We start from the raw sequence: 546,126 nt of genomic DNA, 5'->3' as shown, positions 1-546,126 counted from the left end.
TACTTAACATCACTAGGCAAACAATATGCCCCTTCCCTCAGTTCACCTGAGTCACTTGCTGCCTGAGTCAAGGAAAGGAAACAAAGACATTAGCAGATGCTAACATTTGCTTCTCTGATTAAGACCCCTCCCTCCCCCCCCCAAAAAAAAGACGTGAAATTCCTTTAGGAACCATAGTTTGTACAACTTGGCAAATTGTTGTAAGGGAGGTAGAACACCCACACTCCAGAATACCGGGTTCTTCTCTCTGGGTCTTAACAACCCTAGACAAAATAGGGTTCTCACCCTAGACAATCACTGAGATTTCTGTGACAAGTTCAGATCCCTTAGCCGGATAATTTGGAGTGCCTGGAAGTATGTTATTCCATTTTTCATCCCTTTACTCTTGTTGATATTAAGCCACTGCTGTCGTTCCAGCTCAGTAGTCATACTGTTTTGTTTCTTAAAATTAAAAAGTAATCAGAATAGTTCATTTTAGATTTATAATAACAACTTACATTTACTGAGTATGTACCTAATGCTGTGGTATACCTTTTATATGAAAGGAACTTTCAGAGAAGTGAAAGAATTTGCCCAGGTGTGGTGGCCAGGAACATGTGCCTTTCAGATCTCTGACCAAGGAGGGCATAATTGACTGCTGTTCCAGCTGCTGAGCTCTGAAATCCACTACTGCATCACAGCAAGGCCGCACTTCCCAAAGGTTGCTCCCAGCCAGTGACTGAGGATGGCAGGGATACTAAGGCAGGCCCATTTCTGGGAGACGCTGAATGCCTGACAGGCAACTTTAGCTTGAGGACTCTCCAATGGTGGTGGCCAAACTTTCTTAGACTTGAACTTCAGTCTAAGTTGTTTCCACCTAACCATCCTTGCTTCCTTCCTCTCTATCTCTACTTCACACAGGGTGAGATCTGTGTATTTGACTGTTCTAATTGCCTCATCTATGTGGAATCATGCAGTATTTGTCTTGTTGTGACTGGCTTATTTCACTTAGCATAATGTCTTCAAAGTTCATCCATGTTGTAGCATGTATCAGAATTTCCCTCCTTTTTAAGACAATGATGTTCCATTGCATGCATATACCACATTTTGCTTATCCATTCATCTGTCAGTGGACACTTGAGTTGTTTCCACATTTTAACTATTATGAATAATGTTGCTATGAACATGGGTGTACAAATATCTCTTTGAGACCCTGCTTTCAATTCTTTTGGGTATATACCCAGAAGTGGAATTGTTGAATCATATGTAATTCTGTTCTTAATTATTTGAGGAACTGCCATACTGTTTTTCCACAGCAGCTGTGCCATTTTACATTCCCACTAACAGTGCATAAGAGTTTCAGTTTCTCCACATCCTCTTCGACTCTTGTTACTTCCTGGGTTTTTTTTTTTGGCGGGGGGGGGGGGGGTTGTTTGTTTGTTTGACAGTAGCCATTTGAATGGTGTGAGGTGGTATCTCATTGTAGTTTTGATTTGTATTTACGTAATGATTAGTGATGTTGAGCATCTTTTCATGTGCTTATTGGCTATTTGTATACCTTCTTTAGAGAAATGTTTATTCAGATCCCTTGCCCACTTTCATTTATTTATTTATTTTTAAAATTTATTTATTTTATTTATGTATTTTTGGCTGTGTTGGGTCTTCGTTGCTGCACGTGGGCTTTCTCTAGTTGCAGCGAGCGAGGGCTACTCTTTGTTGCAATGTGCAGGCTTCTCATTGCAGTGGCTTCTCTTGTTGCAGAGCACGGGCTCTAGGTGCGTGGGCTTCAGTAGTTGTGGCATGTGGGCTCAGTAGTTGTGGCTCGTGGGCTCTAGAGTGCAGGCTCAGTAGTTGTGGCACACGGGCTTAGTTGCTCCACGGCATGTGGGATCTTCCCGGACCAGGGCTTGACCCCATGTCCCCTGCATTGGCAGGCAGATTCTTAACCACTGTGCCACCAGGGAAACCCCCCTTGCCCACTTTTAAATTGGGTTGTTTGGTTATTTGTTGATGCCTAATCCCCTTTTGTTTTCTGCTTCCTGGTAGACCTAGATAACACGGGTATGCCAGGAGTGTTCCCGGAAATTTGGTAAGATGGAAATGATTGAGGCCCAAGAATAATAAAGACCAGGTGGCAATGATTAACTTCCAGAAGCCAGGAGACCACAATTCCATTATTACCAGCAAGATTGAAGAGCTGACTAAGGGGTCTTGACCAGCAGGGAGTTGGGGAGAGAGTTAATAAAAGACAGCATCCCTAGGGGCAAAATAGACACAGCCAATGAGGGTGCTTTTTAACATCTATAATCAAAAAATTCCATAAGAAAAAAAAAAATTCCATAAGAAAGGAGGGGCACGAGGCTAAAGGTGGTCGTCCCCAAAGGTCATGCTCCTTTGCTCAGTTTCTAGACCTGAGCCAATTTTCAGATCCAGAACCCACTGATGAATAAGTAGTTGGGAGCCTAGGAACAAAGACCCTACAACACCATGCCAAGCATATGGTTCCTTCAGTCTTTCCCCAAAGAGACTCAATGGCCATTTACTTGGGTGACTATACACTGACAAAAGAGAAATAACCAACTATTTGAGGACCATGGGACATTTGGTCCGAGTTGCCATTGATACTCAGACTAAAAGCATCATCATAGGCCCCTGGCCCCTGGGGACCTGGTACTATAAATGGAGTCCTGGCTAGATTATGGCTCACAGTGGCCCCACTGGTTATGTGGACCCATCCAGTGATCATTTCCCCAGTCCCCAAGTATATAACTGGAAATGATCTAGAATAATCTAGACCTAGAAACACTAAATCATTGTGAAAATGATCTGGAAACGTGGTGTTTCTGGCCTATGGGGTGAGAATTACCATTACAGGGACTTCCCTTGTGGCGCAGTGGTTAAGAATCCGCCTGCCAATGCAGGGGACATGGGTTTGATACCTGGTCTGGGAAGATCCCACGTGCCACGGAGCAGCTAAGCCTGTGCGCCACAACTACTGAGCCTGTGCTCTGGAGCCCACGAGCCACAACTACTGAGCCCAGGCACCACAACTCCTGAGCCCGTGTGCCTAGAGCCCGTGCTCCACAACAAGAGAAGCCACCGCAATGAGAAGCCCGCACACCGCAACGAAGAGTAGCCCCCACTCGTTGCAACTAAAGAAAGCCTATGCACAGCAACGAAGACCCAACGCAGCCAAAATAAATTAATTAAAAAAAAATACCATTACAGGAAAGGCCAAATGTAAATCTTGGAAACTGCTCTCCAATCACTGGCCAGGATAATAGATTAAAAGCAATGTCAGGAATTCCCCAGCAGTCCAGTGGTTAGGACTCAGCACTTTCACTGCCATGGTCTGGGTTCAGTCCCTGATCGGGGAACTAAGATCCTGCAAGCCGCATGGCGTGACCAAAAAAAACAAAAAAAGCAATGTCTTACTGGGGGATGGAGGATGGTGGAGATTAGTGCCACCATTAAAACCTACAGGATGCAAGTATGACCCTGAAAGACGGTGGAGAGTGAAAAATATTCCAATGAGTAGAGCTGCAAGCTGTGCCCTCATCTTTCCACTTTGTATGGAAGAAGTGGTTTAAGGTGAGAATATAAATAGATTCCTGGGCAGGGTCCAACAGCCTGGTCTGGGATAGTGGCATGTGGTTGGACTATATGGAGAAGGCACAATGTGTAAAGATTTTTCATTACAGGACAATGCACACCAGAACCTCCACCATTGAAGAGGCATTGAACAATCAAGTAGGCAAAATGACTCGACCAATTGACAGCCATCCTTCAGCCACTGTAGACCTGATATGTTGGGCCCATGAATGGAGTGGCCACGGTGGCAGAGATGGAGGCTACCTATGGGCCCAAAGTCTGGCTGGGAGAATGGACTGCCACTTACTAAGGCTGCCTCTTAATGTCCAACCTGTCAGCAACAGAGACCAACACTGAGTCTCTGATATGCCCTTTTCCTAGAGAAGATCAAGTAGCTACTTTGTGGCAAGTCAGATACAATGGGCCTCTTCCTCTTGAAAAGGCCAGCAGTTCTTCCTTATAGGGATAGATACCTATTCTGGATGTGGATTTAACTTTCTTGTTCTCAGGGCTTCTGCCAGCAGAATGCCAGATTGAGGCACAGATTGCTACACAACATAGCATCTGACCCAGGGGACCCACTGTACAGTGAAGGGATTGCAGAAGTGGATCCATGACCATGGGATCTGTTGGTCTTGTCATATACTATCCCACCCAGAAACAGCCAGCTACTAGCATACTGATACTGACCTTCTAAAGACATAGCTGAAGCACTAGCTAAGAAGCAACACTCTGAGAGAATAGGGTGTCATTCTTCAGGATGCAGTGTTTAGAGACCTCTATTGGTGTTGTTTCCCCAGTAGGCAGAATACATGGGTCCAGGAACCAACATGAGGAAACAGGAGTGGCTCCACTTACTGTCACTCCCAATGACCTGGGTGATTTTGTACTTACCATCCCAGCAACCTGGGCTCCACATCATTGAAGGTCCTGGGTTCCTACAGGGGTGCACTTTGCCAGAGGACACAGCAAGGGTCCCACTGAACTATAAATTAGGCTGCTACCAGAGCACTTTGGGACCTTGTGCCCAGGGACCAATAGGTGAGAAGAGGAATCACCATATTGGCAGTGGTAACTAACCCTGATCAAAAGGAGGAAGTAGGGCTGCTTGTACATAATGGGAGCAAAGAGGAATATCCAAGTGGTCCAATTGGATGCCTTCTGGTGCTCCGTTGCCTCTCTCTAACTGTGGACAGACATGCAACAATACCACACCAGGATGAAAAGGTTATTATGCCCACTACCAACACCACCCCAGAAATGAAGGCTTGGGTCACATCACCAGGTAAGCCACCAAGACTTCTGAGGTGCTAGCTGAGGGTAAAGGAAATTCAGAATGGAGGAAAAAGAGGATGAATACCACTTGCAGCCCTGAGATCACCAGCAATGATGGACATTAGTTTATTTCACTAACCTCCCTCTTCTTTTTTCCCTCTGAAAAAGAGATCCATGGAAACTATAGAGTAGCTGTTCATCAAATTTGTGTAGAGAAATAAATCTATGGGGCACAAGGGATGGAATATGATGGTCATGAAAATTTGCCTCTCAGATGTCCAATTGTGGGGACTGTAATTGACCAGCTGCTGTGCTCTGAAATCCATCGCTGGGTTCACTCTGAGGCCACACTCCCCAAGGGTTCTTCCAGCCAATGACTGAGCATGGCAAGAGATGCTAAAGCAGGCCCATTCCTGTGAGGCTTTAATCTTAACAAGTTTCTTCCGCAGCTAATCCTGTCTGGACATTGCTTCTCACAGAACCCAGAATAACCCACCAGGAGGCAAATGTTGGATTAGACAATGAAACCCAGACAGTCCAGGCTGGTTCTTCTAACTACAGTGCTATCCCCAAGGCAGGAAGTACATAGGAGGTGCTCAGAAAAGAACTGCTGAATTATAAATGAATAAATCTAAAAATGGCATGTTGAAAAGGGGTTAATTTTCCTAGGAAGGCTTCAAAAATATTGAGACTTTTGAGCTGAGCATTAAAGGAGAAGAAAAAAAAAATTTTAGGAAGAAAGTGTTAGAACTTCATGGGTCAATGTCATATCTACATGATCTTGAAATTTTGGATATGGCAAAGGTCAGGAGGTGCTTGAGGAAAGAGAGACCACTGATGCAGTCCTGCACTAGAGCAGTAGTTGCCAAGGACTGGCAGGGACCAGTGCTGCCTTGGTTGTTAGGAAAGCATATTCCTGGATTCCATAATCAGAAAAATTTGAAAATTGCTCCAGGTGATTCAGCTGCACAGTGAAGTTTGGGAAAGCATTCCTGTATTTTGGAAGCTGCCATAGTCCTCAAATGGGAAAGACGGTAAGAAGTCAGGGGAGGAAAGTGCTCTGCCCCATCACTTCTTTTCACCTTGCTTGCCCAAACAATGAGAAGAACAATTAGAGGGCTTCAGGGAAGTCACTTCAGCCACTCAGCAGTGGGAGGAGCAGCTTGGCCAGTTCAGTAAGCCTTCATTGATTGCCCTCTATGTGCCCCACATCATGCTGAGCACTGAGGGTACTTGTGAGGTGGTTAAAGACTCTATTCGCTCTTGCTTGGAGATTAAACCACACCCCGGCTGATACCTCTCCAGCAGCTTCCCAATGCACTTAGATTTAAGTAGACTTAAACCTAGTGCAATTGTTTTCTGTTTATCCTACGTGTTCTTCGTCACTTTATTCCCACCTTTTTGCCTTCTTTTGGATTAATCAAATGCTTTACACTTACACATTCTTGTAGTATTCTTTTAGTGTTTATCCTAGACTCCAGGGCCTAGCAGTTACAATATGCATCCTTCTTTATATGCTATGGGAGTCATATATTTCACTGTTACATATGTTAAAAATCTCTCATTATCGTTGTTTAAAACAATATTAATTGTCCACATATTTACCCTTTCAGTGCTCTTTATTCCTTCCTGCAGTCCTATGCTTCCATCTGGGATCATTTTCCTTCAGCCTAGAGTAGTGCAGACCATCTAGCAATGAATTACCTTACTCTCTCAGCTTTAGTTTGTCTGCAAATGCCTTTTTTAACTATTTAATTTATTTATTTAAATTTATTTGTTTATTTATCTTTGGCTGCTTTGGGTCTTCGTTGCTGCGCACGGGCTTTCTCTAGTTGTGGTGAACGGGGGCTACTCTTCGCCGCAGTGTGCAGGCTTCTCATTGCAGTGGCTTCTCTTGTTGCAGAGCACAGGCTCTAGGCACGCAGGCTTCAGTAGTTGTGGCATGCAGGCTCAGTAGTTGTGGCACACAGGCTTAGTTGCTCCGTGGCATGTGGGATCGTCCCAGACCAGAGCTTGAACCCATGTCCCCTGCACTGGCAGCGGATTCTTAACCACTGTGCCGCCAGAGAAGTCCCTGCAAATGTCTTTATTTCACCTTTTTTGAATGGATCTAATTACATTTTTAAAAACTTATTGAGATCAAATTCATGTAACATAAACTCCACTATTTTAACAATTCTAAGTGCACAGTTCAGTGGTTTTTAGTATAATCACAATGTTATGATTGTGATTATCTGATTCATCACCATTATCTGATTCCAGAATATTTCCATCATTCCCAAAAGAAATCCCATACTTCTCAGTTCTCCCCTCCACCCATATCCTGGAAACCATTAATCTACTTCTGTCTCTATGGATTTGCCTATTCTGGATATTTCATATGAATGTAATCCTACAACTGGTGGCTTTTTGTCTCTGGTTTCTTTCACTTAGTATTATGTTTTCAAGGTTCATCCATGTTGTAGCGTGTATCAGTACTTCATTACTTTTTTTTTTTTTTTGGCTGTGCCGCACGGCATTTGGGATCTTAGTTCCCCAACCAGGGATGGAACCTGTTCCCCCTGCAGTGGAAGCACAGAGTCTTAACCACTGGACCACCAGGGAAGTCCCTAGTACTTCATTTCTGAAGTACAATTTCCCTGGGTGTAGAATTCTAGGTTAGCAACATTTTTTTTTCTTTTGGTATTTAAATTATGTCATTCTACTGTTTTCTGGCTTTCATAGTTTCTTAATGAAAAATCAGATATGCCTGTTATTGGTCCTTTGAAAATAATACATCTTTGCTTTTAAGATTTTCTCTTTCTCTCTTTGATTGTCACCAGTTTTACAATGACATGCCAAGGCTGTCTGTGAACCAGGATGTGGGCTCTCACTGGACAGTGAATCTGCCAGCACCTTGATCTTGGCCTTCCCAGCCTCTAGAACTATGAGAAATAAATTTCCATTGTTTATAAGCTATCCATCTATGGTATTCTGGTTTTTGGGGGTTTTAAAATTTTTTTAATTTTTTTTTTGGCCGCATCACTTGGCTTGCGGGATCTTAGTTCCCCAACCAGGGATTGAACCTGTGCCCCCTGCAGTGGAAGCATGGAGTCCTAACCACTGGACCACCAGGGAAGTCCCTATAGTATTCTGTTAAAGCAACCCACACAGACTAAGATATCCAGTCTGCTCTTTATGTTATCTAACGAATTTTAATTCAGTTCTAGAATGTCCATTTGATTATTTGTATAGAATCCAATTTTCTGTTGAAATTCTCTATTTTCACCTATTTTATCTATCTTTTATTTTCTATAGCATACTAGTCACAGTTATTTTAAAGTCCCCATCTGATGAGTCCAATATCTGAATCATATGGAGTTTTTGCTGACTTTTTGTTTTTGGTTATTTAGTTTAGCTTAGTTCAGCTTTGTTTTGTTTTTAGCATGCCTTACAATGTTTGATTCAAAGCTGGACCATGCAGATTAAAAATTATAGAAGCTCTGGATGGTATTAATCTTTCTCCAAAAAGGTTAATTTTTCTTCTTATAGACAGAGTACTGGAGGGTCACCTTGACCCCACTGAGGCATGTTTTAAGCTTTATTAGGGTTGGCCCATTGTAGTTTTGCCTTTTCTTCTAGGGCAAGGTCCTTACCCCTGGGGTGTTGTCCTTCCTCCTGCAATATGGCCTTTGTTCCTAGGGTGTAACACTTCTGAGGCCTCAGTTAAAAGCCAGGGGTGTTTACCAAGGCCTCTACACCTCAGCAGGGTCCAAGCTCTTTCCCCAGTACTATGGGGCGGCTGAAATCTCTCTCAATTTATTGCTCTCTCAGCTATTGTTTTCTTCAGGATTTGTTGGAGTCTGACTCTGTGCATGGACAGCTTAGGAGTCAGTCAGCCATTTGAGAGAAATTTGTTCACAGATTTTTGGCTCTTTCTCTGTGGTTTCCTTCTCTCCAGTATTTTGACCCTTAAGTCCCAGCCACTTGGAGGATTCTGAACGCCTACCTGTATATTTTCAGCCCAATAAGATTACTGCTTTCTGCAAGGGCTCAATTCTTCTGAGCCACAATTTGGACAGTCCCCTCAGAAATAAATCTGGGCTGGAGCTCCCCTGTGTACTTCTCTTTTCTCAAAGATTGTAGCCCCCCATTTCCTCACTGTATGAGTTACTTTCTAACCCCTCAAAAGATATTTTATATATTTTATCTAGTTTTTATGGTTTTATTTCAGCGTAAATACAAATTTGTATTTGTACTCGTATTTGGGATCAGAATCCTCCCCAGTTTCATGTATATATAGGGCCTGAGGGCCTTATATGATCTGGCCCTTGATGGGTTCTCTGACTCCTTCTTCTAGTGCCCTCTTTCCTCATTTCAATGCAGCCACATAGGCCTTCATTCTGAAAGCTCATTCTCTTGTCTTGAACTTGCACTTGTCATTAACCTTTGCTTTTGGAACTCTTTTGTTATGGTCTAAATGTTTTTGTCCCCCCTAAATTCATATGTTAAAATCCTAATGCCCACTGTGATGGCATTAGGAGATGGGGCCTTTGGAGGTGCTTAGATCATGAGAGTAGAACCCTCACGAATGAGATTAGTGTTCTTATAAAAGAGATCCCACAAAGCTCCCAGCTTCTTCCACCCTGTGAGGACACAGTTAGAAGTTGGCTGTCTGCAACCCATAAGAGGGCCTTTGCCAGAACCTGACCATGCTACCACCCTGATCTTGGACTTCTAGCCTCCAGAACTGTGAGAAATAAGTTTCTGTTGTTTATAAGCCACCCAGTGTGTGCTATTTTGTTATAGAAGTCTGAACAGACTAAGATATCTTTAGATCTGCCCCCCCCCCTTTTTTTTTTAATTTATGCCAATTCACTCTTAACTCAATGATCACTAGCTGTCTTTATATAAAATCTCCTCCCCACCCCAGTCATCCCATTTATCTTTTCTTTCTTTCTTTTTTTTTTAATGTTTATTTATTTATTTGGCTGTGCCGGGTCTTAGTTGTGGCACGTGGGATCTTCGTTGCAGCATGTGGGATCTTTAGTTGCAGCATGCAAACTCTTAGTTGTGGCATGTGGGATCTAGTTCCCTAACCAGGGATCGAACCGAGGCCCCCTGCATTGGGAGTGCAGAGTCTTAGCCACTGGACCACCAGGGAAGTCCCTATCTTTTATTTTCTTCATAGTACTTATACTATCTGAAATTATCTTGCTCTTTATTCACTATCTTATTGTTTATCTCTCATATAAGCCAGTTCTTGAGCAATGCGTGGCATATTAAAAAAATGCTCAACACGCATCTATTGGATGAGTTACGGAAGTGAGGATCAAGAAACAAAGGGTACAATAAAGGGTAAAATGAATTCCTAGTTTGTGATAGAGACAGTCAGTTTTTATTGACAAGTCACTGAGTACAGGCGACCCAGGTCAGGTCAACCCTCTTCCCACTGGCCTGCGGGTTTGTGCTTTCTGTAAAGTCTGACTTGCCTGACACAGCCTGAGCTGGCCAGGTTCCCAGATTTCTCTCAGTTTCTTGCTTGTTGGTCACTGTGATTTCAAGATAGGCACATATACTCCTCCCTATCTCCAGAAGCAGTCTGTGGCCAAGTCTAGGGTTTTCTCACTGCAGGCTGTGAGATGGGTAACTGCTGGCTTCTCTTAGCGGATTGTCAATTTCTGGCCTTAAACTGGCTTAAAAAATAAACTCCCACTTGTTGTCTGTGCACATGGAGACCCGTCATTGAAAATTAATGACCTTTATCCAGTGGTTAGGACTCTGTGCTTTCACTGCTGAGGGCCTGGGTTCAATCCCTAGTCGGAGAACTAAGATCACACAAGCCGCGTGGCATGGCCAAAAAAAATTAATTAATTAAACAATTAAAAAAATTAATGACCCTAAGTGACTTTTCAAGAACTTCAGGTCTCTAGCCTGCCTGAGATTTACCTATGCCACGTATCTGTTAAGGAACATGTACATTTATCTGTTCTCCCCTGGGCTGTCTTAGTCAATGCTCAAGGTTGGCAGCAACCTTAGCACCACATTATGGCAGTAGCAGGAGTGAGTTTTGGTAGAGATGTCAACATGTCCTCATTCCTAGAGATAGAGGCCTGTGTCAGCCACAGTGGGCAGTTTGTACCCCTAAAATACTCTCAGTCTCAGGGGTTCCTTATGAGGCCCATGAGCCCCCACCCGACCTCTCAGGTTCTAGTTATGTCTGGTCTGGTCTTCACTGCCCATTTGTGGGTCAGGACAGCAGAAGCTGCATTTTTGAACATGGATGACCAGTGGGGATCACATGTCCCAAGCTGCCCTCACTCCCCAGCATGGTATACTGGCAGAGTGGGATGTGCACCATGCCAAGTGAGAGGCCAGGGGTTCTGGTCCCAGGCTGGCAAAGTTCATCCTGGGCAGGACATTTAACCCTGCTGTGCAGAACTGTTACCATCTCTGCCATTCTTCAGCTGAGTGAGAACCCAACTCAGGCCTGATGCATGGCTCAGATGACACAACAGATGTGAAGATGCTTTAGGAAGATAACATCTCTCCTATGGAGAAGGAGGGGACACTGGTGTTAAGTGAAACAACCATCCCTGCCTATAGTGCTTGCTGAAGACGCTGCATGCAGGTCAGCAAGACAGTTATGAGGCACAGACTTAACCTGAGGCCTCAAAGACATGTTTTGTTATTTTCTTTGCCTCCTTGAAACATGAGTTTAAATTCTGGCTTAAAATCTGGCTCACATGCAAAGGGCTTCCCAGTTTATTCATAATACTGGCTATAATTTTTTGAATTCCCTATTGTGGGCCAGGCACTTTATTATTTCTAATCTTCACAATTATACATTAGAGCTCCTCCTTGTCTTTCTCAGACGAGAAAAATGAGGGTCAGAGAAGTTAAAGGACTTGCCTAGTCTGCCGAAGAGCAAGGATTATAACAGGCTCTTTTCTTACTCTGGAACCAGTGCTCCTAACCCTGATTCAATGCTGCCTTCTTTTCTGGGTAAGAGAGGCTTTTGGGGCAGGTGGAAGGAAGCAAGGAGAAATGCAAGAAAAGGTTTTTAGATGCCGGAATACACCTGATCGTGTAAAGTTCACCTCTACACATAAAGTTTTTTTTTCAAGTCATTGAACGGATGACATACTCTACCGGCCATCTTGGTTGTGGCAATCCCAATCTTTTTTTATTTTTCTGTGACGACAACCAAGGGAATTAGGCAAAGCTGCCCTACCCAGATATCTTAAGGAGCACCAGGAACGCCCCCGGCAAGGAGCGCAGCTTTCCCGCCCGCCGAGGTCCGGGGCGTGGGCCATTCGGAGCTCGGCCACTCCCGGCCTTTGCTCCCAGCTGGCGGGTCTGCACCGGCAGGGGAAGGGCTCGGATGGACCCCGCCGGGCCCCGCCCGACGCCCCGCCCCCTCATTTAAATACGCGGCGCCGGCGGGTGCGTCGAGCTCGCCGCGGACTCAAGATGGCGGCGTGTGGACGTGTACGGAGCATGTTCCGCTTGTCGGCGGCGCTGCAGCTACTGCTGCTCGCGGCGGCTGGGGCCGAGAAACTCCAGGGCCAGGGAGGCCACAGCCAAGGCCAGGGCCCGGGGGCCAACCTTCTGCCCCTCGGAGGGCAGCCTGGAGGCGGCGCTCTAGGGGGTCAGCTCCAGCTGCCTCAGTCATCTCAGTTCCAGCAGCAGCAGCAGCAGCAGCAGCAGCAGCAGCAGCAGCAACAACCGCCTCAGCAGCCGCAGCCGCCTTTCCCGGCGGGTGGGTCTCCGGCCCGGCGGGGCGGATCAGGGCCTGGCGGGGCTGGCGGGGGTTGGAAGCTGGCGGAGGAAGAGTCCTGCAGGGAGGACGTGACCCGTGTGTGTCCCAAGCATACCTGGAGCAACAACCTGGCGGTGTTGGAGTGCCTGCAGGACGTGAGGGAGGTGAGGAGGCAGGACGGGGCCGGGAGGTCCAGGCCTGGTGCGGGCCCGAGGGTGTCGCCGGCCTTGGAAGCCGCTGACGACGGTCTGCTGCTTCTCTCGCTTCCTCTGAGCTGCGCTCGCTCCTTCCCTCTCTGCCCCTCGCTCCCCGGCGCATTCCAAGAAGGGGACCCCACCCCCACCTTTCATTACCTCTGGGTGCGGGGGTCTGGGACGCAGACCCCAGCTCCCGGCTGCAGTCGGCGAAGGCCCAGAGCGTGTTTATATTTGCTCCGGTCTTTTGTGTGATGCTCTAAGCGCGGTGGCTCCTCGGTGAAAACCTGTTTAGGATTTTGCCATCCGTTTCGACTTGGATAATTTGTAGCAATCCTTTTAAACATGAAAAATGGTTGGCGTACTTAAGCTGTTAAAGAATGCCCTGCTGTGTATTGGCAGTAGATAATGTTTGTTTAGGTAACTGGTTCTATTCTGATGTGTATTGTAGACAGCAACCGAATTTACTGTCTTTACCCCATTCTTTGTAATTCAAAAATTCCTGTTATTTACCAGCTGCTGAAACTAATATATGCTTTTTTTTTTCCTTCTTCTTCTTCATTTCTTTTGGTCAATTTGTAATGAATCTCAAGTGTAAGCTATTACTCCAAGTGATTTAGAGTCCCAAAGCTTGAAAAGTTGGGGCAGTATTTGAAGATGGATTGTGGGGTCTCTGCCTTTCTGACGTCTGACTATGATTTTAACAGTACCTTTTAATGCAGTCTAGGTTTGATGTTGTTTGATGTGATTCAGTTAAGTAACAGAAAATTTCTTCTCTGGATTTAATGCTGCAGACGTAAGTGCATTTTTGACAGTTACCAAAGTTTGGGAGCAAATCTGGTAGGGATACTTTTTTTTTTAAGGTTTAGGTATATAGAATTAGGCCCAAAGGTTGACAGATAGAATGAAGCCACCACTGGATACAGTTTTATTTGGGAAGTTGTTAACAGAATTGTCTAAGGTGTTCATGGTCATAGGAAAACCACTGGTTTGTACAGAAATGCTAGTCTTGGAAGTTTTTTTCCCCCTCATCCCCCTGTGATATTTGCTCTGGTATTCCACGCAGAGTAATTCACAGGAGGAAAAGATATACATGCAGGAGACAGAGAGAAGGGAAATTTCTAGAGTCACCAGAAATGTGGGGCCTTAGATGACTTATCTACAATTTGAAAACTAGAAAGATAATCCTTTGTTATTCTTTATTCTTCAACTACTCCTCTAGTCAATAACAGCTATGATTCTTAACTCTGTCAAGCTTCTTGAAATTTTCTATTTGGCCTTTGAGGATATATAATAGATGCTGTTCTCTCAAACTAGGATCCTAATATTGAAGACCAAACATTTGGTTAAGCAGTTTGTGGTAGAAACAGGATGTTATTAGGGAAAGTGGCAAAAAGTGGCCCATTCAAGGAGTACATGTCTCTTTATGTGCATTAGGGACATTTGGAAACAGTCACTCACAGGAGCAGTCTTCCTTTGTCATGCATGTAGAAGTGTGTAGCAGCATATATAATCTATAAATAACTTAGCTTTGACCACTTTTGGAGTCTGTTTAATTTAGTAGGTACTATCTTTCTTGCATTAGTTAGTGTAAAGAACCTGGCCTGAAAATGTAGTCCCTGCTCCACCTTTGACTGTAAGATTCTCAGCAAGGGTATTCTTTTGGTAACTACATTTTTCTTCCTTTATAGGGATTTAAACTCTTTGAAGGTATTTACTAGGTCCTGTATTTCCTTTGTAACTTTTCAGAGTACCTAATTCAGTGCTGAGACTCAGTAAGTAGTGTTGACTGATTGAAGGTGAGTCAGCTAATGGAGCCCGTTTTATGCTCTAGAGAAAGAAAAGGTGTCATATAAATTGGAAGAGGGGGTTTGGGGGGGGGCAGGGGTTTCCAAATTTCCAATTTAATTAATTTTCCTCCAATTTTATATACATAAAAATTGAAAGAATAGTATCATGAACAGCTGTGTATATTCTTTAGGAGGTGGAGCTATTTTTAAACTACTTCTTTTTTTCCTTTAAAGACAGCAAAAAGAAATTTTATTCCACTTAGAGAACTAGTTAAATCTCAATTATGTGTTTGAAAGAGCATAACGATTAAAAAAGTAAACTAGCTAGGCACATTTGAAGTGAAAGTGTGGAATATGTTGTATATGTGCTTTTTGGTAAGTAGGACAGTTTGATAGGAAAGTAGACATTTGTGCTTCTTTATCCCTTTGGATACATATTTGGGGAAGATTGTTCTCTGTGTTCTTGCTATTAGAATTATGAAAAGGCAAAGCTTGTGAGTGTTTAAATGGTAGTATAGTAAACCACATTTTTATTTTGAAACAATGTGGGTAGGTTAAGTCTTTTTTTTTTTTTTTTAATTTATTTATTTACTTATTTTTGGCCGTGTTGGGTCCTCGTTGCTGTGCGGGCTTTGTCTAGTTGCAGCGAGCCGGGGCCACTCCTCGTCGCAGTGCGTGGGCCTCTCACTGTGGTGGCCTCTCTTGTTGCAGAGCATGGGCTCCAGGCGTGCAGGCTTCAGTAGTTGTGGCTCGCAGGCTCAGTAGTTGTGGCGCACGGGCCTAGTTGCTCCGCAGCATGTGGGATCCTCCCGGACCAGGGCTCGAACCCGTGTCCCCTGCACTGGCAGGCGGATTCCCAACCACTGTGTCACCAGGGAAGTCCCCTAGGTTAAGTCTTAAGTTCAGATATTTTAAGGTTCTCTTTAGTGTTCAAAGTTATGTACTAATTCACTTAGAGAATCTATTTGAAAGTATTTATACTTACCTTTAAAGAATTTCAGCAGATACTTTCTGTTTGTCTAATGCATCATATGCCACCAAATTATGCATCATATGCCACCAAATTAAAATTTTATGTGTGAACTGTATTAAAACTGCACATAGACTAAGATTAGTTCACAGCTTTTTCTCCTTTTGGCCACTATTTTAAGGCTATATGTTGTAAGGGATTCTTTTTTTAACCCTCTCAGCTGAGTCATACTTTTTAAAAGGTTAAGTATACCCAGCAGGCCCCCTGTTACATAGTGGGTATATTAGCAGTAATGATGGATAGTAGTCCTGGTTATGTGTGTGTGTATGTATATGTAGTTAGTGGTAGTTCTAGTTATAAGAATATGTAACTAGAAAGTATAAGGGTAAAAAGGAAAAATACATCCTGGGCTGTTCTACCAGGTGGAGGAGAAGTAATACCAAAGGGATTACTGTCTAGTATTTGATAAAGAGATAAGACATGCTTTATGTTGAGAGTAATTTTAAAATACTTTATATATTTTTGGCTGAAATGACCAACAGTATCTTTTTCTTTTTTTTTTTTTTTATAAATTTATTTATTTATTTTTGGCTGTGTTGGGTGTTCATTGCTGCGTGCGGGCTTTCTGTAGTTGCGGCGAGCGGGGGCTACTCTTCGTTGCGTTGCATGGGCATCTCATTGCGGTGGCTTCTGTTGTTGCAGAGCACGGGCTTTAGGCACACAGTCTTCAGTAGTTGTGGCACGCGTGCTCAGTAGTTGTGGTGCACGGGCTTAGTTGCTCCGCGGCATGTGGGATCTTCCTGGACCAGGGCTCAAACCTGTGTCCCCTGCATTGGCAGACAGATTCTTAACCACTGTGCCACCAGGGAAGTCCCGACCAATAGTATCTTGTGTTTACAAGTTGCAGATGGAGATGTTGGTTCTTTAGAAGTTTATTAGTGATGTGCATAGTTTTTCTTAGGTTGTTTTTTTTTTGTTTGATTTAAAAAAAAGAAACAAAAAACTTTCTAATATGGAAAATTTCAAACATAAACACAAATAGAACAGTATGATGACTCCCCACATACGCATCACCCAGCTTCAGCTATCCTCACTTTTTTTTTTTTTTTAATTGCAGGGGTTGGGAGAATGGATATTTTAAAGCAAGTTCCAGACACTGTCATTTCTGTTATAAATACTTCAATGTGAGTCTCTGATAAGGACTTAAAAAAAAAACCAAAAACCAGAACCTATTTGTTATTTTTTAGTATTTGAAAGCATTATGAGTATTTCTTCTGAATTTCTTGGTACCTTGTCTTGATATATCAGTTTCAGGTTATAAATTTGTGACCACTATCTCTAAACTATGCACAGAGTGAATGCTTTGTAAATATTTATTTAAGATGGACTATTTTACATATTGAACAGGAATTAATATTTCAACATTGCAAACTGTAAACTTACTTTCAAACTCATAGGTGAACATTTTCTTATTCTATTCTTAGCCTTTCTCTTAACTGTACGTATCCTAAGATAGTATACCATAATATCTATATTATCTCATTTATCCTGTGAGGTGAATAGTGTTATTATCTTAGTTGAGAAACAGGCTCAGAGAGATGAAGTAATTTGTCCAGTGTTATATCCTAAGTTGTAGGGGTGGTATTCAGCAAGTTCTCTTTGACTTCAAAGATTGTATTCTTTCTAATCTGCCATGGATGGTTGCAGCTAGGGAAATTAGTCTGTGGCTGTTGGGAACGCCAGGGGTTCATAAGTGCACACAAAAGGAGAAGAGTCACCTGGAATTAGAATCCTCTTTTCTTCACTACCAAGAACAACTGGGTAGGAGCAGCACCTTTGCGTTGGAGTATTGTAGATTTCTCAGGTGGACAGACTGGCATTATTAGACAGAGCTAATTTAATTACTAGTCTGAGTCCATTACAAGTAGAGTTTCTGCTTCATGAAAAGATTTCAGATCCCATCTCACCTTAAGCAGAATTTGTACTAGTATAATGGAAGAATTTAGATATATTCCCCTACTATTTGTATTGAATCAATGGAACACCACAAAGAGTAAAGTAGGGCTAGAGCTGGCACTGCCAATAACTAATTGTACGACTGTGAGCAAGTCAGTTTACCACTCAAGTCTCAGTTTCCTCATGTGTTAAATGAGAGGTTTGGGAAATAGTACAATTTACAATTTCTAAGATTCCTATTATTTAACCTTTATGAGTTGTTTCCTGTGTATATTCTCTGTATGTATGTATTTTATAGTTTCTAGGATTTATATGTGTGCCATCTCCTGGTTCCGTATTCATTCAGGGGTGGAATAGTGAAGTGAATAATGCAAACAGCTGTTAATCCAAACATCGTTTGGCTTTAGGATATATTATGATTGTTTTGTTTGAGCCAATATGGAATTTCCTCCTATGCTGACTCTCAGTGGTTGGAAGCAGTCTAACCACATAATCAAGGCATTATTGATCTCCTATTATGCACTTATCATTGTGGAAGAACACTAGTACTTTAAGACACCACCATTGCTTACAGTTGGTTTGATAAATGGGATTGTGATCAAGAAACAGTTATAGGGGCTTCCCTGGTGGCGCAGTGGTTGAGAATCTGCCTGCTAATGCAGGGGACACGGGTTCGAGCCCTGGTCTGGGAAGATCCCACATGCCGTGGAGCATCTAGGCCCGTGAGCCACAACTACTGAGCTTGCGCATCTGGAGCCTGTGCTCCGCAACAAGAGAGGCCACGATAGTGAGAGGCCCGCGTACCACGATGAAGAGTGGCCCCCGCTTGCCGCAACTAGAGAAAGCCCTTGCACAGAAACGAAGACCCAACACAGCCAAAAATAAATAAATAAATAAATTAATTAATTAAAAAAAAAAGAAGGAGCCAAAAAGAAGGCTTACTCATTTAAAAAAAAAAAAAAAGAAAGAGTTATATAAGAGAGTGTTCATCACTTGGTGTCACACAGACAGTAAATTCTTTAGGGCAATGAAAAGAGCACAAAATTAGGATTTAGACTTGGATGGAACTCTGCTCTGCTACTCTTGGCTTAAAAATCTTACCACTTTTTTTTACCCTTAAGTAGGAACAGTTTAGCCCTGTTGTAAGTGAAGATATACATGAGTTCTTGAGTTTGATGTGCTAGTTATATTTTTCTTTTTTATGTTAAACAAAATATGTTACCATTAAAGTAGGCAGTACTAACACATACCACCAGAAATCATCTTGCTTACCACCTATGGTACATGCTTTGGAAAATTCCAAGACTGGATTATCGCTTAAGATCCTTCCAGCTCTGGTACTTTGTGATTCTGTCATCTGTAGGAATACAAAACATTGCAAGGGAATCATAAGCACAAGTAAAAAGGGAAGATGCTTTGAGAAATTAAGGGGGCTGTACTGACTGTACTGAAGTAGAGGGTTTGAGAATTTTTTCAGAGTCCAGATTATAAAGGGTCTTGCATGCATCACTGGCTTATTCTCCAAGTAAAGCCCAGAAATGGGATGTGTTTTTATCCCTGAGATAAAAATATTCCCGCAGATAAATGAGTTACCTGTAAAATAGCACAGTCACTTATGGAAGGAACTTTTTTTTTTTTTTTTTTTAAATTTTTATTTATTTATTTATTTTTGGCTGTGTTGGGTCTTCGTTTCTGTGCGAGGGCTTTCTCTAGTTGTGGCAAGCGGGGGCCACTCTTCATTGCGGTGCGCGGGCCTCTCACTGTCGCGGCCTCTCTTGTTGCGGAGCACAGGCTCCAGATGCGCAGGCTCAGCAATCGTGGCTCACGGGCCCAGTTGCTCCGCGGCATGTGGGATCTTCCCAGACCAGGGCTCGAACCCGTGTGCCCTGCATTGGCAGGCAGATTCTCAACCACTGCGCCACCAGGGAAGCCCTGGAAGGAACTTTTTAAGAAGCCTCTTGATAAGACTGCTTTACAGTACATACTTGCTGAATAATTTCATTGCTCTGATCAATACTCGATCAGTCTAAGAGATGAGATGATACATTTCTCCTAATGTGTTCAAAACAAATTTCATCAGCAACAGTCCTTCCAAAAAACTTCTCCTGCTTATATGAGAAATGTATGTAGTATTTTAAAAAGAAGCAGTTAAAATGACTTGTAGGATGTCATGCAAATTAATTTTTCTTCCTTCAGCAAACATTTATTGAATACATACTGTGTACAAGACACTGTGCTTAGTGTTAAAGGTCACAAATATATGATAATAGCTAGCATTTATCAAGGGCTTTTTGTGTGCCCTGCCCTAAGGGACCAGATGTTCTCTAGGTGTTATATCTCATTTAATCCTATGAGAGATATATCATTAGTATTATTTTAATTATTACTATTTTTTAAATGAGGGAACTCCCTCAGGGCCAGTAGGTAGTGGAATTGATATTTGAAAGCAAGTCTGTCCAACTGTAAAATGGCTCATTCCCCCTCCCCCTATGCCTGTGGTAGTCACCAGCTATATATGTTGCTACTGAGCAGTTGAAATATGAGTAGTCTGAGTTGAGATGTGCTGTAAGTGTAAAATGCACACTTGATTTTAAAGACTTAGAACACACAGGAAGGTAAACTATCTCAATTTTTTTGGGGGGGTAGGGGTGCGCTGCACAGCTTGCAGGATCCTAGTTCCCCCACCAGCAGTCGAAACCGGGACCTCGACAGTGAAAGCACAGAGTCCCAACCACTGGACTGCCAGGGAATTCCCGTCTCAGTTTTTATATTGATTACATGTTTAAATGATAATATTTTGGATATATTGGGATAAAAACATTATTAAAGCTAGTTTTACTTTTTATTTTTTAATGTGACTACTAGAAGACATAAAATAATATATGTGGCTTCCATTATATTTCTGTTGGACAGCACTGATCTGGAAGAAGAAAGAAGTATCTTTATTAAAACTATAATACAAGTTATAAAGTAGTAAGTACCATAAGAGAAGGATAAATTAAATGCTATGCGCATATGGTAGCGGAAATGGTTGGGAGAATCAGAAAAAAACTCTTCACTGCTTTTCAGTCTTAAATCGATGTTCATATCATGAAATTCTTAATTTAGCCACCTTAAAATGCCTGGTTAATAGATGGATGTCATTTTCCTCATGCCGACTTTATGAGTTGTAAAGGGGTACAATAGCTCCTTCAGATTAAGAGGAGCTATACTCATAAAACTGGAAGTCAGTAAGTGACTCATCTTTATTTGATTGAGTTAGATATATTTAAAACTTAAGAAAGAATGTCAAGTGATGGCCCTCAGAACTGTGCCAGTACTAACCCTTGTATCTGCATTAAAATAGAGTGTGGAGGAACAAGAAGTGTGGACTGGAATCTAAAAACAATGAATTAAGAGAACCAGGCATTTATTTTCATTCAGTTTTAATAATTTTACTGAAATTAGAATATTACGTTAGATCGACTGCATGGTGTTTACAGTACCTATAAATTCTCCTATTGAAGCCTTGAATAACATTATAACTCTATACAGGGGGAGTCAGTGAAAATGGGTACTTGGTTGAATTCCTAGATGTGTATCCTTGTAAAATAGAACAAACTCTTAAAACATTTTTGTGTTCCTTTAAAAAAAAAAAAACAAATGTGATGTATACTTAAAATCATAAGGAAGATAAACAGTGAAGTGAAATGATATGTGAGAGACATTAACCAGGAGAATGTGCGTATGTTATAAATCAATTCAAATGCAGAGTTACAAAAAAAAAATGAAAGAAAAAAATCATGTTTAAAGAAAATGCTCTGATGTCTAGGAAGGTTTCATTTGTAATTTAAGTTAACATAGAAAGACAGACTGCAAGTCACTTAACAGAATTCCCAAAGTTCCTATGCTGGCCAAATCAGCTCTGTAATGTGATAAACAACATAAAGTGAACAAAAACTTTAAGGAGGGAGAAGGGAATGTAATGGAGAGTTTTAATCATGCACAGAGTCTGCCGTTTGTTAATTAATGCCGTCTACTGTGCATACTTGTTGCACATGAAATAATCAGCAGAGATAAGGTCCTATAGTCATGTGGAGCTCATCATAGGAGGAGCAGTGTGGTGAGTGGTAAAAGAGTGGGCTCTGGAACTGCAGTCCTGGATTCAAATCCTAGCTCACTTACCACTTACTGTGACCTTGGACAGATTTATCTCTTCAGCCTTCACTTTTCTTATGTGTAAAATTGAGGTATGAAACCACTCCCATGGGGTTATGAAGAGGATGAAAAAAATTTAAATATATAGAGCATCCATCAAATTGCACTTGCCCATCAGTGGTCTTTCTGCCCTTTGTTGTTGCAGATGGCGTCCTTCAAGATATGGCTTTATGTTCACTGTCTTAAGAGAAATCTGAAGTAAATTGTAATGTGCCACACCTTTTATTATAATCCTTCCAAGGCTTCTTCAAGAAAACTGTAGTTGAACTTACTTGAAGAGTAGTAAGGTCAAAAACTTTTCATAGAGTCTTTACCAGGTATTTAAAATGTGTGCACTTTGAGGTTGTGGAGTGCAAAGGAGTGAATTCTCTGGGTAAAGGAATTCAGTTCTACCAAATGTTCTTTCATTCTCTTGGCCTAAATGATGCCTAAATTTGGAATATACTGCCTATCAAACACAGGAAATCTCTGTTCTTTTGATATAAGAGGAAAAAAATTAGTTCTTCTATTTCTGAAGACTGTTGCTTAAAACATCCTCCCTCTGTAGAATGGAATGACTAAGCAGCTGTTTTATCAGCTGAGAAACAGAAGGCATTGATTGCTATCTTTTTGCCCTTTGTAAAACCAGATAAATATAAAAATCACTTAAATTTTCCTGAAGTTGGCAACTTTTCAGAGGGAAAGTAATATGTAAGGACTTCTGTGTTGCTAAGGTGGGAACATTATCTGGCCTATGAAACAGTCTATATTAAAGTATAAATACATAAATTAATCATACATTAAGGACAGCACAAAATATTCTCAGTATGTAAGCCTTCTTTCTGAGGTAATTAGGTAGTAGAGTTAGTTTTGAATAGTTTTGAAATAGATAAAATTCCACAATCTCGGGACTTCCCTGGGGTCCAGTGGTTAAGACTCTGCATTCCCAATGCAGGGGGCATGGGTTCAATCCCTGGTCGTGGAACTAAGATCCCACATGCCACCTGGTGTGGCAAAAAAAAAAAAAAAAAAATCTACAATCTTTTATTCAGACTCTGATTTGCTAGATTAGAACCTGACTGACATGTGTATAGATAAAAGCTTTTAGTTTGTAGAGTTGTTGGTTTTCTTTTTTTAAATCATTATAAGAAGTTTCAAGAATTTATACAATTGTATATTGATTTTCAACTTGAAAGTATCATCTGAAACAGGAGAAATTAGAGCAGTGAAAGCGGAAGTCAGAAGAGATTGGTATGGTTCCCTTCCTCTTTTGGAAACAAATTCACATTCTTTAGCCCATGGTCTCAGGCTGCTTCTCCATTCTCCAGCTCTGCTTCCCACTAGCTCCCTACATGACATCCTACTGTTCGCTACCTTTCCCCCAAGTCATTTAATGGTATTGGCTTCCAGAGAGTGCCAGTTACAGCTGTTGAGTTTTTATGTAAATGTTTTGTTGGCAAAGATTTTATATTCAGTGATTTGAGAAGTTTCTGCCCCAGACTGTTGCTCTTTACCTTTCCCTTTGCACAGCCCACTGCCCCTACCCCCTACCAGTTCTCCTTTAAGCATTGTTTTCTGGCTTGTTTTTACTAGCAGACTGAACCATAAGAATTACTAATATTTGATCATATTTGATTTATAAAAAGCAGTTTCATATGGTTCAATCTGTTGTTCATCTTGCTCAGATTTTGAGTAAGCAGTATATGCTTCTGTAGCAATATCATTGTTTCCTTTTGTATCATCTTAAACTCTAGAGACAGGAGAAATTTAGTCATTTTAGTGTAGGGCTTTCACTGTGGGAGTCTTCCTGAAATTTTTTTCCCAGCTTCTCATTTGGTTTATCTGCCCCTAGGACCAAAATAAGAGAACCAGTGTAGATTGTTTCATACTTTTACTCATTCATTTGTGAAATATTTACTGAGCACTCATTGTAGGGGTTAATTAATAAGCAAGATGATTATTTGGCGTAAAAAAAGGTGACATGAGAGTTTTGTTTCTTAAAAAATAATGTATTCTGAAAAACTTTTCTTACCTCTCTTACAATAGGGGAAATGTGGAACCAGGTATAAATGTCGGAGAAGAACTCACCAAATATACTTGCTTTTTAAAAATTGAGTATTGACCTAACAACCTTCTCCCTAAATATTTAGTTACTCTGAGTTAAGTTGCTAGCTAACATTTAGTTTATGGAACCCTTTTAATCTCATTTGCAGTTCTTGATAGTGGTATGTGGTAGATAGGACAGATATCAGCCGTATTTTACAGACAGGAAAACCACAAGAATCAGATGGATTGTGATTTGGCCAAGTCTTGTAAGTAATAAGAAACAGAGCTTAGACGCCAACTCAAGCCTTTTTAAATTTAAAGCCTCTGGTTTTCCATGTTACCACATTGCTTCTCTGATAATTTTCACATTTACATAAATGATATATTTTCATATTTTTAAATGTTTCTTTATAGCTCATTTTTATTTAAATCTGCCAACAAATATTTGAACACATACTGTGTGCCCCTATTTCTTAAAATAATTTTTCTGTTCTCTCCTGGGCGCTAATCTTACACAGGTTAAATTGCTTGCTATTGTCTCACAATCATGAGGCTCTTTTCTTCACCCTCCTCTCCCCACCAGCAGTGGGGTTGGGTTTTTTTTTTCCCCTCTGTTTCATTTTGGATTATTACTATTGCTGTATTTTTAGATTCATAGATCTTTTCTTCTGTGGTTTCCAGTGTGCTGTTAGTGCCATCTGTCCAGATACTCTATTTTTCATCTGTACAAGTTTGATTTGGATCTTACATATATATTCCATTTCTCTCTTCGTTATGTTCATATTTTCCTTTACAACCTTGAATGCGTTTGTAATAGCTGTTTTAAAAAGGTCCTCATCTGCTAATTTCATCATCTGTCATTTCTTGGTCTTTTTCCACTGATTAATTTTTCTTCTGGTGGTCACATTCCTACTTCTTTGCATGTGTGGTGATTTTTTTTATTGGGTGTTGGTCATTGTGCATTTTACATCTTTGCTGAATTTGGTTGAATTCCCTTAAAGAGTGTTAGATTTTGTCTGGCACACAGGTTATATGGAGATCAGTTTGATCCTTTTGAGGCTTGCTTTTAAACTTTGTTAGGGCAAGTCCAGAGCAGCCTTTAGTCTATGTCTAATTTAATTCTACTGCTGAGATGTGACTCTTCTGGGACGCGAGGTCTCTCCTTTCTGGTTGGTGGGAATGAACTACTCCCTGCCTTGTGAGCTTCAAGAATTATTTGGCGTATTTGCTTTTCAGTGTTTTGTTTCCCACTGCACACACATAGGATAGGACTTGACTCAGGGCGATCCCTCTGAAGATCTCCTGGGATCTTTGTACAGCTCTCCTTTCCATTACTCTCTCTGTCTTGCAAATTCTGGCTGCCTTGGATCCCCTGAACTTTGATTTCTCTCCTCTACTCAGCAAGTACACTAGAGGCTGTTTGGGTTCCTCCTCTCTGTGCTGCAGCCTAGAAACCACCTCCTGGCAGTAAGATGGGGTGATCGTCAGGCTCACATTGTTTCACTTCTCTCAGGGATCATGGGCTTATGCTGCCTGTTGTCCAGTGACTGAAAATTATTATTTCACATATTTTGTCTAGTTGTTAATTACTATGGGGGCAATTTCTCTGGTAATTAATCCTTTGTGAGCAGTAGAAATCACCATCCCTTGAAGTTTAACTTCTGACCTATCAAATGGAAATGAATAGAAGAATTTGTTAGAAAAGGAGATTGAGAATTACTTATTAAAATTGCAAATGTATATATCTATCTTTTGAGCTAACAATCCTACTTACGAAAATTTATACATAACAGTATGATCAGTGTGTAGGAGGTATTTAATTGAAGTTTTTTTTTTTTTTTTGGTAATAGCAAACAATTGGAAGCAACCTAACACCCTTCAATAAAGAAGTGATTAAATAAATTTGTGCATCAATACAATGAACTATTGTATTACTGTGGAAAAGAGACTCTTTATGTCAGGTATGGAAAGAGCTCCAAGATCTGTGAATAAATTAAGAAAGTAAAGTTACCGCTTTGTATAGTATACTACCTTTTTTACAATCAAAGGGGAAAAATAAGAATAATAATATTTATTAATATTTGCTTGTATTTGCATTAGAATGCTCCAGAAGGGTACAGAAGAAATTAGGGCTAATGGAGGATAAAAATGGGGCTTCCCTGGTGGCGCAGTGGTTGAGAATCTGCCTGCCAATGCAGGGGACACGGGTTTGAGCCCTGGTCTGGAAAGATCCCACATGCCGCGGAGCAACTGGGCCCGTGAGCCACGATTACTGAGCCTGCGCGTCTGGAGCCTGTGCTCCGCAACAAGAGAGGCCGCGATAGTGAGAGGCCCGCGCACCGCAATGAAGAGTAGCCCCCGCTCGCCGCAACTAGAGGAAGCCCTCGCACAGAAACAAAGACCCAACACAGCCAAAAATAAATAAATAAATTAAAAAAAAAAAAAAAAGTAACAAATGTTCAAGTACAATTGGTGTCTTTTAAAAAAAAAAAATGGGTGGGAAACTTCCCACTCTATTCTTTATATTTTTGATTTTTTTTTCTTTTTGGCTGCACCGTGCGGCTTGTGGGATCGTAGTTCCCCAACCAGGCATTGAACCCAGGCCTACGACAGTGGAAGTGCCAAGTCCTAACCACTGACCACCAGGGAATTCCCTATATTTTTGATTTTTTAAAAAAATATTTGAGCTGTATGTATGTGTTACCCGTTTAACCTTTTTTTTTAAATTAAGATAAAGACCTTTTTTTTTCCCGTTGCTCATGTTGACTAAACTATCTTAGTATGAGAGTTCCACAGGTATAATTTCATTTTGTGCCAAGGTCAGCTTGTTTGTAACTGGGTTGAGCCAAGCCTTTCACCAACTTAGAAGATAAAAGATTTCCTTAATGTATTATTTAGGGCAAAACTAACTGCCATACCAAACCCAAAACTACCAGTGGCTTAGCACAAGAGAAGTTGTGGAAGACTTATCAGCCATCTGGTGATCGGGAGACCCTGGTTCCTCCCAACTTGTGGTTCTATTTCCTAGGGCTTTAGAGTCTTCCGTTTTCAGGCAGGCAAGAGATTAGAAACCCTGCCTGCTGCTTTTTCTTTTTCTTTTGTAAGTCCTTATTATGGAAAATTTCAAAAATACAGAAACAGTTTTAAAAAATCATGCATTGATCACCCATATACCCGACCACGAAAATTTTACCATTAACATTTTACTCTACTTGCTTTATCACATAAATATGTTTTAAACATTTACTGTAAGCTATATGAAAAAATTGTATTCCAGTTTTAGTTCATAGCTTTTCTTGTGCTTAATAAAAACAAAACACTCTCCTACTGCCAGAACTTTAAAAAAAAGAAAGAAAAGAGAAATTGTATCTTAGTTAAAAACAACTGCATTTATTTTGTGTTAGTCTTTTTTTTTTCCTCCTCAAGGTGGTTGGGAAAACCAGTGTCTTTTTCTGAAGCAGGTCTGCTCATTCTGCTATGATGAGCCAAAATCCTTAGACTTTGCTTTTTTCCTCAGTTTCTGAAGATGTTATTTTCACGGTCATCTATTTCTAGATCTGGCCTTTCCATTATTATAAGTTTATGTAACCTAAAAGGAATTCCAGATGATTCAGGATATACCAAGCTTGGGAAATTGAGCTGTATCCTGAATGGCTGACCCTGCAACATGGCATGGCATTTCAAACTGATATATGTTGGAACTTTTGCTGAGTTTAACGATGCCATGCAATGGTGATTTATAGATTATATTGAGATAATAATAGATTCATTTTTTAGATCAATTAGAACGTAGCAAGTAGAGTGTAGCAAAAACGCAGAGTATTTGTTCCTCTGAGCTAGTATCCTCCGTCATCCAAAATAGTTGTTTAATAGTTTAGTTATAATAATAACCTGTATAGGATGTTGTCAGCCTTTTGATGTGTATGTTTAGTGTACTTTTTTTAAAATTCCATTATTTTTGTTCTCCATTGGATGATTTAGAGATCAGTCTTTTGTGATGATAAATCACTTCCATTGGCATGCTAAAGTCTGGACATAGGTTTATTCTTGCTGTACAGTGCCTATATTTCCTGGATTCAGAAGATGGCCGTCAGCTGGAGCTTTCTAAGAGTCAATTTAATATGATTGGCTATATGTTAAAATGTTGTTGGTATTTGTAATGACTGCTTCTTGCCAGGAGGGCATTTAAGTTTTTTTTTTTTTTTGGCTGTGTTGGGTCTGTTGCTGCACGAGGGCTTTCTCTAGTTGTGGCGAGTGGGGGCCACTCTTTGTTGCAGTGCGCGGGCTTCTCATTGTGGTGGCTTCTCTTGTTGTGGAGCATGGGCTCTAGGGTGCACGGGCTTCAGTAGTTGTGGCTTGCAGGCCCCAGAGCGCAGGCTCAGTAGTTGTGGCGCACGGGCCCAGTTGCTCCGCGGCATGCGGGATCCTCCTGGACCAGGGCTCGAGCCCATGTCCCCTGTGTTGGCAGGCAGACTCTTAACCACTGCGCCGCCAAGGAAGCCCCATGCTTTTTCTTTTTTTTTTTTTTTAAATATTTTAAGAATAGTTTAAAAATAATTAGCAATTTGTCACTCCATAAGGCTAGACATACTAAATAAATTTGTTTTAAATTGTTATGATCACCTTTAAAAAACAAAGTATCTTGAAATTGTTGTCACAAGGCATTAATTAGCATATGTAGGAATTATAAAGTGTGAAATTAAGGACAAGCAATTCTTTTTTTTTTTTTAATTTTTATTGGAGTATACTTGATTTACAGAATGGGTTCATTTCAGGTGTACAGCAAAGTGAATCAGTTACATATATACATATATCCACCTTTTTTTTTTTTTTTTTTTTAGATTCTTTTCCTATATAGGCCATTACAGAGTATTGAGTAGAGTTCCCTGTGCTATACAGCAGGTTCTTATTAGTTATCTATTTTCTGTATGGTAATGTGTATATGTGAATCCCAATCTCCCAATTTGTCCCTCCCTCCTGAAAATGTTTATTATTAAAGACCTAATGAGAGATCATTATAATGGGATTAACACACAGATCTGTTTATTTCTGTGACATAAATTGTTAAATTAGGACTGATAACATTATATCAGGGCATCTTTGAATTTCAGGAATTTCATACAATTTTGGAACACTTCTGTTAATATATTCCTATATAAATATAAGGTTAAAAGATTGTTTTTCTTTTTTTTTTAATTTTTAAAAATTTATTAAAAAAATAAAACATAATGGTACAAAAAGGTTGAAAGTAAAAGAATTGGAAAAGATATACTGTGCAAATATAAACCAAAAGGAAATTATATAATAACAGATGCAGTAGACTTGAAAGCAAAAGCATTACTAGAAATAAACAAGGGCACTTCATATCAACAAGTCCAATTTACCAGGAAGTTTTAAATTTGTATGCACTTAACTTCAACTTATATAGAGCAACAGAGCTACAAGGAAAAAATAGAGAAATTCACTATCATATTAGGAGATTTAACATACTGATGTCATTCACTGATAGAGGATACCGCTTTCAGAACCAGGAGACACCCACAAAAAAAAATTAGCAAGGATATGAAAAACTTAAATAACGTGAGCAGCAAATTTGATTCAACAAGCAGATATATAGTCACTATACTCCAAAACTTTAAATTACAAATTATTTTCAAGCACACTTGGAACATTTTTAAAACTGACCATATTGTGCTATAAGGCAAATTTTAACAAATTTCAAAGTATTAAAATTATACAAAGTGTGTTTATTGACTTGTAGTTAAGCTACAAATCAGTAACAAAAAAGTAACTAGAAGTTATGAAATACACTACTTCTAAGTAACCCCCCAAAAAACAAATCACAATTGGAGTTAGAAAATAATTTGAACTGAATGATAATAAAAATATTACATACCAAAACTTGGATGTGACTAAAACTGTGCTTACAGGAATATGTATAAGGACAAGCAATTCTTAACATTATCCTTTCAATTAGAAATGAAGTCTTTAGAGGGACTTCCCTGGTGGTCCAGTGGGTAAGACTCTGTGCTCCCAGTGCAGGGGTCCTGAGTTCGATCCCTGGTTGGGAAACTAGATCCCGCATGCTGCAACTAAGACCCGGTGCAGCCAAAAATAAATAGATAAATATTAAAAAAAAAAAAGAAAGAAAGAAAGAAATGAAGTCTTTAGAGTGTTTAATTTTCATCTGTCACCATCATTGTTATATAGTCCTTGTAATGAATTGAATTTGATTCTGGATCAATTGCAGCAGACAACATTTCTTCCATTTCCTCCTGAGAAAAAGGCTGACCTTCTTCAGTCATATAGTTAATCAGTTCTCCCTTAGAAAGAAACCCATGTTTAGCTGGATCTAATACTTCAAAAGCTTGAAGAAGGAGATCTTCCAGAATTGGTCTGTATCTTCTTTCCAGTAGTACTTCAGTCATCAGGAAGAAATTTTTCAAATTCACTGTATCCAGTGGGTTCTTCTTCCTCTACCTCTGCAATCAGATCATGTAGCTCTCCTTCACTAGGGCAGCATCCTAATGACCTGATAATTGTTCTGATCTCTCTGTGCCTTCCTTGTCTCTGTCGTCCACCATCTTGTTCTGTTTATGCTTTTTCTAATTCAGAGGTACTCTAACTTTAATAATGCAGTTTTTCAGTTCAGGAAGTTCTTTGTATTGAAGCATGCATAAAACTCTGCAGACATGTGATTAAATCACTTAGAAGTGTTATATGTGTTTTGAAAATAAAGAATCTTTTGAAAGCTTGTTAATATTTTGTTCTATGTGGCTCTTAACTATAAATGATGTGAATAATCTGTCTTATACTTACCTTTAGAAAACCCAGTTTAAATGATTGGACTTAAATAAGAAGGGAAACTAAGCCACTTGATTGTATTACATACGATTATATTTCATAAAGATTTTAGTATCATAGCATGATAACACATTATAGTTGAAATTTTTCTTATTTTTAGGTATATATTTTGTAAATTTTATTTTGTACACAAACTATCCCTTGAAAAAGAAACTTGAAGTTTCTTAATGGGCTATATTTTTTTAACAGATTTTTTTCCTAATGTTGAACCAGAGTTCATCTGTTATTTTAGATAGCTAAATTAATTTGCCATAATTTTATTTAGAATTTTGAATCTGTGAGCATTGGAATTTAAGGACAAATTTATAAAATGAAGCTGTCTGAAACTCTACTTGATAACAGTGTTATAAATAATAATATTAATCATACCTTGTGAGGAACACCCTAAGAGATAGTTTGTAAATGTTTTGCCAACAAAACTTGGTTACTTAATGTTAGGCCTTTGTGATGCAATTAATAGGAACATTTTCAAGGTAATAATGCTGGTGGAGGTCTGCAAGGAACTTAAAGGAGAGTCAAAGAGAAGAATGAGTCATTGTTTTTCACTGCCATGGCCAATGGGAGAACTGCCCTGAGCAGCTGACATTAGTTGTCCTTGGCAAATTGAGCTCTTTAGTGAAATGTCTGCATTAGCTTAGATTTGTTTTTGAGGGAAATAGGAAGTCACTGAATATTACTGGGTAGGAGAATGGCATGGGAAATTATTTTTGTGTCAGTGTGGATTGAAGTAAGGAAGATCTGAAGGAACTCACTGAATAAGGTGCTTTTGTAATTAAACTGTGGACCACAGTGGACTTGTAGCAATGGAGGTGGCAATGGGATTGAAGGGATACTCATTACTTAGGAAAAACTGAGTGCTTTTGTTCATTCATTTGCCAGATTTTGGGTAACTGTTATTTACTACATGTCTGAAACTTAATGGTAGGTATTGGGAATATGGGGATTATCATACCACTCATCTCCTACTCCTAAAAGGCATGATCCTTGTTCTCGTGGGGCTTACCGTCTGGTGGAGGAGACAGCCATTAAAGAATCGCAAAATAAATGGAAAATTATAGCTACAATAAATGCTTTGAAAGAGATCTATGTGGACATTTGGCTAATCAGAGAGTCAGGAAATATTTTCCTGAGAAGACGTTGGCTGAGCTGAAGGAACAGTAGAATTTAACCAAGTGAAGAGAGGTTAAAGTTTAACTGTTAGGCTCCCTCCAAAAATATATAATTCTTAGCTTGTGTTGAATTTGAAGTGACAGCCAGGCATGTCAAGCAATTTCCAGTAAGAGGGTGTAAATTTGGAACTAGATCTTGAACTGAATCTAAATTTTAGTTATTCAGCTTAAAAGGCTGTAGTTGGAGGTATGAAAATGGTTGAGCCCTCTTAAAGAATGTATAAATAGAAGAGTATGATTCCAAGGACTGAGCCCTGGGGAATGCTCACAATTGAAGGTTGGAAAGAAGCTTGTTGAGCGAATTACAGGGAACAGAAGGAATGGTTGAGAGTTAAAAGAAGATTTAGAAGAGTATTTAATTGTGGAGGCCAAGGAGGAAAATTTTAGTTGTGGGAACCAAGGAAAGGGACATTTGAAAGGAGGTAGTAGTAATCACTAGGGTAAGTAACACAGTTAAGGTTAATGACTGAGAAAAGGGTGTGGGTTTTTGTAAAACAGAGATAGAACAGATTCTGTAGAACCCAGATTTGGACTATTTGAAACTATATTAGTCTATTTCAGAAGTGTGATAGTGACAAGAGGTGAGAATATCTGGAAGGGAGACCGTCTCAGTTAAATAAAGATTTTTCAAGATTAAGGAAATTCATTTTAGTTTAAAGGCAGAGAGAAGGAACAAGTAGAAGGTAAAAGATAGGAGATGCTGGTGAGTAAGAAGGTAAATATAAATGCTCATAAAGAAAGAAAGGAGGAGGAGATTCAAATCAGTTTGGTGTCAGAAAACATGATTTGTAATTTTTTGGGAGAACTTAAAGACTATAGCCCTTTTGAATTTCACAGACCTTACCAGTTCCCAAGAGAGTTGCTGTCTTAGGTTTAACTTACAACCCACAGAGTAAAGATTATTCTGCTTTTCTTCTTTTTTTCCTTCCTCAGAACTGTTTCATTCTTTTTTTTTTTTCCATTCTTAAGTTAAATTTCAGTGAAAGTAAATAGAGATGTTTATCCCTATTGTTCAAAATAATTGTGTAGTCATTTACTAAATTGTCACCATGTTGTTTAGTATTGAAAGGTAGTTTTGGGGTGGAGCCAAACACTTGGGGCTTTGTGCCCCACAAATAATATTTAGTAAGCCCGGTTGCCTATAGGAAAGTAGACCAAAAAAATGGTTTAAATGCCATTCTGGAATAGATGCAGAACAGTTGGGAAAAGCACCATAGTAGCTTCCGTAAAGAAGAATTACAGCTTTAGGAATGCAAAACGTCAGGACTGCAAGAGTGAACCTTCTCTATCCAGCTAGAAGTTTTTCAATACGTCGTATAATGCCTAAACTTTAACAGTGTGTCACCTGATTTTGTGTCTGACTAGTAGCACCTGGCCTCTTAGGCTCTGGGTGTATGTGCATGCTCACAGCAACACAACTGTTGTATTCCCCCTTCCTAGCTGAGTGCCTCTTATATGCTCAATAAATCCTGAATGAAAAAAGAAAGTAACTTTTTATTGGCTATGAGTAATTAGAAACTTAAATTATTTTAAGTTTCTCTGCCACTAATGCAAACAAGGAGTGTCTGGTTTTTGTATAGTTTGTTTTCTTTTCTTTTTTTAAAAAAATATTTATTTATTTTGGCTGTGCCGGGTCTTAGTTGTGGGATCTTTTAGTTGCGGCATGCAGACTCTTAGTTGTGGCATGCATGTGGGAGCTAGTTCCCCGACCAGGGATCAAACCCGGGCCCCCTGCATTGGAAGCACAGAGTCTTACCCACTGGACCACCAGGGAAGTCCCATGTATAGTTTGTTTTCAAACTTGGCATCTACCCAACTGCTTGTTTTATTATCGTACCAGCAACATACAAGTTCAAAAAGAACCCAAAACTGTGTCATCCGTTTTTTTTTATTGTGGTAAAATATATGTAACATAGAATTTACCATTATTAAACATTTTTTAGGTCTACAGTTCAAAATGAATTAAGTATATTCACATTGTTGTGAAACCATCACCACCATCCGTCTCCAGAACTTTTCATCATCCCAACTGAAACCATACCCATTAAACAATAACTACCCATCCTCCCTCTCCCTAGCCCCTGGCAATCACCATTCTGTTTTCTGTCTCTGAATTTGACTACTCTAGTACCTCATATAATAGTGGAATTGTACAATACTTGTCCTTTTGTGTCTGGCTTATTTCACTTAGTGTCTTCAAGTTTCATCCATGTTGTAGCATGTGTCAGAACGTCCTTCCTTTTTAAAGCTGAATAATATTCTATTGTATGTGTAGACTACATTTTATTTATCCATTCAGCCATCAAGCAACTTGGGTTGCTTCCACCTTTTGGCTATTGTGAATAATGCTGCTATGAACATGGGTATACAAATATCTGAGACCCTGCTTTCAATTCTTTTGGATATACATATACTTAGAAGTATCAGTAGAATTGCTGGATCATATCATAATTGTTTTTAATTTTTTGAATGTATGACCATACTGTTTTCTGCAGTGGTTGCACCATTTTACATTCCCACCAGCAGTGCACAAAGTTCCAATTTCTTCACATCCTCTCCAACACTTGTTATTTTTAAGTTTTTAAAAATTTAATTAAATTAATTTATTTATTTATTTTTGGCCATGCTGCGTGGCTTGCGGGATCTTAGTTCTCCGACCAGGGATTGAACCTGGGCCGTGGCAGTGAAAGCACTGAGTCCTACCAACTGGACTGCCAGGGAATTCCCTATTTTTTTATTTTTTAAATAATATTCTAATGGATGTGAAGTGATATCTCATTGTGGTTTTGATTTACATTTCCCTGATTATTACTGATTTGAGCATCTTCATGTGCTTATTGGCCATTTGTATGCCTTCTTTGGAGGAATGTCTATTCAAGTTCTTTGCCTAGTTTTTAGTCGGGTTACTTCTTGTTGTTGTTGAGTTGTAGGAGTTCTTTATGTATTCTCGATATTAAACTCTTATCAGATAACTCATTTGCAGATATTTTCTCCTATCCCATGGGTTGCCTTTTGACTCTGTCTATTGTGTCCTTTGATGCACAGAAGTTTTTTATTTTGATGTAGTCCAGTTTATCTATTTTTTCTTTTATTTGTGCTTTTGCCATCATATAGACGAAATCATTGCCAAATTCCATGTCATGAAGGTTTCCCTCTATGCTTTCTTTTAAGAATTTTATAGTTTTAGCTCTTACATTTAGGTCTCATCCATTTTGAGTTAATTCTGTACATGCTGTAGGGTAAGGATCCAACTTCAGTCTTTTGCATGAGGATGTTAAATTTTTCCAACACCATTTGTTGAAAAGACTGTCCTTTCCGCATTGAATGGTCTTGGTACCCTTGTTGAAAGTCATTTGACTATATATGCTAAAGTTTATTTCCGTCCACACTAGAGCAGTTGTCAGTAACAGTGTAAGTGTTGCTGTGGGTACTGGCTCCAGTAGTGGGCTGCTTCTGGGCTTCAGCTTCCAGTAAACTGCGATTCCCTGTATTCACCTGTCTCCGATTTTGGGGCAACAGTTTGCCGAGTGACTTCAGGTCTGATGGATTTCAGAAGAGTTGTTGATTTTCAGTTTGTTCAGCTTTTTTCTCATCGTGAGGGTGGGAGGGACGATTTCCAAGCTCTTTACATGTCGGACCAGAGACTAGAAGTTTTCCTGGCTCATCTTGTACTTTTCTAGTCCCAGACCTGGAATCAACCACTTCTCTAAGGAACTCTGTTTCCTTTTAGTGGAGAGTGGTCTTTAGAAGCCAAGGTCTGGGTGCTAGATGTGCTCATTGCTACTCATGTGTCATTGCTTCAGCAGACAGAACTAGAAACTGTATAGTGTGTGTGCATCTACATACATGCATTAATATAGACATATGCACACACGTACACATATGTGTATATACACAGACATCTATTCATATCTGTGTGTATATATATATGTAGACAAACATGTTAAAAGCTGATTTTTATTCATATTGATGCCTCCAGTACCACAAGGTTCATTCTAGCTTTCTCCCTTTCCATGTTTATAATTTCCTTCCATGACAGTGAAAAACTTGGTTCTTACTATCCACAAATTATTTATTTGATTGCTGAATCATATAATACACTTAAAATAGTTTCAGAATGCTAAACTATGTCACTATGAGAAAGCAAACCTACTAACTAGGGTTCAGTATTTGTTTATAGCTCTTTTTGTCATTGCACTGAGGATATAAAGTCAAAATACTGTCTTTATAAACCACTAAAGTGAATCTCCCTCTTCCTTCCTCTCTCTCCCCTGTGGTTATGGTATTCATTTGAAATACAGTTAGGTTCATTTGTTTTTCTTTGAATTGCATTTTTGCCTTCCCTCATTCTTATTTTTAAATTTTTGGGGACTTCCCTGGTGGTCCGATGGGTAAGTCTCCGTGCTCCCAATGCAGGGGGCCCGGATTTGATCCCTGGTGGGGGAACTAGATCCCACATGCATGCTGCAACTAAGAGTTGGCATGCTGCAACTAAGAGATCCTGCATGCTGCAACTAATACCCAGCACAGCCATAAATAAATGAATGAATGAATGAATGAATGAATGAATAAATAAATATTTTTTAAAAGTAAATAAAATTTTGAGTCACTAAAAATAACATGGTTCCAGAGTTGCCTCCCTGCTACACCTTTTACCCCATTCCCATCCTTCCACCCTTTTCATTTCCCCTTCTTTCTTACCCAGAAGGTAGCATACTTGATACTCTTTTGTACTTTGCTTTTTTTCATTTAACCTTATGCCTTGGAAATCACTTTATATCAATTCATAGAAATCTTCCTTAGTTTATTCAGCCACTCTCCTGTGCATGAGAGTTTATTTCCTGTATTTTGTGGTTATGAGCAATGCTGCAGTGAATAGCCTTGCTTTTATGTAGTTTCATATTGTTGTAGATAATATTCCTGGAAGTGCAATTTTGTTGGCTTTTGTTATTGCACCAACAGCATATCAGTTCAAAAGCAAACAAAAAATTTTTGAAGTTTTTTACATTTTATTGTTCACAAGCATTAGTTGATATTTTCAAAAACCTCTTAATAAAGGACTCCCCAGGTACTGCTACTGGGTGATGTAACCAGACAGAAAAATCCCACCTAACTGAATTGCTCTAAAAGTGAACATGGTAAAGTGGAACGGGAAGCATCTCCTTATCTCAGGTTGGTTAACTGCTCACTTCTAGGTCACAAAACATTGTATATATTTCATAATTATTTTTCTTAATTAGTAATTCTTAGTTGGAAATTTTGGGAAAAGATTATATCGTGTACATCACTGCAAATAATGTGAAGTACAAGCCTGTCACTCATTAGGAAAAAAAAGCTAAACATATATTAACAATACTTATAATTTTAAAAAATGGGGCCTGATTAAAAAACAAAAACTTTGTTGTATTTATTATAAGTGTGGTGTTGCTTCTTAAGTACTTCCTATGATGAACTGTTGCTTTTCTCTTCCCCAACCCTTGTATCTCCCATTTTCCTGATAGGCCCAGAAAAGCCTAACTGGTGTTTGTTCTTAACCCCATTTAGAGCAACATTTTCAATTTAGTTTTTTGATTTAGCATCTTTAAAATGTGATAGCCTTTAGGATTTAGATACGTGTTTTGGACAGTGGTGCAGCACGAGATTCAACTATTCTGGAAAAGTTTTGCTAATATCCTTAAATGACGATCTCTTGAGTTTTTAAAACAGTTTATGCATTTAATATCTCAAATCCTGGTACAGTATTGCTATTCAGCATTCCTGGGGCAGCCTTGAACCCTCTGATTCAGAATACCAAATCATTTATGTGGATTATTAAGAACTGGATCTTAATAAATGCAGAACTTTCAGGACACATCTACCCGTTTTCAGCTAGTTTAAAGATTACTGAAATGCCTTCTTAGACCATGTTATCTTGGAAAAACATTGTTTCAAAGGTCTTTTCCTAAATCTTGTTTTAGCTGGTTGATTCAAGATAATCTATGCAAATGGTATTTTGGGGGAATTAAAACAAAACAAAACCAGCATCACTAGACCAGATAACTTTCTTTGTGTACTGAAGCACAGCAGAGTAGAATTAGGAGTACATCTTCAGAAAATGCTCCCACGTTCGCATAGATTCCATATGTCCTGGCAGGCATATGGATTTTGTTTCTTCCCTTCCTTTTCTTATTCAGTAATGCATATATAGTTATAATACATAAAAATTAAAGTCAGAGCACAACCAGGTTTATAATGGAAAACTGTAATATCCTATTTTAGCTTTCCCTACTTTCAACTCTTAGTTCTTTATTTTTGTATTTATCTAATTTTTAAGTTAGAATACTTACATTGTTCTCTTTTTTTGTTAGACATTATCTATTGATTTCTTATAAACTATCTACATTTTGTCCTCATAAAACACACTTAACAGTATTTACTCTGAAATTGAACTTTGTAGAGCAAGAAATCCTACAAAGCTAAGGGATAAAATAGACTGTGCTGCACCACAGACAGGATTCATACAAGTCATTGGCTTTAGAATGTGGCATTAATTGGCCAAGTTCTACAGAAAGCTTTGACCTACTCTAATGAGATCAATTTTGGTCTGTTTCATTCTTGTCTCAGTCTCATTCATCAATCCTGAGTAATCAACATACTCATATACTAAACAGTTTCTTAAAAAAGAGATAAAATTCATTGCTACTTAGGTCTGATTAGTTAAAAAAAATAAAAGCAAACAAATGAAAAAACCTACAAAAATCCACAAAGTTGTGTGTTACTCATTTTTTTAGTTTTAACAGAGAATGGGGAGCAAGTCTAAGTCATTGCTGTAAGAATGTTTCAGTGTGAAGCCAGACTACTTCAAGCAACTATCGATCGCCCCTTTGTGTTTTATGATTTTCATTTTTATATTTCTGTTATAGATTACAGTCTTCTAGCTATGTTTCGTTTGCATTTCTGGATCCACAGTCATGACCCACATTAATTCTGCAGAGTTCTTTCGTTAGAAAACATTTCTAGAGTCTACTTTTTGGTGATGATTTCCTTTGTGATTCAAACACTATCAGAATAGATTTACTTAGAACTTGTGTGAATCTGGTTTTTATTTTTTTTTTAATTTTTATTTATTTATTTATTTTTATTTTTGGCTGCCTTGGGTCTTTGTTGCTGCACGCAGGCTATTCTTCGTTGCGGTTCCCGGGCTTCTCATTGCGGTGGCTTCTCTTGTTGCAGAGCACACGTTCTAGGTGCGCGAGCTTCAGTAGTTGTGGCACTCAGGCTCAGTAGTTGTGGCGCACGGGCTTAGTTGCTCCATGGCATGTGGGATCTTCCCGGACCAGGACTCGAACCCGTGCCCCCTGCACTGGCAGGCGGATTTTTAACCACTGCGCCACCAGCGAAGTCCCTGAATCTGGTTTTTAAATTTGGAAAAGTTATACTCTGCGTGGGAACAGCTAAGGGTGTATGTCTGGTTAATTTGAGACCCTCCTGAATTGGCATTCAGTTTTTAAGTTTCTCTTAATAACTACTGAAAACGCCATTTATGTAAAACTCAGCAGTAAATTTATTTTCTCTTCTATAAACAGGTACATACTAGGCAGCACAAATAAAAAAACTCTTGCCTTGGCTTGGCTTTTCACTAGTCCTAGAGACTTACTTCTCCTTCTTGATGGTTATCAGAGCCTGGATAGGCTTTGCTATTAGCAAAAGTGAATAGGATAATCCTTTAAAAGTTATTTTTTGTGTATTTATATTGAAGCCCAGGTTTGTGGAGGGTGGGGTCCCATGTATAAAGTATGATAGGAGTCATTAGAAATTTGCCCTCAATAATATCTTGACGTCTATTTTTCTAAATCAGAATTGGTACATGATTTCCTCCAAGAAATAAAAATAAAATATTTCTTCAGGTACTCATTCAGGATCATGAGTAAACAGAATGTTGTCAGTTATATTTTAAAGTGAAAAGAATAAAAAATAAACTTTATCTTCAGTAAGCTTCATTGTTTTTTGGCTTAGCAGTTCTTGTTAAAGCATTACTAAATAGCTATTAAATTGAAATCTAGAATAGATCAGTTCTGTAATTTCTTCACAACCTTGTTTTATGAAGCACTCCTTTATGCCCATTTGTATCTTAGACTAGAAATTGGCAAACTACAGCCCACGGGCCAAGTCCAGCCCACAACCTGTTTTTGTATGTCTCTGGAGGTAAGAGTTGTTTTTACAGTTTTTAAAAGGTTAAAAGAAGATACCACAAGACTGTAGAGATTGTTTGTAGCCCACAAAGCCTAAAATAATTACTCTATGTCCCTTTACAGAACAAATTTGTTTTAGACTATAATATATAATGTATGTGCAACTCTTTATTTTTATTTATTTATTTTGTGCAACTCTTTTTAAATGGTTTACAATCCATCTGAATTACCATCACCTTCAGTAAGAAAAATGTCTTGCTGTATCTCATTACATATCCTTCATTTTTATAGGAATTCACCAAATTTGTTAGTTTTTATAGTTGATATGGACTTTAAAATTTTTAAAAAAATTTTTTAATTGAAGTATAGTTGATTTACAATGCTGTGTTAATTACTACTGTACAGGAAAGTGATTCAGTTATATATACACACACACACACACACACACACACACACACTTTTTTTTTGGACCACACCATGCGACTTGTGGGATCTTAGTTCCCTGACCAGGGATTGAACCTGGGCCCTTGGCAGTGAGAGCCCGGAGTCCTAACCACTGGACCGCCAGGGAATTCCCAACATTCTTTTTTAATATTCTGTTCCATTATGGTTTATCATAGGATACTGAATATAGTTCTCTGTGCTATACAGCAGGACCTTGTTGTTTATCCATCCTATATACAATAGCTTACATCTGCTCACCCCAACCTCCCAATCCATCCCTCCCACAACACCCTCCCTCTTGGCAACCACCAATCTGTTCTCTATGTCCGTGATTCTACTTCTGTTTCATAGATAGGTTCATTTGTGTCATATTTTAGATTCCACATATAAGTGAAATCATACGGTATTTGTCTTTCCCTTTCTGACTTCACTTAGTGTGATAATCTCTAGTTGCATCTGGTGTGGACTTCTATTAATCAGAATCTGTACACATGACACTGTGGACTTTAATTAAACTAGCTTGGGGTTTGAGACAGAAAGACAGCACCCCCGCAGGTACTTGTGCTTACTCTTGTGCTTGCTCTTTGGTGCGTGCATTTTTGTGATGCTGCTTTAGGAATGGTAATGAATTTGAATATTGCCATTTCTTCATAGATGCAACATTTTCTCACTGATACCTTTGCCTACTGCATAGAGTGTGTTATTTCTTTGAGGCTGTATTTTGATGTTAAATTGGGTGGTGTGGTTGGTTTGGCTGAGAGGTTTTTTTAAAAATAAATTTATTTATTTTATTTTATTTATTTTTGGCTGTGTTGGGTCTTCTTTTTTTTTTTATCTTTTTTTTTTTTTTTTTAATTTATTTATTTATTTATTTATTTTTGGCTGTGTTGGGTCTTCGTTTCTGTGCCAGGGCTTTCTCTAGTTGCGGCGAGCGGGGGCCACTCTTCATCGCGGTGCGCGGGCCTCTCACTATCGCAGCCTCTCTTGTTGCGGAGCATAGGCTACAGACGCGCAGGCTCAGTAATTGTGGTTCACGGGCCCAGTTGTTCTGCGGCATGTGGGATCTTCCCAGACCAGGGCTCGAACCCGTGTCCCCTGCATTGGCAGGCGGATTCTCAACCACTGCACCACCAGGGAAGCCCTGTGTTGGGTCTTCTTTGTGGTGTGCAGGATTCTCATTGTGGTGGCTTCTCTTGTTGCGGAGCATGGGCTCTAGGCACGCGGGCTTCAGTAGTTGTGGCACATGGGCTCAGTAGTTGTGGCTCGCAGGCTCTAGAATGCAGGCTCAGTAGTTGTGGTGCACGGGCTTAGTTGCTCCGCGGCATGTGGGATCTTCCCAGACCAGGGCTCGAACCTGTGTCCCCTGCATTGGCAGGCGGATTCTCAACCACTGCACCACCAGGGAAGTCCCTGGCTGAGAGTTTTAATAGAAAAGTTTTAGTAGAGCTATAAAAGAAAAAAACCTGGTTATAATGCTTTGTCATTTATCATATTTTATTGATTCTGAAACACACTTTTTATTTTTCGCCTTAACATTTTAAAAAAATTTATTAATTTTAATTTATTTATTTTTGGCTGCATTGGGTCTTTGTTGCTGCGTGCGGGCTTTCTCTAGTTGCGGTGAGCGGGAGCTACTTTTCGTTGCCATGCATGGGCTTCTCATTGCAGTGGCTTCTCTTGTTGTGGAGCACGGGCTCTAGGCGCACGGGCTTCAGTAGTTGTGGCTCACGGGCTCTAGAGCGCAGACTCAGTAGTTGTGGCGCACGGGCTTAGTTGTTCCGCGGCATGTGGGATCTTCCCAGACCAGGGCTCGAACCCGTGTCCCCTGCATTGGCAGGTGGATTCTTAACCACTGTGCCACCAGGGAAGCCCCACATTAACATTTTGGAAATCAGGATGTATCTTAAATTTTATGACATAATTACAATTGGCAGTTTTCCCCCCCTGTGGTGCATAAAATAATGGTTCATCTTAAAATCAGTAAGGCATGGTTCATATATTTTACTCACTTATATTAACTGTTAGGTGCATTGTTTTCTTGTTCCTTATATAAATTTTTAAATAGGTTTTTTAAAATTATGTATTTATTTATTTATTTATTTGGGCTGTGCCGGGTCTTAATTGCGGCACACAGGATCTTCCTTGCAGCATGTGGGATGGTTTTTTTTCATTGCGACATGCGGACTTCTTAGTTGCTGCATGCGGGCTTCTTAGTTGCAGCATGCATGCAGGATCTAGTTTCCTAACCAGGGATGGAACTTGGGCCCCCTGCATTGGGAATGTGGATAGAGTCTTACCCACTGGACTACCAGGGAAGTCCCTCTTTTTCCTTATATTGATTCCACCCCTTTTTACTTTGGATATTGCAGCCAAAATTCATTATTTTGGAAATCTTTAATCATTAAAGGATTTGTTTGGGGATTTATTTTAATTCTGAGATTTGTAATTTGAATTAGATAATAAGCACCATCATCCATATCTGGTCAACAGAGCAATTTAGGAAAATCAACAGTTAACATAGTGTTTTGAGTAGCACAATATCCTGATCTGTTACTGTTAGTTAACAGATGGCCTGCAGACTGGTCTTTTGTGTTAGTTACTATTTTGCTGAATATACTGTAGAAGAACATTAACCAGAAAACCAGTTTAGCTTTAGCCTTACCTGCAATTTTCTTGGGTGTTTGCAGCTGAGAACACCCTGTGAATTTATAGTAGTATCCTGTTGATGGGAAATAATTAGAAATTATATAGTAATTGTTTTTTAGGCCTTTAGTATCTCTGAAAGTAAGCCACTTTGTATTACAGAGACAATACATTTTTTAAAGCTTATTTTAATGCAGAATCACAAGTCAGTAACTTCAAAAAAGGCAAGCCAAATAAAAGGGGGAGGAAGGTGGGCACTAATGCCAACATTAAATATACAGGCGTATTTAAGTCGGTGATTCTAAACTCTAGTTGCACCTAGGGCGATTTTTAAAATATCAGTACCCAGAGGTCTCAGGTAAATTAAATTATAATGCCTGGAATTGGTTGCTGGCATTGAATTTTAAAAATATTTTAAGATACTATTATTATTGTGTTACAAAGGCAATATTTTTGTAGATTTACCCATTAGTTAGTACTTTCTTTGCTCCTCATACCTTCTTGCTTCTCTAAGCTTCCATCTAGGACCACTTTCCTTCTGCCTACAATACATTTTTTAGAATATCTTTTAGTGAGGGTCTCCTGCTGGCCAGCTGTCAGGTTTTGTTTGTCTGGAAATGTCTTTATTCTACCTTACTCTTAAAAGATATTTTTTGCTGGGTCTAGGTGTCAGTTATCTATTTCTGACTAACAAACCATCCCAAACTTAATGACTCAAAAACAACAACTATTTCCTCATGAATCTGTGGGTCAGCAGTTTGATCAGGGCTCAAGGGGATGGCTTGTCTCTGATCTACCTGGTGTCTCATTCATCTACTTGTAGTCGCTTGTCACGTCAGCTGGGAGCTGGACAGTCCAGATGACCTCACTTATATGTCTGGTGGTTTGGTAAGGTGAGAAAGGAACTGGGCAACATATCTCTCATATCTCTCAGCTGGCGAGGCTAAATGCCTTCATGTGGTAGCTGGGTTCAGAAAACAATATAGGGACTTCCCTGGTGGCGCAGTGGTTAAGAATCTGCCTGCCAACGCAGGGACACGGGTTCGAGCCCTGGGCCGGGAAGATCCCATATGCTGTGGAGCAACTAAGCCCGTGCGCCACAACTACTGAGCCTGCACTCTAAGCCCGCGAGCCACAACTACTGAGCCCAAATGCCACAACTACTGAAGCCTGCGCGCCTAGAGCCCGTGCTCCGCAAGAAGAGAAGCCACCGCAATGAGAAGCCCACACACCGCAATGAAGAGCGGCCCCTGCTTGCCGCAACTAGAGAAAGCCCACGTGCAGTAACGAAGACCCAGTGAGGCCAAAAATAAATAAATTTATTTTAAAAAAAAAAGCAGTGGCAAGCTCCAATGCACAAGTACTTTTCAAGCTTCTGTTGTCATATTTGCTAGTGTCTCATTGACCAGAGCAAGTCACATGGCCCAGCCCACATTCCAAAGGGTGGAGAAATTAGATTCCATCTCTTTATGGGTAGACGGACAATGTCACATTCAAAGGGATGTGCTTTAAGGAATGGGAGGGATTTGTGGCCTTAAAAAATCAATAACAGTGTAGAATTTTAGGTTGGAATATTTTTTCTTTCAGCACATTTTCTTTCCACTGCCTTTTGGCTTTCACTGTCACTGTTAACCAGTTAGTTAGTTCCTATGGCTTCTTTTCAGATTTTCTGTCTGTGTTCTCTTGATCACCATGATTTGTCTTGGTGTGAATTTCCTTTTGTTTCTCAACTTGAGCTTTATTGAGTTTCTTTTGATTTGGTGTCTTTCATTCTTTTTTTTTTTTTTTTTTTAATAGCTACTTTATTTATTTATTTATTTTATTTTTTTGACTGTGTTGGGTCTTCGGTTCGTGCGAGGGCTTTCTCTATTAGCGGCAAGTGGGGGCCACTCTTCATCGCGGTGCGGGGACCGCTCTTCATCGCGGTGCGCGGGCCTTTCACTATCGCGGCCCCTCCCGTTGCGGGGCACAGGCTCCAGACGCGCAGGCTCAGCAGTTGTGGCTCACGGGCCTAGTTGCTCCGCGGCATGTGGGATCCTCCCAGACCAGGGCCCGAACCCGTGTCCCCTGGATTGCCAGGCAGATTCTCAACCACTGCGCCACCAGGGAAGCCCTGTCTTTCATTCTTTATGGAAAATTCTCAGCCATTATCTGCCTCCACCCCACTCTTTCTCTTCTTCTTGAACTTCAGTTAAGTTAGATTTCTTGCTATTTTTTCATGTTTATTTATCTTTTACTCTAAAGGTTTTATTATGCACAGAGAGGGGAGGGGGCTCAGTGCCTGACAGCTGCTTTCCTCTTGGCAGCCAGGACATCACTCAGGTCCTCTTGCCTCTTGGCGTGGATGTGTGTCCCCACTCTTTTCTTTTTTTTTTTTTTTTTTTTTTTTCTTTTTAGCTACTTTTTTATTTTTTTTAATTAATTTATTTATTTATTTATTTTTGGCTGTGCTGGGTCTTCGGTTCGTGCGAGGGCTTTCTCTAGTTGCGGCAAGTGGGGGCCACTCTTCATCGCGGTGCGCGGGCCTTTCACTATCGCAGCCCCTCCCGTTGCGGGGCACAGGCTCCAGATGCGCAGGCTCAGTAGTTGTGGCTCACGGGCCCAGCTGCTCCGCGGCATGTGGGATCTTCCCAGACCAGGGCTCGAACCCGTGTCCCCTGCATTAGCAGGCAGATTCTCAACCACTGCGCCACCAGGGAAGCCCCCCACTCTTTTCTTGATGAACTTTAGGGCCTGTGTGTCCTTGGAGAACTTGAGCATGTCCCAAATGCTCTGCTTGTATGAGGCAAAGCCTCATACTTCTCAGATCATGTCCCTTAGGGACTTGGTGTGCTTCGTGAGGCATCCGTGGCAGTGGCTGTGCCTCAGCTTGCGCATGTTCTTGGTCACTTTGTGGCCCTTGTTGAGGCCCATGGCCATGGGGTAGCACAGAGACATGGCTTTGTTCCTTAATGGCTGCTGAGGCAGAGTCTTCATATTTATTAACTTTTCGTCTTCATGCTACATTCTGGATAATTTCTTTTTACTTTCCTTTCAGTATACTAATTTCCTCTACAGTTATACCCAGCTGCTTATTAACTCTTCTACTTTTTTAAAAAATTAAATTTACCATAGTTCATCATTTTTTCCTTTTTAAAAAAATTAAGGTATGATTTACATGTAGTAAAATTTGCTTTCTTTTTTTTTTTTTTGGTTTGCAATCTACAAGTTTTTTTCTGTTTCCGTTGTACTTTTTATTTATTTATAATTTATTTATTTATTTGGTTGTATTTATTTATTTGATTGTGTTGCGGCACGTGGCCTCCTTAGTTGTGGCATGTGAACTCTTAGTTGCGGCATGCATGTGGGATCTAGTTCCCTGACCAGGAATTGAACCCCGGCTCCCTGCGTTGGGAGCGCTGAGCCTTAACCACTGTGCCACCAGGGACGTCCGTGCAATCTACAAGTTTTAATATTCATTCCTTTTATCTGTAAATCTGTGCTTTTGCCAATAGCACACTCTTAATTACTATTGCTCTACTGCAAGTCTTAAAATCAGGTAGTATTCCAACTTTCTTTTACAAAATTGTTAGGGTCTTCCATTTCCAATCTGCTAGATCACTTTTTATATTTTCCTGTTCCCTAAAGATTTTGTCAAGTTTATTTCATTTCTTTAACTCTTGTACAAAAGGGTTCTATTGGACCCAATTTTAGTTTTTGAGTTTCTTTTTTGAAAAATAATATTTGTGAATATGGATATCTCGTGACACTTATTCTTTTTTAGAAGTCTTTCAGAGAACAAAGGGAATATTTACTTTGTATTTTACAATTATATAGATGCATTGTTTGTAACTCTTAAGATACCATTTTTGTAGTTAACGTTAAGCTTTCACAGAACACAGTTGAAAATTCAGAATTTTTCCGTTTCTGCTCATAATGGCAAAGAGAGGAACATTTTTTAAAAAATATTTATTTAGGCTGCGCCAGGTCTTAGTTGCAGCACATGGGATCTTCGTTGCAGCATGCAGGCTTCTTAGTTGCAGCATGCGGGCTTCTTAGTTGCAGCATGTGCACTCTTAGTTGTGGCATGCATGCGGGATCTAGTTTCCTGACCAGGGATCCAATCCGGGCCCCTGCATTGAGAGCGTGGAATTTTACCCACTGGACCTCCAGGGAAGTCCCAAAGAGAAGAACATTGACAGAAGAATATACTTCACAATTTTATGAGTTAGAAGATAAACGTAAAGAGACAAATAGCACTGTAGACACATGTATTTTGGTATGGTATCCACCAGCTATATGTGGCTAATGAGCACTTAAAAAGTGCATTTGAGGTGTGCTGTAAAATACACATGGGATTTCAAAGACTTGGAAAGAGAAAAGAAATTTAAACTTTCTCAATTTTTACATTGCTTACATGTTGAAATAACATTTTGGACATATTGGATTAAGTAAAGCATATTAAAATTAATTTCACCTATTTCCTTTTTTTTTAATGTGGCTACTAGGAAAAATTGCATATGTTGCTTACATTGTATTTCTGTGGGACAGCAGTGGTCTATACTCTAATAGTATAGAAGCAACATTTCAGACTGAGTCTTTAGATGACAATATCCTAGATAAACTTTCTGAAACTCAAAGTTCAATTGAGTGAACAAACTATTTCTAAGGATAAAAATGAAATATAGTATTCTCAGTTATTCAGCAAGAAGGTCTTTATCATGCAGTATTTTGTGACACGTATCTAGAACACCTTCTTTTGCTAGAAGAATGTGTGACAGTATTTGTACATCTTTTTTTTTAATATAAATTTATTTATTTATTCATTTATTTAATTTTTGGCTGCATTGGGTCTTCGCTGCTGCACGCAGGCTTTCTCTAGTTGCAGTGAGCGGAGGCTACTCTTTGTTGTGGGGCGCAGGCTTCTCATTGTGGTGGCTTCTCTTGTTGCAGAGCACAGGCTCTAGGCACGCAGGCTTCAGTAGTTGTGGCTCGTGGGCTCTAGAGTACAGGTTCAGTAGTTGTGGCGCATGGGCTTAGTTCCTCCGCGACATGTGGGATCTTCCTGGACCAGGGCTTGAACCCATGTGCCCTGCATTGGCAGGCAGATTCTTAACCACTGCACCACCAGGGAAGTCCCTTACAACAGTTTTAGTTGTTTATAGTTTGAGAGTTGTTCCAAAAAATTTAACCCACCATTACCAGAAATGGATTACCGCATACGTATTTTTTAAAGCTTTTTTATGTATACCAGATTTAAGATACTATTGATTAAGCATTTTGCAAATGGAAAATATATGTGGAACTATAAAAATTAAATAGCTGGAAGTCACATTTTACAAGGGGGGACCTAAGAGTCATTAAAGTCAAGGGTAACATTCATTTCAGTTTAAACACACACACACACACACACACACACAACACAGATGAAACAAAATGTTTTTGTTATCTTTAGGGTTTTAAGTTAGTCAGATATGTTTGTGGCTGTAGGAAGTTGAGTGATACCAGTGTGGAAAACTCAGGCTTGATATAAAAAAAAAATGGTTACCAAAACACTGATTGATGGCGGTTATAGTGCCTGGATGACAAAAGGTCACTCACCTCATACTCATGAATTGTGACATGCTTGGTGGAAATGTAAGGTTAAAACTTTTACAACAACCTTATTTTGAAAATAGCTTAATCCAGTGATCTAAATTTATTTTAGGATTCAATTTTTTTTAGTGAGTCATTTTTCTAAGCTACCTTATATATATGCAGCAAAGCAGTTGTAATTTGACATTCTCTGGTCTAAATCTACAGGTGAGATGTAAAAGAATGTGATGTAATAATTTTGTTTCCTTCTACTAAAAACAAATTTTTCTTATTTTCTATTATATTTACATGCTCTGTAGCTAAGGAAATGACAGTTTTTCTTGACACTTAACAAGTGGCTTTGCTTGCCACTCCTCTTTAAGAATGTGGTTTATGGGAGTTCCCTGGTGGTCTGGTCTAGTGGTTAGGATTCGGCACTTTCACTGCTGTGGCCCGGGTTCAATTCCTAGTCGGGAAACTGAGATCCCATAAGTTGTGTGGCACGGCCCAAAAAAAAAAAAGAATGTGGTTTATAGTGTCGTTCTGGACTACACAAGCTAGGAATTAAGGTATTTAAGTATTATAGGAAGATCAAATATTTTGGTAATTTGCAGTAGGCTGAGGCTGTGATTCTTGGGTCTTGAGGTTAGTGGTCTTAAATTAGACATGTCTTTTCTTGAACAGCAAAACAAATGTTTTATTTTTTAAATTATTTTGATATTTTATTTATTTATTTATTATTTTGGCTGCACCGCACGGCACGTGGGATCTTAGTTCCCCGACCAGGGATCGAACCCGAGCCTCCTGCATTGGAAGCACGTAGTCTTAACCACTGGACCTTCAGGGAAGTCTCAAAACAAATGCTTTAGAGCCGTGTGTCAGAGACATGGCAGAAGGTGAATCAAATTTGTGTTATGGTGAAGGGATGCTTAACAGCTGGTACTTTTGTCTCCACTCATATTGTATCTTATAGTTGACACAGGCAAAAGAAATAAGTTAATAAATGTAGTTGTGCTGTAAGGAATGATACTTTTGCCCCTTACGTGATTTGATAACTGTGTGCCTTGTAACATGCTCACACAGTAGTTAAGGTCAACACTGATGTTTGCATTTTGCATGATGAGTTATGTCTAGGTTCATTGTCAGCTGAGAAAGTCACTGTAAAGTCAAACTGGAGTTATTCCAAACATTGAATAATTCAGAATGCTTTGAATTGCAAAATTGAGTGTGTTAATTTTTCCAGGCTATAAGATTTACGACATTTTTACATCAGTGATCTAGAACCATTGTTCTGAAAACATAAGCAAGTTCTCTTCCACATTTGTCTTTCTGTTTAATATTTTTTGCTTTCTCTCTTGGCTCTTGCATTCTTGTAGTAGTTGTAGCAGCAATTACTACAAACCAACAGCAGCAAAACTCTATTTTTTGTTTTGTTTTGTCTGAGAAAACAAGCATGGTGACTTCTTTCCAAGGCTAATTACATGTTATCCATGGGCCTTCCAGAGAGGCAGGCATTTTATTTTTAATAGTTCCACAAAACTCCCATTTGGTTTGTTTTGCTGTAAGACTATCACTGAAATCCCCCTCCAGGATTTCAGTACACTATAGCTGCGGCCAGGGATGTGTTAATAGAATTTATATGATATTGAGCTGTAAATTTAGTAGTTTGCCATCTGCCCATTAAAAAACAAATGAGACTTCAAATAAGCAGGTTAAAATTTAGTAACTCTTCTAGGCCTTCTTGAAAATTGTGATTTAGAAGGCTGATAGATCCCATTGAGATTAGATAGATATAGGATATGAAAGTGTGGCTTGTTACTTTTGGAAGATGTAAGAGAGAAGTTGCTGTTAATGTGCTGTGGAAGTAAACAGGCCCATTTGCTAGAGAATAGAAAAATTAATGTCTTTAAATTACTTTGTTCCTTTTCCCCATATCTCCTTAAATTTGATCGGGTAACTTCATTGCATTTAACATATAGAGTACATAATCCTACTGAATTTCTTTGAAAGAAAAGGGACCTTTACTGTGTTGTCATTACAACTTTAAATAAACATGGGCTAGATTAAAGAGTGGCAAAATTATTGTTTCTTTCACCTTTGTTTTATCAGAGTGAGATTTAAGTATAAAGTGTATGTTCCTCACTATGTCAGGAGTTATGATTCTTTTGTAATAACAGGGAGTCCTATCCAAACTAGCTTAAGCTAAAGAGATAATTTACTTCATGTAACTGTAAAGATAAGGTATAACCCTGGCTTTGGGCTTAGCTAAATACTGGGCTCATCCTCTTAGCTGCGTTCACTTCTGGGCAGGCTTCCTTCACAGCCTCCACCTGGTGGCTGGCAAGGTGGCCAAAGTAGCTCTTATCCCTACACCTCCATCTGTGCCCGCATTGTTTGCAAATATTTTATTGTTTATCATTGTCCAAGTTCCTGAACCACTTAAGAATATTTTGGGGAGTTTTATTTCTGAGTGACCCAAATCAAAAACAGTTCTGTGTCCTAGGAAACTAATGTTTTGAATTCACTTCTTTCATTAGAATAAAGAGATACTTGTCAGTTTGCTCATTTCACATTCTAAAGAGTTGGCATGGTAAACTTCACTGAAATCACCCTGAGCCAAGCTAGAGCTGAAGGAGATGTTCATAACACAGGTAACTGAACTTACTGGGCTCCTTCCACCAAAACACAGAACAGAGGAGGCAAATAGCACACGCACGCGGTCGCTAGCATGCACTCTCTCTCTGTCTCTTTTGATGAAAGGCAAGTCCAAGAGGCCAGTGCTCATGTTCCATAACCCAAATTGTAGATCCCAGCTGTTAGTCCTCAGCAATGACTTTGAGAACTTCATAGTAAAGTTTTGGTGTTTTGCTGATTTAAAGTTTTCAACCTCTATGCAATCATATTTCCCTATTTTAAAATATAATTTTAAACCTTTTCTAGTCAGAAATGTTGTGAGCATTCTATAAAAGCAAAAAAAAGTAAATGACATTTGGGTAACTTACACTTTATTTTCTCAACAAAAATGTGTCTCCTTTGTAACCCCCCCCCCCACACTTTTTTGCCACTGTTACCATTTTTTATTTCATACGTTAAATAGTTGGAAAAGCTATACCACATTATCTCCAGCTCATAGGTCAAGAGACAAGGTTGGATTCCTGTGGAATAGGCTATGTCATTTTAGTCAAGACGTTCTCCTATAAAAAATTCAAAACACCAGATCTGAAGAGACCATTGAGGAGTCTGAAAGATTTCCTTAGATTATTTTCCTGGGCAAGGACATTTTCCTTTTCTTAGCTTCTTCGTTAGTTGTAGTTTTGCAGCACCTTAAACATTTTCTCCTCTGACGTTTACACTCTTCCTGTATTATAAATACTTTTCATCCACACCTCAGCAATTTGTGTTGTTTGAAATAATTAACATTTAAATATTTCTATTGTTTCTTTAATTTTCTGCAAGCTGTTTTTATTTTCCTAGCACGGAGACTAAACTACGGTAAAGAAAAATTTTGTTGTATCTTCTACTTCCCCAACAGTTATTTATTATGTACTTTCTACATTCTAGGTACAAATCAGGGATACTCTTTCTGTCTCTCTGGAAATTTCTGTCTCATACAGTATGACTGTATGATATGTGAAAGGCAGATTGGAACAGAACAAGGCATGGAGGCCACAAAAAAAAAAAAAAAGACCTCAGAGATTGTCATCTAGAAAATGAGGATTTGGATTAAAGCAATGACAGAAAGAAAGGAGATTGACTAAATCTAATACTGAAAAAAGATGACTAAGGAGAGCTTGTTAAAGGACTAAGATAGGGGACTTACAGGAGAAAAAGGAATCAAAAGTAAACCCAACGTTCCATTGGGTATGTGGGCATTGCTTACTGGGGGAATGATGATGCCATGGTAGAAAAATAATTAAAAATAATTTATGTAGATACTTCCTCTTCCAAGAGGTAGAGCTGAACTCCCCATTCCCCTCTTGAGTATGGGCTGAACTCAGTGAATTGCTTCCAAGGAGTAGAATGTGGAAAGGTGGAAGGGAGTCATTTTACAGTGGAGAAAGCTGGCAAACACTCCCTTGGCCGGGTGATCAAAGTTGGCATCATCAGCATGTATGCCCTTGATATGATGTGTTGAGAATGGCAGTTCTTCCCCAAAACCTATATCCTATGAGAAAAACATCACACTAACCGAAGTTGAAGGACATTCTACAAAATACCTGACCAGGCTTCCTCAAAAACTGTCAGGTCATTAGAAACACTGACGCTAAGGAGATCAGACTAAATCCTGGATGGGAATAATGTTTGACCAAGTATCTGGGCACCTGTTAGCCCAGTCAAGTTGACACATAATCTTGTGTCACTGTCCAAAACTAAGAGAGGATGGAGGGTTAAAGAAGATAAAGGGTTAAGGAGGAGAGAGTTGTTTTTTAAACATCAAAAACAGCAGAAAGCCAAAAAATGGGATAGAGAAGATGACTCTTAATGATAAAAATCACATGAAGCAGGAAATCAGGAAATGTGGTCTGACTCCTCATTTAAAAAGTGAAAGGAAGACGCACAGTCAGTGACAGAATGGATAACAGAAGTAAGTTAAATTTTCATTTTACAGTTGACCTTTGAAGGTACAGATTTGAACTGCACAGGTCCACTCATACGCAGATGTTTTTTCAGTAAATACTACAGTACTGCATGATCAGAGGTTGGTTGAATTCACAGATGTGGAACCACAGATACAGAGGCCAACTCTAAAGTTATCCTCGGATTTTTGACTGTGAGTAGGGTCTGCGCCCTTAACTCCCCCTAGTTGTTCAAGAGTCAACCTTATTTTATCTGCCCCTCTCTTGGGATATCCCTTTTCTTCTAACTACTCCAGTCCCAAAGTAGGGCCAAAGTAACTAACTTTGGGGGGGAAAACAAGTGTTCCCCCCACCCCCACCCCCCTGGCCCAAGAAAGAAAGCAGTTTCTTCACATCCACTAAAAATGTCTTCAGGTTCTCCAGTACTCAAATTTATGAATGTGTATCCATGGATACAAGGATAAAAGTCATATAGGTTAAAGTTAAACTTACATGTTATAAAGCAGGTGCTCGGCGAGTTAACAAATATTATAAAATCCTAACTTACTCTTAACCTTTTAGGTACAGTCTTCAATAATATAGTTCAAACATTTATGCACACTCTTTCATTTTATTATTCATCCTTTATAATTGAATTCATGGAAGACTGGCTCTAGGCCAGAAAGCAGTAAATTAAATTTGAAATGCTTCTTTCTGCTAGTATTTAGCACTTGCATTTTTCTTACCTTTTTTTCCCTCTAAGCCCAATAAAATATTCTAATAATTTCACAATGATATGCCTTAAGAGGTGATACTGCCAAAGGTGAAATATTGCTGGGCAAGTAGTACCTCCACTCAGTAGCTTAAAAATTTGCCAGCTGGTAAACACAATATTTAAAATCAACATTTAAAATTCTCCTAGGTATGTAAGTATATAATGTATGAAAATCAGATTATGAAAGTTGAGAACCATCTGTAAATAAAAATGCAAATATTTTGAATTCTTAATTACCCAGAGTTTCATTGTTTTACTACTTTCTTTAGTGTGTGTCTAACATTTTAAAATGTTCTCCTGGGCTTTGATTTAGCAGTGTCTGCAAATTGTGTTCACCGTCACCCAATCACATGCTCTTAGAGTAGCCTATACTCCGTTGCTTCTTAGATCCTGCCTATTTTAGTACGTAAAACTCTCTATGATTAAAATTTCTCTCAATTGAGATTCTTACTGCTTTACTTCATCTAACTTACTATAAAATAAAATGGATAACTATCCAGTGAATAAATATCTCTAAAAATAAAATGAAACTCACAACTCAAATATTATGTAGTTATAGAAAAGTTTGTGATATTTGAGATAAGGATTTACAAATCTATTAAATCAGACCCTGGGTTCCTTCTAGTTTTGCTAACTATGCCAATTTTATGGGGGATTGAGGGAGAAATTGGTCAGTAGGAAAAGTATAGATTCACCCTACTGATTCAAGTGTGGAGGGTAAATCTTCCTCCTACTAAATTAATAAACTACTTCACTGTTCTGAACAGTGACAATCTGAATACATTTTCTTTATGAGAATACGATTAAGTTAATTAAAGACATATTATTAGGGTTGTTCTTATAAGTTGTTCTTATCTGCCTACATAATGTAAACAGCCTACATACAGTTAGACTGTTAGTTTTAGCTCTGTTTTTACCCCTTGGCTCCAGACTTTAGGTTATTTTCCATATAACCTGCCTAACAGGGTGCTCCATACAAAAATTGGTTAAATAAACGTGCTTGAGTTAGCCTCAAACAAAAACATACGTTTTGTGGAGAGAAGTCCATTTCTCCTAGTAAAAAAACTTTAAACTTTCTAGTAAAAGAACTTCTGGTATTTAAAACCAAGTTCTATAATGTGATAAAAATATTCAGTATTGTTGCCCGTTTCCATCATCTTGCTTTTCTCCTATAGGACTCTTTCACTTTCTTGTAGTAAAAGCAAAAGGGTATTTGTGTGTGTGTGTGTGATTTAGGAATTTAGAATTAACTCACCAGCTTATTATAATTGTCCTGTATGAATTAGTGACTGTTTTTTCCACAGAAATTGTTTCTATCCTAGTCTAATTGTTTCTGAGCCATTGCTCAACCTGTTTTCAGAATGGGAGCACATTTTATTAATAATTAGCTCGAGAAAAACATAATTAATAAAGTTAATCTGTTGCTAAGTAAAACCATATGAAATTCCAAAGCAAAATACAAATATGAGTTTATGTGTTCCAGAGCGAGTTCCTTAGCATAAGTAAGTGATAGAAAGCCCAGGCATGATCCTAGTTCTTGCTGTACAAAAAGGAGCTAGCAGGAGACTTTCTTCTTTGCCATCTTCTGCAGTATGTGAAAATTCTGCCACTGCTGCACTATATTAAGAATCTGGTTGACACACTTTTAACAGTTATCTTGGTGTTATGCATGGTTATTTTATACAGAAATGTAAAAATAGTGGCAAATCATTCTTTGAAGAATAGAATCACATTTTAAATGTATTGATGGAGTTAGTGATTTAAAGGAAATTTGTGCTAAGTTTTAAGTTTTTTGTTTTTGATCTGTATGGCAAGTCCCTTCGCAACATGAATAACTGACCTATTTTATGTTCCGTTGTCTGAAACAAAGCCACTAAACAAGACAAGATTATGATTTGGGGAATTTGGTGACCTGATTCAGTTTTCAAAGAAGGAAAAATTGTAATTTGTGAACTTTTAAACTACCATAGTGATCATTTGATCAGTATGTGAGAATAGTCCATTTAGTTAATATGTCCAAGCACAGCTATAACTGTTTTTTAAATTATTTTTTTCCATTTTACCACAAAATCTATAAAATAAACTGAAGGAAATTACATCTTTTTATATTAGCATCTCTTGGGTATAACATAGTTCTTTCCCTGACTAGTCATTTTCATCCTGATTTAATGATGTCCCATCTGACTTTCAGTGACCAACTGATATTTAACACTAATATATTCAGAAGAGTGTAGGAATCTCAACCCATTTATTGAAAAAATTCTGTCTTAAATATTTTCAAACAAAGTAGGGTTTAAATAAGTAATACTGAGGAATTGTACATATTGGTTTTTATTCCCCAAGACTGTTTTTGTGAGCATAGTAATTCCCAAGTATCTCTTTAAAGATCATTTTGTGTTGTACCTGGTTCTTAAAGACTTATGTTACTGAGGTTTAGCATGGTTGTAAACTATGTTGCCATGGTTAAGAATGTTGGATGCGGGCTTCCCTGGTGGCACAGTGGTTGAGAGTCCGCCTGCCAATGCAGGGGGCACGGGTTCGAGCCCTGGTCCGGGAGGATCCCACATGCCGCGGAGCAACTACGCCTGTGCATCACAACTACCGAGCCTGCGCTCTAGAGCCCACGTGCCACAACTACTGAAGCCCGCACGCCTAGAGCCCGTGCTCGGCAACAAGAGAAGCCACCGCAATGACAAGCCTGCACACCACAACGAAGACTAGCCCCCACTCACTGCAACTAGAGAAAGCCCGCGTGCAGCAATGAAGACCCAACACAGCCAAAAATAAATAAATAAAATGAATAAACTTATTTAAAAATAAAAAATAAAAAGAAGAATGTTGGATGCATATGCTTTGGGTTGAAGGGTTTTTTTGGTTTGTTTTTTGTTTTTGCTGCGCCACATGGCTTGCGGGATCTTCGTTCCCCGACCAGGGATCTAACCTGGGCCCACAGCTGTGAAAGTGCAGAGTTTTAACCACCAGGGAATTCCCATGGTTGAGGATTTTTAATAATCCCATGATAAATCTAGATGGATAATTTGTATCTTTGTATATGTGAGTCCTGCTATTATCAGATGGCTACTTCTATAAAAGAGCTGTTTCTTATACCAAATTATGGAATTTGGATATACAGTGAAAACTCAGCTTTTAACAGCTACAAGAAGACCAAAATAATGGCAAAGTGTAATAAGAACTAGAATGGAAACTGCTATGGAGTCCGTATTTTAAAGAATGTTCCAGGGGATTCCTTGGCGGTCCAGTGGTTAGGACTCCGCGCTTCTACACTGGGCCAAAAAAAAAAAAAAGAATGTTCCAGAAAATTGCCATTTGTCTAACTAACACTGTTAAGCTAGAATCTGTCAAAACAAATTTTGAGCAAAGATAAAACAAGGTCCTGTGACTCAACCATGGACTTAAGTACAAATTAAGAGGGAAGATTTCTCTTAAGAAAGGGAGAATGGAGAACTCTCCCTGAATCTTTGCCTTTTCTGAGGTGTGGCTGCAACGACACTGTAAAGGCAAACCCCACAGGAAACTGCTCACATTCTTCTGGCCCTTGTGCTCGAAGTGACCCGGCCTAGTTTTGATTTTTTTTTTTTAAATTTATGTATGTATGTATGTATGTATGTATGTATGGCTGTGTTGGGTCTTCATTTCTGTGCGAGGGCTTTCTCCAGTTGTGGCAAGCGGGGGCCACTCTTCATTGCGATGCGCGGGCCTCTCACTATCGCGGCCTATCTTGTTGCGGAGCACAGGCTCCAGATGCGCAGGCTCAGCAGTTGTGGCTCACGGGCCTAGTCGCTCCGCGGCATGTGGGATCTTCCTGGACCAGGGCTTGAACCCGTGTCCCCTGCGTTGGCAGGCGGACTCCCAACCACTGCGCCACCAGGGAAGCCCTGATATTTTTTTAAAGGCAGTTGTAGAGGAGACTGAGCGGTCCATCTCATACACACCACCACTGCACTTCCACACTGGAGAATTAGCGGTGTATTTACAAGAAACCAGGTTTCCCTCCTCATTTTTTTTTTTTTTCCACACACACACACACACACTGTATTTTATTTTTACAAGAGATAAATAAACTGACACCAAGCATTGTAACTGGATGACCACAACAAAAGCAACAATGATTGCAATTACCAAACACGAAACACACTCATACTATGTCATAATATTGACATTCAGTCCAGTAATCCTCCACTGTAACAGCTCCTTTACTTTGCAGTGAAAATTGATTTGTATATTTTTTGCCTCTGAGTCCTTGTGGGATTTTTTTTTTTTTTTTTTATTCAAACAGAAAGTCACAGGGCTTCCCTGGTGGCACAGTGGTTGAGAGTCTGCCCGCCAATGCAGGGGACACGGGTTCGAGCCCTGGTCTGGGAAGATCCCACATGCCACGGAGCAACTGGGCCCGTGAGCCACAATTACTGAGCCTGCGCATCTGGAGCTTGTGCTCCACAACAAGAGAGGCCGTGATAGTGAGAGGCCGGCGCACTGCGATGAAGAGTGGTCCCCACTTGCCATAACTGGAGAGAGCCCTCGCACAGAAATGAAGACCCAACACAGCCATAAATAAATAAATAAATAAATAAATAAATGGATTATCACGTTAAAAAAAAAAAAATGTTCATAAAAAAAAAAAGAAAGGTAAAAGAAAAACACTAGAAATGGTCAGATCTTTTAAAAAAAAAAAAAAAAAAAAAAAAAAAAACAAAGTCACAAAAATTATAATCATCCTCATCAGTTCACTCAGTCCCGTGTAATTAATTTTTTTTTCACCTCCTCATTTTTTAAGAGTGGTATAATAAAATATATATTTGATCTTTGTCTCCAGTTCCTGGCACAGAGCTCCGAAAACCCTTGGAATTTCCTGAGTAATAGGATTTGTTACTTCATAACACGCCCCTTTCATTACACTTGAGTTTATGCTAATGAAGTGATTTAAGACCCCTAGATAGCCTGAGAATGGGCCGGTCATCAGGAGTGATTAGAAGGTTGGAACGTTCAGTCCCACCCACCAGCCTCCAAGGATGGGGTGGGATGGCTCTCTGGAGACTGAGCGTTATATTATAAAAACTCAAACTAGAAGACCTGGGGAGCTTCTGTGTTGTCGAACAGATCAAGGTGTCAGGAGGTGACATGCCCTGTGTGGGCCTGAAGCTCGGTGGCGCCTTTCCTCACTTTGCCCTAGGCATCTCTTCCATTTGACTGTTCCTGAGTTGTATCTTTTATAATAAACTGGTAAATGTAAGTAAAATGTTTTCCTAAGTTCTGTGATTTTGTCTAGAGAGTTATTAAACTTGAGGAGGGGGTCATGGGGACCCTCAAATTTGTAACCAAGTCAGAAGAATTACAAGTGTCCTTGGGACCTGAGATTCACGACTGGCATCTGAAGTAAGGGCAGTCTTGTGAAACCGAGCCCTCAACTTGTGGGATCTGCCTTAACTCTGGGTAGTTAGTGTGACGATGAAAATTAATCAGTAGTCAGTATATGAAAGTAGTGGAAAATTTTATTTGAGCCAAATTTGAGGATTATAACTTGGGAAGAGCATCTCAGAAAGCCCCCAGAACTGTTCCTCCCATTGGAAGTCAAAACACAGTTACATAAGTCCTTTTAGACGAGGGCTATTCATTAGATGACGTATTATTGACAGTTTACACAATCCAGATCTAAGCATGGCCCTTACAAGATCAAGAAGGAATGTTATCTTTTAAGGAGTTGTCTTGTTGATTTTAGGAGAATGTTGCTCTTTGCTTAGCTTGAGCAGGTATTTCTTCTGATGGGGGAGGTTTGGTTGATGCATAAAGCAGCTACACAGTAGGCGGGGAGAGAGGAGGCCAGAGGGCAGAGAAAATTTTTTGTTTAAATTTTTCTTGTCTTGCTATAGAATATGAATTTTATTTCACAGTGTCAGAACTAAATTGACACCCAGTTAACGTAGGAGAATCTGAGACCTGGTATCACAAAGAGTAAGCTCTGCTTGGGACTTCCCTGGTGGTCCACCTTCCAATGCAGGGGACACAGGTTCGATCCCTGGTTGGGGAACTAAGATCCCACATGCCGCGGGGAAACTAAGTCCGTGTGCTGCAATAAAGACTCAGCGTAGCCAAAAAAAAAGCATAAGCTCTGCTTTGGTTTTGTGTTTTTTTGGTTTTTTGTTTTGTTTTGTTTTGTTAAAATTAATTAATTAATCAATTAATTATTTTGGCTGTGTCGGGTCTTCATTTCTGTGCGAGGGCTTTCTCTAGTTGCGGCAAGCGGGGGCCACTCTTCATCGCTGTGCGCGGGCCTCTCACTATCGCGGCCTCTCTTGTTGCGGAGCACAGGCTCCAGACGCGCAGGCTCAGTAGTTGTGGCTCACGGGCCTAGTTGCTCGGCGGCATGTGGGTTCTTACCAGACCAGGGCTCGAACCCGTGTCCCCTGCATTGGCAGGCAGATTCTCAACCACTGTGCCACGAGGGAAGCCCTCTGCTTTGTTTTTATGTGTTTAGTAGATTTTAACATTTGCAGTAAAAAATACATAAGAATAAATTTGCTCAAAGAAAGTGTCAACTGAAGAAAAATGCACAACCTGAAAATAGTAAGTTATGTTTTATTTCGGGACCTTGCTGAAAGATAGCTCTGAGGAACTGTTCCAAAGAGGTAAGGGAGGAGCTAGGATATATAGGAATTTTTGCTGAAAAAGAGTCATGTAGTTGAACATCAAAAGATTACTGCTAATCGCAAAAAAAAAACCCAGACATTTCAAGTTAATGATTTTATTGCTCTTCTATGTATGGGAAGATGCTAGAGTCTGGACTCGTTGAAATTATTTCTTAGATACGCATCTTAACTATTTAGGGCCAGTATCCTGTTTTTACTCCATCCTGAATTCCCCTTATAGCACACTGTGGCACTGTGGCACTGTGACGGGGTGGGGGCTGCAGTGGCTGGTGGCTTGGTGGTGGCCACATTTGCTGTTTACTGGAATGACGGGCAACATTGTTTGTTTACTGGAATGGCAGGCAACATTCTTTGTCCACAAAAGTAAAGATCCAACTTAACAGAAAGAGATAATATTCTTCCTAGATTTGGAAGACCTGCAGATCAGTTCAATGCAATCGCAATCAAAATCCCAGCAGGCTTTTGTGGGGGGCTAGGGAATAGAAACTGACAAGCTGAGTCTTGCATTTATATAGAAATGCAAGTGAGCTAGTATAGCTAAAACAGCTGAAAAAGAGTAAAATTGGATGACTTGCATTACTTGTATTTCAGCACTTATTATAAAGATTTACTATAAAGTAATCAAGACAGTATGGTAGGGCTTCCCTTGTGGTGCAGTGGTTAAGAATCCGCCTGCCAATGCAGGGGACACGGGTTCGAGCCCTGGTCCAGGAAGATCCCACATGCCGCGGATCAACTAAGCCCATGTGCCACAACTACTGAGCCTGTGCACCTAGAGCCCATGCTCTGCAACAAGAGAAGCCACCGCAATGAGAAGCCCGCGCACTGCAATGAAGAGTAGCCCCCGCTCGCCACAACTAGAGAAAGCCCGCACGCAGCAACGAAGACCCCAACACAGCCCAAAAAAAAAATTAAATAAAAAATTAAAAAAAAAAAAGTATGGTATTGTCAGAAAGATAAACTTATAAACCTGGGGTTCACAAAATGGCTGTGTGTTTTGTAAGTAAAGTTTTAGTGAAACAAGGCTAAACCTATTTGTTTACGTATTCCCTAGGGCTGCTTTTGATCTAGTTACCAAATTGAGTATAACAGAGACAATATATGGCCCCCAAGCCTAAAATACTGTCTATTCAGTAGTTCAGAATAGAAAGTTGATAAATAGGTCCACATATGCCTGATTGTTACCTGAAAACTGATTTCACCTCTTGGTGGGTGTTGAGCCAAAAGATACAACCAAGCCAAAGACTGGGAGAAGGAAGGATTTGTTACTTGCAACAAGTAAGGAGGAGAACACGGGAGATCTTTCCCAAAGCAGTGTCTCCCTGAATAGCAAAACTGGGGAAGTTTTAAGCTAAGGGTACATGCATATTCATGAAGGGGCTTGAACAGAGGAGAATTCAGCATAGAACTGAGGCAGAGGTTGAGTCCAAGCTTTAGCTGATTAAAGTCATGAGGGTCAGAAAAGGTCAACGTTATAATTCCTTAGGTTCTGGCCAGTCTGGGGTTCTTAGCATGTAGTTGCCATTCTCCACCTGGATGGGACCTTAGTTCCTGTTGAACAGCTCAAAGATATGTATCAGATTGTCATTTATATCCCTTAAGAAGGAACTAGGACTCTGTTTTATTGCTGAACTATTGTTTCTTTCTTTTTTTTAATATTTCTTTATTTGGTTGTGCCGGGTCTTAGTTGTGGCAGGTAGGCTCCTTAGTTGCGGCTCGTGGGCTCCTTAGTTGCCGCACGTGGGCTCCTTAGTTGTGGCATGCAAACTCTTAGTTTCGATATGCATGTGGGATCTAGTTCCCTGTCGAGGGATGGAACCCAGGCCCCCTGCATTGGGAGTGCACAGTCTTAACCACTACGCCACCAAGGAAGTCCCTGAACTATTGTTTCTTGACTGCTTTTCCTCTGTTCCTGCATTCCTTTGTTCACTTAGGATCATTAATTGCTGAGACCTGTTAAGGGCAAGCATTGTGGCCTGGCTTAGATTACAAAATGGCTTAGGCCTAAAATGGCTTCTTTTATGTCAGAAAAGGCTGTATCTGGTTCTTTTCCTCCGGGGATCCTATACCCTATCTGCCTACATGATCAAATGATTTTCAACAAAGATGCCAATCAAAAAGGAAAGGATAGTTATTCAAGCACAGTTTGTTGAGGAATCTGTTGTGTTTATAAGGGAAAAAAATTAACTTCAGCCTTACATCACACCTTCACAAAAAATAACTTGAAATGGATCATAGATATAAATTTAAAAGCTTGTTAAACAAAATTGGACTGAGTAAAAATGTAAAGATCTTACTGGCCTTATTCAGTGATTCATGAATAGGGCAGCATCCCATCTAGCAAATAGAAAGGAGCTCTGAAGAGCTATACAAAATGGGTGGCTTTTATAGGTGAAAGGGGACAGAAAAAGGAAATTTCTAGCAAAGAGTGTGTTGTTTCAGGCAAGGTCACCTTCCTTTGGGGGACAGAAGGGGTCTCGGGCAGATTACCTCACTAGTGCTGACCAGTAATTAATCAGATTGACTGGTTAAAGGTTACATTCCTGGTAAAGACTGAAACTGCAGTTAGGTTAGGTATTAAGTCTTGATTTGCTGATGTGGGGCCATTTTGGGCCTGCTCTCTCTTTTTTTTTTACAAGCTAAAAATAAAAATTCTAGAAGAAGATACAGAATATTCATCAGCTCGGAGTAGGCAAAGATTTCTTAAGACATAAAAGCACTAACTATAAAAAGAAAAAATGGATAAATTTGATAACATAAAAATTAAAATTTCTGCTCTTTAAAAAGCACCATCGGGACTTCCCTGGTGGTGCAGTGGTTAGGAATCCACCTGCCAATGAAGGGGACACGGGTTTGAGCCCTGGTCCGGGAAGATCCCACATGCCGCGGAGCAACTAAGCCCGTGCGCCACAACTACTGAGCCTGCTCTCTAGAGCCTGCGAGGCACAGCTGCTGAGCCTGTGTGCTGCAACTACTGAAGCCCATGCGCCTAGAGCCCATACTCTGCAACAAGAGAAGCCACTGTAATGAGAAGCCCACGCATCGCGATGAAGAGTAGCCCCTGCTCGCCGCAATTAGAGAAAGCCTGTGCGCAGCAGCAAGACCCAACACAGCCAAAAATAAATAAAATTGAAAAAAATAAAAATAAAAAAAATAAAAAGCACTATCAGAAAACGAAATGGCAACCACAGACTAGGAGAAAATACTTGTAAAACATATATCCATCATATGACGTGTCTAGAATAAATCAAGAAGTCTTAAAATTCAATAATAGTAAACTCAATTTTTAAAAATAAAAAGATTTGAACAATGCTTTACAAAAAAGTGATGTTAGTGGCCACTTATCACTTAGAAAAACTCTGTATATCATTAGTCATCAAGGAAGTGCAAATTAAAACCATGAGATACCACTTACTATCCACTAGAATGGCTAAAATTAAAAACATGAGCAATTGTTGGCAAAGAGGTGGAGCAACTAGAACTCTCATGCATTGCTAGTGGGGTGGGTTCTAATTTGGTGTAACCACTTTGGAGAACTGTTTGAATTAAAAAAAATTTTTTTTTTATCGAGGTACAGTTGATTTACAATATTATATTAGTTTCAGGTGTACAACATAGTGATTCACAATTTATGTAGATTATACTCCATTTAAAATTATTATAAAATATTGGCTGTATCCCCTGAGCTGTACAATATATCCTTGTAGCTTATTTATTTTATACATAGTAGCAAATTTTCTTATATTTCAACATACACTTAACATATCCAGAAATTCCAGCCTTAGATATTTACCCAAAGTATACCTCGAAGTTTATTTTTAAAAAGAATTTTATTAAAAAATAATAAATAGGGAATTCCCTGGCAGTCCAGTGGTTAGGACTTTGCACTTTCACTGCCGTCAGCCTGGGTTCAATCTCTGGTCGGGGAACTAAGATCCTGCAAGCCACATGGCACAGCCAAAAAAATAAAAAATAAAGAAAAAGAAAAATAATAAATAAACAGCATCTCTTTTGCAAAAGTAATTTGATCACGTCTATCCCGTGATTAAACTCTTTTAACACTTTCTCATTACATTTCAAGTAAAATCCAAATTCTTTCCTGACTTCTTTTTGAATGTATTTTCTGCCACTTTACTTTTCACTGGGCTTTGTCCATACCTGCACTCCTTAGTTGCTAAAACATGCCAGACTCTTTCCAGTATGATGTTCCTTCTGCCTAGAATACTCTCCATCCACCCCCACCTTCCCCACCCACTTGTTCATAGCTACATCCTCTCTGTTTAGATCTAGGCTTAAATGACATCTCCACAGAGAAATTTTTCCTGCCCTCCTTACCTAAAGTAAAAATTTCCACTGTTATTCTTTATTCCCCAGTTTCTTTCACGACAAAATTTGCCATTATTTTAGTTGTCTGCCTATTTTTTCATTGTTTATCTCATCCTCTCACATGAAAGCTCCACAAGGGAGTGCCCTTGTCTGTCTTGTACAGCACTGTGTCTCCATCACCTACCTCAGAGTTACCTGGGCTTTGTGAAGGAGTGAACATTGTTCCCTAAGCCTGAAATCTCTCTTCCTTCTCATCTATTGTAATTCCCCCCTCATCTTTCAAGGCCCAGCTCAAATGACAGCTATTCTTCAAAGTCTTCTTCCACTCCTTGTTTAATTCCTTAGTGTATAAGTTAGTGTTTGTACTACACTAAAATGTTTTCAAAACTGGTGAAGGGAGACTTCCCTGGTGGTGCAGTGGTTAAGACTCAGCGCTCCCAATGCTGCTGAGGCATTGGGGACCTCAGGGGTCCTGGGTTCGATCCCTGGTCAGGGAAGTAGATCCCACATGCATGCCACAACTAAGAGTTCTCATGCCACAATTAAGGAGCCTGCCTGCTGCAACTAAGGAGCTGGCGAGCCACAACTAAGGAGCCTGCCTGCCACAACTAAGACCTGGCACAACCAAATGAATGAATGAATGAATGAGTAAATTAAAAAATATTAAAAAAAAAAAACTGGTAAAGGAACTTAGAACCAAAGCAGAGGTTGAACACTGGCTTAAGCAAAAGGACCTATAACTTAACGGAGTTCATATCTTCCAAGTCAAGACATTTGAAGGAAAAGACGGTGATCTTTGGTGGAAAATATAGTCTATTTTCCACTCCTCCAAACTAGGTCATAGCAGTGTCTTAAACTATACACACTTCAAACTTCTTTGGTTAAAACTTAACTCCTCAGGAGGATAGGTATAGGACTGGTAAGAAAAGAAAAACTGGAAAGGTGTTTGCCATTTTCTTTTAGTTGTAATTAACTTCCTGTTCTAGGCTAGCTTCTGTTGTGCCTACTTGGACGAATGGGTAAAATTTTTAAGAGCCTGCAGGTGAAAAAAAGTAGTTTTAAAAAGATGCCTTCCCCTTCTTCCTCCTCCTTTCTCTCCCCAGTAATTCTCCTGGTACATGATTTACCTCATTCATTTGAAATTAGCCTTTGCTATGACACCTGAAGGTGAGCCCCTATGCCCCCGAACACACACACGTGCACACAAATCAACGAACTGACACTTTAAAGTTGTATTTTCTTTTATTAAAAAAAAAAAAAAGATACAGCATTTGAAGGGATGAGAAGATACAATTCTGTAAAACCCTAAAAGCATTTCTCAGATAATCCTGTCATAGTCCTCTGATTAATTTATAACTTCTAGGCATTAATATTCTCAAGAAGTTACAACAGCCAGTATGACAGAATAAACCAAAGTTGCTAGATTGCTTTTCAGCCGTTGTGATCTGTATTTGGCATACTTTGTCTTTCTCATATCGAAAGTCCAAGTACTGTTATTACTTCAGTGGTTCTTAAACTCGAGCATGCATCAAATCACTTTGAAGCCTGGTTACAACATAGATTCAGTAGGTCCAAGAATTTGCAGATGCTGATATTGATGTACTTTGAGAATCACAGTAGCTTATATCAATATTCCTACATATTTGGGTTGCCCAGACAAAAGCCCTCTTTAGGTGAATGTTATTTGAGTTTACGATTCACCTTAATCTAGATAATTTGTGTTTATTGTTGTTCAAGGAATTGAATGGGCAGGAAAGTGGAGTTCTCATAATTTTAGATTTAACCTAGTCCTTAAAATTTTTCTTGCCTTATGTAAGGCAGTTCATAAAACCTATCTTGTCATCTCAGGCCAAACTAAAAGCTATTTTTATTACGTATAATTAACCTAATTCTCAGAAAAGGAGCAGGCGTGGGGGAATGGCCAGCATTGAAACAAGTGTGGAAGCTCTCAAAAATTGCTTTTCTGAAATTAATGTTACCAGCCTCAATATAGCATTTGAAGTTGTTGTTTTTAGAATCTTGAACCTAGTTACTCAAATCTAGGGCTGAGTTTGTAAGGGTTAAATAGTTTGTCTGTGGATTCAACATGAATATTTCCAAGGTTGTCCTAACTTCAAGCATTAGATCAGCTTATTTGAGAAGTTGGAGGTGTGTTACTGTGCAAAAACTTGGAGAAGTAGTTAGAGAGAAATATAGAATCCATCCCATTGGTGAACCGTCTTTCAGCTTCTCACATCTACTGCCCTTGTTTGATGTTATCACAGCATAGTATTCCAAAAGCTGTTACTATACATAGCATCTTTATGTTTATAGTATAACTATGGAGAAGTTTTGTTTAAATCTTTAAAAAAATTTTTTTTCAAAGAATTGTTGCCAAGCTTATTCCCCATCTTTTGACTTTTGTTTGAATCTTTGTCTTATTTCGAAGGCTGAGAGCTGTTACCCAATTGAGCCTTGAATTATAAAAGTCCAATATTTTTGAAATTGTAAAATTAAAAAATCTTTTTTAATTAAAAGATTCTTATGTTTTAAATTTTGGACTTATCACGTCTTATGGACCAAAATAGCACATTCAGTTTTTGGCAGCTTCTGTCCTGCCCATGCCAATAAAAGCAGCACCATATGGTGTGACTGCTGTCCCACTAGGAAACCCACACCCTGTGGAGACGTTGCCTGCCATGAAGCAGAGCCGCTGCTCCCCATATGCTTATCTTTTTAAGCCAACATATTGACCAGGATATATTAAGATTCCAGGACATCCTATCAGTTGAGTCTTGTAGCCCTCTTTCCTACCAGTTTTAACATTTGACCACATTATGAAAATACATACTCAAAACTTTATGGAATCTCCTACCCAGCCTCAGAAAGAAGCTTTTGAATGACTACTGCAAGAAACGAAAATATGTACCTTTTAGAATACAGTCAGTAAGTGTTTTAGTGCTCCTTAACTGCTAGTACTCCTCCACAGCTATCTCCTCTCTCGCTCACCCCCCTCCCCTGACCAAACACCCAGAAGGAAAAGGGTTTGCAAATATTAATCTTAGGTGTTGGTGTAAGTGTAGGAAGATGGGCTGAAAGTTGTAGTTCTCTGTGATGGAAAGAGTTTAGAATGTGACAGAACGAGGGAATAATTGCTGTTCTACTCACTTCTGTGTATTTTGTCCTTTGTTGAATAGGTGTACAGTGTTTTCCAAATAACCACCCTCTGCTGCCTGTTCTTTGTCTTTTTTATGCTGGAGCAGCCATTTAGTTCATTGTAACCTTCATCCAAACATTTCTCTACCTTATAAAATTACTGTTAAGGCTTTCCAGTATAAAATTATCTAATTCTTCTGAAAATAAAGGCACACAGCAAAGTTTTGTTCATCATATAGATTATGTCTGTAGTTTTCAATAACTTTATTTAGTTATTCTTGAAACATATATTATTGAGCATTTACTGTGTTAATTGTATTGGGCAATGTGTATATGGAATAGACAAAATTCCACCCTCCAGAAACAGATAAGCAGGTTATAATACAGTATAATGCTTTACTGAAAAGATATACAGTATACTATGGTTGTATCTTGAGGCAGCTCCTGAAATTAAAATTTCTAAAGACTCAAAGGAAAATATAAAACTTTGGTGTTACAGCGAGGTGCTTATAAATGTTATTGCCTGGTCTGTCAAAAAAGTGCTTAAAGCTCAGAGAAATTTATAAGGCTGGTTCAAGCTAAGTGACAAATAACTGAAAAATATCTCTAAATATTTTACAATATTTCTAAAATTTGAACATCTAATAGTCATGTGCGATTTTTCAATGTTAAAATTTTGGGAAATTATATTTTTAATTTGAGTATGGTGAAATGTTTTGTTAGTAATGCATATGCCTTATATTTAAATTTCTAGAATAAGAATCTACAGGTATTTTACATTTTGAGGTGTTACTAGATAGGAACGTGGTTTAAATCAGTGTTTTTCAGCAGGAATACCTTTGGCATTTTGGAGGAATCATTTCTCCTTGTGTAGTACTGTCCTATACATTGAAGGACATTTAGTATACTCAGCCTCTTTTTATATTTTTTATATTCATATAAAAAGTTGAATGCCTTCTTACAACTGTTTGACCCAATAACATTGAGGCTGCTTTTATTATGTATAAGTGAAGACCAGTATGTATTTCTGATTTACTGTTTTTAAAAGCAGTAAATGACAGTTAAAACATTGCCCTCTAAATGCTACTGTTTCTCCCCCTCCCAGGTTGGTGTGATAAAGAAAAATATCCCTTCACATTTCCAAATGCACCTTGTTGGGAGTTGACCATCTCCTTATTACATAATACTTTCGCTTTCTGTACATGTGTACAAAATTTTACTTTCTGAACTTAAGAGAGTTGCCCTGAACTTTAATAAATAAGACATCTCTCTTTCTTTTTAAAATTAGAATACATGCTTAGATATGTATGGGAAGGGTTTCCAGCTGGCTTGGTGCAGGAGCGTATAATTTTGTTTACTGTAAAGCTCAGCAAACATTTTCTCACACTAGGGACAGTAGCCACATCACAATGTGGAAGATGCAATACTCAACCTGATCTTTTTTTTAACAGCTTTATTGAAGTGTATTTTACATATCACAGAATCCACTCATTTCAAGTTTACATTAATTTTTAGCAACTTTACTGAATGGTGTAATCATCACCATAAATCAGTTTTAGAACATTTTTATCACCCCAGAAATATGTCTCGTGCCCATTTACAGTTAATCCCCATTCATTCCTTTACCTAGACTCTACTAACCTACTTTATGTCTCAAAATCTGCATTTTGGGACATTTTATATAAATGGAATCATCAGCATGTGACCATTACCTTCTTAAAACATTTCTCTGTGGCTTCCCTATCAGACTGTTGTTTTTCACTCACCTCCTCAGTCAAGGGCTTGAATGTTCTATCAAGGGTTCTGTTCTTGCTCAGCCTAGGTGATTTCATTCTGACCTAAATGTGATGATTACCCTATCTCTATCACTAGCCTAAATCTCTTTCCTGAGCTCCAGACACATATTGCCAACTACACCTGCAGGGTATGTCCACAGGCACCTCAGTCTCAACATCTGTGAAACTGAGCTCAGTACCTGCTAATACAAGCCTGCTGGGCCTGAATTTCACTTTTCAGGGAAGGTACCACCTTCCACTTTGTTCCCCAACTTGTAAAGTAGGGCAGCCATCATCCTTCATTCTTCTTTCCCTCACTTCCACATCCAATAAGTTACAACTCTGAAATTACCCTTTAAATACCATACACACTGAATACAGTCAACCTGAGTTTAGGTAGTATAAGTATGCCATGTGGTTTGGGTCAAGAATCTGTAGAGATTCTAAGCAAGATCAGGCCTTAACAGGAAGTGTAGTAAATTTTCACCCATTTTAAGTTTTGAGATTCACAAGAATAAACTGAGCACACTTAGTAACAAGGTATCTTTAAGAAGTTTCAGAATTCTTTAATTTTATTATAATTTTATTTTAATTTTTCTTTAAGTTTTTTTAAATAAAAGTTACACATAATTTAAAGAATCAATGGATTCTACAGTGTTTCTTTTTTCTTTTTTCCTAAATAAATAAATAAATAAATTTATTTATTTATTTTTGGCTGCGTTGGGTCTTTATTGCTGTGCGCGGGCTTTCTCTAGTTGCTGCGAGTGGGGGCTATTCTTCTTTGCGGTCCACGGGCTTCTCATTGCGGTGGCTTCTCTTGTTGTGGAGCATGGGCTTCAGTAGTTGTGGATCGCAGGCTCTAGAGTGCAGGCTCAGTAGTAGTGGTGCAAGGGCTTAGTTGCTCTGTGGCATGTGGGATCTTCCCCCACCAGGGATCGAACCCGTGTCCCCTGCATTGTCAGGCGGATTCTTAACCACTGCACCACCGGGGAAGTCCCCTCTTTTTTAGAAAAAAAAAAAAATTTATTTATTTATTTATGCTGCACCCGGTCTTAGTTGTGGCACATGGGATCTTCCTTGCCATGTGTGGGCTTTTCGTTGCTGCATGTGGGCTCCTTAGTTGCAACATGTGGCCTCCTTAGTTGCAGCATGCAGGCTCCTTAGTTGCAGCATGTGGGATCTTTAGTTGTGGCACACGGGATCTTTAGTTGCAGCATGCGGGATCTAGTTCCCTGACCAGGGATCAAACCCAGGCCCACTGCATTGGGAGTGCATAGTCTTAGCCACTGGACCACCAGGGAAGTCCCTACAATGTTTCTTAAGGCATGTAGCAATCTGTATTTCCCCTTATAATTTTTTTTTAAATTAAGGCTAAAACAGAGATTGTTTTGGCTTTTACCTCCCCACTCCCAGATACTCTAAGTAAAGTTTTCCATTTTCTATAGAACAGAAGAATAATTTACAGTTTTCTCACAAAACACAATTGGTACTCGCATAACAAATTGAATGTCTGTTTGCAGTGGTTTGACACAATTAAGTAGAGGCAGTTTCCTGTTCAGTCAGTAAATAAAAGAGTAATGTTTTATAGCTTTACAAAAGAGTAAAGTTCCTTTCTATTTTATTTAGCAGCAAATTTTAGTTGGATAAAGAGCATTTTAAATTTTATGTAAAACATTTGTTGACTTAGATTTTCAGGGTCCTCATCACAAAGACTGAGTGGACTTTGTGAAGAACATAGTGGAACACGGGATAGAATTAGAAATGAATTGTTAGACTTCAGTAGAAGCTAGCAAGAATGTCTTTTCTAAGCAACTGTTAAGAAGCTAAGGAAAGGGGTTTTTCTTTCCATATAGGAGATGGCTTTCCCATTACTTCCTCTTCCCTTTTGAATTATTTTTGTTTGTTGTCCTAGGGAGATAATCATTTTTTGCTCTTAGTTCTGTCTCTCTCTGTCTCTCCTCCAGATCTAATCCATTGGTGTTTATTCATATGAAATTTTTTCCTTAGTCATTTCTAAAAGCTTCACCTGAAGGATGAGCAGTTTCTCCTGAGGGAATTGGATTTAAATGAATAAGGGTGATGAATTCCTTTAAAGGTGCGCAGAGGAAAACCCGCCTGTGGTGGAGTCAGCTCAGGACTGCTTAGGGTCTTTGAGGGTCAGGTACAACTGTCCCTGAAGCTAGGTCACATTGAAGTTTGGAACAGGGAGTCTTGCCCCTTCATTCTTTCTGTTTCTTTCTGTGGAACCGAAAACCTCGGTAAATTTGCCTTTGGAACAGTAAGAGAGGTGTCAGAGTTTTCCATTTAGATAGACAACTTCAAATTCTCAGCATGGAAAACTCAGAGAAGACAGAAGTGGTTCTCCTTGCTTGTGGTTCCTTTAATCCTATCACCAATATGCACCTCAGGCTGTTTGAGCTGGCCAAGGACTACATGAATGGAACAGGAAAATATGAAGTTATCAAAGGCATAATTTCTCCCGTCGGCGATGCATATAAGAAGAAAGGACTCATCTCTGCCCATCACCGAGTTATCATGGCACAACTCGCCACCAAGAACTCAAAATGGTTGGAAGTTGATACATGGGAAAGTCTTCAACAGGATTGGATAGAGACTGCCACGGTGCTAAGACACCATCAAGAGAAGCTGGAGGCCAGTAGCTGTGATCACCAGCAGAACTCACCTGTACTGGGAAGACCTGGACGGAAGCGGAAGTGGGCTGAACAAAGACAAGATTTTAGTCAAAAGAAATCACTAGAGCAAACAAAAACAAAAGGTGTGCCAAAGGTGAAGTTGCTGTGTGGAGCAGATTTCTTGGAGTCTTTTGGTGTGCCCAATCTGTGGAAGGGTGAGGATATCACCAAAATCGTGGGAGACTATGGGCTTATATGTGTTACTCGGGCTGGAAATGATGCTCAGAAATTCATCTATGAATCCGACGTGCTGTGGAAACACCAGAACAACATTCACCTGGTGAATGAATGGATCACCAATGACATCTCATCCACAAAGATCCGGCGAGCCCTCAGAAGGGGACAGAGCATTCGCTACTTGGTACCAGACCTTGTCCAGGAATATATTGAGAAGCATAGTTTGTATAGCTCCGAGAGTGAGGAGAGGAATGTTGGGGTGATCCTAGCTCCTTTGCAGAGAAAAATTGCAGAAGCTGACACATAAGAAATTCTCCAGCATGGTATTGTGGACTTCCCTTTTGGGAATTTGAAACAGTGTGGGTGTTAGTAAATGGGGGAAGGAACTGTGATCCTCTTTAATAAATTAAAGTTTAAAAGGTTACAAAAAAAAAAAAAAAAAAAAATTTCTTCCAGAAATGTAATTCTTGATCATCCTTTCCTTCTCCATCCTAGTGCTATTCCGTCAAGAATCCAGAATAGTGGATTTGGTTTTCTGAGAAAAGTGCTCTTTGACATCCTTATTTAATAATTTCTTGTCCTGTCCAGCTTAAATTCATTGCATAGTTTTGGTCTTAATTTGGGGGTATCTTAGGGAATTGATGTTAAAATGAAAGGCCTGAAAAATAGACCAAAAAGGAAGAAGTTTGGGAGAAGCTGTTTATTTCATTGTGACCCCAGTGATTGACAGCCTGCCTTTGGAAGCTTAGAGATCAAATAGAATTGCTGTCAACCAAGTAACAAATATTTGTAGAATGCCAGTGTGTGCCTAGTATTGTGTAGCACAGGATGTAATTACTGCCTTCCAGGAACTTCCTTAAATATAAGTTATCTGAAGAAGAAAATTTTTGCCAGAGACTTGTGGAGGTTTGTGATCAACCAAGAATTTATTTTATTAGGATTTTAATATTTTTAGGAAGATTTTCAGGATAGATATAACTTGGAGCCAAAAATTATGTTTCATTGCTTGCTCTGTGATGTCATAGTTGCACCAAATAAGAATTAGAACATAGATTTGAAATTCTTACTCAATTTCAGATTGAATAAAGGTATCCTGCAGCAGATATTTTTAGAATGGAGGATCAACTGAAGGGCCCAGGTTCTCATGCAGAAACTGATATTGGGATACTGACTTTAAAACTTTGAATTTTTCACTCTGAATTATTTTTCTGTTCTGAAATGCAAGTTTAAGCTGTCATCAGTGGATTAAATCAATATTTTATATATATAATAAGAATATAACTTTTGATATCAGAGACAACTTAAATGATCCCTCTATTAATAGGAAGGGGATATTTTTCACAGATGTTAACTGTTGAGTTGGTGATTATACTATCAGAATTGTCAGATGGCTTTAGATAGGTATGGCTCTAAATTTTATGGGAGAAAGGTTTGAAAAAATGTGTTTTTCTCTTTTCACCGTACTTAAAATTTAAAGCGTTGTAGTGGCAGAGGATGGGATTAATGATTAGCTCCTCCCAACTCATAGTATGAGTTAACTGGTAGAATAGGGATAGGAATTAACAATTTCATAGTCTTAGTCAGTTGCTTTCCTCACCATGCAAAAAGAAAGCTAAATGTGAAAAAAATGTTTTGAATTTTGTCATTAATGGAAACTGCAGCGTTAAGCCAATACACAGATATAAGACACTTTTGTTGTGTCTGATCTATTTTGGTGGCAATTAATTATGTAAGTTAGATCTACTTAATCTTAAATTCTAAGGTGAAAGTGATCAGTCATCTTTGGAAAAAGAATCTGCTATTCATTATTTCTATTTTTTTTTCCTGAGATTTTTAGAGAGGATGTATAATTATATTAAATAAGCTATTGGTGAAACAGGGAAAAGGTTGCAGAGATAACTTACATTTTTAGGAATTTTTTTGTTACTTTTTAAAAAAAAATAAATTTATTTATTTATTTATTTTTGGCTGTGTTGGGTCTTAGTTCCTGCCCGCGGGCTTTCTCTATTTGAGGCGAGTGGGGGCTACTCTTCATTGCTGTGCACGGTCTTCTCATTGCGGTGGCTTCTCTTGTTGTGGAGCATGTGCGCTAGGCATGCGGGCTTCAGTAGTTGGGGCACGCGGGCTCAGTAGTTGTGGCTCGCGGGCTCTAGAGCGCAGGCTCAGTAGTTGTGGCACACAGGCTTAGTTGCTCTGTGGCATGTGGGATCTTCCTGGACCAGGGATCGAACCCGTGTCCCCTGCATTGGCAGGTGGATTCTCAACCACTGCGCCACCTGGGAAGCCCTTTGTTACTGTTTTTAAATGAGGTACTACCACCTCCAAGGGGGCCAGGAGCAAAATAAAACCAGAAGAACTTAGGAATTTTTTTTATTGACGTGTAGTTGATTTACAATTTTGTGTTAATTTCTGCTGTACAGCAAAGTGATTCAGTTATACACACACACACACATTCTTTTTTATATTCTTTTCCATTATGGTTTATCACAGGATATTGAATATAGTTCCCTGTGCTATATAGTAGGACTTTGTTTATCCATTCTCTATATAATAGTTTGCATCTGCTAACCCCAAACTCCCAATCCATCCCTCCCCCACCCCACTCCCCCTTAGCAACCACAAGTCTGTTCTCTATGTCTGTGAGTCTGTTTCTATTTTGTAGATTAGTTCATTTGTGTCATATTTTAGATTCCACATATAAGTGATATCATATGGTATTTGTCTTTCTCTTTCTACTTAACTTAGTATGATAATCTCTAGGTCCATCCATGTTGCTGCAAATGGCATTATTTCATTCTTTTTTATGGCTGAGTAGTAGTCCATTGTATTATGCACCACATCTTCTTTGTCAGTTCATCTGTTGATGGACATTTAGGTTGTTTCCATGTTTTGGCTATTGTGAATAGTGCTGCTGTGAACATAGGGGTGCATGTATCTTTTCAAATTATATTTTTGTCTGGATATATGGCCAGGAGTGGGATTGCTGGATCATATGGCAACTCTGTTTTTAGTTTTTTGAGGAACTTCCATACTGTTTTCCATAGTGGCTACTCCAACTTACATTCCCACCAACAGTGTAGGAGGGGTTGTCTTTTCTCCACAGCCTTTCCAGCATTTGTTATTTGTAGACTTTTTAATAATGGTCATTTTGATCAGTGTGAGGTGGTACCTCACTGTAGTTTTGATTTGCATTTCACTAATAATTAGTGATGTTGAGCATCTTTTCATGTGCCTATTGGCCATCTCTATGTCTTCATTGGAGAAATGTCTGTTTCGGTCTTCTGCCCATTATTCGATTGGGTTGTTTGTTTTTTTGTATTGAGCTATATGAGCTGTCAGAAAAACTTAGGAATTTTTAATGGCGCCAAAATGAACTTATAAGAGACTCTTTTAAACCAGGGAAGTCGATTTCCAATTCCTCTGCACTGTTTCTTTGTTTCGGAAGCAGGAACAATTTAGTAACCAGTCTAATAAATTACTTGGTAAGTCATGGATGTTGAGATCATTTATTCAGTGTCAAGCCTTTTGGAAAGGGAATATTAATACCTTCACTTATCTTTCTTTTCAAACTTCATTAACTGGCTGTTAGACCAAAACTATCCCATATTATTTTATGTTTTAAAATGTATATTTGGTATTCACTGTGTACTATGATGTAAAATAAACTCTTCTATACCTGAAAAAATAAATGTATATTTGGTAATTTTAAGATGAAGTTTAAAAATTAAAATCCTGGCTAAAGGTTTTTAGTAAGTTACTTAATTAGATGATACTAAGATATCCCGTATGAATTATGTCCTAAATTTTTCTTTCAAAATTGGTCATGAGTCACATATTTTGGCTTATGTATATGCTTCTGAATTCTTTGTGTTAATGGCATAACTAGCCACCAACATTCATAATGTTGTAAGATTCTTAACCAGACAGATGACTCAGAGTAGACATAAAGGTGTGTACAGTACAGCTTACAATTGAAGTGTGTATTTTTTTTTTTAATTTTTTTTTTAAGTCTTTATTGAATGTGTTACAATACTGCTTCTGTTTTATGTTTTGGGTTTTTTGACCGTGAGGCATGTGGGATCTTAGCTCTCCAACCAGGGACGGAACCCACACTCCCTGCATTGGAAGGCGAAGTCTTAACCACTGGACAACCAGGGAAGTCCCCAAAGTGTGTATTTTAAGTAAGTCTTAGAATGTTGCATTTTACGGATTTTATTTAGTCCATATTACAGAGAGAAGTCTCAGGTAAATGCTTGAATCTTTTCTTCTTGCATACTGAGGTGAAAATAAGGATCATAGAGAGTCTAGGTAAAAGATTAAAAATATTCCTTGGCATCAAAAGCAAGAGAGAAAGCAATCCAAAATTGACTTTCTACTGTTCCCCTCTCCCCAGTCTTTTTTTTTCTTTCTTCTGAAACTGTAACAAAAATATGTTTGGGGTTATTAGATATTAAGTCCTGCTTCTGAATAGGTGTAGTTATGCCCTACCTAATGCAGAGAGCCTTTCCCCAGTCGAGTTCTGTGATGTGGATTATTTAGTAAGATTTCAGTTGGGAAAATGCTTGTGTTCTTTCTGTGGCTCACTTATGTTACTTGTTCTGTCCTCTTTCTGTGGTCCATGAGGCATTTCATTTGTATCACATGTCAGAATTTAAAATATTATCTTTGAAATAGTGAACATTCCTCCAGTCATAGATCCTTATCTTCTATATTTCTGGTGTAACTAAAGATTCAGAGACCCTAAATCAAAGGCTTCTATTTTAGACATTAGATTTCCCAGTACTCTTCTGAAGAATAATAACTGTGATGATCAAAATTTTAAAGATACTGTTGTAAGGTCTGAGTGTATTTGAAAGAATTATGGTAGTAACCCTGGACCACTTTTGTACTGCTTTGTACGATCTGTTCACAGGTGGCTGTCAGGTGACTTAAAGTAACAAACCCAGACAGATACATGGCATTGACTGAGTTGTCAAAGGCATCAGTCTTGCTTATTAAAATTGACAGTTGGTGACAAGCAGCATTTACTTTCACAAAATGAATCAACTTGAGTTTGATGTGATGAGAGAAGTGCATTGACTGCCAGCAGTGGGCTAGAAACATTTACCAAGTAAAATTTAGAAAAGCGATTTTAGATGACTAAGAGCCTTGGTTTGTTTGCATATTTAAAGATACTTGCATCTAAACAGTTGGACTTAAATACAGAGATTGTTTGGAGCCTTAAAACAGTTGAGTGAACAAAATCAAAACTATTTAACTTCTGATGTTTGCTTAGAAACAAAAACCTAAATGAAGTTCAAAACAGATATCTAATCTGGATTTGTATATGGATATTAGATTGAGAGATTAGAGTGAGGAGCAAGACAAATTCCACACACACTTATTTGTGCTACGCAAAATTGGTGAAGTGATGTAAAGACTCTTCTTTCCATTAGGATAAGATTTTTCTACCTTAATTTCCTAAATTAATTTATTCCTTTACTCTAGTTTATCCTAATGTAATTGAACTACTTAAACTGAAGTTGCCTTCCTACGGCTAAGAATCTATGTATCTTAGATTTAAAAAGAAAACCTCTGTTTTTTTCCTTATTTTTGAAATTGGTTTATTTTGGGGTTGGGGCAGTACAAAATGAACTCTTCTAGAAGTATACTATAATAATAATAATAACTGTTATTATTTTTATAGATAATATTTATTGTATATTTACAATGAGCACTGTGCTAGGTGCTTTATGTGTTTTGCTCTACTTATTGCTGCATGTGTAATAAATACTCTTATTATCCTCATTTATAGGTAAGGAAATTTAGGCTTACAAAAGTTAAATAATTTGTCCAGGGTTACACAGCTAATACCTGGAAGAGGCCAAATTGATCTGATCCCAGGTATGTCTCTCCAAAGTCTATGCTGCATAGCCAGTTCTACAGACTATACAGTAATAAGTGCTCCAAAATACCTGGAAGTGTCTTTTGTTTCCATTATTGGAAGTAAATATTTTTTTACTGGAGAAGTAATGCATATTTAAACCGCTGACAAACTTACAGTGTTTTAAAACAATAATTCTAAAAGAATCTGTGATTGTTCTGCCTATCTCCTTTCACCTCTCCCAGTTATTTCTGCAACAGTATTTCCCCTTCCTCAAAAAGGTAATTATCTGTTTTTATAGAATCATATTAGATAACCAATTGGAGTCAAAATGTCTTGCTTTTTATTCAGTTTCCTACCTATTGTAACTGAAGTGTGGGGAATTATTATATATTCAGGTCATATAGTGATCATTGGCTCAACTGAAGTTACCAGCAAAAGGATCCTCCTGGTTTTTTGTTCTTTGCACTTTAGTTTCAAATCAATTTTATAATAGAAAATTACCACTTTAAAAGGCAAAGATGTGATTTAGAGATTATGGATAATTCTTATTAAATATTGCATCTTTATTAGTTTATATTAATTTATCAATATTTCCCAAAGTGTTTAATTTCTATCATTTCAGCCTTTATAGTTTGATATAATGGTAATTATTAACATACGATTAATGTACCTTTGTTCTACCGACTGTAGAATGATATTATCTAAGCAAGAAGAAATATGGAAAACTTCTGAAGATTTCTCTAGATTTTATGTACATTACTGATGTTGTTAACCCCAGAAGATTGTTTTTAAAATATATCAATTAAGTTTTTCCCTGTTCAGGCCTAGATGCCTTTGAACTGGATGTTGAAGGATCTGTTGGCATAGAACCTGATGAACTCCTCCAAATTTCACCAATCTGTTAATAAAGCAAAGCTGAATTTATTAGAACTTACTACAGTAAAGGAGAATACCACCTTGACAGGAAGAAGTAAAAAATGGGATATTTAAATGGCTTTGAGGTCTGAGGTCAAGTGGCTTTAAAGGGTTTTTTTTTTTGGCCGTGCTGAGCGGCTTGTAGGATCTCAGTTCATTGCAACACACAGGCTCCGTATTTGTGGCATGCGGGCTTAGTTGCCCCGCGGCATGTGGGATCTTAGTTCCCCGACCAGGGATTGAACCCATGTCCCCTGCATTGGAAGGTGCATTCTTAATCACTGGACCACCAGGGAAGTCCCTGTTCAATAGTGATTTCTTTTGCCCTTTCAGTTTCTCCATGTGACTCCCTTTTTTTTTTTTTTTAATAATTTTAATTAATTAATTAATTAATTTTTATTTTTGGCTGTGTTGGGTCTTCGTTTCTGCGCGAGGGCTTTCTCTAGTTGTGGCAAGTGGGGGCCACTCTTCGTTGTGGTGCGCGGGCCTCTCACTATCGCGGCCTCTCTTGTTGCGGAGCACAGGCTCCAGACACGCAGGCTCAGTAGTTGTGGCTCACGGACCTAGTTGCTCCGCGGCATGTGGGATCTTCCCAGACCAGGGCTCGAACCCATGTCCCCTGCATTAGCAGGCAGATTCTCAACCACTGCACCACCAGGGAAGCCCCATGTGACTCCCTTTTGAGAGGGGACTATTTATGTGATAACTCTTTGCTGTTCCTCTACCACTTTTCAAGTCCATTTAAGCATCCACTGGTGTTAAGCTATCAGGTACTCTTCTTCCCCCATTCCAACTTACCATACTCAAATGTTCTTTTTTTTTTTGGCTGCATTGGGTCTTCGTTGCTGCACGCAGGCTTTCTCTAGTTGCGGCGAGCGGGGGCTCCTCTTCGTTGCCGTGCACGGACTTCTTACTGCGGTGGCTTCTCTTGTTGCAGAGCATGGGCTCTAGGCGCGCAGGCTTCAGTAGTTGTGGCGTACAGGCTCAGTAGTTGTGGCTCGCAGGTTCTAGAGTGCAGGCTCAGTTGTTGTCGCGCACCAGCTTAGCTGCTCCACGGCATGTGGGATCTTCCTGGACCAGGGTTTGAACCCGTGTCCCTTGCATTGGCAGGCGGATTCTTAACCACTGCGCCACCAGGGAAGCCCTACTCAAATGTTCTTCATTGGGACTTCCCTGGCGGTCAAGACTTCGTGCTCCTGATGCAGGGGGCCCGGGTTCGATCCCTGGTCGGGGAACTAGATCCCACATGCATGCCGCAACTAAGAGTCTGCATACCACAGCTAAGAAGTCCGCATGCTGCAACTAAAGATCCCTCACACTGCAATGAAGATCCCACATGCCACAGCTAAGACCCGGTACAGCCAAAATAAATAAATAAGTAAGTAAGTAAGTAAGTAAAATATTTTTTTTAAAAAAAGTTCTTCATCTCTCTCATCTAACTGAATTTTTATCTCCTGCCCATTCCTGCTTCAAAACTTGCACATCCTTCAGAATTATGCAGTGTAGTTGCAGACTTAATTCAGATAGAAGGCCAGTCCCTGAATCACAGCTGTTCTCTTAAGCAGCACCAGTCATCTGAAATGGGTTATACAGAAAGGGTCTGTGCAGTCTGGCAGTTCAGCCCTATTGGCTTCTCATCAGGCCAGTAAAAGTAAACAGTGCACTCACCACTAGTCAGTATGGAAGAAATGTGGTATTTTTAGATACTTGGGTATGGAACATGAGAAATTATATTTAATTTCAGGACTTTTTTTGCGTCCTGTAATCTTACATCCATTTTTTGGTTTTATCTTTTCACAATTATAGAAATAGCATAGTTGGATTGGAGGTAATGAGCTACATTGATAGAATCATTCCAGATTTACTGGGTATAAACATTAATAGTATTGTCAGATGTCTGGAAATTTTGTCTCTATTTTAGTCTCCTTTCCCACTTTGCATTTGGCTGTAGTAGCCACTGTTTTGACACATTTGTACCTATATTCAGCTGTTCCAAATCATCTGAGATGGCAAATGAAGAGTATGAAAGGTACCGTATTAAAATTGACATTCTGTTCCTTTTCTTTCCCTTCTAGTTTTATTGAGATATAATTGACATACAGCATTGTATAAGTTTAAGGTATACAGCATAATGATTTGATTTACATACATCATGAAGTGATTATCACAAAAGTTTAGTGAATATCCATCATCTCTTAGAAGTACAAAATTAAATAAATAGAAAAAAATTTTTTTTCTTGTGATGATAATCTTAGGATTTACTCTCAACTTTCATGTATAACATATAGCAGTGTTAATTATATTTATCATGTACGTTACATCCCTAGTACTTATTATTTTATAACTGAAAGTTTGTACTTTTTGATTGCCTTTGTCCAATTCCTCTTACCCTCCCCACCCCCTGCCCTTCTTCTCTGGTAACCACAAATCTGATGTCTTTTTCTATGAGTTTGTTTATTTGTTTGTTCTTGAAATATAATTGACCTACAACACTATGTTAGCTCCTGTTATACAACATAGTGATTCAGTGTTTCTCCTCATTCCAAAATGATCACCATGATGAGTCCAGTTGCATATGTCACCATACAGAGATATTACGTGGTTATTGACTATAATACCCCACACTGTACATTTCATACCCATGACATTTATTTTGCAACTGGAAGTTTGTACCTCTTAATACCCCTCTCCTATTTCTTACTTCCCCCTACCCTCCTTCTCCCTGGCAGACATCTGTTTGTTCTCTATATCTGTAACTTTGTTTACGTTTTGTTATGTTTGTTCATTTGTGTTTTTTTTTTTTTAGATTCCACATATAAGTGATATCATACAGTGTTTGTCTTTCTCTGTCTGATTTATTTCACTTAGCGTAATACCCTCTAGGTTCATCCATGTTGTTGCAAATGACAAGATTTCATTCTTTTTTATGTCTGAGTAATATTCCATTGTGTGTGTGTGTATGTGTGTGTACCATATCTTCTTTATCCATTCGTCTGTTGATGGGCACTTAGGCTGCTTCCATATCTTTGTTATTGTAAATAATGCTGCAGTGAACATAGGGGTGCATATATCTTTTCAAATTAGTGTTTTTGTTTTCCTCAGGTAAATACCCAGAAGTAGAATTGCCGAATCATACGGTAGTTCTATTTTTAAATTTTTGAAGAATCTCTGTACTGTTTCCATAGCTGTTGCATCAGTTTACAATTCCACCAATAGTGTATGAGGATGACATTCTGCTCATAATTCATATAATGCTCTTCAGAGAATTTTGTTTTCATCTCTCATTTTAAAACTCCCATGTAACTGTTGACCACACTGGGAAAACTAGGCCATAAAATTGTTAATGTGCTTTTCTTAGAGTAGAACTACCAATGTAGGACTCTTTTTTTTTTTTTTTTCACACACACACACTGTATTTTATTTTTACAAGAGATAAATAGACTGACACCAAGCACTGTACATGGATGACCACAACAAAAGCAACAATGATTGCAATTACCAAACATGAAACACACTTATACTATGTCATAATATTGACATTCAGTCCAGTAATCCTCCACTGTAACAGCTCCTTTACTTTGCAGTGAAAATTGATTTGTATATTCTTTGCCTCTGAGTCCTTGTGCGATTTTTTTTTTTTTAATTCAGACAGAAAGTCACAAGAATTATACTCATCCTCATCATCTTTTTTTTTTTTTAATACACATTTCTTCTTTTATTTATTTATTTATTTATTTTTAAATTTAGTGTCTGCACTGGGTCTTCGTTGCTGTGCGCAGCCTTTCTGTAGTTGCGGCGAGCAGGGGCTACTCTTCATTGTGGTGCACGGGCTTCTCATTGTGGTGGCTTCTCTTGTTGTGGAGCATGGGCTCTAGGCGTGCAGGCTTCAGTAGTTGCAGCACGTGGTCTCAGTAGTTGCGGTGCATGGGCTCTAGGGCACGTGGGCTTCATTAGTTGTGGCTTGCCGGCTCTAGAGCGCAGGCTCAGTAGTTGTGGCGCACGGGCTTAGTTGCTCTGTGGCATGTGGGATCTTCCCGGACCAGGGCTCGAACCTATGTCCCCTGCATTGGCAGGCAGATTCTTAACCACTGCGCCACCAGGGAAGTCCCCTGTAGGGCTCTTAAAAGGGCCAGATTTCCACTTGCCATGTCCCAGAGGATGTTGATATTCCATATTTCCTCCCCACCACTACCTGATTTGGAATAGACAGTGGAAGAGAAAAAAAGAGGAAAATATGGACTGAGGAGGATATATCATTAAATTTCCTCGGTGCCCCAACCATGAAGATGTATTCCAGATATTTTCAAAGGTGTCTACGTTTATGTCTTAAAGTGGAATTATCTTTGGCTTTTGTTTTTTTTTCTTCTTTTTTGCATGTGGCACAAAATTCAAAAAGTGCAAAAGGGTATATAGTGAAAGTAAATATTTTTATATGTCCTTTCAGAGATAGTATATACAAATACAATCAAATATGTATGTCATTTATTTTGAATTCTTATTCTTCTCCTGCATGAATTATGGACTACTAAAAAGCAGTAATGTTGCTTTTGATGTTTATTTGATTATATTATGTGCAGAGACTGAAGGGCCAGTATTATATTTGCAAGGCCCTCTATAATTTTCAAAGGCCTTTTAAATAATTCTACTCATAACAGCCCTGTGAAGTACGTAAAGCAGGATTTATCTGTTCTGTAGACATGAAATTTGAAGCCTGAAAAATTATGTGACTTTATCAAGGTTTGTTATACATGAATATAAAATGGAACTGGAATCAGAACTTAAGTTTTTTGGCTCCTAATCCAGAATTCTTTCTACCATGTTTCCTCTCAAACACGATGAAATGAGGGGATCTACTGCACGGTGTCTGTTTTTATGAGGTATGAAAAATACTGTGGGTAGCCATTTCAGAAGAATTTTGGTGCTGTATTTTTGTAGTGTTGACATAGTAGTAGTAGTCATTGTAGCCTCACAGTTCAGAGGAAGTATGTCCTTTTTGGTGAATTGTCTGCAAAATACTTTATAAATGTTAGGCACTTTAGACTGAATGATAATGCTCTAGGTGCCACTCTTGTAACATGGGCACCAAAACTGACTTTATCCAGGAAACTGGGCAATGAAAAACAAGGTCTTTTATCTCTTTACATCTGTGTGCCTGTCATGGCTGGAAGCCACGTTGATAGACCTGTCCAAGATTCTTTCCCTTGAAGCTAAAGGGGAATCTGGCCAAGCACTTGACAGAATGCCTGACTCTTTTTTCTTCCCTGCCCCCCCCACATTAGGACCAAATTGGATTCTGAACTTCTAAGTTGTCTCCTAGGGAGAAAAAAAAGAGTTGGTAGGAGGTAACTTTTTTCTCCTTGCTGATAGTAGGCTCTCATGAGGATGATTTAGTTCCAGAAAAACTCATTCATTAACAATGGTGAAGTGAGGCAGAGTCCTTGCAAGGCCATAATTGGATTTTAAAGCACTTGTCATTACAAAACAATCCCTGTATTTCTTCAATATTAGGCAGTCCCAAATGGAAGGTTGATGAAAAGGTTGAATGAGCTCTGCATGTGAAAGAAATATCTCTAAACATTCTTTTGAGGATGACCTGTCTCCTACAGTTTATAGGTACCTTTATTTCTGATTCATAATAGAAAAATGGGGGGGGGGATGGGGAAAAACTTCACAATATTTCTTATAGTACAGAAAATTACTTGGTTTTGTAATTTACATTTTTTAATAAACTTTAAGATTTATAAAATGATAATCCAGTGTGTATCCTTTGGGCCATAATGTAATGATGCAGTTTTTGTTCAGTAACTAGATTCCTATATCCTTATTTGTCATTCCCTGCTCTGGGCACAGAAGATGATAAATTTTATTAATGTTGAGTGTTTCCATTTGGTCATTTAAACTAGTTTTAGAGTTTTCTTAGGCAAAAATAAGATGTAATTTGACTTCTCAAAGTGAATTTTGGGGCATAGCATCTTCATGGATGTGGATCATTCTGTCAGTGAGTCAAGAGTTGCTCAGTCTTGGTGTGTGAGCTGTTAAGTCCAGTAATTAGCCAGGTTATTGCGCTTTCATATTTTTAAAATAGAGCTAAAGCCTCATTGAAGATGAATGAATTAGTACTTGACAAAGCTGCAAGTCTTGCCAGTATTTTTTATCTATGAGTAAGTATGTTACCTGAACCAGAGCAGAACCATTTGCTAATTCCCACTATAATATAGATATAGATATGGATATATATATATATATATATATATATATAAAATTAGAATTAAAGGCCATTGAGGATATTTTTCATTTTAAAGGTACAAGACAAGTAAGTCTTGACTTCATCATAGTCCCCTGACTGTCCAAGAACCAGGGTTAAATGGGCCCTAATTTGTGTGGGGGGGGTCTTGCCTATTTATCTTTTATCCCTTTAAATTGCATCATGTTCCTATAGAAGTAACATTGAGTAACATTCTTGGTGTTGAGTTTTTGGGCTGTTTCTCTGAACTACACCTAAAAGTGCCCTGGTCAGTAGTCTGCTCCAACACCTCCGACCTGGGGAGGAATATGATGATGGTGAGAAGCCCCTTGATGTCTGTTACTCTTCGTGTTGCCAGATGGTCCTGGTACTGGGCTGTCAGAGAAATTACCCATGAGTCCCCAGGACTGGTCTATGTAATTGATGCTGCCAAACACAGGCACAAGTTTTGTAACACAAGTTGAAGATACTGTGTATCTTTGGAGGCCTGAAGGTGTGGAAGGACAGCGCAGGAAGAAGTGTACGAAGTGTAGACTGCCACTCTTCTGCCGGTCCCAGCTGAAGAATGCTCCCATGGCCTCCATTGTGGATGGAGCGGTAGTCAGGTTTGGCCAGAGTTTTGGGAAAATGAAATACATATACCCAGAAACAAGAGCCTCCTAAGAAGGTGATAGTGACCAAATGGACTAAAGACATGGGCACGTTCAGCTCTGTCACTGTGTCTGCTATTGATGAAGAGGAAGAGAAGACTGAGGCTAGGGAAGTTGCTGACTTGTGTGCACAGAATGCCAAAGCGACTGAATAACAGTTGGAACGCAAAGTCCTGAGCAACAGGCAGTTGCAAGAGCTGGCTGAACTAGAAGCCAAGAAAGCAAACATGAAAGGGACTTTGACTAACCACCAGTTCAAATGATCAGGACCTTTCTCTGAACCCAGCTGGAAGCAAACATTTAGATCAAGAGGAAAAAGAGCTTTTCTTAGACTACATGGACTGGTTCCTACCTTTATGCCCCAGCAGAAGGCTTTATGTTGCTTCCCTTTGATTCTCCTAGATTCAGTGAGGTCTATGAGTCCCTATGATCTGCTTTCTAGAAATGGATTTTTCTGAATCTTTCTGTATATAGTATATAGGTCTTCTGTACTATTTTTTGCCCCTGTGATGTACACTTCTTGAGCTGTGTAAAAATTCTATGAATAGATCAGTGCTTGAATGTCTCTAGTTTCTAAAGTAGCTGTTCTTATTCCTTCTTCAAAGTTAATAAAATGTTTAAAGATTATTAAAAAGTAATTATACATTATTTACCTGTTGTTAACCCCACCACCCATTGGGGGAGCACAGAGGTAAATAACAGTAAATTGAGGCACCACTCTCTGCACTGAGTTTACCATAACATATTAATATGGACGATGGCAAACCACTATTGGACCAATGTTGGGATTTTATTAAAATTTTGTAGTTATCTCACCGTGTATTAGGAGATGCCAAATATGTAAGCCTAAGAATGGTCACCACAGAGTTCCTCACTTTCTTGCTCAGGTCTCTGCCCTCTGTACAGAATATACCTTTCAAACTCCTCCACACCTAGTATTCACAGCCCCCCTCTCACCTGCCTCAACCTAGACACAGTATTACATCACCAAATCACAACCTCCTTTTAAGGCTGAACTCAGTTGTTCCCTCCTCCATTAGACTCTCTCTGATTCTATCATCCTAACTCATGAGGGGTGGTGGTACTTCTTTCGTTCTTTAAGATATCAAGCTCCTTCAACTCCACATTCAACTTTGTGTGATCGTTAGGTACAGACTCATGTTTTACCTCCTCTACCACAGTAATTTACTTGAGAGCCAGCATCTGTAATTGTTTCATACCTTTTCTTTTTATCTCGCGCTGAACCTGTACGTAAATCCTTTCTGAAAAGATGGATGAATGTTAAAGAATCATACAAAAGCAAAACTCTTTAGTGAATCAGAGCACAGTTGGAGGGCATGAAGCTTATGTTTATCACTGTTCTTTGGGAAAAACAATACTTAGCAGCTATCCTGGGTACAAATAAAAATTAATTCTGGAGGACTTCCCTGGTGGCGCAGTGGTTAAGAATCCGCCTGCCAATGTAGGGGACACGGGTTCGAGGCCTGGTCTGGGAAGATCCCACATGCTGCGGAGCAACTAAGCCCGTGCACCGCAACTACTGAGCCTATGCTCTAGAGCCTGCGAGCCACAACTACTGAAGCCTGCGCGCCTAGAGCCCATGCTCCGCAAAAAGAGAAGCCACCGCAATGAGAAGCCTGCACCGGAATGAAGAGTAGCCCTCGCTTGCCGCAACTAGAGAAAGCCCTCACGCAGCAGTGAAGACCCAATCAGCCAAAAATAAATAAATAAATAAATTTATTAAAAGATTAATTCTGATTAAGCCAGAATAAGGCACTAAGAGGAACTTAGTAATGAATCTGACTGAGGGTTAATATTCAGTTTACACTTGCTCAGGGAAAGTTTACCCAGACTAAACAACTGAGTTTATCTAATCATTACCAACTATATTATTTTCAGTGTGCTTTTTTGGTGGGCAAGAGTGAGGTGGTTTGGGCCAAGTTAATAAATGAATTGCTCATATGATTGGAAGTTTACGGGGTTCTTAATGTATAAACTCCCAGAAGAAGAATTTACTTACTACTGTAGCAGAATGTTTCTAATCAGAAGGAGGCATCGGGCTGTTGCCCAGCCTTCAGATTTTTGCAAGGCCGTGAAAGCACCAATGCTACTGATTTTTTTGTTTTGTTTTTTTGTTTTCTCTTAGTGATTAATAAACAGAGTCTATTGCCACTTAATTTAGTATCAGGTGTGATCTGGTGGGTAGTTCAACTTCAGTGGATGTGACTATAGAATGTTTCATATTTTAGACAGTCTAATTCCCAAGATTTCTGTTTCAGAAACTGGGACAACTTCCAAGTTAGTTTTGTGAATCCTTTAATTTCTCCTGCCAGACTCATTAACTCAGCCTGTTCACCTTTGGGGAAATCATAGTTCCAGACTTATACTCTTTGTAAAAATCATCCTCTTAAGTGAATGTGATGGTTGAATTAATTGAGAACATTCAGACTCAAGCTTTTCAGCAGTATATTCTGAAACCTGTTTGTTGTGACTTTGACCAGCAGAGAATGATTAAGATGAAGTAGTAGGAAACCATAATCATAATACAGAAATTACCTGCATTAAAAGATGTGGAATTCAACAAATACTCTATTTTTGTGTTCCACATCTCTGCTTTTATAGACTCAGAAAGCTGGAAAGAATCTTGACCATCTTAGACCAGTGTTTCTTTTTTTTTTTTTAAACCATAGTGTGCATTTATTTAAAAAAATCCAAATATACGTGGACCCATGCAGTTCAAACCCATGTTGTTCCAGGGTCAACTGTACTTCAGTGCATTGTTGGCTTTGATTATAAACTTTATTATTCTGAAGACTGCCATAGTATTGTCTTGAAGGCTGTCCAGTGTTCTTTTTTTTTAACTTTTTATTTTATATTGGAGTATAGTTGATTAACAATGTTATGTTAGTTTCAGGTGTACAGCAAAGTGATTCAGTTATACATATACATGTATCTATGCTTTTTCAAAGTCTTTTCCCATGTATGTTGTTACATAATATTGAGCAGAGTTCCCTGTGCTATACAAGAGGTCCTTGTTAGTTATTTTTTTAATTTTTATTTTTACTGATTTATTTACGTATTTATTTATGGCTGGGATGGGTCTTTGTTGCTGCATGCGGGCTTTCTCTAGTTGCGGCGAGTGGGAGCTACTCTTTGTTGCAGTGCGCGGGCTTCTCATTGCAGTGGCTTCTCTTGTTGCGGAGCACGGGCTCTAGGCGCACGGGCTTCAGTAGTTGTGGCACGCAGCCTCAGTAGTTGTGGCACGCGGGCTCAGTAGCTGTGGCTCGTGGGCTCTAGAGCGCAGGCTCAGCAGTTGTGGCGCACGGGCTTAGTTGCTCCATGGCATGTGGGATCTTCCCGGACCAGGGCTCGAACCCGTGTCCCCTGCATTGGCAGGCGGATTCTTAACCACTGCACCACCAGGGAAGTCCCTGGTTACCCATTTTAAATATAGCAGTGTGTACATGTCAATCCCAAACTCCCTAACTATCCCTCTCCCCTACCCTTCCCCCCTGGTAACCATAAATTTGTTCTCTAAGTCGGTGAGTCTATCTGTTTTGTATCTCTGTTTTGTGTCTTTTTTTTTTTTTTTTAGATTCCGCATATAAGCAATATCATGCGATATCTGTCTTTCTGACTTACTTATGGATCTTTTTGAGATTATGATGACAGCTGTGGATTCTCTTCTCAGGAAAATATACTTGCACACAGAAGTTTGTATTCAGTTTCAGGACAATATCACTCCTGTCTGTCATGGATCCTAGGTGGTGAAATCCCTATTATAGTCCAAAGCCTGTCCTTGGGGGTCTAGAGAAGTGACACATCTAAAATCACAGAGCTTCTAGGGACTTCCCTGGTGGTCCAGTGGTAAAGAATCCACCTTCCAATGCAGGGGATGCGGGTTCAATCCCTGGTCAGGGAACTAAAATCGCACATACCATGGGGCAACTAAGCCTGCGCGCCACAACTACTGAGCCTGCGTACCTCAACTAGACAGCCTACGTGCCGCAAATTACAGATCCCACGCACCCTGGAGCCTGCGCGCCACAACTAGAGAGAGAAAACCCTCAAGCCACAACTAGGGAGAAGCCCATGTGCCGCAACTAAGACCCGACACAGCCAAAAAAAATAAAGGAGAAAATAAATAAATAAAATAATAAATAAATATTAAAAATAAATAAATAAAATCACAGAGCTTCTATAGCTAAATACTTCTGCTAGTCTATTGTTCTTTCTCCACAGTTCTATCCCTTAAAGCCCATACTGAGTTTACAGAACTTAGAGGAAGGGCTAGGGGTATTAAGCCTTAAAATCAACTGTTTCAGCTTAACTTACCCAGTTAGGAGATTAAAGTACAGTAATACCCCAAACATTTAAGTCATTGATTTAGAAAAGCCAAATGAACTAAGCAAAGTTTTTTTAATAACCTGTTGTGGTTATTTAAAGAGCTAGTCCAGATCCCTAGTTGATCTAATTACCAGTTTCTTACCCAAGCTGTGGGCATCTGAATTCATTAAACAAATCAGTCTAGAGCACTAGTTCTGTTTATTCATCCTGTCTACCTTTCTTTGGTTTTGGGGGGGTTGTTTTGTTGGTTTGTTTGTTTGTTTTTAACATCTATATTGGAGTATAATTGCTTTACAATGTGTGTTAGTTTCTGCTGTGTAACAATCAGCTATATGTATGCATATATCCCCATATCCCCTCCATCTTGCATCTCCCTCCCACCCTCCCTATCGCACCCTCCCTATCCCACCCCTCTAGGTGGTCACAAAGCACTGAGCTGATCTCCCTGTGTGATGCAGCTGCTTCCCACTAGCTATCTATTTTACATTTGGTAGTGTATATATGTCATTGCTACCCTCTCACTTCGTCCCAGCTTACCCTTCCCCCTCCCTGTGTCCTCAAGTCCATTCTCTATGTCTGTGTCTTTGTTCCTGTCATGTCCCTAGGTTCGTCAGAACCAATTTTTTTTTTTTGAGATTCCATAAATATGTATTAGCAACGGTATTTGTTTTTCTCCTTCTGACTTACTTTACTCTGTATGACAGACTCTAGGTTCATCCACCTCACTACAAATAACTCAACTTTGTTTCTTTTTATGGCTGAGTAACATTCCACTGTATATATGTGCCACATCTTCTTTATCCATTCATCTGTTGATGGACACTTCGGTTGCTTCCATGTCCTAGCTATTGTAAATAGTGCTGCAGTGAACATTGTGGTACATGACTCTTTCTGAATTATCGTTTTCTCAGGGTATATGCCCAGTAGTGGGATTGCTGGGTCATATGGTAGTTCTAGTTTTAGTTTTTTATGGAACCTCCATACTGTTTTCCATAGTGGCTGTATCAATTTACATTCCCACCAACAGTGCAAGAGGGTTCCCTTTTCTCCACACCCTCTCCAGCAGTTATTGTTTGTAGATTTTTTGATGATGGCCATTCTGACTGGTGTGAGGTGATACCTCATTGTACTTTTGATTTGCATTTCTGTAATAATTAGTGATATTGAGCATCTTTTTATGTGTTTGTTGGCCATCTATCTGTATGTCTTCTTTGGAGAAATGTCTGTTTAGGTCTTCTGCCCATTTTTGGATTGGGTTGTTTGTTTTTTTGATATTGAACTGCATGAGCTGCTTGTATATTTTGGAGATTAATCCTTTGTCAGTTGCTTCGTTTGCAAATATTTTCTCCCATTCTGAGGGTTGTCTTTTCGTCTTTTTTATGGTTTCCTTTGCTGTGCAAAAGCTTTTAAGTTTCATTAGGTCCCATTTGTTTATTTTTGTTTTTATTTCCATTTATCTAGGAGGTGGGTCAAAAAGGACCTTGCTGTGATTTATGTCATAGAGTGTTCTGCCTATGTTTTCTTCTAAGAGTTTTATAGTGTCTGGCCTTACATTTAGGTCTTTAATCTATTTTGAGTTTCTTTTTGTGTATGGTGTTAGGAAGTGTTCTAATTTCATTCTTTTACATGTAGCTGTCCAGTTTTCCTAGCACCACTTATTGAAGAGGCTGTCTTTTCTCCATTGTATACTCTTGCCTCCTTTATCAAAGATAAGGTGACTATATGTGCGTGGGTTTTTCTCTGGGCTTTCTATCCTGTTCCATTGATCTATATTTCTGTTTTTGTGCCAGTACCATCTTGTCTTGATTACTGTAGCTTTGTAGTATAGTCTGAAGTCAGGGAGCCTGATTCCTCCAGCTCCGTTTTTCTTTCTCAAGATTGCTTTGGCTATTCGGGGTCTTTTGTGTTTCCATACAAATTGTGCAATTTTTTGTTCTAGGTCTGTGAAAAATGCCATTGGTGGTTTGATAGGGATTGCATTGAATCCATAGATTGCTTTGGGCAGTAGAGTCATTTTCAAAATGTTGATTCTTCCAGTCCAAGAACATGGTATATCTCTCCATCTGTTTGTATCATCTTTAATTTCTTTCATCAGTGTCTTATAGTTTTCTTCATACAGGTCTTTTGTCTCCTTAGGTAGGTTTATTCCTAGGTATTTTATTCTTTTTGTTGCAATGGTAAATGGGAGTGTTTCCTTAATTTCTTTCAGATTTTTCGTCATTAGTGTATAGGAATGCAAGAGATTTCTGTGCATTAATTTTGTGTCCTGCTACTTTACCAAATTCATTGATTAGCTCTAGGAGTTTTCTGATAGAGTCTTTAGGATTCTCTATGTATAGTATCATGTCATCTGCAAACAGTGACAGGTTTACTTCTTCTTTTCTGATTTGGATTCCTTTTATTTCTTTTTCTTCTCTGATTGCTGTGGCTAAAACTTCCAAAACTATGTTGAATAATAATGGTGAGAGTGGGCAGCCTTGTCTTGTTTCTGATCTTAGTGGAAATGATTTCAGTTTTTCACCACTGAGAGCAATGTTGGCTGTGGGTTTGTCATATATGGCGTTTATTATGTTGAGGTAAGTTGCCTCTATGCCTGCTTTCTGGAGGGTTTTTATCATAAATGGGTGTTGAATTTTGTCAAAAGCTTTTTCTGCATCTATTGAGATGATCATGTGGTTTTTCTTCTTCAATTTGTTAATATGGTGTATCACATTGATTGATTTGTGTATATTGAAGAATCCTTGCATTCCTGGGATAAACCCCACTTGATCATGGTGTATGATCCTTTTTTTTTTTTTAAGTTTTTTTTTAATTTATTTTTTTATATTTTATTTATTTATTTTTGTCTGCATTGGGTCTTTGTTGCTGTGCACAGGCTCTCTCTAGTTGCTGCGAGCGGGGGCTACTCTTTGTTGCGGTGCGCGTGCCTCTCATTACAGTGGCTTCTCCTGTTGCAGAGCATGGGCTCCAGGTGCGCGGGCCTCAGCAGCCATGGCACACGGGCTCAGCACTTGTGGCTCGTGGGCTCCAGAGCGCGAGCCCAGTAGTTGTGGCACATGGGCCCAGTTGCTCCACGGCATGTGGGATCCTCCCAAGCCAGGGATCGAACCCGTGTCCCCTGCATTGGCGGGCAGATTCCTAACCATTGAGCCACCAGGGAAGTCCCTGTATGATCCTTTTAATGTGCTGTTGGATTCTGTTTGCTAGTATTTTGAGGATTTTTGCATCTGTGTTCGTCAGATATATTGGCCTGTAGTTTTCTTTTTTTGTGACATCTTTGGTTTTGGTATCAGGGTGATGGTGGCCTCATAGAATGAGTTTGGGAGTGTTCCTCCCTCTGCTATATTTTGGACGAGTTTGAGAAGGATAGGTGTTAGCTCTTCTCTAAATGTTTGATAGAATTTGCCTGTGAAGCCATCTGGTCCTGGGCTTTTGTTTGTTGGAAGATTTTTAATCACAGTTTCAATTTCAGTCCTTGTGATTGGTCTGTTTATATTTTCTATTTCTTCCTGTTTCAGTGTCGGAAGGTTGTGCTTTTCTAAGAATTTGTCCATTTCTTCCAGGTTGTCCATTTTATTGGCATATAGTTGCTTGTAGTAATCTCTCAGGATCCTTTGTATTTCTGCAGTGTCAGTTGTTACTTCTCCGTTTTCATTTCTAATTCTATTGATTTGAGTCTTCCTTTTTTTCTTGATGAGTCTGGCTAATGGTTTATCAATTTTGTTTATCTTCTCAAAGAACCAGGTTTTAGTTTCATTGATCTTTGCTGTTGTTTCCTTTTATTTCTAATCTGATCCTTATGATTTCTTTCCTTCTGCTAACTTTGGTTTTTTTTGTTGTTCTTCTTCTTCTTTCTCTAATTGCTTTAGGTGTAAGGTTAGGTTGTTTATTTGAGATTCTTCTTGTTTCTTGAGGTAGGATTGTATTGCTATATACTTCCCTCTTAGAACTGCTTTTGCAGCATCCCATAGGTTTTGGGTCGTCGTGTTTTCATTGTCATTTGTTTCCAGGTATTTTTTGATTTCCTCTTTGATTTCTTCAGTGATCTCTTGGTTATTAAGTAGTGTATTCTTTAGCCTCCATGTGTTTGTATTTTTTACAGTTTTTTCCTGTAATTGATATCTAGTCTCATAGCGTTGTGGTCAGAAGAGATACTTGATATGATTTCAATTTTCTTCAATTTACCAAGGCTTGATTTGTGACCCAAGATATGGTCTATCCTGGAGAATGTTCCATGAGCACTTGAGAATAAAGTGTATTCTGTTGTTTTTGGATGGAATGTGCTATAAATATCAATTAAGTCCATCTTGTTTAATGTGTCATTTAAAGCTTGTGTTTCCTTATTTATTTTCATTTTGGATGATCTGTCCATTGGTGAAAGTGGGGTGTCCCCACTTAAAGTCCCCTACTATTATTTTGTTACTGTCCATTTCCCCTTTTATGACTGTTAGCATTTGCCTTATGTACTGAGGTGCTTCTATGTTGGGTGCATAAATATTTACAATTGTTATATCTTCTTGTTGGATTGATCCCTTGATCATTATGTAGTGTCCTTCTTTGTCTCTTGTAATAGTCTTTATTTTAAAGTCTATTTTGTCTGATATGAGAATTGCTACTCCAGCTTTCTTTTGATTTCCATTTGCATGGAATCTTTTTCCATCCCCTCTCTTTCAGTCTATATGTGTCCCTAGGTCTGAAGTGGTGTCTTGTAGACAGCATATGTATGGGTCTTGTTTTTGTATCCATTCAGCCAGTCTACGTCTTTTGGTTGGAGCATTTAATCTGTTTACATTTAAGGTAATTATTGATATGTATGTTCCTATTACCATTTTCTTAATTGTTTTGGGTTTGTTATTGTAGGTCTTTTCCTTCTATTGAGTTTCCTGCCTAGAGAAGTTCCTTTAGCATTTGTTGTAAAGCTGGTTTGATGGTGTTGAATTCTCTTAACTTTTGCTTGTCTGTAAAGGTTTTAATTTCTCCATCAAATCTGAATGAGATCCTTGCTGGGTAGAGTAATCTTGGTTGTAGGTTTTTCCCTTTCATCACTTTAAATATGTCCTGCCACTCCCTTCTGGCTTGCAGAGTTTCTACTAAAAAAATCAGCTGTTAACCTTATGGGGATTCCCTTGTATGCTATTTGTTGCTTTTCCCTTGCTGCTTTTAATATTTTTTCTTTGTATTTAATTTTTTAAAATAAATTTATTTATATTATTTATTTATTTTTGGCTGCATTGGGTCTTCGTTGCTGCATGCGGGCTTTCTCTAGTTGCGGTGAGCGGGGGCTACTCTTCGTTGCAGTGCGCGGGCTTCTCATTGCAGTGGCCTCTCTTGTTGCCGAGCTCGGGCTCTAGGCATGCAGGCTTAGTAGTTGTGGCCCGTGGGCTCCAGAGCGCAGGCTTGGTAGTTGTGGCGCATGGGCTTAGTTGCTTCGCATCATGTGGGATCTTCCCAGACCAGGGCTTGAACCCATGTCCCCTGCATTGGCAGGCGGATTCTTAACCACTGAGCCACCAGGGAAGCCCCTTGTATTTAATTTTTGGTAGTTTGATTAATATGTGTCTCTGCGTTTCTCTTTGGGTTTATCCTGTGTGGTAGTCCCTGTGCTTCCTGGACTTGATTCACTATTTCCTTTTCCATGTTAAGGAAGTTTTCAACTATAATCTCTTCAAATATTTTCTCAGACCCTTTCTTTTTCTTGTCTTCTCCTGGGACCCCTATAATTCGAATGTTGGTGCATTTAATGTTGTCCCAGAGGTCTCTGAGGCTGTCCTCAATTCTTTTCATTCTTTTTTCTTTATTCTGCTCCTTGGCAGTTATTTCCACCATTTTATCTTCCAGCTTATCTGTCCTTCTGCCTCATTTATTCTGCTATTGATTCCTTCTAGAGTATCTTTAATTTCAGTAATTGTGTTGTTCATCACTGTTTGTTTGCTCTTTAGTTCTTCTAGATCCTTGTTAAATGTTTCTTGTATTTTCTCCATTCTGTTTCTGACATTTTGGATCATCTTTACTATCATTACTCTGCATTCTGTTTCAGGTAAGTTACCTAGTTCGTCTTCATTTATTTGGCCTTGTAGGTTTTTACCTTGCTCCTTCGTCTGTAACATATTTTTTTGTCATTTCTTTTTTTTTTTTTGATGGGTGATGCTGTATTCCTCTCTTACTGGTTGTTTGGCCTGAGACGTCCAGCACTGCAGTTTGCAGGCAGTTAGATAGAGCTGGATCTTGGTGGTGAGATGAGGACCTCCGGGAGGCCTCACTCCAATTGATATTCCCTGGGGTCTGAGGTTCTCTCTTAGTCCAGTGGTTTGGACTCGGAGCTCCCACCACAGGAGCTCATGCACAACCTCCAGCCTGGGAACCAAGATCCCGCAAGTTTCGTGGCGTGGTGAAAAAAAAAAAAATGAAGGAAGAAAGAAAAAAAAGAGTTGTACAATATCAAAGAATAAGAAACAAAATAAAATTAGAAAGATAAAAAATATATTAGGAAAAATAAAACTATAATTGAAACAGCTGCAGTAAGGTAAAATAAAACCACAGCAGAAAAAAGAAAAAAAAGAAGGGGGAGGGCAACAAGCCAAAAGGAGAGATCACTAACAAAGTATAAAAAATAAAATAAAATTAGAAAAATAAAAGATTTATTAGGAAAAATAAAAATATAAAAGAATCAACAACAATGAATCAATAAGGTAAAACAGAACCCCAATCTAGAAGAGGAAAAAAGAAAAGAAAAAAAAAAAGAAAAAAGTGTTGGCTATGGGGGTGGAGTTTAGGAGCAGGTGGAACTTAGGCAGGGGTGGGGTTTTGGGTGGGGCGGGACCTAGGCAGGTGGGGGGGGTTGATGTTTGAGCGTGGAGTGGGGCCTAGGCGGGGCACGTTCAAGCATGGGGTGGGGCCTCTACTTAGGACCTGGGGAAGGGGAGAGGCAGCACATCCAAAGGAGGTCCTCTGGAGTGTGGGGTTCCGGAGTTTGGAGGCAGGGCCCTGAGTGAGGGTGTGTGGGTGGGGTTTAGGCCCAGCTCGTTGGACGGGATCTCCCAGTGTAGAGGTGGGACTTGGGGTCTGTGCGCAGGAGGGGGGCTCCGAGGACAGAGGATTAGGCCCGGGAGCCCAACAGTCTTCCCAGTGCCTAAGTGGACAGGGAACGCACTGGCCCTGTTCCCTTCCGTTCCTCCGCACCCCTCCCCCACCTTCTTCCCCAAGTTCTCCCCCACTAACGGGGGTGGGTACCGCTTGGTGTAAGAACTCCTCACCTCCCCCAGCCACCCCTCAGGGGTGCCGGTCCTGGAGGTCCGGCCTTTACTTTTGCTCCGCCTTGCCTTCCTCCCACTCCCTCAGGACCTGCGCAGCTGGAGGGGGCCTCTGTGGGCAGAGGATCAGGCCTGGGTCTTCAGCAGGTTCCCAGGGGCCCAAGTGGGCATGGTAAACCTGGCCACACTCCCTTTTGATCCTCTGCCCTCCCAGTGGTTCCCCAGTTTCCCCCTGCGGGCATGGGATCCCTTCCCCTCCCACAGCCACCCCTCAGAGGCGCCAGTCCCATCCCGCCTCCACTTCTCCTCCCCCTTCACTACCCCCACACCCCACATCCTACCCAGTCACTAGGGGTTCCTCCCGTCCCCTTAGGTGTCCGTGGTCCCCCACCAGTGCCTGGTAGGTGTCCTAGTTGTGAGGAGATGCGAATTCTGCGTCCTCCTAGTACGCCATCTTGACTCCGCCCCTGTTTGTTTTTAATTGGCGTGGCATGTGGGATCTTAGTCCCCCAACCAGGGATTGAACCCATGCCCCCTGCATTGGGAGCTCAGAGTCTTAACCTCTGGACCCCACGGGAGTCCCTGTCTACCTTTCTTTTTCTTGTACCTCCCAAAGGCCCCCCATCATTGTGCTCACCCTGACCTACTGGCTCTTTTTCAGGAGTATCAAGGTGAAAGCATCACAGTAAGCATGGTTGTCATTTACTATCATTAGGTAAATTCCAGTTTTGTTGTCTCCTAGCAATGTGCCTTTGGTTACATGACTTGGTTTCTCTGTATTTCAGTATCTTTATCTGTAAATTGGATGCAATACCATTTTTCTTGCAGTCCATCATGTTGTAGGAAATAAATGTAGCACCTAGCTCAATTCATTGACAACTTCTACTGTTTTCTGCTACACCCATCAGATTCTTTATTGGAGTCAGGCAGGTGTCTCCAAGTACTCAGGGCTTGTCTCTCGTACAGTGCTATTGCTGCATCATTCATTCAGCATTAACTGAGTTCCTTCTCTATTTTAGTCACTGCTGTGTTTGGTTGGGGGAATGCTTCATATTTTCTTCTTTTTCTCTTTCCTCTATTCATAATCATTTCTTTTTTGATATTAATATATGTAACTTCAGCAGTCTCTTTTCCAAAATTTGATCATTAATTTAACAGAAAGTTATTTGTGAGGCTTTTCATAAATTTTTCTCCTCCCAGTTTTCCATTGTTAAGAGGACAATTATTGTAATTCTAAAGAGGAAACACTTGATGTAAGAGTCTTTTCAAAGTCCAGATTTCTATCTCCAGAGTAATAGAGAACAGCTAATAATGTGGCAAAGCTTAGCTTCTAATTTACTGCTTCCACAGCTAGGAACCTTCACTTTGCCTCTGATTTGAAGAGGTAGGGATGGGGGTAGGACTCCTAAACTGGTGAGAAGAAAGGTTTTAACTCTCAGTTTTCTATCTTGATCATGTTCTTCTTATCATTTGAAAACATTATTAAGCATACTCTAGTAGATATATATTCATAAAATATTAATTATTCTAACATATATTATAAAAACATTAAAGTATAAATTAAAGCATGAACTTTTCAAAAAAGAGAGGTTCCATTATTTTCTTCCTGAGCCCCAGGGGATCATCTAACTTGCATCCCCTTTGGAAATCATTCTTCTGTCTAAACCTTCAGGCCTAGCTCAAGTCCCTGCTCTTGCTTACTTGCTTGATTTCACCATTTTATCTCTATAACTGGATTGTAAACTACCTGAGGTTAAGGACAATTTGTGTCTTACCTTTCTTCTGTATCCCACAACAATGCCTAGCACAGTTTTGGGTACTTCATAATTATTCAGTATTTACTTGTTGATTGATTTCTTGGGATCATTTCAGAGTATTATTTCACTGATTGTTAATAAAAGGAAAAAATCCTCAGCCTTTTTTTACCTTAGTAGTTCTGGTGTTAGTCCTCATACTATTCGTATTCTAAGATTAAAGATCATCAAGCCTATCTGCATTTACAGATTTGCAGAAATAGATATGTCTGATGAAGTGACTTGATTGGGACCTCATGGCCATGGTGTAGGCTCAGAACCAGACCTGTGTCAGCACCCATGTTTGTTTTTGTTCCTTGAAATTTCTGTCTTTTAGTTTCTTATCAAATGGCTGAGTGCCAAACCATAGCATTTTCTCTTTCTACTTTCTCTAAAGTTAGTTTGTGCTGGCATTATTCATGTTCCCACTGTTTGGGTATACTACTTTATATTTTATATTCTGCAAGTCTCTGTTCTGTTCCTCTGAACCACTACTTTGTCCTTTGATTCTAAAGGCTCTTTTAAATTTATAAGAGTAACTATTTGTAATTACACTTAGAAATTCTTTATAGCTGTTCAGTTCAGTGAATCTCAGTGGCTTAACATCATAACCTTGTTCTCATGGCACTCCTATATTGTCTTCTCTTTGTGGGTAGAAAAACTAAATCTAGAAAGAAAAAAAATAAGCCAGTTGATTGTCAATTGCAAATTGAGACAGCGAGAGAGATGAAAACCAAACACTGACCTCCACATTTGCAGTTCACTTATGTCTCTGTGGACTGTGTCATTCCTTCATAAACGATGTAGTATTCTGTACTTACTAATATAATTCACTAAATTAAATCATTGCAGTTACCAATTACAACTTAAAGGTTTTGAGATTTTTCTTATTTCATTTGCCTGATGGGCTTATTAGTCATTTTTTTCTTCATTACAAACACCCTCAAAATTTCAAGGGCTTATAATGACAAATATTTATTCTTCTCGCTCATGGCTGCACAGGTCAGTTGGGGTGGCTGTGCTCTGGGCTACGGGTTAGGTTTACATCTGCTCCACGTGTCTCTCCTTTTCCTTGTACTAGCAGCTCTGTGTACATGTTGTTCGCATCGGGAATGTCAGGAGTGCGAGAGTACAAGCCAAACCACCCAAGCACATCTAAATGTGAAGAGGCTTTAAAGCCTCTTCTCATATTATGCTTGCTAAAATCCCATTGGCCAGATCAAGTCAGTGGCCTAACCTAACATCAGTGGAGCAGGGTATATACTCATTCCACAGCAGGAGGCTATGCAGAGTTACAGGGCCAAGGATCTGGATATCAAATCCTATTAAATAAGAATAGAAAACTGGGGGAAATAATCCAGTCTATCACTGTAGGAAAGTAAGACGTTAAAACAATCATTAATTTGCTGATATAAGTCCTATGGACTGTAAACGTGGCAATGCTTTTTTTCCATGGGTAACTTAAATCTTCTTTGACTACTTTACTTTGAAAATTCTCCAATGCTCTGAATTTCTTTCAAGAATGCCCCTTTAATCCAAAGTTATCATTTAATAGAAATGAACACAAGTAGAGATGCTAATGGTATTAATTGCCATCTGTGCTTTGAGAAAGAGCTAGAATTACTGATTGATTGGAAAAAACTGAAAGGATAGATTAAAAGGGGATAAGGTAGAAAACTGCCTATACAAAATAAAGTATTCTTGCAAATAAACTGTTAAGGGCTATAAGTTAAGCACTTGGAATTTCAGTGAAGGGAACAGAGTTAAGCTAGATTAACTCATAGTATGGAGGCTGATTTCTGAGATTTAGAAAGACATCTCAGAAAGACATTAAAATATCTATTCTTACTTAGACAAGGAAGGGGAAAGTTCAGAAGTGGTGTGTTATAATCTCATGATTGCCTAGCAATCTAATTAAAATCAATTTTAATATAATATTTTATAAGTAAGTACAAAAATGTTTGTACATTAGAATTAATGCCTGCTAAATAATGTAGTGGAATGAATAGTTCCCTAGAAACCTTTTTCTTCCTAAAGTGATGCTAGGTGTGTCTGCTTAATTTGTTAATATTTACTGTTTTCTGTATTGCCTTATTTCTATCCTTGAATAGGGAGAGTCTTTTTATTTTGAAAGTGGCATCTTTTACAACCTATGTCGGGAATATTTCATAGAGGGGACACAATTTACTTCGTTTGAGCAGGTTGGAGTACTATGGAACCTCAAAGGAAATAGTGCTTTATTATGGCGTGCGTTATGACAATTGTATCTCCTTTAATGGTATGAACAAGGAAATTAAAGGAGAAGTGTATGGCAAAGCTATGCAATATTAGGCATAACCTAGTCTACTTTTTTGTCACAGAATTGAAAGTTCATTTTATCTCTGTTATATGTACCTGACTTTATGAGCAAATGTATTCATGGGAATATATAAATAATTTCTGTTTTTTTTTTTTTTTTTTTAATTTTATTTATTTATTTATTTATTTATTTATTTTTGGCTGTGTTGGGTCTTCGTTTCTGTGCGAGGGCTTTCTCTAGTTGCGGCAAGTGGGGGCCACTCTTCATCACGGTGCGCGGGCCTTTCACTATCGCGGCCTCTCTTGTTGCGGAGCACAGGCTCCAGACACGCAGGCTCAGTAATTGTGGCTCACGGGCCTAGTTGCTCCGCGGCATGTGGGATCTTCCTAGACCAGGGCTCGAACCCCTGTCCCCTGCATTGGCAGGCAGATTCTCAACCACTGCGCCACCAGGGAAGCCCCAATTTCTGTTTTTTTAAACTTTGTATTTTTAATCATAGACCTGCAAGATTATAGACTCATAAGAAGTTACAAACATAGGCGTAGAGATCCCATGTACCCACCACCTCACTTCCCCTAATGGTGACATGTGAGACTAATTTTTAAATCATTGTCGGACCTTTTTTGCCCTCTTTAATAAGCCTGCTTTTTTCCAGATATCTAACTTTCTTTAAAGCGAGGGCACCTGTATTGTGCCTGATCCTCTTCAGCTTTCAGAATTATGAAGTATCGTCTAAGGATCCTTCTGTCGCTGTTGCTTTATGTCTTTAGTACATCCTTCTCCATTTTCCCAATTTCCAGATTGTACCATTGATTGGGAAGGGCCTATGTCTCATCCTTTTCTGGTATATTTCTCCTCAGCAATCTAAAAGATGTATAAGCCCCATTTTACTCCTCATATTGAAGTATTATATTCAGTTGAATATTCAGATTTGTTGTTTTGAGTTTATTTTGGTGGTGTTTGGAAACTTGAGAGGATATTTTTTTTAACATCATCTCTTCTCTTTTTTCCTTTTAGCCTGAAAATGAAATTTCTTCAGACTGTAATCATGTAAGTATGGATTTTCCATAATTCACGTTATATGCTTTATATATATGATGACAGATATTGGGATGCTTTTCCTGTTGTTCTGGGAAGCATAATGTTTTCTTAAATTCACTTAATCTTAACGAGAGTATGATTAACCTTATTTAAGGGCCATGGTAAATCTACAAATACTCCTCTATTGTCGAAATCAGTAGGCTCTGCCAAATAATATTTATATACTTAAGTTTAAATTTTTCTTTAGTTACAGCTACCATATGAAATTGTTTCTCTGCATGTCAGGCTTACAATTGTAGAGTTTTGTATTTTAAAGTTGTTTCATTTAGTCATCATACAGTCATCTACTGTGTGCCAAACACTGTGGTAGAAACTAAAGACACACAAATAAGCACCTTGAAGATAGAGACATATATTAGAGTTAACAGATAAGAACTCCAGAGATAACTACGATTAATACATTCAATGTCATATATATGTGTCATATATATATTCGTAATACATTCAGTGTCTATATATCTCCCCATATTACATACAGTCTGACATTAAAAGGAGAGTGACGTGAAATCAAATCTGTGCAAAAAGTACCAGATTCTTCAGCAGAAACTTGTAAGAGTACAATGGGGACACAAGAGTGAATTTTGCCCAGGTGGGTTGATGTCAGGAAACACTTAATAGTGGAGATGATACTTGAGTTGTGTCTTAAAAGAGGAGTAGTTATATATCTGAAATCACTCTGTCTCCACATTATTTGATAGTTTGAATGGGAGACTGCAAGAATAGAGAAGCAGGTTGGCTGCCTAAGTTGACTACTTATTCTAAAGAATGTCTAGATAGGTCAGAGATTTAAAGTAAAAATAAAACCACAAGAGTAATAGAAGAAAACATGAACAGAGGGTAGGGTTTTTAAAACATGATACAACCTCAAAAAATATTTAAAGAAAAAAAAAGATTTATAAATCTGATTGCATTAAAAACTCAGAAAAGGGGACTTCCCTGGTGTTAAAGACTTCACTTTCCAATGCAGGGGGTGCAGGTTCAATCCCTGGTTGGGAGCTAAGATCCCACATGCCTTTTGGCCAAAAAACCAAAACATAAAACAGAGCGATATTGTAACAAATTCAATAACGACTTTAAAAATGGTCCACATCAAAAAAAAAAAAATCTTTAAAAAAAAACTCAAAAAAGAGATTTGAGGGTTTTTTCCTCAAAAATGTTATGTAAATTATGAAAAAATATTTGCAGTGCAGATGAAAAGGACTACATTCTTTAATAGAATGTGCTGTTAATAAACATAGAAAACAGACATAAATAGACTATTCACAGGAAAAGAAAAAGATGTCCAGTAAGCAACAAAAATTTCGATTCTTTCATAATTTAAAGTGTGAAAATTAAAAGAAAAATGAGTGTACTGTTTTTATCCATCTGATTAACAAATATTAAAAATTTGATAAATATACAGTATTGACAAGCATATGGAAATTTAAGCATTCTCTAGCCCACCAGTCAATGGCTACCCATTGGTCAAATCCAGACCACTGCCTGTTTTTACGCATAAAGTTTTATTGGAACACAGCCACACTCATTCAGTTACATACTGTAGCTGCTTTCCATGTTATAATGGCAAGGTTGAGTAGTTGCAACAGTGACTGTAGTTTCTTGAAAGCCTAAAAAATTTACTTTCTGGCCCTTGCAGGAAAAGTTTGCTAAACTCTGCTCTAGCCTATGGATAGGAATATAAATAAGAAAAACTTCTTTATAAAGCAGTCAACTTAAAATGATATTTGTTATGGCATTATTATGGCATTATTTATTAAGCAAAAGATTAGGAAAAAATCCTCAAAAATCTATTAATAGACTGAATCTGACAGAGAGGAAGCCCAGAAAGAAGCTCCAAAAGGGTGGAGAAAGAAGCTGATCTCCAAAGGATATTACACTGCTGAAAATGGGGACAAATAGTATACAGAAAACGGAAGGATTGATGTCCTAATAAAGAGAGGTTAGGGCACAGACCCAGGAGAAAATGGACATCTACAAGTCAAGACGAGAGCCCTCAGAAGAAATTGGTACTGCCGTCACCTTGATCTCAGACTTCTACCCCCCAGATTCGTGAGCAAATAAATTTTTGTTGTTTAAGCCACGCAATTTATGGTATTTTGTTACAGCAGCCCTACCAAACTAATACACTTGGATTGGGATGGAATGCATTATAATTTTTCCCATTAAAGTTTTTATTTTATTTTGTTTTATTTTATTTTTATAAATTTATTTATTTATTTATTTTTGACTGTTTTGGGTCTTCGTTGCTGCGCATGGGCTTTCTGTAGTTGCAGCAAGCAGGAGCTACTCTTCGTTGCGGCACGTGGGTTTCTCATTGCCATGGCTTCTCTTGTTGCGGAGCACGGGCTCTAGGTGCGCGGACTTCAGTAGTTGTGGCACGCGGGCTCTAGAGCGCAGGCTCAGTAGTTGTGGCGCACAGGCTTAGTTGGTCCGCGGCATGTGGGATCTTCCCAGACCAGGGCTCAAACCCGTGTCCCCTGCATTGGCAGGCGGATTCTTAACCACTGTGCCACCAGGGAAGCCCTAAAGTGAATTTAAAAGTAACACTATTTAAAATAGCATATAAAGCATCAAATACATAAGAATAAATCTAACAAAAGTATGTAAGACATCTCTACAGATAACTATAAAATATTAGAGAAATTTGAAGACCTAAATAAATGAAGAGATATATTAATATATACTGTGCTAGTGAGTTGGAAGACTCCATATTATAAAGACGTCAGCTCTCACCAAATTACAGATTCTGTACGATCCCATTTTTGTTGTTACAAAAAATAGTAAGCTGATTCTAAAATTTACATGGGAACACAGTTTTGACCAATAATAGCCAAAAGTCTTGAAAAGAACCAAGCAGAGAGAATTTCACCACCTGATTGAAGACTTAAAGTAGCAATAATTAAGGCAGTGTGGCAGAGGCACAGGGGTTAACAAATAGACCAATGAAACAGAGTGAGTCCAGAAACAGGCTCATATATAGATAGACACTCGAATAAAAAAATCTTAATCCTTACTGCCCACCATTCACAGAAATCTATTCTAGATGCATAATAGATCTAAAGGTGAAAAGTGTAATAATAAAACTTCTAGAAGATAACATAAGAGACTATGTGGGATAAGCAAAGATTTAATAAATGGGAAACAAAAAGCAGTAAGCAAAAGCAAAAGATTGATAAATCAGATTATATTAAAGTTTGTTTCATTAAATATAGTATTAAGAGTGTGAAAAGGCAAGCCATAGAGAAGGAAAAAATATTTCAATCCTTATCTGACAGTATGTGCAGAATATATGAAGAATTCATACAAAGCAATAAAGAAAAGACAACAGGGCTTCCCTGGTGGCGCAGTGGTTAAGAATCTGCCTGCCAGCGCAGGGGGACACGGGTTCGAGCCCGGGTGCAGGAAGATCCCACATGCTGCAGAGCAGCTGGGCCCGTGCGCCACAACTGCTAAGCCTGCTTTCTAGAGCCCGTGAGCCACAACTACTGAGCCTGCGCATCTGGAGCCCATGCTCCACGGCAGGAGGGACCACCGCGGTGGGAGGCCTGCGCACCCCAGTGAGGAGTGGCCCCTGCTCGCCACAACTGGAGAAGGCCTGCATGCAGCAACAAAGACCCAACACAGCCAAAAATAAAAGATAATAAATAAAATAAATATTAAAAAAGTCTTAACTATTAAAAAAAGAAAAGAATCCCGCTGCCAATGCAGGGGACACGGGTTTGAGCCCTGGTCCGGGAAGATCCCACATGCCGTGGAGCAACTAAGCCCATGTGCCACAACTACTGAGCTTGTGCTCTAGAGCCTGCGAGCCACAACTACTGAAGTCCGCGCACCTAGAGCCCGTGCTCCGCAACAAGAGAAGCCACTGCAGTGAGAAGACTGCACACCGCAACAAAGAGTAGCCTCTGCTCACCGCAACTAGAGAAAGCCCGTGCGCAACAACAAAGACCCAACACAGCCAAAAATAAAATAGATAAAATAAATTTTAAAAAAAGAAAGAAAGAAAAGACAACAGAATAGAAAAATGGAGAAGATAAATTTAATCAAGGAGGTGAAAGACGACCTGTATATTGAAAACTGCAAGACATTACTGAATGAAATTGAAGAAGACATAAATAAATGAAAAGATAGTCCATGCTCATGGGTTGGTGGAATTAGTATTGTTAAAATGTTCATACTACTCAAAGCAATATACAGATTCCGTGCAATTCCTATCAAAATTCCAATGACATTTTTCACAGAAATAGAACAAACAATCCTAAAATTTGTTTGGAACCGTAAAAGACCCCAGTTAGCCAAAGCAATTGTGAGAAAGAAGAACAAAGCTGAAGGCATCACATACCCTGATTTCAAACTATATTACAAAGCTATAGTAATTGGAACCGTAAAAGACCCCAGTTAGCCAAAGCAATTGTGAGAAAGAAGAACAAAGCTGAAGGCATCACATACCCTGATTTCAAACTATGTTACAAAGCTATAGTAATTAAAACAATATGGTATTGGCATAAAAATAGACACATAGATCAGTGGAACAGAATATAGATCCCAGAAATAAACCCATGCATATATGTCAGTTAGTTTACAACAAAGGAGCCAAGAATATGTAGTGGGGAAAAGAACAGTCTCTTCAATAAATGGTATTGAGAAAAGTGGACCACTGCCTTACACCAGACACAAAAATTAACTCAAGACCTGAGACCATAAAACTCCCAGAAAAATGAAGGCGGTAAGCTCTTTCACATAGGTCTTGGTGATGGTTTTTGAATGTGACACCAAAAGCAAAAGCAAAAATAAAGTGAGGCTATATCAGACTAAAAAGCTTCTGCACAGCAAAGGAAACCACCAAGAAAATGAAAAGGCAACCTACTGAATGGGAGAAAATATTTGCAAATCAAATATCAGATAAGGGGCTAACATCCAAAATGTATAAAGAACTCATACAACTCAATAGCAAAAACAAACAAAACCCAATTAAAGAATGAATAGAAGATCTGTATAAACACTTTTCCAAAAAAGACATACAGATGGCCAATAGGTACATGAAAAGATAATCATCAGAGAAACCAAATCACAATGAGATGTCACCACACACCCGTTAGAATGGCTGTCATCAAAAGGACTAGAAATAACAAGTATTGGTGAGGAGGTGGAGAAAAGGGAACCTTTGTGTACTATTGGTGGGAATGCAAATTGGTACAGCCACTGCAGTGTGGAGGTTCCTCAAAAAGTTAAAAATAGAACTACCATATGATCCACTTCTGGGTATTTATCTGAAGATAATGAAAACACTAACTCAAAAAGATATGTGCACCCTCATGTTCATTGCAGCATTATTTACAATAGCCAAGCTATGGAAACAATATAAGTGTTAAATGGTTAAGAAAATGTGTGTATACATATACATACATACACACACACACAATGGAATATTATTCAGCTGTAAAAGGAAGGAAATCTTGCCACTTGAAACAACATGTATGGACCTCGAGGGCATTATGCTACTGAAATAAGTCAGACAAAGACATATACTATACGATCTTTCTTTTACGTGGAATCTTAAAAACAAAACAAAAAACAAAAAAAACAACACCAAGCTCATAGATACAGAGAACAGATTAGTGGTTGCCAGAGGTGGGAGAAATGGGTGAGCTGGTTTTTGTTGTTGTTGTTTTAGTTTAAATAAATTGAATTTTTTAAAAATAGAAATTGTTCCATAAGATACAATATAACTGCTGGATGGACAAATTTAGGATAAGCCCTTAATTAAAAAAAAAGAAAGAAAGAAAAGAAAAATGGGTAAGATACTTGAACATCCATGTCTTAAAGATGGTACTTGAATGATCTACAAATAAATGGAAAGGTGCTCATCCTCATTAATAATCAGGGAAATGGAAATTAAAACGTGAGTGAGATACTAGTATCTACATTCACCATTAGAATTGCTAAAATTCAGAAGACTGACAGTGTTAATACCAAGCATTACTGTGAATATAAAATAAGGGAGCTTTCGTGATCGCTTCGGCAGCACATATACTAGAATAAGGAAGTTTTCAAATACTGATGGTGATAATGTAAATTAGTGTAACTACTTTGAAAGCTGTTGGGTATTACTTACTAAAGCGGAACTTAGGCATAGTATATAATACAGCCTTTTCACTTCCAGGTACTTACCCCACAGAAATGCTTATGTATCTGTCTACCCATGTAAGGAACATTTATAGCAGCTCATAATAGCCCTGTGAGTAAATGGTTAACAAAACCTTTCTTTCCCCTTCAGGAGAATTTCAATCCTGTTAACTATGTAGTTCAGTTCCCTGGTGACCTAATAAGGGTAAAATACCAACTAAGGTTCAAGGCAGTATTACTTATGATAAAAATGACCCTGATTGGTAAATTCTATATGGATTGGGGAGAACTATAAATGAATTATAAATACTCATTGGGGGTGCCATGCTAGAGGTTTCCCTGAATGTGGTGACTCTTATACCTGGGTGTGTGTGTTCCTTGCAGGGATCCTGGAAACTATGCCCAGAGGGCTGTTTCAAGAGATAATGGCTCGAATGGGGCTTGAGGGTTTCTAAGCCAAAACTACCTCTTACAATGCCTGTTGGGAGTGTTGTCTTCTCACACCTGAGCTGTCATCTGGAGAGAAGATACCTCCAGATGGCTACATAGACTGTTGCCATGACTCCCGTTGGAGAGGAACAGTTGATGCTGCCCTGCTGACTGACAATTTGTGGTTCCTGTCTTTTCTCCAGCACAGACTTGTCCACAAACTCCAGACTCCAAGTGCTGATTTCACGTTTCTATGCTGTCTCACAGTCATTTCTAGAACTGAACTCTTGATTTTCTACCTCTAAACCTCTCTTGTTACAGTCTTCCCAATCTCAGTTCTTCCCATTGCTCAAATCAAAAACCTTGATTCCTCTTGTCCTCTTATATCCCACATTCAGTCTGTTAGCAGCCTTGCTGTCTGGCTGCTCCTTTTGGAACGTGTCCTGAATCTGACCATTTTCACTGCTACCCCCTGGTTCAAGCCATCGTCAGTTCTCTTTTGTGCTTCTTTAATAGCCTCCTAAGTAGTCTCCCTTCTTCTGCCCTTGTCCCTCTACAGTCTGTACTCCATGCTACAGCCTGAATGATTCCTCTAACAGTCAGGTCATATTACGTCTCTGCCCAAAACCCCAGAAGCTTTTTTCTCACTTTTTAAACTCCCAGGTCCTTAACAGTGGCCTACAAAACATGCAGAGAGCAGAGACCTGCTCCTTGGCCTCTTCTACCACTGTCCGCCTTGCTAACTCTACTTAGGCCACAAGCAGCCTCCTCACTATCCCTCAGATATTCACAGAATGTGCATTTGCTGTTCATCATGGAACAGTCACCTTTTCAGGATATTCATTTTCCTTGTCCCCCTCTATTAAAGCACCCCTCACCCGTCACTTCAGTTCTTTTATACTAGCTTAATTTTCTTTATAGCATTCAATACCTGATCTATTTATTTGATCATTTGCATATTATCTTTCTCTCCTTCATACAATGTAAACTACTTGAGGGCAAGGATTTTGCCCTTCTTTGCTCACATCTGTCTTGAGTGGTGCCTGGTATATATTAGCCACTCCAAAAAAAAAGAAAAAACTTGAATGAAAAATACGAGAAAATTTCCAAGAACTGAAGGATGAGTTTCTAGATCAAAAGTGCCCATGAGTGCCTCACACCATGGATGGAAAGATAACCCAAACCAATTTTAGGGTTCTGAAAAGAACCCTGGGAGTAAATAAAAGATCTCAAAAGCTTTCAGAGAAAAAAATAATAGTTAAGGTACTGGGAGTTTGAATAATATGATACTTCTCATTAGCATTACTGGAAACTAGAAGAGAGTAGACCAGTGCCTTTAAAATTCTGAGGAAAAATTATATTTAGTCAAGATAATACAAAATAGACATTTCATACATAAAATTTTTCAAGACATTTACTACCCATACATGTTTTCTCATAAAGCTACTAGAGGATGTGCTTCGCCAAAATGAGGGAATACAGCAAGACAAAGAAAATTAAAGAACCCAGTAATTAGTGCATCAGCCTAAGAAAAAGCAAAGGAATTCCCAGGATGCTGGTGAAGGATGACACCTGTGCAGAGGCTTCGATGGCAGCCAGTCCTGACTGAAGCAGGAAGATGGAAGACTCCAAGAGGAATGTCTCACCTGAGAGATCATTGAAGCATTTGAACATTTTGAGAGATTTGCTTTTCCAGTGAAGAGATGGGGGATTAATTAGTAATGGGCATATCGAAAATAAGCTTATGAAATAAATGACTGTTAACTATATGACAAACTAAAAATTGAAAGAAATATAATATTCTATATGGCTCATTATATATATAGTATTTTTACATAATCAATAACGTAAATACTGAGTATCTAATGACATGATGACTTAACTATATTGGGAGGATTGGGATCAGGAAGAGGGTATAAGAGTTCATTCCTTACCTTCTATAGTATAAAGCTATTATACAGTATCTAAAGCTAACAGGTCAAGAAATAGCAATTTAAGTACCTTAAAAGTATGGAGGTAATCACCATAAGAAAAAGCTAAAAGAATTGTCTCTGGGTAATGGGTAGGACTTTAGAAAGGGACTTTGTGGGGGACTGCTTGTTTGTTTAGATTGACTACCTTTGACTATTTAACTAAACAGACAGCTTTGATTTAAAAAATTTTAAGGATGAATGGAAGAGTAAGTAGATTAAATAAACTTAGACTATACTTTCAAGGAGCTTGACTGTGAAGGAAGGATTTTCCTTCATAAGTCAGACAGAGAAAGACAAATATCATATGATATTGCTTATATGTGGAATCTTTAAAAAAAGGGTACAAATGAACTTACGTACAAGAAAGAAATAGAGTTACAGATGTAGAAAACAAACTTCTGGTTACCAGGGGGTAAGGCAGGGGAGAGGGATAGATTGGAATATTGGGATTGACATATACACACTACTATATATAAAATAGATAACTAATAAGGACCTACTGTATAGCTCAGGGAACTCTACTCAATTCTCTGTAATGGCCTATATGGGAAAAGAATCTAAAAAAGAGTAGATATATGTATATGTATAACAGATTCACTTTGTTCTGTACCTGAAACTAACACAACACTGTAAGTCAGCTATACTCCAATAAAAATAAAAATTAAAAAAAAGAATTTTCCTTCACTCCCCACACCCAAATCTTGTCATTATTCTAAATAAATACCTCAAATATATCCCATCTTCTCCCATCCAAAAACTCTTGCCTTTTAACTGGCCTACTAACCCCCTCTGTGTAGCCCTTCTCTATACAACCAGAGTTCATCTTTTGAGTTCTCTGATTAAAATTATCCATTAGCCTCTCATTTCCTTTAAGATAAAATCCAGATTCTTTCATATGAGCTATAATACTCAGTGTGATCTAACACCCCTTCTCCCCTGATCTTTCATACCCTCAACTCCAGCCATTCTGAACTATGGGATTCCCAGAAGTTATCATTATTCTTTCTGTCCTTTCTACCCTTGCAGTCCTAGAACCCCAGTCTTCCTCAGTTCATCTGACAAAATTCCTTCTTACTCCTGGCCCAGTATAACTTGACCACTACCAGCCTCACCTATCCCTCCTCTACAATCACTGTGATATGTTCTTTCCTTGTATTCCCATAATATCTTCTGCATGCTTCTGTTACCACATTTATCACACTGTGTTTTTATTGCTTATTTTCTTCCCATTCTGACTCTTCCTTTTGTTTCCTGTGGTGGAGCTTCTTGAGTACTGAGACAGTGGCTTTTTTTTTTTTTTTTTACTTCCAGCTTTCTCAACTTTGTCGCCTAACACGATACTCAGATTATAGCAGTTACTCAGTACATATTTGGGGGAGGGAGATGGGTGCGTAGATGGATTGAAAGATGAGACTCTTAAAGTTAAGGAAATTGAAGCTGAAATACATCATGCTAACCAATAGTATTTATTGTCAAATTGCAGTTATTTTTCTTAGTTGATTATAGCCTCTCAGAGGAAAGGACACTTATCAAATATGCTGTAAATAATCAGCTCTCAGTAATCAAGTGTAATGTGTGTTTATCTCTTTTCTAGAGGAAAATGTACTTGTGGCAACCTATGTTGAATTCCCTTTTTACCTATATTCCTGAAAGAGAATAATAATGCATTAATAAGTCATATTAAAAGTGAAAGACCAGAAAGTAGATTAATGGTTGCAAAGGATGGGAGTAGGGAGGATGGGGGGTGGTAGAACAGGCATGGGGTTTGTGCTGGGGCGATGAGAAGGTTCTTGAATTATAAGGTGGTGATGGTTGTGCACCCTTGTGAGTACAGTTGACCCACGAACGACACAGGTTTGAGCTGCACGGGTCCACTTATACACAGGTTTTTTTTCAGTAGTAAATACTGCAGTACTGCAGGAATCTGAGCACGGGGAACTGTGGATGCAGAGGGGCCCCTATAAATTATACTCAGATTTTCAACTTCACAGAGGGTTGGTGCCCCTAATGTGGCTGTTGTTCAAGTGTCAACCATATACTAAAAAAACACTGAATTGTACACTTTAAAATCGTGAATTTTATGGTATGTGAATTATAACTGAAAATGTGAAAAAAAGATGAGAGGTAGAATATTTAGCATTAGACAATAGTATCATAGTTATCTGGGAGGAGTCCTGTTCGTAAGGAAATTTACACCTATTATCAGAACAAATAAGGTTCCAAATTAAAAGTTAAAGACATTCAAAAGATCTAAATGATTATCTAAATGGTTTTTGTCAGAAAATCTGTTTCTAGCCCAATCATAGGACATCTGAGTTTGCATTAGATAAAGTAAGGAAATACTCTGTGGTTTGTATTTTTTTTTTTTTGACATTTGTTGCTGTTCACTCCAACTCTAAGTACCAGACAACTTTTTTCTTTCTTGCATTTTCTCTTTCTTTCTTTCTTTCTCTTCCTTTCTTTTTCTTTTTTTTTTTTTTTTACATGGAAGAAATGGCATTGGGTCAGCTGCAAGTCACTCAATAAGGAGGACATTTTTAATCTGTCTTTGGTTTAATATACATATAGAATCAGAATGTGTTGCTTTAATTTTAAAATATAACATTTAATTACCATGTAGCACTGACTTAGATAGATGGTAGTAGATAGATAAATACTAAAATGTATTTGTCCAGTTCTAACCACATCTTTTGAATCATGGGATATACTTCTGAGGAGCCAGGAGGCCTAAGATGCCTTCAGTTAGAACTAAGCTTCTCCTATATCTATTCTCAGTTTGGCCTTATATGTACTATTGGTTGAACTTATCATGGTATAGATTTGTTCTTTTGTTGATCTTTTCAACAAATATTTATCAATGCCTGTGTGTTGCATGCGCTCTTCTAGGCACTGGGCATATAGTAGTAAACAAGGCAAAAGTCCCATCCTCTTAAAACTTTCATTATAGATAGTAGCCAGATTCTTACCCCTTTTTCTAAAAACTCACTTATTGATGATAGTTGGACGATTAGAGTTTTTTACTGCTTTTCTTTGTTTTTTGTTTTTGAGGAGGGAGGAGAAGAAATCCTACTCATCCTTTATATTTTATATCTTCACAAAATCTTCTTCACTCTTACGTGGAATTTACTGCCTGTTTCTGTGTTGTTCCTAATGCACTTTATATTAGCTTCTGTTCTACTTCTAAAAAGCAAATCTGGTCATGTCACTCCCTTATTTCCCTTTTAGTGACTCCCCATTACTCTTGGGTTAAAGTTCAGACATGACTTATAAGGGCTTTATGATCTGGTCCTGGCCTGTGTCTCCAGAGTCAATCCTCCATTGGACTTTCAGTTCGTCTAACATGCCCTGCTTCCCATTCCAGTGAGCTTCCACGCATGCTGCTTTATTTACTTAAAACAGTCTTCTTACCCTTTTTAATATGGCTAACTGCTACTAATTTTTCAGATTTCATCATAGATAGCACTTTCTCTGGTAAACCTTCCCTGACCAAACCCCCTGGTGCAGTGTGGGGTACTCCTCCCCTGTACTGCTGTGGCACCTTGTGATGCCGTTAACCAAATACACATTACCTGCTATTACCATAGCCACCACTGGACAGTGTTTGTCTTTCTCCTCCTGCTTTAACCCCCAGTTCCTAACACAGTGTGTGCTCAAACATTTGCTTCTGTTTCCTGTAATAACCTATGAAGCCCTTGAGATTAGACTGTGTGTGGTACATCATAAGAAGTGCTAAGCAGATGTTTGAATGAATCAGTGAATGAGTGATTGTATTCTTTAGTCTTGGAGTGCAGCCGTCTGAAAGAAAGGCTTGTGAACTGCCCCTCCACCCCCCAAACCTCTTCATGTTCTACGTCATACAAAGCTCCTGCTCTGTCGCTCCATCTGAGCAGAGTTTAAGAGCTCATTTTTGCTACTTTTCAGAAATTGAATCATGTATTGAAATTTTTTAACTGAAGCTGCAAAAATAAAGTAATATTCAGCCCTCGCCCATGAATAGTAATGGCTTTAGAGATTTCATAGCTTAAGACATGTTAAAACAGTTGTGTAAAATAGACCTTATCGTGTATATGTCAAGTTGAGGGTTTTAGAGGAATAAAGAAAGATGTGTCAGGAAACTAGACTCTGGACAACACTCCTTCACTCCTTCAGTGAAAAGCACTGTTGATTGTGAAATCTGCAACTAAACCTACCAATTCTTGAGCTTCTGGGTTAGACTTTTTGATTTAAGAATTTTGCATATACAACCTATTTATATTTTCTCTGAAACCCTTGTCAGGAATTTTCATTTTAATTTTTTTCCTGACTTAAAAAAAAATTTGTCCTTAAGTAAAAATAGAGAAGAGTGTATGTCCGAATGGTAGTGTTTTATTTTGTCTGCACATTTTTTCCTTTTATCTGTAAATACAGTGACATTTTATCTTTTTGTTTGTTAACTGAAGTGTGAATATGTTTTATCTGACTCTGTATAATGAAATTTTATCATTTATAGTAACCACTGATGTTAAATTTCATACTATTCTAACTGGAGTTTTTTTGTTTTTTTTGTTTTGTTTCTCTCTTATACCTAGTTGTTATGGAATTATAAGCTGAACCTAACTACAGATCCCAAATTTGAATCTGTGGCCAGAGAGGTTTGCAAGACTACCATATCAGAGGTAGGTTGTGAAAGAAAGAATTTTGTGGATATTTAATGACTTAGAAGCAAAAATTACATCTGTTGACCAAACCAGTCATTAAGGGAGGAATGACTGATTCAGTTACTTTACTTTTCTTGGAATTAACGTATGTCTTGGCTCAGAGATAGGCTAAAGGGGTGTAATTAGACTTCTTTTTCTTAACGTTCACCTACACTTACAGTAGGATGCTGTTGATTCAGACAAGTTGGAAATCAGGCTCTTTTTGTCCCCAAACGGAGAATACAATCACTTCTGTCATCAGTCAGTGCTCTCACACATTGTACAATCTGCTTATGACTGAGGCGTATCAGAATGGTTTCCCCAGGAGGCTGATAAACATTCCTAAGTGTTTTGGCTATGCACTTGGACCAGTTGAACCACAGGGCATATGCTTCAAATAATAGGAGTTAGCATTAAAAAGGTTTGTAAAAAGATTGTATATATTGTTATAAATGGATATTGAGTATAAAAACAAAAATAAAAATAATTACTAAAAATGTATAACATTATATGGATGCTAATTGGTGATATTTTTCAATCATTTCTCTTGGCTCAGTGTAAATATCAAATAATATTAGTGAAAATTGTGGTATTGGAATTTTTATTTTAATTTATTTTATTTTTTAGAATTAGTGATAGAAATTCCATGAAGCTGGGGATTTCTTCATACTGAAAGAATCACAAAGAAAATAGTTGCTATTTTTTTACCTCAAAGTTAATAATCACAGATCTTACATCATATAGATTTGTCCCCAAACTACCCTATTGATGACTTAATTCAGGACCATTTTCTCCTGAGGTCTTACGGAAGACTCTACTCCAACCAGATAAGTCCTCAGCTTGTGTTCCTAACTTTCGTCATTATGGGATCTTGTGGAACCTGTTTTCTTCCTCAAACTTTCTACTACTGAATCAGATATGCGTTATTCTTTTAAAGCAGTGACCCTTCTTCATATGCGTTGGGGCTTCAGAATAGAATACCTTATTTTAAAACATTGATCTTCAGCTTCTAGGTTCAGTATTATGCACCTCAAACTCCCAATGTGACTCATGTACATACCAGTTTGAGTGCCATGTGGAAATTTAGCTCATAGAATATGCAGATTCATCAGAATAATCTCCCCCTTTGCTGGTTTTATCCATCTATTTATAAAATGAAACTGGCTTCCTTGTAATGTATATGTTATGTTATGGCCCTCTTGTAACCTTTTGGGGTGTTGTGGTTTTATAAAAGATTAATGTAACAGGGACACTTCTCCCTCCCTAGAGGGAGATTATTCTGGAGTCAAGAAAATTAAATATCAGGAAAAACATAGTTGCCAACAAAACATTTTATTCTGCATCTCCCTCTTCTTTCTTAATTTTGGAATCCTTCCAAGGAGGAAAACAACATCATAAGAATACTGAAGACTGCCAACCAAACTTTTTATTTACTCTCCATGATTGAGTCAAATATCGCTTGCTTTTCTCCTGCCTCATGTCAAAAATAGAGTGACTATAGCATTTTATAATGGCACCTTAAGAATCTGCTCCCCAGCCACTTCAGAGTTTACACCCATTCGTAAATATGTTGACGATTTAATGCTGTTTTTTGCTGTTAATCTTAGAAATTTCTTTTATTGTATTAAACTTCTCTCCAATAGAGTGGTTGAAGAAAAGCATACACTTAATTCAAACACTACATCTGGTTGTAATTGGTGGTGAACAAATAGGTGTTTCAGTAAAATCTCAGGTGATTGAAGCTAAATATACATTTAATTTCTTATTGAGGCTCCAATTCAAAATGTCTCTTGGTCTTTCTTCAGAGTTTTAAACCATTGATTGCCCAGTATTAGAGCCTATATGAATACTTCTACTTCATTGTTTTAAAACCCAGGTGTCTGCCACTAGTCCTGTGTTTTTTATGCAGGGTTTTTCCAGTGGTTGAATTATAAATGCTGAGATTTTCAAGCAGCTATTTCTCCTTTCACTGTTGAAACTTACCTCTGTTTTGCTTTAAAAAAATCACAAACAAACAAACAAAAAACCCTTTTCTTGGAAATACATTCACGGCCCTCTCTCTAGGCATCACCCAAAAAAAAGAGCTCAAGGTTAAGCTGAAAACGTTGCATTCAGCTTGTTGACTGTTGAAGATCTCTGCTGCCTCTTGAAACCAGTGTGAGGCTATTTAAATTTCCAGGTTTGCTTCTTTAAAAGTAAACACAATTTCCTCTCTTGAACTGAGTCTTTGACTTGCTCTGGATTTAATCCTGGGGTCAGACATGAAGAGACCCACCGGCCTATAGGACAATTAGTATGTGGTATGTCCTTCACCTAGCACCTTTTGGAAAAGGAGATTGTATTTGTCTTATCAAGTGTACATGTTTACCATAGGTGGTGTAATAGTAGAGAATGGTCTCCATTGGTTTCAAAAAAACCAGTAAAATATTCCCTTCTCATTTATATTGGAAACAGACATTTACATTTGGCTCCTTCCTCTTGTCAAAACTGCCACTTTTGTTTTTTTTTTAATTGCTCCAAATGCAACAGGCTTTTTCCAAACAACCTTCTCTGCTTTATAATTCAAGCTTAAAACCCTGTAAGTAGATTTCACTTTTTTATGCCTGAATTTCAACATTTTGGGGCTATTTTCCTTCATTAGCACTTGTGATTTTATGTGTACTTTGCGGGAACACTACCCATGTGGAGTCACGCTGTGCTTGATCCACTAGATCATATGTCTAAACCACCCAGATTACACTTGCAATGGCCTTCCCCCTTCCCAAACTTCTTGCCAGACTGCACTGAACATCATGTTTTTTTAATAAATTGATTTATTTATTATTTATTTTTGGCTGCATTGGGTCTTTGTTGCTGCGCGCGGGCTTTCTCTAGTTGCGGCGAGTGGGAGCTACTCTTTGTTGCGGTGCGCGGGCTTCTCATTGCGGTGGCTTCTCGTTGTGGAGCACGAGCTCTAGGCGCGCGGGCTTCAGTAGTTGTGGTTTGCGGGCTCTGGAGCGCAGGCTCGGTAGTTGTGGCACACGGGCTTAGTTGCTCTGCGGCATGTGGGATCTTCCTGGACCAGGGCTGGAACGCATGTTCCCTGCATTGGCAGGCAGATTCTTAACCACTGCGCCACCAGGGAAGTCCCTAAACATCATATTTAAACATATTTCTGTTCTAGACCACAGTGTTAAAGCTGGGATTCTGCTAGGTTCAAAACATATGTCCAAATCCATAGTTAATTCAGAATACGTTAATGTCATGTCAAGAGGTAATAGTATGCCTTCCTCCCTCCCTCCCCTTGGTCATTAGGTTTACCTAACATTAATAGTTTGCTGTGTAGCTTGGCTTGGGATATGCAACTAGACTTTAGTTCTGCACCTGTTTTTCAGACCTGTTCCTTAGACTAATCTTCTCACTGTCCATTGTGTTCTTTGCATGGATAAAGGGACTTCTCAGTAGAATCATTATAAAAAGAGCTGTCAAAAGCTCTTTTCAATAAATACATTTTAATAAATTTTCTCAACAAAGCTGAAAATTTTTAAAAAGCTCTTTTTACGCCATTTAAACATGGGTTCTACCTAAGCATTTGTATATGTATGTATTTTCTTGCAAAGCATATTAATCAGGTGTTTCCTAGAAGGTGCAACGATCTGAATAGGCATGGCACACTATTTTCTTTAAAACACAAGCATTTCTAAGTGTTTTCCTTTTTCTCCCGCGGAAGAAGAAACAAGAAAATATCATTCTCTCTTTTGTAAAAGTTGTTTGGTAAGAGAATAGAATACTTGTGTAAAACAGCCACTTTCCTTTGAGCAGATCAAAGAGTGTGCTGATGAACCAGTTGGAAAAGGTTACTTGGTTTCCTGCTTGGTGGATCACCGAGGCAACATCACTGAGTACCAGTGTCACCAATACATCACCAAGATGACAGCCATCATTTTCAGTGATTACCGTCTAATCTGTGGCTTCATGGATGACTGTAAAAATGACATCAACATTCTGAAATGTGGGAGCATTCGGCTTGGAGAAAAGGTATCTACTACACTGCCTTCACCAAAGGGGTCTTACAGACTCGATGAATGAAAAGCTTTGTATGACTGGCATGGAAAAAATTTAGGGCTGGAGGTAGACTTAAAGTTGAGGTCCAGACAGCCCCAATATCTAAGGCTAGTTGGCCTGTGGGTGCACTTCATCTGTTTGTAACAAATTGTTTCAATACTGTATGGGGGAGTAGAGGAATTAATATCTGCTAAGATTAGTGTTAGCTTCAAAATGCAAAACCAGCTGCTGGTTACTTATAACGTTCCTCTAGAAAAGTATTCTGTAGTCCTGTGGGAAAAGTAGTTGGATTAGGAGAGACTCAAGTTCTCTAACCTTTCTTTGCATATACCTCACTGTTGCCATAAAAAAAATTACTTAGTAAGCACACCAGTATAAAAGAAGATAACGTATATAAAAATTAGAAAATTTTAAAACATGGAAGGTACTTTTAGCTTCTCAGAAGAAAGCTACTCTGTAAATGTGATATATGTTATGTTCATCTCAGGAGAACTAGTTTTAGTAAAGGCAGGAAAGAAAATAACTACCTAGCTTCTTCTTCCTTAATTATATCTGATCTTATTTTTGTCCTTAATAGTCTGTTGTCCGGAGGGTCACAATGGAGGTTCAGCCAGGTTTATGCTGAATTTGTTTGCTTAGCAAAAATGAAAGAACTCCTGAGAAGTAGCAGATGCCAGTGGGAGAGGTAGTCTGAGACCTGTGTATGGCATCAGCTGTTAATTGCTGCTGCTCATTAATCTGCTGTTTAGGAAGTACGAGAGAAAGCAAAATCCATTTGTGCCTTTGCCCTCTGTTTGTTCAGAGCACTGTGACTTGCAAGCTTCCGTCCCCAACTGGGGGGCGTGGTGTTAGAATTCTGGAACTGCACACACCAGTTCAAATGAAGGTTTGAGTGCTGGTTATTGTCTGGCTGTCACCAAATACCCTTTGCTTCATACCAGCACAGGGCTCGCCCTTTCACAGGGAACCTCTGGGTCGGTCTTGAGAGCACTGTGAACTGGCATACAGCTTTCAGGCAGCTAATGAAAGGCCAGTTTTAATAAAGGAGGGTGATTCTTCACTTTCCCAGCACACTGTAGAAATGGCACAAAAGCATTTAAGTCACCCTGATAATTCAGGAAGCGCCTCTGACTTTATTTAGGGTGTTGAGGGTTATATTCCGTTCCAAACCTCACTCTTAAAAATCTTCATAGAAGTGTTACAGACACACTTTTCAGGAATCAATGATGACACATTTTCATTTTTGTGGTTAGTGATCCGTGCTGTAGAGCAGACCATTACAATTCACCTCTCTTTGTAGTAGTTCTTCCCTGTTGCCCACCAAGATAATCACTGGTTAGCTTCCCACTAGCAATCTGAATTGTCAGTGTAAAACCTGCTTTCAGCTGCGTGTACAAGTTACTAAGTCTGCACTGACTTGAACCATGGCAGAATATAATAGTGCCAGAGCCCAAAGATGTGACAGTGAGGATTGATTTTTCAGCTTAGTTAAAATAACAAAAATGCTTCCATGGACCATCCAAATGCACATTTTTGTCATTTTCATCTTTGGCTGTACCTACCAGTTAGATGAATTTCTTTTTACTCCAGACCCCCACCCTAGCACCCTAGAATGACTCATGCCTGCACTTCTGAAAAAGCATGTTCCTTTGTATGTAATCCACCCTATTGCTACAGCCAAGTTTAAAAACGATAGCAGTCTGTCCTCAGCCCTTCTTTGCCTTTTTCTAACTATAGTTTCCTTCTCTGAAGCCAAGTTATTTAGTTTTGAAAATTATCCTGAGAATTTATAAAGTCAGCTTCTGACCGCAGAAGAGAACGCACTCGTCAGTTTTAAATTTGTTGCCCTGAAGCTTGCAAACTCCTCTGTGACTAGCTTTGAACTCACCTCCAGAGGTCAGAGGAGAGGCGTCATGGTTAATCTGTTTATACCCTGCCTCTGTATGAACATATAAATGTCATAATTTCAGAACTATAATGATTTTTTCAGAATGTTAATGTATGTAAATTTTTAGAACAAAGACTATATATTTAATAAAACCTTTGGAATTTTATAAATAAATATTTTTAAAATGGAAAGGCAGATCTCCAAAAGTAAATGTAAATAATTTATATCATTTGAAGAGAAAGCAGGATGTGGCATAACAGGAACTTAGTTGCGGACAAGTGCCCCACATTATTACTACTTTTATACTTTTCACACACTAGTTTTATCATTTTATTCTTTCCTGCTTTTAACCAACTACTTTGAGTAGTTCAGACATTCTTTTTCTCTCTTTACCTATAGAGGTAGATCACAGAAGACATTACAAATGTTGAAATGGAGGATGGTTAATAGCAGAGATGAAAGCTGAGTTCTTGCCCACCTTTTTGTGATTAGTGTTATCCTTCTCTGGTCTTTCAAAAAAATTTTTAAAAAGGACAAGGTGTATGGAGAAGAAAAAATATTACTTATTGAACTGCTAAAAACTGATTGGGACACTAGTAATAGTTTTAAGACAGACATTTGTCTCACCACAATAGAATTTTAAAAATTCATTGTAAGTAAGTCCATTTACAGTATCATTTGTTATTCATATGTCAAGCCTGCATATTAATAACTTTTTAAAACCTAACCCTAAGTAATTTCATTTTCTTGTAGGTAATGTGCTGCTATACAGTCCCTTGCTTTCATTCATATTCAGTAATAACCCTACAGTCTTCTTTGTCAAATATTTGCATACATTTCAGTTGTATAACTCAAATGGGCTGAACTGAAAAGCTCAGAGACTCTGGGAAACTGAGAAGAATTCCTGAAATATCTTTATTAGAAAAAATTATCTAAAGTTATGATAAATGAAAACATCTAATGGAGGTGATGTTATGGCTCAATACTAATATGTGGTGCTACAATTGCTATAATTAAAATTACATCTCAGATTCCTTAGAGGGTCTCAAACCATGGTGCTGGTGCATTTAAACAGTTGTAAACCCTAAGTATACAGGGAAACACTTAGACTCATTACAGGGAAATCATTTCTTTACCCTATGATGTCAGAACTAAAGGGTAAGTCTAAATCGTGAGTTGGCTATCATGCTACTATTTTCAACCTTTTTTATATGATTACGACCTAATTGCTAGCAACCTCTCAGTAAGTTATTATGAGCTACTAAAATTTGGTATAAGATATTATTTCATTAACAAAACATGTTTATAATAATCTGTTGTAAACTGTAAATAGTAAGTGACTGATATGTTTCCAAATCTTTGTTACCACAGGTTTGTTTTTCCTTTGGGAAGTGGAAATGGGTAGGGCTTTTCTAAGTGGGCCAAAGTCAGACAAATTTTAGTGTCACTCATAAATTAGGAAGAAAAAATAAGCTTTACTCTGAATTTCTGGGGTTTGTGTCCACTCTTCTCTCTGTCCTTATCTTTTTGTCACTTGTCCTTCAGAGTTTTTTCTCCCTTCAGAATTACTCTTTAAAAAAACTTTTTGCTTATCTCAGGTTTCTAAGCATTGGATGGAATCATAAAGCTAGTGAGAAAGTTTGAGGTACAGATAGAAAATAGGAAGGCATGAGAATCTGCTGGTATAGTGTGCTTCCTGATCTTTTTTGGATCAGAAAACCTTTTGGAATTTAATGAAAGCTATGAACTTTCCTCAGGAAAAATATACAAAACCCACATACAAACTGTAGGAGTTTCATAGCACTCCAAGGCCTAAAAAAATAAATGGTGGACTGTTAGCTAGGTGCCTTATGTTCTGCAGCTTGGACGAGTTGATAAACTCCTCTAGGCCTCTGTTTACTCAGCTGCACAATAGGTATCACAGCTCGTAGCCCCTTTTCATAGGTATATTAAGAGAGAACATGAAAATTTTCATGAAAATACTTGGAAATTAATGTGCTGTGGAACAAACCCTATTACAACAAAATGGAAAAAAACTATATACATTTTTTGTTGAATTGAAATTTTAGTAAAATAGATATTTCCCTACCTAGTTTTAGGAGTCTTATGTACAGATGATCTCATAAACATGGTATTTTACTATAACGAGATTTTATATACACGCGCGTGTGTGTGTGTGTGTCAGTAAAATGATAACACTGAATTTTCTGCTGCTTTGGTTTGGTACATCTATGGATATACCTCTCAAGTTTTTGAAGCATATCTTCTGAATATAGAAGATTAGGGGTCTTAAATAGAAAATGTTTAGGGGAAATTTTTCATATTTTGAATGAATGAGTGCTTGTGGTTGCTACGGGGTAGATGCAATGTACAATTAAAGATAATTGGATGGTTTTAGGAAAGCTCTCAAAAGCAGTTTGTGTAAATGGTGGTAATCTTGTTAAATCATATTAAGATAAATCCAGAACATCAAAGTGAACATTACACTAAAGAGTGGGGTCTTTGCGGACAGTATAAAATAGAAAAAAGAGAAAGAAGGTCTCTATAACATGTTTTCTCAATGAATTTTGAGGTTTGTTGTTATTTTTTAAACTTGACTAAAGCACTATTATTTGAGAAATACCTAGCCCTTAGAGGTAAATTAACAGATATTTCTGCAGTGTTCTATCAATATTGACATGAACTATGATCACCACATTGGGCTGATGTAATTTCTTTAAAATTTTCTGACATTTTAAACTCTGAAAAGTCAGGTTCTTGTTTCTAGTGCAAACTAAACTGACTTAAATTTCCCAGGATCTGTATTTTCATTTATAGCTTGCAACTATTACATTCTTACCAAAGATTATCGAGGGCATTTTCTGTAACTTCCACAATGTGGTTGGTTCTCACCCTATTTCTCAATAGAACATTGATAAACTATTGTGTGTTGAGTTGGTTTTTTTGGTTTTTTGTTTTTAACCAAATGATGTTTATTTGATGCTCATGGTGGTGAGAGTTTTTAAATGTTAGTATCCTTGCTGTTTTAGGATGCACATTCACAGGGTGAGGTGGTATCATGCTTGGAGAAAGGCCTGGTGAAGGAAGCAGAAGAAAGAGATCCCAAGATTCAAGTCTCTGAACTCTGCAAGAAAGCCATTCTCCGGGTGGCTGAGCTGTCCTCAGATGACTTTCACTTAGACCGGCATTTATATTTTGCCTGCCGAGATGATCGGGAACGTTTTTGTGAAAATGTGAGTCAGCTCAGAAACTGTTCTTCTTTGCTTCCTTTTCTTCCTAAATATTTTTTTATACTCGATTCCAAAATTAAACCAACACAAGCTGTCACATGTAGAAAAGTCACTGAAATGGAAGGTGGAGTTGATCCCAGGATAACAGAAAGTTATCTGGGTATTGGATACGGCTGCTCAGCCTTGAGGTAACATCTAGTTAACACTTGGCTTCGAACAGTCTCCATACGTTGTTTTTTCTACTCTATCTCACTTCTCAATTACAGTTCTTGGAAATCTGTTTTATATATAGGAATCCTATCTTACCAGGGAATCCCATTTCACATATATTCCATGGCTAAAACTTGGCCATATTACGTATTTATATTTAACTAGTTTTGGCTAACACAAAGGAAGCAGCAGGTGGCTAACTTTTAAAACCAAATCCTTGGTTACTACCTGCGTACCCTGTAGAACAACTTTCCAACCCTTTAGGCAGAAATAATCTCCATCTTTACCACAAAGGACTGAGTGTGACTTGTGTACACTCCTACTCTGCCTGCTGTTTTGAATTAATAGCTTTAACTATCAGAACCACTGATCAGAGCCAATGCTAGAGTTTTACTGACTCTAGCATAAAGTTGTAAGAAGAGAGACTCATTGACGCTTCTCTTGGTTTCCTAATTAACAGTATGTCTGGGAACACATGACAGTGTATTCAAATACCATGGGAAATTTTTTTTCATCTTCACTGCAATCATTATTTTCTTTCAAAGGCTACTAAATTTTATAAATGACTGAGCCATGTGTTCAAAGGTAGTCATCATTATAATAATTTAACAAAGTTCTTTGTAAGATTGTGGATACTGCCCAGCATAACTACTTAGCTAGTGATGATGATGATGATGTTATATTCCATCTTACAGACACAAGCTGGTGAAGGCAGAGTATATAAGTGCCTCTTTAACCATAAATTTGAAGAATCCATGAGTGAAAAAGTAAGTATTACTTTGAAACAAACCAGCATTTTATTCATTTTCTTAAAAGCTTTCTCAAATCCTCTCAAATAATATTCTTTTTTTTTTTTTTTTTTCACACACACACACACTGTATTTTATTTTTACAAGAGATAAATCGACTGACACCAAGCATTGTACATGGATGACCACAACAAAAGCAACAATGATTGCAATTACCAAACATGAAACACACTCATACTATGTCATAGTATTGACATTCAGTCCAGTAATCCTCCACTGTAACAGCTCCTTTACTTTGCAGTGAAAATTGATTTGTATATTCTTTGCCTCTGAGTCCTTGTGGAATTTTTTTTTTTTTTAAATTCAGACAGAAAGTCACAAAAATTATACTCATCCTCATCAGTTCACTCAGTCCCATGTAATTATTTTTTTTTCAAATAATATTCTTATAAACTCATACCAAAATATAAAATACTGATACAGCTTGTCCTTTTCGGAGGTAAGATACTTGGCTTTTAGTAGGAAACCAAAACATATTTCACTTAAACCAAAAAAATTAAGCTTCTCGTGATATCTGGACTTTGGGAAGCCAATGGGGAATCAGTTTGGGGAGTAAAATCAGAGAATTTTATATCAGAATTACACTGAAGCCATCCCTATGTACTCAAGAAGTTTAGACTAACCAAACCAATATGCTTCATAGATAATTAGCAATTTAATTGTTCAGCAACTGTCTCATCAAGCTTTCTCGTTACTGTTAGTTCTCTGTCCCTGGATGAATGCAAGAATCTTTCATGACTTTTGAAAGTCGTTATTTTTGGCTTTGCTATCCTGTCACTTACTTTCCTGTGCAGCTGAAGAAATGTTCCTCATTTCACTTCCTTAAATCATTTAGTATTGAATAATTATATTTAAAAAGTATAGAATGGAGCTTCCAGAGTGTTATGTCAGTTGCCACTTTCATGCTGGTGAAATTTACTTTAGGGATATTGTTGAAGAGGAAAATAATACTTTGTCAAGTTAATGTATTAGAATCTACCACATATTTATGTGTTCTGGACAGTTGCTATTGTTGCAACAATCAGCAATTCACCATAGAATTTCAGGCTTTCCTGCTCATATACCCCTACTTCTTGTTACACTAGTTCAACACACTTGTGCTCAATTTTAACCAAACTTAAACATAGACATTTTGGTAACTACTGCAGTTGTTTACTGTACTTGGCCATGAGCCTCTGCTTGTCTTAGAGGTACATGTGAACGGCTCAGCCTCCTGAGCGGTCACAGCTCCCTTTCTGCCCGCTTTCCTCAGTGTCGAGAAGCACTAACAACCCGCCAAAAGCTGATTGCCCAGGATTATAAAGTCAGTTATTCATTGGCCAAATCCTGTAAGAGTGACTTGAAGAAATACCGGTGCAACGTGGAAAACCTTCCTCGGTCCCGGGAAGCCAGGCTCTCCTACCTTCTGATGTGTCTGGAGTCAGCTGTGCATAGAGGTAAGAGTTAATTTCTTTTTATCTTTTTCACTCCTTTTTGGTTCGTTTCCTCCTATGTGGGCTCTTTTGAGTACACTTGTACCTTGTGGCTCAGGAGCCTTTCTTTGTAAGCAGAACTCTAGGCTGAAGGCTTGGTATCCCTAAGTCTTACTGAAGCCCCTTCCTCTTAACTCAACAGCCCTAAATTTTGTTTTTCTTTACATCCCAGCTTTTTTTAAGTAAGGTATATTTCTCAAATCCAATTTAAAATTTTTAAAATGCATGTCACACAGCAATTTTAGGAGAGTCAGGGAAGCATAATGATTTAGCATATGAGCTTTGGGTCAGAGAGACGTGACTTCAAATGATGCCTCTATCACCAAACTAACTGCCTGGGGACCATTATTTGTGTTTCTTAATCTCTCCAAACCTCATTTTTCTTATCTATAAAACAAAAATATATTACCTGTGTTGAGGAGTTCCTGTGAGGATCGAATGAGGTTTTTTGGCGTAGCACGTAACATACGCTAAGTGATGAGTACTGTTATTATTCCAACAGTGTTGATATAAAGAAATAAACAGTGAAAGAAGGAAGGATTACCTTATAAGGTCAGACTCAGGGTCTGTTCAGTCCAAAAGTCAATCCCTGATAAAGGAACTAAGAAGGATGTATAAAAGGTCAGGGTCATTCAGAAAGAACATTTCTTAACATGGACTGTAGGATGTAAAAATGAAATTCCTAGCTGTCAAATGAATGATGCTAGGACAATTGGCTAGTGATTAAAAAGTTAAGTGGAAAAAGATCAGTTGTTAAATAAAACTCAGAACTTTTTGTTGAATTTTTTTCTCATATCTGGGTAGTGAAAGACTCCTAAGCGTAAAAGCAATGAATAGCAACCAGAGACCATGCATGTTTGGTATTCATGCAAACAAAGGACATTTTGGAGGAAATTGGAGAATTTTGATTATGGTCTGGGTGTTTGATGAAATTTTCTTGAAATGTAAAGGTGGAGATTGTTGACTACTAAAAGCATATTATAAAACAGTATGCATTAACATCTAATTTTGGTATTTAAAAAATAGAGAGTTAATCTCCTTAAACTGCAAATTAACAGGAAACACAAAAAGACTCAGCAAATAAATGGCCAAAGGATATGAACAGATAATTCATAGAAGTTATACAGATTTTTAATACTAAAAAGTCTGACCATGTGAGTGTTAGTAGGATGTGAAAGCACTGGAACTACACTACTGATGGGAATTTTAAATTTCTCCTTCGGAAAATAGTTGGCCAGTTTCTTAAAAAGTTCCACGTACATCTACCTTATGACCCAGCCGTGTAAATCCTAGGTTACCCAAGATATATGAAAGCATATATCCATATAAACTCTTGTGTATGAATGCTCATAACAGCTTATTTGTAATAGCCCCAAACTGGAAATAACCCAAATGTCCATCAGCAGTTTAAGGGATAAACAAATTGTAGTATAGCCACATAATGGAATCATATTACTTAGCAGTAAAAAGGAATGTACTGTTGATTTGTGACTGAATCTCAAAAAATCTGAAAGAAGTCAGACAAAAAAAAAAAAGAGTCCATAGCATATCATTCCATTTATATGAACTTCTGAAAAATGCAAACTAGTACAATAATCTGTAGTCACAGAAAGCAGATCAGTGGTTGACTGGGCGGGCATGGGGTAAGTGGGTAGAGAGGAAAGGAAAGGAGGGATTCTAAAGGAACATGTGGAAGCTTTTGGAGTTGATGGTTATATGTTCGATATCTTGATTGTGGTGATGGTTTCATTGATGCATACATATGTCAGACTTATCCAATTGTATGTTTTAAAAGTGTACTTTATTATATGTCAGTTATACCTCAGCAAAGCTGTTTTTTTTTTTTAATTTCATAAGTTTTCCCAGATGGCATTGACAGCTCAAAGAAGAGTTGGGGAGGTGTAGTGAGTATTTGAAGTGAAGATTTTTCCACAAGCTTAAAGGGTGTAAGCCAGTAGGGATTTTCCTGGCTTTAATTTTATCCCAGTAGTTATCTTATTGATAAGACTTCTGTTGGCAAAACATATGCATTACTAGTTCAGTAGTATAAAATTCTGTATAAGGTAGAACACCGACAAGGTAAACCCTAGTCTTTGGAGTATTAAACTCATTTTATGCTGATAAAGCTTTTGCTAAATTCTCTGCTTTTCAGTCTAGATAATAGTGTGACTGGTATATTCTAGGGAAAAACTTGTACTTTTAATATGTGGTAATATCTGATCCTGTAGCTCACCATCCATAATGTTGTGACTTAAATCCTAACAGGGCGGCAAGTGAGCAGTGAGTGCCAGGGTGAGATGTTAGATTACCGCCGCATGTTGATGGAAGACTTTTCTTTGAGCCCTGAGATCATCCTGAGCTGTCGGGGGGAGATTGAACACCACTGTTCCGGATTGCATCGAAAAGGGCGAACCCTGCATTGTCTGATGAAAGTAGTTCGGGGGGAGAAGGGGAACCTTGGAATGAACTGCCAGCAAGCGGTAAGGACAGATTTTCCACTGCCATTTTTAATGTTACATTTTATCAGCCGAGGAGCCTCTTCCTGACACTGTCCCAGCTTATTTATCTGGATCATTTGTGACATCACAGTGAACCTTAGGTATTAAGAACTAGACGCAAAATATTGTTTCTTCAGGCATATCAGAGTAAAAACGTGGAATTTGCTGCAGAGCAGAAGTCTGAGCCCATAATAAATAAAAAGAGCTATACAGTAAACTTAAAGAAGTAGATAAAATGCATTGTTTACTGGAGTGTTTAAAGAAGAGGTATCTGGCTAGATTGTATTTACTAAGGCAAACCAGGTTCTGGTAAATCAGAAAAGGTCTTCCAGCAAAAGAGAATGTGCCTCTCGCACCACGTTTGATTGAGTTGAGGCTGAAAGAGAGCTGAAATGAATTGAAACTTTCTAGGATTCTCTTCGTACTACTGATATGCAGCATGGCGTGAATTCCTGGCCTGAAGGATCAAGAAAGCATGTCGTTTTCAAAATCCCACCATCTTTTCTTGTTCGACAAGGGCAGCTGTGCATGGGAGGGTCTGTCTTTCTCTACCGCCAAACTCTACAGTCAGTTCTGTAAAGATAGTTGGAAAAAATTAGCGTGCTTTGCTTGAGAAGATAAAGTTGTTCTTGATCCAAGGTTCATAAACAGTTGAGTAACTATAGATCAGGTACATAATATAATTTAACAAAATATGATAATAGATAGAGTGCATCTGTTTCATTACCATTATCCATGTTTATTGCTTTTTACCGAATAAGAGTCTTTGAGCAATTTACAATACGAAATGTAACAGTGGCATCCTGTACAATGAATTCTGTGGTTTCCTATACATTCCTTTAGGAAGCACAGAAGATAGAGTGTAGCCTTATACTCTGAATTAGAAGGTTGAGGTTCTCTCCTAAGTGAAACTTTAGAAAACTGCAATTCATTAGTCTCTTGTTTTTGTTGTTGGCATTCTTTATTAAAAACTGAATATTTTCATTGAATTTGATTTTCCTGCTAATCAGGTAAAATCAGAATTTTACAGTCTGAAACACAAAATTTCCATAGAATTTTGACCTGTAGTAAAATTTCATCTTAGCTTCTATTACTCACCCTGACCCAGAGTGGACAGTAACGTACACATCCCGTAGTGGGAAAACTAGACAAATGTCGCCTCTTCTCCAGAACACCAAGCCTAGCTAGAAGGAAGACTTCTGGATGTAGTTCCTCAGGAGCAGTCTTTGCTGGTGATTGTCCTGGGAAACGTCTGTGACAATGTGTGTGCCTGGGCCCCAGACCAAGAACACATCAAGACATTTCATCCTTAATGCAGCATGCAAAGGGGAGAGTGGTGGTCAGGAATAAACTTATATTTTTACTGAGGCTACACTTTGTACTAAGGTGTACAGAAAAAAGAAATTAGTTTGATTTTATTTGGAAGCATCTAGTTTACCTCCAGGGCTTTTTGAAATTTAGCTTGTTGAGAGAGAAATAAATAGCACCCACCTCATGCTTTGTGCCCAAAAGAAAAGTGCTTCCAAACCTAGAGGTTAGCCTCAAAAGGTAAAATACGTGGTTTTGTCCACATTAAGTTTAGCTAAGTGGGCAATAAACACTTCATTTTGTTTTTCACGGACCTGTGGTCTTTAGCCTTTACTCACAAAAATTGAAGATAGGTGATCCAAAGGGAGAAAGTTTTCCTTAGTCTTCTACTTCATTATCCATCCTCAGTCAAATGGAGGAATGTTTTGTAATAATTTGCTTTTCAAAGTTTCTTTCCTTGATACAGTAGACTTCCATATTGGTCGGTGGTTGACCATTAATTTTCCCTTGTTCTCTGCCTGGTGGTGCTTTGATTTAGTGATCTCTCAACAAATAGTAAAGCGAATAAATAGTGAAGCATAAGAATAATTATTATCTTAATGAGTATATACTCTTCCAAATACACTGTGATCATGAACTTAAATTCTTTTCAGTTATGGCTGAACAAATCTGGGCCCAGTCTCTCCTAGGCTAAGGAGACTGCCGTCTATTCTCTAGACTAATTTTTTGGAAGCATTTTCTCACGTTTTCCTAAGCAATCGGGGCAGGAATAGATGTATAATCATGTAATAGTTCACATACTTAGTGTTTATTTCCCACACCGCTGTCACTGGATTCCAGAGTAGCAGTAATCCCTTGAGCCTTTAACCTCCTAGAATGTGTAGGGCATTCATTGTCTTCTTTTAGAACCTGCAGTCTGGTACATGCATGGAGAATTCTCAGAGTTTGCCTGTCAGTCATGGATATTTAACTGATAAGTTCTTAGAGAAACTTCCAGACTCCCATGATGCTTATAATGTCCCTCAGAAAAAGAAGTAAATATTTTGGTCTTTGTCAGCAAATTAAAATTGGTAGTCATTTGACAGTAGTAGTAATCCTCCTACTAACTAACCACTGCATTTTGAAGCTTCTCCAAATTGCACCAAGAATTGGTATAAATAAGTTCCATCCCAGAATATTAGATATCTTTCATACTTCTCTTATCTTGATTGTTGACTTCTTTTAGGAGAGACAGAATTGGGATTTTCTTTTGATCTTTGTTCTCTGATCAAGTATGTGATGGGGTCAGTGCTTTCATATGAGCCTCTATAGGATTGTAGGTCAAATGTATGAGGATCAGAGAAGGCTCCTACAGAGGCTAAATCAATGACACAAAAAGGGCTCCAATTCTTTAACTTGGAACAAAAGGAACCCCAACCAGAAGGACCGTAGTTTTCAAATTTGCTTTGTGTTATTTAAGATTCCCACCCCAAACACCATCTGCTACCCATCTGTAGTAATAATGATCTTTTACATCTGTAAAATGCTTTGCAGCTTACACAACCTTCTATATATTATTCTTCCTTATAATTCTTTGCAGTTAAAGAAACTGGAACTTAGAGGTTAATCAACTTGCCTTTGTTCTCAAAGCTAGTATCTGGCAGAGACAGAACTATTAATAGAACTCAGGTTTTCTCATTCTTAATTTAGAGCTTTTTCATCTGTGCCCCGACTGCTTTCTCCTCAGACAGGAAAAAAGAATCTGAGGCACATCTTCTCATGCTTTCACTTTATTCTATGACAGAGTGTGGAGCAAGCAAAAGTAAATGTTAAAGAATATATCCTCATTTTCAACTGCATAATGACAAGTATTTTTCTGTATTACTTGTAATGAACAAGCTCTGGTTTATCTCTTGGTTATATAAAAAATAGTTAAGGAAATATAGGAAATTATAAGTAATATTATATTCTTGGTTTTTGTAATTGGTATTTCTTGCAATTGAAGTCTCACATCTCTTTTTAATAAAGCAGAGTATACTTGTTTTATGCCATTGTCTTTGCAGCAAAATTCAAATTCTAGATTTTTAAGACCAAATTAGATCTCTAACTGGAAATGTCTTCTGTTTACTCTTCTCCACTCAACTCTGGCTTGGCACTGAGTGTCAGATTTAGTAATTTGATTAACAGATGTGAGGAAAGAGGCAGCTTTTATATTGTAAGGTCCTCTTGTTTCGCACACATCCAGGGATGGTTCAGACAGGTAGGCAAGCTATACCTGCAACGAGTTAAACAGAAAAACTTGCAAAGTAGAGGAACTAGTTGGAAAGTATTTGACAAGAGCTGTTGAGCTTGGCCAGTGACAATTGTAGTACCTTGTTAAGAGTACATTGTGATATACCAGACTGAGAACTGATTGAAGACATGACATTGTTCATCCTAGATGTATAAGTGACTTTCTTTCTTCCTTCTTAATTTTTTTTAATCCAGCTTCAAACACTGATTCAGGAGACTGACCCTGGTGCAGATTACCGCATTGATAGAGCTTTGAATGAAGCTTGTGAATCTGTAATACAGACAGCCTGCAAACACATAAGATCCGGAGACCCGATGTAGGTTATCTTATTTGTGGTATTGTATTGTATTTGGCAGTGCAGCATGGGGAATATATCCCCAAATGACTTGCCGACGGTTTAACAACTTAACTGAAATTTTGTTAAGCAGGAACACATACCAGCTTTTGTTAAAACTAGTATTGGGATTGAGACTTGGGCTCTGCCTCATCCATGATGTAGAGAACCTAGACCTAGCATTGTGATGATGTTTGTTGACGGTGACTGAGCATATACAGTCCTAGACATTAGGTCACTGAATAATCCTACTTAATGGTCAAATAAAAATCAGGGAGAAAAACTCTCAGGATAAAATGAAACATGCTTTGGCTCTGTACTTTTCATCCTATTTGTATATTGTCTCATACACATTGGCAACTTGATAATTATTAGAGAGTAATTAATTATAATTGAAATAAAACACAAAATGTGGTGGTTGGAGGGGGTAATCATGGACAAAATGAACTCTGAAGTTATATCCAAGATCTAGGAAAGCTGTAAAATGCTATAATAAAGCATTTGAGTCTCATGTATTGGTTTTATTCCATATGATGTGCAAACAGCTCTTAAAACCAGGTTGCAAGTAAGAACAGGTTTTCCATTCTGCAAAAATCTTTATAGCCTGCAGCCGGCAGTACCCAACTGTGTGAAACAAATGCAGTCCATGTTTCTCATCATTCTGCTGTGCATATACTCCAGCTGTTCATGCTGTGGTGGGAGGTTAAAAAAAAGGTCTTCTTCCTTGAAGCTCTTTGTATGGTTGGTGGAGGTAGACAAACACTCTTAAGACTGATTAAGACTGTTTACCAATATGAAAATAACTGTGTCAACTATTAAGGGGGCAGGGGAGAGGGAGGAAGGAGGGAATCTGCTACAGATTAAATAGATTTGAGATACTGTTAATTAAATGCAGGTTATGGACCTTTTCTGGGTCCTAATTTGAACAAACATGTAAAAAGGCATGAGATAATTGGAAAAATTTGAAAGCTGACAGGATATTTCATGATATTAAAGATTTTTAGACTAATTTCTTTAGTGGATAATGGTATTATGTTTTCATATTATAGAGAAACATGCTGAAGTATAATATTTACAAATGAAATGATAGGGTATCTGGGATTTATTTCAAAATATTAGCAAGGGGGGTATAGGGTTAAAACAAACTTGGCTATAGGTTGATAAAGCTATGGGAAGGGAAGATGGATATTATATGATTCTCTGCTTTTGTATGGTTGGAAGTTTCTCATAATAAACAGTTAAATATAAAGCAGCTGCACACAGCTCTTGTGTAAGCTGAGTCCTAAGTGCTAAGTGGCTCTGAAGTTGATAGAAGGCATGAGCACTGTTAGGTTGAGTTAATTTGAGTGATTCTCAGGAAAGTAAGTCCCTGATTGCCCTAGGAAAATAGCTAAATGGCTTTTTCTACAGACCAAGCAGTACTGGTGTGAGAGTTCTGAATCCATTGTCAGAACTTTCTCTAGTTACAATTTCACCTCTATTTTATGCCCAGGATCCTCTCGTGCCTGATGGAACATTTATACACAGAAAAAATGGTGGAAGATTGTGAACACCGTCTCTTAGAGCTGCAATATTTCATCTCCCGTGATTGGAAGTGAGTATTTTGTTTTGTTTGGTTTGGGGGTTTTTTTGGCCACGCAGCATGTGAGATCCTAGTTCCCTGACCAGGGATCGAACCTGTGCCCCCTGCATTAGAAGCACAGAGTCTTAAGCACTGGAAGTGAGTATTTTGAAGCCATAGTAAGGTAAGCCTCAGCCTGTTCTCCTGTGTAGTCACTATCCCTTGTATTTTTAAAAAATAATCAGTAGTAATTTGTTTTTGTTAAGTTGTGGGATAGCTGACACTCTAATCTCCAGAAAAACCTCTTTCTTGCTTTCAGAACAGTATCTAAAAGCAGAGACAGCCCCTGCTGGTCTATTCCCAAGTGTCCCCATTAACTACTACATTGAAAGTCAGCATCAAGTGTTTCTGATACCACAAACGTCTATCTAGAAAGAACTTGGGCAGCTGTGGGGCAGCAGAAGCATCTTCAGATATGTCTCTTATAGTGATTTTTATTTTTATTGATTTGTCCTAGGTATGGGAGTTTGCTTTATTTCTTTTACTATTCAAAGTTATTGAATTTATTCTGTCTTAAGAAGCTCTTCTCAATAAATGACAACTTGATTCTCTTCTCATCCTGTTAGCCAGAAAAAAGGGGGGAGGTAGATGAAATAGAAATATATCTCTTATGGTCAGAATAACTGTTTATTGGCTGCAATCCCTTCCTCTTTCCATGTCTTATTTTCTCTTCCCACCTCCAGACCAGGCTGTTCCTCCTGCCTCCCAAGTTCAGCTGCTTCCTGATTGTTTTAAGCCATTGTACTTTGGTCATTAATTATTTTTCTGGTGATTAATATATGTTTTACCCCCATACTTTACTGGAAAGAGATTACTTGAAGACTCAGTGTGTCTATTTCTGTTTCCTCAAGTTAATTCTTGAAAGGACTTCAGAAACTTGGGTGGGAATTTCCCTGTGCTTACTCTGGCTATCTAAACCGAAATAACAGTGTTTACTGAGTTTATTGCCTTGAAAAATTATGTTTTTCCTCTTCTGTAATTCCTTCATCCATGATCAAAAGATGCTTCACAATCTGTAAAGCTCCTTAAATATTAGCCTTCTTCCTCCCATTAAGCAGCCCTCCCCCAGAGTTGATAATATAATGCAGACAGAATGAAGCATCCATTGGTCTGATCTGGAGGGGCAGGAGGCTCATCACCTAATCCACTGTCTCCAGAGTCAAAGTTAAATGTCAAGTTTTTTTAATTGATAAGCATGTTCAGGTAAACTAAAAATATAACTGCCTTACCTTGCATGGGAAGAAGAAGTGGAACAGTTTTACTAGAAAAGAACTTGAGGAGGAGACTGTGTATCTTGTCCTTTCCTGATCTTAATGAACCTAGTGTATCAGGTGAGATTGACTTTTACTCACAGAAGAAGTACTGAGTAAAAGTTGTGAATTGCCTGGTGATTGCTACAACCCTTGTCTCATTTCAGCTAGGGCACGTTAATGCTGAGTCTGTTATTGTAATGCTGTGTGCCTTACATTGCGAAGATACCATCTTTGATGCAGAATTTAAATCTTCTATATTAAGGATTAACAAACTTCTACAGATTGACCACTGTGTGTTCATGAAGAACAAAATTCAGGAATGTACTTGTGCTTACCTGCTGTCTCCACTACCCTAGAAGTGATTGTCAACGAGTACACAAACAAGCACCTTGCAGAAACCCTTAGCATGTCTTGGGAGGAAAGGTATAGTAAGAGTGGTTATCTCTTAACTCTTAACCTTATAGGCTGGACCCTGTCTTATACCGCAAATGCCAGGGAGATGCATCTCGTCTTTGCCACACCCACGGTTGGAATGAAACCAGTGAACTTATGCCTCCTGGAGCTGTGTTTTCTTGCTTATACCGACACGCCTACCGCACTGAGGAACAGGGCAGGAGGGTATGCACTCAATGTTGACTTCATTTCTTCCTGTCATCATTTAATTCGTTTGCTGTGAATTGTTGTGATTCCTATCATCCTAGGAAAACTTTGTTAGTATATCTGGCGGGGAGGGGTTGCTGCACTACTAGAAGCTTCTTCATTCAGTGAGTGTACATAGAATTGTTCTACCAGCTTCTTTCCATCTGATTTTATGTTTTTAACAAAATGAGGGGACATTTCCAGTTTTTCTTAAAATTACCAAAATCTAAATCACAAGTAGACAGATGCCGCTACCCTAACTGTATTTAGCGTTAAAGATCCGTTAGAAGCTCTTAGCCAAGGTGTACACGGTTCTTAGGCTTCTACCCTTGGCAGCAGAGCCCATAATGCATGTATTGGTGAGGCCCCTCAGACAGCACACTCGTTGGAGCTACACCCTCCACGCCCCACTCTCTTGGTATTTGTCTGCCCTGAGTACTGCCTCTTGTTGGGATATTTGTGTCTGCTTGGCTCTCAGGTAACATTTGTTGCCTTCTGGTCCCATACTGGCATGCTGCTTGCTCTCCAGGGTGGCCTTTTTAAGCCTTCTGAGATACTCTATTGCATTTCAGCCCTGCATTTGTTACAGAAAATATAGATGGTATTATTTCACAGGCATGTTTGCAAATACCCCTTCTGAGCTTAATGCAAAAGTCTGACTGTTTAGGATTCAGAATGAGGAGACTCAGACAGAAAGAAATGTCATACTTTAGTTACTGCAGTATTAACCCAGTTTTTATATTGCTATGTAAGAAAATATGGAAATTTGTTGTTACTTTTTTCTTCGTATAATGAGCCTGTCATTAATCACAGGAGCTCCTAAATCCTAGCATCTTGATAGTCACTATAGTAGGAGGTTCCTTGTCTTTGTAAATAAAGGAAGAGTTGGAATCTGGTATGCTGTCCTTTTAAAAAATAGGCTTCTTTTAAAAATCGAGGTTAAAGTCACATAACATAAAGTTAATCATTTTAGAAGGAAAAACTCAGTGGCATTTAGTACATTCACAGAGTTGTGCAACCACCACCTCTATCTACTTCCAAAATATTTCCATGTCTCCGAAAGGAAACTCCTATGCCGATTAAGCAGTTACTCTCTATCCCCACCATACCTCCCTCCAGATGTGTTGGCTCTTTTAGGAGGAGAGACTGACTGTACCTGTCAATGACAGCTTTCTCACAACTCTCCCCCAAAATATTAGTTTTCATCTGTTTGACCCTCTGCTAATTCTCATTAACTTACCTAGAAGAGTCTGGTTCTGAACTGAAGTAACTCTCACCTGCTTGTTCCGAGTTTAGGTAAATTTGAACTCAGTTCTCCTCACCCAAGTGTTTATTCTTTCTTGAATCAGACCCAGCATTCCACTCTACATTCATAGAGTAGTGGCAAATTAATTTTCATAAACAAAAAACTCTCTACCTCATCTGAACAAATCCAGTTCATTTTTTAATTGAAGTATAGTTGATTTACAATATTATATTAGTTTCAGGTGTACAGCATAGTGATTCAGTCCTAATTCACCTTTATCAGGATACTCTGAGAAAAGAATATTGTTTCATACAGTATATTAGAAAATGCTGAATGTATTTATAATCGCATTCCTAGAGATAAAGGTGTTTAGAAGCGTCCTAGAACATTTAATTTTTATTCTGGAAGAGATTCGAGGTATAAAGTTCGGTTCAAATGACTGTAAAGTTATTTGTTAGCTTCCTGACAATGGATTTGTTCTATCTAGTGTCTTTTGGTTTTGGTTTTGGTACCTTTGAAGTATTTTGCTTATTATTTCTCATGTAGCTCTCACGGGAATGCCGAGCTGAAGTCCAGAGGATCCTACACCAGCGTGCCATGGACGTTAAGCTGGATCCTGCCCTTCAGGATAAGTGCCTGATTGATCTGGGGAAATGGTGCAGTGAAAAAACAGAGACTGGACAGGTAGGTGACAAAGCTACCTATTTATGGTGTAGTAATAATAATAATGTTCATGATTAACATTTTATATAGACTACAAACACTGTAAAATCCATCTCCATCAACTTCACAAGTGTGTGATTTGCTATATTATTCAGTGTTCTTCGTATAAGAAATCCTGAGGAAAATGTTCTCTTTGGTCTCTATAATTGTACTTTTCCTAAGCAGTTAGTTTGTTTTAATGTTATGGTTATTATGTTTTGTAATTGATTGTTTTCCCTCTTTGTGCTGCCTCTTAAAAAGCCTCAAGCCAAAGATATGGCCTGCCTCTAGCAGGTGTATTAGATTTTGTGGTAGGCATTTTGTGTACTAACTTACTACCGGCTTCATTCCACTTTCCTTAACATATTTTCTTTTTCTTTTCTCTTTTTTACTCATTTTTAATTGATCTTATCTTGCTTTTTTTTTTTTTCTTTTCTCATTTTTGTAAGCTACATTAGGTCCTTTTGAGGGAAGGCAGAGTATAAATATATACAGCGATATGGGAATACTGATATGCATGAATAGTATGCTTGCCCTACGACAGTCCTAGAAGAGATGTAGGAATGGCATTATTTTTTCCATTTAGTAATTGATACAATTGAGGCTCAGAGAAATGAAGGGTATTGACTTACTTACCTAGAGCTCAGGTCTAATCCTAGCCAGGCATTTGTTCCGTTTTATTATAACCTCTCTGTACAGGAAAGTGTAGAGAAGGAGCAGCCCCAAGAATTAATGTGTATGCTATAATGGTTTCTTAGGATTTTGTGCCTAGTTTAAAAAAAAAAAGAAGATATGTTGTTGCATTCTAGCAAATTAGGTGGGAAGGTAGCTTGTCTTTTAGATCAAGGCAGAGGAACCATGCAGTGAGGAATAGCTACTTATTTAAAGCCCCATTAATACTAGAAGGAGGCATGAACGGTTCCACTTGTACCACTCCAAAACACCCTCTGGGATTAAACTAATGAAAGTCACATGTGCAGGAATTGGATATTTTTTAAAAGCAATATGATGCCTACTCAGATCTGTTGGGCCTGGGAATATCATTTTCAGCAGTCTGTTTCCTGGGCCTACTACAGTTCTGTCGAGTTTATTGTTAGGAAATGCCATATAGTTTAGCTTTCTGTTGCCTCTGTCTAATGAAACAAGGGATATGGTCATATGGAATCCCATGAAACAGTTTCCTTTCATACCCCCTGTAAAGTAACAGTGAGAAGGCTGCACTACATTACAGCTCATCACTGTGAAGCTAAACTTAGGAAAGGAGTCCATGAGTGGAATTTTTCCCTTAGCCATTTATCTCCTCCAAAAGTTGTATGCATTTTCCTTTAGGGTCCCCCCCTCCACACTCCCTTTCTGGGTCTTGTATAATTCCCACAATCCTTCTCCTCGCTTCCCATTCTAATTCTGAAACAGAGATTCTTGCAGAATAGTAAGTTAAACTTGATCCTTTAACAGAGCCCTTTGCTGAGAAATAGCTGTTCATGTTCTTTGGGAAAGTAAGCTAATATAAAACTTAAAACCTCTAAGTCTCTAAAAGGAATAGCAATAGACTGATGTTACAAGGTAACTCCAGCTCAGTTTCCAAAGCCCAGGTGAGATAGCTTTTAGATACTCAAACCCTAGTGTGCTCGCTTGTTTTGCAGTTACCCTCAGAGGATCCTTTTATGTGGATTAGGGTTAGAATCCCAGATTTGATTTGCAGGAGCTATCAGCTCTCTACTGTGTTTCAGACCCTGAAACTGGGTCCCAACCTACTTGCCCACGAAGAGTCGTAGAATATGCCATATCTTTCACTGTGAATATTTTGTCCAATGATCATTATCAAAATGCAGGTTAGTAGGGTGTTGACAGAATGGAGTAAAGGCCTGATAAGATTTTTAGACTCTGAGGACACCTGAACATTGATTCTTGTTGCACTTATCAGTTTGGCCTTCTGGAGGATTTGCATGGCTGTTGTACCCCCTTGACCCTCTTAACCACCCTGATACATCAAATAATTATCTTTTCAAAAATCCCAGTTTAGGGACTCAAATAAAGCTCTAGCATTCTGTTCAGTGAAGTTGTTTAAAAGAAAAGAAAAGGAAGACCACTGAAAAGGAAGTGGACACTGGTATCTCATCTACCCTTGATTATTTATATAATTGACAAATGCTAAGAGAGTGCCTTTTTATTTGCAGGAGCTTGAATGCCTCCAGGATCATCTTGATGACTTGGCTGTAGAGTGCAGAGACATAGTCGGCAACCTCACCGAGTTAGAATCCGAGGTAAGCAGTTTGCAGCTCATGGAAGGAGAGTGCCCTGTCAGCAGCCTTTCTTTTCTTCTTCGTTCTTTTGTTTCGATACTCTTGAGAGTTCAGATTCCCTGTAGAACAAAAGAAACCTTATCAGATTCTCTGTTTGCTTTTTAAAGAAGAATATCGTGATGCTTCTTGAACCCCTTTTCTCATTTCTGTAGCTAAACACTGCATTTAGCCCTTCGGTTTTCTTCATAAATTAGAATTATCACAGTGACAAGACCAATCTTTTTTCCCCCTTTAAGAAAAGATAACAGCTATACTTCAAATCCCTTAATCACATTCAAGAATAGTCCAAGCATTCCTATTCTGTCATCCTTAGCTCTTTCAATTAGGTCATTTGGTAATGTTTTTTTGTTTTGTTTTTTAAACTTATTTATTTATTTTTGGCTGCATTGGGTCTTCTTTGCTGCGCGTGGGCTTTCTCTAGTTGAGGCGAGCAGGGGCTACTCTTGGTTGTGGTGCACAGGCTTCACATTGTGGTGGCTTCTCTTGTTGTGGAGCACGGGCTCTAGGCGTGCAGGCTCAGTAGTTGCAGCTCGCGGTCTCTGGAGCACAGGCTCAGTAGTTGTGGCTCACGGGCTTAGTTGCTCCGCGGCATGTGGGATCTTCCCTGACCATGGATTGAACCCGTGTTCCCTCCCATTGGCAGGCAGATTCTTAACCACCGTGCCACCAGGGAAGTCCCCATTTGGTAATGTTTGTGTGTCCACTGAAATAAAATAAAAGCCTGGGATTTGCAGTTAAACATGGAAGATTGAATATTATTCCATGTTTATCCCTGTTCCATCCTAAAACTCACTAAAGTACAAAAAATGAGATTAAAAAGAAACCTCATAAGCATAGGCATACTATTCGAAATACAGAGAGTATTGGGGGGGGCAGTTAAAATGTGAGAATTGTCTTGTAGGGCCAGAAATCAGGAAAACAGGGAATAGCTATTTTTTTTATAAGCCTTTTAGAGCTATTTAAGTTGTCAAAATTGGCAATACATAAAATTACATTTCTTAGGGTCTCTTTTTTCTTTCTATTTTTCAAAAATGCATTGCCTTGGGGCTTCCCTGGCGGCACAGTGGTTGAGAATCTGCCTGCCAATGCAGGAGACACGGGTTCGAGCCCTGGTCTGGGAAGATCCCACATGCCACGGAGCAACTGGGCCCGTGAGCCACAATTACTGAGCCTGCGCATCTGGAGCCCATGCTCCGCAACAAGAGAGGCCACGATAGTGAGAGGCCCGCGCACCGCGATGAAGAGTGGCCCCCGCTTGCCACAACTAGAGAAAGCCCTCGCACAGAAACGAAGACCCAACACAGCCAAAAATAAATAAATTAATTAAAAAAAAAAATGCATTGCCTTCTTTTATCTTGTGTCACCTCGTGTCTCATTCTCATTGTCCTTGAGGGCTGATGAGGATGTTCTGGGGTGTGTAACTCTTTAAAGGAAGATGTTGTGTCAGCAGCTGATGCTGCACAGCAGTTACTCTGCTTGAAGGCAGTTGGCATGTGTTCCCGAGAGGTAGTAGTTTGTCATCTGGTTCGAGGACAGGATGATAGATGTCAGTTACTCCTGTTTTCATTTTGAACTGCTTAGCTTTGGGGAAAAATTCCAAAGGCTTTACATACTCTAATATTATTTTTATGTTTATTTTTTTATTTTATTTTATTTATTTTTTATTGGGGTAGAGTTGTTTATACTCTAATATTATTATTATTATTATTATTTTTAGACGGAGAAGGGAGGGAGACTGTGGGTTAAGTCCTCTTATAGACTTTTTTTTTTAAATTATTTATTTATTTATGGCTGTGTTGGGTCTTCGTTTCTGTGCGCGGGCCTCTCTTGTTGCGGAGCACAGGCTCCAGACGCACAGGCTCAGTAATTATGGCTCACTGGCCTAGTTGCTCCACGGCATGTGGGATCTTCCCAGACCAGGGCTCGAACCCGTGTCCCCTGCATTGGCAGGCAGATTCTCAACCACTGCGCCACCAGGGAAGCCCCCTCTAATATTATTTTTAAATGTTTTTTTCTCCCCACAGTTCTTACTTCTATCTTCTCTCTTGCTCAAGCACGAGGGGAATCTGCCTCTAGAAAACTTGCCTTTCAAAGTATAATGAAGGAGCGTTAGAGGAGTAGCATAGAACTGCTGTTCTGTCTGTGCTGGGGCCATCTAACCGAAATACTGGAATAGTTTCCAAATGTACATATTGGATTATTTACCCATCAGATGATGCTGATTCAGAGAAAGAAACTGCCCCTCCCCCACCCCTGGCTCTTTCTAAAGCAGAATTACTGATATTTTAATCTTCTGCAGGATATTCAAATAGAAGCCTTGCTGATGAGAGCCTGCGAGCCCATAATTCAGAACTTTTGCCACGTAAGTGATGTCTAGAGGAACAAGGGTTAGAAACAGAACCAATTTCACTGGGGCTCTGGCTCCCACGTGTATTGAACTCATCTCTGTCTTCAGCTCACATTGCTCCTAAGTGATAACCAACTTTCACCAGTTAAAGTTGAAAATGTAAACATCAAGAGGGGCCACCATCCTGGGAAACCTTATTTGCTTACCCCTCATAGGTGACCAGATCGTTGGTTAACAGCACTTGCTGAGATGCCCTTTGTAAGGAAAGAGGGGAGGGGGAAGCCCCATTAGTAGGGCTGAATTGCTTCTGATACATACAGCTGGGATTTGTTAACAATAATGTGGTTTCCCCTTCCAGCTCTCTCCTTGTACCTGATGTTGAGGGAATTCTGTTACTTTATTACTTTTAGTCACTTACTGAACTACCTAAATTGTGGGAGTGAAACACACCCAGGAACCATAAGGATCTGACAATCAGCAGACAATGTTAGATGTTATCCCTAAAGCCAGCTGCCAGCATCATATAAGGAAAAGAGTTAAAAGACCTGCATAGTACATGTTCTTGTTGGAGCTTCACGCAGGGAGGGCAACTTGCTGTGTAAATTTTATTCCCCTGAGTGTTGATCCTTTGTAATGTCTCAGACTTATTTTGACATAATTTGTGATGTGTCTTATTTGTAAAGGCTCTAGAATCAATCTCGTTTGCATTTTTTTTATGGGCTGGGGTGCAGGCTTTGTTCACTAATGGTTACAAATGAAGTGTAAATGTGCACTACCTTCCCCAGGATGTAGCAGATAACCAGATAGACTCTGGAGACTTGATGGAGTGTCTCATACAGAACAAACACCAGAAGGATATGAATGAGAAGTGCGCCATTGGAGTCACCCACTTCCAGCTGGTCAGTAACACCTGGCACATCCTTCTTGTCTTGACTGCTTGGATGGTTACTGAATCCCTTCCTCTTTCAGAACATCAGAGCACCTCTTCTGTGAAAAATCATTTTTTCCAAGTATCTGTTCAGTGCAGCAGCCCAAATGTGTATCAGTACACTAGAATCTAAGCCTTTTTTTCTTTTAAATCATACTACCCAGGTCTGGCATTTGAATAAGAAGGTTAAACCATAGTCTTCATAGTTACTACATGTCTAAAGGAAGTATTTCTGATAAAGCAAGCACTTCCTTCCTAGAAGGGTGAAATCCAGTCATCTATGTAAAATTGACCTCTTCTTGGGGCACCTAGCCTCCCTGACTGCCTTCCCCAAATGGTACTGAGGGCCTCTGGACTGTGGGCACTGGGAGACAGGGGGGAACCGACAAATCCTGCCCTTGTCGACTTGTTTACATTCTTGTGAAAGAAAGATGCAAAAATACATTTACAAATAAATATAGAGTTTCAGGTGAGCCTGTGAGGAAAAATAAAGCAGTGTAAGGCCTGCAGGGTGATGGAGAAAAGGGACTTGAGAAGGAGGTATTTGAATAGAAGCATCAAGAAGAGTGAGGGAGCAAACCATGGGAAGATCTGGGGGAAGAGTCACAGCCTGTGTGTGACTGGAAGCTGGTGTGCCCAGAGCAAAAGATGCCGTGGGGAGCTTAGCAGGTCATGAAGTCAGAGAGACAGAGTTGCGCAGGCCTGGAAAGCTAGCTGCTGCAAACGGTATATGAACACACTTACACCCAGCGCTGCTGATTAGACCTTGTCACAGAGCTTCTGATTTTCTTTTTCATCATCTTTTTTAGGTGCAGATGAAGGATTTTCGGTTCTCTTACAAGTTTAAAATGGCCTGCAAAGAGGACGTGTTGAAACTTTGTCCCAACATAAAGAAGAAGTACGTAGCTTTTAACTGATTCATTCTGCTTCCCTAAAGTCCCTCTTAGCTACTGAATGAGTATCCAAGATGTCAGGTGGCCTGGTGCTATCTGACAGGATTAGCCCTGCAGGCCTCCTGCACCCTCCTTTGGTAGTATGGCCAAACACTTGGATTGTCTAGACATATCCTCTTCATAGCAGCCTAGAGCCACACCTGGTGGTGGTAGTTCTGATATGGAGAGCCTATGTCCTAAAGGAGCATTTTTAATTTTTCCAGGTTCAGGCTATCTAACTGATGAAGCACATACAGATTGTGTACTTAGAGGAGCACCTTGCAGTGTGAATATGAGGTTAACTGATTTCCTCGGAACATCATTCTATCGATGTTCCTCAGAACATCATTCCATCGGAACAGGCAGAATGCTTCCTTGCCTTCCGTCTTCAGGGAAGCAGCTGAGGCTTTCACTGAGTTAGAGATGTAGTAAAGAACAAAAGCTGTATTCATTTAAGAATTAGGTGTTAATGAGGAGAGTGATGAGCTTTTATAGCATGGCTGCCCAAATTCTTCCATGCTGCTCTTTGCAAAGGTGCATTTCTAGAACACACTTCCCCTCATATAAACCAAGTTCCTGTGTTTGCTTAGATTTCTGTACTTTTCACGAATGATTTTCTCAGTATATCAAAGACACTGCGCAGAGTTAAGAGTAGAGTAGCATTCCTCTCTGGTCACATGTTTTCATCAAAACCAGTGTTGAACTGTCCTTGCACACATGTCCCCTCTCTGGCCTCCCCACCAGCCAGGAATGTTGTCAGCATCTGAGCTGTGGCCCAACTTTTATGACATATACAGACAAATTGCTGGTTTTAGCTCTCTGAAAACACAGTGAGGCTTACAGGAATGGCATTCAAAAACATGGTAAAGGGGTTCCTGGGTTCTGGGGGGATGGTGTGGCCCCTGCCCCAGCCCAGTTCTCGGCCATCTGCCTTTGTGCGGCTCCAGCCAGTCTCAGGCCTCTTCTTCCCTTGGCAGGGTGGACGTGGTGATCTGCCTAAGCACCACTGTGCGCAACGACACTCTCCAGGAAGCCAAGGAACACAGGGTGTCCCTGAAGTGCCGCAAGCAGCTGCGGGTGGAGGAGCTGGAGATGGTAAAGCCGCAGAGCACAACCTCTGGTCCAGAAACCACAGGGCAGGGCTTAGAGAGTTAGGTGAAGGGTGAAGGCAAACTGAAAGATTTTAGCCACAAGCGTGATGGTTAAGACTTGGAGCTGCATGCTAAAATTTTACCATAGGACAGCTTCTTGTTTCCCTTTTTTTCAATGATAAAGTATTTTTTTACCACACATAACTGGAAGTCCAGCTGTAAGACAAGCTGTAAGCATGTGATGTAGTCATTGCATCAGTAATGTCCTCGAGGATCGAGGGTCTCTCCCTCTCCAGTCTACTGCCTTGGACACCAGCTTCATTGTTACGGCTGGTTTCCCTCATGGCCGCACAATGGCTGCCTGCAACAACTGGGCCACCTGTTGCAATATTCATCTCCAGCAGGAAAATAGAAACAAGGGAAAACTGCCCCCAGCACGAAATAAAGGTCCCTCTCCTCAATTTGATTGTGTCAGTTTGAGATCTGTGCCCCATCCCCCATCAGGGGATGCGCTCACTGATGAGCTTACTGATAAGGTGAGGTGGATGTTGGGAAGCCACCCACAGTGTGCACTATGAGAGGACACTTCTTTTCACTGTACTTTTGAGGATAAGCCCAAGCCACATTAAGACAGCTAAAAATATATTTTAATATGTTTTGTATTGTGAATCATACTTACTTCACCTCAGTCTAAGCAAAAACTAGTAATGGACACCAGGTATTATTAATATCCCCAAAGTTGCAGTACCAGATTTTCACATACGGAGGTAGTGATTCTGTGATAATTATGTTAAGTGGAACTGGCCTAAAGATACTTCTATAATAGAAACTTTGGGTCTTCAGATTTGAACCTGGCTCTTTCAGTAAAATAATAATAATAATAAAAGTAGAGTCCTACATCTGTATAATGGTTTTAGCTTTCAAAGTGGTTTCCACATCATACTATCTTATTTCATTGCACAGCAGTCCTGTGAAGGGGTCAGAGTAGATGGTAGCATTTCATTTTGCAAACAAAGGCCAAGGCCTTGTAGCTAGGTAGTGGCAGAACTGAAACTCAATCCTACTTCTCCGTTTACTGCAGTGACCACACTGCTGCCCTTGGCTGTGTAGAAGTTATGGCCACCAGACAAGATCCAGTCAACAAATAAATATGTAGAACATTTGATCTCTCCAGCTTAGAGTAAGCTCACTTTTCCATGCTGGTTCCCCCTCATACAGACAGAGGACATCCGTCTGGAACCAGATCTGTATGAAGCCTGCAAGAGTGACATCAAGAACCACTGTTCCACTGTGCAATATGGCAATGCTCAGGTAACTTTTTGTTTTTATTTTTTAATTGTAAAGGTAATGTGAAGGTACCTTTTTAATAATTAATTCTGTGCTGGTGAGATAGGCCCCATCACATCCTATCCAGCCTGATCATCCCTTCTTAAGCTACACCAGGCTGCTTTTCCCAAACAGACTACTTTTGCTCACCTTCATTCCTCTTTGTCACCTATTCTCTTCCCTCTTTCAGGTTACCTTGTCCTCCCTGGCCTTGTCTGCCTAGTAAACTCCTAATTATCCTTCAAATGCCTCCTCCTCCCCATAGCTTTCCCAACACTCTGCACCTCCAAAATTAATTATTCCCTCACATGATCCCATTGCACAGAAGTTCTTAACTAGAGGTCACATAAGAACCATCATGGGAGGTTTTTTCCCCCTAATTCACAGAACAGGACCCTACCCAGAATCATCAGAAATGAAATGCAATCAAGTGTGTTTTTGGTTTTGTTTTTAATGTTCTTCCATTGACTCATCTACCTCTTCTAGTTCAGGGCATTGCCAGGTGCTTTAGCCTTTGAGATATGGCTTTGTTGTCCTCTAGTATCTGCTGTTGGTGATGCAAAGTCTGATGTCAATCTGATTCTCATTTCTGTGTAGTTAATCTACCTCTTGAGTTTTCTCTTTATCTTTAATGATCTGTAATTTCACTGTGATATAATTAGATATGGTTTTTGTTTTCATTATCCTGGTTGGCTCATTCAGTCTCAGAATTCATGTCTTACTTCAGTTCTAGGAAATTCTCAAACCTTTGAAATATTGCCTTCCTTTTCCTTTCTTCTGGAACTCCTGTTAGACATTTGGAGCATCTGAATCTGTCCTCCATGCCTCTCACTTTTTCTTTTATGCTTTTCATTTCTTCATCTCTCTGTACTACACTGAGGTAATTTTTCAGTTCTGTTTCCCAGCTTCATAATTTATCCTTTAGCACTTTCCATTCTGCTCTTTAGAGAGACTACCAGTTGGGTTTTATTTTTCATTTCTTTTTTTTTTTTTTCCTCATATAGTGTATGTATTTTATTAGAGAGCATTCCCAACTCCTTCCACCCATCTCTTGTGACATTGCTGTTATTCATTTTTTATGCATATGCTATGGTCACCCAGTACATTGTTATTAGGCAGTTATCAGATCAATTAAGAATAAGAAAAATAAATCATTTTTTTCACTTTTTTCTTTCTCTAATGCTCTTCCTTTCTTTTTGTAGATCCAAGGTTTTGACCCATATATTTTCCCTTCTGCCCAAAGAACTTCTTTTTTAACATTTTTTTTTTACAAGGTGCATGTATGTGCAATGAATTCCCTGTTTTTGTTTGTGTGAGAAAGTCTATCTTCTCTTCATTTTTGAAGAACAGTTTTGCTGAATATAGAATTCTAGGTTGCTGGATATAGAATTCTAGGTTGCTGGATTTTTTTTTCTTTCAGTACTTTAAATATTTCACTTCACACTGTTTTCTGCATAGTTTCTGATGAGAGGTCCACTGTAATTCTTGCATCTGTATATTAGTTTCATAGAGCTGCCAAATTACCACAAACTGGGTGCCTTAAAACAAATTTATTATTTCACAGTTCTGGAGGCCTGAAGTCTGAAATCAAGGTATTGGCAAGACTGCTTTCTTTCCTAAGGCTCCAGGGCAGAATGCTTCCTTGCTTTTTCGATCTTCTGGTGGTTCCAGTCCTTGACTTGGGGCTGCATGATTCCAATCTCTGCCTCCATCTTCTCATGACCTTCTCCTCTGTGTCTCTCCTTTGTGTATTATTTATATTTTCTTATTCTTATAAACTTATAAAGGCATTTACATTAGATTTAGGGCCCATCCAGATAACTCAGGATGATCTCATTTTGAGATTCCTCACTTAATTGCTTTTGCAAAGAATTTTTTTCCCAAATATTCACATTCACGGCTTCGGGTTTAGTACTTATACATATCTTTTGGGGAACCAAAATTCAATCTACTAAAATCTCTTTCTCTATAGATAAGGTGTTTTTCCCCTCATATTATCATTTATTTAGGTTTTCTTATTGGTTTATATCTGCAATGATTTTTAGTTTTTGGTGTACAGTTTTTCTACATCTTTTGTCAGATTGATCCCTATGTACTTTATATTTTCTGATGCTATTTAATCTTGTAGTTGATTTCTAATCTCACAGTGTTGTGGTCAGAAAAGATGCTTGATATGATTTCAGTTTTCTTAAATTTACCGAGGCTTGCTTTATGGCCCTGCATGTGGTCTATCCTGAAGAATGTTCCATGTGCACTTGAAAAGAATGTGCATTCTGCTCCTTTGGATGGAATGCTCTATAAATATAGGTTAAGTCCATCTGGTCTGATGTGTCATTTAAGGCCTATGTTTCCTTATTGATTTTCTGTCTGTCCATTGATGTAAATGCGGCGTTAAAGTACCCCACTATTATTGTGTTACTGTTGATTTGTTCTTTTAAGGCTATTAGCGTTTGCCTTATAGATTGAGGTACTCCTATGTTGGGTGCATATATATTTACAATTGTTATATCTTCTTGGAGTGATCCCTTGATCATCACGTAGTGTCCTTCTTTGTCTCTTGTAATAGTCTTTAAAGTCTATTTTGTCTGATATGAGTATTGCTACTCCAGCTTTCTTTTGATTTCCACTTGCATGGAGTACCTTTTTCCATACCCTCACTTTCAGTCTGTATGTGTCCCTAGATCTGAAGTGGGTCTCTTATAGATGGCATATATATGGGTCTTGTTTTTGTATCCATTCAGCCAGTCTATGTCTTTTGGTTGGAGCATTTAATCCATTTACATTTAAGGTAATTACCGATATGTATGTTCTTATTGCCATTTGGTTAATTGTTTTGGATTAGTTTTTGTAGGTTTTTTTGCTTCCCTTCCTCTTTTGTTCTCTTCTCTCGTGATTTGATGACTGTCTTTAGTGTTGTGTTTGGATTCCTTTTTCTTCTTTGTGTGTATATCTATTGTAGATTTTTGGTTTGTGGTTACCATGAGATTTTGATATAGCAGTCTATATATATACACATGATTGTTTTAAGTCGCTCGTCTCTTAATTTCCAATGCATTTCCAATATCCTGCATTTGTACTCTCCTCTTCTCACGACTGCTGGTTTTGATACCGTATTTGTGGTTGATTTCCTACCTTTACTGTATGTTTGCCTTTACTGGTGAGCTTTCCCATTCGTATTTTCCTTGTTTCTAGTTGTGGCCTTTTCTTTTCTGCCTAGAGAAGTTCCTTTAGCATTTGTTGTAAAACTGGTTTGGTGGTGAATTCTCTTAGCTTTTGCTTATCCAGAAAGCTTTTGATTTCTCCATCAAATCTGAACGAGAGCCTTGCTGGGTAGAGTATTCTTGGTTGTATGTTTTTCCTTTTCATCACTTTAAATATATCATGCCAGTCTCTTCTGGCCTGCAGAATTTCTGCTGAAAAATCAGCTGATAACCTTTGGATTAGTTGGGAATGGGAATTCTCTTGTATGTTATTTGTTGCTTTTCCCTTCTTGCTTTTAATATTTCCTGCTTGTCTTTAATTTTTGTCAGTTTGATTAATATGTGTCTCAGTGTGTTCCTCCTTGGGTTTATCCTGCCTGGAATTCTCTGCATTTCCTGGACTTGGGTGACTGTTTCCTTTCCCATGTTAGGGACGTTTTCAGCTATCATCTTTTCAAATATTTTCTCAGGCCCTTTCTCTCTCCCTTCTCCTTCTGGGACCCTTATAATGCAAATGTTGGTGCATTTAATGTTGTCCCAGAGGTCTCTTAAACTCTCATTTCTTTTCATTTTTTTTTTTTAATTCTGTTCTGCAGCAGTGATTTCCACCATTCTGTCTTCCAGCTCACTTATCTGTTCTTCTGCCTCATTTATTCTGCTACTGATTCCTTCTGGTGTATTTTCATTCCAGTTATTATATTGTTCATCTCTGTTTGTTTCTTCTTTATATCTTCTAGCTCTTTGTTAAACATTTCTTGTATCTTCTCAGTCTGTAACTCCATTGTTTTTCCGAGATCTTGGATCATCTTTACTATCATTACTCTGAATGTTCTTTTCAGGTAGATTGCCTAGCTCCACGTTACTTAGTTGTTCTTCTGGGGTCTAATCTTTTTTCCTTCGTCTGGAACATATTCCTCTGCCATCTCATCTTGTCAAACTTTCTGTGTTTGTGGTCCCAGAGGCTTCAGGATTGTAGTTCCTCTTGCTTCTGGCATCTGCCTCCTGGTGGGTGAGGCTGGGTTAAGAGGCTTGTGCAGGTTTCCTGGTGAGCAGGGCCGTCTCAGTGGGGTGTGTTTAGAGGTGGCTGTGGGCTCAGGAAGACTTTAAGCAGCCTGTCTATTGATGGGTGGGGCTGTGTTCCTGCCCCATTGGTTGTTTGGCCTGAGGCGTCCCAGCACTGGATCCTAAGGGCTGTTGGGTGGGGGCCATGTCTTGGTGTCAAAATGGTGGCCTCCAGGACAGCTCACGCCAATGAGTACTGCTCAGTATCTCCACCACCAATGTCCTTGTCCCTGCAGTGAGCCACAGCTACCCCCTGCCTCTCTAGGAGACCCTCCAAGTCCAGCAAGTAGGTCTGGCCCAGGCTCCTATGAAGTCACTGCTTTTTCCCCTGGGTCCTAGTGCACACAAGACCTTGTGTGCGCCCTCCAGTAGTGGAGTTTCTGTTTCCCCCAGTCCCGTGGCATTCCTGCGATCAAGCCCTGCTGGCCTTCAAAGCCAAATGTCTGCGTGCTCCTCCTCCCGATGCCAGACCCCCAGGCTGGGGAGCCTGAGGTGGGGGTCAGAACTCTCACTCCTATGGGGGAACCTCTGTGATATACTTATTTTCCAGTTTGTGGGTCGCCTACCCAGTGGGTATAGGGTTTGATTGTATCATTAATGCGCCCCTCCTACCATCTCACTGTGGCTTGCCTTTGGAAGTAGAATGTCTTTTTTGGTAGGTTCCAGTCTTTTTTGATGGTTGTTCAGCAGTTAGTTGTGATTTTGGTGTTTTTGCGAGTGGAGGTGAGCTCAGGTCCTTCTACGCCACCATCTTGTCCCCTTCACTTATTTTTCATTTGTAACATCTCTAATTGGTTCTTCTCATAACTACCTGTTCTTGATTCTTGTTTACTATTTTCTTCTCTGTTGTTCTGAAGATATTAAATATACATTTGATTGCTCTGTTGCCTTTTCCCCTCAGTTTTGAGGCCTTGATTTATTTTGTTTATCATCTTTCTTACGTTATTAATGTTGCTTAACTGCAGTTGACCCTTGAACAGCATGGGGTTAGGAGTGCTGCATGTCCACATCGTTAAAAACCTGTGTATAGTGTCAGCCCTCCATATATGTTGGGCCCTCCCTATCTGAAGTTCCACATCCACAGATTCAACCAGTCACAGATCGTGTAGTACTGTAGTGTTTACTATTGAAAAAAATTCTCATATAAGTGGACCTGCATAGTTCAAACCCTTGTCATTGAAGGGTCAACTGTATTTGGTGATTCTTGGTTGTGCCTTGAGGATTTCATAGAAGTCTCATGACTACATGCTACAGCCCTAGCTACTGCAGCTTCCCATCTGCTTTCTTTCTTTTTTTTTTTTTAATTAATTAATTTATTTATTTTGGCTGTGCTGGGTCTTCGTTTCTGTGAGAGGGCTTTCTCTAGTTGCGGCGAGCGGGGGCCACTCTTCATTGCAGTGCGCGGGCCTCTCACTATCACGGCCTCTCTTGTTGCGGAGCACAGGCTCCAGACGCGCAGGCTCAGTAGTTGTGGCTCACGGGCCTAGTTGCTCCGCGGCATGTGGGATCTTCCCAGACCAGGGCTCGAACCCGTGTCCCCTGCATCGGCAGGCAGATTCTCAACCACTGCGCCACCAGGGAAGCCCCTGCTTTCTTTCTTTATCTTTTTTTTATAGTAGCTAAAAGTTTGTTGTAGGGAAGGGGAGGTTTTAGGATACACCTAATTCACTATCTTAAAATCTATCCCATGGCACTTTATTCTTTTATGTTAACTCACTCATCTTTTTTATTGTAGTTGTTTGTTTATATAACTTTGCCCTGTGAGACTATATAGTCTTCAAAGGTCAGGATTGAGTCTAATTCATAGCTGGCATCTAATGCTCTGTTCTCATGTGGTAAATGGTGAGCTGAACTGAACTTCCTGGCTTGTGCTTACTGTCGAGTCAGGGTTATTGCTCCAGGGAAAGGCAGAGAGCCTGATGTATGCTCCAAAAGGAATCTTGACAAGGAGTAGCCCTGGAAGGAAGAAGAAACCAGGAATCTTGAGAGGGTTTCCTTCCCCTTAGACTCCAGTACAACCTGCTCTTTATATAGCCTGCTCTAATTTTTATACATTTGGTTTGCTATTAGCCCTGGGGTTGTAAATCTATAAATATAATTCTCCTTTGTGAGGAAATCCTGATTCCTATTACCTAGGAATTAGAAATGAAAGGTACCTGTATAGAAAAGTGAGAATGTACTAAGAACTTAATGCTTCAGTCAGAAAACATGGATTATCAATACCTGATCCACCTCTTAACTTGCCCGTAACTGTTATGCCCTAGATTATTGAATGTCTGAAAGAAAACAAGAAGCAGCTGAGCACCCGTTGCCACCAGAAAGTCTTTAAGCTGCAGGAGACAGAGATGATGGACCCAGAACTAGACTATACACTCATGAGAGTCTGCAAGCAGATGATAAAGGTAAGGGACCCAAAACCAAGGGTTGAGCACAGGGTAAGTCAATGTAAAAAAAACACAAACTTCTTTAAATTTCAGAGGAAATTCATATAATCTCTCAGTGTCAACCTGTTTTATACAACTACGGCTGTGGTTCTTGAAGTCTGGTCCCTAGACCTGCAGCGTCAGCACCACCTGGGAACTTACAAAGTCTCAGGCCCCACCCCGATCTCTGAGTCAAGCTCTGGGAGTGGCGCCTTCTGTTTTCACAAGCCCCTGGGGGTTCCAATGAAGCTCAAGTTTCAGAACCACTAAGCTAGGATAGCTAACCTCACTTTGACCTGAGGAACAAGTAAATAGATGTCCATTAAATATGTGATTGGTTTTGAGCGCGGTTGGTGGTAGGTATACTGAGGAAGCCACTATCAAATGTCCTGATCGTCCATCTATCACCATCAAAGGCTTTTTTTGTTCTACAGGTTGTTTTGCTTCATTTACTTCTCCAATAAATGCCCCCTGCAGCAGGGCTGACTGGAGAACCTGGATGTCAGTTCCTAGACCTGTCCACACGTACAAAGAGATTAAACTTAAAGTGCTAACCCCTTATTTCAGCTTCCCTTTAAAATAAAATGATACTCTTCACCCTATCAATAAACTCCAAAGAGAATTGTGAAAGTTAGAAGTCTCTTTAGCTGGGTCTGGAAGAATTGAGTCCTCTGTAAAAGTGGAAATGTTAGGCTCTGATTTGAGGGAGGTTTGTAAGATTTTGATGACTTCTATAAAAATCAGTTAGCAATCCATGTCCCTGTATTAAGATAACAGTGGACTATAATTAATAGACTGTGGATTATCAGATAGAGATGGAGTTTATCACTAGTCCAAAATGAATCTCTGACTTCAAGGACACTAACAAGTGTACAGGGGCTGGCCCCACAGGATTTGGTAGGATTATAGCCCCTCTGGTTAAAGGGTGAACCAGATAGGTCCTTCCCCCACATCCCTGTTCACACTGGTGGCTGGGTAATTCCTAAATTTCCCATTGGGATTGGGTAGATGTGGCTTGAGGGCTACGTGGTCACCTGGTACAATGTTACGTTCATGCATAAACAGTATGTAAGCTTACGAGAGGCCGTGTAATGTAGCATAGCCATGTAAGTAGGGGATCCATCCTATCCAAAATAGGAAACAGGTAGGAGAAAGAAATGTGAGAAACATAGTAGAGAATAGAGAAAGGGGAACTTGAGGCTGGGTGACTATTCAGGCTTACCATTTCTTGTCCCAAGTGATACCTTTAGGTTCTGTCATAAGCTCCCCAAAAGATGTAAGAGTGATAAATATGGTGTTAATTGCCATATTTGGATAACTACTTTTATAAAACTTTGTTTCTTTGCAGAGATTCTGTCCAGAAGCGGATTCCAAAACTATGTTGCAATGCTTGAAGCAAAATAAGAACAGTGAATTGATGGATCCCAAATGCAAACAGATGATAACCAAGCGCCAGATCACCCAGAACACTGGTAACATTTTGGCACGGCTTTCCTGGTCCTGCTGGGTATGGCTTGAAAGGAATTGAGTGGGCATATACTTGCCTAATTAAACTAAAGGTGCTTTGTTGCTCATGAGTGTTAAGGAAAGAGTCTGGATGTAATGAGCAAAGTGACTTACTTCTTCCTTGAAGAGCATCTAGAACAGAATGAAAGTCATGGGAAAGAGGAGGCTGAAAACATAGGAAACTTGCCTTTGAAGGGTCAAAACGAATTAGGGCTAAAGTTCGTTGAAAAGTCTAGAAATTTAGTAAAACTTCACGCATGTGGCAGGAGAATATATGGGTAATCTGTTTTAGAACAGAGAAATTTAATCTCTGAGTTGCAAGACCTTGTAACTTAGTGGTCAAGTTGAGTTGGATATTCTGTTCTCAGAATTTTCAAAAATATGTATCATGGGGAAGGTTGCTGATGTCTGTTTGATTTTTGTGAGGACTGCTTAGAATGTTGGCCTCAATAGATCCTGCAGAGCTGCTGCGGAGTAGGTTTCCTGGGGGTCTCCACGTCTGCTCTTCCACTACAGTATATTGCTGAGTTAAAACAGTGTGTTGAGGGAGTTCCCTGGTGGCCTAGTAGTTAGGATTCCGGGCTCTTACTGCCGTGGCCCGGGTTCAATCCCACAAGCCGCAGGACATGGCCAAAAATAAAATAAAACAGTGTAGTGAGAGCTCAGTAAACATTTACCGAATAAATAAATCAGTGGTTTATTAGTGGTCATTGATGTAATATGCCCCCTTTGGGTAAGTGGATCTCAAAACATTTGTAAATCCAGGTGGAGTGTTTTCTCATGTGCTTATTACTTTCTGCTCTAGATTACCGCTTAAACCCTGTGCTAAGGAAAGCCTGTAAAGCTGACATTCCTAAATTCTGTCATGGTATCCTGACTAAGGCCAAGGATGATTCGGAGTTAGAAGGTCAAGTCATCTCTTGCCTCAAGTTGAGATATGCTGACCAGGTAAGCTGCCCTGGGCTTTCCACAGAGGTGTACTTATGGAACCTCCACTAGTCCTGGCAGTTTTTTCTTTGGAGGTCCTTAGCTTGCTGTTACTTTCCCCAAGACCTTTTTGCACACCTTCCCCAAGCCAGGGCCCAGATAAAAAGCTGACATGTTCTAATAGGCTGACATATTCTCCCTTGTCACATGTAGCGCCTCTCTTCAGACTGTGAAGACCAGATCCGGATTATTATCCAGGAGTCTGCTCTAGATTACCGACTCGATCCTCAGCTCCAGCTACACTGCTCAGATGAGGTAGGATTTGGGGACAAAACTGGTTGTGAACAGAGCTGGTCAGAGAAGTTTTTACTGGAGAAAAGTTCTTTACTCTGTTTCCCTTCAGCCCTGAATCCAGGGCTCTTCTAGGCTCTCCACTGTCTGAGTTCCTGGTTCTGTGTAACACTGAATTTGGTTTGTCCTTAGTCCTATCACTATTCAGTTTTGATTCCATATTTCTCTATTGAACAGCGTATATCTGTCTACGTCTAGTTTGTTCTTCCCTCTCCTTATTCTGATGTTCAACGCAGAACACTCCCAACACTTGCCAGGAGGATAAAAGTGCTCCTGTAATACCTCTAACGAAGTGCCAGTCCTTGGATATTATTTGACTTTCTAGCTAGAAAATGTCATGTAGTGAACCTTGTTCAACATATGTCCATTTTATGGGAACATAGCTAAAGATATTTCAAAAAAGCTTACTCATAAAGCTGTCCAAAGAAGGTTAAGTTTTTAACTGTGCTGCAGGCTGTGTGTCAGGACCCCCCTTTGTGTGTGTGTGTGTGTGTGTGTGTGTGTGTGTGTGTGTTTCCAAGTTGTGTAGCTGGGTTGACACTGAACCTCTGTCAATGTCAGGCATTTGCTTTTAGGATTTTACTTGGCTGTATGACCTTCCTCTTGAGGAATCAGAGAGTAGCCTTCTTTGTGACCAGCCCTGGGACAGTCTGACTCAGGTCTTGGGGTTGACAGCATGAAGATACATGTATTGACCGTTTTTCAATTCTGTGCCAGTCCTTGTGAAGGAGAACAGAGCCTGGCATCCCATATGGGAGGGAGGGGAGTGAAATCCACCAGGAATCCATTTGAGAAGAGCCCCGGGCACATGTGTGGGAGGATCTCCAATCGATATGCTTCAGAGACCAAGGTGTCTCGTGACAGTAGGGGTGCCCTTGTTTTTTGTGTGTGTCCTGAACAGATTGCCAGTCTATGTGCCGAAGAAGCAGCAGCCCAGGAGCAGACAGGTCAAGTAGAGGAGTGCCTCAAAGTTAACCTGCTCAAAATCAAAACAGAAATGTGTAAAAAGGTAACTACCGTCAGTCACCATTTTCTCTCACTTGCTTTTCTCTCCTCTTCCTCTTCTTCCTCTTAAAGCTGTAGTGTGTGTACATCTTAGTGATAAAATCTAAACCTTCCTTCCCAGAATTCTATCCTGTCCCCTCTTACCAAACTAATTTGCCTTTTGACCATTAATTGTAACTTAAATAATCTTTCACGTGTACTAATTACTTGTGACTATGTCTCATCCCCATGACTAGACCATTGTTTAAGGTCATTGTTTAAGTGCTATGCCAAAGTAAAATGTCAATTCCAATATATCAATAAGTGTACTGCATTCGTAAAAGTCAATGAAACTACAAATTCAGTTCATTTCAGAAACATCACATAAAAACAAATTTATCAAAATATGATAGCTGGGGCTTCCCTGGTGGTGCAGTGGTTAAGAATCCTCCTGCCAGTGCAGGGGACACGGGTTCGAGCCCTGGTCCAGGAAGATCCCACATGCCATGGAGCAACTAAGCCCGTGCACCACAACTACTGAGCCTGCGCTCTAGAGCCCATGAGCCACAACTACTGAGCCTGCCCTCTAGAGCCCACGAGCCACAACTGCTGAGCCTGCGTGCCACAACTACTGAAGCCCGCACGCCTAGAGCCCGTGCTCTGCAACGAGAGAAGCCACCGCAAAGAGAAGCCCGCACACCACAACAAAGAGTAGCCCCCGCTCACCACAACTAGAGAAAGCCCACGTGCAGCAACGAAGACCCAACGCAGCCAAAAATAAATTAATTAATTAAAAAAAAAAAGATAGCTAAGCATGCATTATCTTACAAAATTGAAAGTGAAATAATATATTTGATCTTTTTTAAAAAGCTTTATCTCTTTTTGGAAAAGTGTTTCAATGATATTACTGGGTCACTGTGAATATTGTGTGCAGATATTTTCATCCGCTAAAAATGTTTCTAATTCCACATGGTCTGAGGAGTGGTAGGAGTTGGCTAAAGGCTAAATCCAGATATTTTCCTTTGAATACTTTTTCATCAGATTATCCCGTTTAACTTCAAGGAGGACTCTTTGAACAACATTTCAGGGTTTTTTTGTTTTTGTTTGTTTGTTTGTTTTATTGTTGTTTTACAATCTGTGAAGTGCAAAGTAATTTTTACTTAAGAAAGCCATTTTTGACTGTCTTTACCTGCTATAATTTCATCATGTATAAATGGAGAGTCTGCAGAGTTGATTTCAGTTCTATCATGTTTATATTCCTGTTGTTCAGAACATCTTTAAACTCAAATAAGAATTATTCTTGGAGTAGAAGTTATGCTCTGTCAGTTCTTTCTTTCCTTTTGAGGATAACGGAAGTAAAGTGAAACATTTTGCTAATGCACCTTTCTGTTTGGGAATTTTAATATAGCTTATTACTCTGATTTTCAATTTTCACATTTTCAGACTTCTAAAGTAACAAAATAACTGCATTAAATCAATATAAACACTAACACTTAGTATTTAATAATATAGCATACCAGAGTGCCCAAAACCCAATTCTGATCTTAAACTTGCCTCGCTTTGCTTATTAGCAAACAGCTCTGCACACACTAGGTCCCCAAATTGTATTTATTGAATTAAATTGGATGCTAACAGTCTGCGTTCTTTGCATCATCACCACGTCGCCACCTATCTCAGAGTAGCCTCTGTTGGCTTAATCGTCCCTCCTTGACTTTTCTGTTTGTATGTAAAGTATTTACAGACGACAGATCTGATGTATTTCCTCTATAAAAGCTCTCTCTATGATCTCCCCTTCCTAGGAAGTGTTAAACATGCTGAAGGAAAGCAAAGCAGACATCTTTGTGGACCCAGTTCTTCATACAGCTTGTGCCCTGGACATTAAACACCACTGTGCAGCCATCACCCCTGGCCGAGGGCGTCGTAAGTCACGGTGTTCACTCTGACCCTGTCTGAACTGTCTTGGGAGGAGCAAAGACTCCCTCTGAGACATCAGTTCCAGCTACTCTGTTCTGTAGCTGCAGCTCAACCATAGACAGCACCCACTGGGGGCCTGGTTGATGCCTTTGTGGCAAAGTGAGTTTAGGAGTAATCCTGCTGCAGGTTTGAACAGATAGAGCCATGACCCGAGGTAAAGATTTGATGACAAGAGAAAGTTGAGTTATTTATCAGGGAGGCAAAAGTTAAGCTATCATCATGGCCCTCTTCCCCGCCTTGTCCAACCTTGAACAGCTTCATCAGCTTCCCCAGTGGCCACAGTGGGCTCAGCAGACAGGTTCTGTGTGAGGTGGAACCTGGGCAGGTATATGGTTGTTTCTGAGCCATGTGTGTCCAATGAAAAAAATGAGAGAGGTTTTAAGAGAGACTCTGGACAGCCAACCTTAAATATTCTTCTCCATGTTAGATCTTGGGTTAAGTGTCCTTGAAGGGGTTTAACTTTGTATAGCCTCCAGATCTGAATTCTCTGGTGGTTAGGTACCCTTCTCCCCATCCTTACCGAAATTTCTGTTCTGTAAAGCTTCAGACGCTTCTTATCCCTTTCCCTTGCACAGAAATGTCCTGCCTTATGGAGGCCCTGGAGGATAAGCGGGTGAGGTTACAACCTGAGTGCAAAAAACGCCTCAATGACCGGATTGAAATGTGGAGTTACGCAGCAAAGGTAATGACCACGAGAATCTCCTGATGTGGCGTCTCCCCTGTCAGTTTCCCAGGTCTCTTTGAGATACTTCACTGGCCTTCTTGTCCTTGTTGTGAGACTGGCAGTGGGTTTATTTGAAAAAATCTCTCAGTGCACCGTAAGACGCCTGGGCCCTGTGAGCCTGGAGCCATCATCTCCAGATAGCACAGCAGAGACATTAATTAGTCCCTTCTTTCGTCATTGGTTTCCGCTTTTGAGCCGCCAAGCATTGCTTCACAGTGACTCCACTGCTAGTTTTTTGTTGGCAAATGTTGGTGCTTAAATCACATTAACCTGGAGCCTCCTTGCTTTGTTCTGAGTACATGGATGAGCATAGAAGCAGCCCAGACCTCTCTGGGCTGGACCCTTTTCAGCACCCAGGCTAAGTTGAGACTCAACAGAACAGGTCTGTATGCACCTGGGGAACCTTTTGGTCCTGATTCTGCCATAGTAGCCTACCATAGAGGTCCACTGGAGAAAGCACTGAGGAAAACTGAGGACGAAAACTGGTTAGACTCTGAGTGTCCACGATTGGGGGAGTGATTAAGTATATTCAGTCAGCATAAGTCATGTTTGCAAGTTGTTCTTGGTGGGGGGGGATGCTGATGATATGATGGTGAGTGGAAACAAGTCACGACAGAGAATTAGCACCCGACAGAATCTCAACTTTTCTCTTTGTTTTTAAAAAGACAGCAACATATGAAGCAAATAAATCAAAATATGTAAGAACCTGTGACCTTGTGCAAGTCACTTGACCACTTCCCACCCCTTGGGCCTCCGGGTCTTCATCTGTAATGTGGGAGTAGTAAAATCTACGCCCCAGGATTAATGTGAGGACTAAACGACTGAAACATGCTGAGCCCTTTGCCAGCACACCATCAGGTCCGCAGTGTGAGAGCTGTTACTGCGTGGGCGGCAGTGATCACTGTGATGAATTGTATGATTGGGAAAAACAGTTGTAACTCGGTGTTTGATTTTCTTGCCCGTTGCCCTCCTCTCTCCCCAAAAGAAATGACCTAAGTTACAGTAGGAGTCCAGGGGGGCAAGTTAGAGCAAGCATTGTCCCAGCCCACTTCTCTCTGAGGACGATGCCCCTGTGTGTTTTCCAGGTGGCCCCAGCGGATGGCTTCTCTGACCTCGCCATGCAAGTGATGACATCCCCTTCCAAGAACTACATTCTCTCTGTGATCAGTGGGAGCATCTGCATATTGTTCCTGATTGGCCTGATGTGTGGACGTATCACCAAGCGAGTGACACGAGAGCTCAAGGACAGGTAGAGCCACCTTGAGCACCAGAGGAACTGCCCGTCCAGTGCCCAGTTTGTACAGCCCTCCTGTATAGCGTACCCACTCACCTCGTCCTTCTGCGAGGTGACACCAACACCCATGTTAGAGCAGCAGCAGGTATCCACCGCATTGTCCCATCTCAGACTTCACCCATGTCCATGGTATCCTCCTCCTCGACCATTTGTGCAGCAGCTGGCCGCTTTGGGTATTGCCTTTGTTGGCAAACTCGGGTTTACCTGCCCATAGACAAGTCTCTCATACTGATGGAACTACCAGTACTTCCAGAACCAACTCACCTGACCTGCAACTCAAATGATTTTTTTTTTAAAAAACACCAAAAAAAAAAAAAAGAAATTTTTAAAGAAAAAAATGTATATAGTAACACATCTCTTCCAGGCTTGATATGAGCAATGGGGTTATTTCTTCTGTGCGACGGTGTAAAATGAAGGCAGGACTTTAGAGGGGAAACACACCACCCAATGTGCTATAACTGGGATGTCTTGCTTACTTCTCAGAAGCACCTTTGGCCCATGTCAGGGCCGTGGACTTCACCGAGTAGTGGGAAACGACTAACCAGCCCGCTTTGGGTCTTGTTTTCTTCTGCTGAAACAGTGATGCCTTCCAGTTCCTACCCTAGTAGAGCCACTGCTGGTCCAGACTCCACAGCCGTGGGTATTTGTGTGATCTCCTCACCCCAGTGAAGTAGAGCATGGGCTTCCCTAGGCCGAGGGCAGATGGCTTGGAGAGGGGATCAGAAGTGTGTGCAGCTGGTCAGTCCACTGATCTGCACGGAGAGGCTGGACCCTGAGGCCCAAGGCAGAGCGTCCCAGTGACCTGCCTCCTCCAGGGCAGCGCAGGGCTCAAGCCGCGTTCGGATTGATCCTGCTGGGGCGGCAGTTCCTCCAGAAGTCCTCCGCTTCACCGGGAGGCCATGACTATGGGGGGATGGAGCTCAGGGCAGGAAGGAGAAGCAGGGGATTGATTCACTTGGCTTTATTTTTCAGGCAACAATACAGGTCAGAGACAATGGCTTATAAAGATTTAGCGTGGTCTCAGGGTGTGACTGGCAGTCCAACCTGACCCTTCTGCAGGTTCAAGGCCACCTTCCCAGACAAGCTCATTTAGGCCTCTACATGGAGAGGGTGTGGAAAGTTCCTACATTAAAAGATGGAGGCGTTTCTCCGTTTTTTCTTTCTGTCCATTTGCTGCATACACCCACTACAGTAGGCATTGGCTAAATGTTGTACTTTGATGATTCATCAGTCTTTCCCGAATCTGAGCTTTATGGAAGCAATATTCCTGACCATCCCTCGTCCCTCCAGTGTAGAGATGACAGGCTTGGAGTATAAAAAGGGAGGAGTGCAGGCGTCACAGTTCAACTTGGTGCACCTGGACTTGAGTTTGGGGCATGGAATCCAGTGGCTGCACAAGAGGGCGGCGTGTACAGTAGAAGATATATTTATATAATATATATTTTATTAACCTGTTAGACGTCCACAAAGTATTATAAATCACGTGCCTAAAACTGTCCACATAGACCATGCTCCGTTCCTTGCCCTGCCCCTCTTTGCCACTGTCCACACGTGCTGAGGGACCTCCCCACATTTGTCTTCCCTGGAATGTGTTCAGTACACAGTGGGTCAGTTTGTGGGTTGGTTGATCCAAATGACTCCTTGTCTAACCTGACTGACATATATTTGAATACTGTGGTTTTCTTCTTTTTCTTTCTTTTTCCTTTTTACTACCCTTCCTAGAGGCAGTGGGTTCCAGAAGCTGCATATGCCCCCTGCCTAGGGTACTCCAAGTCATGAAGGGGAGCTTCTAAGCTGCTTGGTCCCCCAAGTCCTGCTCTTAGGGTCTTCCTGATTCTCAGCAACCGTCCTGGGGTTCTTCAGCCTCATAAAACTTGAAACTCTCGGAGTCCGAGCAGCACCCCCTCCTACCACCGCTTCTGGACTGAACTGAGCTGACCTAGATAGTCCGCCTCCAGGGGCTCCTCCCTGGTGGTGGGGTCTGGGATCGAGGACTGGGGACATATCTGTACACAGGCCCCCACTGACGTGTCTGATGTGGTTTACAGGATAGAATGACTGTTGCCTGTTTGATGAGAGTGGGAGTAGCATTCTCCATCTCTGCAGTCTCCCTCCCAGTGTGTGTAAAACATCTCCATAGTTTAATGTGTCTTGATACTTTTTTTCTTTCTGAACTGAGAGATGATCTCAGTTGTCTGCAGCAGATCTGGAAGTTTGAAAAGGAGTTTGATTCTTGAAACATTTGTCATCTTTAGAAATGATCCGGATAGATAGAAGGCATAACTCTGCTGGTATCTTTGATTGCTCGTTGTCAGAAAACATTTCACCATCCGACTTGGAATAGTTTCAATGACTGGTTTTTAGCATAGTTTCGTATGACTGAGCAGTTTCCTACATCCAAGGGGCCCAGCACCGTCTGAAACTACGGCCCAACTATATCCATTCTGTACCTCATTGGTGTAACAAAACAGGTTCTGGGGCACCTTTGGTTACTGGACTCATAGGTCACTCTTGGGTAAATCAGCTAGTCAAGAATTAGTCAAGAAGAAGAAACCATGGCCCTAGTGGAGCTGATGACAGACCTGTGTCCTTTATCTCTTCTTCTGATGTCTAGCCCATGAACAATAAGATAGGCAGCAGGTAGGGTTTTTGTCCAAGGCCAAGGCTCCAAGCACTTGCTGAAGATTACAGTAGCCAGAGAACTCATCAGGCCTTGTCAGCTCACTCCAGTGTCTCAGAGACTCAGACTTAGTGTCTCTGCAACACCCCAGAGGTGCCAGGAGGTCAATCTCTGGGCTGGAGGCCCTGCAGTGCAGGAGATGAGAAATCTGAGCAGAACGTCAAGAACAAGGCTGTCTTCTCCCTGCATCAGAGTTTCTCACACAGAAGGGTGGCTGTGGGAGTGAGACCTTGACCCTGGTGCATCCCTGGCCTTTCTCTGCTATTGCTGCTGTCCCAAGAGAAGTCTGCTAGCAAGATGCTCTGAGGCGGGAGCCATCGCACGGGCTTGGGTTCACTCCAGCAGGAAAGCCCTCCTTCTTGGCGTTCCCTAAAGTTCTGGTACCACTACCAGGCCCAGTGCTGTGGATCCCATCAGCTTGTTCTGAGCCATTGCATCCTTAGAAGCGAGGGGAATTCTAATACTGAGTGAGCAGGTGTTGACTTGTATTCATTGCAGGCCTTTGACTGTCTCACATCCTGCACGTATTCTTCTTGGGGACGCTGGGGAAGGAGGGAGATTCTGCTTTCCTAGGTGTGACAGGAAATTACCATCAAATTTCATTTCTTCCTGTTTCCTGAGGTCAAGTAACAAGAGAAGCCAGTAGTAAAGAGTCGTAGGATCATTTACGTTTTATCAGACAGAGTGCTGACTTCCCTCCACCTTCCCAAAAGAAGATTCACTCTCCTATATGAGCCTGACTTCTGCACCACCTCCAGGCTTGTGGTATCACTTCTATCCTAAAGATCCCCACTAGCGTGAGTCACCCAGGGAGGGGTAGGTTGCTTTGTGGGACCTCCTTACCTGGTCTCAAGTTCCTCTGAGAAAAGGCCTCCCCATCCCATTTCTTCCCTCCCCCACCAAAAAGTAAAAGTTTTCCGCATATAACTTACTCTAAGCAAGCAGATACAGAGAAGGAACCTGGAGTAGGGACCCTTAGAAGCCAGCCAACACAGCCTGACACATTCAAACTAAATTTGGGCCACAGAACAAAAAGAAGAATATGGCTTTTTGAATCGTGCATTTTGGTATGTTTACTTACACTTCTGATTCTTCGGAATTTGAAAAACCTCAAAGACTCCTTTTATTTATTCTCACCATTTGGACAGCACCTAAGTAATTTTATAAAATGCAGCATTCCAGTTCCCTGAGTTTCCCCCAGGCCTTTAGGGAGACTCCACTCCTAAATCACCTCTTCCCCACTGGTCTTCAATTCCCAAAGGGCCTGGGGCCAGAGCTGATGTTCTGGTCTCCATCTCTCTCTCTCTCTTTCTCTCTCTCTCTCTCTCTCTCACTTGTCTTTGGTTGGTCATCTCTCCAACTACACTCCTCTTGGTCCTCCTCTCCCCTAGGACCAGGGTCACATGTCGGGGCGATCAAGTTTGAAGCCGAACCCCCCTTCCTGCCCAGACCTCAGACAGAAGGTCAGTCGTTAGCAAACTGAGACTGACTCTTCAGTGACAGGCTCATCCGAGCCATCTAGTGAGATTGCTGTGGAGACCCAGGGGCTGTTTGTCATCTGGAGCACAGAGGCGGGACTGTCTGCTCGGGCTGGTAGTGGCAGGATCCTGACGGTGGTTTCCTCTCCTTCTCCCCTCCCAAGATCTGCCACAGCGCACAGGTAGGGGTGTTGGGATACTTGCAGTGGAGGAATCTCCTTGGGCAAAGAGAAAATTCAGATAGTGCCTCTATATTCTGTTTTGCCTTCCCCCCAACATAGAATTGACAACTGGACCCCAGAGCCCAGCAGGCCCTGTACCACACATGCTAGATGGTTTGAACAGGTCCCCTGTCAGACTGAGGGGCACTAGAGTGGGTGACCGACAGGAGGGGCTGGCAGCCCGAGGCTTCCTGAGCGGCTTCTCCCAACACCATGTTCCCGGGTCAATCGAAGCAGGAAAACAGACTGTACAGCAAATGCTGTGTGAGATCTTAGGCCTTTAACTTTTTTTTTTAAGAAGGAAAAAAAGAAAAGTAAATCTAACAAGCCTCTTTTGTAAATGGTTTTCCTTTCTATGTATAAAATCCTGGCAGTTTCTTGTTTTTACATGTTCATGCTGTGTAATTTTGAGATGTTACTGAGATTCTGAACATAATGTGCATTTTTTTCTGTACAGATGAAATGGGAGAATTTAATAAAGAGTTTGCAGGTTTTTACTTGTTAAATTTTCTCTGTGGTGACTGGGAGGACCCTCTTCCAACCACATGCTCTGCTGGAAGAAGTCTCCGGAGCTGTGAGCACTGACTGTAAACTTGCCACTGATGCTCAGAAACTTACTGTTAGAATGTCCGTGTTCTTGGCTAATTAGGTCAAGCAGAGTAGGACCATAGGCCTTTACAGGAGAGCTGGAAGCCAGATGTGGGGTTTTCTGACTCTCAATCTCATGTGTCCAGAATTGTTCATTCTACTGATGTGTTTAAGCCATGTCATGAGGCTCCTTCCTGGGGGGAACACATACCTGGACTTCTCCTTACAGATGTGACACATGGATGGCACCTGGTCTCTGATGGCCGCCTTCCCATTCAGCCCCAGAACTAGGCCACATTTATTTTCTGGGCCCTGCTATGTCCGCGTTTAGTCAGTGCTTGCCTCCCCCTTCCAACAACCCAGCCCTGAGGTCAGTGACCTCATGACACCCTTCCCGAACCTTGTCTTCTACCTCCTCTACTCTCAGCAAAGCCGATTGCGTCCGGCTGTTAAAAAGTAACAGCTTAAGGAATTGCATGGTAGCAACGATTTCTTTAAGTAGTAATGGCTGTACTAATATTCAAGTAATGAAATGGGATGTTCAGTGAGAAAGGAGGGGTAACCTGGAACCCAGGGTTTCTTCTCAGAACTCCTCAAATCCATTTTCAGCACCTGTCACTTAGGAGATAGTAGGCCTAGGTGTACAGTGGACATGGGAGAAGGTGAAGAGTAGAAGAAGAAAGGAGGGAGGGGTTGAGGGGCATTTTTGAGCCCCAATGTGAATATTCTTTTATCTAGGAGGCTCAGGGCAGCCGTCAGCCCTGAATGTATGCCCTGGAGAGGCTACCCTGCTTTGGTGTAAGTGTAGGACATGAGCTGTGGGTTCAGGCTCCTCGTCACCTGTATCTCTACACGGGAGAAGTGGCTCCCCAGCCAAGCTGCCCTCAGCCCCCTTGGGGGACACCGCAGCAGAGAATGGGGTACGTGTTGCCCGGCTGACACCTTAGCAGTCTCTGAATGAATTGCCCCCCTCCCAAATTTTGTGTGTGATTTTTCTGGTAAAAGATCCTTGGCCAACTTCAATCCTCAGAGGCATTTGGCCTCTGTTTTCCAAAGGGACTAAGAACAAAAGAGTTTTAGGTGAAAAGGGGAGGAGCTTAGACTGTCCAAGTCTCTCACTTAGATGAAAAAGTGAGGTGCAGGGACTTCCCTGATGGTGCAGTGGTTAAGAATCCGCCTGCCAATGCAGGGAACTACGGGTTCGAGCCCTGCTCCAGGAAGATCCCACATGCCGCGGAGCAACTAAGCCCGTGCACCACAACTACTGAGCCTGTGCCCTAGAGCCCGTGAGCCACAACTACTGAGCCCATGTGCTGCAACTACTGAGCCCATGTGCTGCAACTACTGAAGCCTGTGCTCCTAGAGCCCATGCTCCGCAACAAGAGAAGCCACTGCGGTGAGAGAAGCCCGCGCACCGCAACGAAGAGTAGCCCCAGCTCGCCGCAACTAGAGAAAGCCTGTGCGCAGCAATGAAGACCCAACGCAGCCAAAAATAAATTTTAAAAAAAAAGAAAAAGTGAGGTGCAGAGACGGGGAGGGACTTGTTTTCACATATAGCTGATTAGCAGCGAAACGAGAGTGTTTGCCCCTGCCATATGCTTTTTCTCTGACTAACCAGATTGGCTTTGGGACCTGTGTGACCGAACTAAAACTCCAGCCCTCATCCAGCTCTGGGCAGAAGCTGCTGACCTGACCCCAGAGCCTGCAGACCCTGCACAGGCCTCCCTTGGGAGCTCTTGACCTTGGTCCTGGGTTCCCATCTCCCTTGCTCAAAACAACAACCGGCAGCACAGCAGTGTCTTCTCAAATTACTTGTTAACTACAGAGAGAAAAAAAATTAGTAACTTACAGTGGAGAAGACACAGCTATACCACGTGATCCACGTTAACATCAAGAGGAACAGAATGAACAGACATCACGTGCCTCCTATACAATGTACTGAGGACACAACATCCTTTCTGTCATATCCCTGTCAAAAGAGCAGAGCTTGAATCCAATCATAACAAAACATCGGACAAACCCAAACTGAGCAACATTCTACAAAATAACTGCCCTGCACTCAATCATGAAAGATAACGACTAAGGAATTGTTCCAGATTAAAGGTGGCTGAAGAGGGACATAATAACTAAATGCAGTGTGTGACCTGGACTAGAAAAAAAATGTTTTGTTACCTAACACACATCTGAGGTAACCTTTTTGGAGAATTGGGTCACTAGGTTTTTAAGGCTGCCTCTCCACTACTGAGACCAGGGGGCCAACAGCAGTTCTTACTTTGTAATCATTTGATGCAACCAATAAAGAAGCCTTGAACATGAAAAAAAACCTTTTATTGACCATTGTATTGTGTTACGCTAAGACTGATGGCTGACTTCGAATCAGAAATGATGGAAGTCAGAAGACAGTGAAAAGACATATTTAAAGTCCTGGGGTGATAAAAAAAAAAAACTGCCAATGTAGAATTTTTTTTACCTAATGAAAATAACCTTTAAAATAAAGATGTTCTCAGATAAAAGCTTAGAGAATTTGTCACTATGAGACCTGCACAAAAGGAATCCTAAAGGAAAATCTTCAAGCAAAAGAAAATGATTCTAGATGGAAATATGGAAATGCATGAAGGAGGAGCACTAGAAAAGGTAAATATGTGCTTAAATATAAGCAAAAATTTAAATAATATATTAATTTTAGTGAAATAAATTTAAAATTTAAAATAAATTTAAAATTTTTTTAATTTATAAATATTGTACAAAACGATAGAAATGTCTTTAAAATATATGTTGACTTAAAATGTCTTAAAAAGAAAAAACCACAAACGTTGGTAGGAGGCAAGTGAAGTTGAAGTGCTCTAAAGTTCTAGCCTTACTGGAGAAGTGATCAAAGTAATGTATTAGACTATTAAGTCAAATGCTTTGGTGGGGGGGTAAATTAGGAGTTTGGGGTTAAAATATACACACTATATAGAATAGATAACCAACAAGAACCTATTGTATAGCACAGGGGAGTATACTCAATATCTTGTAATAACCTATAATGGAAAAGGATCATATATATCATGGAAACTGAAATGCAGACTACAGTGAGATCAGCTGCACACACACCTGAATGGCTAAAATGAAAAGACAATGTTTCATTTTGGCAAAGATGTGAAACCACTGGAATCCTCATACATACGTATTTTATCTGTTTTTGTTCATATTCCAAAATCAGAAGGAAATATTTGAAACCATTAATAGTAGCAGAGTGTGGGTTTACGATTATGGGAGGTCTTTTAACTTTTAATATTTCTCCTGTTTAATTGTATTTTTCATGCTTTAATCAGACAAAAATGTTCAAGTTTCACATTTTGAGAAGAACAAGCCCCTTTCGCACCACACACGAACACCAAGGCCCAGAACCTAAGGACCTCTCACCTTCATCTCTCCCGGCCTTCCAGCCACGCTCACCCCTGATGCCGCGGGCTCAGAACCTCGGCAGTCCTCCCCACCCTCCTCTCCCTACCCCCTTCCGTCACCCCTCCAGGGCCCTCCGTCTTAGTCCTTGGCCTCTCTCTCCCTCACCCTCTCTCCCATCAGGGTCAGGGTCCGTCTTTGCTGAGGGCGGCTCAGTCTCCCCCGGTCTCCGTTCCCGAAGGAGAACGGGGAACAGACGCCGCCCCCTGCCGCTTCGCAGCCGGGCTCCACCAGCACGCACCCTCTGTCTCTGGTCCTGCAGGTTCCTCTCCCACCCAGCCTCCCTCCACCAAAGCCTGCGGAGCCCAGGTCTGCTTTGCCTGCCGCCTGGGTGGCGCCCAGCCTCCCGGCTGCTCCCGCTGACCCCTCTCTCCTGCTCCAGCCCATCCTCCACCAGAGCTCCACAACGTTCGCCAGGCGCACCCAGACCTGCAGTGGCTCCCGTGCCTGCTGACCGCCGCCCCCTCCCCAGGTCGGCTCGCCGACCTGCTAGCTGTGTGACTGTGGATAACCCCGTGTCACCTGTGCAGTGGGGGGTGTAGGACCTACATCACAGACTTGTCGGAAAGGGTAAAGGAGAGACCGTCTAGCGCGAGGTGGCTGTCTCATCAGTGCGGCCCACTCCTGCTGTTTGTTAAGCTTCAGTGGACAGCACTGCAACAAGGTACCCCCACTGCGCCCCCAGAGTACTGCCTCTCTGTGCCTGGTGCTGTTCCTCCACCTTTCAACTGCCCTTCCAAGCCTCCCCCAGCCCATCCGTCCAGGTCCAGCCCTAGGAACCTCTCCCCTGCCCCCTGCCCTCCCATCCCTCAGGCCTGTGTTCTTCATGAGGGGTGGCAGTGAGGGGCCCACAGGGTTCTGCACCAGGATTCTGCCCTCCAGCCCATGGCCTCTGATACTCTCCCCAACCTAGGAGGCCCCTTCTTTATGGGCTCCTAAACCAGGATTTGTCTGTTGCGCAACCCACCCACCCCCACCCCATTAAAAAGGAGAAAGAGGCTAAGGATCTGGGGGTGGGGGGCTGGGAAACAAGGACCTCGCCTGACACAGAGAAGAGCAGCCAAAGCCCCAGGGTCCAGCCAAGCCGGGAGACTGTGGCTCCTCTCAGAAGCTTTCCTTGGGTTACCATCTCCATATCTGCCCCGGGACAGAAGGCGCAGCGCTTCTCGAACTGAACCCTCCTTGTCGGGGGCTTGGTATCTGCTTCCTCCCTAGGTATGGAGGGTGGGGGACAGACACAGGTGCCTCTCAGTTCAGCAGCCGTGCCCCAGCCTCTGCCCACAGAGCCTCCTCCTCACTGCCTCTCCATGTCGCTCTCTAAAGGGCGCCTCTGCTTCCTGATGGGTCCCAAGAAGTGGGCAACAGTTTCTCTTACAGCTCAGTGGTAAAAGCCCCAAGGTTCGGTCATCAGAGACCTGAGGCACCCTTCCTTCCCAGGGACCAAGACCTCATGGTTCTGTGATAACAATCAAGATCATCATCACCATCATCATCATCATCATCATAGAAGATAATTGGCCACCTCATCTCCGCCTTGGGTTGGGTTGTTGGGAGGACTCAAGGACAGTGCCTTGCCTGTTGGAAATACTTGGTGAATGAGGTACGTTTGTGTTTTCCAAGATGGCCACCACAGCCTATCACCTCCCACGTGCCCTTCTTTCTTTTCTTTTTAATTTTTATTGGAGTATACTTGATTTACAATGTTGTGTTAGTTTCAGTGTACAGAAAAGTGAATCAGTTATACATACCTCCACTCTTTTTTTAGATTCTTTTCCCATATAGGCCATTACAGAGTATTGAGTAGAGTTCCCTGTGCTATACAGTACAGTAGGTCCTTATTAGTTATCTATTTTATATATAGTAGTGTGTGTATGTCAATCCCGATCTCCCAATTTATCCCTCCCCCCTTAACCCCTGGTAGCCATAAGTTTGTTTTCTACATCTGTGACTCTATTTCTGTTTTGAAAATAAGTTCATTTGCACCCTTTTTTTTAGATTCCACACATAAGCAATATCATATGATATTTGTCTTTCTGTGTCTGACTTACTTCACTCAGTATGAAAATCTCTAGGTCTATCCGTGTTGCAACAAATGGCATTATTTTGTTCTTTTTTGTGGCTGAGTAATATGCCATTGTATATATGTACCACATCTTCTTTATCCATTCCTCTGTCGTTGGACATTTAGGTTGTTTCCATGTCTTGGCTATTGTAAATAGTGCTGCAATGAACGTTGAGGGCATTTATCTTTTCAAATTATAGTTTTCTCTGGGTATATGCCTAGGAGTGGGATTGCTGGGTCATATTGTAGCTCTATTTTTAGTTTTTTTAGGAACCTCCATACTGTTCTCCATAGTGACTGTACCAATTTACATTCCCACCAGAAGTATAGGAGGGTTCCCTTTTCTCCACACCCTCTCCAGTATTTATTGTTTGTAGATTTTTTGACGATGGCCATTCTGACCGGTGTGAGGTGATACCTCATTGTAGTTTTGATTTGCATTTCTCTAGTAATTAGTGATGCTGAGCATCTCTTCATGTGCTTTTCGGCCATCTGTATGTCTTCTTTGGAGAAATGTCTATTTAGATCTTCTGCCTTTTTTTTTTTTTTTTTTTTTAGTTTGCAAACTCCATTTTATTCATAGTTTGTTTCTGGGTTTTTTAAAAATTAGGTCACAAATCTGGTACATACAGTTAAAACTGGTTATCACTTTGATAATCAGAAGCCTCTGGTATAACACAATCTTCATGAAAACGTAAAACAGAGAGAATACATGGTAATAATCTCTTTGAAAGCAATGGTTGCAAACATCCATGTTTCTAAGAAAATATAACTTTACATATATATTTTAAGCTTCTGCCCATTTTTTGATTGGGTTGTTTGTTTTTTGATATTGAGCTGCATGAGCTGCACATGCCCTTCTTTCTTTTTCCAACCTAATATTTTTTATTTTTAAAATTGGCCCACAGTAAACTGCACATATCTAAAGTGTACAATTTGGTACAATTTAACATGTATACACCTGTGAAACCATCACCACTATCAAGGTACTGAGCATATCCATCAACCCTAAGTTTCCTCATGCCCCTTTGTCATCCCTCCCTCTACCCCACCCCTAGCATCTCCATGCAACCACTGTGTGCTTTCTTGTCACTACAGGTTAATTGCATTTTCTAGACTTTTATATAAATTGAATAATACTGTGCATACACTTTTTTTGTCTGGCTTCTTCCACTCAGCATAATAATTTTGAGAGCCATCCATGTTGTTGCATGGATCAACAGTGAATTCATTTTTTTTTTTTTTTTTTAATTCAAAAAGACACATGCACCCGAATGTTCATTGCAGCACTATTTACAATAGCCAGGTCATGGAAGCAACCTAAATGCCCATCAACAGACGAATGGATAAAGAAGATGTGGTACATATATACAATGGAATATTACTCAGCCATAAAAAGGAACGAAATTGAGTCATTTGTTGAGACGTGGATGGATCTAGAGACTGTCATACAGAGTGAAGTAAGTCAGAAAGAGAAAAACAAATATCGTATATTAATGCATGTATGCGGAACCTAGAAAAATGGTACAGATGAGCCAGTTTGCAGGGCAGAAGTTGAGACACAGATGTAGAGAATGGACATATGGACACCAAGGGGGGAAAACTGCGGTGGGGTGGGGATGGTGGTGTGCTGAATTGGGCGAATGGGATTGACATGTATACACTGATGTGTATAAAACTGATGCCTAATAAGAACCTGCAGTATAAAAAAACAAACAAAACAACTAATACTAAACTTTCATTGGGTTATTTGTATGGAAATATGTTAATATAAATGTTTCAGACATTACATGAAATTTCTAAAAATCTTATATTTGTATTTGTATGGAAATATGTATGGAAATATGTTAATATAAATGTTTCAGACATTACATGAAAGTTCTAAAAATCTTATATGTTCTGGTATAATGTTATAAGTAATAATCCTAGTTATTACTTTAAAATGTATATCTCAGAAATAACTAATTTTCTTGTCAACTGCATTATTATGAACTGTCATCAAATCTTTAACCGTGGTCATTTTTAAGTCTTTTGTCATTTACAGACAGTTCTGGGTGTACTCTGATGATTTTGCAAATATGTTCCTATAAAAGGGTTTCATCTTCAAGAAATACATGGAAAAGACTCTGACAAGTACAGGTTTCTGGTAACGGACTGTACTGCTGAACTGAATGAATAAGCATTTTCAGAACTCTAATGAAAAACTGATGAACTCATAAAAGTGCTAACAAAAGATCAAGACAAAAAAAAAAATTAATTACATGGGACTGAGTGAACTGATGAGGATGAGTATAATTTTTGTGACTTTCTGTCTGAATTAAAAAAAAAAAAAAAAAATTCCACACGGACTCAGAGGCAAAGAATATACAAATCAATTTTCACTGCAAAGTAAAGGAGCTGTTACAGTGGAGGATTACTGGACTGAATGTCAATACTATGACATAGTATGAGTGTGTTTCATGTTTGGTAATTGCAATCATTGTTGCTTTTGTTGTGGTCATCCATGTACAATGCTTGGTGTCAGTCGATTTATCTCTTGTAAAAATAAAATACAGTGTGTGTGTGGAAAAAAAAAAAAATCTTGTCTAAATGCAAAAAAAAAAAAAAAAAAAAAAGTGGTGTTCTTTACTTGAGGACTTTTATTTTGTTGAGTAACCAGATGAGTAGGCATGCAGGTCAATGGCAGAGCTAAAGGGCCCCATGTAACGAGGAACAACTGAGTACCCGTAGGGGTCGGGCAGACACCTCAGGGGAAGAAAGGAAATCAACCACCTGCATCAGTGTGAAGGAAAATGGACTTCGTGGAAGTCATTGCTGATGGAAACTGAATACTTTAGGGGATGTAATATAATCCTCTTCTAGTCTGCTCTACAAAATCTTCAGTAAAGCCTGCATTGCTCACTTAAAAAAAAAAAAAAAAAAAAAAATTTTTTTGGCTGCATTGGGTCTTTGTTGCTGCGCACGGGCTTTCTCTAGCTGCAGCGAGTGGGGGCTACTCTTCCTTGCAGTGCGCGGGCTTCTCATTGTGGTGGCTTCTCTTGTTGCGACTCTAGGCACACGGGCTTCAGTAGTGTGGCACATGGGCTCAGTAGTTGTGGCTTGCGGGCTCTAGAGCGCAGGCTCAGTAGTTGTGGCGCATGGGCTCAGTAGTTGTGGCTCGCGGGCTCTAGAGCGCAGGTTCAGTAGCTGTGGCTCACGGGCTTAGTTGCTCTGTGGCATGTGGGATCTTCCTGGACCAGGGATCGAACCCGTGTCCCCTGCACTGGCAGGTGGATTCTTAACCACCACGCCACCAGGGACGTCCGATAGTGAATTCATTTTTATTGCTGAATTGTATTTCTCTGTATAGCTATACCATAATTTACTTATCCATTCGCCTATTGATGGACATTTGGGTTGTTTCTCATTTTTGTTTACTTCAAATAAAGCTGGTATGAACATTCATGTGTAAATCTTTGTACGGACATCTGCTTTCATTGCTCTCAGGTAAATAGCTTGGAGTTGCGTGGCTGGGTCATATGGGAAGTGTATGTTTAACTTCCAAAGAAACTGCCAAGGATTTTCCAAAGCGGTTGTATGAGAGCACCCTTGACAACCCTGGGTATGGCAGGTCTTTTTTATTTTAGACATTCTACTAGGTGTGTAGTGGTATCTCATTGTGGTTTTAATTTGCATTCCCCAATGACTAATGATGTTACCTGGGGTCACCAAGCTGGGAAGAAGCCGAGCATCGGCAGGGAGAAGCCCACATGTAGGTGTGCTGCTGAAGACCAGCCTCAGCTTGCAAGTCAGCAAACCCTCAGATGATCCCAGCTTCCAGCCTTCCAGCCACCCCTGCTGGTGCCGCATGGGGCAGAAACAAGCTGACCCCACCAAGCCCTGCCCCAGCTGCAGATTCGTGGGCAAAGTAGATGATGGGTGTCCTAAGCCTCTCTGTTTGGGGTGGCTTATGCAGCGGTGGCTAACTGAAACAGTGAGTCTGATAGCTGTGATGTGTTACTACTACTGACCTAGTTCTTTTCCTCCACATGTGGTTTATATTTGTCTTCTCAATAAACCCTCAGTTCCTAGAGGACAGACATCGTTTCTTTCATTTCTGGAATGCCAGCCCCAGAACCTTGCTCCTGACTGTCCTGCCACCTCCCCCTGGCGACTCCCTCCTCCAGTCCTACCACATTCTCTCGTCTGTTACATCAGCTCCCTCTGACCCTTTGCCTTCTCTTAGCCACCTCCCCAGGGGACAGAGTAGAGTGTTGAAGAGCTTAGGCTCCCCTGTTGGACTGCCTGGATTTGAATCCTGTCTCTGCTCCTTCTTTTCTAAGCTGTAAGAAATTGACCAAATTCTTTAACCTCTCTGAGCCTCAATTTTACCTTCTATAAAATGAAAACAGTAGCACCTACCACAGAGGGTGGTGATGAGGCTTCAATGAGATGATGCATGTAAAGAACTTAGACTTGGCCTGGCGCCGCTACTGTTATTTTCACTATGGTGTTGTCTGATGCCTGTATGGATATAAAAACACCGTCTCTCATTCTCTCTCAGGGAGCTCGTCTGCCCAGCCCCTGATGGAAAGGTGTCAGGTGTCTGGGTGGGAAGAGTTAACATCTGTTGTCCTAGGAGATTTACAAACATGAAATCATTTGCATTTTTTTTTCTTTTTTATGAATTTATTTATTTATTTATTTTTGTCTGTGTTGGGTCTTTGTTGCTGCGTGCAGGCTTTCTTTAGTTGCAGCGAGCGGGGGCTACTCTTTGTTGCAGTGTGTGGGCTTCAGTAGTTGTGGCACATGGGCTCAGTAGTTGTGGCTCACAGGCTCTAGAGCACAGGCTCAGTATTTGTGGTGCACGGGCTTAGTTGCTCCTCAGCATGTGGGATCTTCCTGGACCAGGGCTCGAACCCATGTCTCCTGCATTGGCAGGCGGATTCTTAATCACTGAACCACGAGGGAAGTCCCTCACTTGCGTTTTTAAATCCTGGCTTCTCTCCTTACAGGTCTTATATTTCCGGGCAAAATGTTCCCTCCTTCTGAGCCTACTTTCCTGCACCCAGAACAGGGGTAATGCTGTCTGCCAAACCGGGGTGAATGCAGTGACGTTACAATGCACTGTCCTGACACAAAGTGAGCCCCTGATAAATGGTAGCTTTTAACACTAATAACATTTACTCTGTGATGCAGCAGGTAATAGTTACTGAGGAAGGAGAACAAGGATAGGGGAAGATTTTTCAATGTATATTTTTTGGAGCTTTAAAATGTTTATATTATCTATGTTGTTATAAAATTAAATATAAATTTTAATAAATGAATAAAATTGATAAATTCAGATTATTAACAAATAAAATTTAAAATATACTATGTTCCAGATAACTATTTTTGCCCTATTTTATAGATGGAGAAACTGAGTCTCAGAGTGGAATAACTTGCCCAGGATCAAGCAGCCAGCCAGAGCCGGAGCCGGGATTAGAACCCAGGTCTGCCTGACTCCAGTGCCCGGGGCCTTTCCCTGCGCTTGCTCTCTGGTTTCTGGGTAAGCACCATGGGGTGGTCAGGCGGCCTAATGGATGGGAGTAGCTTCCTGAAATCAGCTTCCCAGTGAGAAGCTGGTCCATCCCCATGCCTCCTTAGACTCCTGAAGACGGGGTGTCTCCTCTGGAAATCTGGCTGGGTGTCAGGGCCTCCTGACCCTCCCACATTTGCTCCAGCGGGCAGGTCCCCACATCTCGGATGGCAGCTGTGTCTAGGACTGAGCAGCTTCCTTCAGAGGCACAGACCCCTCACTCCCAGTTCCGCTAACTCGTGGTCTCACGTGGGGAGCAGTCCCATTCCCACGAGGTGGGGGGCAGTTTGGGAGGGCTTTGGCACCTCCATAATTCCCATCAACTCCTTCTGCCAAAATAATGAAACAGTTTCGAGGCAAGTCCTTAAATCCCCACTTCTCGATGCCCCTCATTAATTACTATGCAGACATTCCATACGTGACCAGTGGCTGCTGTCAGAGCTGTTTCCTGACTGTGGCTATGCCACAGTGTTCCTCCTTCTGGCCCAATAGAAATTCAGCCCAAATGTTACAGGGAGCAACGAAAGTCTAGAAAAGTACAGAGCTGTGGGGCAGGAGAGGGCCAGTGTCACGGGGCCTGGCCCCATCATTTTGCACTTGAGGAACGTGGGTGGGGAGGGGGCACTGACACATGTCGAGTTAGCCGCGGCACGGGCTCTCCAGGCCTCCTGAGTGCCCACCGATGCCCTTCTCCCTAAAGAGCTTCCTGAGCACTGGCCCTTTGCAGGGAGTTAGAGGACAAACAACAAACAAAACAAAATCATTGCCTTTGAGCACTTATGAATGTCCCTGCTGGAGAGGAGAAGATAGATTGAGGGGCGGAGCACTGGATTCATGTCAAAAAAATCAGGGAACCAAAGGCCATCCAGTAACAAAGTCCTGCAGCTCTCACAGAGTCCCATGGTCGCAGGCTCTGCAGACGTATCCTGGGCACCTGCCCCGCAAAAGACCACACCTGATATCCACAGAACACAATTCACCGGCTCCCCTGGGGGCAGAGACTGGCATCCAATGTTCTTTTAAAACAGCTTTATTGAGATTTAACTCACATACCATTCAATTAACCCATTTTAGGTGTAGAAGTCGATGGTATTTAGTACATTCACAGTGTTGTGTAACTATCGCCACAGTAAATTTTAGAACATTTACATCACCCCAAAAAGAAACCCCATACCTGTCAGCAGTCACCCCTGTTTCTCCCCAGCTTCCCATCCCAGCCTGTTGCAGCCATAAATCTACTTTCTGTCTTTGTAGATTTGCCTGTTCTGGCCATTGTCTATAAATGCAATCATATAATATGTGGCCTTTATGTCTGGCTTCTGTCACTTAGCTTAATGTTTTCAAAGTTCATTCATGCTGCAGCTGTACCCACACTTCATTCCTTTTTATTGTTGGATAATACTCCACTGTATGGATATACTCTATTTTATTTATCCACTCATCTGTTGATGGGCCTCTAGGTTGTTTCCACTTTTTGGCTATTCTGAATAATGCTGCTATGAACATTCATGTGCAAGTTTTTGGCACCGAATTTTCAAAACATATTTACAGCAGCTCAGTTATCTAATAGGAACCACTGCCTCAGTTGCTGTTCCTTTAAGGGAAAGTGGTAAATCCCATCCAGAAGCAGCCTGACGTGAGGGGCCCCTCTAGGTGCTCCTCTAAGCAGCGAAGAGAGTGCTGGGAAGGGGGCAACTGATGGCTAACAGTGGCGAATCTTCTATAGCTCTCACTCTGCCGTGGAGAAAAAGGAAAACTGTAAAAATAGTTTGTAGGTGGATCCCAGTGTTGGTTTGAACTTCAAAGAGCCTCCATCGATAATTGTCTCCTAGTTGCACAATCAAGGTGTCGAAATGGTTGGACCTCTCTTATTAGCTGCTTCCTAGAGAGTATTCAGCTATCCTTTTTTTTATTCAGTGTGTTTCACTCACCTCTAGTTGCAACTTGAGGAAAGAAAACACATGTCAAGTCTCCTAACAGAAGAACAAATCACTGAGCAGAAATCAGCCAGCGGGCAGATGTCCTGGGGTTCATAGGATGAAGAGCCAACTCGAGAATCTGCTGGGCATTGGTGAGCAGGTGGGGTGAGGGAAGGAGAGAGTTCTGGGTGTGTTTGATTCTTCCTCAAAAGGTAGGGTATAGTCATTCAGCCATTCCTGGTAAGAGACTCCGGAAACAGCTAAGGAAAGAATCCCCCTCTAATTCTGATGTAGGAGCTTCTCAGGGTGGGGCACCCAGTTATCTGGTGAAGGCAGGCGTCTTCAAAGTGGAGGCAAAACAGGTTTTGCTCAGTTAAACACCATTAACATAACTCTGCGAGTGTCCCAGCGGGTTCACAGGAGCAGCCGTGGAATGGTTCAATTACGCTTTTGAAGGGAAAAGAAGATTCTGAGAAGTGACCAACATGAGGTGTGAACAACGAGCACCACACAGGCCCCCGAAAAAGTTGGAAAGCACAGAGGCCAAGTCAGCCAAGATCACCGGAGGCCGGGGTAAAACTGCTCACAGGTCATCCACACACATGCATCCCTGGGCCTGGAAAGAGCTCACTCAGCTCAGACAAGCCCACTGGATTCCCAGGCTGCCTCCTGAGTGAGTGAGTCTCCACCAAGCCCAAGTAACTCGTAAACAAGTCATGATGAGTGCAAAGCATCAGCCCCAGGGGCACCTGGGGACTCCCGCCCAGCTCCCGCCACAAGCATCAGGCTCACAGGCCTGGGCGCAGGTCTCTGCTCTTCAGCTGCGCGTCACCAGCCTCCGTGGCCATTCAGTTTGGCTCATCACCCCCACCCCCCACAGTCTGGAGCCTCAGGTGCCAGGCCGTGCAGCTCACTTTGCAAGAATAATAATAAAAGTAGCTGTTGTGCAAAAACTTTCACAAATTTTGGGCCAGGTATTTTATACGCATTATTTGAGTCTGCAAAAACAAAAACAAAAAGATATCATTGCCCGTTTTACAAGCAAGTAATCGGAGGCTGTGATGATTAATTTTATGTATCAACCTGGCTAGGACATGGAGACCAGATGTTTGGTCAAGCACCAGTCTAGATATTGTTGTAAAGGTATTTTCTGGATGTGAATAACAGTAAAATCAGTAGGCTTTCAGGAAAGCAGACTACCCTCCATAATGTGGGTGGGCCTCATCCGTTCAGTTGAAGGTCTTAAGAGAAAAGACAGAGATCCTGTGGAGGAAGAAGGAATTGGGCCTCCACACTGCCTACGAATTCGAGACCCCCAACATCAGCTGTTCCCTGGGTCTCCAGCCTGCCCGCCTGCCCTGTGCATTTCAGACCTGCCAGCCCCACAATCCCGTGGTGAGTCACTTCGACATAAGTCTCTCCCTCTCTCTATATATACATCCTATTGGTTCTTTCTCTTTATATATAGTCTCTATTGGTGATTACTACAGAGGCCCAGGAAAGGTAACCACCTCCCTGGGTCATACACTAAGGAAGAGGCAGTGCTGTCCAGCTCCAAAGTTGTGCTCTTAACCAACCACCACAACAACCCTTTCAGCTTGGACTCTGAGAGGCTCCAGTCAGATGATGCCCCAGATCCAAGTGTCTGAGGGTCCCTAACTCTACAGAGCATCTCATGGGAAGGACAGCCGAGGGATGGGCACACACCTCTCTTTGGGAGGCTGCACCAAAGGAGCTGCTCCTCAGTGGCTCCTGTGTCACAGGGACCATGCTGGGTTGTCACCCCTCGGGGGAGATTTTATTAGTCTGACTTGGGTTTCTAACTAATCTCCACGTGGTGTCCTCCATATGAGGGGCTGTGTGAACCAAGGACACAGCATTTCATAGGCCGCAGCACCACCTACTGCTGGTTTATATGAACAAAGAGAGTGACTGAATCACGCTGATCTGAGGCCACTCCAGCATTAGCCCCATTTTACGGATTGGCAAACAGAGGTTCTTGAGTAAGAACCAGCTCAAGTCCTGCCTCATCCACAAAGCTTTACACAACTACCACTTCTCCTCCCAGACTTTTCAAGAGTTGGCACCCAGGGGATTCCAGATACAAGAGGAGTTCCTGGAAAGCTCTTTAGAAGAACGGACATGTCTCTCAGCCTTGCTGATTCCAGTTCATGTGGAGGATGTGGGTTTAGATTCCCCAAGTGAGTCTAATGCACCAGCACTGTCTCTACCACATTTCTTAGCACTGACTTGAATAGTTCACTACTTCATAAAGACTTAGATGTGAGGCCTGGTTTTTATTATCTGCAACTTGAGAACGTGCTTCTCTAGGCCTCACTTTCCTCACAGGTCAAGCAGGGATACTCTGCTCTAATTCACACAGTTTTGGTGAAGTTTCAACAAGGTAAGGCAGTTAGGGCACAGGAGACACTTATAATATCACTCTGTCTTACAGGGACTCTGTGAAATAGCGCCCTGCACCCTGCACAGCACTGAGCCCATAGCAGGTGTTTTACTGCAAAACTGCACCGTGATTTGTGGGTGGAGGTTGGTGTGGTGAGCGCACTGGCTGCTTCTCTCAGACAGAGAGCTTTTTTCCCCACAGGTGTGAACAAGAATGGGCACAGCCCTGGTTTCCACACAGACATGGGCTCACAGGTACATGGGGGATACGCCCCGTGCCAGGTTCTTACCGTGGAGCCAGTGTAAGGCTGGATGTCAAGTCCAGCGACGGCGGTAGTAACTTCAGGGGGAGGAATGGGGTTTCTCCCCCAGCCATGCCGCCACTGCATGGGGAGTAACACTTGTAAACGTTTGTGTCTTCGTTATGTCAGTTCTCAAATTCTCTTTTACACTTCGGTAACAGGACAATGGTTTTATGTGCAATGTTTATCCCATCGTCTAACACAATGCCCGGCCACAAGAGGCCATCCATTAAACAAAACTGGCTTGTGTGGTGAGATGGGCTTGAATCCAAAGAATGGGAACTGGTGAGTGTGGCCCCAAATGGAGCATAACCTGTGCCCATTCGATTGTTATCCATTCAAAGACATATTTACTGGACAATGTGCCAAACACAGTTCCAAGTGCTGAGAACATAGTCGTGCGTGAGATTTAGGTTCTGTTGTCAGAGGGCAAAGCTTGCAACTAGTGGGAAAGGCAGTCAACACTGATCTAATTTAGTGATAGTTTCTATAAAGGAAAGAAAACAGGGTGATGTGATAGTAAGTGGGGTGCTGGAGTGGATGGGGAGCTTCTGAGAGGACAGAGCGAATGATTCCTCTTCCTCTGGTTCAGACTAGCAGAGAAGGTGCAAAGAGTAAGATCCAGCCCAGAGCTCAGGTCTTCTTATCCTGCCTCCGAGGTTGGGCCAGGCTAGCAGACTGGATTTCAGATCTGCACTTTGGTAACAGGACAACTGTTTTATGTGCAATGTTTATCCTTAGAGATGGTAAATACATATGCCTGGTAGCTACAGATATAAAACATTTCTCAAGCAGACATGGCAAGAGTAGTGAAACGTCTGTTCATTCCTTTACAAACCTAGTGACATGAAAAGAAAATCTTCATTGAAATCCAGCTTGATAGAAACTGTGCACAATGTTAATACCACATTTGCGGAGGGCAGAAATGCTCGGTCACCCTGTGTGCCTGCCATCACCAGGGCTCGTGAGAAAGATCCCATTTACTAAAGTGCCTCAGGGAATTCCCTGGTGGTCCAGAGGTTAGGACTCCGGCTTCCACTACTGAGGGCCTGGGTTCAATCCCTGGTGGGGAACTAAGATTCTGCAAAACTCGAGGCACAGCCAAAAAAAAAAAAAAAATTATAATAATAATAAAGTGCCTCAAACGCCCTCAAGACCATATGCTGATGCAACACAGGGACAGAAAAGGCTGAGCTGAGCTGGACATTTACAAATGCAAAGAATGAGTTGTAGCCTTTACAATAATTACAGTGGTGTTTATCATACATCCCAAGAGTTGACCAGAGAGTAGAGCGTTAGCTGTGCTGTTAGAAAACCCTTCACTGAAACGAGCTGCACTTTTGACCCCACACCCTCTTGTTCTGGGAAAAGAGAAGCTGTGTAGAGTGAATGGTTACCTTCAGACAGAAATGAAGGTACTTTTTCTTCCTCCTTCACATCTCCACCCACCATGTGACACTGCAGTATGAGGCACTAGAATACAGCTTGGAAGAAAGAGGTCCCCCAAGCTTCAGTTCTTGGTGTGCAAAGCAAATCCTGGCGTTGATCTTTTGAAACAGGCGCTAAAAGTATCCTCCCCACCTCTTGTAATTCCTGTCCTTGAGAGAATGAAAAATGAGAAGGTAGAAGGTTTGCAAAGGATAAAATAGATGCACCTAAATATCAGGAGAGACATGGCCCATGAAGAAATGTGTACTTCTGCAAGGGCTGCATACACTCTTCTCAGAGGATTCAAGAATCACAGAAGAAATAACTCTGGTCTTTAATAGAAAAAGAGAAGTCAAGATCATAAAAACACTCAATCCTCTTGAAAAATAGTGCATCAGTTATTATGAGAGCCTACAAAGCACAAGACAAAATTGACAATGAAAGGAGCCTTAGGACTTAGCATTTTAAAGTGGAGGCCAGAAATGGCAATGGGGGAGGGAAGCAGGGAGAAATCTAAACAGCTTGTTCAGTACTTACTGCTTGAAAACAATGTAATTAACAGGTTAAATATCACTATTCCGTCCACCATTTCCTATAGACAACTAGATTTCTCCCAAATTCACATGCCTGGGAGATGGCTCATCAAAAGTATTTGTGACGGGACTTCCCTGGTGGCACAGTGGTTAAGAACCTGCCTGCCAATACAGGGGACACGGGTTTGATCCCTGGTCTGGGAAGATCCCACATGCTGCGGAGCAACTAAGCCCATGTGCCACAACTACTGAGTCTGAGCTCTAGAGCCCGCGTGCCACAACTACTGAAACCCGTGCACCTAGAGCCTGTGCTCCGCAACAAGAGAAGCCACCGCAATCAGAAGCCCGTGCACTGCAACGAAGAGTAGCCCCCACTCGTCGCAACTAGAGAAAAGCCCATGTGCAGCAACGAAGACCCAATGCAGCCTAAATAAATAAATTTTTAAAAATATTTTTTAAAAAATTTGTGACTATTTTCCCTCGAAATTGCCACATCCAGGTATCAGAAAGATTTCCCCAAGAATATACCTCAGATCTGTTAGTCTATTTCCTCTTCTTTTTTGGGGCAGCTGGTGACCCTAAGCTTTAAGCCCAGAGCTAAAATATTAACGTATGTAGCTAGCATGGAGGCCCAGAATGCCTTGAACTTTCATGTAACAGAGGAGCAAAAGGCAGTGTCTGTTCTCAAGAAACCAGACCTCATACGGGCTGTCTTGTGTGAGTTAACTGGCAAGTGAGAGCATGTAAGGCTGTGGGCTGGCATGGTGACACAGAGATCCCTGGAACTTTACTGCCACTCCTTCATAGCAGAAGCCCTTTCTTTCTTGTGCACTGCTGAAACCCGTCACCCAGCAGGATGCCCGGCCACAAGAGGCCATCCATTAAACAAAATTGGTTTGTGTGGTGAGATGGGCTTGAATCCAAAGAATGGGAACTAGCGAGTTGGCCCAATACGCAGGGGAGGCTGTACCATTAGATCACTGTCCATTCAGAGAATATGTACTGGACTTTGTGCCAAGCACTATTCTAAGTGCTGAGAACATAGCCCTGCACGAGATTTAGGTTCTGTCGTCAGAGGGCAGAGCTTGCAACTAGTGGGAAAGGCAATCAACAAACACTGATCTACTTCAGTGACAAGTTCTATAAAGGAGAGAAAACAGGGCGATGTGATAGTAAGCAAGGTGATGGGGAGCTTCTCAGAGGACGTAGTGAATGATTCCTCTTTCTCTGGTCCAGACAAGCAGAGAAGGCGCAAAGAGTAAGATCCGGCCCAGAGCTCAGGTCTTCTTATCCTGCCTCCGAGGTCTGGCCGGGCCAGCAGACCGGATTCCCGATCTGCTCTGCTAGCGATTCGCCCAAGAAGACCCAGGCGACTTCCAAAAAACAAAGCGGCTGTCAGTCCAAGAATCTTCTTTACGCCCTGACTAGAGTGTCTTTGGGCAGCGGACGACGTGGGACAAGACCTGGGGACTCGCATAGAAGGAAGAGAGAACCCCCGCCCTCTCCACACTGCAGCGGGGCTGCCGCCAACTCGGCCGGCAGGACTGCAACTGCAGAAAGAGCAGGGTCCGAAGGTAGAGTCCTAAAGCGGCCCTCAAACACCAGGACTGCAGCTCGCCGCCATCTTGCCGAAGGCGACCCCCCCCCTTTAGGGGCGGGGCCTCGTGAGACCCAAACAAGCCCCACGTGTCAGGGGCGGAGCCCTACCCACTAACGTCACGGTGCGCGTGCGCGAGTGAGGTCACGCGCCGGCGTACCCTTGCTAGGCACCGTAAAGTGCGGAAGGTCGCCGTATCAAGCTTCCCCGGAACTTTTTCCTCCCTCCTGTCCCGCCCCCTTCCCTGTCCCTGTCCCACCTTCCGGCCCCCGGGACCCCCGGCAACGGTTGTGGCTGCTGACCCGCTTCAGCCGGAGTGTTGCTGAGCGCGGAGCCCGAGGGCGCCCGTGAGGTAAGGAGAAGCTGCGGGGCCGCTCTGGCGTCCCCGTCCGCGCGGCCCGTGGCGGCCCGGGACCCCCAGCGCCCCCCCTTTCCGCTGTGGTCTCGGTCAGGGGGCTTCCGGCGTCCCTCGTTTCCCGTCGGTTCTGCCTGGTCCTCGGAAGGCGCGTCGCGGCGCCGGGACTCCACCCGCCGGGGCCGACAGCGCGTCGCCCGGTCTCCCTCAGCCTCTCTGCGGCGGTGGCGTCTCGCGGACCCGTGCCCGGCTGCCCGGGGCCAGCGCACCGGCTCTGCCAGGCGCCCGCAGCCCAGCCCGGATGCCCAGGGCGGCCGGGGTAACCTCGCTCCTGATGCCCGCTTCGGGCAGGCAGCCCCCACCCCCACCCCGCAGCGTGGGTCGGGCTTGTCCAGCTGGGTAGTCTCTGCAGGTGGAATTGTTTTCCCGCGTGGCAACGTGCGGTCCGCTTGTGCTTAACTAACCAGTAAAAGTGCTGCAGAGTCAGCGGTGAGGTTAGGTGGAAACGTCCAGGCCGGGCCGGTGAGCTCTCTTCCCAACGTTTGACCCTTTGGGCCTGATGTGTATGACACCGAGATTTGATTCAGGCATCTTCACGTCCGTTTCGCCCGTGCCTTGTAAGCATGTTGTCGGGGGCTGCGGGGCGGCGAGGTAGCCGGGCTGAAGGGGACACGTTCCTAGGGCTGGAGATTTGTATTAAGTTCTCAAACTTGGCTGATCACCTGGTGCACTTGTTGAAAAATACAGCACCCTGGACCGCAGGATCAGAATCTCCAGAGAGGGAGCCTGTGAGTGTGTGAGTGTGTGTGTGTGTGTGTGTGTGTGTTTTAAAACACGTGTCCCAGGTGGCTCTCGTTTGGAGGCAGGTGTGGGAAATGTTGTGTTAATCCGCCTCTTCTCACCCAGTCTCCCTCGTGACCAGCAGCCAGTTTGTACAAGGTGTTGTGACCATGCAGAGGAGCAGCTCAGGAGTTGGAGCTGTCCTCTTGCTCTTGTTGGCGTAAGCAGAGCTGAGCATAACCAGCGTCAGTATTGAGATTGTTTAGCAGAAACTCTTCTCCTTAGCAGAAATTAAACACATAATTTATTTTCAACCAGGTGTGTGTTTTACTTTGTTGTCTTTGACATCTTCCATTTCTTCTTTACTGGCTTTATCTCCTTTGCTCTCAAGCTTTATTTTGCTATAGCTGCCAAACCTACTGCAATAGACTGTGATGCCTTCTGTACCTTCATTGTTTGCATCCACTGTAAATCCTTCTTTTTTTGTCCTCACCACTTCACTGACTCTTGAAGGTCATGATGAGCACAAGGACAAAAATCCTTTTCTTGGCTCTTATCCTGGCTTTTTAGTATTACTTCTTCCAACTTGAAACTCATCTGTTGTTATGTTTTTAATGCTACCTTTGCAATTCCTTTTTCTTTTTTTTTTTTAAATATCCAGATGTGTGGTAACAAATACCAACATTTCAACTGCACATGCTATCTTCTTCCCTATATTTGACATTTTGTAGTTAGCTGGAGCAGTATAAGAAGCACTTGTGGGCATTAAGGAGGCTTGGTTTCTTTTTTTTTTTTTTAATTTTATTTATTTATTTATGGCTGTGTTGGGTCTTCGTTTCTGTGCGAGGGCTTTCTCCAGTTGCGGCAAGTGGGGGCCACTCTTCATCGCGGTGCGCGGGCCTCTCACTATCGTGGCCTCTCTTGTTGCGGAGCACAGGCTCCAGATGCGCAGGCTCAGTAATTGTGGCTCACGGGCCCAGTTGCTCCGCGGCCTGTGGGATCCTCCCAGACCAGGGCTCGAGCCCGTGTCCCCTGCATTGGCAGGCAGACTCTCAACCACTGTGCCACCAGGGAAGCCCTGCAATTCCTTCTTTCTATTAGGGGAAGTGCCTTGTGGTTCTGGCCTCCCTCACAGCTACCCTTTTTTAATCATCTAATCCTAACTTACAGGTAGCATGAAGTAATGATTCAATGGCAGACTGTGGTGCTGAACTGGCAGGCTTTGAATTGAGGCTCTGCCACTCACCGGTATTGTAGGATCTTGGATCAGTCACTTCACGTCTCTGTGCTTCCTTTTCCTCAAGTGTAGAATAAAAATTGTAACATCTTCCTTCTAGATTTGTGAGGGTTAAATTAGTTGTATGCATAAAGCAGTACCTGGCACATCATAACTACCTATAAGAATATAACCTTTTTAAAAAAAACTATATCAGGTTATTTAGAGATCTCCTCACATCTGGGGGCCTAGCCTTGAGATCTGAGTCATCACTGAAATTTTTCCCCATCTCCTTTGTTCTCTGTTCTCATGTATTTGTCAGGTTGTATTTCCAAGGTGCCTACGGTGACTGCTGGGAAAACCCTGAATAAGTTATAAGTGGTCCCTGCTCTCAGAGAGCTCCATTATCCCAGGGGGCTAAAGGCTACCACTTTCCAAGTGCTTCTGAGGCGCCACTTGCCATGTTGTTCCTGTATTTCTGCTTTAGTCTTGCAGCAGCCACGTGAGGTAGGTATTCCTAGCCCATGTAACAGACGAGCAGCCCGAACCACAGAGATTGAACAACTTGCTCAAAGTCATACAGCTAATGAGTGGTGGGGGAGATTATCAGACCCAGATCTGTCTGCTTCTGAAGTCTGTTTCGTCCTCACGCGGCTTGCTGTTTTGCTTCCCTGATTGGCAGACAGACCGTTACAGAGCGTGGCTGGCTCTGAGCTGGGGCTTGTGCAGGGTGTTTGGGGGAATATAGAACAGTTACCTAACTGAGTGTTGGGGGGAGAGTGGGAACAAATAAGATGTCAAACAGGCTGAGAGCTGCGGGGATTATCTTTATTTGGGGGGAGGGGTGGCAGGAACTATGCCAGTGAGAAGGAACAGTCTGCACAAATCCCAGAGGTGGAAGAGAAAGTTCATGCCTGACACGTGTGAGGAGTTAAAGTAGTTTAGGTTTGATTAGAGTGTGAGAGGAGAGAGAGAAATGAGATCAGAGATAAGAAGTGAACAGGGTCTTGTACTTCGTATTAAGGAATTTGACTTTTTCTGAGGGCACCAGATAGTCATTGAAGGGTTTGAGCAGGCGCACGAAATAGGATCTTCATTTCAGAGATATGCTCAGGCCTCTGTGTGAAGGCTGTGGGGCGTGGGGAGAATGGTGTGCAGATGAGAGGCGGGAAGCCCAGTTGGGAACCTTCTGCAGTAAACTGAGAGAGGATGGCGGGCTGTGCTCAGTTCAAGGCAGTGGAGGTGGAGAGTAGATCCATTGGAGGGAGATTTAGGATGTAGGGTTGTTGGTTAGGCCTTGATGATTGACTGGAGAGAGGAGATGAGAGAAAGGGAGGAATGTGGGATGACACCCAGGATTCTAGTATATGGTGTTCCTGGGGGACACAGGAAGTGGAGCAGAGTTGGAGATTGGGGAAGATGGCTTTACCTTTTGGATGTGCTCAGTTTGACCTGTGGGAGTCCAAGTGGAGGTGGCCCTTCTTCCACTAGACGTGCAGGTCTAAGGCTCAGGAGTGCTGTGGGTTAGGCCATCAGTCATGGCAGGAAAGGGAATCACCCCGAACAGTGGTGGATGGGGAAGAGAAGCTGGCCTCAGGGAGCCCTGGGGGACGTCAACACAGAGGGAAGGGCAGAGGAGAGAGGCCAGCAAGATGTGATCGGGGCAGAAGGCGTCACAGAAAACAAGGAAAGAGTGTGTGAATAGGAGGGAGTGAGATGGTGCCCAGAAAGTGCCCTGGGAAAGTAGCAACATTTGGGTTCCTGGTGAGAGGAGTGCAGTGGCCTGGTGGGGCAGGAGAGAGTAGGATGGGGGAAAAGTGAAAAACAAAATATAAACAATCTTTTCTGTACATTATTTATTGTGAAGTAGAAAAGACAGGTTGTGAAATACATATTAAGAAATTTTTGCTTAAAAAGTCCACTGGCCAACTGTGCCATCACCAAGGTAATAAAAGAAGGACTTAAGACAAGGGTGGTGGCAAACAAGTGGACATCAGGGCAGCTCACTGCTGCAAAAGTAACATTCTGGGAAAATATAATTGACACTGGTATTGGTGACCTTTGAGTGGAGGGAAATCTTAACTTCCTCCTGTTTTTCTTTTTTTTTTAATAAATTTTATTTATTTTTATTTTTGGCTACGTTGGGTCTTTGTTGCTGTGCGCGGGCTTTCTCTAGTTGCGGCGAGTGGGAGCTACTCTTGTTGCAGTGCACAGACTTCTCATTGCAGTGGCTTCTCGTTGCAGAGCACGGGCTCTAGGTGCGCGGGCTTCAGTAGTTGTGGCACACAGCCTCAGTAGTTGTGGCACGCGGGCTCAGTAGCTGGGGCTCGTGGGCTCTAGAGCGCAGGCTCAGCAGTTGTGGCGCACGGGCTTAGTTGCTCCACGGCGTGTGGGATCTTCCCGGACCAGGGCTCGAACCCGTGTCCCCTGCATTGGCAGGCGGATTCTTAACCACTGCACCACCAGGGAAGTCCTTTACTTCTGTTTTTGATTTTTTGCAGACCATCATTTTATAACTTAGAATTTTAAAAATTAAAAATTGCTAATTGAAGAGTGTTTTGGAGCTTTGTTTTATTTCTTAAATCCCCTGGGCGGGGGGAGGGGGTACTTGAGCACATCTAAATGCCGAGGAGAAGGAGGTAAACGTGAAGGTATGTGAAAGAGCGAGGACAGTTGTAGGAGCTTGGTTCAGGGAAAGGGGGCAGGAAGGGGGATCCAGGCCACTGTAAAGGATTAATTTCTGACCCTGTGAAGGAAGGCAGAGATGGTTTGCTGATGCAGGGAGGTTTACAGGTGGGGTTTTGGGGAATAAGATGAGACAGGTTATCTCCTTTGATGAAGGAAGAGAGGAAGTGGTGTTAAAGGTTGGGAGAAAAGCCATGTTATGGGTTCAGAACCCGGATGTAGAGAGAGCTGTGCCTGTGGCTTAATAGGAAGTAGCCCGGAGCTAGGCAGGGGTGCCTGCTAGCTTAAGGCACAAAGGAACAGGGTCTTTTCCAAGCGTGACTGAGTGGTAATGGTTCAGAAGCAAGGAGGATGCCGACCGTGCCTCTTGATGGTGAGGTCAGTGGAACAGGGCTGGCCGTGTGACAGTGACAGTTCCCTCAGGAGAGCTGCATTTCCATTAAGACAGAGGGTGGAGAGAACATTAGTGAAGGGGTGGGTGCGTCACTTTTGTAAGGGTGTTCTAGAGGACCCATAGAGAGGTTTTAGGGGAGGAAAACAGATGGTTTGGAACTGGGGAGAGAAATTGGTCATGTGGAGGTGAGCTTACAGCTAGACTAGCTGTGTGGAGAAGCTTCCATCTTGAGACAGAGTTTGACAGGGACATGAGGCGTGGTGGGGCCTAAAGTGGCCAGAAGAGTTAGTCCTTAGTTGGTTGGGATTTCTCTTGGGATGCAGTCTGTGCCTGCCCTCGTCACAGATCTGAGAGTCCTCTGACAGATGGGTGTTGATACGTGGCCTTAGGTGATTCAGGCTGATGGTGGAGCGTGCTGGGTCCTGAGGCTGCTGGTGGACATGTGTTGGTGACTTGCTAGCCACGTCCTACCCTCATGTCTGCTTGTCGCCCCCATTCTGGTCTTCAGGCCTCGTCTTCCTGTACGTCTGTGACCGCATAGTCTGCGAGCACGTCTTTCTTCAGTTTCTTGAAACTAGAACAGTCCCCTGTTTTGCTGTTAGATTAATTTTGTTAAAACCCTGCCTTTGTTATATTCAGCCTGTGGTACTGGACCAAGTGTCAGAGCCTTCCATGGTCTGGCTTCACCGTACTTCAGTTTCTGCTATTACCCAGGGTTCATAGAAGCTGCGGCCTCTGGGCCAGGTCCTTCACTGTCATCCACCAGTGGGTTCTTGGACTCTTATGTCAGTAGAAATTGAGGCAAGGCTTTATCGGGACTCAAGGGAGCAAAAGCAAGCGGCGGGTTCCCTTGCTCACTCCCCCGGGGTGGGGGCAGATCGGTGGGTGGGGCCAGGGGGTGGCTCAGGTGGCCTGCCCACCCCCTTGGTGGTGCTGTGCGCGGGGATCATGCGCAGGACCCTGCTTTTGCTTCTGGCACCTCAGAAATGGCAGGTGGGTTTTGGCCTGTTTGTATCTTTGTTCTTTTTGCCCCCGCTGCCCTGCATGCAGTTAGTTTTAGTCCCTTATTGTTTCTCTGTGTTCGGTTGCTCCAGGAGATGTTTGTCCTGGGGCAGGCACTGCAACAAAGGGTCCCAGGTCCCAGCCTGTCTCACAGGCAGTTAGGGTCAGACTTGTCCTGCAGCTTGATGGCGTGTGCTTCCTGTCTCTGTCCCGATTTTGCCCCTCCCAGGCTCAGCTTAGGTCTTACTCTGTACACGATCCTCGTCCCCGTGGACCTGGCCTCCACGCTTTTCCTTGTCTATCTTAGGATGTTTATTGTCTTGTAGAAATGTGTCTTGGTTACAGCCTGTGACTGGTGTGTAAGTGATCAGCCTGACGGGACTCCTCATCCTCTGCTCTCAGGAGCGCACACCTGGTACCTTCAACTCCCCCCATCGCGTGGAAGCACGAGGCGAGCTGTCCTTCCCTGCAGCTTTGAACCCCGTCTCTCTCTCTCTCCTCCTGGGCCTCATCCTTTGTTCTTGCCTCTCCTTTCTCACCCGTCTCTTCCCTTTTTACTGGCTCATCCCCCCAGCAGTGAAACATGCTTAATAGCTCCGGGCCCTAAACGCAGACCACCTTGCTCGGCTCCGAGCTCCTCTGCTCCCCTCAGAGCACAGTGTAGCAGTTCCCTCACTCCCTCACCTCGCTTACTCTTTAGTTTGTTCTAGTCTCTGTTCTATCCCTGCCATTCCCCTGAGAATGTTCTTTTTGAGGACACCTGGGGCTCTGTGCTGTCACATCCGGTGGACACGTGGCCGTCTTGCTCCCCCCTCGGCACCCTCTGTAGTTACCGCTTCTTCACACATGTTCCTCTCTTGGCTTCTGTGCCCTCTGCCTGGTTTTCTTTCTACCTCACTGGCCACTCCTTCTCTATCTCTTTAGCCACTTTTCTTTCTCAGGACACTCTGTGCGTCCACAGCGTTCAGTCCTGTTTGTAGTCCTTTCCTTCTCTTCCTTGTGTGTAAATGCCGGGAGCCTTGGGGGTCTTGTTCCTCGAGATGCTAGGGCTTCAAATATTGTACATATGCTAATGACTCCCGGACCACACCCCCAGGTTTCAGGCTTGGGAACCCAGCTGCTGTGCCCTGTTTCCACGTGCTGCCTGCTGGGTCTCTGGCTGTTGACATCTAAGACTGGGGCCTTTCACTGTTTACACACATGCACCCCCTCACAGCCTCCCTCCCTGTGTCTGGTCCATCTCACATAATCCGTGGTCCCAGTTGCTTACCCCACAAACTTAGCCATCATCCTTATTTCTCCGTTTTTCCCGTTTTAACATCCAGTTTGTTGGCAAGTAAGTTCTGTCTTTTCTACTTCCCGAACAATCCAGTCATTTCTCTGACTCTGCTGCCACCATCCTTGTCCGAGCCACCATGGTGTCCCCCCTGGAGAACTGCCATCGCTTCCTGACTGAGCCCTGCTTTCCCTGTCCTTCTAGGAGCCCTCCATGGAGCCAGCCTCATCTTGGAAAACAGACCAGACTATGTCATTGCCCTGCTTTAGTATTTTCCTTTGCATGTAGAATAAATCCCACTCCTCGTGGTGGCATCCAAGAGCCGTGTACCATTGGTCTCTGCCACCTCCAGCTCGGTCTCAGGTCCCCTCCCCTCCCTCACGTGCTGTGGACACACTGGCCTCTTTTCTGTGCTTGGACTCCTCAAGCTCTGTCTCACTTCAGGGCCTTTGCACATGCTGGTTCTTCTGTCCGAACACTCACATAGCTGGTTCTTTTTCATCCATCAGGTCTTTTCAAATGTCACCTTCTTTGTGACCATGATATTTTGAGTGTGCCCCTAGTGACTCCGTCGTACTAGCTTTGTTACTTGTTTCATTTGTATATCGGCTGCTTGTCTCTCTCTGTCTCAAATGTAAGTTGTGTAAAGGCAGGGACCTCGTCATTGGTCTTCATTGCTGTATCTATACCTAGCAATGTGTCTGGAACTCAGTAAGTCCTCAGACATTTGCTGAATGTACAATTATTGTTTTGTGTTTCAACACTTTCTCGTTAATTTATGCTCTTGGTTTTCTCTGTCTAGTTTGAATTCTTGGGATCTGCTTCTTACCTGAGTGAGAGCACATCTCCCAGTTGCTGACAGACGTGATGTTTTACTGGTTGCTGTCGGTGATCCGAAGACCAAGAAGCAGCCGAGGATGGCAGAAGTGGTCCTCAGCCAGAAGCGGTGCGTCAGCTGCCAAAGTGCATTCTGTGGCCCTGCCTGCCCAGGCACAGGTGGTCATCTGTGGTGGTGGAATCATGGGCACATCTGTGGCCTATCACCTCTCCAAGATGGGGTGGAAGGATATCGTCCTTTTGGAGCAGGGCAGGTAGGGATCAGCTGGACATGGCTTGTGGCTGTGCTGCACTGATTATATGGGCTTCCCTCATCCCTCTCATTTCAGTAGTACTGACCCAGCAATAGCTAATGTAAGTGTCACTAAGTAGCGTAAGTAGAATAACAGAAAAGTGAGATCTTTGGTACTTTGTTTTGCGATGCCTAATACTCCTGTTTTCTGGTTTTCAGAGAGATGGCAGATTGGAACATAACAAGTAGCTAAAGGATGTGTTTATTTCCGGTTCAAAGCACATCTTATCATCTTGCTCTCTGTTGTAATAATACAGCAATAAATCCTGAGACTCAGGTGCTTCCTCTTTGAGCCAAAATGAAATTGGCTACATTCCTTCTTATTTCTGTTCCTTTTCAGTTGATTAACTTACTTTAGAACAGTTTAGATTTATAGAACAATTGCAACAATAGTGCAGAGTTATCATATACCTTGCATCCAGGTTCACCTACTATTAACATCTTATATTAGGATTAATGTTTCAATTAATGATGCAATTGTGATACATTATTTTAAACTAACGTTGCTGCTTTATTCGAATTTATTCACTTTTCACCTACTGTCCTTTTTCTGTTCCATGCTCTTTATGTTCTGTTGCCTACCACAAATTGGACAACATTTAAAAAATTTAAAGTGTGGTTATTTCTGAACAGATGATACATTTACATAGTTCAAAATCGAAAATGTGTAAAAGAGTATACAGGGAAAAGTCTCCATCTGCTCCCTGACCTCTAGCTACAAGTTCCCCTCACTGGAAGCCAGTTAAGTTCCTTAGGTACCATTTCAGATACTCTTCTCCATGTATAATCAGATATGTATTGGTAGGTATGTATGTGGGTATATGCATATTCATTTATTTTTTTTCCCTTTTTCATACGAGAAGTAGCATACCTTAAACAGTGTTCCTCACCTGGCTTTTTTCATTAAGGTTGTTCCATTAGGATTGGTGCATAAAAGTGTTCATTTATTTTTTATGGCCGTAAAGTATTCTGTTGTGTAGGTGAACTCCAAAATTTTGTATCATTCTCATGTTGATGGACGTTGCAGTTGTTTCCATCTTTGGATGTTACAACAGTGGTATAATGAGGAACCTTGAACTTCTTGTATTCACCGATATATGTGTCTACCTAATAACATTTGCATCTATCCTGCAGGCTGGCTGCTGGCTCTACGAGGTTCTGTGCTGGCATCCTAAGCACCGCCAGGCACTTGACCATTGAGCAAAAGATGGCAGACTATTCAAACAAACTCTACCATCAGTTAGAGCAAGAAACAGGGATCCATACAGGTAAGCAGGTAATCTAGACTCCTTTACTCAGTACTGTATTTGGTCCTGTACCAAGTCAGCTTGTGATTTGGTAATTCAGACTTGAGTTTTAATACAGGTTCTGCCACTTGTCAGGATATGACCTTGGGCAAGTCACTTAGCTTGTTGAGCTGTCTTCACTTTCCTTACCTGTAAATCGAGGGCCTTCAGTCAGTATCCTAGCTCCTTTTCAGATTCTATAATTCTTATAAAGTGAAAGTTTTCCTGGGCCATTTCCTATATATTTCACTCATTGAAGTATAGTAAGTGGCAACACTTGGCTCCTAAATGAAGAGGAGGAGAAACAACTCAACTTTAGGTGCTTGGTAGTTAAATCATAGTTTGACCCACTGCACTTCAAAAATTGATATTAAGGATATTTCTAACTAGAAAGCATAAACATGTATTTCTCCTTACCTGTGTGATTAAGAGGGTAAGGACACAGAATGGTAAGTTAAATAATACTGGAGTAAGTAGGAACTGTCCCAAGAAGAGGAAGACGAAGCCACGTTATGGTCCCATATGGTAACAAGGTAGAAAGAAAGTCCAGCACTTTGTTATAAGGTGATGGATTAGCTAGAAGCCCAGAGTCAAACCCAGTCTCGTGTCTGATGAAGCAGTTTGGTGACCACAGTATAATCATGAGAGGGTAGTGAGGCCCAGTGATGAAATTCAGGACAATGCCTATATGAGGCAGACCTTGCATAATTCAGATCACAGATACTTCAAGATTAATACTGACAAAAATTGGTAGCTTTTCTTTTTGCCAACTGAAGTGTAACCTTATTTGTAAATTGTAACTTAAGACTGATTTTCTGATAACTTGGATATGATAGACATGGACCTAACTGTATTTCATTCCTTTTTGGTTGGATTTAATTTAATGACAACAAGGTAACTTGAATCAGATACTAACCAGTATTTGAGTCAGAAGAGGGTCCACATAATGAGCCCAGAAATGGAACTGCTGACTCCTGGTCCTTTGGTTCAGTTACTCGTGCTTTATTGAGCCTTGCATGGCTCAGCTGGTTAGATTCCAGAGGAATCAGGGCTGCAGGCTTCTTTTCTGTAAGGTAAGTTAGTCTAGCTTTTGTTCGAGGTCATTGGCTGGAATCCTTTATTGGGCCTGATCTCTCTTTGATGTCTGTGGGGCAGTGAGGAAGTCAGGCAACAGAGAGTAAGGGCATCCCCCTCAATCTGTCACCCCCATTGTAGTTCACCAGTGATGCAGTGAAAGATGATGTAGGGACTTCCCTGCTGGAGAATTCTGTTGTCCAGCAGAATGTACAGGTGTGCATTCCAATGACTGCTGTCATTCAGTGGACTGCTTTGAGATATTAAATAAGTGACATGTGTACAACATAGATTTGATGATAACATATAATAAGCTAATCTGAAAATAGTTCATTCATGTGAGGTGTATGTTAACTGCTTTCTACTCTGAATTACTGGGTCATTCCAAGGGTCCTCATTATGCAGATACTAGTTTCTGCAGTGCTTCTTTTGCACATGATGTAATTTTTGTCAAGTGATTGAACATGATAATCTAAAAGTTTTAATAATCTTTGAAAGTGTTCCACATATTATTTGATCCTAAAATAAGTAAGGATCATTCTTTTTTTTTTAATTTGTTTATTTTACTTATTTATTTTTGGCTGCATTGGGTCTTCGTTGCTGCGTGCAGGCTTTCTCTAGTTGCAGCAAGCGGGGGCTACTCTCTGTTGTAGTGCGTGGGCTTCTTGTTACGGTGGCTTCTCTTGTTGCAGAGCACGGGCTCTAGGTGCGCGGGCTTCAGTAGTTGTGGCATGGGGGCTCAGTAGTTGTGGCTCGCAGGCTCTAGAGCGCAGGCTCAGTAGTTGTGGCACACGGGCTTAGTTGCTCCGTGGCATGTGGGATCTTCCCGGACCAGGGCTTGAACGTATGTCCCCTGCATTGGCAGGCGGATTCTTAACCACTGCACCACCAGGGAAGCCCAGATCATTCTTTTACAGATGAAAAACCTAGATGCAGGTAGATTAAACCATTAATTTACCAAGTCGGTGACAAATCAATTTTTAAAAATTATTTAGTGGGTTAGAAGGAACTTTTAAAAAGGTTTAAACATATGCAATAAGTTATATACTCATTATAATAAATGTGAACAATACAGAAATCTAAAAATAAAAAGTGATCCTCCCCACTGAATACCCACCAGAAGGTTACTAGTCTGTGGTTAGTTTGTATGTATATACAGGTCTACTTTTTTTTTTAACCCAAATGAGATTGTATTAAGCATATTATGTACTTTGTTTTTTCCACTTAAGAACATCTTGTACAAAAATATACGTGCATGAGATTGGTAAAATAAAATGGAACATCCCCACAAAGGATTATTAGGTAGATGTAAAAAGAAGGAGGAAGATGTCTGTGAACTGCTATGGAGTGATCCCTGTGATAATTGTTAAATGAGAAAAACAAGGTGTTAAGAAGTATATAAAATGTGCTACTTTTGTGTAAGAACTAAGAAAAAATAAGAAAATATGCAAATGTATACTTAATTTTGCAAAGAAAGAAACATAGGAAGGATAAACCGGAAAGTACTGAGGTTGGTTACCTCCCAGGGTAGGCGGGAAACAGGGTGCAGGGTGGGGGCCTGGGGGGTAGTGGTATTTCTGGCCTGACTTTGGGTAGTTTTGACTTTTAGAACAATGTAAACATTTTGCATATTCAAATATAGAATAAAACCATCAGGAAAAGGGGGGAACGTTCAGTGGAACACTATGAGAAATAATCTAGTTGTGTTTCGTATGAATGACAGCTTTACTGCAGGGGAAGAAGGAGGAACACACCCAGGGGCTTCTGGTCTCAGTATGTAGACTCCACCTTCAGTCGAAGACACAAGGAAATGTGAACAAACATTGACCCCTAATTAGCAAGTTTGTTTTTCACAGTGGTATGGACAGTTGCTTTCTGTGTACCCCAGGATTGAGTAAAGGAGTAAATATATTGAGGATAAATTTGCCACTTATAAAACCAGGCTCTGAAATTTCAGTTTTCCGAACTTGGCAAACTTGTCATGTCAGCGAAGGGCATATTTATCTGATGATTTCAGAAGGAACAATAAAATATTTAAATTATCGTGACTGTATTTCCTTTTTAAGAAAACACTTGATTGATTCAAGTTTTTGTTCGTAAGACCTAAGACTCATTGCATTCTGGGGGGGATTGTCATTGACTCAGGTGTAATAGTGGTCGTATCCAGTACATTGATTGCAAACAACAGGAATTGACCGTGGCTAACTTGGGCAAAAGGAGTTTGTTGGAAGGCCACTGGGGCCTGTAGAGTTGGCAGGAGGCTGCCAGCTGGAGGCAGGGTGGAGGCCAGGTTGTAGGGACTCAGCAGCAGCCAGTCCCTCCGCTGGAACAGGAATCATGTGGCCAGGACGCTGCTGCTCCTGAGATGAGGAACGTCCAGCCATTCCCCTCCTTGCTCAAGACTCAGTATTCCAGGAGGATCAGATTGGCTGAGCTTAGGTCACAGGCCTGCCGGCTGTACTGAGGCAGAAGGTGTGCTGAGTGGCCTTCACCAAGGGTTACTCTCCCACCAACAATAGGAGGAGAAAGGGTCTAATTATAATTACATAAACGAGTGAAGAATTGATGGGTCACAGTTACTTCTCGCGCCCCCCCCCCAAAAAAAACCACAAAGGTTTGTTCAGCAATGGTGTCCTTCATTTCTAGTGTAAGAGTGATTTTATGTACATTAGACTCATTTGATCCTCACAAAACTGTGAGCTGAGAATGTTTGGGACGTGGCAGTCCAGGACTCATCACGGGTCTCCCACTTTACAGTCTAGTGGGCTTGCCACTCTGCCCCCCTGCATTTGGCCTGGTCTGTCTCAGTTTGGGCTGTTTTTTCTTCCAGGTTACATAAGGACAGGCTCAATCTTTCTGGCCCAAACTCAGGACCGGCTGATCTCCCTGAAGCGCATCAATTCAAGGCTGAAGTACGTATGAGGCTAGAAGCCCGTCCTGACTTTACTGTCAGCTGACCTCTGCCAGAGGGCAGTGAATGTCATTGTCCCCCTGTGTTCTGTGGCAGTGTTATAGGCATCCCCTCCGAGATCATCTCCCCCAAGAAAGTGGCCGAACTTCACCCTCTCCTCAATGTACACGACCTGGTGGGGGCCATGCATGTCCCCGAGGATGCAGTGGTGTCCTCCGCTGATGTGGCTCTTGCCCTGGCAAGTGCTGCCTCCCAAAATGGTAAGCAGGCTTTGGGGTTAGGAAGGAAGAGGTCGTCTAAGAAAGCATCTCTCAGTAGGCAGGAACACCAACCAACTTCCATATTGGGACACTGGCTCCTAGAATTTTTGTCTTAATATAGTATCTGTTAATAAATATTTTTCCTCGGGGCCACATTTTTCTTATTAAGTTCCAAGGAACTGCTTTTAGTCCTGTTTAAAGCACTTCAGATTTAAGGGCATTTTCTCCCCCACAGGACTTGAGAAGCTCTAAGGTTGAAACACACCTTGGGGATTTAATCCGCAGCTTGGATCATATCCTGATGTTGGAATGAATGGGGGGAAGACTAATCAGTGTCCATGGTGTTATATACTTTGGATGAACTGATTCATGATGTACGGAGATTAGGATTTAAGGATGCCCTATGGCACTTTTTCTCTCCTACCCCTTTTATGATCCCTGGAATTTTTTTTTTTTGGCCATGCTGCATGGCATGTGGGACCTTATGTCCCTGACCAGGGATCGAACCCGTGCCCCCTGCAGTGGAAGCGTGGAGCCCTGAACACTGGACCGCCAGGGAATTCCCATGATTCCTGGAATTTGATTACATACTAAAGTCAGTTTTTTCAGTTGGCCTGGTATTTTCAGTCTTGGGAAAGGTCCGTTTACACAGTTTCAGGATGCGGTTCCAGGAGTTTTTTGGTTTTTAAAATTAAAGGCCATCATCAACCTGGCCTCTTCCGTGTTCGTTGAGAGTCTGCTGCAGATGCCTAATTCTGAAACATCAGATGGTGATGCCCCAACTCTTTGTTTACCTTGGAACAGGTGTTCAGATCTATGACCGGACAAGTATTCTTCATGTTATGGTGAGGAAAGGTCAAGTCACTGGTGTGGAGACTGATAAAGGACAGATCCAGTGCCACTATTTTGTCAACTGTGCCGGTCAGGTAGGTTAGCGACAATACTGGGTCACTGCTTTTCTTATTTAACTTTTGTCTCCAGGACTTTTTTTGCGGGGTGGGGGTGGGGGGTGGTACAGACGTATAGTTAATATTGTGATGGACTAAGCAAATGTCAGGGACCACATTGTTTCTTGTTTGGACAGGAAAACTCAGAATTCTCTCACTCCAAATCGGAAGCCTGTTCTTATTCCTCAAATAGTAGCCTGGGTGACCTTTTCCTTCCTCCCCCCTGGCTAATTGGCACTGTCCTGGTCAGGAAGGCCAGGAGAGAGTTGGGCATTGACAGAAATCAGTCCTTGGCGTCAGGTCTGTCTGTGGTGTTTCATTTCATCCTACCACCCAGCAGATGAGTATTAGGCTGTTTTATTGTGTCAGGAGCGTGGATTCAGTTTCCAGGACACTAAACTGCTGCTGCTTTGAAGGCAGGTTGGTCCCTTGCTTCCCACTCCACAGTCCTAAGGGGGCCTAGGAGTACTTGCTGCCATGTGGAGTTCTTTATGATTGGTATTTGGGGTTTGTGGTTGAGGCCAGGCGTTTTGTTAGAAGGGCCTCACTTGCCCCCCACGAGCTCCTTTCACGAGCTGGTAAGTCTGTCTTCTGCTGCTCGGAAAGCAGGCTTTGTGGTTTAAAGGCTGGAGTGTTGCTCCTCGTCCAATACCTGACCTAAAGCAGGCTGGAACTTGGCTTCCCACAGCTGACGTGGAGGCAAGAGCTCACAGAAGCCACTTGAAATTAAACTCTTTTCAAGAGGCTGCACTTGCTCATTTGTCTTTCTGTTCCTCTTCCACCCACAAATCAATCTGTCCGTTTGTAGTGGGCATACGAGCTGGGTCTGTCCAACGAGGAGCCGGTTAGTATCCCGTTACATGCCTGCGAACACTTCTACCTTCTGACTCGCCCCTGGGAGACCCCTCTGCAGAGCAACACACCAAGTGAGGACTTGCACTTTGTTTTTAATCTTGTTTCCTTGCCCCTGTTCTGTCCTCTGCAAAGGAAGGCTTTCTGCTAAGGACAGACTGCGCTGGAAGAGTCTTTTCTTTTCATTTCTTTTCTGAAGCATGGTACAGGGAGGTGGACCCCATTCTAACTTGACTTTAATAACTCTTTATGAAAGGATGGACAAAGTGGGCATTGCACTTAAGCAGTTTTGTTTGTTTGCAAGCTAATGGGTAGTCCCAAACAGAGGTCTAAACTGAGAGTGTTTGGAACGTAACCTAGAGTTCTTGACTTAATGCTACACGTTGTGGAGATGTCACAGGTGAGCTATAAACTCGGGCTGTTCAGAGACTCCCAGCGCTGTAGGGAGGGTTTGATACCACTTGGAGGCCTTCATCCCTGGAGTGGGCTCCGCAGTCCCCGCTTCTCTCTGGCTTTCACATGGCACAGTGGCAGTTAAGCAGTTTGATTCTGAGAACTAGTCAAAGCTTCTAGGTAAGTGATCTGGTTAGGGATAATCTGAGAAACAGTCTCCACTGTAAATCTGAAAGGGAGGATCCTCCCCCATGACCGGGAACAGTATTTTAAAGCTAATGAATGCCTGTGTTCACTGAATGCTGTTTGGTTAATAAGTCCAATTTTGGGTGTTTCTGTTTTGCTGCTTTTTCTGTCCATTTAGACAGCTGGCTTGCCTCTCAACCCTGTCTTCTCCTCTACCCCCCACCCCCTTGTCATTTCTCTTCCTCAGCTATTGTGGATGCCGATGGAAGAATTTATATTCGGAACTGGCAGGGTGGCATCCTGTCTGGGGGCTTTGAGAAGAACCCAAAACCAATTTTCACTGAGGGCAAGAACCAGCTGGAGATTCAGAATCTACAGGAAGACTGGGATCACTTTGGTGTGTGAACTAGATTCTAACAATATTGCCTTATATTTATCTAAGATGTTACACTTTAAAGCCTTTTCAGGAACACAGGCATACCTCATTTTATTGTGCTTCACAGATACTGAGTTTTTTTTTTTTTTTGGTTTGGTTTTTCAATTTTTTTTTTTTTTTTTTGAAGTATAGTTGATTTAGTGTCATGCCAAACTCTGCTGTATGATACTGAGTTTTTTATAAATTGAAGTTTGTGTTGAACAAGTCTGTTGGTACTATTTTCCAACAGCATTTTCTCACTTTGTCTCTCTGGCACATTTTGGTAATTCTAACAATGTTTCAAGCTTTTTAATTGTTATGGTTGTTACGGGGATCTGTGATCAGTGCTTTTTGTTGTTACTGTTGCAAAAGATATGATTTGCTGAAGGCTCAGATGGTGATTAGCATATTTTAGCAGTAAAGGTTTTTTTTGGTTTGTTTTTGTTTTTTACTTTTTTTAGAAGTTTTTAGTAATACACTGAAGTCTAAGTAGAAAATTTTTTTAAATGATCTTTTTTTTTTTTTTGAGGTATAATTGATGTACCATATACAAGTTTCATGCATACAAACAATATAGTGATTCACAATTTTTAAAAGTTACGTTCCACTAATAGTTATTATAAAATATTGAGGGCTTCCCTGGTGGCGCAGTGGTAGAGAGTCCGCCTGCCAATGCAGGGGACACGGGTTCGAGCCCTGGTCTGGGAAGATCCCACATGCCACGGAGCAACTAAGCCCGTGTGCCACAACTACTGAGCCTGCGCGTCTGGAGCCTGTGCTCCGCAACAGGAGAGGCCGCGATAGCAAGAGGCCCGCGCACCGCGATGAAGAGTGGCCCCCGCTTGCCACAACTGGAGAAAGCCCTCGCACAGAAACGAAGACCCAACACAGCCATAAATAAAATAAATTTAAAAAAAAAAAAAAAAAAAAAAAAAAAATATTGACTACATTCTGTGTTGTACAATACATCCTTGTAGCTTATTTTTTTTATACATAGTAGTTTGTACTTCTTGATTCCCTACCCCTATCTTGTCCCTCCCCTTTTCCCTCTCCCCAACAATAACCACTAGTTTGTTCTCTGTATCTGTGAGTCTGTTTCTTTTTTGTTATATTCACTAGTTTTTCTTTTTTAGAGTCCACATATAAGTGATAACATACAGTGTTTGTCTTTCTCTGACTCATTTCACTAAGCATAATACCCTTCAAGTCCATCCATGTTATTGCAAATGGCAAAAGTTTTTTTTTTAAGAGCTGAGTAGTATTCCATTGTGTGTGTGTGTGTATATATATATACACACACATCTTCTTTAGCCATCTGTTGATGAACACCTAGGTTGCTTGCACATCTAGCCAAGTAGTTTTTAATTTACATTGTTTTTGGTTATGTACATTGTTTTTTTAGACATAATGCTATCGTACATACAGTACACTATAGTATAGTGTGAACAAAATTTTTATATGTACTGAGAAACCAAAAAATTCACGTGACTCTCTATATTGCGATATTCACTTTGTTGCGGTGGTCTAGAACTGAACCGAGGTATACCTGTAGTTCCTTATTTGATCTTTGTAACAGCCCCTTTTGGTGGTTACAGAGGGTAGTCTACAGAGTTTGATCTAAGGATACAGTTATTGGTGAGCAGATTCAGGGACCTAAAATTAAAATCTTGGTTTAAGGGACTTTTGGCTTATCACTTATTTCATTGCTGAAATTTTAGGCTGGGAGGAAACCTTCTTTTGATAGGACTTCATTTAAAATTGAAGAGAATTTTAAGAAGCAAAATAGTTTCATTAATATGTTCTTTTACTCAATTTTTAAATAATTTTAATTTATCGAATAGGTAATATAGTCACACGGTTCCAAATTCAAAAGATATGAAAGGGTCTATAGTGAAGAGTGTCCTTCCTTCCACTTGGACTTAAAATTTTTTGTCTTTAAATTTAGGAAATTTCAAACTTTTAAAAGTGAAGAGAATAATATAAAGAAATCCCATGTACCTACCAGCCAGCTTCAGTCTGGCTTCATCTTTACCACTGTCCCCCTGGATCATTCCCTGATGAGGGACTTACCTTAAAACAGGCTGAGGATCTGTCTTTTGCAGCTGTTCCAACTTAGGAAAACATTGCCTTTTATTGCACATCTCTTTGGGGGTCATTTAAGAGCTTTTCCGTGAGTCCTGATCCCTTTGAGATTCTATAGCCAGATGTAGTATTTACTCTTCCAGAGCTCCTTTCCCTTTTAAAGAGTATCTTTTTTCCTCCGTCTTTATGCCAAGAACTCTGTAGGAATGTCCCATACTTCCCCAAGGCTTCTGCTTCTGATAGATGGCCCAGTTGGCTCATCTTAGAAAACCTCCACAAAACATTTTCTGAAAGGAGAGGGGGAGTAGAAAAGTGTAAGGGGTAGGGAGTTTTGAATCCCCTAAAGCTGAGGACTGTGTTTGGGTCTGTTTTTGTTGCTCAGAGCCCCTGTTGAGTTCCCTGCTGCGTAGGATGCCAGAACTGGAGACTCTGGAGATCATGAAGTTGGTGAATTGCCCTGAGACCTTCACCCCGGACATGAGGTGCATCATGGGCGAGTCCCCTTCAGTGCGGGGCTACTTCGTCCTGGCGGGAATGAACTCTGCTGGCCTTTCGTTTGGTGGAGGAGCTGGAAGGTAAGTCTTTCCCACTCAGGTTCGGCTTGCAGGGCTTCTTCCTTTCTGGAATTACTTCTGGTTCATAGGGTTTGTGATATACCTAATCCAGTATGTTCATAATAAGAGGAAGGCACATGTCATGAGAGAGTTGTCCCCTTGAAAGTATTTGCCATGGGAGGCTCTCCCCATGTTCCAGACATGTCATTGTACAGAATGTTTTCGGAACTCCTCTTTTTGAGTTAGCCTTGGAGCCAGTGGGATGTTCTTCTGTACTACTTCAGTCATAACAAATGTTGGTCCTTTGAATATGTATTTGAGTTTGGAAATAGCCAAGTGTGGTGAGTGAAGTAGAAGATCATGCTGATCACACAAGTTTTTATTTTCAAATTTGGTACTTAGAAAAATTAAGCAAGGGACTTCCTTGGTAACACAGTGGTTAAGGATCTGCCTGCCAATGCAGGGGACACGGGTTCGAGCCCTGGTCCGGGAAGATCCCACATGCCACGGAGCAACTAAGCCCGTGCACCACAACTACTGAGCCTGCACTCTAGAGCCCACATGCCACAACTACTGAAGCCTGTGTGCCACAAATACTGAAGCCCGCGTGCCTAGAGCCCATGCTCCGCAACAAGAGAAGCCACCGTAATGAGAAGCACGTGCACCACAACAAAGAGTAGCCCCCTCTCACTGCAACTAGAGAAAAGCCTGTGCGCAGCCATGAAGACCCAACGCAGCCAAAAATAAATAAATTAAAAAGAAAAATTAAGCCAGTGTTGAAAGGACAAATACTGTATAATTCCATCCATATGAATACTTACAGTAGTCTAATTCATAGAGCCAGACGAAGAATGGTGCTTGCCAGGGGCTAGGGTAAGGAGGGAGTAGGGAGGGGCTGCTTAGTGGATATAGATGTTTGTTTGATGAAAAGAATTCTGGAGGTGGATGGTGGTGAAAGTTACAGATAATGTGAAAGTGCTTAATACCCCTGAAGTATATACACTTGTAAATGGTTAAGATGGTAAATTTTATGTTGTGTGTTCTTTACCACAATTTAAAAAAAATTTTTATTAATTGACCAGTGTTCTTGAGTGAATTGTAGAATGGCTCTGAAGACAGTTATGGAGTAGAAGTTACCAAAAATGTTTGGAGCAAAGGCGATATGGCCAGATAACTGTATAACCTCCTGAGGTGACTTTTTACAGGAAAAAACAGAAAAACAAAAAAAAACCCATAAAAACAAACAAACAAAAAAACCCATTGGATGTATAGAGTACATTTGTATGTATATTTTAGTCTTATTTCTTCATAGTTGTGGCTTATCTCTATACTTTCTAGGGAATCTTATCATTAGAGCTCATATCCTCATAGTGGTCTTGTGAGAGCAGTAGATGGATATAATTTGTTTCTTCTAGAAGTTAAGGAAATTGCTCAGAATTGCTCAACCACTCTTGACAAGATAGAGTCTTGCGATTCTGTTGGAGCTAGATTCCCAGTACAGCGCTGAGAGTATCACGGTGCTGAGAGGCCCAGCAACTTCCCCCATCTACACAGGTACCTCGCTGAGTGGATGGTGCACGGCTATCCCTCAGAAAGTGTCTGGGAACTGGACCTGAAGCGTTTTGGAGCCCTCCAGAGCAGCCGGACCTTCCTGCGCCACCGTGTCATGGAAGTCATGCGTAAGTGAAGCTTTATCCCCGTTGCCCATCGTTGCAGGCATCTGACTGGTTCTGTCATCCAGAGGGGCAGATTCTTCCTTGGTTCTTTAGTAATTGCTTTGAGTTGGGCTTCTGAGTTTGGCTGTTTCAGGCCTGTGTTGGGGGCATTATGCCCACGTGACATTGATGGAACATTTTCTTCAGTGTGTTGTATCTTTCTTACCTCCGGGACCAGGAAAGTGGACTAGGACGTACAGGTGGTGATTCCTGTCAGAATCCTGGCAGCAGCTTCTTGAACATTCCCAGCATTGCCTCCTTTCCACTTTGCTGTGTCAGAATGAATGCTCTCACTCCCCACTTGGTCTTTGAGATCATGGTTTGCTTTCCAAGGCAGAGAATTTGCCAAGTTAGTCTCAAAGCTTCAGGCTCCTTTGAGTGACTCTCGTCATTAACCCATCCTATGCTAGCAAGTTAGGAAACCATTTCTCATGTAAATACCAAACATACATTCCTGCTCTTTCTCCTTGTTTTTGCTTCTCTCTGACTTTGAAGGATTGGACGCTTTTAACTTGTTACTACTTTGTCGTGGCTTTATTTTCCAGTGAGCCCTTTAGAGATAGCTTTTGAATCAGGAATTGAACCAAATCAGATTGTAATTTCATTTTTCTATACCGAGGAACTATTTCCAGACTTGCCAAAATATACCTATTTGGGGAATAGTTATCCTCAGGACTACGATTCTGCATTGGTTGTGACCAGCATTGTTGGTTAAGGATGGACTGCTGGTTTAGTAGCTGGAGGTTCCATTAGCAATGAGGCCTTTGGGTGACCTTTCACACCTGTGTGCTCACTTTTGGCTGTGGCAGAGAATTCACATCCATGGGAGTTAAAGGACCTGGAAGCTGTATGTGTAACTGCTAAGGTTGTTTAGTGAATGTTTTGGTTACAGTGTTGAACTGTTAAGAGTCTAGGTTTCTACATCCATCGTTACTTTGGAAGCTGTGCAAATCGTTAATGAGCTTGGAGCTTCTTCTTGATGATACAGTACTTTTGGTGGCCTTCTCTGATTCTCATGAGATGGAAGTTGCAGGCATGATAGAAAATGGGGAAAGGGAAAGTAGAACCTAAAGCCCAGAGGAGATTGTCACAGTATAAGGACGCCAGCTTGGTTTCCTTCTCTGTCATCTCCCAGTCTCCCCCCCACGCTGATGTACCTCTTGTTTGGCCTGGTGTGAAGTCCGGTCTTCTCTCTGCAAGAGACTAGAGATCACACTCTTTCTGGATATTTTACTTATTACTGTTGCAGATTGGACATTAGGAGAAATGAATTCTGACCCTCCCTTTGTTATGTAAATAATGTCACTGGGACAATACTTTGCAACCTGTCAGATTTCAGAGCCACCAAATCAAGGTATGCTGTGTGCCCTTTTGCTTCAGAAATGGCTAAATATTAGGAAAAGTGTGTAACAGGTCTGAGAGTCCAACAACACAGTCACTGGAAAGAATCAGGTGCCATTTTTTCACACTTTGTAGCCACCTGTGTCCGTGTAGACGTAACCTTCATCTCTGCTGGGAGCTTAACAAGGTTTAGAACTCTGACCTTTCTCCCATTGTTTCTACCTACTAATTTGGAACAGTAATTATAAACAAAGATCTACAGTTGTTATGTGACTCACAGCTATATAAGTCTATGGAGGGGCGATACCAGCTCTTGCAATGTGATCCTTTCTTCTGGAACATTCCTGTCACACTGGGTACTGTTTGGCAAATTAGGCTACAGCAGCCTGAAAGCATGCTTTTTTGAATAGGAGCAACTCCAGAGGCCCATGGATATTGGTGCTCAGCTCTGTGCCCTGGGCTTTCATAGACTGCTCTTCTGTCTCCTAGCTCTGCTGTACGATCTGAAGGTTCCCCGTTGGGACTTCCAGACAGGAAGGCAGTTACGCACATCTCCTCTGTATGACCGGCTGGATGCACAAGGAGCCAGGTGGATGGAGAAACATGGATTTGAGAGGCCAAAATACTTTGTGCCACCAGACAAGGGTAAGAAGGCACATTCTCATTTTTGTTTTTTGGGTTTTTTTAGTCTTAAGAATAATAAACCTTGTTTTTAAATGTGTATAGCTAGTTTGTCTTCTGAGGAGAATAAATAATAAAAACCTATTATACTCTACTAAGCTATCAAGGAGACTCACCAGTACAAGTCCTCTCCTTTTCTGTCTTCCTTTGGTTTTCTCTGTCCTGTAGACCTCTTGGCCTTGGAGCAGAGCAAGACTTTTTACAAGCCGGACTGGTTTGAGATTGTGGAGTCCGAAGTCAAGTGCTGTAAGGAGGCTGTGTGTGTCATTGACATGTCCTCTTTCACAAAGTTTGAAATAACAGTAAGTATTTGGGAACCAAAAGAACAGATTTGGAAACTTGCATATTTATTGAATGCCTCTTGTTTTTCATCTGTCACTTCAAAACAGACTAAGAACTCTGATATATTTTAGTGTTTCACCTGTATTATAACATTTTCTGGAATTTTTAGCTCTTTGTTTCTGGTTCTTTATCTGCTTGCAGAGGCTCATTTGACACTAGAATCAATAGCTAGCTTTCTCTGGAGCTCATTGCAGTGGAGCAAATCTGCAAATACCGTTGCACGAGTACCGGCTAATTGAATTTTCTCCGCAAGTGACTTTGCTTGTCAGGCCGCACTACCGGCCAGAGGTTCTCACGTTTGTTCTCTCTGCTTCGTTCCCTAACCCTGCAGTCCACCGGGGATCAGGCGTTAGAAATTCTCCAATACCTCTTCTCCAATGACCTTGACGTGCCCGTGGGCCACATCGTGCATACCGGCATGCTCAACGAGGGTGGAGGGTACGAAAATGACTGCAGCATAGCACGGCTGAGCAAGCGCAGGTGAGCCGGCTGCCGCTCTGCTCCCTCCGCCTAATGGCTGTGGCGGAGCTGAGCCCTCAGCTCACCTCTCCAGGAAGCTGTAATAACACTGAGGACAAAAAACATTTCATTAAGTCAGGGCCAGTTCATTAGCAGCCCAGCACGCACACACAAAAAATCACCAGGAGGAAAAAAAAAAAAACCCACCAGATTATGTAAAACTTGGTGTGGAAAAATTAGTAACTCTACTGAGGAAAAATGCCTTATCTTATGTTAGTAGGTCTGTATAATTTCTTGGCACTAGCAGAAAGCCAGAATCTTCTGTTTTGTCATTATGTGGTATATCCTAGAAGTATGTGCTGTTGGCCTTCCCTAAAAGCTAAGAGATCATTCACCAGTATTCTGTTCGTTGCTTTGAAACTAGCTGAGAACTTACTGCTTCCTGATCATTTTCCTGCTGCCTGGTTTTGATTACTTTTGGGTCTCACTTTCAGTTTCTTCATGATTTCTCCAACCGACCAGCAGGTCCACTGTTGGGCCTGGCTTAAGAAATACATGCCAGAAGACAGCAACCTGATTCTGGAGGACGTCACCTGGAAATACACTGGTAAGGGGGCCCTCTGCAGTCAGCTGAGCGAGGAAAAGCCAGCTGATCGAAGTTGATCCAGATCTGTCTTCTCCATTTGCCTTCTCTATATCTGATATTCAAAAATGAGTGTCAGAATTAGAATCTTGGAAGAGGCTCCTAGTCATAGAAAACTGATCTCTAATGCTTCCCCATGTTTTTATAAGTGAAGTGTGAATGAGTTAGTGCTTCAGTTTCTTTGTGTTTTGTTTACTGCTGTATCCCCTACAGCCAGCATAACAGAGTGCAAATATTTGTTGAATGAATGAGTGACTCATTATTAAAGTATTTTTATATTTATTACCTAAGTATTATTTTCTTCAAAATTTCCCCTTAGTTTCTTTTTCCTTTAATGAGTAAATACTTTTTAAGGATAGATAATTTCCGTATTATCTCTTCCTCAACAGTCTTCTCAGGGAGCAACCCCTCCTCTTCTGCCACCCGATTCCAGCTTTAACCCCTCCCTACCCTCAATGGACCCCTGCCCCTCACCTCCACCAGGCCCTCATCCTCAGTTCATCGTGGTAGCAAATATGATTACCTTCTTGCTACCAGATTAGAAAACTATAGCTTATTGAAGCAAGCCTATTTTCTAGTCCATTTAAGGGTATTTGATGTGTAATTAGCTTAGGTGCTGTCGTCAACGTGACAGAATCCAGGCTGGGTGGGCAGCTCTCCTCAGGGCTCTCCTGGTACTGATTTGGGTTTGGGGCTTTTTCCATCATGTAGCCACATTGGGAAGAGGAGGGGAATGGGAATTGTTTTTGTTTTGTCTTGTTTTTAAATATTAATTTATTTATTTGGATGTGCCCGGTCTTAGTTGAGGCATGCAGGATTTTCATTGCGGCACACGGGATCTTTAGTTGCGGCATGTGGACTTCTTGGTTGCGGCATATGGGATCTAGTTCTCTGACCAGGGATCGAACCCGGGCCCCCTGCACTGGGAGCATGGAGTCTTAGCCACTGGACTATCAGGGAATTCCCGGGAACAGGAATTGTGCAGGGGGGTTTTGGCCAGCCCCGGGAGTGGGCTCCTATCCCCTGGCCTCATGATCCCAATCAAGTTGCAAAGGAGGCTGTGGAGTTTTGTCTTCCTTTGTACCCAGGAAGAGGCAACACACTAGCCAGGCTGTCAGATGCCAGGAGTCAGTAGCAGCATTTAGCAGCCCTGTCAGGAGAAGTGTATTTGCCAGAATCAAGGTCCACCCTAGGATTGCCTAAGCAAACGGACATTTTCATGGTCTTGCCACCCAGACGTGGCCATAGGTGAGCAAGTCCAGAACAGACCTTTCCCATTGGTTCAGCTGTTCACCTGGAGCAGCCAGACATCTCTTGTTCTTTTCCGTTTAGCCCTCAATCTGATTGGTCCTCGAGCTGTGGATGTGCTGTCTGAGTTGTCCTATGCTCCTATGACTCCAGACCATTTCCCAAGTCTGTTTTGCAAGGTGGGTACTAGTAAAGTTCTAGTTTTTAAATAAGCAGGGAATATTTTTTTTATAGAGATGGCAATTACATGTTTTCACTATGGTGTTAATACCCACAAAGCGTGTTCTGACTTTCATTAAGCAAACAGAATGAGTAAATCCATTTCTTTATTTTTCAATCTTCATGTTCTTCTTGTTTAATACACATTGATATCTTTGAAGACCTAATTTCTCTGAATATCAGTTCTATATATTTATTGATTTCTGTAGAGGTGGATTAAATTTTTAAGTTATAGTATTATGACGCGGATGCCAAAAAATGCCAGTCGAGGTCAGGTCCCTTCTCCCCATGCAGTGCTTCCTCTTTTCCATACACAAAGTAACTTCTGTGTATGTGGCACCTTCAGGTAAGAAATGGTTTAGGTGAATCCCTAAACAACTTACTTAATTTTCTTTCTTTCTTATAAATTTTCTTTCTTATACTTGGCAACTAGAGCTGAGTGAAACAAATTGTAACTGAATAAAAGGAATGATAACTGAGCACACTCTGTGGGAAGTGGCTGATTGGAGAGGTCCAGACAGACATGTTTTGGCAGCCTGTAACAGGCAGCTTCCGGGACAGTGACTGACGGGATGCTCTTTGAAGTGCAAACCGAAGTTAGGATCCACCTCTTAAGTGATTTTACAGCTCTCCTTTTTCTCCATGGCACAGTTAAAGCAACAGGAAACTCTGTTAGCTGGCAGCAGACCCTGTCACAGTACATTCTTTGCTCCTTGAAAAAGTAACCCACATGCGTGCGCCTACGGTGTACTGCACTATGCCTGCTCCTCGTGGAAACAGTCTGCTTTAGGGCCGTCTGGGGCTTACCACTTCCCATTGCAGGAACGGTGATTGAGTCAGGGGCCCCTTTTGGGCAACTGAGCTGCTGGAAACATGTTTTGAACATGAGAAGCCCAGTCTCTTCCGCCAGGGTAGCAGGTGAACGGTGTTCTTTGGTCATTCGGCATCATCTTCTGTGGGGCAGGTACCCAGGACTTGTCTGCCAGGTCCTCCAGAGAACACATTTGCCTGGTCTTCATCGCTCCCGGCATCTCTGACTAAAACAAATCTTTAGCATGACCTTGTAAAAAGAAGTATTTCATGCTTGTCAAAGACTTTGCCTCCACTTCCCTCCAGTAGCTTGGCTGGCACTCCTGAACTGGGGCTGTTCATGAGAAGAGGCATTGGAAAGGCTGTGCTCTGTTCCTAATGACCCCAATGCCTGGAAACAGACTGCCTGAGGAAGAAATTTTTATTCACATGTATCTCCATTAGGGTCCAACACAGGGTACAGAGCTCATGAGAGGGGTTGCCTCAGGCATTCATTCCTCTAACAAACATGGAGGGGCCCACTTCCCCTAACGAGTTTCCACGATGACCTTCTCCCTTTGTTTCCACAGGAGATGAGTGTGGGCTACGCAAATGGGATCCGGGTGATGAGCATGACTCACACAGGAGAGCCAGGATTCATGCTTTATATTCCTATAGAGGTGAGAACCACGAGAGGATGGGTGCTGGCAGGGTTAGAGCGCCATGTCCGACCGGGCCTTGGTCACTGAGGTAGGCTGCGTTAAAGAGATTTTAACGTTTTTAGCTAAGTTACGTACTTTTTTTGTGTAGGTAATATATTTACATGGTCTAAAAATAAAAACCTCTAAAAAGTATTCAGTGCCACCCGACTAGTTCCCACCAACCACCACCAGTGATATAATTGTTAGTTTATATCATGTCAGAGATTTTTGTGCATATGGAAGCAAGTTCAAAGATGTATTCATAACCCTCTTTTTTAGAAACACAAATGGAGGCTTACTGCTGTTCTTCATCTTGATTTTTTTTTACTTAGCAATTTAGAGATTTTTCCCTGCCAGTACCTAAAGAGAAAGAGCTTCCTTTTTCTTTTTTTCTTTGTTTTTTAATGAAAATGATATAGTATGCCATTATATAGTTGAATCGTAATTTATTTAACCAGTCTGGTACTAATAGACATTTATAGGGTTTCTAGTCCTTTGCTGTTATAAAAAATTCTGCAGTATACAAGAGTGTCTTTTTCTTTATTGCTTGTACCAGCACACAGAGTTGTCAAACTTCGGGCTGATGGGTGCAGTTTCATGCAGGAGATCAAGCTACTTTTCAAAACCCATCTCACTCTGAGTAAAAGCCCATCTGCAGGGCCCACACAGCTCTGCCGACCCTTCTCCACACTGCTGCTCCTGATCTCACCCTGTCTTCTTGCCTCTCACGCCTTGCTGGACATGCTTCTGCCTCAGGGCCTTTCCACTTGCCCTTCCCCTTTCCTTGGCGTATCCCTCCCCCCGTAGAGCCTCCCAAGCTCACAGCCACACCTGCTTCAGGTCTTATTCACACCTCACCTTTTTTTTTTTTAATTAAAAAAAAATTTTTTTTGGCCATGCCGCACGGCCTGTGGGATCCTAGTTCCCCAGCCAGGGATTGAACCCACGTCCCCTGCAGTGGAAGCACGGAGTCTTAACCACTGGACCACCAGGGAGGTCCCCACACCTCACCTTTTGTTTTTGTTTTTTTTTTTAAGTTTATTATTTTTGGCTGCGTTGGGTCTTCGTTGCTGCCTGCACGGGCTTTCTCTAGTTGTGGCAAGCGGGGGCTACTCTTCGTTGCGGTGTGCAGGCTTCTCATTGTGGTGGCTTCTCTTGTTGCAGAGCACGGGCTTTAGGCGTGCAGGCTTCAGTAGTTGTGGCACGGGGGCTCAGCAGTTGTGGCTCACAGGCTCTAGAGTGCAGGCTTAGTAGTTGTGGCACACGGGCTTAGTTGCTCCACGGCATGTGGGATTTCCTGGACCAGGGCTCAAACCCGTGTCCCCTGCATTGGCAGGTGGATTCTTAACCACTGCGCCACCAGGGAAGTCCCACCTCACCTTCTTGAAGAGACCTTATTTAAAGTTGCAGCCTCTGGCCCCCTCCTCCCTAGCCTCCTTCCCTGTTTTATTTTTCTCAAGAGTGCTTACCACTGTCTCATAGAATATATATTTTCTTTATCTTGTTCATCACATTACCCCTGTTTAAATGTAGGTTTGCTAAAGGCAGGGATATTTAACTTCTATATCCCCAGCAGTTAGAGAAATACTTGGCACATAGTAAACGCTTAATAAATGTTGCATGAATGAATGTTCTGGCAGTATCTTTTGTCCATTTTTGTATTGAATTATTGGTCTTTTCCCCCAATTTCTAGGCATTCTCTGAATCAGCCAGCCAGTCCTTACTATTAAGTTGTAAATTTTTTTTCCAGTTTGTCATTTGTCTTGATTTGTTTTTTTTGCCACGTAGAAGGGTTTTTTTATACTTTTTTTTTTTTTTTTGGCTGCATTGGGTCTTTGTTGCTGGGCGCAGGCTTTCTCTAGTTGTGGCAAGCGGGGGCTACTCTTCATTGCGGTGCGTGGGCTTCTCATTGTGGTGGCTTCTCTTGTTGCGGAGCACGGGCTCTAGGCGCGTAGGCTTCAGTAGTTGTGGCATGTGGGCTCACTAGTTGTGGCTCACGGGCTCTAGAGCATAGGCTCAGTAGTTGTGGCACACGGTCTTAGTTGCTCTGTGGCATGTGGGATCTTCCCAGACCAGGTATGGAACCCGTGTCCCCTGGCAGGTGAATTCTTAACCACTCTGCCACCAGAGAAGTCCCAGAAGGGTTTTCTAAATTTTACTTTTTATTATGGAAATGTTTCATATGTTGCAAAAAAATTTTTTTGTAGGTGAATTGATGAATCTTTTGTGGTTTCTAGAGCTTAATACATAGAAGGGGCTTCCCCACTCCAGAGTTAAAAAATTTTTCCACTTCTGATGCTTTTATAGTTTGTGTTGTTGCTATTTATGGGTTTGTGTGGTTTGTTTTTTCATATTTAAATGCTCCAACCTTTTGCACTGTCTCTTGGTACACTTTATGAGCTATGGATCAAACTACTTTTTCTAACATGGATGACCAGTTGATGTGAGATTCTACCTTTATCACATACTAAGTTTCTATATATATATAGATTTATTTCTGGACTTCTATTCTACTTGTGTATCCAGTATCACATTGTTTTAATTACTGAGTCTTTATTGTATATTTTAATACTTGGTAATGCTTATCCTCCCTCATAGCTTGGAAAACTCTGGAAAAGAATAATTCCTGTTTCCTTATTTTTCCTTATAAACTTTTATAATCATCTAGTTAAAAACACCCTGAGTTTTTGGATTGTGTTATGTTTGTAAATTAGGAAGAATTGACATTCTTTTATATGTGTTGAATCTTACAATCAAAATATACCTTTCTTTAATGCGGGTTTTTATTTTTTTGGTGACCTTCAGAGGTATTTTGAAGTTTTCTTCATGTAGACGGTATACATTTCTTAAATTTATATGAATAATATTTTGGTGGTGTTGCTGTTGTGAATGGTATTCCGGTGTCTTCTGATTTATGAAAGCTTTTTTCCCTGTATATTAATGCTTTAACCTGTTTCCCTCCTAAACTATTTTACTGTTTATAGCTGTTTTTTAGTTGATTCTCTGGAATTTCCAGGGTTCAGTCTTACCATACACAAACAATAATAGTTCTTGTTTCTTAACAATTTTTATTCCTGCATTTTCCCTTGTCCAGTTGTGACAAGTAGCAGTGATCTTCAGCCTCGACATGTTTTGACATTAGTCATACTACTCGTGGTGTTAGGTTTCCTTTTAATTATTAAATGAAGCATGGATTTACCAGCCCATGAAATTTTATCTGCTTTTCCACACTCAGAAGTATTATAATAATATCAAGGTGAAGGGATTATTCATGATTTGAGAAGAGTTGATATGCATGTAGCTGATATGTTTTGCCTGTACTGAAGTGCCATATGGTCATTCAGGTGTTACCACCTGCTCCTGGGTCATTAATCAGCCAAGCCCATCAGGAGGGAGAAGCCCTGTTTTCTACCCAATTTTCCTGGGCTGGTCCCGTTTTTATGGTTTTCCGTGAGTCCAAGAGGTAATTTGTGCACTGCTTGGGTTCTTTTCAAGCTGGCTTTTGTCCTCAAGAAGCTTATACTTGTCTCTGAGGAGCTGCCTTCCAAAGCATGGTGGCAGATAGATTGGTTTGTTCACACTCAATCCCTGGCATCTAGTGAGAAAATGAGTAAGTAGTGGGGATCCACTTTTTGCTTTGCTCTTCTCTAGCCCAAGACTACTCACCTGCTTTAAATCTTTCCTCCTTTGTCTTTTTAATTCAAGTATGGAGCATTCAGCTTGAGACACTGAACCTGCCCGAGATACAGCTTATTCTTACTCTCGTTTCCCAGCCAGTCTCCATTGGTCTCCTCCACCCACCTTTGCTATTTGCAGTGTTTCACTTACACACATACCACAGGCTGTGTTGTACCCAATAGCTCAGACTCCCTTTTCCACATCTAAAGTTGTCTTGATCACAGTGGTCTGTTTAGTCAATGCCTGTTCGGCTGCAGTAGTGCAGTTTATAGAGCAACATACATTGCCAGGATAAAGAATTGTGATACCAATGAAGCAGATTTTTGGTTTTGTCTTTTTCCCCATTTTTTTTTTTTTTTAATTTATTAAGCTTTGGCATTGGTTACTTTTATTTATTTATTTATGGCTGTGTTGGGTCTTCGTTTCTGTGCGAGGGCTTTCTCTAGTTGCGGCAAGCGGGGGCCACTCTTCATCGCGGTGCGCGGGCCTCTCACTATTGCGGCCTCCCTTGTTGCGGAGCACAGGCTCCAGACGCGCAGGCTCAGTAATTGTGGCTCACGGGCCCAGTTGCTCTGCGGCATGTGGGATCTTCCCAGACCAGGGCTCAAACCCGTGTCCCCTGCATTGGCAGGCAGATTCTCAACCACTGCACCACTAGGGAAGCCCTCCCCCCCAGTTTTATTGAGATATAATTTACATACATCATTGTATAAGATTAAGGTGGACAGGATAATGGATTGACTTACATAGACTGTGAAATGATCACCACAATAAGTTTAGTTACTAGCATCCATCATCTCATATAGACACAATAAAAAGAAAAAAAATTTTTTTTTTCCTTGTGATGAGAACTCTCAGGATTGACTCTTAATTTTCATACGTATCATACAGCAGTGTCACCTAGTCATCATGTTGTGCATTATATCCCCAGTACTTACCTTGTAACTGGAAGTTTGTACCTTTTGACCACCTTCCTCCAATCCCCACCTGTAACCACAAATTGATCTCTTGGTCTGTGAGTTTAGTTGCTATATTGGTTTTATTGTTGTTTTTTTAAGATCCCACATATAAGTGAGATTATACAGTATCTGTCTTCCTCACTCCTCTGTGTCTTGTTTTGTTTTACTTTTACAGTTTTTAAAGTAAACAGTGTAGTTTGTTGTTGGGCTTTAGACTTAACAGAGTATGTTTAGATTATTTGCTTTCAATTTGGAAAACTTTTGTTCATTTAAGTTATGTGATACTTAAACGTGTCTGGAACCAAGAACAAAACAACATGAGAGACGGGATATTGTGGGATACGGGTAGGAGAGCTCTGATTTTCAGGGTCCTCTGTGACTCACTCTAGGTCTCTTAAGATATGCCATAATCTGTGTGACAGATCAGAGCTGTGCATGCACGTCTAGAGTTGTGTGTAACACCAGTTTCACAGCATAGGCCAGTGCATAAGGGAAGGACCAAGTTCAGGGAACTGGGGCAAGAGAACAAAGCCAGTGGAGGGTGCATGGCTCTTGGAGAGGCAGTTACGAGACTGGTTGTTTACTGAGAGCTTCTGTGAGTTATTATTTAATAAGTGCTATACACTGAGATCCTAGACATTTTAGAGAAGTAAAAAGATAAGGGTGCTGCTTTCGTGGAGCTTAAGCCTGGGCTGCAGCACTTTGGTTCCTGAGGATTGTAGACAACCTTCTCCCTTGTCCAGGTAACAGTGTCAGCCATCAGGCACTGCCAGACAGATTCCATGTTTTAATTCTGAAGGTCTGCTGGTTACTGACCTTTTGTCTCTCCCTCTAGTATGCCCTGCACGTATACAACGAAGTGATGAGTGTTGGACAGAAATATGGAATCCGGAATGCTGGGTATTATGCTCTTCGTAGTCTCCGAATTGAAAAGTTTTTTGCCTTCTGGGGTCAGGATTTAAACACCCTCACCACACCCCTGGAATGCGGACGAGAGTCTCGGGTGAAGTTAGACAAGGTACTGTACCTGTGCGCACTCCACTCTGCTCTCAGCTTCCTGAGCAGGGAGCCTGCATGAGAACAGGAAGAGCTGAGGTGGGAGGAAAAGTGTATAGGTGTTGAGACCTCAAAATGTATCTATGGGATAAAACGCTTAATATGGAAACATCATAAATAGACGACACTTCTTTGGGGCACTTTGCTCTCTTTTAGACTGAGTGCTTTCTGGGCAGTTTTTCTGAGTTGATTGTGGTAATTCATTAATATGCCATGAATATATATGTACAAATGAGTCACTTTACATTCAACTGCCTAATTTTTTCATCATCACCATTCAAGAGGATGAAAAGTCTCTTTCCCACCTCTGAGCCCACCCAATCCCACTGCCAGCTTGACCAGAAGCAGCAGTGTCCTGCCTCTCCTTGTAGAGAGCTTCGTGCAGTGCAAACAGACGAGTAGTTTCCCCTCACCACTTTCTTAACCTTGGTGGTTGGATACTATATACTTGGTATATCGCACCTTGCCCTTTTCACTTAAAATATCTTAGCAGTCATTCCCTATCAGTATAGTAGATCTCTGGTGTTCTTTTTGAGCAATTAGGTAACTAACTATTTTTCTCTGATTTGGAAAATAGGGAAAAAACATAAAGAATAAAAAATTGCTTTTTTTTCAGCGACACGCATTGTTAAGAGTTTATTTTATCCTGCTCTTTTTTGGACATATGCATATGTAAATATTTATGCATTGAATACAGATATATATGCATGGATTTCTGGTTGAGATTATATAAAAACATTGTTTTTCTAAAATAAATTCTAGCAGTCATTTTCAAGTGTTGATTTTTCTTCCTATTTTTGTTCTGTGTGGTCTTGTGATTGAAATGTGTTTATAAAATAGAAAAGAGAGCGATATGTACCTGTGTTGTTACAAGAATTCTCTGCAGGTGTCTTTCATACTGGGAATGCAGTTTTCCGCATGGGGGAAGCACACTTTCTCCAGAGCTTGCAGGGGTGTGGTGGGGAGTGGGCGGCCCACTGCAGTGACACTGGGTCCCGAGTGGTGACGCTGTCTCTGTGCTGCCTCTTTCCTAGGGGATGGATTTCATTGGGCGAGATGCCCTGCTGCAGCAGAAGCAGAACGGGGTGTACAAACGCCTCACTATGTTCATCCTGGATGACCACGACACGGACCTGGACCTCTGGCCTTGGTGGGGGGAGCCCATTTACCGAAACGGGCAGTACGTGGGCAAGACCACCAGCAGCGCATATGGTTACACCCTGGAGCGCCACGTGTGCCTGGGCTTTGTGCACAATTTTTCCGAGGACACCGGAGAAGAGCAGGTGGTGACAGCAGATTTCATCAACCGGGGAGAATATGAGATTGACATCGCAGGACAGCGGTTCCAGGCCAAGGCCAAGCTCTACCCGGTCACCTCCCTCTTCACCCATAAGCGCCGAAAGGATGACATGGAGCTAAGTGACTTGCACGGGAAGTAATGCCAGGCAGTCTCACCACCTTCCCACCTTCTAGTCATCTTAGGAGCTTTTCTCCTCCTCCTGATCCCATCCCTCTTCTTGATTTAACCTTCTTGATTTAACCTCTGCCTCCCACCTCTTATCTCCCTGATATAATTTGAAGCGTTTAAAACTTTTCCTTTGCACCCTCTCTTGTCCCTCCATCTTCTCCTCCCTCCTGCAGTTTCCCATCTCCTGATACTCACTCTGGGCTGGTCATCCCTCCACCCATCTCAGGTTCCTGTGGGGACAGGAAGGCAGGACAGAGGTAGACTCCACTTGTGGAAGTGGGTTACAGTGACAGCCTGACTTCAAATGCTGTGTCTTGAAGCAAGGGAGGCTTGTGGTGTGCAGGCCTCAGGGTAAGAGTCCATCTCCGTGGGGCTAAGTTTTCTCGGAGTAACCTGCGAATTCTGGCTAGCTGCTGTCTGTGTGATACAGCCGTGTGGAAGAGCTTACACCTTTTAGCCAGGTAGGTCCTTCTCCCGTTCCTTTGTGCTGTGGGTCGGCACCCTGATACCTCTAGCAGGAGGATGACCATCTACCTCGCTGATGAGAGGCATCGTGTGGGCGCTGCCTGGGGTTTAGCACAGATAAGTAGTTAACCATCCTGGGCCTCGCTACTGACCCAGTTATCAGACTGTTGGGCTAGGGCCACCTGCCTATAATTTTCTTCATCTCTTGCTAATCTGTATAATGAGGGGGGTTGTGGTTTATTTAGCCGACTAAACAAGCCACAGTGTTCGAAAGGGAAAGACCATGTTGCCTTTAGTGTTGCTTTTCCTAGCTGAAAGGGTCTGACCTCAAACTAAGCTCCAGCGATGCTGAGTTTTCTATGAAACAGTGCTGCTTTTCTCTCAGCTATTCACAGGTCAGTCACCCCACCTTGATGTTCCTCTTCTCCGAGTGCATGTGACTTTCAGTTCAGCCTCATGTGTCCCTTCCACAGGAGGCCCACTGGCTCAGTGCACGCTCTCTCCTTTAGAAGAGGACAGGGGAGGCAGGACAAGCACCCTGGCTGAGTAACTAAACCTGTGGCCACGCTGAGTTGAAGAGAGCTACTGGGACCCCAGGGTTGCTTCCCCCACACAAAAGACACAGATCCACACAGAGATGACCCACTTGGGTCCCTTGAGAGTTCCCAGTGTGGAGAGCGTATGTTACCTGAGTCCAAGGTCTGCTTTCCGTCTTCTCTTTCCAGACATCTCTCCACATCTTCTGGAATAGAAGGTGACTTGGGGTAAGAGCGCCCTGCACACTTTTAAGCAGTGTCTCTGTTTTCTAAGGGTGGAACTTGGATCGCACAGACTGTGGTATCCATCCCCACACTTAATTTCCCCTTGCAAACAAATGGCTGCTAGAGATTATAGCCTTTGTTATCTTGGTATCTTGGATGCATTAGTTCTGATAGGTCTATAAGTATATTAGAGACAATCCTTTCATTTTATTAGAGCAGCTTACAATTCTCAGGTGTCTGCCTGCTCTGGCATTTCTCTGGGATTTCTGTTGACCCACTTGATCACTGACTTTAGTGTCCATCTTCTTACGAGGTCTTCATTGATTTAATGAGGGAGTATGTGATTAGAATTCTGTCGGGGGGCCTTGGTATTTTGGTGCAAATGTGAATTTAACTAGCTGAGAGATGCTGCTTCTAGGCAAAGAGGAGAGGTGCTGCCCAGCTGGAGAGCAGGAAACTGGCACCAGACAATGCATGTGTTACCAGCAGGGAGCCGACTGACCCCAGAAGATGGAAACAGATGTAGAACTAAAGGTATCCCATGCTCACACCACTGCAAAGTCGTCTTCATAAATGGAAAGTTATTTGGGATTGAATCCAAAAGAAAATCTAGATTTACGCATAAATTACATCTTGTCCATAAGTAGGGGAGTAGGGGTCACACTTCTAAGACTCTAAGACTCTGACAAGATGTTAAGATTCTGGGGGGAATCACTTGTTTATTGAGTGCCCTGAAACTTACATATTTATCTTCCAGCACTTTACAATTCATCCTTCAAGTCTCCTTTGGTTCATTCAAATATAGGCAATATGAATCTGGTAGGTTTCTCTATTTGGTCCTAAACAGAAGGGGTGACTCTTTCCTGCCTCAAGCATAGTTGATAATCAAAACATCTTCATTTCTGTGTTATCCCCAACTTGGGCACTGGGATCAAATGTGTTTGCTTTCTGTGACAACTCACCTCTCCCTGGAGATTGGAGGGATTGTTCAAGGAGTAGCCGGACTCTTGTTTTAGGTGGTTGGTACTTTTTTCTTCTCTCTGAAATGATCTGTTATCACCACTTCTGCTGTATTGGGAGAGGGGCTCCACAATCTTCTCAGCATATGCAATCGAAGAATCATTTTGAACCTAGAAACACAAAGTGTGTTGGCTTCAAACAGATGGAGAATCAAGGTTGCAAGTCTCCTGTGAGCCCTCTCCTCTCTTGAGATAAGCCCCTAGTTACTTGTGCCACATGTAAATCCCATGGTCATGAGACTGACATTGAAGATTTCTTGTCTGTGATAAAAGCTCTAATTCAGAAAGTTTTTAGAGCAAAAAGGGACGGACAAGACCTACCTGCTTGGATACCACAATTTGATGTCCTTTAACTTGTGTTTTGGTCACATAGCACTGCATGGGCAGGACATGCTCCAGGAGAGAAAACTGAACAGTTCCCACTACGTTCTAGTGCTTTTCTGAGGAGTCCCTGTACCCCCAAATGCAAGAGATGCCATTTAGCCCAGTGATTAACCCCAGTCTCACTTTGGCCCCAAAGTTCCCATTTCTGCAGGAGTAGCAACCAAGTCACTTGTTTGATTCTTATCAGGAGGTGTGCTGGCCCTGGATTCTACCTCCTTGTACAGACCAAGAGTTTTAGCCATATCTCTTCTTTCCTAGGCTGTTGTTTCCAAGAAAGTAACTCAACGTGAAAAATAACTCTTCAGCTTTCTCCTTTCTCCTGCCTTTTGCATGCATTTGCGATGTTAACCCCTCCCCACTGCCACCATGTATGTGGCAGGAATGATAGGAGCTTCCTAAGGTGATTTTGCTTCACTGGAGAGATGACCCCTCTGCCTTGATTTCTGCCTCTGTAAAACAACTGCACTGGCTGGCTTCCAGGCATTAACTACACGTTCCTTTTTATATCTTTGTTGCCTCTTGGCCAGCGTAGGCAGCAAGGATCTAAGTATCTTTGGTATCTAAGATAGAGATTTGGTCAACAGTGCTCAATCCTGAAGTGTAAGTATAACCTACTGTGTTCATTTTCTTTCTGCACACCCCCCCCCCCCAATCCCTCACAAACTTTGATATAAGCAGCATTTTATCAACAGGAGGTAGGGAAAAGTTTCTCACGAGTAAGGAATTTTCATCTGGCACATGTCATGTGCAGGCACATGGACTCAGGAGCAGCACAGTTGAGTGGAAGAGATGGTAGATGAAATAATAGGCAGTAGCCGCGTCCTGCAGTGAGTCGTGAGGGAGCTAGGGAGCCACGCGTCAGAGCCGCTCCCCACACCCACCGCCACCGCCCTCCACTTTAAGGTGCTCCGTTAGTTGTAAGGCTCCTTCATTGTCATCACGGGGCTGGCATCTGCAGTCCCTTAACCATGACAAATACACTATTTTTCAAGAGGACTGAGTATTTTTGTACGTCTTTGCCTTCTCTTTTATCCATTAAACACCAGAGTTGTTCCTTGTGTATGATTCGTGACTTCTCTGAGCAGAACCCTTGGGGAATTACACATTTCTTCATGGGCCATTTTTCTCATGATATTTAGATACACCTACTTTCATCCTTTGCAGACTTTCTGCCTTCTCATTTTTCTGTCTCTCAAGGACAGAAATTGTAAGAAGTGGAGAGGATAATTATAGCATCTGTTTCAATGGATCTATGCCAGGATTTCCTTTGCACACCAAGAACTGGAGCTTGGGGCACCTCTTTCCTCCAAGCCAGGTTCTAGTGCCTTACACTCCAGAGTGTCACATGGTGGGTGGAGACGAAAAAAAGTACCTTCAACAGATGGGTGTAGGGTCGAAAGCTTCTGCAGCTCGTTTCAGTGAAGGGTCTTCCAGCAGCACAGCTAACACTTTACTCTCTGGTCAACTCTTGGGATGTAAGAAAATGCCATTGTAATTACTGTAAAGGCTACAACTCGTTCTTTGCATTTGTAAACATGCAGTTCAACTCAGCCCTTTTCTATCCCATGTGTAGCATCAGCATGTGGTCCTGAAGACGTGCGAGGCACTTTACTAAATGGGATGTTTCTCACGAGCCCTGGTGATGATGGGCACACAGGGTGACAGAGCATTTCTGCCCTCTGCGAATGTGGTATTAATGGTGTGCACTGTATTTCTATCAAGTCAGATTTCAATTTTATTTTATGTTACTAAGTTTGTAAATGAATAAACGGACATTTTCACTACTCTTGCCGTGTCTGCCTGAGAAATGTCCTGCATCTGTGGTAACCAGATATATGTATTTGCCATCACTAAGAATAAACCCTGTACATAAAACCATTTGTACCTGTTCCCATAGTGTACAAGAGAATTTGAGAAGAGGTAAACAAGATACCTTCCCTCCTTGCGATGGGGGGCATGGCTGTGGGGGAAAAGCCCCATTCCTCCTCCTGCAGTCCCTATCACTGTCACTGGACTTGACATGCTGCCTTACACTTGACTTCGTAGTAAGAACCTGGCACTTTACTCATCACGCAAGTATTGGGTTGGCCAAAAAGTTCATTCGGGGCTTTCTGTAAGATGTTATGTAACATGAGCCCATGTCTGTGTGGAAAACGAGCTGTGTGTGTATTTTTGCTTATAGCAGTAGGAAGAGAAAAACATCATCAGAGAGAAGCAGCCAGTGATCTTTTACTATACTTAGCTTCCATCCAGAAATTTAGTCACTGGACTTCTATCCTCTTTACCCAACTGTTCTGTGAGCCACCACATCTGGGAATCCATAGGTAGGCTAACATGTCTAACAAAAATTTCATCATCTTATGGTCCAAACCTGCTCTACTTCCAGTTTCATGAATGAGCAACATTTGTTATGACTGAAGTAGTTCCAAAAAAACATCCCACTGGCTCCAAGGCTAACTCCAAAAGAGGAGTTCTAAAAACATTCTGTACAATGACGTGTCTGGAACACGGGGAGAGCCTCCCATGGCAAGTACTTTCAAGGGGACAACTCTCTCATGACATGTGCCTTCCTCTTACTATGAACATACTGGATTAGGTATATCACAAACCCTATGAACCAGAAGTAATTCCAGAAAGGAAGAAGCCCTGCAAGCCGAACCTGAGTGGGAAAGACTTACCTTCCAGCTCCACCAAACGAAAGGCCAGCAGAGTTCATTCCCGCCAGGACGAAGTAGCCCTGCACTGAAGGGGACTCGCCCATGATGCACCTCATGTCCGGGGTGAAGGTCTCAGGGCAATTCACCAACTTCATGATCTCCAGAGTCTCCAGTTCTGGCATCCTACACAGCAGGGAACTCAACAGGGGCTCTGAGCAACAAAAACAGACCCAAACACAGTCCTCAGCTTTAGGGGATTCAAAACTCCCTACCCCTTACACTTTTCTACTCCCCATCTCCTTTCAGAAAATGTCTTGTGGAGGTTTTCTAAGATGAGCCAACTGGGCCATCTATCAGAAGCAGAAGCCTTGGGGAAGTATGGGACATTCCTACAGAGTTCTTGGCATAAAGACGGAGAAAAAAAGATACTCTTTAGAAAGGAAAGGCGCTCTGGAAAAGCAAATACTATATGTGGCCCCAAAATAAAATCTTAAAGGGATCAGTGGTAGTAAAAGAGCTCTTAAATGGCCCCCAAAGAGATTTGCAGCAATTCCAACTTAGGAAATCCTTGCCTTTCACTGCATAAGACAGATTCTCAGCTTGTTTTAAAATAAGGCCAACACCAGGGAATAATCCAGTGGAACAGTGGCAACAGATGAAGCCAGACTGAAGCTGGCTGGTGGGTACATGGGTTCTTTATACTATTCTCTCCACTTTTAAAAGTTCGAAATGTCCCTGAAATAAAGTCCAAGTGGAAAGAGGAAAACTCTTCGTTATAGACCCTTGCATATATTTTGAATTTGGAATGTGACTATCTTAACTATTCAATAAATAAAATTATGTTAAAATTGAATAAAAGGCCGTATTAACACAATTCTGCCTTCTAAAAAATGTCTTCAGGACTTCCCTGGTGGCACAGTGGTTAAGAATCTGCCTGCCAATGCAGGGGACACGGGCTCGAGCACTGGTCTGGGAAGATCCATATGCCGCAGAGCAACTAAGCCCGTGAGCCACAACTACTGAGCCCGCATGCCACAACTACTGAAGCCCGTGCGCCTAAGAGCCCGTACTCCACAACAAGAGAAGCCACCGCAATGAGAAGCATGCGCACCACAACAGAGTAGCTAGCCCCCGCTTGCCGCAACTTAGAGAAAGCCCGGGCGCAACAACGAAGACCCAACGCAGCCAAAAATAAATAAAAAAAAAACTCCTTAAAAAATAAACAAGTAAAAAAATAAAAGGACCTATGGGAGACCTTTTCTTACTACTGACATTCTACTAGATGAAGAAGTGAACCAGGCCCTGATATATTATTAATCTAGGACAAGTTCAGAAGACAATCCTGAACTATACCCACAAGGCACTGCCAGCTCCCACTAAAAATACAGAGGAAGGAGCAGTTCCTTCACAAATAAATCCCAGGCACCAAGTTCTTCTTAAAACCTGGAAAGGGGTCCCCCGAAGACCAACTATTGCCAAAATGGAAGGACCCCTATAAAGTAATTTGAACCACTCCCACTGCTGTCAAAGTGCAAGGGATATCTAGTTGGGTACATTTGTCCAGACTAAAGCTTTTACCTCCAGAAACCCCGCAGGTTAACAACAGAAGAACAATACACCTGTAAGCCACTGGAAGATCTGAGATACCTATTCAAAAGACAGGCACCTTCGACAGATAAGTAAAATAATGTAGTAGGTTGGACTCCTGTTTGCCATTCTTGCTACTGTACTCAGCGGATCATACATGAACATCTTGTTAAAAATGTTGTAGAGCTTTATATGCTTAATCATCAACATAATAGTCTGCTGTCTCCTAATTGTTTAAGTACTAACAACAGTTATGTCCTTCAAGGGCTATCTGGTCTTAACAACTGTGAAACAGACATTCAGGTCTGCACCCCCTGAAGGGTTTGTTTTCCTCTGCGGACACCCAAACCATCATATGTTATGGAATTATCGACAGACCCTGTCCTTTTCCAACCAAGCTATAGCATATAAATGCACTGATAATGTGCACTTCATAGGAGAGTGTGCTGTAAGGACTACAGGGTTAAGAGGGATTTTCATCTGCAACAGAACCAGTCAGGCTCACCACCAAACCCAGAAAGCACTAGGAATGATCTTTTTTCTCTATATATGTTTGTTTATTTATTTGGCTACGCAGAGTCTTAGTTGCGGCACACAGGATCTTTAGTTGCGAAACGCAGGATCTTTTAGTTGTGGCATGTGGGATCTAGTTCCCTGACCAGGGATCGAACCCAGGCCCCCTGCACTGGGAGCACAGAGTCTTAGCCACTGGACCACCAGGGAAGTCCCCTGGGAATGATCTTAGCAAGGGCAGAGCTGGCCACAGGCCTGGCAGCTCCATGGGGAGGCTCTACCTATCATGAAGCAACACTGAGATCAGACAGCTTGGTTATACGATGGAACAGACAAGCCTTAATGGGGCTTAAGACCTCTCATTTCTTTGGCTAATTTAGTTCTTGACAATCGTCTAGCTCTTGATAACCTTCTGGAAGAACAAGGCGGAGTTTGTGCGATAAAACTTCCTGCTGCACCTGAATTAGTGTGATAGGACAGGTGGAAGTTAACATTAAGGAAATATACGCCCAGACAGACTAGCTTCACAATTTTAGCAGTGGCGATATCGCCTCCCCTGCCTGGTCAACAGTTAAGGAAGCCCTCCCAAAGTTACCCTGGTTCCTTCCCTTTCTAGGCCCTTTAGTGGCTACTGGTGTTCTCCTTTTGGGCCCTTGTTTGTTTAGCCTTCTGGGCAAGTTTGTGTCTTCTAGGCTCTAACATTTCAAGTAAGACTCATGATGGCTCAAGGAATTCAACCCATTCCAGCAGAGGGTGGCCCAGGTCCCTACAGGTCCTTGGAACAGTCAGCGCGGGACTTCTACACCTCTAGGGTAGGCTAGGGTCTGTGGCCCCTGTCCAGCAGGAAGAAGTTCCAGAAGATGAGACCCTTGGCCCTTTACCCCTTAAGAATAAAAGGTGTAGAATCCCTCAGGGGATAATGAGACAGACTAGGACCTGGGACCCTTTGCTGCAGTGCTTACACCTGAACAAATGAAATACAAACAAAATACAAAGAAACTATAAGGGACTAAAAATAACTATATACATGCATGCACAGCTGGGGGAAATTATGGACAAGACACAAAAAGACCAAAAAAAAAAGCCAACTGCCACTTCTGAAGAGCTGAGAGCAAAAGCAGGGTACTGGGCATGCCCCCTGCACTCACCACCACCAGAGGGGTGGGCAGACCACCCAAGCCACCCCTCCAGCCAACTCCTGGACCCGCCCCTGCCCTCACCTCATATAAGGAACCAGCTCGCTGCCCGCCTCAGAGCGATCAAGGGAAACTGTTACTTGTTTTCACTCCCGCCTGCTGCAGCAGGAGCCCAATAAAGCCTTGCCTGAATTTTTTGTCTGGCCTCATCAATTTCTATTGATTAAGGAGGCCAAGAACCCTGGTTGGTAACACTTCACTAATGTTCTCTCCACCCTCTGTCTTAATGGAAATGCAGCTCTCCTGAGGGAACTGTCACTGTCACACGGCCAGCCCTGTTCCACTGACCTCACCATCAAGAGGCACGGTCGGCATCCTCCTTGCTTCTGAACCATTACCACTCAGTCACGCTTGGAAAAGACCCTGTTCCTTTGTGCCTTAAGCTAGCAGGCACCCCTGCCTAGCTCCGGGCTACTTCCTATTAAGCCACAGGCACAGCTCTCTCTACATCCGGGTTCTGAACCCATAACATGGCTTTTCTCCCAACCTTTAACACCACTTCCTCTCTTCCTTCATCAAAGGAGATAACCTGTCTCATCTTATTCCCCAAAACCCCACCTGTAAACCTCCCTGCATCAGCAAACCATCTCTGCCTTCCTTCACAGGGTCAGAAATTAATCCTTTACAGTGGCCTGGATCCCCCTTCCTGCCCCCTTTCCCTGAACCAAGCTCCTACAACTGTCCTCGCTCTTTCACATACCTTCACGTTTACCTCCTTCTCCTCGGCATTTAGATGTGCTCAAGTACCCCCTCCCCCCGCCCAGGGGATTTAAGAAATAAAACAAAGCTCCAAAACACTCTTCAATTAGCAATTTTTAATTTTTAAAATTCTAAGTTATAAAATGATGGTCTGCAAAAAATCAAAAACAGAAGTAAAGGACTTCCCTGGTGGTGCAGTGGTTAAGAATCCGCCTGCCAATGCAGGGGACACGGGTTCGAGCCCTGGTCCGGGAAGATCCCACACGCCGTGGAGCAACTAAGCCCGTGCGCCACAACTGCTGAGCCTGCGCTCTAGAGCCCACGAGCCCCAGCTACTGAGCCCGCGTGCCACAACTACTGAGGCTGTGTGCCACAACTACTGAAGCCCGCGCACCTAGAGCCCGTGCTCCGCAACGAGAAGCCACTGCAATGAGAAGTCCGTGCACTGCAACAAAGAGTAGCTCCCACTCGCCGCAACTAGAGAAAGCCCGCGCACAGCAACAAAGACCCAACGTAGCCAAAAATAAAAATAAATAAATAAAATTTATTAAAAAAAAAAGAAAAACAGGAGGAAGTTAAGATTTCCCTCCACTCAAAGGTCACCAATACCAGTGTCAATTATATTTTCCCAGAATGTTACTTTTACAGCAGTGAGCTGCCCTGATGTCCACTTGTTTGCCACCACCTTTGTCTTAAGTCCTTTATTACCTTGGCGATGGCACAGTCGGCCAGTGGACTTTTTAAGCAAAAATTTCTTAACATGTATTTCACAACCTGTCTTTTCTACTTCACAATAAATAATGTACAGAAAAGATTGTTTATATTTTGTTTTTCACTTTTCCCCCATCCTACTCTCTCCTGCCCCACCAGGCCACTGCACTCCTCTCACCAGGAACCCAAATGTTGCTACTTTCCCAGGGCACTTTCTGGGCACCATCTCACTCCCTCCTATTCACACACTCTTTCCTTGTTTTCTGTGACGCCTTCTGCTCCGATCACATCTTGCTGGCCTCTCTCCTCTGCCCTTCCCTCTGTGTTGACGTCCCCCAGGGCTCCCTGAGGCCAGCTTCTCTTCCCCATCCACCACTGTTCGGGGTGATTCCCTTTCCTGCCATGACTGATGGCCTAACCCACAGCACTCCTGAGCCTTAGACCTGCACGTCTAGTGGAAGAAGGGCCACCTCCACTTGGACTCCCACAGGTCAAACTGAGCACATCCAAAAGGTAAAGCCATCTTCCCCAATCTCCAACTCTGCTCCACTTCCTGTGTCCCCCAGGAACACCATATACTAGAATCCTGGGTGTCATCCCACATTCCTCCCTTTCTCTCATCTCCTCTCTCCAGTCAATCATCAAGGCCTAACCAACAACCCTACATCCTAAATCTCCCTCCAATGGATCTACTCTCCACCTCCACTGCCTTGAACTGAGCACAGCCCGCCATCCTCTCTCAGTTTACTGCAGAAGGTTCCCAACTGGGCTTCCCGCCTCTCATCTGCACACCATTCTCCCCACGCCCCACAGCCTTCACACAGAGGCCTGAGCATATCTCTGAAATGAAGATCCTATTTCGTGCGCCTGCTCAAACCCTTCAATGACTATCTGGTGCCCTCAGAAAAAGTCAAATTCCTTAATACGAAGTGCAAGACCCTGCTCACTTCTTATCTCTGACCTCATTTCTCTTCTCTCTCTCCTCTCACACTCTAATCAAACCTAAACTACTTTAATTCCTCACACGTGTCAGGCATGAACTTTCTCTTCCACCTCTGGGATTTGTGCAGACTGTTCCTTCTCACTGGCATAGTTCCTGCCACCCCTCCCCCCAAATAAAGATAATCCCCGCAGCTCTCAGCCTGTTTGACATCTTATTTGTTCCCACTCTCCCCCCAACACTCAGTTAGGTAACTGTTCTATATTCCCCCAAACACCCTGCACAAGCCCCAGCTCAGAGCCAGCCACGCTCTGTAACGGTCTGTCTGCCAATCAGGGAAGCAAAACAGCAAGCCGCGTGAGGACGAAACAGACTTCAGAAGCAGACAGATCTGGGTCTGATAATCTCCCCCACCACTCATTAGCTGTATGACTTTGAGCAAGTTGTTCAATCTCTGTGGTTCGGGCTGCTCGTCTGTTACATGGGCTAGGAATACCTACCTCACGTGGCTGCTGCAAGACTAAAGCAGAAATACAGGAACAACATGGCAAGTGGCGCCTCAGAAGCACTTGGAAAGTGGTAGCCTTTAGCCCCCTGGGATAATGGAGCTCTCTGAGAGCAGGGACCACCTATAACTTGATCAGGGTTTTCCCAGCAGTCACCGTAGGCACCTTGGAAATACAACCTGACAAATACATGAAAACAGAGAACAAAGGAGATGGGGAAAAATTTCAGTGATGACTCAGATCTCAAGGCTAGGCCCCCAGATGTGAGGAGATCTCTAAATAACCTGATATAATTTTTTTTAAAAAGGTTATATTCTTATAGGTAGTTATGATGTGCCAGGTACTGCTTTATGCATACAACTAATTTAACCCTCACAAATCTAGAAGGAAGATGTTACAATTTTTATTCTACACTTGAGGAAAAGGAGGCACAGAGACGTGAAGTGACTGATCCAAGATCCTACAATACTGGTGAGTGGCAGAGCCACAGTTCAAAGCCTGCCAGTTCAGCACTACAGTCTGCCATTGAATCATTACTTCATGCTACCTGTAAGTTAGGATTAGATGATTAAAAAAGGGTAGCTGTGAGGGAGGCCAGAACCACAAGGCACTTCCCCTAATAGAAAGAAGGAATTGCAGGGCTTCCCTGGTGGCACAGTGGTTGAGAATCTGCCTGCCAATGCAGGGGACACGGGCTCGAGCCCTGGTCTGGGAGGATCCCACAGGCCGCGGAGCAACTGGGCCCATGAGCCACAACTACTGAGCCCGCGCGTCTGGAGCCTGTGCTCCGCAACAAGAGAGGCCACGATAGTGAGAGGCCCGCGCATCGCGATGAAGAGTGGCCCCCACTTGCCGCAACTGGAGAAAGCCCTCGCACAGAAACGAAGACCCAACACAGCCATAAATAAATAAATAAAATTAAAAAAAAAAAAAAGAAACCAAGCCTCCTTAATGCCCACAAGTGCTTCTTATACTGCTCCAGCTAACTACAAAATGTCAAATATAGGGAAGAAGATAGCATGTGCAGTTGAAATGTTGGTATTTGTTACCACACATCTGGATATTAAAAAAAAAAAGGAATTGCAAAGGTAGCATTAAAAACATAACAACAGATGAGTTTCAAGATGGAAGAAATACTACTAAAAGGCCAGGATGATAAGAACCAAGAAAAGGATTTTTGTCCTTGTGCTCATCATGACCATCAAGAGTCAGTGAAGTGGTGAGGACAAAAAAAGAAGGATTTACAGTGGATGCAAACAATGCAGGTACAGAAGGCATCACAGTCTATTGCAGTAGGTTTGGCAGCTAAAGCAAAATAAAGCTTGAGAGCAAAGGAGATAAAGCCAGTAGAGAAGAAATGGAAGATGTCAAAGACAACAAAGTAAAACACACACCTGGTTGAAAATAAATTATGTGTTTAATTTCTGCTAAGGAGAAGAGTTTCTGCTAAACAATCTCAATACTGACGCTGGTTATGCTCAGCTCTGCTTACGCCAACAAGAGCAAGAGGACAGCTCCAACTCCTGAGCTGCTCCTCTGCATGGTCACAACACCTTGTACAAACTGGCTGCTGGTCACGAGGGAGACTGGGTGAGAAGAGGCGGATTAACACAACATTTCCCACACCTGCCTCCAAACGAGAGCCACCTGGGACACGTGTTTTAAAACACACACACACACACACACACACACTCACACACTCACAGGCTCCCTCTCTGGAGATTCTGATCCTGCGGTCCAGGGTGCTGTATTTTTCAACAAGTGCACCAGGTGATCAGCCAAGTTTGAGAACTTAATACAAATCTCCAGCCCTAGGAACGTGTCCCCTTCAGCCCGGCTACCTCGCCGCCCCGCAGCCCCCGACAACATGCTTACAAGGCACGGGCGAAACGGACGTGAAGATGCCTGAATCAAATCTCGGTGTCATACACATCAGGCCCAAAGGGTCAAACGTTGGGAAGAGAGCTCACCGGCCCGGCCTGGACGTTTCCACCTAACCTCACCGCTGACTCTGCAGCACTTTTACTGGTTAGTTAAGCACAAGCGGACCGCACGTTGCCACGCGGGAAAACAATTCCACCTGCAGAGACTACCCAGCTGGACAAGCCCGACCCACGCTGCGGGGTGGGGGTGGGGGCTGCCTGCCCGAAGCGGGCATCAGGAGCGAGGTTACCCCGGCCGCCCTGGGCATCCGGGCTGGGCTGCGGGCGCCTGGCAGAGCCGGTGCGCTGGCCCCGGGCAGCCGGGCACGGGTCCGCGAGACGCCACCGCCGCAGAGAGGCTGAGGGAGACCGGGCGACGCGCTGTCGGCCCCGGCGGGCGGAGTCCCGGCGCCGCGACGCGCCTTCCGAGGACCAGGCAGAACCGACGGGAAACGAGGGACGCCGGAAGCCCCCTGACCGAGACCACAGCGGAAAGGGGGGGCGCTGGGGGTCCCGGGCCGCCACGGGCCGCGCGGACGGGGACGCCAGAGCGGCCCCGCAGCTTCTCCTTACCTCACGGGCGCCCTCGGGCTCGGCGCTCAGCAACACTCCGGCTGAAGCGGGTCAGCAGCCACAACCGTTGCCGGGGGTCCCGGGGGCCGGAAGGTGGGACAGGGACAGGGAAGGGGGCGGGACAGGAGGGAGGAAAAAGTTCCCGGGACGCGAGAACCCAGCTAGGGTTTGCCGGCGCTAGTCTCCCTTCCAGCCGCCGTGCGCCGTGACGTCAGGGTAGGGCTCCGCCCCCTGACACGTGGGGCCTGTTTGGGTCTCGCGAGGCCCCGCCCCTGGGTGTGTGTGTGTGGGGAACCGCCTCTCCAAGATGGCGGCCAGCTGCAGCCCTGGTGTTTCAGGGCTGCTTTAGGACTCTAGGCTCGGGCCCTGTTAAATTGTCCAGGTGCAGCCGGGACCGCCAACATGGCGGCAGCCCCGCTGCAGTGTGGGGAGGGCGGGGGTTCTCTCTTCTATGCGAGTCCCCAGGTCTGGTTCCACGTGGCCCACCGCCCAAAGACACTCTAGTCAGGGCGTAAAGAAGATTCTTGGACTTACAGCCGCTTTGTTTTTTGGAAGTCGCCCGCGTCTTCTTGGGCGAATCGCTAGCAGAGCAGATCGGAAATCCGGTCTGCTGGCCCCGCCAGACCTCGGAGGCAGGATAAGAAGACCTGAGCTCTGGGCCGGATCTTACTCTTTGCGCTTTCTCTGTTTGTCTGGACCAGAGAAAGAGGAATCATTCACTACATCCTCTGAGAAGCTCCCCATCACCTTGCTTACTATCACATCGCCCTGTTTTCTTTCCTTTATAGAACTTGTCACTGAAGTAGATCAGTGTTTGTTGATTGCCTTTCCCACTAGTTGCAAGCTCTGCCCTCTGACGACAGAACCTAAATCTCGTGCAGGGCCATGTTCTCAACACTTAGAACAGCGCATGGCACAAAGTACATATTCTTTGAATGCATAGCAATCTAATGGTACAGTCTCCCCTGCGTGTTGGGCCAACTCGCTGGTTCCCATTCTTTGGATTCAAGCCCATCTCACCACACAAGCCGATTTCGTTTAATGGATGGCCTCTTGTGGCCGGGCATCCTGCTGGGTGATGGGATAAACATTGCACATAAAACTACTGTCCAGTTACCGAAGTGTAAAAGAGAATTTGAGAACTGACATAACGAAGACACAAACGTTTACAAGTGTTACTCCCCATGCAGTGGCGGCATGGCTGGGGGAGAAACCCCATTCCTCCCCCTGAAGTTACTACCGCCGTCGCTGGACTTGACATCCAGCCTTACACTGGCTCCATGGTAAGAACCTGGCACGGGGCGTATCCCCCATGTACCTGTGAGCCCATGTCTGTGTGGAAACCAGGGCTGTGCCCATTCTTGTTCACACCTGTGGGGAAAAAAGCTCTCTGTCTGAGAGAAGCAGCCAGTGCGCTCACCACACCAACCTCCACCCACAAATCACGGCGCAGTTTTGCAGTAAAACACCTGCTATGGGCTCAGTGCTGTGCAGGGTGCAGGGCGCTATTTCACAGAGTCCCTGTAAGACAGAGTGATATTATAAGTGTCTCCTGTGCCCTAACTGCCTTACCTTGTTGAAACTTCACCAAAACTGTGTGAATTAGAGCAGAGTATCCCTGCTTGACCTGTGAGGAAAGTGAGGCCTAGAGAAGCACGTTCTCAAGTTGCAGATAATAAAAACCAGGCCTCACATCTAAGTCTTTATGAAGTAGTGAACTATTCAAGTCAGTGCTAAGAAATGTGGTAGAGACAGTGGTGGTGCATTAGACTCACTTGGGGAATCTAAACCCACATCCTCCACATGGACTGGAATCAACAAGGCTGAGAGACACATCTGTTCTTCTAAAGAGCTTTCCAGGAACTCCCCTTGTTTCTGGAATCCACTGGGTGCCAACTCTTGAAGAGTCTGGGGAGAAATAGTAGTTGTGTAAAGCTTTGTGGATGAGGCAGGACTTGAGCTGGTTCTTAAAGAACCTCTGTTTGCCAATCTGTAAAGTGGGGCTAATGCTGGAATGGTCTCAGATCAGCATGATTCAATCACTCTCTTTGTTCATATAAACCAGCAGTAGGTGGCGCTGTGGCCTATGAAATGGGGTTTCCTGGGTTCAGAAAGCCCCTCATATGGAGGACACACTGTGGAGATTAGTTAGAAACCAAGTCAGACTAATAAAATCTCCCCTGAGAGATGATAACTGATAACCCAGCGTGGTCCCTGTGACACAGGAGCAAATGAGGCTCCTTTGGTGTAGCCTCCCAAAGAGGGGTGTGCCCATCCCTCCACTGTCTTTCCCATGAGAGGCTCTGTAGAGTTAGGGACCCTCAGCCACTTGGATCTGGGGCATCATTTGACTGGAGCCTCTCAGAGTCCAAGCTGAAAGGGTTGTTGTGGTGGTTGGTTAAGAGCACAACTTTGGAGCTGGACAGCACTGCCTCTTCCTTAGTGTATGACCCAGGTAACCACCCTGGGAGGTGGTTACCTTTCCTGGATCTCTGTAGCAGTCACCAACAGAGACTATATCTAAAGAGAAAGAGCAATTTTTAAATTGATTTAAATCAATTTTCAAATTGATTATGATAGGGCTTCCCTGGTGGTGCAGTGGTTAGGAATCCACCTGCCAATGCAGGGGACACGGGTTCGAACCCTGGTCCAGGAAGATCCCACATGCCGCGAAGCAACTAAGCCTGTGCGCCACAACTACTGAGCCTGCGCTCTAGAGCCCGCGAGCCACAACTACTGAGCATGTGTGCCACAACTACTGAGCCCGTGTGCCTAGGGCCCATGCTCCGCAACAAGAGAAGCCACCGCAATGAGAAGCCCACGTGCCACAATGAAGAGTAGCCCCTGCTCGCCACAACTAGAGAAAGCCCACGCGCAGCAGCGAAGACCTAATGCAGCCAAAAATAAATAAATAAAATTAATTAATTTTAAAAAATTGATTATGATAGCAACCAGTCAATACTTTCACTTGGGCAAAATGTCTCACAAGGATGGTTCAACATACACAAATCAATCAATGTGATATACCACATCAACAAAAGAAAGGACAAAAGCCACATGATCATCTCAATGGATGCAGAAAAAGTATTTGATAAAATTCAATATCCATTCATGATAAAAACTCTCATTACTTCTATTAAACATAGTATTGGAAGTCCTAGCCATAGCAATCAGACAAGTAAAAGAAATAAAAGGTATCCAAATTGGAAGAGAAGAGGTAAAACTCTCATGAAATGCAGATGACATGATGCTATACATAGAAAACCCTAAAGACTCCAAACAAAAACTACTAGAACTGATAAATGAGCTCAGCAAGGTAGAAGGATACAAGATTAAAATACAGAAACCTGTCGCATTTCTTTACATTAATAATGAAATATCAGAAAAGGAAAGTAAAAAAAGAAAATCCCTTTTAAAATTGCATCAAGGGAATTCCCTGGCAATCCAGTGGTTAGGACTCTGCGCTTTCACTGCTGAGGGCCCAGGTTCGATCCTTGGTAGGGGAACTAGGATCCCACAAGCCACGCAGCACAGCTAAAGATAAAATAAAATAAATTTAAAAATAAGTAAAATTGCACCAGAACAATAGAAATACTTAGGAATAAACCTGAACGAGGAAGTGAAAGACTTATGTGCTGAGAACTATAAAAATATTGATAGCTCATGCAGCTCAATAACAAAAAAACAAACAACCCAATCCAAAAATGGGCAGAAGACCTAAATAGACATTTCTCCAAAGAAGATATACAGATTGCCAACAAACACATGAAAGAATGCTCAACATCATTAATCATTAGAGAAATGCAAATCAAAACTACAATGAGATATCATCTCACACCGGTCAGAATGGCCATCATCAAAAAATCTAGAAACAATAAATGCTGGAGAGGGTGTGGAGAAAAGGGAACCCTCCTGCACTGTTGGTGGGAATGTAAATTGATACAGCCACTATGGAGAACAGTATGGAGGTTCCTTAAAAAACTAAAAATAGAACTACCAAAAGACCCAGCAATCCCACTACTGGGCATATACCCTGAGAAAACCATAATTCAAAAAGAGTCATGTACCAAAATGTTCATTGCAGCTCTATTTACAATAGCCAGGACATGGAAGCAACCTAAGTGTCCATCATTGGATGAATGGATAAAGAAGATGTGGCACATATATACAATGGAATATTACTCAGCCATAAAAAGAAATGAAATGGAGTTATTTGTAGTGAGGTGGATGGAGTTAGAGTCTGTCATACAGAGTGAAGTAAGTCAGAAAGAGGAAAACAAATACAGTATGCTAACACATATACATGGAATCTAAGGAAAAAAAAAAAAAGTCATGAAGAACCTAGTGGTAAGACAGGAATAAAGACACAGACCTACTAGAGAATGGACTTGAGGATATGGGGAGGGGGAAGGGTAAGCTGGACAAAGTGAGAGAGTGGCATGGACATATATACACTACCAAACGTAAAATAGATAGCTAGTGGGAAGCAACCGCATAGCACAGGGAGATCAGCTCTGTGCTTTGTGACCACCTAGAGGGGTGGGATAGGGACGGTGGGAGGGAGGGAGATGCAAGAGGGAAGAGATATGGGAACATATGTATATGTATAACTGATTCACTTTGTTATAAAGCAGAAACTAACACACCATTGTAAAGCAATTATACTCCAATAAAGATGTTAAAAAAAATAAAAATTAAAAAAATAAAAATTAAATTTAAAAAAATTGATAAAGGAAACTGAAGATGATTTAAAGAAATGGAAAGATAGCCCATGCTCTTGGATGGGAAGAATTAATATTATTAAAATGGCCATACTACCCAAAGCAATCTACAGATTTAATGCAATCCTTATTAAATTACCCATGACATTTTTCACAGAACTAGAACAAACAATCCTAAAATTTACATGGGAACATAAAAGACCCAGAATTGCCAAAGCAATTCTGAGGAAAAAGAACAAAGAAGGAGGCATAACCCTCCCAGACTTCAGACAATACTACAAAGCTATGGCAATTAAAACAGCATAGTATTGGCACAAAAACAGACATATGGATCAATGGAACAGAATAGAGAGCCCAGAAATAAATCCACACACCTACAGTCAATTAATCTTTGACAAAGGAGGCAAGAATATACAATGGAGAATAGACAGTCTCTTCAGCAAGTGGTGCTAGGAAAGCTGGACAGCCACATGTAAATCAATGAAGTTAGAACACTCCCTCACACTATACACAAAAATAAACTCAAAATGGCTTAAAGACTTAAACATAAGACATGACACTGTAAAGCTCCTAGAAGACCACATAGGCAAGATATCCTCTGACATAATCGTAGCAATGTTTTTTTAGGTCAGTATCCCAAGGCAATAGAAATAAAAGCAAAACTAAACAAAGGGGACCTAATCAAACTTATAAACTTTTGCACAGCAAAGGAAACCATAAACAAAATGAAAAGACAACCTACAGACTACATTTGCAAACAATGCAACCCACAGAGCTTAATTTCCAAAATATACAAACAGCTCATACAACTCAATAACAAAAAAAAAAACAAAAAATAAATGGGCAGAAGACCTAATAGACATTTCTTCAAAGAAGACATCCAGATGGCCAATAGGCACAAGAAAAGATGCTCAACATTGCTAATTATTAGAGAAATGCAAATCAAAACTACAGTGAGGTATCATCTCACACCAGTCAGAATGGCCATTATCAAAAAGTCTACAAATGATAAATGTTGAAAAGGGTGTGGAGAAAAGGGAACCTTCCTACACTGTTGGTGGAAATGTAAATTGGTGCAGCCACTATGGAAAACAGTATGGTGGTTCCTCAGCCAAAAAACAGAGTTGCCATATGATCCTACAATCCCATTCCTGGGCATATATCAAGACAAAACTCGAATTCTAAGAGATACATGCACCCCAACATTCATAGCAGCACTATTTACAATAGCCAAGACATGAAAGTAACCTAAATGTCAGTTGACAGATGAATGGATAAAGATGTGGTGTATGTATATACAATGGAATACTACTCAGCCATAAAAAAGAATGAAATAATGCCATTTGCAGCAACATGGATGGACCTATAGATTATCATACTAAGTGAAGTAAGTCAAAAAGAAAAAGACAAATACCACAGGATATCACTTACATGTGGAATCTAAAATATGACACAAATGAACTTATTTATGAAACAGAAACAGACTCACAAACATAGAGAACAGACTTGTGTTGCCAAGGGGGAGGTGGGGTGGGGGAGGGAAGGATTGGGAGTTTGGTATTAGCAGATACAAACTATTATATGTAGAATGGATAAACAACAAGGTCCTACTGTATAACATAGGGAACTATATTCAGTATCCTGTAATAAACCATAATGGAAAAGAAAAACAAAAAACTGGGACTTCCCTGGTGGCGCAGTGGTTAAGAATCCGCCTGACAATGCAGGGGACACGGGTTTGAGCCCTGGTCCGGGAAGATCCCACATGCCTCAGAGCAACTAAGCCCGTGCACCACAACTACTGAGCCTGAGCTCTAGAGCCTGTGAGCCACAACTACTGAGCCCGCGTGCCACAACTACTGAAGCCTGCGTGCCTAGAGCCCATGCTCTGTGACGAGAAGCCACTGCAATGAGAAGCCCAGGCACCGCAACGAAGAGTAGCCCCCGCTCACCGAAACTAGAGAAAGCCTGCATGCAACAACGAAGACCCAACGCAGCCAAAAATTTAAAAATAACATAAAGTAAACTTATAAAAAAAAAAAAGCTATGTATTCGAAAAAGTTTTATTGCCAAGGAATATCGCCTTGGACAAAAATTGGCAGTGACTGTTTGAGCTTTAAACCAACTTGGGCCCCCAATCTTCTCTGGGATCAAAGCAGGATGAGAAAGCTGCTTAGCCCTCGCAGGTGTGGCCTATTCAGATGTGACCAAGGAGGAAAAGGAAGGGGGTATAATGAAGAGCCCAGAGGACAGAATAAGGAGCTACAGAAAACAACGTGCTAGGGGCCTGCTCCCCAAAGCCAGAATGAATATCTAATCATAAAATATTTTCCACCTGGAGAATAGAGGGCTCTTGTAACATTTGCATCCCAAGATTTCAGAATTACTCTGAAACAAAGAGTGCTGTGTGCGTCCCATCTTCTCTTTTTCCCAATGGGAATGTTGACTGTGGTGATCCTGTCCTGTTTGCTGGATGGCAGAGGAGGAAAGGCAGAATAGGGCAGAAGACATGTTTTGTTAATTAACAGGTCTTTTGCTTAAGTAGAATGGAGGCATAAGTTGTGGTATATTGGGCTTCCCTGGTGGCACAGTGGTTGAGAATCTGCCTGGCAATCCAGGGGACACGGGTTCGAGCCCTGGTCTGGGAAGATCCCACATGCCGTGGAGCAACTGGGCCCGTGAGCCACAATAGCTGAGCCTGCGCATCTGGAGCCTGTGCTCCACAACAAGAGAGGCCGCGATAGTGAGAGGCCCGCGCACCGCGATGAAGAGTGGCCCCCGCTTGCCACAACTGGAGAAAGCCCTCGCACAGAAACGAAGACCCAACACAGCCAAAAATAAATAAATAAATAAATAAATAAATAATTTTAAAAAAAAAGTTGTGGTATATTCACAGCAATGGAAAAGAACTACTGCCAAACCTAACAACATGGGTAAGTCTCATGGACATAATATTGTTATGTCTAACAAAACCCCAAAGAACACATGCTAATATAAGTTTATTTACCTGAAATTTCAAAAATAGGCAAAAAGGGCTTCCCTGGTGGTGCAGTGGTTAAGAATCCGCCTACCAATGCAGGGTTCACGGGTTCGAGCCCTGGTGTGGGAAGATTCCACATGCCGTGGGGCAGCTAAGCCTGTGCACCACAACTACTGAGCCTGCGCTCTAGAGCCCAGAAGCCACAACTACTGAGCCCGCATGCCACAATTACCGAAGCCCGCGTGCCTAGAGCCCATGCTCCGCAACAAGAGAAGCCACCACAGTGAGAAGCCTGTGCACAGCAACGAAGACCAACACAGCCAAAAATAAAATAAATAAAGTAAATAATTAAAAAAAATTTTTTTTAATAGGCAAAAAGAGAGACAGAGAGAACCAGTAGGATGTGTATATATGTAGAGGGAGAGATTTATGTCCAAGTGACTCATGGGATTGTGGGGCTGGCACGTCTGAAATGCACAGGGCAGGCGGGCAGGCTGGAGACCCAGGGAACAGCTGATGTTGGGGGTCTCGAGTTCGTAGGCAGTGTGGAGGCCCAATTCCTTCTTCCTCCACAGGATCTCTGTCTTTTCTCTTAAGACCTTCAACTGAACGGATGAGGCCCACCCACATTATGGAGGGTAATCTGCTTTCCTGAAAGCCTACTGATTTTACTGTTATTCACATCCAGAAAATACCTTTACAACAATATCTGGACTGGTGCTTGACCAAACATCTGGTCTCCATATCCTAGCCAGGTTGATACATAAAATTAATCATCACAGCCTCCGATTACTTGCTTGTAAAACGGGCAATGATATCTTTTTGTTTTTGTTTTTGCAGACTCAAATAATGCGTATAAAATACCTGGCCCAAAATTTGTGAAAGTTTTTGCACAACAGCTACTTTTATTATTATTCTTGCAAAGTGAGCTGCACGGCCTGGCACCTGAGGCTCCAGACTGTGGGAGGTGGGGGTGATGAGCCAAACTGAATGACCACGGAGGCTGGTGACGCGCAGCTGAAGAGCAGAGACCTGCGCCCAGGCCTGTGAGCCTGACGCTTGTGGTGGGAGCTGGGCGGGAGTCCCCAGGTGCCCCTGGGGCTGATGCTTTGCGCTCATCATGACTTGTTTACGAGTTACTTGGGCTTGGTGGAGACTCACTCACTCAGGAGGCAGCCTGGGAATCCAGTGGGCTTGTCTGAGCTGAGTGAGCTCTTTCCAGGCCCAGGGATGCATGTGTGTGGATGACCTGTGAGCAGTTTTACCCCGGCCTCCGGTGATCTTGGCTGACTTGGCCTCCATGCTTTCCAGCTTCTTCAGAGCCCTGAGTAGCGCTGGATGTTTGTGCTTCATTCCCACTCGGACCAGCTGGCCCCCCTCTGCTGGCTAGACCTCCTCCCCTGGGTGACCAGTTTGGACACCCAGCCTCTGTTCCTACAGGCTCTAGGTTGGAACATCACAGCAGCCTCCCAGGAAACTTGTGTCCTGTGTCTCAGCCCATTGTCACAAGCTCCTGCCAGCCTTGTTCCTTGAGGAGCAAAGGCAGCCAGGACCCTTGGCCACAGAGGAGAGCGTGGATTCAGGGGAGCCTGGCCAGAGTCTCACCCAAGCAGAGGGCCCCCACTTGTGACTCGTTCCCCTTATCCCGGCAGCTTTGTAAACCGAAGCTCAGCAGAATCACGGGAGAAAGACACACCAGTGGCAACAAGCACGGAGGACTTGGGCCTGAAAAAGCAGGATCCCACTCTCCTCTCCACTCGCGCTCAGTGCCAGAGCTCTGGGCCTACAACACGCTTGCTTGTTCTGGGCTCCACCTTTCCTCCTCCAAACGCTTTCTAAACATCTGGTCCACATACCCTTCTCATTAAAGGTTAGGCACAGACTCTCTCCATATGACCTGGTGACACACCCCATCCCACATGTAAAATTCTCTTTGCCTAGCCAGGCCATGCTTTCCTCCTCCAGGCAGCCCTCCAGGATCTCCACCTGCAGATGCCCAGCCAGTCAGGAGCTAAGAAGAACAGAGAACAAGAGAGGCAGATGGGGATGCCACCTCCAGGCTCCTGCAACCTCTAAGCCCCACTGCACCACCTGAGGCAGGGGCAGGTTCTGGAGACTCGAGAGGGCTCGGGGCCAGTCCACCACACTCAGCAGCCAGGAACCCTCCACGGAGGAGCAGCCCTGACCTCAGGGAACCAGCCTTGGGTAACTTTGGTCTCCAGCTCAACCATGCAACCCAACCAGGCGAAGGTCTTGGGCTGCTGACTCACGTAGGACCTGCTTATTACTTTCCTCATGACTTAAGTATCAGCTTTTTATGACTGATTTTTAAGTTTAATTTTGACTTTCATCAAAGTAATACCAACACAAATTTCAAGTCAAGTAATACTACAAGTGATTCTCAGTCCCCAGGGGTAATCGTCTGACTCTTACAGGTCTTTCTTCTGGTGATTAACTCTTTTTTTCTTAATTCATGCTTATCCTGCTATTTTATTGGTTTTCCAGTTTTCAGATATTCTCTGCTGACTTGGAAGATGATTTAGCTCCCACACTGTATACACACACTCGTTCCTTCCACTTGCCACCAATTTTGTAAGCTTTGTTTTTATTTTCCTTTTGGATTAAATCCATATTATTTACATTTTTTGTCTTTATAAAAATTATTCTCAGCTGAGCCATACAAATTCATTTCCTTTTTTGCATTTTATTTTTAAAGATTTCAAATGTACTGTCAAGTTAAAAACATTTTACAATGAATATCAAAATACTTAAGGCTAGATTCTACCATTTTTCTAAACATCCTTTATCAGATCTTTATTCATCTACTCATCCCGATATCAATTCACTAATTTAACCTGGTTTTGGTACATTTCAAAGTAAATTGTGGACATTAGTCCACTTCACCCTACATACTTTTCTTGTAATATCTTTGTCTGGTTTTCATATCAGTGTAATGCTGGACTCATAAAATGATTTGGTAAGTGTTTCCTACTGTTTGTTTGCCTTTTAAACAGCTTTATTGGGATATAATTTATCTGCTGTGAAATTCACCCACTGTATATGTACATTTGAATGACTTTTTGTCAATTTATACATCTGTATAGCCTTCACCACAATCCAGGTTTAGAAAATTTTTATCATCCCCAAAAGTTCTCTCATAAATATTTATAGTCAGTCTCTACTCCCATCTTCATCCCCAGACAACCACTGATCTTTCTCCTCTAGAGATGTCCCTTTCTAGAAATTTCCTATAAATGGACTCATACAATATATCATCTTTTTTTTTTTTTTAATTTTTATTTATTTATTTATTTATTTTTGGCTGTGTTGGGTCTTCGTTTCTGTGCGAGGGCTTTCTCTAGTTGCGGCAAGAGGGGGCCACTCTTCATCGCGGTGCACGGGCCTTTCACTGTCACGGCCTCTCTTGTTGCGGGGCACAGGCTCCAGACGTGCAGGCTCAGTAGTTGTGGCTCACGGGCCTAGTTGCTCCACGGCATGTGGGATCTTCCCAGACCAGGGCTCGAACCCATGTCCCCTGCATTAGCAGGCAGATTCTCAACCACTGCGCCACCAGGGAAGCCCCAATATATCATCTTTTGTGTCTGACTTCATTCACTTAGCTAAAGGCATTTGAAGTTCCTCCATGTTGTGGCATGTGTCGAAATTTGTTCCTTTATATGATAATTATATCTCAATAAAGCTGGGGGGAAAGTTTGTTCCCTTTTATTGATGAATGATATTCTATTATATAGATATACCACAGTTTATCAGCTCACCTTTTTGATGGAAATCTGGGTTTTTCCAGCTTTGAGCTATTACGAATGATGCTATGATCATTTGTGTATAAGTCTTTGTGTGGACATGTGTGTCTATTTCTCTTGGGCAGATAACTAGAAGTGGAATTTCTGGGTTTTGTGATAAGTATATATTTAACTTTTTAAGAAACTGCCAAACTGTTTTCCAAAGTGGCTGTAAAATTTACACTGCCACTAGCATTATATGCAGGTTCCAATTTGACCACATGTCATTAAAACTTGGTATCATCAGTCTTTTGGACTATAGTCAATCTACTGGATATGTGGTGGTACCTCACTGTGGTTTTTTTTTTTTTTTAATTTTTTTTTTCTTTAATTTTTATTTATTTATTTTTTTATTTATTTATTTATTTATTTATTTATTTATTTATTTATTTATTTATTTATTTATTTATTTATGGCTGTGTTGGGTCTTCATTTCTGTGCGAGGGCTTTCTCTAGTTGTGGCAAGTGGGGGCCACTCTTCATCGCGGTGTGCGAGCCTCTCATTATCGCGGCCTCTCTTGTTGTGGAGCACAGGCTCCAGACGTGCCGGTTCAGTAATTGTGGCTCACGGGCCTAGTTGCTCCACGGCATGTGGGATCTTCCCAGACCAGGGCTCGAACCCGTGTCCCCTGCATTGGCAGGCAGATTCTCAACCATTGCGCCACCAGAGAAGCCCCCTCACTGTGGTTTTAATTTTCCTTTCCTTAGTGACTAATGATGTTTAGCATCTTTTCATGTGCTTAGTCTCCATTCATATATCTTTTTTGTGAAATGTCTATTAAAATCTTTGCCCAATTTTTAATTGGTTGTTTGTCTTCTCACTGTTTAACTGTGAGAGTTCTTTGTGTACTGCATATAAATCCTTTATCAGACATATGATTTGTACATATTCTATGTGGCTTGTCTTTTCATTTTCATAATGGTGACTTCTCAAAGCCAAAAGTTTTAAATTTTTATGAAATCCATTCCATCAATTTTTCATTTTATGAATTGTGCTTTGGGTATCATAACTAAGAATTCTTTGCCTAACCCAAAGTCACAAAGATTTTCTCCAATTTTTTCTCTAGATGTTTTATAGTTCTAGCTCTTATACTCAGGTCTATGATCCATTTGAAATTCATTTTGTGTATGATGTGAAGTAGCTGTGTAACCTCATGACTTAGCATATCCAATTGTCCCAGCACCACTTGTTAAAAAGATCATCCTTTCCCCCACTGAACTGTCTTGGCATCTTTGTCAAAAATCAATTGACCATAGGAGAAAATATATATTTGCAAATGAAGCGACCAACAAGGAATTAATCTCCAAATACATACAAATGCATATATACAAAATATGCAAACATGCAGCTCTATGTCAAAAAAACAAACAACCCAATCAAAAAATGGGCAGAAGATCTAAATAGACATTTCTCCAAAGAAGACATACAGATGGCCAAAAAGCACATGAAGAGATGCCCAGCATCGCTAATTATCAGAGAACTGCAAATCAAAACTACAATGAGGTATCACCTCACACCGGTCAGAACGGCCATCATCAAAAAAATCTACAAACAATAAATGCTGGAGAAGGTGTGGAGAAAAGGGAACCCTCCTACGCTGTTGGTGGGAATGTAAATTGATACAGCCACTATGGAGAACAGTGTTGAGGTTTCTTAAAAAACTAAAAATAGAACTACCATATGATCCAGCAATCCTACTCCTGGGCACATATCCAGAGAAAACCATAATTCAAAAAGAGTCATGTACCACAATGTTCACTGCAGCACTATTTACAGTAGCCAGGACATGGAAGCAACCTAAGTGTCCATCGACAGATGAATGGATAAAGAAGATGTATATATATTCCATTGGCATCCATTGGCATATATTTCATGGTATATATATTCCATTGTGTGTGTGTATATATATATATAAAAGAACAAAAGATAACAAAATAATGCCATTTGCAGCAACATGGATGGACCTAGAGATACCATACTAAGTGAAGTGATATCACTCATATTTGGGATCTAATTTTTAAAAAATGATACAAATGAACTTATTTACAAAACAGAAACAGACTTACAAATATCGAAACAAACTTATGGTTACCAAAGATGAAATGTTGGGGGGTGCATAAATCAGGAGCTTGGGGTTAACATACACACACTACTATATATAAGACAGATAACCAACAAGGACCTACGGTATAGCACAGGGAACTCTATTCAATATTCTGTGATAACCTATATGAGAAAAGAATATGAAAAAGAATGAATATATGTATATGTGTAACCAAATCACTTTGCTGTACACCTGAAACTAACACAACATTATAAATCAACTATACTCCAACAAAAATTTTAAAAAACCAATTAACCATAAATTTAACTATTTCTGGAGTGTCTATTCTCTTCCCTTGATCTATATATCTATCTTTTCTCCATACCACATAGTTGTGTTTATTATAGTTTCATAGCAAGTTTTGAAATCAGGTAGTATAAGTCCTCCCATCTTTTCCTTTTTCAGATTTGTTTTGGTTATTCCAATTCCTTTGCCTTTCCAGATACATTTTAGGATCCAGTTCTCACTTTCTTTAAAAAAAAAAAAAAAAGGCGGGCTTCCCTGGTGGTGCAGTGGTTAAGAATCCGCCTGCTAATGCAGGATGGGTTCGAGCCCTGGTCCGGGAAAATCCCACATGCCGCGGAGCAACTGAGCCGGCGAGCCACAACTACTGAAGCCCGCGCGCCTAGAGCCCGTGCTCCACAACAAGAGAAGCCACCGCAATGAGAAGGCCACGCACAGCAACAAAGAGTAGCCCCCGCTCACCACAATTAGAGAAAGCCTGTGTGCAGGAACGAAGACCCAACGCAGCCAAAAATAAATAAATAAATATTAAAAAAAAAAAAAAAAAGGTTGTGGGATTTTGATAGGAATTGCATTGAATCAGTAGATGAATCTGGGAATAACTGGCATCTTAACAATATTGAATCTTCTAATCCATAAATATGAAATGTCTCTCCATCTATTTAGATCTTTTTCCATTTCTCTCATCAATGTTTTATAGTGTTATGCATTTAGGTCTTGTGCTTTTTTATGCCATTGTGAAAGGAAATATTTCTCAGTTTCATTTTTGGATTGTTTATTGCTAGTTTATACAAATACATTTGATTTTTATATATTTATTTTGTATCCTGAGACCTTTGTTCTAGTAGGTTTTTTTTTTTAAACATTGCTTAGGATTTTCTACATACAGGATCATATCATTTGGAAATAAAGACTGTTTTACTTCTTCCTTTCCAATCTAGATGACTTTAATTTGTTTTTCTTGCCTTATTGCACTAACTGCACATTCAGCATTACAGTGTTGAATGGAAGTGGTGAGAGTAGACATCCTTGCCTTGTTTCTGATCTTAGTGGGGAAAGCATTTAGTCTTTCACCACTAAGTACAATGTTAGCTGTAGGGTTTCCATAGGGGCTGTATGAGTTTGCTAGGTTGCCATAACAAGGTACCACAGACTGAGTGGCTTAAATGACAGAAATTTATTTACTCACATTCTGGAGGCTAGAAAGCCAAGATCAAGGTGTCAAGAGGGTTGGTTTATTTTGAGGGTCTCTCCTAGGCTTACAGATGGCCATCTTCTGTGTCTTTACATGGTCTTCCCTCTGTGTATCCTAACCTCCTCTTCTTATAAGAGCACGAGTCTATGTCCAGGACTTCCCTGCTGGAGCAGTGGTTAAGAATCTGCCTGCCAACGCAGGGGTCACGGGTTCAATCCTTGGTCCAGGAAGATCCCACATGCCGTGGAGCAACTAAGCCCGCATGTCACAACTACTGAAGCCCACGCACCTAGAGCCCATGCTCTGCAACAAGAGAAGCCCCCACTCGCCCCAACTAGAGAAAGCCCGTGCTCAGCAACGAAGACCCAATGCAGCCAAAAAAAAAAAAAAAAAAGACTATGTCCAAATGTAGTTACATTCTGAGGTACTGGGATTAGTATTTCAACATACGAATTTGGGGGGATGCAGATTGTATCAGCCCATAACAGGGACCCTTTAACAGAATGAGGAATTTCCTTTCTATTCCTAGTTTGTTGAGTATCATCATATGGAATAGGTTTGGGATTTTATCAAATGCTCTTTCTGTGTCTTTGAGAGGATCATATGGGTTTTGTCCTTTGTTCTATTAATACAGTGCATTACATTGACTTTTACATGTTAAACCAACCTTCCATTCCCAGAATAAATCCTACCTGGTCATGGTGTTAATCATTTTTTATGGTGCTAGATTCGTTTTTATAATATTTCATTGAGGATTTTTTTTAATTTATTTTTTGCTTATTTGTTTAAATATTTATTTATTTTTGGCTGCATCGGGTCTTGGTTGCAGCACACTTGATCTTTTGTAGTGGCTCGCAGGCTTCTCTCTAGTTGTGGCATGCAGGCTCAGTAGTTGCGGCACGCAGGCTTAGTTGTCCTGAGGCACGTGGGATCTTAGTTCCCCGACCAGGGATCGAACCCGCGTCCCTTGCATTGGAAGGCAGATTCTTAACCACTGAACCACCAGGGAAGTCCCTCACTGAGGATTTTTGTGTCTGTATTCATGGGTGATACTGATCTATAGTTTTCTTTTCTTGAGATATATTTGTCTGGCTTTGGTAGCAGGATAAAACTGATCTTGTAAGATGAGTTGGAAAATCCTCCTCCTCTTCTGCTTTCTGAAAATGTTTATGTATGATTGGTATTACTTCTCCCTTAAATATTGACAGAATTCACCAGTGAAGCCATTTGCACTTAAGCTTTTCTTTGTGGGAAGACTTTTTCATTCAGTTTCTTTTGTTGTGATAGATCTACTTAGATTTTCTATTTCTTCTTCTTTTTTTTTTTAGATTTTCTATTTCTTCTTGAGTCACTTTTGGTAATTTGTCTTTCTAGGAATTTGTCCATATTTCTTATGTTGTCTATTTTGTTGACATAAAGTTTGCTCTTAATATTTCCTTACAACCCTTCTGATTTCTGTAGGATCAGTTGTGATGATGTCCCCTCTTTCCTTCAGGATTTGGGTAATTTTGTCTTTTCTTTCTTTTTTACGTGTTTATTAAATGAAAATTTTAAATTGTACAATCATGTTTATAGCAACTTTATTCATAATAAACAAAAACAACCCAAATAACCATCTGTAGGAGAATGAAAATACAATGAAACACTACCATCAATTAGAGCAACAACAATGACAAAAGCAAAAACAACCTACTAATACTAATACTAAACAACAACATGGATGAATCTCACAGACGTTTCATGGAGCAAAGGAGACCAGGCCTCAGAGCTAGTATATTCTATGAGTCTGTTTATATGAAATTCAGAACAAATAAAATTAACCTATGGTGATAGAAATCAGAATAGAAGTTGCTTATTGGGGAAATTTGTCTTGCAAGAAATTGGATGCCCATTCTCAAACCCCACTACAACCACTCAGCAGGTTCCTATAAAAAGTTTGGACCCAGGAGGAAATATTACATACACCAAAGTGCAATGCCCTAGTTAGGGAGTCCAGCGAGATTGTCACCCCTGCTTTACACCATTGGACACTGAGACCCAGGGTGGAAGTGACAATCCCAGGGTCACAGAGAGCACCTCAGATAGAAGCTAGGCCTTCAGATGTCTGGTCTGGCATTTTCTCTGCTCAGCTTCTCCTCTTCTGGCTCCTGAAAGCCGGGCTCGCCCTGGCCTCCTCTTACGGTGAGCCAGGGCCGCTCAAAAGTTGTTCCATCCCAGGCCCCAAAGTATATTTTCCTCCCACCTGTGTCACGTGCCCAGCATTGTACTACAGGAAAACTAGCCACATTTATCTTCAAAGCCCAGGAGCAGGAACTGGGTCTTTTGTTACCTGGTGCAGAGCAGGGCTGTGGGAATTGAATTCAAAGGTCCGTGATGTGAACTAAAGCAGATCTGCACCAGGGTCTGGGAATGAATGTGAAGACAGAGCCCCCAGATTAGTTGGGATGCACCATGTGCCCGCCGGGTGACCTGGGGCAAGTCCCTCAGGCACACTGAGCCCAGCTTCCGCATCTAAAAAATGGGCTCCTCATCTTCTATTGCCCCGGGTTGTTGCAACAATTAAGTGAATTCACATATTCGAAGCTGCTTTGTAAACGCTACAGAAAAATATCCCTGTTTTATTAAGCATTGCTGGGACCCAGACAGGGTGAATTTGAGGTTGTCTGGTCATCCGTTTGAGGGAGAAGAAACTCCTCAGGCCCTGGGTATTACAGGGGGATCCCCAACCCCAGACTGGCTTAGGGGTCCTTGTGCCTGGCCCTGTCTCCACTCCCCAACATCCACAAAGGTATCCACATTCCATCGGTGTTTCCCCCTCAAAAGCCAAGCCCACTTGCCTCTCAGCAGAGCTTCCAGGCAACTGACACCTGGTTCTGAGAGGGTGCTGGTCCAGGGGTCAGGGGTCACACAAACTCCAGAAGGAAGAAGTACCTGGCTTTCAGGGCTGTCCTTTGGGATGGCTGAAAAACCTCTGATCTGCCCTGAGAGGAATGTGGGCATTTGGCTGTGGCCTGTGGGACAAATTTTATTTTCTAAGAAATGTGGGCCATGGTGCAGATCTGCTTCAGCTTATTCCAGTGGGACTGTGCTGGCCGCAGCCAGGCCCCGGAGCATCATGGCAACTGGCTGCCCTCCTGCCTGTTTGTCTGGAGGCCGACTTGTTCCCAGCAGGATTTGAGTCAGCCAAGGGCATCACATGCTCTCCTCCTGCTTTTGCCCTCTCCTGGCCTGCAGTCACGTGGGTGGGCCTAGGGGGGCACCAGGGCTGGGGCCCAGCCCCCCACACGACCCAGACAGACTGTCCTAAGGCACCCATTTCCTCCCCCCTGGGGCAGCCCCTGCCAACTCCCCTACAAACCCACCGCCCCAGTGCCCCAACCCACCGGCGGCACCTGACTGGTGTGCGGTTACCACCCGCCTATGTTTAATTCATGGCTGGGGGTTGGGAAGGGCTTCCCAAGAAAGGAAAGAACTCCCCTGGGGTCTTGCCCAGTTCTTGCCCGCCCACAGGGCACATGGCCGCAGACTCCCTGGGCCTGGGGCTGGGAGGAGAAGCTGCCCATGGGCCTGGAGGACACTGTTCCAGCATGGGCACAGCCATTATTCGTTAATCTGCAGCCCTGGAATGTCTGCGGGCCAATCAGCAGGGTCTCCGAGGGCTCCCCGAGGGCTCCGATAATCCTGCAATGATTAGCAGGGGCCACGGGGTCGCTGCGAACCACTCGGTAGGTTGGTCGGTTGGCTGTCGGCAGGCGGGCGGGCTGACCAGGCCAGCAGCCGGGGGAGGGAGGGAGGGAGCCCTGGGACTGGAGCTGTCTGTCTCCTTTCATGCCAGCGCCAAGGAAGGGAGGCTGTTTGGACTCACCGATTACTCACCAGCCTCCCCCTTTTGTCTGCCAGCCCAGCCTGACTCTTAGAGACTGTGAATAGCTCCATCCAGTCTGGGAAGCGGGCTGGACAGCTGAGCCAGGCAGAGCCCCGAGCACCCAGCAGGCCCATGTTGAGGCTGCAGCCCTCCCCTGGGCTGGGGGGCCACCGGCCTGGCCTCCTGCCCGTGCTCCTGGCTCTCCTTGGCATGACCTGGGCAGAGGTGCGCCCACTCCAGCTACAGGAGAAGCAGGTTCCAGTGCCTGGAGGTAAGGGGCCGCGGGGTGAGGAAAAAGTGGAGGAGCTATGAGCTCTGCAGAGGGTCCCAGGGGGCTTCTGGAAGCCAGTTCCCAGGCCTGAGCCCTGGGCAGGCTGGTGTGATTTACAGAGCCACCCTCGAACAGTCCAGGGGCCGGAGATGGATGGAGGAGGCTGGGACTGGGGCAGAAGGATGAAGGGAAGTGGGCCCAGGCTTGGGGGTGAAGGAAGAACACTGGGAGCCTGCAGCAGGGACCCCAGAAGAGACTCAGTGGCCGAGAGAAGCCCCAGCCAGAGGGGCCGCTGCGAGCCCAGGGCTGGACCCCTCTTCACACCTAGTCCCCAGGCCCCCATTCCCTTCTATCACCCCAGCCCCAGCTCTCAGCCTAAGGCTCCTTTACACCTACACCTGTCTCTCCGTCTCAGCCCCACTGCTTTCTCCACCTCTCCCCACCCCTCTGCTCCGGGTCCTCCCATACACACCCACCATCGTCCTGTCCCATCTCAGGTCTTGTTCCATAAGTGCAGGGTTGCATTCTCATCTTGCCATGGTGACCCCCGCCCCATCACCCAGGGGCCGGGCCAGGTCCCACTGCTCAGGTGGCCTGACCTTGTCTCCTGCCCCAGCCCTGAGCAAGAAGGAGAGCTTCCTGCTCCTCTCCCTGCACAACCGCCTGCGCAGCCGGGTCCACCCCCCTGCAGCCAACATGCAGAGAATGGTGAGTACCCCCAACCCGGGCTGGCCAAGGGGGTGACTGGAGGGGCAACCCTGAAGAGGACTGAGGAGGCCATGCCAGTGCCAGATGCCCTTTCACCTGGTAGAGTGGGACAGCAGCCAGTCAACTTGCCCACTCTGGGACCACGCCTCGTTGCCGGGGGGCGTGGAGGGGGGCCGTTGCTTCCTCCTCCCCCAGAAAGGCAGCCCTTCGGCTTTTCCTTGCATCCCTTCCCGTTGCCCCGGAGACCAGAAGACATGGAAAGAGCTGGGGTCCCCTCCTCCAAGAAAGAGGAGCATCACAAAAGAGTCCCAGCAGGATGGGAGGCTAGTCAGGGAGGGAGAAGCATCCTGCTGGGGGTGGGAGGGGTGAGGCTTGTGTGTGACCAGATCCACTGCTTCTTCAGCAGTTTGTCTAGGCGACTAGGAGGGGCCCCCTCCCAAATTCCCTGCTCATTCACTGGGGGCCGGGGAGCAGGGTATAGGGTTTCCCACCACTCCCTCGGGGCTTCAGGGTTGAAGGTGTCATCCTGGGGCCCAGAAACACTGCCCCATAGTATGGGACCCCAGCTGCCCCCTCCCATGGTAACAGTCGAGGGAGCGAGGGAGGGGCAGTGTGGGGCAGGCAGGGTTCCCCATGACTGCTTCCCATAAACTCCTCTGAGGCTGGCGCAGCGGTGGCGACCTTGAGAGCTCCAGGGTCAGGTTCCCAGGAGGTGGGGGTGGGGTGGGCAGGAGGGGGGTCGCCTCTCCCCCTTTCCCTGCTCGGCGGTGGCTCTGCCTCTCCTCAGGCCCAGGTCCTGGCTCTCATGCCCACACTCCCAGCCCTAGTGTCCGGTGTGAGGGTGTTCCGGTCAGTTTCTGCACTTCCCATGGCCCTGCTGCCAAAGTCTTAGAAAACAGCATTTCATAAAAAATGCAAGTGGAGCCCCACCACTCAGCCTCTGTCACACCCACAGCTTTGGCCCTGGGCACCCCAGTGGAGGCTGAGGCTTGGGGGTGATCCGGGCTGCTGAGGTGTCCCACGCAGTCCCCGCTGCTCCCAGCTCGTCCCCATCAGCAGTAAAATCACAACCACCATCTGCCCGGGCTGCTGCAGGTCAGGCCCTAAGTACAGCACTTTTCTCTCTGCATCCATTTAATCCTCACACAATCTTACCCTATGGGTACCTTATTATCTGGTTTTTTTGGTTTTTTTTTTTTGTTTTTGTTTTTTGGGTTTTTTTGGCCGCACAGCACAACTTGCAGGATCTCAGTTCCCCGGCCAGGGACTGAACCTGGGCCATGGCAATGAAAGCGCGGAATGCTAACCACTAGGTCACCAGGGAACTCCCACCTTATTTTTCATTTTACAGAAGAGTATGTTGAGTCTCATGGAGATTAGGAGACTGCTGGAGGTCACACAGCTGGAATGAGGGGGCTGGGCTGGACCAGGGCATGACGATCGGGTGACACATGTCATCCTGGTTGCTGAGCCCCCTGTTTCAGAGGATGAGGGGCTGTTGGATGGGGGTAGGGAAAAGGGCAGCTGGTACGTGGTGGGAAGAGCAGATTAGGCCCACTGCAGAGAACTCTGCTTGCTGAGACCAAAGCGCTGAGGCCCTGGAGACCTTTTACACCCTCTCTGGTCCTGACTCCCAGCTGGTGCCCCTATGAACTCCAAAACCAGATTTAGGGAATAAGACACAGCGGTATGGCTGCTGCAACTTTTTGCATCACAGAAGGGAAGCCAAGAGGGAGCCTTTCTGACAATGGCCAGGGTCAGTTTTACCTAACACGGAACCAGTTTGAAAGGCTTGGGCACTGTCCAGGGCTCCCATTACCAGACGGGAAAAATTACGGCAGAGGCCCATCCTATCACATGGGCTGGCACCTGCACCCAGGAACACCCATCCCCCTTAGTGGGCGGGGCCTGAGGGTACCCGCCACTGGAGTCAGAAGGATGGAAGCTCTCAGTCCTGGGTGGAGCCGGGCTCTGGGGGGGGGGGGGTCCAGACAGAGCAGGTGCTTTTCCAACACCACCTTGGAGCACCCCTTGCAGGTCCTGTCTGACCTTCCCTGGCCCCAGTGAAGTCTGTGAAAGCAGCTCAGAGCACTCAAGCAGCCAAGCAGGACCCCTGTTTGGGCTGGGGTCTCTTCTCTGCAGGACCAGCACCTCTGGATGTGCTGGGGGGGGGGGTGGCTGGATCACTAAGGCCTGGCCCAGGGGCCCCCTGCTGATGTTGCTGTTTGTGGTCCTTCTCCCCAGGACTGGAGCGAGAGCCTGGCCCAACAGGCCCAGACCAGGGCAGCCCTCTGTGGCGCCCCAGCGCCAAGGCCAGCCTCTGTGCCCCGGGCTACCCCGCAAGTGGGCTGGAATGTGCAGCTGCTGCCCGTGAGCTCGGTGTCCTTCACCCACGTGGTGGGCCTGTGGTTCTTGGAGGGGCAGCAGTACAGCCAGGCAGCGGCCGAGTGTGCCCCCAATGCCACCTGCGCCCACTACACTCAGGTGAGGCCCGGGTACCGGCTCTAAGGCCCCAGCCCTGCTGGGCTGGTTCGGAGGTCTGCAGTTTGGCCTAAAATTGGTGGTTGCTTTTCCTCCCATTTGTTTAGTTTTACTTTTTTCAGCTTTAAATATGAAATATTTCAAACCTAAATCAAATAACGGACTCCTTCTTATCCACTACCTAGCATTAGAAAATGTTAACTATATTTCTTTCTCACCTCTTAAAAAAAACAAAACTAAGCGTAAGCCCTCCTTCTGCCCTTTCCTCTGTCCCTCCCCAGAGGTAACCTTGCTGAAGTCCAGGTAAAACACCCCATGTTTCCTTTTTTTCCCCCTCAACAAAATTTGTTGAACGTCTTCTCTATAACTGGCGTCGTTTATGTACTAGGATCCAGCACTGGAAAACACAGGCAAAATCCCAAGCATGTTTTTCTCTCTTTCTTTTTTTTTTTTTATGGTTACTTTTACGTGTCAACTTGCAGGGTAGTGGGTTGGTTTTTTGGTTGGTTTTTTTTTGCATGACATTAACATTTTTTATATGAATTTATTTACTTATTTATTTTTGGCTGCGTTGGGTCCTTGTTGCTGCGTGCTGGCTTTCTCTAGCTGCGGCGAGCGGGGGCTGCTCTTCGTTGCGGTGCACAGGCTTCTCATTGCGGTGGCTTCTCTTGTTACGGAGCACGGGCTCTAGGAGCATGGGCTTCAGTAGTTGCCGTGCATGGGCTTATTTGCTCCGCGGCATGTGGGATCCTCCCGGACTAGGGATCAAACCCATGTCCCCTGCATTGGTAGGCGGATTCTTAACCACTGCACCACCAGGGAAGTCCCTGTTTGTTTGTTTTTTTGTTTTTTTGTTTTGGCCGAGGGTAGTTCCCCGACCACATATGGAACCAGGGCCCCAGCAGTGAAAGCACCAAGTCCTAACCACTGGTCCCTCAGGGAATTTCCCCAAGCATGTTTTAATACCTTTACTACACGTGGAAGGGTTTTGATACCTTTTCTACTTGTGCAAGTGGGTTGTGTGTTATTAAATCCTACCTAAGTGCTCTCTCTGTACATCTCCTTTTGCAATTTGTGTTCATCACTTCAGACCACATTTGTAAGATTTGTTTCCATTGATCCGAGCATGCATGTGTGATTCACTATGAATAAACTGCAATTTACAGGCATCTGGGTTACTTCCACTTTTTTTTACTATCCCAAGTCATACTGCAATGCATAAATCCTAGTTCCGGTCCTCTTGTACATATGTGTCCAGACTTTTTCTAGGACACACTTGGAAGGGGAACGGCTGGGTCAGAGGGAGCACGCACTTACAACCTTAGTAGCTATTGCCAAAGTGATGTCGCCAACTCTACTCCTACCCACAAACCAGTTCTCACTCCCCATTCTTACTCTATTCATTAAGGAGTATTGTCAGCTCCTTAATTTTTGCCAACTCAAGGCTGTGAAATGCTACCTCATTCTGTTTTTAATTTGCATTTCCCTGATTACATGTGGGACTGAGCCTCTTTTCTGTTCTTTTCATTGCCTGTTAATTTCATCTTTCCCTTATTAATTTGTGAATATCTTTGCTATATTCTTTGTACTTTTTGTTGGTCATATTGGTTGCAGATACTTTTTTTCTGATACATGGCTTGTATTTTCTCTTTATGTTATCTTTTATAAGATAAATCTTTCAGAAGATTTTAATATTAATGTAATCAATTTTCTCTTGTTTTTCATTATAGTTCATCCATTTGTTGTATCATGTTTAAGAAATCCTTTTCAACTCTGACATCAGCAAGATAGTCTTCCTGTATTTTCTTCCAAAGTTTAAATGTTTTCCTTTTTTTCATATTGAAGTCATTAAGCCATCTAGTGATGTAGGATTTAATTTTATCTTTTTTTTTACTTCTTGTATTAAGTACTGAATCCCCCACAGACTCTAATGCCACTTCAGTCATATACCAAGCTCACATATCCACATGGGTCTGTTGCTGAGTTCTCTCTTCTATTTTGTTGCTTTTTTTGTTTACTCCTGCATATATGTGCTTTAATTATTATGGCTTTATAAAAAGTTTTGACAGGAAAATCCCCCATGTTATTATTATCATTCAAAAATTTCTTGGCTATTCTTGATTCTTTCTCCTGATTCTTTCATATGAATTTAATAAGTAGCCTTTATCAGGTTACAGACACTTCTTTCTAATCTAAGTTTGTTAAGGATTTTTAAAGTCATGAACAGGTTTTGTGTTTTATCAAATGCCTTTTGCGCATCTATTGAAATAATTACAAGGTTTTTCCTTAACTATCTACAGTGATGAAATACATGAATAATTTTTTTGTGTATGTACAAAGCTGTTACATGACACTACATCTTCCTGGTCACATATTTTAAACATTTTATTATAGAAAATTTCAAATATATACAAAGCAATCAAAGTGATATAATGAACCCCCATCTACCTATCATCCAGCTTCAGCAATTATCAGCTCACAGTTTCATGATTCATATTTATTTAGTTATTTATTTATATTGAAGTACAGTTGTACAGTATTATATAAGCTACAGGTATACAATATAGTGATTCACAAATTTTAAAGGTTATACTCCATTTATAGTTATTATAAAATACTGGCCATATTCCCCATGTTGTACAATGTATCCTTGTAGTTTATTTTATACCTAATAGTTTGTAGCTGTTACTCCCCTACCCTTATACTGCCCTCCCCCCTTCCCTCTCCCCACTGGTAATCACTAGTTTGTTCTCTATATCTGTGAGCCTGCTTCTTTTTTTGTTATATTCACTGGTTTGTTGTATTTTTTAGATTTCACATATAAGTGAGATCATACAGTATTTGTCTTTCTCTGTCTGACTTATTTCACTTAGCATAATGCCCTCCAAGTCCATCCTTGTTGCTGTAAATGGCAAAATTTCATTCTCTTTTATGGCTGAGTAGTATTCCATTGTATATATGATGTGATGCGAAATAAACCGATGTAGGGTGTGTGTGTGTGTGTGTGTGTGTGTGTGTGTGTGTGTGTGTTATTGTTGTTTATAATTAATTGCTATATTTGGTTTCCTAAATACTATTTGATAGTGAAATTGACCTCTGATTTTCTTTTCTCATACTGCCCTCACCTGGTTTATATTAACCTCATAAAATGAGTTGGAGGCTTTGCCTCATTTTCTGTTTCCTGGAATAGTTTCTGTAATATTTGCTGTAACTGTCCTGTAAAACTATTCAGGCCTTGTCCTATTTTTTGATTGTTTTGTGTGTATGTGTATGTATCCATGGATTTTTAATTACTGATCCAACTTTTAGAAATGGTGGTAGATCATTTCAGATTTTCTATTTCTTCTTGAGACAGTTTTGCCAAGTTCTATTTTCTAGGAAGCTATCCATTTTATATTTTCCAGTTTGTTGGTCCTAACTGTTAATTATTTAACAGAGATTTTAAACTAGAATTAAACAGATTTTTAAAATGTTTCCTGTGTCTGCAGCTATGTCCTTTTAAAATTCTCGATTGTATTTATTTGTGCCTTCTCTCTTTTGTTCTTTACCAGTCTTCCCAGAGGTTTGTCTATTCTAACGAATCAGCTTTTTGTTTGTTTTCCTTCTCTCTTTTTTCCAACCATCCACAACTTTATTCTTCTTTCTATTAATTTCTGCTCTTTTTTTTTTTATAAATTTATTTATTTTTTATTTATTTATTTTTGGCTGCGTTGGGTCCTCGTTGCTGTGCACGGGCTTTCTCTAGTTGAGGAGAGTGGGGGCTACTCTTCATTGCAGTGTGCGGGCTTCTCATTGCGGTGGCTTCTCTTGTTGCAGAGCACAGGCTCTAGGCGCACGGGCTTCCGTAGTTGTGGCACGTGGGCTCAGTAGTTGTGGTTCGCAGGCTCTAGGGCACAGGCTCAGTAGTTGTGGCACATGGGCTTAGTTGCTCCGCAGCATGTGGGATCTTCCCGTAGCAGGGATCGAACCCGTGTCCCCTGCATTGGCAGGCGGATTTTTAACCGCTGTGCCATCAGGGAAGTCCTTCTGCCCTTGTTTTTATTATTTTCTTTCTTCTACTTTCTTAACTCATTAATTTTAACTCCCTTTTCTTTTCTGGTATATGCCTTTAAAGCTATCAATTTCCCTCGAAACTTTGTTAGCTACATCCCATAAGTTTTGGAATTTAGTGATTTCATTGTCACTTAGGTCTATGAGTTTCCTATTTTCCATTATGATGCTGTCTTTGATTTTGAAGTGTATATTTAAATTTCTAAACTATGTTTTCTCCTTTACTTACTTCTAAATTATTTCCTTAGGAATTCCCTGGTGGTCCAGTGGTTAGGACTTCACGTCTTCACTGCCGGGGCCTGGGTTCAGTCCCTGGTCAGGGAACTAAGATCCTGTAAGCCACGCAGCCAAAAAAATTTTTTTTAAAAATTAATTAATAATAATAGTAAATTATTTCCTTTACATTCTATTGCATTGAATTCATAGAATGTGTCCCGTAGGATGTTGGTTATTGAGTATTTATTGAATCTTGCTTTGTGGCTTAGTGAGGGGTCAGTGTCTGCAAAAGTTCCACGCACTCCTAAAAAGAATGCATATTCTCTAATTGTTGGATACATAGGTATGACTACATGTGCATTTCTCCCCGCCTCATGCTGGTCATTTTTAGTGGCTACCAGAGTTTGCTTGGCTATTCCTGTGTATTGACCATTTGTGCTATTTCCAAGTTGTCACTGATTCTAAAACTCTAAATCTAAGTTTTGAATACTATTAAAGACCTGTATCTGTTAGCTGTTGCTGCATGACGCACTACTCCCAAATATAGCATCTTACGATTCTGCAGGTTGGCAGTTTGGGTTGGGCTCAGCTGACTGTTTCTTCTGGTCTTGGCTGGGCCCACTCCTGAAACTGCAGTCAGCTGCTGGGTTGGCTGGGAGCTGGCTGTCTAGAGTGGCCTCAACTGGTTCACCTCTGCCCTATAAGGTTCTTCAACCTCCAGCAGCCTTGTTCACGTGGAGGCTGAGCATGAGAGTTCTATGAGAATGAGTGGAAATTGTAGGGTCTCCTGAGGCCTAGGTTTAAAACGGTTCAATATCATTTCCCCTGCATTCTGTTGGCCAACAGAAGCCACAGGGCCAGCCAGATTCAAGGTGTGGGAAAGAGATTCCTCCTCTTGATGCAAAGAACTGCAAAGCCACATTTTATAAAGAGGGGGCTGTAGGGAGAAGTGAAGGGTTGTGGCCATTTTTTCAGTCATCACAAGGCCTTTGATGTCTAAGTCTTTCTTTTCCCACTCTCCTCCACTATCCACAATCTCCCTTCCCTTCAGGTATCTGCTGACCCTCACCTCCCGACCCAGAAGGCCTTTCTAGACTATTCCCACCCATCCTTATATCCCTGCCCAGCACAGCTACTGCTCCTGGGGTCCCCAGGGAGGTGACACAACTGTTTATCTGCTTGGTTTGGGGCAAGAGCTGTGTCCACCCTTCCCAGGGGGGCATCATCTAGGCTGCTGGTCCCCAGACTAGGAGTGGAGGTGGCCCATGAGAGGGTCTCTGAGCCACTGTGTCTCCTGCAGCTCGTGTGGGCCACCTCGAGCCAGCTGGGCTGTGGGCGGCATCCCTGCCCTGGGGCCCAGGGTGAGATGGAAGCCTTTGTCTGTGCCTACTCTCCCGGGTAAGCCTCCTCCACGGCAGCTGCCCTGCCGTCCCCTGCTGGGCTGCGGGGTAGGGGACGCTGTCACCCAGGGTGAGACACTCACCCACCCGCCCACAGGCCTTTACCCCTGGTGGGAGAGGGAAGAAGGAGGAAAGGGAGAGGGTGCAGAAGTGGGCAGCACCCAAGATTCTGGCCACGCAGAATGTGGCTTCTTCTCAGATGCCCCTTCCTGGAGGCACCACCCAGCGTTCAGGGCATCTGCCCAGTATTAGTTTGGAGGTCACCTTTTCTTTCCTAGGAAATCTCCCTGTCTCACCCAGCTCCCAGCTTCCTGGCTGGGCCGGAAGGAGCTGAAGGGGCTGGTGGGGCAGGCAGCAAGGCCCAAGGCCAGGCCCTTCCAGCCTCTGCTGCTTGCTCTCACAGAGGCAACTGGGAGGTCAACGGGAAGACCATCGTCCCCTACAAGAAGGGCGCCTGGTGTTCGCTCTGCACAGCTAGCGTCTCGGGCTGCTTCAAAGCCTGGGACCACGCAGGGGGGCTGTGTGGTAAGTGCCCCACCCTGCCTGCCTCTGGCTGGGGCAGCTTGATCTGGTGACGCTGGAGGAGGCTGGCAGCATCCTGAGGGACTGTCCCAGAAGCCCTGGCCCTCAGCGCTCAGGGAGGCACCTGCCTGGCCTGCCGGGGAAAGGCCCCCCCAGTGTTTCCTTCTTATCCGACCAGAGGTCCCCAGGAACCCATGTCGCATGAGCTGCCGGAACCACGGACATCTCAACCTCAGCACCTGCCACTGCCACTGTCCCCCGGGTTACACAGGCAGATACTGCCAAGGTGAGGGGCAGTATCTGGAGTTCTGGATTGTGACCAGCCGGGGGACCCAGGGAGTGATCCTCGCACAGCATATCCTCATCCAATAAGCATTCACTGAGCACCGACGGTCTGCCAGACCCTGCGCTGCGCAGGGAATTCAAAGTGAAATCAGATCGGCCCCTCAGGCTCTGGGATGGTGGGAGGAGGACAGTATTAGGATCCAGAAGTGGATTCCTTTCCCACTGTCCCCCACCCCCCAGCTCTTTGACCATGAGCAGGTCCACTCCCAAACCCCAATTTGCTTCTCTCTACAAGATCAAACCAAAGATGCCAAATGTGGCAGCGGTTGGGAGCCCAGATGGGTTCCATCTCTGGGGGGGGTGGGGGGGTGTTCTTGCTGTGGTTGGCCATTCTGCGCACATCCGTGGCCTGTGAGGGGCAGCCTGGGGCCCAGTGGCTGCCAGCTGAGTGCCGTCCCCTCCCCTGCCCCATCCTGGCAGTGCGGTGCAGCGTGCGGTGCGTGCACGGCCGGTTCCGGGAAGAGGAGTGTTCCTGCGTCTGTGATGTTGGCTATGGGGGAGCCCAGTGTGCCAGTGAGTCCTGCTGCAAAGCCCCCCAACAAGACAAGCCCCTCCCAGGACCCCCTCAGCATGGTGCTGGGTCCGGCTCGGACCAGCTCACAGGAGCCCATCGTATGCACCTCTTCCCCATTCCCCGAACAGTGACGTCACAGTGGTAGCTTGAACTTGGCCATGGTGGGGGTCTTTACACCACCACAGAAATAGCAATGCTAAAATCATAGACTTTTTTCTTTTTGAGAGAGAGAGCTGGTTGTTACACATTTACCAGCACACCACTGACCCCAACCCCCTCTCCTGCTTGGTGGCCAGAGGAAGGGGTACCTTGAGCTTAACATCCTGGCAGGACCGGAAGGGTAATGATTCTGAGGTGCCCACACACAAAATCAGGCTTCCCTCCCCCCAGCCAAGGTGCTCTTTCCCTTCCACACCTGTGACCTGAGGATCGATGGAGACTGCTTCATGGTGTCCTCAGAGGCAGACACCTATTATGGAGCCAAGATGAAATGCCAGGTAATGGTTGGCCCCTGCCTTCCCGGGGACCACGCCCCTGGGTTCTTAACAGAGGGACCCTGGGCTAAGAGATGAATTCCTTTGACTTCTCCTGACTCTCATCTTTAGTATAAAGCAGGGGTTACAACTCAGAGGCCCATGGAAGCCAGGAGGTCACTTAATGAGCTGAGGGACCCAGGGACAAGGCCCCACTCAACCCCCATCTAAGGGGCCATCCTGACTCAGCTCGAGCTGCTGGCTGCCAGGCAGGAATGCAAGTTCAGGGAGGCCAGGACCTGGAATTTTTCAAGAGAACCAGAAATTCAGATTTTCACTGAGCTCTCTCAATTTATTAACGTTGGCAACCAATTCAAATGTATTAAAGACACTGAGCAGGTGAAACAAAACCCTTCCAAGGGTGGGACCCTGCCAGAGGAGCTGTGGGCAGGGAAGAGAAGGCAGACTCTGCTCTAAGAGGCAGGAGGCTTTTGGGGGCTGAGGACAGCCCGGCCAGCACACAGATTTGACATCCATGGCCACGGTGGGTGGCAGGATGGAAAGGAAGGGCTGGCCTGAGCTCTGGGGCCAGCATGACCCGGAGCGGGGGTTACAGGGAAAGGGCGGGGTGCTAGCCCAGATTGAGAGCCAGAAAGTGCAGGACATCCTCGCCTTCTACCTGGGCCGCCTGGAGACCACCAACGAGGTGACCAACAATGACTTCGAGACCAGGAACTTCTGGATCGGTGAGTGCCTGGCTGATTGGGGGAGGGGGGAGGGATGCAATGAGTGTGGGGCTGGGATGCCTCACGCTGCTCCAGGAATCTGGGCCGTGGAAACCCAGAGCACCTACCAGTGGGCAGTAAGGGTGTCGTGAGGGCTTGGGGCCCAGAATGGGGCCAGTGGTCAGGCTGGTGACTCCTTTCCCTGTGGAGAGAGCCGAAGGGAGGGAGAGCCACCAGAGGGGCTGGAAGTGCTGGGAAGGGGGCTTAAGGGCTGGGGGTCGACAGGCATTGGGCAGCAGGCTCTGGGCTCAGGCCCTCATCGCAGGGAGCCCGGGCTGCCAGTGGGGCCCAGGGATCTCGGGTATGGGGCCAGCCTTGGCTGCTGTGGCTCAGGGCTCACCTACAAGACCGCTAAGGACTCCTTCCGCTGGACCACCGGGGAGCACCAGTCCTTCACCAGTTTCGCCTTTGGGCAGCCTGACAACCAGGGGTGAGTCTGGGGTGCCCTCCCTCCCCTGGGTCCACCTTCTCACCTGGGCCTGCTTGCTGAGCCTTCAGACACCGCTAAACAACCTCCACCCTGCCTGCTGCTTGGCTGAGCGCCCTGAGGGTCTGGGCCTTACCTGGTGCCCAGGTGCCAGGAAGTCCGGGCACAGCTGGCTATGGACCCAGTGCTGAGATGAGGTACATCCCTGATCTCCAGGGGCTCACATAAAAGAGAGGGAACCCAAGAAGGCGTCATCCATCCACAGTCCCCATCATCCCCCCAGCTGTCTCTCCATCTCTCTATTATCTATCCATCCCTCCCCCCCACCGTGCCCCCTCTGCCTGTATCAATACACTGATTCTGCCCTCCTTAGCTGGCCACCCACCTGCGTCCACTTGTGCACACATCTGCCCACTGGCCCGCCTGCACTGAGGCCCAGCCCTGGTCTTCAAAGCCCAGGAATGCCCAGGGCAGGGGGTAGGTGGTCAGGCTGTGTGGCCACCAAGGCTCCAGATACCCCGCCCAGTTCTCCTTTGACCTCCTTGATGGCAGCCATGCCCAGACCCCTGGCCCATCCCTAGAGTAGGCCGGCTCGGTGGGCCCCCAGGCATACCTTCTCCTGCTGGGAGGAAAGATGTGGGCCTGCCTGTTCCAAGCCCCCTGCCCCCACCCGCAGTGGCCGGCATGGCTGAGGGCTGCAGCGGTGGGTGGCGCTGTCCCCACTGCACCCCGAGAAGAGAGGGCTGCAGCGCTCTGAGGAGCAGGCAAGGAGCCAGGGGCTGGGGCTGGCTCCCAGAAGCCCCATACGTGGGACGGGGGCACCTAAGAGGCACCTCCCTAGACGCAGGTGGCCCACTATCGGGGAGGATTTAAGGACTCATAATTTCATTCCTCCACCCTGAGCACTCAACAATCTTGGCAGGTTTGGCAACTGTGTGGAACTGCAGGCATCGGCCGCCTTCAATTGGAACGACCAGCGCTGTAAAACCCGAAACCGTTACATCTGCCAGTTTGGTGAGGGCCTTCCCATGGCTCCCCTCCTCTGGCCCCTGGCCCCTGGGGATATCCAGATGAACAGTCTAGAGTGTCTGAGCACACAGGGCCACGAGGACATCCTGCTCAGGGCCTCGTTGGACCTGTAGGCCCCTGAAGCACAGAGAGGGAGATTGGCCTGGGCTCAGCCACGCAGGGGCAGGACCAGAACTACAGCCCGGCTGGGGATTTCGCCAAGGTCCCTTTCCTCCTGTCACTAAAGCTGCCACATGGGGACCCAGCGGATTCTTCAGCGTTCCCTGATTCCCTAGAGCACAGTGAACTGTGGTGGGGACAGAGATGAGACCTAGCCCAGAATCAGCCCCCAGCAGCACCTGCTAGAAGGATCTGGAGCTGCAAGTGGGATCATGGTTACTTCTGGACCTAGTGCAGCAGGGTCCCCAACCCAGGACTGCCTGGGCTGTCACTGACCCTTATTCTGTTCTCTTCCTTTCCAGCTCAGGAGCACATTTCCCGGTGGGACCCAGGGCCCTGAGGCTCACCCGTGCCTCTCCCCTGCCAGCACCTGGATGCACAGCCCTACTTGCCCTTCTGCCCACCTGTTTAGAACAAGGGCCGGGCTAGGACTGCAGACCCAACAGCCAAAGAGGCCTCAGACCTTGCAGGAAGTGGGGCAGGGGGTACAAGTGAGGCCGATGGAGAGCCCGGTATAGGAGGAGGGGAGCCTGGGGTCCCCCAGCCTGCTTTTGAGTGGGAAGATGGATCTTAATTAGGCACTGAAACAGGAGTCTAGGGCAGCGGTCAGAAGAGACCACTCTCCTCCATCTGGGCTGGACCCTCTGGGGCAGATAGAGGTTCCTTGCTGCCCAGGATGCACCCCACAAAGGATTAAACTAAGTTATGGATTAGCTGGACTTGTGAATGCTCATTGTGAAGGGGAATTCAGACAACCCAGAATGACCCCAGGAAGACTGGTTTCCTCCCAGCCACCCCAGTCCCATCCCTGCTCACCCACATGACCCAGGCCACCCTCTGGAGGTTTTCAGACTCTTAGTCCTGAATAATGCACAGATTTAGAAGCCTTGTTTGTTTGCATCCCTAATTTCCAGCTCCTCTCACCACTGCCTCTGTCAGCTTTGTGTTTCTGTTCACACCTCCTCCTTTATTAATTATGCTTGCCTCTACATGTCTCTTCTTTCTTTGTGATAATCTGAACTGCGGTCTGTTATGGCCCCATCTCCTCCCTCTCCCTATAGTGGTGAGAGGGTGAGTCCAGGCAGGTGCAAGACTGGGAGGTGCTACCATTAGTGTCCAGAATGCACACTGTTATGTGCGAACATCGAGTTGCTTTGCTGGTTGGAAGTACCAGTACAAGTGTGGCCTGGGCCCATGGAACCGGGAGAAGCAGATCACTCACGGTTCTTGGTTGCAGCCAATAGAAACATAGAAACAGCTCTGGCTAGTTATGGCAGAAAAGGAATTTATCAAAAGGGCAATGATTTTTAAATGGGCAAAGACTTGAATAGACAGTTCTCCAAAGAAGATATACAAATGGCCAATAAGCACATGAAAAGATGTTCAACATCACTAGTCATTAGGAAATCCAAATAGAAACCACAGTGAGACGCCACTTCACACCCATTAGGATGGCTGTTAGCAACGAAACAGACAATAACAAGTGTTGATGAGGGTGGGGACCCATTGGAACCCTCATACATTGCTGGGGAATGTAAAACGGTGCAGCCACGGTGGAAAATAGTACGGCGATTGTTCAAAAAGTTAAACAGGACTTCCCTGGTGGCACAGTGGTTAAGAATCCACCTGCCAATGCAGGGGATGCGGGTTCGATCCCTTGTCCGGGAAGATCCCACATGCCGTGGAGTAACTAAGCCCGTGCACCACAACTACTGAGCCTGCGCTCTAGAGCCCGCATGCCAGAACTACTGAAGCCCGCACACCTAGAGTCTGTGCTCCACAACAAGAGAAGCCACCGCAATGAGAAGCCTGTGCTCCGCAACAAAGAGTAGCCCCTGCTCACCACAACTAGAGAAAGCCTGCACGCAGCAACGAGGACCCAACACAGCCCAAAATTAATTAATTAATTTTAAAAAAATTAAACACAACTACCATATGACCCAACAATTCCACTCCTAGGTATGTACCCAAGAGAAACGAAAACAAGTGCTCAAATCCTTAAAACACAAAGTTCATAGCAGCATTATTCACAATAGCCAATAGCCAAAATATAGAAACAACCCAAATGTCCATCAATGGATGAGCAGCTAACAAATCGCGGTGTATACATGCAATGCAATATTATTCAACCATTAAAAGGAATGAAGTACTGATACATGCTACCAGGTGGATGAACCTTGAAAACATTTTAAGTGAAAGAAGCTAGTCACAAAAGGTCACATATTGCATGATTCCACTTATCTGAACTACTCAGAAAAGGTAAATCCATAGATGCAGAGACGGGTGGTTGCCAAGGGAAACAGGAAAATGAGGGTATGGGTTTTATTTTGAAATTATAAAAATGTTTTGGAATTTAGATAGAGGTGGTGGTTGTACAACACTGTAAATGTGTTAAATGCCACTGAATTGGTTAATATCATGTTATGTAAATTTCACTTCTTTTTTTTTTTTTTTTTTTTTTTTTTAAGTATAATGGTTGGTCACGGGATCCTAGGGAGAGTGAGAGAGACACGCTGGGGGCCTATGTAGCCAGGAATAGTGCTCCAAATTCTGCTGCAAAGCCCATCTGGGTAGACTCCCATGCCACTGCTGCCAGGCACAGGAAATGCAGAGCCTACTCTGACAGCAGAGACACAGGAGCCACCTTTATGGCAACTAAGGTTGGCAATCCAATGTCCTTCTGAGCCTCTAACACCCCAGACACCAGATTCCCATTCAGCTGCAGCCTCTCCCATCAGCATTCCTGGCGCTACAGCGCTTCCCTCACCAACGTATTTCTCAGTGCCTCGGCAAAGGACGTGCTTGGGGCCGTCTCAGGGTTTCTAGGTTGGGGTGTCAGTGAGCAAATCCTACCTGAAAAGTCTATTCCAACATTCTCATCTGCAAGCGAGGCAGCCGAACGCCGCGGTCCTCCATGTTGGTCCACGGGCCAGCAGCATTGGCATCACCTGGGAACTTGTTAGACGAGCAGATTTTCAGCTGCCCCAAACCTAATCTGAGTTTTAACAAGATCTCCATCCACTTCAGATGCAGGCTCAGGTGTGAGAACCACTGGCAGAGGCAGAGTTCGGGTCTAAAGTCAGGCTACCTGAATTGGAGGACAGGCTCTGCCACTTACTGTGTGACTTTGGTCAAGTTATTAACACCTAGGTGGACCCACTGTCCCAATTTGCCTGGAACTGTCCTGGTTTTAGCACGCAAAGTCCCACATGCTGGGAAACCTCTCCATCCTAGACAAACCAGGACAGCTGGTCACCCTAAAACACCTCTCTGCCTCATGATCCTCTTCTATAAAATGAAGGTAATAAAATGAGTTAATATATTAAAGTGTTTGAAACAAAGCCTGGGGAGAGTAAACACTGATGAATATCAGCTGGACTGAGCCACCGCCCTCATTTCTCAATTCCTCCATCAACATTAGACTATCTAAACCTCATTTGTTAACTAAGTAAATTTGTTAAATAAATGAAGTGCTTAAAACTGTCCCTGGCAGAATAGTAAATGCTCAGTAAGTTTTAGCTATTCTTATTCTATTATTATCTATCAGCTTTTAGCTAATATTATTCTGCCACAATTGAGCCCAGGCTTTAAGCAACCATCAGAGCAAACAATTGGAACCATCCCAGCCACTCAAGGTACCTCCATAGAATCCTAAATATCGGTATGTTCAACCAGACTTCCCTGGTGGTCCAGTGGTTAAGACTCCACGCTCCCAGGGCAGGGGGCCTGGGTTCAATCCCTGGTCAGGGAACTAGAGCCCACATGCTGCAGCTAAAGATCCCACATGCCGCAGCTAAAGATCCCACCTGCCACAACTAAGAACCGGCACAGCCAAATTAAAAAAAAAAAATACATTCAATCCCATTTAACATTTTCTTCCTTCCCCACTCTCCACCCTCAGAATCCATTCCCAGATCATTTTGCAGGTTTTGTCAAAAAAAATTAGCAAAATCTCATGGTTCTTCTGGTGTTTCAATATCTTCCTCCCAGATTTGAAGTCATCGGCCCCCTGGGGCCTGCTGCGATATGACTTGTTATTTAAGTCTGGAGAAAATGAGGGGTGATGGGGTAGCACACACAAGGGGTCTCCTTCAGGGCAAGGTCATTACAGAGTGTATTTTTTAAGGAAATGATGCTGGCCTGGTTGCACGTGTGCAATGGAGGGGGGGAACCCAGGCTGAGCAAGGCCCTACCACCAACAGCACATGGCTCCCAGCTCACCCAGGGCACTGGCATTCAGGTGGCCAGCTTGGGAAGCAGGAGGGCTGATAGTCACTTGGAGGATGCTATGGGTCAGGCATGAAAGTGGTGCACATCCCGCCCTCCCACTGCCACTGGCCACACCTCAGCCATGCAGCACACTAACTGCAAGGGAGGGTGGGCAACTCCACCTAGATGTGCACCCAGGAGGAAAGGGATCTGGGTTTGGCAAAGAGCTAGTGAATTTCTGCTACCAGGACTTTCAGAATGACCAAGAAGAGTCCCTTTGGCAGGCAAGGGAACCTCTGTAGCAGTGGGGGTCCTGAGTCTTCCACACCTTCCCGCAAAGCCCTCCACTCTCTCTGCTCCCCACTCTCCACTCTTTCCCAATTAGAGACCCAGAGAGGGTGTGAAGCCACCTCATGGTGCCATTTTATAACCATTGATTAAGCCTTAAGTTTGGGTTGTAACTCTCTCAGCCTTGCAGCCACAAGATATAAAAATTCCCTGATTTTCTAACCATGTCTTGAGCCGCAAATTTGGACTTTGATCTGGTCTTTCCTTTATGCTGTTGGTGCTGTTAGCACACAGCCTGCCTAACAGCCCTTGACTTCAGGGTAATCTTTATATTCTTCTATGGCAAGAGCCACCAGGTCCCGAAAGCCTTGCCCTTGATGGGCGCTTTGTTCTGGGGACCACAGGATTAACTGTCTCGCCACGGCATGCCGTGGGCCGCTGGTGTCCTGTCCCTTAATACTAGCTGGATTTTCACTGTCCCCTGGCCGCTTGCCAGGCTTCCATCACCCCCATTTCCCACATGGCTTCTTGTTCCATCCACCTCTAGTCCTGTGTTTGTATCAATCAAGGTTCTTAACTGTAAGCAACAGAAACTGAGTCCGGTGACTCTAAGCAGAAAAGGAATTTGTCCAAGTTACTGGTTAGCTCCCAGGAGTTCTGGAAGGTTGGAGGATCAGATCTGGAAGAGACCCTACTGCCTCTGCTGGGCACAGATGCCACAACGGGCATCACCAACGAGGGATGGAGGTGCCATCACCTTTGAAAGCCGGATATAGCTGCTGGCACTGCCGCCATCAATTGCTGAGATGAGCTTCTCCCACCAGCAGCTTTACCTTGAAGTTGGGCACGTGGCTCTAATTGGAGGAGCCAAGTCATGTGCCCAGGACCTTGCTGCAAGGGAGGCTGGAAAAAGGAGGCAGAAAGGGGCATTTTCAGCTTCTTTCAGGGAGGCAGCCTCTGTCTTCAAGCTCTAACACAGGAATGGGACTCCGATGTGGGACGGCGAAGAGAATGACTCAGGTCCACTACAAGAAGCCACTTGGTACCCCTGGGCCCCTGGGCCCCTGGCCTGCAGCACTGGCCCTGTCATCCCACGCTCTAACCAGGGGCCTCGCCAGCCTTTGGAGTCTGTGCAGGGTAAGGTAGGTAATGGAGCATCCCCGTGCAAAGGCAGTGTGGCCTGGAGGTCCTGACAGAATCAGGCTATGCTTGTAGCCGAGCCTACCAGTAAGTGTCTTTCAGTAAGTCCTCTAACTTCTTGGAACACGTAGTGATTGCCAGGCAGGCGACTGAGATCTCATTACTCCTCTCAAGTGGCTCTCCATTTGACCCTGGGCACATTCGGTAGCCTTTCTATAAGATGGGGAGCATCTACCCTGCAAGGCTGTTGTGAGGATTAAATGAGATGATGGATGTAAGTTTGTAGCACAATGCCTGGCAAATAGCTAGAATTCAATCACTGTTAGCTGCCGATTACAATTTTTTTTTTTTTTTTTAATACTTTATTTATTTATTTATTTTATTTATTTATGGCTGTGTTGGGTCTCTTAGTTTTTTCGTGTGAGGGCTTTTCTCTAGTTGCGGCAAGTGGGGGCCACTCTTCATCGCGGTGCGGAGGCCGCTCTTCATCGCGGTGCGCGGGCCTTTCACTATCGCGGCCCCTCCCGTTGCGGGGCACAGGCTCCAGACGCGCAGGCTCAGTAGTTGTGGCTCACGGGCCCAGTTGCTCCGTGGCATGTGGGATCTTCCCAGACCAGGGCTCGAACCCGTGTCCCCTGCATTAGCAGGCAGATTCTCAACCACTGCGCCACCAGGGAAGCCCTCGATTACAATTTTAATACTGGGGATGATACAATTACCCTTTTCTTTCTTTCTGGGAGCTCTTTGCAAAAAAGTGAACTATTTTGTATCCATCTCATGAATTCAGGGTGGATGTGTCTGGGAGTCAACTCAGGGAACTCTGGGGACCAGTTGTTCAGTGTGTCCACCCCCTTCTCCTCCTCTCCTTTTTCCTTATTCTTGTCCTTCCGTCAGCTTGGCCTCTCTGTTTCAGCCTTCTTCTGTCTTCCCACCGGACTGCCAACCTCCCCATCCTTGCATCATTTGCTGTCACTCATTATGACTCCCATTCATTAACTGTCCTACCCATGTTCCGTGCAGTCAAGCACTCACAACCTGGGGGAATACAGGAGGGTGTCCCTTAGGAAATCTGTCTGGGAATCTTTGTGAGAGGTGAAGATGGAGCAAAGACCTCCACCCCATTTCCTGATTCTTGGTCCCTATGATGGTTAATTTTATGTGTCAACTTAATTGGGCCATGGGTTACCCAGACACTTGGCCAAATATTATACTGGGTGAGTCTGTGAGGGTGTTTTTGGATGAGATTAACATTTGAATCAGTGGACTGATAAGTTTCCTCCTTTTGTAATAGATTGAGTAATGCAGACAAGAGCATTTGGTCTTTCCAAGGAAAAGAGGGAGAGGATAAGGGAAGAAGTAAGAGCAGGAAAGAGTATACAGGCCTGTTCTGGTCATCTTGGGAAAGCTGTCTCCTTCAGCTGCTGTCTGCTTCAATTCCTGGTGAAATTTGATTCAGAGGTCTCCAGCGCTTGATTATATCGGACTGGATGTCAGTTGGAGCCTTCTTTAATTGTGAGATGTATATCCAAGGCTTGAGTCTCAAGTTTGGCTGCCATCTGGGTAGTGAGGAGGACCTGGTATAGTCCCTTCCAAGGACATTTAAGGGCAGTCTTTGTTCTTACTGATTTCAAATCAGAAGGGTGGGAGAAAATTGGAAACAGTTTAGAGATTTATAGTCAGATATTTGAGGAAACTAGAAGAGTTTAGAATCCAGTTCAGCTTACAGCTGTATAAAAAAACCTTGAAGCTTTATCATTAACAGGACAAGAATCTAATATCTACAAGGACAAGAATCTAATATCTACAAAGTTGCAAACACAATTTCTCTCTCAATAATTATTCCCCTTATTATCAAAGATAATCATAGTAAAACTAATTTGTTTGTAGTAAATTTGGCTTGATTATTTACAAAAATACAGCAAGAATAGTGATTGACCATATAAGCCCTTTTTTTTTTTTTTTTTTTTCGGTCATGCAGCTTGAGGGATCTTAGTTCCCCAACCAGGGATTGAACCCGGGCCATTGGCAGTGAAAGCACAGAGTCCTAACCACTGGACCGCCAGGGAATTCCCTCATATAAGCCCTTTTTAAGATTACTTTGCTGGAACCTTGTAATCAAGGTACTAGGCTGATTTTTCCAAGCAGTTCCTTAAAATTGTCTGGTCATACCCGAATCTATGCATATCTCTCTTGAATTTGATAATCCAGTCAAAGCCTTGGTAATATAGCCAATATTTCCAATTGTTTTCTATTACAAGGAGAATAGATTCTTATTGAACTTATGCAAATATTGTCATGAAAAATAAGAATATTTAATAAGAGTTTCCAAATTCTGGAGGAATCAATTAGGGAGAAAAAGATAATGTTTCTTCTTTGTTTACAAAGGTGTATTTTACCAAATTGCTGTAAGTCATAGATGCTGAAGAGAAGTTTCCTTAAATCTGGAAAAGTAAAACATTGGAGAACCAGCATAAAAAGTCATAAAAGTTACAATCATCCTCATTAGTTAATTTAGTCTCCTGTAATTAATTCTTGTTGATCTTGATCTTGGGTTAGCAGCTTTATGAATCAATCAGTTTTTCATTAAAGTTTTAGAAGTTTTTACCAGTTCAGCGTTATGATCTTAAAGTTATTAGGACCTACATTTTAGGGACTTCCCTGGTGGTCCAGTGGTTAGGGCTCTGTGCATTCACTGCCAAGGGCCCGCGTTCAATCGCTGGTTGGGGCACTAAGATCCTGCAAGCCGCGTGGCATAGGAAAAAGGGAAAAAAATTGTGAATCACTATATTGTACACCTGTAACTTATATAATATTGCACATCAACTATACTTCAATTTTTAAAAAAAATTTTAAATAAAAAATAAGAAGACAGCTTTTCTGAGTAATCAAAGATCTGATAAAGACAAAGCACAGAATCTTATTGTTCTTAGGCAGATTACATCAAAGGCAAAGAAACTTTGTTGTCTTTTTTTTTTTTTTTTTTTTTTTGGTTACCTTGGGTCTTCGTTGCTGAGCACGGGCTTTCTCTAGCTGCCGTGAGTGGGGGCTACTCTTCATTGCTGTAGACAGGTTTCTCATTGCGGTGGCTTCTCTTGCTGCAGAGCACAGGCTCTAAGCTCACGGGCTCAGTAGTTGTGACTTGAAGGCTCAGTAGTTGCGGCACACGGGCTCAGTAGTTGTGGCACGTGGGTTCTAGAGCGCAGGCTCAGTAGTTGTGGCGCACGGGCTTAGCTGCTCCGCGGCATGAGGGATCTTCCTGGACCAGGGCTCGAACTTGTGTCCGCTGCATTGGCAGGTGGATTCTTAACCACTGCACCACCAGAGAAGCCCGAGAAACTTTGTCTTCTTAACGGAGAGAAAAACCAAATTCTAATTTTGCACCAGTGTACTTTTGATATTAAAATTCATTTTAATTAAATTTATTTTAATTTTAGCCAGCTTGACCATACATTAAAATTCCTTTTCAAAGATTCGTTTTCCATAAACTTTCTACAACTTGTTTCCATTCAGCTTTGTTCTATCTTTTTTGTTTTTTGCTGATAATTTCAACTTTATTAGTTCAGATGTTATTGTCTCAATTTCAAAAACTTACAAATCTTATCTAGAAAAGAAATGATAAAAGGCAGTTGTTACAGAACAATTACAGATTTACTTTTAGAGGCTCACATAATTACCTATGCATTACATTAAATTAATATAAACTCCTTCCACATAATATAGTTAAAATAAACCATACACTTCTTGAAAATTACAGTATAAGATTCACTTGTGTCAAATGTTCATCCTGACATTGCTCTGCTAGACTGGGAATAATAGAACAGGCAGGGGCAATAAGATCCCCACATTTCCAGAAGAAAGTTGCTCTAAGTTGAGTAGCAGAATAAAGATTTGAAAGATGGGACCCGCAACCTATAAATAACTGGGAAGCCACCACCAGAATTTCCAGCTTTGTAAGTAGTTATAAGAAACGGGGGATGTGGGAGTTCCCTGGTGGTCTAGTGGTTAGGATTCTGGGCTTTCACTGCCATGGCCCAGGTTCAATCTCTGGTCAGGGAAGATCCTGCAAGACATGTGGCAAAAAAAAAAAGAAAAAAATATATATATGATGAAAAGACCCAGAATTGACAAAGAAATCCTGAGGGAAAAGAACAATGCTGGAGGTATAACCCTCCTAGACAATACTACGAAGCTACAGTAATCCAAACAGCATGGTATTGGCATAAAAACAGACACATGGATCAATGGAACAGAATAGAGAGCCCAGAAATAAACCCACACACCTACAGTCAGTTAATCTTCAACAAAGGAGGCAAGAATATACAATGGAGAAAAGTCAGTCCCTTCAGCAAGTGGTGCTGGGAAAGTTGGACAGCTGTATGTAAATCAATGAAGTTAGAACACTCCCTCACACCATACACAAAAATAAACTCAAAATGGCTTAAAGAATTAAATATAAGACATGACGCCACAAAACTCCTAGAAGACAAAATAGGCAAAATGTTCTCCAACATAAATCATATCAATGTTTTCTTAGGTCAGTATCCCAAGGCAAAAGAAACAAAAGCAAAAATAAACAAATGGGACCTAATCAAACTTATAAGCAAAGGAAGCACAGCAAAGGAAACCATAAAAAAAACAAAAAAGATAACCTACAGACTGGGAGAAAATATTTGCATACAGTGTGACGAACAAGGGCTTAATTTCGAATATATACAAAAAGCTCATACAACTCAATATCAAAAAAAAAAAAAAACAACCCAATCAAAAAATGAGAGGAAGACCTAAATAGACATTTCTCCAACGAATTCATACAGGTGGCCAACAGTCACATGAAGAGATGCTCAACATTGCTAATTATTAGAGAAATGCAAATCAAAACTACAATGAGGTATCGTCTCACACCAGTCAGAATGACCATCATCAAAAAGTCTACAAACAGGGCTTCCCTGGTGGCACAGTGGTTGAGAATCTGCCTGCCAATGCAGGGGACAGGGGTTCGAGCCCTGATCTGGGAAGATCCCACATGCCGTGGAGCAACTAGGCCCATGAGCCACAACTACTGAGCCTGCGCGTCTGGAGCTTGTGCTCTGCAACAAGAGAGGCAGCGACAGTGAGAGGCCCGTGCACTGCGATGAAGAGTGGCCCCCGCTCACCACAACTAGAGAAAGCCCTCGCACAGAAACGAAGACCCAACACAGCCAAAAATAATAAATAAATTAATTAATTAATTTAAAAAAAAAGTCTACAAACAATAAATGCTGGAGAGGGTGTAGAGAAAAGGGAACCCTGCTACACTGTTAGTGGGGATGTAAATCAGTGCAGCTACTATGCAAAACAATATGGAGGTTCCTTAAAAACAATATGGAGTTCCTTAGCAACTTAAGTTGCTAAGACATGCAAGCAACCTAAGTGTCCATCAACAGAAGAATGGATACAGAAGATGTGGTGTATATATAGACAGAGGAATATTATTCAGCCATAAAAAAGAATGAAATAATGCCATTTGCAGCAACATGGATAGACCTAGAGATTATCATACTAAGTGAAGTCAGAAAGAGAAAGAAAAATACCATATGATATCACTTACACGTGGAATCTAAAATATGACACAAATGAACTTATTTACGAAAGAGAAACAGACTCACAGACATAGAAAACAAACTTACGTTTACCAAAGGGGAAGGGGGAAGGGATAAGTTAGGAGTATGGAATTAGCAGATACACACTACCATATATAAAATAAAGAAACAACAAGGATTTACTGTATAGCACAAGGAACTATATTTGATATCTTGTAATAACATATAATGGAAAAAAAACCAAAAAAGAATATGTATATATATATAAAAAGAATCACTTTGCTGTACACCTGAAACTAACACAATATTGTAAATCAACTATACTTGAAGTAAAAAAAAAAAGAAATGGGGGATGTGTATATCAACTATACTTCAATTAAAAAATAGAATAAAAAAAGATAAATGGGGTATGTTCTTTTAAATAAGGATTGTTACTTGGCTGTGAATTTGAAAAGACAAGGCAACAAAGTATGAGCCTATCAACAAGTGATTATAGCCTGGCCCTGAGAAGTTATCACTGACTGTGTCCAGGGCAGAAAGGGTGGTTGTTCTGTATTGGCCTTTTCAGCTGGCTGTAAGACCCTTTTGTTGCTCCATTTACTGTGGTATAAGAGCAGTTGTTTTCAAATGTGTTGGATCATTCCACAGTAAGAAATATTATGGTCCAACATACACTTACGTATAAAAAAACATATAAGTAACTGAAATAAAAGTTAAATAAACTGTATTTCCTATTTGCAGTGTATGTCATGCATGCACTCTATTTTGCATTTTATGAAATTATTCTCTTCTATTTATATATAGATAATAAACAAATCTATAATAAACTTATCTATAAATTATAGATAAAATTGAAGATATATATTATTAATTTATCTATGTAGGTACAGACAATATGTATATGTTCTATTTAAATAAACGTTAATCAAATTCACCAATGGTCTATGATCACAATTTGAAAAACAAGAAGTTACAATAAGTCCTGGGGCTTCCTTGGTGGCGCAGTGTTTAAGAATCCGCCTGCCAATGAAGGAGACACTGGTTCGAGCCCTGGTCCAGGAAGATCCCACATGCCGCGGAGCAACTAAGCCCATGAGCCACAACTACTGAGCCCACATGTTGCAACTACTGAAGCCCACGCACCTAGAGCCCGTGCTCCGCAACAAGAGAAGCCATCGCAATGAGAAGCCCATGCACCACAATGAAGAGTAGCCCCCGCTTGCTGCAACTAGAGAAAGCCCATTTGCAGCAACGAAGACCCAACGCAGCCAATAAATAAATAAATAAATAAATAAAATAGATTTTTTTTAAAAAAAATTATTTATTTATTTATTTTTGGCTGTGTTGGGTCTTCATTTCTGTGCGAGGGCTTTCTCTAGTTGCGGTAAGCAGGGGCCACTCTTTATCGCGGTGTGCGGGCCTCTCACTATCATGGCCTCTCTTGTTGCGGAGCGCGGGCTCCAGACGCGCAGGCTCAGTAGTTGTGGCTCACGGGCCTAGTTGCTCCATGGCATGTGGGATCTTCCCAGATCAGGGCTCGAACCCGTGTCCCCTGCATTAGCAGGCAGATTCTCAACCACTGCACCACCAGGGAAGCCTCCTAAAATAGATATTTTAAAAAACAAACAAACAAACAAAAAATACTAGGAATCACACGTTTTCCCCACTTTGAACAGGAAGGGTGACTCACCAGAAAGCTTCATGAAAACAGATTCCAATAAAGCTGGAGAGTTCAAAATGCAAAGAGAGCAGAGCTTGGATTCAGGAAAAAACTTACCTTCAAACTCCAGGGTTGACAAGAAAGCAGTGAGCTCAATGAACTCCATGGGTACCAACACCTGCTTGTTCACCAGCCTCCAAGTCATTAGAGGGCATCTCTGGATCCCACTTCTGACACCATGCAATGTCAACCTTTAAAATAAAACATCCAGTTATTTTACTGGCAAAATAGGTTTACTCAGAAATAACAGAGAATTGCAATTTGGGACAAGCATGTTATGATGTATCAAAGGCAAGCCTTAAGAACAAAGGAGAGGCGCTTGCTTTTATTAGGTTTTAGGGGGAAATTGGGGAGAGCTGTTTTGAACAAAACTTCATTGGAAAAGAACAAGTGTTCAAGGTTGTGGCAGTTTCTCATTGGCTGCAAGTGGTGGTAAGAGAGTTGTTGCTGGGGCAGGGAGGAAATTTCCTTTTTTTTTTTTTTTTTGTAAAGCAGGAGAGGGAATTCGCTGGCAGTCCAGTGGTTAGGACTCCGTGCTTTCACTGCTGAGGGCCTGGGTTTAATCCCTAAGATCCCACAAGCCAGACTTCTCTGGTGGTTAAGACTCCATGCTCCCAATGTAGGGGGCCAGGGTTCTATCCCTGGTCAGGGAACTAGATCCTGCATGCCACAACTAAAAGATCCTGTGTGCCGCAGCTAAAGATCCCGCATGCAGCAACAAAGATGCCACATGCGGCAATGAAGATCCTGTGTGCCACAACTAAGACTCGGTGCAGCCAAATAAATAAATAAATATATATATTTAAATTTATTTATTTTTTATTTTATTTTTGGCTGCTTTGGGTCTTTGTTGCTGCACACAGGCTTTCTCTAGTTGCGGCGAGCAGGGGTTTTCTTCGTTGGTGCGTGGGCTTCTCATCGCAGTGGCTTCTCTTGTTGCGGAGCACGGGTTCTAGGCACACGGGCTTCAGTAGTTGTGGCATGCAGGCTCAGTGGTTGTGGCTCGTGGGCTCTAGAGCGCAGGCTCAGTAGTTGTGGTGCACGGGCTTAGTTGCTCTGTGGCATGTGGGATCTTCCTGGACCAGGGTTCAAGCCTGTGTACCCTGCATTGGCAGGCAGATTCTTTTTTTTTTTTTTAATTTTTAACTCCACCACGCATCCAGTTACTTTTATTTATTTATTTATTTTTGGCTGTGTTGGGTCTTCGTTTCTGTGCGAGGGCTTTCTCTAGTTGCGGCAAGCGGGGGCCACTCTTCATTGTGGTGCGCGGGCCTCTCACTATCGTGGCCTCTCTTGTTGCGGAGCACGGGCTCCAGATGCGCAGGCTCAGTTGTTGTGGCTCATGGGCCTAGTTGCTCCACGGCATGTGGGATCTTCCCAGACCAGGGCTCGAACCTGTGTCCCCTGCATTAGCAGGCAGATTCTCAACCAGTGCGTCACCAGGGAAGCCCCAAGGCAGATTCTTTTTTTTTTTTTTTTTAACATCTTTATTGGAGTATAATTGCTTTACAATGGTGTGTTAGTTTCTGCTTTATAACAAAGTGAATCAGTTATACATATACATATGTTCCCATATCTCTTCCCTCTTGCATCTCCCTCCGTCCCACCCTCCCTATCCCACCCCTCTAGGTGGTCACAAAGCACTGAGCTGATCTCCCTGTGCTATGCGGTTTCTTCCCACTAGCTATCTATTTTACGTTTGGTAGTGTATATATGTCCATGCCACTCTCTCACTTTGTCACAGCTTACCCTTCCCCCTCCCCATATCCTCAAGTCCATTCTCTAGTAGGTCTGTGTCTTTATTCCCATCTTGCCACTAGGTTCTTCATGACTATTTTTTTTTCCCCTTAGATTCCATATATATGTGTTAGTACACTGTATTTGTTTTTATCTTTCTGACTTACTTCACTCTGTATGACAGACTCTAACTCCATCCACCTCACTACAAATAACTCCATTTCGTTTCTTTTTATGGCTGAGTAATATTCCATTGTATATATGTGCCACATCTTCTTTGTCCATTCATACGATGATGGACATTTAGGTTGCTTCCATGTCCTGGCTATTGTAAATAGAGCTGCAATGAACATTTTGGTACACGACTCTTTTTGAATTATGGTTTTCTCAGGGTATATGCCCAGTAGTGGGATTGCTGGGTCTTTTGGTAGTTCTATTTTTAGTTTTTTAAGGAACCTCCATACTGTTCTCCATAGTGGCTGTATCAATTTACATTCCCACCAACAGTGCAGGAGGGTTCCCTTTTCTCCACACCCTCTCCAGCATTTATTGTTTCTAGATTTTTTGATGATGGCCATTCTGACCGGTGTGAGATGATATCTCATTGTAGTTTTGATTTGCATTTCTCTAATGATTAATGATGTTGAGCATTCTTTCATGTGTTTGTTGGCAATCTGTATATCTTCTTTGGAGAAATGTCTATTTAGGTCTTCTGCCCAAGGCAGATTCTTAACCACTGCATCACCAGGGAAGTCCTAAATAAATATTAAAAAAAAAAAAAAAGGCAGAAGATAAAATTCCCATGTGATTAATGTCCTCCTCTGTCAAAATAATTCTTATCTTCCCTCTTCCTGCTGGTTATACAGACTGCAATAAATGGTACATGTGTGCAAGTTCCCTCTTCAGAGCTTCCCAAGTCCGTTTTAAAATTTATTGATTTATTTCTATTTTTGGTTGCGTTGGGTCTTCGTTGCTGCATGTGGGCTTCTCTCTAGTTGTGGCGAGCGGGGGCCACTCTTCGTTGTGGTGCACGGGCCTCTCATCGCGGTGGCCTCTCATGTTGCAGAGCACGGGCTCCAGGCATGCAGGCCTCAGCAGTTGTGCCTCAATGGCTCTAGAGTGCAGGCTCAGTAGTTGTGGCTCATGGGCTCAGCCGCTCTGTGGCATGTGGGATCCTCCCGGACCAGGGCTCGAACCCGGTCCCCTGTATTGGCAGGTGGATTCTCAACTACTGCACCACCAGGGAAGCCCCCAAGTCCGTTTTAAATGAGATTTCCTTTATATATTTTCATAGTGCTCATGCACTGTTGCCCTACACAGTGGACATGGGTGTGCTTTTCTGTCCTCTCCGGACATTGCAAATACGAAAGTCAAAGAAACAGACATAGAAAGCCAGACAACATGGAAGTACAGCTGTTTTCTTGGTGCATGGATATCTGTTTAATGTGTTCCTGAGTGGATAATTGGATAAGGCAGGACCATGAATGGAAGAGAAGGGCTGAGGGTGCGGGTACAGAATTGCCAGCTTCCTCCCACATGAACACTCGATCTGGATTGTCAATGCCTCAGGGACATCGTTGCTGGTCTCCTTGTTCCTCACCATGAGCAAGCTGGTGTTGGATAACTGCTCTTGGTGATTGTGTTGCAGGAAGTCTTGTGAACAGGAAAAGGAGAAGGCTCGCATTTGTTGATGTCTTGGCAGTTAAAAGTGGGCCATGGATGATGATCATAGATTCAGGAAGAAAGGGGGTGGGCTCAGGGAGGGGCCTCGAGGTCACAGGTGAAACTCTGGGGTCTGATCCAAACCCACAGGCAAAAGCTGGAATTTATTTAATGGAGTTCCATTCATTTATTCAGCAGAGAGCAACTGAGCACCTACTAAGTGGCCAGGCCCCAAGTGAGCTGTGAGAATACGGCAAGGAGCAGATTCCCCTCTGTCCCCCACGAGCATAGAGCTATGTGCTCAAGTGGTGAACACTGAAGGAGCCCAGAAAGGAGACAGTCTGCCCGTGACTGGTGCACAGACGGCTGCCTTGCCTAACTTCTCAGCCCTCCTCTAAATCGGGTTCAGCTGACTCTTGACTCCCCTGCCACCAAGAGAGAGGGCAGCGGGGTGTCCCCACCCCAGACCAGGCAGGCTGCTTGCTTTGTTTCTCAGAGCCACCCTGGCCGTTTCAGACGCAGCCAGCCCAGGAGCTTAGACCAGAGGCAGCTGTGGGGCGTGGGCCTGGCAGCAGGCAGGCCCGTGGGCGGGCAGACAGGCAGCAGGAGAACACTCGAGAATTAACCCAACCAGGGACCGGTGTCTCCTCAGAGGATCACGGACATCCCCTCTCCTGCCCTTTGACGGTACCACCCCCAACTTCCAAGGCCTGGGCGATGGGGTTGATTCCCGTGGTAATTTGGGGGAAACAGTAGAGCAGCCTCCTCATCCTCGGAGGTTTTTTGTTTTGAAGTTAGCCAAAGGGACTGTTTGTCTCAGAACCATGGTCCCCTGAGGATGGAGATGACCCCTCTGGAGCCGGAGCCCAGCTCTGAATAGGCGGGCCCAGGGTCTGGAAGCCAGGTCGGGCTGCCCACTGACTGGGGATGGGTGCTCCAATGCACTGCCTCTCAGGGGGCACTGCCCACCGCCTCAGAGCTGAGGAGCAGGGAAGGGCCAGCCAGGAGGCAAGCGGGGCCCGTGTGCACTTGGCCCCATTTTCCTGCATCCCTCCCTCTCTCTCTCCTGCTCTGTCCCACTCTTTGGCTCTCTCTTCAGATTGAGACATGGCTCGGGAGCCCAAGCCCGGCCCTGCCCAGCCAGGCCAGAAGAGGCCATGGGGCAGAGCCATCTCCTGGTGAGTCTGCCTGGGGCTGCCTACCGGGGAGGGAGTCTGATCACCAGCTTGTTTGGGGCTCTGGGCTCCCCTGGGACAGAATAAGAACCCCAGGAGGCTTGCTCTGTGTGCTGCCCACCCAGCCGGCCAGGCTGCCCGTCCTACTCTCTGTGTTACTGGAGGAGGTCCGGTCTCCCTCGGCCACAGGTTTTGTCTGTAAACTGGGGGGAGGGGTCAACCCAGCTCATTCCAAGGCCCCTTCTAGCTGACAAAACCCAGCCACCCTCCTGCTGGTGGTGCCCTCTCCTCTCGCCTGGACCCCGGGGGGTGTGAGTCCTCCAAGGGGAGCCTCACCTGTGGGGTGCTCGGGGGCTTTTTCTGGGTATACATGTTTGGGAAGTAGACAATGGGAACCTTTCTGGATGAAATCTTCCCTCTAACTTGGGAAGCTTCAAGGAATTTTAAAGAAACCTTTAAACATGTTTAGAAAGGAGCTCACCAACCTCTGCCAGCCGACGTGCCATTTTCATAGGCATAACGAGGGTGTGTGTGAACCGGTGGCCCCTTAGTCCCCTCAGCTGGGAGGCTGTGATGTCTGCGATCAGCTCCTGGCCTGTCTGTGGGCATTTGAGTGGTTTCTGTCTTGCCAGTGGGGGAGGCAGGGAGGCAGTGGGGCAGGTGGTTGCTGTTAGGTACAGCACCATGTAAACAGCCTGCTGCCAAAGGTTCTGGTTTCTTTTGGGGTTTTGTTTGTTTGTTTGTGGGGTTTTTTAATAATTTTTTTTAATACTTAATTTACTTTTCTTATTTTTTTATTTTTGGCTGTGTTGGGTCTTCGTTGCTGCACGTGGGCTTTCTCTAGTTTGCAGCGAGCTGGGGCTGCTCTTCGTTGTGGTGCACAGGCTTCTCACTGCAGTGGCTTGTCTTGTTGCAGACCATGGGCTCTAGGTGAGCAGGCTTCAGTAGTTGTGGCACATGGGCTCAGTAGTTGTGGCGCACGGGCTTAGTTTCTTCCACGGCATGTGGGATCTTCCTGGACCAGGGCTCAAACCCGTGTCCCCTGCATTGGCAGGCGGATTCTTTACCACTGGACCACCAGGGAAGTCCGGTTCTGGTTTCTTTTGGGTCTCATCTCCTCAGAAGTGCGATGGCTGGGCTGGGTAGGGGCTACTCTGAGAAGCCTCTGCACCTCCAGGTTGACCTCGAGAGACATTAGGCCAAATCTCTCTCTACCTGCGGCAGCCAGAAGGTCTACATCATCTTTGCCGGCATGGACTGCTTTTTCACTGTGTTGTTTTGGGCTGATGAGTAGATGTGTACTCGTAGTTTTTTAAGCTTGCGTTTCTTCAGTGATGTTGAACTGCATATGCGGTGTGTTGGTTTGCCTCTAGTCTCGTGCGTGAGACTCTCATCTGGGAGTTCATACGGTTTGGTAAATATCCGTCTGATGGGAGGTAAGTGGTTTCTTCCCATAGTTCTCTGCTGTGTTTTTTCACACGGCCGCTTTGAGGCTGGGTTAACCCTTCCTCAGTTCTTCAGTTCCAGTTGCCTTCTCCAGATTTCATGTCCCCCCACCCCCTTGCCTAGCAGGTTCGGACCCAGTCCTGTAGGTGCAGGTGGGAGAACAGGGAAGCAATGGGGAGTGATGCCAGCTGTCCTGCAGGAGCTCAGATTCCATTCGGAGGGGTGCCTGGCATTCACGGCCTGGGGCAGGGGTGGCTTCCTTAAGACCCATGTGTCCCTAGGGGACTCCAGTGGGGAGAATGAAACCCTTCTCTGGGGACTAGGGCAGCATGTCTGGAGCAGCAGCCTGTTGCTGTGGCTCTGGCCCCTTTGGATAGTCACCCAAAGAGCAGTGGTTTGGGGATGGGGTTCTGGTGGCCCCTGAGTTGTTGGATGACTTCTCTATGAGAACTGGTCAAGTCCAGGTCTTGTGTCTTGGGTCTCAAAATGGCATTTGTCAACCTGGAGGGAAAGGTTTGTGGTGGAAGGATTGCCCCAGGTCCCTTCCCCTCACACCTCCCCCCGCTTGGCCCCTGAGGACACTGAGGGAGGTGTCTTGACCTCTGCCCACAGGGTCATACTGATGGTGCATTTTATTTCTCTTATTGTGGGAAGTCCCAGCTTGCACTGTAATCATTAGCCCAGACCAGGGGACAGATGTGACTGCAGACCCTGTGTGACCAGGCCAGGGACAGAGCAGGGATGACCCCAGACCGGGAGGGACCCTCTACCTACAGCAAACTGGAGCAGTGAATACCGCCTAACCTCTAACCCGCAAACTCATCCTGCCTCTGTCTCAACTCTGGTAGCTCCCAGGTTTGTGCTCAGCAGTCAGTGAATTACCATTCCTTTACCATTAATTTTTAGGTACTCTAAAAAGTCATTTTAGGAAAAAAAGTGAGGAAGAGGTGTTTAAAGAAAAGTGTGCTTCTTGCATTGGCTGGGAATTGAACCCTGGCCTCCCACGTGGCAGGCAAGAATTCTACCACTGAACCACCAATGCTGTTGTAGGACAGGGTTCATCGAGGTAGCTCAGGTGGTCGGCTACCGGTCCCTCCCCATCTCCCTCCCCTCCCCTCCAGCTGTCTGATCTCTGCTGAGGTTTCAACCCAGTCAGGGATAGCCAGCCCAAGGCGGTTATCGGTTTGGTAAATATACGGTTTGGTAAATATCCGTCTGATGGGAGGTAAGTGGTTTCTTACCCCATGGCCAGCCCAAGGCCAGCCCAAGGCGGGCCGGACAAGCGAGAATTTTCCCGGAGTGGTCATGCTCAGCTGAGACTCGTACTCAGCTGAGACTCGTACTCAGCTGAGACTCGTAACCTTGAGCTCTGTCCTGGCACCCAGCTGTCCCAGCTTGGTCGTTGCTGACCCTCAGGGGGCTGCCTGTTTCCTGCACCGTGCCCCTGGACCCTGACCCCAACCCCAGAGCGCCGAAGGGATGGGTACCTGCCCTCCCGCGCTCCACTGGCTTGCTTTCCTTTTTCCAAGGATGGGCCTCCCACCGCCGGAATCAGCATCCCAGCGGCTCCTGGGCCGCCCACCAGACTTCCTGAGGCCAGAAAGCGGGGGCGGGGGTGGCCGGAAATCTCATCCACAGGCTTGGGGACCCCACAGCACGAAGGCGAAGGGGCCCCCTAATGTTCCCTATTCCGCTCCAGTGGCTTCCATAGGCCTCGCCCCTCATCGGCTGGGCCTGAGCTGGTGGCGTGGGCGCACAGTCCCAGAAAGTTATTTCAGAAACTTCACTGCCCCCAGCTTGCAGCCCCTCTCCTCCCCCTTAACTCCTCACTTGCCTTAACCGAAGCCTCAGGCTGCACCCGAACTTCCTGCAGCTGTATCCCCACAGGATCTTCCTGCCCAAGCCGGACCCAGTTGTCCCTCTGCACCCATCTCCCCTTCCCTCCTAGGCACCAGTTCCCTGGAGGTGCATGGTGCATGAGAGCAGGGGTGAGGCCAGGCAGTGACAGCCTGGGACCTTCCAGACTCAGCCTCTTTCCCAGGGCCTGGAGCGAAGGGAAGGTGGCCTGGCCACGGCCCTAACCCTGCCTGTCTGGCCCTGCCAGTGCTGAGCCCAGCATCCTGGCGAATCCCACGCAAGGATTAAAGGCTCTCTCCGTGGCTTTGAGCCCTGACTTAACTCTTCCCTTTCATCCTCTGCCAGACTAAGAACGAGAATAAGATCAGCAGTGCCTAGGTCAGGCAGGGCAGCCTTTGGACAGCCCAGACCTGGCTGGCCAGAAGCCTGTGGGCAATTGCCCCCTCCTGCCACCTGGAGGCACCCAGAACGTGCCCCTAACAGAGGCCAGCTATGGGGAAGCTGGTTTGCTGTGGTCTCCCAAAGTGACCTTGGTCAAGTCCCTAGGGGCTCTTCTGGTGAAGAATCCTGGGATTCTAAGGAAAAGCTGCATACATCAGTTTCTCTGAATTAAACTGGAGTCGAGGCAAGGATTCTGGCCCTGGACAATGACCCTTTCCTCATTTATCTCTATTTCAACAGCAACTATGACCTGGATTACAAGCTGTACAGGGAAGATTTCCCCTACAGGTAGGTGGGTCCTGCCCCCTGTCCTCTGGGCAAGCAGGTGGGGCTAGTCGGCCTGACTCCCTCTCCATCCTGTCCACAGGGTGTATGAATGCCAGAGGATCCCTCCACTAATCAACCGCGTGCCTATCAAGATCCGGAGGACCCACATGGGCATGGGGCTCAAGAGCAACTTCAGTCCCCACAAGGCTCCCAGGAACAGTCAGCTGACCCCCAAGATAAAGCGTGAGTGACGGAGCACAGCCCTCACCTGCAGGGCTAGGGGAGAACTGGGAGGCCCTTAGCAGTGAGGGTGGGTTCAGGAGTCCTCGCAGCACTGCCCTCTGCCTCCTGAACCTGATGGACACCAACTCTGGCCCCTCTCCCAGCAGTCCAGACTGAGGAGCTGCACTCCATCAGGGGAGAGCTGAGCCAGATCAAAGCCCAGGTGGACCGCCTGTTGGACAGTGTGGAGCGCATGGACCAGCAGAGGGACCAGCTTTCAGGTCAGTTCCCCCCAAGTGTGGACCCAGGCCACACTCCTAGCAGCCTCCAGGTTGTCCCACTCCTGAAGGTACCAGGGGGTCCTGCCTCCGGCTTTCCTTGGGTGCAGGGCTCCTCCTCGCCCTCCCTAGAGTTCACTTCCCCCCACTCCCTCTGGGTGCTTCTGTGGCTTGAGGACCCTTTTGGCTTCTGGATTGTTCTATGACCCTCACCCACTCAGCAGCTGTCTGGAGCCAGAGCAGTGTCCCAGCCCATCCCCATCCTGTCCTCTTGAGCCCTAGATACCCTAGATCAGTGCTGGGCATCAAGTGGCATCTTTGGGGTTAGCTGGGGCCTTCCAATCCAGCCACTGACCAGTGACTCTCCCTGTGCAGGGACAGAGGACTGTCAACAGAACAGGGGCTCTGGGGGTAAAGGTCCCTCATGCAGAACCACTGAACCCCAGCAGGAGCCCAGGGGCCAAAGGGCCCATCCAGCGGCGGACAGCTCCCAGAACACAGACCTGGAGGCGGCAGTGAGTGGCCTGGTGCCTCCCCCCACTCTCACCCTCCTTGTGTTTGGGTCCTTGTGGCCTCTCTGTGAGCAAGGGAGGGACTTGGGTTTGTGTGGGAGACCACAATGGTGGTTGCTGGGAGGCGTCTGACTTCCATCACAGGCAATGCCCAGGAGAAGATGGGGCCCTGCCCTATTTTTTCTCCCCTCTTAATTCGGGCTTGGTCGGCTCAAACGGACCAGGGGCTACGGCTGGGCAGCTGAGCCAGTTCTGGGCTGAAATGCCATCTCCTCCTGGAAGGTGGGTGGGGAGGGGGCTTTGAGCATTGTACAGGGAGTATCACAGGTGTGCCCCATGGCCCCGGATCCCTTGCCCAAAAACCATCCGGTAAGCCTGCCCCTGCCCACCTGCTGCCCCAGGGTCTTTGGGCTGTCTTGCATTGTACCATACTCCCCAGGAAAGCTGGAGCACACTGACCTTCCTGGACTGAGAATACCCAACCCTGGATCTGATAACAGCCTTTTGTGCAGCTTCAAAGGGCCCAAATGTTCCCTGCCCTACCATTTCCTCCTCTCCTATTGGTGGTCCCTGAGATGGGCCAAGCCCCTACTATTGCTAGAGCCGTCTCAGCAAGGCTGGGGCTGCTAGGGGGTTAGCAGTGAGGAGCTTCCTTTCCTCCACTTGCCTAGCTCTGGCCTGTGGGCTCCAGGGGACACTTACTGCTGCCCAAGACTGAATCACATCTAGGAAAAGACTGGGGTAGGTGGAGAAAATGCCTTCTTCTGTTTGGTGGTCCTGGGTTCGCTCCCAAGTCTCAGGAAGAATCTACAGTAGCACTGAGATGTTAGAGCTGCCAAGAAAGGGAGGTGGGGGTGAGAGACTGGGAGTTGTTAGCAGATGGCCCTCCCTTTCCCAGCCATACCACACCTCTCAGCCCTCGGGGCTAGAGTCCTGCTTCTGCTTCTCCTACAGGTGAAGAATCATGCAGCAGACCAGGAAGACAGCCAGTTGTAACCCCTCCAGGCTCATCAGCTCCAGGCACCTTCCCGAGTGGTTCCTTTCCTTGCCTTGAGTGATTTTCCAAAGGCCTCTCAGTGGCACCCATGCAACCCATTCTGGAGCAAGGGCAATGGAAATGGAGGCACGGCTCAGCCAGACCAGCCAGGAAGCCTCCCCCCAGTGCTGGCTTTAGCTTTGGTCATGTTTCCAGATGACAGTCTGGGGACTGGCAGGGAAGGGAAGCGGCCTGCAACTGCCCAGCACCAGCTCACCATTCTCATAAAGCTGAGGCCCACTCGTGGAAGGGGCAGCTGGACAGGGCCCACCTGCAAGCACCATCAGCCCTCTCTGACTGCAGGTACTGTTCCAGCGGCTCTCCTCCCTCTCAAAGCCCCCAATCCTGTCTGGGTGTCAACAGGGGTATCCTTTTTGTGTCGTTTCTATCTTGTTTCTTGCTGATGTGATACCATGTATTTCAGATCTGCTTTGGAAATATGTATTATGTCACTGGGGGGAAATAAAATTTATATTTTTTTCCTCTTGATCAGGGGTTCTCGGTGTGGTCTCCAAGCCTTATTCTGGCCCTTCGGCTGTCCCAGGCCAGCCCTTCCTAGAGAAGCTGAGCAGGCCCGAGACACACAAGCTCAGAAGCTCACACCAAGCCAGGGCAGAAAGGGCACCAGGCTGCCCCGCTTTTCTCCAAACCAGACCTGAGCACAAACCTGCACGGCTCAGGAGCCACAAAGGGAAGATCCTACCTTGTGGTCAGACAGGCCAGCTCTGCCCTGTAAAATGGCCAGACTCCATCTCCAACATCCAGAAACTCTCACTCCTGGCAGTTCAAGTGCCCTCTCCCAGGAGCCAAGACGGGATGAGGGACACCAGGACACATATAAGATAATGCTGTCTCAAGCCCTTGACACCAGGAGTCCGAGAACACACTACCCAGCTCAGAAGAGCCTTGCTCTCTTAAATCCTGTACCAAGAACAACAGAATTTTTCAGATATAAAAGAGTTTATGTTTTAGCTCAGATATTAAGTGGGAAGGTACAGCCCCCTTGTCCATTCTCTCAAAAGCAGCCCAATAATATAGGAGGAGGGTCACTGGCCGGCCTGCATAGGGTCCATCCCTTACGAGACACTAGCTCCAGGTTCCATTTTCCAGGTAAGTCCAGCTGAAGTCCTTTCCAACTTGGGGGTCAGGCTGCATTCGCAGGTTTCTTCAACTGAGTCGTGGCTGGGAGCCAACTCAATTAGAAAAGTTCCTTTAACAGAACAGTTTGTAAAAAAATCATCCCAACACAGCTGTCCAGTGCATCAGTTCTGAGCACGCCTCCCCAGAGTCTCTCCCGTGGTCCGAGTTCTCAGCTTGGCGCACGCAGTCTGAAAGCCGACGGCGCGGGTCCTTTCGGGGACAGCGGCAGCTTGGTCCTCGGCGTCCGTCATTGCTCAGGGTTCTGGTTCAGGGCGGCGTGGCGGCGCCCCTCCGGCGGGCGGCCCGTACTAAGCACTGCTGCAAAACGGGGTAGAGGCGCTGGCAGCCCTCGAGACCCAGGCGCACGGCCTCCGCCCAGCTCTCGGTCGGGCCGCCCTCCCCGCTGCCCAGCAGCCCGGCCACCTGGTTGAGCACCGGCATAAGCGCCACGGTGAGGCCGGCGGCGGCGCGTTCCTCCTCTAGCAGCGTGGGATCCAGCAGCCAGGTGGGCTCGGGCCCCAGCGCGCGGCTTAAACCGCAGCCCACCACCAGGTCGTACATTTCGATGCCCGCGTCGGCCAGGGCGATCGCGGCAGCCGTGAGCGCCGCGGCCAGCGCCGAGCCGCCGTCCTCGAGCAGCAGCGCCGACACCTCGAGCTGCGCGCGCGGGTAGCGGCCCAGGCGCACGGCCGGCTCGAGCGCCTCCTGCAGCGCCAGCGCCAGCTCACGCTCCTCGCTGCCACCCGGGGGAGCGCGGCGCCGGCGGCCCGAGAAGGGCGCGCGGCGAAAGTCGCAGAGCAGGCGGCCCCGCAGCGCGGCCGGGGTCTCGCCGCCCGCTCCGGCCGGGCCACCACCGCGCTCACCGCCCTCTACCTGGCGTGGGCCGGACACTGCGCACAGCACCTTGGTGCCTCCCGCCTCCAGGTAGGCCGAGCCCTTGGCCTGGCTCAACAGCCCGGCGCGCGCGTACACAGGCCGGAGCCGCGTCGGGTCGCGAGCGGCCGGCACCTCGTCCTCGTCGGTCGCGTACAACTGAGGCGGCTGCGACTCCTCGGGCCCGCGGATGCGGCGGTTGTCCCCGGGCATGGCGGCGCCTAACGTGCGAGCCGCCTTCACCCGTCGGCCCGGCCTCGCGCACCGGCTCTTCCGCCCGCTCAAAGCCGCGCGCTCGCGCGAGGACTGTCGGGATAGCGGCAGGCCGCCCCGCACCGCCCCCTGCCGGCCCGGAGGGAGAACGGCGAGCGCTGCAGAGGCCTGGGGCCGCCGCAAGGACGCCCGGAGCTCCGTGGATGGATGGACGGATGTACCGGGCAGGCCTGCAGAAGTGGGACCTAGGCCGGCTCGGCTGACCTCTAGCCTTTGCGCTCAGGGTGTAGGGCTTCTTCCTTTCACTTGTGAAGCTGTAATTATTTTAATTTTGCACTTATTTGTGTGACTATTTTATCCATGTTCCCCACTGCCTTGCCCAAGAGGGCAGTGACCTTGTCTTGGTCACTCCTGTACTGTCAGTGCCCTGGCTGGCATAAACACTTGTCGAGTGAATGAACGCTCCTTACCTGGCATGCACATATTGCAACCAAGGGCCTCAGCACCCTCCCTCTATCTGCTTTTCATACTTCTCACCCCCAGGCCTTGTGACTGCTGGCCTCTGCTTCTTCTCTCAGCATAGACCTGCTTTTCCTCCTCCCTCAAAGTCAGCAGGCCTGAGAATGACCCAGGGCCCCAGAGCCAGCCTGCTGTACTCAGGGGACATGAAATCAGCCAGAGCAGGCACAACCAAGTACTGTACACTACTGCTACCAAACCCAACTGTCTTCAGACTTGGGTGAATGGACACAGAACCGGGTCAGAGTCTCCACCCTTACCGTCTAAGTGAGGTCCTGGAACCAGGAATGACGTGGCAGTCAAAGGAGTGGGGGGAGGCAACTGATGTACCCTAAACACCTCCTATACCAAAGAATGCCTCTGACCTCACACCCAACCTGCACATCAAGTGAGGAAAAGGGATATGGGCCTAAAAAATGAACATAATCTCCTACAAGGGGCTCTATTCTGTGGACCACCTCCACAGATGTCTTGAGGAAAATCTAGCGGCCATTATTCCCGAACCTCAGGGGTCTGGGGCTGGACTAGTCAAGGACTGCGACCAGAAGCCAGTTGGAGCCACAGCATTTATTCTACAGACACCCAGGGAGCCACGGGCTGTCACACTGGGGGCACCCATTGTGGGGGGGGGTTGGGGGAGAGAGGGGAGGAGGAGATAAGAAATCACATGGCATTATCGAGTATTGCACATGGTCCTTTTATTCTCTGCAGCAAAAACGATTCCTCCCTGCAGGCCCAGAGCCTTGGGTCTGCAGAGAACTCTACAGACACAATCCTGGGGTAGTGGTTCTAGACAGATGGCGCTGATGTGCTCGGGGCAGAAGCGTAACGTGGGAATTGAGTCACAGGCTGGCTCCCAGGTTAACTTCCAGTTACTGCTGGGTTAGGAGGACAGATGGGGCTGTTTAAAGGTCCCAAGATTAGAATGCCCTTGTGGGGGATGGAGCGCTCCTGGCCGGACGGATCCATCTGGGTGCGGGGGAGATGCCTCCTCATGGAAGCCGCCCTTCCGCCTCAGTTCTTCACATCTCCCAGGTGGAGCTGGGCAAAGGAGGTGGCCAGCTGCAGCGCCTCCTGCAGGCAGCCCACGTTCTTGCCTGTGGCCTGAGCGGACACATCTTTGCCACCACCTTTGCCATCCATCAGACCTGACACCTGTTGCACCCACTCACTGGCTTTCAGGCCCCGGTTGGCTGCATTCTAGAAGACAGGAAGGAGAAGTGGGGGTCAGGACAGAGGACGGGATTGAGGGAGACAAGGAGAGGGGTGGGATGGAAAAAGGATGGGGGAGCCAGACACCCAATCCTGCCCTGGGTGATGCTGCCAGAGCTAAGAGAGATCCTACAGTGGGTACGACAGCCAGGGCGAGGCATACCGAGTAGCAAAGCCAGCATGGTTAAACATATCCACCAGGGAGGGGAGAGCCTGAGGGGAAGGGGTGCTGGGGAGGTGACAAACAGGTGAGCAGGAAAACGGCCACTTCTAAAAGGGGTTGCACAAACACACATGGGTCTTGGCAAACAGGTGTAAGAAGAACCGAGCTCCCTGAGAAAAGCTATGGCCACTGGCACAGAGCTGCTGTGAGCAAGACTGCAGGGCACTCTGACCTGGGGGACTTGACACAAGCATGTGATCTTGCCAGCCTCGTTATCCACTGTGAAGAGCATGGCAGACGTCTCAGGGGAATGCGTCTTGAAGAGCTTCAAGGCTTCGTTCAGGGCCTGTGGGGAGAACCTGGCATCAGGCCATGGCCCTGGGGAAGGGGGCCACGCTCTCCACAAGTGCAGCGCGTCTGCAGAGCTCAGTTCTCAGAGTGCTCCCACCCCCTACCCCCTTCTAAGAGCAGGTGCTGGTCCCCGGAGCCTGGATGGAGGACTAAGCACAGGGCCTCCCCCACGCTCTGGCTCGGAGCTTCGCCTTCCACCTCGAGGAGCCACAGCTCCCCAGCCACCAGCTCTCTCCATGGCTCAGCCCAACCTCAGTCCCAGAGAGTGGGCCGTCAGGCAACTACTCTGCTCAGAGCCACAAGGCTCCCACTTCAGCCACCAGAAGGCTGAGACCCCGAGAGGAGGAGACAAGCAGCAGACAGGCACAGGGCGGTGCCATGGAGCCCCAACCCCGGCCTGCCTTGGCCGAGGCACCGCTCTCCATCTCCAGGATGACAAGGGGCTGGTTGGGGCTGCTGTCAATGAGCTGCTTTGTCTTCTCCAGCACCTGCAAGGAAGGAAGTCCAGAGGAGAGGCCTCAGGTCAAAGGCTCAGACTCCGACACCCAGAGAGCAGGCTGCACAGCCTTTGCTGGGTAAGTCCTCCCGGCTCCTGCACCGCCAGGACTCACCCGCTTCTGGACATCGGCTTTGTTAGCTCGGTCTAGGTCATCCATGATTTTCTTCAGGGATCTGAGATTCTCCCGGAATTCATCCTTCTGCCACTGAGGGATGACTGCGGTGGCCAGAGCCTGGAACCAGAACAGGAACACCACTGGGAGCTGGGCCACGAGGAGCTAGGATGTGAGCCCACCCCACCCTTCTGGCTTCTGACACCGAAGTCCCCCAACCAGTGTCCAGAAGGAGCGAGAACACAAGAACAAAAAGGAATCCACGGGCCTTGAGACCAGTCACTTTATGAGCAACCGCATCAGTTGTAAGGAGCAGGACTAGAGAGAAAGGGGCAGAATAAAGAGAGCTGGGATCCTCTGTTAGACCTGGTCCCCCCAAGGCAGTGAACACAGCCTGTGATGGGCTAATGGGAAGCCCCCGAATATTAACAAACACCAGGAGACCTGGAGACAGTGGGCTCCCACAGCGCCTCTCCCACCCCCCTCAACACCGGTGCCCACTAGTGCTCAGAAGGGGCTGCCCTGCCATCGGCAACGGGGGCAGCAGCTGGTTCCAGGGGTCCGCAGGCCAGGATCCGGGAAGTCCCCTTTGCAAGGTTGCCGGACAAAAGAAGTCAGTCCAAAGGCCCACTGCACCGAGAACCAGGACCTGAGGAGGGAGGCCGCCCTTACCTCACCGAGGTCTGCGATCTCCCTCTGCACATCCTTATTTGGCGCAGTCTGGGCCTTCACTTTGGCCTCCGTGACAGAGAGAGATTTCTTCAAGCTCTCCGCTTTCCTGAGCGCCTGGGAGGAGGACAATCAGAGTTGTAAACTGTGGGTCAGGCAACTTCCAGCTTCACGACTCTGTCTGTAAACGGTGGCAGACGCTGATGGCAGGCTATGGAACAACACCCCCCCAGAACACCAGAACTTTCTCTTCCTGCAGGAGCAAGTGTTTGCAGCCTCGTGCCCCAGAAAGGCGCACCTTCCTCACACCTGGCCAGTGGAACTCAGGTTCAGGGGCTGACGGAGAACTCATGAGCCAGGAGCCCTTCCCACCTATGAGATCATCACTCCTCAAGCCTCGGCACACGTCAGGAGTGAGCTACAGTCCCCACCCCCAGAGCAACTGTCCCCGTACTCCATGCGTCTCAAACTGGGTACAAACCCCTAGGGAGGTGTGGCTAAGTGCTGGGGGCACAGAAGCCACAGCAAAACTATGGCCTACCCTCCTAGACACAGACATCTTATGGCAGAATTTACCTATATTTTAAAAGATTAAATGTAAGATAGCTAGAACGTTTCCTGCGGTGCTGGCTTTCTTCTGCCAGGCGGGGTAACGGGAGGACACTCTGGAGGGAGTGCTGTACCTCCGATTCTGACCGCAGCGGCCACGTGACCATCGGCACTGTGGATCCAAAGATTGGGCCCCTCTTGCCTTGTTCAAGTAAGCCACAAACCAGCCTGACCTGCTCACCTTCTGGGCTTCGGCACCTGTGACAGCAACAATCCTCCGGATGCCCTTGGCAATAGCTTCTTCACTCACAATCACAAAAGCTCCCGCGTGACTCGAATTCTGCAGATGCCTGAATGGCAGAAGGCAAAGTTCATGGTCCTCACAGCACCCAGGAGCCCTTGGCTGGCAGACAGGAGCCCTAAGTGGTAGTCACTCCCAGGGAAGCTCCCTCAAGGGGATGATGAGAAAAGGCCCTTCGTGTTTATTTCAGAACGCAGCTGTGGCCTGGAAGGGGCAGGCAGTCAGAAAAGGCCTGGCTGGGGCCGATACTGAGCAAGGCACCACGTTCCTGTGCCTCAGTTTTCTCATGCACGAAATGTGGATAGTTCTCCCTCACCGGACTGCTGCCTTCTGTCCCTGCTCAACAGCCTGAGAGTATCGGTGGATTCCCTTTCAAGTCTTACCACAGCACCTCAGACAACCCCAGGAGCTCAGAGAACCTCAAATGCTCATTTACTCTCAGCCACTCCGCAAGGATGATGTAAAGTCTCCGAAAGCTGTTTCCAGTGCTCTAGAGAGTGTCATGTAGAGAGGTATTAAGGCAGATGTGGGACTCATTTGAAGGCCCAATTCTACTGGACAGAGGGAGGCCTGGAATGTGACCTCCCAGATCCTTACCCCATCCTCCACGCGCCCACCTGCTCTCTGCCTGCCTGAGGCTCACAGGAGGCCCTGGATGGGCTCTACCATGGCCTTAAGAATGCTTTTTTCCCCCTGATTTCTTTGCAAGCAGGAACTTCCCAGGCCACCAGACGGTCCCAGAAAGACCCCAAGGGCTATGGAGAACTCCAAGTTGGCAGAAACATGTGGCTGCCCACAGCCAAAGTGAGCCGGGTCTACCGTGGGGCCTGACTCAGGGGCGCTGAGACAATGAGGTTAATTCCACAGATGCTGCTCAAGCCTGCAAAGGGAACTGTGTAAGGCCCTGGGAATGGAAAGTGGCTAGGACCAGATCAGAAGCTCCAGGGCCCTGCTGAATCATGAATCCCCAGGCCTTCTGTCGTCATCCGTCCAGGGAACGAGAGCAAGCAGCTGTAAGTGTTAAGATGACATTTTTCACCTTCCCTCCTTGGAAGAACATTTCATCACACACCCAGTAAATGTCAACGTCAGACACTGAGGGGTCTGATGGGAGCACGCAGGTGCTGATTCCTGGGAACGCTGTTTGGCAACTGCATTTCTGAGGACTCTTGTTTCAACCTCAGACAAACGAGAGCTGGTCTAGCCTATCACCCACATCCTCAGAGGGCGACGCAGATTAACAAAAGGCAGGCCCGCCCACTGCTCCCCCTGAGGTACTCACGTTCCCCCACAGAACTCAACAGAAGTGAGCGAGCCAGCAGGACCGGAGGGGTCATCCAAGAGCTCAGACACCGGGACCCCAATAGAGACGACTCGCACAGGGTCAGGATAGGTCTCATCAAACACAGCCCGCAGGCCCTGGATGGCTTTAGCTGCTGCCAGAGGACAATCCTGGGTGTAGACGGGCTGCCACGGAAAGAAGATAGGAAAAAAAGCCGGGAAAAGATCTTCTCTGGAGGTGCAGTAGGAAGCAGCAGGGAGAATGCAGTCTTGCAGGCAGGGCTCTGGGTTTCTGATCCCGGCTCTGCCCATCATGTGCCCTGAGCCTCCCAAAATAAAGCCCCATGTGTAAAGTCAAGGGGCTCAAAATAGGAATTTCCAACTGCTTTGTTAAACCGTGAACCAAATCTCAAATGGATGTGCTATATGTAAAACAGATTTAACTAAAAGAGCTCTGGTTGTCCTAAGGAAGGGGCGGACCAAAGACCTCCCTGAGGCCCCCCACTGAACACCAGCACTGCCCCCTACCCAGCACAGTTAAGAATCACTGCTTTGAACACGTGTTCACAGGACAGACTATGGCTCGACAGAGTGAGAGCATCTGGGCGGGGGCGGCTCCGTACATAGAAAGCGATGGTGCAGGAAGGAGTGAAGTTCATGACCCAAGAGCTCACATGTAACGCAACCTACCTTGGCAGCTTCAATCATCTCGTTTGCAATCTCCTCGGCCTTCTTGATCTGTTGGGTGGACATGGCTCCCTTGGCGGTGAAGTCAAACCGAAGGCGGTCAGGAGCAACCAGGGAGCCTCTCTGGTCAGCCTCCCCAAGCACGGAACGCAGGGCGAAGTTCAGGATGTGAGTGGCTGTGTGGTTGCTCATGACAGGCCTCCGTCGGGGCTATAAAGGGCAGAGCAGGCTGGTGGAGAGGTCCGCAGCGGACTGCTGGTCGGCCCCCAGTACCTGCTCTCCCCTTCCTCCCAAGTACTAGAGTTTTTAGTTGGACCCATGGCTGCCCAGAATAAAGCCTACAGCTTCCCTGGCCGCTAACTGTGGCCATGTAACTAAATTCTGGTCAGTGGGCTGTGAGCAGAAGTGATGTGTACCCTTAAAGGAACACACCCTCCCCTTCCTCTTTCCCACTGTCTAGAACAGGAATTGGCAAGTTACGGCCTATGGGCCGAACCCGTCCTGCAATCCATTTTTGTAACTAGGTTTATTGGAACATAGCCACACCCGTGTGTTTACGTATTGCCTATGGTGCTTTTGTGCCACAACGGCAGAGTCAAGTAGCTGTGATGGAGACAGTATGGTTCAGAAAACCAAAACTATTTACTATCTGGCACTTCACAGAAAAAGTCCCCCAACCCTGGCCTAGAAAATGGATCTGATAGCTACCTTCTTGGACCATGAAAGCAAGGGCAACGCCCCAGGAATGATGGTGGAACAAAAGCAAGGAAGAGCAAGGCCCTGTGACTTTGTGGGGAGGGCCTCTGCATCAGCTCAGACTTTCAGGTGAGAAACACATTTCCGTCTTGTTTTATGCTACTATTATTTTGGAGCTCTGGCACGTGCAGCAGAACCTATTTCTTCATACAGGATCCTTGGCTCCTGAAGAAGTATTTGAGGTTAAGCTGGAGAAAGGCAATCCGTGAAAATGAAGGTATAGGATCTCAACTGAAATCACTGTGGTCTAACTTGGGAACAGATTTAACTCTCATTGACATCCCTCAAAATTTACTTCTGCACCTTACACGCAATCATCTACTTATAATTTTACTTAGGAGGGACAGTAATGATGGACCAATTTAAAGCCAGAGGAGGAGATGAATTCCTTTCACAACCTGCATCAAATCACTATGACGTACACTTTAAACAACTCTTGTAATTCTACATGCCAGGTATACCTCAATAAAGCTGATATTTTTTTTAAAAGGGGAAGGAGAGATGATTACTAACCAGCCTAAAGCAACTCAAACTCACCTCATCAATAAACAGCCGGACCTGATCCCCCACTTTCAGGTTGCCATAGATTGTTCCTATGTGCAGGACATATCCTCCTCGGACCTGAGCGTTCTTCACCGTAAACTCAGTTTTCTAAGAGGAGTCAAGGAGGAGACCAATACATAAATAAATCCAAATACATATGTGTGTATATATGTATATATATAAATATATATAAATGGACATAAATATGAATTCTCCCTTTATGTACTATACACACATACCATTAATACCATTATATATACATACATACATATATATATCGACCACTATATAAATATTTATCATTACAAACACACAACACTTTAAATATGTAATACATGTGTATATATACACAGACACAGACACACACACACTCTCCATTAAGGAGCATCTTAGAGAATTAAAGCCATTGTAAGGAAGCTCAAGCCCAAGAGACTAGGTAACTCATCCAAGACCGCAGAGACAGCAGTGGCTGAGCTACAGGCCACGTCTTCTACGAGGATGTCTGCCCTCCAGAGAGCTATCTCTCCTTATTTACAAGGAAAGCCTGGAGGAATCAAGGATCAACCTAAGCAGCCTGGCTGCAAGGATCCTGCTACAAGGGGACCTAACGGTGATGAAAGCAACACAGTACAAGAAGCAGCTCCCTCGGCTTCAGAAACACTGACCACAGAACACAACCCAAAGGTCGGTGGTGTCTGCCCCTCAGGGCTGGGAGCACCGAGGAGACAGAGCAGCTGCCTGGGGCCCAGGCCCGGCCCTTTGCTGGGCCCCCGCCCCCCACTAATGAAGAAGAACTGCTGGCTTACGTCTTCGCTGCTGTCATCGACCTTCACCAGGTAGCCTTCGTCGTAGATCTGCCCTCCTTGCTCGGCATAGAAACAGGTCTTGTCCAGCACCACTCCACACTCCTGGCCCGTGGACACTTCCTCCACAAACATCTTGTCCCTGCGCAGAGCCATCACTGTAGCCACCGCACTCTCAAACACTGCATACAATGGGAAAACACGGTTGATGACTTCATTCACACATTCTTAGCTGGGTTTTATCGGATTCTATTTCTCAAACTCTCCTTAGGTCCTAATTGTCTAATTTCATGTTGGAAGAAGCCTATTAGACTCCACAAAAGGGCTTAACATGCTGGTTTTCTACTGGAGAATATAATACTCAGTAGGGGTGACCAACTGTCCTGGTTTGCTTGGGACCAAGGGATTTCCCCGGGTATGAGGAAACACTGGGACAATTTCAGCGTCAACACTGGGACAATTCTGGGAAAATGGGACAGATGGTCACCCTAACTGTGAGCTACTGAACAGAAACCTGATGAATTTGATTAGTAGGTATTTAAGAGTAGTAATAAATTCCCTACTCCAAGGTCAATTCATAAGGAATGTATTCCTTTTGTGGGCTTCCTTAGATAGATTTAGGTATCTCTGCTGGAGCAAAAAAAGCAAAAACATGTAGCGCCTGTATATTTCTCTTGAGTTGTCTTAACTTTAGAACGCTACTATCCCGATGCAAAATTCAACAGCCACTGTGAATTTTATCAATCAATGTCATTTTCCTTGTTTCCTGCAAGATGTTGCAATTAGGGAAGACTGGGTATAAGATACAAGGAATCTCCTGGTAAATTTCTTTTTCTACAACTTCCTGTGAATCTATAATTATTCCAAAATAAATAGAAAGTCAATCACCAAGGGTCTCTCTGAGTATAAAATTACACAGCATGAGTACACAGCACTGCAGGCAAGGCTACCATTGGATATCCTGGGTTCCTAATCTCGAGACTCATTGCTTGAAAACCACCCCAGATGAGCACACTAACATACCGTAGCTCCCACCGGAGTCCGAATGGTAATTATACTTTGGGGAATCATCTGTTGCCTCCAGACCCTTTTCCCGGAGCTCTTCAATAGCATAAATGTCCAGCATAATGAGATCTTCCCCACCAGCTCCCTTGCCCTGTGATTTCAGCTGCCAGTAAGAGAAATAAGCATAAGTTACCTCAATGTCAAAGAAAAAGAACTCTGAAGGACTTGAAATTGCTAAACTATGCCCAATGTAAAGCTCTAAAACAGAGTTTTTTGATCTCAGCACTCCTGACATTTGGGGCCAGGTAACTCTTGTTCTGGGAGGCTGTCCACTGAAGGATGTTGAGCAGCATTCCTGGCCTCTACCCACTACAGGCCAGTAGCATTCATCTCCAGTTGTGAAAACTAAAAAATGTCTTTATACGCTACTGCCAAATATCCCCTGGGGTAAAGGGGGCAAAGTGCCCCCACTTGAGACTCACTGGTCTTGGAAAAAACAGAATTTCAAAGACTTTAATGGAAGGAAACTCTTTCTTGCCTTGCAGCCAAGTGCTGCCTTGATTGGTGCTGAGTTTCTTGCTCATTCCCCAAATGCTTTACCTGAGCCAGCTTCCTCTCCTCTTCAAAGCCATCCATATCTACCACCAGGCCCTTCTCTTCAGCAATCAGTCCAGTAAGATCCACTGGAAACCCATAGGTGTCATAGAGGAGCCAAGCAGTGTCCCCTACACAGCACAAAGGCATCACGTAAGAATGACAGGGATGGCCCACCTTCCTTTCCATCCCGACCCCTTCCCAGGAGGACACTGGCAGTGACAGGAGGGATTAAAGAGCCACGCAAGTGAGTAATGGTTCTGTGTATCTGTCAGAAAATCCATCAAATCTTTTGCAGTCAACCTGGGGGAAGCACAAGAGGTCCCTGGAAAAGTTCTGTTTCTTAATCTGAACACAAGTGTGCTCAGTTTGTGGAAATTCATCAGGCTTTCACCTTGAACATTACATTATACTTCCATAAAAAGTAAAAACTTTTGGATTTAATTTTCCTGTCTGGTAAAAAATTAAAGTTGTAAAACACTATATACTATTCGTTCCCATTTTTTACTTGTGCACGTGCACACACCCCTATATACGTTTGTATGCAAATACAGAAAAGTCCTGAATAGTTATACAACAAACTCTAAAGAGTTGTGACTTCTGAGAAATGAGTTTGGGAAAGAGGATTTTCACTTTTTACTTCTGTACTGTTTGAATACTTTGCCACAATAATATGTTACTTTTATTTTATTTATTTATTTTTGTCTGTGTTGGGTCTTCGTTTCTGTGCGAGGGCTTTCTCTAGTTGCGGCGAGCGGGGGCCACTCCTCATCGCGGTGCGCGGGCCTCTCACTATCGCGGCCTCTCTTGTTGCGGAGCACAGGCTCCAGACGCGCAGGCTCAGTAATTGTGGCTCACGGGCCCAGTTGCTCTGTGGCATGTGGGATCTTCCCAGACCAGGGCTCGAACCCGTGTCCCCTGCATTAGCAGGCAGATTCTCAACCACTGCGCCACCAGGGAAGCCCTAAAATGTTACTTTTATAATCTTACTATAAACCCCATTTTACACCAAAAGCGGTCTAACCAAGCTATGCTCAGCCTTTGGAGACACAGGAGTCCACTGTCGGTTTGTGAGAAAGGGCTTGCCTCTTCCAGAAAGATGAACCAGCCTATTGAAGAAAGGAACAAACCGGTCCTTACCGGGAATGGTTTTGCTGTCTCCCAGGCTCTGAATTTTCCTGTCCAGGATGCGACGCCCTCTGCTGAGCGTCTTGAGAAATTGCACCTCTTCTTCATTTATGATGTCCTTCACCATATCTGGGTCCTTCTTTAGCTCAGGAAATGCATCTCCCTGGTAAATGGGAAACACAGATATGAGCCCAATGAAGGCAGGGACTATACTATGACTCCTCTAAAAATTCTCATTAACAGTGTGATATCTCCCACTCTACACCTTTTAAGGTATGTGCTTCAGTACAGAAGAGGTGAACAGGAAATACACCTACCAGGGACTGGACGACAACATCTGCTAATGTAGCAAAGAAACCCCTCCTGGCGTTGAGTTTCTCATGGGAGTATCGAACAGCCCGGCGGAGAATCCGTCTCAACACATACCTGTAAGAGGCAGAACCCAGTCTCCTGCTAGACAACATTCCCAGCCGAGCGTTTTGTAGTGGGTCCTTTGGAATTCTACCCAAGCAACATGACCAATTTTTTGTCTTTCTCTTTCAGATTCTTTCTTTTATCCTAAGCCTGCTTTTTTTTTTTTTGCATTCCCCCAAGGTCATTACATTAATTCCAGCATAAAACTCAGTAATATAATCCACAAATATGCATCAAGGATAACCTGGGATAACCTTGGTTTATTTTCCAAGCTTGTTCTGTTGAACCAGAGATGGAGGCAAGAAGTACAGACCAGACGGCCAACTTGATGCCCACAATCCAATCCCAGGTCCTGGCTGTCAGTAATGAAGTTGCCTGGGGTTCATCAGTATCTCCCCTGCCCCTGCCAGTATCTTATCAGACAACCTTAAATACAATCCTTATCATCTTGTACTTGGCAGCAGAAATTTAATATAGTGAACTCTTCAAAGTGAGCTGAAACTCCCTTTATCCCTAAAAAAAATAAAAGGATCCCTCCAACTACCTAGAAGACAAACAATAACGAAGTATGGTGTTAAGTTCCACGGAGAGCCATAAAACTCAACAGCGTCAGTCCTAACCCTGCCCCACGTGTAACACACTTACCCCCGCCCTGTGTTGTCAGGTCGGCCACCATCAGCCAGGGCCACGGTGATGGTCCGAGCGTGGTCGGCCAGCACCCGGTAGGCCATGTCGATCCCATCAGCATCATCAGCACCAACCTTCCCAGTGTATGGCCGAGCACCCGTGCCCTACAGATAAAAACCAGGAGGCAGCTCATCAGGAAGCAGCTCTCCTAGTGTTGCCTCACCCTAGGAGGTTCAGAGAGGACTGACGGGGCATAAAGAGAAAGGATGACCCTCTTGCCAGATCCTATAACCCCAAGAAAGGTAACAGGAGCAAGAGTGAAGAGCCTCCAGCTAGGCCCCTGCACACAATAAAATACAGTGCCTTGTGCTTAGACCCCTGTGTTATTAACAATGAAGTTGGTAGATGGTCACAGGTACCCTCACCTGGCAAAGCATATGATTGTTTTATCTTTGACAGTACTAAGGGTCCAGCCTGAAACTTCCATAGAAGTCTGCAATAGGACCAGTACCTTCTGAATGGCTTCAAAGTAAGGGACAAAAAGGTCAGTGTCATAGTTGGACATTTTATTCTGCAGCACAGACACCAGTCGCTCCAGGCCCATCCCTGTGTCAATGCTTTTCTTGGGAAGAGGTTTCAGAATGCCATCGGTTTCCCTGCAAGATCCAGAGAAAGAGGAGGATGAAACATGGACTCAGGCTGCCACCTCTCCCTACTGGGTAGAACTCACTTTGCAGTTTGCAGGCTGTGACTATTTGCCATCTGCCTCTGCCTGTTTTGGTGGGAGGAGGGGAGTGAAGGGGGAAAGGGAAGAAATACTCTGGGGTTCATTAAAGAGTGAGGCAAGCTTCAAGGAAATGAGCTTTAAAACAGCAGTTCAAATTATAGCAAAAATGACATTATAGGAATAGCCCTTAAGCAGGTAGTATGTGGAATAAAACTAGTTTATAAAAGAATAGGCCCAGCCCTGTCCCAGAGATCAGAGGGAAAACCTGAGAAATAAAATTGAACAAATGTCCACAAGATCCCATGATGCCTTTAGCAGTGCCCCACTGTCTCCAAAGACGAGGATGGGAAGACAGCCGTGTGCTCTGAGTTCCTCTCGTTCTACGCAGCTTGAGGAAAGGTGCTGCTCTTAGCAGGAACAGATCAGGACCCCAAGGCCACCTGTTATACTGGATGAACACGAGGTTCCAGATCTCTAGCACATTGGGGTCATCCTGGTTGACGAGGTGCGCCGCATCCCGACCACCAATCCGGTCATAGTGGATCTCACTGCAGGGACCACAAGGGCCCGTGTCACCCATCTCCCAGAAGTTATCCTTCATGTTGCCCGGGAGGATTTTGCTGTCATCCAACCTTCAGAGAGCGGGAAGATAAGCCCAGTTATAGCTAGTAACAGGATTCTGCACAGACTTGCATCCACCAAAAAAGGAGATCCTTATGCATTTCTAGAAAGAAGGCTCACTCTTTGGCAATTACTAGTGCTGAGTCTGCATTCAAATCCTGATAAAGAAGCAGAACATGATTCTTTTTAAGAGTGACTACAACAGAATACAAAATGCACATATGCTGTGATCATAAATAAAAACATGTAAACATATAGATAAAGCCTAGAAAGGAACACATAAAAATGAAAACGTTCATGCTGTATATGACCAGAATTTACCTATCTGTCTATCTATCTATCTATCGGCCACCCGGCTTGTGGGATCTTAGTTCCCTGATCAGGGATGGAACCCATGTCCCCTGCAGTGGAAGTGTGGAGTCCTAACCACTGGACCACCAGGGAATTCCCGACCAGAATTTAAACAAATTTCTTTGCACGTTTCTTTGCAAATGTTCCTTCATTTTTATAAATGAAAACAATTATATTATGATAGTATAAGTGTTGAAAAAAAGCAGCTGATCATTTAAAGTCACCTCTCTATGCCCCAATTTAGTCATCTGTCTTTTACCCTAAAATGATACCAAAAAGAATTTAATAAGGTTAAAACATTTCCAAAATATTGACTCTGCTCAGAGTTGCTAGATAACAGAGCACTCAAAAAAGATTATGCTTGCTTGAAAACAAAGTACAGATATATACAAGCCAAGTAAAACAGGATTCAAAAAGTCAAGATTAGTATTTAAGTTTCACATGTGTTACTACTCAAAACATCCAAGTACATTTAGACTATAGAGTCTAACCAAAGAGGGATTTCAGACCAAGTACAAGAGGAAGCTGGATTGGAATAATATACCTGGAGTAAAAGTAATTTAAAAAAAAAATTAAAAATAAAGGAGAAGTAGCAGTGCTTAAGTATATAAAAAGCTACACACTAAAGGACAAGAGAGTTTAAGTAAAAAGAACAAGAAAATGAGACAAGGACATCATGGGCATTCTTGTTATCTACAGGGGAACATCACTCCACAATCAGATTCCTCTTGATACAGAGCTTCATAAATTCTATTATGTTCAAAGCCCAGAACACATATTGCTCATCTATCATGTTACTTTTTATGCTATGTGATTTTATATTAGAATTATATTACGTTAAAAAAAAAAAAAAACCCACAACTTCCTTTGTCCTAGACCTGTTTGACGCCGTTACATTTCTTTCTGTAAGAAATAAACTGTTTCATATCAATACACTCTGTTGAAAAAGACACACACATACACACAGGGCTACAGAAATATGAAAAAAGGCCTGAAAGACTCTATATGGGGTATCAAACTATTAATAAGGACTAATGTTAGGGATCTTCCATTTCCTATTTTTTACATTTCCATATAGTTTGAAATTTCACAACATATGCATTCTATGTACAATTTCTAAAAATATATAAAAAGCAAAAAAAAATGAGACTCTTTATGTTGGCTTTCAATGACAGAATGATCAAGTAAACCTACTAAGAAGCAACGGATGCACCAAAGGATAATTACTCCCAGTCACCTCCACCTCCACATACACACCCCGAAATAGGAAATGGCGATGCACCCCAAGTCCTAAGACCCCACTCTGGCACTGAGTGTAGGAACCATTTTATTCCTCCATACTCATACTCTCCACATGTGAGCTACATTCTTACCCCAAGTTTTGCCAGATCTGTTTGCACTCCAGGTCTGGTTCTAAGCCGGCTGCTTCATCCCCCCCAAAGTAAGTAACGTAGAGTCTTTCAACTGGAATGCCAAACTCTTGGGTGAGAAGTTCTAGAGCCATCTTACATGCCAATTCCTACAAAAAGATAAAAAAGATGTGGAATATGACCAAACCAGAATCTATTTAATATGAGTAGGAGAGGTCCAATACAGTATCTTCACCATAAACAGTCAAATTTACACAAGAAATCCACACGTAAACTGAAATCATAAAATTACAGGTACTGCTGCTTCCAAGAAGTCTTAGAATTGATAAATGTCCTTCACTTCTGAATCTCCTAGATGATATTTTGTATCATGAAACAAGCAAAGTTAGAACCCATTTCCCTCCGTAGAAATAACTGTTTTGCTCAATATCCCTTTGATCTTTGCTCAAAGATCTCCTCTTTGAAATTACCTTGAAGTAATCTCCAAAAGACCAGGAGCCCAACATCTCAAAGAAGGTGTGATGATAGACATCCTTGCCCACATCGTCCAGGTCATTGTGTTTGCCCCCAGCCCGGATGCATTTCTGGGTATTGGCAGCTCTGCTCAGCTTTGCCATAGGGTGAGATGGGTCAACAGTATTCAGAAAGATGGGTTTGAACTAAAAAAGAAAGGGAACATTTCAACTTTTAAAGAGCTGCTGTTATATCAGGTGGTTACATGCTGGCAGGAAGAGAACACACATAGACCATTCCCTTCCGGATGTGATTAGCCTGCAATACAGAAACTTATCAGAGGCAGGTGGCCCTGTGGGCTGCAGCAGAGGCAGCCTGTCTTGGAGCAGCTCCTCCCTGGTCCTAGTTCTCCAACGGTCTCCACCACTGCCAGTTACACCAACTGCGCAAAGCAAAGCCCTGCCAGATCTGGGATAACAGTCAAGGTTGATGCAGTGAAACCTGTGCTTCCTCTCAAGTCTCTGCAGTCAGGGCTTATACCATCTTTCTGGAATAACTTATTCTAAAACCAGTGTGCCAGCTTGGTAGTAAAGGTGATAAGGAAGAAAAAAATTTGAGACCTGTTAAGGGAGTAAAATGAGCACCACTTGGTCACACTAAGTCACACTAGCTCCATAATCACACATGGCTGGTGTGTGATTAGATATAGAGTTACCATTGTTGCAGAAAGTACATTGTACAGTCCTGCGCTAGACCGTAAACTCCTTAAAAGCAGAAACTATCTTACTTAGCTATTATCCAGCATCTAGAAAAGTACCTGAAAAGAATAGATGCTCAATAAATACTAATTCAAAATGTAAAAACAAACAAAGCAAAACAAAAAAAAACGCAAGGTATTTCTGATTAAGAGGCATAGAGCACGTAAGCAAATGACTGTCTGGGTTCAAATCCACGCTCCAGCATTTACCAGCTTCGTGGGGTTGGGCAGTTTACTTGAGCCTTCAGTGCCTCAGTAGGATGGCACAGAGTGAGGATTAAATGAGTGAATATACATAAGACATAGAGCAATGCCTGGCGTATAGGAGGTGCTACACGCAGGCTACTAGTTACTGTTATTCAGAGAATGTTTATAAACCTTGGACTCCATGGTCCTTCTGCCAAGTACATTCAGTTCATGTGGGAGAAGACAAAGCCTAGGTATGCCTGAGTAGAATAAAACTGTTCCAGTGTTCCAGAAAACTCACCACCTTGGAAGAGTCCACCTAAAATTAGTGCCCTCAATTCCAGGTGTACGCATGGGACTCACACAACTGAAAACACTTTTATAACTTCATGGTTCATGTAATACAGGTGGAAAATGTTCCCAGCGCCTCTAGTTTTCCATGCTAGAGAAGAGACCTGAGAGAAGAGAAAATGTCAACTTATCCCACAGTGAGGGGCATCCTAAGGGCTGGTGGGTCCACCGGGCTAAGCAGTCACCCAGAGAACCTCCAAAGGAAAGTCCTGAGGGCCCCATCTAACCTGAATCCACTTCCAGCCAATTAAATAGTTTTCAGTGTCACAGGTATATTGAAAAACTCCTTTTAAACACCTTTATAAACTTGTGATGCTCTCATTACTTCAAGAGAAAATGCTTGTCTCCAAAAATAAAACTTTTAAATATCTTTTATAGTTCAATTGCCCCAAACACAAATCCTACTAATAAAGTTTTGTCAGCAGTAGATCCGAATTGGCATTCGTGGCAGTAGCTTCAAGAAAGGAGTTTAAAAAAAAAAAAAAAAAAATCAGTAAGCCTGTTCATGGGACTTCCCTGGTGGTGCAGTGGTTGAGAATCCTCCTGCCAATGCAGGGGACACAGGCTCGAGCCCTGGTACGGGAAGATCCCACATGCCGCGGAGCAACTAAGCCCATGCGCCACAACTACTGAGCCTGTGCCCTAGAGCTCGTGAGCCACAACTATTGAAGCCCACGTGCCACAACTACTGCATCCCGCGCGCCTAGAGCCCGTGCTCCGCAACAAGAGAAGCCACCGCAATGAGAAGCCCGCGCACCGCAACGAAGAGTAGCCCCCGCTCGCCACAACTAGAGAAAGCCCGTACGCAGCAACGAAGACCCAACGCAGCCAAAAATAAATAAATACATACATTAATTAATTAATTAAAGAAAAAAATAAGACTGTGCATGGCCTAGAATCGGAATGAAAGCAAAGCCTTAAAAGAATCCTGAAGAACTGACATTTTATAAAGAAAAAAACAAGGACAATGAAAAGATGAAGAAGAACCACAACAGCTGAGTTAACAAGTCTCTTCAGGGCTCAGCAAGATTAACCCAGCCTCTGATTTTAATAAAGCACAGCTTTTTCCTTAGGGAAAAAAAAAAGGCAAAACTTTACAGACTAGATGTAGGCTGTATTTTTCTTGAGAGGCATACAAGTTTAATCCATGAGTATCGAGGTCTCTCATCATAATTAAAAATAATGATAGTTAATATTCAAGTACCGGGGCTTTCCTAGTGGCGCAGTGGTTGAGAATCTGCCTGCCAATGTAGGGGACACGGGTTCGAGCCCTGGTCTGGGAAGATCCCACATGCCGCAGAGCAACTAGGCCCCTGAGCCACAACTACTGAGCCTGCGTGTCTGGAGCCTGTGCTCCACAACAAGAAAGGCCGCGATAGTGAGAGGCCCGCGCACCGTGATGAAGAGTGGCCCCCGCTTGCCGCAACTAGAGAAAAAGCCCTCGCACAGAAACAAAGACCCAACACAGCCAAAAATAAATAAATAAATAATTTTAAAAAAAAAATTCAAGTACCTACTTCAAATACTGTGCTAAACATTTTAAATGCATTATTTTATTTACTCCTCACTGCAACCTAAAGGCAGGCACTATCATTATTCCTCATTTCACAGACGAAGAAACAGAGGTTCAACGACATAAAGTAGATTCTGCAAGATCACACAGGAAGGACAGAACTGGGATTCTGACTGACTCCAGGGCTGCTTTGCTGCCTCTGTGGACAAAAAAAGCCAAGGGGAAGGGAAAACACCCTTACCTGGTTCATGCCTGCGTTGGCAAAGAGCAAAGTGGGATCATCCAAAGGGATGGTGGCAGATGAGTGAACATAGGTGTGTTCATTTCTCTTGAAGAAATCTATAAAACGCTGCCGGATTTCACTTGCTGTTAGGGTTGAGTCCATCTCGAAAATAACCCTACGGAACTAACCAAAGGAAAAATGAAAGAAAATTAGGGGAATTGAAACTAAGAGATAACTAAACATTACACAAGACTCCTAGCTTCTCAGGCCATGTCAAAGCAGGACACGGGTAAGCTGTTTGATCCTAAAACCTCTATGTTCTAATGTCCAAGGCTAAAATCATCATCGAAGCAAAACTTGCTGCAGTAGCAGACAGCAACCCCACATGCTCTTCCTTCCCCGGCCAACCTCAATCTGTTCAATACACCAACACATTAAGCGGAGGAGGTGGTTTCTTCATGCATTCATTCACTGCAAAAATGTATGGAGCGTCCGCTGTTCCAAGCCCTAGGTCAGGAATTAAGAAATGGGAATAAAACCTCACAGTTCAGTCTAGCAGAGGAGCCCCCTGGAGACGAGGGAGGCTCAGGAGACCCAGGTTCCAGTCCTAGCTCCAAGTCCTTAAGGGAATTACTTCACCAACAAAAGGGGGCCATAACAGATGAACTCTAAGGGCCCTTCCAGCTCTGTCTTAACCCACATGCCTAGAACTGTGCAAAGTTCCACTATTCCCAAAGCCAGGGCCTCTAGGTTTGGCCTGACCGTCTTGGGGAGGCAACAGTGGACCTGGGGATGGGTCCATCTGTACAAGGAACTGCCTTGCAAGTAGCAGGAATGTACCTGCCTCCACTTAGCTCCTCCAGAACCCAAGTGCTAAACTGCTGCCTTCCCAGCTATTTGACTGCTAGGGAGTGAGGACGTTGTTGCCACACTGAGGAAGTAGAGCTCAAGAGCCAGTGAAAGAGAGAGGGAATCAGAAGAGAGGGAAATTAGGAATAAAACAGCTTTACAGTTTCAAAGCGCTTTCACATATATTACACGGCTTCTCTGACAGGCGGGTTAGAGAGAAGTGACAGGCCTTGGTAGAGGGTACCAATCACAGGCATGGAGTTGTAGTGCCATGTAGCACTGGGTGTCCAGAAAAATAGGAACCATGTCATTCACAACATTATCTAAAAGTCTCTAGAATTCTAGACCTAGCTCTAACCTTTAAAAAGTCACTTTGGGGGACTTCTCTGGTGGCGCAGTGGTTAAGAATCCGCTTGCCAATGCAGGAGACACGGGTTCGAGCCCTGGTCCGGGAAGATCCCACATGCCGCAGAGCAACTAAGCCTGTGTGCCAAACTACTGAGCCTGTGCTCTGGAGCCCGCGAGCCACAACTACTGAGCCTGTACGCCACAACTACTGAAGCCCACGTGCCTAGAGCCCGTGCTCCGCAACAAGAGAAGCCACCGCAATGAGAAGCCCGCGCACCACAACGAAGAGTCGCCCCCACTCACCGCAACTAGAGAAAGCCCCTGCGCAGCAACAAAGACCCAACGCAGCCAAAAATAAATATAAAAAAATAATAATTTAAAAAAAAAAAAAAAAGTCACTTTGGGGACTTCCCTGGTGGTGCAGTGGTTAAGAATCCACCTGCCAATGCAGGGGACACGGGTTCGAGCCCTGGTCCGGGAGGATGCCACATGCTGCCAAGCAACTAAGCCCATGCACCACAACTGCTGAGCCCGCGAGCCACAACTACTGAAGCCTGTGCGCCTAGAGCCCGTGCTCCGCAGCGGGAGGGGCCACCGCGATGAGAGGTCCGCGCACCGTAACGGAGAGTAGCCCCCCCGCTCACCGCAACTAGAGAGAGCCGGCACGCAGCAATGAAGACCCAACACAGCCAAAAATAAAAACAAACAAATAAATAAATAAATTTATTTTAAAAAAACAGTCACTTTGGGACTTCCCTGGTGGTCCAGTGGTTAAGACTCCGCGCTTCCAATGCGGGGGTCATGGGTTCGATCCCTGGTTGGGGAACTGAGATCCACATGCCTCACAGCATGGCCAAAAATTTTTTTAAACAATTAAATAAGTAAAAAGGCACTTGTCCTAAATTTGTTTCCTTTTTCGTAAAAAAGTAAGATCTACTCTGCCTACGCCACCTGGGGTTTGAGGCTCAAAAGCCATCCTGTATTTGGAAGCAACTTGTAACCTGGAACAAATTGGATACTATTACTTTACATCACTTAGCTCAAGGTTTTCTTCCTTCCTAGGAGGAAGATACAAAGAAAGATGTACACAGCGAACATGATGAGACTGACTCTTAGATTTATGTTTAATCACAATTTCAACTGATTTATTCACAACTCAATCAACTCATTACTCAAACAAAAAGCCCATTGGGCAAAAAGATGGTGAAACACGGGCAGACAGAGCCAAGGAGCTGACTAAAATCCCCACAGCTGAGGACTTTCTGTTCACGCTAAGGAGTCAAGGCTATGGTTTCTAGAAAGTTTGTCACACCACATTCTTCCTCGACCCTTCTCATCATGGCTCTCAATGAATATTAATCATGGTGGCAACAATGAACGTACGGTGCTAATTCTGACTGAGCAGCAACATCATAGCTGTTTCAGAATGTTCATTGCTCCTCCTCTAAATGTGTTACCTGAGGAAAATAAGCAGTTCCATTCCAAAAGACACATGAATTTTCCATCTTTGTTTATTCAACATATTGAATACATACTGTATGCTGGGAACCAAGATGAAAGAGAGTTCATGCCCTTAATAGGGAGATAGTCACAGAAATAACTGCAGTATGATGTAAAAGGATCCAATATATTGCTGTTAGGCCCAATGGAGGCTGGGACTATTAAAGGCTGTGTCACCATCACCACTCATTCATTTATTCAATATAAATACACAGGAAGGCTATATTGGATACAGAAGTAGCACAAAGGAGGTCAGACTCCATTTTCCAGCAGGAACTGTAAAGGTCTTAAGTACCTTAAATCACACTGGCCTTTGGGTTTAAGGCTCCAGCCACTGGACCTTTCAACATGGTCTTCACTTGCCAGGTAAGCTGACTACCCTATTCTCCCTTTTTGCCTTTTCCTAGTTAATTTCTCATTGTTGGCATCTCAATTTCAAAGAGACTTATTTAAGGAAGTCTTCTCTTTCTTGATCAGATTCTCCCTATTTTATTCTCATAGCCCCAGGTGTCTCCCGTCATAATTTGCACATGCATTTGACAGCTGGAGGTCCATCTCCCCAACAGGCTGTAAGTTCCAGCCCAGTGGGAATCATGACTGGTGGTTTTTGCTCACCATTACGGGTATGGCCTCAGCATCCAGCACAGTGGTTGCTAAGTATTTCATGGTATAATTAATAACCCTTTAGTAGAGAACTGCGAATGAACTTAAAGCACACTGGAAACGCAGACCCTGAAAAAGTAATAGCTAAACGTGATGGAGCACGGAAAGTGCTTCTAGATGGGCCTGGACTAGTATCAGTTATTAGCTAATTTTAAGAATTTATGGAACGGCTCACAGCCTGATTCCACCCGTCTTGACCACTCTACCCGCCCGCAACCCCGCCCGCCCCTAGGGGATTAAAACCAGGGGAGATAAAACCTCAGCTTTGGGCGGATGGTCAGCGACAACAGTGATCCTTTCAAGGTCTCGGTCCTCAGCAAGGCCACCCGAGGCCACTCCACCCCCAGCGCTCCAAGGGTCTGACAAAAGGCCACTCTCCAGCTGCCGTGTCGCCAAGCGGCTGCCTCAACCCCGGCTCCAGCCCATGCCCCCGTTCCAGAGGACTCACAGGGCCTGGCCTAGGGACCAAACGCCAAGCACAGCCGCTATCGCGGCGCCGTAGAACTCTCTCAGAGGTCAATCTGCTTCTCCCGAGGGTCGCAGTTCCTAACTCCTCCCTCAACGCCCAGCGCCCGGAGCCACGGTTACCTGTTCCCGCAGACACGCAGATGTACCAGCGCCAAACCGCTGCCCTCGGCAGCACGCACCGCCCCGTCCAACCAGAGCGCGCGGATGGAAAGTGCCCCGCCGCGCCTTACCTTCCCGAGAAATTATTGGTCGACCGACATGCCAGTCAACTGGAGCACGAATCAGCTTATTAGTTGGTTTCTGGGAAGGCGGCTCTAAATCGGCTGATGCAATGGCAGGGAAAGAAGGGACTGGGGCACGTCACGTGACAAGTAAGGATGTGGACTTCTGGGGACCGACATTTTAGTATCCATACTCAAAATCCTAGTAGTTGACATGATTAATAAGGGGGAAATGGTGACGTGTGTTTGGTAGAGGTCACAGCTCTTAGTATCTAGTTATGTTCGTTTTAGTTGCAGAATGGTATAAAGACCTCAGATTCTGATACGTTGTGCTCATGGATACACTTGTCCTTTAGACCTTCTTGGATTTGGTGTGGAAGAAATAACGTACTCTTTGAGAGACAATTAAATTGGCATTTGGTCCTCGATTTGCCTTTGAAAAGTAATAGTTAATGTTTATATGTGAGGCATTATTAAACATTTCCTACATTATTTTGTTTATTTTTTTAACCGTGTATGAGGCAGGCCAACTGGCATACCTTTTACAGATGAGGTAACTGCCTTGCCTAAGTACACACTGAAAAGTAAGTTAAAGGGCCAAGATTCAAACCCGTTTCTGTTCAACTCCAAAGCCCATGACCTAAACCTCTCCACTATTAACCTACATCATCTTGTATATCTAAATGCAAGGGTATAAAATTGTGCTGCTGGTCATAACTGGGTTAAAGATATTGTTACGGAACACAAGTTCATATGCCCCATGCACAGGGAGGCCAAACAACCCAAAAAGTGGGAATTCGGAGCAGAGAAAGGTTTATTGCAGGGATAAGCAAGGAGAACGGGTGGCTGGTACTCAAAAACCCCAAACTCCCTGATGATTTTGGGGGGGGGGTTATGGTAAAATTTAGGGTGAGGGCTGCAGGGTGTGTGACGTTCTTCTGATTGGTTGGTAGTGAGGTAACAGGGTAGTGCTCCAGGAATCTTGTGCTCAGCCTGAAGTTACCATCCCCCACCTGAGTGGGGGGCCTTAGTTCCTGCAGAAGAACTTAAACATATTATATGTATATTCCTTGAAGAGGAACCAGGACCCTACCCCAAGGCTGCACTATTGTTTCCTGACTGCTCTTCCCTTGTTTCTGCATTCCCTCCCTTCCCTGATTAGCAACTGTCTGAATCTGCCCTTTGGAACTCTGGGAAGGTCAAGGAGGCTGAATAAAACCTATTTCCTAGAAAGGCTTTTGTGCCCAGGATGGCCCCACAGGGTCCTGCTTGGTTTCAATACTTCAGAAAAATTTTACTCATTTTATGTAAAAGAGCATGCTACACAAATAGAAGGTCAAGCTCAAAAGCTATCAAAAAGTCACTTAATTTCCCAGTTCACAGCAAAGCATTAATAATCATCATCACACCTAATGTTTGTTGAGCACTTAGTATGCAGCAGACACTGATCCTCACAACAACCTTATGAGTTACTTTTATTACCTGCTATTAACAGCTGAGGAAACTTAGGCACCCAGAGGTTAAGACAGCTAAGGTCAAAACCAAGAGAGATAACTGTTCTGATCCAAAATGGCCCAAAATAGGTCTTCCCTGGTGGCGCAGTGGTTAAGAATCCGCCTGCCAATGCAGGGGACATGGGTTCGAGTCCTGGTCTGGGAAGATCCCACATGCCGCGAAGCAACTAAGCCCGTGCGCCACAACTACTGAGCACAGACTACTGACCCAGCGTGCCACAACTACTGAAGCCCACGCGCCTAGAGCCCGTGCTCCGCAACAAGAGAAGCCACCGCAATGAGAAGCCTATGCACCGCAATGAAGAGTAGCCCTCGCTCTCTGCAACTAGAGAAAGCCGCTCAGCAACGAAGACCCAATGCAGCCAAAAGTAAATTAATTTAAAAAAAAAAAAGATATTTAACAAAATGGCACAAAATAGCATATTTAGTCACAACAACCTGAGAAATGGGTCAGACTTTTGTACCCGCACATTTAAAAGGGAGAGCCAAAATTGTACAAACTGTACTTTCAAAATAAAGTAATATTGGTTGTAGCCTTAATAACTTAGCTATGTTGCCATAGTTGTTGCTGTTAATATAGCATTTTCACTAACAAAAGAATTGAAGATAGATTAAAAAATGTTTTTTATTCCCCAGTGATTGGTTCGGTACACATGAAGAGAAATTGTTGAAGCCCAAAAGTCACATTCTTCTAAAAATGAATTTTCTACATGAATTATTCAGATAATTACCCAGTTCTCTATGATACTATTACCGAGTCCAAGCTCGCTCTGCTCGCCACACAACAGGCCAGTAAATCAGAGACGAGGTGTTGAGTCAAGGAATACGAGTTTATTCAGGAAGCCAGAAGACAGAGAAGATGGCAGACTAAAGTCTCAAAATAACCATCTTATTGGTGTGTGGATGCCAGTTTCTTTTATAGTACAGAGAGGGGGAGGAGATAAGGAAGTAAAGTAAAAAGACCCAAAATTTTGCAAATATCCCCTGTAATGGCCAGCCTCAGGGAGGGGATGTGTTAATTTCTTATTTCTTGCAGCCATCCACAGGTGGACAGGGTCCGGATATTTCCCTGAACAAAGGCACTTTAGTTTAACATTCAGGGGCAGGGTTCCCTGAGGCAGGCCACTATGTATAGACAGTATCCTTTTAGTGAACAAAGCAGCGGAAAGCAAAGGTTAAAGTAAAAGAAACAGATCCAACATGTAGTCAGATTTGGCTCTTCCCTATTACAATATTTTTCCCTGGCAGATAGTGTCAACTATATAATAGAAGGAAAACTATCTTAATGCAACATGCAAATTGTCTATTTGAGGAAACTACTAACTTATTCTGGGCTAATTGCTTAGGACTGTAGGTAAGACTGAGTGCTATACACATGGCTTGCTCTGCAGTAAAATACTGGTTGAACCTTACCTGGGGGCATGAGGAAGATAGCAGGGGCTCAAGATAGTACAGCTAAAATACTTAGTTTTGGAAGGATGTAGTCTAACTCTTCCATGGCACCTAAGCTACTTCTATCATCTATAAAATGGACTTTGAATGTTCATTTATTTGCTATCAGGTCAAATGGGGGTGACTGAAGAGTTTTCAGACCATGAAGTACTATAGGAGTCACCTAGTGATTTCGGATGCATGCAGCAGTAAGCAGTAGCTTGCAGCAATTAACAGCGAGTGGTAGCTGGAAGCAAGATCTTAGTTCCCGGACAGGGAGTCCTAACCACTAGACCACAGGGGCCAGCGGCTAGGGCTTGGATCCCTAGTTCTTGCCTGCCTTGTCAAGAATGAATTCAGGCGAGGAGGCAGAAGGTAAAGAGAAAAGGAAAAAGTTTATTGGAAAAGCAAAGTACATGCAGAAAGACACATGGGCGAACTCAGAGAAAGAGTCGCGCCTTTGGGAAATTCTTAAATTATTTTTTTATTTTTTAATTTTTTTTAATTTTATGGCTGTGTTGGGTCTTCGTTTCTGTGCAAGGGCTTTCTCTAGTTGTGGCAAGCGGGGGCCACTCTTCATCGCGGTGCGCGGGCCTCTCACTATCGCGGCCTCTCTTGTTGCGGAGCACAGGCTCCAGAGGCGCAGGCTCAGTAATTGTGGCTCACGGGCCTAGCTGCTCCGCGGTATGTGGGATCCTCCCGGACCAGGGCTCGAACCCGTGTCCTCTGCACTGGCAGGCAGATTCTCAACCACTGCACCACCAGGGAAGCCCACCACAGTCAATTTTAAAACATTTTCATCACCTCAGAAAGAAACCTGTACCCGTCAGCAGTCACTCCTATTTCTCCTCAACCTCCCAGCCTAGCCCCTTGTAACCACTAATCTATTTTCTGTCCCCTTAGATATGCCTATTCAGGACATTCCCTATAAATGGAATCATATAATATATGCTCTTTTGTGGCTGGCTTCTTTCACTTAGCATGTTTTCATTGTTCATCCATGTGGTGACACGTATCAGTACTTCATTCACTTTTATTGCCAAATGATATATCCATTGTATAGATACCACATTTTATTTATCTATTCATTGATGTCCATTGATGGGCATTTGAATTGTTTCTACTTTTTGACTATTATGAATAATGTTGCTGTGATTATTCATACGTACTTGATCATGTACAAGTTTTTTTTTTTTTTTAATTAATTTATTTATTTATTTTTGGCTGCGTTGGGTCTTCGTTGCTGCACGCGGGCTTCCTCTAGTTGTGGCCAGTGCTGGCTACTCTTCATTGCGGTGCGCAGGCTTCTCTTGTTGCGGCGCACGGACTCCAGGCATGTGGGCTTCAGTAGCTGTGGTGCATGGGCTCAGTAGTTGTGGCTCACGGGCTTTAGAGCGCAGGCTCAGTAGTTGTGGCGTGTGGGCTTAGTTGCTCCGCAGCATGTGGGATCTTCCTGGACCAGGGCTCGAACCCATGTCCCCTGCATTGGCAGGTGGATTCTTTTTTTTTTTTTTTTTAATTTTATTTATTTATATATGTTTTTATTTTTGGCTGCACTGGGTCTTCGTTGCTGCGTGCGGGCTTTCTCTAGTTGTGGCGAGCGGGGGCTACTCTTCGTTGGGGTGCGCGGGCTTCTCATTGCGGTGGCTTCTCTTGCTGCGGAGCACGGGCTCTAGGCGCGCAGGTTTCAGTAGTTGTGGCTCGCGGGCTCAGTAGTTGTGGCTCACGGGCCTAGTTGCTCCGCGGCATGTGCGATCTTCCCAGACCAGGGCTCGAACCCGTGTCCCCTGCATTGGCAGGCAGATTCTCAACCACTGCACCACCAGGGAAGCCCCTTAAATTCTTTATAAAGGGGCAGTTTTCCGGGTCTTTGTCTTCCTTCTGGCCAGTCATCTTGTTTTGTTCTCCCCTGGCTAATTTGTCTCAGGACCCTCCCCTTAGGTGCGCATGCACCTCTCAGTCAAGATGGATCCCGACGTGGAGGTGTCTGGGAGAAGCAAGAGTCACCATGGCCTGGAGTTGTCCCCTGACTTTTGACCCCCAAGGAGGCTTTCTGCCCATGTGTAGTGTCTCCCTTGCCCCAAGGAGAGGGGAAGCGGGAGATCCCTTGATCCTTTACTCAAACAAGGTTTTGCCCCTCTTTGTTCTTGCCATGACTGTTATCTTAAGGCATCCACAAGAGACAAAGCTTGGCTATCTCCCCTGTCCCTGTCATTGCTTCTATTTCAGAGCAAGCAGGAGACTGATTGTAAATGCCTAACCTGCAGCCCACCTATCTCCTGTCTCAGGAAATGCAAACAGGAGGCTAGTTTTAAGTATCCAGCCTGACCCACTTTTTTCTGTCTCATGAAATGTAAACGGGAGGCCAGTTGTAAATGTCTAACCTGGGGCCCATCTATCTCCTGCCTCACTAGGATCTTAAAATGCAGATCCCAATTTAGTAGGTCTGGAGTGAAGCCTGAGATTCTGAATTTCTAATAAGCTCCCATGTGTTATCTGTGCTATTACTGGGGGATCACACTTGGAGTAGCAGTGGCCTAAACTAGAGAATGAGCTTCTTCACCTATTTGTTCAGAGGCAAAGATTAAAAAGTTTGATCTACAGGGACTTCCTTGGCAGAACAGTGGTTAAGACTCTGCACTTCCACTGCAGGGAAAACGGGTTCAGGGAACTAAGATCCCATATGCTGCAGAGCCTGGCCAAAGAAAAAAAAAGATTAAAAATAAATTTAAAATAGGGACTTGCCTGGTGATCCAATGGTTAAGACTCCGCGCTTCCAATGCAGGGGGGCAGAGGTTCGATCCCTGGTCGAACTGGGATCCCACTTGCAGCGCAGCGCAGCCAAAAAATAAAATTAAATAAATAAAATTAAATAAAATATTCATTAAAAAATAAATTAAAAATAAAAATGTTTGATCTGGGGGGCAGGGAGGGGGGATGTGCATTCCTCATCTATTTATTCACCAAGTGAGTGTCTCTTATGCGCTAGACCCTAGAGATCAAGATTAAGGAGAACACTGCCCTGTCCTTATGGAGTTTCCAACCTAAGGCGGGAGCCTGACATTCAGCAAAACACAACTCGGTTTAAAAAACTCAAGGCGGGGGGAGGGGGAAAAAAAAAAGCTCAATACCCAAAGGCTACCCCTGTTGAAACATAGACCTAGCCTTTTGCACCTAGGTACTTTGGTGCGCATGCGCCAGGCTTGCCGTTCCCCTTCTCTGATTGGCTGGCGGGACTGGCTTCTAGGCCTCAGCCAATGAGGCTCGGGCTGTGGGCGGCCGTTGGCGGTGGTAACTGTAATGCTGAGGGGCGATGGCCTGGGCTGCTATCCCGTTCCGAGGTCGCGCCGTAGGGCGCTTTCCGCTCGCCCAGCCTGTGGGCGACGTGAGTATCTGAGGGTAGAAACAAGACCTTTTTTTCCACGTTTAGGCTTCTTCCCCGCCCCCACCCCGGGCTCGGACGGGAGAGGGGACAGGAATAATAATAATAGCGTATATTTAATCAAGCCTTCGCCAAGGGCCGGGCACTGGGCCGATGGCCCTTAATCTTGTGATTCCGTTGAATCCTCGAAGCGTGAGATGAGTGCTTACCAGGATTTCAGAGGAGACAGGCTGCCTAAGGTCACGTGGGAGTAAATGCAGGCGACTGAATTCAAATCCAGGTGCTCTTATTCCCTTGATTTCTCTCTCCACGCCCCACTTTGGGAACCAGTTTCCTTCTTACCAGGAGTCTCACATTGTGCAGGTGTTGGGGGTGGACATAGAAAAGTCTAGAATCCTGGGGCTTATTTTTAAGTTTTTTTTTTCTTTTTTTCTAAATAGGAAAAGCTATACATACTAAAAGCATTTATGGGAAAGATAAGCACTAAAATTCAGGAGAGCTTCTGTCTCTTGGGATGGCATTGCAGGGGCTTCATTTGAATCTTAATTGTTTTGTTTCTTAAGCCTTGAGGTGGGAATCTAGATGTCTGTTATAGTATTCCCTTTCCTGTTTGTCTGAAATACAATTTTAAAAGGAAAACACGCACGTGGAAAAATTTTCAAAGGATTAACTGTACACAATGAAAAGGAAGTCTCCTCCCACCCCAGACTTCTAGAGCCCCTCACTAGAAGCAGCCACTGATAGCAGTTTTGTGTGTATCTTATACATTTTCTGTAGTATGTACAAGCATATATGTGAGTTTGTTTTGTTTGCACAAGTGGATCCTATTGTATACAGTTCTGCACTTTGATGGCTTATTTTTAACCTCATTAAACTTAAAAGTTCCGTAACCTCTTTTAGCCCTGTGACCAGTATAATTTGGCAAGACATTCCCAGGGTTGCTTCTCACATGAGATGTAGGTCATGGCCTGCCATAATGCATATTTACCTTTTTCTTCTTGCACATCCTCACCTGTAGGGTCCAAAAAAACCTCCCCCAAATTAACCCTGTAAGGAGTGCGGGAGAAAAAGAATCATGGCAAGAAGAGGATTGCAGGAACTGCTTTACTCTTTCTCAAATATTTTTACTTATAGTCTACAAGTAAAATTCCCCATAGACCCCACTGTTACTTGAAATTAATTTGTTGTAGTGGATTACTGGCAAAGTGAAAGAAGGGGGGATTCATTTCTCACTCAGGTTGCAGGAAAGTGCCCAGCTTCTTTCTAGTGAAGTAACAAGGAGAGAGAAGCTTGTTTGATCCCAGTTAAGGGAAAGTGTCACACTTAAACCTTATTTTACCTCTTCTAAAAGCCACATACACACACACACACACACACACACACACACACATATATATATATATATATTTTTTAATTCTCCCAGTCACAGAACCCTTACATGAGAGAGCTGGGATTCTAGCCAGGCAAGGCTAACTCTAAAAGTCACACCGGAGTGGGGCGATCCCTCAGGTGAACTCATTTGCTCATAAGCTGCTCTGCACGGCCCTTTTAATGGACCTCCTATCAACTTCATCCCTGGTTCTTGTCATCATTCCAGAAACTGTGTTTGGTTCCACAAACCTGCTTGCTTTTTGTCTCTGATTTTCTACCTGGAACACATTTCCCTAGCACCCTCTCTGAGTATTTTTCAAGGTTAAATTCCTGTAAGTGGTGTTGCCACATAGTCTGTGGGACAAATTTTTAACCAAACGGTGTTTGAGAGGGCTGATTCCCAACACCCTAGCCAACACCTGGACATTTAAAATTACCAACCTGTGGGGCTTCCCTGGTGGCGCAGTGGTTGAGAGTCTGCCTGCTAATGCAGGGGACACGGGTTCGAGCCCTGGTCTGGGAAGATCCCACATGCCACGGAGTAGCTGGGCCCGTGAGCCACAACTACTGAGCCTGCGCGTCTGGAGCCTGTGCCCCGCAACGGGAGGGGCCGCGATAGTGAAAGGCCCGCGCACCGCGATGAAGAGCGGTCCCCGCACCGCGATGAAGAGTGGCCCCCGCTTGCCGCAACTGGAGAAAGCCCTCGCACGAACCGAAGACCCAACACAGCCAAAAAATAAATAAATAAATAAATAAAGTAGTTATAAAATTAAAAAAAAAAAAGAAAAAAAAAATAAAATAAAATTACCAACCTGAAAAGCGAAGGAAAAAATCTGTTTCAAATTCATCTTGCTCACTATCCGTAATGGTTTTGTGTATTGATATATTCAATCTATATGAGCATCTTCTATGCCACCGTGCTGGGAGAGAATGTGGCATCTCTCCCAGCACGGTGGCAATAGAGAGCAAAATGTGGTTTTGCCCTTTGGTTGGAGAGCCGGTTGACAGGAGCTTAGGCACTTTAAGATACTACCTTAGTCTGCGGTTCTGGACGTTGGATAAAAAACCGAGAGCAACGAAGGAGTGGGGGCCTGAAGGCGACAAAAGCGCCACACCAAAGCAGGTGAGGGGCAGCCGGTCCGGCGGCAGACTCTGACGTCACTGCGGCGCGCCGCTTCCGGTCCCCAGCGCCTGAGCGAAAGAATTCCCCCCTCTTTGGGGCGGGAGTCTACCCTGATCGCTGATCGCGCCGCGCCAGCCGGCTAGTTTGCCGGCACCTGCGTCCCAGCCGTGCCCGCGACCATGGCCACCGACTCGTGGGCGCTGGCGGTGGACGAGCAGGAAGCGGCAGCCGAGTCGGTGAGTTGGCTTCAGCCGTAAAAGGGTCAGGGGGCCGTTTTGGCCGTGATCAGATGCCTGGGAAAAGACACTCCCTAGGTTGGTCTGGGCCGGGATGGATGGAGCCTGGACCCTGAGCTGGCTTTCTTTACCCACCCGCCAGCCCCCGACAGGTTACGTAAGCGCAGGTGCGCAGGTTACGTAAGCGCAGGCGCCCGCCTGTCTTCCTGGAGTCAGGACCTTGAATTGTAATAATCACCTATGTAGGTGTGTCATTTTCCACCTCCCGATTCTGAGCTGCCTGGGCTCAGGAACCATGGCTTATTCATTCATATTTCTGGGCTTCCTCAGCTTGCTCAGTGATGATGAATGATCGACTCTGTAGGCTTGGCAGTCAGTAAATCCTCTCCTGATCCGTTTAACTTTGTTCTGGGCCTGACACAAAGTAAGCAAGATATGGGTTAAACGTTACTATGTAGAATTCATTTTTCCCGCCTAAACACTCGAGTTCTGATAGTGCTTTGAACCCGCTTTGTTGGTACTTATTTCTGTTAATTTCTCGAGAACAAGGACTTAGTCTTATTTTTTATAACTGATAAAAATGTTTCATATGCACATAGATAGAGTCAAATAGTTTTAGAAAGTGGTTCCCGCCAGTTTCTTCCTCCCCAAAGAAAATTGTTATTTCTCTTGACATTGATTTACGATACCGACCTCCTTGTTCCCTGAATAACATGCTTGCTTTGCTACTTCTTGAATTTTCCGTTTTAGGTGTTTATTGATTTTGACACTTTCCTACATCCTCCTTTCCCCACCACAAAAGCACAGCTTCCCATTCCCCATCTTTCCATTATATTGTGATTTTAGTTAGATCAGTGTTCTGTGCTTGTATTATTAGTAACTCAGGAATACCTTTATTTCCTATACAACTTTTCCCTTGGAATTTTTAACTGCCTTTTTTTTTCTTTGTGTTTATCACCAATTCAACCCCAGGCTCTTTGCTAATTGTCTAAGTTTATCTCAGGATGTTCCCACACATCAGGTGTTCTGTCAATTCCATTTCTCCCAGGTCTTTTAGCCTGCTTCAAACTGTACTAGTTGCCCCAATTCATTTTGGGGGCTGGAGGGGAACAGGGCAAATTTCCCTTTGCCCTCATTCTGGGGACTTCTTCCTCTTCTCTTGTATTGGATCCCTTCCTTTCTGTATCCCCTCTCTTCATCTTTCTCGATTTGGTGGAGCCATTTATCAGCTTTCTGAAGGTGTACGGGAAGTAAAATTTTTAAGATACTGCCTTTCCGAAATTAGCTTATTTTGCCCTATCATTTGAACAGTAGTATTGCTGGGTGTAGAATTGTTAGTTGGAAATTATTTTCCTGCCAAATTTTAAAGACATTGTTCTATTGCCTTCTAGATTTCTGTATTTGTTGTTGAGATGTCTGAGACCATTCTGATTCCTGATGTGACCTCTTTTTCCCTTTCTAAGCTTGAAGAATCTTCTATTTGTCTCCAGTATTCAGAAAATTCATGATGATGTGTCTTGATATGGGTCTATTTTCATTCATTTTACTAGGCACTGGGTGGGAACTTCAATCTGGAAAACTCTTGTCCTTGTGTTATGGGAAATTTTCTTGAAAAATTTCTTTGTTGATTTCTTCCCCTTGGTTTTTCTTCATTTCCTCTTTCCAGACTCTTATCAGTTGAATGCTGGATCTCTTGGACTGCCTTTTAATTTTTTTAAGTCAAATTTATTGTGATATAGTTTATATAAAGTAAAATTCGCCCTTGTTAGTGCTACAGTTCTGTGAATTTTGACAGACGTACAGTTGTATAGCTACCATCACAATCAATATATAGAACGTTTCTACGACTCCAAAAAGTTCCCTCAAACTTTTTGCATTCACTTCCTTCTTTCCACCCATCTCTGGCATCTGCTGATTTGCTTTGTGTCATTTTAGTTCCACCTTTTCCAAAATGTGGTATAAATGGAATTATATAATATGTAGCCTTTTGAAAAATCTGGCTTTCATTTAACATAATGCATTTGGGATTCAACCATGTTGTTGCATGGATCAGTAGTTTGTTCTTTTTTATTGCTGGGTAGTATTCCATGCATGGGTGTACCACAGTTTGCTTAGTCTTCTGTTGATGAACATTTGTGTATTTTCTAGTTTTTGGCATTTATCAATAAAGCTATTATATACATTAGGATACAGATTTTTGTATGGACTTATGTTTGCGTTTTTCTTGGGTAAATACCTAATATGAGATTTGCTGGGTTATATGTTAAGTGTATGTTTAACTTTATAAGTTACAAACCAAACTGTTTTCCAAAGTGGCTGTACCATTTTGTAATACCACCAGCAATGTATAAGAGCTCTAGTTGCTCCACATCCTCACCAGCACAGCATGGCCAGTTTTTTCCCTCCATTCTAATAGGTGTATAGTGGTATGTCACTGAGGTTTTAATTTACATTTCCCTAATGCCTAATGATGTTGAGAGTCTTTTCATGTGCTTATTTGCCACCTGTATAACTTATTTGAAGTGGCTTTTCAAATCTTTTGCCCACTTAAAAAATTTGATTGTTTTCTTATTATTGAGTTGGGAGAATTCTTTATGTATTCTGGATACAAGTCCTTTATCAAATATGTCATTTGCATAAATATTCTCCCTGACTGGAACTTGCCTTTTAATTTTCTTAACAGTACTTTTTTGAAGAGGAGACATTTTCAATTTTGGCTAATTCTAATTTGTCAATTTTTTCATGATTAGTTCTTTTTGTGTTCTAAGAAATATACCTTACCCAAGGCCTCAAAGCTTTTCACCTGTATTTTCATCTAGAAGATTTATGGCTTTAAATGTCACATTTATGTCTGTGATCCATTTTGAGTTAATTTTTTTATGTAATAGGAAGATTAGATCAACATCACCACAGTCAATTTTATTTATTTATTTATTTTTATTTATGGCTATGTTGGGTCTTTGTTTCTGTGCGAGGGCTTTCTCTAGTTGTGGCAAGCAGGGGCCACTCTTCATCGCGGTGCGCGGCCTCTCCCCATCGCCGCCTCTCTTGTTGCGGAGCACAGGCTCCAGACGCGCAGGCTCAGTAATTGTGGCTCACGGGCCTAGTTGCTCCGCGGCATGTGGGATCTTCCCAAACCAGGGCTCGAACCCGTGTCCCCTGCATTGGCAGGCGGATTCGGCAGGTGGATTCTTAACCACTGTGCCACTAGGGAAGTCGTACAAGTTTTTGTGTGGACATTTTCAGTTCTCTTGGGTATCTGTCTAAAAGTGGTATCGCTGGATTATATAGTAACTCTGTGTTTAACTTTTGAGGTACTGCCATACTCTTTTCCAAAGTGACTGCATCATTGTATCATCTTTAAGTTTATTATTATTTTTTTGAGATTAGTATCATCTATGAGAGGCACTATTGTGTAGAAGTTAAGACCTAAGACTTTGTAGCCAGACAGACTTGGATTTGTATTCTGGGCCCATCACTTATAACCTTGGGCAAATTGCTTAACTTCTCTGTTCCTCAATTTCCATATCTGATAAATGGGGATAATCATAGTACCTACCTCACTGATTTATGGACATGCCTGAAATAAGTGCTATATAAGTGATTGTTATTATTATAGTTATTGTTATCTATAATTCATTTTCTTTGCAGGAATCTTTTGAATTACTTATCCATATTGTACAGATTAGTTGAACCTGGATAAGTTTTGTGAATTTACTTAATCATGCACAGGTAAATTATAATAGATCCCAATATTCTAAAACTGAACAAATGAGTAAAGACAGCTCTTTCCTTCTGCCTTGTGGAACTCCCACTGAGGATCTCCACAGGAATTGTGTGATGTAGGTGACTCTGACATGTGCAGTGCAAGGTTACTGTGTTTTAAATATTCATCAAGCTCCATTTCTTATTCATTTTAGAAAAGAAAATATTAGATCCTATTTATGTTTATTTCCTCATTCCCCTGTGGTTCCTCTTTGTTCCCCTTGTTCCTTAGGAAATTTCAATTTAGAGAAGGGCAAAGGGAGTAGGAAACTCTGATGAGTAAGACTCTTAAGTTTCCTACTTCACCATTGTGCCTAAGGCATTCCTTATTCAGTATAACTGAATAACCATTAAATCTTCCTTCTTCTGTCTCAAGAATCCTTTCTCAAGTAGCTTTTGAATAAAATGCAGTGTGTAACTGTATAGATTCCAATTATTTTAACACATCTTAAAAGCTAAAGTATTAACTAAAGGCATTGAAAAAATGTAGATATTATAAGGTGGGTGTTTTGGCTTTTTTGCCTTTTGGTTAATTTTTTGGATTGCAAAATAGTTTTGAATGAAGTTGCAAGAGAAATTGGTTTCTCCTTTTTGGTCCAAGTAAGCGGAGCAAAGGAAGGAATCGGAACTAACTGGACTTTCAATGTAAGTTTCAGCGTTCAGTTCACTGACACTGCAGTAGGTGATGTGAACTTCACTGTCCTGGTGCTTTTGCTGTTTAGGCTTTGAGATCCTTACAGCCAAGTGAGGGCTGAGTAAGTTTTCAGAATCTTCTGGAACCTCTCCAGAATTCTGATACATTGTAATCAAAACAACATTTCTTGGTTTCATTTACATTGTTGCTATCAACTTTTTCTGTACATTGCATTTTATTTATTTTAACTGTTTATTTACTCTGTTAGCTTCATTTTTAACAATATACCAACAAAAGAATAGGTTGTCCTTTTATCACGGATTATTACAGTAAAGGATATTTCTAACTCACTTATACCTCAACCCTGTCATTTATTTTAGGTAGCAGTTATCACCCTAGGAGTGAGTACTATTAACCCTGCTCTTGTAAATATTGCCAGTAAGTCAGTCTGTCTGCCTCTGTTTTTAACAGCCTTGAATATTAGGCTTAAACCATGTTCATTGGTAGGTTGTGGAAGAGGAGTGCTTTAGTGAAGACTAGAATATATTGAACGCCTATTATATATCATACACGGTGCAGGTTGCCTCATTCATTATCTGTTAGTGTGCTCTCTGTCCTTCAGAATTAATGAAGGATTTTTACTGCTTCATAGTGATTTCCTTTTTTTTTTTTTTCCAATTCCCTGTCTTGCCAATCTCTCCAGTGTGTTCCCCCGCCCCCCGCTTCCTCCTCCACCCACCCCAACAGCGAAGTAGACAGACACCAGAAACTCCCTTTTCAGTTTCCATCAATAGAAGTGAGGTTCCTCCATTCCCAGCTAACCACCCATTAAAACAGTTTTTTCATTCCTCCCTCCACTTTCCCCCTTCTTGGACTTAGAGGAAAAGCAGAAATGAACCTCAAGACATAGAAAACCTGTGCAAGTGGTGCTTTAAGCAATAGCCGTTTGATTGTGGCGATTTTCATTCTTTTTCCCTTCTCTACATGATGTCTTAAGCCCCACTTAATATTTTATGATTAGAGCACCTGCTTTGGCTAGATCCAAAGGTCAACTAAAAATAAAAATATCCCGTCTTTAAGTTCTGTTCTTTTCTTTCTTTCTTTTTTTTTCTTCTTTCTTTCTTTTTTTTTTTTTTTTTTGGCTTTATTGCGGTATAATTGACAGATTTTCATACTAATAGGGGAGATAAGTCCTTCCAGGATATCCCTAACTTACAGTGTTTGATCAAAGTCCTAATAAATCTTTCTTTGAAATGTCTTTCCTTTATCCCTTCCTTTCTATTCCCACTTCATCCCGCTGGGTATTTTGATTACATAGTGTGCCATGATGCTCTAGGCTGTTCCCAATTTAAGATACCAGACATCTAGCACAAGGCAACCCGAATGTGAGGATGCATACTGGCGTGCTGTGGCCCTGTCACTCCAACATAGCCTGCAGCGTGACTGGTTCCCACCCACAGATGCTTTTCATTGCAGTCTTCCCGCCTCAGTGCTCTCTGAAGAATGACTGCATTCTCCAGTATCTCTCTAAATTTCCTCTTGTTTGAAAAATGAGAGTGGCAACTCAAATGGCATTCTGTTGAGAGATTGAGAGAATCTGTGTAATCCGGGCATTAAGCAAACTCACAAGTTATAATTCTTTCTAAGGATTGTAATTAGGAAGTGTGGATTTTGAGCTGTTGTGTAACCAATTTTTTTCAACTGGTTTTGTGGGATATTTTGTTTATTCTCACTCTAACATTTAGTAAACAAAAGGAGCCCAGCAGAACAACCTAATGAATATGTCCTAACGAATAGGTCATGAGAGTGGTTCATTGCTTCCCAGCTTCACTGGGGGAGGCACTATTGATGCAAAATGTTGTGATTTTCCTGACACTTTCCCCGCCATGTTCTCCATTTAGTTGAGCAACTTGCATCTTAAGGAAGAGAAAATCAAACCAGATGCCAATGGTGAGTAACTAAATGCTAGTTTGAAAACAAAAATAATTTCCTTTAGTATTAATGTTTTAACATAACAACTGTCTTGGAAAAAAAATTATATGTGTACCAGACAGGGGGCTGGCAGATATTGGCAGTCATTTGATTTGGGAATCAACAAACGGGATGATTTGGTATTCTGCTTCATATAAGCATGAGGATGCCTATTAGGCTTATAAATTATAAAGTGTATTACTAACCATGAAAATATACTGCCAATGATTATTTGTTTTTTAAAATATTCCTCAATTTGAGATGAGATAGACAACGTATGAACAACCTGAGAGTTAACCTATTGTAATTATTCTGAAATCGTATCTACCAAAAACCTAATATGTCCATTGAATTTTTGTTGATGTATTTAATATTATAGGGGAGAAATTGTAACCTTTACCTCACTCTGAATTATTTTTCTGTATGTTTTTACAGAACTACAACATTGAATATATGTTTCTATTAATCAACAATTTATATACAAAGAGTCTTAATGGCACTATGGTGTTTGTATATTGACGAAATATGATTTGCATAGATATAGATATTCCTCTGTTGAGTATCAAGGTGGTTTTGGTCATTGCTGTAACCATCTTTCTGTAACATGAGAGAAATATTGATGCCGTGAGGGATTAATATTAGTTTTTGAGGTAAAGTGAAAGGACTTGGAAAGAACTGAAATATAAGCGACAGTTTTCATACCTTTGTTTATATAGGAACAATAAAATGTTTTTATCTGTGGCTTGGTTTCCTCATTTATTTTTTTGCTCCCCAGGCCTTTACATTTCTAGTGTCTCATAGAATTTGAATTGTCTCAGCTGTTGGGTATGGGATGTGATTTTGAATGACGGTCGCTTTGTGTCTGATAAAGGTGCTGTGGTCAAGACCAATGCTAATGCAGAGAAGGCAGATGAAGAAGAGAAAGGTAACCTAGCCTAGAGTTATGTATACATGAAGTTCTACAGTCTAAGAGAATGGAATGTTATGAGGTTTCATTTTTACACCCTACTTGGCTGGACTTTAATGGGAGTCACAGTGCTAATAAAAAGTTCAACATAGTCATTGGTAAAGGGATTCTAATTCTTTACATTTTAGAGAAATTTTACTTTGAACAACTGATAAACTTCAGCAGCAGCAGGAAATATTCCCTGAATGATTATCTTGTATTGGTCTTTATAAAAGAAATTTTAACTTGCGTCACCATTTTCTAATAAAATTATATTTGTTGATATTTTGACACATTTAATGAACAGCTTATCCAACATTAAGATACAGACTTTGTTAATTTGTTTTTTTTCCATTGTTGTGATGTGGTTTTTAAGATCATGATTTTATTATTTATTTTTGGCTGCATTGGGTCTTCGTTGCTGTGCGCAGGCTTTCTCTAGTTGCAGGAGTGGGGGCTACTCTTCATTGTGGTGCGCGGGCTTCTCATTGCGGTGGCTTCTCTTGTTGCGGAGCATGGGCTTTAGACACGCAAGCTTCAGTAGTTGTGGCACGTGGGCTCACTAGTTGTGGCACACGGGCTTAGTTGCTCCGCGGCATGTGGGATCTTCCCTGACGAGGGATCAAACCTGTGTCCCCTGCATTGGCAGGCGGATTCTTAACCACTGCGCCACCAGGGAAGTCCCTTAAGCTCATGATTTTAAATTTATATTGAGTGTAAATTGGGGAGTAAATATTTGGGTTTGGATAGGAGGAATCAGTAACCTCAAGAAAGGATAGTTGTTAGGAATAGAGTTCTGGAGAAGAATATGAGGCCCCCACAGATGATACGAGTTATCATAATTTTTCACTTTAATAAAACTATTTTAATTGCATTTATAAATCAAAACTAAGCTATACCTTGAATCAGGAGTCCCAATACAAATGCATGTTATTGCTTAAAATACCAATGGCAGCTGAATTCAGATGAGATCACGCTGGATTTCATGGACTTTTTAAAAACTTCACGCTCTTTTTTTCCTGACAGAGGACAGAGCCGCCCAGTCCTTACTCAACAAGCTGATCAGAAGCAACCTTGTCGATAACACCAACCAAGTGGAAGTCCTGCAGCGGGATCCAAACTCCCCACTCTACTCGGTGAAGTCCTTCGAGGAGCTTCGGCTGTGAGTATTTACTTTCTGTCTCTCCCCTTTGTGTTTAGATAGAAATCCTAGGCCTGTTACAAGTATTTTTTCATCACTACAGAACATTTTTAGTTAACACAAGTTTAATAAAAGAATTTAGCTGCTTTGAGCTAGTAAGTAAAATTTCTAGGTAATTTGTAAAAGCTTTAGCTGCACTCATACATTGTGTCCAGTTCACAATTCTAGTACTGTTAGCTAGATATTTGGCTTCTTTCTTCAACCAAAGAGACTGTGACTTTCATCTTTAACTGTTTTTCTAGGAAACCACAGCTTCTCCAGGGAGTCTACGCCATGGGCTTCAACCGTCCATCGAAGATACAAGAGAACGCATTGCCTTTAATGCTTGCTGAGCCGTACGTGTCCTGATGCAACTCTATCCCATTTTTAACCTCCCATGTTTTTTTTTAACTTTTATTATTTTAAAAAACTATACTAGTAATACATACTCATTTTAGAAGAGTTATAAAACAGTGAAAAATAAGAAAAAAGAAATAATTTGTAATCTCCCTCTCCCCTACACTATTAATATTTGGAGTAGAGACTAATACATGTTTTTCTATGTAAACTTGCATATGTATACTTTTTTCTTAAAGGAACCATATAAAATGTTTAAATGTTTTTTTGATACGATAATTACATAATAATATTTCTATGTTGGTAAATACATTTATATCATTTATATACACCATGATTTCATTATATGGATAAGTAAAATATATGTCTCAAATGTAGAAGACAAAAACCAAACAGGGTTCTAGGAGACCAGAATAGTACAATTGCTAAGGTCATTTTCTGGTGCAGTGCTTCTTACTCTTTCGTAGGCGTTTGAATCTCATAGGAATTTATTAAAATGCAGATTCTGATTTCAGGAAGTCTGAGGTGGGGCCTGAGGTTCACCATTTCTAACAAGCTTCCCGGTGTTGCTGGTGCTGCTGGTGTCAGACCACATTTTGAGGAACAAGGTTCTAGAGCATGAGGAACTTTTTATAAAAACCGATCCCTACATCACATATGATTATCTAAATTTGTACTGCATATAATCCTAAATCCCCCTTTCCCTATTTGTCTGAAAATAGATACTTTAGGTCTGTATTTTCTCAAAGTTTTTTTTTTGTTCTGTGTCATAATAATGGTATTTTTCAAGATGGGTAATGTCTTTTGAGCATACTTAAAAATGAATAAATTGAATGTTTATTAGATTGTTTCACATTTGCCACTTGTGTTTATGGATCTTGATGCTTTCATAGATGCTCAGTGTTAGATTGTCAATGTTAGAAGAGATCTGAGAGAATTTTCTAGTACTTTTTCTTCATTAACATATTTATTGAGGGCTTGGTTTGTAACAGATACTATTCTAGGCACTTGGATACATTAGTGAACAAAGCAGACCAAAATTCTTGCTCACAAGGAGCTTACATTCTAGTTTGGAGTATAGATGATATATTTTTATTAAACATAAATCAAATATATAGTCTGTTAAAAGGTGAAAGATTGTAAATATAATTAATGCCACTGAATTGTACACTTAAAAATGGCAAATTTTATGTTATCTATTTTACCACAATTTAAAAAAATCATTAATGTAATATACCAAAAAGCATTGACTTGTATACTTTAAATGGATGAATTGTATGGTATATGAATTATATCTCAATAAAGTTCTTTTTTAAAAAGTTGATAAGTGCTAAGGAGAAAAATAGAGCATGATAGGGGGGATTGGGAATACCAAGGACCTGACTGCAGTTTTACTCTCAACGTTTTATTATGGAAAAGTTGAAAGGATTTTATAGTGAACACCAATATACCCACCTCCTAGATTCTTTCACTGACATTTTACTGTGACTATTTACTATGCTCTATCGTGTATCCATCTATCAGTACATCTTGTTTTTTAAGGCACTTCAAAGTAGGTTGCAATTTTAAATCAAGTAGTTAGGGTAGAATCTCATTAAATAGGTGATATCTGAGCAAAGACTTGAAGGAGAGGAGAGAGTTGGCATGTTATCATCTGGGGACAGTGGTACCAGGCACTGTATAGCCGGTGCAGAAGCCCTCAGACAAGAGCATGGCTGGCATGTTTCCAGAGCAGCACCGGGGCGTTGTGGTGGAGGGGAGTGAGGAAGGGGGAGGGCAGTGGTGAGGTGGTAGAACAGAGAGCTATTGGGGAGCCACATTAGGTGCGACCTTGTAGGGCATTAGAAGAACTTTAACTTTTGCTGTGAATGAAATCAGGAGTGATTGGAAGGTTTTTGAGCAGAAAAGTGACATGAGCTGACTCGCATTTTAAAAGAATCACTCACTGCTATGTCAAGAATAGATAAAAGATAAGGAAGGAGTACTTCAAATCCCACCATAAAATCTTCTATTTGTGAAGCTATCATATGTAACTTTATTACAGAATCCAAGGCCTCCTTCTGTAAATTAAGTTGGAATATTCATTCTTTAATTAAGCTTTATGCTTCATTTTTAGTCACTGAAAGAATGCATGAGATTTAAACTCCTAAACAGTGTGTTTTCTTGTGCAGCCCACAGAACTTAATAGCCCAGTCTCAGTCTGGTACTGGTAAAACAGCTGCCTTTGTGTTGGCCATGCTCAGCCAAGTAGAACCTGCAAACAGATACCCCCAGGTAAGGGCTTGGTGAATTTGGGTTTTCTAACTCATAGCTGGAAGGGAAATGCCATTTGATGGATTAAAAGCCGAGCTATGTATTACTTTTCACATAAACTAGAACCCCTTAAGTTGAGCACAAACAACATGGTTGATCTTCCAGTAACAACAAAAATCCTGTTCCTCTTTTGATGATTTGCCAGTCCTGGGATACTGCTGATAGGCTTGGCTTCTTTAGTTGCAAGAAAAACCTCCTTAATCTACAACTGTCATCCATTAGGAACTTCTGAGAACCTTCTGAGTAAGAGAAAAGGAAGCTTATCTCCAATTGGAATTTCAGATCCCTGCTCACATGGGGCTTTTGGTACTCCAGTGGCCAATAGCTGTTCTCAAGTGTCTTTACCCAGCCAGAGTTCTGACCCCTGAGAATTACAGCTTATGACTCTGCAGCTTAGAGTCAAATGGTGTGCACTTTATATATTCTTTGCTTCAGCCTCAGCTGGAGGAATCATTAAGTTCTAATGGCAATTCCCTGTTGCATAATAGTGAGTGTCTTGAATTCTCTCTCTGCATTCTTTCCCTACCAGTGTCTGTGCCTCTCCCCAACTTACGAGCTCGCTCTTCAAACGGGAAAAGTGATTGAGCAGATGGGCAAATTTTACCCTGAACTGAAGCTAGCTTATGCTGTTCGTGGCAATAAATGTGAGTATGCCTATGTGATCCTTGTTAATTAAGCTAATTACTTTTTATTTTGAAAAATTTCAAAACGTACGCAGTTGAAATAATACAATGAACACATGTTCCTTCCACCTAGATTCGAAAAGTTAACATTTTGCCATATTTGCTTTATCTGTATATGTGTGCATATTTTTTTTTTTTTTGGTGAATCATTTGAAAGTAAATTGTAGACACTGTGCTCTTTATTCCTAAGTACTTTAGTGTGCATTTCATAGTAAGAACATTCTGCAGCATATCCGCAATACCCTTATCACAACCAAGAAAATTACACATTTTTAATAACTAACATCTAGTCCATTTCATTTCCCCCTAATTGTCCCAGAAGTGTTTCTTTATGTCTTTTTTGTTGAACCAAGACCGAGTCAGTGTATATGCATTGCATTTGGTTGTTATATCTCTTTCTTCCAGTCTAGAATAGTCGCCTCCCATCCCCTCCACTACGTTACATTTGACTTTTTGAGTAGACCAATTACTTATAAAATAGACTGATTTTTTTTTTTAATGTCATTAGAAGAGCAAAAGTGTTCTAGAATGTTCATGGCAATTAACCCTGGGAGATATTTTTATTATTCTTTTTTCTTTATCCATTCTTTCTACTTTTGCTTGTTTTACAACAAACTAATAATATTTAAGTAATTATAAATTCGTTGGAATCTTGGTTGAGTCCTGTGGATCTTTAACACAAACCTTTGACTTGATGACTGGCAGAAGTCCACTCGGTGTACGTATCCTAATGGCAACTTAAGTCAGTTCTTTTTTTTAAAAAATTTGTTTGTTTATTTATTTATTTGTTTTTGGCTGTATTGGGTCTTCGTTGCTGCACACAGGCTTTCTCTAGTTGCGGCGAGCGGCGGCTACTCTTCATTGCAGTGCGCAGGCTTCTCATTGCAGTGGCTTCTATTGTTGCGGAGCACAGGCTATAGGCAGAGGGGCTTCAGTAGTTGTGGCTCGTGGGCTCTAGAGTGCAGGCTCGGTAGTTGTGGTGCACGGGCTTAGTTGCTCCGTGGCATGTGGGATCTTCCCAGACCAGGGCTCAAACCCATGTCCCCTGCATTTGCAGGAGGACTCTTAACCACTGCGCCACCAGGCGAGTCCTCTTATGTCACTTCTGAAGAGAAAAGTAAATACGACAATAAAACTTAGTGGAAAATCTAAGTCTAGATTAGATGTCTTAAGACATCTAAAATATTGCAATTTGTATTTGAGTTAGAATGGCAGAGGATTCTGAGTGTTTGTGGAGGGCAGTAATTGGTTTGTTAACTGAAGTAAAAAGGAGCATTTGTTAGCTTTAAATTGACTCAACATTAATGTTAAGGCAAAATTGTCTCTGTGACTTTTTTTTTTTATTTATTTGGTTGCACTGGGTCTTAGTTACGGCTCACAGGCTCCTTAGTTGCGGCACATGGGCTCCTTAGTTGTGTCATGTGAACTCTTAGTTGCGGCATGCATGTGGGATATAGTTCCCCGACCAGGGATTGAACCTGGGTCCCCTGCATTGGGCGCGTGGAGTCTTAACCACTGCACCACCAGGGAAGTCCCTTGGCTGTGACTTCTATGGGAGCTTGTATGTATTTGGTTAAGGTTATACTGTAACTAAAGGACTAAAAATTGAATCAGTAAGTACCATCTAACCCAAAATGAGCCAAATTCTCAATTTCAGGCTGTACAGGGCCAAGAATGTGCCATGCTGTGCCAGGCCTAGTCTGGGGAAGCACTCTAAGAGAGGCAGTTTGTTTCTTGTAAAAGACAAAACCTTCCATAATGAATCTTATTTACTGACCTGGGAAAGGGACACCTAAAGGCAACTGACTTATTTGACATAGAGGCTGGGAGAACTGAGAGGCAGAGTATACTGGAGTGAGAACTTTGAAAAAGTCTACTTGTGAGGAAATGCAAACCCAGGCAAGGGAGAATGATGTTGACAGAGAAGAAATAAAGATAAGAAATCCTTGAAAGAGGACTGATGATTATAGAGAATGTAAAAGAATACCATTTTCATCTCATTGTTTATACTCTTACCAAATCTTTTCAGCATTACTGTTTTTTGTGTGAATGTCTATTAAATACTGTAGTGCTATCCTAACCTTTCCTTAAAATATTAATGCAAACATCAAAACAATTGCTTTAAAATACATCATAGCTTTAGAATTGCTCAGAGAGTAGAGCTGGCTTTGCCATGGAAATACCCATGGAACACATCTTGTCTCCACAGTGGAAAGAGGTCAGAAGATCAGTGAGCACATTGTCATTGGCACCCCTGGGACCGTTCTGGACTGGTGCTCCAAGCTCAAGTTCATTGACCCCAAGAAGATCAAGGTGTTTGTTCTGGATGAGGCTGACGTGATGATAGCTACTCAGGGCCACCAAGATCAGAGCGTCCGCATCCAGAGGTAGGACCTCTTGAGCCAGGAGGAACTTCTTGGCCTCCTGATCTGCAGCATCATCTCCTTTTACTTCACCCTCTTCTTCTTGCCCCTGCCAGGTTCTTTACTCTGCAGCTTTCAGAGGCATTTGTTTGGTGGGCCATTTCCACGTCAGCACTGACCATACCCCCAGCCTGGGTTGAGGAAGGAGACTTAGGGACTCTACCGCCACCCGTCCCCGCCCCACGTCTGCTCCCCCCTCCTCGCTGCGGTGCTCCTCCCTGCTTTGCCACCTCCCTGGGGACGCAGGTCATCCAAGCCTGGGGAGGCTGTGCTTCTGTTCCTTCCAGTGAAACACTCGGTCGGGGTCATGTCGAACACCTGGGCCTTCCCTTGCAGGATGCTTCCCAGGAACTGCCAGATGCTGCTTTTCTCTGCCACCTTCGAAGACTCCGTCTGGAAATTTGCCCAGAAGGTGGTCCCAGACCCAAACATCATCAAACTGAAGCGCGAGGAGGAGACATTGGACACCATCAAGCAGTATTACGTCCTGTGCAGTAGCAGAGATGAGAAGTTCCAGGCCTTGTGTAATATCTACGGGGCCATCACCATTGCTCAAGCCATGATCTTCTGCCACGTGAGTAGCAGCAGCAGCAGCAGCAGCAGCAGGAGGCGTGCGGGGGCGGAGCTCCACGGGAGGGTGTGGCCCTGCGCCCTCCCTCTCAGCCAGCTCCACCTGGTGCTGGGGGACCAGGTTCCCTCCCTGTGGCTGGAAAGGAAATGAATCACCTCCATCTGCCCCAGGACATATTCTTGCAGGTTGTAATGAGTTGTAAGCGGAAGACTGAAGATCTAAACCTTCTTTGGTCCCACTTCTTAGAGATAACTTGGGAAAAAAAACTCCAAAAAATATCCAGGAAAATAATTTTAAAGTTTTAATAATATAGAGTATTTAGGAATGAAGACCTTTGGCTCAAACCAGTCTTTATAGATAAACACTAAGATCATTGATGGAATTTATCCAAAAAAATCACATGGCTAAAAAATATTCAGAAACTTTAAGCCTAACCTGCTGACTGAACTCAGTAGAGCCTTCATATATACTAATGGCAACAAGCCACTTTTCTGCAGGTGTCTTCTTTTTTTTTTTTACAGGTATCTTCACTTAAAACAATTCTTTTCAATTCTCCAGACGCGCAAAACAGCTAGTTGGCTGGCAGCAGAGCTGTCGAAAGAAGGCCACCAGGTGGCTCTGCTGAGTGGTGAAATGGTGGTGGAGCAGAGGGCTGCAGTGATTGAGCGCTTCCGAGAGGGCAAAGAGAAGGTTCTGGTCACCACCAACGTGTGTGCCCGTGGTGAGCAGAGATTGTGTCCTGGTCTGCAGGCTCGGGGTAGCGAGAGAGACCCTCGTCTGCGGGACACTCCGGTGGTTTGCGGGAGATCCTGTTTTCTAGGAGAGCCTGTTTGGATTCCCTCGGCAGAGGAGAACTTTCACAGAAGCCAGGAGTCCTGACTTGGTGGCTCAGAACGGCGCCTGCTCTTCTTGGGGCCCCCAGCCCCAAGAGGCTTTAGCTGCTTCTCCAGATACTGGTATCCAACAGAGGCTCTCTGGAGCCTGATGGCTGATTTCATAATTTGGTCAGCACCTGCCACAGTTCTGTTTTCTCCCTCTGGGTTCTGCTACCTGCCCCTTTGTCTGAATCCCAGAGCTGGCCCATCCCAGACTGTTCCTTCCACCTGAGGTTGGTGTATGTAGGCCTGACTGTGGACGACAGGGATTTCTGTCTCCCATCCTTACTCCTGTCCAACTCTCTTTCATGCAGGTATCGATGTGGAACAGGTGTCTGTCGTCATCAACTTTGACCTTCCCGTGGACAAGGACGGGAATCCGGACAACGAGACCTACCTGCACCGGATCGGGCGCACCGGCCGCTTTGGCAAGAGGGGCCTGGCCATGAACATGGTGGACAGCAAGCACAGCATGAACATCCTGAACAGGATCCAGGAGCATTTCAGTGAGTCCCTGGGAGTGTCCCCTGCCGGGCCCTTACCTTACAGGGGCGAGTCCGGCGGGGTGGGGAGGGTGAAGGGTAGGTTTTCCTGTGGCCCCGAGAGAGGCCTGTGTCCCTGTCCCATTCCCCTCCTTCCCTACAACGTGGAAATTCTCAAAGAGCACACCTGGAGAGGGCGGGGCTCAGGGACTTGAATGACAGTCCCCCCTGGCCAGGCTGAGGGGCCTGGGGCTCTGGCTGTTGCTGTCCGTGTCCCTTGCTCAGTCACTGGAAGCCTTTGGGGTTCAGTGAAGGATCTCTGTGGCCAGAGGCACAGCACGTTCCTAGGCGGCAGAGACCTGTGTTTCCTCCCTCCCTGCTGTGCTGTCCCTTCCCTGAGTGTGTGTCTCTGTAACACCATGTTGGTCTCTCTTTGAATTCTCTTTTCTTTCCCCCAGATAAGAAAATAGAAAGACTGGACACAGATGACTTGGACGAGATTGAGAAAATAGCCAACTGAGAAGCTCCTGCAGTCACTGGTGCCGCCCTTGGTGCTCCCCCTGCACGGGACACTAGTGCTTTCACGGCACAGGCCTCAACAGTCAACACAAAGATGAAGGCACGAGGAGAGAGAAACTACCTACCTCATTTTAAATTACGTTTGGACTTGACAAAAATTGTACAAGTGATGGGGGAAGGTAGAAAAAAATCGTTTACACAACTTTTGAAGATTAGGCGTGAATACACAGAAATTTACCTTTTGGAAAGTCCGTCTGTTTTTTGGCCAGCGTTTTCCCACATCATTACGCTAATCTGTATGTTGTGGCTGATCACTTGCTCAGGAGCCTTTGTGGCAGCCCCTGAGGCAGCCTGTTCTCTGCTTAGAATTGTTCAGGCCAGCCTCCAGCCCTTGTGAAAGTGACAGAGTAGAGGTGAAGAGGGAACACAGAGAGAGAGAGACTGAGTAGGTTAAGTGTGTAAGCCAGTCATCATGTTCGGAGTGTGGCATGAAGCAGCAGAGGAGACCTGCGAGCTGCTGCTCTGGATTTGGGTTGGGACAGCTCATCTGAGTGTTGTCAGTCTCCGCTGTCCTGATGGCCAGAGCAGGAAGATTTGCTAAGCATGGACCAAAATGCCAACCTGGGATCTTTGGTGTATACAAGTCTGTGTTGCAGACCATGACTTGTTCTTCTCAGCGGGTGCAATCTGTGTAGAATGCACATCTGGTAACTGTGCTTGTGCTTGAGCAAGTCCTGTGGAGAAGTCATCGTGGAGAATTAGTGGTGGTCCTGGCTTGCCACAAAACCTGATCTTGTGGGCACTTGCAGCATCTTTTTTACATCCCTAACATCACCTTGACCGTTTAGTAGCCCTAAGCAAATAAAAGGTGCTCTGAGGTTTGGATCCTCAGTGAAAATTGTGGTTTCAAGTTGCTAATGGCCAGTCTCAGGGCTCCAGAAGCGATCAGCAGTAGTCAGATCACAGAAGGCAAGTTTTTTATCAGTGCTGGGGAATGATTTCAGAATTTAGGCATCTTGATTATAAAAGGATTCTGAATATCTGCGTTCACAGTGCTTGGAATACAAACAGGTGCAACTAAGGGACAAGGTGGACTACAGCCATTCATCTGTCCAAGGCAAGAGTCACTGCCAAGGCCTTTGCTCCATCCTTACTTGGCATCTTTGTGCAGAGCAGTCAGAGCAAATAATAGTAATGGACACTTCCTCATACCTGGCCAAAGCTGTTGGTACCCACAGAGTGACAGAGCAAAGATGAGATGAAGCTGAGTTACAAGCGCATATGAAACCCCAGCTGAGAGTCCTCTTCAGCTCTTTGACTTCGATACGGAAGGGCCACTTTATCTAGGACCAGGCCTGAAAGAGGGATTTTCTGTGATGAGAACTATTCCAATCCCAGACCTTCCTTGTAGGCATTTCTGTGTTTTAGAGCCAGATTTGTCTCCTGGGAAGGGAAGGGGCCAATGTCAGCCTCCCAGGTGGTTTCCCTAATCTGACGTTACAGATGCTACAGAGAGAACCGCAGACTGTCAGTCCTGCCACATTCCCCCGTGGGCACTTGACTGTGTTGAGTCTTGTTTGTACTTCTGGCCAACTCTGACCCACCTTGGGAGTCTTGTAAAAAGGGAAGAAATTTTATGCCCCCCCCAACCCCCGCAAAGTCCTGTGGACCAACCCTGAAATAACTTAAAACAAAGGCAATAATTAAAGGAGTGTGGACTCCTGAGGCTGCAGGCTGAGCACATCCCACCTTCTCACAACATGTGTAACCTACCTACTGAGTAGCCCTAAATCTGAGCAGGAGAATGGGAAGCGATGTGCTTCAGACTCTTCAATAGTAGGAATAAATGGGTATCTGGTAGAAATCCAGATTAACAGTTCCTTATCTGGGGCTAGACCCCTAAGAACTCACTGGATGGGTTTTATGGAGTTTATGAAGTTTATGCAGTGTTTTGAGTTTAAATGTATTTTCCTGGGGAGAAACTCCCAAAGGAGTATGTGTCTTTTTAAAAGGTAAGAAAGACTCACTGTATGGATGGCTCCGGAAAGGCCCCCAGTGTCACTGCAGTCCATGTTCATTTCTGCCAGAGCTTAGCCTCTAGGGCGTAATGGTCCATAGCTGCTTCTGTGACCTTGTGCCATTTTGAGACATCAGTGATGTAAAAATGTGTGGAGCCCTTGAGCTTCAGTCCCCAGAGTTTATTCTGCTGATTTTAGTAAGTTCCTATGTATGGAATGATAAACTGTGCCCTACAACAGAGAAACTCGCTTGAGAAAAGGAGATTTGGGCCCAGTGGAAAATTCTGGATATGTTCATTATCCATAAACAATGGATTTTATTGGTTTTTTGGAGTGTTCATTGGTTGTATGCATAAGAACTAATCAGTCGTTAATGTATTCTTTTTTTTTTGAATTTAACGGTTTATTATGATTTATAAGTCTCATTTTAAAAACATCAGTCCATCAAACCATGTAGAAGTAAGTATGCAAAAAGTCTGCAAAACAAAAACATACTTTAAGCATGTTTAAGTAGAGAGGTTATCTGAAATTCCAGATTTTCAGTCACTTCATTGTTATGCAGTGGCAGCCAAGTAATCCTTAACTTCAGTTGGAGTCAGCCTCCTAAATCCGGCTTCATTGCAGATTCCAACTTCTATGTTATCTTGTCATCTGCCCTTCAAAGCTTTCCTTTAGGGTTAATATGGCTGCATGAATGGCATCTTCAAGTTCCAGATCTTTATTATATCTTTTCTCAAGGAAAGTTTTCCCATTCACATAGTTCTTTCCCATTGCTGTGGCTTTCCAGGCAAAGTAAGCTCCAGATGGATGTGACTGAAATAAATATGGTTGTCCCTCATTCCAGCCACAAATAAGTAAAGAAACTCCAAATGGACGAACACCACCTGACTGGGTGTATTCTTGCATCACGGAAGCTACTCTCTGTACCAGCTGAGCTGTGGGAATGGGTTCTTGGTAAACGAGATAGTATTGTTGAGCTAGTTTTCGAGCTCTGCACAAGCACTCTGAAATCTGGGCCTATGCGGCTATACACCAAACCTATATGCTTGGTGATTGGCTCCACTTTGTGGACACTTCACTCTTCATACAAAATGGATTTCTGTTTCTTCTCAGTTGCCAAGACCACACCATTTGCAGCTTTTATTTCCACTGAAGGGGCTCCTCCAGCTACAGCAGCCAAAGCATATTCAATCTGGACAAGCTTACCAGATGGGCTGAATGTAGTCAGCGAAAAGCTGTAACCACGCTCCGCCATCTTTACCCAAAGACCCCATTAATGTATTCTTTATTGATGTTTAACTGAATTATGACATGTTCTTGTTACTAAGACATCATTTCTGAGTATAAGAAGAAAACAGCACGTTTTGATTGCTGGTATTGGTGAAGATTTATGTATTATTCCATAGACTAGTCATCACCTGATACTACTATTCCATTTCAGAGTTGACATTGCTCCAACATAAGCAGTTGGGATGTCACCATAGGCCAAGGGCCCTACTCAGTTGCCAGAGGACTCCTTACATTCCTGTTTTTCCTGCTGGCAAACCAGAGTATGCTGGCTAACTAATCAGAAAGAAGGTAGATGCCTGCATTACAAAGGCCTTATATTCGATTTTCTAGTCCTAGGAAAGGAATACAAACAGGGCTTGGAAACAGGTCTTCTCCCTTTTTTGTTCCCATCTTGTTTATTATTTAACGTGAAGGCTGTTTCATTCACAGTATCTGATATTCAGAAGGTAAGGATTTCTGAGGTTAGAGAAGATTTCATGAAGGGGTTGAGTTTGCTTATGAGAGAAAAGTGGGGTTCCAAGTGACGAGAAGAGTGGCCTAGGCAGATGAGGCCCTATTACAACCAAAGCGACTTCACTAGGATACATGCAGTACACTGGAGGGCAGTGAAGGGGGCAGCCTTGCCACATGGGCAGAGAAAAGTCTTGTGAAGTAGAAAATGAGATTTGATTATTTGAACAGTATTTGGATTTAGTAGTGAATTGTCATAGATTCTTAGATCACAGGAAGTGATGAAATGGGGTTTTGGGAAAAATGGTCTAGCAGAGACATACAGGATATATTGGAGCTGGAAAAGGCTGGCATCTGAGAAACCAGTTAGAAGATTATTACATCAGTCCCATCACACAGTAAGTGCCAGGATGTCACTGGTTGTACTGAGAACACAAAAGAAGAAATGGGGAATTCCCTGGCAGTCCAGTGGTTAAGACTTGACGCTCCCACTGCAGCGGGCGTGGGTTCAATCCCTGGTCAGGGAACTAAGATCCCACATGCCAGGTGGCATGGCCAAAAAAAGAAAAAAATAAAAAGAAGAAGAAATGGACTGGAGGGGTGCTGCAGAGGAGGAATGGTAGACTTTTATACCTGCTTACTGTTGTTATTCCGAAAAGAATCTGTGGCTCTTAAAATTTAGACACACTATACGCAAATAATTCTGGGGAGAGATCCAAAGGGAAGGTTTGGAAAGAACAAATGACATCAGGGTTGAGTCATGAATGAATGACTCATGAATGATGTCAGGCCTGTCACCTTCGCAAGAAGGGACTGGCCCTCTTCTTCACCAACACCCCTAAGCTATTGTAAATTTCAGAGGCCCTCTTCAGGTTTCTCTTGATCCTGAACGTAGAAAACAGGTTCTTAGGAACCCCCTGCAGTTTTATCTGACTTTGCTTTTCTGCTTGAGAATAAATGTTCTTTATTCTGTTGTCTGACTCAGGTTGCAGCATCTTCCAAAAATGACACAGTGGAGGTGAGGGAACCTGAAGGGCTGATGCTAGGAGGCTCCAGTACCCTGCTTTCCTGCTTTCCTAATCCTGAGTCTGGAACAGGGCTTTCCCGGAAGAGCTTCAAACACCTAGTGGGAAGTTAGAGGGCAGGTGAGGATCTGCTTGGAGGATATTTGTCACACTCCTACATTCTGTCCTCTCTTTCTCCAGCCCCTGTTGTTGGATGCTCCTGCTTTGGCTTAGAAACTGTTCTGGCATTAGTATTCAGCAGAGCAAGGGGCTTCTCCTTAGTAGTCCTAATTGTAAAGTGGGGAATAGGAGTAGGTGGAGAAAAAACATTAGATGAAGCCTGAGAATGGTCGCTGTCCGGGATGTCAGCTGCTCAGATGAGACACTTATAGTCTCTGCTTTATCCATATCTCATAGGCAGAGGTGCTTGGGTGGCAGATCTTTCTTTTATGCAGGACTACAGCTAGCTACTCCCAGAGGAAGCGGGGTCGGGGAGGGGGGCTGTTTAAATGGAACTCTCCTGGAAGTACTAGTACACATTTTGTGAGTCTTTACAACTGTTATATTCTCATCCATAGGCTTCCAGCATCCTTGGAATTCTGCAATTGGAGAAATGCCAAATAGTCTTAAGTTAGCTTAGACCCTGGTCTAGATCACCACTGTCATCTGTTCTACACTGGCTTCCTAACAGGTGCTCCTGCCTCTAATTGGGTTTTCCTCTAGTTCATCTGTCACACAGCAGCCAGTGTGATCTTTGTAACATTTGAGTCTGATTTTCCCACTCTCCTGCTTAAGCCCCCCATTACTTTCCATTTTCCTTAAGTGCAAACCATATAACATGTTGTGTATACACACCTGACACATGTATGTAGTAGGCATTCCAGATCAGGCACCTCAAGTCTCTAGCCTCACTTGCTTTACTTCCCCCTTGTACTCTGCTCCAATTCCACCCTCACCAAAATTTGCTTTTGTGCTAGGTCACGCCGCGGAGAGGTTGGTGATCCTGTGCATTTCCCTCTCCAGTTTCTCATTTTGAGACCGTTATTTCCTCCCCCAGCCAGCCCACTTTGAAGCAGGAACAAAAATTCAAAGAAACTGCCAGGACTTATGGATGAGGTTAAGAATATTTCACCTCCAGGATTCTAGCTAAGATGGGCAGGAGGAAAGAGAGAAGGTAACTCAAAACGGGAGTCCTCAGAGGCTGCAGGTGGTCAGGCAGCAGAGCAGGAGTTCAGAGGATACTTTCTTCACGCCACCCCAGGGCATCACCTGTGGTCAACCTCCTGTTCAACAGTCCTTGTCTCTTAAAGTCCCCCCTCTCAGCAGAGCACCAGAGATTTCGGTACTCCGTGTGGGGAGAGGAGCCTGGAGGGGGAACCTCTCCCCTCTGCCAAGTGGGCCCCAAACAACCAGTGACCAGGTGCATCAACTGCCGTGGTTACACCTCTACTTGGAACTATTCTCCCAGTTCTTCCCTTCCTTCTGTCTCACTCCTCCTAGTCCTTCCTCTTTCAATGGTAAAAACCACTTCTTCAGGAAGGTGTGCCTCAGTCCCCTGTCATAATCTCCAGGGTGCCCTGTACAGGTGCCTGTACTTCCCTTATTATTTTTTTTTAATTTATTTTTTTGGCCACACTGCACAGCACGTGGGATCTTAGTTCCCCGACCAGGGATCAAACCCGCGCCCCCTGCAGTGGAAGCACGGGAGTCTTAACCACTGGACCACAAGGGGAGTCCCCACTTCCCTTATTGACATTACTGTGTCAGGTGACCTTCAAAAGGTCTACATAGATAGCTTATTTACTCCTGACAACAAATGTGTTATGATTCCTATTCTACAGATGAGGACACAGGCACAGAGAGGTTAAGTCATGTGTCCTACTACATACAGGTCAGAAGTAGCAAGGCAGGCTACACGCCTGGGCAGTCTGGCTCCAGGACCCACCTTCTTAACCGCTAGGCTGTATTTGCCTCTTATACAAACATGTATATGTTTGGGACTGCTTGTTTAGCGTCCGTCTTCCCTTGAGGTGAAGTCCCGTAAGGGTAGGAGGTGTGTAATCAGTCATCACTGAATTCCTAGCTGTCAGCAGGCGTGTTGCTGCTTTGTTAATGTGTGTTAACAGTGGAGTATGTTTTACAAATTTTCTGTAAAAATTATACCCAATCACTTTTTCATACAATTTTTACAAATTGATCTTTATAAATTAGTCATTAGAATTTTGCGGGCCAAATACAAACTTGGTCTGGCTCCTGCCACTATTGCTAACTTATTTTCCGAATCTTACGGCATTCCTCTTCCCCTTCCCGTCACTTCCGGTACGCAGAGGCATCACGAGGGAGAAGGAGCAGTCATTCCGAGAGCAGAGCCGCCATCCTATCGTGCCTACCCCCACCGCACACGTAAGCAATGCGAGTGCCCGCACGCCTCGGCTCAGAACACATGATGGCGCCACAGAATCAGGCACGATCGTGAGATGTTCTTTGCCGACCCTTAATTGACTTACTGATACGTTCACTCCCTAATTCAACAGTTGTTTATTGTGTCTCTGCTATGGGCGAAATGCTCGGGATCAAAAGAGGTAAGGTCCCTGCCAACGGGACATACAGTTCACTGAAGACGAAATCATCATGTGATCCGGCAGTTCTAAACTAGGCGCAGTGCAAGCTCACCCTGTCAGCATCTAAGCCGGGATTTGGGCCCAAAGGGCCAGTTAGAAAGTGCCCGGCGCAGGGCTATTGCCCACCTCTGATTGGCTGGAGCGCCCGGCCTCGGCCAATCGGATACCGGCACGGCTAGAAACTTGAAAGTAAAGGGGTCCCAGGAAAGCCGGCCCCTCACTCCGCTCTTGGTTTTGGGTTTTGTCGCCCAGAGTTTTCTGGAATTCGGTTGCCCAGATTTGCCACTTATTAAGCCATATGGTCTTGGGAAGTCAACTTCTCTGAACGTCAATTTCCTTATTTGTAAAATGGAGAAAACCGGATTGTTGTGAGAATTCAAGTAAATCATGTAGGATGCATTTTTAAAATGTGAGCTCTTGTTGTCATCTGCCCAGTTTAATTGAATCCGACTCAGGGCAGGCTGTCTAGTTCGCAGCTTCATGAGAACGTGCCCTTCTTGTTGGTCTCGGATCTGAAGAGGAATGGGATTCTCAGTGGCTACCAGCAGGATGCTGTCCTTTAGGGATGGATATAAACCTCAGCTGACCAGGGTATTGGCAGCCTTGGCAGAGGGTTCCCTGTTGCCCAGAGCTGCTCCAAACAGGCTGGCTGGTTTCACTGTCCCAGTTGGAGCCTCAGCCTGCACCTCCCTGAGAACACTCACCTGGATTAAACAAATGCCAATCACCCTTCCAGTAGGTGCAGACAGTGAAATAAATTTAAAAATTTTTTAGTAAGCACCCTAAAATCAAATGCAAGGAAAAATCCTATCAATTCCCCCAGAGACCACGTTTATCTCTAGGAATTGTGTTTCAGTGGAAGCAACGTAGGAATCACCCTCTCAGTGCTAGGGCAGCTGCACTTCGTAATGAAACAGCAGTGGAAAGAGGGTAGTAGGCACCCAGACTTCAATTTTTGCTCTAAGCAAGATCCTCTGCCTCCAAAATAACTTTAAATTGAGTCTTGATATTGCTGCTTTTGACTGTCACGAAAAGCTTTGCTGTGTTTGAGATAAAAAAAGAGGGATAGTTGCCTCAAGATCTAGATTTTTTTTTAAAGCGACTGTTACAATAGTAAGACAGAAGGAGCATTTTTCCCTTAGATAACCAACTAGCAGTCTCCCTCAGTGTTGCTGCCTTACGTGGAGTTAGACCGTGGCGCTGCCTCCTAATAAACAATGTAGTCTCTAAGCAGTAACTCCATTGGTGGTGCGCTGGGAATTAGACTAGTCACTTGGGACGACAATATGGCGTCTGGCATTCTTACTTCTGTAAGCATAACGTGTGCATGCCCTCTGTTTTGATCAGTGGTTAAGAACTGAGAGAACATTCTTACCCTCCCCCCACTTTTTTAAAGTAAAAATAAATTTATTACTACCTCTATTTTTTACACTTTGATTTTCTCATTACATTACTTTGTTTTATTTTTAATTGACATATACATAGACTTGCAATGCACAAATATTAGGTGTATAATTCTAAGTTTTGACAATTGTATACACATGTGTAACCACCACTCCAATTAAGATACAGAACATTATAAAAAAAAAACAGAACATTTTCATTGTTATCAAATGGGGGTCCCGCTGCTTGCTGCTTACAAAATCAATACTCACAAATGGTAAAAAGGAAAAGGGCCTTTAATCAGAATGCCAGCAATCTGGGGAGATGGTGGACTCAACGTACCCCAAAAACCACCTCCGAAGATTCTGCTCGTGAAACTTTTAAAGGGAAGGAGGGAAGTAATCTCAGTTAATCACTGAGATGGGGGTCTGAGTCATCGCCATCCCCCACTGTGTGCGGGCTCCTCAACTTCTTGTGATCTTCCTCTAGATGTGATCATGTTCACACAGTTTGATCACAGAGTCTGTTTGGGAGATTACTGAAGGGGAAGCTAGGGAAGAGATCTAGTCATCTGTTAATCACTTATTCTTCTCTTCTACTTCTCTGATCTGTGGAAAGGACCAACAAGTTAGGCAAGGTTTTGTGTGACTAAAAGATTTGAAAGGTGTGCTTGGGCCATTGATGAGTAGAGCATGGGGGTGCCGGGCTTAAAAGTTAGTTACTATACAGCTTTACTAAAGTGACAAGAAAAGGGGCTTCCTGCTGAGGGTGGCCTCCTGCAAAGAGCTGCTTACACTGAATCTCATACAAATGGATTAAACAGTATGCATCTCTTGTGTCTGGCATCTTTCCTTCAACATAATGTCTGTAAGATTCATCTATTTCATCATGTGTATCAGTAGTTTGTTCCTTTTTATTGCTGAGAAGTATTCCATTTAATAAATATACCAAAATTTATTTATCCATTCTCCTGTTATTTATTTATTTTTGGCTGTGTTGGGTCTTCGTTGCTGTGCACAGGCTTTCTCTAGCTGCGGCAAGCGGGGGCTACTCTTCGTTGCGGTGCACGGGCTTCTCATTGCAGTGGCTTCTCTTGTTGTGGAGCATGGGCTCTAGGCGCACGGGCTTCAATAGTTGTGGCTCGTGGGCTCTAAAGCGCAGGCTCGGTAGTTGTGGTGCACGGGCTTAGTTGCTCCACGGCATATGGGATCTTCCCGGACCAGGGCTCGAACCCGTGTCCCCTGCGTTGGCAGGCGGATTCTTAACCACTGCGCCACCAGGGAAGCCCCTATCCATTCTCCTGTTGATGAACATTTGGGTTGTTTCCAGTTTGGGACTATTATGAGTAAATCTGCTGTGAACATTTGTGTACAAGTCTTTATGTTTCATTTCTCTTGGAAAGTAACTAGGAGTAGAACTGCTGGATCACAGAGTAAGTATAGGTTTAACTTCTTGAGAAACTGCAGAACAGTTATACAAAACCATTGTACCATTTTACCTTCTCTCCAGAGGCTTAAGAGAGTTCCAGTTGCTCCTGACAGTTTCCTTGCTTGACCAACATTTAGTCAGGCTCCTGAACCTTCTCCTAGGACCATCTGTGCACTTGTAAAATCTAGTTTTAACAAGAACCGCCCACCCTTGATATCTGATCGCCCTCAATATCTGGTCAGGTTCTTCATCCTCCACCATCTCCCAGGTGTTGTCTGATCATCCTGGCCTGTCTTCAGCAAGAATACTGTTACATCGGTTTAACAAAAACTCTCCTTACCCCTGTTTCCTCTTAGTAATTTTCCATCCACTCCCCTGCTCCTTGGCTATAAATTCCCACTTGCCCATGCTGTATTTGGAATTGAGCCCCATTTTTCTCCTCTGGTGCAAAATCCCATTGCAGTCATCCCTATACTTATGGCAATGGTCCTAAGTAGAGTTTCCGTTATCATCTTTAGCAAGTGTCTTTGATTTTTTTTTTTCTTTAACATTCCACAACCTTATCAACACATGGTGGGTCAATCTTTAATTTTAGCCATTCTAACCAGTGTGCAGTGGTATCTCATTGTGACTTTGATTTGCATTTCCTTAATAACTAATAATTTTTAATGAGCTCTTTTTCTTGTGCTTACTGACCATTTATCCTTTTGTTTTTTTAAATATTTACTTATTTATTTTAGCTGCACCATGTTTTAGTTGTGGCACGTGGGATCTTTATTGCAGCATGCGGGAAATTTTTTTTTTTTTTTTTTTTTTTAGTTGCGGCATGCGTGTGGGATCTAGTGCCCCGACCACCCAACCATGGATCAAACCCTGGCCCCCTGCATTGGGAGCTCGGAGTCTTAGCCACTGGACCAGCAGGGAAGTCATATATTCATACATTTTGACATAGATGTTGCAATGATTAGAAATGTGTCCTAGAGTAACATATTTTGAACTAAAATCTTCATTAGTCTATTCAGCCATACATTAAAAAATATTAATTGGGTGTCTACCATGTGCCATGCACTTTTCTAGGTTCTTTAATCTACTGTGATTAAGACAGATAAGATCTTTGCTCTTGTCTGAAGAGTTAATATTTTAGTGGGGAGAGACAAAATGTAAACTGGAAGCAAACAAGTAAGATGATTTTTGATAGTGTGGAAATGCTCACTGAAGTGTTAGCAATTAATAATAAAACATGGAAACAACCTATATCCCTAAGGGGGGGGAGAAAGGGGACTTAGGTAATTTACATGATATGAGACTGACGGACTATAATGACATTAAACCGATAATTGACTTTAAAAAATACTTAGCCGTATAAAAAAGCAAATTTAAAATTGTATGTGTACTTTGTTTAGGACTATGTAAAACACCTGTGCTACGATGCATATGTACAGAAATTAGAAGGACCCAGAAGGTAAAGAAAACGCTGGGGTTTTTTTTGTTTTTGTTTTTGTTTTTTGTGGTGGAATTATGGGGGTTTAAGGCGTTTGGTTTCGCTTTCTTTGTTGCTGTCTTACACGTTATCTCGTTCGCTAACAGTAGAAACTGTCATCATAGAGTTTTCTCCTAGGACTTTCCTTTGCGCAAGGCTTTACAGCTCAGAAACTTACACATTTATTATGAGACGTGGCAGACCTAAAAATAAAATTTAGGTTACTTCAGAGTGACGTAAGGCAAAGAAGTGAGATCTACGAGTTTCACCCCATAGAACTTACGCATTCCAGGCACGATGAGGTTGCTCCCGGGAAAGTCCGCGGAAAAAGCAGGTTTGCGCACGAGGAGGGGAATCGAAGCCCGATGTTAGGCCCTGCGTGGCGCCGCGCGGATGGTGACGTCTCGCGCCGGGCGGGAACTGACGTCATCTTCGCGCATCGCCGCTTCCGGTCCGCGTGAGTGTGGTTCTTGCGCCGGCAGAGAGCTCAGGGCTGGTGTTGCCGTGCGTGCGGTTGTGTTTTTCGCCAGTCGGCCTTCTTCCTCCGGGACCATGGCCACCGATTCGTGGGCCCTGGCAGTGGACGAGCAGGAAGCGGCTGTCAAGTCGGTCAGTGGCTTCAGCTCCAGGCGGGGCGAGCGTAGTAGGAGGGCCCAAGCCGACCCTGCTTGGAGTCCAGGGAGCTCTCTGGGTTGGGCAGGCCCGTGGCCCACACACCCGTAAAGGTTTGCTGGGAGGAATCTCTTAGCTTTGTTTTGCGGCTAAGGCAGAAGAGACCAGTATGGAGCCTTTTCCTTTGATCTGGGCCAGTTAAAGACTTTTATCCTGTGGCAAATCTGGCCCTGCTATGTATGCTGTCTTTTCTGCACTGCACCTCCTTCTCAGTGGGGATTGTAAGAAAAGGCGCAATGCTGATTCTCTTTTTTCATCTGGTTTCTGAGTGATTCTCTGCTACTCTTATTTTACCATTTTTTAGATGCGTGCTTAACATGGTTGGCAGTTTGTAGCACTTTGCAGAATAACAGATTCAGGTTTATATTTAGTGTTTCAGTCTACTGCAAACGGGGGGAGGCACTACAAATTGTTTCATCTGTGTTTAAAGAGACATTTAATTTCATACACTGGTTCTTTGATTAATGAAGATCCATTCAGTGGGAAGTTAACTATAGTGTAAACTGTGACTCTCCGTTCTTATCTCTAAGTTACCTTTGTTTGGTGGTAATAGACCATTGATTTTAAGAATATAGGGGTTTTTTGTAGTCAGAAGTCTTTCCCCCCACCCCCACCCCACCTCGGTGCGGCATGAGGGATCTTAGTTCCCAGGGATCGAACCTGCGCCCTCTACAGTGGAAGCGTGGAGTCTTAACCACTGGACCTCTAGGGAAGTCCCATGTAGTCTGAAGTCTTATGTAACCTTTTAATGCCTAAATTACATTTCTTTTCCAGTCACCCTTTATTGCTTTGGGAGGATTGTCAGTTTCTCAGCAGATAGTTGAAATGGGCTAAATCCAGGAAAGTTTAGGAAGAAGCTTTACAAACTAGTTAGGAAGCCTAGAATGTGGGAGGTGCTGTGAAAAGGGTAAGAATAATGTGAGAAATGAACTTTGAATAGGGAGAGGATGTTTATGAGTAGGAAAGTCAGGGAAATTCCTCATGAAGAAGTTTATATTTGTGCTGGATATTAGAAAATAATCATTTAAGATAGAGATGAAGGTGAACGGCATTTTAGAATAGAATGCACAGAAGTGCTGGACTTGCCTAGAGAACAGGAATCAGAACTCATTTTTGCTGCAGCTTAAGCTTATCGGGTTGTAGTAGGAGCAGTACTGAAAATATCGTAGGAGTGTACTTTGGACCTTAACAAAGAACTTAAAAATGAAAGGCTTTATTTGGCTGGTTTGGGGGTTTTTAAGAAGGATATTGACAAGATTAGATCTGAGAGCTAGCAAGATTTATTGGACTGCAGAGAACAGTATATATTAGGAGTGATGTCTAAAGGAAAGGAGATCAATGTGGAAGTTACTCTTATAGCCCAGAGATAGAGGGCCTATGTTGAATGATGAAAGTGAAGATGAGGGGATGGATTCAAGAGATAATTGTGGAGGTATGAAGATTTAAAAAAAAGAAGAGAAGGGAGATAAAGGCAAAGATTACTGTTTTCAACCTGGATCCCACAAGGTGGTATTAATATAGTGCTAATAACAGGATTAGGGGAGTGGGAGGAACAGCAGATTTGATATGTAGGATGATGAGTTCATGTTTGGCTGTTCTGAATTTGAGGTAAGGAGGACAACTTGGTAAGTACCTGTGTTGGGAATCACCAAGAGGTGTACAGGTTCAATGATTTCCCGGGAGAACTCATAGGACTCAGCATATGATTGTACTCACAGCTGTGATTTATTACAATGAAAAGCAAAATTAGCAAAAGGAAAAGGCCCGTGTTGCAAAGTCCAGAGGAAACCAGGCACAAGCTTCCAAGAATCTTCTCCCAGAGGAGTCACAAGCTCCACTTAATTCCTGCTTAATTCCTCTAGCCACAGATTGTAATAACACATATGAAGTGTTGTCAGAGAAGCTCATTGGAGACTCAGTGCTCAGTGTTTTTATTAGGGGTCCATCACATCGTCATTCTTTGCCTAGCAGTACCAAAATTCCAGACCCCTAGAAGGAAACCAGGTGTTATCATAAACCGCATGTTTTTAGAAAGATAGTTAGTGAACCCCTCAGCGGTTCTGGGAATGGTGGGAACCCTCTCCAAATCCAAGTTTCCAGATGCCAGCCAGGGGCCAACTTTGCAAGCTGGCTTTCCTAAGGATAGCAGTCAGTCCTGCTGTGTTAACTCTTTTCTATACAGTGCCCATCAAGCATTTGGAAATGTGGCACTGGAGTTCAGGAGGAATCAGGTCAGAAGTATAAAACTGACAGCCACAAATAAATCAAAAAGTATTATAAAGGATACGATTCTGTACTCTAGAATTTAAATCTAGTATTTAGCATCAGATATTCCCTAAAAGACAGTTACTGAGAATTGATTTCAAATCTTTTTTAACCTACAACCCTAATCTAGCTGTGTTATTATGAATAACACAAATATAGACCTAAACATACTTGGTATCTGGTTTCAACCACTCTGCTTATTGGGTGGCTGGTATAAGTAAATGTTTTAAAATGTTGCTTCCTGGGAATTCCCTGGCGGTCCAGTGGTTGGGACTCCGCACTTCAACTGCAGGGGGCACAGGTTTCATCTCTGGTCGGGGAACTAAGATCCCACATGCCATGCGGCGCGGCCAAAAAAATAAAATAAAAATTAAAAATAAGTAAATAAACATAGCTTCCTAACAGTTGGGTAAGACCCTCCCCCCTTTTTTGTTTTACCATTTAGACTTGTGTACATTAGCTTAATAAATGTAGTTAACCATTGAACAACTTGGGGGTTATGAGCCCCCAACCCTCCCTGCAGTTGAAAATCGCCAAATAATTAACATTGTCCTTCCGTATATGTGGTTCCACATCTTTGGATTCAACCAACCATGGGTTGAGTAATACTGTAGCATTTATCCTTGAATAAGTGAACCCTTGAAGTTCAAACCTTGTGTTTAACGGTCAATTGTGTAATTCATGGTATTTGGTTATCAGGTGTCTCTACTCTTGTTTCCTTTTATTCCCATTCAGATGAGTAATTTGCAGATCAAGGAAGAGAAAGTCAAACCAGATACCAATGGTGAGTCACTAGTAACTAGAAGCTACATGTGCACTTCTGCTTTGCACTCATAGCTGCAGTGTGGAAAGGAGCTTTCATTTAGCATGTTTGGCAAATGTCAGCACTGGATTTGAGAACCAGTAAATTCAGTTTCATTAATGATGGAGATAGATTAGTTTTCCAGATTTTATCTAGCTTCTGACTCCTTAAAATCAAGAATCACTATTGGATTGTACAGTCACTGTTCACTTGATAATGTTTCCGTAAGTTTTTTTTAATTTAATTTTTTAAAAGGTTAATCTGGGTTCAAAATTCAGAAAGTATAAGTAAGTGAAAGGCCTCCTTCCCATCCTGAACCACCATTTACCCAGATCCCACGCCCCACCTATATTACTTTGCTAGGGCTCCCACAACAAAGTATTACAAACTAGGTGGTTTAACAACAGAAATTTATTGTCTCAGATCTGGAGGCCAGAAGTGTGAGATCAAGGTGTCATCTGGTTTAGTTCCTCCTAAAGGCTGTGAGGAAGAATCTATTCCCTGTCTCTTCCTAGCTTCTGATGGTTTGCTGGCTATCTTTGGCATTCCTTGGCTTATAGGCATTTCTGCCATCATCACCCCAGTCTCTGCCTTCATGGTGTTGTGCATGTCTACATCCAGAATTTCCCTTTTTAATAAGAACATTGGTCATACTGGATTAGGGCCCATCCTAACAACCTCATCTTAACTAATTACATCTGCAGTGAACCTATCTCAAAAGGAGATCACATTCTGAGATACTGGGGGGTTAGGACTTGATCATATGAATTTTGGGGGGGACACAGTTCAACCCATATACCACCCTATGCTATAAGTAACCACTGTTATTGGATTTTTAATATTCTTCCAAAGTTTCTTTTTTTTTTAAATTGAAGTATAGTTGATTTACAATGTTGTGTTCATTTCTGCTGTACAGCAAAGTGATTCAGTTATACATACATACACATTCTTTTTTCATATATTCTTTTCCATTGTGGTTTATCATAGGATATTGAATATAGTTCTCTGTGCTATACAGTAGGACCTTGTTGTTTATCCATTCTACGTATAATAGCTTACATCTGCTAACCTCAACCTCCCACTCCATCCTTCCCCCAACCCCCTCCCCATCCTTCCCCCAACCCCCTCCCCCTTGGCAACCACCAGTCTGTTCTCTATGTCTGTGACTGTTTCTGTTTCATAGATAGGTTCATTTGTGTCATATTTTAGATTCCACATATAAGTGATCTCATATGGTATTTGTCTTTCTCTTTCTGACTTACTTCACTTAGTATGATAATCTCAGTTGCACTTCCAATGTTTCTTTATGCAAATCAAATACAGATTTTTCTCCCTCTCTCCCTCTCTCTCACCAAAAGGTGGCAGAGTATACACAGTGCACTTACTTTTTTTCATTCAACAACATACCTTGGCAAGCTTTCCTTACCAGTAAATGGAGTTTCCTCACTCAGTTTTGTAACTGCATAGTATTACATTGTGTTGATAGACCATAATTTATTTAACCAGTCATCTTTTGATAGATACTTGGGTTGGTCACATTCTTTCACTGTTATAAAGTGTTTCATGTAATAACCATGAACTTAATTCTTTTTACACGTATGCAAATACATTTGTAGGATAAATTCCCCCAAAATGGATATCCATGGTCAAAGGCATATGCACTTGCACTTTTTATCAGTATTTTTCAAGGTACCCTCCATAAATATTATACCAATTTATATTTCTATCAGTAAAGCATGAAAGTGTTTTCCTATAGCCCCACCACAGAATTTTTAGTCAAAAACTTGAAATTTTGCTAATCTGACAGGTAAAACATGGTGGATCAGTGTAATACATTTTGTATTTCATTAATAAGGTTGAATATTTTCATAAGTATAAAGGAATTTGTGTTTCCTTTTCTACTGAGCTTTTTGTCTTTTTTCTAAATATGAACTTCATATTTTAAGATTGTGATAGAAGTTGCTAATACTTCAGTCAGTTTTGTCTTTTGACTTTTTTCTTGTGTATTCTTGCTCTGCAAACTTTTTTTTTTTTAATTATTTATTTATTTATTTGGCTGCACCGGGTCTTAGTTTCGGCATGCAGGATCTTCGTTGCAGCATGCGGGATCTTTAGTTGCTGCATTCAGGATCTAGTTTCCTGACCAGGGATGGAACCTGGGCCCCCTGCATTGGGAGCATGGAGTCTTAACCACTGGACCACCAGGGAAGTCCCTCTGCAAACATTTTTATATAGTCAAACGTATCAGTCTTTTACATTATTATTTCTGGAATTTGAGTCAGTTTTCATACTTCAGTCTTTGATCCTTTTGGAATTTTTCCTGGTGTGAATTGTGAGGTATGGATCCAAAGTGTTTTCTCTAGTGTGTTTCACCTTTTTAATTTCAAGATGGCTACAGATTTGTTTCAGTGCCACTTTTGTAATAGTCCATTCTTCCTCTCTAGTTTGAGATCCACCTGTATTATATACCAAATTCTGCATTTTCTCATCTATCCTATCAAGTTTATTTTGCATATTCATGTACCAGGTTCATATTCCTGATTGCTGGAGCATTATGACATGCTTTAATATCTGTGAGTGCTGGTCCCCATTCATTGATCTTTTGTTTTTTTGGCTGTGCCGCACAGCATGCGGGATCTTAGGTCCCCGACCAGGGATCGAACCCACACCCCCTGCAGTGGAAGCACAGAGTCTTAACCACTGGACCGCCAGGGAAGTCCCCATTGATCTTTTTTTAGAGTGTTCCTGGCTATTCTTATTTTCCATATGTATTCTGTTATAGTCAACTTGACTAGTTCTAAGAAGACAAAGAATCTTTTAGTATTTCTCCTAGGACCATGTTACATTTATAACTTAACATCTATATGCTATTGAGTCTTTCTATAAAACCTATGATTAAGTCTTTCCTTTTTTTTCAAATCCCTTTTTGTGTCCTTTAGGAATGTTTTAATGACTGTAGCATATGTGATGTCCCCTCTTTCATTTCTATTACTGGCGGTATGTGTTTGTTCTCTTTTTTTTGATGAGTCTACCTAGAGACTTATCAGTTTTTTTTATCTTTTCAAAGAGCTAGGCTTCGGCAATGTTAATTTTCTTGAATATTTGTCTTTTATTTCATCGATTTCTACTCTGTATTTTTTTCCTTCTACTTACTTGGGGTTTACTTTCCTCTTCTTTTTTATCATATACTTAAAATAGTTTCAGTTTCCCTTTTGATTTCTTCATTGGCCCATGGATAATTTAGAACTGTGTTGTTTGATTTCCAGATATTTGGGGGTTTCTAGATATCTTATTAATTTCTAATTTAACTCCATTTTGATCAGAAGCCATTAAATATGATTCTGCAGTTATTGGGTATAGTGTCCTCTAAATGTCAATTAGGCCACTGTTGTTGATAGTGTTACTCAGATCTTCTATGTCTTGACTGTTTTTTGTTTGTTTGCTTTTTGGTCTAGTTCTTCCAGTTGTTGAAAGAGAAGTGTTAAAATTTCCAACGACAATTGTGGAATAGTCTTATTTCTCCCTTTAATTTTGTCAGTTTTGGCCTCCTGTGTTTTGTAGATCTGTTGCCAGGTACATTCACATTTATGTCTTCCTGATGAATGGACCTCTTATTAGAAATATCCTCCTTTATCTCTGGTGGTGATTTTGGTCTTAAAATCTGCATTACCTGAGCCACTCCAGCCTTCATATGCTTACTGGTTGCGCGATGTATCTCTTTCCATCCACTGACTTTCAACTTGTTTGTGTCTTTGTATTTAAAGTGTGTCTCTTGTAGGAGTATAATCTATAAAAATTTTGAATCACTATGTTGGACACCTGAAACTAATACAGTATTGTAAATTAACTATACCTCAATTTAAAAAAATTAAAAAATAAAGTGTGCCTCTTGTAGACAGCTGACAGTTGGATCTTGCTTTTTTATCCATTCTACTAATCTCTGTCTTTTAATTGGAGTATTTTATCCGTTTGCATTTAATGTAATTATTGATGTGGTTGGGTTTAGGTTAGCAATTTTACTGTTTGTTTGTCCCCTTATATTTTGTTTCTCTGCCTCTTTTCCTGCTTTCTTTTGGGTTAATTGAATATCTTAGAGTTCCATTTTAATTTATTTATGAGCTTTTTAGCTTTATCTCTTTGCGTTAGTTTATGAGTGTTTTAAAGTTTTCTTCATATAAGTCTCACATATTTTTTGTTAATTTTATTTCTAGGTGCAATATTTTATCTTCTAAGTTGCTATTATAAAGAGAATCTTTTCAATAATATCTCTATTTATAAAAGCTACTGATTTCTATTTATTTATTTTGGACCTAGCTCTTTTATCTTTTCCTGAGATATCTTATTTTGTAGTCATTTTTAAGTTGATACTCTTAGTCCTGCAAGTTTACAATCATGTAATCTAAAAAAGTGATCATTGGGCTTCCCTGGTGGTGCAGTGGTTGAGAATCTGCTTGCCAATGCAGGGGACACGGGTTCGAGCCCTGGTCTGGGAAGATCCCACATGCTGCAGAGCAACTGGGCCTGTGAGCCACAACTACTGAGCCTGCGCTCTGCAACAAGAGAGGCCGCAATAGTGAGAGGCCCGCGCACCGTGATGAAGAGTGGCCCCCGCTTGCCGCAACTAGAGAAAGCCCTTGCACAGAAACGAAGACCCAACACAGCCAAAAATAAATTAATTAATTAATTTAAAAAAAAATGATCATTTTACCTCTTCCTTTTAATTTTGAATACATTTATTTTCTTTCTCATGTCTCATTGTGTCTGCTAACATAATGCTATATTTTAAATATAGTTATAATAATGCTATATTTTATTTTATTTTTTAAAATTTTATTTATTTATTTATTTATTTTTGGCTGCATTTGGGTCTTCGTTGTTGCGCATGGGCTTTCTCTACTTGCCGCGAGCGGGGGCTATTCTTCGTTGCAGCACGCAGGCTTCTCATTGTGGTGGCTTCTCTTGTTGCGGAGCACAGGCTCTAGGTGCGCGGGCTTCAGTAGTTGTGGCACGTGGGCTCAGTAGTTGTGGCTCGCAGGCCCTAGAGCGCAGGCTCAGTAGTTGTGGCGCACAAGCTTAGTCGCTCCACGGCATGTGGGATCTTCCCGGACCAGGGCTCGAACCTGTGTCCTCTGCACTGGCAGGCGGATTCGTAACCACTGTGCCACCAGGGAAGCCCTAATGCTATATTTTAAATAAGTAAGTCAGAGGTGACATATCTGATCACTCTGAAGTCAGCCAGCATTTCTAGAAATTTGAAATTTTCTTATGCACTAAACTTCCTAGGAATAAAAATCCATTAAATGTATAGAAACGCCAACTATTTAAATTTTGATCACTTAAATAAGGTTTGATATTTATATTGTCCCACCTTTTGAGTGGATTTTATTTTAAAATAAATGTATTTATTTATATTTATTTTTGGCTGTGTTGGGTCTTCGTTGCTGTGCACGGCCTTTCTCTAGTTGCGGCGAGTGGGGGCTACTCTTTGTTGCATTGTGCGTGCTTCTCATTGTGGTGGCTTCTCTTGTTGTGCAGCACAGGCTCTAGGCGCGTGGGCTTCAATAGTTGTGACTCACAGGCTCTAGAGCATAGGCTCAGTAGTTGTGGCGCACCGCTTTAATTGCTTCGCCACATGTGGGATCTTCCTGGACCAGGGCTTGAACCCGTGTCCCCTGCATTGGCAGGCAGATTCTTAACCACTGCACCACTAGGGAGGTCCCCTTTTGAGTGGATTTGATACTTGCCTTTCTGATTATGATAACTGTTTTCTTGTGCAGGTGTTATCAAAACCGATGCCACTCCAGAGAAAACAGAAGAAGAAGAGAAAGGTAACTAATCTTTGAAACCCTGTAGCAAGAGACATAGTATCACCTAGGACGTGCCTCTCTGGAGCCAGAGGCATTCTGAGTTATAAGATCAAGGAGATGAGGGGAATCAGCCAAGGAAATTGAAAACAGTGAGATAGAAGGAGAACCAAAAGAGAGTGGTATCCCAGAAACCAAAAGAAGGAAGTGTTTCAAAAGTAGGGAGTCATATATAGGTAATAAGTTGGTTAAGAGAACTAAAAATTGTTCAGTTGATTTAGAGTGTAGAGTCATTGGTGAGCTTGACAAGGGCTGTTGAGGTCAGGTGGGGAGGTTAAATTAAAAAAACCTCTTCAGTGTACATTCTGCAGAGAAGGGGAGAAGAGAAAGTGAAGACATGAGTACAGACAGCCCTGTCAGGGAATGTCCCGTGAAGGGGAGCAGAGAACTGGGACAGTAACTGGATGGGGATGTGGGATAAAGGCGGAAGCACATTTATGATGAGACGTGTTACAACGTGTATACGTGTATACGTGTTACAACGTGTATACATGTTACAACGTGTATACATGTTACAACGTGTATACGTGCTGGGGGGAATGATCCATTAGAGGGAGAAACTGATCATGCAAGAGAGAAGGTCACTGCTGGGAGAAATATCCTTGTCTGCAAGACGGAATGGGACCCATTGTATGAGTAGAGGGGCTAGCCTCAGGAGCACGGCGGTCCATCCATAGTCACAGCAGGGAAGGTGGAAAGGACGCACACAAACGCAAGTGGGTGTGTGGGTTGTCACGGCAGCGCGTGGGGGTGCTTCTGATTACGTTCACTTCTCAGGGAAGTGAGTAGCAGGGTCATTAGATGAGTGAGACTGTGGAGAGGTTAGAAGTTGAAGAGAGAAGAAATAAGTGGCATATAGAAACATAAAGTCTTGCTGGGCAGCTCAGCCCACTTGAGTCTAGCAGTCAGGAGTTTAAAGTTAGACCTTTTGGTGTGATTATGTTTTTCTCCCACCTTGCTGGGCCATTCAGGTGTGGGTGCAGACATGGGGAGAGAGGTTTCACAAGGGTGGGGTTTGCCCAGTGACTATGAGGAAGATCTACTGGTTTTTTCCTACAGAGGACAGAGCCGCCCAGTCCTTACTCAACAAGCTGATCAGAAGCAACCTTGTCGATAACACCAACCAAGTGGAAGTCCTGCAGCGGGATCCAAACTCCCCACTCTACTCGGTGAAGTCCTTCGAGGAGCTTCGGCTGTGAGTATCTGTTCCTTTGAACAACTGTTCCTTGCTAGTCCCTCCTTTATAAGACTTAGCATATCAGAGATCTTGTGGGAATTTTACTTTCTCCTTTTATTTTTAAAAAATCTTAGTATATTTACTTTCTTTGACTAGTTAATAATTCACATGTTTCAAAAGTTTAAAAGTGTGAAAAAGTGATGGTCTCCTTCCACCCTTGTCTCTTGGCTACCCAGTTCTTCTCCTTAGGGATTTTTTAATGCCACAAATTTATTCATCATAGCTGAAAGTCTTTTTTCTTTTATGCTCTTAGAACTTTCAATAAAATATTGGCTGACAGGTGATTTCTGGATGTCAGGAACATTTCTTATTAGGTAAGCCCTTTTGTTAGACTATAGGGTTTACAGTGTTAAGAACAGTTTATCTGCTTTTATAAAATCTGTCCAAGAAGCCTGTGCAGGATTCCCAGTAACTGCAGTGGAAATCAGCCTTCAGTGTTCCAGAATTTTTTGAAAAATCCAGAACCCAGAATTAAGCCCTAAGTGTGCACATTTATGCACTGTGGTGAGAATGACTTCTAACATGTCCTTGTTTTAAAGGCAGAGAATTATGTAATGTTATGCCAAGTTTTTTGTTTCCTTCAGTAAGTTAGTAAAGAGGTATTTAGGGTTGTTGGTTTATGTACATGACACTGTGCTGGGTGTTATGAGTAACACAAGACATAGCTACCATTCTTGCTGCCTGCCAGGACTCAAATCATAGAAAATAGCTAGTGAATAAGAAAGTGGTGGAATGAATGGATTCTTTGCCTTTGTTCAGCAAAATCTATCATATGCCCCCTGTAGGCAAATAGGGGCCACGTTTCTGCCAACTATTTCCACCACTTTAGAGTAAGAGACACTTAAAATAAGAGAGCTAACTAGAACCAAATCAAGTTGTTAATGCAGCAATAGCTAAGAGCAAGGTTTTTAAAGTGAGGCCTCTTTTTTTGAATATTTTCAGGACATTATACTTTTCTATGTGTATTTTCTTTGTCAAAGGCTTTTTTCAGCAAACCTGTCATCTCTGCTTCCATTCATAAATTCTGTCCGAGCAGCTAGATGTGCTCTGACAGCTTGCTTTTCCAAGTATCAGTGGTCTTTTTAAGTTCCTTTCATTTAAAGGACTGGAGTTCTCAGGTCAACCAGTGATGAACTGTCCTCTTTGAAAAGGCAAGTTCTTTCTGATTTAATTGTTAGTAGCCAAAGGAAACAAAGAATAAAACCTAGGTTACCGAATATACTTTGTCTATTTTTTACTGAAAAGATCTGCAAAATAAAAGAAAAATAATGAGCCACTGAAAGTTCTTGGATCACTTGAGTCCTCTTTCAGTAGTGACTTTGTTTCCTTGGCAACCAAATCAGAATCTGCTAAGCTTCACAACCTTTTCTTCCAAATGGATGTTACTTTTCAAAGTTCTTTGTATCGGAGAACCACCATATGCCAGAAGAATTGCCTTTTAGAGAGCCTGTTAAACTTTAAGGAAGGCTTAGAGAACACTCCTGACTTGGTTTGACTTTTCTTTAAAAACAGTGTGGTGGGATTTTTGTTAAACACCCTGTCAATTTAGAGGTAGCAGAGAGCTTATTATAAATGTACTACAAAAGCAGCTTTATTTTATATTTGTTGTGTGGCTACTTATGGAAGAAGTTGGTGCTTTTCTAGTTTTGATTTTGCCTAGACATAATAAGTAAATCTCATCACTCGTAAAGTTCAGTATGATAACTGAACTCCCTTTACCTATTTACTAGAAACTGGCTGAATCAATTTTCTTACCTCTCAATTGTCCCGAGTTCTTGCACAGCTGGCTTTGGAAGGCCCATGGAACACAAAATGACTGTGGTTCAGTGGAACATCTGCACTAAGAAATGAAAACTGAAATCTCATTCCCTAAAGGGACTTCTGTATCTTAGTGGCATAGTAAGCAGTGTTTATTTTTAGATATGTCTTTTATAATTTATTTTATACTATGAATTAATAAGTACCATTCTTCCAGTATCCTGGGAATGTTTGTCATCCAAGGCCAACCAAATCTGTGGGTCTCCTGAAAGATGAATTTCTCCAAGAAAGGAAACTAGCCCGGATTGTATAAATTGCATAATAGTTTCAGACTAAGATTTAGTAGGGAAAGATTTTGGTTTTGTTTTGTTTTAGTTAGTATTTTTTAAGGCACAGGAAAATATGTCTGACAGGAAGTATCATTTTTTGCTAGATATAGGGAAAAATAAAATTCTAGGCCTTTAAAACAATTTCAACAACTAGGAATCCATCTTTCTCTCCCCGGCCTCCTAGGAAACCACAGCTTCTGCAGGGAGTCTATGCCATGGGGTTCAATCGACCATCCAAGATACAAGAGAATGCGTTACCCATGATGCTTGCTGAGCCGTAAGTATATGGACCCTGGCACACCTCTTCAGAACTGGGTTCAGCATCTTCCACCAAGAGCTGTAGTGTTCCTGAGCACAAGATGGGCCGTTGGGAGCAACGTGCTTCTTCAGGGGAACAGCTTAGACAGGTGCAGAGAGAGTCTGATGCAATTCAATACAGTTTCTGCCTTTTCCACTTAATAAAAACTGATAGAAAAAGTTAGTGCTGTTATTCTATGCAGCTTTAAAAACTGTTTTTTTGTTGTTGTTGTTGCTATTGTTTTTTAATAATTTTGAAAATTTTGGGACCTGCAAAAAATATCAGGAGCAATACCAGGAACATCTCCGTAACCCCATGCTGCCAAGAAATAAAGCTGCCATTAATCTAGTTGGCAGTTGTAGCCCCCACGTAACTCCCTCCATTCACAGCCCCCTCCCCCTCCCCCTCCCAAGTGAGCATCACTGATGTGGGTCATTATTCTCTCATGTTTCTTTATCCTTTTACTACGTAGTTTGCTTTCATTGTTTGTTTTTTTTTGGCCACGCTGTGTGGCTTGTGGCATCTTAGTTCCCTGACCAGGGATTGAACCCGGGCCCTGGCCCTCGGCAGTGAAAGCGCTGAGTCCTAACCACTGGACTGCCAGGGAATTCCAAGTTTGCATATTTTTAAACCTTACATAAATGGTATCATACTTAGGTAGCAACTTTTTTCATTCAACTATATTATTTATTTGTTTGTTTGTTTATATTTTGGCTGCACCACACAGCATGTGGGATTTTAGTTCCCCGACCAGGGATCGAACCTGTGCCCCTTGCAGTGGAAGCTTGGAGTCTTAACTACTGGACCACCAGAGAAGTCCCTCTTTTTTAATGATAAAAATGCCACCTAGGACTTCCCTGGTGGCTTAGTGGTTAAGAATCCGCCTGCCAATGCAGGGGACATGGGTTCGAGCCCTGGTCTGGGAAGATCCCACATGCCGTGGAGCAACTAAGTCCGTGCGCCACAACTACTGAGCCTGCGAGCCACAACTACTGAGTCCACGTGCCACAACTACTGAAGCCCACACGCCTAGAGCCCATTCTCTGCAACAAGAGAAGCCACCGCAATGAGAAGCCCACGCACCACAACAAAGAGTAGCCCCTGCTCACCGCAACTAGAGAAAGCCCACAGGCAGCAACAAAGACCCAACGCAACCAAAAATAAATTAAAAAAAAAAAAAAAAGCCACCTATTCCCATGACATTGGGTTACCTGAAGTGAAATGTGAAAGTTCCCTCTAAAGCATGTGACTTGTTCTCTTAAATTTTCCATAAAGATGAGAAAAGGGAGCACATAGTAGGAGCCAAGTCCTGAAGACACATTATGGCTCAGGGATTTGCCTGGGCACAGATGTTACTCTGCAGTCTTAATTTCCATAGGCCCCTTGGGGTATAAAACTAGGGCACTCTAGCTGTGCTAGAGTCTAGAATGAGGATTTCTTAGTGTGAGCCCATCTAAAATAATCATCATTTCACTTAATATATAAGCAGTTTTTTTTAACAACATATAAAATTTTATCGTTGTACTCAGTGCAGAAAACCTGGATAATAGAAGCATGAAGGGGGAAAATCCCTATTCCTACCACCCAGAAAGAACGTTTGGACACTTGATTGTTTTTTGTTTTGTTTTTAATAAATTTGTTTATTTATTTTTGGCTGTATTGGGTCTTCGTTGCTGTGTACAGGCTTTCTCTAGTTGTGGCGAGCGGGGGCTACTCTTTATTGTGGTGCACCGGCTTCTCATTGCCGTGGCTTCTCTTGTTGCGGAGCATGGGCTCTAGAACGCAGGCTTCAGTAGTTGTGGCTCGCGGGCTCTAGAGCGCAGGCTCAGTAGTTGTGGCGCACTGGCTTAGTTGCTCCACAGCACGTGGGATCTTCCCAGACCAGGGCTCGAACCTGTGTCCCCTGCATTGGCAGGCGGATTCTTAACTACTACGCTACCAGGGAAGTCCCGACACTTGATTGTTATTAACCAATATTATTTTCATCTCTGTTCTTCCTTCATCCAGCCCACAGAACCTGATTGCCCAGTCTCAGTCTGGTACTGGTAAAACAGCTGCCTTCGTCCTGGCCATGCTCAGCCGAGTGGAACCAGCAGAGAGATACCCGCAGGTGAGGGGGTGGAATCCTGGGGGCCCTGGCTTGCTCATCCTGGGAATGGCTGTGCCATCTGGGGGGGTTGTCTAACGAGGGTGCCCCGGTACAGTCTGAATGTATCTTGATGCCTCAGACTGTTGCTCAGGCAAAGCCCAATGGTGCACCAGGCCCTTACCTGGGTAGAACTGATTCGGAAGCAGCAGCCTTAAACAGTGGCTTCTGAAGGCATCTGCCAAGCCAGGGCTCCCTATTGAAGGCTTCTGTCTACAGCTGAAATGTGGGCCTGGTTGACGAGGATGTGGTTTCCTACACTGTTCAAGTGGTAATGACATCAGTGTACTGGTTGCTTTAGAGCCTGTTGTCTGTTACTACAAGGCTCTCCTAAACTCATCTTCTATGATCTGCCTGTTAGTGTCTGTGCCTCTCCCCAACATATGAGCTGGCGCTTCAGACAGGAAAAGTGATTGAGCAGATGGGCAGATTTCATCCAGAACTAAAGCTTGCTTATGCTGTTCGAGGCAATAAATGTGAGTATAAAGGGGCAAGACCTAGGCCATGAGTTGGGACGGGTGGTTGGGTATTTGAATTTTGAAGATGAGGTGATGATATTCAACTTTCTAGTTCAGTCTGACCTTGCAGCCCAGTGTTGCCTTTAGCAAATCTATTTAAATACTTGCTGATTTGTTAATAATTCTCTCCACTCCTAAAATAAGATTTTAAGTTGTTAAAAAAAAAAATCCCTGCATGAGTCATGGGGTTCTTAAAGTGTGGAGTATTTCACTGAGGAGCCAGGGTTTCAATTCAGCATCCAGAGTTCTGGAAGCTGCTTAAGAGGGAGGGATGAGCACTGAAGATGGTAGGTTGGGTCAGTTCCCTTTCTTTAAAAGTAAAGCACAGCTTTAGTAAGAGTAATCTAAGAGCACGTACAGTTCACTTGCTCTTACCAAATCAGAAATCCTTCCACCAATTCCTTTTTCATGTGTTCTGCAGAATGTAGAAAATATGGGTTAAAATGGGAGGAGGGGCAGGTAGAAAATGGGTAATGGAGAAGTTATCAGAATATATGAAACTACAAATCAATTAGAAAAAAGTAAGCATTCCAACAGGAAAATGGACGAGAGAGGCCCAGTTGAACAGACGCTTCACAAAAGAAGGAATTCAGATGGCCAGTAAACATGAAAAGATGATGAGCTTCATTAGTCATCAGGGAAACGTCAGGTGAAACCACTGTATGCCTCTCAGATGGTAGAAATGAGGAAGTCTGACAAACCAAGTGTTGACCAAGATGTAGAAGAACTGGAAGCCGCATGTACTCCAGTGGGGAGTAAACATCGGCACACTGACCTCCAGAAGCAGTTGGCATTACCTAGAAAAATGGAAGAGAGACATCCCTTCAACCCAGCAGTTTATAATCGCCTAGAGCAGCGGTTCTTAAACTTTTTGCTCTCTTACACTCTTAAACATTATTGAGGACCCCAAGTACTTACTTGGGAAGAATATGAAGAAAATCTAGCCTTTCTTATAATTTTAGATATTGTTTTTTTGGATGCCATAACAAAACTTAACAAATGGTAATTACTTAAAAGTTAGTTGCCATGTGATATCTGAAATCATATTAATGAACTCTTCGTACTGTCACATTAAAATTCCTTGGTCTCCCTTGCACTTTGAATGCATCTTTTGCCCAACTGTGATTTTCTAACATCATACCTTGGTCATTTGGAAAATACTGTCTTAATGAGTTATGCTGATCTTCCAAATGTTGACATATTTCATAATACAAAATTTTAAATAGCATTTAAAATGCATTAGTATCACCACCAACCAACTCAGAGGAGTTTATACACGGAGAAACTCTCAAACCTACAGCAGCACATAGAAGTGTTCCAAAATTCTAATTTTCCCTTAAGCTGAAACGTTATCATGACAACAAATAACTGTCAGTTGTTTTCATTTAAGAGATAGGCTCTCTTTGTTCATTTTTAAGAAAGTGTATATCAAATTCCCTACTTGATTTTCTTTCTTCTTCTTTTTTTTTTTTGGCCTCACTGTGCGGCTTGTGGGACTTTAGTTCCCCGACCAGGGGTCGAATTTGGGCCCTCGGCAGTGAGAGCGTGGAGTCCTAACCGCTGGACCACCAGAGAATTCCCCCTGTTTGATTTTCTGAGGTTGTCAGTCAACAAACAAAAACGGCTAGTACAGTTACCACACAAATAATCACACAAGGGCTTTTCCTGGAGGAAACCATCATGTTTCAGCATGCAGAAAGAGTACTTTAACCAGAAATTATTAGTATTTTTGTGTGTGTTTGATGTCTTACACTGATAGGTGCAGCTAAGTGTAGTGTACCAGAATCTTGTGACAACATGGATCTTCTCTAGATTGTTTTATAACAACAGGGGACTTCACTGTGTCTGAAGGATTAGTATATTAACTATTTAAGGTATCATTTTTTTAAAAGTTCAGTTTAGACTGATGGGCAGGGGACAGTGAGAACCACAATGTATTGAAGAGTTCATTTAAAACTTTTCCAGTGGAGTTAATGAATTCCTGACCAAAGTCCCTTTCTCCTCGAACTTTAAATTTTGTTTTGAAAATAATTGACATTCACATGTTTCAAAATTGAAAAGGATATATGGTAGAAACTTTTCTTTTCCCATACCCTTCAACCACCTGGTTCTGCCTGCCTAAAGGTACCCAGTACTAACCTGTTCCTCACATGTCCTACCAGAGATAGTCTGTGTGGCTACAGGCAAGTGATAATGTGATAACATGTAGGGACTTCCCTGACAGTCCAGTGGTTAAGACTCTGTGCTTCCATTGCAGGGGGCACGGGTTTGATCCCTGGTCAGAGAACTAAGATCCTGCATCCCTCATGGCACGGCAATAGAGATAGATGTGATAGATAGATAGAACACTCACACACGCATGTACATATATTACATGTATTCTTTTTTGCCCCTATTGGTATACAAATTGCTCTGCAACCTCTTTTTCACATTTAATAATGTATTTTGGAGATTGTTCCACATCAGTTCCTAAACAGTTCTATACTTTGATTGGTGTCATCCATTTGGTGTGTCATATTTTGCTTAGTTATGTTTTAATGCATGCATATATGTTATTTCACACATACTCATGTGCATACAGGATTGATTCGTAATAGTGGAAGCACTGGTCAAAGGCTACATGCATTAGTAATTTTGATAGATGGTTATATCAGTTTCAACTCCCACCAGCTATAGTTTGAGAGTAATGTGTTTCTTTCAGTCAAAGAGAATTTGTACTTAGGAAAACTGTCTACACAATTAGAATGTCTAACAAAGCAAAAAATCATTGGGCCAGGATCCTAGGACTCAAAACTACCAATTTATAAGGAAATCAATGAACCATGAGTGAAGGGATGGTATAAAAAGAATAAGTGTTATGCTAAAGAAAAAGAATTGGGTGATGGGGAATTACAGGAGAAAGTAGGAAAAGGGAAACTAACACTCATGGAGGGTTGACTGTAGGATTTAATCCTGACCACAGTGCAGTGAGATAGGTGTCATTATGCCCATTTCATAGTAGAAGAACACAAAACTTTTGGGTAACACCCTGTGTTTTGAAATCTGGAATTAACTTGTTCTAGCTCTGGAAGGATGGGCAAGGCTTTCATTTTGAAAGCGGGTTTAGCCATGGAAATACCCACAGAATACATCTTGTCTCCACAGTGGAAAGAGGTCAGAAGATCAGTGAGCACATTGTCATTGGCACCCCTGGGACCGTTCTGGACTGGTGCTCCAAGCTCAAGTTCATTGACCCCAAGAAGATCAAGGTGTTTGTTCTGGATGAGGCTGACGTGATGATAGCTACTCAGGGCCACCAAGATCAGAGCGTCCGCATCCAGAGGTAGGACCTCTTGAGCCAGGAGGAACTTCTCGGCCTCCTGATCTGCAGCATCATGTCCTTTTACTTCACCCTCCTCTTCTTGCCCCTGCCAGGTTCTTTACTCTGCAGCTTTCAGAGGCATTTGTTTGGTGGGCCATTTCCATGTCAGCACTGACCATACCCCCAGCCTGGGTTGAGGAAGGAGACTTAGGGACTCTACCGCCACCCGTCCCCGCCCCACGTCTGCTCCTCCCTCCTCGCTGCGGTGCTCCTCCCTGCTTTGCCACCTCCCTGGGGACGCAGGTCATCCAAGCCTAGGGAGGCTGTGCTTCTGTTCCTTCCAGTGAAACACTCGGTCGGGGTCATGTCGAACACCTGGGCCTTCCCTTGCAGGATGCTTCCCAGGAACTGCCAGATGCTGCTTTTCTCTGCCACCTTCGAAGACTCCGTCTGGAAATTTGCCCAGAAGGTGGTCCCAGACCCAAACATCATCAAACTGAAGCGCGAGGAGGAGACATTGGACACCATCAAGCAGTATTACGTCCTGTGCAGTAGCAGAGATGAGAAGTTCCAGGCCTTGTGTAATATCTACGGGGCCATCACCATTGCTCAAGCCATGATCTTCTGCCACGTGAGTAGCAGCAGCAGCAGCAGCAGCAGCAGCAGCAGCAGCAGCAGCAGGAGGCGTGCGGGGGCGGAGCTCCACGGGAGGGTGTGGCCCTGCGCCCTCCCTCTCAGCCAGCTCCACCTGGTGCTGGGGGACCAGGTTCCCTCCCTGTGGCTGGAAAGGAAGTGGTTTGTGAAGATGTAAGAAACAATTTCTTCTTAGTATCCTGAGGCATATACATAGTCTAAGCATAGAGTCTCCTGAACTTTATATCATTTGTAGGTGATACATTAGAAAACCCAAGTAAATCAACTGATATTTGTAGGAAAAATAAGAAACTAAACAGGACGGTTGGTTAGAAAGTTACTAGAAAATAAGTAGTTTTCCAGTGTCAAACACAAACACTTAGAAAATGGAAGGACAGACCCCATTTATAATAGCCAAAATAATTTTTCAGGAATAGTTAAGATCGCTGAAGAAAACATCAAAATTCTGTCAAGCGATGTAAGAATAAGAGAGCTCTTACTCTATTATTGGAATACTTGTAGATTAAAAAAAATTTTTTTTTAGAGTGGCATTGTTTTCCCAAACTCAAATTGAAACTTTCAAACCTACAGAAAAGATGAAAAAAATACAAAATGAGCACTTTTATGCCCTTCACCTATTGTCAACATTTGCTTTATCCATAAGCTTTTGTGTGGGGGATATCTGTACTTTTTCCTGAATCTTTTTTTTTTTTTTTTTGGCTGCGTTGGGTCTTCGTTGCTATGCGCAGGCTTTCTCTAGTTGTGGCGAGCAGGGACTACTCTTCGTTGCGGTGCGCGGGCTTCTCATTGCAGTGGCTTCTCTTGTTGCGGAGCACAGGCTCTTGGTGCTTGGGCTCAGTAGTTGCGGCACGTGGCCTCAGTAGTTGTGGCACGTAGGCTGTAGAGTGCAGGCTCAGTAGTTGTGGCACACGGGCTTAGTTGCTCTGCAGCATGTGGGATCTTCCCGGACCAGGGCTCGAACCCATGTCCCCTGCGTTGGCAGGTGGATTCTTTTTTTTTTATTTAATAAAATACTTTCAGTTATTTTGCTTTGGGATATATATCTAATGCCATGTATGGTAGAAAACTGCAGTATAGATCCTTTTGATTCACTGTTTTATTCCAGACATAATGTAACTCAGTATATTTAGAAAGTATGTGTGTATATAAATACTTATTGTAAAAAAAACCTTTTGTAAGCATGTTATTCCTCTACTGAAATGTAACTTGATAGGAGCCATGCCTTACATTATTAAATTATCAGGTGATTTGCACCATATAGCACTAATGATTTTCCATCAAAGAAATTACTCATTTCTCATTTTGTGAAAGTATCAATTAATAAAGCACCTGACAGTTTTAAACAGTAAGAATTAGAAATTCAATATAAACAAATCGTGCCTAATGTAATTATTTTAAATTTGTTGTGTCCCTTTCTAGAGTAAGGGTTTTATGCACATTTTATTATTATTATTTTTTTAACATCTTTATTGGAGTATAATTGCTTTACAATGGTGTGTTCGTTTCTGGCAGGTGGATTCTTAACCACTGAGCCACCAGGGAAGTCCCTTGCTGAATCATTTTAAAGTCAGTTGTAGATATCAGGACACTTCCCACCTAAATGCTTCCTAAGAATGAGACGTGCTCCTGCATGAGCACAGTACCATTGCCACACCTTTCACAATGATGCAGCGATAGTGTCCTCTCTGTCGTCCATCATATGCCACTTTCCCCATGTGTACCAAAATGGCCTTTATTGCTTTTGGCTGCTGCTGTTAAACCTAAGAGCCAATCAGAGATTGTCTGTTGCATTTAGTCTCTCTTGAGACTCCCTTAATCTATAACAGTTTCTCCACCTTTCATGACATGGACATCTTGAAGAGTCCAGGCTAGGGACTTCCCTGGCAGTCCAGTGGTTGAGACTTTGCCTTCCAGTGTAGGGGGTGCTGGTTCGATCCCTGGTCAGGGAGCTGGGATCCGACATGCCTCGGGGCCAAGGGGCCAGGGCATGGAACAGAAGCAATGTTGTAACGGGTTCAATAGAGACTTTGGAAATGGTCCACATCAAAAAACCTTAAAAAAAAAAAAAAAAAGAGTTCAGACTAGTAAGTAGTCTTTAGAATGTCCCTGATTTTCCCCCCCTTGTGATTATATTAAGGTTAAATATTTTTCTAAGATTAGCACCCAAGTGACATGGTTACTTCTTTATACCACATCATGTTAACAATTTTAAGACATTTAATGCTTAACTGCTAAGTTTTAGTAGTCTTCCAGATCAAAAATATTCTCTTAAGGTACTTTCATTTCTGAAATGTTTTCTTCCTTCCAGACCCGCAAAACAGCTAGTTGGCTGGCAGCAGAGCTGTCGAAAGAAGGCCACCAGGTGGCTCTGCTGAGTGGTGAAATGGTGGTGGAGCAGAGGGCTGCAGTGATTGAGCGCTTCCGAGAGGGCAAAGAGAAGGTTCTGGTCACCACCAACGTGTGTGCCCGCGGTGAGCAGAGATTGTGTCCTGGTCTGCAGGCTCGGGGTAGCGGGAGAGACCCTCGTCTGCGGGACACTCCGGTGGTTTGTGGGAGATCCTGTTTTCTAGGAGAGCCTGTTTGGATTCCCTCGGCAGAGGAGAACTTTCACAGAAGCCAGGAGTCCTGACTTGGTGGCTCAGAACGGCGCCTGCTCTTCTTGGGGCCCCCAGTGAGGCTTTAGCTGCTTCTCCAGATACTGGTATCCAGCAGAGGCTCTCTGGAGCCTGATGGCTGATTTCATAATTTGGTCAGCACCTGCCACAGTTCTGTTTTCTCCCTCTGGGTTCTGCTACCTGCCCCTTTGTCTGAATCCCAGAGCTGGCCCATCCCAGACTGTTCCTTCCACCTGAGGTTGGTGTATGTAGGCCTGACTGTGGACGACAGGGATTTCTGTCTCCCATCCTTACTCCTGTCCAACTCTCCTTCATGCAGGTATCGATGTGGAACAGGTGTCTGTCGTCATCAACTTTGACCTTCCCGTGGACAAGGACGGGAACCCGGACAACGAGACCTACCTGCACCGGATCGGGCGCACCGGCCGCTTTGGCAAGAGGGGCCTGGCCGTGAACATGGTGGACAGCAAGCACAGCATGAACATCCTGAACAGGATCCAGGAGCATTTCAGTGAGTCCCTGGGAATGTCCCCTGCCGGGCCCTTACCTTACAGGGGCGAGTCCGGGGGCGAGGGGAGGGTGAAGGGTAGGTTTTCCTGTGGCCCCGAGAGAGGCCTGTGTCCCTGTCCCATTCCCCTCCTTCCCTACAACGTGGAAGTTCTCAAAGAGCACACCTGGAGAGGGCGGGGCTCAGGGACTTGAATGACAGTCCCCCCTGGCCAGGCTGAGGGGCCTGGGGCTCTGGCTGTTGCTGTCCGTGTCCCTTGCTCAGTCACTGGAAGCCTTTGGGGTTCAGTGAAGGATCTCTGTGGCCAGAGGCACAGCACGTTCCTAGGCGGCAGAGACCTGTGTTTCCTCCCTCCCTGCTGTGCTGTCCCTTCCCTGAGTGTGTGTCTCTGTAACGCCATGTTGGTCTCTCTTTGAATTCTCTTTTCTTTCCCCCAGATAAGAAAATAGAAAGACTGGACACAGATGACTTGGACGAGATTGAGAAAATAGCCAACTGAGAAGCTCCTGCAGTCACTGGTGCCGCCCTTGGTGCTCCCCCTGCACGGGACACTAGTGCTTTCACGGCACAGGCCTCAACAGTCAACACAAAGATGAAGGCACGAGGAGAGAGAAACTACCTACCTCATTTTAAATTACATTTGGACTTGACAAAAATTGCGCAAATGATGGGGGAAGGTAGAAGAAAAAATTTGCGTTTTGGAAAATTTAGTCCTTTTCCTCCCATCCCTTTTCAAAGCCACGGTCTCCTCCGTCTTTATAATAACGTGCTCACTATTGGTAATCGCTGGCCCCAGGATCCCCTGCTTGTTTTCTGGCTAGGGGTATTGAGACCAGCCTCTAGCCCCTGAAGAAATGATAGAGGTGTAGGCAGAGGGCAGGAAAGGCCCGGGCAACTCAGCCGTGTGAGCTCCTGTGCGTGGGTGGAGCATGGGGGGCGGCGGCAGAGAGGCCTGTGAGCAGCAGCCCCCATCCCTGACTGAGACTTGTCATGAATGTCTCTTGCCCTTGGCCGCCTTCCTTCTCCTCAAATCCAGAGATGTTCCAGCTGATCCCTTTTACCTCTGTTCTCTGTGCACAGTATATCCTTCTCTCTCCCTGTGTGAGCATCTTGGCTACTTTGTAAACCTCAGATTTGGGGAGAACCACAGAAGTCAGTGAATCTTCAGAGGGACTGCTCTGGCAAGAGTGGATGATCTAGGGCTGCCTTCTCCTCCCGCAGTTGTTCTGTCTGCTCAGGTACCTGGTGTTACAGCAGCCAAGGGACACCTGGTGGTTTTCTGACACACGCCTGGCCGAGTGAGTTGATTCTCACCCATGGATGTCACACTGTGCCTGGAGTCGAGCAGCAGAGTTTGGAAAGGAAGTTATGACCAAGTGAAAACTCTGATTATGCTGTTCATCCGTAACAGTAGATGAACTTTAATTCATACATTGTCTGTATGAATAAGGATGGATAAATTAGAGCTATACCCATCATTCATTATGTTAAGAAATTTAAAAATAATTATGAAATGCTTTACTAATCATTTGTTTTTACTTGTATTTTTCTGCTTATTAGACTAATATATGCTCATTAAAAAATGTGTGTGTGTCTATATATATAAAGTGTAAGTGCTCATCCGCACCTCTTTGGGATCACCATTGCTAGCAGCTTGGTGAACTTGCAGTATACTGCCATCTGTTTGCATATATCAACCCACTTTTCTTTTACAAAAATGTGAACATTCTACTCACGCTCTTGCGCGACCTGCCTTTTCACTTACCCGTGTGTCTTGGACATGTGACATGGATGTGCCTCACTCTCAACAAGCATCATTCCAGCGTGTAGCTGCCCCAGCATTACATCATGGCTCCTAGCGATAGGCACATGGGGGCTTCCACTGTGTTGTTGCCCACGGTGAAAATACCAGTCCCGCTCCTCTCTGAGCCGAGCTGAGACTCACTCAGGATGTATACCTGGAAGTAGAGTTGTTGGGTCAGAGTGGGGACCCTTAACATTTGAACACGTTGTTAATATAGCCTGCCGAAAAGTTTTTACCAATTTATGTTATTACAGTGATAACAAAGATACTTATTACGTGCTTACCAACCCCCTCTGTTATCAATTTTTAAAACTGCCAGTCTGGGTAGCAAAAATAGATTATATAACTGTCTTTTTTTTTTTAAATGTAGTGATGTTCGGCAAATTTTCAGTTTATTGGTATTTGTCTTTTCTGTTTTGGTGTGCTGCCCATTCGTATCTCACCATTTTGCTACTGGCTTGTTAGTCCTCATTGAATTTTAGCCACCTTTCTATTTTAGGGAAATTAGACTGTCTTGAGTGGTGGACGTTTTCCTAGTTTGTCTTTACAAAATCATTTTTTCTTAATACTGCACTAAAGTTTAATATTGGTCAGAATGGCCATCATTAAAAAGTCTACAAACAATAAATGCTCGAGAGGGTGTGGAGAAAAGGGAACCCTCTTGCACTGTTGGTGGTAATGTAAACTGATACAGCCACTATGGAGAACAGTATGGAGGTTCCTTAAAAAAACTAAAAAAAAGAACTACCATACGACCCAGCAATCGCATTACTGGGCATATGCCCGGAGAAAACCATAATTCAAAGAGTCATGTACCACAATGTTCACTGCAGCACTATTTACAATAGGCAGGACACGGAAGCAACCTAAGTGTCCATCGACAGATGAATGAATAAAGAAGATGTGGCACATATATACAATGGAATATTACTCAGCCATAAAAAGAAACAAAATTGAGTTATTTGTAGTGAGGTGGATGGACCTAGAGTCTGTCATACTGAGTGAAGTAAGTCAGAAAGAGAAAAATACTGTATGCTAACATATATATGGAATCTAAACAAAAAAAAATTGATTCTGAAGAACCTAGGGGCAGGACAGGAATAAAGACGCAGACGTAGAGAATGGACTTGAGGACACGGGGAGGGAGAAGGGTAAGCTGGGATGAAATGAGAGAGTGGCATGGACATATGTACACTACCAAATGTAAAACAGCTAGTGGGAAGCAGCAGCATAGCACAGGGAGATCAGCTCGGTGCTGTGTGACCACCTAGAGGAGTGGGATAGGGAGGGTGGGAGGGAGGCAAGAGGGAGGAGATATGGGGATATATGCGTATGTATAGCTGATTCACTTTGTTATACAGCAGAAACTAGCACACCACTGTAAAGCAATTATACTCCAATAAAGATGTTAAACAAACAAACAAAAAAAGTTTAATATTGCTCAGACTTCATTATTAAGAAATCTGGATTTCATGTCATGGCTAGAAAACCTTTCCTCATCTCAGTATTATAAATTATTTACTCATGTTTTTGTATGTTTTGAAGTGTTGTTTTGCCCGCCTGATTTGCTGTGAGCAATTACGGTTACCTCCGGGTGAGTGGGTGTGTGGGCTGGAGCCGAGACTGAGCGACAGGGTCCAGCTGGGATCGGATGTGAGAGAAAGTGAGACTGAGTGTCCTGGGGGTGCAGCAGGTACGGTGACTGCAGGTGTGTCAGGGGCGCATGCAAGCCACTGGTGCGGGAAGGGGTTCTGAGAAGAAAAGTGGGAGCGAGAAGTGGAGCAAGTTTCCAGAAAGGCCGGGGACAAGGCGAGGGCGGGTAGAGAGGAAGCAGTGCGAGGGGTGCTCAGAAGGGAGACAGGCAAAGAGGGAGAGGAGGTCGTGTGCAGTGCCAGCATTCCAGATAAGTGACACCCACTTTGACCCCAAAACACAACAGTGATATAGAAAACGTAAAACTAGAAAACAAAACATACCGCCCGACCTGAAAAACGAGATGAATACTTCTGTGGACCAGTAACGGGGAAAAATGCAAAGCTGTGAGCAGGGCTGAAGCCAAAGCTTGCTGGACTCCCGTCCGGGGACCGAGCAGCTGCAGGCTGTTAGGTCCCGCTCAGCAGAGGCGCCGGGAAGCGAAGCGCTGCACACAAGACCAGAACTCCAGGCAGCCTCGCCGCTTGGAGGGCACTGGATTGGCGCTTCGCCTGCACGCCAGCTGGACAGAAACTTTCATCGAGATGCAGGCCCAGAAAGGAGACAGGAGGATGCGGATCCCCACTGCAACCGGTAACCCACACCATCTCTGCCTGCCTGGTCTGATATCCTCTGATCTCACTAAATCAGCACACCTGGCTCTAGAATAAGGGCGAGAGGGGCGGGGAGCTGGATGGAGCCAATTCCTAAATCCACTGGTGGGGTTTCCCTGGTGGCGCAGTGGTTAAGAATCCGCCTGTCAATGCAGGGTACATGGGTTCAAGCCCTGGTCCGGGAAGATCCCACATACCGCGGAGCAGCTAAGCCCCTGAGCCACAACTACCGAGCCTGTGGTCTAGAGCCCGCGAGCTACAACTACTGAGCCTGCGCGCCTAGAGCCCATGCTCTGCAACAAGAGAAGCCACCGCAATGAGAAGCCTGCGCACCGCAACGAAGACTAGCCCCCGCTCACTGCAACTAGAGAAAGCCCACACGCAGCAACGAAGACCCAATGCAGCCAAAAATAAATAAATAAATAAATTTTAAAAAGCAAACCCATCTGTGGATTGTGGGGAGAGAAGAAACTGAATGCAAAGCAAGACGCAAACAATAGAAGGAAGGTGGGGAGGGGCAAGATAGGGGTATGGGATTAAGAGATACAAACTACTAGGTATAACATAAATAAGCAGCCAGGATATACTGTACAGCACAGGGAAATACAGCCCTTATTTTTTAATAACTTTAAATGGAGTTCGATTTATAAAAACATTGAATCACTGTGTTGTACACCTGAAACTAATATTGTAAATCAACTATACTTCAAAACAAAAAGGTATCAAATTCACCCCAAATAAAATTTATTTTATGGAATGGCCTCATAAAACGCTTAAAGTATGTTTGGATGCTCAAAGAGAAAGCGAAATGATTACATTTCACTGAAAAGAGCAAGAAACTATGAAGTAAATTTGGACAAGAGCAGTGGTGTGCTGAAACTCACACAAGCTGGCTGGTAAATCACTGGCAGATTGAAACTGGCTGTGCTGGGAATATTTATACCACAGAAATCAGCAACACTATAAATCAGGGGTTTTAGTTTGTTTTCAGAGACAGTTTACCAGCATACCACTGGGCAGAAATAAAACAAGATTAGAAATTTTAGAAATGAGAAAGTCAGTCATTGAAATAAACTCAATAAATGGGAATCTCAGATTTTAAATCCTAATTATACTCTCATTTTAAGGACAAGAATAAGAGCACAACCAAATTTCAGCAGATTCACACAATAAAACTATTTCTTGCTCCCATAAACTCTAAACTGGATGTTCCTGATTGGTTGGCTCTTCTGGACACTTTCCGCTCTTTCCATTGAAAAGAGTGGGTTTTTTTTTTTAATAGAATTGATTTTTTTAGAACAGTTTTAAGTTTATAGAAAGAAAAGCCAAAGTTACCTCATAGCAAAAGAAGGATTGAACTCAGATCCTTCTGAATGCAGACACCATATGTTCTTTCTACTTCACCAAGCCTTCTCCCTGCAGAGAAGCCATGTTGCCAGAAAGAGCCTGTATTATTCTCAGGAGCAGAAACAGTTGTTAGATGAAAGGTGTTGTTTCTATATTCTCGGGGAGCAGGCTGGTCCTGATACCCACAGTTCAGCAAGTGTAAGGGGAGGGACCATCTTGCATTTTTGTGCATTAGTTGTCACACAGACAAACTTACCGCAGAAGCTGTGATTTTTCTGGAAGGGTAGTGAGAAGGAGCTTTGGTTCCTAATTCACTCAGAAAGGAATAATTTGATTTTTTGAAGTGTTTTAGGATTTCACCCTTCCCCTCACCAAGCCAGGAATGATGTTTTCCTACTTTGCCAAATATGTCACAGGCAGCAGTTCCTTGCCTGCTGAATGGCAGCCCTCAGCCGTTCATTCCTCTGATGGGTAAAATATTTAATCGCTTCCTGCCCTTCCTCTAGCATCCAGCCAGAGTGCCAGCCAAGTGTGTATCCACCACCCCTGCTCAGGCCATAAACCTAAGTGTTTTTCTCCAAAGAGCCCTCTGTGTTCAGACTGTATTACTGCTCACTCAAACATGGTGCCTCTCCCAGAGGAACACACATCCCTGCTAGACTGAGGCATGGACATGGGACTTCTTTGACATCAAGGAAATGTGAACTTCTTGACAGAAGCATTCAGAGCCAGCCTGTGGCTCACCACTCTTTTCCTGGCCCTGAAGCAACAGATCCACCACAGACGGCACTCCTTTCTGTCTGGGTCCCTGAGTGACCATGAAGAGCACAGCCCATGATGGGAAAGTGGCTTGAGTGAGAAACAAACTTTGTTGTTTTAAGCCACTGCGAGTTTGAAGGGTGTTTGTTACTGTAGCACAACCTAGCTTATCCTGACCACCCTCCCTGCCTTGGAACGGCTGGTTCCCTGTCCAGTCACCCTAAGGTCAACCCATATCATAGATATGCTCCATCTAGGTACACAAAATTCCCAAGCAGCTTCTGGATCCACTATTTCAGAGGACAGAACAATTTCCAATTCCCAATTATTTTAAAAGCCTCCATCATAACAGAGAGGGGTTAAATAAACAACCACAAAGAATCAGCTCTGTGGAGACAGAGGAAAACACAGGAAGAAAAAGGTGTCTGCTAGTATGCGATTAAACACCACACTTACCTAACTTTCCTTTCCAAGAGCTCACTGAATTTATAGGGAAGGAAGGAAAAAGGTATAAACTCACATGGACAAATAAAATGGAAGCAGTTACATTGGAAGAGGGAATTTAACAAAATGTTTGGAATACACAGAAAAATGAATGAAAAAGCTCCAATTTTTAGTAATACAGGGAACTATATAGAGCATGAAAAAAATTCCAATCCAAAAACCAGCTACAAAGCTGATAATATTCTGTTTGAATATATCAAAGAACTACTACTTTTAGGGTTTTATTTTTAACATTTAGCTCTGATTCACTTGGCATTTTGGTGAATGGTTTAGGCTATGGATCTAATTTTGTCTTTTTCCAGATGGTTATCTAGTTATCCCAATAAAATTTATTTAAATATCCATCTTTTCCTCAGTGATTTGAGAGGCCATCTCTATTATAAACCAAATTTCCATGCGGACTTGGGTCTAGGTAATCAGACTAATGAAAGAGAATTGAGTATCCAGAAATACTCAAGTGAATATGGAAGGTCAGGGCGGTGGTCACCTTCAGGGGAAGGAAGGGGGCTGTGCTTGGCAAGGAAGATGGAACAGGGAGGCCTCTGGGGTGCTTGCACAACCTGAGTGGTGGCTACATGAGTGTTCATCTTAAAATAATTCATTAAGGAACCGCCATACTGTTTTTCATAGTGGCTGCATCAATTTCAGTTTCCCCCAACGGGGCACAAGGGTTCCCTTTGTTCCACATCCTCACCAGCACTTGTTATCTCTTGTCTTTCTGATAACAGCTGTTCTAACAGAAGTGTGGTGATATCTCATTATGGCTTTGATTTGCATTTCCCTGATGATTAAAGATGTTGCATATCTTTTCATGTACCTGGTAACCATCTGTATGTCTTCACTGGAGAAATGTCTATTCATATCTGCCCATTTTTTAATCAGATTGGTTTTTTTTTGCTATTGAGTTATATGAGTTCTTTATATATTTTGGTTTCAGGTTTTACATTTAAGTCTAATCCATTTGGAGTTAATTTTTTTGAGTGGTGTGAGATAGGGGTCCAGTTTCATTCTTTTGCATGTGCATATAGAACTACCATATGATCCAACAATTCCACTTCTGGGTACACATCCAAAAGAATAAAATCACTGTCTTGAAGAGACATCTGCACCCCCATGTTCACTGCAGCATTATTTACAATAGCCAAGACGTGGAAATAACCTAAATGTCCATCAACAGATGAATGAATAAAGAAAATGTCGTGCATATATACACAATGGAATATTATTCAGCCATAAAAAAGGAAATCCTGCCTTTTGCAACAACATGGATGGACATTGAGGGCATTATGCTAACTGAAATAAGTCAGATGGAGAAAGACAAATACTGTATGATCTCACTTTTATATGGAACCTAGAAAAACTAAATTCACAGCAACAGAGAGCAGATTGGTGCTTGCCAGGGTGGGGGAATGGGTGAAGGTGGTCAAAAGGTATAAACTTCTAGTTACAAGATAAATAAGCTCTGGGGATGTAATGTACAGCGTGGTGATTATAGTTAACAATATTGTACTGTATGTTTGAAAGTTGCTAAGAGAGTAGATTTTGAAAGTTCTCATCACACACACAAATATTTTAACTATATAATGTGATGTGTTAACTAATCTTATTGTGGTAATCATTTTGCAATATACACACACATAAAATCACTATGTGTATACCTTACATACATATATAACTTTCTATGTCAATTGTATCTCAATAAAGCTGGAAAAATAAAATTCTAGCTTTTCCAGTTCTTCCATATAACATGTTCAATCACCTCTTTTTTCTTCAGTCCATTTTGATATCCAAATGGCACTGGAAATTGCTTTTCCTTTACCACAGGAATTATATAATTCTATCTATTTATAATCTATAATCTATATGCATTATATAATATGCCATCTTTGCTTTACGAAATAAATGTCCATTATGGAGCTTTTAAAAAATAATAATTCATGAAGCTATATATTTTTGTACATTTATTCTTATGCTCTTTTCTGTTTATGCATTATATCCCACAACAAAAATAGTTTTAAAAAATTAATTTAAAAATGTATTAGTCGGGGGGCTTCCCTGGTGGCGCAGTGGTTGAGAATCCACCTGCCAATGCAGGGGACACAGGTTCGATACCTGGTCCGGGAAGATCACACATGCCGCTGAGCAACTAAGCCCATGTGCCACAACTACTGAGCCCGCATGCTACAACTACTGAAGCCCGCATGCCTAGAGCCCATGCTCCGCAATGAGAAGCCACCGCAATGAGAAGCCCGCGCACTGCAATGAAGAGTTGCCCCCGCTCGCAGCAACTAGAGAAAGCCCGCACGCAGCAGTGAAGACCCAACACAGCCAAAAATAAATAAATAAAATAAATAAATTTATAGCTACTTTATTTATTTATTTTATTTATTTATTTATTTATTTTTGGCTGTGTTGGGTCTTCGGTTCGTGCGAGGGCTTTCTCCAGTTACGGCAAGTGGGGGCCACTCTTCATCGCGTTGCGCGGGCCTTTCACCATCGCGGCCGCTCCCGTTGCGGGGCACAGGCTCCAGACGCGCAGGCTCAGCAGTTGTGGCTCACGGGTCCAGCCGCTCCGCGGCATGTGGGATCCTCCCAGACCAGGGCTCGAACCCGTGTCCCCTGCATTAGCAGGCAGATTCTCAACCACTGCGCCACCAGGGAAGCCCTAAATAAATTTATATTAAAAAAATTTATTAGTCGGGACTTCCCTGGTGGCTCAGTGGTTAAGAATCCAACTGCCAATGCAGGGTACACGGGTTCGATCCCTGGTCCAGGAAGATCCCACATGTGGTGGAGAAACTAAGCCCGTGCACCACAACTACTGAGCCTGCGCTCTAGAGCCCGCATGCTGCAACTACTGAGCCCACATGCCACATCTACTGAAGCCCATGTGCTCTAGAGCCCATGCTCTGCAACAAGAGAAGCCACTGCAATGAGAAGGCTATGCATTGCAACGAAGAGTAGTGCCCACTTGCTGCAACTAGAGAAAGCGTGCACGCAGCAACGAAGACCCAATGCAGCCAAAAAACAAAAATTAAAAAAAACCCATCATTTCAAAACAATGTCTTTAAAAAAAAAATGTATTAGTCATGCACCCCTATGCTTCAGAGCAGCACTATTTACAATAGCCAAGACCTGGAAACAACCTAAATGTCCATCGACAGATGAATGGATAAAGAAAATGTGGTACATATATACAGTGGAATATTACTCAGCCATGAAAAAGAATGAAATAATGCCATTTGCAGCAACATGGATGCAACCAGAGATTATCATACTAAGTAAATCAGAAAGAGCAAGACAAATACCGTATGATATCACTTATATGTGGAATCTACAATGTGACACAAATGAACATATCTACGAAACAGAAACAGACTCACAGACGCAGAGAACAGACTTGTGGTTGCCAAGGGGGAGGTGGGGTGGGAAGAAGGAAGGATTGGGAGTTTGGGATTAGCAGATACAAACTATTATATATATAGAATGGATAAACAGCAAGGTCCTACTGTATAGTACAGGGAACTATATTCAATATCCTGTGATAAATCATAATGGAAAAGAATATGAACAGGAATATATATGTAGGGCTTCCCTGGTGGTGCAGTGGTTGAGAATCCGCCTGCCAATGCAGGGGACACAGGTTCGAGCCCTGGTCTGGGAAGATCCCACATGCTGCGGAGCAACTAAGCCCGTGTGCCACAACTACTGAGCCCACGTGCCTAGAGCCCGTGCTCCGCAACGAGAAGCCCGCGCACTGCAATGAAGAGTAGCCCCCGCTCACTGCAACTAGAGAAAGCCCACGCACAGCAACAAAGACCCAAAAGCAGCCAAAAAAAACATAAAAATAAAAATAAAAAAGAATATATATGTACAACTGAATCACTTTGCTGTATAGCAGAAATTAACACAATATTGTAAATCAACTATACTTCAATAAAATTTTTTTAAAATGTAGTAGCGATTGAGGCACCATCTTTAAAGAATTCTGGTGGCTGTTATGTGAGGGTCAGAAAAGAATGGATCTCAGCCTGACAAAGACGAGAAAGCCGTGCCTCCCTACCTGACCCAGGGAGGCATTTACCACAACAATCCAGTTTGGCAATTAGAGTTCTGACCTATAAGCATTTGGGGCAAGTTAATCGACCATTAAGGTCCCCAGAAGTAAAACAGATGCTGGGCAGCCTACTAAGGTACTGCTTGATGTGTATGGGAGGGAACATTCTAGGAGTGCCGAGAAGAAACCTGAGTCACAGTGATGGGAATTTTTGGCTTCTTACCCAGTTCCCAGACCTAATCAGGTCACACACCTGGAGCCTTTTTCAAGGCAATCTCAGGGTCCTTTGAGGAACTATTCTCTGATGTAGCAGGTATGTAGTGTGGCTCTTCCCCTAAGCTTTTCCAGAGGAACCTATTTCCTGGAGTGACAGGGCACTGGGGAAAGGGAAATACCCAGACCATCAGGAGTTATCAGACACTGGCTCTGAGACCCAAATGCCAATGCAGTCCACCTTATTATGAGAGTTGGAGCTTACTATGGCTAATGATAGATGGAGCTCTGGTCCAAGTCCATTTAATGGTGGGTCCAATGAGACCACAGACCTATTTTAAGGTAATTTCCTTAGTTCCAAAAGGAAAGAGAGATATTTACTACCTGGCAAAATCACCATATTGGCAACCAGACCTGTGGAGGGAAGGTGATTATGATGGGATGGGCCTAATAGAAGTCCCTGGAACTATCTCCAACATGGTAAGTCAAACTCAATACCACATTCCAGCAGGATTTGCAGAGATTGGTGCTGCCATCCAAATTGAGTTATGGAAGGGTGGGTGACTTCTTCCTCGTTTCATTCACTCACCATCTGAATCATGGAGAATGACAGTAGTTTACTGCAAAGGTAAACAAGTGGCAATGTTAACGTAACCTGTGGTTCCAGATGTGATATCTTTGCTGAATCAAAGCAACACAGTCCTTGGCCAACATTAAAAAAAAAAGACACATGATTTGGTGAGACTCTTGATTCTGGAGGTAACAGGTACAACATCTGGAGTGCTGCTCCCACAAAGTGTGGTGACCCACAACCCATAAGACTGGGGCCCAGATAAGAAACAGTTCTCGGAAGCCCAGGCTATGTGCACGTCATCCGGACGCTGGACCTTATCACTCAGCCAACCAAATGCTATTGGAGAGTGTCTGTGGCAAAGAGAGATGTCATATGGAGCCTATGTCACCTCCAAATAAGAGAATTACAGCCCAGAGTCCTAGGGTTTTAGAAAAAGACCTATACCCTCCTCCACCAAAAAGTATTCTCCATTTGAAAAGCAACTCTGGCTCGCTCTTGAGCACTGACAGAAACTGGATTGCAGGACACCATGTGACTACACACTCTAAGAGAGATCCATCGTGAGGCCCACATTATCTAATCCACCAGACTATAAAACTGTACATTCAGTGCCATTCTGTTGCATGATGGAAGTAGGCTCGAGTGGGTCCAGACAGCCCAGTTAACAGCACAGGCAGTTACCGCAGACCACTGTGGCACCAGCTCCTACCATTCTGCCAAATCCCTGCCAACCCACACCTATGGCATCATGGGAAGTTCCACAGAACCTGGAAAAGGAAGGGGGAAAAGCCCCTTCCTGGTGCCTGCTGGATCTGCATGCTGTGCTGGCGCCTTGCAGTGGACAGTGTCTGCCCTGCTGATCGACTCCGGGGCCCTGAAGGACAGTGGTGAAGGCCACCCTCCCAGAAGGTATAGCTGGCAGTTGGGGGTTGGGAAGCCTCACGTATAAGGAAAGGGTGGGAGTCGTGCCCTCCCCTCTTCACATCCACCCACAACAGTCTTAGTCATCACGTGGTCACAACTTCCCACTGACAGATACACCTTCTTTTCACCAGCAAACACGTTTCAGAACAAACAAACAACTATATAGTTTCTTTGCTCTTTTTAATTCAGAAAGAGAAAGGGAAGAAAATAAAACAACATTTGTTTAAATAACTGTTGTAGAAAAGAAGATCTGGGCCAGATGCTGGGACCTACCTCTTCCAGAATGGGGATTTATTAATATTTTAAACAAAACAAAATCCAAACAAAAGAAGAAAAAGGAACAGAAAAGAAATAAATTATTCTGCTCAATACTGTTTGGCATATTGCATTGTTTTGTCATCTTTTAAACACTCAAAAGAGCCTCTTCAGGAAGCACTGAGATGAGACTGGCAAGAATAACTGGTACCTCGACTCTCTAAAATGACAGTGGGAGGTGGTGAGAGAGGCATTCCACTAAAGGCCCCCCTAACCCACCCACATTCTTTACTCCTACTTCTGGAATTGGGAAAGGACAGACTCAAGCTAAGTTCTCAATATATTAACTTTTAGGGGTGCCCACTGCCCTGCCCTAACCCTCTAATACACTCCCCTGCTGGCTACTGTTCCCCCAGCCAGCTGCAGGAACTACACCAATGGCCAGGAGGCTGCCGGGTGGTATCAACTCACCAAGAAAAAAAGGGTGGTTTTTGTGTCCGTCACTGTTGGGAAGGGGGATCCTTTTAGTGGTTTGGAAGCTTCACAGAAGCCCTTTCACCCCTCCTATACTTCCCCAACCTTGAAAGGTGAGAACACCTTCAGCAGCTTCCTCTAGGGACTTAAGCTGGGTTCAGTCATGCAAGTAGCTTCCAGCTGCAACCTCTGGTTGTTAGCTTCGCAGCCCTTCTAGAGCTGGAAATGGAAAGTGGGTTAGAGGGAAAAGGCAGGAGGTGAGCAAGGGGGAAGGGATGTGTGGGCAGGGGAGGAGGCATGCAGGGGGCAAGTCTACTCCTCCCCAGCTATTTGCATGGCCAGCTTACTATTTGCAAAGAATCTGTTGGTCAGCCACCCCTAGTAACTTCAGGTTAGCTAAATCATGAGCCCAAAGCATCTCCAGCCTTCTTTCCTACGTGTTGCTCCCTCTCCCTAGAGCCAGACAAAGGGGGAAGGGCGGGGAGCAGCAGTGCCCCAATCAGGGCAAGTTTTGATTTTTTTTTTTCCCAGAGCAACAAGTAGGCTGGTGAGGAGGCCCAGGGCCTAGGGAGAGACACTTAAAAAAGGTTGTGGGCGAACAGGGGCCGAGGGTACACGTGGGTGTACCTTACATTTGATGTGACGGGGCTTCCTTGTCTCCTGCCCTATTCTTACACCTGTGTTCCAGAGTTAAGCCCTAGGCGAATCCCGCCCCCAGCAAGACGTGAAAACAATTCTAGTTTTCTGGTGAGACACTAAATGCCATGGTCAGAAAGGCCATTCCATAGGGTGGCCAAAGGCGGGAGGGGAGGAGGCAGGAGGAGGGGACCCACGTGCCCTCTGGATTCTCACTGCATTTCTTTGGTGGGTTTGCACTCACCCATCTGCGCCTGACCGATAAAGGAAATGTGGGGTCTAGTTCTCTCGGAGGTCCAGAGCGGTTTGGGAGGGCTCTAACTTTTCCCCTGGGGAAAAACGGGCTCCTTGGAAACCACCTGACCACCCGCCGACCACCCGCAAGCCTCCGCGAACGCCCCTCCGCCCGCCCCGAGGCCATGAGGGACCCCCGGGAAGGGGAGACCGGGCCGCTACTGTCCCGCACCTTCCCCACCGTTTCCTCCTCCGCGCCCCCTGCGGGGTCAGGCCGGCCGGCGACTGAGACGCCTCCTGCCGAGCCTGAAGAAAGTACTTCTCGAGGCCGGAACTTCTGCTCCTTTGAAAGCGTGAAATCTCGATAATTCCTACCCAAAAGCATACGGGAGTGGGGATTGATCGGCCGCCGGCCCGCCTCCGAAGGCCATTGATTGGAGGAGACGGGCCCCAGCGCCGGAAGTTCTCCTTGAGTCGCATGATTGGCTGGGAGAAACAGAGGCTCCGGCCGGCGGCAGCGCTGATTAATGCCAGGCCCAGCCAGCGCCCAGAGTCTCGTGATTGGCGGAGGATAGCCGGCGCTCGCTAGACTGCAGCATGATTGGTCCAGACTGCGGCGGCGTCGCTCCCGATTGCCTGCTGACGCCCAATAGGGCGCCGCGCCCGCGCTTAGGCCACCACCCCGGGCTGACCCTGAGTCCCGGCTGGAGCGCTTGCCGGCGCCTCGCGGTAGGGCCGTAAGAGTCACGGCTGGGTCGGGCTCAGTTCCCTCGGTAGACCTCGATCTTGCTGGCCTTGGCCAGCATGTCGATGATGTGGGCCTCGAAGTCGGCGTCATGCACGCCCGTCTTCCGGAACTCGCCCGCGTACCGGTTATTCTCCCAGTAGTGGTGCCAGTTGCCCCGGCTGTCGGCCCCGAACCCGTACACGTTCACCTGCGGGGGAGGGCGGCGCGGGTCACCCCAAGTGGGGGACCAGGGAGCAGAGGGCGCGGGAGAGCCTCGGGTCGTGGTGCGGTGCGGGAGGAGAGGGGAGCCGCGACGAGCCGACCACAGCCAGAGGCCGGCAGCTCATCAATTTACAGCGCGCCGGTTAGACCGGGGACACCCAGCCCTGACGCTAAGGACACTGTCCCAGAGAGAGACTGCTGCTCCCTTCCGGTTCTCCTTCCAACCACCCTCTGATTACATCAAGAACACCTCAGTTTGGGGCTAGTCTGTGACAGCTCTCCAACCCTTGCTAACTTTTTTTTTTTTTTTTTAATGGAGTACTTTTATTGCAAGCTGGTCAAGTACCCAGTACCATACACTGAAGAGTTTACTGGCAAAAGTGGGTGTGCTGGGCATGAGCACTACCGTGTATGGCACAGTAGCTCCCCCTGCTAGAGAGATGGGCTCCTTGAATGACTAACCTCCATTTTTAACACAGAGTAGGCCTGGGGCCCACAGCTGTGGGAGACACCATCCCGCTGAAACTTAACTACGTCGTTTCCATTCCATTTACGTTTATGCTTATTGTTTATGGCAAGTAGTATCAATTACAGTAGTATTCAATTTCCTTTTTAAATAAATTTAGCGTTTCAATGAAGTGATTTCAGATTTGGTAAAATCATGAAAGTAGTTAAGTTTGGGAAATGCAGATCTATACCTTACAACCTAGAAATTGGGGGAATGAAAGCCACTTTGTTTCTTCCTGCAAAATCACATTCCTCTTGAAGCACTGCTAAGCCCCGACAAGGGCTGACTCCCTCTTGTCTATGGGTCCCACTATTTTATCAACTACCCACCTCATCACACACATGCAGAGCAAAGAAGAGTACCAGCATCCCAGTGGAAGGGTACCGCCCATGATGCTCTGTCCACCTGTCGTGGATGTACTTGAAGAAGGCTGGGTTGTAGATCTGGACCTGGGAGGAGAAGATGTAATGAGCACATGAGGGCTTCTGGGGCCTGGAGGCTCAGGCCAGGCTCTGAACAGCTTCTGCCAGGTCCTCCATGCTTGCCAGTGGACCTGTTCATCAGGGTTCTCTGGTTCCTGCAGCCTCTGTGTGGGGTCAGGCATACCAGCAGATGGGGACTCTGAAGGTTCTAGAAGGGTTTTGGGGGGTATCTGAACCACAAGACCAGGCACAGCACAAGTCAGGTCTGCACTGTTTCCTCTGGGGTGGGGATGAAGAAGGGGGAGGAGGAAACTTACCTTTTCTTTGTCCACTCGAAGGAAGGACTTCACTGGGGCATAGGTGCTGAAAGCAGAAAGAAAAAAAACACTGAGATGGCTCCGTGGACCCAGGGATGCCTTTTCTCCCACTGAGGCCCGAGTGATGACAGCCTCACGACAGGCTCCCCTGCTTCCAGACTGCTGTCCCATAGCACATCACTGCAGTTCCTTGCTCAGAAACCTTCAGTGGCTCTCTATGTCCTTCAAGATGAAATAAGGATGTTTTAGACAAGCACTGGGGCCTTCCATAACCCAGCCCCAACTTTTCTTCCCACAACACTCTGCTGTGATCATCTCACACCCACCATGTTTGTGCTCTTACCTCTGTCCACAATAGCCCTCTTGCTACTCTCCTCCCATGTGGCACAAATCCCTCCTTCCCTATTAGTCAGCCATGGTGCCTGTAACCTACACTCCCATTTCTGAGTATCCATGGGACTTAAACTCTATAGCACTTACTTTAGCCCTTATGACTCCCAAACATAAGATAAAGTCAGAAAACTGTAACTTATACTTCCGTGTTTAAAAAATACGTGGTGGGGCTTCCCTGGTGGCACAGTGGTTGAGAATCTGCCTGCCAATGCAGGGGACACGGGTTCGAGCCCTGGTCTGGGAAGATCCCACATGCCGCGGAGCAACTAGGTCCGTGAGCCACAACTACTGAGCCTGCGCGTCTGGAGCCTGTGCTCCGCAGCAAGAGAGGCCACGATAGTGAGAGGCCCGCGCACCGTGATGAAGAGTGGCCCCCGCTTGCCACAACTAGAGAAAGCCCTTGCACAGAAACGAAGACCCAACACCGCCAAAAATAAATTAATAAAAAAAAAAATATGTGGTGACAACAGGCAAAAGGTGGCAACAATCCAATTGTCCATTGACAGATGAATGGATAAACAAATCTGGTATATCCATACACTAGAATACTATGCAGCCTTTAAAAGGGATGAAATCCTGACACAGGCTATAACATGCATGAACTCTGAAAACATTATGCTACTGAAATAAGCCAGACTCAAAAGGACAAACACTATATGATTCCACTTGTATGAAGTACCTAGAATAGTCAAATCATAGAAACAGAAAGAATAGTGGTTATCAGGGGCTGGAGGGAGGGGGGGAATGGGGAGTTACTGTTTAGTGGGTACAGAGTTTTCATTTGAGATGATGAAAAAGTTCTGGAGATGGGCTGTGGTGAGGTTTGCACAGCCATGTGAATGTACTTAATGCTAATGAACTGTGTGGTTAAAATGGTATATTTTGTTACACGCATACATTTTTACACACACACACACACACACAAACCATGGTGAGACAGAGAGTAGATCAGTGGTTGCCTAGGGCTGGGGGGGAGGAGAGGGTGGAGGGAGTGGGGGAGATGGCTGAGGGGTACAGGAGTATCTTTAGATTATCTTCATCTTTAGAACATGCATGTATTCTAAAATTAATTGTGGTGATGGTTACACAACTCTGTAGACATACTAAAAGTCCCTGAACTGTACATTTTCAATGTGTGAATTGTATGGTATGTGAATTATATCTCAATAAAGCTGTTAAAAAAAAACTACTTGGTGAATTGAATTTCCTGAGGTTCCCAGCTGTGACTGGGCAACTGCCTCCAAAGAAAGTTCTCAGAAGACAGAGCTCCCACAGTAGGAGCTACCTCCTAGAAAGGAGACCTGGAAAAGTGTCCTTCTCCACCTTTCTACCGCCAGTATGCTGGCTGCCACCACGCAGGGAGTGACCCAAAACAAGCTGTGGCCTCAGCTAACCACCGTTTTGGGCCCTCCCTACCACTGCTTCTCTCCTCACCTGCCCCTCTTGGCCAAAATATTCAATTAAAGGAATTCTAAGATCCATTGCCTGGACAACTCCTCCCAAGGTGGGCCTGTCACCCATATCCCACTTCCAGCCAGCAGAGGAACTCACAATCGGATCTGCCCCGTGGACAGGGCGCTGGCGATCCACAGTAGGTCCAGGGCTTTGAAGGGCACCAGCACGAAGCTGACATTGGCGGGCAGGTTCTTGGCACTCTCGGGGTACATGAAATGGTGGGTGGTTCGGCTGCCGACATCCTGCTCAAAGCCCACGGTTGGCGCCTGATTCATCCTGCAGGGACAAGAGGGTGGCGTGAGAAGACACCACCGTGGAAACTGGTACAAGAGTTTTAGAGGACAGTTTGTTGCTGGCCATCAAACACGTAAATAGGTGTGCACTTACCCAGCAATTCCATTCTTAAAATTTATCCTATAAAAATGGTTGCATAAGTGTGCAAAGGATAGTCACTGCAGTATTATTTACAATAGTGAAAAGGAAAACCAATCAAACAATAGAGAACTGGTTAATACATTTTGGTACATTCATGTAACAGAATAGCATGTAGTCATCAGAATGAACAAAGTAGATTTACATGTGCTGGTAAGAAATACGTCCAAGAGCTACTGAGTGAAAAAAACCAAGTGGCGTGAGGAATCTCACTTCTTTCCTTTTAACACATATCTTTTGAATACCTGTGCAGTCAGAGGAAATTATAACACAGAAAAGGAAAACTGAAAATTAGATAGTGTGATTCCATTTTTTGTGAAAGAAAACAAAAAAAGAAAGGATAGAAGGAGAGGGAGAGAGAGAGAGAGAGAGAGAAAGGAAGGAAGGAAGAAAGGAAGGAATGAAGGAAGGAGGGAAGGGAGGAAGAATAAAAACTAACTTTTGTATATGAATAGAAAAAAAATCTGGAAGAGTATTAAAATTTTAACAATGGTTACTCTTAGGGAATGGGATAATTCACTTTTTAAAAAAATATATGTTTTAGGGCTTCCTTGGTGGCACAGTGGTTGAGAATCTGCCTGTCAATGCAGGGGACACAGGTTCAGGCCCTGGTCTGGGAAGATTCCACATGCCACGGAGCAACTAGGCCCGTGAGCCACAACTACTGAGCCTGCATGTCTGGAGCCTGTGCTCTGCGCTCTGCAACAAGAGGGGCTGCGATAGTGAGAGGCCGGCGCACCGTGATGAAGAGTGGCTCCCGCTTGCCGCAGCTAGAGGAAGCCCTCACACAGAAACGAAGACCCAACACAGCCAAAAATAAATAAATAATTAATTAAAAACTTTAAATATATATATATATATATGTTTTATTTTTAGCTGCGTTGGGTCTTTGTTGATGCGTGCAGGCTTTCTCTAGTTGCGGTGAGCGGGGGCTACTCTTTGCTGCAGTGCGCTGGCTTCTCACTGCGGTGGCTTCTCGTTTTGGAGCACAGGCTCTAGGTGCGTGGGCTTCAGTAGTTGTGGCACGTGGGCTCAGTAGTTGTGGCTCGTGGGCTCTAGAGCACAGGCTCAGTAGTTGTGGCGCATGGGCTTAGTTGCTCCGTGGCATGAGGGATCTTCCCGGACCAGGGCTCAAACCCGTGTCCCCTGCATGGGCAGGCAGATTCTTAACCACTGCGCCACCAGGGAAGTCCTGGATAATTCACTTTTTAGTGCGTACATTTCTGGGTTTTTTTTCCCCAAAAACAAGCACATATTACGTTTATAATTTTTTTTTTTTTTTTAAAAAGACAAGACAGCCTTTCACAGCTTACAGCTCACCTGGCTGTTCTGTCCTCTTTCATAGAAGACATGGAAGCAAGACAAGAAGCTGAAGCACCCCCTCGGCCCCTGGGCGGATGGCTCAATTCTGCCCGTCCCAGCCACCCTGTCCCTGCACTTTAAGTTCTTGTCTCCCTTTTCCACTCCAAGGCCAAGAGGGATGCCCGCGTTCTGACAGAGCCCACCCTCAGCTGTCCCGGGCAGATGTGCAGTGTGGGGCTGTCTCTCCTCTGCTGTCTTAGAAGAACCTGGAACCCCAGAGCAATCTCCCCCCTGCCCATCCCCCAGGCTGTGACACACCAAGAAGGCTTCTAACTCAAGTGGTGCAAAACACAGGATCAAAACTCCCTTTTTTTGGTGAGCATCTTAAAAACAAGTGATCCAGCTTTAAACACAAACCTGTTCGCCTTTTCTGTTGTGACGTATCATGAGAACATTCCTATCTTGTGTGGATCACAATTCAGAATCATACACCTAGGAGGGTGACTGTAACCTGGGCCTCCACTGGGGACACAGGGATCTGGGAGAGAGGGAGCAAAGTCTCCTCCACGTGGTCTCCCAGCTTTTTACGCCCGTTCGAACGTTCCCTGTCCATAAAGTGGCCAGCACCCCCTGGCTGGGCCCTGCGTCACAGGGGTTCCCCTACTGCCTCCCTCCTGCCCGTCTCCCATTGATGGCATGATGTGGTGACAGTGTGTCCAGGATGCCTGCCCCTGCCCCCTCTCCCCCCACTGGTCGCTGTGCTGTACCTCATGCCTCTCTGGTTCCCTTCCCTTGAGGGACTGGAGGGTACTTTGGGCTGGGAAACCAGGAGTGGCCTGATTTGGAACTAGAGAGTGAGTCCTTGTTCTTAGCCACTTCAGTTCCAGTCTGCTTCAAGCAGAAGCCTAGAATCTTTCCTGCAGCTCCAACTGTGCTCTGGCCCCCAAACAGGGATTAAGATCCTGCCTCTCTTCTCCCAAATCCATTTCTTTAGAACTACCAGTCTGCCTCCCGTCTGGGTACCCCTCTGATGTCTTGGTATTTAGGGTTCAGAGATACTGTCTCCTAGAGGGGATGAGAAGTATTTTTCCCATTCATTAATAACAGTTTGCTGGGACTGCTACAGCTCCACACACAGCATTGGTCCTATTGTCACCAAAGCCACAGTCTGGATCTGCCTCTGCCATGACAGCCCTGGGGTCTGTGAGGAACAGAGCAGTTGGAGAGGAAGCCTTAATGGGGATGGTGTTTCTCAGCTGGTGGCTGTGGATGCCTGGATTTGGCCTAGCATCCCCCTCTCCCCCCCTCCCCCGCCAACCATTCTCAACATGAGAAAGGTTCTGCAAGGAATGCTGAAAGCCTCAGAGACATATTGCTGCCTTGGTGTTGCTATGGAGACAGCAACAGTTTCTAAGACAAAGCCCTTCGCTCTGCCTCCTGGGAAACCTGGTCTTTCTGCAGTGCTCATCCTAAGAGATGCTTAGTGAAAACTGGGCATTTTCAGTATCTTTACTCTTAGGGCTCTTCCTCCACCAAGGAGTGGGATGGAAGGATCCCCACTGTGGCATTTCCTGCCCCAAGTCTAGGGAGATAAGTCAGAAAACATGGCAGTTCAGGAGCAGAATAAGCAGCCCATGTCCGGGTCACAAATCCACCTCTAGTCCCTGCTCACACTCGGGTTCCCTGCTCCTGTCTTCGTCTGGAATGAGTGCCTCCCCAGCCCTTCTCTTTTCCTCAAGTCTGGGCACAGACGTCTGTAGAATGAATGAGCCCCTGCACAATCGAAATGCTATGAGGTAAAGGTAAGGGATGGGAGCCCAAAGCAGGCACCGACAGCTCCTTTTTCTGCCCAGGACGCCACTCCTCTGCGAGTCTGCCAGAGGCATCATCTGTGGCTATTAAGCAAGACACTAGTTTGGGGCCCACACTCCTGGCCCAACTGCTAAAGGGGACCAGGCAGGTGAAAGGGCCTCTGGGGGTAGTTTTCACAGGACATCAGCCAGGAGTCTAGTTTCAGCTCTTTGCAGAGGCATTCAGAGTTGGAAGCTGAGCGCGGGCCTCAAGCAAAGTTCAGAATGACAGTTCTGCCTCCTCATCCACCCCGACAAACACAAGCGAGAGACTTGAGCCTCTGTCACAGCACCCCCAGCAGCTGGCCGCTCCTACGCGGCCGGACAAGGCCAAGGAGGCCAGGGCCCCCTCCTGGAGGCCGGTCCTGGGTCCAGCCTTGAGCTCCCTGGGACTAACCTCATGATGAAGTTGTGCCCGTCCACATCCGGCCCGTAGCCAGAGCCCCGCAGGTTGCCCGAGTTCCCCACCACAGCACAGCGCCGGCACCGGCGAGGGTCCCGGAAACGGTAGGGGTTCTCGCCTGGTACTATCTGGAACAGCTTCTCCAGCACCTCGTTGGTGTTGTGTGACTTGAACTGGGGCTGCAACATCTGGGGGGGGGAGGGGAGAAGAAAGAAGGAGGGGTGTGATCGGGAGGGGACTCCCGCCTGCTCCCCCTCCCTGCCCTCACCCTCCAGTGTCCAAGCGGCGCAGGCCTCCTACCCAGGCTGTCAGGGGGCGGAAATCCTCCCTGAGCAGTAAGGACCCTCCCCTTGTTCAACAACAGCGCAGTCTCCCTACCGAGACCAGACCAGGGAGGGCCCTGCTTTCGGGAGTAGCCCTGCGGTACTGGTTGGGCTTGGGGGTCAAGGCGCTATTCAACACCTTCTCCAGGGGTCTGCAGGCCTGTGCCGCGAAGCACAGAGGTCCCTGCTCTGCTGTCCTCTCGGGGCAGCTCTGAGTCTCATGGTCATTTTGAGGTGCAGTTAATGTGGAAAGCCCCGGGGAGCTTCAGGGGCTTATTCCCAAGTAGCCTGCAGGGGGCGCCCCTGGGACTCAGCCTGAAACTCCAGGCAAGATCCACAGGATATCCAGAGCCCTGAGCCCTGGGGAAAAGGCAAAGAGGCACAGATATTCTTTCAAAGTCAGAACAGCTGGAATGAAACCGGTCCCCTGCACCTCCCACCACCAGTGATGCAAGAGACCATGAAATGAGGCCAGGGCAGCACTTAAACGCCTATAATGCCAGGCAGGTAACATGCAGGAGTGAAGAGGCAGGTGGGGCCTACAGCCAACAGGAGCTCCCATCAAAAAGAGGTGACTGGGGCTTCCCTGGTGGCGCGGTGGTTGGGAGTCCGCCTGCCAGGGCAGGGGTCGCAGGTTCGAGCCCTGGTCTGGGAGAATCCCACATGCTGCGGAGCGGCTGGGCCCGTGCGACAGAATTCCTGAGCCCATGTACCACAACTACTGAAGCCCACGCACCGCAAAGAAGAGTGGCCCCCGCTCACACAACTAGGGAAAGGCCTGCGCACAGCAATGAAGACCCAAGGCAGCCCAAAATAAATAAATTAATTAAAAAAAAAAAAGGGGTGACTTCAACCAATTTTTGCCTTGTGGGATTGTCAGCCCAGAAGGACCAGATTTTCTGGTTTTTCAAGAGAAGCTGAAAAAACAGATGTCATGTGAAATATCCTGATTCCTAAATGATGGTAACTCATGCAAATAGTTTAAAAACATTGAGTGAGCTGGATTCAGCCCCTGGGCCACCATCTGTAAGGGCTTTAAAATGCTCTGTGGTCCGAGCGGTAACGCTGCGGGTTTGCGGCTAAGCAGGAGCTGCTCAGGGGACAGAATGCACGGAGGGGATGGGTGGGCCTGCTTCTCTGCCTCTTTTCTGAGCACAGGAAGGGCCCCTGAGCACAAGAACATGAACTCAGTGTGGAGAAGCAACTTAGCCCTGAGACAAGAATTTCTAAGTTCATAGCAAAAGAGGGTGACTGTGGGGAGCAGCAGAGAGGTGGCTTCTGGGGCTTCAACAGCCCTGAGCTCCACCCGTGAGCAGGGGGCCTGGCCTGCCTCTCAGTCCATCCCTGCCCAGAGGCCTGTGCTGGCCCTTCGTGGCCACCACTGAGACCTATGACCAGGGCAAGCCCAGGGCACTCTCTGAACCTTGATCTTCCCCGTAAAATGAAGGGTATGACTATGAGCAACAGGCAGGACCCTGCAAGGGCTCCAGGCTGTCATGGGAAGGACGTGTGTGGCTCCTGGTGACTCCTGCTCTGTAGACGCCCCATCCTTAGGGACTCTGACAGTCCGGGCTGGGAAGCAGGATCTCTGAGATGCTCTGATAAGCCTGACTGCAAGAGCGCATCCTCACAGTTGTCCTAACTGTGAGAAAAAGGGAGAGTCATCACCCTCCCCATTTGCCAGCTGGGGAAGCCAGGGACCACGAGCTGCCTCCCAAGTCCCCCAGCAGGAAATGCCTGCAGCCTGCAGGCCCCCCTGGGTCAAGTACTGACACTGCTCCACCTCTGACATGTGTGGCAACCAGATGGCCCTGGCAAAGCCTAGGGAGTGACGCTCCAGAGATGACAGGGACAAGGTGAAGGGAGCTAAAGCAGCAGCAAGGTGACAGGATCCGGAAGAGCGGGGAGGCTTGGGCACACCTGTCCCCCCATCCCCTCCCCTTCACCTCCCTTAGCCCCCAGAGGAGTTGCTGATGCTTTCCTATCCCAACCCAGAAGAAAGGCTTTTCCAGCAATTGGAAGAAACCAAGTGAGTGGCATGGTGTTTCAAATTATTTTGAGCAAACATTTACAAATTAGGATACTGCCTGCATAGCAACAATCACTGGAGCTGAGCCGCTGCCTCCTTTATAATGGGCAGGCCTTCTTCCTGTTGCCATGCTCACTTCTCACCATCTTCTCCCTGGGGAACCTGTTTCTCCTGTCTATTTCACCTCCCTGGCCCAGCAAGGCATTTCTGGTCTCTGTTTGGCCTCTACAGGCACTAGAAAATATTAGTTCTCTTTCCTTCCAGGCCAAAGCTCGCTCTCCCCTTCACAATCTGTGATCCTAGTAGCTGGCTCTGGTCCAGTGAACCTCACACTTTGTCAAGGCTCTGGGGGCCAGAAGACAGACAGCCCCAATCCAAGAGGGGGCTCTAAGGGTGACTCCCAAACGGGGGGACAGACCCCCGGAGAGGAGGCAGGAAAGGCCACGGCTTTCTCACCATCCACCACCTCTGGACCTCTGGGGGCAGGTCCATGTTCTCTCGGGTCCAGACCGGGGAAATGTTGCTGTTGAAGTGGCTATCAAACCACTCAGAGGCGCCAGCGTCGCCCATGCAGCGGCGACAGGCACAGCTCTTGCCGGCGGGCCCCTCCTTGCTGAGGCGCTGAAGGCCAGTGTAGCCGGGCACCAGCTTCACCCGGTGGGTCCCGTCCAGGGCGCCCGAGTCCAGGTAGGGCAGGGTGGCCATGCTGTGGTGGGAGTAGGTGAACAGCAGTGACATGATGAACACCAGCAGGAAGGCCACGGAGAGGAACCACACCCGCAGGGAGCACTTCATGGTTCGGCGCCCCGGGGATCTGGGGCCTCAGCCCGGCAGTCAGGCGGGTGTCACTGTGGCCACTCCTTTCCCAGCCCGCTGATGGGCCAGCCACAGTGTAGCCTGCTTGTTCTGGCACCACGTGCAAAGGGCATATGGGCACGTGCCAAGGAAGGGACAGGGGCAGGAGTCCCACGCCACGCCCTCCCTCAGCGTCAGGAGAAAGCACGTCGGCAGCAGTGGCTCCCCTGTCCCTGAGCCGCCTGGCCCTGCTTATGGCTTCATTGGGTCTCTCCGTCACTAGCTGGGCCACAGAGGCTCTGCTTCTCCCGGAGCCCTGGCAAGGGGGAGGTCAGTCCATCCCAGCCCTCTAGTCCCTTGGGGTTGCTGGCTGCCAGCTCTGGGGGTCCCCCTCTTTGGCGGCTTGAAACGATCCAGTCTGGAGCATTCGGGGTCCTTGTGGCTCATGAGCAGATGCCGAGGCGGCCCCTCGTCCCCTGCAGCAGGGAAGCCCTTGAACCCCAATCACAGCAGAGAGCACGTGGGCTTCAAGCAGCCTGAATCTCATGTAAGAGTCTTCCCTCTCTCAGTTGGCCCTCAGGGCCCAACCCCTTTGCCAGGGGAGGAAAGGGAACCAAGCCCCAATCTAGAGAGAAGAAACCCAGGAAGCTCTGTGGGTTCCAGAAAACTCTTCAGAGACCAAGATCCTCCTGGCGTTAGGTTCTGCCCTTCTACTTCCCATCCGAGGCGCCAGCCCCTTCCCCCGACGGTCGCAGCCCCAACTGCAGTTGTGTAGGGGTGGTCAAACTCCGGCTGCTGCTCTGAGGTCCTCTGGGGCCTGGGAACAGCCGCTTCTCAGCAGGGTGTTGCTTCAAATGCCATCAGGGTCAGCCGAGCGAGTGTGTGCCAAGCTCCAGGCCAGGGCTCAGGCCTCCGTCTTGGTGCTGCTGGCCCAGGCTTGGAGGCTGCTCTGCCCATCTCCGCTCCCCGGAGGCCTCTGTCCTGCCTTGAGCTAGCAGTAATCCCCTGGCAGGTTCCCCTCACTCGTCAGGCGCCAGGCTGCCGCAGCATGACTCTGAAATTGCAGAAAGGAAAAATAATGTGCAGACAGATCGCACATGCACACGTGCTCTCCCCCAGCCCTGCCCCCAAGTCCCAGAGGGGACAGAGCTGGCAGTAGAGGAGATGCCCACTTAACTGAAGGGTGGACAAGAGAAAGGGCTCTTCCCTCTAACTGCAGATAGCATCACTCTGCTCTCCTTAACTCAGGCCTCTAAAGACCAGATTAGCCCGCCACCCTCACTCATTAGCCAGAAGGTAAACAAGGACGGAAAGTGATTTCCCTAGAGCCACAGGGCAAGTCACTGGAAAAGCCAGGTTTAGGAAGTTCCTATTCCAGCTATATGACGTTAATTTCAGGAAACTTAAGAGAAAATGGCCCAGAGAAAAGATTGTAGGGGACTGCAGATATGACCCCCTGCCCGGGCCTTCTCTACCCCTGAGAAGAGGTAGAGAAGCCCCCACAAAGTGAGTGGCGGCGGTTGACCTGAGCCCTGGGATTTGCCCTCTCCCCTCTGCAGTGTGGGCTACAGATGAGGCATTCCTGGGTTAGCTGGGTGATTCATTAACAATCCTTCCAGCTCTGGTGTCAGGGAGAGAACCTGACCGTGTCAGGACGCTGAGCACCACCACCACTCAGCCCTCTGGACAGTTGCCTTCCTCTGCAGGTTACCAAATAAATGCCAGGGGCTACTGACAGCCTGAGGCCCTGTGCTGCCCGGGGCAAGAGCAGGGAGAAGAGGCAGCAGGGTGCTTTGGGGATCCACCCTAAGGAAAGGAGCCTGAATCCATGCCACGTGCTAGGGACCCAGCGTAAGAGTCAGGGACAAGGCTGAGAGTGGAGCCTCCGGGCCCTGGCTCCATGCCACGGGGAGCACTTAATCCTAGAGGCCTGCCTGTCCCCACCAGCTCCTCTCCAAGTCCAGCCAGCCCTGGTTCTGACCCGGCCCCTGGGCCTCACAGCTGCTCTCGGAAAAGCTCCAGCTCCAGCCAGCTCCTCCGGGTCCTCTGGCTGTGCCACCAGCTGCACAGAAGGCACCTCAGGCTCTATGTTCAAGAACCTCTGCCGCCCCCTCCATTCACGGCAGATCAAATTTCTGGGGCCAAGCCAAACCACAAAGCCATCAGGGAACAGAACTAACACGTTCCAATAAGGAAACATTATTCTGGGTGGAGAAACAATGCTCACAGACGTGAAGGAACTTGCCTAGTCACAACCTCCTGAGTGTAGCTGAGATTTGAGTCCAGGTCTATCCAGTTCCAAAGCCTGCAACTGGCCAGGGCGTAGAAAGAAACCCATGGGTTCCTTCAACTACCCAGAGGCTCCAGGGTAAGAGACAAAGAGACACAGAAGCCGGCTTCCCAGGGTCAAGAGTGAAGCTTCGCCCACAGGCCTCACCGGGGCTCCCAGCTCTAACCCACAGACCCAGTGGCACTGGCCCAGTGTGCTCCTTCCAAATGTTCTACTGCACCCTTTGGCATGCCGGACTCCATGCACAGCCTTTGGAGGCGCTGTCTGTAAATAGAAGCCAGGTCACTGTCTCTTCTAGGCCTCCCTTTGCTCATATCCATGCCCAACATCTAAGGAAAAGAACTCCGTTTTGCAGGGTCTTGCTCCCAGCATCTTGTGACCTGAGGAGAGCCAGCCATGAGGCATGCGGCCCAGGAGGTGGTGACTTTCCAGGCTGAGCAAGGGATGGAGGGAGGGGCCTGGCTGGGGAGACCTGGTTTCTGGTGCGTGGCCCACTGTGGCCCCCGAAGGCGGACTTGGGCAGAAGTTTCCTTCAGGAAACATCTCTCACGTTGAGGAAGACGGTAACTCCTTGTAGTCTTAACTCAACAAAGGGGGCATCTGACGTAACCGGCTGCCTGGTCAGGGGGAGGAAAAGCCCCAGTTTCGTCACTGTGTTTGGGAAGAGCAGAGAGGGTCTTCCCAAACAAGGGTCACCGGCAAAAGCCCTTGCTCTGGGAATCCCAAGGCTGGGCTGTTTCTGGGAACGTGTGCTGAGGGCAACTGAGGGCACAGGGCAGAACGGAGCAAGAACAGTCAGAGGTCCCAGACATGCACCCCGAATCCCAGAAGTCACCTGGTTAAGAGCTTTTATGCATGTCATTTGCTCTGGGGTACTCCCCGTGCCCTCCAGTTGCCAATGCCTAATTCTCATTTCTCCCTTTCACAGCTGCTCTGATCTTTCACTTTAAGCCCATGCAAACCCCAATGTAAAAAAGTCAGGGGAAGGGCACACACTTGGGCCTCAGCTCCCACCTCTGATGCCCACAGAGGGAAGCAGGCCAGTCTTCCAGGGCCACCTGGCTGGTGCTGGCTTATTTATTCATTCGACAGATACTTAATGGGCTGGCGCAGGGCTTGGGGGGCTAGTGTGGGACAGTACACACGCATCCTGTCCTAATGGAGCTTCTGGTCTAGCGGCAAATACAAAGGCAAGACACAGGGGATTACAAAGTGCTATGACAGGGAAGTTACAGGGTGCTGTGAGAGGGAACAGAGTACACAAGGAGGAAACAGCCTGACCTGTGAAAAACATGGCAAGAGGGGCTTCCCTGGTAGCGCAGTGGTTAAGAATCTGCCTGCCAATGCAGGGGACACGGGTTCGAGCCCTGGTCCGGGAAGATCCCACATGCCACGGAGCAACTAAGCCCGTGCGCCGCAACTACTGAGCCTGTGCTCTAGAGCCCGCGAGCCACAACTACTGAAGCCTGCGCACTTAGAGCCCGTGCTCCGCAACAAGAGAAGCCACTGCAGTGAGAAGCCCGCGTACCGCAACGAAGAGTAGCTCCCGCTCGCTGCAACTAGAGAAAGCCCGCATGCAGCAACGAAGACCCAACGCAGCCAAAAAATAAATTAATTAAAAAAAAAAAAAAAACAAAGCATGGCAAGAAGGCCAGCAAAACTGGGGAGGGTGTCGGAGAGGTAGGCACGAGGGGCCCGGCCACAGAGGCCTTTGAAGGGATTAGGATTTATTATTAATCTGATGCGGGGGTTTTGGGGAGGGATGTGTCATGACCTGATTTATATTTTAAAATGGACCCTTGGAGCAAATTTTTTAAAACTAACAGTACTAAGAGTTTAGAGAGGATGCAGAGTATCAAGCACACTCACTCACCATTGGTGGGAAAATAAATTGGTACAATGCTTGGGAGGCTAATTTGGCATTACTTAAAAAACACGGACATAAGTATATCCCAGTAGTATTTCTTTTTAAAGAAAAATTAAAAAACATCTTTCTCACAGAAAAAGATGGAACACTGGGGACACAATGAGAGATTAGAAAGTTCCCCCATTTGTCCTGAGCTAATCTATTTTGTGATGCCCCATGTGAGAAGACATCCTCAGAAAACGTAGTCCTCCTCCAGTTTGGGTGGGAATGAATGGTTTCTCACCCAAAGGTTGAATATTTAGAATCAATGAATTATAAAGCTGGTGAGCTCAGCCTGCTTGTCCTATTAAGCAGATTTAAAGCTTAAGTTGAACCCTGACAACTAGTTGAATAGACTGTTTCATTTTCCCCCAAAATCGTGACCCTACTTGGGACAATCTATTTTTCTCATTGAGGTTTAATTCACATATAATAGGATGCAGACGTCTTTCAATGTAGAGCTTGATGCATGTTTATCCATGTGTGCATGTGTGTAAGCACCCAGTATAAAATACAGAGCATTTCCACCACCACCCCCCAACCCCGGAAGTTCCCTTGTGCTCCTTCCTGGTCATTGTTCACTGTTACACTATTTTGCTGAGTCTGGTCACCATAGATTAGGTTTACTTGTTCTTGAACTTCATATAAACACTCCTGCCTGGCTGGCTTCTTTTGCTTAGCACAATGTTTTGGAGATTCGTCCATGTTGTGTGTATCAGTAGTTTATTCTTTTCCATGTTTGGACAGTTGAGTTGTTTTCAGTTTTTGGTCGTTATGAGTAACACTGCCCTGACCTTTCTGTACAAGTCATCTTGTGGACACATACTCTCATTTCTCTGGGGTAAATACCTGGGAGTGGAATTACAGGGTCATGGGGTACATACACCAGTATGTTTAACGTTACCAGAAATTATGAAATAGTTGTCCAAAGTGGCTGTAGCATTTTATGTTTCCACCAGTAACACAGGAGAGTGCCATTTGTTTTCCATGTCCTGGATATCTGCTATCTTTTTAATTTTAGGCATCCTGGTGGGTATGTAGTAAACTCTAGTATTTCTACAACCAGATACACATGAAAACATGTACCAAGAGACATACGAGAATGCTCAAGGCAGCACTGGGTAATAGCTGAAAACTGCAAACAACTCAAATGTCCATCAGAATAGGATGGATAAATTGTGGTCCATTCATGTCATACAGTAAAAATGAATGAACTCCAGTTTCAGACATAAACAGGAATGAATATGACCAAAAAACTATTATGTTGAGCAAAAAGAATAAGTCAGGGATGAATACTTACAGTATGAGTTCATGAAAAGTTCAGAAGTATGCAAAGCTAACAAGCAAGAAATTGTTTTAAGGCCTCTATACACATAGACAATAAAACAACAGATAAAATCAGGGAAACACTGTAAAATGCAGGAAATTCCCCTGGACGGGAAGAAGGCAGATGAGACAAGAAGAAGGGTCTATAGGGGCTTCAGAAGTACTGGGGAATGTATTACTCCTTAATCCAGACAGCAGAAACAGAGTATTTAAAATTTTTAATCTTTAAGGAATTTATATGATATATACTATTCTGAATGTGTGATGCATTTCATTATAAAATCTAATTTTTTTTTTCTTAGGTTAAAACATTTTTTGCTAAGGGACTACTTTGGCTGCTGTGTAACACTAGCAGGGGACCAGAGAGAAGCTACTTCAATATCCCAGGCAGTGGAGGTGGTGAGAAGCAGCTGCATGCATTCTGAAGGGTTTAACTGATGGGTGAGATGGAGGGTGGTGGGTGGGAGAGGAAGACTGAACCAGGGGCACAGGACCTTGTGGCCCAAGCAACCTTGTGGGGGGGGTGGTGCCATTCTTTCATACAGAAAAGTTAGGAAAGAAATGGGTTTGGATAAGAAAAAAAAAAAAAAAAGAGTTCTGTTTACAACAGGTTAAATTTGAGATGCCCTTTAAATGTCCAGGTGGAAATGGCAATAGGCAGCAGGACACAGATGTCTGAGGCTCATGGATGAGGTCACAGCTGGAGGGATACATCTGAGAGTCATCAGAGCACAGTTCATTTTTAAAACTACAGGACCAGAAGAAATTATTGACAGAAGGCCTGGCATAGATAAGAGAAGGCTGTCAGCAGTAACCTTCACAATGGCTGATCCAGAGGTTTGGAGGGGGTGAACACCTGACTGGATGAGAAGTGGCCAACAGGCAGGTGAAAAGGTGCTCAGCATCATTAGTCATCAGGGAAATACATATCAAAACCACAATCAGACACCACATCCCACTCACTAGGATGGCTATAATCAAAAAGACAGATAATAACAAGTATTAGTGAAGATATGGAAAAATTGTAACTCTCATACATTGCTGGTGAGAATGTGAAATGGTGCAGCTACTTTGGAAAACAGTCTGGCAGTTAAAAGGTTAAACAAAGAGTTACCGTATGACTCAGCAAATCTAATCCTGGGTCTATACCCAAGAGAAATGAAAATATATATCCACACAAAAAGACATACACAAATGATTATAGGAGCATTATTCATATCAGCTCCAAAGTGGAAAGAACTCAAAGTTCCATCAACTGATGAATAAACAAAATGTCAAATATCCATACAATGGAATCTTACTCAGCCATAAAAAGGAAGCACTGGTACATGCCTCATGGATGAACCTTGAAAACATGGTGCTAAGTGAAAGAAGCCTGACACAAAAGACTACATATGATGTGATTCCATTTATATGAAATATCCAGAATAGGCAAATCCATAGAGTAGATTAGTGACTGCCTAGGGCTGGGGGTTGGAGGAGATGGGGAGCGACTGAGAATGGGTATGGCGTTTCCTTCTGGGATGATGAAATGTTCTAAAATTGTTTGTGGTCTAATTGCATAACCATGTGACTAGACTAAAACCAACTCACTTGTACATTGAAATGGCTGAACTGTATGGTATGTGAGTTATATCTCAATAAAAGTGTTACTAAATAAAGGGAATGAGATAAAACAGAATGGGAGATATTACAGAATGTTTGTAAACTGGTGGGGATGGTTCAGTAGAGGGAGAAGTTAAAGCTGCAGGAAAAAGAGGATAATTAAGAAGCAGAGTCCTTGGGACTTCCCTGGTGGCGCAGTGGTTAAGAATCCGCCTGCCAATGCAGGAGACACGGGTTTGAGCCATGGTCCAGGAGGATCCCACATGCTGTGGAGCAGCTAAGCCCGTGTGCCACAACTGCTGAGCCTGAGCTCTAGAGCCCACAAGCCACAACTACTGAGCCCGTGTGCCACAACTACCGAAGCCCACGAGCCTAGAGCCCGTGCTCTGCAACGAGAAGCCACCGCAACGAGAAGCCTGCGCATCGCAAGGAAGAGTAGCCCCCGCTCGCCGCAACTAGAGAAAGCCCGTGCACAGCAACAAAGACCCAACGCAGCCAAAATAAATAAATAGATAAATAAAAAAGAAGCAGCAGCAGAGTTCTTGAGCAGCAAGAACGGGGCAGAGGGTGGTGGGAGCCAGTGCCCGCATGGAGAGGGTTGACCTGCCTAGCAGGAGGTGAAGCAGAGCATGGGCATGGGCACAGGCACAGGGAGGGATGCATCTTTATTGCTGGGGTTGGAGATTTACAGAGATCAGATGTGAAACAGTCCTCTAAAAGAGAAGGAGAGTAACGAGGGAAATTTAGTGGGAGGCAAGGCAATACTAGGGTCTTCTGAGAGGTCTGTGGTCACAAATTCAGCAAATTTGGTGAGACCACTTAACGATAAATACCCCCTGAATGGCTGGCTGAGCTCAAAATGCTGAGGCTGAACAGTGGAACTGGAGACCAGAATCCAGAAGGTCAGGGGCAGCCTTGAAGAACGGATGGTCTTCCCTAGAGCCTTCTACCAATCAGGGGATGCATGCTTGAACAACTACGCTAATACAAGGAAACAAGGGAAACCAAAGGAGGCCCTGGCCAGCTTGCAGGTGGAAGAAAGGAAAAGCAGGCATATGGGATTGAGCAGCAAAGCAAAGGAGAACGGATGGAACTGGGTTTTGGAGGCTAGTGTGTTTTTAGAACCAGTCTCTGGTCAGTTCCCAGGAGACAACCCATCAAATTAACCTAATGAAGCACAGGATATAGCACAGCCTCAGACCAGCGCAGCTGAACACAATCTTCTTGGCAGGCAGAGAAAAGAAATGTCAAAATAAGGAGCAGAGGATGGGGGGAGGGAGACTGCTTGAATATGGAGGGGGTGGAGAGAAAGAAAAAATCCCAGCCCAAGATGCTGATAAAGCACCCTCTTTCCACCCACTGACACACAGCCTAAGGATGTGTCCCAGAGCCTCAATGTAAAGGCATCAAACCACAGATTAGTACTCACATTGCATGGTGTTTTATGAGTTTCTGAGCATGTGCAGGCATAGCCTCTCATTCGGTATTCACAAAAGTCCCAAGACGAGCTGAACCAGGTCAGCCAGGCAATAAGTGACAGAGCTTTAATATCATTCCAGGTCTGATGGCTCCAAGGCCAGTGCTCCTTCCAAAAGCTCCCATTGCCTTCCAGAGAGGCTTTTCCCACTAACTGGGGTACAACCATCAAAGGGTTCCCTGTGTCCCAGAACCTTGCCAACCTAGCAACCCAGCAAACTCCCTGCTTGCTGGGTGTGGCAACAGCCGAACCCAGCAGAAGATGCCCTGGGGTGTCAGTCATTATCTGGAAGAAGAGACCTGACAGCCCCTCCCTCACACTCAACTGAAGCCCAGAGGCACATCCTTGATGTGTCTGAGAACTGGTTGCTTCACCTCTGCATGCTTGGCTGACTGAAGTCATCACATTGCAACATGCTGGCACCACCCTCTGGCACACACCCCTCAGTTATCCTAGTGACGCAGGCCTCCTCGCTCCCCAGTTACAACCCCTCTGGCAGTGTCTGCCTCAGGAGCCCCTGTCTTCCGGCAGGACACCTCACTTTGTCTTGATGTCGAGTCTGAGATCTCAGCTCCAGTACTTCTGATGCTGTCCTGAGTTGGCAGCCAGGAAACCAGAAAGCAAGAGCTAACATTTCTTCCGGCCTATGATCATCACTCTGGCTAACTTTCAAATAAGTCCCAGCGAAATAAACCATCAGTCTTCATCGCAAGCAGATCGATGTTGCACCCTAAGAAACAGGCTCTAAGGGGAGGAATGCTGGGCTCTAAGGCACGGGGAGAGGGTGGGGCAGGGGGACAGCTGGGATGTGGGGTCCCGGCTCTGCACCACACCTGCCCCTTAAAGGAGTCCCAGTGTGATTTGTTGGTGTTGGGCGTGGGGTAGGAGTCCAGGAATTTGTTATACATATCTACAGTAGGCAGGGAGAGATCTAGAAAAACAATACCATCTCAGTAGCAAGGCAAAGCCAGACAGAAACTGTTGAGGAGAGGCAGGAAGATGGGGTGAGGAATAAATAGAAAGTTATTTAAAGAACAGAACCACCTGTATGATGAAGGCCAGGGCGGTTCCTGTTAAGCCCCTGTGTCCACTGACCAGTCTCTCCAGGATCCAGACCACTTCTTATTTGCATTTTATCCAGTCTGATAGCTTTTTTCTTTTTAACACATGAGTATAACCCTTTACGCTTATGTATTTGGACTCATGTTACTATCTTTGTTTTCTCTTCACTAGTTTTCCTTTAGTTCTTTTTTCTTTTCCTCACTTGTTGGACTGACACACTATCCCTACTCCCACCACTTTTTTTCCTCCTGGCTTGGAAATTATATTCCTCTTCTTTTAGTGGTTATCTTAAATTGTTAGCATATATACATTGTCCTAATGAGGTCTACAGTTTTCAGCAGTACTATTCTGTTTAACTAGGCAGAAACTTGATGTGATTTAACAAGGAAATTCCCTTCCTTACTTTACCTTATTCTTCCTTGATAATGTGGTCAACAATTTTAGTTTTCCTTTTGTAAAATTAAAAAACAAACTAGACACTGGATTTCTGTTTGTGTGTTTTGCTATCTGTGGCAGACACTGTTGGTTGCCTACCAGCAGCCACTCCCCCTTCTTTCCTGCCAACAGAATCCTGATTTTGCTCAGGCAGCAAAGAACCCAGTCCCAGGAGATGAGGCAAGCCTGGTCAAAGCCAACCACAGTAAGCCTGTTCCCTTTTACCAGGAATTGGTGTAAGAATGAACCAGCTTGGGCCAATGAGACATAAGGAGATGTCTGCTGGGGCCTTCTTGGACAGATTCTCCTTCCCAAAAAAGGGGCACATTAGAAAGCTCCCTTTCGGGGCTTCCCTGGTGGCGCAGTGGTTGAGAATCTGCCTGCCAATGCAGGGGACACGGGTTCGAGCCCTGGTCTGGGAAGATCCCACATGCCGTGGAGCAACTGGGCCCGTGAGCCACAACTACTGAGCCTGCGCGTCTGGAGCCTGTGCTCTGCAACAAGAGAGGCCACGATAGTGAGAGGCCCGTGCACCGCGATGAAGAGTGGCCCCCACTTGCCGCAACTAGAGAAAGCCCTCGCACAGAAACGAAGACCCAACACAGCCATAAGTAAATAAATAAATAATATTAATTAATATTAATAAATAAATAAATAAATTTAAAAAATTAAAACAAAAAACAAAAATAAATTAATTAATTAAAAAAAAAAAGATCATGGTCCTTAAAATGATGTATTTTAAAAAAAAAGAAAGAAAGCTTCCTTTCTCTTAGCATCTCCCTGCCTTCCTGCTTGGGAAGCTATAGGGTGATGATATGTTACCTAGAGCAGCAGCAGCCATCTCACAACCATGAGAAGAAAGATCTTATACCCTTAAGATGGCACAGCAGAACGATGGAATGATCCAGGGTTCTTCATGTCAATATTAGACCACTGCCCCAACCCTGGAACTCCCTACCTCCACACTTCTCATTATAAGCTAATTAAATATTTTCTAGAGTTTAAGTCACTGTGAGTGACTTAAGCATCCAGATATACTGTCTATAGTTAAATGTACCAACGTACTATTTCAATTTCTGCGCTCAATGCTGGTGCTAGCAACCCCCTCCTTCCCCCGAGTTTTCTTCTTACTGAAGTATACCTTTAGTAGTTCTTTTAGCCAGGATCTATAGATAAAACTGTCTTAGCATGTCCAAAAATATCTTTATTTCACCTCATTCTTGAATGATAACTGGATATAGAATTTTAGTTTCCCTAAGATAGTCCTCTATCATCTCTGGCATCTAATGTTGATGAAATGTTGTCTGTCGGTCTCATTGCTGTTTCTTTGAATTCTTTTATTTCTCTGGTAGTTTTAAATATTTTCCCTTTAATTATTTTATTTTATTTTGGCTGTGCCACGCGGCTTGTGGGATCTTAGTTCCCTGACCAGGGACCAAACCCGTGCCCCCTGCAGTGGAAGCACGGAGTCCTAACCACTGGACCGCCAGGGAATTCCCATATTTTCCCTTTATTCTTATCTGCAGTTTCACTATATCTAGGTATTTATTTTGTTTGGTATTCGTGCTGTTTCTTCAATTCTGGAATTCTCAGCCATTATCACTTCAAATATTTTTTTGCCATTTCCTTGACTCATATCTGGAATTCCTACTAGATTTGTGCTAAAGCCTGTAACATGTCCTCCATGTCTGTGCTGCATTCTAGATTAATTCCTCAGCATTAGCTTCCAATTCTTGAGTTCTATGTGTCCAGGCTACAGCTATCCATTGTTTCAAATTCTAATTACACTATTTTTCGCTGCTAGAATTTTTAATTTAAAATTTTCATAATCACATATTCTCCTTTCTTTTACAATTTCCCTTTCTTTTCTTTAATGAATATCCTGTTTCCCTAATCTCTTTGAGGATCCTTAACCTATTTCTATTAAAGACATTTTCTGATTACTCTGTTATTTTCATTTCTTCTGGGGTAACTTTTTCTTTTTTCATATTAGTTTTCCTCACATGTTTCTGAATATATAAGCTCATCCCTCCCCAATCTGGGGGTTTTCACCTTTGCCTCCCCAGGTCCTTTGGGTCTCCTGGTCTAGAATCATATCTTATAGTACCAGCTCAGCTTAGGTCCAGGCTCTGATGGTCTGTCCCCCTAGGTAAGCATCTTCATGGTAAGCCATAGCCCCAGGGAATGGGTGACAGCAACTGTTTTCCCAGCCCCTGGGTTCCAGCAGTGTACCAGCTCTAATTCCATGCTTTGTGTTGAGCACTTCATAGCTCTGTTACCCCAGATTTCTAGCCACTTCTGCCTGCATCCAGTCTCAGAGACCAGCAGGCCTGCAGCTTCTGCCCTGCTCTCCCATATGCATTCTTGCTCCATTTCTCATCACAGGGATGTTTATCATTTTGTGTGGGGAGGGAGGGGGAGTACATGACTATGTTTTCAGCATTTTTTCTCTTTATGTATTACTGCTATGTGTTTAGAGTATAAATTTACAGTGCCATCTTCACTGGATGAGTTGGATTAAACTATTTATACCAAGGAACTGGGAATCCCTGCCAATACCAGTCTCCTGAGAAGGTATATCAAACCAGCTCTAACGAGATTCACAGAACTCCAGCCAGTACACTGAGGGAAGCCGACTGAGACAGCCTGGGGTAAGCTGATCAAAAGTTCCAATTAAAACTGCTCTCATCCCCACCCCATCTTCATTCCAGTCCACCATGGGATGGGGACAGGGGTGGGCAGACATGCAAATAGCATCTTTCAGATGTGGTCTGACCAGGTCTTCACTGAGGAAGGCCAGCCCTGCCTTCAGCCCCTCTTCCACACCACTTGAGCATTTCCCAGTGTTTCACCTGGCCGGGGAAACATGCATACTGGCTACATGGACACTCTTGATGAAAGGTCCATCTGACTCTCTTCAAGTCCCCAGCCCACCTGCAGCAGGCCCAGCCTTTAGTTTCAATTACATCAGAACAGCAGTGAACTCAGGAGCCATATTCGAGTCCAGGCTATCACCAGGCAGCTAGCCACTTTTTCTTTCCAGGCCAAGGTTCTTGAACCATCAGAGGAAGGCTATCCCACCTCCAGCCTCTTCCTCTCTGATTATCTCCTGCTTGTTCCTGCTGACCATCACTTTGACTTCCAAGCCATCACAATCAGCTTTCTTGACTCAGACCCCTCCTTGCTTGTTTCTTTCAGCTGCTAATGGATTGTGAAGGTTCAGCCCCCAGCCCTTTTTCTCCTTTGCCTCTCTACGGTGCCCCATCCCCCTCCAAATCAAGAGCCTGCCCTTCTACCCTAGATTCTAGATTGTATTCTCAACTGCCTCTTTAGCCATGTGGCATTTCAGACTTAACAAACTCATCACCTTCCTGCGTTCAAAAGCACATAAGATGGAGATGCAGCTCTCTCAATCATGGGGCCAAGGTCAGGCTCTTTCACATAGCATCCAGAGATCCCCAAACCAGGCCACCCTCCTAAGCCTCATCTCTCACCGTGTCCTACCCTCCAGGGGTTATGAGTTAATTTGGACCACAGGCCAAATCTGGCCCATATTTATTAAGATCATACACGAAACCTAAAAAGACACAGACATGTTTATCTCCTTCACTTAAGCTCTAAGTGTACAGACACCATGTTATTTAATTCACTATCTAGCATTGGCCTTCATATAGTAGGCATCAAAAAATATTTGTCCATGGCGGGGAGGGATAATTTAGGAGGTTGGGATTAACATATATACACTACTATATATAAAATAGATAATCGGGGCTTCCCTGGTGGTGCAGTGGTTGGGAGTCCGCCTGCCAACACAGGGGACACGTGTTCGAGCCCTGGTCCAGGAAGATCCCACATGCCGCGGAGCAACTAAGCCCGTGCGCCACAACTGCTGAGCCTGTGCTCTAGAGCCCGTGAGCCACAGCAGCTGAGCCCGTGTGTCGCAAGAAGAGAAGCCACCGCAATGAGGAGCCCGTGCACCACAACAAAGGGTAGCCCCCGCTCGCTGCAACTAGAGAAAACCCTCGTGCAACAACGAAAACCCAACACAGCCAAAAATAAAAATAAATAAATTTATAAAAAAAAAAAAAAGATAATCAACAAGGACCTACTGTATAGCACAGGGAACGCTACTCAATACTAAATACTATGTAATAATATGGGAAAAGAATCTGAAAAAGAATAGATACATGTATATGTATAACTGAATCACTTTGCTCTATACCTGAAACACAGCACTGTAAATCAACTACACTCCAATATAAAATAAAAATTAAAAAAAATTTTGTCCAACTGAATATCACCTCTCTACATAACCCCAGGGTTATAAGAAGCAGAAGAGGGGGGTTCCCTGGTAGTCCACTGGTTAGGATTCGGAGCTCTCACTGCCATGGCCCGGGCTCAATCCCTTGTTGGGGAACTGAGATCCCTCAAGCCGCACGGCATGGCCAAAATAAAAAATACATATGGGGCTTCCCTGGTGGCGCAGTGGTTGAGAGTCTGCCTGCCGATGCAGGGGACACGGGTTCGAGCCCTGGTCTGGGAAGATCCCACATGCCGCGGAGCAACTAGGCCCGTGAGCCACAACTACTGAGTCTGCGCGTCTGGAGCCTGTGCTCCGCAACAAGAGAGGCCGCGATAGTGAGAGGCCCGCGCACCGCGATGAAGAGTGGCCCCGGCTCGCCTCAACTGGAGAAAGCCCTCGCACACAAACGAAGACCCAACACAGCCAAAAATAAATAAATAAATAAATAAATAATTAAAAATGAATATCTGCTTAAAAAAAAACAAAACATATGAATTTTAAAAAGTAAAAAATAATAAAAAATAAGAAGTAGAAGAAATAAATGGTAATGAAAAAATGTTTTGAAGCCACTTCTATAAACCACTGTATAAATATGCAGATGGAAGTGATCATTATAATCAGCCCCCACTCTTCCAGCTTTGACATTCTAGAAGTGAAAGCTTTCTCTAACTTCTCATGGACCACCAAGAAACACGAGGCCTCAGGTACAAACCAGATTTCACAAATCGGAGGCAATGAGAAGGGTGAGTGTGTAAAAGCTAGAGAAGCTGCCGGGACGGTGGGAACAGTTGAAGTGGACTGCTCTTGAGCTTCTGTCAGCAGAGACACACCAGGGCTGCCAGGGACAGTACTCTCTCTGGTGGCTCCCCTAAGCACCGCAGGCTGCTGGCTAAGTCCTCCCTAGCTAGGACTCATCAGATCTCACAACCATCCACCGCAGCTCAAAGTCCCTTTCCAGTCAAGCCTCCCAAAATGAAGAAGGCACCTAGAAAAACCTGGCTTCACTTTCTGGTTTTGCCGCTTGCCAGCTATTAACCATTTAGCCCCTCGGATCCATGCCCTGATCTGTAAAATGGGAGTACCATCTATTTTGGAGGGTTTCTGGAAGGGCAAGAGCCAGAAAGCTCCCAGCCTCAGTGCCTGTGCTCCTGGGGTGGGCAGGTGGAGGGCCACGGTTTGGTTAGTCCCAGACCCAGCCTGGCCAGCTCTCTGGGCTGCAGGCCCGTGACCCTGGATAGGCACCACAGGTTCCTCAGCACCCTCAGCCCCACTCCAGCCCCGGCTTCCCCAGGCCAGCACCGCCAGGGTCTCCAGAGATTCCTTCCCTGCCTAACCACAGGTACTGCCCGCCCACCCCATCGACCTCCCACAGTGGCAGCTTCCAGGGAGGTGGAGTGGGCAGCGTAGACCTGAGGTCTCCGAGCCAGCTCTGCCCCAATGACCCCCACCCCCAGGCTGCACAGCGAACAATGCTGTGTCCATCCTGTGGCAGAGCTTGTGGGTCACGGAGCCTGTCACCTGTTCCCTGGCTTCATCACACTACACAGAACAGAGGCCTGCCCTGAGCTGCTTCTAAACAGCTCACTGAGGTCCATCCCATACTTGGCCACCTCTGTGGCTCTCTAGACACAAGCTGGCAGCAAGATTCTAGAAGAGACACACAGCACCTCACACGCGTTTCATTCTACAGACGACGCACCCGGGAGAACTTTTCAACCGAGATTTTTAAAAGCCTTAGTCTTTGGTGTCTTTTTTTTAAGTTTTCAAACTGTAAGTATTGGGCTTTGTATTTTGATGAAAATTCAGAATAGTGGCATTTGGGGCTGTGACTAGTAATCAGACCAAACTTGTAACCGACCATGGATCTGAATAAACCTATTCTTGGTCCTGAAAAAAAAAAAAGATTCTAAAAGAGACAAAGTTTATAAGGGGGTTCCTCTACAGGGCTGAAAGCCTCTGACATTAAGAGAAGCAGGAGATGGACCTCCCTGGCAGTCCAGGGCTTAAGATTCCACGCTCGCCCCAAAAAAAAAAAAAAAAAAAAAAAAAAAGAAAGAGAAAGAGGCAGGAGAGAGGCAGAAGACCCTGAAGGTAGGAGATTGGGAAAGTAATCTAAGTTTCTTTGAGGACTTTTGGAGGAAGCAGGGAGCAGGATGAATTAAATGGTGGCCTAGGGCAAGTCAGAGAGGAGTCTGGAGAAGCTGAGGTCTAGACCTTATTGCCCAACTCTCCCTTCCAAGGGCAGTTAAACTTGACTACCCCACCCACACCCAGGGTCAGGGGACCATGGTGCTTACAGTCTGCTCTGATTTCCTCTAAAGATAAGGTTCAAAGCGTGGGAGGCTTGGCTATTCTTCACTGTTTAAGATTCAGATCTCAGTCACACCAAAGATGTAATGAAGAGCCACAGAAAAGCTGCCGGGCCCTCCTTTTCCTTCTGCACCTTGTCAGGATGCCTAGGGGATGTTCTGAATCTCAAGAGAAAAGCAAATATTTTTATTCAGCAAATATTATCACAGTGGGGAGTGGCAGACAGCATGGGAAGAGCCCCAGGCCTCTCCCTCCTTGTACAGTCGCATCACTGACCCCTTAGCAAAGCTCTTCTCTCTCCAGCCTCGCAGCTCCTGCTCTGTCGAGGAGCAGAGCAATGGGACTCCTCTGTTTTGAGGACACCCCACCAGCCCCTCTAGTCTGCCCGCCACTCAGGGCTCCTTGGTTTTGCCAGCCAGGCTCCCCCTAGGAGAGCTGCCCTTCCAAGGGTATGCCAAGGGCAGCTGACCCCAGAGACCAGCAACCCAGGTCCCAGCTGTCAGCCTCTCCCTCTAAAGAGGAGGGAGCTGGTAACAGCATATCCCAGAGGCCTTCAGAGGGGCATAACCAGAGCAATACCCACCAGCTAGAACATGGGTGGAGGGCAGAGCCGAGGGCTTCAAGAAGGAAGAGGTGAGTCAATCTTCAACTTACAGACCCCTTGGGGAGAAGGATCATGCTTCCCGTCCAACTCATGCTTATCAATGGGAGTCCTCCTTGCTCAGAAACATGGGTTACTCCAATCCTCCTCAACGCTGGCTCCCCCAAACGCACACACCCTCTACCCTGGGATGGGAGGACTAGTGTAAGTTTGATAGATAGAAGGTTTAAAAGAGAGTCTCATTGCATTCCATTGCTCCCGCCAGAACTGGGTGAAAAGAAAGGAGTAAATGGTTTCTCCAGGTAACCTTCAACCCCCTTCTCCCCAACCCATACACCCACGTGGCAGGGGACGAGCCTGTGAAAACCTGGTCCATACACCCAGACAGCTTCCTGGAATGCTCCCAGGCAAGGGCATGCAGACTGAGAAGGAAGCTCCAGGGGCTGGGGGCAAAGGGCGAATGTTCTCCTGAAACAGCAGATTCGTACACATGGCAGAGAGAGGCAGGGCGTTGCCTTTCTAACTCCCAACCAGCCCCCTCAAGAAATCCTGCATCTGATCACTCTCGCCCTCACCACTGGGGAAGGGACAGGACTGGTGCTTCTGTGTGCCACCACTGCCCTGGCTCGCCCCCTCCCCAGCCTGCACTGTGGCACGGGGCTCTGGACAGGGTCCTCCTCCCTGTACTGTAAGCACCGGAAGGTTGGCCACCTGAAGAAAGCTGATGGGGAAGGGCTGAGCTAGGGTCTGTACAAGTCCTGCCAGTACACACCTAGGGAAGGGAGAAGCTGTGCTTCTAGAATCTTCCAGGCCACAGTCTCTGTGGCTCACAACTCCAGCCAGGCCTTGGCCCAGGCCCAGAGTTGAAGGATTCAACTTAAAACTCCAGCATCTATCCCCACATCCTCTGTGGGATGGGGGGATGGGGGAGAGAATGCCGGGAAAGAGGTCTTAACCTAACTGGCCTGCACTGTGACCCTGCGGGAGAGGGGCCCGGGAAGCAGGGTGACTGATGCTTCGCTGGAAAGGAGGGCTGCAGGACCGCTGTCTGTGTAGTCATTGTACGCGCACGACCCAGCAGGACTCCAGGCCCTCAGCAACCAGGGGGCAGACACCAGCCCTTCCTGGGGGGCATACTGGGATGGACCTGGCCCAAAGCTCTGATACACAGGGCAAGCTCCCGCCCCTGACAAGGCTGGCAGAGCTCCTGGGATGCGAAGGTCCAGAAACAGTGCTTCTGGGAGCATAGCAGCCCCCGTTCTGGGGGTCTTCCGTCCCCCAACCCAGGGCGGAAGTCAGGGGCGCACACTCACTCCACTAGGGCCAGCGTCACACTTGAAGGTGCAAGTGAGAACAGGGCTCTGTGTCCTCAGTGCCAGGACTGTGTAAACCTCTTCCCCTGAGCTGGTATAACCTATGGCTGGAACTCTTCAATACGCATGGCCCAGCCAAGCCACCCAGGTGGGAAGTCTGCCAGAGCCTCTAGGACCAGGCAATATCATGAAGGTGACAGTCCAGGCTGCAGGCACGGCGGCCTGCTTTGTCTGGGGCAAGTTTCTCTAAAGGGCTCCAAGCTCAGCAGGGCAGCAACAGTGGGCTGTAACCGTCGGCAGACAACCTCCCTTACTCTATCCGCCCTGCCCCCACATTTCCTTATCAGGAGGCGGTTCTTTTGATTTTTTTTGCGGCTTCATCTGAACACTGGTTATGAAATGGGAGCACCTTGCGTGCTGGCAGGCAGCCATTTGGGGCGTGGACACCGTCTGGCTCCTGGGCACCACCTACATGCCAGGCAGGATGCAGAAGTGGGGCTGCAGGCTGGAAACTCCGCTTTGTGGTCAGGCGCTTATCTCCTTCCTTCATCAAGACTAGATGACTTCAAAGTGTTCTTTTTGCTTTTTTTTTTTTAAACCAGAACACTCTTTCCCCCCAACCCCACCCGAAAACTTCCATCAACCAGGCCAACTTATCAGTTTCTATTCTTGTGGCCCAGTGGGAAGAGGGAGGCTGGTGGTGAGACTTGTATAATTCCTGCCAAGATCAGATGCTGGAGAACCACCAACCCTTTACGGCAGCTTGTGGGCTAAGCTGGGGCCTGAGTGCTGTGTCAAGAGATGGGGCCCTGTTACAAGGCTTACTTAGAATAAATAAGGTGACACTGTTATAGGTACAGTCATGTAGGTGCCAATTCCCTGGGGGACCTCGGGAAGGAGCTATATTCCCTCACAGCCAATCAGCCCTGAGTAGAGAGGAGGTGGCCCACCTGCCCTGAAGAGGACTCATGGCAGGATGGGTCCCAGGGATCCGTAGACAGGGAGACAGGTCAGCGCTAGGAGACCAGAGACTGGCAGAAAGGTGTACAGAGGTGCGCTGGTCCTAGGGGTGGGTATCTCCAGTGGGGAGAGTACCCCGAAAACCCTGGAAACAAACCAGTAACCTGTCCTTTGTGAGCCAGACTGTTTTTACTCTTCATACACCCTATCTTTAGCTTTCCTTTGTTCTCCTTTTATACTTAGTAACGTCTTTCAGAAAGGTCAGCCTGTGGCAGCTATGCTAATGAAAACCCAAAGGAGGTGTTTGCATCCATGCCTGGACCAGGAGATTAAAGGGAGCAATGTCCCCTCTCTCCCTCGGGAGTGGAGGTGCAGAGGTGGGCCCTTTGCTCAGCCTGTGTCCTCTGGAGTCATCTTTCCCACAGAAACCTTGGGAATTGCAGTTAGAGGCCCTGAGCTAGTGCCCAGCCTGGCGCCACAGGGCAACTGCCAGCACCAATCCCGCAGGAAGCACCCCTGCCCTGCGCCCCCGCTAATCCCCGTGTCACTAATATTCAGCTCCAGGAGGCAGAGAGCAGGTGGCTGGGAAACTGTAGAGGCCAGTGCACACCTGCTTTCATTCCCCCCTTGCTCTGGCTAAGCCGTCTTCCTCGTCACTGAGGAGCTGATAATATGCTGTGACTGACTCAGGCAGGACCCCTGGGAGGAAAGAACATCCCCAAGGTTGCTAGGCAGGTAATCCGCTTTCCCTTCAGGGAAGTGGCAATATCAGCTGCTATGAGTAGAGCAAAGGCAGCCTTCCCCTTGCCCGGCCTCTGCCCCTCGCCCCTGGGTGAGGGGAGCCAGGGTGGGGGAGCAAGGAGCCCTCCCCAGTCCCATCCTCAAAGAGCGATTCATCCTCCTGGACCTGGCCTACATTATATGTTCCCTGCTAAGATAGTATCTGTCATCACATCTATTACTGTTGTCAACCTCGGGGGAACATGGAGGGGAGGAATACACCAACTGGGGGTCCATCACGATGGTCCCCAGGGAGCGGTATCTTTTGGCTAACTTTATTATGTATCCTGGGGTTACAAGGGGATGGCCAACATGATGGTGCTTATTTGGGGCTTGAGCTGTACAGGGTGACCTGGGGGCCACCAAGAGGTGGGGCCCAGGGCCTCCTTTCAAGCCCCTTGGGTGGTGAGACTGGGGCAGCCCCACCTCAACATGTGTCTATGAGTTAACATTTTACAGTGAACTCTGGACTAAACCCAGATGACCTCAATTCCAGGACTGGCTTTGCTATTCGACAGTTGCATGTCTGGGCAAATCTTACCTCTCTGGGCCTCAGGTCCTCCATCTGTAAAATGGGCATCATGATGCCTGCTGCCCTGCTGACCTCACAGTCCCCGTCAAGATGAAATAAGCGATGACTATAAGCTGCAAGGCACTATGTACCTGAGGTACCAGCGAATTTCAGCCTCACCGAGAAGAGGGAGTCAGGGACAAGAGTAGGCACTGTGGCTAAGCCTGAGGGAACAGGAGGCCGGACCCAGGCTGGCCAATCTCTGAGAACATGAACCTAGACAGAAACAGGTGGACCAGGGAGCCTGCGGGAGCCAATCATGCAGGGCAGACACAGCGCTCTGGTCAGTCTGGGTTGGCAGACAGTTCAGGAGAGAAGACTGGCTGTCAGCAAGTATATGAAGGGCAGGAGGAAAGATGCATGAGGAGATGGTCAGAATGAAAAAGGAATTCAGTCCCAAACTCAGAAGAGCCCCGCCTTGCTCACTGAGCACCCTGGAGCTGGGGAGAAGCACCCCCAAGCTCCCAGGACCTCCAGCATCTTATTAACATACATGTCACACTCAGGGGACAGCCTTCCCTTTCTGACCAGGGGCCCCAGGGGAGTGACCCACTCTGGGCAAGACACTTGTGTCAGACTGAACTTGAGGTCTCCTCCTGCTAAGGTGAGGCTCGAAGCCCCAAGCACTTCTTTTTTTCTTTTTGCTGCACCACCAAGCTTGCAGGATCTTAGTTCCCCAGCCAGGGACTGAACCCAGGCCCTCGGCAGTGAAAGCGCAGAGTCCTAACCACTGGACCGCCAGGAAATTCCCTCAGAGCTCTTTCTACAACACCCCATTCTTGGCTCTGCCAAGCTGGGTCAAACATCTGTACCCTTTACAAATTGGGGGTGACGGGCGAACTGAGGCCAAAATTGTGCTATTCATCTCTCTGTACCTGAAACTGGCACCACCATCCTGGGCATTCTCTTCCAAGGGAGAAGACACAGGGGCACAACCCTCCCCAGCAGGAAATACAACATAATCCAGAAAGCACAGCAGCCCTAGAGCTACATCCTTATCTAGGCCCCAGCAGGAAACAGCACAGAGGAGGGTGAGCATCTAGGAAGCTGAGATGACAGGGGAGACGGGGAGGGGATGGAGGCAGCACCAGGGCAGAAGCGGGCAGACTTGGGCCAAGGCCTCCTCTGTTTACTGGGACCTGGTTGAACGCACACTGAGTGAATGTCTCCCTCATCTCAGACAGATGGCCCCGGGCCACCACGAGGAAGGGACCATTTGCCATAACCTGCCTGTGTCTACTCTTTGTCTTGCAGCCCAGGGGATGAATGACTTTGTGGATGGGCAACCGGGGCACGGGGGCTCCTCCCTAAAAGACACCACTTACTACTGGAAAGAGCCTCAGCCTGCAAGTCAGATGACCTGGGTTCTGGACTCAGTTCTTCTACCTACTGGTTTGAGGAGATCCGGCATATTTCTCAACCTCCACTTCCTGATCTGTAAATGGAATGACTCAATGATTCTAAGTCCCGTTCTACATGCTAGCATTCAGTTTTTAACAAGGTGAATGAATACATGGCAATAAATCCTTATAAGTTTGTCTACAGTGGTGATTCTGACATGCACACCTAGCTCTGCCTATTGCCTCAATACACGAAGCCTTTAGAATGGATGACAACCCCATTTTCTTTTGGGGAGTCATCTCTCCCCAAATTTCCATCCCTGTGCTTGGCCAATCAGAGCACCAAACGCAGCCAGCCACAGTACTTGATCCAAGGTTGGGCAAGGACCCTGATTCCAAGTGAACCCAGGACTCCTGTGGCCGTCCTGGGATGGGATGCTGAGAAGACGGAGGCCTGCACTGCTGACAGCACCTTCCACCACGTGGGAACTGAGAATGGTGTCACCATGGAGAAGGGCGGGGTGAGATGGCGCTGTTTGAGTCCCTCATCTTCCCTGTACATGGCCAGCCATTCTCTCAGGTATGAGTCAACGGATTCCCTTTTATCAAAGCATTCTGAGTTGGATTCTTGGCTGTTGTAATTGAAGAAGTCCAACTGATACAATCTTGCACACATGTACAACCATTTTGCATTTCATTTAAAGGAATTTTAAAAAGCCACTACAGTATCGCTTGCCATCTGGTGCAGAAGGGTTGCCCTGAACCTGGCCCTAAAACCCTGTCCTTGATAGGTCAACCCAGCTCAGAGGCCCATGGGCCCACAGGAACAGAAGTGATTCTGGGATTCCCATCAGTGACTCATTCCTGGCCAGGACCCACACCCTTCTCCAGCCGGGGACACTGCCCAGATGTACAGATGGTGAGAGAGCCACTGACGTGCATGGACTTTCTGGGTGGCCTGGGGTCAGGACTGACCACAGCCAGAGTTCCCCCATCACAAGCAAGACTCTGGAGGGGAGGGTGCTGCCCAGCTGGGCCCTGAACTGGCTGAAGTGGTCAGGGAAAGAAAAGATGACCCTGGACATAGAACGCAACAGGAAGTCATGACCCTAGGTTCCATTCCTTGTCTGGCAATGGATTTTGGGAGGAATCCTTTCCAAACCTGTTTCTCAACCTGTTAAGAGTCATGTCTGGCTTTTCAAATGATGCCAGACACTCCCCTGAACTCCAGACACATCTATCCCACTCATTTCTGGAAGCCGCCCCTTTGATGACATATCTTAGAGGCACCCAAAAGTACCTCAAACTCACCCTGCTCCAAATCAAACTCACGCATGCTCTAAGCCCCTCAAACTGGACTCCCTTCTGTATTCCCAGTGTCTGGAAAGGGACATCATCCAGCCAACCCTGAAACCTGGGAGTCATCTATGTCCCTTCCTTCCTTCAACCTCCTGCAGCCAACCTCTTATAAAGTCCACCTGTTTACCACCCAAATCTCTCAGCTTTCTACCTTCCTCCACGTCTGCCACCATCACTCTATCCAAGGAACTGTCACCCTCCACCAATAGTAGCCCCTTAACTGCTAAAGTCCCAGATCTACTCAAGGGACACCCCCTCCAATTCATTCTCCAGAGAAAGGCCAAAGTTATCTTTCCAAATGCAAGTTCCATCAGATCCCCATTTCCACTCCTCCCAGCAAAACACCCAGCCCTCCCAAAGCTCTGGGGCAAAGGTGGGACTCCCTTAAGACCCCATGGTCCCATGTCTGGCTGGCTGAGTGGCAGGTTAACCCTGAGACCAAAATGCACCAGGCAGGTCTGGGAGTCACTGCTCAGCCCAGAGCCCTGGCTGCACCCTGGAGTACGTCCCACTCCCAGGTCAGGCTCAGAACAGCTCAGTCTTGCCAGGACTGACCCTCCCCCAGTACAGACTTCATCTAACCACAGATGGGAACGGGAACTGGAGGCCAGGCAGGGGAAGCCCAGCTGGGCTGAAGCCAGGGGCTGTGTATATCAGAAAGGAGAGAAGATAGAGCAGGGCCACAATAGCCTGTCAGTATCTGTGGCGCAGGCTGAGAGAAGGCAGCTGTCGGGAGGATAAAACTCAAGAAGCCTATCTCTTCCCTCTTATCAGATTGACCCTTGGCAGCCTCACAGCCTGTGGAGAACAAACAGTCATTAACAACCCTTCCCATACTTCCAGCACAATCGTGTGCAACCAGCCCAGCCCTGGGAAAGCCCAGGCCTTCCCCCCGTGCCAGGGTGGTTCTTGGGGCCCATCTCTTGGCCAGACCTCTCCATCCTGCTTCTCCTTCTTGAGCAATGAAATGTTATGCTCTGCTCAAACTGGTCTCCTCGGGGCCAGTGGTCCCTGCCCATTCAGTTCAGGCCTTTGCCTCACCATCTTCCTTCTCTCCTCTACTAAGAAACTCTATCCAGCCCCCTTCCAGGCGTGTTCTCAACTCCTTGCAGACCCGCCAGGAGTCTGTGCTGCCGATCTGGCGTCTCCCATGATCAGCCTGTCATCCAACCTCCCATGCTGGCTTTGGGGAAAAAATCTTGCTAGAGCAGAGTGAGGGCATAAGGAGGTGAGGAGACTGGGAGCAGAAAGAAACAGGAAGCCTATAAACAGTCACCCCAAGGCCTAATCAGTTTAGGCCAGTAGAGGAAGGGAAGAATGCAATGAGAGACCAGTTGGGTTTTTCTGCCTGAACCCAGGACAGAGGCAGAGCGAGGGTTGGGAGGTGGGGATGAGGACAACGGGAGGCACGGGGACAGCTCCCTTGGCTGCAGGAGCCCAAGTTCTCCAGAGAGATGCCGGAGCAGGCTGGCTGCTGTTCAGTACATCCAAGCGGGTTAGCAGAAAGGTCAAACCGATTCCCATGGACATCTGGACTGCATGGTGGCATCCTGGGCCCCAGCACTACCTCCTCACTCAGGATACGGCATTCCTCTGTCAGGTCTACCAGACGATTTGAGAGCAAATTCCTGAACAGGTCTTTAAATTCTTTATTTACAGATGAGGACTCTGGGGCCCAGAGAGGGGCAGCGACTTGCCCTGGGTCACACAGCACCAAACCCCCTGCGGGTAAGTAAGACAGTGAGAATCCTGTATACACCCAGCCAGACTGGGCCCTGGACTATGAAAATCATCGGGGCCCCCTGACCAAACAAACTGCTTCCTCTTTGGAAGAGCCAAATAGCCCTGCCCTGAGGCTCTCATTCAGGCCAGGCCCCCACCCTGGCCACAGTGGCAGACAACAGAGGGTCTGCTGGCTCCTCTTCCTGTTTTGCACAGGATGAATGGCAGGGTAGGCCCACAGATCCAGGATGGGCAGGAATTGCTGGCATGGCGGGTGGGCAGCATGGGTGGAAGAAGACACCTTGTGAAATATCTCAACCAGGTGTAAAGAGGGGTGAGGTATCTTCTGTGTTAATCACAGGAAATGCCACTTGAGAGATCTGAACTCACATTTATCCACTGCTGCTTTAGGGTCAAGCGTGAATTGCTTTTCAGGCACTGAGGAAACCCCTTCATCCATCAGCTGCCACTGTGGCCTTGGGCTGGACCTCCCTGACATAAACTGCTTGCCCTGCTCCCATTTCACAGCATCTTCCTCTCTAAGGAAGTGCCAACGTTGGCTCCCCGATACTGGAAGAGCCTGAACAGGGTTCCCATGCCTCTCCAAACCCCCTTCGGGCTTTCCCATCTCCCTCTACCTGTGGTATCTGGGGTTTCCTCCTGAGCTATGCTGGAAACCCCAGGAATCAGCCAGAAGCTACACAGGTGTGGGTTCAGGGAAATACAAAGCCCTCTGGGACAGGACGGAACAGAGAGAAGGCCAACCCCTGGAAACTCCCTTGTGGCCGCCTCAGACTCAGATGGTTCCCTAGAAAACCCAAGAGACAGGAACTGGGAGCTCAGGGGCTCTCGCCCCTCCCCTGCCTTCCCGCACAGCCTCAGTCCCTCCGGCTGCTGTCTGTTCCACTTGCTCGGCCAGAGGACTCAGCACCGGGCCACAGAGACTTTTGTTTCCTCCTGACTCTGGTTCCAGTTTACCATCAGTATCAAAAGAGGTATTTTGTTTTCAACTGAACTTGGGTGAGAATGAGGGTTGGAGGGAACTCCACTGACAGGTCAGGGGAGAGTCCCTTGCAAACCCAAAGGGACCCTCCCCACCAGGAAGGAAGGAGGTGGTAACTATGCATGGTGACAGATGTTAACTCATTTGCAGACATTTCACAGTGTATACAAATATGGAATCATTATGTTGTACACCGGAAACTGACCTAAGGTTATATGTCAATTACATGTCAATAAAAAAAAAAAAGGAAGGAAGGAGTGGGAGTGAAGGAGCAGGGTGGAGCTGTGGGAGGTGACATGAGTGGGGAGGGGGAATCCCCACTCCCGCCCTCAGTTCCCTCACTTGTGCCTCCTCCTACAATCCACCTCAACTTCCCCTCTCACTACCCACTCCAGCCTCTCTGAATTCCCTTCAGCCACACTAACAACTTGTTGATTCTTCCTCACCAGAACGGTTCCCTCTAGACCAATTAGCTGTTCGCATTTGTTGCTGATTTTCTTCCTCAGAAGGCTGCAGACCTGCTCAAGCTGGGAGACTGTTGCCTGCCTGCTGTGCTAGGACTTTACAGCAGAAGGATTCAGAGAGAAAGGGTGAGGGCTGCCCTCTGGGGTCCCTGGGTCATGCCCCAACACCTCAGGGTCTTCTGCCCTCCCTCAAGCCCCCTTTCAGGAGCAGGACGGGCCTCATGCCTCAACTGCACAGAAGCAGGGCTGCTTTCTGTGTCCCTCTGGTATGTTTCCCTCCCTGATCCTAGAGAGGAAGAGAAGGAGAAAAAAGGAAAAAGGATGCTAATGGGCAAAGGTGATAAACTAGCAAGAGGTGAGAAACAGAGGACTGCAGGACAGAGAACGACGCCCCTCCAGGCAGGAGATGCGTGTGCTGCCGGCTCCCCTCCCACGTCAGCAGCCAGTGGGGTGATGTCAGTCAACCTCTTTCCCTCTCTGGACTTCCTCATTTGCAGAGACACATCCCCTTGAAGGAAGAAGCCATTTGAGGATGTTTTTCAACAACTGAGAGCAGAACTGTTTGTTTTGTTTTAATGTTATTATTTCACAAATACAAATTTACCACTGACATCAAAATAAAGAAAAGTTACATTTTTCTCTTGATTTCTCTTGTCCCTGGTTCACCTTACTGTACATGGTGGAATGCACTGCATTCATAGGTGACCAAATATCACTTATATTTGAATGCTAACAGCTCTGACTGAGGGGAACAGTCCTCTTCACCCCAGAAGATGACCTTCTCTCTGAGAATCTGTGGAGATAAGTACTCTTCAGCACTGCCCCTCCTGCCCCACCCCAGGGAGGACCCTGTCCCCTCCCTCCCGTTCCTGTAGGAGGAAACTTCCCCAGTTCTCAGCTACAAAGTTCGGGTGGCCCAAAGCCCAGCCTACGCCCTGGGGCCTTAGGAGAGATCTGCAATGGCAACATGAAAGCGTGATTGACAACATGCTGTATAATGATTTATAAATAAGCACCAAGAAGTGCTCTAGAATGGCTGCTTAGGGAAACACACAGGCGTCCCTGGTGAGCCCCACCTAACTGGAGGAAAAGCCTGCTGTCCCCAGATAGCAGGCAAAGTTCAGACCCTCTCCTTGCAAAATGTCATTTGGAGATGTTTGCCCTAATAGTTAGTGAGGACTTATTAACAACCATTCTGAGCAGAAAGGGAGGAAAATCTAAAGTCCCCAGAGAGCTGGGCCAGGTCCTTTAGTTGGTAAGGGCTCAGGTATTGGGAACACGTGGTGGGGGAATTTGGGGCATGGGAACTGAGTGGGGAAGGGGAAGGAGGAGGAAGAAGGCCACCCAGGTGGAAGTGTGGAGACAGAAGAGATGTAGCATGTTGAGCGTGGACAAGAAAGCCCCAGCTGCTTTCAGGATGTACTGGGCCCCTGAAGCTTTGGGGCCCCAACTCCTCAGGGCTGAGGCCCCAAACCTCAGGCAGCATGGAGTCAGGAGTAACGAGCTCACCAGGGTTCCATGTGTGCTGTGAGCACCCTGCATGCAGCCCTCCAAAGCAAAGACACATCATCTCCTGCAAACTCTTTCTCCTCCTGACTGCCCCATTTCAGCTAAAGGAACCAACCTCATCACCCAAGCAATTAAGTGTCAAACCCTAGCCAATCAAGTGTCTGTTCCAGAAAATATCTACTTTCACAATTCTCTAGAATCAGTCCCTTCTTTTCCATTTCTACTGCCAAGTTCCAGCCTTCATTACGTCTCACCTGGACCCTACCTAGTTTTCCGCTTCCTCCCTCCCTTCTTTTCTTGTCCCCTTATGACCCAGCCATACCTTGCTGCCAGCCTGCCCTCTGCCTGCTCAGAAACCTTTCAGAACCAAGCCCTCCCTTTGCTGTCTGCCGATTCGAGTCCTCGTTGAGCACCTTGCTGGACTGATCTCTTGCAGTGCCCACTGCCACTTCTTCTGGGGACTTCAGCTTTTGGATACAGTCTGGGGGGACTGCCTACCATGCCACCAGCCCTTCCCTGGTCAGGGAAGGAGCATGGCCCAGCCTGGGCCAAAGAGACATATCCTCCCTGGGATATGACTCCCAAGCTGTGGTGACAAAATTACAGAGCACAGCTGGAACAGATTTATCCTGGCGACAGAAGTACCCTGAAGAGGCTGGCCTTTGGCTCCTGCCTTACCCACTCCAAGACCCTGGAGGGGACTTGGGTCCTGAGTCATCCCTCAGATTCTAGGAGTTCCCATAGCCCTCCAATGAAGTCCTTTCCTGCCAAAATCAGCCAAGCTGTTGCTTGTAACCAAACAGGATCTTCTCACTGCTTTTTGAAATACCTCTCCTATGCTCCAACCAAAAGGGAAAACTCCCTAAAAGTGCCATGATGGCCTCTCTCTGCACCTGTTGGCCTGCACACTCTCCAGCCTGTAGGCACTGCTGGAACTCTACCTGCCCCTTCAGGGCCCAACCCAAAGGCCTCTTCTGAACCCTCTACGCGGATGACTTCCGCCTCCTTTAAACCCACAAGCCGCTGGCTGCCCCTTCTGCCTTCCACTGTGGACACTAGTGTACCTGTCTTATCCCCCTCCCAGCGGACAGTGACTTGGTCATTCTCTCCTCCACAACACCCGGCATAGTTCCAGGCTCAGTAAAATTCACCAGGCTCTGGGGGCAGACAACCCAGAGGACAATTACAGGTTTTCTGGGCAAGACAGACAGTGAGTGACACAGAGCACAGGGTGTGCTGTGGGTAAGGCCTGAGTCTGACTTCCGTATCCTCCACTTACCAGCTGTCTGAGCTTGGGCAAGTCTCATAAGTTCTGTAAGGCTCAGTGCTTCTTCTATGAAAGAGTGACAACAATGCCGACTCCACAACACTGCTGTGAGTATCTGACGAGCTGACGTGTGAAAGCATCTAGCCCGGCGACTGGTGAGGAATACGCGCTCAGGGAACTGCAGCCGTTATTCCAACTGTTCATAGCGACTGGTTTAGTAGATGCTCCATCAGAGGGTTGGAATCAGGAGCCCTGGGCCTGCTGTGTGACCCACAGTGCATCTCTCTGTTTCTCAGTAACCCCGCCTATGTCTACATCTGCCTTATCAACCTCCTAAAGAACAATAGGTGGAAAATGCTTGGCAACGTAAAAGCACAATGTAAGGGGTTCCTCCTGTTTTTCTAAATTTCAGAGGTTCCCAGCCATCCCGTCCAGTGTGCAGCATGGCCAGCACCCCAGCCTGCTCGTTCTGAGGGACAGGGCAGATGAGTGCCTAGTTTGGCGTCTGCTTCTCCATGGCCACGCAGCCACCTCTTTTCCAAAGCCCTGGGGGCTAAATGTCCTGCTTTTGTGGGGCCTTCTTTCAAATAGCCATAGGGCAGTGTCTGCTATGTGGTTACAGGGGGACTGGGAGCTCAGGCCCCACAAGTCACCCCTACCATCAACCTAGCCAACACTGGGCAGCATGAGAATGGAAGGAAAAGGCTAATCCAGGGCAGCTGCCAGAACAAGCCTGGGTGGGGAAGCACGGTAGGAGGAAATCTCTCTTAAGACTTTACATCTGGGGACTCCCCTGGTGGCACAGTGGTTAAGAACCCGCCTGTCAGTGCAGGGGACACGGGTGCGAGCCCTGGTCTGGGAAGATCCCACATGCCACAGAACTAAGCCCGTGCGCCACAACTACTGAGCCTGCTCTCTAGAGCCTGCAAGCCACAACTACTGAAGCCCGCGCGCCTAGAGCCCGTGCTCTGCAACGAGAAGCCACCACAATGAGAAGCCCGCGCACCGCAACGAAGAGTTGCCCCGCTCGCCGCAACTAGAGAAAGCCCACGTGCAGCAACGAAGACCCCACGCAGCCAAGTAAATAAATAAATTTATTTAAAAAAAAAAAAAAGACTTTACAATCTGCCTGGATTAATCACCCAAGCAACTGTCATGGACCCAAACCAGTGGTTCTCAAGTGTTATGGCCAAGAAACTGGGCAGAAATCAAATCAAATCCTAGGCCCCACCCAGACTGCCTGAACCAGAAAACTCTGGGAGTGGGACCCAGCCAGCTGTGCTTTAAACAGCTCTCCAGGGGGATTCTGATGTCTGATCAAGTATGAGAAATCCTGCCCTTTAACTGCAAGACTCTCCACTTTAACTCAAATTACTGAACACCTACTATGCGCCAAGGACCAAGCCGGGTGGTGATATTTCATAAATGAGGACACGTCTGAAGAACTTCCATAGTTTAATGGCGGTCAAAATCAAGTACACAAATACACAAGGCAGGATGGGGTATAGAACAAAGCAACGGAATCAGCTTCCCATCCCTCTCGCCAGACTCCACCCCTCAGATCTTCTCTTGCCATGACTGTGGAAAAAGAGAACTCCAGTTCTGGGAAACCGGTCCCCCCATGCTTCTATTCTGGGCTCCTCATAATTGCAGGTAGTTTTTTGAAGAAGAGTGATCCTCACCCTGAGGCATGTTTCAGGTCCAGAGATTTGGCTCATGGGGAAATAGCCCATGAGGCCATACCAAGTGGTTCTTAGCAACTTGGAAATTGGCACTATCTAGGGTTTGGGCTCAGAAAGTTCCTAGAGAGCTGTGAGCATGCCACAGCACATCACAACACCGCATTCCCGTGCAGGGTCACTCCCTCAGGTCCCTGGCAAGCTGGCACGTGACTGCAGATGCAGACATAAACATGCACACAGACAGTTGGCCCCCTGGCCTCCCTTCCTCCATTCTCAAGTTACAAGGTTAAAGGCGTCCTATTCACAGCCAAGGGGGAGGGATGAGAGAGGGGTACTGAAGCAGAGAACCATCTGGTTCAGATCAAGATTGCTCATTCAGGACCCCAGTGGAACTCCCAGAGCCTGCCTTCCTGATGGCTCATAGATTTCCCTCCCTCCCCCAACTTCCCACTGGGAAACTGAAGACTGGGCTAAGAAGGGGTGACCCATAGGCAAATCTACCGAAGGAAGACAAAAAACTGAAAACAAAAAACTGAATTATACACGCAAGTCTGTGCCACCTCTCTGAGCCCTGGCTCTCTCTTTCCTTCAAATCCTGAACACCACGACTAAACTTGAGATCACCACCTACAGTCACTGCATCTTCCTCCACAAAGAGCTCAAGGCACCTAGCAGCCATCCTTCTCTGAACCGGCAAGCCCCTCCAAAGTTAGCAGCAGAAGCAAGATGAGGCTTAGGGGTGTGGTCTCCCAGACTCCTCTTACACCGCCATCTCCACCAATGTAGGAGGTTCCCTCCATCTCAGGGGGACGCTGGAGTCCATCAGACATAATAAGAGGAAGGGATGACCAACCAGCTTCCAGACAACTGTTCCAAAGACAAGATGGGAGTGTGCGTTACTGGCTAGGATTGACTCACCCAGGGACCCCAGAGTGCCCTGATCCCCCCTCAGCAGCTTTGGTTGAAAGAGGCTGCCACTCCCTTTCCACCACCAGCCCCTCTCTCTCCCCTTTCCCCCCAACACCACCTTAGACTCTGTTCTACAGTGCTTTATAAAGCACTGTAGAGTAAGATGCGGGATGGGAGATGGATGCAGTTGGCAAGAAATAAAAATTAAAAGGCTAACTTGACTAAACGAGCAATAGGTGGGTGACCCTACAGGCAGAGTAGGCCAGAAGTGAAATAAAGGAAGGAGGAGGGGGAAACAGAAGTGGGAGAAAGCCCAAGGGGAGACTAAAGTGAGCTCAGCCCAGAGCTGCAGCAGGGAGCTGGAAAGTTTGGTCCCGTCACCTAGGAATGACTGGAGGAAAGAAATGACTCTTCCATGCCAAGACATGGGCTCAGACCAGCCCCACAGGACTGGGGCATGGACTTGGCCAAGTTCCTGGTTTGTGCCAAGCCTCAGTTTCTCCAAAGTGGGAAGGAGGTCAAGCTGTTAGTTCTCATCAGAGAGAACTGGGCCATTGTGGGTGGCTAGGGGGCAGTGCCAGGTAGGGGAAAGAGGAGAGAGGTGCTGATGGTGCAGAGACATCCTTCGGCCAACAGGAGCGGGGCAGGGGTCTCTCAGTAGTGCACAGGCCAGGAGCGCGCGCGGGGGTTGGCGGTGCGAACTAGGCAGTGGACTGAAGTCGGGACTGGGGCACGGAGCGCTTCCCAGGGCTGGGGCTGGCGCTGCGGGCTGCCGCCAAGGAGCGGAACAGCCACGCGTGGGAGCGGCTGGAGGTGCAGAAGCAGAAGGCGGGGAAAGGGGATTGAGGCCAATGTAAGTGGACCCCCGCCCCCACGGGGGAGCCCAGCGCCCCGACCCAGGGGAAGTTGCCGGGGTGGACCGGGCGGGTGTGGGCCGCTGGCCGAGCCAGCTGCCCGCGCAGAGGGGATTCGGGGCAGAGAGGGGCCCGGGGCGCCCCACATCCCGCCCGCCCTCATCCCGCCCGCGCACCTCAGTCAGCGTCGAGCGCCGCGCGGGCCATACTCGCCGCTCCTGCTGCCGCCTCCGCCCGTGCAGAGAAAGCCGCCGCCGCCGCCAGCGTCTGGACCCGTTATCTCCGCGGCTCCCCAGTCCGCCCGCAGCGGGCCAGTCCCGCCCTTGCCGGCCGTGCCCTCCCCAAGCGAGCAGCCGAGCCGCCGCCGCCGCCTCAGCCCGGCCCCTCCCCCCACCCCAGCCCGGCTGGAAGGGAAGGGTGGGGGCAGGGGGGCAACTGCCCCCTCCCCATTCACATCCTCCTGGTCTGTCCCCTCCCACCTCCTCCTTCACACCCCTGGGCATGCTGGGATATGGAGTCCAGCCTGCGCCGGGCCGCTAGGAGTGTCCGGCATCCAGAACTACTACTTCCAGAAGATAGCGCGTGAGCCTTAGGGCTTGTGGGCTTTGTAGTTTCGCCAAGGCTCAGGAATTCTACCGCGCAAGAGAGGAGAGGGGGATGGGAGATCTCGATTCCCAGAAGGCCGGGCTCGCGATGGTGGAAATAGGATTTGGGGTCTGCGATGCCCCGGACCCGGGTTGAATACCTGGATCTCAAGGGAGATGCAAAGTAGCCGAGGATGCCTCTCAGACACGGCTGTGGTCAGCTGCAGCCGAGCGGGACTAGAGGGGAAGCCTGCGGCCCGAGAACCGCGCCCCGGATACCATTCCCATTTGCGCTTGCAAAGAGCCTTGACCTGAGGCTAGCTTGGCTTCGTGCCCGGGCTCCGCAAGCTGGAGCTGCGGTGGGGCCGCTGCGCACAGGCGGGAGAAGAGAGAACACCAGGAGCCACGTGGGCGTGTGGTTTTCCCGACTTGGGAAAAAGGGGCTGAGTGTCTGGGTTTCCTGGAGCGCTCACCCCCTGGGGCACCTTCTCATTCCAGTCTCCCTCTCTGGTTGGTGCCCTTATCTCCCAACTGTTTAGGGCAAAGTGCACACATTTTAAATATTTTTCCATGTCTTCTCTTAGCACATGCTTCCCCCAATTTCCAAACCTACCTCAATCTTAATGAAGCTCCAGGTTGCCCTCCAAGTTTCATCCCCTCTGGCAGAGGGGAGACCTGTAAGCCAGTGGTTCTCTAACTGGCGTCTATCAGATTCTCCTGGAGAGTTTGTTCAAACACAGCTGACCCATACCCCCAGTTGCTGTTTCTGTAACTCCAGGGTGGACCTGAGAGTTTGCGTTTCTAACAAGTTCCCAGGTGATGCTGGTTTGGGGAACCACTTTGAGAAGTGCTGCTATTGGCGTTTGTTGGCTAGAGTTCTGGCATTGTCCTTCAAGGATGGGCCGGCTGTGGAATAATATTAGCCTCTGAAGAACCAGGCTATAGAAAGCGGGGTCTCAGGCTAGTTTACCACAGAAATGCTCTTTTTAATTTAAATAAATAAATCAGTTCATGCAGTAAAAGGAAAATACTACATGGGCCTGAAAGGTGTTCCAGACCTTAGCCCTTAGCATTCTCTCCAAAGCTGGGAAAGTTTTCTGTTTCAAAGAGGGGCAGGTGGGGTATACCTAGTGCTACTCCCCAAGCTCTGGGTGCAAGCCAGGGGTTGAAATCTCAAATCTATAGGATAGGGTCAGCTCAGTGGTATCCTCTGCTTCTGGGTGTATGATGATCTATAACAGGCCGGAGGATTGAGAGGTGGGGAGGTGGATTCCTGACTTGTCTGTTAGCAGAGAGTGACTCTCACACCTACCCAGGTAGACCCTACTTACCACATGATGTTCTGGGAGCTACAAACCTCAGAAGGGGAAACTTGGTGACCTTCACCCTCAGGCACGATCTCAGACTCTTTCAGCTGTGAGATGACAAATGTTCTCTGCTCCACCAAACTCTAGCCAGGCTCCTCTGGGCCCTCTTCTCCAACAGGCCTCAACCTTGGCCTATAAAAACTACACTCTTGGGACTTCCCTGGTGGTCCAGTGGTTAAGACTCCGAGCTTCTACTGCAGGGGGCATGGGTTAAATCCCTGTCGGGGAATTAAGATCCTGCATGCCGCGAGGGGGGGCCAAAAAAAAAAACCCACAAACAAACAAAACCTACACTCTCAACACAAATAATTTTATCCACCCTCCTCCGCCCACATTAAAAGACTTAAACCGAATAACATAGTTTCTAACACCTCAAGGCCACATCCCTAGGATGACCCTAACCCCCTTTAAACTGCCTGCCCGAGAAAGCTCCAGAATTTACTGTTTGTTCTAGACAATACCTGTAATAAGCTCTCCACCACCACCCCTTTCTCAGAGCATATACTAAAAAGGGCTTACAACTGTGACTTCTTCCTGCCCCTTTGAGGTGTATATCAGATGTATATGTATTATGTGTCTTTCTCAAGGACCTGAAAGCCATTCCCTTGAAATGTAATCATTGGAATGGATAGGGCCTCTGTCTCCCAGTCTCTGTGGGTGGGTGGAGTCCTAACTTCAATAATTGCCAGCTCACAAATACAGCTGGCCTAATCAGCATTTACACTGACCAACCCTTTGTAATTTTTCACTTTGACTCTACGGAGCCCCTGCTCACCTCCCTCCATACTCCCTCGTTCTCCCTTAAAAAGGCCCAGTCACCTCTGTGCAAATTGAAGTTGCAATATACTATTGCGATAGTATATTGGTTAAAATCTGTCCTTACTACTTTAACTAGTGCCCGGCTTTGTTTATCTTTGCTATGAGTTCTCGGGCCCCAGGCTCTAGCCTTCCTCCCATCCACCAAGGGCCAAAGGGAAAGTTATTGCTAGGTCCTTGGGCAAGTAGCCAAGAGGCCACCAGAGGCATTTGGTCCTAACTAATGTTGACCCTTGAACGCTTTTGTTTTTTTTTTTTTGGTGTGTGTGTGTGTATCCCCGTCACAGACCATAGAGGGGCTAAGTAATCCACATGCAACCCCATGCTCTGCCCCTAAAACCAGCTGCCAGGCCCTTCCTGTAAGGGCTTTGCCTCTGTACCCGAGTCACATGCAATGGCAACATTCCCTCACAGGCAGAAGGTAATTAGCCTTTTTGAATGTACATCCATCTCCCAAAGCTCTGTTAGCAGATTACCCAGGCAGAATTAAGATGTCCTTTCATGAGCAAGACAGACAGACCCTCTCTATCCCTCAACTCCAACAGGAAGCCCCATCATCACCCTGACTACCTCCCAATTAGATGTCAAATCGGTTTTTACCCATTTCCCCTTGCCGGTTGTGTTTTCCTATCCTCTCCACCCATCCAAATTCTGCCTGACTCTCCAAAGTCTACCTTGAGTTTTCCTTCTTCCACAAGGTTCTCCCCAACTGCCTCAGCCGCACAGCCATTGGTGAACATCACCCCTCGGGAAGCACTTGAATTTGCCTCATTCTCTTAAAAGCCTACCTTTGTTGGTGAGCATCCAGAGCAAGGAAAGCAGTGGAACAGGAAGTGAACATGGTGAATGTGAGCAGGGGCTTTGGAGGCAGACAGCTATTAAGTAGCAAGGTGCAAAGTGGAGCTGGCTCCCTCCCTCCCTGGCTTTCTGTTTGACCCATTTGGCAGCTCCCACCCTAATGGCTTGTGTGACCCAGAGCAAGGTACACAGTTCTGTGTTGTGTTAGTTTCAAGTGTACAGCAAAGTGATTCCGTTATGGATATATATGTATTCTTTTTCAGATTCTTTTCCATTATAGGTTATTACAAGATATTGAGTATAGTTCCCTGTGTTACATAGTAGGTCCTTGTTGTTTACCTATTTTATATACAGTAGTGTGTATATGTTAATCCCAAACTCCTAATTTATAATTTATAAAACGGTTTTTAAAAGTTCAGTCAGATCTCTACCTCATACCTAGCTAAAAACCAAAACCACAACAAGGGCTTCCCTGGTGGCGCAGTGGTTAAGAATCTGCTTGCCAATTCAGGGGACATGGGTTCGAGCCCTTGTCCAGGAAGATCCCACATGCCGCGGAGCAACTAAGCCCATGCGCCACAACTACAGCCCATGAGCCACAACTACTGAGGCCCGTGTGCCTAGAGCCCATGCTCCACAACAAGAGAAGCCTCGCAATGAGAAGCCCGCACACGGCAACGAAGAGTAGCCCCTGCTCACCACAACTAGAGGAAGCCTGCGTGCAGCAACGAAGACCCAACACAGCCAAAAATAAATAAATAAATAAGTTTATTAAAAAAAAAAAAACACACAACAAAAACCAAGTCAATAGGAAAATGGAAGAAAATTTTGCAATTTATATCAGGGTAAAAGGCTAGTACAAAGTGCTCTGTAAATCAGTAAGAAGATGACCAAGGAACAACAGGAAATGTGAAAAGAATATAAACGGACAGGTCACAGAGAAGCAAACACAAATGGCTGTGACATGAAAAGATGCAAAGCTTCACTCTTTATGTTTTGTTGTTGTTGTTGTTGTTGTTTTTGGCCACACCTCGTGGCATGCGAGACCTTAGTTTCCCTGGTACCTGTGCCCCCTACAGTGGAAGTGCATAGTCTTGACCACTGGACCACCAGGGAAGTCTGCTTCACTCTTTTTTAAAAAATTGTGCTAAAATACACGTAAAACTTACCATCTTAACCATTTTTAAGTGTACAGTTCCGTGACATTAAGTACATTCACGTTGTTGTACAACAAACACTACCATTTATCTTCAGAACTTTTTGGTTTTCCCAAACTGAAACTATGTACCCATTAAAGGATAACTACCCACATTTTCCTCTCCTCCCAGCCTCTGACAACCAGCAGTCTAGTTTCTGTCTCTACGAATTTGACTATCAAGGCATGTAAGTATGAAGACAATATTTGTCCTTTCGTATCTGGCTTATTTCACTTAGCATAATGTTCTCAGTGTTCATCCATGTTGTGGCATGCGTCAGGATTTCCTTCTTTTTTTTAGGCTGAATAATATTCTATTGTATGTATATACCACATTTTATCCATTCGTCCATTGACGGACACTTGGGTTGCTTCCATCTTTCGGCTATCGTGAACAATGATGCTATGAACATGGGTTTACAAATATCTCTTTGAGTTCCTGTTTTCAATTCTTTTGGATATATTCCAAAAGTGAAATTCCTGGATCATATGATAATTCTGTCTTTAATTTTTTGAGGAACCACCATAATGTTTTCCACAGCGGCTGTACCATTTTACATTCCCACCAACAGTACACAAGTGTTCCAATTTCTCCACATTCTAACCAACATTTATTTTCTCAGAGCTTCACTCTTAATAAAAGAAATGCAAATTAAAACCACACTGAGATATCATTTTTCACCTATCAGATTGGCAAAGATCAAAAAGCTTGATAGCTATCTTGGCAAGAGTGTGGAGAACAAGGATTCTCCAGCCACTGCCAACGGGGCTGGAAATCCATACAACCTCTATGAGAAGAGACTTGGTAACATCTTCAAATTGCACATGCACACACAATTTGACCTAGTAAGTTCTAGGAAGATATCCTATCTGCACATGTTCTTAGTTACATATAGAGATGGATATCTGTCATAGCATTGTAAGAGCAAAGATTTAAAATGATCTAAATGTTGATGATCCAGATTAAAGATTAAATGAATGCAACTGAGGAAGCTTCAACTGACGGTGTCTTTTGTTATCATTACTTCACTAGATAACAGACTATTGGAGAGCAGAAGACCGGCTTTTGTAGGTCCACACAGACCTTCCAGAAATGTTGATTAAATTAATTATTTCTTAGCCTCTGGCAGAACTAAATTGGCAGATAGCTCAGGGAGGTAAAGTGGTTGGTCCAAGGTCTTCCATAGAATGTGTACTACCTATTCCTTATGTGGAAAGCACACCGGCCGGCACTGTGAAAATGACTGATAAAGAAGACTTAGACCCTATCTTCTTGGAGCTTGAAACCTAGTAAAGCACTCTGACAGACATTAAAAGTGTTAAACTTTTTTTACTGTCCTTTCAATTATATCAATGGAGACCATTGGTCTGGTGTATAAAGTAAGTCCCAGCTCAGAGAAACAGTTTCTCAAAAGTTATACAAAAAGGCAGAAGAAGAGTGCTGATTAAAACGGGAGTCATAGGACTTCCCTAGTGGTCCAGTGGTTAAGATTCCGCACTTCCACTGCAGGGGGCTCGGGTTCGTTCCCTGGTTGGGGAGCTAAGATCCCGCATGCCCCGCGGCGTGGCCAAAACCAAAAGTCATCCCCCCAAAACAAACGAACAAAAACCCCAAACAAACAAAAACAGGAGTTTGTCCTTCCATTTGTGCCCCATCCTTAGTGTCCCCAGGGACTCATTTTAAGGGACCCACTTTCCACCAATGTTCCATGCGCTGGGTCAGCCTTCTACATTATAGGTCCTGTGAGATGCTCTCAAAAAAGGATTCCCTGGGGCTTCCCTGGTGGCACAGTGGTTGAGAGTCTGCCTGCCAATGCAGGGGACACGGGTTCGAGCCCTGGTCTGGGAAGATCCCACATGCCGAGGAGCAACAGGGCCCGTGAGCCACAACTACTGAGCCTGCGCATCTGGAGCCTGTGCTCCGCAACAAGAGAGGCTGCGATAGTGAGAGGCCCGCGCACCGCGATGAAGAGTGGCCCCCGCTTGCCGCAGCTAGAGAAAGCCCTCGCACAGAAACGAAGACCCAACACAGCCATAAATAAATAAATTAAAAAGAAAGAAAGAAAAAAAAGGATTCCCTAACCTGTTTGTGAAATGCTTTATAGGTTAGCCTAGAGGTTCCCCATACATATAGGTATTTTTTTCCTTAGCTCTGTCCACTGAGAAGGCCTGGGAACAGTGACACCCCATTAGCAACAAGCACACTGAGCTTGTCGTGGTTGTTTTTTTAAATTGAGGTGAAATTCACATAACATAAAATTAACCATTTTAAAGCATACAAATCAGTGTATTTAGTACATTCACAATGTTTTGTAACCAGTACCTCTATCTAGTTCCAAAACATTTTCATCATCCCAAGAGAAAACTCTGTACCCATTAAGCAATCACCCCCCATTCTTCCCACCAGTCCCTGGCAACCATTAATCTGTTTTCTGTCTCTATGGATTTAACTATTCCAGACATTTCATATAAATGGAATCATACAGTATGTAGTTATTTGTGTTTGAGTTCTTTCATTTTGCATAATGTTTTCAAAACTCATCCATGTTGCAGTATGTGTATTTCATTCTTTTTATGGATGAATAATATTCCATTGTCTTTGTTTATCCAGTATATTGGTTTAAAAGTTGTGGGAAGAAAATAAACCTGTCTACCTTTGTTTAATGGATCTGTACCTCCTCTGCAGCAACACTTGTTAACATCCTATAGCAGCACTTTTTGAAAAATACTGCATAAGATATTTGGCAAAGGCAAATCAGGCATTGGGGAAGATGGGCCACTTAATGATAAAGTACACTTATTAGCTCTCCAGAAAGGGTTAACTATTTGGTTATCCTATCAGGTCTGGGTTTTGATTATTTAAAACCATACCAGGGACTTCCCTGGCGGTCCAGTGGTTAGGACTCTGCACTTCCACTGCAGGGGGCACGGGTTCGATCCCTGGTTGGGGAACTAAGATCCTGCAAGCTGTGTGGTACGGCAAAAAATAAAAGCAAACAAACAAAAACATATCAGCTGCTTCAATTTCTCCTTGGAAGACCCAGTAGGAAGAATTAATATCCTCTCCCCATTTTCTTCATCCAGTTCCCATCTCTTTGCCAGTCCCCTGGCAGTAAATACTCTTGGTTATATACCTTTACAGGGATGGTGCACCCATTCCCCTGCTGTTGTGAGTGCTGGCTGCTAATGTCTCATAGATTCACCCTTCTCTGAAGAATTGGTATCAGTCCCTGTGAGCTGCTTTGCCTGGAGATGCCCTCCTTTCCCTACGTCCCCTTGGCCCGCCCACAGCCCATGAATGACTGATGTGGGGTAAAAAGTCCAGCTCCCTTGCTTCTAAGAGGGGTAAACCTTGTGATGTATTTTATGCTCCAGAGCTCCCCAGAGGATCAGACTGAGACTAGACTTAGCTGAACTGACATCTTTGCTTGGCTTCTTCCCCTGCCCTATCCTGCCTCCCTCACTGCCCTAAGAGATCATTTGCACAAGAATCCCTTTCTCAGGCTCTGAGAACTCAACCTAAGGCATCTAGGGAACTCAACCTAAGATACCCCTGTGGGTAGTCCTGGCTCCCAGAGGGATTTCCTGCTACCAGCAGCCTCATATCTCATGCAGGGCCCTGCAGATTGTACCTCCTCCAAGAAGCCTTCCAGACTTGCACCCTTACATTTTGGCAGAATGAGCACCCTTACATTTTGGCAGAATGATTGTTTAATAAGGAAGTTGGATGCCTACTCTGTGCCAGACCCTTTATATGCATTGGCTCATTGAATCCTCCCAACCTGGTTAGGCAAATACTATTGTATTCTTACTGAGGAAGAAAGCTGAGCTCAAAGAATTTGAGTGGCTTGCTCACATTGTCAGAAAGTGATGAGAACTGGGGAGGATTTGTCTGATTCCAAACCCTGTATTTAACCACTAGAATCTACCCTACGTTATAGCATCAGAATGTTTTTTCATGGCTCTGTCTACCCCAGACCGTGGGGTGGAGAGCTACATGTTTTTGTGTCTGCTGCTGAGGGCTTTATCTTATTAAAAAGCCTTCTGTGAGTATCTTTGCTAGTGGCCTTGGAGCCACTCCCTACCGGGCCAGCATGCCCGCCCTAGGAGGTGGGGTGAAGCCCTTGGCCTCTGAGCTCCTCGGAGCTGTTTTCCTTGAACCCCCGCCACGCTGCAGCTGCAGGCATCCCTGCCTTCCACTCCACTGCAGAGCTGGGATCTGCGTTGCTGAGAACAGCAGCAGTGGGAGGCAGCTCATCTCTTCCCTGGAGGCCTGCTGGGTTCACAGTAGAAGAGAGCAGGTGCTGAAGTGGGGGAAGGAGGATGAGACCTGGGCCAAGTGAAGAGGGGGGCTGACTCTAGTGGGAGAAGACTGAGAGAAGGAGAGAGATTTGGGGGAGGAGGCAGGGTAGCAGGAGCTGAGCAGGGGACTGCTCTTTATTCATTCCTTCATTCAACAAATTGTTGGGAATTCCCTGGCAGGCGAGTGGTTAGGACTCCACGCTTTCACTGCCGAGGACCCGAGGACCGGGGTTGATCCCTGTCTGGGGAACTAAGATCCGGCAAGCCATGTGGTGCGGCCAAAAAAACCCAAAAAACAAAAAAAACAAACAGTACAAACCCAAATTGCTTTAACCACCTACAATGTCCTAGGCACGTTCTAGTGACTGAGGATACAATAGTGAACAAACCATTGATCCAGCTTTAAGGAGTCCGCATGGGAATAACAACAATCAGCATAATAATGGTTAATATTTTTGAAGCATTTACTATGGAGTCAAGAATTTATTTATCTCATCCTCATAAGAATCTTAGGCATTTGACACTATTATTACCCCATTTTACAGATAAAGACAAGGAGGCAGAATAGCCAAGTGACTGGTCAAGGTTACACAGAGTTAGAGCAGAATCCCTCATCTTCTCTGAGACTGACCACTTGGGCCTCGCAGGCTCCCTATTAAGGACACTAGATTTGGAAAGTATATTCTCATAAGAAAAATTCAAACAATACAAATAAAGCTCACGTTCTCCCTGCCTATCCCCATCCCTGGCAGTCTCCACCTCAGAGTGTGCTCCCTCCGGTCCGGTTCCTATCCACATGTACTATACGTCCGCATACATTATTTTTGACACGAGTAGATTCCCATACATAATGTTCTTTAACAAAGTGTCTTGAACACTTTTCCCTATTGTACATGTAGATCTAGCTCATTATTTCTAACTGCTGCAGAGTATTCCATTGCATGGATGTGCCTAGTTTATTTTCCCAGTACCCTGGAAAGAGAGAGAGTGTTTCCAGTTTTCCGCTATTACGAACAAGGCAGCCATTCATCACTTTTCCAAAAAAGCCACAGATCTTTTTCCCACTACAGAGTTGAAAAGTTTCTACCGGAAGGACCCACGTAATGAACCCGCGAAAGCATGGCCAATTGCCAATCCAACGGTAGTCGCTTACGCTCGAACGACACCTGTGGGGTTTTTCCTCCCGGTTTGATTTCTGTCTCTTCGGGGAAACGCGGCGGCACCACGCCCCCGGCCAGGGGGTTAAACAAACGAACAAAACACAAACCTGGAACCACGAGTCTCAGAAAACGAGTTTTGTCTTTACAACCCACTGGTTCCTCTGGGAGTTGTAGTTTTGCTGCCCAGCGGAGCCGCCTTCTCCCCTCACCTCCCTTCTCGAGGGGAAGAATCACTGCCCTTTAGGAAAGCGCTGCCCTGACCATCTCCGCGGGCCCAGGCGATAGCTCCGAGCTGGGCTTTTGAGGAGGACAAGCCAGGGCGGGCGGAGGGCTGAAACTACATTTCCCAGGGTGCGCCGCGAAGGCACGCACAGCCCCGCGTTAAAGATCCCGCTGTGCCGAGAACCGGCGGAGGCACGTATGTCAGACCGCGCGGATACCGGTACCGCACACCCAGTGTCCCGCGCCGTTTTTCCGCCTCCCGCCCACACTCTTGGACCCGCAAGACTGAGCCGGGCCACTGGCTGTCTGGTTCCTGATAGGGAAGAGCGTCGGGGAACTCTGCAGCCGCCCCCGGGCGCCCACTTCCTCCAAGGGGCGTTTGCGGGTCCTTCTACCCGTTGGCCTGGGTCTTTCTACAGGAGCTCCGGGACCTGGGGACGCCCGGGACAGGGACTACAGGCAGGTGGGCCTCTGGATGCTGGCGCTGGTGATTTTTCCTTTGAGGTCGCTTTTCCTGCCTCCGTTTACCCCATCGGGGCTCGTCATTATCCACAAATCTCAATTATATGACGTTTGTGTAATTTGCAATGTAATTTTACTCCCAATCACCTTTCTTCTGCCTTTTTTCGCTTCCCAGAAGACAAATCACATTCCTCCCTGGGGCTGCTTTTTCCCTTTAAAATGCAAAATCCCTGCCCCACTTCTCTTCAAAAAGCAAATATGAAGAGGCCTTACTATTTTATTCTGTCCCTGGCTCCCCTTCCCTATCCTAATATTAGGCAGCGTGTGGCTGAGGACATTAAGAACTATTTCAACTTGGCCTCAGTAGATAAAGTTCTGTTGGAAGTGTGCAGAATATTGGATAGAGGCCTGTATTATCTAAGATTTCTGTACAAATGTCAGGTATGACAGAGGGCAAAGACTCCAGGAGAGATGTCTTGTTTCTACAGGGTGGGTAAGAACAGGAATCTTGGAGTTGGATACACCTGACCTGCCTGTAAAAGCTGTATATGTCCTTGGGCAGGCTATTTCATCTCTTTACGCTACAATTTCCTTACAAATTACGTGGGTGTGGTAAAATTCAATTCATAGGGCTGTTGAGTGGGTCACATGAGCTGATACTTCAACGTGTCTTTGGCGTGGTGCCTGAAAAAGACTCTCCCTATGCTACCAGTACTGTTCCACCTTTTCTGTTCTCATAATACCCTTTAGTCTGATCGGGCAAGGCATGCCACTTAGCCTTGGTTGATTTTCCCAGGCCTTCCCTGATTTTTTTTTTCTACAGGAGCATCTTTTTTTTTTTTTTTTTTTTTTTATTTTTAATACAGTTTTATAGCTACTTTATTTATTTATTTATTTATTCTTCGCTGTGTTGGGTCTTCGGTTCGTGCGAGGGCTTTCTCTAGTTACGGCAAGTGGGGGCCACTCTTCATCGCGGTGCGGGGACCGCTCCTCATCGCGGTGCGCGGGCCTTTCACTATCGCGGCCCCTCCCGTTGCGGGGCACAGGCTCCAGACGCGCAGGCTCGGCAGTTGTGGCTCACGGGCCCAGCCGCTCCGCGGCATGTGGGATCTTCCCAGACCAGGGCTCGAACCCGTGTCCCCTGCATTAGCAGGCAGATTCTCAACCACTGCGCCACCAGGAAAGCCCTACAGGAGCATCTTTGACCCAGAGAATATATCAGAGCCTTCACTCCAACTTGCTTCAGGGTCAAGTCGAATTCTTCTGTTGCTTTTCCTCACTGGAGAGAACTACCATTCATTGAGCTCCTGCTGTGTGCCACATATTTTTATGTTTTATTTAATGCAACCATCCTAGGAGGTTGGTATCTTTGGCCCCAGTTTTCAATTGGGGAACTGAGGCTCAGAGAGGTTAAGTAACCTGCTCAAGATCACACAGGAAGAGGGAGAGATGGGGACAGCCTCTGGGGGGTTGATTCCCAGCCCAGGACTATTCCTCTGCTCCAGTTTCTAGTAGAGTACAGTCCAGATTATGCCATCCTCCCTCCTCTGCCTGTGACCTGTCATCTGCTCATGACTCTCAGTCACTATGCCAAGACCAAGACTGGCCTCAGACCTTTGGACTCTCCTTGGGGCATTTCTTCCTTGCTCTCTTTTAACACCTTTGCTTGGGATCAAACATCATTGTCACCATCACCTGAGAGACCCAGGTCCCAGTCATGGATGCAGCATCAACTAGCATTTGTAAAGTGGACAGAATACTTACCTGGCAGTGGTGTTGTGAAGATGAAAAATCATAGTGTCTTAACTCTGGGTCTTAACTTCTAGTGGCTGTTACCATTAATGCCATCCCCATTTCATTGTCACCTTGTATTGGGCACTTCACATATATTTAGTACGTTGGTTCTTTTTTCTATCCTACAAAGTAGGTTCAGTGTAGGGGTTAAGAGAATGGACTCTGGAAAAAAGGTGTCTGGGTTCAAATTTGGCTCTACCACTTGCTAGCTGTGTGACCTTGGTCAAGTCACTTAATCTCTCTGTGCCTCAGTTTCTTCATCTTTAAGTATAAAGAAAGTACTTCCCAGACATTAATTTAGAGGTTCTTACAGTAATTTTTCCTTTGGCAGTCCCAAGAGGAAGATGATATACTCCCATGTTGGTTTAGGTCCTCAGAGAAGTAGAGAACAAGATGGGATTAGACTTGCAAGAGATTTATTGGGGGAGGGAAGAAGGGGAGGGAGCTGGAGGAAGCAGGGAGAGCTGTCAGTTTTCAGTTCTGCTTCCTGTAACAGCACCAGAAGGAAGAAGGGAGGTATGGGTAGAAGGCTCTCAGACTGCAGTGCAGTTCTAAGACAGTTTCTGTTGGGTTGATGGGGAGTTCTGGAGCCAAGGGTGCCTGTCAGAGGATCCCCATCTTGTAGGAGTGGGTCTGTCTTCTTCATGTCATTGGTTGGTGGGAAGCATGGCCTCCATGTGAACAAGATGGGGGCATCTATCCGTTACACTCCCTACCACAGGAGGCCAGAGAGGGTTAGGGGTGCCGAAGATCACACAGGGAGTTGGTGGCCCATCTGGAATCCCCAGCCACCCCCTTTACTGGGAAGGCCAGATGGGTAACCTGGGGAACGCCTTTGACCTCAGATGCCTGGCCAAGATCTCTAGCTCAGGTTTCCCCTCTGGATTTCCCTCCTGAGCTGAACAGGGAACAGAGCAATTTTTGTTAGTGGTGGAAGCTTTACCTGAAAGCTCATGGGAGTGTGGGTGTTGCTAAGTGGCAGTGTCTGTCAGCCTTAACCATAGGCTTGGTGGCAGCAGAGTCTGGCATAAGAAGAAACCATTACTGAGGTTCAGGTTTCCTGTTGGCTCCGGCTGGGGTGAGGGTTGACTGCAGATGGACGTGTGGTCAGGGCACCTCTGGGGTGGCATGCAGCTCACTCTACCGACCCTCCCCACACTGAGCTTTGGGGGCTGGAGGGAAGAGGTGGGGGTGGGCTGCTGCATGGGACAGCAACTGGGACCCTGCCAGAGGTAGACGCCAGCGCACGCCTAGAGACTCGTCCACAGAGGTCTTGGGGAGGCCAGGGCCTCTGCAGTCAGATAGGCTTCTTATCTGGTAGGAAAGGAGTGTTGGGGGGATAGGAGTGGGTGAAGCCATAGCTTTGGCTTCACCTTCCCCTCACTTGCTCAGAGTGCCCTGGAGGAAGATGGCTGACAGGTGGGGTTGCAGCCCCCTTCTGGCTTGGAGCCTCTGGGAGGGGAGTTCCCCTCTGAGGTCCCTGTAGTGGGTGCTGTTGGCATGCTGCTCTTGAACAAACTGGTGCCCCTCTCCCAGAGCTTCCCTCTTTTCCAGGGAATTGCCCTCAGCCTCAGGAGCCTAGAAGTTAGAGCCTCCCTCCCTGCAGCTCAGTGCCAATGATTGGATGATGAGGGGCCTGCGGTACCGAAAGGGCAGCCCCTTGTTTTAAGGTGGGACCCCCTGTCAACCCCACCCCACTCCCCTTACTTCCTCTCCTGAGGAAATGTCATGCACCCAGATTGATGAAGTCAAAGATAGACTCATCACATGACCCAGCAATCCCACACCTAGGTGTCCGCCTGGAGAGACGAAGTCTTATGTTCACGCTAAATCTGCATGAATGTTTATAGCAGCTCTATTCATGATTACCAAAACCTGGAAGCAGCCCAGATGTCCTTTAGTGGGTGGGTGGAGAAACAGACTGTGCGATGTCTATGCGACGGAATACTGCTTGGCAAAAAAAGAGAAAGAACTATGGATATGCATAGCCAACTTGGATGAATCTGAGAGGCATTATGTTGAGTGAAAGAAGCCAATCTCAAAAGATTACATTCCAACTATAGCTTTGGAGAACAGATGGCTGGTTGTCAGGGGTGAGGGATGGAGGAGGGTGTGACTGTAAAGGGTTAGCATGTGGGAGCTTTTTTAGATGCAGATGGTGGTAGTAACCACAAGAATCTATACATGTATTAAAATTCATAAAGCTACTTACAACCAAAAAAATCAATTTTAGGGTATGACAATTTTAAAAAATTCACATATACCCTTATCTCTGCCCTGGAAGCCCCTCAACTTTGGCCAGAATGGAGCAGCCGAAGGGGGTTGATTGGACGGTCATCATCCTGACATGCCAGTACAAGGACAGCGTCGAGGTCTTCCAGAGAGGTAGTTGACCCTCCCTCTCCACTCTGCCCCTAATGTGGAACCCTCTCCCCTTTCTTTGCCACATACGCCTACAGCCCCAGGAGCCGGGCAGACCCGGGTTCAAACCCAGATTCTGCTTCTTCCTAGCCACGTGACCTCAGACATAGGTCACTTCACTGAGGCTCGGTTTTCTCATCTGTGCAATGGGAGTAATTGTACTTACCTCACTGAGTTGGGAAAAGATCTAATGAGCTACTAGATGAAAAGCTGCTAAGTCAAAGAAGATTAAATAATGGCTGTCAGGAGGTTTGCTTGAGGTGCTTGGGACCAGGGTGGAGAGGCTGGGGCGCAGGCCCCAGTCATGTTCTGACCACAGAGCTGGAGATACGGCAGAAGCGAGAGCAGATCCCCACCAGGACGATGCTACTGGCCGTGGAAGACCCTGAGGTTCATGTGGGCAGTGGAGGAGCCACCCTCAACGCCCTGCTGGTGGCTGCTGAGCACCTGAGTGCCCGTGCAGGCTTCACTGTGAGTGCTCCTCAAGTGCCCCCCTGGGCACAGCAGGAATGGGGGCTTCAAACAGAGCCTTTCCAAGGTCCCCAGCTCTTCGGGCTCCACTTTCCTGCCCAGTTCAGGTTTGGCATCAGTTTTTGCATCTGTAGATTGAGCAGACTCATCCAGCTGAGGGCAGAAGGCAGGGGCAGCCTTTGTAGTGGTTTTAGAAAGTCAGAGCCAGTATCTCGGAGTTAGGCTTTCTGGCTTCCCTTGAGAAATCTCATCTTGCTACCCTGGACTCTCCTTCCCACATAGCAATGGTTTGCTGGAACTGAGGTGCAGTGGCCCCCAGCGCGTAGAGCGTGGGCCCACGTCCCACACACACCCAGCCACTTCACGAGGTCACCTTGCCTGCATGGCACCCTGGCACAGGCAGTGAGGGTGGTCACAGGCATGGACACGCTCTGGCAGTGGGGGTGGCACCCGCAAGGGAGGGGACCACTGTGTGGTTGCCATGAAGCTGACTTACTGTGAGTCACCCGCCAGCCAGCCCCACGTTCTTGCCTGCAGCCTTCCCTAAAAACAGGGGACAGGGGAGTGGCCCAACTGGAAGGCTGCTGTGCTTCCTCATCCAGGAGTGGCCAGGGCTGCCTTGTGCCTGCCTGTGGCCATTGGTCTTGATCTTGCTGGTTGCTCCTTTGGTTCCTTTTTTTTTTTTTTTTTTTTTAATTTATTTTATTTATTTATTTTTGGCTGCGTTGGGTCTTCGTAGCTGCGCGCGGCCTTTCTCTAGTTGCAGCAGGCGGGGGCTACTCTTCGTTGGGCTGCGCGTGCTTCTCATTGCGGTGGCTTCTCTTGTTGCAGAGCACGGGCTCTAGGTGCATGGGCTTGTTGTGACGCACGGGCTCAGTAGTTGTGGCTCGCGGGCTCTAGAGCGCGGGCCCAGTAGTTGTGGCGCACGGGCTTAGTTGCTCTGCGGCATGTGGGATCTTCCCAGACCAGGGATCGAACCCGTGTCCCCCTTCATTGGCAGGCAGATTCTTAACCACTGTGCCACCAGGGAAGTCCCTCCTTTGGTTCTTGTGTGGACTTGTGCTGGGGGTCTCTCCCTGCACAAGAGGGTGCCATCCTCGGGTGCCATCTGCCCAGACCTCTGTGAACAGTGCTCTTCCACTTTTGATAGGTGGTCACATCGGATGTTCTGCACTCGGCCTGGATCCTCATCCTGCACATGGTCAGTAGAATGCTGGGCAGGGGCCATGCAGAAGGATGGTCAATCCTCGGGGTTGGATGGGACTTTAGGGGTCTTCCACCTTTGTGTGCAGGTGTGCAGTGTGCAAATCCTGAAGAATCAGAAACAGAATTAATCCAGGTGTCCAAAATAGGGAACCGGTTAAATATAAACAGCATATCCTCCTGGTGGAATATTAGACAATGATTAAAAGGTCCATTTAACTCTCTGCACTGACCTGTGCATTGACCAGCTCTGTGACTTGGGGCAAGTCACTTGACTGTTTCGAGGCCTCAGTTTCCTCATCAGTAACATGAGGATGGCAGCAGTTCCTACTTCATGTGGATGTGCTGAGATGACCCATCAAATGCTTAAATTGGGGTCTGGCCTGGCTCACTGTGAGCATCGGTGAATATATTTTCATTGTTCAGTGAAAAAGGCCAGCTGCACAAGTTTGTACAGAATGATCTCAGCCTTTTTAATTGAAAGTTTGATTGAGATCATTGTAGATCCACATTTAAGAAATATTCCAGAGGGAAGCCTCTGTAAACTTTGCCCAGATCTCGCCAATGGTCATATTTTCCAAAACTATAATATAATTACAGCCAGGATATTGACATTGATATGGTTCCCAGTCTTTCTCCAGTTTGACTTGTACTCTTGTGTGTGTGTGAAGTTCTGCTGTCTCCGTCTTTTTCATTTTTGTAAAAAAAAAAAAAAAAAAATAGTCTGCATGTGAGGTATATACAAAAGGGCGTAACATCAAAATGAGGGCAATGGTTATTATCCCTGAGGGGTTGTTTTTCTTTTTGTGTATCTGCATTTGCTCATTTTTTACCATAATCATGTAATTTAAAAAATCACATGAGAACACACTTTGTAAAAGTCCTCTGGCTTGATGGCTTTCTGCCCAGGCTCTCTGCCTCAAGCTCTTCTGCCTGTCCCTGCTCCCGCCCCAGGGCCGAGACTTCCCCTTCGATGACTGTGGCCGGGCCTTCACCTGCCTCCCTGTGGAGAACCCCCAGGCCCCTGTGGAGGCCGTGGTCTGCAACTTGGACTGCTTGCTGGACATCATGAGCCATCGGGTGAGACAGGCAGCTGCCATGGGGCCTTGTCCTGCCGCTTTCCTGCTGAGCCACCAGCCATAGTCTGTGCTGGCTCAGACGGGGGATGCCAGGAACAATGGCTTTGGGTGCCTGGAGTTAGTTAGAGCTTCAGGATGTTAGTGTTGGCCACACTGGGGGGAGGTGCGGCCTCAGGAAGCAGGCGGGAGGGCTGGCATCGGCACCATGGATATAGGGAGGCCCCTGTTACCTCAGTAGCCCGAGTCCCCCTGGAACAGGCTGAGGCTGTGCTGGGTGGGAGCAGAGGAAGGGCTGGGCCTGGCCATCAGCTTCGTCCTCTTTCCCCACAGCTGGGCCCAGGCTCCCCGCCAGGCGTGTGGGTTTGCAGCACCGACATGCTGCTGTCTGTTCCTCCAAACCCAGGTGAGCCTGAGAAGGCTTGGGACTGCCCTCCCTAGCCACAGCCAGCGTGGCTCTGCCTCTCCTCACCCACCCCGTCTCTGGGCCTGGCCGGCTGCCCTGTTCACGAGGGAAGCTCTAAGGTTTGAAGGATGGAGCTTAGACAGCCCACGGACTGTCTACGGACAGGCAGACAGGCCCAGCAGGGGAAGCCCTGGAGGCAGGGCTTCCCCTGCTGGGCCTGTCTGCCTGTCCGTAGAGTGGAGATACCCAGCCCTGCCCGCTTTGTCCCAAAGGGCTCTGTGGCCACACTTTGGGGGTGAGGTGTTGTCATTCTCCCAGGGGAATGTCCATTTGGCTTTGGAAACCGTATTTTCTTCAGAGGCGCCTGGAAGCCCCTGCCCTCTTCCTGGAAGGGACGCCCCCATTCCTTGGGCCGGGGTCCCTGGAGAGCCTCCTGACTCCCCCGCCTGCAGGGATCAGCTGGGACGGCTTCCGGGGAGCCAGAGCGATCGCCCTTCCGGGGAGCACGGCCTATGCCCGGAACCATGGTGTTTACCTCACTGACTCCCAGGTAGTGCCCCTGGGGCAGCAGCGTGGGCAGCTGAGCCATCCTGGGATGGCCTCCTGGTCCTGTGCTCTGGGCAGCCTCGCCCTGGACTTTCTGGCATGGTCTGGATCTGGAGGAGTTTCCCCCCATGGCAGCAGCCCTTGTGCTTAGTCTTTTGCCAAACATGAATTGCCCCTGATCCTGTGCCAGGCTCTGTGCCCAGGCTTGGGGCTGTGGAGACATTTGAAGCCTGCCCTCTGCTGTCAGGGTGGGGGAGGTCTCAGGCACTTGCATCCCCAGGAGTATGCTGGGGCCTGTCAGACTTGCGTCCTAGGTTTACATCTGGAGAACACCCTTGCGTGCCCTCTTTCATAATCCTCTCTTGCTCCCTTCCCTAACTCTGTTTTCTGCTCCCATGTAGGGCTTCGTTTTGGACATTTATTACCAAGGCACCGAGGCAGAGATACAACGATGTGCCAGGCCTGACGGGCGGGTGCCACTGGTATGGCTGCCAGGGCAGAGCCCCACTCCTTCTGGGGAAGGCTAGAACCAGAATCTGAGGAAGATCTGGAACTGGTATTCAGGGGAGCGGGTGAAGCCAAAATCTGAGGAGGGGGTAGCCTTGGAATTCAGGGTCTTGTCCCAAATGAGAAAGGCTGGAACCAGACTCAGGGGATCCTTCTAGAATGAAGGACAAAGGTACGAGTGGTGGATAAGAGCCTGGGACTAGACTATAGGGAAGATGGAGAACTGGGATTGGGAGGAGACCTGAAAATTGAGGGGGTCCTAGAAGTTGCCTGCTGAGGGGCCCTTGGTGGAGCTGCCTCCATTAAGCCTGGAGTCTGGGCGCTGGAGTGGCCCAGAAGATGAATGATCCTGTCCGGTGTGGCAGTCAGCCTTGCTTGGCACATCTGCACATGCCCTCCCCAATTCAGGCACAAGGCTGGCCCCAGGGTCTCCCACCTGACCCTTGTGGGGGCCCCTCCAGGTTTCTGGGCTTGTCTTCTTCTCTGTGGAAACTGCTGAGCACCTCCTGGCCACCCATGTGAGCCCGCCTCTGGACGCCTGCACCTACATGGGCTTGGACTCCGGAGCCCGGCCTGTCCAGGTGACTGGGAGTGGGGACTGGCAGGTCCTGGCCTGGGCAAGAGGCACTGACACTGGCACCTGGCTGTGTGACCTCAGGCCAGTCCTTTCCCCTCTCTATGTCAGCGTCTCGTGAGATGGAACCGCCCCAGCTCAGCCTAGGTACCCACTAATAGCAGTGCTTCCCACCCTTGTCCCAGCTGTCTCTATTTTTTGACATCCTGCTCTGCATGGCCCGGAATGTGAGAAGGGAGGACTTCCTGGTGGGGCGGCCCCCAGAGATGGGGCAAGGTGATGTGGACATCGCAGGTTATCTGCATGGAGCCCGGGCTGAGCTGTGGAGGGAGCTTCGCGATCAGCCCCTCACAGTGGGTGGGTACTGCCTCTTGGCTCTCCGGGGTAGGGAGGCCATGGGAGTGAAGGCCCCCAGAATGAGGCTCCCACCCCACCTGCCTGGCCCCCAGGCTCCTGGACCAGGCAGGCCTAGTGAGTGCATGGACTGGACGATTACCCTCTCCCAGTTCAAAGTCCCCTGCTGAGGTGACTCTCCTCTTCTTCCTTTGTCCCTTTCCTGGGCTCCAGTCCTGGTCTTTCTACTTTCTAGCTGTGTGACTTTGGGCAGGTTGCTGAGCCTCTCTGAATCTCAGCTTCCCCATTGGCACAGCGGGCTCATTTCCATGCTTGCCCTCCCAGGCCCTGATGAAGATGTGTCTTCTGGTGGGAGGCCCAGCCTGGTGTCAGAGCTGCAACATGCAGGGTGTTGGGGTCAGTACTTGTATCTTTACAGCATATGTCCCTGACGGCAGCTACAACTACATGACCAACTCAGCCAGTGAGTTCCTGCACAGTCTCACATTCCCGGGGGCTCCTGGGGCCCAGGTCGTGCACTCCCAGGTGGAGGTAAGACCTGCCTGGAGGTAAGGCCAGCAGAGGGGCCTACGGGGTACCTGGAGACAGGTAGGAATGGGGGCTGCAGGGAGGGGAGCGAATAGCTCACGCTTGGGACAGATTATCTACGCGTGTAGGTGTTATTATCCCCATTTTGCACGTGAGTCACTGGAGGCTCAGAGAGGTTAAGTTACTTGCTTAAGACCACAGAGCCAGTAAGTGGCCAAGTCAGGATTCTACATCCAAGTCTGAGCGAGCAGCTAGAGAAGATTCCCCCCCCCACCCTTTCTGAAGGGTCTGCTTGGGGATTCAGGCAAATTCATGGTGATGGGGCAGGTAGAGTTCAGAGGTGGCCCTCAGGGTGGTGGGGGTAGGGATAGCTGGACAGGTGGGAGAGGTTTTCTGGGGGAGCTGTCATGTGGTGGGACTTCCACTACTGGGTGCAGATTTGCTTTGGAGGAGAAGGCAGGGAGAGCGTGCCCCTGGGGGAGCAGCAGAAATCAAGATGGGATGGGAGTCAGCCTGAGGCTGGGGCCAGGGAGGTATCGAGAGGGATCTGGCTGGCCGACAGGCGCGGGGAGCAGCAGGAATTCTGGCCCTGGCTGTGGAGGAGAATTGGGGCAGCACCCGCCCTGGGCCCTCACAGCTTTCTCCCTGGCTTCACAGGAGCGGCAACTACTGGGGGCCGGGAGCTCTGTGGTCAGCTGCCTGCTGGAGGGCCCCGTCCAGCTGGATCCTGGGAGTGTCCTGCAGCACTGCCACCTGCGGGTGAGGCCTGAGAGGGCAGGCAGAGGGAGGGCAAGGGTACGGGAGCCAGGGTCCTGTGTGTTTTGTGGGCGTGCTTGGGGTTCCCCTGCCCACGCAGGACGCCTGCCCGCTCCCCTGCCAGGGCCCCATTCACATCGGCACCGGCTGCTTCGTGAGCGGCCTGGACGTGGCCCAGTCCGAGGCACTGCACGGCTTGGAGCTGCACGACCTCGTCCTGCAGGGACACCATGTGCAGCTGCACGGCGCCCGCAGCCGGGCCTTCACCCTCGTTGGCCGTCTGGACAGCTGGGAAGTAGGTGCTCACCTACCTCCCCTCGCCCCCATTCTTTAGGCTTTGGGGAGCACCGGGGGTCCTAGCCCAGCTTCACTGCAGGGCTCTCTGAGCGCTCACCTGAGAGATAGGCAGTGAGGAGAGTGTAGCCAGTAGAGTCTCAACAGGCCTTTACCTCCCTCCTCAGCTGCTCTGACGCGGGCTGGGTGGGGATTCTTATCCCCATTTTTCAGGCCGGAGACTGAGGTTCAGAGAGGGAGGTGACCCGCCTTGGGCTGCAGAGCCAGTTATGGAGGGTCAGGCCTACAGCCAGGATCCTGCTCCAGGTTCCAGGCACCCGGGCTGGAATGTGGAAGCTCCAGGACTTGACGCTGTTTCAGAACTTGCTTGCCTAAGTGCCCCTGTCTCTTTTCCTGTCCCCTCTTGAGCAGATCCTGGCCTTATTGCCCTTAACCCCTTCCTGTGGCCCCTGCAGCCCTGACTGCTTCCTTCTCTTCCCCCAGAGACAGGGGACAGGAACGTATCTCAACATGTCTTGGAGTCAGTTCTTCCAGAAGACAGGCATTCGGTAGGGTTGGTGGCCCCACGGGCCTCTGTGGGCCTCGGCAGCCAGGGTGGTAGCTGCTTGGAGGCTCATCCTGCTCCTGCCCCACCCCCCACCATCCCTGCAGTCTGGGGTATTTTTTTTTTTTTTATTTCATTTATATTTGGCTGCGTTAAGTCTTCATTGCTGCGGGCGGGCTTTCTCTAGTTGTGGCAAGCAGGTGCTACTCTCCGTTGCGTTGCACGGGCTTCTCATTGCAGTGGCTTCTCTTGTTGCAGAGCACGGGCTCTAGGTGTGCGGGCTTCAGTAGTTGCAGCACGCAGGCTCAGTAGTTGTGGCTCGCGGGCTTAGTTGCTCCACGGCATGTGGGATCTTCCTGGACCAGGGCTCGAACCCGTGTGCCCTGTACTGGCAGGCGGATTCCTAACCACTGCGCCACCAGGGTAGTCCCCTGGGGTAGTTTTGAGCAGCCTGATTTGCCCTAGCATCTTCTCCCTGGGCAACTCCAAATTCCTGGCCGTGCTCAGGCTTTGGGATTTTGTTCAATGGCCTGGGAAAGGAGGCAGGGCAGCTGGGCCTCCCTCCCTGAATTGCCTGCTTGTGCTGCCTCTGGAGTTCGTCCTGTCCCCATGAATGAGCCAACCCCCAGCTGACAGGTGGTCAGGGCTTGGTGACCAGGCAGGAGCACTTGCTTCCCTCCTGCTCATGTGTCTTCTCCCCACATCAGGGACTGGGACCTGTGGGACCCAGACATGCCCCCCATTGAGCGCTGCCTTCTCAGTGCCCGTCTCTTTCCCGTGCTCCACCCCTCGAGGGCTCTGGGGCCCCAGGACATGCTGTGGATGCTGGACCCCCAGGAGGATGGGGGCAAGGCCCTGCGGGCTTGGCGAGCGTCCTGGCGTCTGTCCTGGGAGCAGCTGCAGCCGCGCCTGGACCGGGCTGCCACACTGGCCTCCCGCCGGCACCTGTTCTTCCGCCAGGCCCTGCATAAGGCGCGGCACGTGCTGGAGGCCCGGCAGGACCTCAGCCTGCGCCCGCTGATCCGGGCTGCTGTGCACGAGGGCTGTCCTGGGCCCCTGATGGCCACCCTGGACCAGGGTGAGTGTGCTGGGCACCTATGCTGGGAAGCCAGACCCAGCATCACCTGCCCTGTCTGCCCTCTAGGTCCTCAACCTGAGGGTACTAGGGAGTCTTGAGACTTTAAAGCAGGGGAAAGACGCAAATGGACTTAACTTTTAGGTTTCTGGGAAGTCCATCCCTGTTAGTGGGGAGTTTGGTGAGCGGCGGAGGCCTGGGGGTGAGGTTCTGGGTCCTGTGAGCATCGGCAAAGCCTGCACGTTCTGTGCGGGGGGCTGGATGTGGGTGAAGAGCTCCAGCACAGCCCCAGGGGGATGTGGCCCGCCCTGCGTGGGACCCAGGCATTCTGGCTGGGGACTCAGCCTTAGCCTCACAGGGACTGCCTCATTCTCCATTTCAGTTATTCACTCATGGCCACACAGCTGGTTGGTGGGGGGCTGAGACTGAACCTAGGTGGTTTGCCCCCCAAGCCTGAGCTCTTACTCATTAAGGGCATCCTGGGTGGGGGCTGCAGAGGCATATCTGGGCTGGGGCTGGTGGGATGAGAACTTTGCCAGGCAGAAGAGGGGAGCATTCCCAGGCAAGGATACATCTTGGGCAAAAGTGAAGAGGTGTGAGGAGTCTGGGGTGCCTGAGGGCAGGGGGCATTGAGGGCGGGCCTCCTCCCCAGCTGCTCCTGACTCCTGGTCCCTCAGTGGCAGCTGGTGGGGGAGACCCTGGCGTGGCAGCCCGGGCACTGGCCTGTGTGGCGGATGTCCTGGGCTGCATGGCAGAGGGCCAAGGAGGCTTACGGAGTGGGCCAGCTGCCAACCCTGAGTGGGTGCGGCCCTTCTCGTACCTGGAGTGTGGAGACCTGGCGCGGGGCGTGGAGGCGCTCGCCGAGGAGCGGGACAAGTGGCTGAGCAGGTGGGTGCTAATGATGTCAGAACCCTTGGAGAAGCCTCCTGCCGTCCTTGGAGGTGGAAACCCAGAGAGAGGCGGAGTGTCCTCAGGTCACCTAGGGCAGTCGGTCCCCAAACCCAAGCAGCCCGCCCCCAGCTTGGGGCTCCATGCCACCATCTCTCCCTTCCCTCCTGGCAGACCAGCCTTACTAGTACGAGCTGCCCGCCACTACGAGGGGGCTGGGCAGATCCTGATCCGCCAGGCTGTGATGTCAGCCCAGCACTTTGTCTCCTCGGTGCCGGTAGAGCTGCCAGCACCCGGGCAGTGGGTGGTGGCTGAGTGCCCGGCTCGAGTGGACTTCTCTGGTGAGCCCCTGGGGGGGGGGTAGGGGCGAGGGGAGCCACCCCAGAACTGAGCTGGCAGCCCCTGTGACCAGCTTGGTCTCGTTCAATTGCCACAGGGGGCTGGAGTGACACGCCACCCCTTGCCTATGAGCTTGGTGGGGCAGTGCTGGGCCTGGCTGTGCGACTGAATGGCCGCCGGCCCATTGGGGCCAGGGCTCGCCGCATCCCAGAGCCCGAGCTGTGGCTGGCGGTGGGACCTCGGCAGGACAAGATGGCCACGAAGATAGTATGCGGGAGCCTGGATGACCTGCAGGATTACTGCCAGCCCCATGCCCCAGGTCAGGGCACCTGTGATTTGTGCAGGTGGGGATGGCACACCTAGCCAGCTGGGGGATGAGGGCAGAACCCGAGAGACCCTGCAGGCCATGGGTGCCTGGCCTGAGGGTGAGCCAGTCTGGTGGAGGAGCCTTCATGTTACCCTGCCCAGGCACAGGAGGTAGAGCTGGCACATTTGCTGGTGTTATGGAGCCCAGAGGAACTTTTGTGGCTTGGGGATGGGGTCTGCGCCGAGCCCCAGGCCAGGCTGAGATGGGTGGGGTTTCTGTTTCCACCCCTGAAGACCAAACTCCTTGCCGGATGCTGCTCACTCCACAGGGGCGCTGTTGAAGGCGGCCTTCATCTGTGCGGGCATCGTGAGCGTCCACTCCAAGCTCTCGCTGAGTGAGCAGCTGCTGTGTGCCTTTGGGGGCGGCTTTGAGCTGCATACCTGGTCTGAGCTGCCCCATGGCTCTGGCCTTGGTGAGCAGGCCCTGTCTCCCTGCTGCTCACTGACTCCGTTCCCCCTTTCAGCTTTGCCTCCAGTCCTCTCCCCAGCCTCTGCCCAGTGGAGAGGGAGGGGGCGGGGCAGGATTGGGCTGGGCAGAGCCGTGTCATGGCTGGTGCTCTCCTCCGTGCCCTGCAGGCACCAGCAGCATCCTGGCGGGGGCTGCCCTGGCCGCCTTGCAGCGGGCCGCAGGCCGGGCGGTGGGCACGGAGGCCCTGATCCATGCGGTGCTGCATCTGGAGCAGCTGCTTACCACAGGTACGGACTGCCCCAGGGCAGAAGGGAGGTCGTGGGAACTTTTTCAGGGCCCCCAGGGGCTTCCCTGGACGTGCAGACAGCCACGGAACTGTGCTGCTCCTTACAAGGGTTAGAGCTTCCCTCTCACCACTCTGACACTCTCTCTCTGGTGCTTTTCAAAATGAAATATTTCTACCTCAAAGGGCTTGATGTAGGAGCACCTACTAAGTGTTAGAGTCTGTGCTGCACCTTTCATGTGTGTTAGGTATTCCTCATGTCTCTGTTCCTACCCAGGGCTGTCCCTCAGGGCAGGGCTGGGTTTGGATTAGGGGACAGGACCTTCAGCCTGTTCTTCAGCCCCGTGCCTCTCCCTTGGGCGAGGGCCACTTGTGCCTCGCTTCCCCCACCACATGATGGGGTACCCAGTGCCTGGCTGTGATCATACGGAATGTCACTAGCACCACGCTTCTCCTACTCATCACTGTGGCCCCTTAGCATCCATGCACAATGGAGAGCAGCCAGAGGTTTGTCTGGCTCTAGGGTGCTCTGGTCACCTCAGGATGCCAGGCCTCATCTTCAGCATGACTGTGGGAGGGAAACTGCCACAAAGATGTATAGATGCCTGATTATGGTATCTTCTCTGGCCACTTTGTAGCCTAGCTCCCTCCTTTCATTGTAATGACTCACATCCCATAATAGGTAGTCATTAGCAAAAGGGGCAGATGGGGAAGCTTTTTTAGTTTTCTTTTGAGGTACACTGTTCATATCTCTCATTTGGTCAAATGACAACTATTTATCGAACACCCGCTCTGTATTGGGCCCTGGGGATAAAGTGAGCAAAAACAGCATCCCTGCCATCAGAAGTCTTACGGTCTATTGGAGACAAACATGGATCAATAACCACTCCAGTAAATGTATAATTACAAGCTACGCTACGTGCTCTGAAGGAGAGGGGTGCGATTAAGGAGTTCTTGACATTCCAGGCCTGACACTAACCACATTTTGGCTGTAAAGTTCCAGATGCCTCCTGCCATTTGCATTTTATACTCGAAATCCTTGCAGGCCCTTCTCCAAATATCAAAGGCCTATCCCAGAATCATCTCAAGTTTTGACATTTTTATATAGCTGCAAGAAGAAAAGAGATCCATACCTTTCATTAGTAAAGCAAAATGTGAACAAGCTATTTTAAGTTTGATAAGAGATGCTGAGGAGCTTATTTCCACCATCAACACCCTTTATCAGGCAAGCCAGGGTGCAGGGACTGTTAGGCTGTAGGGAAAGTCCTATGTCATCCCTCCTCAGGGGGAAAGGTTAGCGTAAGGTCTTAATCCTTTGATGTGGTTTACCCCAATTCCAAGTACACATTAGGTCTGCAACAAAACTCGGGCCTTGTGCATTCTAAGCTTGGCTCCAGAATGAAGCCCCTTCCATTGCTGGGCTCAGCTTGCTCCCAGGGCGGGGGCAGAAGCTGCACAGCTCACCTGGCCCAGCTGAAATTGCGGGGGGGACGCTGTCTTCCCACGCTCGTCCCTGCCAGGGATGCAAGGCCAGGAGCCTGTACTGGGAGAGGGAAGCTGGGCCAGATAGGCTCCAACAGTGACGGGGCCCGGGCTCTCGCAGGAGGTGGCTGGCAGGACCAAGTGGGTGGCCTAATGCCTGGCATCAAGGTGGGGCGCTCCCGGGCTCAGCTGCCACTGAAGGTGGAGGTGGAAGAGATCACTGTGCCTGTGGGCTTTGTCCAGAAGCTCAATGACCACCTGCTCCTGGTGTACACTGGCAAGACCCGCCTGGCCCGGAATCTGCTGCAGGTGAGCCCTGGCCCCAGAAGAAGGGAGGGACGCGAGACTGGCTCAGCTAGGCTGAGCCTCACCGCACCCCTCCTGCCCCATCTGTAGGACGTGCTGAGGAGCTGGTATGCCCGGCTGCCTGCCGTTGTACAGAATGCCCACAACCTGGTGCGGCACACCGAGGAGTGCGCTGAAGCCTTCCGCCAAGGTAAGGCGCTTCTTCCCCGGAGCTCAGGCACCAGGAGTGAGTGCCTGTTGCCTGTGGGTCTGAGGCCGGGGGCCTTTGCAGACTTGGCACCGTCCCTAGGTACGAAGCCTCTGTCCTCTGCAGGGTCCCACACTTAGGTGGGCGTCACATCTCAGGACAACACCTGCATCCTGGGGAAGGCCTCCAGCCGCCCCTGCCAGGAAGCGGATGGGGGAAGAGGCTTGGCTGCATAGCCGAGTTCCGGGGAGTCAGGGCTGATGAGGGGCTGATGAGGGCTACACGGTTCAGCGAACACCGTGCCGGGTACCACGCCAGCTGCCCTGTGCTCGTTAGTCCTCAGACAACCCCGTGAGGTGGGCTTCGTCACTCCTGTTTCCAGCCAGTACCGAACCCAGGTTCTTAACTATGACACTGGTTAAGCAGTGCCTCTTGGCACCCCATCCAGTCTACAGATGGGCACTGAGTGAATATCCTGGCTCAGGCACACAACTCCCCTCTCTGCCCCCACCCCAGGGAGCCTGCCTCTGCTGGGCCACTGCCTGACATCATACTGGGAGCAGAAGAAGCTCATGGCCCCAGGCTGTGAGCCCTTGGCTGTGCGGCGTATGATGGCTGTCCTGGCCCCCCACGTGCATGGCCAGAGCCTGGCAGGGGCAGGTGGCGGGGGCTTTCTCTATCTATTGACCAAGGAGCCACGGCAAAAGGAAGCTCTGGAGGCTGTGCTGGCCAAGACTGAGGTATGGTGTGGTCGGGGTATGGTATCTGGCGTGGGACAGGAGCCCTCCCTGTGGCCCACCAGCTAACCAGCGGCTACAGCTGTAAGCCCCCTTGGCCCTGCAGCCACAGTCCAGCCTCCCAAAAGCCTAAAACCCACCCAGAACCCTCTAAGCACCTCTGTCCTTTGCTCCTAGGGCCTCGGTAACTACAGCATCCACCTGGTAGAAGTGGACACTCAGGGCCTGAGCCTGCAGCTGCTGGGGACTGAGACCTCAGCCTGAGGCCCCTTCTCATGAGGCTTGTCCCTCTGCAAGAGGAGAAAGCCTGGAGCTATAGCAGGCCCTCCCTTCCTTCCCCCTTGGGAGCACTCAGTCTTCTACTCTCCACCCACTTCGTGAATCTGCTTCCAAAGGAAGCCAACCTGAGCTCAGGCCCAGCCCTTTCTAAAAGTTGGTGAAGCACAGACGGTGCTTGGGAACAGGACTGTGACCTCCTGGTTGACAGTGGCCTAGGCTTGGTGTCTGGACATAGGAAGGTCCTAAGTTCAGTGTCCCCTGTGACCTTTACAAATCTGATGGCCCAGCTTGGGCCTTGGCCTTCTCACTCTCCATGAGGGCCTGGAAGAAGGGGATGACAACTAGACTTGGCAGATGGCTGGGGTCCCTTGGTAAGGCCGACCCTGAAGAGGCCCTTTGAGGCATTTCCTGTGGCCTTCCTTAGAGGTCAGGCTTTTGCCTGAGTAGAGACTTGCTGTTCCACACTCACTCCCAAGCTGACTTAATGGGGGAGTGGGAACAGGGATGAGGGTGCACACTCGTGTCTGTGGCGGAGAGCCAGTGCAGTCCTGCAGCAAGTCACTGCTAATCGTGGCCTTAACCAGCAACTCTGCCATGTGCCTGTGGGCCGTGAGTTCTCAGGACTGCAGTCTTCTTGGAATAAACTCACTCTGCTCTTCAAGGTTGTCCTCATAAAGATCTTTTTTGTTCCTGCTGGGGGAATTTCCACTTCCCCCGGCACTGTGGGAAACTGCCCCTGGGATGATCCAACGTCTGGTGCTGAGGGCCCAAGAGATGGGATGAGGGTCTGGGATTGGATGAGGCACCTGTTATCATGTGGGTCCTGGTGGTGGCCATGTGCCTCTCTGGGTGTGGGAGGAGGCTGAGGATTTAGGCTTTTGCCTTCACATTTCAGTGCAACTGATGGACCTGTCGCTCTGTAGCATCCAGCCCTTCCTGGAAACAGCCACTGGCATCTCTTCAAGGAGTATCTTTATTTAGGGTGATCATAAACATCATAGCCTCTCCTCGGAATAAACCTAATTCCTTAGGTCCCTAGATAAACCCAAGTCCTTTAAGACTGGCAGGGAGGCAGCCCATTTGCTGCAGTGTCCAAGGACGAGAGAGTGACTACCCATGCAGGAGACTGGCCTGCCCTGGCTTCCCCACCTAATTAGGAGCCAAGGGGGACCCACCTCACTTGGTGGGGAGAGACTGTCCCCCAAAGCACCCTGACAGGTCTGAGAACAGACAGTGGACTGCGTCAGGGCCTTGTTTCCCTGCTGCCAGCAGTGGAACAGTCTGGGCTGTGGCCACTTAAGGAATGGGCCCCAAAGCGTGATGGGCCAGGTGGGGTCACCCTGGCAGCTACAGGCGCAGCCTCTTTATGTCCTCGCTGCGGAAGTCTATGCGCAGAGCCAGCACCTGGCGTACTTCAGCAGGAGTGAGGCGCCATGTCAATGGGCCAGAGTTGGCGCCCCAGTAATCTAGGATCTCGGTCACCTACGGGGAAGAACAGAGACGAGTCAGCAAGGAGGGGCTATCTTGAGAGAACGCCTTGGGATCCACCAGAGGCAGAGCAGGGGTGCCCAGGAAGACGGTGGCCTGCAGGGCTGGGTTGCTGGTGGAGACTTGGTTTTGAGGGAGTGGCAGGGATTCAGATTTTGTCTCTGCCTCTCTTCCCAGTCACCTTTACCTGGCTAGGCCAAGGGAGCCCTACATACCCGCTCCAGATTGAGGATTGTGGCCATCTGGGAGAGCCGGGCAAACTTGTCTCGGATGGTCCAGGTGGTCACTGTGGTGAGGTACGCAATGAGTGACCTCAGTTCCTTGTCAAACTGCAGACCGCCCAGCTGCAAGGGAACATGAGCCCAGTCACTGTTTAAGGCCTGGCCCTCTGGCCAAGCAGAACTGGCCCCCAATTTCGCTCAGTGCTGGGCTGCAAGGCCAGCTGGGCCTCAGATGGTGCCTCAGCTGGCCCCACTGCCTCAGGGCAGGACTGAGCCTAGATATGCAGGGCCTGGGGGTAGCAGAGAGAGGGGACGGACTTGTCTTCCTTAGAGGGAAAGCAACAGAGCGGGAGGCCTGTGCTCCCTTGACATTACCCGGTTGAAGGTGGACTTCAGCACCACTTTCTCCAACTCGACTGCGACAAGGCTAGTCATGAGGCTGGTCAGGCTGTCGTAGATGACTGGAGACAGGCTGGCCTGCAAACAGGTTAGGCATCAGCGGGAGTCCCATCTCACCCCTCTGCCTCCCAGGAGTCTTTCTCCTGTGGGAGTATCTCTATGGCCTGGGGCTCGGAAGAGCTTCTTGGGTTCCCAGCAGGAGTGTGATGAGAAGCCTCAGGCTGCTGACTGGGGCAGAGGTGGGTAATTCTATAGGCTGGTCCCGAGAGCCCCTGCTCACCTTGAACTCTGCCATTTGCTGCTCCAGATTAAGGATGAACTGTTGTACCCAAGGGTCGTTGGCCTCATAGTCATTGAATTCTTCCTATTATCAGGAAGCAAGGTGGGTCACCAGGGGCGTCTCCAAGAAGGACCATTCACCCCCACCCTTGTAGCTTATGACTCATCCAGCCTAAAATCAGCTTAAAATCAGGCTGGCAGAAACTGCTGCTGTTTCTGCATCACACTTCTGACCAGCAAACGGCCCTGGGCTGCAGCAGTGGCCCACGCAATATGGTAAAGCTCTTGGCAGTTTATTCCCTCTTGTATCTCATGTTATACAGGAATGAAAAGATTAGGCTAGAGGGGCTTCCCTGGTGGTGCAGTGGTTAAGAATCCACCTGCCAATGCAGGAGACATGGGTTGGAGCCCTGGTCTGGGAAGATCCCACATGCTGCAGAGCAACTAAGCCCGTGCGCCACAACTGCTGAGCCTGCGCTCTAGAGCCCGCGAGCCACAACTACTGAGCCCGCGTGCCACAGCTACTGAAGCCTGTGCGCCTAGAGCCCATGCACCGCAACGAAGAGTAGCCCCTGCTCACTGCAACTAGAGAAAGCGTGCGCGCAGCAATGAAGACCCAACGCAGAGAGGGAGAGAGGGAGAGAGGGAGGGAGGGAGGGAGGCGGAGGGGAAGGGAGGGAGGGGGAGGGGGGAGAGAGAGAGGGAGGGGGAGAGAGAGAGGGAGGGGGGAGAGGGAGGGGGGCAGAGAGGGAGGGAGGGAGAGAGGGAGGGAGGGAGAGAGGGAGGGAGGGAGGGAGAGAGGGAGGGAGGGAGGTAGGAAGGTCCCAAGTCTATAAGATGCGGGGCAAAAAGAGCCTCAATAAATGAGAATGCGTCAGGTCAAGGCAAACTCCCTTTAGATGTCTTTCAGAGCCCTCTGACTGCAGGAACCTGTTTCTGGGAGGAACCACCTGTTTCTGGGAGGAACCTAGCCTTTGAGCATGAGGGAAGTGGGCCTGAGAAATATGTAAGGTCTAGTCTGTTCAGACAGCTCCACTGCGCTCCAGCTGTGGGCTGGGGAATGAGGGGTAATCCTGGGCTTGGTGGCCGTCCGTGGTCAGGCTGACCTCCTCGATGTTGTGGGAAACAGAGAGAAAGGTGTTGATCCAAGGCTGCACCTGTGGCTTGATGGCTGTGCTGTTTAGCTCCATCAGCCCTTCCTGTAGGACAAGGCAGAGACGCATCAGACACAGAAGGCACGTGCCTCCATCCCTTCCCTTTCTCCTGCTCCACCCATCCTTTGACTATCAGGGCATCCTTCCAGCCATGAGGCTTTTCTGCAGGCCCTGTCTGAAGTCTCACAGAAATAATGCTAATCAAAGACGCCAGGAACAACCTGTTCCTTTCCAGATATATTCTGATTCAGGTCCAGGCCAGAGATGAGACCATGGGGTTGGTCTGTTAAACTCTAGAAAGAAGAGATTTCTGAGTGCCTGGTACTAAGCAGCACCTTCGGCTAAGGCCAAGCAGATCTCAGTACCCACATGGTTCAATTTCCTCTGAGGACCCTTCTGAGGGCTCCTGGCACTGTGGAGATTCTAGAGGACCAGAATGCCAGCTTGTCAACGTGACAGCTGCACTGCTGAAAACCCTTTCGTCTTCAAGGGACTCGCACAAGTTCAGTGGCTTGCACTCTGCCCCCTCATGCCTCCTCTTCCCCCCCATCCCGTTTCCTTATATGCACGAAGCCCATGATAAGCCAGTGGCAATATTCTCAGAGCGAGACACAGGCCCAGGATTCAGGCAGCGGTTGAACCTGGGGCTTACCTGCAAGAGGTCTCGGAATTTGTTGGACACGGCAACCAAGTCAGAAAGGCAGCTGTCAAACTTGGCCTGGGCCTGCTCCCCTCCAATGCCTTGGTTGAACAGCTTGGTGCAGTCACTCTAGGGGAGAACACCCAGCCATCAGGCTTCTGAGCATGCCTGGGCCATGGGCGTGTGAGGAGGGCGAAGAGGCCAACATGAAACCAGCCATTTCTCCTATTCTAGCCTTCTCTGGGAGCAGCTCTGGTCAATCCGAGGCAAGAACCCTGGCTGGGTCTCAGGAAAGCTGGATTTGATCCTGTGGCTAGTCATTTGGCTCCCACTTCCCTCTTTGTAATATGAGGGTATTGGGGTCAGGGGGTGTGAGTAAGAAACACAAATATCAGAAGTTTTTCACACCTTTAGAGTCAGGCATTCCTGGCTTCAAATCCTGGCTCAGCCATGTATTAGTTGAGCGACCTTGGTCAAGTGATTTAAAGCTTCTGAGCTTTAATTTCCTTGGCCATAAAGTGGGAACACATTCCTGCTCCCATGGTGGTTGTGAGAGTTGGATGAGATGATGCACAAAGTGCTTAGCCCAGTGCTTGGAATGTAGTAGGCACTAAGGAGACACTAGCTACTGTAATAGGATCTGCTTTGTAAATAATTTGGTCTGGCTGCCCAGGGGATATTGTTATGACCATAGGTAAGATTTAAGTGCCTACTGTGTGCCAGGCCCAGTTTTAAGCATTTTACTTTTATTAATTAAAGTACCTTTCTTAAGGAGTAGGTACTATTATTATCCCTACTGTATAGATGAGGAAACTAAGGCACAGAGAAATTAATAACTTGCCTAAAGCCACAGAGCAGTAAGTCGTAAAGCTGGGATTCAAGCTGGGAATTATGGCTCCAGAGCACCTGTTCCTAATCCCACACTAAGGTCTAGCTGTAGAGAATGCCACAGGGGGAGCTGCTTTGGATTGGCAGGAGCTGCCTGCATTTCCTATAGCCTCCTAACAGTTGGTGCCATTTTGGCTACAGTAGGAGCAGCTGTGAGGAAGAGCTGCAAAGGGACTGATCCAGCAGGGAGAGGTCCTTGGTCCCCGTGGCAGCTCCAATACTTACTATCTTTAACTAGCCTTTTAACCTCATCTGTTAAATGGACGTCACACCACCTGACCTGCCTATCTCAAAGGACTGCTGACGGGGTTGAGAAAGAATTCATGTGAAATGCAAATCTAAGGGGGGGGCGCGATTTATGGGAATTGTTTTTTCAGCTCTTCATTATCCTTCTTTTCATTCACTTGGCTAATTCTGCTGGCTCAGTTCTGAATTCCTAAGATTTCCCAAAAATTTACTTCAAAATCCAACAGACTAATTAACGTTAAGGAAAAAGTCTGGAATACAATCTAACGTGCCATGACTTAAAAACAATGACGACAACGACCTTGTTGAACACTTGTAACGTGACAGACACTACGCTGCTGGTAGTCTGTGAATATTGCTCTTATTTTATTCCATTTTAAGGCCTTTTTGGGGGTGAATTCCTAATCTGGTCCAGTTTACACTGTAAACTCCCACCTGACTGCTCTCTCCGGGCCTCCTTCAGGAACCCCGTCAGCAATTAGGCCCTCTTCTCATGTGCTGGCTCCCGGCCTCCTCAGCCTGCCCAACCCTAAAGCCAACACTCAGCACCAGCCTCGGCACTGAGCCCCACGCTTCTGTAGCCAAGCTCTAGGGGAGCTGTTATGAGTGCCCTGGTATGAGTGCCCACTGGGGAGGCAGGACTCTGGCTTCCCTCTTCTCCCAGAGGCAGAGCTGGGGAGTGGTGGTGAGCTGGGCTCTTCGTTCTCTAATACTTAACAACGTGATTGCTCCATGATGTTACGTATAACTACTAATACAATCATTAACTACCACTGCATGCCGCTCATGTACCAGGTGCTTTATATCCTCGTTCAGTTCTCACAACAAACCTGTGGGGCAGAGAGCATTACCCCTGTATACAAAAGAGGAAACTGAGGCTCAGGGAGGTTAGAGAACTTGCTTCAGGCCACACAACTGGTCAGTGGTCAAGTGGGGACTTGAACTCAGGGGTATGTGACTTCCAAGCCCAAGCAACTTCCACTGTTATATGGCCTTCCTTTAAAAAATGACAACAGCAACTGGCTCTATACAGGGTTAAGTGAACCCTGTATCATCATTTTTTTTTTTTTTGGTCACGCCACGCAGCTCGCGGGATCTTAGTTCCTCGACCAGGGATTGAACCTGTGCCCTCAGCAGTGACAGCATGGAGCCCTAACCACCGGACCGCCAGGGAATTCCCCTCATATCATCTTAATCTCAAAATTTATAGAGAGCTTTATCACTTTTATAAAGTGCTTTCAATCCTGTTTTTTTATCGGGCCACCCAACAAACCCAAAGCAGGGCACCATGGAGATCTGTATCTTGTTTCATAGATGAGAGAACTGAAGCTCAGGGAGTTAAGGGGTTTGTCCAAGGTCACATGCCAAGTATGTGCTGGAAGAGCTAATTTGAATTCTGATCTCCTAACTCATGGGTCAGAGCTCTTCCCATAGTTCAGAGATGTCCTGCTACCACGTCATTCACTAATGAATCCCCTCAAATGCTCTGAAGAAGAGCTGGCTCAATGCCAGGGAATGCCATAGCCCCCATTAGGAGGAGTGCACAGGGCTCACTCTCAAAAGGAGGCCTGGGGAGGCTACAGCCACTGAAAGCTGATAGGCAATTTCCCCTGTACCTCCAGTGTCTTCTTCAAAGTGGAGATGTTTTCACTGCAGACTTCCACGTTGTTCAGGGTCACCTGGGAGACAAGGACAGAAGAATGTAACTTCCTGCTCACTATTATTTGTACCCACTCCAAGGCCAGACTGGCTGACAGCTGCACTCCTGAGCCTCGCGGGGGGGCGCTAAGGACCACCCACACCAGTGTCATCAGGCAGGGGGCTCAGGTCTCAGTGGGCAGGATGGTGAACCAGGCTCGCCCTTTCTCCTGGGCTTGACACAAAGGCAGCAAAGACATCTGACCTCAGAGGTAGTGACCCAAGGTTTCAAGTCTTTTTGTTCCATGTTTAGGCATGCAAGTCTCGGAGAAGTCCTTGGGCTCCAAACCTCCAAGCCCACGTCAGTGATGCAACGGCTGACATTGATTAAAGAAATGCTTCCTGAGAGCCTGCCACCTATGAGGCATTTTCTCATCATTAGTTCTTTGGCTCTGTTGAATACCTTCTGCAAAACAAGTATAGTTGACCCTTGAACAACGCAGGAGTTAGGAATGCAGTCGAAAATCAGCATGTAACTTAGAGCTGGCCCTCCGTATCTGCATCTGTAGATTCAACCAACTGTGAATTGTGTAGTACTGTAGTATTTACCATTGAAAAAAATCCACGTGTAAGTGGACCTGTGCAGTTCAAACCTGTGTTGTTCAAGAGTCAACTGTATTATCAAGCCAGCTCACAGGTGGAAACATGACTCCTAAGAAGGTGAAATAATTCACCAAGGTCAGTCAACTTTTGATTCAGCAAATATTTAAGGTGCCCACTATGTGCCAGGCACTGTTCTAGGTACTGGGAAGAAAGCAGTTAACAGACAAAATCCATCCCCTCGCAGAGTTTACATTCCAGAAGGGAAGTCAATAAATAAGTGTCAGGTAGTGATAAATGCCATGAGGAAAAATAAAGCAGGGTAGGAGGACAGCAATTCAAAGAGTGACAGGATTAGAGCCAGGATTAGAATGTAGGTCTCCCCACTCTAGGCCAAGGGCTCCTTCCTTCATAACTCAACAGCCTTATGAGCTTGGTGCAGAAACACCAATCATAAAAAGCATGTGACAAAAGTGACAATTAAGGTAAAAACTGCTATGGTCATTTAGAGGAAAGACACAATGTTTTGGTCTGAAGCATTCTAGGAAACTCCATGGTAGAGTAGGTAACTGAGTGGAACTTAAAAGGCTGGAACATAATTCTGAGAGGAGAGGAGGGTGAGTACATTTCTCCACCCCCATCGGCCTCCTCTAGTCCAGTGTCCTGTTTGATAATTACCTTAATGGTACTTAGGATTATCTGATATTGTCTTGTTTGTTTCTTGTTTCCCTTTCCCACTAGAATGAGAGCTCCAGGAGGCAGGGATCTAGTCTGTCTTCTCTACAGCTGTATCTCTAGCATAGCAACGTCCAAGAGAACTTTCTTGATGACGGCAGTATTCTAAATCTGAACTGTCCAGTACGGTAGCAATAGCCATGTGTTGCTACCGAGCACTTGAAATGTGGCTGGTGCAACTCAGGAGCTGGATTTTTAGTTTAAAGTTAAATTTAAATAGCCACACCATACTGGGCAGTGCAGCTCAAAAACCTAGAACAGTGCCTGATATATAGAAGTTTCTCAATAAATATTTGTTGAATGAATGAATGAGTGAATGACTGTCTTCTGGAGAAAGGATAACATAAGCAAATGCAGAGTGGCATAAAATCCAAAAAGGTATTTGGGGACCAGGAGAGTCAGTGCACAGACATGTGCAGGGAAATGGCAAGAGGTGGAGCTGCAGAGATGGGTGAAGTCCGACTGGGAATTGGGTGCTACGGTGTCCTGTGGACAATGGAGTGGCACTGACGATTATTTAAAGCGGGTGAATGCCACACGAGCACAGCTCTGGTTTGGGAATACTAATTTAGAGGCCTTGTGTGGGAGAAATTAGAGTCTGAGAAGATCACATTGCCTTTGAACTGGTGTGCTGGTGCCATGACCAGGAAGGCCGAGGTGAGGTAGAGAGGGGCTAGTATTTCAAGAGATGAGTCAGAAACTTCAGGATTTCAGGGTGAAAGAAGAATCCCAGAAGCCCAGGGATTGAGATTAGGATGTCCCTCCTGTCTTCCACAAAAATACTGCCCTTGTCAGTGTCCTGCAGCTAATACTGCAAGATTACGCTGCTGACAATGGTGCTAAGACCACTTGCATGGTGGATGGATGAGACTTGAGGTCTTTCATTAGCATGCCACAGCACAAGGCTGCTAACATCACAAGCTTCCAGAAAAATAACTGCACTGTCATGACAGCTCAAGGATGAAGGCCACAACATAAATGTTTCCAAGGCATTTGAGGGCATAAGTAAAATCTGTCATGAGGGAAAAATGGATTTGAGTTCAAATGGTATTGATTTCAAACACCAAAAACTTTGATGTCAAAGTTTCCTTGTACTGACAGTCCTTGTAAGCATGGATTCACTGGGCTTATCCCTAGCTCATGGTGAATGATACATCAGCACTGTTGGGGAATTCATCTTGACAGCCAAATGAATCAAGGTGACATAAGAAATAGGTCCTCCAGTGGGAGTGATGACATTTTAAGTACTTGGTATCAGGAAAACCAGAAAACTGTCACCAAGCATTTAGCATCACCTTTTCTTGTTGGCCTTATTTTCTGGGCCCTCAAACAATGAACCTGTCTGAATGGGAGCAGCGAATGTGTGAACACACAGCAGCCAGCCTACTGGGGACTCGTGGAGCCAAGGGATGGAAAATAGGACTAGAGTGACAGGATGGATCAGATTCTGGAGGCCTTCAGCAAACTGTTAGGCAAAGATGTCTAGTTTTGATGTGGTAGGTAGCAAGGAGTCATTTCTGAGCAGAGAAATCAAAGAATGAAAATAAGTTCTATAAAAAATGAAACACAATGCAAACAAAACGAAAAATTTAAGTCAGTTCATGATCATATGAAGCTGGTTGCCAGAAATTTTGGCAAAGTTTTCCAAAGGTACCATATTTCAGAGACAATAGTTTCTTGGAGTTCATCCTCTTTTTTGGCAACAACTATGACACCCTAAAAAGACAGAACCCATGCTCAGGGAAGATATTTTCAATGAGAAGGAGAAAGTAAGGTTTCCTAAATAGACTTCATTGGATCTGTCTGAGGACTAGTTACTGTGGGCTCCCCTGCATAGGGGCAAGGTAGATATTAGCATGTTTAGGCTTCTGTCTCTGAAAGCAACATCTTAACTCTTTTGGTGTTATAGGCCCCTTTAAGAATGATAAAAGCTGGGCTTCCTTGGTGGCGCAGTGGTTGAGAGTCTGCCTGCTAATGCAGGGGACACGGGTTTGCGCCCTGGCCTGGGAAGATCCCACATGCCACGGAGCAACTAGGCCCGTGAGCCACAACTACTGAGCCTGCGCGTCTGGAGCCTGTGCTCTGCAACAAGAGAGGCCACAACAGTGAGAGGCCCGCGCACCGCGATGAAGAGTAGCCCCCGCTTGCCACAACTACAGGAAGCCCTAGCACAGAAACGAAGACCCAACATAGTAATCAATCAATCAATCAATCAATAAATCTTTAAAAAAAAAAAAAAAAAAAAGAATGATAAAAGCTAAGGACCTTGCTTCCAGAAAAAAAACGTGTATACATTTTTGCATCCTACCCCCAGGTGTTCAGAGACCCCATCTGTGGACTGTTGAATGAGAGCTCTGCTATTGGATGCTTCCGTCAGGTCTCTGAACCCCAGGAGCCAAGCAGACTCAGAGCCTGGCCAGTGTGGGGGTGGAGCAGAATGACCTCTGACGGCGCTGTACCCACACGTGAAAAGACACCATGTGCCAGAAACGCCTGATCACAGGCCCAGGGCTCATCTGCATTCTTTCTGGCTCATCACAAATTGGTTGTTACCCTGTATAAATCCCTTCATCCTTCCACGCTTCTCCTTCCCCAGCTGTCACACAATGGTAAGACTGCCGTTCTGTGTAACAGGACTTTAAGAAGGTCACCTTTCTGAGGAAGCTGAGAGCCTGAGAAGTGCGCTAGAAAAGCAGTTTGGTAGGCCTAACGGGTCAGCCCCAACCCATGTTGTGGGATGTCCTCAGGGAAGTAGCCTGGGGGCCTGGCACAGATGTAATCCAAGCTTGAAACTCAGTGGAGCCCCTCAACAGCTGGGTAGTGCTCTTGGGAATAAGCGCTGGGGAGAGCTGAGGCGCCTAGCCTTCCAGGCAGGGAACAGTGCATGTCCTGGTTCGGGCTGCTCTGAAATAGGTCCCTGGGTAAGAAATGGTTTCACAACCTTCTAGGACGAGCTTTCCTTAAAGGAGGAGTTTTCCTTGTATATAGACACTGGAGGAAAAGCCTCCAGTTGAAGGCTTGTTATACTGTGGCTTAGAGGTCACAGTTCAACCCCTTGAGATAAATTGAGCAGCTCCCAACCTGTGGGGCTACCTACCAGGAAGGACAGCTTGGCCTCGTCAGTGCTCTCGATGCCTTTAGTGTCAAATTTGCCCTGCTGGAGGCTGCTGTGCATGATGTTCACGGCACTTGTCACCCCACGCTGGATGTCCTGAAAGGTGGTGGCTGGGAAGCCCATCCGCAGCTTGTTACACAGAACGTCCCTGGGGGGCAGATTGGCATATGAGGATTGACAGCATTCAACCTGGCCTCCAGTTCAGCAGCACCAAAGGGCTCACTATCCTGACCCAGAAGCATAAGTTGCTCTTTCCAGGGAATAACCAATCCTTGAGATCACCACAGGAGACGCTGAGCAGCCAGGGTATGAGAGGCCAACACCCTCTCAAAGGCACTGATATGAAAGAATACAGAGGAGACTGGCCAACTCTTTACTCCCTATGAGGCTTTCACTTAACACCACTGAGCTCCAGAAAACTCAAGAGAAGGCAGTACAGCTTAGTGAAAGGCAGTACCGTGTCAGAGTTGAGAGAATAGGTTTTGAATGTCACACTCTACTCCATATTCTACCATTTATGAGATGTGTGATCTCCTTGAGCCTTTTCCTCATTTACAAAAGACAGCTAATGGTTCCTACCTCATAGGGTCGCTATTAGGACCGAACAGGAGCAGGAAGTTAGCACAGTGCCTGGTCTGTAGCAGTGGTAACTATCATTGTTAATATTACAACTACTGCCCTCATCTGAGCTGCCTGGTCTCTTTCCTGGGTCTGAGGGCCAATAACTCCTCCAATCCAGTCCAGGGAACACAGATTTGGCCTATAACATATCTGGTTGCTGTACAACTGCCTGGAGTCAAGGATGTTGTGCTACGGATGGGAGCTTATATCCTGTATAGAACTGAACTACAATCATATGGAAAAAAAGGAAGAAACAAAATGGGCCTCAGGAAGCAACCACGACTAGGACCTTTTTGCCTCCTAGAAAGCAGAAAGAGTGTTAACTGTACCTGAAGTCAGACTCCAGCTCTGTGGTGGCGAGGTTGATCATGGCACAGAGACAGTCGATGCTGGAGCTAGACAGAGCCCGCCCAATGCACTTCTTAACAATGTAGAAGACATCATCCACCATGCTGGATGTCAGCTGGCCCTTCTCATAGGTGTCCAGAGCCACAGCCTACACAAAAGGCAAAGCACCCAATGAGGGCCCCAGTTCTGTATGTCACGGTTCTAGATGTTCTAGAACAGGCCCTGGCTCTGCTCCCTTTTCTGTACCTTGTCCATGTTTTTCCCAACATAGCTTATTCTGGTCACAGCTTGGTGTGGTTCTTCCTTGCCAAAATAGCTCACTTCCCTACTGATCACCACGTTAGGAAATTAAGTATTTCGGGCGTTTGCCTTGGGAACATCTGTTACGTAGGTTGTAAGACACCAGGCAAGGCCCTTCTTTCCCAAGGCTCCTCACCCACATACCTCCAGGGAGGCAGGGAACAGGTAGGTTCCCTGAGGAGCTGAGGTGTTCTTTTGTGATCCTTGGGAAAGAAGTCCCAGTTGGGTCCACAAAGAGCCTGATCACTCCAAAGATGCCCTCTAACTATTCAAAGCAGTACACTCAGTCTGCATGCAAGGGTATTCTCAAAGCAGGACCAAGAACTATGACATGCCTCGGCCATTCCCTTCAGCCTGGCTTCTTGGACAGGAAGCCCCAATTCCCAGGGATGTGTCCTCTCTCCTACCTTGTTGACAGTCTCCCTCATGAAGTATTCCTCCATGGTAATATATAGACCAATTAGCTCCTGCATGGTGCAGCTCAGCAGGCAGTTATTGAGGAGTTTGTCCAGGGACTTCTGGTGCTCTAGGAGACAGCCAAGAAAGGAATACTCACTCTTCTTCCCCAAGGGAAATAGATCATTTTTTTCAGGTCCCTTTCTAGTCTCTGTTCCAAATCTGTACATGATTTACATGGTTATAATCACAGTACCAATAAAATTTTGTATTCTGCTTAAAAATTATATCACAAATATTTCAATGTTTCTACATAGCTTAGTTTTTCTTCTTTTTAGCTTATTTTTTAATGGCTGTGTGATATCTTATCATGTAGATGGTCTGTTTTTAGACACCTGGGTTATTTCCAAACATTTTGCCATTATTAGAGATCATTGGAAATCATAGTAATTGGAGATTTTAGTTAATGTTATTGTACAAAGAAGTTTTTACTTCTTTTCCATTATTTCCTTAGAATTAACTGGTAAGACTCAAAAGATGTAAGCTTCCAAAGCCAAAGACCAAAATATATTGGGTACAGACCATTTCATTCTCTAACCAGTGCTATCCAACAGAATTTTCTGTGATGACGGAAATGTTCTATATCTGTTGTCTAATACAGTACCACTATTAAGTACTTGAAATGTGCTTAATATGATTGAGGAACTGAATTTTTAATTTTATTTAATTTTAATTAAATGGCTTGTGGCTTCTGTAATAAACAGTGCAACTCTGAACACACATGGTTATTATTATAACAGCAATAAGCACCAAACTCTAAATGAGCATGTATCCTCCTTTAAACACCAATTCAGGGAATTCCCTGGTGATCCAGTGGTTAGGACTCCGTGCCTCCACTTCAGGGGGCATGGGTTCGATCCCTGGTCGAGGAACTAAGATCCCTCAAGCCACGCAGCGTGGCAAAAAAAAAAAAAAGAAAAAACCACCTGTGTCATATAAATAATTCCCTTGCCATGTATTATTGATACAAGCCATGCAGAATGCCACAGATGTTGGGTCAGTTTCAGGTCTCCAGTTCAGGGAATCCTGCCTATACTCAACCAGCAGGAATTAAATGGTCTTCTTCAAAACGTGGAGAGTCAATTTGTCCATGAAATAGGACTATGACACACCTTTTTATTCAACATATTTATCCCTTCAAAAATTGCGACTGGAGGAACTGGGAGACTGAGGGAGGGAGTGAAAGGCTTTCTTTATACCATGTACTCTTTTTGTATACTCTTTATACTACATATTCTTTTCTCAATATTATACCTCAATACTACATTGAGGTATAATTTATATACCATAAAATTCACCCACTGTACATGTACAATTCAATGATTTTTTTTTTTAGTAATTCTATAGAGTTTTGTAACAATAGCCACAATCCAGTTTTAGAATATTTCTATCACTCCTTAAAGTTCCCTCATGAAATTATGTATATTTTTTTGTTCTATCTATCTACCTATCTATCTTGTGCACATATCACCTACTTAAACACCAATCCCTAAATCTGAGCTGTTGAGGAAGCATAGTGTGGGGAAAAGAGCAGAGGAAAATCATTGAATCACTCTTGCCTTTAGCTTTCCTCATCTGTAAAACGATTAGATGGCCTCAAAGAGCCAGTCCAATTCTAAAACCTGGTAAGTCTAGATTTCCTCCTGGGAGTCAATTTGTCCACAGACCTCCCACAGACTAATAAGCCCCAATTATTTCCTTATTAAAAGATCTGTGACTTAAGTATTACAAAACAGAGCCAACTATACCCCAACCCATCCCAGAGAACATGGGAAATGCCTTTACCTTGTTTTACTTCTTCTGAGGCCATGGAGTCCCCCACCTCAAAATCTGAGCTGATTCTTTTCCTGAGGAAGCGTAAGTACAGCTCACTGCGGGCATTCATCAGGGTGACCTCAGTCAGGATAGGATCCAGTTCCCTGAGACACATGGAGCAGAAAAAATAAGCAGGGCACTGGATTCCTTCAGATATAAGAGCTACAGGGCAAACATAGTCCCAAACTCCCCTTCCCCCTGGGCCCAGAAGGGTCAGCTCTACCCGATGGACCTCCTGGCTCTGCTGGTCCAATTATAGTCAGAGACAGCTGTCAACCACATATCCCATTTACACGTTTCACCTGAACTCTTCACCCACTAAAATCCTGCCAGGGCTAAATAAGAGATTGGGAGATGTATTTTTGTTAGTGGTTTAAAATTATCTATTAGTAAAAATTATCTATGGTTCATGTGAAAGAAATCACACCTCCCTAAGCCCTCATGTAGCTGTGCTGGGATTTTTTAGGGTACACCCTTAAACTGTGTCTCACACCCATTCATCTATCCAGATGAATAGCCAAAACAATCTTGGAAAAGTAAGGACTTGGAGGACTCACACTTTCCAATTTTAAAACTTACTACAAAGCTACAGCAAAGAAGACAGTGTGGTTTTACTGGCATTAAGAACAGACATACAGATTAACTAACAGTCCAGAAATCTTGACGTTTTTGGTCAACAGATTTCCAACCAGAATGCTAAGACAATTCAATGAAGAAAGAGTAGTCTTTTCAACAATTGTGCTGGGATAACAAATATCCACATTACCAGGAATGAAGTTGATCCCCTACCTCACATTATAGAAAAAATTTACTCATTTTCCACACTGAAGTCCAAGAGATCTTTTCAAAACATAAATCTGGTCATACCGTAATCACATGATTTCCATAGCTCTTAGGATACAAGACACTGAATGGCCTGACTCTAACAACCTCACCAGGTTCATCTCATAGCAGGCTCTTGCCAACTCTCTGCACTTCAGCTATACTGGCCTTCTTTGGCTTTTTCAAATACACAGGGTCTCTGCACATGCTTTCCCTGCTCTACGTGTTACACATTTCACCTCTTATTTCTATTTACTCTTTCCATGCCGCGCGGCATGTGTTACACATTTCACCTCTTATTCCTATTTACTCTTTCCGTGCCGCACGGCATGGGGGATCTTAGTTCCCCAACCAGGGATGGAACCCCTGCCCTCTGCATTGGGAGCACGGAGTCTTAACCACTGCGCCACCAGGGGGTCCCCCTATTTACTCTTAAAGTCTCAGATCTAAGGTCATTTCCTCAGGATTTTTTTCCTTGAACTTCATCAGCTTAGGTTACATCCCTTTATTACATGCTTCCCTGTACGCTATGCTCAGTATGTTGTAATGGTTAACAGCACCAACTCTAGACTCAGACTACTTGGATTCTATTCCTGGCTCTGCCACTCTCTAGTTGAACGACCTTGGGCAAGTCACTTAACCTCTCCAGGCTTCAGTTTCCTCATCTGTAAAAAGTGTTTATGGATTAAATCAGTGATCTTAACTGGGGGTGACTTTACCTCCTGGGGTACAGTCGGCAGTGTCTGGTGATATCACGCTACCAGCGTCTAGTGGGTTGAGGCCAGGGATGCTGCTAAACATTTTATAATGCACAGCTAGTTCTCCACAACAAAGAAATTACCCAGCCAAAATGCCAATAGTATGGAAGCTGAGAAACCCTAGATTAAATGATTTAATATTGGTTAAGTGTTTAGAACAATGTCTGGCAGATAGTACACACTATATGCATGTTAGCTATTATTGTCTACTTTATAGACCATAAATGCCACAAAGAAAGAATTATGTCTGTTTTGCTCACTTTGCTTTCTGACATATCCCCAGTACCAAGGACCAGTGCCTGGCACGTAATATGTATAGAGTAAAAATTTACTGATTGAATGAATACACTTTTATGTTTAGCATTTCTTTTAATAAGCATATGTTACTTTCATTAGAAAAAAGTAAAAGTTAAAAATTTTAGGATAGTAGTTACCTTTGGGGGAGGAGAGTCACTTTGGGGAGTTCAAAAGTATTGGTAATGATCTAGTATTCTTTACAAAACACAAATATGTTATACATATGCTTTTGTTTGTATGCTATATTCCATTTAAAAAAAGAGTCATAGATAAAGTATTTTTAAAGCATAAACCACATTGTAAGAGAGCAGTCTCTGAACGATACTTGATTACCAATTCAAACTCCTATGGGCTGAAGAAAAGAGCATTATTACCTTGGTTCTATTTTTTCTGATGTAGAGTTTCTCATCAAGTTGTTCTGGACATGCCGGAACTGCAATATACCACAGAAATGAGAATGCTCTTCCCCTCCCTCCTTCTATCTGCCCCTCGCTGGTCACTCCTAACTTCTGGCATAAGTATGTTTAGGTTTAGTTTGTTTAACAGACAAGCCAAAAGTAGGCTCTCAGGATGAGGAGCCAAAGATTTACTTTTGATTTATAATGCTAACATTCACCTCTGTTATCGCACTTAAAAGTGATGCTACAGGGAGATCAGCTCGGTGCTTTGTGACCACCTAGAGGGGTGGGATGGGGAGGGTGGGAGGGAAGGAGATGCAAGAGGGAAGAGATATGGGAACATATGTACATGTATAACTGATTCACTTTGTTATAAAGCAGAAACTAACACACCATTGTAAAGCAATTATACTTCAATAAAGATGTTTAAAAAAAAAAAAAAAGTGATGCTAGTGGTGTTCCAATGGACTAGTGTCTAGAGTCTCCCAGAGTTCTAGAAATAAAATTGTATGGGGCTACTCCTATTTCTAAGTCCTACTCTTACTTTATCTGCTCAAAGGAATGGAGAAACAAAGTTCTAAAAAAGCAAATGCTACCTTTAGCACTTAAGGAATGAAGGAGAAATTTGAGACAAATTACTTAACACTGAATAGGACCTTAAGAAGTAAAATTCCATTAAATCACTAGAAGGCACTGTTGTACATTCTGTGATAGAGAAGTGGTCTAACGTTTCTGTTGTGTTCCTTTTAGGAAGCCCTTTCTATTTCCTTCTTAGTCGTGTACTGAGGCCATCATTAACTTGACAACACCTCAAGTCCAAAGTAAGCTGGTGAGGGGCACGATGCAGGCCAGTCTGCATTTGCCATTTTTCTCCTAGCTGCACCTTTTTTCACTCCCCTCCCTAATTGACTCTATTCAGTGTTGCACGCTAATGCTGCTACTAAACCACCTATAAGCCTCCCCTGCTCACCTGCTGGTGGTAGTCCCTCTGCTTGATGAACTTGTCTACCACCTTCTCCACCTGTCCGTCACATTCCACCTGCAGATATTTTATCAGGGTATAAAGTCTCCCTGGGCCATAATAGGTTTCCACTATTGGTTGATGGGTCTCTACAATTCGGGCAATCCCTAGAAGGGAAAAAGTGAGAGAGTTGTATTCCAAATATTCTTCCCACAAGATAAACTCCTTTCTTCCATCCAGGACTGACCTGGGGTCTAACTCAACCCTTTTTGGCTGTTTAACTTCCCGAAATGAACACAAATTGTACTCGTCAGTGCCAGGAGTTGCTAAGCAAATCTGTCTGTTAAATATGCACAGTGCTTAGTAAACCAGCAGGCATTTGATAAATTATACTAATAGTTTCTACAGGAGCATCTTTGGAAATAAGCATCACTCTTCCCAGTCATTTATTTTGGGGTTAAATTCACTCTTAGAATTTGGGTCTCGAGGACTAGGGAGAATCAAAACATCTGAGAGACGCTAACTAATCTTTGCTAATCAGGTACTGAATTGGGAAGTTAATTCTCCAATAAGTCAACACATAGCAAACCATAGGATTAAATTAAAGGCATCAGGCTAGCAAGAAGAAAAGCTAGTGATGCAGGTGTTGTAAGTGTCTCCAGTCTCCCGAGAGTGGAAAAAGGGGCTTGCCTTCAAACAGAAGAGTGAGTGTATCTGCAAAGATGACAGCAGCTCTTCGATCACTCATGTCTGTCCCTAGAACCAACAGTAGATTCTCCTCAGCTTTACTGGCCACCTGAAAAAGTAGAAAATCCACACATTTCTTTTTTTTTTAAAAGGTTAACTGCTCATATTTCTGTTTTGAACATATATACGTACATATACGCACAAGAAGAGAATGTTAAAGTTATTTTTTCAACTTTTTTTCTTTAAATTTTATTTTTGGCTGCGTTGGGTCTTTGCTGCTATGTGCAGGCTTTTTCTAGTTGCGGCGAGTGGGGGCTACTCTTTGTTGCGTTGTGCGGGCTTCTCATTGCGGTGGCTTCTCTTGTGGAGCATGGGCTCTAGGTGCATGGGCTTCAGTAGTTGCAGCACGCAGGCTCAGTAGTTGTGGTGCACAGGTTTTAGAGCACGTGGGCTTCAGTAGTTGTGGCTCGTGGGCTCTAGAGCGCAGGCTCAGTAGTTGTGGCACAAGGGCTTAGTTGCTCCGCGGCGTGTGGGATCTTCCCAGACCAGGGATGGAACCCGTGTTCCCTGCATTGGCAGGCGGATACTTAACCACTGCGCCACCCGGGGAAGTCCCCACATATATGTCTTAGACCAAAGGCTAGTTTCAGTTTTCCAAAAAGACCTCCCATTGGCTTTCTTTTTCCCTTGATGCTTGAAAGCCTAGACAGCACTCAGGAACATCCCTTGGGGGCTCTGGGTTGTCCAGGCCTCAGGGAAGACAAAGAACTTAACACAGTTGTTAACTCTTCTTCCATTCAGAGGTATAAATAAAGCTTTCCTTTTCTTTGATAACATCTACAGTCATTAAACTGGGGAGAGAGTCCCAAGTTTCAATAATTGTTTCAAAGTATAACTCAAAGTTATCATTATTATTAACGGTGCTTCGTTGATCAGGGGAAGGAATCTGGGTACTTGGAAGGGATTTTTAAGGGATTAACAGTAGAAACCATTTCCAGGTTTCAGATGGCAAAGTACTGATTTAAAAAAAAAAAAAAAAACTGATAAAAGAGTACCATAGGGACTTCCCTGGTGGTGCAGTGGTTAAGAATCCACCTGCCAGTGCAGGGGACACAGGTTCGATCCCTGGTCCGGGAAGATCCCACATGCCGCAGAGCAACTAGGCCCTTGTGCCACAACTACTGAGCCTGTGCTCTAGAGCCCATGAGCCACAACTACTGAGACCACGTGTCACAACTACTGAAGCCTGCGTGCCTAGAGCCCATGCTCTGCAGCAAAAGAAGCCACCACAATGAGAAGCCCGCGCAGCGCAATGAAGAGTAGCTCCCACTCGCCACAACTAGATAAAGCCCGTGTGCAGCAATGAAGACCCAATGTAGCCAAAAATAAATAAATTTAAAAAGAAAAAGTCCCATAAAGCAGTTATATTTTATTTTTAGTTAATTAATTTTTAGAATGGGTAAAACATACTTAAACATTCAAAAGAAACAAAGGAGTGTCTGGTGAAAAGTAGTTCTTCATCTTACTTATGTCTCTTGGTCTCCTAAGTCTCCTCTTGAGAGGCGACCACTGTTAACCATTCCAAAAATATCCTATGTTTATATAAGCATACATTTTTACTGCCACTCCCTTCATTTTAAACATGAATGATAGCATACTGTTATTTAACTTAACCAACCACATGTTAGAGAGTAAAATGTGTCAGCACATATGGAACTGTCTCATTTTTCTTAATGGCAAAATAATGTTCCATTATACAGAATTGAGGGGGTGGGGACAGGATGCACTGTGACATATAGTTAAAAAATAACAACAACCCTGTGCACATATGCCTACTGATGTTTGCTTCTCTCCCTCTAAGGTTGGGCTGGGCGGAGGCGAGCTGAGACTAACTGAAGCCTGTTTCTTTTTCAGTTTTAATCTTAAGTGACCTCACCTGCTTCATCTCAATTTTTGAGACGTAAGCCTGGGTTCCCCCCTCACCACCAAGTCTTATTTTGAGACTCAAGCCTGGTTATGAAGTCTTAAAACCACTGACCAACTTCTCTGAATGTTCTTAAAAGAAGCCAGTCCCTGGTTGACAGCTTGGAAAGGGTGATTCAACTTGTCAGAGAATCTGCATTTTAATTTTCCTATACTTTCACTTGGTCTGTTGGAAAATGTACAGCAGCAGATGTCCAGGCCATGCCTGGTACACAGTAGACTGGTAATAGGTAAGTGTTGAATGAATGTATGCATCCAGTCCTGCCAGGATACAGCAGAAAAGGGGAGTCAAATCCAGAGGTAAGAAAGTATCCACAGAAAATGTATCCATCCAGTGCCCCAATCTACAGGTGGAGAACTGTACATTATCCTGCCAAGCAATCAGGAGCCATACCTGCTTGCAAAGGTATTCTGAGAACTTGCTTAGTCCCTCCTCATGCAAACCCAGCAGTGGGAAGATCTTGAAGAAGCGCTCCACCTGGGGCAGATCCCCTTCCTTAGTGGCAATGGCAAACTTCTCTGTGACAATGGCTTTGAGACGCTGCTCAGCTTCCTGCAGCAATTTCAGGTTGGCATCAATCATGCTGCCTGCACAATGGGGAGAAAATGAGAATTAAGGTAAAGAATGGTACTATGTCAGGTATATGCCACCTGGTCTGCACATTCCAAAAATATGTATTGAGCACTTAGTGTAAGATGCTGTACTAACAATATGGATGATTAAGAGATGAATCAGCCATGATCCTATCGTCAGAGAAGTTACAATCAACTGAAAGAAATAAGATTTGTGTGCAAATAACTGTAATAAAATCCAGTGTATGATAAGTGTCATAAGAAAGGTGCCCAGTCACATTTCTGGTTGAAGTAATCAGAAAAGGCTTCCTAGAGATGATATTCCATCTCTCAAAGACGGGCAGGATTTTGATACCTGAGCAGGGGAACATACATTCCAGGCAAGGGGAATGAAATGAGCAAAGGATTAGAAACAGAAAGATGCAGAGTATTTGCTGAGTATTGCAGATAGTACATATCCTGGTATACAGAGGAGCTCAATAAGTGTGTGCACAATGGATGGATGCATGAGTGAATGGCATGAAATAAGGCTAGAAAGACAGAGTGGGTTGAGATCATGGAAGGCCCAGAATACCAAGCTAAAAATTTAATTTTAAATTAAAAAATATATATATTTATTTATTTGGCTGCACTGGGTCTTAGTTGCGGCATGTGGGATCTTTGTTGTGGCACGCAGGATCTTTTAGTTGTGGCATGCGGGATCTAGTTCCCTGACCAGGGATCAACCCCGGGCCCCCTGTATTGGGAGCATGCAGTCTTATCCACTGGACCACCAGGGAAGTCCCTAATTTTAATTTTATAAGCAGGCAACATGGTCAAGTGTAAAGAACCCACGGGTCAGAGGAACAGTAGATCTGGATTCAGTTTTCTTTTCCGTAAAGTAGGAATAACAGCCTCTGCCTTGTGATGGTCTAGGACCTACACAGGGTCTAGTACCAGACAAGGAAATTTCCTAACAGATGTCCTTTTGCTGGTTGAGACTGCCTAGTTCAGATTACAGATGCTTGTACCTAAACTAGAAATTACAGATGTTTAAACTAGATTACAGATGCTTGTAACTAAACTACAAATCAACAGTTTGGGATGCCAACCTTCTTTGCCCTGTCGGCTGAGCTCGATGACTGACTTGTCCAAGCACAAGTAGCGATGAATGTGGGCTGCAGCCTGCTCATAATCTTCATTTCTCAAAGCAGTCTGAACTCCATCCATGCAGAACTTCAGGTCCAAGATGTCATCAGCTCTCTGAATGGCCTGATAGAGGCGATTCTGCAAAAAGACCTGGTGGTTAGAAACAATGTCCTATTCTTTCAAAAATCTCTCTCCAGAAGGTAGAGTTTCAGGAGCTGAATGTGATTAACCAGAGGTCCTTTTCAGTTTTCACTGGTAAACTAAAAAGCACCACCACTACCACTCACAAAACTTGTTGACGATGGTCAATACTACTGATGGGTATCACACAATTTTATTTATTTGATTGACCAGATCATTTATTTTAATGGAAGCAGGAACGGGGATAATCCATATTTATATTTGGCTTATACTGTTAAATTTATAACATAATCAAAATGTATTTGACATTTTGGGGACATGATATTGTAAACCAAGTAGTAAAATATGCAAAATACATGGAAAGTATTTTTGCTTTATTTATTTACTTTTTATATATTGTCTTTATCAGTATCTCATTCTTTTTTTAAAATTTTTATTGGAGTATAGTTGATTTACAATGTTGTTACAGTGTTTCTTTTTTTTTTTTTTTTGGCTGCGTTGGGTCTTTGTTGCTGCATGCAGGCTTCCTCTAGTTGCACCGAGCGGGGGGTGGGGGGTGGCTCTAGGGCTCACAGGGTCTAGAGCGCGGGCTCAGTAGTTGTGGCACATGGGCTCAGTAGCTGTGGCTCACGGGCTCTAGAGCGTAGGCTCAGTAGTTGTGGCACACGGGCTTAGTTGCTCTGCGGCATGTGGGATCTTCCCAGACCAGTGGTTGAACCCGTGTCCCCTGCATTGGCAGGTGGATTCCTTTTTTTTTAAATTTAATTTTATTTAATTTTATTTATCTTTGGCTTCGTTGGGTCTTTGTTGCTGTGTGTGGGCTTTCTCTGGTTGCGGCGAGCAGAGGCTACTCTTCGTTGCGGTGCTCAGGCTTCTCATTGTGGTGGCTTCTCTTGTTGCAGAGCACGGGCTCTAGGCGCGCAGGCTTCAGTAGTTGTGGCTCGCGGGCTCTAGAGCGCAGGTTCAGTAGTTGTGGTGCACAGGCTTAAGTTGCTCTGCGACATGTGGGATCTTCCCGGACCAGGGCTTGAACCCGTGTCCCCTGCATTGCCAGGCGGATTCTTAACCACTGCACCACAAGGGAAGTCCAGTATTTTTGTTTTAAAGAAGAACATTTAAGAAAACTTTAATATGTGAGTTGGTAGCTGCGTGGCTATAATGTTTCATGGTAAATTATTTTGGCAGAATCTGAACAAATAGATAGGGAAGAGTTATGCTATTTCACAGGGGCAACCTGAGGCTGGGACTGACTTGTTCAAGAACCCAGATCCTGTGCTTGTGTTCAATACAGCAGCTACGAACCACCGGCGGCTAATGAGTGCTTGAAATGTGACTAGTCCATGGGGAATTTCCTGGTGGTCTAGTGGTTAGGATTTGGCGCTTTCACTGCCGTGGCCCAGGTTTAGTTCCTGGTTGGGAACTAAGATCCCACAAGCCGTGCAGCACGGCCAAAAAAAATAAAATTAAAATAAAAACTTAAAAAATAAAGAGGTATAAACGTGGCAATAAACTGTATCTTAAAAAAAAAAAAAGACAAGAAATGTGACCAGTCCAAATGAAGATGTATATGAGTAAAATACACATTGGATTTCAAAGACTTAGCACAAAATAAGGTAAACTATCTCACTGATACCTTTTCATAGTAATTTCCCATATAATGGGTTAAACAAATGCTATTTTTAAATTGTTAAAATTATATTCACCCATTTCTGCTTTGCTTTTTAAAAACGGTCACTGGGAAATTTTAAATCACATGTGGGGTTCATATAAGATTTCTTTTCCAATCTGAATGACTTTTATTTCATTTTCTTACCTAACTGCCCTGGCTAGAACCTCCAGTACAATATTGAAGAGAAGCAGCAAGAGCTAACATCCTTGCTTTGTTCCTGAACTTGGGGGAAAGCACCTAGTCTTTCACCAGTAAGTATATTAGCTGTGGGATTTTCATAGATGCCCTTTATCAGGTTGAGGAAGTCTCTTCTATTCCAAGTCTGTTGAGTATTTTTATCAAAAGGGGTGCTGGATTTTGTCAAATACTTTTTTTGAGTCTATGAGATGATCATGTGTTTTTTTTTTTTTTAATTTTACCTATTTTTATTTTTGGCTGCACTGGGTGTTTGTTGCTGCACACGGGCTTTTCTCTTCTTGAGGTGAGCAGGGGTTACTCTTCCTTGTGGTGCACGGGCTTCTTATTGCAGTGGCTTCTCTTGTTACGGGGCATGGGCTCTAGGCACGCGGGCTCAGTAGTTGTGGCGCGTGGGCTTAGTTGCTCCGCGGCATGTGGGATCTTCCTGGACTAGGGCTCGAACCTGTGTCCCCTGCATTGGCAGGCGGATTCTTAACCTCTGTGCCACCAGGGAAGCCTGACCATATGGTTTTTGTCCTTTATTCTATTGATATGGTATGTTACATTCATTCATTTTCAGAGGCTAAACCAACCTTGCACGCCTGTGATAAATCCCACTTGGTCACAGTATAGTCTTTTTTTTTATATACGTTGCTGGATTTGATTTGCTAGTGTTTTTGAGAATTTGTATGCCTATATTCATAACAGCTATTGGTCTGGAGTTTTTTTGTGAGACCTTTGTCTGGTTTTGGTATCTTGCGTTAGGTTTCTATTGGATGGTGCTACTCTAATTTCTAACGTGGTAGCTTCTCTACTGCCCTCTACTAACTCAAATATCAAAAGCTCAACAGGATTACCTTGGCCAGGTCAAGCTGACGGACTTTGCTGGACACATTCTCAGCTAGGTTGCAGGTAAAGGTGATCATTCCAGCTAGCTGTTTTGCATCTCCTTCAATCAACTGCAGGTTGGGACTGAAGACACACATTGTCAGCACACATATCCATAGGGGTAGACAGTAGAAGAGATGGAAAAATTTTTTTGCAGATGGAGACTACATCTTCTACCTCTTTTGTACCTCCCTACAACTATTAGCTCTGTTCATTCTATTCACAGCTTTTTCTCAAGAGTTTTTTAGTGAAAACTCAGACCTATACTTAATAATAAATTAATTTCAATAACTACTAAAGACACCCCTAAATAGGTACTGCCAAAGAACCTATTTAGATTCTCCCAATTGTTAAGTCAGCATAAAATGCACTAACCAACAATCTAAGAGGATGATGAAATCAAAAAGCAATTTTTATGACTAGAAAATATACAAAATCTGTAAAAACAGGGGTTCTCAAACTTGAGCCATATGTCAGAACTACTTGGTATGCACATTAAGCTAGAGATTCTAGGGCCCCACCCCCAGAGTTTCTGGTATAATAGGTTCGGGGTGAGGTCCCAAAATTTGCACTTCTAACCAGTTTCCAAATGTTGATATTTGCTGGTCCAAGGACACTTTGAGAACAGCTTAACTATACCCTTAGGTAAACACTTTACCTGGAGGTAATGCTCCTTTTCAATTCAAACTCAACTTGCATTGTATAACAGAAAGTTAGGAAAAATAATAACTTATCCAGTGGACCCTAATGGAATTAATAATAGGTCTTGCTGAGATGAAGACTCACCCCATCCGGTGGAGAGTGACCATTTTACTTTCAATGGTGTTTTGCTGCTCTAAAAGAGCATCCAGCTCTCTCTCCACCACTTTCTGAAACACAGAGAAACAACCTGTCATTAGGATGATCAGAAGGAACCTTAAGAGTTATCTAATCCAACCACTTAGCTGAAGGGTAAATCCCATTTCAAACGTCTTCTTTCCTCTCACTAAGCTCCCCTAGGACTTTAACAAACAATACTTCATTTTTGCACTTACCATATTACATAATAATTGTTACCTTATGTGTATCTTATTCCATCTAGGAGATGAACACAACGAAGGGAGAACATAAACTTTTATTCAATTTCATTAGCATAGTGCCTAACACAGGAAGGCATTTAAAATATAAAGGCTCAAATAAACAAATGAAACTTCTAAAGTGGCAGTTATAAAAAGTCTCTTCTAGTGTATAGTCAGTAGCCAGAAGCGATAAATATAATTCTCTCTCAACCAAGTCATTTACTGCACTACCTTAACTAATGTAACCTTATGCTTGAGTTTCTTCATCTGTAAAATAGGGACAGTAATATATACCCCATACGACTGTTGTGTGAGCCAAACAAGATAACACATATAAAGTGCTTAACATAGCATGTTGCGTAGGGCTCAACAAAAGCCATTAGTATTAGCTATATGTTTCTATTAAAATAGTCCAGTAGGATCCAGAGGAAAACATGCCCTTGACAGTCATCAAATACAAATACAAAACTAATATTGTTTGTTCTGTTTGTAAGATTGACTTAATTTTTCCCCCCACTCATTGAATGCAAGCTTAGTACTGAACTTTATAAAGCACATCTTGCTGAAAAACGTATTAGAAACTGCTAGAGTTGGTATAAGTTAATATTATATTTGAAAATTCTCAAGATATCAATGACCACCTCTGCTCCAGTCTGAAATTGCTTTTTGTACTCAACCTTAATAAAAGTTTGGTTTAGGGAACAGCTACTAAACTTTTAGATTAGAGTTTAGATCTTTCTTCTGACTGGCAAGGAACCCAACTGGCATTCAAAATTGTATTGACATCATCAAGTCGCACGGAAAAGTGAAGCAGGCTGCAAGGAATGAATCTTCGACAGAATATAGCCCACACCCCTCATTTGACACCATGCAGGGGTACAAGAGATTAAGTGACTTGTCCAAGATTAGACAGTTGTGCCTGAGTCTTAAAATCTCAAGCTTCTATAAAGCCCTGTATTTAACTGAAACACTAAAATTACACCCCCAAATTCATTCCCCACAGGAGGAAATCTTAAAACGCTTCAAGGTTATTTGCAATGATTTCTCGCTTAAATGAGATAATGGGGTAAAAGCATTTCATAATTTTTAAAATTGCTAAGCCGTTGCAAGAGAGCCTTTCCTCTTATTTTGAAAAGCAAGCGAGCCGCCGTATACCCTCAAGCCTAACTTGACTCTGGCGGAGAAACCTAGAGATTAAGGGCCAGGGAAATCAACGGGGGAGTGGGGGCAGATCGCCTAGATGACAGGAAAACATGCTTGGGGGCATCAGACCGAGTAAACAGAGAAGTCAGGTCGCCCCAACTACACTCAACTACACGCTTGCTTCTCGAGTAGGTGCTTTTTTGTTTCCTTGGCAAGAAGAGACCTTCCCACAGCCTGAATTTCCCAAGACTGACGGCTCCTAAGGCCACTGCCCCTGCATCCTCCTGGAAAAAGAAGCGCAGCCCCCAACCTCCTCGCCGCAGAGCCGTTGATACACAGCTTCCAGCTCCTGCAGCTCGGTCAGGGAGCGAATGAGCTCAGTGGAGATACCCGAACAGCTGCCTCCTCCCACGCCGTCAGTCGGCGGAGGCACCCCTAACAGCTTCTGACCGGAATCGAGGTCTGCCATCTTGGTCCCCATTCCTCGCTTCCGGCCCCGCGAGGCCCCCCTCGTTGGCGCGCCATGTCTTTGGGGCTGCCCACGGCAGTGCCCAATGAATTTGTAGTTTTTTGTTTTTTTTTAAAAGTCTACTTTAAAAGGTCAATTCATTTCCTATTCTCCTGGAAAAAGTGACGGTCATAAAGTATATTTAAATAATTTTCAATGCTGTGTGGAAGCAAGACAGAAGCAGTAAAAAAAAAAAATTATATATACATTCTTCAGGCGCCGGTTGGGGACCTTTTTCCGTCGCGCGCCAACCGGAAGGTCCCTGGCTTAGGAGCTAATGGAGGACGCCGGCGGCTTGGCGTTGGCGGTTGTTTAGGGCTTGAAGGAAACTGAGGATCTGTCGGATATCTACGCCATCCTCCTGGCTGCAGGGTAAAGAGACAGCTCCCCGACCTCCCCGAGACCGGGGAGGCGGATAGCGGCCATGTAGGAGGGTGGGCCGAGCCTGTGGCAGGGGTTTCTGAGGCATCTTAGGCCCGAGAGGTACGGGAAAGGGAATGCTTGGGGCGGCTTTAGGGAATCGTCTCCCGTTTCCGTTCACAGTGTGGGAACCAGGCCTGGCTCAAAATAAGCTTTCTAGAAACTGCCTACCTTTTAGGCGCTGGGGGAGATGTGAGAAGGAGCAGGAGGGACGTCTTCTTCTGGAGAAAGTAAACGACACACGGGAGGGTGGGAAGATCGAGGGTGTTAAAAGTGTAAATAATGGAAACAGCCTTTGAAATCAAGACTTTTGTATTTGTATTTTGGCATTTGGGCGATTTGTTTCCTTCTCTGATCCTCATGCGGTGATGTTCTTTTGGCACATGGAGAGGGGTGGAGGGGGCAATCACAGGCTCATTTCCTAGTATTCACAGGCAGGAGATAGAAGTGGGGGAAATCAAAATTTACCAAGTTTGGGCCGTTACTGGTTCCTGGTATATTGTTCTTGGCTGGTCTGCTTCCAGATTGCAACTTCCTCCATTTCCCAAGATAACAATACTTGGGGAACCTGGATCCAACTAGGTTTGGGGAAAATGAATTCCAAAGATAGTAATGGATAGCATAGGCTGTAAAGCTTTTCCAGGTTTCAGAAGTGGCCTGTGGTTTCCTCTGTTGTTTTCTAAAAAATTCTTTATTTTTAACGTAATCAGTCCTGCAACACGGATCACATTAACAACATGGTAGGGCTTTCATTGTAAATTGTGTTGTTGATAACTGGAGATTTGAAATTATGTTTGCAATTTTATAGTAAGAGCAAGATGCAACAATAAATTATGTCTGAGAATCACATTCACTACTTTTCAATTAAGAGCAACTGCAACACATTCTCTGCCTATTTTTTACCCAGACTTTAAGCTGGGCACAACTTTCCCTGGAAATTTCCCAATGTCTAAGCCCTACTGGGTGTGTGTGTATCTGTGTCTCTGTGTCTGTATGTTTTTTCTATTTTTCTTCTTGTAGGTCATTTCTCACTCCCTTCTTGTTCCATCTCAAGGCTTTTTCCTTCTTTCCCTGTGATCCTAGAAGAACATTCCTTGGTTTCCTTGATGTTCCTTGGTTTCAAGTAGGAGAATGTATATCTCTCAGGACCTGTTTCCAGACTGAAGGATCTTTTCCTCTCTTAGGCACCCTGCTCTTGCCCAGCCCCAAAATGATTATTATTTATAAGGACATTTGCTCATAATTTTCTTTTCTCATTTAACAAAAGCAAACTCATACATTAATTACACAGTGATCACTTTGAATTTCTCAAGATCCCTTCCTTTTGGAATTGAAGAAAAATAGCTCAGTTTATTTTCCAGCAGTAACTGTGTATAGGTGTAGTTTTGGTAATTCTTTTATGGTAGAAGTGCATCAGTTTGCAGTCTTCAGTTCTGTCTGATGAGAAGAATCCTTTTCTGTGACCTTATACTCCTTTGGGGAGGCTTGCTCCTGAAGTGACAGTTCAGTTTAGAGATACAGTCATGCACATATGAATGGCCTATATATGAAAGATTTTCTTTGCAGCAGTGTTCATAATAGCAAGAGATTGGGAAGAAACTGAATGTTCATCAATAGGGTGTTGGCTAAATGAATTGTGATATACCCGTTCAATGGAATATTATGTAGTTGTAAAATAAAAATGAGAAAGCCTTTTGTTTGTTGCTATCTCAAAAGATAGGTAAAGTGATAAAAAATCAGTTGCACTATGATGTGAGTGTATGATATACAGTACCCAGCTTTTAGTTAAAAAGAGATAATAGACAGTATTAATATATATTTTTCTTTGTACATACAGAAAATATCTGGAAGGACACAATATAACTTGGTGAAATTGATTCCTCCAGGGAGGAAAAGTGGGTGGCTAGGGAATGGATGGAGTCAGCTTTTTGCTGTGCTTCTGAATTCTGAACCATGTGAAAGTAGAGCCTATTCAAATACAAGTAAATGTAGACCTACTTAGTTTCTATCACAATAGAGTCAAATAGACAGTGTTGGTTTAATGGTACAGATCCCAGCTCCCAGCGATTTTACTACTTGTTATGTGACCTCAGGCAGACAATTTAATTCCTTAGCTCAATTTTCTTATCTGTAAAATTAGTGTAATATTGAGTACTTCATAGGATTCTTGTGAGATTGAAACAGGGTGTATAGTAGCATAGTGCCTGGTATGTAGAAGGCACTCTTAATTATAAGTATGTTGTTCCTCAATAGGCCTTACTTTCCTGGTTCTGCTGTCTTCAGCCAGAAGTTCCCATACAGAAATGTCTGTTAAAATAACAGTTGCACAGCTGATATTCTTCTGCTTTTATGTGCCCTTAGCTTGCTTTGACTTGGTATAACCAAGGCCTGGATTGTGGAGTTCTGGGTGGCTCAGTGTTACTGCTACCATGTTCCTGTACAACTTGACCTTGCAGCGAGCCACTGGCATCAGCTTTGCCATTCATGGCAACTTCTCTGGTAAGTTTTTCTATTATTACCTTTCTGAGCTTAACATTTAAAAAAAATTTTTTTTGCCCGCATGACGCGGCTTGTGGGATCTTAGTTCCCTGACCAGGGATTGAACCTGTGCCACCAGTAGGGGAAGTGCGGAGTCCTAACCAATGGACTGCCAGGGAATTCCTAACGTTTTTAATATTACTAGTTTTATGCTTCAAATTGCTTTTTCAATATCAAACCTTTTTTCTAAAACAAATTATGAAAAAAATCTTTTAATCATTAGAGAATATTGTAATTTATGTGATGCTTTACAGTTTCTAAAGCACTTTGGAGTACTTGATCTTCCAAAGGACCTTTGGAAAATAAGGTGGCCTGATAAATGATGGCATTGAGCAAATGAGAATGGATTGAGGTGGGTAGGAGTGGCATATCAGATAGGATAGGAAGCCATTTAGGCATTAGATAGTGAGGATCTGTATTAGGGCAGTGAGGATAGAAAGAAAGAGAAAATATGAGTTTGCAACCTGGGTGGCAGAGAAAATGACAGTAACATTGATAGCAGGTTACTTGAGACCAGAGAGTGTGTTTGGGGAAGGAGGAACTTGGATATTTTAAACATTTAGTTTAAAGGTGATGACAACTCATCTGGGTGGAATTACATAGCAGGGAGAGATGGGGACAAGTTGACTGTTACGTATTTGGAGGTGTTGATTGCAGTTATGAAAGCAAGTGAGCTTTTTAGGAGTCAGTTTAGAAATAAACAGCATATATTAGATGGTAGCTTTGAAAGGTCTTTGAGATATTATAGCTAACAGCCCCAAAAGTTAATATGATTTCTTAGAACAATAGACTTAAAGATGGGCTAGAAAGAGCCTTTGATAATTTTTAATTTTACGAAGCAAAACATTATATGTTTTTTTTTGTTTTGTTTTTAAATTATTTATATTTGGCTGCGTTGGGTCTTCATTGCTGCACGTGGGCTTTCTCTAGTTGCGGCGAGCAGGGGCTACTTTTCGTTGAGGTGTGCGGGCTTCTCATTGCGGTGGCTTCTCTTATTGTGGAGCACGGGCTCTAGGTGTGCGGGCTTCAGTAGTTGTGGCACGCAGGCTTAGTTGCTCCGCGGCATGTGGGATCTTCTGGGACCAGGGCTTGAACCTGTGTCCCCTGCATTGGCAGGCAGATGCTTGACCACTGCGCCACCAGGGAAGTCCCCAAAACATTATATGTTAATGTCGTTTGTAGACGACTCCGAATTACGCAGATTGATGGCAAATCTCAGAAAAATAAAAAGGAAGTTTAAAAATAACTTGTGTGACCATTTTTGAAAAGTTCTTCTTTGATACTACTTTTGTTAGATGCTTTAAATTCTGGGAAAAGTACCTTTTTTTTTTGCCTTTAAATTTATTTAATTTATTTATTTATTTTTGGCTGCATTGGGTCTTTGTTGCTGCGTGCGGGCTTTCTCTAGTTGCGGTGAGCGGGGGCTACTCTTAGTTGTGGTGCGCGGGCTTCGCATTGTGGTGGCTTTTCTTGTTGCGAAGCATGGGCTCTAGGCGTGTAGGCTTCAGTAGTTGTGGCTCACGGGCTCAGTACTTGTGGCTTGTGGGCTCTAGAGCACAGGGTCAGTAGTTGTGGTGCACGGGCTTAGTTGCTCTGCGGCCTGTGGGATCTTCCCAGACAAGGGCTCGAACCTGTCCCCTGCACTGCATTGGCGGGCAGATTCTTAACCACTGTGTTACCAGGGAGGCCCAGGAAAAGTACCTTTTAAAGTAGAATAAATTAACTTAAAATACTAAGCCCCCAGCTCAGTTATATTTATCTTTTGTGGCTTTTTTTCTTTTTTTAAATTAATTTATTTTTTTGGCTGTGGCAGGTCTTAGTTGCGGCAGGCGGGATCTTTCGTTGCGGCCCGTGGGCTTCTCTCTGGTTGTGGTGTGTGGGCTTCAGAGCGCGTAGGCTCTGTAGTTGTGGCGTGTGGGCTCTGTAGCTTGCGGCACACAGGCTCTCTAGTTGAGGCACGCAAGCCCACTAGTTGTGGCGTGCGGGCTTAGTTGCCCTACAGCATGTGGGATCTTAGTTCCCTGACCGGGGATTGAACTCGTGTCCCCTGCATTGTAAGGGGGATTGTAAAGATTCTTTACCACTGGACCACCAGGGAAGTCCCTTTAGTGGAATTTTGATCCATTCAGGTTACTAGTTCTGATTGTTCATGATCTTTATTTTTCGTGTTTTTCAGGAACCAAACAACAGGAAATTGTTGTTTCCCGGGGAAAGATTTTGGAGCTGCTTCGCCCTGACCCCAACACCGGCAAAGTACACACTCTACTAACTGTGGAAGTATTTGGTGTCATCCGGTCACTCATGGCCTTTAGGTTGACAGGTGGCACAAAAGACTACATTGTGGTTGGCAGTGACTCAGGTCGGATTGTTATCCTGGAATACCAGCCATCTAAGAATATGTTTGAGAAAATTCACCAAGAAACCTTTGGCAAGAGTGGATGCCGCCGCATTGTTCCTGGCCAGTTCTTAGCTGTGGATCCCAAAGGGCGAGCTGTTATGATTAGTGAGTGACTTACTCTGTTGACTTTTTGACTCTTAAAGAAGCCCAGTTCAGGATAACAATGCTGTGATCTTGGTAGTGTGCCAGGAAATCACTCAGCTGGGTAAAGTTTGGATCATTTTGGATGTTTAAAGTTTAAAGTTGCTTTTCCTTTTAAAACAATGGGAGAAGTTTTAACACACCTTTTCTACTTCTTATCTAGTTGGAAATGGGTGTTTTTCCATTTCTTTAAGTGTAGCAAAAAGGCTGCACTGTAAGATTTTACATTATTAGACAATGAATATGGTTGCTTTCATCAGCCTGAAGTGATGATTCACATTCATGTCTCTTCTCTGATAAATATCTTGAAGAAAATTCTGTGTATCTGATCAGGCTTCCAGAGGGCAACCTTCTTTGACCAGTCACAAAATCATTAGATCTAATTCAGAGAATAAAGCTGGCAATTCTATGAATTATTGTTTAGTTTGTCATAAAAATTTTTGAAGAGTTAGTGGGATATTAAGATCCCTATTAGGAAGGAGGGGGTAAAATTATGCTCTTGTCTATTTTAATGATAGAGAGCAAAATCCTAAAGCATGCATACACTTGTAGAGTTAGTGCTGGCTATTAACGATCTTTCAGAAAATAATTGTGATGTGAATCTAGCTGTTCTGTAGCCTCTCGTTTCATTATCTGGAGTTTTCTATGTTTTGTCTCCTTCAACAGGTGCCATTGAGAAACAGAAATTGGTGTATATCTTGAACAGAGATGCTGCAGCCCGGCTTACCATTTCATCTCCACTGGAGGCCCACAAAGCGAACACTTTAGTATATCATGTGGTCGGAGTAGATGTGGGATTTGAAAATCCAATGTTTGCTTGTCTGGAAATGGATTATGAGGTAATGGCGGGGGGGTCTCAATCTCTCTACCCACCTTTTCCTTCCCCTCCCTTCTCCCCTTCTCCCTCCTTTGGGTTTCTTCCACTCACCTTGGTGCTTTCCTGAGATTGTTTTCTTCATTGTGCATTTCTTATATCTTACTTGCTCACAATTTTTTTTTTTCTATTCCAAATACCTTTCTGAAATACTTTGGAGTGTTTCAGATTTTACCTGATTTGAATAGTCTCCCTGTGGAAACGGTATTTATTGGGAAAAGCTCCCTGAAAAAGGAGGTGAAAGTGTATTTGGGATATTTTTTCACTGGGAGATAGTGAAAGATGGGGCATGCCATTCTTTTGCTTGAGAGGAAGGCAGTATTTTCTAGTAGAGCTAACCCTGGTCTCAGAAATAGAAAACCTGGGTTCTTGCTTCCACTCTGCCATTACTTAGTGTGAACTTTGGCAAACCATTTGGCATCTGTGGACCTTTGCTTCCTTGTTTGTGAAATGGAGGAATCCTGATGCCCTTTTCAGCTATGTTTGTTTGTTTGTTTAAATAATTTTTATTGGAGTACAGTTGATTTACAATGTTGTGTTAGTTTCAGGTGTACAGCAAAGTGAGTCAGTTATACATATACATATATCCACTCTTTTTTTTTTAAATTAATTAATTAATTTATTTATTTTTGGCTGTGTTGGGTCTTCGTTTCTGTGCGAGGGCTTTCTCCAGTTGCGGCGAGCGGGGGCCACTCTTCATCGCGGTGCGCGGGCCTCTCACTGCTGCTGCCTCTCCCGTTGCGGAGCACAGGCTCCAGACGCGCAGGCTCAGTAATTGTGGCTCACGGGCCCAGTTGCTCCGCGGCATGTGGGATCCCCCCAGACCAGGGCCCAAACCCGCGTCCCCTGCATTGGCAGGCAGACTCCCAACCACTGCGCCACCAGGGAAGCCCTATCCACTCTTTTTTACTTTCCAGTTTTAAAAGTTTGATTTTATGGTACTGATTAGTCTCTGTGCCACTGTTATTCTGTAGGAAGCAGACAATGATCCAACTGGGGAAGCAGCGGCTAATACCCAGCAGACACTTACTTTCTATGAGTTAGACCTTGGTTTAAATCATGTGGTCCGAAAATACAGTGAACCTTTGGAGGAACATGGAAACTTCCTTATTACAGGTACTTTTCTCTTAGAGCTGCTCTGTACCATTTTGCTTGGTCCATTTTATGTTCAAACTTAGCAGTGTTTGCTTAATATGATTTGGAAACTATAATCCATTTGTAGTAAACCTGAGTGCCTTGTCTATGTTTTGGCAAGGTTAGAAATTCATGTGGTGGTTAACTCTTATTCTCTAATGGGGGCAGGGAAGAAAAGAGAGCAGTCAGCTTGGAATATTGATTACTATTGGTTGCTCTGGTGTCTTGACTGTAGTCAATCTTTCACTCATTACAGAAATCAAAACATGGCTCTGTGAAAAGACAAATGTAACTGTTACCAAAATTGATCCAGGAAGAAATTAAGAACCTGAATAGACCAGCATTTGTTAAAGAAATTGGAGCAATAATCCAAAGTTTCTTTCTCTCAGAAGATTTAAGGTCGAGAATTTTCAGGGACCTTAAATTTCTCCAGAGATTAGAAAAAAGAATAAAAACTGTTGTACCACTTTATGAGCCTAATATAACATCAGTACCAAAACTAGAGAAGGATAGTAATAAGAAAAATTTGCAGGCTGGTTATACTTGTGACTATACGTGCAAAAATCTTAAATTTTAGCAAATCAGATCAACAGTGTTTTAGATGCACCAGAGCAAAGTATGATTTTTGTAGGAGCTCAAAGATGTTCACCATGAAGAATCAGTATTAGTTTAATTCATATTAAAAGACTAAAGGAGGGCAACTGTATTTGTGGTAATCTAAATTTCATCAGGCTTGAGTAAGACAATGATCCAGTCCTTTCTGTTTCAAGTCATTTGCACTTGAATTGATGTCTAAAGTGAAATATGTCAGTTGTTGGGGGAGGATTTTAGAGAAGAAAAGTACAAAACAGCACTTGTCTTTGAGCATTAAATCTTAGGAAGAGACTTCTTATATATTAAGCAGAAGAATTTTAGAAAATAGATTGTATTTAATTACTTGCTGTAATGTATTATTGTACTTCTCATTTATGAGGGTTTCATTCATTAAAACAAATTTTTACTGAGCCTCTACAATCAATATGTGCAAAATCAGTCTACTGGGCCCTGGGACTGCAGTGATGAAAAATTAGATGTGGTGTTTCCTTTTATGCAAGATTGAGCGTAGTGGTGAATATGTGATAGTAACAAAAAAATTGCCAGTGTGCCAGATGGTATGACAGCATGGAGGAAGGGTCCCTAACCTAGGGAAGGAAGGCAATGCGTCAGAGAAAGGTTTCAGAAGAAGTGCTCTCAGCTGAGAACTGAGTACTAGTTAGGAGTTAGCTAAGTGTAACGGGGGTGGAGGAGGAGTTTCTGTTATGGCCAAATGGAACAGAATGCACAAAAGCCCAAATGCAGGAAAAAACATGGTTCATTGAAAGAACTGAAAGCTCATTGTGATTGGATCATTGGCGGTAAAGGGATGGGGTAGAGGTGGGAGGTAGCTACTGAGGGATTTTTAAGCAGGAAAATAATGACATGTTAAAGGTGAACGTTTTTAAAAGATCACATGCTTACATTTTGGTAATGGAATGGAAGATAATAAACCAGGAGATTGGTCAGGAAGCTGTTTCACTAAACCAAGAGAGATTCGCAGCATGAGGACTGCTAAGGAGGTAGAATCAATAGGGCTGTGGGAGAGGGGAGAATTGAAGGATGACATCCTTGTTTCTGGTTTGGTCTGTTGGTCGATGGCAGTGTTCTCTAAGGTGGAGAACCCAGGAGGTGGTTTGGGAAGGAACTCTGCACTTGTTTATGAATACGTTCATTTTTAAGCTGCTATGGAATATCCACGTGAGAGTGTCCAGTAGGCAGTTGGATTATAGGTCTGAACCTAAGAACTGAGTTCTGGTCTTGGAGCTAAACATTTAGATGCATTATCAGAGATCTGGAGATTCCCCAAATGGTGCCCTATCCTTGTCTAGCATAACTATCAGGGAAAAGAAACATTGAATGTTTATCACCTTTAGGCACACTGTACCTTCAAGTTGTGCTGAAGGAGGGAAGGAATTGAAGGCTAAATTGTAATTCATGGTTATGTCAAATCATTGCTGAGTTTCATTTTCTCTTGACAGTTCCAGGGGGGTCAGATGGTCCAAGTGGAGTGCTGATTTGCTCTGAAAACTACATCACCTATAAGAACTTTGGTGACCAACCAGATATCCGCTGTCCAATTCCCAGGAGACGGGTAAGGTCTTTGTTTTCCATAAGAGAAAATATATTTGTGTTTGTGAAATGAACTTAATTTTTGTAATTACAGTGTGGTCTCTTAATTTATATGTTAATCAAGTTTTAGTTTCTTTGTAAATGTTGTTTTTAATAAAGCCAGTAAAATACCTTAGCAAAAGCAAAACAAAATCTTTGAGAAAGGGAGTTAAAAGTCAACACAATTCTATGTTGTACACCTGAAACTAGCGTAATACTGTAAGTCAATTGTACTTCAATTAAAAAAAAAAAAACAACACAGTTTTCATTCTCGAAGAACCTATGGAGATTATCAATTTGAAATTTCTGAAAGTTTCTAGTTTGAAGAATCCAGGTGTATTCATTGGAGATAAATTGTGTTTCATTCTCTCCCACCCCACCCCATTCCAACATACAGAAAAATCTAAAAGGAGAGAATGGTGAATTCCTGTATACCTTTCACTTAGATTCAACAATTAATACTGCTTTGCTACATTTGCCTTTTCTTTCTTATGTATCTACAAATTTTTTTAGGCAAAACCATTTGAAGATAGCTTGTATGACACTGCAAGAATTTCCTAAGATGTAGCTCCTAAGAAGGAGGAAATTTTCCTACACTATCAATATTGTGCCCAAGAAATTTACCATTTTGAGTAATACAGTTATCTTATGTACAGTTCTCTCATTGTCTCCCAAAGTTCACTTATATCTACCTTTAGTCTCCTTTAATTTACAATATTTTCTCTCACCTTTGCTTTTGTTTTTTTATGATACTGACATTTTTTTTTAAGAGTCTGGGTTAATTTTCTTGTAGTTTGTCCCCTAATCTTTTTCCTCATGATAGCATCCATGTTATATTTTTGATAGAATTATTACTTAGGTGCTGATATATATTTCTCATTACATTACATTAGGGGCACATGATGCTGATTTGGTTCATTATTGGTAATGCTAAATTGATCACCTACTACTTCTCTTTGTTGTAAAGGTACCTTTTCCTTTTTGTAATTGGTGTGGAAACTAGTGAACTCTGAGACTGTGTAAATACTCTCTTCCCCCAAATCTTTTCACACAGTGGTTTTCCTCTCAGTCAGTTACTACACTGGTGGTTGAAAATATTGCTTTATTGCTTTTAATTTTAAGTTTACTGTGGAAATCATTAAGCATACAATTGGGCCTCCATATCTGCAGGGTTCTCATGCATGGATATGGAGGGCTGACTATTCCTTGTACTACCCCATTTTATATAAGGGATTTGAGCATCTGTGGATTTTGGTATCTGTGGCGGCTCCTTGAACCAATCCCCTGCAGATATCAAGGGATGATTGTGTATATAATGAACTTCTGTGTACCCAGCTTCAGCAGTTATCAATAGCACATGGGTAATCTTATTTCATCTCTGCTTCCTCAATCTCTCCTCTCACCGCCTATTGTTTATCTTTTTAATATTAATTTATAGGTGCTGAGGTTAAATCTTTTAAGACTTAGTTTATCTAGTACATGGTATCTGAGTAAGATTCCATCAATTTTAGAATATCTGGTAAGATTAGCAAGTTAAATTCTTGGTAAGGAGTGATAAGTGATTCAGTTTAGTTGATCAGAAATTTATTAAGCACCTGACTGCCAGGTGCTGTACTTGGCTTTGGGGCTGCAAAGAAGTATAAAACATGTTTTGCCCTTGAACTTACTCTGAGAGAAATACAAAATGTTGGAAACATTAAAAAAGAAAACCAAAGTCCAGCCAAGGGGGAATGCCCTTTGGAAATCAGGGCTGATGATGATGCTTTGGATGGTATTGTCGTGAACATGTAACAGTCTTTTATTCACAGCCTGAAATGATGATTCTTTAAATTTCATGTCTCTTCTCTGACATTTTTCTCTGGAGGTAGTTCTTGCCTTATTGATCTGATTAGGCTGTAGAGTGGAATTGTGGCTTTTTTTTTTTTTTTAAACGTAAGCTTTATTATGTATTTATAGTAGACTAGAATTTTTGATTATTGCGTTTTAGTCTTGTGACTGGCAGGCTGCTCTGAGTCAGAGCTTGCATGGAGAGGCTCCAGATGCCTCTAGGCCTTGGATGGCCTGTATGATCCTTGTCGGTAAAGTGTTGAATTCCAGAAAAGGAGTACTCATTTCCAAGATGTTGGTTGTGTATTTGACTTTGCTAGAATGACCTGGATGACCCTGAAAGAGGAATGATTTTTGTCTGCTCTGCCACCCATAAGACCAAGTCAATGTTCTTCTTTTTGGCCCAAACTGAGCAGGGAGATATCTTTAAGATCACTTTGGAGACAGATGAAGATATGGTAAGTAGACCATGGAGGGAGGGAAAAAAATGAAAAAACCTATTTGTTGTGGTTAGTCTAGTTAATGAAACTTTCTACAGTTTCATCCTAATTTTAATATAATTAAGTAACCTTATTTTAAAAACTGATACGTGTGTGCATTTAAGGTTTACAGAGTGGTTTTATAAACCATTTGTTCATTACAACTACTCTCCGAGATAGAAAGGATAATTTACAAGTTAAAAAAATGGAAACAGAATGCCTTAAAAAGTGGTTGCCTAAGGTGTTAAAGCTTTTAAAGTTTGGAACTGGTACATGAATGTAGGTTTTCTCCCTCTGGTTAACAGATTTTTGGTCTGATCCCATATAATGTGAGAATGGGTAATGCCGTTTCTAGTGAATAACAAGAGAAAGCTCTCCATGTCTCCTGAAAACTGGTAATATACATGATCTGTTACTTTTTTCATCCCATGGAAGAGTGCTGAACACTGGGTGATTTCTTAGATACCTGTTTAGCTCAGGAGGTGGCAAGTTTTTTTTTGTAAAGGCCAGGTAGTGAACATTTCGGCTTTTGTGGGCCATGTGGTCCCTGTCTCAACTACTTAGCTCTGCCATTGTGGCACAAAAGCAGCCGTAAGCACCGTGTAAACTGCGTGGCTAGCCTGAGGGTTGTAGTTTGCTGACCGCTGGTTTGGATATGAAGGACAGTATTTTATTTGCTACTTTGTTTACTACACTATCTTATAATACTGGGCTATTTTCCATGGCGTGGCTTCACTTGCCTATACACTAGAATCTTTTTCTCTTTCCACTCCAGGTTACCGAGATCCGGCTCAAGTATTTTGATACTGTGCCTGTTGCTGCTGCCATGTGTGTGCTTAAAACAGGCTTCCTTTTCGTAGCATCAGAATTTGGAAACCAGTGAGTAATCCTTTTATTACCCCATTTCACCCTGGTTACTATAAAAGTTGGCAGGAGGGAGATGTAGTTTCAAGGCTGTGGAGCTTTTCCCAAGAATGTTTTAGTTTCTTCAGAACAAGTTTTGCTCTCTTTCCCCTTTTATATCTTTCTCTTGGTGACTTCCTCTACTTTAGTGGCTTCAATCAATACCTGTGGGTAGCTGCAAAAAAACAGTTTTAAAAGTGATCTCTCCTAAGCTTTTTGCTGGACATTTCATTGAATAAATATCTATTGAACTACTTAGTATTAAGTATATGTTCCACAGACACTTCACTTGTATAAATCTGAAGTTGAACCTCATCAGAACCCATAGCTTCCCAGCCACATCACCAACCCTTCCAACCTCACTTTTTTTTTTACATTCTTTTTTTTAATATTCTTTTCCATTATGGTTTATCATAGGATGTTGAATATAGTTCTGTGTGCTATGCAGTAAGACCTTGTTTATCCATTCTATATATAAAAGCCTACATCTGCTAACCCCAACCTCCTAATCCATCCCTCCCCCAACCCCTCCCCCTTGGCAACCACCAGTCTGTTCTCTATGTCTGTGATTCTGCTTCTGTTTCATAGATAGGTCCATTTGTGTAATATTTTAGCTTCCACATATAAGTGATGTCGTATGGTATTTGTCTTTCTCCTTCTCACTGACTTCACTTAGTATGATAATCTCTAGTTGCATCCATGTTGCTGCAAATGGCATTATTTTGTTCTTTTTTTTTTTTAAGTTTTTATTGGAGTATAGTTGCTTTACAATGTTGTGTTAGTTTCTGCTATACAGCAAACTGAATTAGCTATACATATACATCTATCCCCTCTTTTTTGGATTTCCTTCCCATTTAGGTCACCACAGAGCACTGAGTAGAGTTCCCTGTGCTCTACAGGTTCTCATTAATTATCTATTTTATACATAGTAGTGTATATATGTCAATCCCAATCTCCCAGTTCATCCTACCTCCCTTCCCCCCCAGTATCCATATGTCCGTTCTCTACATTTGTGTCTATTTCTGCTGTACAAATAAGTTCATCTGTTTCATTTTTCTAGATTCCACATGTAAGTGATATTATGCGATATTTTTCTCTTTCTGACTTCACTCTGCATGACAGTTTCTAGGTCTATCCACATCTCTGCAAATTGCAGAGTTTCGTTCCTTTTAATGGCTGAGTAATATTCCATTGTATATATGTACTGTATCTTCTTTAACCATTTTTCTGTCAATGGACATTTAGTTGGTTTCCATGTCTTGGCTATTGCCATTCTCAGTATTTCTGTTAATGTCTGATGGGGCAGTTCCAGCATCTTGAGTGTAAAGTCTCGATTTTGCTGTCCTCTACAACTTTCAGTTGAATGCCAAGTTGTTTTTACTTCTGTATCCCTTTTTTTTGGTGTTAGTCTGAACTAGTTCCCTAGTTTGCTTATTGCAGTTCATTGTCTTTCCTGTAAAACTTGGCCTTTATAGAGTCATCTCATTAAGCAGACAAGACACAACCCTGATGAAATCATTTCCCCATCCCGTGTTATAGTCTCTGATGGCTTTTCATTGACAAATGGCTTAAGTCTGAACTCTAGCCTTGAATTTAAGACCAGTATTGAAGACTCCAAATTGCTTATGAGATAAGCCGCCATGGTCTTGCTTTCTAGTTCAAGTTTTGCCAGTATCTGCTAAAGTGTGTGCAGATCACTTACCTAATGCTATTTCTTCGTAATGATAATGAAGGTGTTGTCTAGAATTCTGCAATTCTATTCCAATTTTGCCTTGTCTCCAGTTGTTCTCCCTTTCTTTAACATGCCTTTTACTCTTCCTCATTGACTATTCCAACGTCATTACTCCTTTTCCCAGTTTATATACCTCTTTTGATGCATTTTTCACATTTAGCCTGTCATTATGACTATTTTCATTCATTTCTAATTTTTTAGTTTTTTAACAAGGAATTTTCATTGTAGAAAAGTTAGGAAAGTTCATGTAAGCAAGTATGTCTCCTGTAATCCTTCCACCCAAAGATAACATTTTTTTTTGTGTAGCCTTCCTGTGTGTGTATATATTTAAATGTTTCTACGGAATTGCAACTATGCACTATATATTGTTTTGTAACCTGCTTTTTTTTTACAGTAGTAAATAATAAATATTTTTCTTTACCAATATGTACAGATCTTTAACATTCGTTTTTTGTTAGCACCTTTTCTCTCCCCCACTTTTTTGTGGTAAAATACATATAACAAAATTTCCCATTTTAACCATTTTTAAATGTTCAATTTGGTGGCATTAATTACATTTACAGTGTTGTATAACCATTACTGCCATTTTTCCAAACTTTTTTATCACTCCAGACAGAAACTCTGTACCCATTACGGAATAACTCCCCATTCCCCTTTCCTCCAGCGTCTGGTAACCTAGGTGGAATCATATAACATTTGTGCTTTTCTGTCTGGCTCATTTTACTTAGCATAATATTTTCAGAGTTCATATGTAGTAGCATGTATCAGCACTTTATTCTTTTTATCTCTGAATAATAATGCATTGTATGTATGTATGTACCACATTTTGTTTATTTACCTGTTAATGGACACTTGGGTTCTTTCCACCTTTTTGGTATTGTGAATAATGCAGCATTGGACATTGATGTGCAAATACCTGTTTTAGTCTGTGTTTTAAATTATTTCGGGTATGTACCCAAGAGTGGAATTTCTGGGTCATACCGTAATTCTCTTTAACTTCTTGTGGAACTGCTAAACTTTTTTATAGCTGCTGCACCATTTTCCATTTCTAATGTATGAGGGTTTTTGTGGGTGTTTCATACAAATGCCAAACACTAATAAGTACTTTTTGTTGTAAGCATCTAGTAAATGTTGACTACTCCCATTCTTGTTATTTTACTCTGATAATGTAGAAAGTTTTGGAAAATGAATAAAAGAGCAAATAAATAATGAAAATCACCCATAATCCTAGTATTCCAGAATAGTTACTTTTTAACATTGTATCTGCTTACAGTGTTTTTACTTTCTTGTATTTATATGTAGTTTTATTTTAGAGAACTGCATCAGTCTATAAAAAACTATTAGTCTACTATTTCAAATACGCAGTATATCCTAAAAATCTTTCCATGTCAATAAGTCTGTATTTTTCACTTAAAATTATTTTGTTTTTTTATTATGGAAATTTTCTATCGGGCACGTAACAAGAGAGAATAGTATAATTAATGAACTTACGTGTGCCCATCACTCAGCTTCAACAAAGGCCAACCCATGGCCAGTCTTGTTTTATTTATACCTCCCCCAAATAATAATAATTTCTTTTTTAAAAATTAATTAATTAATTAATTTTTGGCTGCATTGGGTCTTCGTTGCTGCGCACGGGATTTCTCTAGTTGCGGCTAGCGGGGGCTACTCTTCATTGTGGTGCACAGGCTTCTCATCACAGTGGCTTCTCTTGTTGTGGAGCACAGGCTCTAGGCGTGCAGGCTTCAGTGGTCGTGGCACGCTGCCTCAGTAGTTGTGGCTCATGGGCTCCAGAGTGCAGGCTCAGTAGTTGTGGCACACGGGCTTAGTTGGTCCGCAGCATGTGGGATCTTCCTGGACCAGGTCTCGAACCCGTGTCCCCTGCATTGGCAGGCAGATTCTTAACCACTGCGCCACCAGGGAAGCTCAGTAATTTCTTAATATAATAAAATAACCAGTCAGTATTCAAATGTCGATATTGTCTCAATATTTCATAAGTTGATTTGTTTGCATCAGGATCCCAGTAAGACTCATACATTGCATTTGGTGTAGAGAAGACATTTTTAATGGCTACATAATATTTTATGGCTCTACCCCCTCTTGATGGATATTTAGGTTATTTGTACTTCTGCTATTATAACAGTGCTATAGGTTCTCTCGCCTTCTGAGATGGCCCACACTCTGTCTGTGGAGTGCGTTTCTGTCTAAATAAATCCACTTCTTACCTATCAAAAAAAAAAAACCCAACAGTGTTATAGTGAACGTTGTAGGTGTATCTTTCTTTGCATGTTAGCTGAATAAGGCCATAGTTTAAATTTCTATATGCGGGATGAAATTTTGATAGGGAATGCCAAATTGTACTTCAAAAGATGACATCAGTTTACATTCCCACCAATGGTGTGTGAAATCTTTTTTCTTTTCACTACATGAAAAAGGGAGAGTTAATAAGCTCTTAAAGATCATTGAGTAAAAATGGGCAGTTCAGTCAATAGAAAAATGGGTGCAGGATTTGAGCATGCCTTTCATAGTAAAAGAAATACTAGTGGTTTAGAAGTGTAATATGTAAAAAGATTTTCAAGCTAATTCATAATTGAAGGAATGCCAATCAAAACGAGGTGTTGGGCTTCCCTGCTGGTCCACTGGTTAAGACTCTGTCTTCCACTGCAGGGGGCTCGGGTTTGATCCCTGGTCCAGTAAGTTCCGCGTGCCTCAAGGTGTGGCCAAAAAAAAAGAAAAAAAAAACCCACGAGGTGTTGTTTTTTCACCTAGCCGATTGGCAGACATTAAAACTTAGATAATAACCTGTCTTGATAAGGCTGTGGGTGGAATCAGTAGCTGCAGACATATAAGGTATTCTGTTCTTGCTTACCTTGTGCAGATAGTGTATTTGCCTGGGATTTACACATTCTAATTGTCTGTTAAGTCTTCTAAAAGTCTTTTTAGAAATAATACAGACAATGATTCCTTTTGTTCTAAAGAATCATAGTGTACATTTGTTGAGCACTTGTCTGTATGTAACAGGCACTGTTCTAAACGTTTTTGTTATATTGTTTTAGTTTGGGCTCCCCTGTAAGCAGAGCCCGAGACAAGGCTAGATTTTTGGGAGGTAATTGCAGGAAGCAAGAGTGAGGGATCAGTGGGGAGAGATAGGGAAAAGAGGAAAAGCCAATATTAAGGGCACGTTACTGAGGTTCCTGCTGTGGACATTGGAAACCGGCTTCTGTCAAGACCTGCTGAGAAGCATGCAGAATGCCTCTGAAAATTGCCCACCTGAGGGTTAACAACACCAGTTCCTCTCCCTCTTGGGTTGAAGGTTACCCCTGGGGGCATGAAGTCCCCTGTACATCCTGTTGCTCAGGCAGCCCCCAACGGGATAGATGTTCTGAGGGCAGAGAATAGAAAGACTGCAGTGCACAGGTGGGATGCTTGTTAGAGTGAGACGGGTTTGAACTTGTGAGAAATTATCCATTACTGTTGCACCTGAAATCTGGAAGACTTAAGAGTGGAGATTTGGGGCATCAGAAATATGTGCTATGGGTGTTAACTCATAAAGCAAACTTATTTATCAATCAGATACTTAATATAGCATTTACTGTGTTCTAAGTACTTTACAAATATTGATGCATAACATTCCCTGTAAGACAGTGCTGTTAACCCATTTATAGTAAGGGCCCTGGGGTCACAGGGAATTTAAGAAATTTGATCACACAACTAAATTTAACTCAAAGCCAGACCACCTGGTTCCAAAGTTCCTGCTCTGAAGCACATTATAATCACAGAAACTGTTTTATCGAGATTCAGCCGTAGCAACCTTTCCTGTGATGGAGATAGTGAACCCAGCATCCTCTTGGTTATCTGTGAAAGTGTCTTTGACGGGTGATCTTTTTCATCTGTATATGGACATCTTGCCTGAATAAGAAGTTTGTATTATTTAACTTTTTATTTTCTTTCTTTTGAATGTGTTTGTAAATCATTCAAGGATAATAACCCTATTTACTTTTTCGTAATTTAGCATAGAATCTGATGAGTTTACCAGAAGGGTTATATGCTGGGGTTTATTTGGCTAACATTTATTGAGTGTCTTATGTATTTCAGACCCCGATTTAATCATTTTATCTTGCTCCTAAAAAGCTACACTGGATTGTTCAAAGTGCTTTGTATTGAAGGTTTGGTATATGACTTAATAAATATGACCAGCAGTGTGATATTATTTTAATTGAGCTGCTTCCCAAAAGTGTGCTCATTGCACACTTAGTTTATGATGGTATATTGTTACAGATTATCTACTCCCAAATTGCTTTCCCTTTTTTATTTTTTTTTGTGGTTTGCCTTTGAATCAGTTTACAGACCCCCAGAGGACAGACAGGAGAAGGGCAAGATGATTTTGTTGCTTATTATCTCTAGATATGTTTATGTTTTGTTTCAGGAATAATACTACAGTATCTGCATACTTTTGTGAAATCACCTATTCTTGTTTTTTGTTAGATTTGGCCTGGTGACTGGTTAAAATAAGAAGTGGTTATAGATTTTCTTTGGGTTTCATTTATCCATATTTCATTTTATTTGACAAAAACTATGCTTACTAGGTGCGATGCAATGTTCTAAGTACTCAATGAATTCTTGAGGAAGGTACTATTCAATTTTATAAATGAGGCAACTGAGGCAAAGAGAGATTAAGTAATAATATGCAGCTAGTTAAGCGGCAGAGCTAGGATTCAGACCCAGGTACTCTAGTGGAAGTCCAGTACTCTTAACCACTGTGATGCTAAGGTCCTGCCACTGTACCAGTTTGAATTCAGTAGTCTTAATTTCTTTATCCCTCTTCTTAAAGAAATAGAAAACCCCAGTCAGATAAGCAGAGATCTCAAACTATAGATGCTGACTCAATATTAAAGTGATTTATGAGCATTATGTTGATGGCAAACATCTTCAGACAAAATATTTTTTAAATGCTATTTGCTTTTTTCCTTCCAGTTTTATTGAGATATAATTGACACATAGCACTGTATAAGTTTAAGGTGTTGCAGCATAATGATTTGGCTTACATACATTATGAAATGATTATCACAGTTCATCTCATTTGGTACAACATTAAAGAAATAGGAAAAAAATTTTTTCCCTTGTGTTGAGTACTCTTAGGATTTACTCTCGACAACTTTTCATGTATAACATATAGCATGTTAATTATATTTATCATGTTGTACATCAGACAGAAAATATTTTAACTAAAGTCTTTGCTTCTCCCTAGTTACTTATATCAAATTGCACATCTTGGCGATGATGATGAAGAACCTGAGTTTTCATCTGCCATGCCTCTGGAAGAAGGAGATACATTCTTTTTTCAGCCAAGACCACTCAAAAACCTTGTGCTGGTTGATGAGTTGGACAGCCTCTCTCCCATTTTGTTTTGCCAGGTGAGGGTCTTTCCAGTCACTCCATAATGAACGGTGCTAGCCAACTGTTTCTGAATCTGAATGAGTTTAAAGTTTTAACTCCAGTTAAATTAAGGTCTAGTTTAAGAGGTTCATCAGCGTATCTGTGGTATTGCCAGAGTATAAGGGTGAAGCAACTAAAGGTAGTTGGGTAATTAAAAACCATTACATAAATCCTTGGGCTTAAAAAAATTTTTTTTTAATGATAAAAATCATGTTTTATAAAAATTCAGACTGTACAAAAGATAAAAAGTAAAAGTCCAACCCCCAATCTTTTCAACCCGCTATTCCACCGAGGCTGTGCCATTAATACCTTCCTGTGATTGCTTCCAGGCATTTTCTCTGCATCTATAAGCATTTGTGTGTTACACTTTTCTTTTTAATGTAAATATGCTCATATCCTTTACAGTATTCTGAAGTAGATCTTTTATCACTTAACAGTCTGTGAATATCTATATCTCATTTTAACACTCATTTCCTCCATAAAGTACTCCACAGACACTGGGATCAGTCAGTAACAGAACCTTTTTGGGAACCCAGGGTGGCCCAAGATGGGAATTGTGTCACTCACTACTGGCACTCAAGTGTAGCAGAAATTTTACCATGCTGTTGCATCCTGGATTCCTGGGGTTCCAGTGATCATTAGGCACCACCCTACCCTGTCTAGATGATTACACTTTTAGTGCAAGAGTTTTGCTCACTGTGTGCCAAGGACACACAGTCAGTATTCAGGCACTCTTCCTGGTAAAATTAGCAGTTCTGAAGTTAACTGCTTTTGTTCTTTTTGAGAAAGGGTTAGTCCTGAGGGCAATAGAAAATAAGTATGAATAATTCCTAATTGGATTTTTACTGATTTTTTTTTTTCTGCTTTCATTGGAATTTGAGGAGATAATTGTGTAAATAGTTTGTAGGTCAAGAATAACAGGAAGTTCAGGTATCTGTAGCAGGGCTATAAGCATTTTTTGCCATGTATCTCTTTACTAGCCTAGTGAGGCTTCTGGATCCCCTCTGTGAATAATGTTTTTAAATGCGTATAGTAATAAACATGATAGCCAAGAGAGCAAATTATTTTTTAAATTGTGAAAAATTAGTATATGTGCTTCTGTAATGGGCTTAAAATAACAAGATAGTGCATTTAAAATAGGTGAGTTAATTTTTTAAAGAACTCAGTGTGAAGGTTGTATATGCTCACAACCCACATGCTTATCCATGTTACAGTAGGCTGCACTGCCTTACAGTCAAGAATTTTCATTTGAATTGTACAGTTTGACAAAACTACAATATAAAGAACTTGTTTCCACATGTTGATCAACAAATATTTGTACTGGAAAGCAGCTAGATGTCTGGGGTGACTAGTACAAGAACACATGGCTTCCCCATTTGGTGGCAAACAGCCAGGTGCAGAGTTACCCTGTAATTGGTCAGATACATCATAGGAACATCTGTAGTAGATAGGGCAGCTGTGATCATGTGCGTTCTAACAGCAGATCTAGTAAATGTAATTTTGAAATCGTGATGAGGGAAATGATATTTGGAGGTATCTATAAACTTTAATATTGGTGACAAAGTCACGGATAACGATAATATAATTTATTGTCTATATTTTTAGTTGGAAGGAAATGCTGAGATTTCAGTTTGAGGTTATATAACAATTTCACTAATTGTAAGAAATACTTTGTTAACTCAAGAACTGATACAGGTGGGACTTCCCTGGTGGTCCAGTGGTTAAGACTCCGTGCTTCCACTACAAGGGGCACAGGTTGGATCCCTGGTCAAGGAACTTAAGATCCCACATGCCACGCAGCATGGCCACAAAAAAAAAAAGGACAAGCTTTTTTTGTTGGTAAAACTTGCTGCTTCAAACTGTTTGCTTTTTGGAACATTGGGTCTATCCACTCCATGCCCCCAGGGCCAGTAGCAATATTTAAGCCTAATAAACTAAAAAGTGGTTTGTCGCCCTGAGAACAATCAGGGTTGGGTATGGAAAAGTAGCAGAAGTAGACAGTTTTTCCCCTTTCTCTGTGCAGATAGCTGACCTGGCCAATGAAGACACTCCACAGCTATATGTGGCCTGTGGTAGGGGACCGAGGTCATCTCTGAGAGTCTTAAGGCATGGACTTGAGGTAAGATTGGAATTTCTAGATCATATGCAGGGTTTGGAGGAAAGCATTGACAAAGCAGCCTAAGGCTTTATTCTGATGAGATCAAAGATGTATTTAATGTTTCTGTGAAAGAAAAATGTTTTCTGCCTCCCCATTTCCATAAAGTTTAGAGTTTAAATTTCCTGTCCTTTAACATGTTAGCACAGTAGGCACATTTTAAAAATCTGGCAAATAGGGATCAAAGGGGAGAAATACGTCTGTTAGTTCCAGGTTCAGTTGCCATTACGTGGAGGTTAGGAAATCTGCATGACACATTTTACTCAGTTTCCTTTTAGTGTTGGTCTTTTTTCGTAGCTTTTAGATACTTATATTATTAACTATGTTAATATTGTGTATATATTTTTGTATCTTATTACGTTTCTGATTACTGTGTGCTCTTATGTCATGTCATTTTTAATGTTTTTGCAATATATCTCCACAGTGGGTGGATTAGAATTTATTTAATGAATCCTTTATTTTTTTAAATTTAATTTTTTTTTTATATGGCAGGTTCTTATTATGTATCTGTTTTATACATATTAGTGTATATAGGTCAATCCCAATCTCCCAATTCATCCCTTCACCCTCCCACCCCCCGCAATGAATCCTTTATTGTTGGACTTTTTAGGTGATAATGGATACTCAAAATTACCTTCTCAAATCCCACACCCTCTTCTCATCATGGTTCTAGTGTTGATGGCTTTTAGCAAGTGCCCTGGACTTGATTTTGTTAGGAGTAAAATAAAGCTTTCTCTGACAGTTTGCTCTTAGAGGTTGAGGTTGAGCAGACTCCAGGCTCTTAGAGGCCCACTGCCTGTTTTTGGAAATTTTTATTGGAACACAGGGAAGATGACCTTGGTTTTGAATTCTGACTCTACTACTTAATAGCTATTACTAAGCTTTATAGGACCTGCCTTAAAGGATTGTTGTGTGAATTAAATGAGAATGCGTATGAAGCACTTAGCTCAAGTTCTGGCTTATAGTAACTGTTCAATAAATGTTAGCTATTAATAGTATAGTTTCAGAGAATTCAAAAAATTTTGACTGCCAAAATATTCATCAGGTCACCAAATTTTCGATGACTTGAACCCAATTTAGACCAGTAGTTCTTGATTAGTTACTTACTGCTAATTGGATCCTGTCGAGCATCTGATTAAAGCAAGCACTCAACACAAAAAATACATATATGCATTAACAGAAAATTTTGTATACCGTGTAAGAGATAAAGGACCCAATTAAGAATCATTGTTTGTGAGTCCTCTGCTCCCTCCTAATTTTTTCCAATTCTATTAAAAAAAATCTGTGTTATATAAAACTATTTTAAAATTGTTGGACGTTGTTGTCTAGCTAGGTTATGGTCTCAGTTGAACAAGGTCACTGTCAGATATTACATTTGGTGTATAGAGTGTGGTATACCTGACATTTACGTTTTATTGATGGTGAAGTTTTCGAAGATTCTCCTGTACCACGATCAGGTATTCCTGCTATTATTACGTCAGTAAACCAACAAAAGGGTAATGTCTTTCATGTATATACTTGCGTTCTTCCTATAAGATGTAGTTCCACTGTACAGTATAATAGGCTGCCTAATTTTTTATTTCTAGGTCATTTAAAAAATACTTAGGGCTTCCCTGGTGGCGCAGTGGTTGAGAATCTGCCTGCCAATGCAGGGGACACGGGTTCGAGCCCTGGTCTGGGAAGATCGCACATGCTGCGGAGCAACTGGGCCCGTGAGCCACAGCTACTGAGCCTGCGTGTCTGGAGCCTGTGCTCCACAACAAGAGAGGCCGCGACAGTGAGAGGCCCGCGCACCGCGATGAAGAGTGGCCCCCACTCGCCGCAACTAGAGAAAGCCCTCGCACAGAAACGAAGACCCAACACAGCCAAAAATAAAATATATTAAAAAAAAAAAAATTCTTAATAAAATTTTTATTTTAGAATGGTTTTAGATTTACAGAAAAATTGCAAGGATATTACAGTTAATGTATAACCCACACCTAGTTTTCTCCTCTAGATCATTTTGAGTTCATCTTACATATTGCATTTACTCTCATTTGAGAGCCTATAGGACATTCAGAGGATTCTTGACTCTGACCTTAAGGAGCATAAAAATCTAGTAGGAAGAACAAAACAATTCCTCAGATCACTTTTTAGGTAAGTGTCCTAAGAGGTGATGATTGTGATTCCTGTGAGAACTTACAAGGAAGAGATGACTGCCAGCCAAGAGAATAAGGGAAGATTTTTCCTAAAGAATGTGGCATTTGAATTGTTCTGTGAAGGGAGATGGAATTTGGCCTTGAGGGAACAAAGAACAGAAATGGGAGGCTTCCCTGGTGGTGCAGTGGTTAAAAATCCACCTGCCAATGCAGGGGACACGGGTTCGAGCCCTGGTCCGGGAAGATCCCACATGCCGCAGAACAACTAAGCCCGTGCTCCACAACTACTGAGCCTGAGCTCCAGAGCCCGCGAGCCACAACTACTGAAGCCCAGGCGCCTAGAGCCCGTGCTCCGCGACAAGAGAAGCCATCGCAATGAGAAGACCAAGCATGCAATGAAGAGTAGCTCCCGCTCGCCACAACTAGAAAAAGCCCGCGCGCAGCAATGAAGACCCAACGCAGCCAAAAATAAAACGAATACAATAAAATAAATAAATTTTTTTAAAAAAGAAAGAAATGGGATGCTAACTTAGATGGACTGTTTCATTCCCACGTGCTCACTTTGAGGAGGATGCAGGCATGTTATACCCAAAGGAAGCATTTGGCCTTGGCTGCAACAACTGTCCTAGATGTTCCATCACTTCTTGCTGAAGTCTGTTATGGGAATTGCCAATACCTCTAGCGTTTTGGTTCTTATGTTCTTTTTGACTAGATTGTTCCAATGTTTTAATCAAGTACACAGTGTGAGCCCTGCTATGTTGGGACTGTATTATCTAGTGTAGTTGTAAGTAAGGATCTGAGTTTCATGCTGACTGGATCTGTGGTTTGTCTCCTCTCCCTGTCAGGTATCAGAAATGGCTGTCTCAGAGCTACCCGGTAACCCCAATGCTGTCTGGACAGTGCGTCGGCACATTGAAGGTAAGCAGCCCTTTCCCAACAGTCAAAATGAGGGTCTGGGTGCCATTGACAATAGAAGGCTTAAGAAACTGCATTCATAATGCTTCTATATCACATCATCTAGCACCATATACTAGAAACTTCTTCTGACTCAACACCATGTTTTTGAGGCTGTCCCAATCAGGGTGCCTTCACTTACTACTTTTTGTACACATGGGTAAGGGGAGCATAGGGTGGCTGTTCAGCACATATACACTTGAGTATCATAGATAGAGCTGTCGTATGTTGTGTTCTTTGACTGTATTCATCTTTAAGATACTCTTTCCATTTGTGTGAGGAATATGGTGTAAGGGAAAGTTTTTGCTCCTTTTTTCTTCAACGATGTTTTCTCTCATTGTGCTGAAATCACAGTGAAATTAAAGGTATTATTCTGGGTATTAAGAGATTGGTAAAGCTTGTTAATGTCCTACTCAATAGGTATAGTAGTTGTGTTTAAGGAAAGCGGAGGTTGATTGAATGGAATCAGAATTTTAGAGTGAGTGGAAAAGAAAGGATGGAGGAAAGAGGAAGTCTGAGCTCCTGAATAAAAATGGTCACCTCATCCTAAAAAATTGAAAGTTATGCGAAAATTCTTTTTAGTGCAATAGCAGGAAAGTCTTGTGACAACTGAATTTCAGTTCCTTAGAGATGAAACTCAATTCTCATTTTCCCTTTGATTCTTTGGGATCGTAGGTCATTTCTATTCCTAGACCTCATTTTCCTCTTGTTCCCTCAGGAATGTGGGACTGGCCAATATACAAAGCTTTTTCAAGAAATCAGCTGGAAATCTTCCTGCTATTTAGATGTTTTGGTTGTATGGAACAAATTTAAGGGAGCTGGGAAATGTGGAGGAGGGAAATCTCATTTCTATTAATAGAGTACACATTTTAGTGGATTTTGTCTTCGTGTAAGCATTGGAATCCAATCTGAGTTGAGTAGAAAGAAAAAGTGAATAGGAAATTAGTAGGTTCATTTTAGCTGAGAAGGTAATTATTGGATGATTGGTTTTGAAAGATTTCCCCATTTTGTATAATGTCTTCATAAAGAAGCTGGTCACTGTTGACGTTCACCTTTAGCTTGGTGGCAGATTGGCTGGTTGATATTTAGGCTCTTAAAAACATTTCCCAGACTGTTTGAATTAGAAAGAGCCTTTGAGATAAAACCTAGTTTGTTCCTTTTTTTTTTGTTTGTTTTTGTTTTCACTTATTAAACTTTACTGTAAAATCAATTTAGATTTGCAGGAAAGTTAACCCCTCATTTTTATGAAGAAGACCGAAAATCACAGGCGTTGACTGTCCCAAGATAGGGCACCTAGGTAATAGAGACTGAAAGCGGTGTCTCCCGAATCTCAATCCAGTGTTCATTTGACTAACCCTATAGTGAGTCTGGGTCATGCTGGTTTTCTAGGATAAGTTCAGTATTCTCATTCTGCTACCTTGTAATTAAGATAAGACTCTACTCTCAGGGCATGTGCCATCTAAAAAAGAAGATAAGGGCTTCCCTGGTGGCGCAGTGGTTGAGAATCCGCCTGCCAATGCAGGGGACACGGGTTCGAGCCCTGGTCTGGGAAGATCCCACATGCCGCGGAGCAACTAGGCCCGTGAGCCACAATTACTGAGCCTGCGCGTCTGGAGCCTGTGCTCCGCAACAAGAGAGGCCGCGATAGTGAGAGGCCCGCGTACCGCGATGAAGAGTGGCCCCCGCTCGCCGCAACTAGAGAAAGCCCTCGCACAGAAACGAAGACCCAACACAGCCATAAATAAATAAATAAATAAATAAATAAATAAATTTAAAAAAAAGAAGAAGATAAGTATAAAAAACTGTTGTGTGTTCTGATGTGATGAAAGGCACAAGCAAGCATGTTGCCAGGAGGGGTTAGAGGAGAGGGAACAGGCATGTGTTTGAGAATCAGGAAAGGCTTTGGGGGTAAGTTAGATAAGTTCGTGATAAGTGGTATGTTGCATGATGGAACTTGTAGCTGAAAAGTTTTGTCCTCTAGATACCAAAATCTAGGAAATGAATACATCTTGATAAATTTTACTCTTTAGAAACTATAATTTGGGTTATCACCCACAAAACAGGTCAAGTTCTCTCTGTTCATTCTCTTTCCAGATACCCTAAGTTACTATTCCACATGTCCACACATGCTGCAGTCTTCCAGGCAACTACTAACCTTGGCTGGTACTTGGTGATGCACACTACCAATACCAAGCCTTTTTTTCTCTTCCACAGGTGGCTGGTGAAGGTGCTGATCACCACAGGTGTGTACCTTGTACCTATTGCTAGGGTCTACTATGGGGTCTTAGAGATTACCCAGGGAGAGGGACCTGCACAAAATATTGAGGCTGCCCTGGTAGCATCTTTCAGAGGGTAACTTTGCAGTTGGCTCTCCATGTGCAGTGTTAGTGGTGCACACCCATCTGCCTGTATGTTAAATAGTCTGAGGCAGGAATCACTTTCTCCCACAGAATATGGAACATGTGGTTAATTTGCCTCTCATTAAGCTGAAAGAGGCTGTAGCTAGAAAATCTTAACTTCATACTCTCCCTTGATGTTTTGGTATGTTCCACGTGTACTGACTGAAAGATTAGGTCCTGGAGAAAGCCCCCCTTTTTTCTCTTTCTTTTGAGTATAATCAAGACTGTGCTGAGGCAAGACAAGCACTGAGTAGTCTGAGTATAGAGTGAGAATGAGACATTGGAGGCTTAAATCATCTGGATGGTCACTCACTTTTCCCTTTGGAGTAGTGAGCTGTTTTTTGAGCCTGAGATACTAAGGCGGGGGAAAGAAGAAAGCATTCCCTCTTCTGTGGGCTGCTTCCCTATTGCTCAGACAGATAGAAGTCCTGTTTAACTGAGACAAAGATGCGTCCTCATATCCTAATAGATTCTTCACTGAGGTATGAACTAATGGTCTTTCATATGAAATTTGAAACCTCTGGAAGAAGGCAACATAGATTTCATAGTTCATAGTCATTTATCTTGACTGAAGCTTGATTTTGTTCTAAAGTCCACCATTTAACCTATAACCTGCCTAGGACACAAGAGCAGCTTATCTGTTTCTGGTCCTCCTGGCCGTAGAATGGAAAGGGTAGAAGTTACAGTGTGCTTAGTATTTACAGGGTAGTGGATATTTTGAGGAAATCCGTGATGTAAAGCAGTTTTCAGACATCAGTCATTGCTTTACTCCTTGTTGAACTGCCCAGCAAACGTAAGACCCTATTTAAGTCCACCGAGCATCTCTTTATTTTTATACCTGAGCAGTCTGGGGCCTTGGGTCAGAGGAAGGATAAGGGCCCAGGCAGCCCTTTTTCCTCACTCCCCTCATTCTCTGCATGTAAGTTATAAATGTGTGGTTTCTTTTCTGGAAGCCCACCTTTTCCCTTGACTGAAGGAAGAGGCCGAAATCCTGACCAGTTTGAGCCCATTTCTGTTTGGCTTTAATTTGCTCTGGCACAGCATTTAAGATACAAGGTTTCAGTGTTGAGAACATGGGAAAGGACACAATATTTATGTAATGTTAAAATTAAGCAATTCCTATTACTTTTACACACCAGAGATTTCCAGTTCAAAAACTGAGAGCTGGAGCAAAGCTTCCAAGCTTGGTGTTGTGTGGAGAGCGATGATGGTTTTGTTGTGCGCTATTAAGGTGTCCATTTCAGAGACAACCACATCCGCACTCCATGTTTTATGATGTGAACAGTGCGGTCTTACAAAGCCATTTTATAAGGTGTCCCCAGGCATGCGATACATGTTGACAGTTATAATAAAGTAATCTAAAACCAATTATCTGCTTGTTCAGTGTTACTCCTTATGATGGAACCCTTACTCTGGATTCCTGGTGTAGCCATTAGATTATACCCATTGGGAAAGATCTTTGATCCTTGCCTTTCAGCCACTCATTCAGTGCACACGTATTGTTAACTGAAGCAACAGTTTTGCAGAATAGTACTTACCCTTACTATGAGGCATCCTCATAAATTATATTTATTTCTATATATTTGTATTTTAAAATGCTGATTGCAATCCACCAAATTGATTTTATATCCTGCTAATAGGTCAGAACGCTACTATAGGTTATGCCAATAATACATTTTAATCTGGCCCCTTTTTCTGTAAAGAGCACTGATTCTGCTGAACTCATTGAGTAATCTTAGTTCAGCTGAATGACCCTTGGAGCAATCAAAATCCAGACTGTGTCCTTGATGTGAGTGGGGTGGATCAGGCCTATGGTGTTGAGCTCTGACAAGGACTCAGGCAAGCAGGATCCTTCAGCTGCTTCTGCTAAGAGTGAGGTAGCCACTCCAATTTAGTACCTTGTCTACTTGTCATTCCATCCCTTGTTTGCCTGATTTCTGTGTGAAGGGGACAGGAAGAGGGGAATTGATATAGAAAATTCAAATGTAAAGTAGGAAAATCTCAATTCATCTCAAAAAAATGAACATACATTTATTCAGCATTTATCAAGCTTTATGCCAAACATTGTGCTGGATGTGGGAGATACATACAGAAGTTGTCTTATGTTGTAGGGTGGAATGTGTAGGAAGTAGACAGCTTTTAACTATGGGATCTGTGTGAGAAACTTTTGGGGTTGCCTGTATACCTCTGACCTCCTTGAAAAACTTGTTGGTGTTTGTTTATCCAAGTACATTTTATTAAATGAAAAGCAAGTTCTAATAGGATTGCTCATGACCATCGAATGGTTATATTTTTAAATGTGAAAAACTAGAGAGTTCAAGGGCTGACAATATAAACTACCACCCCACCACCACCACCCGCCCCGTCCCTGGTTATCCAGTGTTCTTACATCATTCCTTTTGGGACATCCTAGGATTCTCAGTTTCCAACCCTAGAATGACTTAGTCTCATGGAGGCTTAAGTAATCACTATTTTATTCATTAGGTCTTGTGTTCCCGCATAAGATACTTTTGGAAGAAGATGGGGACCTTTCTTGTTTATAGCGAGTATCTCTTAAGAATGGATTGTGATTGGCATCTGAAACTCTAGCTTCAGTACATATAAATATTGTATACAAAATTTCCTCTTGCTTTGTTCTCTTGCATTTTTCTAGCAAATGTCTCAAGAAAATATTAATTTTCAAAGGTATTAGATGTGGGCTTGTCTACTTTACGTGCTGTTTAGCCATTTAAGGAAGCAAAGTATATGTGTAGGCTGTTATGACCTTTAATTATCTTTTGGATCGTCCTGTGCTGTTTGCCACGTCACACTGTGTGTGATGACTACACATAGGAGAAGTGCCTTGGAAGATTTCTGAAGAGAATGCTTAGTGTGTCTCATTTGGCTTTGTAACTAATGAGTTCTTAGCTAACCCACTTCTTTCTTCTCTTTCCTTTTCAGATGAGTTTGATGCTTACATCATTGTGTCTTTCGTGAATGCCACACTTGTGTTGTCCATTGGAGAGACTGTAGAAGAAGTGACTGACTCTGGGTTTCTGGGCACTACCCCAACCTTGTCCTGCTCCTTGTTAGGAGATGATGCCTTAGTGCAGGTGAGGATTCTCAGAGAGCTACTTAACCTGCTCACCTTACTTTGTCCTTTCTTTGGCCTCATTATGGTGTAGATTGCTGGGTTCACATTTAAGGAGCTTTGAACTTCTTTGAAATGGATGCTGCAAAACATGAACTTTTTTGAAGTTAACCTTGCCTGGGACCTCTTAACTCTTTTTTGTCATTGACCCAACTGGTGCCTCAAATACAGTGCCTCTAGATCTGACAGATCTAATAGGTGTGAGGGTCATGCTTGAGTGATGAGTCAAATTGCTAAAGTTGGGTTTCTTTCTGTTACTGCTTCTAGGTGTATCCTGATGGCATTCGGCACATACGAGCAGACAAGAGAGTCAATGAGTGGAAGACTCCTGGAAAGAAAACAATTGTGAAGTGTGCAGTGAACCAACGACAAGTGGTGATCGCCCTGACAGGAGGAGAACTGGTCTATTTTGAAATGGATCCCGTATGTTATTTTACCATTCACTGTGGGACTTAATGTAGGGTTCAGAGGTGAAGATGGGAGTTGCAGTCCAGGTATCTAGATTATATATTCATAAGAAAGGGAAATGAACACTACCAAACGTAAAACAGTTGGCTGGTGGGAAGCAGCAACATAGCACAGGGAGATCGGCTTGGTGCTTTGCGATGACCTAGGGGGTGGGAAAAGGAGGGTGGGAGGGAGGGGATATGGGGACATGTGTATGCATATGGCTAATTCGATTTGTTGTGCACACAAAAAACTAACACAGTATTGTGAAGCAGTTATACTCCAATAAAGACCTATTAAAAACATAAAAAATAAAATAAAATTTTAAAAATGAAAGGGAAATGAGAAGGGAAAGTGTCCAAAAGCCCTTTACAAGGGGGTTGGAGGTGGATATGTTTTCATGTCTTTAATTCTAATTGGAGTTATGAAATGCCATCTTAGCAATGAAACACTTTTTCTGCCCTTCACACTCTAGTTTTCCACCAGATACTTGCCATATGTTTAGTTTCTGCAATCTGAATCAATTTCAGAAATTTTATTTTACTTTTATATATGGAAGGATGTTAGGTGTGTTTAATTATGTTCTTAAGAAGTCTCTGGATGTGGCCAACTTGTATAGTCCAACTGTACCTATGATTGAGGGTTTTTGTCCTTAACTGCCATATTTGAATTCTCTTTCACCCAGAGTATTTTCATGAACAAATAAACAGTTTTATGTATTTTCATTTCCTGAGAGCTAGGTTGGCTTAGAAAATTTGTGGTGCATTATACTGGTCAAGGGTCTCTTGATTCTCCTGTCAGTAATTTTGCTTTCCATTAGCCTGTAGAGTTTAGTCTTGGAACCTCAGGTAGAGATATTCTTGGTCATTGATTATAGTAAGAAGAGTGCGAGGAAGCAAAAAGGAACTTAACAAGCCCGCTTTGTTCTCCAGGCCCAGGGTTTGGGGGCAAGTTGGAGTGGTTTGTGACCTCTCTCTGTCTTCATTCCTGTAGTCAGGACAGCTGAATGAATACACAGAGCGGAAGGAGATGTCAGCAGATGTGGTGTGCATGAGTCTGGCCAATGTGCCCCCTGGAGAGCAGCGGTCTCGCTTCCTGGCTGTGGGGCTTGTGGACAATACTGTCAGAATCATCTCCCTGGATCCCTCAGTGAGTGTCACTCTCAACTTTAAGGATCTTCCACTTGGAACCTGAGCACCTGACCCTTTTTTTTTTTTTTTTTTACCTGACCCATTTTTGATGTCCCTCTCTGAGATCAGGTGGGCTGGACCCTGAAATCTCCACCTGCTGCTTCTCCTGATTATTGTATCAGCACACCTCAGGAGTCTTCTGCAGTGCTTGCTTCTTTGGCTTATGTCTTGATTCCCTTTTTTAGTTTAAACAGAAACAAAAAAAAAATCCAAGATTGTGTTTGCAGAAAAGGGCCTTGGATGACTTTAAAGAGGCGCCCTTTGCATATTTACTTTTACTGTTATCCACTTTTGCAAAAAAAAAGGAAAGCACAATCCTCTCCAGAGATTGTTCTAAGGTTCAGTCTAAATAGAACTTCTTCAGGTTTTCCCTGTCCATGAGAAAGAGTTGTTCTTCACTTCTAGAATTAGATTTCTCTGGGTAAGTTTTTTCCAAAATTGGTCACTTCCCATGTTTTATTCTTTTCTCTTTCCCCCTTAGGACTGTTTGCAACCTCTGAGCATGCAGGCTCTCCCAGCCCAGCCTGAGTCCTTGTGTATTGTGGAAATGGGTGGGACTGAGAAGCAGGATGAGCTGGGTGAGAGGGGCTCTATTGGCTTCTTATACCTGAATATTGGGCTACAGGTAAGAGATCTAGAAGCTCACATTGTTGGTGTCAGGGCTTCTTTTACTTTCATGACTCCTTTGTTCAATACTGTGCCTGTGGTTTCAGTTACCCACCTTATGAGAAGTGAGCAGTGCTGCTCTGTGTTCCACTTATTTCAGCTCTAATTAGAACACATCAGGCCTAGAAAAAAGTATTTTTATGAAGAGTTTTTGATAAAAATGCTTAGCAATCACTGTTCTGTGGCAGAACTAGATGGGGTCCTTAAGAGTTGCCTATAGTTCTCACAGTATGCAGCTTTTGAAACTAATACGGTTGTCCTTTGGTATCGTTGGGAGATTGGTTCCAGGATCTCCCTTGGATACAAAAGTCTGAGGATACTCAAGTCTCTTATATAAAATGGCATAGTAATTGCATATTCTCATATACTTTAAATCATCTCTAGATTACTTAATTACCTAATACAAGGTGAATGCTATATAAATAGTTGCTGCAAATTCAAGTTTCGGTTTTTGGAATTTTCTGGAATTTTTTTTTTTCCCTCAAATATTTTTGATCTATGGTTGGTTGAATCCGTGGGTTCAGAACCCCTGGATACGGAGGGTCTCACAGTTCATAATGGGCTCCATTAGCAATAAAGGGCCCCTAGATGTTCCCTGTTGTCAAAGCACCTGAGCTCTTCATGGCCCGAAAGGCAGGAACCTAAGGATCAGAGATTGTCAGGGGTTTTGACCATGTATTGATACTTTTCGTTTTCATCTAGGCCAGGTCCTTTTTGCTTTTTAATTTTACTTCCTAATTTAGAAATTCTCAAACATGCCCAGGAGTTAGACTAATGTAATGCACCTCCATGTACCTGTTACCAGTTATCAGCACTTTGTCTTTTCCCCTTCTTTTCTTTTTCCTGGAGTATTTTAATGCAGATCCAATATGGTATATAGTTTCATCTTTAAGTACTTGAGAATGTAGCTGTACTTGAGGGGGGGGTGTGAGTGTGTGTGTGTGTGTGTGTGTGTGTGTGTGTGTGTGTGTGTTGAGGCCTTAATATGATCATGCTCAACAAAATTTAACAATTTCTTTGTTTGTTTGTTTATGGCTGGCTGCGTTGGATCTTTGTTGCTGCGCGCGGGCTTTTTCTCTAGTTGTGGCGAGCAGGGGCTACTCTTCGTTGCAGTGCGCGGGCTTCTCATTGCAGTGGCTTCTCTTATTGTGGAGCACGGCCTCTAGGCGCATGGGCTTCCGTAGTTGTGGCTCGAGGGCTCTAGAGTGCAGGCTCAGTAGTTGTGGTGCATGGGCTTAGTTGCTCTGCGGCATGTGGGATCTTCCCGGACCCGTGCTCAAACCCGTGTCCCCTGCATTGGCAGGCGGATTCTCAAACCACTGCACCACCAGGGAAGCCCTAACAATTCCTTAATATCATCTGATACCCCCATATTCTAGTTTTCTCCTTTTTTTTTCTTTTCCCAAAAATGTTTTTACATTTGGTTCTACTCAGGATCTACATAAAGCTGTCCACAGTTTTCATCTGCTTGATTTATCTTTTTATGTTTCTTTTAATAACTGTCCCAACCTGTTAAAAAATTTTTTTTTAAAGAAACCAGATCATTTTTCTTGTGGAATTTCTCACCTTCTGGATTTGACAGAGTCATTCCTTGTGTGTTTGTTGTTCCTTTATCCTTTGTATTTCCTGCAAACTGGTGGGTAGATTAGACCATGCTATCCATTAAAAATATAATGCAAGCCACAGGTGTAACTTAAGTTTTTCAGTAGCCACAAAAAAGGAACAGATGGAGTTAAATTTTAATGTTTTATTTAACCTAGTATATCCAAAATATTTCAATTTGTAGTCAGTAGAAAATTAAGATATCTTACGTTTTCTCCCTTTTATTTTTTTGGGAATGGGGAGAACTAGGTCTCTGAAATCTGCTATTTGGTACTTTGCACGTAACAGCACTTTTTTTAAAAAATTTATTTTTGGCTGCATTGGGCCTTCGTTGCTGCGTGCAGGCTTTCTCTAGTTTCTCTACTCTTAATTGCGGTGCGCAGGCTTCTCATTGCAGTGGCTTCTCTTGTTGCGGAGCATGGCCTCTAGGCATGCAGGCTTCAGTAGTTTTGGCTCGAGGGCTCTAGAGTGCAGGCTCAGTAGTTGTGGCGCATGGACTTAGTTGCTCCGCGGCATGTGGGATCCTGGACCAGGGCTCGAACCCATGTCCCCTGCATTGGCAGGCGGATTCTTAACCACTGCGCCACCAGGGAAGTCCTAACAGTACACTTCTAATTCTGACTAACCACATGTGGCTTGATTGATGGCTATAGTATTAGATAGCACAGACCAAGAGGTTGATCAGATTCAGGGTTTTTTTGTTTTTTTTGTTTTTTTGTTTTTGGTGAGGGACAAGAATATTTTTATAGGTGCCATTTGTTTTCCTATTACATCAGGTGGCATATGAAGTCTGGTTGTCCCACTTTAATTTAGTGATGTTAGAATGTTAGTATCTATTTTAAATGACCTGTTTTAAAGCTCTCTGTCCATCTTTTACTTAATAACAGCCAGTGATACACATTGCCTAGATTCATTAGGGGTTGGGAAGTGATGGTTTTCTATTTCATTCTTTAATTAGCTGGAACTTTTCTCTAGAGACAAAATTTGCTTTATATCTTTGCTTACCCTGAAGTACAGTTCATATAGGGAAAGGATAAATGTTTCATTTTTTCCCCTTTGTTCACTTATTTTCAGAGTAAGGAGTTGGTGCCGTAGCATACTCCAATGAAGACTGATGAAGTGTTTGTTTCTGTTTTTTTTTTAAATAACGTGATGCACTTGCAGATTTTATGATATTTGTGCATCAAACTGTTGTAGTCTTTGTTTTGGATGCTAAATTGCCACATTTTAGATGAGTGGGAGTTCCCCTTTCAAGTTGGCTCCTTTGTCCTTTTAACATGACCCCACTATATTTGGGGGCTTCCTTCTGGCACAATGAAGTGCCCCACACACATTTGGAATATTCTTGCTTCAGACCTGAAGAAGCCATTTCTCTTAGGATTCTTATTCTTTTTAAGGGAAATGGTATTTATAGACCACAGTAGGCATGGATATTAAACTGTGCATATATCTTAAAACTTAAAATTATGAAGAAGAGTTTAACATACTTGGTAAAAATATTTTTAAGGATATACAGTGAAAAGTAACTGTGCTTTTCACTTAGTAAATACTCAATAGCCATCTGAGTGAGTGAGTGATTTAGGAGAGAGTGAATGAATGGCTGGCTGATTACTATATATTTAAACCACCTAGTCATTTCCTTCCATCTGCTCTGAAATTAAATAAAGTAGCTAAAGAAGCTTCCATTATGTATAGGCTTTAACCACTCCTCTCCTTTTTATTAGAATGGTGTGTTGCTGAGAACTGTCCTGGACCCTGTCACTGGGGATCTGTCTGACACCCGCACTAGGTACCTGGGGTCCCGTCCTGTGAAACTCTTTCGTGTCCGGATGCAAGGCCAGGAGGCAGTAAGTAATGAAAGGGGGCAGATAGTGTTTTTGGATGTTAGTGACATCAGCTGAGAAAAATCCCCTTGGTATAAATTTTGCTGTCATTAATTCACCAGTATTGTAGTTAGTTGACATTAGCTTTATCTTGATTAGTTTCCTTCATGTGGGAAGTCTTGGGTCTCTTAATCTAGAGCTTCTTAACTGGATTTGCATGGCACTGTGCCATGATTTGGTTATAGGTGAGTTAGAGTATTGATCCCTTCAGTCCTGAGGCTGAGCAAATGGAGTACACTGACAGCTGGAAACCTCCCATGTAGGATACCAGTACCCAGGAGCAACCTGGTATCAGTGTCATGGCTTACTGTGTAATGTGAAAGAGGCTGGTAAACATTGTGTCCTTTGTAGCTAAGAATATCAGTGTTGCTGGGTGCTCTGCTAGTTCTTTACTTGTTACTGCATTTAATACTTGCAACTATCCAGCCTTGTGATAGTATTCCCATTTTACACATGTGGAAACTGGGGCTCAGAGATTGATTAGTAGGTCATCTGGCTAATAGCCAATGCTTTTAGCAAATAGTAAGCCATACTGCCTCTTCTCTAGGCCTGTTTTTCTTAAGGTAGCCCTATAGGTTTCTAAAATTCCTTGGGATATTCTGCACACTGAAATTTGGGGATAGGATAATTTGGTTAGCATACCATGTTTGGGCTTTTCCCAAGCTTATTGGAGATGTTTTTCTTTCCTCAGGTGTTGGCCATGTCAAGCCGCTCATGGTTGAGCTATTCTTACCAATCTCGTTTCCATCTCACCCCCCTGTCTTACGAGACCCTGGAATTTGCATCTGGCTTCGCCTCTGAACAGTGCCCTGAGGGCATTGTGGCCATCTCCACCAATACCCTGAGGTGAGAGAGTCCCACAGTTGAAGCCCCGCAAGAGGCTGCAGAGAGCTGACTCTGCCATGGCACTACTGTGTTGTAGTTGAAACCTTCATTTGGCTCAGGATTTAAGTACCTGGTAGCCAAGTCTTGGTGTTTGGGAGTTTTAGCTTCTGTTTAGACCTTCAGGGCCAAGTTTTTATACTCAGCAGTGTAGTTCAGTCTCTGAGATTTAAGATTCTTGTTTTCAAGGGCCATGCCATTGGATTGGTTTTAGAGCAGGCGTTGTTGGCTCACTGATAATCTTTTCTCACTCTGTCTTGCATTTGCAGTGTTATATCTTAAATATTAACCAATATAAATTATTTAGGCCTTTTGCAGGTTGACAGATTATTTACACTGATCACATTGGAGTGAACACTGTCTGTATTGCAAGATGGAAAATAACCTATTCAGTTTGACTGTCTCAAGTTTTGGCGGTTGGTTGTGTTTGTTTTCTTTTTTAACCCTTTAATGCCACCAGTGTCATACATGTCCTGGTTATAACTGTTGGCTGTTTACAGTGGAACTCTGACTTCTAGATATATGAATCACTTTCTGCTTAATCAAGTGAACTGCCAGATTTGTTTGCGAAAACTTTTGAAAGTTTTCAGTCATTGTCGCTCTCTTTCTAAGCGTCAGCACCTTTGTATACCTTATGCTCCAGCAGAATTACTCTCCCTGCATACCTCCATATATTCCTTCCTGGTGTTTTATCTCTGCACCTGTCCTTGGAATGCTTCCCACACACATCTCTGCCTTTCAAGGCCTAGCCTCATCCATGTATCCTCTAATTGTTTTATCGACGTGTGCTCTCTATCTCCTTGATTCCTTATTAATTTTGACAATTCCACAGGTTTTCAAACTTTTTTTTTAGCAGCAGAACATTTTTCCCCCAGAACAATATCAGGGAAGGCTGCTGTGTGAAACTTAAAAGAAGAATTCTTGGGAACATAGTTTAAACACCACTGTCCATAGTACTTACTGTCAGAACCATTCACTTTTACTTTTGGTTATTATGAATAACGCTGCTGTGAACACTCATGTACAAGTTTTTATGTGGGTGTATATTTTTATTTTTCTTGGGTATGTACCTGTAAGAGTGGAATTGCTGGTAACTGTTTAACTTTTTGAGGAGCTGCCAGGCTGCTTTCCAAAGTGGCTAGACCATTTTACATTTTCACCAATGGGGTTTGAGGATTCCAATTTCTGCACATCTTTACCAACACTTGTTATTATCTGACTTCTTGATTCTAGCCATCCTAGAGAGTGTGAAGTGATGTCTCATTGTGGTTTAGATGTGCATTTCTTTGATGGTTAATGATGTTAAGCATCTTTTCATGTGCTTATTGGCTCTTTGTTCTTCTTTGGAGTAATGTCTATTCAGATCCTTTGCCCATTTTTTAATTGGGTTATTGTCTTTTTATCATTGAATTGTAAGAGTTCTTTTTATGTTTTAGATACAACTGCCTTATCAGATAATATGATTTGCAGATATTTTCTCCTGTGGATTGTCTTTTCACTTTCTTTTTTTCTTTTTTCGGTATTTATTTATTTATTTATTTATTTATGGCTGCATTGGGTCTTCGTTACTGCGCATGGGCTTTCCCTAGTTGTGGCGAGTGGGGGCTACTCTTAGTTGTGGTGCGCAGGCTTCTCATTGCGGTGGCTTCTCTTTGTTGCGGAACACAGACTCTAGGCATGTGTGCTTCACTAGTTGGGGCTCGCGGGTTCTTGAGCGCAGGCTTAGTAGTTGTGGCGCACGGGCTTAGTTGCTCCACGGCATGTGGGATCTTCCTGGACCAGGGCTTGAACCCATGTCCCCTGCATTGGTAGGCGGACTCTTAACCACTGTGCCACCAGGGAAGTCTTCTCTTTTCACTTTCTTGGTGGTATCCTTTGGCACACAAAAGGTTAATTATTTTTTAAAGAATTATATTTTAAAAACTCCATCTGAGAACTGCCTGAAGTCACCTTGGGTATCAGCAGTGGTATATGCCCCACTTTGACAAACGCTGGCTAGATTCATGTTTTTCAAGGAAGAATACAACATGGGAGCATCTGTGTCCCTTCCCATGTTATGTTTCTCCCTTAGGACAGGTGCTCCCTCTGTCTGGAGTCTGCCTTTTGGCATGGTAGAGTGCCTTTATGAAAGCAGGCCAGTGTGTGGGTTGGACTAGAAGAGTCAAAACTCAGGGGTTGTGGTTTTTGTTTATGCCGTACTTTTTTTTTTCCTTGCAGAATGACAGTTTTTGATGTTTAGCAGTTGATTTTTTTTTTTACTCACATGTTGGTAAAGTATTTGATTTAATGTCTGCAAGTAAAGGGACCTTGCTAATTATCCCCTCAGAATATTTGGATATTTATGGGACTGGAATGTTGTTAATCATAGTCTATTAGAAGATGTTCTGGTTTTTATATTGTACTCTTTTTTAATGATTCTTAATTAGCTGTTTTTTTCTTTCAGCACTTTGAAATGGTTTTTCCTATCTTCCATTGTTTTTTAGGTCTGCTGTCAGATTGTATATGATCTGTAGAGAATATTTAAATTAAAAATAAAACTCCATTGTTAGAGACCAAGTGTCTATATTTTTAAGAGCATCTGGGTTCTGCTCATTTTGCTCATAATTTGACTTAATGCACATCTCTGTCCCTTTTGACAAAGGTTGTAGAACTCATACTTGCCATCTCTTTGTGCATCGTTGTGGATTTCCTAAAGCTTAGGTGATTTTCGTTCAGGATGGCATCCACTTTATTTTATGAAACACTATCACACAAGTACCACATATGTTCAGATAATTGCAGTGCTTCTCAACAAATTTGGAATTGGTACTCTTTTTTTTTTTTTTTTTAAATAAATAAAATTTATTTATTTATTTATTTATTTATTTATTTATTTATTTATATTTGGCTGTGTTGGGTCTTCGTTTCTGTGCGAGGGCTTTCTCCAGTTGCGGAGAGCGGGGGCCTCTCTTCATTGCGGTGCGCGGGCCTCTCACTGTCGCGGCCTCTCCCGTTGCGGAGCACAAGCTCCAGACGCGCAAGCTCAGTAGTTGTGGCTCACGGGCTTAGTTGCTCCGCGGCATGTGGGATCTTCCCAGACCAGGACTCGAACCCGTGTCCCCTGCATTGGCAGGCAGATTCTTAACCACTGCGCCACCAGGGAAGCCCGGTACTCTTTTTTTAAAAAATTAATTAATTAATAATTTTGGCTGTATTGGGTCTTCATTGCTGTGTGCGGGCTTTCTCTAGTTGCTGTGAGCGGGGGCTTCTCTTCGTTGCGGTGCGCAGGCTTCTCATCGCCGTGGCTTCTCTTGTTGCGGAGCACAGGCTCTAGGTGCACGGGCTTCAGTAGTTGTGGCACGTGGGCTCAGTAGTTGTGGCTTGCAGGCTCTAGAGCGCAGGCTCAGTAGTTGTGGCGCACGGGCTTAGTTGCTCCGCAGCATGTGGGATCTTCCTGTACCAGGGCTCGAACCAGTGTCCCCTGCATTGGCAGGCGGATTCTTAACCACTGCGCCACCAGGGAAGCCCTGGAATTCATACTCCTTATATCAGGGTTTGTCGATAATAATCAAGAGGAAATTTTAACTTGTCACTATCACGTTATCATTGGAGGGATAAAAAATCCTCTGAGGGTTCTAATGTAGGTTTCACTGGTGGAAACTGGAATCACCATGAACAGTGCTGGGCTGTTGCTAAAGTAAAGGCCCTGCCCTGATCTCTTTGTCTCTTGTGTGTAATCTTCTAGATAAGACTATTGTTTCTTGTTGTCTAATGCCAACATTAGAGCTTTAGGGATTGATGTGTTTGCTGTGACTGCTTATTGACCATTTCAACACCAGTTTCTTGGTCCTGAGTGGGTGACCTGTTAACTCCTTGCCTTTTGCCATAGGATTTTGGCATTGGAGAAGCTGGGTGCTGTCTTCAATCAAGTAGCCTTTCCACTGCAGTACACACCCAGGAAATTTGTCATCCACCCTGAAAGTAACAACCTTATCATCATTGAGACTGACCACAATGCCTACACTGAGGCCACAAAAGCTCAGCGGAAGCAGCAGATGGCAGAGGTAATGCATTTAACCTTCAGGGTTCAATAAAAAGGCATTCCTGTGAAATTGTGTTGAAAAGTTTAAACCTCGGTGTAATTGATGGCTGTAGTCTTTGTTATATTTGAAGATCCAGGCTCTTTTCAGGTCTTTCAAGCAGAGCCCTTTGCCACAGTCCTTGGTTTTAGAGGCTTTCTTGTGACTTAGGACTAAAACGCTGAGCTGGGTTTATTCAGTATTCAGCTACTTCTCTGGAACGGTTCTTCAGTCCTGGAACTTCCAAAACAGTCTGTTTCCTGAATTTGGGCCCAGAGGAGACTGCTTTTGTATTCCCCACAACACCAGCTCCTTCCAGAAATCATTTCCCAGCAAAAAACAAATGGTCCCAACTATGTAAAACTGTATCTGGCCTAGAAAAGAGGAAACAAGTAGTCTTAGCAAGAGAAATCAGATGGGTTAGATAGAAAAAAGGTGTTTTCATCTCATGTTTCTCAGACCACCAGGCAAGTGTTCGCCACAGCTGATGTTAGTTCTTTAGTTTCCCCTTAATGATCTTTCCTCTTCCCCTTGTCTGTGTGCCTCTCCCTTTGATCCTGATTTTGGTGGACAGACTTGGCTACTTTGTGTACTATGAACACTCCCTGGAGGTGTTCTTGCTACTTGTCCACTTCTCACCGAGCACCCACCTCTGAACACACCAACTCTCCCTTGGTTCTTTGGATTTAGGAAATGGTAGAAGCAGCAGGGGAGGATGAGCGAGAGCTGGCTGCGGAGATGGCAGCAGCATTCCTCAATGAAAACCTCCCTGAGTCCATTTTTGGAGCTCCTAAGGCTGGCAATGGACAGTGGGCCTCTGTGATCCGAGTGATGAATCCTATTCAGGGGAACACACTGGACCTTGTCCAGCTGGAACAGAATGAAGCTGCTTTCAGGTAAGGAGCCCAGTACATACAGAGTTTTGAAGACTGGAATGGGAATTCTCTGGGCTGTGACTAATACCTGACTCCTGATTCTTTCTCTGTAAATGCAGTGTGGCTGTGTGCAGGTTCTCCAACACTGGCGATGATTGGTATGTGCTGGTGGGCGTGGCCAAAGACCTGATACTGAACCCCCGATCTGTAGCAGGGGGCTTTGTCTATACCTACAAGCTCGTGAACAATGGGGAAAAACTGGAGTTTTTGCACAAGGTAGGAACCAGCTAGTGGTTTTCCTGGTTCTTAGGTCCTACTAAACTTTCCTACTTTTGTGTAAGTTGTGGATCAGGTCTTTCTGATCCATCTCTTGGTGGCACATGGAAAATGCTCCAGTGAAGCTCCGCTGCTTGTTGGTCCCACATCTATTTCTATGGGGAATAGATCCATACTGAAGTAGCCCCTTGTTTTCTAGTTTTACTAAGTAGGTAGCAGTTTGTGACCAAAATTCAGTAGTTCTAACGAATTAACATTCTTGGGGCAGGGGTGACGGTGTGGATTTCTGTTTAATGGTTACATAGTTTCCCTTTGGAAAGATAATAAAGTTATGGGGATGGATAGTGGTGATGGTTGTACAACACTGTGAATATGCTTAATGTTACTGAACTATATACTTGAAAATGGTTTAAATATTAAGTCATGTGTATTTTACCATAATTTTTACTTTTTTTTTTTTTTTAATTTATTTATTTATGTTTGTGTTCGGTCTTCGTTTCTGTGCGAGGGCTCTCTCTAGTTGCGGCAAGCGGGGGCCACTCTTCATCGCAGTGCACGGGCCTCTCACTATCGCGGCCTCTCTTGCTGCGGAGCACAGGCTCCAGACGCGCAGGCTCAGTAATTGTGGCTCACGGGCCCAGTTGCTCCGCGGTATGTGGGATCTTCCCAGACCAGGGCTCGAACCCGTGTCCCCTGCATTGGCAGGCAGACTCTCAACCACTGCGCCACCAGGGAAGCCCTACCATAATTTTTAAAATAGAAGAAATTCCTGTTCTCTTTTCCACACTGACAGCACATGAATGTGATTTCTCCAGGCGTCCCACAAGGGGAGTGTTCTCTAGGAAATAGTTACTTCACAGAGGCTTCTTTGTGCTATACTCATTGTGTCTCCCTTACAACTAAGATGTCCCTTAAACTAGCATTTCTTTCCCCTCCCTCCATGTCCCACAGTCACTTTTCTGATATTGAGGCTTCACTTTTAGTTAATGGTGCCAGTTGAATTCACATGGGTTCTGAAGTGTTCATCAGGCACCAGGACTTCTTTTCACTTGTGGCATTGATCCACTTGCGGAAGTGGAGTGTTTACCCAAACACCCTGTTTATATTATAGAGACTGTTGTATGTATGGTTTATTTTCTCTGAGCAAAAGGTGATCACTTGCTGTCTGTCTTCCTGACAGATGCCTGTAGAAGGCATTTTGGGTTGAGGGGGTATGGCTCTATGTTTTAATAGCTGCATAACCTGTTTTTCCTCTCACAGACTCCAGTGGAAGAGGTCCCTGCTGCCATTGCCCCATTCCAGGGGAGGGTGTTGATTGGTGTGGGGAAGCTTCTGCGAGTCTATGACCTGGGAAAGAAGAAGTTACTCCGAAAGTGTGAGAACAAGGTAAACACGTTGGTAGAGGGCCCAAATGTAGCTAGTGAGGAAGGAGGAGACCCTGGTGGGGTGGTGGACAGCAACTGTTAGAATCATCTGTCTTTATCAGGACCTTCTTTGTCTTCCAGTGCCAGGTGAAGAACTAGGCCCTTGAGACTTGAGAAGGGGAGGAGTAGGTGGGTTTCTTGACTTCTTTACACTAAGAGCCAGATTTCTCTCCTTGCTTCTGCAAGGAATTTAACTGTGGCAGGCATATATTTCCACTGTATTAAAACCAGTTAGCTCTTTTTCCCACCTTCTAGGAATTTATTGCTGACTCCTCTTCTTTGGTGTGTGCCATTCTTCAGACCATATATATGCTGCAGTCATGGTAACCTGGACTTTCTGTTGATTCTGCACCCCAAGGTTACACCCATTGCTGTCCTTGTTTTTCCCAGCATATCGCCAATTACATCTCTGGGATCCAGACAATTGGACATAGGGTAATTGTATCTGATGTCCAGGAAAGTTTCATCTGGGTCCGCTACAAGCGTAACGAGAACCAGCTTATCATCTTTGCTGATGATACCTACCCCCGATGGGTCACAACAGCTAGCCTCCTGGACTACGATACTGTGGCTGGGGCAGACAAGTTTGGCAACATTTGTGTCGTAAGTTGATGTTTACTTGGGTTACAGTGATGTATAGGAAAGCTGACCCAGTTTGTGGTAAAGCCAAGGACCCAAGACTGATCTCCAACATGGAAAGTAAAAATGGGTATAAAATTCTTTTAAGATTCCCCTACCCACACCCCATTCACCTCCCTCCTCCCCATGCAACATGATTTAATAATGATAGATTTAGTTTGAGCTAAGGACTAATATTTATTTTTACTTTTTGCCAAAATTTTGGCTTATCTTTTAAAGCCCAGTCTGGCTTTTCTTGTTCATGTTCTGTGGTCTCCGTTTTTGCTCTTTAGTTTTTTGTTTTTTGGGTTTTTTTGCTTTTGAGTTTGTCACTCCTCGGACATCAGAACAGGTGCAGGAGACTTGGGCTCAGGCCTCTGCCAAATTCGGGGCCCCAAGGTTTGCGTGCAAGGACCTGGGGCAAACGTTGCTTGGTGACTGAGGTAAGTAGGTTCAGGACCCAGCCCTGTGATTTGTGTCACTTCATTGTAGGTGAGGCTCCCACCTAACACCAATGATGAAGTGGATGAGGATCCCACTGGAAACAAAGCCCTGTGGGACCGGGGTTTGCTCAATGGGGCCTCTCAGAAGGTAAGATTGCAGAAGGGACCGCAAAGGAGGGGCACAAGCCTGTGTAGTACATTCTTTATGACCCTCACCGAGGAAACATTTCTTTAGTGAATTATCCACAGTGCATGTGACTATGTTGAGTGTTCTCCCATGCATGGTGGGTTTGACACAAGGTGACCAAGTTACTATCCCATTTTTATGACAATAGAATAGAAATTTTTCTGAGACATTTTAGCAGTGTAAATCTCTGCATAGTGGGTTCCTCAGAAAGGATGGTTGCACAGGTTCATTCCAGATACTAACCAGCTCTTCTCTGAAGTATGCCCTGGGCTTTACTGTTCTCCTGTAGACATATACTTCTGTATCTCTGGACTTTTAAAAATAGATCCATTTTAGAGGGCAAGCCTAGAGATTGCTGTTTTTTATACTTTTCTGTGGTTACCTTCTTTTTGCAAACTTGATAATTTAACAAAAAGGTTTTTTAGTTATAAATCAAAAATTATCTAACTTCAGCATGTTTGTGAGGGCATTAAGCTCTAAGTAAATGCTAAGGACATTTCAAAGTATTTTTAAATGTTAGTAATTTTTGAATTTCCAAAGGTGGTGAAATCTGGCCTTTGGAGGCACTGTTTGCTCTTGGGAATCTAGAACAGGCTCCTGAGGGCACATATAGTCACTATTCTGGTTTCAACTTGCAGGCAGAAGTGATCATGAACTATCACGTGGGCGAGACAGTACTTTCGTTACAGAAGACCACGCTGATTCCTGGAGGCTCAGAATCGCTTGTCTATACTACCTTGTCAGGAGGAATTGGCATCCTTGTCCCGTTCACATCCCATGAGGTGACATCTTCCACACTGGTCTGGCTTTTGCCTTCCCAAGGTTGTTTCTTGGTGCTAAATCTGCCTAAGAGGGCAATCCATTTTGTCTCCATCTGCAACTAGGAGTGTTGTGCAGTTTTTATAAGGTGACAGGAGTGCCTGGGGAGATAGGAATCTTGATTTTTTTTTTTTTTCCCCCTGTGGAAAGCCATCTGGTTTTATACTGTACCAGGGTTTCGTTAGTCAGAGGCTGAAGCCCCAGAACCAAACCCCACAGACCAGGAATGATGGGATGGTGTGGACTGGGCATGTAATGCCTCCTAGAGTCAGCTCTTGGATTGACGAGATTTGGTTTATGTAATTGCAACCGAGGAAGCTGTGGTTAGGAATCTGACTTTACAAACCATTCTTTGCATATGGTGTTTTCTCTCATGTTTTGCAAATACAAAGGGGTTTTCCTTCAGGTTTTAGCTACCTTGTAGCAGGAGAACCTGTGGTCATGAGGAACAATTAGATACTTAACATCTCCTTGCGTGGTAAAAATCAATAGCTTCTCTGTTCATTGTGCTTTGGAAACTGTAGACTAGCAGTTGAAATCACTTTTTTCTTTTAGTGACAGATTATTTGTTTCTTTGCCAGGACCATGACTTCTTCCAGCATGTGGAAATGCACCTCCGGTCCGAGCATCCCCCTCTCTGTGGGCGAGACCACCTCAGTTTTCGTTCCTATTACTTCCCTGTTAAGGTAGGTCTTTCTTGGAAACTCGAGTTGAAAAGGGGGATCCTCAGCACATTTAACCAGTCTTTTTCTCTGGGCCTCCCTCCTTAAAAATCGGAACAGTCTTGAATGAAGGAGCATTGAGGTTGTGGATTGATGGAGGCAGTAATGTGGGAGAGGAGTAGTTAGTGATATTCAGAGACCTCTTCCCTCAGGGCAGACCATAGCCAGAGGAAAGTTTTCACCCAGTTTTGCTAATCTGAACTCTGGCTACTAAGGGTCAACTTAGAGTAGTATTCCTGGCTCTGTAAATGTAGTTCAGGTATCTGAGGGAGAATAAAATGCTTTCCTTGCAGTTGCTGCTTTAGCATGTGTCATTTTCTTTGGGCATCTAACCTTTTTCTTACTCTCATTTTTCCGTGCCTTAGAATGTGATTGATGGAGATCTCTGTGAGCAGTTCAACTCCATGGAGCCCAACAAACAAAAGAATGTCTCTGAAGAACTGGACCGAACCCCACCTGAGGTGTCCAAGAAGCTTGAGGACATCCGGACTCGCTATGCCTTCTGATCCCTTCCTTTTCCTGTGGGGCTTGTCAGAGACTTTATTTCCCTCACCACCTGGCTCTGAATCCATGTGACAGAAGAAGGGTGGCTGTATAATTAAGACTTTGTAATATTAAAGCGAGTAGCTCTTCCCCTGGAGTGACTGGTTTCCCCTAAAATTGGCACTGAGATTTGCTACACTTCTCCTTGCCTGGTACATAATACATTGCCCCCAGGTTCCGGTGTGGAATACAGTGTCCCTTTTCCCAAAGCTTTCTTGCATTGATATTTTTGGCTATCCTCTCTACTTTTGTACACACTCTTAATTTTTAACTGGTTTATCTGTAAATATAGTTTTGTATGATGTTATCTTTGTGGGAGGCGGGAGACAAGCTGAGGTGGAGACCAGGTTGGATATAGTACAACTCCGGAGTTCTGCCACCCTGGAACCTAACCAGAAATACAAACCTAGCTTTTAAGGTGGCTGGTGTCCATGTGTCTTTTCTGAGAATCTAGGTGGGAGATGGGAGCCCAAGTTGGAGCAGGAAGAACTGAGTATCCTTCTTCCAGTTACCAACCTGGACCCTGTGGCCTCATGCTCCCAGCTCTGTGATGGTTTTTGGCTTTCTCTAGTCTTTTCTACTATGCAGATGAAACTTGGGCTCGATGATAATTATATAGTCATCCATACCTCTTCCCATTGGATAGTGAGGAAGGGTGGCTGGTTTCTTCTTCCCTGTTTTAGCTCCCTTCTACTTCGAAGCCTTAGAGTGAAGGATTTGTCATGAATTCCAGCTGCCTAGTCTCTTAATAGATGCTCCTTTTACTTCCACAGCTCCTGAAATGATCATTTGCCATCTGTCTACTAGGAAGGATCAGTAAGTACAGAAGAACCTGCCCTTGGGAATAAAGTCAGTACATGTTGTCCCTTTTTAAAGGCACATGGGTAATGGGGTCGGGGGTGGGGGGGCCTGTCTTCAACAGACATCTTAGGCGGGCTCTGGAGGGCCTTTGGAGTATGTGGAGGCAGCAGCTGGAAGTGACCCAGTCTCAAATGTTCCAATTCACACTTGAGAATTCAGCCTTCCCCTGTCAAACTGTGTGGGAAGCCTTAATGTTCCAGGCAATCCGTCAGCTTCATTGAACATGGAGAGGCCTGAGTCATTTCTTTTCTGAGTACTTCACAGAGTAAAACGCTTTTTTGTTTGTGTGCTCAGCACTTCCATTGAACAGATTCTCTGGCAGGCACTGGGTTAGAGTCAGGAATGGAGGTGGTTAGATACAATCTTTGACCTCTAACAGCCCACATTCCAAGTGCAGAGAGGGTTCCTGATGCTATCCCTGGAACTGTGTATCTCTTTAATCACAGCTTGGTTTTGGATCAGTCAGTAGAGACCTAAATTTTGCCAGGAATTGAATCCCTAAATTACACTTCATTTTCTCAGTTCATGGGTATACATAGTAGACAGTACTTTTGAATTACATTTGCATAGTCTAATTCCAGGGCTCATTTTTGCTGTGGCCCACCCCCAACTTAACTTGTTCCATTTAGCCTGTCAGATTGTATGATGTTGATGTGCAGTGGTATGAGAAACTCAGCATAGATATTTGAGCAGTGGCTCCTTGTTCCTAGCCTCTCCCCTGAAATACTTCTTCCTACAGTAGTAGGGGGGTTATGTAAGAACGGAAAACTTGATCTCTGTATAGAATCAGGAGTTGCCACCCTTTTTTTGTTTTTAATTATGTAGACAGCAGTTTATTGTCCAACCCAGGGGAGGAAGACACCACATGTCACTCAGGGATACTGCATGCCATCCATGCTAGACAACATGGGGGTTGCGTTCAGAAACCCAGTAAACAACTAGGGGCTTTGGGAGGCAGGCTTTGTAATATCAAGAGGGTGGAACTCCTCCTGTTCTTGTGGGAAGTTGTGATTGGCTTGTTTGAATAAACCCACAGACTGGCAAGGAGCTGAAACCTCCCCAGAGGTGGGCAGGAACTGTGCCTGGTCCTTTGATACAGAGGATTGTTTAGCTAGGGAACCTCATTCATGAGAACAGAGTGGGGAGGGAAGCTTGGCGATTAGGCCACTTGAAGCCCTTCTGATTTTATAGCATGAGATACTGGACCTTAATTTTAGATCTTATACCGTAACTGGGAATGTGTGGTCATCCGATTATTGCTCCACTGGAGAGCTACCAGTAGGCCAGGCAAGGGTGAATTTCACATTGGATCATCTTCTTGTGCTTCCAGTGTATTACAAGATTCTCTTCCATTCCCGGGGAAAATGATACAAACTCAGTGGAATTGTCAGAGAAATATGGGTGTGTATTGGAAAATGTTATCTGATAGATGACAGCAAATCATGAGCTAATATTCTGAGCATCGTGCTAAGCACAGTGAGAAATTCTCAAGGCTCGCTCAGCTGAACTTGACATTCTAGTAGGGGAGAGGAGGCTTATACATGTGAAATAATCAGCTGAATGTGTTTATAGTAGAAAGAGAATTAGAATCAGGCAACACGTCTGATCTGGTTGGGCCAAATAACAGCTGAGTGAATTTGGGCAAGCCATTGAAACTTCTGAGCCTTGGCTCCCACAGCTGTAGAAAGTGAAAGGAGAGATGTAATATATGCTGCACAGAAGTCTCTAAGTATGTATCCCAGCCTGACTTAAAACAACATCTTAGTTCCTCAGAATCCCAGCATTCATCAACAAGTCAGTGACCCTGTATCTCTTGGGAGTACAAACTGCATTTGTATGTTTGTTTTATTTTTTTCCCCAAATTTTCCTAATCATGAAAATCATCCCTTAGGCCACTCAATAAAAAATATAGATTCCTAGGAGTCTCCCCCTTAAGTCTGGAATGGAATTTGTAAATAAGTCTAGACATGAACTCACAGGCCTGAGTTCAGTCAAGTCTCTGCCTCTGATTAGATCCACGATTTTGGTCAGGCCAGTTGGCTTCTCGTGCATAATATGGAGATAAACAGGGTTGATGTCACAATAAAATGAGAGCATATACCTAAAACACCCAGCAGTCAGCCCAGCATGTTGTAGGTTCTTATTGATCCAAACCCCAGCCCTTAATACGTGGGGCTTGGATCAGCACAGCGAAGTCTTCCATTTTCCTTTAGGAGTCACCATGGATGTGGATCTCCTTCCCTTCCCACCCCTCACACATCACAGTGATGTTCTCTTTTCCCCTTACATTGCTTTACTTTTGATGTATCTGTTGACTTTGTCATGTTCTCCGTTGTGGCCAAATGGGTGCTGGATGAGATACGAGTTTTGAAGGATATACAGACAGCATTTCAGCTCCATTACTGAGGGGCCTTCTCTGGACTTGATTTCTCTGAATTCTCACAGCTGGAAAGGTTTTCTTTTCTCCAGTTTTATTGAGATATAATTGACATACATCATTGTATCTATTTAAGGTATACGTCATAATGGTTTGACATATATAGTTTAATTAAATCCATCATCTCTTAAATACAATAAAAAGAAAAAGCAAAAAAAGAAAGAAAAACTTTTCTTGTGAAGAGAACTCTTAGGATATACTCTTACCAACTTTCATATGTATCATGCAGCAGTGTTAACTCTAGTCATCACGTACATTACATTCCTAGTACTTATTTATCTTACAACTAGTTTATATCTTGACCACTGCTCTGATGTCCTGTCCTCCCATTCTGCCCCCCACCCCTTCCCTCACAAATCTGATCTCTTTTTCTGTGGGTTTCGTTTTTTGGTTTTGTTTTTTTAGATTCTGTATATAAGTGATGTTATACAATAATTTGTCTTCTTCTGTCTGGCTTATTTCACTTAGCATAATGCTCTCAAGATTTATCCAGTCCTGCAAATGGCAGGATTTCCTTCTTTATGGGTGAATAATATTACACACACACACACACACACACACATTTTCTTTATCCATTCATCTGTTGATGAACACTTAGGTTGTTTCCATAACTTACCTATTGTAAATAAGGCTGCTATGAACATGGGGGTACAGACGTTTCTTTGAGTTAGTGTTTTCGTTTCCTTTGGCTACATTCTCAGAAGTGGAATTGCTCTGTCATAAGGTAGTTCTGTTTTTAAGTTTTTGAGGGTTGTCCGTATTCTTTTCTGTAGTGGCTGTACCAGTTTACAATCCCACCAACACTGCACAAGGGTTCCCTTTTCCCCACATCCTCACCAGCATTTATCTCTCGTTTTCTTGATGATGCCCATTCTAACAGGGGTGAGGTGATTTAGCTCACTGTGGTTTGATTTGCATTTCCCTAATGACTAGTTTTGTTGAGCATCTTTTCGTGTACCTGTTGGCCATTTGTATATCTTCTTTGGAAAAGTGCCTGTTCAGGTCCTTTGCCCCATTTTTTAATTGGGTGTTTTGCTGTTGAGTTGTCTGAGTTCTTTATATTTTTGGATATTAACCCTTTATCAGATATATGGTTTGCAAATAATTTTTTCCATTCCATAGGTTGTCTTTTTTACTTTGTTTCTTTTGCTGTGTGACTTTAGTCTAATGTAGTCCCACTTGTTTATTTTTTATTTTATTGCTTGTGTTTTGTGTTTTAGGTGTATCCAGGAATTGTCACCATTGAGCTTTCTCTGCATATCAGTGGGTTTGCTTGTTCTCTGCAAAACAGGGCTCTGACAAGTGGAATTTTAGGAGCACAGGCACAAGGAATTAGGCTTGAATATGTTGAGACCAGTTTTGTCTAGTTCGTAGTTGTTGCTGTAGGACCTACAGAAAGTGTTTAGTAAGATTTAGTGATTGGATACGCTAAATTACAAATCCCATCTGTGTAAGTGTTAAGGGGACCACGTCAACTCCTTTGGTTTAGTTGTGCAACCAGGTAAATGGAGAACTCTGTCCTGTTTTGCAAAACACATTAGAGGATGCCTTAGAACTGAGAAGGAAGGCCACCCCACCAAGGCATTTGCTCTTGGTTATTAGGATTGCTCCCATTCTGCTGCTGTTAAATCTCTGCAATTTGGGTCTAAAAAAGGACTGAAAAGTTTTTAGCTGCCTCAACTTTTCCCTGACCTCAGGAGTGGAGGTTCCACAGATGTTGTTTCATTTGGAAGATCTTTTGCTATGAATAGCATTCCTTTGGGGGAGGGGGGTTCAAGTTGGACTGTGGATGGAATGTTGGCTTTTGTTTTTTTTAATGCTAGCAAGACAGCTGCTGGGGCTGGGAAATACTCTTGGGGTTCACTTACCTCATGGGGAGAGCTCTGGTCTCCAGAATCTGTGCTGCTCCCATGACTGCAGCCTCTCTTGAGGTTATTAGTGGGAAGCCAGAAATGTTGGGAGAATTCTTCAAATGAATCAATGTGGCTTTCAGTTTTTTTTTTTTAATTCCTAAATTCTGTTTCTATTCAAAATAGAAATGACATGTGTTTGTGTGAATCATCCACTTGCTCATTTGCATATGGAATATTGTATGTGAATATTTTTAAGTTTATTGCACCCTTAAAATATATTCAAGGGCTGTATCCAGAGCTCTGGTGCTGAAGTCAAACCTTGTCCAAAAAAATAACAATGTAGGGATACAGATGACTGGGGTACATGGGTGACGCTGTCTGGGGTATATGGGTAGGGAAGAAACACCTCTGTGGTCAGTGGCTGATTTATATTTGGGGATCTGATAACCCACTATGTGGGCCTTGTATGAAGTTTGAGTGAACTGAAATCAGTAGATACGGACTACACGGCACTCAAGAGAATCCCCTTC

General features: G+C 44.1%; 13 protein-coding genes, 1 long non-coding RNA gene, 3 other non-coding genes and 2 pseudogenes across 56 annotated transcripts; 11 read left to right on the top strand and 8 right to left on the bottom strand.

Moving 5' to 3' along the window:
* The first annotated feature begins 12,267 nt into the window (after nt 1-12,267).
* Nucleotides 12,268-168,107, top strand: GLG1 (golgi glycoprotein 1). Its single transcript, XM_059906177.1, has 26 exons — nt 12,268-12,750; nt 103,046-103,078; nt 116,226-116,312; nt 120,135-120,350; nt 125,295-125,498; nt 126,401-126,472; nt 127,767-127,950; nt 130,252-130,466; nt 134,259-134,380; nt 135,891-135,992; nt 137,737-137,890; nt 139,704-139,841; nt 142,037-142,123; nt 144,462-144,524; nt 145,295-145,408; nt 146,247-146,335; nt 147,347-147,464; nt 148,679-148,771; nt 155,313-155,450; nt 156,820-156,943; nt 157,783-157,925; nt 158,118-158,219; nt 159,157-159,264; nt 161,039-161,159; nt 161,789-161,895; nt 163,023-168,107. Exons 1-26 carry the CDS (start codon nt 12,298-12,300, stop codon nt 163,188-163,190), a joined length of 3,555 nt encoding a protein of 1,184 aa, XP_059762160.1. The 5' UTR covers nt 12,268-12,297; the 3' UTR covers nt 163,191-168,107.
* Nucleotides 45,284-45,946, bottom strand: LOC132353867 (large ribosomal subunit protein eL36-like). The gene is given in 2 exon segments (XM_059905366.1): nt 45,284-45,373; nt 45,719-45,946. Coding segments are annotated over 2 exon segments (318 nt in total).
* Nucleotides 72,076-73,049, top strand: LOC132353372 (nicotinamide/nicotinic acid mononucleotide adenylyltransferase 1). The gene has a single exon (XM_059904527.1). The coding sequence runs from the start codon at nt 72,126-72,128 to the stop codon at nt 72,969-72,971; it is 846 nt and encodes a 281-aa protein (XP_059760510.1). The 5' UTR covers nt 72,076-72,125; the 3' UTR covers nt 72,972-73,049.
* LOC132353866 (STING ER exit protein-like) lies at nt 81,452-86,602 on the top strand (annotated as a pseudogene).
* An 18,826-nt stretch (nt 168,108-186,933) lies between the features above and the next one.
* PDPR (pyruvate dehydrogenase phosphatase regulatory subunit) lies at nt 186,934-226,955 on the top strand. Of its 2 annotated transcripts, XM_059905459.1 has the most exons (18): nt 186,934-187,798; nt 195,957-196,245; nt 197,418-197,551; nt 201,474-201,555; nt 201,651-201,814; nt 202,619-202,740; nt 203,570-203,687; nt 204,440-204,589; nt 207,072-207,264; nt 208,798-208,922; nt 210,789-210,944; nt 211,149-211,282; nt 211,654-211,802; nt 212,276-212,388; nt 213,757-213,851; nt 215,271-215,360; nt 220,854-221,036; nt 222,109-226,955. In XM_059905459.1, the coding sequence occupies exons 2-18, from the start codon at nt 196,022-196,024 to the stop codon at nt 222,511-222,513; spliced, it is 2,637 nt and encodes an 878-aa protein (XP_059761442.1). In that variant the 5' UTR covers nt 186,934-187,798; nt 195,957-196,021; the 3' UTR covers nt 222,514-226,955. The 2 variants fall into 2 exon arrangements, with proteins under 2 accessions (XP_059761442.1, XP_059761443.1); XM_059905460.1 differs by lacking the exon at nt 186,934-187,798 and having other exon boundaries at nt 195,980-196,100.
* On the bottom strand, nt 211,317-236,736 carry LOC132353957 (uncharacterized). Of its 6 annotated transcripts, XR_009499120.1 has the most exons (7): nt 236,476-236,736; nt 227,850-228,039; nt 226,544-226,638; nt 224,731-224,898; nt 221,934-223,749; nt 221,046-221,088; nt 219,887-220,046 (listed from the first exon to the last, which is right to left on the bottom strand). It is a non-coding gene; the product is annotated as an uncharacterized LOC132353957 (long non-coding RNA). The 6 variants fall into 6 exon arrangements; XR_009499121.1 differs by lacking the exons at nt 219,887-220,046; nt 221,046-221,088 and adding an exon at nt 211,317-211,890; XR_009499122.1 differs by lacking the exons at nt 219,887-220,046; nt 221,046-221,088 and having other exon boundaries at nt 221,835-222,104; nt 222,738-223,749.
* Nucleotides 236,737-255,022: 18,286 nt separating this feature from the next.
* LOC132354331 (C-type lectin domain family 18 member A-like) lies at nt 255,023-269,477 on the top strand. Of its 2 annotated transcripts, XM_059906204.1 has the most exons (13): nt 255,023-255,244; nt 255,420-255,655; nt 256,272-256,363; nt 258,608-258,847; nt 264,411-264,508; nt 264,914-265,035; nt 265,211-265,318; nt 265,798-265,890; nt 266,282-266,388; nt 266,981-267,110; nt 267,402-267,579; nt 268,499-268,590; nt 269,067-269,477. In XM_059906204.1, the coding sequence occupies exons 2-13, from the start codon at nt 255,517-255,519 to the stop codon at nt 269,102-269,104; spliced, it is 1,437 nt and encodes a 478-aa protein (XP_059762187.1). In that variant the 5' UTR covers nt 255,023-255,244; nt 255,420-255,516; the 3' UTR covers nt 269,105-269,477. The 2 variants fall into 2 exon arrangements, with proteins under 2 accessions (XP_059762187.1, XP_059762188.1); XM_059906205.1 differs by lacking the exon at nt 255,023-255,244 and having other exon boundaries at nt 255,317-255,655; nt 267,483-267,579.
* Nucleotides 269,478-288,691: 19,214 nt separating this feature from the next.
* Nucleotides 288,692-288,762, bottom strand: TRNAG-GCC (transfer RNA glycine (anticodon GCC)). Its single transcript has one exon. It is a non-coding gene; the product is annotated as a tRNA-Gly (tRNA).
* Nucleotides 288,763-293,274: 4,512 nt separating this feature from the next.
* On the bottom strand, nt 293,275-294,647 carry EXOSC6 (exosome component 6). Its single transcript, XM_059904945.1, has one exon. It carries the CDS (start codon nt 294,557-294,559, stop codon nt 293,741-293,743), a length of 819 nt encoding a protein of 272 aa, XP_059760928.1. The 5' UTR covers nt 294,560-294,647; the 3' UTR covers nt 293,275-293,740.
* Nucleotides 294,648-295,751: 1,104 nt separating this feature from the next.
* AARS1 (alanyl-tRNA synthetase 1) lies at nt 295,752-323,142 on the bottom strand. 4 transcript variants are annotated; one of them, XM_059905535.1, is made up of 21 exons: nt 323,064-323,142; nt 313,343-313,507; nt 310,312-310,500; nt 309,845-309,990; nt 307,940-308,131; nt 307,284-307,428; nt 306,791-306,936; nt 306,049-306,157; nt 305,744-305,894; nt 304,610-304,734; nt 304,028-304,172; nt 303,008-303,186; nt 302,196-302,309; nt 300,906-301,112; nt 300,217-300,401; nt 298,875-298,983; nt 298,088-298,201; nt 297,416-297,535; nt 297,206-297,292; nt 296,686-296,799; nt 295,752-296,278 (listed from the first exon to the last, which is right to left on the bottom strand). In XM_059905535.1, the coding sequence occupies exons 2-21, from the start codon at nt 313,484-313,486 to the stop codon at nt 296,093-296,095; spliced, it is 2,907 nt and encodes a 968-aa protein (XP_059761518.1). In that variant the 5' UTR covers nt 313,487-313,507; nt 323,064-323,142; the 3' UTR covers nt 295,752-296,092. The 4 variants fall into 4 exon arrangements, with proteins under 4 accessions (XP_059761518.1, XP_059761516.1, XP_059761515.1 ...); XM_059905533.1 differs by lacking the exon at nt 323,064-323,142 and adding an exon at nt 317,273-317,356; XM_059905532.1 differs by lacking the exon at nt 323,064-323,142 and adding an exon at nt 317,133-317,239.
* Nucleotides 323,143-323,613: 471 nt separating this feature from the next.
* Nucleotides 323,614-345,492, top strand: LOC132354016 (ATP-dependent RNA helicase DDX19B). Of its 2 annotated transcripts, none has more exons than XM_059905537.1 (12): nt 323,614-323,703; nt 332,731-332,779; nt 333,672-333,725; nt 334,773-334,908; nt 335,190-335,282; nt 337,455-337,557; nt 338,126-338,240; nt 340,489-340,666; nt 341,039-341,276; nt 341,832-341,994; nt 342,463-342,654; nt 343,089-345,492. In XM_059905537.1, the coding sequence occupies exons 1-12, from the start codon at nt 323,632-323,634 to the stop codon at nt 343,148-343,150; spliced, it is 1,455 nt and encodes a 484-aa protein (XP_059761520.1). In that variant the 5' UTR covers nt 323,614-323,631; the 3' UTR covers nt 343,151-345,492. The 2 variants fall into 2 exon arrangements, with proteins under 2 accessions (XP_059761520.1, XP_059761519.1); XM_059905536.1 differs by lacking the exon at nt 323,614-323,703 and adding an exon at nt 326,242-326,430.
* A 61-nt stretch (nt 345,493-345,553) lies between these two features.
* On the bottom strand, nt 345,554-346,472 carry LOC132354020 (proteasome subunit alpha type-2-like; annotated as a pseudogene).
* An 8,278-nt stretch (nt 346,473-354,750) lies between these two features.
* Nucleotides 354,751-380,868, top strand: LOC132354017 (ATP-dependent RNA helicase DDX19A). 3 transcript variants are annotated; one of them, XM_059905539.1, is made up of 12 exons: nt 354,751-354,805; nt 358,496-358,544; nt 364,340-364,390; nt 365,486-365,621; nt 367,935-368,027; nt 370,056-370,158; nt 370,556-370,670; nt 373,857-374,034; nt 374,407-374,644; nt 376,976-377,138; nt 377,602-377,793; nt 378,228-380,868. In XM_059905539.1, the coding sequence occupies exons 2-12, from the start codon at nt 358,496-358,498 to the stop codon at nt 378,287-378,289; spliced, it is 1,380 nt and encodes a 459-aa protein (XP_059761522.1). In that variant the 5' UTR covers nt 354,751-354,805; the 3' UTR covers nt 378,290-380,868. The 3 variants fall into 3 exon arrangements, with proteins under 3 accessions (XP_059761522.1, XP_059761521.1, XP_059761523.1); XM_059905538.1 differs by lacking the exon at nt 354,751-354,805 and adding an exon at nt 355,269-355,432; XM_059905540.1 differs by lacking the exons at nt 354,751-354,805; nt 358,496-358,544; nt 364,340-364,390 and adding an exon at nt 365,917-365,977 and having other exon boundaries at nt 365,547-365,621.
* Nucleotides 371,253-446,491, bottom strand: ST3GAL2 (ST3 beta-galactoside alpha-2,3-sialyltransferase 2). 21 transcript variants are annotated; one of them, XR_009499136.1, is made up of 12 exons: nt 436,280-436,510; nt 435,105-435,207; nt 402,717-404,109; nt 399,903-400,096; nt 396,018-396,197; nt 394,074-394,119; nt 393,664-393,783; nt 391,005-392,812; nt 389,279-389,400; nt 383,236-383,316; nt 379,556-379,748; nt 376,089-376,719 (listed from the first exon to the last, which is right to left on the bottom strand). XR_009499136.1 is itself a non-coding variant. In XM_059905541.1 (7 exons), exons 2-7 carry the CDS (start codon nt 403,053-403,055, stop codon nt 392,639-392,641), a joined length of 1,053 nt encoding a protein of 350 aa, XP_059761524.1. In that variant the 5' UTR covers nt 403,056-404,109; nt 436,280-436,510; the 3' UTR covers nt 390,442-392,638. The 21 variants fall into 21 exon arrangements, 1 of the variants encoding a protein (XP_059761524.1); XR_009499140.1 differs by lacking the exon at nt 435,105-435,207 and having other exon boundaries at nt 391,005-391,226; nt 392,110-392,812; XR_009499142.1 differs by lacking the exon at nt 435,105-435,207 and having other exon boundaries at nt 391,005-391,226; nt 392,119-392,812.
* A 357-nt stretch (nt 446,492-446,848) lies between these two features.
* FCSK (fucose kinase) lies at nt 446,849-465,495 on the top strand. Of its 4 annotated transcripts, none has more exons than XM_059904150.1 (24): nt 446,849-447,006; nt 451,088-451,188; nt 451,544-451,695; nt 452,846-452,896; nt 453,853-453,978; nt 454,308-454,380; nt 454,833-454,930; nt 455,328-455,408; nt 455,895-456,014; nt 456,193-456,364; nt 456,780-456,892; nt 457,547-457,648; nt 457,770-457,940; nt 458,423-458,487; nt 459,191-459,561; nt 460,236-460,446; nt 460,621-460,787; nt 460,883-461,104; nt 461,421-461,564; nt 461,728-461,847; nt 463,447-463,634; nt 463,722-463,821; nt 464,335-464,558; nt 464,733-465,495. In XM_059904150.1, exons 2-24 carry the CDS (start codon nt 451,107-451,109, stop codon nt 464,817-464,819), a joined length of 3,240 nt encoding a protein of 1,079 aa, XP_059760133.1. In that variant the 5' UTR covers nt 446,849-447,006; nt 451,088-451,106; the 3' UTR covers nt 464,820-465,495. The 4 variants fall into 4 exon arrangements, with proteins under 4 accessions (XP_059760133.1, XP_059760134.1, XP_059760131.1 ...); XM_059904148.1 differs by having other exon boundaries at nt 446,928-447,010; XM_059904149.1 differs by lacking the exons at nt 446,849-447,006; nt 451,544-451,695 and having other exon boundaries at nt 451,130-451,188.
* A 294-nt stretch (nt 465,496-465,789) lies between these two features.
* COG4 (component of oligomeric golgi complex 4) lies at nt 465,790-492,961 on the bottom strand. 3 transcript variants are annotated; one of them, XM_059904529.1, is made up of 19 exons: nt 492,771-492,961; nt 491,046-491,128; nt 490,229-490,343; nt 487,348-487,522; nt 486,078-486,271; nt 483,704-483,809; nt 483,023-483,180; nt 482,029-482,087; nt 479,748-479,881; nt 477,914-478,032; nt 477,188-477,354; nt 476,220-476,385; nt 471,766-471,828; nt 469,028-469,144; nt 468,328-468,420; nt 467,223-467,306; nt 466,919-467,020; nt 466,538-466,666; nt 465,790-466,316 (listed from the first exon to the last, which is right to left on the bottom strand). In XM_059904529.1, exons 1-19 carry the CDS (start codon nt 492,939-492,941, stop codon nt 466,182-466,184), a joined length of 2,370 nt encoding a protein of 789 aa, XP_059760512.1. In that variant the 5' UTR covers nt 492,942-492,961; the 3' UTR covers nt 465,790-466,181. The 3 variants fall into 3 exon arrangements, with proteins under 3 accessions (XP_059760512.1, XP_059760514.1, XP_059760513.1); XM_059904531.1 differs by having other exon boundaries at nt 492,851-492,931; XM_059904530.1 differs by lacking the exons at nt 468,328-468,420; nt 469,028-469,144.
* A 266-nt stretch (nt 492,962-493,227) lies between these two features.
* Nucleotides 493,228-540,866, top strand: SF3B3 (splicing factor 3b subunit 3). Of its 2 annotated transcripts, none has more exons than XM_059904855.1 (26): nt 493,228-493,340; nt 495,750-495,887; nt 498,103-498,429; nt 499,132-499,304; nt 500,314-500,455; nt 502,528-502,640; nt 504,805-504,942; nt 505,739-505,842; nt 512,847-513,012; nt 515,058-515,153; nt 518,173-518,245; nt 523,621-523,772; nt 524,078-524,233; nt 525,251-525,406; nt 525,929-526,072; nt 529,440-529,562; nt 530,290-530,444; nt 534,349-534,523; nt 535,229-535,434; nt 535,533-535,689; nt 536,950-537,075; nt 537,504-537,716; nt 538,224-538,322; nt 539,000-539,143; nt 539,762-539,866; nt 540,268-540,866. In XM_059904855.1, the coding sequence occupies exons 2-26, from the start codon at nt 495,818-495,820 to the stop codon at nt 540,406-540,408; spliced, it is 3,654 nt and encodes a 1,217-aa protein (XP_059760838.1). In that variant the 5' UTR covers nt 493,228-493,340; nt 495,750-495,817; the 3' UTR covers nt 540,409-540,866. The 2 variants fall into 2 exon arrangements, with proteins under 2 accessions (XP_059760838.1, XP_059760839.1); XM_059904856.1 differs by having other exon boundaries at nt 493,228-493,451.
* On the top strand, nt 498,723-498,802 carry LOC132354402 (small nucleolar RNA SNORD111). Its single transcript, XR_009499270.1, has one exon. It is a non-coding gene; the product is annotated as a small nucleolar RNA SNORD111 (small nucleolar RNA).
* On the top strand, nt 504,463-504,553 carry LOC132354401 (small nucleolar RNA SNORD111). Its single transcript, XR_009499269.1, has one exon. It is a non-coding gene; the product is annotated as a small nucleolar RNA SNORD111 (small nucleolar RNA).
* Nucleotides 540,867-546,126: the final 5,260 nt, after the last annotated feature.

This window comes from Balaenoptera ricei, chromosome 19 (genome assembly GCF_028023285.1).
Source record: "Balaenoptera ricei isolate mBalRic1 chromosome 19, mBalRic1.hap2, whole genome shotgun sequence".
NCBI classification, from domain to species: domain Eukaryota; kingdom Metazoa; phylum Chordata; class Mammalia; order Artiodactyla; family Balaenopteridae; genus Balaenoptera; species Balaenoptera ricei.
Note: the sequence above shows the minus strand (reverse complement) of the source record. Positions and strands in the feature narration are given on the sequence as shown.

Bases quoted from the DNA above. Each gene is read 5' to 3' on its own strand.
- LOC132354331 (XM_059906204.1), top strand. From the start codon at position 255,517: ATGTTGAGGCTGCAGCCCTCCCCTGGGCTGGGGGGCCACCGGCCTGGC. The intron at 265,319-265,797 runs GTGAGGGGCAGT...CCATCCTGGCAG, and splicing joins CACAGGCAGATACTGCCAAG to TGCGGTGCAGCGTGCGGTGC. The intron at 265,891-266,281 runs GTGAGTCCTGCT...CCCTCCCCCCAG, and splicing joins TGGGGGAGCCCAGTGTGCCA to CCAAGGTGCTCTTTCCCTTC.
- GLG1 (XM_059906177.1), top strand. From the start codon at position 12,298: ATGGCGGCGTGTGGACGTGTACGGAGCATGTTCCGCTTGTCGGCGGCG. The intron at 125,499-126,400 runs GTGAGTCAGCTC...TCCATCTTACAG, and splicing joins GGGAACGTTTTTGTGAAAAT to ACACAAGCTGGTGAAGGCAG. The intron at 137,891-139,703 runs GTATGCACTCAA...TTTCTCATGTAG, and splicing joins CTGAGGAACAGGGCAGGAGG to CTCTCACGGGAATGCCGAGC.
- LOC132354016 (XM_059905537.1), top strand. From the start codon at position 323,632: ATGGCCTGGGCTGCTATCCCGTTCCGAGGTCGCGCCGTAGGGCGCTTT. The intron at 332,780-333,671 runs GTGAGTAACTAA...TGTCTGATAAAG, and splicing joins AATCAAACCAGATGCCAATG to GTGCTGTGGTCAAGACCAAT. The intron at 334,909-335,189 runs GTGAGTATTTAC...CTGTTTTTCTAG, and splicing joins TCCTTCGAGGAGCTTCGGCT to GAAACCACAGCTTCTCCAGG.
- ST3GAL2 (XM_059905541.1), bottom strand. From the start codon at position 403,055: ATGAAGTGCTCCCTGCGGGTGTGGTTCCTCTCCGTGGCCTTCCTGCTG. The intron at 394,120-396,017 runs GTGAGTTCCTCT...TTCTGCTTTCAG, and splicing joins TCCACGGGGCAGATCCGATT to CACCTATGCCCCAGTGAAGT. The intron at 393,784-394,073 runs GTAAGTTTCCTC...TTCTCCTCCCAG, and splicing joins TTCGAGTGGACAAAGAAAAG to GTCCAGATCTACAACCCAGC.
- AARS1 (XM_059905535.1), bottom strand. From the start codon at position 313,486: ATGGACTCAACCCTAACAGCAAGTGAAATCCGGCAGCGTTTTATAGAT. The intron at 304,173-304,609 runs GTAAAGCATTTG...TCTTACTGGCAG, and splicing joins AGGAGAGGAAGCTGGCTCAG to CTGAAATCACAGGGCAAGGG. The intron at 297,293-297,415 runs GTGAGTCCTGGC...CCTTCCTTGCAG, and splicing joins AAGCCGATGTCCAGAAGCGG to GTGCTGGAGAAGACAAAGCA.
- SF3B3 (XM_059904855.1), top strand. From the start codon at position 495,818: ATGTTCCTGTACAACTTGACCTTGCAGCGAGCCACTGGCATCAGCTTT. The intron at 524,234-525,250 runs GTATGTTATTTT...TCATTCCTGTAG, and splicing joins TCTATTTTGAAATGGATCCC to TCAGGACAGCTGAATGAATA. The intron at 539,867-540,267 runs GTAGGTCTTTCT...TCCGTGCCTTAG, and splicing joins CCTATTACTTCCCTGTTAAG to AATGTGATTGATGGAGATCT.
- PDPR (XM_059905459.1), top strand. From the start codon at position 196,022: ATGTTTTACTGGTTGCTGTCGGTGATCCGAAGACCAAGAAGCAGCCGA. The intron at 204,590-207,071 runs GTGTGTGAACTA...TTTGTTGCTCAG, and splicing joins GGAAGACTGGGATCACTTTG to AGCCCCTGTTGAGTTCCCTG. The intron at 207,265-208,797 runs GTAAGTCTTTCC...CCATCTACACAG, and splicing joins TTTGGTGGAGGAGCTGGAAG to GTACCTCGCTGAGTGGATGG.
- COG4 (XM_059904529.1), bottom strand. From the start codon at position 492,941: ATGGGGACCAAGATGGCAGACCTCGATTCCGGTCAGAAGCTGTTAGGG. The intron at 487,523-490,228 runs GTAATCCTGTTG...GTCTTTTTGCAG, and splicing joins GTCAGCTTGACCTGGCCAAG to AATCGCCTCTATCAGGCCAT. The intron at 482,088-483,022 runs GTGAGCAGGGGA...GGTATATTGCAG, and splicing joins AGAGGGACTACCACCAGCAG to TTCCGGCATGTCCAGAACAA.
- FCSK (XM_059904150.1), top strand. From the start codon at position 451,107: ATGGAGCAGCCGAAGGGGGTTGATTGGACGGTCATCATCCTGACATGC. The intron at 456,015-456,192 runs GTGACTGGGAGT...CCCTTGTCCCAG, and splicing joins CCGGAGCCCGGCCTGTCCAG to CTGTCTCTATTTTTTGACAT. The intron at 463,635-463,721 runs GTGAGCCCTGGC...CCCCATCTGTAG, and splicing joins TGGCCCGGAATCTGCTGCAG to GACGTGCTGAGGAGCTGGTA.
- EXOSC6 (XM_059904945.1), bottom strand. From the start codon at position 294,559: ATGCCCGGGGACAACCGCCGCATCCGCGGGCCCGAGGAGTCGCAGCCG.
- LOC132353372 (XM_059904527.1), top strand. From the start codon at position 72,126: ATGGAAAACTCAGAGAAGACAGAAGTGGTTCTCCTTGCTTGTGGTTCC.
- LOC132354017 (XM_059905538.1), top strand. From the start codon at position 355,376: ATGGCCACCGATTCGTGGGCCCTGGCAGTGGACGAGCAGGAAGCGGCT. The intron at 355,433-358,495 runs GTCAGTGGCTTC...ATTCCCATTCAG, and splicing joins AGGAAGCGGCTGTCAAGTCG to ATGAGTAATTTGCAGATCAA. The intron at 370,159-370,555 runs GTGAGGGGGTGG...TCTGCCTGTTAG, and splicing joins CAGCAGAGAGATACCCGCAG to TGTCTGTGCCTCTCCCCAAC.